Source organism: Pipistrellus kuhlii, unplaced genomic scaffold (assembly GCF_014108245.1).
Source record: "Pipistrellus kuhlii isolate mPipKuh1 unplaced genomic scaffold, mPipKuh1.p scaffold_m20_p_7, whole genome shotgun sequence".
NCBI lineage: Eukaryota > Metazoa > Chordata > Mammalia > Chiroptera > Vespertilionidae > Pipistrellus > Pipistrellus kuhlii.
This window is the reverse complement of record NW_023425573.1, coordinates 22344899-22858652: the sequence shown is the minus strand read 5'-3', so window position 1 is coordinate 22858652 and position 513754 is coordinate 22344899. Positions and strand designations below refer to the sequence as shown.

The 513754-nt window shown below is 40.9% G+C and overlaps 7 protein-coding genes and 1 long non-coding RNA gene across 34 annotated transcripts; 4 read left to right on the top strand and 4 right to left on the bottom strand.

The window, feature by feature from the left end:
* The first annotated feature begins 36566 nt into the window (after positions 1–36566).
* LOC118710005 (cytochrome c oxidase subunit 5A, mitochondrial) lies at positions 36567–37074 on the top strand. Its single transcript, XM_036422474.2, has one exon. It carries the CDS (start codon positions 36597–36599, stop codon positions 37053–37055), a length of 459 nt encoding a protein of 152 aa, XP_036278367.1. The 5' UTR covers positions 36567–36596; the 3' UTR covers positions 37056–37074.
* A 17358-nt stretch (positions 37075–54432) lies between these two features.
* Positions 54433–66434, top strand: TM4SF20 (transmembrane 4 L six family member 20). Of its 2 annotated transcripts, XM_036422473.2 has the most exons (4): positions 54433–54616; positions 60744–60809; positions 64935–65080; positions 65969–66434. In XM_036422473.2, the coding sequence occupies exons 1-4, from the start codon at positions 54434–54436 to the stop codon at positions 66237–66239; spliced, it is 666 nt and encodes a 221-aa protein (XP_036278366.1). In that variant the 5' UTR covers position 54433; the 3' UTR covers positions 66240–66434. The 2 variants fall into 2 exon arrangements, with proteins under 2 accessions (XP_036278366.1, XP_045431319.1); XM_045575363.1 differs by lacking the exon at positions 60744–60809.
* Positions 66435–69664: 3230 nt separating this feature from the next.
* On the bottom strand, positions 69665–98167 carry MFF (mitochondrial fission factor). Of its 21 annotated transcripts, none has more exons than XM_036422447.2 (11): positions 97994–98167; positions 94013–94124; positions 93070–93247; positions 91874–92094; positions 90489–90658; positions 87232–87320; positions 84427–84501; positions 80481–80639; positions 75321–75380; positions 72536–72620; positions 69665–69859 (listed from the first exon to the last, which is right to left on the bottom strand). In XM_036422447.2, exons 3-11 carry the CDS (start codon positions 93105–93107, stop codon positions 69728–69730), a joined length of 1029 nt encoding a protein of 342 aa, XP_036278340.1. In that variant the 5' UTR covers positions 93108–93247; positions 94013–94124; positions 97994–98167; the 3' UTR covers positions 69665–69727. The 21 variants fall into 21 exon arrangements, 20 of the variants coding, with proteins under 20 accessions (XP_036278340.1, XP_036278342.1, XP_045431311.1 ...); XM_036422449.2 differs by lacking the exon at positions 93070–93247 and adding an exon at positions 76922–76954 and having other exon boundaries at positions 97994–98149; XR_006740461.1 differs by lacking the exons at positions 94013–94124; positions 97994–98167 and adding exons at positions 74219–74253; positions 76922–76954 and having other exon boundaries at positions 69787–69859; positions 93070–93226.
* Positions 98168–102208: 4041 nt separating this feature from the next.
* COL4A3 (collagen type IV alpha 3 chain) lies at positions 102209–217341 on the bottom strand. Of its 3 annotated transcripts, none has more exons than XR_006740460.1 (53): positions 216989–217341; positions 163741–163797; positions 161902–161991; positions 158912–158956; positions 158315–158359; positions 157592–157654; positions 156860–156913; positions 156031–156057; positions 154825–154902; positions 154395–154457; positions 154234–154269; positions 153186–153227; positions 152885–152962; positions 151241–151303; positions 150803–150862; positions 149543–149587; positions 149233–149286; positions 148272–148313; positions 145842–145926; positions 144694–144729; positions 142700–142864; positions 140132–140224; positions 139199–139294; positions 138143–138213; positions 136993–137175; positions 136040–136208; positions 135658–135750; positions 134943–135044; positions 133166–133263; positions 132160–132310; positions 131710–131823; positions 131015–131182; positions 129643–129732; positions 129199–129333; positions 127288–127386; positions 126685–126774; positions 126235–126374; positions 124255–124381; positions 123053–123133; positions 122536–122634; positions 122225–122272; positions 119710–119895; positions 119077–119207; positions 116669–116741; positions 114656–114727; positions 114442–114567; positions 113532–113630; positions 110086–110298; positions 108031–108208; positions 107792–107906; positions 106111–106283; positions 105312–105461; positions 102209–103344 (listed from the first exon to the last, which is right to left on the bottom strand). XR_006740460.1 is itself a non-coding variant. In XM_045575354.1 (53 exons), exons 1-52 carry the CDS (start codon positions 217121–217123, stop codon positions 105377–105379), a joined length of 5061 nt encoding a protein of 1686 aa, XP_045431310.1. In that variant the 5' UTR covers positions 217124–217341; the 3' UTR covers positions 102209–103391; positions 105330–105376. The 3 variants fall into 3 exon arrangements, 2 of the variants coding, with proteins under 2 accessions (XP_045431310.1, XP_045431309.1); XM_045575354.1 differs by having other exon boundaries at positions 102209–103391; positions 105330–105461; XM_045575353.1 differs by having other exon boundaries at positions 102210–103344; positions 105330–105461.
* A 356-nt stretch (positions 217342–217697) lies between these two features.
* Positions 217698–324675, top strand: COL4A4 (collagen type IV alpha 4 chain). Of its 3 annotated transcripts, XM_036422016.2 has the most exons (48): positions 217698–217834; positions 233202–233338; positions 236341–236383; positions 240408–240482; positions 256137–256271; positions 257291–257335; positions 257815–257931; positions 259097–259165; positions 261104–261139; positions 262624–262686; positions 263219–263254; positions 263454–263495; positions 264098–264178; positions 264967–265020; positions 265282–265341; positions 266231–266275; positions 266592–266645; positions 267703–267772; positions 268349–268453; positions 270939–271103; positions 273486–273575; positions 274550–274713; positions 276520–276592; positions 277805–277911; positions 279880–280063; positions 281389–281457; positions 283134–283241; positions 283692–283910; positions 286049–286210; positions 287278–287448; positions 288085–288228; positions 291056–291163; positions 291993–292174; positions 292995–293058; positions 295302–295376; positions 299056–299163; positions 299790–299897; positions 305786–305857; positions 306997–307125; positions 307227–307340; positions 308506–308661; positions 309424–309531; positions 310877–310885; positions 313715–313840; positions 318653–318769; positions 320582–320770; positions 322527–322813; positions 323196–324675. In XM_036422016.2, the coding sequence occupies exons 2-48, from the start codon at positions 233277–233279 to the stop codon at positions 323457–323459; spliced, it is 5064 nt and encodes a 1687-aa protein (XP_036277909.1). In that variant the 5' UTR covers positions 217698–217834; positions 233202–233276; the 3' UTR covers positions 323460–324675. The 3 variants fall into 3 exon arrangements, with proteins under 3 accessions (XP_036277909.1, XP_045431307.1, XP_045431308.1); XM_045575351.1 differs by lacking the exon at positions 310877–310885; XM_045575352.1 differs by lacking the exons at positions 217698–217834; positions 233202–233338; positions 236341–236383; ... (5 more) ...; positions 261104–261139; positions 262624–262686 and having other exon boundaries at positions 263219–263292.
* A 10484-nt stretch (positions 324676–335159) lies between these two features.
* Positions 335160–430217, bottom strand: RHBDD1 (rhomboid domain containing 1). 2 transcript variants are annotated; one of them, XM_036421730.2, is made up of 7 exons: positions 430107–430217; positions 406948–407443; positions 405480–405612; positions 378495–378583; positions 376624–376680; positions 369038–369181; positions 335160–336322 (listed from the first exon to the last, which is right to left on the bottom strand). In XM_036421730.2, the coding sequence occupies exons 2-7, from the start codon at positions 407378–407380 to the stop codon at positions 336228–336230; spliced, it is 951 nt and encodes a 316-aa protein (XP_036277623.1). In that variant the 5' UTR covers positions 407381–407443; positions 430107–430217; the 3' UTR covers positions 335160–336227. The 2 variants fall into 2 exon arrangements, with proteins under 2 accessions (XP_036277623.1, XP_045431275.1); XM_045575319.1 differs by lacking the exon at positions 430107–430217 and adding an exon at positions 413036–413210.
* Positions 430218–448597: 18380 nt separating this feature from the next.
* LOC123651621 lies at positions 448598–454081 on the bottom strand. The gene is made up of 3 exons (XR_006740449.1): positions 453989–454081; positions 450311–450402; positions 448598–449354 (listed from the first exon to the last, which is right to left on the bottom strand). It is a non-coding gene; the product is annotated as an uncharacterized LOC123651621 (long non-coding RNA).
* A 396-nt stretch (positions 454082–454477) lies between these two features.
* Positions 454478–512761, top strand: IRS1 (insulin receptor substrate 1). Its single transcript, XM_036421124.2, has 2 exons — positions 454478–459319; positions 508283–512761. The coding sequence occupies exon 1, from the start codon at positions 455534–455536 to the stop codon at positions 459296–459298; it is 3765 nt and encodes a 1254-aa protein (XP_036277017.1). The 5' UTR covers positions 454478–455533; the 3' UTR covers positions 459299–459319; positions 508283–512761.
* The last annotated feature ends 993 nt before the right edge of the window (positions 512762–513754 follow it).

The following is a 513754-nucleotide window of genomic DNA, read 5'->3' as shown; positions in this document are numbered from 1 at the left end:
CTGGGTACACGCTCAGGGCGCCAGTGCTGGGGGGCTGCCGGGCAGTCACCTGGCCGCCTCCTCCCCACAGGAGCGGACAAGTGGAGGCCCTCAAACCTGCCCTCTCCCCCTTCTAGCTGCTGTGTCTGAGACCCTCTCTCCTTCTGCCTGGGTTCATTCCACACCGTCCTTTGGGCACTGTGTCTCACCAGGGCCTTCTGTCTGCTCAGCGGCCAGCCAGGGACTGGTCCTCACCTTCAGTCCGCCAGCCCACAGGCGGGCCCTGCCAGGTGGTTGACTGAGCCAGCCTCCGTGCATTCCAGAAACCCAGGGCAACTGCAATGAGGCTTCAGTTATCCCGTTATCAGAAAGGCCTTTGCTGGATTTTAGAGGGAAATCAGAAGTAGCATTCAGCCTTCATTCATTCATTCACTCTAATATTTATTGAGCATCTACTATCTGCCAGACACTGGGGGTTTGGCAATGAGCAAGCTTGTGTTCACGGGAATGGGGGAACAGACAGTAAACACATTAACATGAGTGGGCATGGTGTTGCCAAGAACTCCAGTGGGAAGTGAAGCAGAGTGAAAAGAGAGGCTGCTCAGGGTGGTCAGGGTGGGCCTGGAGGGCGGTGAAGTCGGGAAAATTCTAAGCCGGCGCGTGTCAGAGATCGCAGGGGGAAAGGCTTGGCGTGGAGCAGCCTCCCTTCTTTAGTTTTACCGGAATCAGGAGTCCTGGCGGCCCTGGTTGCCTGAGAACTCGAAGCATCCTCCTCAGAAGCCAGGGGAGAGAGGAAGTCCCCGCCGCTGCCACAGCAGCGAGAGTCTGGACAAGAAACGCTCCATTCACGTCGTCAATGGGACGTTGTCAATGGGACGTTGTTCTCGCCCCGTCACTGGAGAGAGAGAAAGGCAACCTCCCCTTCCGGTCCAGGGGAAAGAAAGGGATCTCTATGGGGAGAGAATCCTGCTCCAGTTATCAGTGGGGGGGAAAAAATCAACAGAACCTCCGGGCCCTACCGGAAAGGAAATGGACTGTCCCATCCGCCCTGGTTAAGGGGTGGGATGGAGGCACTTCCAAGGTGGGTCTCTGAATTTTGGCGACGCTGTATGAGCAACAGTGGGGACCAGCCTGCTTCCCTTGCCACTCACAGCCGAATGCCCTGCACCCCAAACACGTGGACTGATGGTGCCACGCGTTCCATGCCCAGTTCCCAGCGGCCCTGGCTTTCTCCCTCTTTCGGATGTGATTTTTGTGTCCTGTTTTGCTGTGGTGTTACATTGGTAAATGTGTGTGTAGTTTTAGTGTCACCGATAGCCAGAAAAACATTTTAAATGAAGAGGCATAACCCTTCAAGGGCCAAAATTCTGTATGTTAGGTTGCTCTTACAGGAAAAACCAGCTGCCGCTTTTATGTACACACACAACATACAAGTAGGTAGTAAACTTTAAAACTGAAAAAATAAAGAATTTAAATTAAACAAACAAGTTTTAAAAATGGAAAAACAAATAAACCTAGGCATGTTAAGGTTGCAAAATGCTGTATAAACCTGTTCATTCAGTGCCACTGTGATTGACATAAAGTATTATTAAACTGTCTCTGATTTTCCTCTGGTTTCTTAAAATGCCAACTAGAACGTGTGTGTGTGTGTGTGTGTGTGTGTGTGTGTGACTTCAGATGTTTCTTAACAGTTGTGATGTTACTGTTCCACTTTGTGTTCTTGTTCCAATTTCATTTTTCATGGTTTGGAAGCTATTTTTGTACCAAAAAATGTTCGTGCCATACAGTATCTGTAGCATGCTATGCTGGGTTAATAAAAACAACTTAGTGTACGCAAAAATTTTTTAAACGTGTGGTTCTCTAACAAGTCCTCACCTCCTTCCTTCTCTATTTCTCACCAAGTGCCGGCAGATAGGCACTGGCTCATTACACCACATGGGGTGAACTGAGCACAGAGGAAACCTCTTGAGCCCATGAATGATGTGGCCACGGCACCCAAGCCCCTGAGAGGGAAAGCTATGGCCCAGAATTCCAGGGCTGACAGCCCTGCTTGGATGATGAACATTTCCTGGGATTAAGCATCAAGCGTTGCAAAGCACACCCCATACAGTGACTTCATTAACCCTCACACCAGCCTTTGCAGCAGGTTTTATCGTTATGCCCATTTTCCATTTGAAGAAACTAAGGCTCCCCCGCTGAGGACCTTGGTAAGGTCATACAGCTGGAGCATAATGGGGCTGACACTGCAGGTCAGCAGTGTGACATCAGAATCCACAATTTAATCCCTATGGTCAGCCAAATGCTCTTTGAATCAAACCTGGCCCTCCCTGACGGACAGCAGGGAAAGCCCCGAGAAGTGTAGACTTGCCTAGCATGGAGCTGGCCTCTGGGGGACAAACACAGAGGGACACCGCTGAACTGGTGTAGCCAGAGGTGTCTGCTCTGCCCCCAGAGCTTCAGGCTGTGCACTGGAAGGGACTGTTTTTACTGGGAAGTTATTCAAATGAGGGAATGTACCCGACAAGTTACACATAGCGTGCTCCCACAGTGAAAACATAGTCAAGTATCATGTAGATTATTTTTGACATATAGAACTGTCCTCCCTGAATGTGCATAGAACCATATGGAAAAGTTCACTCCACAGCTGGGACAGCCCTCAGGGAAAGTTTACAAAAAGAAGTCCATAGTCATCTTTACCAAAAGAATGGACCTATTGATCTATTATTAGTCACCTTTCCAGCCCTGAGGCTATTCATGATTCAGAAGGATTAACTGAGAAAATATACTCAACATAGCACCTGGCATACAGGTAAGCACTTCCATCATTCTTAAAATTGCAAATATGCCAGCTGCAATTCCTTTTTCTCCACTCTATGTGTGCTGCTTGTAAGATACCAAGTCAACCACAACTGCAGTTTAGCGGTGGTTTGCTGGAAGCTGCAGGAAGTGAACCTCTCGCGGTATCTATCTGGCTACCCATTGACCAGAGCAATGCTGCTCTCTGATTAGCTGGAATCACTTGTGGTCTGAGTGGTCTGCGTGGTCTGCAAAGCCCTGAGTAAAGCACATGAACAACTATGTTTTGCTCAGTTCATACAAGTTTATATTTGTCCTAAGTAAATACCTGACGATGTGCAGTTCCAAACACATCTAGCCGTAGAAGCTGTATTTTATGTGGAGTGGCTGGGGGAGTCTGTGTGTCTGTGTGTGTTTAGAAAGTGGTGACAAGTTTCTTTAATCAGGCCCGTATCTCCTATACGTACCTGCATGAGGAGAGACAGTACAGCAGGGCAGTTGTGAGCATGGATACTGAGTCAGACTGTTCAGACTACAGTCCTCATCTCCCCTAGGCACTTGAGCAAGTAACTTAACCTTCTGTTTCCTCACCTGTGAAATGGGGATAACAATATCACCAACTTCATCAGTTGCTATAAGGATTAAGTGATTTAATACACAAAAAACACTAAAAACAGTGTTTTAGCCGAAACCTGTTTTGCTCAGTGGATAGAGCGTCCACCTGTAGACTCAAGGGTCCCAGGTTCGATTCTGGTCAAGGGCATGTACATTGGTTGCGACCACATCCCCAGTGATGGTGGTGGGGGGGGGGAGGGTGCAGGAGGCAGCTGATCGGTATTTTTCTCTCATCAATGTTTCTAGTTCTCTATCCCTCTCTTCTTCCTCTCTGTAAAAATATCAATAAAATATATTTTTAAAAAAACAGTGTTTGAGACATAGTAAGTACTCTATGAGTATTGGCTATTATTATTATTATTATTATTATTATTATTATAGTCCCTGCCCTTCCCATCACCCTCCTCCCCTACAATCCAACCCAAGTAAGCAAGTGTGTGTGGGGTGTATTTGCATATGTACTAGTTTCTGGTATAGCATCCTGTTTTTTACTTTCATTTTATTTCTTAATATCTAACATAAAACATGAATACAATCTCATTAAAAAAACACACACAACAGCCAAAACCGGTCTGGCTCAGTGGTAGAGCATCGGTCTGCAGACTGAAAGGTCCCAGGTTCGATTCCATTGGTTGCGGGCACATCCCTGGTAGGGGGTGTGCAAGAGACAGCTGGTCGATGTTTCTCTCTCATCGACGTTTCTAGCTCTCTCTCTCTCTCTCCCTTCCTCTCTGTAAAAAATCAATAAAATATATTTAAACACACACACACACACACAACACACTTCAGACAATATTGGTGTAGGTTGAATACTGTTCCCTCAAATTCCCATTCATCAGGGAACCTCAGGATGTGACCTTCTTTGGAAATAGGGTCTTTGAAGATGTAATTAGCTGGGGAGCTTGAGGTGCAATCTTCCTGATTTAGAGTAGGCCTTAAAGGATCGGTGTCATTTAAGAAGAGAGATGACACCCAGAGACACACCGGGAAGAAGGTCACGTGGCCATGGAGGCAGATGTTGGAGCGGTGCTGCTACAAGCCAAGGGACACCTGGAGCCACCAGAAACTAGAAGAAGCGAGGAAGGATTCTAAAACATTCCGAGGGAGCGTGGCCCTGCTGACCCCTTTCTTTTGGGCTTCTCTTCTCCAGAGCTGTGAGAGAATAAATTCCTGTTGCTGTCAGCCACTCGGTTTGTTCCAGGAATCCTAAGAGCAAGTACAGCCAGTAAAGCTAAGTTCACCCATTTACGTCCCTCTTCCGGTAGGAGAGTCATTTTGTTACCTTTCCAGACTTTCTTCTGTTCTTACATGCATTTCTAACATATTGCGTTCAGTGGACAGTGACCACATGTGGTGAGTGTAGCTAAATTGTTTTCACTCCAGTCACCCGACATGCTGGACCTTGGCAGCAGGTGGCTGTGGCCCACAGCTAGGACAAGGGCAGCAGCTGCTGCTGTCTTTCCCAGGGGACCGACCACAGGGCCCAGAGTTACTGCCTCTGATTTAAAGCCATTGAAAGACAAGGAAGTTGGCCCTGCTGGTGTGGCTCAGTTGGCTGAGCGTCAGCCAGTGCACTGAATGGTTGCTGGTCACACATGTCTAGTTTATGGGCTCAATCCCCAGTTGGGGTGTGAGACATCCAATCCATGTTTCTCTCTCTCTTTTTCTCCCTCTTCCTTCCTCTCCCTCTAAAATTAACTTTAAAAAAATATATATTTAAAATAAATAAATAGATAGATAAATAAATAAATAAATAAATAAATAAATAAATAAATAATAAAATGAAATAAAAGGCAAGGCAATCCTCTAGGACAGGGTCTTCTTTTTCAAAACATCTGGGCTTTCTGAGTAATTTTAACAACCTCACTTCCTCTTTCTGATACAGTTTGAGTTGTACCTTAGTCATCTGCTAAAATATGGTTCCATTAATAGCAATAAGTCCATTCTCTGTAAGAACTGGAAGTTATCATTTGAGAATGCTTTGCCACATCTCCCAGGGGGGAGCATGATTATACCAAAAGGGGTGCTCACATACAAAGCTTCAAATGGAAATAATATTAGAGATCATGTAGGCAGTGATTCTCAGCAGTTTGGGATTTACAGCCCCTTTTGAGAATCTGATAAAAGATGCCACTTACCCCCCCCCCCCTTCCCTCATCTATGCACTAAACACATAGGACCACCATATACTCTCAGGTCATTCCTTGTACCCAGGCTCACTCCCTCTTGTTTGACAGATGAGGGAAATCAGGCTCCAAATAGTAGAGCAAAAAGGATCTCAGGGATCTGGTGGCAGAACCTGGGCAAGAACCCAGATTCTCTACGACCCACCATCTCCCTGAGGCTCACTCTGCCCCAGTTTGCCAGCCCGGCTGACAAAGGTCGGAAAGAGGACATTGAGAAAAGGGAAAGCCCGGATGAATGGAGCCAATATGAGAGCAAGGAGACAGTCAATACCTTAGACACAGGTGGTGGCCAGGACACCACAGTGGGTTCCCAGGACATGGCACTCCTCCATTCCTCCCCAAGGCCAACTCAAAAGAGAAGAACTTGACATGAAAGCCACTGGGTCTTTGATCATGCAAGGAGAATCTATTTTAAATAGCAATCTTTGCATTTCTGAAAGAAGTTTATATGTCTTCTTCGGGCCCCTTAAAAATAGAATAGCATCTCATCTTTCTAAGATGATTTGAATGTAGACAGACACGGAGCCAAGAGGACCAGCTAGCTAGTCAGGAATGTTAAATATGTGGTCTCTGTACACCATTCCTGTTCCCTTGGCTGAAGGTAGAGATATCACTCATCTGCAAGGTCCTATTTCTAAACCAGCACCAGGTGTGGCCTCAGAATTATTCACAACTCGGCACTCCAGAAGTTACTCCCAGTGGGCAATGAGGTCTGCAGCCTATTTGCCATCTTACAGCTAAATGACCTGCCAACATTGTTGGAGTCTCTTGTGATTAGATACTTTCTTGTGGTCTCCTTTAAACATTCTTCTGGCTTTGCTTGGTCAACAGAGGCCTAGAGACCTCATTTCCAGGGCGGCAATCTCTCCTAGGATTTTTTCTAACAGCTGTTCTCCTATATTTTCTGTCATTAAAATAATTGAGAATCCCCAAGTATTCTTGCTCATAACTAACTTATGTTTACATAGACTATGAAGAGAGCTCTTTAGAAGTTTCAAGTTCAATCTTATTATTGCTGATAGTTCTTGTTTGTGTCTTGATTTTTTATATCTTCTTTTATAGTAGGGGTCTCTCTCTCTCTCTCTCTCCCTCCCTCTCTCTCTCTCTCTCCCTCCCTCTCTCTCTCTCTCTCTCTTTCTCTCCCCCCCCCTTTTTTTTCTTTCTCTCCTATCAACTAAATCCCTAAAGTTAGATTTTTGAGAAAGAAAAAAAGTAGACTGACACAAGTCTACATTGCACCATGGAACTTTGAAAATAATGACAGAGTAAGATATGGTGTGGTATTTTATGATACCTCTTGTCATTCTAAATATTAAAGAATAGGAGCTCTATATATCTACTTAATCAAGCAGATAATCGAGGGTAGAGCCCAGTGCTGGCCCCCTTCCTTGACTCTGTTCTTTGTTGGCATATCACCAAGAACTACTTCTGGAATGTTCCAACCTTGTGTTTGCTTTGGTGGCCCTTGATTTGATGATCTGTCTTCCACACTCAGCTCCATTTCTTAGTATTTTAAATATTAAGTCAGGTCATGTCATACGACTACTCAAAATCCCATCATGCCTGCCACCCATTTCTGTCCTCTTCCGCAAGGCTTCCTTTCTCTCTGCTCTAGCCACTCCATCCTAATGCTTGTCATATGGAGAAGACACCAGGCTCCTGCCTGGGGCCTGTACTCCAGCTGTTGCCCCTGCATAATCTAGGTGTTTGGCTAACTCCATCACTTCTATGCATCTCAATAGAGCCTATCCCAATGATCCCTCCTGCCACCCACTGCTACACTCCCAGTTCTTCATCCCCTTTATCTTGCTCTCCTTCCTATTTTTTTCTAGAGCACTTACAAACTTCCTAAGTACTACATCCTTGCTCTGCTGTGTTATGTTTATTGTTTATTATCTACCTATCTCTCACAGGAATGTAATCTCCAGGAGGGCAGGAGTCTTCTGCTTTTTCACTGATGTATTCTAAGTATCTTAATAGTGCTAGGCACTTAATAGATGCTCAGTTAATATTTGATGAAAAAATGGTTGAATGTATAAATCAATGAATAGATAAAGCCTTAGTTCTGGAATGACTATGATTAGTAGCAAAACCACCCCTAAAGCGTTTCTAAAGTAAAGATAAGAGGGGTAAACAACATTTTTTTAACCATTTACAGGCTACCTTTTGCCAGAAGCTAATTATAGCATGTTAGCAGGGCTGAATCATCTGGGAATGGCTAAAGGCATTTTCCCAAACCTGAAAAGAATACATAAGTTGATTGCTTGCTGCCTGACAGCTGAGGACATCTTAATCAACATGTTATTGCCTCCTACTGGCCAAACACCTAAACAGCCTTATGCAAATTTTTCCAATCTGACAATGGACTGTGTATACAAAACCTTACCCTTCTACATATGTATCTACCTCACCTTAGGACAAATTGTATTAATAAAAAACAAGGGGTCCTGAGATGAGGAAAACTTGGTTTTTTGACCAAGCTCCTCTGGCCCCCAAATGCCTTCCAAAATTATATTTTGTCTCTGGATTCTTATTTAATTTATGCACAGCACCTTCTTCAGGTTTCTAAACCCTTCTAGATGCCAGATCAAGACCACTGGCAATAACCTTTATTAATATGACATCATTATCAAGTGCCTTTATGACCGACATTGTTTGATATCTTGGTAGGGCCATTATAAGTTTCTAGGCCTGTGAAGTTGGGCCTGGAAGCCAAGACCTGGTAGCACAAGTCTGCTAAATTCTCTCTCCTGTCTGTAGTAGTCGTGCAATAGTTTCTAACACAAACTTCTCATTTTTTGTTAGTTATATATTACAAAAAAGAGTGCTTTACCCATATTTGGCTTTGGAGAAGAGAAAAACCTTTATTTACAAATATTCTATTCCTTTAAAAATATCCCTTCCACATAAAATAATAAAATATAATAAAAATCCAGGAAACAAAGCCAAGTTCTGGTAAAATCAAGGAGAAATTGATGTCCTTGTGGAAAAGGCTGCGTCAATAATAGCTTTGACTTACAAAACTTCCAGCAGGTAGTTTATACAGTTATATTTTTTTTATTAAAAATATATTTTATTGATTTTTATACAGAGAGAAAGGGAGAGAGATAGAGAGTTAGAAACATCGATGAGAGAGAGTCATCAATCAGCTGCCTCTTGCACACCCCCCACTGGGGATATGCCCGCAACCAAGGTACATGCCCTTGACCGGAATCGAACCCGGGACCCTTCAGTCCCCAAGCAGACGCTCTATCCATTGAGCCAAACCGGTCCCGGCCAGTTATTTTTTTAAAAAACAAAAAAACAAAAACAGTTACAGCAGTTCTTTGGATCTTTCTGGAAAAAAAAAAAAACACTACAAACAAAAAACAGTTGCTTAGATTACTCTAATAGAACACTAGGTTTTCCTCCAATGGGTAAGAGGCAAAAATGCATGTACAAAGAAGTTCAAAGTCATAAATATTTTGCCAAAAAAGAGAGAGACTCTTTTGTGGTAGAAGGCTGGAATAATTTATGCTAACTATCTTGCAGAGGCTCTAATTTTGCAGGCAGAGGTGAGCTCATGTGATCAGGAGCCAAAAAGCCTGAGTGAGATCTGCTCGCTGGACTGGTAGTGAAATGAGAGGCCCGCAGGTAACACTAAGGCAGTGTAATGTGTTCCCACTGACATCCACCCTCCTATCTGATTAGCTGGTGCAGAGGAAGCAACCTTGCATCTGAATGCTCACAGTATTAGGCCGTGTATAGATGTCATGATTCTATGGAAAAGAAAGTCTGACACTTGAGGCGCAATGAATTTGTGACTGTAAACCTCAGCATTTCAGAGTAAATGTGCCCTGAGTCTTTATGCTTCTTAAGGAAAATGAGCATGCTTGTGGTGGTTGGTGTTTGAAGACTGAAGGCGCTTATTGTTTCCTTCCATGCACTTTGCAGAGGTGCTTTTCCCAATCGAGATGCCGGCATGACCGAACACGCACAGGACAACATTTCTGTGCAAGCTTAAACAATTCCAGGTCTAACCTTTCTAAAAAGGACACATAATGGCTAGGCCCTCATGAAGAGTGACACCAAATGAAAGCTCTTCAGAGGAGTCTCTGGTGAAAGTCAAAGGTCAGCAGAATTTTGTGGGCAGAGAAGACGATAACCTTGGGGTCTTAGACTGGACAGCCTTGTAACAAAACCCAGGTCACACATTTAAGTCGGTTGCAAAACCCCGAACCCTCCTGCTTCCTGAGTGCACAGTCAGCAGGCACTAACTGAGCTCAATGGCAGGCCACTCTCTGTGATGTCTCTGTGGCCACTGTGACAATCCTGTCGCTCTTGCCTTTTCATCTCTAAACATTGTCCACCCTCTCCCCATAGCCTCCCTATCCCCACCCCCAATCTATGCCACAGGTATAAGATGCAGCTCAGGAACCCCACTGCTTGTGTGCCTAGTCCCTACTCAGCCCCCAGCTATCTGCAGTTCTTTGGATTAGTCACCTCAACCCTCTGTGCCTCAGTCTTCTCCTTTGCCAAATGGAGATGACAACACTAACCATGTTTGGGTGAGTATTCAGTAAGATAATACATGTACAGTGCTTTGGACCCTGCATGGTAGAAATGAACCATTGCTACCATTACGCTCAAATGCGGAAATCTAGTCAAACTTTAAGCCTCAAATCGTATTTTAATGTTCAACAAAGTCAAGATTTTCCCAACCATATCTAATGGTTCTTGTGTATTAATTTAAACCCTTGTTTTATGAGATTGACACCTTTTCTTGTTTATTGGAAAGGTACCATTTACTGAGCAACTAGATATGTCAGGCCCTGGGCTCAAGACTTCATGTGCATTGTCTTGTTTTTGAAAAGTGAGCGTTTCTACTGCCAGTTTACAGCTGAGGAAGCCAATAGGCATAAGAGAAGCTGCTTTTCCAGATTCACAAAGCGAGCGTGGTTAAACTCATTTGTCTCCTTAGCTTTACTTCTAGATGAAATGCTCTGAGAGGAAGGTCAGCATCTCCCTCCGGCTCAGCTTTCTATCTCCGGTACCTCCACAGAGAAGGTGCTCGTAAACACCATGTGCAGCTGATTTGACTGAATATATGGTTTGGATATCAGAGAGTCTGATGCTATCCGAAGAACTGGTGTTCATAGAGCATTCGACAATCTTCAATGCAGTTTCACATGCATTACCTCACACTCTCACAACATCTCTTGAGGATATGTATTGTTGTATACTCTATTTCTCAAATAGAAGACTGCCAGGCAGAGAGGTTAATTGGGGCCAGGACTCCAAACTAGCTGTCTTCCGTAGGCTGTCCCAGAGTACCATTACCTTGTCCCCAAAACTGTCTGAGACCCAACCAATGGCATGATATCTTGAAGACAAAATAAACTTTATATAAATCTCAAATGTTGCATAAGAGGCCGTGTCCACAAACTAGCAGACAGCATAAGATGGTTTTCCTAGATGTTGGTTTTTCAAAAGAAGGAAGACAAACAGACCCAGGGCCAGGCCACATTACAGAAATCTAACTCTCATTCCTTGGGAGGAAATATTCTGCTCAAGTAGTTCCTTTCATCCCAGCGTGGGCTTACATGAAGTCACAAGCCAACAGATTTTTAGGAACTCCAAATTCCCGCCATCCTCATTGGTGAGAATTCACTTCTGCAACATTCTTTCTTTTCTTTCTGAAAGGTCAGGTGGGGTCACATTTCAACCTCTCTCTGGCCTGGCTTCCCTACAAAAGAGTTCAGCTGGATGATGTAATTGTTCCTATGTTTCTAAATACGAAAGAGCAGGTTGGCGCATTATACAAAAGAGATAGAAAAAGCATTACCGTGTCTTTAGTAACAGGCCCATTTAAAGAAGCAGCCAGCGTTTACGGGGCGGTGTGCTCCCCACAGATATGAAGAAAGAATGGGAGCGAAAACCCTGACACGCGGTTGCAAAGGGAATGATTGCAGCAGCGGTCCGGGGAGTTGCGTGCAAACTGGCCTTTGCCTCTCTTCACCTGCAGGGACGGGAGAGGAGCTGGACCGCGTTATCTTGCCCTCCAGGCGGAATGACTGGGGTAGGACAAATATCAGTCACGGACACGGTATCCGAAGGGTCGTTTAACAAGTTATCTACTGAGCCCAGGGTGCAAAGTCCTAAGCCATGTGGTAAGATAAAGAGCATAAGGAACTCACATGCAGATGCTTCCCTCCAGGGGTTTTCTGTGCAATAGAAAAGGAAACACACATGACACAAAATGAGACAGAGAGTGAAGTGTCACAAGAGCCGTGAGATCCGTGCTGAGGCAGGTCACCGGGAGGCGGGATTTCCTCAGGAGACTTCACGGAGGAGGTGGCAGTTCAGATGGGCAAGATTTGGAGAGCACGTGGCCCTGAGAAGAAACAACCTGGGCTAATAATGCTGGAAGGGGGAAATACAAGAGCTGGACAAAGAACAGAGACTTGAGTTTGTTTATAGTGTAGGGCGCTTGAAGATCAGACTCTATCTCTCTCTCTCTCTCTCTCTCTCTCTCTATATATATATATATATATATATATATATATATATATATATACACACATGTATACACACACACACACACACACACACACACACACATATATATATATATATATATATATATATATATATATTATTGATTTTTTACAGAGAGGAAGGGAGAGAAGCTAGAGAGAAACATCAATGAGAGAGAATTATCGATCAGCTGCCTCCTCCACACCCCCGAACCGGGGATGTGCCCGCAACCAAGATCCATGCCCCTGACCAGACTTGAACCTGGGACCTTTCAGTCTGCAGGCTGACGCTCTATTCACTGAGCCAAACCTGTTTCGGCGAAGATCGGACTTTTAATTACAGTTTTTATTATTGAGGCTTGGGAAGCATTAATAAGGATGCTTTCCAATAAAGTGACATTCTTATCAGTTAACCAGGCACGCATCGGACCCCGTGTTCCCTCCGGCAGCAGCTGCTCTCGGACATATAAAGCTACACGGGCGGTGGAACAGGTGGGCCAGGCTCCCACCAGGAAGCAGCCCATTGAGCAGTTTTACCTTTTACGGCTCAAGACCTGTCCTTGGTTCTGCAAGCTATGGAGAAGCTGGGAAAACCCGGGCTCCCTTCTTCACAGAGCCTGCTAAGGTGGCTGCTTGATTTTAAACTTAGTGCAACTGAGTATTAACAGTGAGCAAGACTTGAACCCACACAACCGCGCCTCGTGCCTGATTTCACAATCCAGATGTGTTGAATCAACTTTTCCTATGTGTGAGAACACGAATGGGGGGAAAAGGAAGGCAGGAGAGAAAAAAAAAAAGAGAAAAAAAGAGGGAGAGAGGGGGGAAATGGCTTTTTTGTTGTTGTTCCCACGTCTCAATTTTTGTGTTTTATAATTCAGCTTCCAGGAAGCATAGTGTGATATTTTTCCCCCAAAATGAAAATTGAGTTTTACTGCCAAACTCAATATATAGATTTGGCTGTGATTTTTAAGCCACCTGTTAACAAATTTTAAGATTTCCCCTTTGATAACTATATTTTAGCTCCATCTATATAACAGGGTGTTCTGGAATACAATAAAAAAGGCTGATCTTTTTAGTTTGCCTTAAATCTCTGCTTTCTACCTTATGAAAAAATCCCCCAGAATGTTGTGATTGGCCCAGGCTACTGAAAAAAATCTTTCTTCAGGAGAATCTGACCCTGTTCCCATTGTTTTCTCAGTGTGATTTCTGCATCAGCACATTGATTATGCTGTCATTAGCCAGAATACTGAGACGGGAGAAAGATCTCTTAGGTCATTCAAGTCCATTCCTGGAGCGAGCCTAAGTCCCCTGGGAGAGACTGTGACCACCTCCTTGGCAAATGACCAAGGAAAATGCCGAGGCATGTAGAAATGTGCCCTGCTTTGATTTTTAATTTTTGAAGGTTTCTGAAATAACTCCCTGAGACTGTTCATAAAACAGTTATGCCACTGAATTTAGGTCATTGGTTCTCAAATGGGGTCAATTTTGTCCCCTCCCCACAACCCCCAAACACCCTCCCTGACTGAGAGGGCTCGCTGGCAATATTTGGAGACATTTTTGTTTCAGCACTTGGTGGAGGGGAGGGTGCCACTGGTATCTATTGCATAGATGCTGCCAAACATTCCACATTGCAGGAGACAGGCCCCCACATCCCCAACAAAGAATTCTCCAGCCCCAAATGTCAATAGTGCTGAGACTGAGAAGCCTGGGTTTTGGGCTTCTCCTAAGATTTTTTTTTTTTCCTGCTTTTTAACTATTTCCCCAACTGCACACAAAGCTAATTCCATGGCTCCGAGGAGCACATGTTACTCTGAAATAAACTATCCAGATAAAATTTCTACTAATTTTGGTTCTTGGTCTGAACATAAGCAAGTATTAATAACACAGAGAAACAAGAGTGCCTTTCCATAAATATTTTAACTAATAACATATTTTAAGAGTTAAACTGTGTTAAATTTCATTAGAGAGATCCAGTAAATTATATTTCAGAGACGAAAGGAGAAAGAACCATTGACTGCTAAAGAAAAACAACATCAAACTTGCCTAAAATCATTAGAGCCCTATTATTAATCAAAAGCTTATATTTTATAAGAATTAATTTTTATAGGGACAGTGGAGTTTTTAAATCAAGACCTTATGTGGAAAACTTAAAATAGCAAGCAAATATCTCAAAAGTATCCAATAGATACCTTATCTTCTCACATCCCCCAACTCCACCATTCATTCATTTTTAGGAACTAAATAAAGAAGAGACTATGAGGTAGAATGGAGAAACAGAATAAGGGCAAGGTAAGGAAATGAAAGGAAAGGACAGAGATAAATCCAAGTTGTGTTTCTGCAGGTTGGAGAGGACCTTGGCTCACTTAAGCTTCCTACTTGGCTGTTCAACCCCAACTTTCTGTGGCATTTAGCCCTGGTGTTGGTCTCATCTGTAAGGTAGATTTCAGTGCTACAGAGGTGTGTGTTGGGACCAGGGGGGTTACAAAGAGGAAAAAAATGATAAGACAATTTATTTATGAACTGTTACTGAATTACTAGCATCAGAAAGGTAAGCAGGCCCTAGACAGTGTGGCCCAATTGGTTGAATATCATCTGTGCACTGAAAGGTCTCCGGTTTGATTCCCAGTCAGGACACATGCCCAGGTTGCCAGTTCCATTGCTGATGAGCATGTGTTCGAGAAGCAATGATCACTGTAACTCACTTTCCCTCTCTCTTCCTCTTTCTCTTAAAAAAAAAAATCAATAAAACGTATTTAAAAAAAAAAAAAAGATAAGCAGCCTTAGCTGGTTTGGCTCAGTCGATAGAGCGTCAGCCTGCGAACTGAAGGGTCCCTGGTTTGATTCAGGTCAAGGATGCATACCTAGGTTGCAGGCTCAATCCCTAGCCCAGGTCAGGGCGGGCATAGGAGACAACCAATTGATGTGTCTCTCTCGCATCGATGTTTCTCTCTCTGTCTCTTCTTCTCCCTTCCACTCTATAAAAGCAATGGAACAATATCCTTGTGTCAGGATTAACAAAACAGTTAAAAAATAATAAAATAAAATTAAGTTAGCAGTATTACAAATACATTCAGGCATCAGGTTAAGTTTATCGCATGTCATAATTTTTTGCTTGTTTAGAGATTCCAGTTTGGGGAACCCAATTTGAGTTAATATTTTCAAAGGCTAAAGAGCTGTTCCATATTCCAGGTTAGCTCAGGCGTTTTGAAAATGTGAGGAGCAAGCCAGAACCACTTCAAGTCTTTGTTAAATACATGTGTGTGTTTTTGATACCAGCAGCAGAACAATAATTCTACATTTGAAACATTAAAGACACTTCCTCTTTAGCCTATTAAGGAGTTATCCCTCCCCTAAAATGGTGCTTTGAGTATGACATACTCCCAGCACCCTCACCCCAAGCAGAATCAAGGTTAGAGTTTCTGCACTACTGCGCTAAGGTGAGTTAAAATCTGTCACTTGTGCTCATTTACCAGTCTGTGTGTGACATTTCCTAATGAACTGTGTCTGATCTTCAGATGTTTCCTGGGGTATTTACAAGAATGGTGCAGCTCAGACTCAGTGGTGGCTTCATGGGGATATTTAGTACGTGAAGCTTTCTGCAAAGCATACAATTTAGAATCTTCGTCCTTTATTGTTATTAAAATCAGTGGCCCCATTCCTCCCCTCTGGGTGAGGCTGCCCAGGATAACTCAAACAGGAATTCATCCCAGCGAAGACAATAGCACTGATCATAACAGATCTGAGAATGGATAAACCAGGCCCTGACTTTCTCTATAAGCCGGGGGTACTAATAAACTCTTTTTTTGTTTGTTTTTATTTTACTTAACTTGCACAAATTACGATAGCCATGTAAGTTTATGCTGAATGAAAAAAAAAAAAATGCCAACGGCACAGGATGGAAGTGAAAATTTCCCTCCCAACCTCCAGTCCCATTGCCCAGAAATAAGCACTATTAATAGTAACTCATGTGTTCTCCTAGAAATTTTCAAAGAGCATAGAAAAAAAAATTATTTTTTTCTGTGCCCCAATTTCTTTCTTTCTATTTTTATTTTCTTTTATTTCCAGAGTTCACAGTACTTTGTCACCACTAAATCTTCGCCAGACCAGTCCCATAAATATTTTAAACTCTCTCAAATAAATTAGGTAATTAGTGAAAATAATCTCTTTAGATTAGGGGCAGACATTAAATAACATTTTTTTTTTTTCCAGCCTTCAGTGCTTCTATGTTTGTCTGCTTTTAATCCAAGCTCCCAAGTTCCTTTTGAATGTTGTAGCTCTTTTTTCTGTAAGTACCAAAGGGGCTTCATTTAGTGAAATCAAGTGGAGCCTTAAACTAACATTGATCTTGCAAATCCTTGGAGACCGTGTGGAAGGAACTGGGATATTCATTAGCTCACACACGGACCTGAGTGTTGGGGTCCACTATCCTTGAATATCTTGCTGCTTCCAAATGCTTTAGCCTCGATATTCCCTTGAAGTCCTAAAACAGGAGTGCATCCCTCTCCTAGGTTATCTTACTGTCTGGCTTCCTGTTCTCCCTGCACCTACCTTTAACCTTTAAACACATACCAGAAACGTGCTAGCAAGGTTCCCTGCCCTTCTCCTTCCTTTGCTCTCTGTGGATTCATCTTGGCTGCCTCCAGTCTACTTTGAGGGAAACTCCCCAACTTCACTCAAGCCATGAAGGGCCTCCCAGGTGACAGACCCCTACCTTCCTTCTACTCTCTGGCTCTCCAGTCACTTGGTATCAGAGCTCCTCCTGAGTCATCTCCACAAGCCCGTGGATCCCTCCCTGTGACTTTGTCAGTAACATGCCCCATCTGGCTTAGCCCGAGGCCTTTAGCATATACTGTATATTATCGTGGACAGAAAACATGTGGGAGAAAGTTTCTCTTTTTTTAGATTCAAGTCAGCTCAGGATTTTAAACCCCTGGTATGACCTCATTAAGAGAGATGAAACAGAGTAACTTGCAGAAAGAGAGAGGCACGAATAAAAGCCACAGCATGAGACAGGGCAGACAGGGAGAGCAAATGAACTTTATTATTAGCCTCCATCGCCCCTCCTGACCCCGTTTTGCTCAGGACAGCTCTCAGGTCCTTAGGAGCAGCCAAACCCCAAGGAGACTTGGTTGGTCTGTCCTGAATCCCATGCCAGCTGCCAGCAGCTGATTCAGGGATGGGTGAGCCAGCCCAGGAGAGAGGAGAGGTTTCCTAGGGCATCTGACGAAGTCTCCTCACAAAACAATGTCTACTCCGCAAACAGTATTTTGTCCTCCGGCAAAGAAACTGCATTGGAAAAAAGCACACTATGCTTTTTCAATGCCCTATCGTTTCTTTGAATTTCTATAATATATTTGTTTTGGCTTGTTTTGTTGTTGTTGTTTTTCTTTATGGAATGAAGACTCAAATTGTGTGGTTTCTGCTTTTCTTTCTTTCAGGTTAGAATTTTAGGACACAGCTAAATGTATACTTATAATAGTATAAAAAAGAATAGCAATTGCATTCAAGGCTCTGGGCTAAATAAGAGGTTATGGTAAGAGGTATAATAAAGATAAATAACATGGTGTTAGACTTATGATGCTCTGATTCTGAATCTATCTCCATAGAATTGTAGAAAAAGAGAAATTAATGTAGTTGTAACTGGCAGTATCCTTGAGTAGAGGTGACATTTGACCTGAATCTTGAAGAATTTATTTTTAAGTAAAGGAACTTCAGACAACAGTACAGAAAAATAGATAATAAGCACTCATATACTCACCAAACTATTCTTATAAATACTAACATGTAGTCATTTTCTCTTTAGATCCAGTATTTAAATTAAACTTTTTCTTTTGAGATAATTGAAGATTCACATGTAGATGTCAGACGTAATACAGAGGGATCTTTAGTTTTCCTCTAATAGTAAATCTTGTAGAAGTATAATACAATATCACAAACAGGATATTGACATCGACTTACATAGAACATTTCTATCACCCCAAGGACTCGTCATGGTGCCCTATTCCCAGCACACTTACACCTTTCCCACCGTAACCCTCTCCTTAACACCTGGAAACCATTGACCTGTTCTTTGTTTCTATACTTTTATCATTTCTTGAAGATCGTGTAAATGTAATCATATAGTAGGCAACCATTGGGATTTGCATACTTTTCTGGAGATTCATCCAATCTGTTGTGTTAAGTATTAGTAGATCATCTTTTTATTACTGAGTAATAGTCATGGTACAGATGCACTTCAGTTTGCTTGGCTTGTCATCCATTGAAGCTCATCTGGATCGTTCCCAGTTTGGGGCTATCATTAATAAACATCATTATTATTTCCAAAGTTATTCACGTATAGGTTTTTGTGAGAACATAAGTTATTATGTCCTTGGAATAAATGTCCAGACTTTGATTACTAGGTGATAGGAATTACATTTTTAATTCTTTAAGAAACTGCCAAACATTTTTCCAGAAACTCTGTACCATATTAGATTTCCACCAGTAGTGGATGAGTGATCAAGTTCCCCTGCATTCCTCACTAGCATCTTGGGTCATCACTATTTTTTAGTTCACTCTGATAGATGATTAATGATATCTTGTTGTGTTTTAATTTGCATTCCACTATGATATTGAACATCTTTTTATTACTTATTTATTTTTTTAAAGATATTTTTTTCCATTGATTTTCAGATAGTGGAAGAGAAAGGGAAAGGCAGAGAGAAACATCAACGTGTGAGAAACACATTGATTGGTTGCCTACTGCATAAGTCCCCAACAGGGCCTGGACTGGGGAGGAGCCTGCAATCGAGGTACATGCCCTTGACCCAAATTGAACCTGGGCCTCTTGGGTCCACTGACCAACGCTCTATCCACTGAGCCACACTGGCTAGGGCGAACATCTTTTTATATGCTTACTTCCCATCCTCTTCTGTGAACTGCCTCTTCATGTCTTTTGCCTATTCTCTAGTTGTTTGTTTTCTTGCTGAGTTTTGCCACCTCTTTATATTTTCTATATACTTGTTCTTTGTCAGATGTCTGGTTTGCAAGTATTTTCTCACATTCTGTAGTTGGTCTTTTCATCCTCTTCACAAGATCTTTTGCAGAGAAATGTTTTTTTAATTTCATGAAATCCACTTTAGCATTTATTCCTTTTAGGGATTGTGCTTCTATTGTCAAATTTAAGAATTCTGTCTAGCCTGAGATCCTGAAGATGTCCTCCTATTTTCTTTTTAAAAGTTTCATAGTTCCATGTTTTACATTATTTCCATGACCTAGCTGGAAATAATTTTTCATAAGGCTTGGGGCTTCGATTGGAGTTCATATTTTTGCCTGTGGGTGATTGTCCCTGTGCTCCAATGCCATTTGTTGGAAGGGGTATATTTCCTCCATTGAATTGCTTTCCACTTTTGTTAAAACATTAGTTGGGCATGTTTGGGGGGGTCTATTTCTGGGTTTTTAAAATTCTGTTCCATGTAACTATGCATGCATCCTCCCACCAATACCACACAGTCTTAATGACGGTAGCTATATAATCAGTCTTAAAATTAGTAGACTGCTTCCTTTTCCTACTTTATTTTTCTTGTTCAAAATTGTTTTAGCTATTTTGGTTCCTTTCACTTTTCATATAAATTTTAGAAGAATCTTGCCTATACATACAAAAAAATCTTGCTGGGCTTTTGATGGGAATTATGTTAAAGATTTATAGAAATTTTGGAAGAATTTACATCAGTATTATGTTTAGTATTTCCAATCCATGCACAACGTATGTTTCTCAACAAAATAGAAATTAGATTTTTTTCTTTAGTCAACATTGTATAGTTTTCTTCATACATGTTCTATACATGTTTTCTTAGATTTACACCTAAGTATTTCATTTTTTCAGCTTTTGTGGATGGTGTTATATTTGTAATCTCAGTGTTCACATGTTCATAGCTAGCATATAGAAATACAATTGATTGTTGTATGTTTATCTTGTATCCTAGGACCTTGCTAAATACACTTATTAATTCTATGAGTGTGTCTTTTTATTCCTCTTGGGATTTCCTATGTAGACAATCATATACTCTTCATTGGGTCAAATTTTGAAATGTTGTATTTCCATTTTGAAAATATTAATGCAATTTTAAATTTCCTTTGAGACTTCCTTTTTTGAATTATCTAATAGTGTGTTGTTTAGTTTCCGAGTGTTTAGGGATTTTCATGTTATTTTTTCATTTTTTTTCCCTAGTTTGATTTCATTGTGGTTGGAACACACATTCTTTATGATTTCGATTCTTTTAAAAATTTTGAGGCTAGTTTTGTGGCCCAGGATATAATCTGCCTTGGTATATGTTCCATTGTTTCTTGGAAAGAATGTGTATTATGATATTTTAGGTAGAGTATTCTTTAAATGTCAATGAAATCCGATTGGTTATTGGTGTTGAGTTCTATATTAGGAAGATCTTCTGTTTAGTTGTTTTATCACTCGTTGAGAGAGGAGTGTTGAAATCTCCAACAATAACTATGGATTTGTCTTTTAATTCTAACACTTTTTGCTTCACATGTTTTGCAGTTTTATTGTTTGGTGTGTGCACATTTGGGATTTCTATGTATTCTTGGTGAATTAGCCTTTTTTTAAAAAATATATTTTATTGATTTTTTTTTTCAGAGAGGAAGGGAGAGAGATAGAGAGCCAGAAACATCAATGAGATAGAATCATTGATCAGTTGCCTCTTGCACACCCCGCACTGGGGATGTGCCCATAACCAAGGTACATGCCCTTGCCTGGAATTGAACCTGGAACCCTTCAGTCCACAGGCCGATGCTCTATCCACTGAACCAAACCAATTTTGGTGGTGAATTGGCCTTTTTAAAATCATTATATAATGCCCTTCTTCTCTAGTGACTTCCTTTGTTCTGAAGTCTAATTAATCTGATACTGCTACAGCCACTCCTGCTTTCCTTTGACTACTGTTTGCATGATGTCTTTTTCCATTCTTTTCCTTCCTTTTTAAAAACTTTTCTTTATTGATTTTTAGAGAGAAAGAGAAAGGGAAGGAGGGAGAGAGGGAAATAAGAAAAAAGGGTAGGACTCTAAGTACTACCTATAGTATTTATTTTCAATGCCTATATCATTGTAAAAGCATATATTTGGGTGATGCTAAGGCCTAAGTCTGGTATTTTGTTGTTTTCTGTCATTTTTGTGTGCTTGCTTCCTTTCCCCCCCTCTGTGGGTTGCCTAAACATTTCTTACAATTACTTAGGACAGCTTCATAGTACTTTCTTATAAAGTTAAAACATGTACTAACCATCCAACCCAGCAATCTGTCTTCTACATTTTTACTTCAGTAAAATGAAAATCTATGTTCACATAAAAACTTGTATGGAAATATTTATAGCAGCATTACTTGCAATGTCAAATGCAAAATAATCTAGATGTCTCTCAATTTGGGATTGGATAAACAAACCAAGGTCTAGCCACAAAATGAAATACGACTAACAATGAAAAAGGAACTACTGATACACACAGTAACTGGAACAGATCCCAAGGGCATTATGTTGTAAGAAAAAAAAAGTCTTGAAAGGTACAGCTTATTTCATTTATATGATATTCTGGAGAAGGCAGCTTACAGATCAGTGGCTGCCAGAGAGTGCAGGGTCTGGGGAGCAGGGTGAGGATTGACTCTCAGGAGATTCCATAAGGGAATTTGCATGTGTGTGTGATAAAACTGTTCTGTACCTTGATTGTGGTGGTAGTAACATCCCTATATGCATTGGTCAAGATTCATAGAACTGTACATCAAAAAAGGGTAAATTTTACTGTTTGTTACTAAAAAGCAGAGAACAAAATTTACACGAATGGTGTTATACTATACACATCCTTCTGCAACTTTATTATTCACTTAAAAAAATTTTATTTCTAGATCTACCCATATCTTGAAAACATTTCAGTAGGTAGAAGAGTTCATTTCAAATGGTTGAACTATTAGGAACATTATGTTGAGTGAAGCCAGTCTTGAAAAGAACAAATATTCAGTATTGATATGACCCTAGAGTCATCTATGCACTTGATTCTAAAATGGAAAACATCACTAAGTGGAGCAGGTTCCAGATGATTTCCCTGGAGAACCCTGCTTTGACATGAAGGTCCGCAGAGGTTATCCATCACAAGGCATTGACTCTGAACTTTCAAAAATCAGTGATGTCAACATTAAGAACATGGGGTAAAGTAGTCTCTACATTTCCTCTAATTTGTTTTTATCCAAACATGTAAGTTATGCCGAAACCGGTTTGGCTCAATGGATAGAGCGTCTGCCTGGGGACTGAAAGGTCCCAGGTTCGATTCCGGTCAAGGGCATGTACCTTGGTTGCGGGCATATCCCCAGTAGGGGGTGTGCAAGAGGCAGCTTATCGAAGACTCTCTCTCATCGATGTTTCTAACTCTGTATCTCTCTCCCTTCCTCTCTGTACAAAATCAATAAAATATATTAAAAAACAAACAAACAAACATGTAAGTTATTTACATAAACTGCATTGGAGAAACAACCAGATAACTTCCAGTCCTGTTCTTTCAACTAAATAGATGGCATTTAACTACTCAGTCATGTTCCTCTTCCATAACAAGTTGCCTTGTGCTACATTATTGAAAGTCCTTTCCACTTATAAAATACTATACTATGTTAATTAAACCTCTGAAGCATTCAATTGTCCATTCAACTGCCTAACATGTCTCAAGAACTTACCTAGGTGCTTTACATACAAATAACAATAAGAGAGAGTCCCCAATTTAGTGGGAACATCAGCACAGCCATAGTCCAATGGATTGGTTGCTCAAGGTCTCATGTGTACTGGGGAGGGACAACAGGAGAGCAGCTCCAGCCAATGTGGGAGTCGGGAAGGACATGAAGGATATGAAGGATGACAATGCCAGACACTCCCACCTTCCAATTCATGGTCGCTTCTCTTTTCTTTACCCCTAATTTTGTTTGAGAAAGAAAGAAGGACATCTTTCTTCTGTCCATGGATGTAAATGAACAGAAAGCTACAGACTCAGTCATACTCAATGCTGTATATCCTCTCAAGTTTCCATTTCTCATTTAAGAAAATGTAAACAAGGCATCTGCAACTAGAGGCCCAGTGTTTCAGTAAATGTGAAGCTGTCAAAGCTTCCCTGGTGGCGAGGAAGCATTTAAAAGCTGGTTGCTTTGTTGTTGTGTGTTTTTTTAAGTGGTAACAGTCTAACTTTGAGAAATGCAAGTAGCACATTTTCCCACACTCTTTCTAAAGAAACAACAAAAGAAGTAAATATTCTAGAAGATGATTTGAGAGAATGAACACAATTCCTGCCTATGTATTACCACATGATTTGATGCTGGGAATGTTTATTTAAAAACAGTCAATCCATAAAGGTTAAATGGCAAGGGGAATTATTATGGTAAAAATCTAAAGATCCAGGAATACAATTTCACATGTATGTGGAAAAACATAAAAATATCAAATATGAAGTAAATATTATATTTGTGTTAAGGATATACTTGTCAAAGGTGAAACAGGGTTTCATATCTGCAACTTACTCTTACATGGACAGCAGAGAATCTTTTTCCTGATGAAAATGTCCCATAGCTTGACTGTGGTGATGGTGGTTACAATGATTACATGAACATGTTTATTTGTCAAAGGACATCAAATTTAAATGTATGAATTTTATTGTTTGGAAGCATACCCAAATAAATAAAGTTGATTTTTTAAAAAAAAGTATTTTGATATTGTTTTGCAAAATAGTTACTCAAATAATAAGTCACATAAAAGAATTTCCTGGTGTTTGTGGGTATGGTTTCATATTGATTGATTGATTGATTGCCTAATCTGATGCATGAAATTCAATAGATTGTCACTGAACTATTATTACAAAATCACTCTCTCCATTATGTCATTTTATCTCACCAAGTTTAAGTAGTTTGCAAAGAGGCATGTAAATTCTTATTCAAATCCTGCTTGCTTTTTAAAGAGCTGCAAACATTTTTTATCTATGCCAATAAAAGATATCTCTGACATAAAAAACAATCCCTATGTTTTATATTACATAAAAATGAAGAAAGGAAAAAGAAGAAAGCATGTTGGCTGCTTCAAAGGAAAGGGAAACTAGGGCTAGGGCCATTTCTGATCACTAAATAATAGGATTGCAGTGGTTCTGTGTCCCAAGGGAGCTTGGCTATTAACTCAATTTAGAAAGGGATTGCAAAATAGAGTGTTTCCTGTGGTGAAGCCATTCTGATGCCTTTACATTGCATTACCAAAGGCTTGAAGGGAGGTGAGCAGCTAGGGTCAGCAAATGCCATGGAAATTGGCTCCCAAACCTTAGAAGTGAAAGACTGTTAGTGTGGATTTGGACCTGACCCACATTAGCAAGGCAGAATGAGACTGTAGGCTGCCTCCAGAGGCCAGGACTTAACAAAGAAATGAGCTGGGAATGTGGCAGCTCTCCTTAGGCTTGGCTCTACCAAATTAACCAGGAGTCCTTGTGCAAGCTCTTGCCCTATGGCTCAGTTTCCTCATCTGCAATATGAATGGTCGCACCAAATGATCCTTAGAACTAACACCCTATAATTCTGAATGTCAAGACCTTTGGTATGGAACTCAGGTCTTCTCTCCCCTAATCCCTGCCATTTCTCTTCTCTTTACTTCCCCAAACTGGCAACATGTCATACGCATTGTCTATAGTGCTACTTTTAATAAAAGGAAATGTTCTCATTGTGGTTTTAGCTTACTGGGAGACAGAAACCTCCCCTCCATCCTCAATAATTCCTGGGAGTATGCACAAAACTCTTAACAGGGTACAGATAGAGTTCTAGATAGAAATACTTTGTTTGCTTAACTTACATTTCTAGGAGTTTCTAAGTAATCAAATATTTTTATCTAGAAGACAGTAATCATATCTGTGTGAATGAGCCTGTAGGTTATCTTTCTCAAATTAACAGATTCTGCATTTAAAAATGAGTTGCTTAACATGGGAACATTCTTTATCGTATATTCAAGAAACTCATAAAAGAACCATCCCACACCATGTATGAGACCAGCTCAAGCTCCAGGTAAGACCTCACACAGCTTTCCCTTATGGTGAAATGGCTGGTCAAAAGCCAGCCCAGGTTGTGAAGATGAGAAGTGCTGATGGGCCCCAGAATCCATCCTCCCCGCAAATCTGCCTCTTTGGCATATGGATTATTTTGAGAAACACCAGACACAGGAAACACTTTAAAAACAGGGCACACATTTTCCCTTCACAAAGGAAATTCTCATTTGTATATTTGTCTCCTTCTCCTGTTCCAGGAAGAAGAGGACTGTTGACAATTTTACCAGTGGAGAAGGCGCCATAAGAGGTGTCACTAAACAACCCTTGTTTATCATACCTTTCCTTGTTGCCTTCTCACAGTCTGTTTTCCTACTCAGAAGCCCAAGACCTCTTTCCCTTTTGGTTTAGCCCACAATGATAGATAAGCCTGAGTTCAAACCACCTCTTTGAGTTACTCATCACTGGTGCTCCCACATCTATGCATGATATACAAGTTAATAAACTTCTATTTGTTTTTTCTTGTTAATCTGTTTTTGGAAGGCTAAGGTATAGGGCCTCACCTGGAGAACCTAAGATGAGTAGAGAAAAAGTCCCCCCCCCCCTCCCTTACAGTGTACAGTATTAGACTAAAATATTAGAATAAACATTTTTTACCTTAAGGAAGAGGTACTGGACACTGTTTGTCAAAGTGTCTTCCTGATGACAACAGTCATAAAAGATAGATGTGCACAAAAAAGAGATTCTAAGATTAAGTTGGTAGAGAAATGCTGTGTGCTCTACTGCCTGTGGGGCAGTCACAGTCCACATGACTCTGAGATGTTCTGCATTCATGAAAATTATTTAACATTATCATTAACTTTATTTAACTTGGAGCATTTCAAACCTCAAAACTTTTTTCCACATAAACTCTTCTTTTCCTGCAGAATACCCTTTGGGAAGCACCATAGCTCATTTTACCGATGAATAGTCCAGAATAGGTATGGGTCCCAGTTGAGCCCATTTTCTGAGCTGCTCACACAACTGCCCCCACTCCCCAAGCTTCCTTGTCAGGGCTGGGATCTACTATAGGACACCAAACACAGGGCAGCTATCTCCCTGGGAGCACCATGCAAGGCTGACAAAAGAATAGGTCTAAACTGTTTAGATTCCTATGAGTAGGAAGTAGCTATGGAGCTGAAATGATTTTTAAAAAGAAAGAATGATCCACTCTTATGACCAGCAACCCTTAGATTGTTAAACCTCAAGTTGAAAGTGAGAGGGATGAAAGTTTTACCACCTCAAAATATACCTTTTGGGATATTGATTTTAGGCAGGTTATTAAGAAACAAAAGACACAGAAAGAACCTTTGGCCAAAACCGGTTTGGCTCAGTGGATAGAGTGTCAGCCTGCGGACTGAAAGGTCCCGGGTTTGATTCCGGTCAAGGGCATGTACCTTGGTTGCGGGCAAATCCCCAGTAGGGGGTGTGCAAGAAGCAGCTGATCGATGATTCTCTTTCATTGATGTTTCTAACTCTATCCCTCTCTCTTCCTCTATGTAAAAAAATCAATAAAATATATTTAAAGAAAGAAAGAAAGAAAGAACCTTTGACCCTCCTCTTTGCCTGCCTAAAGGAATTCAGATAGAAAAACCTGCTTAAAGGAAGAGAATATCACCTTAGCATCATAATATAAACTCAATGTGGCAGACAGGGAGAAATCTAGCAAAGCCTGTGTGTGGACTTCCCTCTGTTTCAGAGTGACCCAGAGGGAATTTATTTATCACGTTTGCTCTTTCACATCTACCTGGGAATTACCTGCTTTCCCTTTGAAATCCCAGAATGCTGGCCCCTTCTCCTTAGTGCAGAACGGCATACAAGCCCTCAACTGCTCAATGTTTGTCTGTTTTTTTGTTATTGTTTGTTTGTTTCTCTGTATTTGTTGTTGTTTTTTAGTATATTTTTATTGGTTTCAGAGAGGAAGGGAGAGGGAGAGAGAGATAGAAACAGCAATGATGAGAGAGAATCTTTGATCGGCTGCTTTCTGCACGCCTCACTCTGGGCTATACTCAATTTTCTTTGCAAAACTGTTCCTTCTGTTTTCCTTCACCCCTACTCACCTAAACCAGAATCTGAGCATTGTTGTGCTGATAAATATGTAACAACCAGCTCTCCATAAACCCAAAATGCTCTGTTTGTGCTCATGCATTTATTAAAGTTTTACTGATGGAAAGAATGTTTACTGATAGAAAGAATGTGTGTCATACAATTTACAAATATTATAAAAGATACAACAATCTTTATTGTAAATTCCATAAAGCCTATTGATCCTAAATAATGTTTTAATTGATTTTTACTGACCTGTTGTAACTGTAAACGTCTTCTGATGCAACTGATGAATGACCATAGCTCCACAAATGTTGGTTAATATTTTCATTTAAAATAGTGAATGTAAGGCAAAGGAAGATGTAAATTGTAACTTCACTCATTTATCAGTGATATGAATGACTTTTTAGCTGAATCAGATAATAGGCTTAAGCATTGGAAGAATATTTCCTGTAGTTCTAATGCTATTCACAATGTACTAATGGCTGTAGACATGAAACCCTCTAAAATTTAACACATTATTAACACTTTCTTAAATCTAGAGCATGAGTTAGCAAACTATAGCTGGTATAAAAAAAAAAGAAAGAAAAAAGAACAAAAAAGTCTACACTGCTGCCTGATTCTATCAATCATTTTTATTTACTGATTTGAAAAAGAGAGAGAGAAATATGGATTTGTTGTTTCATTTATTTTATGCACTCACTAATTGATTCTTGTATGTGCCCTGACTGAAGCTCAAACCCTCAACCTTGGTGTATTGGGATGACTCTCTAACTAAATGAGCTACCTAGCCAGGGCCCTATCAGTACAATTTTATTGTAACACAACGGCACTCCCCATCTCTGCATTGTCTATGACTTCTTCCACTCTACAACGACAGAGTTGAATGGTTGTGACAAGGCCTGTACGGCTAAGAAAGGCTAAACTATTTGCTATCTGGCCCTTTTATGTAAAGGTTTGCTGACCCCTGAGCTTAAAAACCAACATAAAAAGTTAAGCCCCGATTTTAGCTTTGGCCCATTGCCATGGTGTATGTATTCTCACGGTGGCAGATGTCAAGCTACTGTTGTGCCATCACTGCTCATGGAGTTAGGAAGAATGGGCAGACACACATAATTAAGTAGCATTTCCATCAAACAGATGCAGTAGGTGCAAATGCCCTCAAGAGCTTGGGTAACAGTAAAATGTACTGAAATGATTAGGAAGTGATGACTTTTTAGAATTTGTTACCTTGGTTTTTTTAATGTAATTTATTTTATGGTAAATGTATATAATGTGATTTTGAGTGATGGCCATGCAGACGTACCATGGGATCTTCTGCCCAAAGATCACGCATGCTCCCCACCTCCCTCCTGCCAGCCACATCCAGTTAGTTTTCATGTCTTATAATGTCATCCCTTAGATCTTGTAACATCTGTCCTACTTCCTCAGGGTTAGTGCTTTCACCCTGGACATCATCTCTTGCCCAAACTACTTCAATTTATTTATTCCTCTCTTGACTTTGGAATCCATCCCTCCAATCCATCTTCTACAATGCTTCTTCAGCTATGACATGCATTTGAATCACCTGGGATTCTTACTAAAATGCAGATTTTGATTCAGTAGGACTGGAAGGAGCCTGAGATTCTGCATTTCTAACCAGGACAAGTGCTGACGCTGCTGGTCCTCGGACCGCCCTTTAAGTAGCGAGCTTTGGACTCTGCTAAATATCCTTGCACAAATGTGTGTCTGACTGGGTTGCTCCCCTAAATAAAGCTACTTGTGGTTCCCTAAGCTGCCATGCTGTTATACTTAGGAAACGCCTCAGTGCTGGGATAATGTTGCTCCCACTGCCTGAAACCTATCTGTTCCCTTCTGCTGGGAAACGCCTTCTTCTCTCCCAAAGCACAGCTGTGTGGCAGCCTCCTCTATGACTGACAGCCCTCCTGACATTCCCCTCTGGAAAGGATCACCCTCCGCTATTCCCGCCATCCCTGTTGCTCCCTGTCAGCACATCCATCTCAGGACACTGCTGCACTTGTGTGTTTGCATGACGTTCTCCCTCATTAAATTCTGTCAACCAGATTCCTTCAGCCACATTCTGACCTCAGCTCAAATGTCATTTCCTCAGTTCCCTGAGGACCCCAGGCAGCCCTGCCACCTTGTCACTCTCTGTTACCCCTACTGTTTTGTTTTAGGTTTTAGTAGAAGCAGCCTTACTTAATGCAATGGAGATCAGTAGTGGGTAAGTTAATAAAAAATCAGGCACGCCAAAACTGGTTTGGCTCAGTAGATAGAGCGTTGGCCTGCAGACTAAGAGGTCCCAGGTTCAATTCCAGCCAAGGGCATGTACCTTGGTTGTGGGGACATCCCCAGTAGGGGGTGTGTATAAGGCAGCTGATCGATGTTTCTAATTCTCTATCCCTCTCTCTTTCTCTCTGTAAAAAATCAATAAAATATATGAAAAAAAATCAGGCACTAAAATTGGGGAACCATAAAAAGTGATATAAGGGTATGTTAAATATTGTTGTGAAAATACAAATAAGTGCACATGCATTTGCTTTGATTTTAACCTAGAGGTAAGACCATCTCTTTCTGCATATTGGTCTGTTGATTCAGGTTCAGCCATATCTTTCTTGCAGAAACCATCATCTACAATTTCTGGTTTCAGTTCCTTTAACATGAAGCATGAACATAAGGAAACTTGCAAAGCAAGATTAAAAAAATATTTCTTTATCTTTTACAATTAAGTCTTGCCCATGCCTAATTTAACAGCATTGCTTAAAAGCGACCTACCATCATCAAATCTTCTAAAGCATGTAATTTTGTGTGTTTTTTTAAACAAACATTTTATTTTAGAGTAATTTTAGATTTATAGATAAGTTGCAAAGATGGTACAGAAAAGTCCTGAATAACCCTCATCCAGTTCTCCCAGATGTTAATATCCGCATCTGTCAAAACTAACATCAGTACATAATTATTAAGTAAACTCCGGGCTTCATTTGAATGTACTCCTTTTTCTATTGTCTTTCTGCTCGAGGATCCAATCCCTGGTGCCACATTGTATGTCTCCCCAATCTCTTCAGTTCAATGACGATTTCTCATCCTTCCTTCCTTCCTTCCCTTCTCCCTCCCTCCCTTCCTTCCTTCCTTCCTTCCTTCCTTCCTTCCTTCCTTCCTTCCTTCCTCCTTTCTTTTTGTTATGACCTTGACAGTCTTGAGAAGTATTGGCCAGATATTTGTAGAGTGCCTCTAAATAGCTGCTGTTTTTCTCCTGATTTGACTGGAGGTATGGACTTTTGGAAAGAACACAGAGATGAAATGCCCTGTTCAGACACATAATATCTGTTTGCATCACTGTTGATAGTAACCTTCATGTAATGTAGTTTTTATAAAAATAATGCTCATCCTTTCTGCACTTACGCCTTAATGGTTGACATGCTATTTCATTGGATAATGTTATTGGAAATATAAATACAAATAGCAGGCACAAGATTGGGAGTGGACACAGCTGACTCATAAACAGTGTGTGTCTTGGCTGCTGGGATCAGAGCCTTTGGGAGCATGGCCATCAGCCTGACGAGGGCATTGGTTAAGGGGAAGCATTGGCTACTTCATGGTACAAGTCATCAAGAAACTAAATTAACTGTTTGCGTTAGAGAATGAGAGCTTACATCTCTCTTTCCAGTAAATGGGGGTGGGCTAAAAGATTCCAAGTGCTTGTCTGTTTCCCTCTTCCCTAGGAAAGCAAGGAGCTTGTCTGACTTACCCATCATTGCATCCCCAGCACTTAGTGCAGTGGGAACCCATGACAAGCTTGTTGAATGAATACACCAACAGAGCCAACGTTAGGTGCATGCCAGTCAGGAAAAATTTTAACAGAGAGGACTCATGAACTAAATAAAATTTGTTGACTAGGTAACAGAAATGGCAAAGAGAGAGAGAGAGAGAGAGAGAGAGAGAGAGAGAGAGAGAGAGAGAGAGAGAGAGAGACTAAATGACCATGGAAGTATCAATTGTAGGAAGTAGCTATCATCACCCCTAGGGCTTGGGGAACCAAGAGAAAGTTGAAATGATGAAAACTGAGATGCTTGGAGAAAGAGCTTCACAGAGCTGAATGCAACCCTTGAGTAGGGTGTCAGCTGGTTGGTGCTGTTGTCTCTCAGGGTGTGTGAAGGGATCAGCTCCGTAAACATGGAGCTGCTGCTGCCAGGGTGGAGAAGCCTTGCCCGGTGCCACTCCCAGAAACAGGAGGGGTTCAGGGAGGACCAAGTCCTCTCCCTCTCCGCCTTGCAGTCTCAGTCTGGTTTCCTCCAGCAGGCAGGGCCTCACAGGGAGCCAGCTACAAAGCAAATGTGTACTTTGCAGAGCCCCAACCTTACTCAGAATCACAAAGCAGAGTGCCTTAGGGAGGTGGTCGGCAAAGTCATTAGTCAACAGAGCCAAATATCAACAGTACAACCACTGAAATTTCTTTTGAGACCCACATTTTTTAAACTTAAACTTCTTCTAAGCCACTTCTTCAAAATAGACCCGCCCAGGCCGTGGTGTTTTGTGGAAGAGCCACACTCAAGAGGCCAAAGAGCTGCATGTGGCTCGAGAGAAGATAGCTTCAGGAGTCCCTAGGTACAAATTTGGTCATAGTAATTGTTAATTCAGCATTTCAATATCTCAGTTTCCCTTCCCCACCTATACCACTGCAGGGCCTCAGGGGCTATCTCCTGGCTCCTTTTTCCTCTGGTGTCCTGAGGACCATAGATGTGTCTCAGTATGGTCTTTGGTGTGCAGATTCCAGCACTGCCCTGGTGTCCAGGCCAGTGACTGGGGTTGTGATGATCCTGGTCAGTGGTCCCATCTTGTTCCTCTCACAGGGAGCAAGTTCTCCCCTTTGGGCTCTGCTGTGTAAGCCATGCCCAAACCTGGAGATACTTGAACTCAACATGCAACATAGTTAGACTCTTCTTTAATCTTACACAAGGCCCTTTCCTCCCCAGCTCATTGACACATCTCCATTTTTCTGGTTGGGTCAGGTGCTAGAAGACAAGTGAGTCCTGATTCCAGACCTACTTGGTTTCTGAATCATAGTCACCAGTGGAGCAGGCGGAAGACAAACCTTTATCCATCCTAATCCTGAAGCCCACTCAAACAGTGAATTTGTAGACATTTATTTGGCTAACAAAATAAAATACTGGTTGATGCATTTATAAACAATGAAGTTAAATGTGAAACCAAACATTTCATATACTGGTAAAAGCTGTTTTCCAAATGTTGCCGAATGAGGACACTTTTCTTCATTGGGGTGTCCTAAAAATAAATCCAGTAGAGTTTGGATTGAAGATGCCTTCTTTTGCTGGTAATTCTGATTGGCAAATATAGTTATTCTTGAGAGATCAACCAAAGGACTTGTACACATGCATATAAGCCTAACCAATGGACACAGACAACAGGGTGTGAGGGTATGAGTTGGGAGGGGGGGATCGTAGGGGGATAATAGGACAATAAGGACACATATGTAATACCTGAATCAATTAAAAAAATATATATATATACCCTGTTTCCCCAAAAATAAGACAGTGTCTTATATTAAATTTTTCTCCCAAAGTTGCGCTAGGTCTTATTTTCAGGGGATGTCTTATCTTTCCATGTGCTAGGTCTTATTTTCGGAGGATGTCTTATTTTTGGGGAAACACGGGTAGTTGTTTTTCATTGGAAAAAAAAAAAAAGACTTCGAAATTGAATTAAAAACTAGAATAATCTCGCCGAAACTGGTTTGGCTCAATGGATAGAGCGTCGGCCTGCGGACTGAAAGGTCCCGGGTTCGATTCTGATCAAGGGCATGTACCTTGGCTGAGGGCAGATCCCCGGTAGGGAGTGTGCAAGAGGCAGCTGGTTGATGTTTCTTTCTCATCGACGTTGCTAGCTCTCTATCCCTCTTCCTTCCTCTTTGTAAAAAATCAATAAAATATATATATATATTTTAAAAAACTAGAATAATCTCTTGAAAAAAATAATGGTAGTGTCAATATGTTGAATACTAAGGCTTTCATTTGCTTAATAAATGTTCATCAAGGGAATGAATAAATGAGTACATGAGAAAAACAAATGGAGATTTAGGAGTTCTGTAGAGACATTTAGTAGATGAAAGATTTGAAGAAAAAAGAACAGAGAGATGGCAAAGCTTCTAGTATCCTTTGGTTCCTTGGCAACTCCTAAGTGAAGAGGGACAGAGGTGGGAAGCCTCACTCCAAGGTTAGAAAACAATGTCAGAAAAATCTAGTGCCATCCCTCCTGTAGGCCTAACCCAGCCTGACTCCTTCCTTGGGAACATGTGGTTCAGCGGTTGACATTTCCAACAGCCGTGGTTCAGAGAACCCCAAGAATTTCAGTATCCAGAAATAAAAGGAAGGGAGAAATTGAGCATGAGACTGGGTGGGTCAGATATAGCCACAAAAATGCACATGTGCAGACCACACACGTTCCCTCGAGTGTTTGAAACGTGCAATGATGAGCACAAATAAAATCAGACCCGCTTTGACCTTTAACTTGGCAATGTAGTCTGCCCAGGGCAAGGAGTCATACACTGGGAGCCCGTGGCTGCTCCTAGCCCATAGACAAAGAAGAAAGAAAAGCTTGGCATAGGTTTTTAAATTATCATTATTATTCATTGCCAAGAATTAGAAATCAGGAAATTTTAGATCGAATCTGGATTTCCTGCTTCTCATGAAAAAGCAGATCTGGGAACAGCTGGCCTGCTTCCTCATGGCCGCACTGTGCTGGTGGGGAGGGGCAGCTGTCTCCACCTGACCTGCTTCGCTTTTAAGCCACCAGCCTGGGCCTGTGGCACCAGCATTTGCACCCTCAGATTCTCAGGGCGCTGCCCGGAAGAGGGGGTTCACAGCAGTGAAGCTGACAGCGAGGGAGGGCAGGCTTGTGTGACACATTTTTGAAAGGATAACATCACACGAGTGAACCATTCTGTTTGGTGGGAATGGAAGCTCCTTGGAGCCTCTCAATTATGAGCGTGAACAGAGACTGTTGCAGTACTGTAATTAGATCGGGTGATTTAACGATACAGGGGTCATTTTTGGTAAATAGGACCGATTGTTCCTCTCTTTGCTCTGGTCCATTTAGCCCATTCCAAAGGGCGGGAGAATGCCTTCATCTTTACATCATGTGCATATCTGAGCCAAATGTCCACATGAAGATAAGCTTCTCCCCATTTAACATTCCACCGTAACTCGAAGGGAAGATTACTGTAGGAAATAGTCTAAAATTTGGCTGAATTACGAAGTGTGTACTCATTTGAAATACCATTTCCTCCTGACATTTCCCTTCCGGCTGCCTTGGCATTAATGTAAGAATTATTTATGACTCGGCATTTCCCCACGACAGCTGCCCACAGCACAGAGCATGAACTGAGCAAAAGAAAAGAGCCACGCCCACTTCACCCTCTCCGCTGCTGCGCAGGAGGCAGGGCGCGGGCTTCCAGGGGCCAGCGTGGCTTCAAATCCTGGCTCTGGATTCTACCAGCCAGGTGAGCTTGAAACTATTGTCCACAACAGAGGTCTGCAAACATTTTCTGTAAAGGACCAGGTCAATCCTGTACTTGGGGGCTGATGTTCTGGGTGGGAGCGGGTGGGTTGGGGAGGGGGCAGGGGAGGGAAGACAGTAAAGACAAAGCCAGATGAGGGCATTGAGATGGAGAATGAGCCGAAGCCGGTTTGGCTCAGTGGATAGAGCGTCGGCCTGCGGACTGAAGGGTCCCAGGTTCGATTCCGGTCAAGGGAATGTACCTTGGTTGTGGGCACATCCCCAGTGGGGGGTGGGCAGGAGGCAGCTGATCGATGTCTCTCCTCGATGTTTCCAGCTCTCTATTCCTCTCCTTTCTTCTCTGTAAAAAAATCAATAAAATATATTAAAAAAAAAAAAAAAAAAAAGAGAGAGAGAGTGAGAGATGGAGAGTGAAGGGCAGGCATAGGGGTAGGGGTATGTAGGTGCGGGGCTCAGTAAGGTGAATAGGACTGGACACCTGAAGTAAGGATCCACAAGTGTTCTCTCATTCTGTTCCCTTGAAGAGAGAATTCCCTCTCTACCTGGTTACCAGGCAGAATGCCTCACTCACTGCAACTCCTCTGTCTGGGTGGGAATGGTGTTCACAGAAATGAGAGGTGGGATTTGAGGGCTCAGGATGATATGGGCACAGCTCTTTTCACCCAGCTAAGGGTTCCACGTCAGGTCCTGGGCTTGGTTTCCGTATTCCATAATGACTGACATGCAAACTAGATTAGGCACAAAGAAGTGCATCTGCATAAAGGATATTCTGCCAAGAGCACAATAGGCAAAAATAAAGCTCCCGAGAACGCCTGCGCCTCTCTCAGTGGGCTGGCGGTAGGAGTCGGCAGATTTGTTTGCCTTTGCTTGCCTGTGAACGGAAAATCAGATGAGTCAAAAATGCAGTCCGAATGGAACCTCAAGGATTACTCGGGCCCTAGGGGTCTCAGGAGCAGTCTTTCTACCTTGTGTCTCTTCTCCTTCATGAGTGGGATGGCTTAGCTGAGTCACTGCCCTGGAATGTTGGACTTGAATGAAATTTGAAAGACATCTTTGTGTTCAGTAATTTCTCCCCAGTATGCCCAGTACACCTCTTCCTGTGTGGCCAGTGGGGCTGATGAGGAGGAAGGAAACCTGTCTCCCATGAAGAATCCAGACACAATATGTAGCGTTGAATAACCAAAACAAAAGGATCCCCTCCTATCTTCAGAATCCTTCTCCAGCCACACAGCCTGCAGCAAAGAGGAAGTGTATTCCTGTTATATGGGAGATATATTTGGTTGCCCCGAGGGCACCAAGAATTGTCAACCTATAAGTAAAGAATTTCAGCCAGATAAAAGGCTGAACTACAGAGCAGCTGGGAAATTAGTGAGGGGAAGACAGACAGTAAAGCCAGATGAGGAAGCTGAGATTAAGATTTAGGAAGCTGGGATTTTTTTTTTTTTTTTTTAAGAAACATTTGATTGATCACCAACTCACAGTTCTTACAGTTTTGAAGCTTCAACACAACAGCAGACACACACAAACATCACTCCATTCAGTGTGCTGACAAGGGGAATTTGAAAGTTGATATGGATATTCCTGATTATCCCTTAGCAAGGAAATCTATTTCTGATAGTTCCTTACTTAGCACAGGAGTCAGACATCTAAACGATACCAAACAAAAACAAGGTGAAGTGTCCAGGTATCTTTGAGCCTAGATCAAAGTGAAGAATTTTAATTCAGAAGTGAAACTTCAATAAACTATTAGGTCTAGTAATAATTAATGTCGTTTTCTAATACCTTTTTTAAATCGAATTTATTTAAACAATACAACAAAATTTAATCAACAAGAGCTTTGACCTCCGCGCCGCCATCGCCGTTATGCTGGGCACCGCTTTCCGCCGCTGCGCTGTAGCAGCGGCCGCAGCCTCCCGAGCCAGCTCTCGAGGCCTCCTGCACCCCGCACCGGTCCCCGGCCCCGCCGCGGGTATCCAGTCAATTCGCTGCTACTCCCATGGGTCACATGAGACAGATGAGGAATTTGATGCTCGCTGGGTGACATACTTCAACAAGCCAGATATTGATGCCTGGGAATTGCGTAAAGGGATGAACACGCTTGTTGGCTATGATCTGGTTCCAGAACCCAAAATCATTGATGCTGCTTTGCGGGCATGCAGACGGTTAAATGATTTTGCTAGTGCTGTTCGCATCCTAGAGGTTGTTAAGGACAAAGCAGGACCGCATAAGGAAATCTACCCTTATGTCATCCAGGAACTTAGACCAACTTTAAATGAACTGGGAATCTCCACTCCAGAGGAACTGGGCCTTGACAAAGTATAAACCCCATTGAGAGGCTTCATATAGTTGCCGTTGTTTTCTACTACTTGTGCCCAACACTCAGGAAGCATTTTAATCCCTCTGTTGTAAAATTCTTGTGATTTTGATGCAAAAAATTCGGTCAATGCATTTTTGAGGCATTCTTCATTATTAAATTTTTTTCCAAGAAGAAAGTTTTGCAAAGAACGAAACAAATGGTAATCGGAAGGGGCAATATCAGGAGAATATGCAGGTTGAGGGAGAACTTCCCATTCCAACTGGCGCAGTTTTTCAGCAGTGATTCTTGCAGTATGCAGTCGTGCGTTATCGTGGTGAAGAATTACGCCCTTCCGATTAATCAGCACGGGTTCTTTTTCTCTTAAAGCTTGGGCTAACCTTTCCAATTGGGCACTCTACACTGCACTTGTAATGGTTTGGTTAGATGGTAAAAGTTCATAATAAAGAATTCCTTTAAAATTCCACCAAACACACAACATCACTTTTTTCGCATGCAAGTCAGGTTTTGGCGTGGGCTGCGGAGCCTCATTTTTGTTCAACCATTGAGCCGCCTTTTCAAATTAACATACAGCACCCATTTTTCATCTCCGGTAACAATTTCTCTAAAAACGGCAAACGGTTTTGACGAGAGAGGAGCGAACTGCAAATTGTGACTCTTTGATTACGGTTGTTGTCGGTCAACTCATGAGGAACCCATTTTCCAAATTTTTGGACTTTGCCAAGTGCACACAATTGATTGGAAATTGTTTTTTGTGAACAATTTAAAGTTGTCGCAAGCTCTTGTTGGGTAATTTGAGGATTTTGCACCAAAAGAGCTTGAAGAGCTTCTTGATCAAAATTGGACACACAGCCTCGACCACTCTTGTCATCTAACAAAAAATTTCCCTCGCGAAATTTCTCAAACCAACGCTGGCATTTTCTGGCGCTAACTGCATCTTGACCAAGAGCACTACAGATGTTTTTTGCAGCCTCACTTGCTTTTCTTCCTAATTGGAACTCGTAAAGCATGCAGTGCCGAATATGCTCTTCATCCGCCATCTTCTTAGCCCTAGTTTTGGAACAAAAACCAAACTTTTTCAAGCAAAACTTGTTAATTGCACTTCACACGTTCTGTAGATACCACATGTTTGAAGGTTATGTCAATACAAGTCAATGCCAAGCAAGATTTTAAATGAATGTTTAAAAACGACATTAATTATTACTAGACCCGATAAGTGAAGAAATAAGAGAAGAAAATTGGTTTTTCTTGTTTCCTCTTTTCAGTCAATACTTAAGGGGGCCTCCTTTGTACAGGGCACTCTCCTGGAGCATCTAGAAAAGTATCACGATGACTTTGACGAACTCTTGGGCCTGGAGAGCTTTTCCTCAGTGGTGGTATGAGGTGGAGCAGGGCAAAGAGAACAAGAAAAGCTTGTCAGACCCACTGCGCTTGCACTGGCCGGGCTAAGCCTATTCATTTGAGATCTGGCCACTTGACTAGCAGCAGTGGTTCCATTCACCTCTAAGCCTTGGGAGCATAGCAGACCCAGCATTCCCTGGACAGTCCAATGTGTCCCAAAATGACCACGTGTCACCTTTGGGACTGTGGCCGTTTGAATCCCCAGTTAGCTTTCCTCTGACGACGCTTCAATAGCCAAAGGCCTCATGTTAAAAAATCTCTGTTTCCTCATTTTCAAAGTTTATTGCCTTCCTCTCCATTGCAAAGGGAAATGACTAATCACCATAACCAAGAAACGATGAGCTGGATATTAAGGGACAAGCAACATGCTGTATCAGATTCCAGGACACCCAACGTGTTTCCAGACTGATTACAAGCTCAGTCACATTTCTGTCAGAGCCATTTCAGAAAAACCCATCAAGTTATGTTAGTCGACTCTAGGGCAAACCATTTTAGTATATCATGTATATTTAATATATTGCTTTGAAAATTCATCTGAACAACAACAACAAAAAATTCATCTGAACATATATGCATATATGCATGGCCCATGGACACAGACAATAATGTTGTGAAGGCCTGGGGTGGGGCGTGGCCTGGGTGGAGGGGGCAAAGGAGAGGGAAATGAGGGACATCTGTAATACTGTCAACAATAAAAAATAATATTTTTTTGAAAAACAAAATTCATCTGAATTTAGAAATAGAAAAAGATACTCTCAAAGGACATATGGTGTTTACTAGAGGGAGGAGGTGGGGGTGGGGTGGGGAATAAAATGGGACAAATATTTGGTGATGGAAGACGATTTGACCTTGGGTGGTAAAAACAATGCAATACACAGATCATGTATTGTAGAAATGTACACTTGAAACCTCTATGGTCCTATTTGCCAGTATCACCCTAATAAATATAATAAATGAAGAGCTATATTCGCACACAAGAAAGAGCAGATGAAGAATACCCTGCTGATCTATGCAGAGACTGTCTCTCGGAAGATGTGAGACCCTGGCACCTGCGGCTGCCCCTGTTCAGAGGAACCAGGGGCCTGGGAAACAGAGTGTGGGCACCTGGAGGTTTTCCTACTGAACCCACGTTTGAACTTTGGGGATTTTGTACCATGTGTATGTATCACTTACTCTAAAATAAGCAATTTAAATATTATTATTAATAATATAATAAATTATATTATTATTAAAATTACATTATTATTAATTTGTCATAAAGCCACCTCCCCCCCACCCCCTTTTGCTCCTTTTCCTCTAAAGTAAGAATCTCCCTCAAGGCCTGAGGAAAATAATGGATTTAATTTTTCCTGACGGGAAAGACCAAGTCTGAAAAAGTACGCCTGATGGGGAGAATGAAGGATCCTGGCAGGAGACATGGTGCTGGCAGATGGAGACATGCACGCCTGACAGAATATGGACAATTCACCCGAACTGAGACGGAGCAAAGAGCTAAGTGCATTTAGAATGATGATATCTGCCTTCTTTTGTCCACATCTTCAGCTAATCCAAGTCCTTGAGTCCAGTTAACGGAGGAAGTCCCGAACCACGCCCCCCCCCCCCCCCCCCCCCCCCCACCACCACCAATTTCTTCTGAGTTGACTGACAAAACTCAAGAGGCCCACTTTGGTCAGGAACACAGTCCTGTCCGGGCACATTTTTCACTGCACAGTGCTTCCCTGTGCCCCGGTGATGACCTGTGAATGCAACCGAGGCAGAAAATGCGAGATAGAGTGACGTGACAGGAATTGCAGGATGGATTGGCAGCAGAACAGCCTGTCGCAGCACATGGAGGACAGGCCTTTGTCCGTTAGACCTGAGGACAAAGTGCGTGCCTGAGGACAGGTGCGTGCCTGTTGGACCTTTTGACAGAATGTGCTGCTTTATGCACTAGATCACGGTCAAATGCTATATTTGCATTGCGCAGCTGCAGCTCGTCCCGGGCTAACCCCCTGAACCTGGCTTCCCTAGTCGCTGACTTCCCAATGAGCAACAGCAGCCCTGCATAGGCTCTCCTGTTGCTGCTTCCATGCCCTTCCTTGTTTCACTGTCCTCAGTATGTTTGTGCTGCGGCCAATACATTCTTGCTTGCTTTTCTACACTTTGTCTATTGATTGAAATCTTTCCTTCAAGAAGACAAGAACCGAGGTCTCATAGTCTCTCTGGTAACAAGGCCAAAGCAGACCATCTCTGTGGCAAAGACTGAATACTTCCATCAAGTCCTCTCACCTGCCAGAAGGTGGTTGTCATCACCACTCTCCACCAAACAGTCAGGTCAGCTGGAAGCAGATCTCTCTCTGAAATGGGGCCTGGGGCCATGCTTAAGAGTAAGAATAGATAACATAGGTAGTGCTGGCTGGGGTTGGCTCCCAGAGAAAAGAACAGACAGATATATGCCTAAGGCTCTTGATTTGCGTCCTGGTTAACTCATCCTTCCCTCCATTAGACAGTGAACTTCAGGAGCCCTTAGAAATGTGGTCAGCAAACTCATTAATGTCAACAGAGCCACGGTTTGCCAACCACTGCCTTAGATTCATCCCTGGCACATAGGAAGTATTCAGTAAATTTTCCTCTTCTTCTTTTTTTTTTTTTTTTTAAATCCTCACCTGAGAATATTTTTTCCATTGATCTTTAGTGGGAGAGTGGAAGGGAGAAAGGAAGGGGGAGAGAGAGAAACATCGACCAGGAAGGGAATCAAACCTGCGACTCAAGTACAAGCCCTTGACTGGGAATCAAACCTGTGACCCTTTTTGGTCCACAGACCAATGTGTTAACCACTGAGCAAACCAGCCAGGACCAGAATACAGTTTTTTAAGACAGCTTCTGATTCTCTGCAGTCTTGAAGTTTGTCTTTTCTCAGTATTCTAACAGACAAATCAGTTAGTCCAGGTTGCTATGTAGTTTGCTTCACAGTTTTGAATGCCTCCCCCAATCTCCTGCAAACACAAAATTCTCCTGTTCCTAACAGGCTGCCTTTCCACACTGGCATTACATTCGGCCCCAGGTTAGGTTCCAGGGCCAGTCTTGCCCCTTCCAAACATTTTATTAATCCTTTTCAGGGCTAGCAGTTAAGCTAGGAGTTTCTGGAGAAGGTTGAATTCCTTTTCCTGGCCCAGGCTGACGTTTGAGCACACACTGCCCTCTTGTGTCTGCTATCTTCATATTTTTTTTTTTTTTTTCTGTGTTCACACCACACCGAGACACACCTCTCACACACACACATACTCACACATGCAAGCCGTGTTAGGCAATAAACATACCTACTTGTCTTTGTATGTCAAACATACTTGGGTTTGTATTCTCAGTCCCGTGTAAGATTGTTCTTCTTGCTCACACACCTTCTAACGGACATAGAAGGACTCTAGCCAGTCCTCTGCCCTCCATCCCTCTTAAGCTGATGCAAAATGCTCTGAATCGGAAATTCCCATATTCACTGACCCAAGAGTGGCTTCTATTCTGTTGTTTTTTAGATAAAGAAACTGGAATAAAAGACACTTTCACCATCAACATTATAAAAACCATCTAAACATTCAGTTATGTGTTGTCCTGGGTTGCATGTTACAAATAAAGAATGAAAAAGACTCACTTTGTCATGTGGAAACATACGTTTTATGGCTCCACCCTTCACCCAGGCTCACCCCACCTTCAGCAAACTGCCATTAGGGCGGGGAGACACACCGTGGCCTGAAGGTGTGCGGTATGCAATTTGAACACCCTCGCAAAGCAGTTCTGATAGAACAGCTTCTCCACAGGGGAGCCTGAACGCTCAGACTGTGCCTTTAACACCCCGTGTGGCTCACTACTCAGCAAACTCAAGAAGGAAGCCAGGTGCGTGTTTTCCTACCTCCCCTTTGGGGTTCCTGTTTGGTTAGTACTCTGACTTTCTCTGACCTTTATGCCTCCTCCACCCTTTGTCCTTCCAGGTGCACCCAGTTTTTAACCCTTCCCTGACCTGAGGGAAACGAAGCTCCGCTGGCAAACTTAGAGACCCCATTAGTGAGCAGCAGGTGGGGAGATATTTGGGGTAAGCTGGCGTTCCTGATATTCCTTTAAGCACACTTTCTATGTCTGCCTTTGTCACCTGTGTAAACAAGAGGCTTCTTTCTTTCTTTCTTTCTTTCTTTCTTTCTTTCTTTCTTTCTTTCTTTTTTTTTCTTTTCCTTATCCTGATCTCACTGACCAAAGGACACTTGGCTCAGTAGCGGGAATAAGCCTGACCTTTGCCTCCAGGGGCTCAGAAAGGTGGCGGTTACCACTCCGTGTACTGGGCTCCGTGCACATTAGCTCAATGACTCTGCTAATTTTTTTCCCGAGTCCATTGAGGTAAAGGGCAGGGCTCCTGGGTTCATGTGGAAAAGACATTAGATTAGAAACATAACAACTCCGAGGTCTCCTGGCCAGCTCCTAAGCTGGGTAAGTGCATTAGTGTTTCAAAGTAATTCCTGAAGACATTTTCCCTGAGATCTGAGTGGGGTTTTTGTTGGTTGGAGAATTCAAAGGAAATCTAAATATAACAAGTCACCACTCACCTTTCTTTCGCCCACCTCTCCACTGACATGGCTCTTGCCCAAGCTCCATCTTGCAAAGACCAGCACACCAGGTCCAGGCTCCTCGCCCCCAGCTCTTAGCATGCTTTGTCTTCTTAGAGTGGTTTGCTCTCTCCTGAAATGTCCTCTTTCCTTGACACCTTGACACAGCTTTCTGCTTTTCCTCTCCTGTGGCTCCTGTGAGGGCTCCTCCTCTTTGGTCCTTTTCAACTGCCTACTCGACATCTCCATGGAGACTATGCACAGGCATTTCCCATCTTACATGACTGACCCCAAAGTTATAATCTTGCCCTCACCCAGAATAACGTCAGCCACACAGTACTCCTCCCACCCCTGGCCTTCAGAACCTGGAAAAATTCCTGACCACGCCCCTCCATCACCAACCTATAAGTCCCCTTGTGGAAATATGCTCAATCCATTGACTTCATTCTGCCACCATTGCCATGCCTAAGTCTAATCCACCCCACCTATTTGTCTTGTCAGAACAGCATCCTCACTGTCTCTCCATCTCTGTCTTTATCCCTTTCCAATCGGCTGTCACACAACAAGAAATGGAACCCTCACTGCCCTGCTAAGAGCAGACCCACCACTCACAGAAGAAAGTTCAGAATTCCAACAGATCCTATAATGTTGGGCAAGACATGCCACTTTCAACCCTGCAATCTCATTTCCTATCCTTTCCTATCCTTTCGCCAAATACTCTAGCTTTATCTCAATTCTTCTAATTCCAGAACCTTCCTACCTCAGTCTCTACACCTACTCTTGCCTTTGGCTCCTGCGCCCCTATGCTCATGGCCAGTTCCTATTCATACCTCAGCCCTCAGCTCTTTTCTTTCCTGACACACACACCAGGGTAGGATCCCTTTGCTCTAAGTTTCTTCTCCACAGCATCCCAACTTCACCATGGTAACAAAAAATAAACCTTTTGTTTTTTTGTAACCACAATTGCCTTCCAAGGAGGGTGAAACGCATGAGATTGAAGGCTGCTGAGCATCTTAAAGAGTCTGTCTGTGAAAGTTTATGGGAGAACTATTGATAAAATGTTATACCAAATACAGAGGTATGAAGTAACAACACCAAGAAACTGCCCCAGAAACATGAGCAAAGAGGGACAGAGGGGTGGGTGTTGTGGGGCAAAGGGTACAGAGAGGGTCCAGGTGGAGTGACTAGAAAAACCTTTGGAAGAACAGAGTTAACACTTAAAAGAAAACATTACATGTGCCCAGGTCTTTAGAAGCAGGTCCAGCTTTCTATATGAATGATTTCTCCCTGGTTAACTCAACTCCTACTGAACTTGAGTCCACAGAAAATGTTTCTTTCAAGTCACAAAGACACATTTGGCAGAAAGAACGTCTGTAGGAGCTGACAAGACCAAGCCCAGCTCCGGAGTGACGCAGCGAGGCCAGGTCGGAGGGGACAAACAGCTGTCCTATTTCCTGGTCTCCTTTATCAGAAAGAGCTGAACTGGAGCCAGGCAAGGGAAGCTATAAACATCACCTTGGAAATCCCCCACAATCAATTGTTAGCTGATAATCCAGGCCATGTTCCCGGAGAGAAGCCATTAAGGCGCATTTCAGGCTAATCTCTATATTCCCAGACACACCCAAAGGGAATAAACCCTGGGACATGACAGAGATGATTTCAGGGAGGGCCTGCAGCTACCTGGCTGGACTGTGCATCCCGTTGTTATCAGGTGTTTTTTTTTAACTTCTCCCAGAACAATAACAGTAAATATTTTCTTAATTAAGAAAAAAGTTTTGTTCTAATCAATCAAGTAAACCACAAAATAATCTCAAGGAAGTTAAGACTGTAGAGCAGGTCACAAACTTTTCTCATAAAGGCTTAGGCAGCACACTAGTTAGGCTGTGTGGCCACTACCACAAAGGGTCTACTCTGTGAGTACAATGTCTACGCTGTGAGTGCAGGATCTACACTGGGATTTCAGGGTCTACATGTGAGTGCAGGGTCTACACCAAGCATGTCAAACTCAAAAACTAACACAGGCCAAATAAACAAAGCATGAGGCTCACCGGCTGTGAATTTGACATGCTGGGTCTACACTGTGAGTACAGGTCTACACTGTGAGTATAGGTCTACAGTGTGAGTGCAGGGTCTACATGTGAGTTCAGGATCTACACTGGGAGTACAAGTCTTCACTGTGAGTACAGGGTCTACACTATATGTGTAGGGTCTACACTGGCAGTGCAGAGTCCACAGCCATGAGGCAGTTGCTATCACTGCAATTACAGTTTAGTAGCAGAAGATCAAACATAAACAAGTAAACAATATGATCCTTTTTGCTACTAATAAGCCATGAGAGAAGTAGGGTCATGTGAGCAGGAGTATGGGGTGGAGGAGTGGTTAAACTACCTCTAGAAAAAGCTGACCTTGGGAAGAGGTGGGGATGGCAGTAGAAAAATCTGCCCTTCTGGTCAGTTTTCGTGGCTCCCATGCCTCTGGGCTCCCCCAGTACCTGGGCTAGAAGCCTAGGAACTCTATTTCCAGAACCACTCACTGAAGTGTTTTCTGTCCCTGAGAAGTGGTGGTAGGAGAGGAGGTCACCGTTCCTCCTCTCAGGTGCGGGGAAGTGTGGGCTGTAGCAAATGCAGCATTTGGTGTTGCAGGTGCCACAGCTCAGACTCCCCACAGGTCAGCTGCCTGAGCAGCGGTGCCCATCAGCAGCGGTTTCCAGACTCCCTGATTATCTAGTGCTAGACTGTCCCTGCAAAGTTAAGATCAACCACCCTTTCCAAACCCTTCCTTGTTATGCACTGGATTCTCTGAATTAAATCTTTCTCTCCTTTAAAACAACTGTTAGTGTGGTTTCTCTTTTGTCTGATCCAATTCCAACTGGTACACACGGTGAGTGCAAAGTTCTAAGCTAGGAGCACATTTATTGGAGAGAGATAGAGAGAGGCAGCTGTGCTGGAGCGAGGGGAAAATGGTGAGAGAACAGGGAGACGGAAGCCAGAGAGCATCTGTGCCCATCTCAGGGAGGGCCTCCTAAGGCACTCTAATAATTCTGGATTTTATTCTGGAAGCTCTGGTAAGGCATCAGGATGTTTAAGGTGAGAAGGAAGCAAACAAGAAAGGGAAGAAATGCGTAAGAGCAAAGCAAAGAAACAGACAGAACTAATGAAGTATAAATAACAATGAAGTTTAGAATAAACTTGCTCTGGAAAAGAAACAAAATAGCTAATTTGATAACTACTAGTCAATACCCCCAAGGCTCTTTGATTTCTTGTGTTTGCCAAATGTCTTTGTTTTGTTTTGTTTTACCTATATTCTGTGGTCAAAGGAGGATCAAACCAAGCATTCAGGTTCATTACATGGGGTGGAACAAGATCTTTGACCACAGAGAGAGGGTAAGTAACTTCTTGAGAATCTATAATGATAAGATAGACAACTAAGGATATCTGGTGAATGAAACCTAATTGGAAGACAATGTTGAGTGTCCCTAGCAATTGGATCCACACATAATGGAGAATTGGGTCTCATGTGTAGATCTACTCCATGAAAACTTGGCCTTGACTCTAATGCTGTATGGTGATTTCCCTAGGGATGCTCAGGATGTCCAGTCCCTGGAAGGGCACAATATACAATCTTCATGTTAAGGAATCAGAAAGTCTGGAAATAATATACCTCATCATTGTCGTGACTACATTATAAATTACACTAATTATGATAAGAAGTCACTAGTCATCACATACTAAAAAATTATTTCATGACCATGTGATGGGTCTGTGGCAGGCAACAGGTGATAGGCCGCTGGGTAGGCAATGATAAAGGGAACAGGGCAGTCACAGTAGGCACTGATGGCTCGGCTGTCCCACTAATGCAGGCCAGGTCAAGGTTCCAGCTTCAAGTTAGTCACAATGATGTCAACAGTCCCATTAGACTGTTGGTCTCTTCCTTGGCATTGGGTGGTTGGGACCTGATAGGGTTTCTGCTTTGAAGGTGGAAGCCAGGAAAGCAAACCCCAAGCCCCTAGGGCTAAATGCAACAGGAGAACCAGGTACGGGAGAAAGGGCTGAAAACAAAAAAGTGGACCAAGCAAAATGGGATGGGGGCTGGAGCAATGCCAAAGCCATAGACCACGTCTTCTTGCACAAAATGGACAGAGCATGCCACCTACGGTCACTGTGACCTGGCTCAGAATCCCAGCTCTAAGTCCCCTGGGCAAGGTGCTTTACCTAATTGAGTCTCAATATCTTCAGCTTTAAAATGGAGTACTGGAGGTATTCATTATTGAGGGGAAATTGGCACAGGGGAGAGAAACTTGGAAGTGAATCTATTTAAACAGGAACTAAGGTTTCGCAGCAAACGGTTTAGTAACAGTTTGATTATAATTTTATCTTTAAAAATGAAACTAAAAATTATGCCTGCAGATTACTTTGTTTTATAGTAAATGAAGTATAGGTTATAATTGCCCCTATGTGCTAATTTCTAGAGCAACCAATGGCTGCTATTTGATTGCGGGGTTTGGGGCAGATTTTTCTTGAGGATACTCTCCACGCTGGAGGAATCCATCAGCTTTTCTAAGGGACCCTATACTTAGATGGGCAAAAAGTTCCCTTTCCATGATATGGCATTCAGTTGTCAATAGAGTCCTTTCCAGAACAGATAGGGAACAAACAAATATAATTGTTTTTAACTTTAACTTTATCTTTTTTAAAAAATACATCTCATTTTCATTTCAAGCAATACAGAAGACCAGAATACCCAAAAAGCCTTTCCGCTCTACAAAACATTTAGAATTCTGCCCAAGATACCATCAGTTCTCCTAACAAAAACAAACAAACAAAAAAACAAACAATATATATATATATATATATATTTTTGATTTCAGAGAGGAAAGAAGAGGGAGAAAAAGGTAGAAATATTGATGTGAGAGAAACACATTTATTGGTTACCTCCTGCAGGTGCTCTGACTGGGGCCCCGGGCGGGGGAGGAACCTGCAACTAAAGTACATTCCCTTGAGCAGAATTGAACCCAGGAGCCTTCGGTCTACAGGCTGATGCTCTAACCACTGAGCAAAACCAGCTAGGGCTCCTGGAGTTTTCAGTATTGCTCTGCCACAGAGAAGACCCAAGACTCCAAAAGAACCCATGTTAATTCCCGATTCTCGCTTCATCCTAATCCATGTCCTTCCTTCAGATGTCTACTCCTCTTTCCTCTGGGACATGAAGGTGGAGAGAGAAGCTCTTGTCTCCTTTTCTGATTGCTCCAAGTTGAGCTGATGGGCAGCAGAGCTGAGCCCAGGTTTGCATGGTGACTGTGGACTAAACTCAGGATCTCATTAAATTAACAAGGTTCATTTTCAGGGTGTGATGTTTCCAGACAACGAAATGTAAAAGGTGATACAGGATCAGGAAATGGCCACCTAATACATGAAAAAACTATCTGTGAGAAACACACATGAAGCCGGAGGGACCAGCATAAGCTGAAGTCTAAAGGGGGCTACCTCGCACCCCAGTGCATTTCCTAATACATCCTAGTTGTCGCTCCCAGTTTCACATTCAACAACATCCCCCAATAGGTATTCCATCCCTATAGCATCTCATGGATAAAAGGAAGGACCATTTATTCCAGTTTAAAGAACATGCTCATGTTTTTCTTAGTATTATACTTTCCTGCCTCAGGGAATTTGGAGATGAATAATAACCAGCCCCCATTTTCTAAAAGGGGCAACTTCCTATGAAAGCAGGATTTGAAATGGATTTACCCAAACCCTACCTCCCATCCTTGGGCTGAAGGAAAGCAGCATCTTGGGAGGCTGCATCCTAGAAGATGTGGTTTTGAACATCATCACTACCTGCCCTGCAGGAAGGATTCCTCGCCTGTTCCCTGGGCTATGGGGACTTCTTCCCCACCTGGCCCTTCAAGGCAGCCAATCACCATAAGCACAGACATCCAAGAGCAGTCTTCAAGCCTCCTTTGAGGGTGGCCCTTGTCTTCCAGAAGTGACTCATGCCTGCTGGCTCCCCACTGCTCCCTGCACTCAGGTCCTCCATACCCTTGCTGTCCTGAGCATGCCCTGCTCTCAGAGCTGGTGAGCCTCTTTTGTACTCGGCTAAAATACCCTCCACTCTTGTATGCACGCAAGCCCAACCCTAGCATGTGCAGGGCCGAGATTTTTGTACAAATGGAAGCCTGCGAATCGTATGACTCAATAATAAAATGATAATTCAGAATAACAGGTAGTTAAAATGTGCTCTTTCCTCTTGTCAAATATACCTTCATATCAATCAAATGAAAATATGCATAAATGTGTGATTTTTAACAGAATATTAAAGGCTGAACTTAGTAACTGTTGCAGTATGTCTGGGTATTCTGTTGATGGGTCAGGATGATAGGATTAGTAAAATAGAGATGCACATAATCCACAAGTTATTATATATTTATTTAAGACTTTTATCATCATTTCAGCAAATTATTAACTATTTGTAATAATAAATGTTTAAAACATAATTTGCAATCCATTGACAGTAATGATCTACAGAATTAAAAGTGAACTTTATAGTATTCATACTAAAAATTTGCACATATTTTTACCAAAACAACAAAATGTAGAAAGTGTGAAGTAAAAAAAAAAATATTTTTAAAAAATCTTCAAAATTATCTACAAAATTAAGAGATAAAATTTATAATTAATAAATGTCTACATTTCAAATAAAAATTATTTAAGTAAAGCTGAAATATTCATTTACTTTTTAAAGTATTTAATTAAGTTTTAGCAAATATATTATGAAAGTAAAAGTGTTCACCAGCCCAGTGTTTAATGTCCATATCCTGCTAATGTGAAGGATCAATAGCCTATTCCATGCAAGTTATGTCGAGACCCACATGTAAACAGCCTGAGAAGGATATGTTAAATACTATAAACATGGCTCAGCCGCCACATGCACCATTGTGAATTCCACAGGAACATGTGAGCACCTGCAGAACAAGGAACTGGGACGCCAGGAGAAGCAGGAGAATGACGCTGGCCTCTCCTTACTGGAAATGACATTTGGTTACACAAGGATATTGTGTATTCATGCTGAGAGGAAGGATGCGACCAGTCCACTGTCTTTTCTCCTGCCTAAGTATCCCTACCATACAAGGCCACCCCCGCAGGCTCTGAGGCCATCAGCCCACAACCCGCCAGGACAGGGAGAGGGTTCAGCTTCCGTTTCCAGGACACAGACAAATGCTGTGGAGAAGCACTTTCTTGGGGCCTGAGCTGTCACCCCACACAGCGGATGTTTAGGCTCACAGGCTGAGCTCTGGATCCTAAGTGGAAGAGAGGCCCTTGTGTTCTTTTATTTTCAAATATGTTTTTACTGATTCTTAGAGAGAGAGGAAGGGAAAGGAATAGAGAGATAGAAACATCGATGAGAGAGAAACATCATCAATTGGCTGCCTCCTGCATGTACCCTACTGGGGACAGAGCCTGCAACCCAATCATGTGTCCTGATTGAGTTTTGAACCAGTGACCACCTACTTGGTTCATGGGCCGATGCTCAACCACTGAGCAACACCTGCCAGACCCTTTATGTTCTTTAACAAATTTATTTTTGTGTGCTTATGACCTATGGGACCCTAACGTGCATGGATCCTATTGCCCAGATCTAAGAGTGCTTCTTGGGTACGTGAAAAACTCCCATGATTATGGAAGAACTAGAGGCCTAGTGGATGAAATTTGTGCATGGGGGGAGTGGGTGTCCCCTTAGCCTAGCCTGCAGCCTCTCCAATCCGGTACCCCGTGGGGGATGTCTGACCGCCGGTTTAGACCTGACCTCAGGGATTGGGCCTAAACCGGTAGTCGTACATCCCTCTCACAATCCTGGACCACTGGCTCCTAATCACTTACCTGCCTGCCAGCCTGGTCGTCCCTCACTACCACTGCACCCCCATCCCCGCCCTCCCACTGCTAGCCTGGTCATAGGCAGCCATCTTGTGAGGGCATGAGGGTTAATTTGCATATTACCTTTTTATTATATAGGATTATGCCCCCTGGTAAGAAGGGCCTACTTCCCTGGAACATGCCTCTAAAACAGAGCCTAGCATGTGCCATTGAAATGACTAGTTTGTACATGTGCTTCTGTGAAATAGAATCAGGGTCTCAAGGTCTGCAAGGTCAACACTTTTATATATGTTGGCTATAGTGGGAATTAATATATACACAGTATTTATAAAGTATATATATATATATATATATATATATATATATATATATATATAAATATCTCTCAATCCAACTTGATCTATCAATTGTATTGAAATAAGAACAGGCCACAGATTTCTCCTTAGGATATAACAATTCATATTAATGAGCTCAGTGAAATGAAATAATGCTTTTTAATGTATTTAATTCTTTTGAAATATTTACTTTTCTGTTTATAGAACTCTTGCACTTGTATTATTCCTGACCTTGGTTATATACTGTATGCTTCTTACTGTTTTAGTATTCTCTAATACTCCCAAATATCATTTCTGAATAAGACACCAGGTAAAAGAATTTCACTGTCTTTGATTTGTTTTTTATGTCGTTTTGAGGAGGGGTGGGAGTTGCAGACTTTAGGAAGGTTCTAAGGTGAAGAACAAAAGAATGCACTGAATGTATTGAGGCAGTGCTATCTACAACAACAAATTTACACAAAAAATATACAGTGACATAATACAGTAGACATTTATTTCCTGCCGATGTCAATTAGCCTGAGCAGTTCTGGGTGGACAGAAGGGGTGAGCAGTTGGGGAGCTGTGCCCTGCTCACTCATTCAGGGATCTAGGTTGATGCATATTTTCAACATATGACTTTCAAGGTAACTTGGTTGTCTGCAAAATGTAAGTGTAAAAGAAGAAAAAGTACAACATCCATCACTTCTTAACACATTGCCGAAAGATCATGAGAATTCTCGTGTTTCCTGTTCTAAGACTTGTAGCCAATCATAAAATTTCCTTAAAAAAATATTGGCTTATAAGAACATGTAATAAATAACTTCAAAATACAATGGGTATTGAATTTTAAAGTGCGCCTTTAACATTTATGTAAAACAATTTTTGTACCCATTCAATAGAAACTTCTCTGGCCACCGGGGCAAGGCTAGCAATAAGACTACTGGTCCGCAATGTGTTAAGATCCTTAGTGTGAAAGTGACCCATTCTATTTCCCTCACTTCCCATTGGTGAGAAGTAGTCACATGGTCCAATCTAAATGTATGGAGAGCTGGGAAATGTAATTCATGATTGACAGGCATTTTCCAACAATTATCTATATATATATAAAAGCCCAGAAACCATAATGGCAGAATGCCCAGAACAATCAGAACAACCAGAATGACCAGTGGCTATGATGCTCATTGTGGCAGCCAACCAGCTTGATGAGCAGGCCTGGGCCCTGATAGGCCCCCAACACCCCGATCAGGGCTAGGATTGGCCACTAACTGCCTGTGGCCCCTCCCTGCCCTGCTGGCCATGTCCAATGGACCCCCATCAGGGCGGGCCAGCTAGACCTCATTCCTGCATGAATTCATGCACTGGGCCTCTAGTCTACTATGAAAAGTAAAAGCATGAATGTTGATGGATAAGTAGCTGTGTCTGCATATAAAACCATGTCCTAATAAAACCTTTAATGGGAGTATATTTAGGAGAGGATGCCTGACAGAACATGGATGGGCATTTTATATCTATTCATACTACATAAACACAGGGTACTATGATGCATACTTGGTGCATGAATGGAGCTACCTTAGAGTCATGTGAATCTTTCATGAGATGGAGCTTCAGAGATAGGGGTTGAGAGGACTGAGCAGAAAATAGCAGGAGCTACCTTCTTCTATACAGTGTAGTAGAAAATTCCCGGTATTTGGCTATAATCCTCACTACTCCCAGGTCTGTGGTGTGCAGAGAGCTATGCGGGGGAGCGATAGGCTTAGGGAGAGGATAAAACAAGATGTTTTTGCATCACCTCTTGTTTTCACCAATGATACAAATAAGACTTGGCTGGAACTCCATTCTTCCTCAAACTAACTCTCTTCTATCTCTTAAAGAAACAAATCTAATACTCCTGAAGTGTTCTCAATGGAACTAAACAGGTAGTTTCGACTTGTTTTAAAAATATTACATATCATTCTGGACATGCAAGTCTAAATGTTCAGACATTCTAAACATATAAGATATGTAAGAAATACAAACATAATTCAAATTATTTTAAAAGGACCTGTTACATGGTCATAGAAGATAACTTAGAGAAAATTTTTTTTCATACAATTTAAATCACTTTGGTGAACTGTTTTGCTCAATATCCATTTTTATGTCCTTCTACTATGCCTTTCTGTATGGCAGAAGCCAGAATGATGGAAACTACATTTCCTAGAATACTCTACATATAAGCTCTGGATTATGTAACAATTAGATCCACCCTTGAGAAATATGGAAGACAAAAAATGAGGTGGAAGTCCTCTTTCTGCTACTTTTGTCTGTTGCTGTTAAGAAAGACTGAAATATTGAATTTTCTGCACTGCAGCGATGTCCCTGGGTCTAGTTACTAGTTTCACGGAAGTGAAGAAACAGTTGTAGTGACAGCAGACATCACAGCCCGTGCTCCAGAGTTTAGTCAATAGCCTTGAGGATGTGTAGAGGCAGGAGTTGCAACAGAGGCAGTGGCTTCCTGGACTGTAGCTGCAGTGGTGTGTGCTTGAACTCGACCAAGTTCCCTGCCTTTTTGACTACTACAGAGGCAGCAGCAGCCCTGGACCATTCAGCATTCCTGTCCCGTAACTACTTGAACACTTCCAGTCAAGTAGCATTGACCAAATCTCCCACAAGTCTTACGTGGGTTATCACTAAATGAGTTAGTCTGCAAGACTGGAAAAATATGACATGAAGAAATTTAAAATTTGGTATATTCCCTAAAATTTTGACTAATCAAGAACATTTGCAACAGAGGAAATACTTTACCCCCAATCTCCTATTTGTTTTATTGTTAAACAATTTCAAAGTAAAGAACTTCACTACATGGTAATATCAATACAACAGGAAAAATAATTTATGTTAATTGGGTATTCTTGCTTTCACTTCTATAAGGTACACTGGTAAAATACGTTAGAGGAGCATTTCTTAACCTCTTCATCCTTGTTCTTAGTTACCATCTGCCTATTTTCATGCATATATTTACCTAACAAACAGACTCCCCTCCCCCCCTGCCTTCCTTTCCCAACCTCATCATAATATAAGCTTATCCTTACTTCCTGTGCTCATAATAAGGTCTGCCCTCTTGGACTCTAAACCAATTCCAGAAATTAATTTCATAAGTGCTAAACTTTAACTAGGTTAGGAGGCTCAGGATAAAGGCAAGACAGTGCCACACAAACAGCCACTGGAACAGCATTTCTAACTGAGCCAAGGGGTGACCATGACCTGCTGTGAAGGATGTACCTCCTGCAATGGATTCAGCCTGTTGGTTCTCCTTCTGTCAGGAGTAGTTCTCAATGCAATCCCTCTCATTGTCAACAGAGTCGAGGAAGGCAAATTTTTTCAAAACCCCATCTCTTGCTTTGAGTGGTGGTACCCAGGAATCATAGGAGCAGGTCTAATGGTGAGTAACTTTTATTTGACTTGATGTTGAAAAGGGTGCCTTACCAAAATCCATCTTTCAGACGTACAGTGAGCTGAGCTGTGTCTTGACTTAAGATACAATGAGATGTGTTGGTATGGCATTCATTTATATTGATTATCAGTGAGGAATGATAAATTAAATATGTGGTATAGTCTAGGGAGCTTGGGCAAAAAAAAAAAAAAAAAAAAAAAAAAAAAAAAAAAAAAAGGTTAAATTTGATAAAAGCTGGTTGGGCTGCCCTGGCCAGTTTTCTCAGTGGTTAGCGTCTCAGCCCAAGGACTGAAGGAAGGGTCACAGGTTTGATTCTTTGGTTGCAGGTTTGATCCCCAGTCCTGGTTGGGGCTCGTGTGGGAGGCAAACAACCAATGTGTCTCATGTTGATGCTTCTCTCTCTCTGTTTCTCTCCTTTCCACTTTCTAAAAATCAATGGAAAAATATTGAGGATTAAGAAGTTGGTTGGGTTATTACCTAGCACATTTCTTTGCACATGAGGCTGCTCTTCCAAGTTTATAGTTAGTGTTAGGGAAGTTTTGAATGGATTCCCTCAATTTTCCGTGCTTGTTGAATATTAAGTTTGATAATTGTTGATCAGTCTATCTTTTGTTGACATCTGCAGCAAAGCAGTATAATACATTATCCCCCAATGCACCAATCATAAATCACCCGATAGATTTATAGACCTCTTCCTGGGAATTCTGATGCAGTGGCCTGGGTAGGACCCACCTGTGGAGAGGAATAAATACTGTTTGGGGGCCTGGCAGAGAATCTCAGCTCTAGTTCTGTCTCCAATATATTACTGTTTGCAAGTCACTTATCCTATGACTTTGTTTTCATACTCATAAAGTGGGGACGTGGATACTGAAGTTTGGAAATTCAGCATTCAAGAGGCCGCTTTGTTTGTTCTACCACTTGGCTGCTACCTAATGAGTCTGTTTAATGTCAGAAAAATAAGCCTTTGTTTAGATGTGTGTGTAACAGTTCAATTACCTGTATTATCATCCTTAATGATGATCAGTGACTGTTGCTGGTCTTATCCCCAAACTAATGTGAAAACACTCTTGAGTGGTTATACATTAATCTTTAGAGAAATATTTGTTCTTCAGCTCACACACTGGATTTGAGAACACTCTGACCTCAAAAAGCCACTCCAGTAAAGCACCCCCCAAAAGTTGGAGGTTTCTGTACATTTAATATCATGAGCAATGTATTCACCCTGCTTGTTAGAAAGGGGCTCTTACAGGAAAAGCTTTGGGGAAATTGTGGGCTATTTCTTCAAACTGCAATGAACGTTCTCTTTCAGGCTGAGAGAAATGACAGAGCCCAACACAGTGATGAGGCTACAAATCTTGTGTCTGCTTGCCCTTCTAGAGGCTTCTGTCTCGTTGAATAGTGTGAGCTTACTTTGCATAAGGTTAGACAGAAGCCAGGCACAGCTGGCCAAGACTTATCAACAGTGACAATTCCCATGAAGCTCCTATAAGTTCCCATGTTAAAACAACCCATTTGGAATGACTTGTGCAGCTTTAGATACAAATGGACTTTCCCACAAGAAAAACAAATTTCTTGCCAGCATGAAAGGAGCCTGATGAAGAAGGCAGGAAAGCAAGGGACAAAGAAGGAGAAAGACATAGGGAAAGGCACAGAGAGAGACCACTGCTAAATGCTAACTACTGGGTTCATGCTTTACAATGTTATCTCATCTACTCTCTATAACAATCTGGCTGAGCGGTTATTATCAACTGTATTTTAACAGACAAGCAAACAGAAGGTTAGGAGGGTTAACAAGATCACACAGTAGCTGGGAGACCTAGTTCCAGACTTATCTGATCCCCAAGTTCTGTTTTCCACCAGGATTAGTACCATAATCCACCTGTTTCAGGCTAACCAAGGAAGAATGTGCAATTTATAACTTAATCCATAAATTTAGGTCACCAGGAAACTGAAGAACAGAAAGGTTCCATAAACCTGTGAAAGTTTCAGAGAATCTGCACTTCCTTGTTCCGTGATTAAATTTACTTTATTGCCCCCCATAAATATTAATGACGAGTATTACACAAGTCTATCTCTATTACTCAGTGTGGTAAATGCCATCCAAGCATCAAACAACTCTTTGAGAAGTTCAATAGGCACTTTACAGTGAACCTCAAACTCTAGACTAGGTTCACAAGGAAACAGGTGGGTGACATAAGGGCTCAGAACACAGGTGGATTCTCCTGGTCCTCAGCTATCGATACTGTATAAAGTTTTAATGGTCTACAGCTCTTCTGTCCTTCATTATAAAAGACACATATTCATTGATGTACTAGTATAATGTGAAAGAATGCCTTTTCAAAGGGAATTGTGTCCTTTCCAACATCTGTCAAAATAGTGAACTCTCAATATACTCGTAAGTACACAGAAAAGTGAATAAAGAACTGCCTGTGTGATAAACACTTTTGTTGTAGTTTTTGAAATCTTTTCAAAAGTGCTTTAACATTTTAAATTGGTATTGCTTCAAAAACAGATTTTGTGGGAAGAAGAGAACTATGGAATTAATTACTGATTACTTCACAAAGTACATTCACTGTGTTTTTATGACTTACCCAAAACAGGTGAATCTTTTTATCTTTTGAAATCATGACTAAGAGTGTTATGCAATTACCTTCAACTATTTTATGTTAAATGAAAAAAATCAATAAATATCATTTTTCAAAGCACTTAAAAAGAGAGTTAAAATGTTCCTAAGAAAACAGAGGGGTGGGCAAAAGGAGGGTTATAGTTGTAATACAAATAAAGAATACATAATCCTATAAAAGGGTAATACCCAAATTGACTGAACAGTGGAACAACTGGTCGCTATGATGCATACTGACCACCAGGGGGCTGGCACTCAATGCAGGAGCAAAGTTCTAATAAAACTTTATGACAGGGGGAGCACCGCTCAGCCACAAGCTGGGCTGATGGCTGGCGAGTGCAATGGCCCACCTCCATGGCAGCGCTAAGGATGTCCCCCAAGGGCTCCCAGACTGCAAAGGGCACAGGCCAGGCTGAGGGACTTCCCCACCCTCCCATGCCCCCGAGTGCATGAATGTTGTGCACCGGGTCTCTAGTTAATGAATAAAAAAAAAAAAAAAAACAACCCCGTGTTTTGCATACTCAAAAGTACAAACTTGCTTTTCCCATCCATGTATTAAGGCTATTTGATATAAGATTAATTGTAAGCCTGATCTTAATCATGCTTATTCATTGAGTACACTTATTATTCAATGGTAATTCATCAATTATTAAAGTCTTAGAAAAAATGTTGAATGTTAAACAAGTTAGGTGTTTGTGTAACAAGCATTTGCAAAATACAGCTTTTATACTTGTGATGAGCTGTGGCTTTCAGAGTCAGGTTGCTCTCAGAGTCAGGTACTTAGAAGATCCCTAGGGTTTGAATTGTGTTACCAAGTTTCAATGGTCCACAGCTCCTCTGTACTGCATTTGTAAGTTGTACACTCACTTCTAAGACTGCATAGAAGGATGGGTTTCTAGGTGGAAGAATGAACAATACTACTTCTTTATAAAAGCAAATGACTGTTAGGACTATTAGTTTTACAAAAACTCTTATGCATTAAAATGTGCTTAGGAATTTAAAAAAAGAGTATTCTCATAAATACTAATTTTGACAGATTATCTGAAAAATGTATGACTCAGTAATATGTATACCTACACACTTTCTCATATTTTAATATCCATCCCTTAAAGAGCCCTTCAACGTCTAAAGCTCTGAACGGGCAAAGGAATTGAAAAACAGTGAGTTGTGATGTAACAAAGATGTGTTGACATGCCATGAAGTCGACTGGGAGGGGATTCCCATAAGTTATTGTTTCTTTATAAAACCCTTTGCGAGAGAAGACACCATAAAAGTAAATATTCAGCATCTCTGAAATAAAATCTAGAAAGTCAGCAGAGTTTAATTTACATCAATAAGCAAAATGGGATGATTCATCCACCAAAGCTGTAATTTAATGTTGATCTTTCTTCTAACAGATTATTTTCTAAATCAGCGACTGACAATTTTTTTTCTGTACAGCAAATCAGATCATGAATATTTTCGGCTTTAAGAGCCAGACAGTTCCTCTCACAGCTATTCAACTGTACTGTTGGTGTAAGAGCAGTCGTAGACAATGTAAGTGAATGGGTATGGTTGAGTTCTAATAAAACTTTATGACAAAGAAGTGGTGGGCCATAGTCTGCCAGTTCCTGTAAATAATTGTTCCTTAAGCTCAGTAGGCAGTATGGCTTATGTGTATGACCAAAGAGATTCAGCCCATTAACATTGACAACCTATTTGGGGGCTACAATTTTCTCTCTTTTCTTCTGGGCTCTTAGCTCCACCCCAGAATGGCTGGGCTGCCCTACATACATGTGACCTTTGAATGATAAAAGTGTTGGAATTCAAGGTAATATGTAAGCCCAGTGTGATAACATTACAAAGTGTTGTCCACAGGTGCCATGGGGTCAGCACATGGTCAGAGGGGGTGAAGTTTGTTAGGAAAGCTGCTTTGTCAGGCATTAAATGTTAGACTGCTCTGGAAAAGCAAAGGTAGATGTGGTCTTGGGAAAAAGAACTTGGGGAAGGAACAGAGGACAATGAAATGAGCCAGGGCGGGGGGAGTTGGGTATGATGAGAATGAATCAACTCTGTGAAGGAACAGGGGAGAACGATAAGAATTGTTCCGAGTGGATAGCAGTGAAGAGTCTGGGCTTTGGAAATCAAATGCCTCACTTCAAATCCAAACTCTTCCACTTTCTCAGAGAAGTTACTCAAACTTCCTATGCCTCAGTTTTCTCATTGTAAGATGAGGATAAAAAAAGGCCTACCTCATGGGATGGCTGAGGCTGGAATGAACTGAAACACGTACAGCACCTATGACAGTGCTGGCATGTCGTCAGAATTCGATAAAATGTTAGAAAACAAGGGCAGAAGGAAAGAGAACTAACTACTCAAAGGCAGCTGTGCTGAGATGGCAAAAAACAAACCAAAACACACAAACAAAAAAACCCACCTTAGGGCTAAAATTTCTTAAGTGGAAGGGAAGTATTTTACTGCCCACTCTTCAATGATACAAAGCTTCTTCCAGTAAGAATTTCTAGTCATAGCTGCTGACTAGATAGGACTAAAATTTTAAACTAAGTCCTCAGAATGTGAGGTTGTTCCTTACAGCTTTCCTCAGCAGAATATATTTCCCTTGATACAGAATGCAATAGGTACACAGTTGCGGAACATCAACGAAAAGGCATATCATGTGTAAAGGAGTAGAAAGCAGAATGTGGAACCAAAAATATTTCCCAAATCCTAAGCTGGGAACCAGCGAGATGGCAGTGACCCGGCACTGAGAGGAACGTTAGGAAAGAGAAAGGAGTGGTGATGGAATTCTTGGTTCCCAAATGCCAGGCAAACAAAACCAGCAATCTCCTTTCTGGATGCTTGCCAGATGCAGACAGTTTTTGGGAAATTTGACAGTGGCTGCAGATTATAATAACTAAAAGAAAAAAAAGTGAATTTTAGATGACATAACTAATTCTTTCAGAAATACTCCTTCCAAAATAATGACTAAATAACTCACTCAATTTAAAATCCAAGTCTCTCTAATCCAGCTGGTGTGGCTTAGTGGTTGAGCTTCGACCCAGGAACCAGGAGCTCAAGGTTCGATTCCCCGTTAGGAACATGCCAAGGCTGCAGGCTCCATTCCCAGAAAAGGGTGTGCAGGAGGCAGCTAATCAATGATTCTCTCTCAACATCGATGTTTCTATTTCTCCTCTCATTTCCTCTCCCTGAAATCAATCAGAAAACATTAAAAAAAAAAAATAAAAATCCAGGTCTCTCCAAAGATGACCCAGAGTAAAGTGATGTAGAGGGGAGAATTTGAAACTGCTATCCTGAAATCCCACCATCCCTCCCTGCTCTTTAATCTTTAGGGTTGAAATGGGGATCACAAGATCAAGGACGTTGCCACATTTCCTTCTTGTTCTCTTGAGCCTTGATTTCCCACAACTGCTGATAAATAGAAGGCAGAGATAAGTGCTTTCTCATCTGATGAGAAGTATTAAGACTCCTCTTTCCTGTTGATGTAATTTCCAGGCTATTCCAGCAACAACAATGTCTTTGGCAGCAAGGAAAAGAGCCTGCTGCAACAACAGAGGCGGGGTGAGTACCGAGCAGCGATTGTGTGTGTGTGGGGAGGAGGGGGGGGGGAGGAGGGTTGGTGGGGGAGGGTTTGAGGGGCAGAGTGCACCAACAGTATGGACAGCTGAGCAAAGCCACTTGGGGCTTCAGAAGCTACCAAATCTCAGTGTGGTTCCAGTGGCAGAACCACAGTTTTAGGAACGTCCTATTACCGTGTTTTCCTGAAAATAAGACATCCTCCGAAAATAAGACCTACTTACAGGTTTCCTTCTGAATGAAATATAAGGCATCCCCCCGAAAATAAGGCCCCCCCTAGGCTAAACATGAGAGATTTGGCCCACTGATTCTGAAAGAAATGGAGTTACAAGAAATTCACCAGGAAATTCAGGAATTGGATTGTTATGATGATGTTCCAGAAGATGATGACATGATTGTCATCGAATAAATGAGTAAATTCTTGATACTGTAGGATTCACAGTTTGTCTGGTTTGTGTTGACAACTACCGTACTACCGTACCGTATAAAGGTAATAAATTTCCTTTATTTTCATTTAACAATAAATGTGTACTGTTTTCTTCTTCGTGGAAAAATAAGACATCCCTTGAAAATAAGACCTAGTGCATCTTTGGGAGCAAAAATTAATATAAGACACTGTCTTATTTTCGGGGAAACAGGGTAGTATGCTTATATGATGATACAGAAAGTATGAGGGTTTTGTTTTTCCCCCCCTCCTCCATAAAAATATAACTTTGGAGCCAGCCTCACACCTTACCCCAATCTTCAGTTTCACTATCTAAAGGTTTTCAAAGGAAGGTGATTTAGAAATCACACCCAGAGCTGCAACCAATTTTAGACTTATTTTTGTGCTGTGTATAAAATACTTAAGGAAAATGTAACCTCAGTTCTCTCATGCATATACAAGATTGGTTTGCTAGATTCAGAATGCTCATTGCTTGTATGTGATTAAAGAAGACACTAGTTATTTTTTCTAACATTTAGTACAAACCTACTATGAGTAAGATTTTAATTAAAAGGAAAATAATGAATAATTATTACCCTTCTGTCACTATGCTCAGAACAGATTCAAATATGTTATCTTATTTCTTTAAAAAACCCTTTAGTTTTGAAATATGATCCACTTTATTGACCAAGAAACTGGTGCTCAGAGAAAGCAAATAATTTGCCAGTGTAGCACAGCCAGTAAGTGAACTTTTGTCTCAATCCATCAGACTCTCAAAGTCACAATGTCTACACTACGAGGCCATGAACATTGTTAATAACACTGTGTGAGGGCTCATAATTCTCTAAGGAAGGCATAGACGAATAAATGAGCACTCACAGTGAGTTCCTGGCTGAGCTTGAGGTTTGAAAGCGATAGTTCTCAGCCTGATGGGGACGTTAGAATCACCAGGGAGGATCTTAAAAATATCTCTCCCCTTCTCCCACTTCCCCTGAGAGGCAACATCAGTATTTTTAAAAGATACCCTATGTGATTCTAATGTGTTTCCAGGGGCGAGAACCACTGTTTAGAGATTCATATTTAGATTAATATTACACATTTGTATTTTTTAAAATTACCTTTTTCTGTCATTTGATATCTAGGGTTATAACTACTTTGCTAATTATTTATAGTCTCTCTTTGTTCCTGATACATTGCAGGTAGTCAGTCAGTCTTTTTAGTTTCCTTTCTTGCACTTTTCTTTTTAAACTATTATCCCTTGGAGTTTGACGTTGAATTACCTCTACGTTTTATTCCAAAAATTTTTTTAAAAATGTTTTTATTGATTTCAGAGAGGAAAGAAGAGGGAGAGACAAAAACATCAATGATGAGAGAGAATCATTGATTGGTTGCCTCCTGGACATTCCCTCCTCCTCCCCCCCCTCCGCCCTCAGACCTGGGGATTGAGCCCAAAACCCACCATGTGCTTCTAACCGAAATAGAACCCGGGACCCCCCAGTCCGCAAGCTGACACTCCATCCACTGAGCCAAACCAGCCAGAGCCAAACATTCTTGAGAAAGATATACTGAATTATTTCTGAATCCTCAAACTTAAAGATTTCAGAATATTTAGATTTTTCTCTCAGATTGTATTTCCATTAAGAATATCTCCCTGCACCCCCCACTCCCGCCGCACATAACCTTTCATGATAAATTTTTCATATTTTCAATGACCATTTTTCTCTCTCCTTTGCGGACAACAGCGAGTTGAGAATAATCAAACCATCTTTTCACGCAGGTATTGGGCTTGACTTGCTGGCCAAAGGTGGGGGGCATCGTGTAATAATAGTAGTGCTGGTCATTAAATCACCAGTTTATACTGATTAGGTCCAACCAAGTTTTTAGACACTTTTCTCACCAGCCATGTGAGGACTGGTGTTTAAGTCATATATTATATCTTTTTAAAAATATAAATATTTTAATTTTTTATTTTTACAGAGAGGAAAGGAGAGGGATAGTCAGAAACATCGATGAGAGAGAAACATTAATCAGCTGCCTCCTGCACACTCCGCACTGGGGATGTGCCCACAACCAAGGTACATGAACTTGATTGAAATCGAACCTGAACCCTTCAGTCCGCAGGCCGACGCTCTCTCCACTGAGCCAAACCAGTTAGGGCCATATCTTGTATCTTTCAAGTAGAGACCAAAGCATCACAAAAGTGGCAAAGGCTAGATCTTGGGAGGGAGAGAAGAGGTGTTCCCCAAGACCACCTATCTTAACTGTTCCCACTATTTCCCCTACTTGAGCTGTTCTCTGCTCCTTCCCTTTATCCATTTATTGATTTTGCCTCTGAATACTTAGGTTTTCCTGAGTCTTTAAATGAACCCAAGTCTAGGGGAAATACAGAGGTTGGAATCACCTTCTAAAGCCAGGCCTCTCTGCAGTGATGAGAAGTCAGAAATAATAGATGACCAAAATATAAACAGTGACACTTCTTGATCAGCAAATTGAACAGTAGTGTGGGAGAAGCAGGATTTGAATCACACTCCAAACCCATCATTCTGGGCTTTTGGCTGGTTAGTGGTTAGGTCTGAGCACTGACGTTTACCAGCTGTGAGGTCCTGACACCTTGCCAATCTCCCTGAACTGCATTTTCTCATCCTTAAGATGGGAATAATAGCATCCATCTCTTGGGCTTACTGAAAGGATAGCAAAGCCCAAGCTCCCTCTACACATACTATTTACATAGTCACTTACTCTGCCTACCCTTTAAAGGCAGGTCTAACAAATGCAACAGGTGACCCCTCTGGGAGCTGCAGTATTACCCCATCAAAGGAAAAGAAGTCCTTCCCTTCATTTCTGCAGATTTAAACAATCATAATTAACAGGGATTAACACAACACTCCGTGGAAACAACACAGAACTTCTTTTTGGAAACCAACTTCCATTTGGGCCAAAACACTTCCTATCCCCAAATCTCATGCTTGTTTTCCTGTGACTGATTCACAAAATGAAAGATGCTTACAGTCTTTCCCTCTGTCTCAGTGGTGCTGCTGCACCAAAATCAGGTGCATGCACCCTCTGCCCCACACGCCCCTGCTCCCAGGGGGACATTTGCAATGTCTGGCAATATTTCTGGTTGCTACACCTGGGTGAGTGTGTGTTACTGGCACCTGGTGGGCAGAGACAGAAATGCTGCCAGACATTGTATCATGTACAGGAAAGGCCCCCAACAGCAAAATGCCCACAGGCCAGTTGTGCTGAGATCGAGAAGCCCTGTTGTACCTCGATGCAAAATGCTGATCTCAGACCACTTTCAAGATCAGGGCCAAGTCCAGACTAAAGATTTAGAAGTCCAGAGAGTGGACATCCAAGTGTGGGTGCTGCTGTTCTAGCCAAGGTTCTATGAAGTAGGAAGTACACAGAATATGACAGAGGAACCAGACCTCAATGCTCAGTTATAATAAAATGGACAAGGCTCAGAATTTTCATAAAACACGGCAAGACCATCACTCTTTTAGTGAGTCAGTAAAATGGCACTTTGCCCTCTGCCTTCTTCTATAATTCACACCCAATCAAACTGTGATCTTAAGATCTAGGGCTACAAGGTGGCCAGAGAAGGGCAACCCTAGATCTGATGCTGAAACTTGAAACAGACCAGGAACATGTAATAACATGTGCACATGAACCACCTTATTTTTCAGATGTTTCTTTCATCATTTTTTAATGTAATCACAATCATTGGTGCAGTGTACTGCATGCTGGTATCCCTGAGTGCTCTCTTGGAAGGTCCTCTCATCTGTAATTCTCCAAGCAACAGTACCTGCAAATTCTCGTTTGAAAATTTAAGGTGAGTGACCTTTCCATGATTGTCTTACACCGAAGCTACTTAGATTAGAATATTGTGGTGCTCACACAATGCTTTTTTTTTTTTTTTTTTTTTTTTTTTTTTTTTTTATGAAACTACTGGGACAGATTCTTAGGGATTTAGCACATTAATTCCAACTGGCAAAAGCTCATAAAAAAGTGGAGGAATCACCACGTTCAGATGTTTTGGGTATGGCCTTCTTTAAAGGATAACTGACTCAGATGGCTTATCCTTGCCTTAAAAATATATGGCAACACACAGCAGCAGCTTAACTTTCACCTTTGGAGAATGGTGATGAGGAAGCCCTGACTTCCCACAGTTCTGAGCTAATGAAATTTGTAAGCCAGAAGCACAGATTACTTCTATACTTTAAAAAATTGAATAGAAACAAAATAAATAAAATCTAGAGCCTTACTTATAAGCCCTAAAAGAAACCAAGCAGCAGATGGATTATGGGGACACACTAGAAATAGATGTATGGATAGGAATGAATTAAAAGTTTATGTCACATAGCAACAATAATGAAGAATTATAAGTAAATGGTTCCTTTCAGTTTCATAAGATGGTTTTATGTCTGCACCTCAGCACAATGTGAAAAACTAGAACAAAAGAACAATCTAATTCATTACTTCTCTCTATATTAGAGAATAATCAGACATTCACTTACATAAAGTTTCCCCTCCTTTTCCTTTATCTTACTACATTAAAAAAGAAAGACATATGCTCAGAAAGTATGATCTTAGCTATAATTTCAAGGCACATTTCAATAATACTTTGTTTTACCATATTTTCCCTTTCTTGGGTACAATGTTGTATTCTTTTGATGGCCACAGAAATTCTTAAACATCTTATCTTTTATTTTTCTGGAAGGATTGATCCCCAATCCTTGAATCTACAGTGGTTCTCCAATGGATCTTGCGTAGCTCCTAACAGTTTGAATTCTCCCATCAAGAATGACACCATGACCAGTGATTTGCACGTCAGTCCTAAAGAAAAGAGGCACAGGACTATCTTTTTCTCAGCATTTGTAGGCTTACTGCTCGTGGGGTTCCTTGAGCTCCTGTTTGCACTCAGTCAGATTGTCATCGGTTTCCTCGGCTGTCTGTGTGGAGTCTCCAAGCGAAGAAGTCGAATTGTGTAACAAAATACAAATACAAGCAGTTTGAATCACCTGAGAATTACATTTAAGATACCCTTTTAGAAGTTAGAAGTTCAATAACGAAATATTAGCTAGACAGCTGCATTAATCCTCTAGTCCAAAAGATTTTTTTAAAGGTGACTAAAAAAAAAATCAGCCTTTTACATTTAATGTTGTTAAATGCAAACCACTTTCATAGGAAAAATTATCACCAGTAGTGCAGTGAAGAGAATCTTTCAATGTGTTTTGAATCCTTTTGTGCTGTTTGAATTTTTTAATTCTCCATTCTTGTGTGGAGAGGAAGAGAGGGAGGGGAAAAGAGATGAGCGACGGAGGAAGGGAAGATGAGAAGGAACAGAAGTTATTTTGGAAGTCAAAGTAGGGCCTTTCCCCTGTATTTCTTTATACTTTATGAAAAAATAACTAACCTAAATGTAATCAATTTTTTAGACCAAATTCCTCACTTACTAGAAATCCAGGGAAATAGACTCAAATTCTAAAGGAAGGACAGTAAGCAGATAATAGCCTTCTGTTTTCAACAAGAAAATGTACAGGGAAAAAACAAGTGTATTGAGGAAACTATTCTATATTGAGAACAAAGAGATGTTATTCAACTAAATGTATTATGCAGACCTTGTACAGGATTGGTTTGGGTAATATTAAGGACTTATTGTGAATATTTACAACTGACAATGGCTTATGGTAATATAAAAATGTCTTTATTTTTTAGAAATGCATGTTTTTGTGTTTGGGGGGGAAAATGTCATGTTTTAAAAATACATCAACCAAAAAATAAAGCAATAAAAAAATCTTCATTGTCATATATAGGGACAAGACTACAGTGAGTCATTATACTTTATTTTCCTGTTTGCATTTTTCACAATAAAGAACTATAAATACCTAGAAAAAAATTAGTCTTTCAAAAAAAGGTTTCTCTATATTATAATCTTTAAAAGACAACCTAATAAAAGTCTATTTACCATATTAAAATGATATAAAATACTAAAAATCTACAATTTTCTGAATGTAGATCATTCCTGCATTTTCTTCTCATTTACTTATGTTCATTATGCTTCAGGTTGTAGAAATAACTTACAATACTTACATTGTAGCTGCTCCTCAAAATTAGTCACACACAGGCACTTTATTTCTGAATCCATTTGCTGTGTAAAGAACTCCTCATGCTCTTACAAATCCCAATTTATCCTTAAAGTTTAACTTACATTATTTCCTACCTGAGAAAGCTTCCCAGAGTGCACGATTCCAATACATCAAGTTAGCACATACCCAAACTACTACTATCATACCTGTAACAATGTAACATAAATGCTTTTGCTTGTATGTCCATCATAATAAGACAACAGGGACCAACTAATGCTTCTCATCCATTAATTCATCAGCTCCTTCCTGCTTCAGGCCTCTCTCCTATCCAGGCCCCCAAATTCCTCCCTTCCCCCCAAAGTCTAATCTCTGGCTAAGTCCTCTTCATACTTCAGCACAAATATCCCTTTTTCTAAGAAGCCTTCCCTAACTACCTAATGACAAGCAGGTGTCCCTTTACCCTCCCTTAGCCCTCTTTCATTGATAGTACTCACCACAATGGTGATGGCATTTTTATTTGTACTTGCTTCTTAAATTTCACTTTCCCCCGTAAGACTGTAAGCTCCATGGGTACAGGGATATGTTTCTTGTATTCACTCCTGGTATGCTCAGTACCAAATACAGCGTCTGACACAAAGTAAGGCCACTACTAGAAATAATCTGTGGAATCAATGAATGAATTCTATCTTGGCTACTAGGGACATTCCATGGAATGAACTGATGAATTCTATCTTTAGTACTTAGCTTTCAGCAAAGATTCAATACTTATTAAATGAATGCCAAACTGCTATAGCCATAAAATTAAATCACAAGTGACAGGACAGCTCACACTATGTAGTCGAACAACATGAGGGGCAGCGACAGTGCATACAATCTTCACATCACCCTAGATCAGTGGTCGGCACTGTGGCTCGCGAGCCACATGCGGCTCTTTGGCCCCTTGAGTTTTTAGCAAAGGCCAGCTTAGGAGAACCCTAATTAAGTTAATAACAATGTACCCATCTATATAGTTTAAGTTTAAAACTTGACTCTCAAAAGAAATTTCAATCATTGTACTGTTGATATTTGGCTCTGTTGACTAATTAGGTTGCAGACCACTGCCCTAGATGACCCAATTCTCCAGTCATGGAGAGACAGACAAGCCTCCCACAGAAAGGATGGCTTGAAGAAGCACATCAGCTTAAGTAGCTGTTAAGTCATTTACCTGCTATTTCACTAGTAGTTTGCTGACATGAATAAAGTCCCTAAAAGCCTATGGACCATCTGAATTTATGTATATTTTGGGGACATGCCAGCTTTGCCAGTATTTGTACACCCCCCCTTCCCCATGTACTTAGTCATTTACAAACTTTTTTATTTCTCACTTCCACCTCCATATTCAATCTTGTTTTAAAATCTTTACACTTTATTGTATCCACCATGTGAAACACTCTCCCCTCTCCCTACAGCATGTATCTCAAATTGCTTTTCATCAATAAAGTTGTTTTTATCATCCTCTAATTCTTTAATAAACCTATTCCCAGCCTCCTCCATTGATTTGTCAATTCCTTAAGAGCAGTACATAGGGTCTTGCTCCTGCCAAGCCCTTAGCTGCATGACTCACGCCTGAGACAGACTTGGGTTCATATAAGAGCATGTGATAGAGCTCATAGCACAGTATAATGAAACAAAAATCTTCCGATCAACAAATACTGCTTTGGTTGATAGTTTATTAAATACACTGCAATTGTACCTTATTCTGTAGTTTTTTAAATCATTCACACATGAACTTAGTAAAAATGTCCCTTATAGAAAACCACCTGAAAAAAATAAAAGCACACACATTTTACACACATATTGATAAACTGCTGAAAATATTAGGACTTATTTTAATAATAAAGGTGAAACATGAGGTGGCTTGAATTTATTAATTCTAACACCAGACCATGACTTTCAGATGTGTTAATGCTGAATGTGGATGCGAGCATGTCCATTAACAAAACTGTTTAACAATGTTTGGGAAACAGATCAAAGTCAAGGATTTTTCTTTTACAGATACTTTTCTAAATCTATTCTCTATCCTCCCCCATTCAGAGAATTACCTGTGCAAACTGATGTGGCAAAAAAATTAATTCCTTTAAAAAAACAAATCAGAGCCTATTTACACAACATGCAAAGAGAATTTTAGTAGGCATTATTGCAGGACTAGTTACAAGGGAATACAGCTAGGTGACAGAATATATCTTTACCCCTGCAAACATGAGTCTTTCTCCTTCCCTTCTGGAAGAAGTACATTTTCAGGGCATGGACTATAAAATGGCATATTCAATGCAAACACAGAAACAAAGAAGTTTGCAAATTCTTTATATTTCCAGCTGTTGAAACAGTATTTTTTGAGAGCTGAGGTTACTCTAGCGGCGAAACCAGAGCCAGCTATTAAGCAGCCAGAATGCTACCGTAATTGAATACATGACCATTTCTCTTTTAGCCCGTTCTTTGTTCTCCTCTTCTAGAAGTTGTAGACGTCGATTTAATTTGATTATCTAAGTGAAAAACAAAATAGAAGCTTTAATGTAAGGAGTGATCAAATTCTTATAAAGTAGTATAATTTGTCAAAATAATTATTATAAACAAGTTTCATTTGGAGCAATGTAAAAATAAACTATATAGAAAAGTTACCTATTAACAGCTAAGATTCACTTAAATACTCTTCTCCCTTTCCCTTTTCCAAATTTTTGAGTTAGAAAGGGTCTATTTCCACCCCCCCCCCCTTTTTTTTAATCCCCAAGCAAGGATGTTTATTGATTTTAGAGAGAGGAAGAGAGAGAGAGTGAGAATGGGAGAGAGAGAGGGAAGGAGGTGGAGAAAGAAAAACACTGATGGGAAAAATATCAATTGGTTGTCTTCCAAATGTGACCCCGTGGGGATGGAACCTGCAACCCATGTAAGGTGGGCATGGCCATTCCAATAATCTGATTTATCAGTGCTAAGCAACCACTTTTTTGTTAGGGTCAATTCAGTAAACAATAGAAGTATTTAAAAATTACCTTTCCCACTACTCAAAATGAGCAATTTATTTGGTTCCATGGGATTTGGTTCTATGTTCTTACACTACCAATCTTATTTTATTGCCAATAGAAAAGTGGCATTGTGTTGAATCATTAAGATATTTCTATTTGAGCATTTCTGACTAGCTTTAAAACAATTAAAAAAAAATGATTTTAGAGAAGGGAGAGGGAGAGAGATAGAAATATTAATGATGAGAGAGAATCATTGATTGGCTGTCTTCTCATGCCCCCTACTGGGGGATTGAGTCCGCAACCAGGGCAATGTGGTCCTGACCAGAATCAAAACTGGAATCCTTTTGTCTTCAGGTCAACACTCTTAAACCACTGAGCCAAACCGGTTAGGGCTCAAGGCAGATTTTTAATACCCCTCACCCCTAAAGTATCCTGAAGCTAGTGACCCCTGAGCTGCTCATCACTACACTAAATGGGCTCCAGACTGTTGGGTTCCCAAATGAGAAATGGAGCAAAGGGAGCTGTAGAAGTAGCTGCTTCCCTTATTACCAAGTCATAAATACAAATATAAATTCTGTAGAATCTTCTGGTGACTCCATTTATGTTAATTATCTTAGAAACCTAGTTTCCCAACTGGCTTTCTACTCCTTTTAAAGTCTCAAAGCATATGTGCAAATTATTTATCTTATATAAAAGCCTAATATGCAAATTGACAAACGGCAAGCAGGAGGGGGGGCTAGCAAGTGGGCAGCATCAGGCCAACCAAGGCAGGTGCCAGTGGGCAGAGGGAGGGGATTTTGATTGGGGGTGGAAAATGACGGTGGTGGGGCAGAGCCAGGCCTCACTGGCAGGTGTTGTTTCCCTATCAGCCTGCTGGTTGCCTCCTGCAGAGGACAGTTGTACTATCAGCTGGACATTCCCTGAAGGCTCCTGGATTGGGAGAGGGTATAGCCAGGCTGAGGGACCCTCCCCAGTGTATTAATTTTCATGCACTGGGCCTCTAGTCTATACTGAAAGTGTAATATGCTCATTAGAATGGACGTCTTTCTGAACATGAAGCTGGGGCTGAGAGGGAAGCCCAGGTTCCGGGCTCGTGCTGGTGGCCAGAAGGAAGCATGGGTCCTGGGTACCAGAGGGAAGCCAGTGCCAGCAGCCAGGGGAAGCAAGGCCTACTCTTGCACGAATTCGTGCATTGGGCCTCTAGTTTATAATAAAAGGCTAATTGCAAATAGACCAAATGGCAATAAGACTGGTTGGTATGATGTGCACTGACCATCAAGGGGCAGATGTTCAACACAGGAGCTTCCCCCTACTGGTCAGTGGGCTCCCACAGGGGGAACGCTGCTCAGCCACAAGCCGGGTTCACCGCTGGCAAGCGCAGCAGCAGTGGCGGGAGCCTCTCCCGCCTCCATGGCAATGCTAAGGACCCCTCGGGATGGACACCCCACGAGGGGTCCCGGACTGCGAGAGGGCGCAGACTGGGCTGAGGGGCACCTCCCACCCAGTGCACGAGTGTTGTGCACTGGCCTTTAGTTTATAACTACTGCATCTTTGTCTGTCCTATACTCTAAGTTAAGGCTTAAATGAACACTGTGAAAACATACTAAAATTACACTTTCAGAAAACAAGGTTGTTGGTATAATTGTGAAATCAATGATAAAGGTTGAAGAAACCACTTTCAATCACTTTCTTCAATAAGCGAAGTATAAATAAATATATGAAATATGTAAAAACTTATAGCTTCCATTTACATTTCAACAATATGAGACTCAAAATGAAAAAGTATTTGCTTCATGTTAACTTTGTATTATATTAAATCTTTAAAATGATATTCTGATTTATTCTTATGCTAAAATATTTTCCTGATCTTTACTTAGACTGTTCCACATTTCCAAAAGCCAACAAGCCTTTAGGGCTTTCCTGGTTTGCTAAAATGTCAAAATTCTTTGTTATTCATCAGAACTACATCAATCCATTCAGGCAATACTGTTTTATGCTGATCAAAACATGTAAATGATGGTTTAATACATCTTTAATCAAAACGGGACATTCAATTATGGTGTAATAAGTAGTTTGGCTGATAAAATATTTATATTCATTACTTCCACAGGAGAGAAAGTGATGAAATGTTTGGAACTGTTACTTTAAACATTATATGAATATAACTTAGGATTATATCTTATTTGATATATTAAATACCTGTCGTCTTAATGAAACTGCATCTACAACATTCATGTCATCTGCAGTTCCTTCAACTGTTGGATCTATATTTGCAATGCCATACCTAGCAGATAAGAAATAAAAATACAATTAAATATTAGAATAGAATTACGAGTACCTGACAAGTCATGTAATGCAACGTATAGTGTTCAAAGAATTGTTCAAAAGTTTGGAATTACAATATAAATTCCTAAAGTATTTTACAATCTGAGTTGTTACTAATAAAGGAAAGAAAACAACTTAAGATTACAATTACCTTAAATATTGGCAAATGTCTTAAAACTTTGAGAATAAGAAGAATCCTGACTAAAGATACAAAAAAGGAGACACTTTTCGACTCAGAGGGATGGGCATTGTTAAAATAGGACCCGTGGGTGAAAAGACTTGAGGGCTGCCACTCTAGAATATAACAATATACGATACTTAGACAAACTTATGTCCATGTGTGGCTGCAAAGAGCTCCTACTGAGACTCACTGGCAGGGACACTAACTCTAGCTAGCAAAATAAGACTGATCATTTTATTTCTCTTCCTCCTCTCATTTCCTCTTTTCTTGTCATTTCTACTCTTCTTATTTTCCAATTACTCTCTACTGTAAAATCGCCTGAATACATCTTGTCACTACATTGAGATCCAGAACTAGCTGAATAATCAATAATTAAGAGGCTGTGTAGAAAACAATAATACTGGAAAGCCAATTAGACAAACTCCAGAAAAAGCACACAAAAAGTACTTCTTGTTCAAATGCAGTTACTTCTAAAAGGACACTGATTTTTAAATGAATGACAATAAACTTCTGAGAAACAAATACACAAATACTCTTCCTCTTTGCCTGGATTTCCACTTTTTAAATATGTTTTTAATGAACAGTTTTATTGAGATATAATTTACACACCTCACATGTTTATATCCTATTTTAATCCTGTATGGCTATTTCAGTAAAATGGCATATTAATTATTCTGAATGAGAATATAAATAAACTGAATTTAAAAGTTACTCCTATGCAATCTACAAAATTGGCACATAGATATTTTCTAATATACTAAGTAGGTCTCCATTATAAAAAGCACCTTACCACACAAAGAGGTATAAAGAGAAATACCGTTCTATGCAGACATGTTAAAAACAAGTCTATTTAGAAAATTCTTTTGTTTCAAATACAATTTAAAACCACCCAAAAACACCAGACAGGATGCACTTTCAATACCATGGTAGTACTAACTCTAAATAATATAGAACAATCTCTAGATGTGCCTTTGATGACTAAACTAACTTGCTTTTTCATTAATTGCCCCTTTTCTCATGGGGACAGAATGAATGTTCTGGAATACTGAGAGTAACTGCAGCAGTTAGAGAAGTAAGCTGTAAAGCTAGTAGATGCTAAAAACATATGCATTAATTATTCCTTTGAACATTATGACAGAATTAAATGATTAGTAGAAAAAATAAGGGCTGGAGACACCTCTTCTCTACCCTTTATCTAAAAAACAAAACAAACAACAACAACAAAAAAAACCAAATACCACAACTGTCCTATTTCTGTGAGGTCATGCATGAGATGAATATTTGGGGAAAAATTCAAACAATAGAAGCAATTACTTCAAAGGTCAGGGGATCTGAACTGAACACAGAACGAAGTACAACTGAAAAGGATTACTTACAATTAAAATTCTGAATTAACTAAGGGTTTCAATATCTGTAAAAAACACACCTTCATTTGCAAAAAAAATTTAAGGATAGGGAAAAAAAATTATATAATTTAACTTAAAACCAAAAGAAGTGTAAGTCAGATCACTGGTTGAAAATAGAGAGACAAACTTAGGAGTGAATTGGAAAACTTACAACGGATGTGGTTAGTGCTGTCAGAAGAAACAGGTCGGCAGAGTGGGAAGATCCCTAAGGCACTTCCGAATCTTCTAATCTGAACTACCTACAGTGAGAAACTGCCGGTTCCCTCTTCTCTTGCCTAAAAATGAATGTGGCAGTTTCCTTTCATCACAGAAATAATGCTGCCAGTTTTAAGTCTAATGCTACAGATAATGTATTTGTGCTTAAACAAAATAAAGTCTGAAAATAATTACAGTAATGGTATCTGTGAACACTAACCCAAATTCCTCCTTCCCTAGAATGTGGGAATTGGGGATTTTGGCACATAAGAACCTTAAGTATTTATGTGTGCTATTCTATCTGTCTTGTGCTTAACACAAGAAATTGTTACTCATAGTAAGCATGTGTGAAAGGGGCAAAAATAAGAGAAAAGCTGAAATCAACAGATGATAAAAAATTCTTAAATTCCCTTTATGTTTAATTTACTCAAACTGTCAATGCTGATTTTACCCAATTTAAGATGATGCCTTATCGACAGCTTTCTCTATGCATGGAAGATGATATTATAGACAATTAAATAAAAAGAAAACGCTGGACAGAAGCTCGGGCTAACAATGGAAAGGATGCATATAAGACAAGATTCAAGGCGACATTTTCCATTTTAGCATGATCTCCTGTAAGTTAATGAAACTGGATTTAAATTAAAACATGGGGATACACAATACTGTAGTACAATTAAGTGTTTTCCTTACTCTGGTGGCCAAATGTCACGAGTGACTACTCACTGTTCTCAGAGAAAAGCAGGATGCACTCATTCAGAAAACTGCAGAGGCTCAAGCTACAATATAAAGGCATGGCTACTACATGCATTATTGCCTGCAAAATACAAATTCAGCCAGCTATTCACCCTGGTAGTTACAAAGTCTCAAAATTTACCTGACGTTGTCATGATGAGGATTAGAAGTGGCGGCAGCAGACCCACCACGCAACACGGGTCTAAGGCAGTTTTGGAGAAGGCACAAGATAGAATCAGGAAACAGAGAAGTAATAAAATAAAAGCAAAAACAAGACAAATAAATGTCAAATAGGATTATATTGTATGTTTCAATACAATATAATATATTTCAAATACTTTAAACATCTTTGTCTCCCAAGTCCTCCATTTTAAGATTTTCATAAATTTAGTATTTTCAATGGGTTAAAAATTAAGGAAATCTATAGTTAACAAAATAGCACCAACATATAAAATAATTTTGGGTGCTTGTATTTTAATTATGAAATTCAAGACAGAGGACAACTCTGTTTAAAAAGTATAATTGCTCTCTTGAAGTTGGAAAACAGTCACATCAATTTTAGAAGCATGTCAAGAACCGGTTAGAAGCACCTGCATGATCATGGTTGCTCATCGATAGCAACAGCCCATCTCAAAAACTAAAAATTTCACATTACTCACAAATCCCACAACTACTTCCTTCCCGCCTTTTTAATTTTGATTAGTGTCTGATAACTTCACGTAGCTGTGTCTCATTCAAACCCTGAGCTCTCCAGAGCAAAGCTGCAAGCCTCAGTTCTGAAGCTGAGACCATAGCCGTGCTGTGAGGGACATACTACAGCATATTCTAGAAGCCACAATACTGAGTCCGATCTCGAGACAACCAAGAGCGACATACAGGGCTGTTGGAAATGAAAACTAAGGTGCATTGGAAAACTTTGTGGGGACTGTCACTTAGCTCAGTACATACTTGGTTTCCAGAGGACAATTAGTTCCTTACCTAGGTAAGCAGAAACCTTTCCAAGAAATCTTAATTTTTAAAATCAGAAAACAAAAGTTCCACAAGATCACTGGTCAATTCCCCAAAAAGTAATCAGCAATATTTACTAAATACAGAGAGAAGGTTGGGGATAGGATCCATATAAGGATTTTAGGAATCCTTACATTCTGTTTTGAATGTCTCATTCTCTAAGTACTGATCAGGTTTAGCCTGAATTTAAATACCAAGGAAATTCTTAATTATAGTAAACACTTAATAGAAATTGCACTAGTTTTTGTTTGTTTTGGTAAGCTGACATATTTGTAGAATTTTGGCTACAATACAATTATTATTTTGTCAATTCAATATATTAAAGAAAGTTTTAATGGTTAGCTTATATGCTTCCTAAAGGCACTACTGTTGCTTTAATAAATTTCTGGAGCCTAGAGGATAAGGGAGTCAGAGAAGGTCTTCTGGAGAAGACCTGCTAGAATTCTAATTTGTTCACTAAAGAACAGTGAGAAATCACATATGGCTTGAGACAGGTTTTAAACCCATTGAATCCTACTAATATATTTACTCTGTGGCATTAGGAAAATTGTTATCAGTTAACTACAATCTTACATTATGCTAACATGAGAATGTTTAAATAAAGCCAATGCTATGTGCTACCTAAAGTTTTGAAAGAAATTCACGCTAACATATTCGAATGGATCTGTCATATTCAGTATGTTCCACCACAGAGATTTCCCTCTTATAATGCAGAGCCAGAAGATAGCTAGTTACCTTTCACAACGTATTTCATTTTGTCTTCTTACACTGGCAATTGACACATATAAGAGTAAATTAGACAGGCATTTGGCATATTTCCACTTTCTTTCATAAGTATAACTTAATTACATTACAAATCTTTTTTGATAATGTGTTCAACAATATGTTTTGTGATTAATGTGACAAAAGGGAGTGAGACTTAAGGCTCTCCAAGTTCCAGCATTAACTTGGATATTGACCATCTTGAGTAAAAAATAATCTGACTTAACAGAATATGTGTTTCTTGTTTTAAAAAATGAAAACTGCTACAGTAAATAAATAATTTAGTTGGGAGACCAGGAATTATACACATATTTTAAAAAGATAAATGATAAATAACGAACACTATTTCAACTAAATCTTTGCATTCTAGGTTTTCCAACTAATATATTTATATGGACACTTGCAAAAAATATAAAATTATGTACATGGTGGTTTCTTAGATACTCAAAGCTTAGAGAATATGCAAAAGAAAAACTGTATAAAAATAATCAAGCCCCTTCTAAAAATAAAACTTAAACATGCTAAGCATGGCTAACTAATATGTCAGTGTTTAAATATATTTTGCATTGGAGAATGAGATATGGAGCTCTAGCAGATATCAGACGAGTTGAGCATTTCCTAACCAGCCAAGGGCTAAGTCATAATAGCATCTAAAATCCAAAGAACATACCTTGTGCTTGTCTGAGGCGCTTTGATAAATTAACTTTGCTAATGTGAACATTCATTTTACTTTTGTCTTCATGTTGAGCTTTGTTTTAGATCATGTAAGTTCTCATAAGATGAGAAAATGAATATGTAATACATAAATAAACCTTTCAACAGTGTCCCTTTTTATGTTAAGCAACTGTGAATCTGCATTATTTTATGACAGACTATCTTCTTCCTTTTTTCTTTCCTCCTTCTCTCCTCCCTCCCTCCCTTCTGACTGTCAAATAATTCTAGCTTAATTTAACTCTACCTAAAGTGAAAGCATAAGTCCAAAGATAAGATATTACATTAGCGTAACAGCCAAGAGTAGTAAAATAGAAAGGAAAAAATGATGCACAAAGCAAAGAACATAAAAGCACTTGAAACTTCATAAGCAGTATCATTTTAAAACCATGCAAGTAGACAATTATCCAAATTTCACATTCCTAGTGTTTGTATCTGAAAAGTCATATGAGACAGTTCTTATAGTAGAGATAAATACTGATATGGCACTTAACAATTCTGATTAAATCTTGTTCAACATTTAGATCACAAGAGATTGAAATACAATGATAAAAAAAAAAAAAACCACACAAAAACAAAACCCTTTCAATAATGAAAGTATCCAATAGACTAATAAGTCTAATCTGCTAGGCTCCAAGATAACAACAACGGTGTGTGCCCAGGAGCAAAAAATTAATACAACTACTTTACGCATTTAAAAAAAAAAAAATCTCATTTAACTGAATAAAAAAGCATAATTCCTTTCCAGCAAAGAGATTTTAAAGTTATCATTTCATTACAATGAAAAAAATAGATAAAACTTAGGGCTCAAAATAGTTTTTCATAATATAAAAATAAAAAATAAATTTTACATTAAGATTTTGATTTTGTACTTGTGAGCTGGAGTCAAAATGTTTTTCCATTATTAAGGAAAAAAAAAATCCAACTTTTTTACAAGTTCCATATAACTGCATTGAACTGTGTGTAAGCACTGGCGCTTTGTCATCTAGCTATTTTTTAATTTATAAGTATCTTTCTGTGAAGATACATAGGATTATCTTCACATACATCCTATTATACATAGGATTTATAAGTATCTTTCTCATTCATATATTTTCACTGTAATAGCATTTGATATGTTATAATTTGACCTAATAATCTGGTCTCTTCTAAGGACCGACTGTAATTAAAAAGTTAAAAGGATACCAGGTAAAGAATGAATTTATTTTAAGGAGGGTAGAGAAAACAGGCCTTCGGAAATACTATGGTAGTTCTTAAGCTCCAGGTACCTTATATTCAGTCTCTTTTGAAGGATCTCCCACCACACTGAATAATATTGGAAGCCATTATCCCTACTGTGAAATAAAAGTGGTGGTGGTAGGCGAAAGGGGAGAGATTCCTCACAAGAATCCAGAAAACTAAGTTAATATTATTACCCTCCATATTTTCTTAATGTAATAGATGAGAAAAATAAGGACTAGAGAAGATAAACAATTTATTAAAGTTCATCATGAAGCTAGCTACTCAGTGGGATGGATCAAGACGGGATCTGAGTGACTACATATATATATATATATGCTTTTTTTCTTCTTCTTTCTAAACCTTGCTTCTTCTTCCAGGCCTCAAATATTCTAAGTCACATCAAGTTTAAAAGTATGTCAAGAACCAGTTAGAAGTATAACCTTGAAGCTTCAAAGAGCATAAAAGGGTCTTGAAACCCTTGGGGATATATATATATATATATATATATATATATATATATATATATATATATATATATAAATAAAATTTCCCCTCTGCCATGGGCTTTCTCTTTAAGCTCTTTAAGTCACTGGGTCCAAATGTATACTACTAGACCAGCCTGAAAAGGCTCAGAAACTCCTATTGAGCAATATGGACAACTTGCCTATGAAATATGGGAAAAACCCCAGAGGCTTGTGTGAGGATCAAAGTACTCAATAAGAAAGTTTGTCCAGAACAGCCATACACATATCAGTTCCTCGGGTAAGAAGTCAGGTTTATGAAAGAGCCAGAGGATTCTTCAAATTGCAAAAGTCAACACTAACTCTCAGAGTTACTAGATAAAATGTTAGGAGTGAAAACAAAACAGACTATACCTATCCCATACTTTTCCAGAAAGCTTCCTAAGTTTCAACTTAAAAAAAATACTACGTAGTAATGAAGTAAGGACAAAAAAAGTGGCAAAAACTTTATTTGTATGAACAAGTCTAGGTATGCTATTAATGATTTTACTTGATGTTCAAAAATTATTAATACGGAAAAAGATTGGATTTTCAAAAAGACAAACAGTACCTGGGATTTTCAACACAGGCCTAGAAATTCCTATTTAGAGGAATTGGAAGAAAAAAAAAGAAAAAGAAAAAAAAAAAAAGTCCTGGCAGCTACACTGACATCAATGTTTCTAATCTGTTTAATTAATCAACCACATTAGTACCATAAATGATGAAATAAAAAGACTTACTAAAGAAAATTAATACATTCTAGTTCAACATCCTATACTCAATCCAATAGTACTCCTAGCATAGCCAAAATGGACTCGAGTACTTAGAACAAGTCAACAAAACCTTTGGAAAAATCGTTATTCTTCCTGTGTGTAATTATTAAGTAAATACTTTCCTTGACTGAAGAAAAGCTAACAGAATCTTATGAAATGTGAATTTTGGACAATAATTTCAAATTAAAAGAAAGCAAAGCAAACTGTTTAAACCACTGCATCTTAGAAAGAGACAAAGGTGCAAACAAAAAAGAAAGACACCACAATCCACTAGAAGGAGCCAAAAGTATGCAATGAAGCTGGCGAGAGTCTCTGATGGCCAGTCACCTGCGGTTTTCATCCAGCACATCCAAGATCTGCTGGTAAGCCCTACGAGTAGAAGACTGGATAAGCGACAAAATGCCACGAGCAGAGGAAAGATTAGGTCCATCTTCAGGTAACATACGGGGAGGACAGACCCGAACCTGTTGTGGCGATGGTGTCACACTGTTTATATAAGCACAGCAAATGAAGAAAAAAAACAAAAAACACTCAAGTCAGATTTTTATAAAACTTTAGCTGAGTAGTTTCCCCAAACACTTAAATTTTAAAATCATTTTAATTTTCTTGCCCTTTTCTCCCACCCGTCATTTCCCCCTAAGAAAACACAATCAAATAAGTTAATATTTCAAAGTGTCTTAAAAGACCAGCTACAATGCAGCATCTGTAACTGAGCAGCCTTAAACATCAGGTTAAAACACACACAAATTATCAAAGAACTTTGGAGAGGGAAGAGCACTACATCAATGAGTGTGCTCATCTGCTAGCTTTGGAGAAAGAGCGTTCTTTATGGATGCATATTCCATTTCAGTAAACCAAACCGCTAACAAGCAACCTGCAGGAGACTGGGTGATCGGACGATAGAAAATTCTGTTATACCCATGTCAGACGAGTTTAAACACATGAATTGAAAGTGATTCCATGAAAATGCTATTTCAATTATTTCAAAGACAATGAAGCAAACTGAGTTTATGAGTAAATTTAAAGATGAGTTCAAGTTTTTAAAGTTATAATAAAAGTATTTTAATTTTGGGGCTTCTCTTTGCCAGTAATCTTACAGTCTTTTCCACATGAGCTAAGATTCAGTTTCTTTGGCTCCACTGCCAGTGTGTCCCACAAGCTGAACACATATGAATGAAGGAGTTTTACAGCTGTAACCCAAACTCTTAAGATTGCTGTATTTTCAGGGACTTGTTTAAACCTCATCCTGTGATTATGTCCAAAATAAAACAAAATAAAATGGAGCACACAGTGAACAAGTGAAAAGAGAAAATCTTGTATTTTGACTTGTGTAATCTTTTCTAAATTAACATGTATTTATTTGGAAACCACAAAATAAGTGTGGGATAATTTTTGAAAAGATAGCTGTCATCTAATATTATTCTCACAGTCCCAGGAAATTAAAAACAAAATCTCCACAATTTTGTGAATAACTTTGAAAGTCTTAATAATCCAAAATGAGAAGTACAGTAAAAGACTACTTTGAAGAGAAAGATCTAAGCCAAAACTTGACATAGAGAAACTAATGTCAGGGCTGATTCACCATAGGAAGTAGGCCTAATGATATAAAAAGAAATGCAAGTTTTCTGATGTAAACTCATGGACAGTCACCCTAAAAGCCTGTCCAGAGACCACAAATATTCTGGGATATACATAAGCCAATTTAGCAACTGCCCCATTGTACTTGGCAAAACCCATATTCGACATCCCACAAGAGTGAAAAGAGCAGTCTGCCTGGTCTCAAAGTCTAGGCACTCGTCTGTCACTCAGAAACCTCTAGGCAGCCTGGGAACACCTGGAATTCTTGCTCTTTGTGAGAAACCAGACTGAATTCATGTTAGAAAAGTGTCATAAGAGGCAGGAATAAAAAGTGATAGAGCTGCCAACATACCTGGCTAAATTTACCTAAGCAAGTTTTAAAAGGCCAATTAGTACAATATTTATTAAAGTTTTTGTCTTTGCATCTTGGTGCTGAAATTAAATACTTCTGCATATCATTCTATATTAGTAAATAAATTAGTTACACACTATTATATTAAAGTCTATAATAATGAGTATTTAGAATAATCTTATAGCAACAATGTCAATAAACTAAATGCAAATCTGTGAAAAAAGTTTGATAGATTTTTGCCCATTAAAAATTAAAAAGAAACTATTTCCTTTGAGAGAAATCACTTTTGCCAGTTAAAGCAATAGGAAATTAGATGTATTCATAAAGTAGTCAAGCATAAAATATTTTAAAATTAACTGCAAAAAATCTTAAGATAAAATGCACAGAAGGTAGAGTTCTAAAAGTCTGTAGGATCTCTTCCAATTCTACGATTCTATGATCATATGAAATTGTGATCTGGTAATTAAAAACCTTACATGATCCTCAATTGTAACTTATAAAACATGTAGAAAGATAAAATATAAAATTAAGTCTATCATTACTAGTAAAGATATTTCATCAAAGACCACCATAAAAAACCTATTTGGATTTATGATGGTTTATCAAAAGAAATATTTTCAAAAATTAGTAAGAAATATACGTTTTTATTAATTTATATTGCAATCCATCATAAAGAGCAAAAACAGAATAGGAAGTATTTTTTTAACTGATGATCACATTGAACAGTATTTTGTATAGATTAAATGCCCTTGATTGTTAAAATTTATTTTCATCTAAAGATGAACAAAATTAGCCTGATTAGAAGCAATAAATACTGCAGCAATCTTTTTAAAGCTTTAAGCTGTCTTGCAAGTCTTTTTAAAAATAAGCAAATATAAGAACAAAAAGAATTAATCCCCATTTTAACCATCAGTCTGACTCAAGCTGGCATGCCCACCACCACCTAGCATGGACTGGAAAGGGAAACAGTGAGTGCTTTTAGAGTTAGTTCCATCTCAGTCCACTCATCCACCCAACCAAGGAAGTGTGACTTTTTGGTTTTTGGGTGTTTTGTTTTTTTTTGACAAGTGAACTATCGTGAAAAATAAAAAAGTAAACATATTGCAAAGGCACTGAGATTATTTAAGCAAATGTTATAATATTAATAATTTAATAAAAATGCACTTTGAGGATAAATTGATCTTAGTAATGTGATAAAACAGCAAAATCTCACCTTTATCTTTTTCTTTTATGAAAGATTAGACAATTTTTAAGAAAGCACCCATGTTTACCATGCTACTTCATTAGTAATAGCTTTACCTCATGCTTACATAAAATTGTATGACATGAGTGTTAATAAACACTAGCCAATGTCAAAATTCAAATTTAAATGAAAATTTACTTGGCATAGCTATGTCATCATTAAAAGGAAAGTCCAAAGTCAAGTACCTCTTTCCTGATGGGTTTTCATAGTAATAATGTTTCTCAAACTGTGAGGATAATTGCTTTGGGGAGGCTCTAGCCTCTCCCAAAAATGAATAAAGGTGCAATAGGAAAAGGGGGAGAACAATGTTCATTGGAATACGAATCTTGTGTCATTTCTCTTGAAATTTTATATACAGAGAACACTAATTTGTTGCCACTCTTTAAGGCAATTTACTAGCTCCTAAAAGCATAATAAGAGAACCAGAATAAGGGAAAAATTGTTGGTTGCCAGAGTGGCTTTTGTTGCTTAAGGACTATATTAGTTTTTAAATTCTTATAACTAAATGCCAATATTTCCATTCGCTCCATGGGTCTAAATGATTGCAAAATATTTTTCCAAGCAGGATTTTAATCTATGATATATTTTTAAAAAAACCTCAATGATAAACCACACTTACATTCCATTCTCCTGACTCAAAATGAAACAAGATAGTATGCTAAAATAAAAAAATAAAAAATTGGGATCACTAAACTTGGTTAAAATTGAATCAACAGAGACTATTCCAACCAAAGAAAAATAAATAAAGTGAAAAAGGATGCTTGGTCTTTAAGTGTAATTTAAAAAAATATATTGAACTTATTGGGGTGATACTGGTTAATAAAATTATATAGGTTTCAGATGCTTATGTGTAAATTTTTCCATTTCACTTTCACCGGTATGCCCCAAATCACACATAACTTTTTTAGTTGGTTTGTTTTTCTATATAAAGTGTATGATCACAGTTTGAGAAATCCTGTAACAGAGGTACTAAAAAGCCAAACATATTATATGCCAATTAGCATATTATATGCCAATTACCTGGTGAAATATTAGTATGACATAAGCCTGCAAAATAAAATAACTCCTACTGGTGAAAAGCAGAGCAGATAAAATCTTACGTGTATTCCGGTGCAGAAATCGGTGCCTGGAACCTTGAAATTTTATTTCTTGGGGCAGAATCTGATCTGTGCCACCTTAAATAATAATTATGCTTCTTTTACATATTCAGTTTTTATAACACAAAGGAAAAGCTAGATACGATTCTACTGGTCAGAATTCATTTTTATATCTATGGCTGACCACAATCAACCTACTGTCTGTTGAAAGTAATTAAGAGAACAGGGGCCAGTGCTCTTGTTCTTACACCCATATGTACTTCTAATCTTCATGCCAAGGAATAAAAGTAAAGGTAGGCAAAGGTTCATGCACAATGACACATAATTACTCTCATATTACAAAGAAAAGATTAACTTAGGCAAAGACAGCAATAGTTTGATAATTACTTTAGAAGTAAAATGTAACTTTATTAATAGTTTCTTCCTGACCATGTTACCAAGTTAAATAAAGTTCCTAAGGTTAATTAAATGTAGATTCTTACAGATGAATTCAATTTTAAGTTGTAAAAATTAATATGGTAGAAGAAAAGGCAAGGTCATGTTATTAATAAGACGACAGTTAAGTAACTTACTTAAAATGACATGGTAACATATATATAACCACCATAATAAAAAGTATGGGTAAGTAAAGTAAGCATTTCAATATTAAATTTATAATTAAATATTCATGTTGTTTTTACTACCAAAAATTAACACGTGAGGTTTTCAGTTTTATAAAACTGAAAATGCCATTAAGGCAGTTAAAAAAAAGAAATCAAATATTAGTTAAGTCTGTTAATCTTTTCTTTTATGAGGAACTTATGTTATTGGCAACTGCAAAAATATCTTACGATTTAATCATCTACTCTCAATCACAGAGTAGAATGGTTTTTATACATAATACAGCTGTTTCCTTTCTTTTTAACTGAACTCAGATATCAATAATATATATGTTGTGAGGATAAAAACAAAAGTGATGTAAGCATGATGTAAGCATGATGCTTTTATTTCATTAGTGTGAAATTTCAAAATATTAAACACCTAAATAAGCCCTATCTTTATATAGCAGAAAAGTTTATTAAAACCTTTGATGGCTTAAAAAATATTACATATAGAAAATATTAAAGCTCTGAGGTTATGTGGAATCATTCTGAGGGCTCTAAATGAGCCATAAACTATGTAGCTTTTTCACCATTTGTATAATATTCTTTTAAGTATTCTAGAAAAATGATTTCATAGGCTGGTTGATATCACTGCCAACCAGTCACCTTCAAGAAAACATACAGTTAAAAAAAATTTCGCATTAATAGTGGTCGAACATTTCAGATCAATATCCCCTAAAGGAAATATTAATTTGAACTTACTTTCCTCCTATGTAACTTAATTCAGAATAACTCTAACTATTCCAGGGAGAATTTAAAGATTCCCTAAGAGATCAGAGAAGTTACCATTCTGGCACCTAATATAAGAGAGCCCCTATACCAGTGGCCGGCAAACTGTGGCTTGCGAGCCACATGTGGCTCTTTGGCCCCTTGAGTTTTTAGCAAAGGCCAGCTTAGGAGTACCCTAATTAAGTTAATAACAATGTACCTACCTATATAGTTTAAGTTTAAAAATTTGTCTCTCAAAAGACATTTCAATCGTTATACTGTTGATATGTGGCTCTGTTGACTAATGAGCTTGCCGACCACTGCCTTATGCCCATCAAAGACCATCACTCTTTGATAAGGTTCAAACTAGAACTTAGTAATGTTTAATATAATGGTATACTTGTATTGTACTCTAGTTATTTTGCGTAGAAATTTAAATGTTTTGCTTTTACCTAGATTTGCAAGAGAGAAATGTTTCATTTCCTAATTCTTTTGCAGTTCCCAAAGAAACTAACATTATAATGCTTGGCATCAACTTTGGTTCACAATGAATGAGTTCTTAGTAACTGTTACTGAGGAAGACATTAATTTACATTAAATATCTAAATCATCTATTTTAAAAAGCCAAAGTTACCAAAGGCTTTTAGATTTAAAATACTGACTAGCAAATAAAGGGATGTTTAATTTATTAAAAACCCATTAGTTTTGATAAAAACATAAAAGCACTTGCCTGATTTAAAGCATCTTATAGTGAGGGAGCTTTAAGATCAGGGTGTGATAATTTAGCCAAATGAGAAAGAGTTTTAAACAAATAGTCCTTTAAGCAATATACTTGCATTTTTGGAAAATAAAAGGAACCTAATAATTCAATAACTTGGTAGGCAGGAAGATAAAAAAATAATCCTAGAAAAGAAAAAAAAAAATACTCGCCTATGGTACATTATTTAACACAGCTCATTAGAAGCAGAGCTAGAAAGGGTTAATTCACAATCTTATGACAAATTAAGTAATTTGGAAATAAAGATTTTCTTTATATAAAGTGTTTACCTTTTCTTTATTTTTTAACCAACATGCTAGATAAAATGATTTTAAAGGATGCACAGAACTGAGCACTTAACATTTATCAATTTTTCTTAAGTATGCTTTATAGAAGATTCCCCAAATAGGCAATTCATTCTTTGCTAAGACTACTATATACATAAAAGATAATGCTGTTGAAAAATGTTTACAACTAACAAATGGTCAGGTTTTTAAGATTATTACAAGTATTGCAATTATGTAAAAGTAATGCAAATGCAAAACAGATTTTAAATGCTATTAGAAGTAAATTTCTTAGGCATAAAACACATGCTTTTTTTTAAATTTGAGAATTAAAAAATGTAAATTTAGAAAAAGATGAGACAGACAATATCTATAGAGAAAACGTAAAGGAGACACAGTACTTAGTGGTTGTACTCACATGGAATCAGTTCTGACCAGCTGTCCATTTTGGCGAACAGCATTTTCACTCATAGAGCGCTCTCTTTTTAGCCTGCCAACTGCACGGACCTGTTAGGCACAAAGGTAAGGGAATAGGAAATATTCTTAGTAGCATAATAGCTGCTTAGCATCAAAAGAACCTTAATCAAGGCTACTCACAAAATTTACAACAACAACAACAAAAAGTAAGAATTGCTGGTAGGCATGTGTAATATAGATATATTATTTAAGAAAATTCTCAACAGCTTTAAAGGTACATATATTATAGAAAATTTATATTTTTATTATAAATAAATGTTTCTGGCTTCTGGGGTTTAAACAAATTCAGATTTGGTTGAATACCTAAAAAGTAGACTAAAAAACAGTCTTCCTAGCTTAAAGGAAATAACCACAATTTCCCATTCCACAAGCTCTTCTTACAAATGTATCATTGACCTCTTTTCATTAGGAATGGGATCTATGTGTCCACTTCCCTTGAAATTGGAAAGATGGTTGCAATGTGGCTACTGATGCTTGGTCATAAGCCATAGTAAGTTTCTGCCTTTTTTCTCAAGACTGTTCATATTTGCAACAATGAAACCATGATGCCAGGAAGCATAAGAAGTCACATGAAAAGGCCATGTGTAGCCTAGCTGAAATCTGACACCAGCTACTATTAACTGACATGCATAAATCTCAGATTGTAGCCTCAAGCTGCCAAATCATCCCGTCAAGACTTCCCGCCTTAGTTCCACATAGTGTAGAACAGAAACAGGTTTTCCCTATTATGCCTGATGCAAATTCTTTACTCACAGAATCCATGAGCAAAATAAACAGTGCAGCTGCCACTGTTTCCTGGCCCCCTCATAATCATTATCATTAAGCAGTTACTCCAATTTCCCTCTCTCTCCACCCCCTTAAAACCAGTAATCTGCTTTCCATATGTGGGAACTGCCTATTCTGGATATTTCGTGTAAGTGGAATCATTCAACATACGGCCTTTTCTGTCTGGCTTGTCTTAGCGTGTTTTCTATGGTCATCCATGTTGTAGCAGCTGTAAATATTTTATTCCTTAGTATGGCTAAATAATATTCCACTATATGGATATACCACGTTTTGCTTATCTATTGATCAGCTGATGAAGATATGGGTTGTTTCCACCTTTTGGCTATTAGAAACCTTTTTGCTTTTCATGACTTGAAGGACGCTACTGGCAACTAGTAAGTAGAGATCAACAATGCTGTTACAAAAGGACAAAAACCCTCAAAATAGAGAATTATTCAGTCCAAAATGTCAATAGTGCTGAGGTTGAGAAACCGTGGCATATGCTGTAAAATGACTACTACAGAGTAAACTATTCAGGGGTTTCACTTGATATTGAATAGCATCTGAATGAATCATCTATGATATCAGCACATAAGGCCGAACTGCTCTTCTATTTCAATCCATTTTCAAAAAGCTACTAGAACTGGTTCCTTCCTTTTTCCTTTGCTCACTGGTTAATTGTCTATTGAGGGCTGCGTGACTCTTCTATGGAATTGAAGCACAGAGCATCATCATTGCTTTCCTTCAATACTGAAATCAGATACGCCTCTCTTGCATCTCAGGATCTGGCTCCTGTCATAGGATTTTAACTTTCATAACAAGATTTACACACTGTGCTTTTAACATAACAAAACACATTTGCTAGACACATTACATGCACTATTATATTTAATTCCGACAAGAATCTTAGGTACTTGGTGTTATTTCATTTTTATTTCAGAGATGAGCATTGGAATTGTTAAATAACTTGCCCAAAGTCATGTTGTTAAAGAAGGCCTTCAAAATTAGATCTAATTCTCAGCCAAAGTTTTTCACCCCAACAATAATGTACTCTGTGCACTCATCACATTTGACTAGATATCAAAATTACTACAAAAGCAAACCCATATAGACTTAAAATCTAGATCTACTAAGAGCAATTTTTCCTCACTCAGGTGTAAAGTAATTAGTCAGAAGAGTGGGTGGCTTGTTCCAGTCAGTTCTTTATACCAAGTAGGCATGTGTCTAAAATAGTGGAAGAAGGAAGATCAAAAGAAAAACAAAACTAGAAGAATATTAAAGGGAGGGTTTCTCTCCTGGCAGAATCCTTACTCCAAGATAATACTATTCACAGCTGTAATTTCTGGTGGGAACTTTGGGGAGCCAAAAACTGGGCCTCCAACTAGGAGCATGCTGTGGTTATCTTTTGTCTTGTGTAACGATCTTCATAATTTTCATTTTTCCTTGCTATTAAAAAAATCTTTGTGTGTGTATCTTTCCCTCACTCATACCACTATGCAGGAACTATGTCTCACAATCTAGTGTCTTACAATAAAATTCAAAGAAATATTTCTTAAACAAACACAATTCTGCAAATACCTTAGTGCCTTTTCCATCATGTGAACACTCAAATTTAGTGTCTTTCACCAAGCAAATACTTAATGTGAACACTAGCACCTACAAGTATATTTTCTCTCTTACCTCAGCAGAAACTTCCAACTTAAGAAAAGTCCATAACTAGTACTAGGAAATGCCACTTCCCTATGTAATATAGGTCCTTTATCCTCCTTGGAAAGGACTATATGAAAGATGAAAGACAGGTAGTTCCATTATCAAGAAAAAGATGTTTCACATTATCTCATAGTACAATTTTAGAAGCTATAAAGAAAAAGTTGCAACTACAGAAACCATCACAGAAAATAAGTTTTACAAATTGGCCCTGAATCAATGGCAGAGTCAAGATCTGAACATGGCTACTAACACCTTATGAATCCATATTGCCATATTTAGGTCAACATGGCTATTAATGTTATATTAATTAACATAACGGTAATTAACTCAGTAGAAACTTTCAGCAAGCAGGGAGAATAGGTAGTATCAACGTAAAAGGAGCCTTCCTTTGCTCTGTATGCCAGATTGCTTTTGTAACAAAGTGAGTCTATTCCTATGCTCAACTTCCCAACTTTTTCTGTATCATTGAAGGTGTTGTGCCTAGGTTCATGATTTCCCTCAAATCTGCTTTTTCCTGAGACATGATTTAAATTAAAAATAACACACTAGCAGAATATCTTATTTGGGATATCTATAAACCAGAATTTATAGTAATTAATGGTCCATGCAGAAGGCTTTCATTACATGTTGCTAATGATAGGATATATAGCCTCTTAACTCCTCTTTAGCTTTTGCTTTTTCTTCTATTATTTCAAATTCAGTTGATGTTAAAACTCTACTTACTTCTTCATTTTGGGGGGTTGAAGGAGGTCTTTCTAAATCCAGAAAATCTAGTGGTCTTTCACTTAGTGTAAGTACACGAGGTGGTGTTTTTAGTGCCAGAGGTTTTAAAGAAGTTGACTGAATGAGGTCCAGATCTCCTGGCCTTGAAAATGGAATGTCTTCATTGTTTCCTGGGAGTAAAAATATAAAAAGGCAAGAAGGGAGGTTTTAAAAAGCTAGTACTTTTATTAAACTGTATTTGCTACTACATACCCTAGAATGGCCAAAATTAAAGACTGACAATACAATATGCTGATAAGGATATGGAGCAACTGAAACTCTCATACATCACGGATGGGAATATAATAGATCACAACCAATTTAAAAAACAGCTTGACAGCTTTTTATAAAGTTAAACATAACTTATAATATGATCTAGCAATTCCACTCCTACAGATGTAAAACACATGTCCTAACACAGATTTGTATATGAATATTCATAGCAGCTTTATTCCTAATAGCCCCAAGAGCAAAAAAGGAAAAAAAAAACAGGAAAAAACAACAACAAACCCACAAAAAAACAACTCAATGCCCCTCAACAGGTGAATGGATAAACAAATCATGGTATATCTACACAATAGAACTATTACTCAGTAATAAAATGGAATGAACAAGATATAAGCAACATCAGGAAAGAAACTCAAAAACAATAACACACAGCAAAAGAAGCCAAAACCTAGAGGATACAGTGTATAATTCCATTTATATGAAACTCTAGGAAAGACAAATAAATCTACTCTCTGATTATAGATTACGGTTGCCTGAAATTGAAGGATAAAAATTAAATGAGATGGGCCTGTTGGGGTAATGAAAATGTTCTATAACTGGACAGTGTTCTATAACTGGTAGAAGTTACATGGGTGTATACATTTGTTAAAATTCATCAAGCTATGCCCTAGCTCGTTTGGCTCAGTGGATAGAGTGTCAGCCTATGGACTGAAGGGTCCTGGGTTCAATTCTGATCAAGGGCACATGTCCAGGTTGTGGGCTTGAACCCCAGTGGGGTGCATGCAGGAGGAAGCTGATCAATGATTCTCTCATCATTGAGGTTTCTATCTCTCCCTCCCTCCCCTTTTCCCTCTGAAATCAATAAAAATATATTTTAAAAAAAACAACTCAACAAGCTATACACTTAAAAATTATACATATTATATGTATATAATGTATTACACCTCAATAATTAGTTGATTAAAACATTGTTTGAAATTTCACATTGTAATAAATAACATTTTTGAAAAAACTGTAAGTTGCATTTTCTAACCCCAATGTTTTGAAAAACTATAAAGTTTTCCTAAAAATATGTAAAACAAAAATAAGCCAGGCACTAATACCCAAATGTAAAATACCTGCTACGACAATCCTCTCTGGAACTTGCATAATCACACTGGCATTTGGAACTCCTTCTTGGAATTCTTGTTCCAGGTCAGCATTTGGTGGTGCTACCTTTAATTTTTCTGGGACCCTCATTCGCTGACTAATACCTTCGGTGTATTCCATTTCATATTGAATTCGACTAATTTCCGCCATCTCGGCAGGAGTGGGAGAAGGAAATGCTGCCCCACTCACTCTGTGGGCAAAAATAAATAAATAAATAAATAAATAAATAAATAAATAAATAAATAAAGACAGTGTGACTGAGTATGAAAACGTTAGTCTTCTCTGCATTGAAGTTAGATGACAATACCTTACTGAAAGAGCAAAAGAGACTTCTCATTTCTGAGTACTAAATAGATACAAAAGAAAAATAAAAGGTGAAGAAAATGTTTTCTTTAATTTAATGCCTTCTCTCCCTTATCAGTTGAAACTGCATCTTGAAACTACTGTTTGGGAGCAAATTTAAAAAATTATTGTATAACCACAACACAAATTTGTGCGTGTGCACATGTACATGTACATGTACACGTACACACACACACACACACACACACACACACAGTATAGATATGCATGCTACTTGTAGCTCAAAAATGCCTGAAAGAAAACTTAAAATTAAAAATTCATAATCAATTATTAGAAGAATAGCTGCTGAGACTTTACAAAAAGGAAAAATTGAAATTGCTGTCATGCATGGAAAAAAAAAAAGAGACAAAAATCAGATTTATAAGGCAAATGTACTAAAAAGATGCAATCCCTTGAAAAATCACAAAATACAAATTAAAACATCTCTTGCTGAATGTATATCTGATGACTGAGATGCAATGAAATCCAATATAGCATATGCATTAATAAATCCTTAATGTATACATTCATTTTGAGGGATTGAAAGTTTCATATTATTAATTTGTATTTAATATCACATTTACATGTATATTATTTTAAAGCATGACATGCCTTTAAAGGGAAAGATGGTACAGATGCATTGAGTAACCTGAATTAAAGAAGGATCCATGCTGCAGGGAAATGCAGTAGAAAGAAAGTTGCCCCAAAACACAAAATGCTGATAAAAATGTAAAAGAGCATGGTTAGCCCATGGCAATTAGCTTTAAGGCCACTGCTGCTCAAGCCTATTAATACCAGCTCAACTGAATAAAATGTCACTGACCTTCCTATTGGTGGGTCACAGGTTTTTCTTTTACTCATTTTTAATATAGTTAAAACACGTCTATAATAGCTATTAAAATACTGCTACCCTGTAGTTCAGTTTACTTTACACAACAATTCCCCTACAGATCTGAATTTTTTTGGAGGTGTACATAACAACACGGACACTGCTTTTCCAGCTGTAAAAAAGAAAGAATAAAAATCAGTATTTCAATAATTAATTTCTTAAGAAACCTATGAATAAAAGAAATATCTACTTAAAATAATTTTTGGATTTTAAGAGTTTTGGGGCTTGATCTGAGAAACAAATGTTCAAATCCCTCCTAAATAAAGTTATTCTATATGGTATTAAATACAGTTATTTTATGATTTTGCCAACAGCATAAAGAAAAGCTAATCCAATGTATATACAAATGAGAAGTCAGATTAGAAAAACAAAACAAAACACTTTGCTGTACAACTCTAATCATTACATTTTAAGGGAAAAAATCCTCTTCATTTTATTGACTAAAAAAGAAACCACAAAGAGAATGTAAAAGGCAGAAGTAAATGTATTTCAAGAAGCTTTAATATTTGATGTATAAGCTGTGTTTTCTTTAAAAAAAAAAATTAACTTTGAAAATGAAGCCATACTACATTTTCAGCAAAAACATTTTCCCCAAATCAAGGGCAATAAGATATAACTTTTAAGTATAAGTATGGCAGTATAACTTTAAGTCATAGCTGGGATATTTCTTAAGCTCCATGTCAGAGATATAATTACACACTTGAAGCACCACTTCTCTGAGAAGTTTAGGAGAGTTCTTAGAGATTGCTCAACTGGTTAATGAAGACTGTGAACTTGCTTTTTTATTCTTTACTCAAATGTATGAATTTGAAGGATCTGGCATGCAGATGTTTTAAAGGCTAAGAAAAGAGAGCTAAAAGAGAACATCTTTACTCACAAATGTGTACCAACTACAACTTGCTACGTGGCACTATCTGCTTCTGTGCTTCATAGTAAATCCTTTAACTTGCTTCAGAGTGCACGTGCTGGAGACAGAGCCCCTTTTGTCCCTGGGGGAGAAAAACAGGAGCTCAGCGAGAAACTAGGTGATACCACATTAGGAATTCATTTTTGGAAAACCTCCAAATGATAAAAGTCATCAAAGATGCACCACCTTATATTTAAAAAAACCCCATAAAATAAAGAAACACTTAAAAAACTTACAACCAATTTTATAATTTTTTTAAAAAAAGTATTGGTTTTTAGAGAGTTGAAGAGAGGGAGAGAGAGACGAGGAAAAGAAGGGGAGGGAGTTAGATGGAGGTAGGTAGGGAAGGTGGGAAGGAGGGAGACAGACAGACATTGATTCACAGCCTCCTGAACATGCGCTGACCAGGAATGCAATCCGCCTCCTTTTGGTAAACAGGATGATGCTCTGGCCAACTGGGCCATCAGATAGTGTCCTACAACCATTCATTAGTTAAGCAAGATAAAATAATAGACTAGTTATTTCTGATTTGAATTTAGAAAAATGTAGCAGATGAAAAATATATATAAATTTTAAAGAATCTTAATGCTTGTACATATATATACATACACACATATAAGTGTATATATACATACATACACATATATATTAGGAAGTAACAAATGTATTGGCTAAATTTTACTTAGAACTTAATTCCATATATAAAAATTATTCAGTATTTAATTTAAACCAATAATATGTGCATGCAGTACAAAGCATATAAAAACATACAAAGAAAACAAAGTGTCCACAGATCCTGTCCTATCACCACTCAGGTCCCCACAATCTCTATAATCAATTTTTGTGCATCATTCTAGATGAGATACTCATCCTATACTTGTATGAATCAGAAGCATAGTAAATGCTTATATTTAGAAATAACACTAAAAAGATGTGTCTGAAGGATTATAGTCTTGGGACATTAAAAATTGAAGTTTTACAATAATAAACAAAGCTCACAAATTGTAGAACATTATCTCCCAGAAATGTGGCATTCTCTATATGCCATTTACTGAATTTCAGTCTAATTAACTTTCCACTGGGACATTCTATTATATAGCAACAGCTTATCTTAGGAGAATCTTGAGTTGGTCGAGTATTACAGACTTAGATCATAAAGGTGGACATGAAAAAGACAGCTACTGGAAAAAGCCAAATTACTCCTGTAGCCACTCAGAGTTACTTAAATTAAGAGTAAATCCAACTTTTCTACAAAGATTTAATGCCGAACTATCCCAATTACTAGTATTCTGCTTATGTAAAATAAATCAAAATCTATTTTTTTACTTTCCCTTATTAGACTATGACATTTTTGGTAATAGATTTTGACAATAAATAAACTTCTCATTTGGAGTTAAGATATTAATTCCCGAAGTTTTCTCCCTTAGAATCTACTAGGTAACCAGAACTAATACCCTATATCACATGTGTCAAACACAAGGCCCGCGGGCCAAATCCGTCCCGCCAGGCCTTGCAATGTGGCCCGCACCGCGCTGTCATCACTGCACTCTGCTGCGTTTCCATCACAATGACAGTTTATGACTGTTCAGTAAACCATTCGGCCCACGATTTAGGCTGGATTTTAGATTTTGGCCCCTTCTCTGATTGAGTTCGACACCCCTACCCTATATAATAAAACCCTAATATGCAAATTGACCAAACGGAGGAACAGCCGGTTGCTATGATGCACACTGACTACCAGGGGGCAGATGCCCAACACAGGAGCTGCCCCCGATGGTCAGTGCACCAGAGACCAGGCTCACAGCTGGTGAGTGCAGCAGCGGTAGCGGGAGCCTTTCCCACCTCTGAAGGAGCGATAAGGATGTCCCAGAGAGCGGGCCTGGGCCTTCAGTCAGACATCCCCTGAGGACTCCCAGACTGCAAGAGGGCGCAGGCCAGGCTGAGGGACTGCCACCACCCCTCATGAGTGCACAGATTTCATGCACCAGGCCTCTAATTCTGTTATAAAATTAAGGACACAAAATTTCTCTCAAAATCATGGATGATCTTAGATCTCTACTTTCTAAGCCCAGTGGTTCCCAAACATCAATAATTTACCAACTTCATGGTTTTACTCATATTCACACAGCACATTTACGCTGTTACACTAATCTTTACTTTAACCCAACTGTTTAAAAGGAAATTTTACATCATTACCTTAAACCACAGTTTAAATACACATCACAGAAACTATTACGAAAACCCTCAATCATACACCACCTAGAATCAAGTCAGTCACATCCCACTCATGAAAAGTATCCCAATTTTGGCACACAATGGTTCATGCTTTACTTTCTTATTTTCTATGTCGAAACACTGGGACCCAGAGAAAAAGCATAGGGAGTGACAGAAACAAATTGGGTCAAACTGATCATGGTTGCACAAATTTATATAATTGCCTAATTACAAAAAAAAAAAAAAAAGAAAAGAAAAGAAAAGAAAAAAAGGCCAATTCTTGATCACTCATTGTGTGGACCTAGTTCAAGGTTTTAATCTAGGTCACCTGCTTCAGTACTCTTTCCAAGCAACTATCCTTAAAAGAATGTGTTTATTAGAAAGTCAGGGTGTAGCAATCCAAAATTAACTTTAGCTTAATAAAAATCACTGAAAACTTGAAAAATATAAACGATCAAGTTTTAAAATATGCTTTTGAATCCACAGAAAAACAACTTTGAAACCAGAAAGTAGGAGAGTCCAACCAAACTTCGTAATCCTAAAATGAGGCAGCCCTATTGGACAGGAAGGAACAGAACACCACAATTTCCTTTTGGAAAGAATAGCAAAGCCAATTCACAAGCGTTTGAAACAAAAAAGACAGAAGCTCCCCGCCCCCAATCAAAGCGTAACAAGCCCCCCCCCCCCCCCCCCCCCGCCTCCCCCAATGTAATCACAAGGGGAAAAACTGCTAAGTACAACTATGTGGTTCTAATTCTTTCCAAATCCATTTTCCTAAGGGATTTTTCTCTGGGATCTCATTAGTTAAGGACATTGACACAGAAGCCAATGCTTTTCATCTAGGGAGAGAAAACACACAAGTTAAAATTTGCACGGCAGCTAAAATTCCTCCTTGCAAGAGAGGCCTGGAAACAACTGGTTCTATATTTGGGAACAAAGAACAAGGGCCCCAGGCTTTTCTCATCTTCTGCAATTAAGAGACACCTCCACCCCTGAGTGCCTTGCTCCACGGCTGCGGGTCATGACTCGTCCCGCACACCCAGGGCAGGGGCCGGGCTCGGCGGGAAGGGAGCTCAGCTCCCCGCTCCCCGCTCCCGGGAGGAATTCAATCCCGGGGCCGCTCAAGCAGGTGCACCTGCGAACAAGGATGCTCACAGGCAGGGCCCGCCTGGGCCTCTCGCTGCGTCTGACCCGGCTTTCCACAAGGCCTTTCTTTTCCAACACGTACTTTTCACGAAGTCAAAAGAAAAACAAAACAACGGCACAAACTACTTTTCGAGACCGCAGGTGCCTAGCTCAAGGTCACACACTTAAAGATGCAAAGACCTTGACCCGGAGGGAGGGAAGACGACCAAAAAAGCGCCTGGTTCAAGCTCAGGCCCTCTCTAGTTGTTCCCCTCCTCCCCCGAGCTATTTTAGATGGAAAAAACACACACAAAACAATCCAAATGTTTCGACAATGAGGCAGCGACCTAGAGAGGGTGAAGAGGTTGCTCCAAACGTTTGCAGGGCAGTTTCCCCACAGGGCCAGATGGGGAAGCCAGGCCTGAGAAGGCGGAAGGCCTGGGGTGAAGGCGAAAAGCCCCAGGGGTCGGGGGTCGGGGGTCGGGGGTCGGGACTCGGGCCGGGAAGACACCAGGGACGCACCGGGGCTGACGCGGGTCCCTCCGGCGGCCGGAGGATCCCGGCCTCGGCGCCGGGCTGCAGGTCGCGGGTCGGGAAGACGTCAGTACTCACCCCTGGGCCCGCTGGAGAGGCCCCGGCGAGGGCCGTCGCCCGCCGGCTCCTGGCGGCTCAGGTGGGCGCTCTCGGAGGCCGTTGGCCGAGCGCACGGAGGCGCCCGGGCGAAACACCGGCCAGAGCGGCCCGCAGCGGGCCGACAGAGACGCGAGAACGGCCGGGGCTGGCCCTTCCCGGGACCCGTAGCGCAGGCCGCGCCGCGGTCACGTGACGCCACGGCGCCGTGGGCGGGGCCTTGCCTCCGGGATGCTGGCCGTTGGTGCATCTCTGGCCTGGGCCGCGTACCAACCGCAGGGGACGACTCCTCACGGTAGGTGTTTGGTTCGCGTACAGGTAGCGTTCGTGGTCTCTGAGACCCTCATGTCCGCAAGGAAACTTGCGGCAGCCAGTTAAATAGCCATGCTCAGGGCCGCCGCCATCAGGACCTCTGGCGTGAGGTCTGGGACTCTGCCCTTGTCGCTAGCTCTGCAAGTGACTTGTAGTTAAAAATGTAATTTAGTGGGGTGACCTTGGTGAATAACATTTTATAGGTTTTTAAAAATATATATATATATATATTATTCATTTAAAAAATATATTTTATTGATATTTTACAGAGGTGAAGGAAGAGAGATAGAGAGCTAGAAACGTCGATGAGAGAGAAACATCGACCAGCTGCCTCTTGCACACCCCTAGTGGGGATGTGCCCGCAACCAAGGTATAATATATGCCCTTGACCGGAATCGAACCCGGGACCTTTCAGTCCGCAGACCGACGCTCTACCACTGAGCCAAACCGGTTTCGGCTTATTTTTATTTTTTTATTTTATTTTATTATTTATTTATTTATTTTTTTTGCAGAGAGGAAGAGAGAGGGATAGAGAGTTAGAAACATCGGTGAGAGAGGATCATGGGTCAGCTGCCTCTTGCACACACCCCTCTTCACTACCTCCACCCCCTTTCTCCTGTTAGTCACCATCCTGCACGTGATTAATCTTAAACGCTTTAATGCTGGTGGCTGTTTAGGTTCCTTAACTCTCAGGCGCCTCCCTTGACAGTGACCCTGGTTTGACGGGCTCCCCTGATCTTTCTAGAGGAGGATCCCGGAGGACTCGGGTTTCACTGTAGTCAGTCTCGTTTTGTTTTCAAGCTTTCGGAGACCTCTCTCTGGATCTAGCCATCTTTCCTTCCGCGGGAAAAACCAGGTCCGTGTCCACCAACCCTGGAGCGGACTGGCGCCGAATCGCGGAATACTCTGTATGACTGGTCTTGAGCCGAACAATTTCCCTAGAATTAAGATATTCCAGAGATGTTGCCATTGTTCAAGATAATTTGGGAGGCCCTGTGAGAATGGCATTCTTGGGACTCTTCATAGCAATGGCAAGTCATTCCTCCTTAAAAGATTTATTTTAGGACTCATTGGACTTTCCAAACCAACGTTTTTTGGAGGCAGAAAGAGACCGAGGTGGATAAGCTATCTATGACCACAACCTTTAGGAAGGAGGGCCCTCCTGCTTCCACCACTACCCTTTGACCTTTTAATTAATTGCAATTTATCTTTTTTTACTCTTGTCCCCTTCCCCCCAAGAAAAAACGAACTTTTAAGATTGTGTGGCTGAAAACAAAAAAGGGAAGTAACCTCACAGGGTTATCTGATCATAAGTAACTAACTGGGCAGGTCTTGGTGAGTATTGATGTCCCAGGCACATAACTTTTAGTGAGAGGTTTGTCTTTGTCTTAAGCAAGCCCTGTACATGTATTAGATCTAGTAATAATTAATGTCGTTTTCTAATACTTTTTTAAATCGAATTTATTTAAACAATACAACAAAATTTAATCAACAATATAGTTGCCGTTGTTTTCTACTACTTTGCCCAACGCTCAGGAAGCATTTTAATCCCTCTGTTGTAAAATTCTTGTGATTTTGATGCAAAAAATTTGGTCAATGCATTTTTGAGGCATTCTTCATTATTAAATTTTTTTCCAAGAAGAAAGTTTTGCAAAGAACGAAACAAATGGTAATCGGAAGGGGCAATATCAGGAGAATATGCAGGTTGAGGGAGAACTTCCCATTCCAACTGGTGCAGTTTTTCAGCAGTGATTCTTGCAGTATGCAGTCGTGTGTTATCGTGGTGAAGAATTACACCCTTCCGATTAATCAGCGCGGGTTCTTTTTCTCTTAAAGCTTGGGCTAACCTTTCCAATTGGGCACTATACACTGCACTTGTAATGGTTTGGTTAGATGGTAAAAGTTCATAATGAAGAATTCCTTTAAAATTCCACCAAACACACAACATCACTTTTTCGCATGCAAGTCAGGTTTTGGCGTGGGCTGCGGAGCCTCATTTTTGTCCAACCATTGAGGCCGCCTTTTCAAATTAACATACAGCACCCATTTTTCATCTCCGGTAACAATTTGCTCTAAAAACGGCAAACGATTTTGACGAGAGAGGAGCGAACTGCAAATTGTGACGCTTTGATTACGGTTGTTGTCTGTCAACTCATGAGGAACCCATTTTCCAAACTTTTGGACTTTGCCAAGTGCACGCAATTGATTGGAAATTGTTTTTTGTGAACAATTTAAAGTTGTCACAAGCTCTTGTAGGGTAATTTGAGGATTTTGCACCAAAAGAGCTTGAAGAGCTTCTTGATCAAAATTGGACACACGGCCTCGACCACTCTTGTCATCTAATGAAAAATTTCCCTCGCGAAATTTCTCAAACCAACGCTGGCATTTTCTGGCGCTAACTGCATCTTGACCAAGAGCACTACAAATGTTTTTTGCAGCCTCACTTGCTTTTCTTCCTAATTGGAACTCGTAAAGCATGCAGTGCCGAATATGCTCTTCATCCGCCATCTTCTTAGCCCTAGTTTTGCAACAAAAACCAAACCAAACACAAATTTTTTCAAGCAAAACTTGTTAATTGCACTTCACACGTTCTGTAGATACCACGTGTTTGAAGGTTATGTCAATACAAGTCAACGCCAAGCAAGATTTTAAACGAATGTTTAAAAACGACATTAATTATTACTAGACCCGATAGGTTAACACACCTTTGAAATTAGAGTAACCACCTTCAAGAAAGCAGGTGATCTTTTAACTATCCTGTAGTCCAATCCCACATCCATATCATTTTCCTTAGCTCCCTCCTTAATTTCAAATGCATAAAAGAAGCTGCAAACTGTTATTTTCCAGAGCATTTGAGATCTTGCTGCCCCGACATGTTTGGCTCAAATAAACTCAGGACATTTCTTAGGACATTACCAATCCAAAGTCTTCTCCTTTACTCCTGATCACCCTTAATCTTCCTGAATCATTTGATTCTGTTAATGAGACTTGAGAATGATGTGTGAAAGCATCTAACACTGTTGGTAGTATCTCAAAAAACAAAAAAAACACAACACCCGAAAAAAGGCATATTTCTCTCTTTTACCTGGAAATTCTACTGCCTTGTGTCTTGTGACAAGAGTTTCATTCTGGGACTTCATTCATGTGTCTGTCCATTCCTATTTATCATTAACTTTCACCACATTGCCTCAAATCTTTTGTGGGAAAAGGTGGCATAAAAATCTGAATAGGTTACATCCATTTAGTCTCATCTTATTGCATAGTTTTAGCCCAAGTGTCCCGTTGGAGCTTTGGTCCCAAAACTGTTTCAAACTCAAATTTCTTCCTCATCTCAATCCAGATACTTTCTCCTGAATTTCCTTTTTCAGTTAATTTCATTCACCAAGGTTCAAAATTCCAAAGTCGCCTTTCACTGTCTCCCAAGTCCCCCATCTTTACAGTCTCTCACCTCAATGTCAACTGTCCACTTTCCGTGTACTTTCTGTTCCCATTGCTAGACTTCCTGTATATTACCCTTTTAACTGGACTCCCTTTCTTCAATCTTTTTCTTTCTCTAATTTGTCTTAAACCTTGGAACCATAAAGAACCTATTTTTACAAACTGTGATAAGAAATATGCACAACATGTCCATAATAAAGCTAAATGAAGTGTCCATTAATTGGGGATTCATTGACATATAGTAAATCCATGAAAATAATGATTAGTTCTTATTTATGGATATGAGAATGTATCCACAATCTGTTAACTTCTGTATTGTCTATTGTTTTTACAGTGAACATATTTTAAAATTTAAAATTTTTAAAATTTAAAAAAATGTATTTTCACTTGGAAAAAATAAGACCAGATATAATTTTTAAAATTTTATTATTATACAATACAATAAAATTATATTTTCACTATAATTACAGAAATATTAGTACATCACAATATTGTAATATTGTCAAGATATAATATAAAATATTCAATATATTTTAAATATATTTCATTTGGATACAGAGTGAATATTAAATTGTTTTGAAGCAGTAAGTTACATTTGATGCATAGAAAAATCTTTGTAAGTTAAATTAGCAATAAAACTCACATATTGTATTATTGCAATTCTTTTTATAAATAAGTTACTTAATAATATTTATCTTGCAAAACGAGAGATCTCTGAGCAAGCTGTGAAATTCCAAAGGTGAAGCCCCAAATATAAAAGAAACAAGTTATTTTACATTTTATCTGCAAAGTTAAATCTTCATAACTTTATAAACTCACATTATAAAGCTACTACTATAGAAAGTAATGCACTGAGCATTATGTTTTAGAAGTATGTTTGAGCAGCTTAGTATGGCTTCATTGGAATTTAGCATTACTTGTCTTCCTCAGAAGTTAAACACTGATGAGACGGCAAGAAAGATGGAGATTGGGGGATAAGCGGCAGCCAGTTATTTGGCATTAGCACCAATCTAGGGCTTTTTCTTATTAGTAACATTAGATAACCTTAAGTTCATTTGTGAGTTTGAACTTGCAAGAGAGAGACAGGTAGAACACTTGTAGCCAGCTCTACTTGGTAACTGCCTGTACACTTGTTGTTTTTGGGGGTGTTTGCCCAGAGCAGTTTTTTTTTTCAATCTTTAGGGTGCATTGGAAATCACCGGGAGGACTCGTTAAAACAGATTTCTGGGACTTACCCTGAGTTTCTAATTCTGTAGGTCTGAGTTGGCCTAGAATTTGCATTTATGACAAGTTTCCACATGCTTCTGGTCCAGGGACCACACTTCAAGAACTCCTGGTCTGTGGAGGGTTTGTGGAGACCCATTAGCCCTCCATGCCAGGATAGTGCAATTTGGACAGTAAGACATTTTTAGAGGAAAACGTTTTAATATTAGGTGAGTCTAAACAAGTAATCTGAGTATAAAAAGTGCTTCTTCATTTAAACGTAAAAATGGCTTGACAGCAGTCATTTGAGCAGTGGAGGATGCGGACCATGGTCACAGTCTGTGCTGTCTTTTGGGGCCACATCTTCACTTCCAGAGCAACTGAGATTGAAGCAACAAAACCAGAATTTAAATATCAGCACCACCAACTCCACCTAGGTGGGTCAAGAAACATATTTAGAGCTTTTTCTTAGGTTGCCTGACTTCTGAGACTCATCAAATAGTGCTACCATCAAGTATAAATGTTTTTTTATGTTTTGCAGATCATATATATATATATATATATGTATATATATATATATAAAATTTTCTCCTCTCTCTCTCTCTCTCTCTCTCTCTCTCTCTCTCTCTCTATCTATATATATATATATATATATATAAATATAAATATATATAAATATATAAATATATATATATTAACTTTCTCCTCTTAGTGTTTCTATAATTTAGTACAGTGCCTGAATATCGCTTGGCGCTGAATAAAATGCTTGCTAAGTTGAATTAAGTAATTCTGGGAATGCATCAACACACTGAAAAGTAAGTTTTATAACACTGCCAAGCTATACAATTTGTACATTAATATTTTATATAGTGGACTCTCTCAATATAGTTTGAAAGGATATGTAATATAAAAAACATGTTTTTACCAAGGAAGAATTAGAGAAGTAACAAAGGGATATCAAAATATCCAAATTAAATGGAATATTTAGAGCAAAGGAAAAATATTCTGAGCTTGATAATCCTACTAATGCCTTAAGTTCTTTCATGGATTATTGAACTACTCAATTATATGTACTAACATTTATAGCAGCAGGGATAAAGTACATATCTAAGTAGTTTTCTTTTTTTTCTTTTTTTAAAATATATTTTATTTATTTTTCACAGAGAGGAAGGGAGAGGGATAGTTAGAAACATCGATGAGAGAGAATCATCGACCAACTGCCTCCTGCATACCCTCTACTGGGATGTGCCCGCAACTAATGTACATGCCCTTGACCGGAATCGAACCTGGGACCTTTCAGTCCGCAGGCTGACGCTCTATCCACTGAGCCAAACCGGTTTTGGCAGTTTTCTTTTTATTATTTTTGGTTGTGCTGGTAAAAGAAAAGTCAAAATTTAGACACATTTTAGAGTATGTGTATAAAAATATTCTATCAAAATTAAGTTACTAAAGTTAAAAATTGTTCCTACTTGGAACACAAGTAGGCTATATTGCTATAATGAGCAAACAAAATTCAATGGACAAACAAACAGACTTTAAAAATACAAAACAGAGCCATACAGTGTTTCCACAGCTATTGTGATTCCATTCAGGGAACCCCCCCTTTTGGCCTTAGTGTTGGGGATGTTTAAAAGAGCTCTAGGAAGTCTGTGCACCTCAGTAATTCTGGTTCCCTCCAGCCTTAGGCTAATTAACAGATCTGAAAGTCCAGTTCCATCAATGAAGGCTCATAATCCACTCACCCTGTCTCCTCTACTTAGCATCTAAAGCACATGTGTCAAACACAAGGCCCGCGGGCCAAATCCGTCCCGCCAGGCCTTGCAATGTGGCCCGCACCGCGCTGTCATCACTGCACTCCGCTGCGTTTCCATCACAATGACAGTTTATGACTGTTCAGTAAACCACTCGGCCCGCGATTTAGGCTGGATTTTAGATTTTGGCCCCTTCTCTGATTGAGTTCGACACCCCTAATCTAAAGTCTTGGGAAGTAGGTGGGGCAATCTAAAACTGATAGAGCCTCTCTGAGTCTCAAAGACTGGAATAGAAGGGGGCAAATCTTGGGAATTTAGTGGACCAAATAGGTCTTCACTTGTCACATCAAACTTTATACAATCACCATTTCAATAGAGCCTTAGATCCAGATGGAATACAATTTCAGTGATATTTTCTGAAAACTCTGCTGCCTTACCAGAGGGGACTTTGAAACACAGATTTAGAGATCAGGATCACAGAGCTAACTTAAATAAGTGCTTTTTTGTGTGAGGTACATGAATATAAACTTTGTACCAAGCCATCATAGAGCGTGGTTAGAGAAAAAAACTTAAATAAATGCATTTAAATACTTAACCTATAAATGCATCATTACTTGATTACTTAAGATGAAAAATAACAGTTCTATATTCATTTATTTCTTCATTGTCTTCTCTTCATGCACACCCGACAGCGACTTATGATCTTTTCTAACTCCCCAGCTTTCACAGTTGATGGAATAGGTTTTCTGAAAATAAATAAATAAGAAAGAAAAAGACAAATATCATCAATTTGTAGTTAAAAAGGAAATGCTTGTTGGGTTAGAGTTTTCTTAATGCATATTATAGCTCATCTAAACTTTATTATAGAAGGTATATTTCTGAAAAGGTATATATGTAAACATGTTATGATTTTAGTTGTACTCCCGTAGCACAGAGGAAACATACAGATCATCTTTTTGTAATGAAAACTACACCTGCTTTTTAAGGAGCCTGCCTTAAAATTTGTCCAATACAATAAATTAAAATTAGCAGATCATTTAATGGTTTTATTCAGTAATTTATTATCAATCTATATCTAAATATTAACCAATTAATGGCCACACATCCAAAAGAGAAACCATCTCCACATCTTGTTTTTATGCTATAGCTGCTTATGGCGTACAAAGGTTAAATACATCTAGTGATGCCTTTGTTGGTACAGTAGTACAAAACCATGGCTACCTGTTGATTCTTACAAACTAGAAATGCCAAGCTAAACAGGATATTATTGATATGGGAGCTTTTAAAAATATGAGTATGAGTACATCAACAACAGGTAATCAAAATCTAACATAGGCAACCTTTTAATAGTTCTGCAATTAAGTCATTAGATTAGATTTTATTTTGAATAATTACCTGAACATTCTTTTTGGGTTCAGTGAAGCCAACCAGAAACTGTAGGAATTTGAGTAGTAGTTGCATGTCCCTCTTCCGTGACATTCTATGAAGGGGCTGGCTCGGAATTCCTCTAGGCAGGACCCCGGGGATGCCAGTGCTTGCCCAGAGCCCTCAGCACCTGCACTTGTGAACTGTCACAATGGAAGTATCAGAATTAAGAATTCTGTGCATGGTGTTGAAATTTTTAGTACTATATATATAGTAGTAGAAGACAAGGAAAAAAAAACAATATTTTAGCTTCTTACTCTGAAAGAATAAAAATTTTTAAAAGCTGCCTGTTTTATCTCAACTCCCCAAGGTCCCAGTGATGGGAACAAAGCCCTTAAAGCTGTAAAGCTGTCCCAGGAAACAGCCCCGAGCAAGGAGCAAAGGAGCAAACAGTGCTCTGACAGTTAAGAGAAACAGGATATGAGATTACCAGATGGGACTGTTGACTAAGCACAAGCCCTGTCATAAAACATGTTATTAATAAGCCCAGTTCCCCTTAGGAATTCCTTCGTCTCCCCCCCCCCCCCCCCCCCGTGTGTAACCCCTCCCGATGTGTGGTTTTTGCCTATATATACTTGTAAGACTTTCTGCTCGGGGCTCGACTCCTCTGCTCCTGCGTGAGTTATGAGTTGAGCCCCAACGTGCTGGAATAAAGCCTCTTGCTGTTTGCATCAAGTGACGCCTCCTGTGGTTGATTGGGGTCGCCCTCGATCCGTGGGACAGAGTGGGGGTCTCCCTCTGGGGGTCTTTCAACACTTCTTTGCTCAGATTTGCTAGCATTCCATTTACTTGCCAAGTTGAACTATAGTCATCAAAAAGGAAGTAAAAACTTTCTTTTGCCTAGAATTCTCTATTGTCTTATGTCCTTCGTAGACCATTTACTGTCTGTGCTCATTCCTGTTGTTATTGTGTCTTCTTGTTTATTGTCTACCTTCTCCACTAGGATAGAAGCTCCACGAGAGCAGGGACTTTGGTTCATTGCAGGTATCTTTAGGACCTAGACCATTCATGCATATGGTAGGTGTTGATGTTTGAAACAATGGACAATTGTGAATAAAGAAGGAGGACTAACTCTCATAAATGATGCTTTACAGAATATGAATAACCACTAACTACATGGTCAGTTCATAGATTTTTTAATTTAGCACTTATATCAGGCGAATTTTTCTTTAAAAGGTGATTTCTCTCAGTTCCCATCTTCATATGAATGCATAAAGATTTTGGGACAGATTTAGATGCAAATCCTAGTTTTACTACTTATTTATTGTGGGACCTTGGGGAAATTATTCATTTTTTTAATGTAAATCTGTAGATGATACAAACTATCTTGCAGTGTTTTCATAAGGATTATAGAGTATGTATATAAAATATGTACCACATTTTAAAAAATAGACATTTTATTACCAGTACTGTAGTAACTGTTTACCTAAATACCTAATTTAGAATCTGAAATTTCCTGAGATTTTTTTTCAAATGCTCCATTTTTTACCAACCCCTCCTCCCAACTTACTGGTTTTTTTTAAAAGAGAGTATATTTTCAGATTTACAAGCAAATGTTCATGACATATAAGTTGATGACAGTCACATTTTGGGGGCATTTAGTATTTTATAGGCAGTTTTTACTATGAATTTGCTGTCCCTTTTTCCTTACCATGATGAAAGAAAATCCTGTCCAGAGAGAAATCCAGTCATGGGGACATGCGGGAATGTCAGTGGTTTGGCTGTGAATGGCTATGGCAATCGCAGGACCTTCACAGACAGTGCATCTGTAACATGACACAAAGAATGTGGGGGCATCACTTTTTACACTGTGATGTGCTGTTTACAGTGTGATTACAAATTGAGTAATTTGCTTGGTTTCATCACAAAACTAAAGGATTGAATTTTTACCTGCTAATATAAGGCTGCAGGGCCCTGCCAGTAACTGGAGCCATGTCCATTGGCATCGGAGCTGGTGTTGACAGCCAGTATGAATAATCATTTCGAGATGCGAAATTACATACTTCATTGATGTTACAGAATAGGAATGGCATTGTGGTAAATCGCTGTAGGCAGCTTCCAAGAGTTCCTAATAAAACATCAGACTAGGTATCACTTTCAGTAACATTAAAACTATTTTGAATATTGTTACTAGATAGAGACAAATTAAAACATAATCTATGGCAAAAACTGAAAAACAACACTAAAGAGTTATAACTGCTGAGGGATGGGAGCGACTGGGAAGAGGTAAATGGGGGAAAAAGAAGACTTACCAGGTATGTAGTACATTAAACAATAATTTTTTTAAAAAAAATTATAACTTGGAAGAGTTATATGACAAAATATGTTATATAAGTTTAAACAATGATAGAAATTAAAGATTCCTCTTTCTCCTATCCATAATACTTTCATGGCTCTTTCCCGAGGACTGGTAGAGGTTAGTTGGAAAAATATTTTTGCTTCAAAGTATTTCTACTCCATATGAATATAATAGCTAATAGCCAGATAAAGCTTTAGAAAAGATATTGCTTTTAAGATTAAAAAAGTGATTTAAGTGAAAATTGTTTTTGTTGAATAGGACAAGCTATATTGGCATTTAAGAGCAAGGCTCCTGGCTTCGAGGTCAAGATGACGGAGTAGCACTCAGCAGGTGTGGCTCAGTGGTAGAGCGTCAACCTATGAACCAGGAGAAGTCGTGGTTCGATTTCTGGTCAGGGCACATGGCTGGGTTGCAGGCTTGATCCCCATTGTAGGGCATGAAGGAGGCAGCCAATCAATGGTTCGCTCACATCATTGATGTTTCTATCTCTCTCTCCCTCTCCTTTCCTCTCTGAAATCAATAAAAATATATTTTAAAAAAAGATGATGGAAATTCCTGAGTTCACCTCTCATCGACACCAAAATTACAACTACATGTAGAACAGGTATCTCTGAGAACAACCTGAGGACTAGAACAGATTTTCTACAACTACTGATATTTTTTTAAAAGCCACATTGAAATGGCTAAGAGGGGTAGAGACTAAGTCTAATCAGGACCTTCCCTATCTTCCACTCCCCAAGCAGTGACTCACAAGTAAGAGTGATATCATAACCACAGAGATCTTCCCCAAAGAGCTAGGGGTCCATGCCCTAGCCTGGGAGACCTAAATCAGAAAGAGGAGCCCCTATAACATCTGGCTTTGAAAACCAGCAGGGTTTACATCTGAGAGAGCCAAAGGGAAACCCAGGTTGTGCTCTTTCTCAGTCCTAGCACAGAGGCAGCAGAATGAAAAGCACCTAGGTCATGTGTGAAGGTGAACTAGTTTAGGGTGTGTGCTGGAGCAACAGATCTGTTGGAACTTTCTCCTGAGTCAGAGGTGCTGGCAGATGCCATTCCCCTCTCCCCTTCCTTTAACCTGGCTGGTTTGACAGTGGCAGGTGTCATTTCTGACACTCCATTAACCTCGTGAACATTATTCACCCCACTCTGGCGTTTCCCTGAGGACCCACCCAAGTTAGCACCCGTCCAAAGAGGCTCCTGCCCTGCCACACCCTGTGGGTGCTTATCTGAAGAAAATGAAACACTAATTTAAAAGGATATATGTTCCCCCATGTTCACTGCAACATTATTTACAATAGCCAAGATATGGAAGCAACCTAGATGTTCATCAATAGATGAATAAAGAAGAAATACATGTACACACACACACACACACACACCAGAATATTAGCCATTAAAAAGAATGAAATCTTGCCCTTTGTGACAACATGGATAAGTGAAATAAATCAGAAAGACAAGTATTTTATGTGTGGAATATACAAAACTAAACAAATGAACAAAACAAACTCAGAGGTACAAAAATACTAATTGTTGCCTAAGGTTTGTTTGGTGGTGGTATGGACAAAAAGGTGAAGGGGGTGAACAGGTACAAACTTTTATAATCTGTATTTGGAACAGTGAGTGGGAACTTGGAACGGGGACATTACCCAGGTCTTGTCCATAAGCTTGTTCATTTCCTTGTATGAAAAGAAGAGAGAACCCACTATAGAGTGGCTCTGTTCCTTCTGGACAGGAAGGAATTGCTGTGGTCTGACTATGGCGGGTGAAAAGAAAGCCTCTCATCGTTGTCCTGGTTGCAGGTGGTCCGGTGTCACCGGGTATCCCCTTCAAACCTGGCCGTCCATCGAATCCAGGTGGTCCTTGAAGAAACACATGTTGCAACACAAACAACCTCAAACTTGTTCCAAAGTACTAACTTTATATCCGATAAGCCCCAAATATAGAAAAGAGTCACAGAATAGTGGCTTATAAAATGGTCAAACAATATTAAATGTTGAATAATGTCACAAAATGCCTGATATAGATACTGCATAATGCACATACATTGTATATTACAAATACAATGCCTGTGTATATCTTATGAGTGTTCTGAGATCAGGCCTTTGTATTTCCCTGAGGTGCCTAGGGGTGGCCTGCCTCCTGTAGATAGTCTTATGTACATCTTTTATGCATATATCAATGCATACAGTGGGAACAAGAAGTCAAATATCTATGCTTTGAAAATCTATTCAAGAAGATAAAAAATTACATAGGTTTTTCATAAATTCAATAAACAAGGAAAACATTGACAGTTCCTTTCAAAGGTGCAAACTTTAAGAATGTTTTTGATCAATTAGTAAAGCAAGTAAAAACCAGACTTTTTGTTCTGTGATTTAGAGTTTATATGGATTAAAACAAGTACTTTTTTTACTTTGTAAATTTTCTCTGCATTTGAGTAGGCTAGTTAATACACTTTTGTCACTATCCATTTTTCTCATTTCTCCTGTTCTCCTTTTCTTCATCAAATACCCATTATTTATGATTCTGGCAGAGGCTAGCCACCCTCATCTCCCCTGATCCATTTCTTCTGCCACCACCCTGACCCTCCACCCCAACCTGATCTGGGTGATGGTTCTTTAGAATTCTAAGGACATGCAGAGCCAGCAGACACTTGGATTTTTGGCCTAGTGAGTCAAGGGAGGTATTGTTCCCCATAAACAATCAGGCCATGGAGTCAGGCAGTGTCCTAGTTTAGTCCTAATTATAAGTCAATACTTTTCACAAGGATTTGGTAAAGCCCCAATATTATATAAATATATGTATAATTTTCAGTCTCCTCACTCTGTTTGACTCTTAGATCCCTTTCTCATTCTTAGGAGGTCTTTTATAGCATTAGGACCAACTATGTCTAGTACTTCAGTGGTTCCCAACCTTTTTTGGGCCATGCCCCACCTAAGCATCTCTAAAATCTTGAAGCACCCCCCTCCCCGTGACATATAATTCTTATTATTCAAAAAATGAATAATGATTCATGTACAGGAAGCCTAAAAGGCCATCAACTTGGCCTAAACAAGCTTCCAAAGAACATGACATCCATGAAAGATAAAAAAGAAAGAAAGGACAGTTGAAGTACAGAAGAAGAAATCACTAAGAAATTGTTTTTTTAAAAAAAAAGAATAGTAATATGAAGTGATATGAAAAAATAGCAAAGTTTCAGAACATATAGAGAACTGAAATGCATAAGTATGTTACAATATATATTTATATACTGTACAAATAGATAAGGCCCCTAGAACCATAAGAAATGCAAAGACCTCATTGTTAATACCGTAACTTATTCTCAAATTACCTCCCTCAAAAATCAAATTGCCTTCCTTAAAAATAAAATTGCCCTTCTGTGGGGTGTGTGCCCCACATTGGGAACCACCAGTGTTTTTGCTAATCATTCTCAATACAATCTGTACTTAGTATCTTTGGTCCTATTCTGAAAGAATTAACTTGGTCAGTAAACTTTTTTAAATCAATAGAATTATTGGTAAGACTTTTGTTTTATCACTTGAAAAAACACATTTGAAAGAAAGTCAAATAAATAGTGCTCTAATGTACACTCATGACAATACTAAATTATGAGTTATTGTGAAATTGATGTATTTTAATAGTTAACATTAGCACAATTGATGTAGTTAATGTTAGCACAATTGAATTTTTAAATATCTACTCTTTATAGCCTTATTATAATAGATCTGGGCATATAATTGGGAAATCACATTTAGTATTTTTTCTTATTTTAACAAAGTCAGCAATCCTAAGATTTGGACATCTAGGTAGTTTGTAGGAGTTGCTTTTGAAACTTGTAGAAGGTAGATTTTGTCCCAGGAGAACATATAGCTTATGTTCAGACTAAAATATTTTAGAGCCCCCCCTCCCCCGCCCGAGTTATTGGGTTGTAGTCAAGAATGGCATAGTTAACACATGGCTTTCCTAAGTAAGGATACCGAGCTGTTCTATGTGTATCAAGGTAATATTTCTCTACTTGTATAACTCCCCCATAAGTAGCTATTATTAACTAAGTACTCCTATAAAATAAAAACAGCACTGGCCTTTATGAAAATGGAATTAGTGATTCATGAGGACTAAATGTCCTCAAACTAATTTGGTGTCTATTTGTCTAGTTAGGAGGTAGGAAACTTGGTGTATTCCAGTAACTTTTGATTTTTTCTTCCAAACTAGAGGCCCAGTGCATGAAATTTGTGCCCAAGATGTGTGTATATGTGTGTGTGTCCCTCAGCCCAGCCTGCCCCCTCTCCAATCTGGGACATTTCTCTCACAATCCACAACTGCTGGCTCCCAACTGCTCACCTACCTGCCTGCCTGCCTGACTGCCCTTAACTGCTTTTGCCTGCTAGCCTAATCACCCCCTAATCACTCCCCTGCCAGCCTGATTGATGCCTAACTGCTCCCTTGCTGGCCTGATTGCTCCTAACTGTCCTCCCCTGCCAGCCTGATCATCCATAACTGTCCTCCCCTGCCAGTCCAGTCACCTCTAATTGCCCTCCCTTGTCCCTCCCTACTTCCCTCCCCTGTAGGCCTGGTCCCCCCAACTGCCCTCCCCTACAGGCCTGGTTGCTCCCAACTGCCCTCCCCTGCCAGTCTGGTCGCCCCTAACTGCCCTCTCCTACATGCCTGGTTGCCCCCAAGTGCCCTCCCCTGCAGACCTGGTCCCCCCCAACTGCCCTCCCCTGCAGATGTGGTTTCCCTACCAACTGTCCTCCCCTGCAGGCTTGATTACCCCCAACTGCTCTATCTTGCAGTCCTGGTCCCTCCCTAATGCCCTCCCCTGCTGGCCTGATTGCCCACAACTGCCCTCCGCTGCCAGCCATCTTGTGGTGGCCATCTTGTGTCCACATGGGGGCAGCCATCTTGTGTGTTGGAGTGATGGTCAATTTGCTATTACCTCTTTATTATATAGAATGAGTGTTTTGCTGCTGGTTTTTAGTCTAATTTGAAGAGCACACATGGAAAAATCTAGATTATTATTGTAGCACATATTCAAGTAAGACTTCTCTGTCTATTGAAACAGCTCTCCTGTGAAGGAAATACACCAGCCATTTACCTTGCTCTCCTTTACAACCTTTGCTGCCTTTTTCTCCAGGTGGTCCAGGGGTTCCAGGTTTTCCATCCTTGCCTGGTTTACCTCTTGGCCCACAGGGTCCTATACATAAAACAACAACAACAGCAAAGCAAAACAGAAAAACCAACATTGTATTGAATAGTTCATATAGGATAAAAGTTAGGGTGATCCAGTTTACCTGGGACGTCCCCAGTTTCAGCAGTGTAAGTGTTACAAACTGAGCAGAAGCTAAGCCTTGTGTAAATAGAGACAGTTGCTCATCCAATTTGTTACACCTTTGTTCCCAGGAAAAAAGCCCCTTAGAAATGAACTAGGAGTATATGAAGTACAGCATTTTAAAACTGCTGCCATTTTGATTTATGCTATTCCAGAATTCACTTTGCTCTTGTATTGATCAACGTAATATGGCATCTCCCAAATGATTCAAGCAAACTTAGAACATAATTCCATTCAGAAGACTATTACAATACACTGAACCTATATAAAGGGGTTAGTTCAATTTTCATACACTAATACTAGTATTTTGAAAAGCTTTTAGGAGCTGAATCTTACATTTGCATTTACTACTTTTCCAAGTGCTGTAGAAAGTATTAGAAATGTACCAATACATAGAAGTCAGGTTTATTCAGGCCATCAGAAATAGACTTCTAAGACTAACAGTTGTCAGTGAAGATAGAATACTTTTACCTTAATTAAAATACAACAACCCTAAGTGCCCTAGAGTGTACTTACTCAAGTTTATACCATGCACAACAGCTTTCAATAGACTCAAAAGTCTTTGTATTTGCTAGTCAAAACTAAAATGAGCTAAAATTTGTAACATTTCTGTGAAGCACCATTTGCTAGTTCAACTACTTCCTAGTGATCCAAGTCAATGCTTCCCGTCCCACACCTAGGACTCCCGGTGGCCCTGGTGGCCCAGGTTCTCCTTGCATCCCTGGTTCTCCAGCTCGGCCAGGTGGCCCTGGACTTCCTGGAAGGGAGATGATCTTAACTGTGCCAGGTTCTCCACGTACACCTATTGACACGAACATAAGAAGAAGATGGCTTTACTGATGAGCTACTCTTTTCTTCATGGAGAGCAATACTAAGGCAGTCATATTTACCTGGTGGCCCTTTGGGCCCAGTTTTCCCTGGAGGTCCAATTGATCCTGGAAATCCTGGATTACCCTTCTCTCCTTAAAACAAAGGGGGAGGGGAGTCAATGTGATGTCTCTTAGAATAGTGGGTTTCCTAGCTAAATACTGGAAAATGTGACTAGAGGTTATAAACTCTGTGACAGCTATTCACATGGGTTTTGGCATTTCATTTGGACCCAATGTTTAATATCTATTGGAAAGTGTATTCTAGAAGTAAGCATTAAGATCTTGTATTTTAGCATTGAAGGGGGAGAGTTCCTAAGAGCTCACTAAGTTCAGGAAGCAATTCAATGTCATATTTAAGGTAAAATACAAAGTGACATTGAATCCTATTTTAGCACTTCCTGCTAAGTTATATTGGTTATCATAGTTATCTGTTTCTCAGCATAGTACTCTAGCTTCTAACAGCCCAGAGTTAATATCATGTTAGGAACTCTCATGAGTACATAGAGAATATCTGTTTTGATATAAACTATCAAAATAGTACAACTTTTCTCCCAGTGTTTGACAACAACAAAGGTACCAAGAACCATTGATTTGTATAAATACTCTATCATTTTAAAAAAAAATCTCAACCTAATGTAGATATTACATCTGATTACTTAGGAAGATTTTAATACTAAATATGATATTTTTAGAAGAGATATAATAAAACAGTGACCAAAAGTTAACTGGCAATTACACTATAAGTTATCCACTTGATATCAGAATTTGAGGAAGGTGTCAATATTTACTTATATACACCAGAAGAAGCCTCAATATCTTTCCCTTTGGGGATTAATAATTTCTAAATAAAAAAGTGTAAACTCAGTAGTGCCAGATGATAGATGGTCTTATTCTGAAATCTGAGGGGATTAAATGTTTCATGGACCATACACACTTTAACAGCTGATATGAGATGTATTTTAATAAACACTGCCTTCATTGTTCAAAGTGTGTGTATACATTTTTTGGGATACCCTATGTTTAATAACAGAACTGGATTTTATGAAACCTCCTCTAAACATCTCCCCAGAATGTTTCTTCAGTGAAGCCTTTACATAATTTTTCAATCCTTATATATTCCTGTTGTGAGACTGAGGAAGTGACAGGTGGCACACATTTTCCCCAGGCTGCCTGCCAGTAGTCACCCACCCAATGTCTAATGAGACTCACCAGAATTCTTGCTTTGACTTATTCTTAACTAATGGACTCCTTGTGGAGTCGGTGATTGAATGCATGAAAAAGGCTCTCTTTGTGTCTTGGAAAAAGTTAACTCCTTAGTCCTGGAAAAAGTTTTCCTTTGTGAAACTGTGGCTCTATTCACTTTGGCTACACTTATTACTTAGCATCTTAGTCTATAATAGAGTCCCTGCCATACACAAAATAATAACGGGAGTTAGCCATCGAAAACAACAAACCCCATAGTCAAAACCTTATTTAAGGTGATAGCACCCTTATGGAAGATTGGAGAATTTCTAAAACCCGAAGCTTATATTTCTGGGGATGAACATTTTAAACTTAAAAATCCCCAAAGTATAGTGTGTGTTTTTTTTCTCATTAAAAACATAACAGATGTGCTCCATAGAAAAAAATACTGAAATCTACATATTATCCTCCCCCACTAATAAACAGTTTGATGAATTTTTTTAGGTTTTCAGTTTTTAAACTTGTAACACCTGCACAAGGTAAAAGAAATAACCCAAGCAATAAACCAATAATAGCTGTTGCTATTAATGTAGGTCCCCATCCCCTAACCCTCATACATCAGTACACTCAAAGGTAACCACTTTAAACTGTTTCTGCTTAGTTTTCCTACAGTTCCCACCTTTAAGGTATGGTTTTAATTTTTAAGTCCTCTTCTTCACTAACACTAATGTCTTCTTTGTATAATCCTAACTATCTGGGATGACTGTGGGAGTTCAATAAACATGTGGGTGAACTACACTGTGAATCTCAGTCATTGTATTTGCATCCAAAGAGCAGTGCACAAAACAGTACCTTTCATGCCTGGAAATCCTTGGAACCCAGGGTCACCTCTGGGCCCCGGCAGACCTGGAGTACCGGGGGCTCCCTATATTTCAAGTGAAAAAGAGCAGAACCAGACAAATTTAAAAAATCACAACATTCAAAGAAAATGGGATATAAATAGTATATAATCTGATAGATAAGAATGAGCTGAGGTTAAGAGACATCATTTAACTTTGCAATCACTGTTTCACCTCCTATAATTCCTCTGCCACCTACATGTTTCCTTAAGACTATAGTTTTCAATAATAATAACTTAAAAAATAATAACTCATTCTGACTAAGCCAGAAGAGTTATGAATTGGTCAGAGTGGTAGAAACAGTGTCCAGAGATGGGCACATGAAAGGGTGATTAGGGCGGTTCTGACATGCACTTTGGACAAGGACGCAATCATCTGCCCAGGAGGAGATGCTCCCTCCAAATGAGGCTGAGCACGAATAGCTCTTGCAACCAAGAGATGCCCAAGCAAAGACTTAGAAGAGGGAAAGGAGGCGGGGGGGGGGAAGGGGAGGGGGGGGACAAGGCTTCTGAAAAGAGCCATATGTTGGAATGTATGTTAAATCTACTCTACAGAGTCCGTGTGACTTGAGACAGAATGTGTTACTTGAAAACAGCGGACATGAAAAATGCCAAGAACAACAAGACTGCCCTTTGAGCCACCTGTCATTGGAGCAAGAAGATCAAACCAAGAAGCAGTCCTATTGCTTGGATAAGGCAGGGTGAGATTAAAAAAAAGAAGGGAGAGCAAACAGAGCGATCTGATCCAGGACTCCCAGGCTTCTGAGGTCTGGCAGAGATAACCAGGGAGGAGGGCCCGGTGCCAGGCCCAGCCCTTGGCTGGGGAGTGAGCACTTCCATGCAAGGAGAAAACTGGTAAAGGCACCTCGCCAGTTTGGATATCCATCAGGAAGAGTTACGTTTCGAGTGCCAGTGTGGAAGGAAGCCTAGCTGGTGGAACCCCCAGAAGGTTTAAGAGAGATCACATTTCTAAACTGGACTTTCCACATCCCAGTGTCCTGGGGAGAACTTTTGGTGTGGTCACAGGGTCAGTGTTTGCCACTTTCAAATAATCATGAAGAACACGAGAATACTCAGACTGAAGAAGAGCAAATATCTCACTTTTCAAATAAAAAAAAAAAAAAAGGTTTTAAAAGAGTAGCTTTTGGAAACCAAATACCAAGAGATCTTGAGAGAGCAGCACGATTCCTGACCCAGAACATCTGTGACAGAACTCTGATTCCTCATCAGTCTCCAAGAATTTGATGTAAACGGAGGAATCAGAAAGCTAGGAAGAAGGCTGAGGTGTTGAGTGAGAGGCTGAGTCGAGAGATAGTAATAGGCTGGGAGAGGAGTCTAAATGAACAAAGTGACATCTTAGAAAGGTAAATGTGAAAGTCCACATGCAAGTCTCAAGGAAGCACACAGGACAAGAGCCAATGGGGAAAACTTAGTAGCAGTTCACGGGGAAAGGCACATGGGCTTTCACTGACTGTGAGCTCAATGTGCGGCGACAAGATGGGGACGTGGCAGCCAAGCAGCCCGAGTGGATTTTAGGTTGTGTTACAAAGTGGGGATGTCAGGATAGTGAGACTGTTCCCTCCTCTAGGCACCCCATTGACTACCGCATCCTCACTCCTGGATATTCTTTGTCCAGGGCCTGCATTTTTAAGGGGGATGTTGACAAAGTAGGATATATCAATAGAGGCAGGGTTGGTGAAAGGTTAAATTGAATTTGAAAAAGAAAAAAGCCAACACAAACAGGTATTTATTGGGGGAGACAATATAGGGGTAGACAAAAGCAGGTTTACAGTTGTGAGTATGAGAAACAGTTTATTCTTGTATTGCTTATTTATTAATTGTTGTATTTATTATTGTTGTTGTTGTTAACCTACTTTTGCCCACCCTGGTATTTGGAAGGAAATGGCAAGTATTTATAAACACTAGAGTGTATGTCATGGGAAGGAAATATACATTTAGGGGTAGCACACATAACTTCAAAAGCATATTAACTGAGACAAATTATGCTGTCTTCTAGTGTGATCCCAAACCCCTAGGTGTTTTTTTTGTGTGTGTGGTTTTTTTTTTTTTTTTTTTTTTTTTTTTTTTTTTTTTTTTTTTGTGTGTGTGTGTTTTTTGAAGCTTCCAAAACTGGAATTGCTCAGAATTGAAACAAGGAAAGGTCATCAGTGACACAGAAAAGGGCCCACACTTTAGGGGCCTCTCAGAAGCCAAATCTAATGCTTACGACTGGTTCTATGAACCTCTGGACTCTGTCTTCTCAGAAGCATTACAGATGGGGAAATTTTGTTGCCTCTGTGTCTCTGATCCTGGCAACTGGTTTGGGAGAATATAAGAAGTCAAAATGATTTTCCACACTTACGGGAGGACCTGGTGGCCCCGTGTCTCCTGCGGCTCCAGGTGGGCCTCTTGGGCCTGGCTCACCCATAAATCCCTTGTCTCCCTTTATGCCTTTGATGTGACTCCCCGGAGGTCCAGGGGGACCAGGCTCACCTGTATTCAGAAAGAGCCTGTCAGTACTGCATGTTGGGGATCCCGGAAGGTTCTTTGGATGATTCTTTGGAAGAGAGTGCAAACCCCGTTCCTGACCATTACCCTGAACAATCTCCCCATTGAGAGGGTGATGCGATTATGGTCAAGACAGAATGAGATAATGCCAGTGAAGCCCCTGGCACAGGCAAGAATGTTTCCTCCCGGATGCAGGGGTGTGGGAGCAGGATCTTCTCCAGCTCCGTACCTGACTCAGAGCAGGAGCTCACTGGTGGATGGATGCATTTCTGTCTTTTAGGCTAATTTGGCATTTACCAATTTTACAGACCATCTGCATCAACAATACCAACAGCTTTGGGTACTCTGTGTGAAATCCAGTGGGTACGGAAAAATGGAGAAGACCAGAGGGAAAAGAAGCAGTAAGGTCACACGAGGGGGAGTTGAAAGCTTCTGTTGTTAAACATTATTTCCACTCTTTTATCTTCTTTAAAAGTAGATCCTCTACCTGGATTTCCTCTTGGGCCTGGTGGGCCTCGGTCTCCTTTTTGGCCAGGGATGACTGTACCAGGGAAACCTGGTGGCCCTGGGAATCCTGGCACTCCCGGGGGTCCTCGAGGCCCAACATCTCCCACTGCCCCCTTCCTGCCGGGAAGGCCGGGCAAGCCTGGGGCTCCTCTGTCTCCTTTCGCTCCTGCAAAAGGAAAGGCCTTATAAGTTTCCGTAATGCCCCTATACTGGGAGTTAGAGTTTGTGGTTATCTCTAATAATGAGTTAAGATTCACAACACACACACACACACACACACACACACACACACACACACATATAGTTTATAAAAATAAGCTGGTAAAAGAAATGCAGGTCTCGAGTAAGTTCTGCCTTTGATTAGCCATTTGATCTTGGCAAAGTCACTTTGTAATATTCTTATTTTTAAAATGAAGGTAGGATCTGACCTAGCTCAGGTCTTCAAGGACCCAGTGAGGTAATAAATGGAAAAGTGATATGGAAAAGCATGGTGTAAGGTCTAAAGAATTCTGTAAATGTAAGCCATGACTGTTATTATCTGATGAACTTTCATTAAAATAAAATAAAAATTTCATTATTTAATCACTGAAAACTCAGCAGAGCACCCAAAGCTAAAACTTCACGGCAATGATGTGTGCATTGGAGGTGTTGCCCAGCTCAATCCAGGCAAAGGAACGACAAAGCTGTAATCCCATCTCTGTCCTCTGGTTACTCCTCCCCCATATGGCAAACCATATGTGGCAAGAGTTTTGGATTTACCAAAAAGAGCCTCAAAGTCACTACTAAATAATAATATTTCTCAATAACCTTCAAGAACGTGTACCGGTACATTGACATTCACGAATGGAAAATGCTGCGTAAGCCTAAAATAAGCTTCCCCCTCCCTCCCATCTTCGGGTTATTATAGAAACAGCAAGTGGCGTAAAAATAGGAGACAGATATGATGGCAAGAAGACAAAGTGGGGATGAGGCTGCTGGCATAGGAAGGGCTTGGGAAGCTATGATGCGGGGAAGACTTAAAAGTGAGGCTGGAAATAAAATGGATGAATATTGACTATCTAGCCTTTTGTCTGTCACGCTCTTTTTGATAGCTCATAATTTATGCTTTTAAAGTGTCTAGATGATTTCAGCTCACTCTAGGCTGTGAAATACTGTATTTGCCCAACGGTCTGGCAATGGTCTGAAGCACCAAGTTGCTGTCTTGGGTTACATGTTCCAATTCCATTCAAATTCTTCCTTGTTTTATGACATGGTTTCTTTTTAGGAGTTGGGAGAATAAACTAACGAAAAGGATTCAGACCTTCCATGTCTCAATGAACTCTTCTCCATATTTAGTTATCCTGGAGGGATTGAGGTGCATACGTAATCATCTACTTACACAATTAGGCTATTTGTTATTTTTGACGCTTTTTAAAAAGCTTAAGATGTGATCATTTTATATCAAATTGCATTTCCAATTAAATGCTAAAGATTTCTCGTTCCAAATGGTTATATTGGGAACTTAGCCCAGGAAAGGAACAGAAACTCTTCTTTTGGACATAATTTTAAACTCGACGGTGACCTAGACTGGCAAAGCCTTATGCTTCTGGGGGAGGGAGGTGCATGTGAGAAAGCGGGAATATTAAACTTATCCGCAAAGATGGTCACATCATCCAGAAGCAAACAGAAAGGGGCAGCTTTGGTCTATGTTCACAGGTGAGCTGGTAGGTCAGGAGGAAGTTCCTGCCCCTCTGAGTTTCTCAGTAGCATCAGACGACTTCTTGCTGGTTCTTGTGAGTATCAATAACCAGGGTTTAGGCATGTTTGCTAATAAAATACTCAAATCCACAGGACCCATGGCTGAGAAGGGTCAACAAAAAGGTGAAAGCAAGCTAATGTTTCTTCTGGCAGGTTTCTCTACAAAATGGGAAAACTTCAGCTGCTTATTGTATGACACACTGGCATGAGACATTCCGAACTACAGCTGTCCAATGAAAAACTTGTATGTGCTTTGCATGATATGCTCAGTAAATTGCCAGGTCTGAGATGTTAAAGGAATTTGTCAAGAGTAGCACGACCCACAAGCTGGCCGTGGGGGGTGGAATCAGAGCTGTGAAGGTGATAAGGTGGGAAAGGGTTGGCGTTATTCCTGCATCGAAGAAGAGCAGGGAGGGATGCTCACTGAGAAGCCACCGATTTCACCTTCTCCTTTTAGGAAATGCTGCCTTTAAAACATGCTGGCAACAACAAAGCACATAGATAAAAAAAATCTTTTTATTTGTAAAGACTTTCATAGCAGGAAATTCCAAAATTGGATCACAGTTCCTAATTCATTCACTTTGTGGTAATGGTAATAATGAAGCATTTTTACTTGCATATGAAGAATAGAAACATCCTATTTTACCACTGGGATTCCTTTAATCCCGTATGTTTTTATTTTATTGATCAAGCATATTACATTAGACTCTGTCCTTGAACCTGTGAGTCACCAGGGCTGAGAAGGAAGAACTGCTCACCTTGAACACCAGGCTTCCCTTTTGGGCCTGGAAGTGCCCCCAGCAAACCTGAAAGAGGTCATTTTGGCATATTAATAGTTTACATGTGGTTGGCTTCATTATGTAGATATGATTGATACTGCTAGGTCGATTTAACATTGGCAATAAAAGGAAGTCTAAATTATCACATACCCAAAACATGTTAAAGATTGCTCTGTCAGAAAACAATCTCTAGAGCAGTGAAGAATTACTAATTATTAATTAATAATTAGTGTCACTAATAATTTCATGCAAAATAAAATGAGTGGATCCAAGAATACGAGAAGTTGTACCCGTTTCTCCCTTTTCTCCTGCTGGACCAGGAATCCCGTCACCTCCTTGGTCTCCTCTCATACCCATGGGGCCAGGGTCTCCTGGGAATCCTGGAGGGCCTGGGAAAAAAAAAAGTCATTCAAAGAGAGAATTTCCTTCCGATGAATGGCCTAATGTGCCAGGCGTGTGTAACTCTGGTAAAAGTGTTAATTTTGCAGAACTGTAGTTATGTGCAGCTAACTTCACAATGAAAGCTATGAACAGACGAACAGTTATGAGGATTATTTCTTTGGAATGTCTAGGTTGGCAGACCTTTGAATTAGGTATAAATATCGGTATAAATAATATATATATAATATAAATAGGTATAAATAATAGCTAGCCTCACTCTTCTGCATTTCTGTCTGAGGACTGAGTAATTGGTGGCTACCTTCTAAAGAGCAGTCGTGGCTCAAAGCTATGGCTAAGCAGAGAGTTCAAACTCAGGGGGAACATGCTTCCCTTAGGAAAGGGCGATAGACAAAGTAGAGCAGGAACCTGGAGGGCCTTTTGTTCCTGGAAATCCAGGGAAACCTTTCATTCCTCTCGACCCCATGTCACCATCAGGACCCGACTTTCCTGTAAATGGAGAGAGAGGGAAAGGACAAAAGAAATGGTTACATTGGCTGAAATGATTGGTTCTTACAGTCAACCTTGCTCATGCCGGTGTTCAGGTGACTTGTACCCGTCACCTCAGGCTTTTTGTTGGGTGCTACTTCCCTAGAGAAGCACAGCAATGTGTTAAACCGCTTTGAAGAGTGTGCACACAGCAATCAAGTGGGCCACTCGATACCTGACTTATTGCTTTGTGATCCATTGGGAATTAACAGCAAACCCATGGAAACTTTTAGTGTCTGAAAGGATAATTTTTAAAATGGTATCTGTAAGACCGGCAGCTGCAACCCAGTAGCTTAACAGTTGTTTTTAGTAAAGCAAAACAAAAACTGAAACCCGAATTATAAGCAATAAAAAAAATAAAGCCAAAGTTTGACCTTGAAATGTGCCAGAAAAAACAACACCACAACAGGGTGATGAGTTGAACTGTGTTGCTTCCTAATTTGTATGTTGGCGTCCTAACCCTCAATACTTCAGAATGTCACTATATTTGGAGACAGGGTCTTGAAAGAAGCAGTTAAATTAAGATGAGGTCAGTAGGGCAGGCTCTACTCCAACATGACTGGTGTCCTTATAAGGAGCGGCCATTTGGACACAGACCCAGAGGACAGACACGGGGGGAAGGTGGCCCTCCATGAGACAAGGAGAAAGGCTTCAGAAGAAATCAACCCTGCCGATACCTTGATCTCAAACTTCTAGCCTACAGAATTGTGAGAAAGTAAATTTCCATCTGCGTTGTTTGTTATGGGAAACCTGGAAAATGGATACACCATCATAAGACTGGACAATGAACCAACATTTCACGTCTCTGGGCTGAACTCAGAAATTTTTGGGAGCACCTCAGAAGTTTTGTTTATGGGAGCAGTTTTTTAGATCTCAGTCAACCAAACTGGCTCATCAGCAAATAAGGCTTCTCTTGATTCATTTTCTATTCCTTAGTGTCTTAGAATTAGAAGATGAAAGTTGAATAAAAGCAATTATAATACAAAAGCCTAAAAAGCTTTCTGTTTACAGAGACGATTCTAGGCGGCGAGAGACATGCTAAGTGTCATGCCTCCTGCTCGCAGAGTAAAGCCAGTGCTCACCTGGATGGCCGGGACTTCCGGGATGTCCAGGGACTCCATCAGGTCCAGCGGGCCCTGAATGTCCAGGCGGCCCAGGTGGCCCTCTTTCTCCTTTCATTCCCACGACACCTGGCAATCCTGGTTCTCCCTTAAATTCAGTCAAACACCTTTAAAGTTCTCATGGAAGCAGGATATGTGATCAGAATGAAGTATAAACTGTATTTGTTTTGCATTTATTTATTGTTAACACTAGAGGCCCAGTGCATGAAATTCATACACTGGAAGGTCCCCAGTGGCTGCTGGCTGCTGGAGGCTGGGTACTCCCTCCCTTCCCCCAGCTGCCAGTCAGCCCTGCCCCCTGGTCGAACTCCAGGTCAAAGGGACAATTTGCATGCTATGCTTTTATTACATAGGAATATTATTTAGCTGGTCAGTTAGCAATTCATACTGAGTAGCTGCTATGTGCCAGTAATATGACAGGTGCTTGGGAAAAGGGGGGGACTACATGTTTTCTGGGGCCCAGCACAAAATGAATATTCAGCTCCCTTTTACAAAATGATAAAGCAATTCAAAATAGCAACATTAAAGCACTGAACCAAATGTGCCGTCCTTCTTAGCACCCAACCCCTATAACTACATGGGCCACACACCTACAAAACTGGCTCTCACCAGGAATATAATAACCATATTCACATGTGTGATATATATAGAGTCCTTGCTTCGTGGAGACCAGAGGGGAAATAGTAAATAATCACACAAAGGTGTAATTATCACAACTTGTGATAATTAACTCAGGAGTAGGAAAGAAATAGACCAAATGAACATATGTTCTACAGATATTATACATGCCAATAAATGCATGTCAATCATATATAAAAAGAAAGCAAAATCTCCATTACATGTGTACTTCAATCTATATATATATATATATATATATAAAAGCCTGAGTGGCTGGACAACCAGATGACTGGCTGCTAGCTATGACATGCTCTGACCACCAGGGGGCAGATGCTCAATGCAGGAGCTGACCCCTGGTGGTTAGTGCACTTCCACAGCTGGAGGCCCACTCAGCTGTGGCAGCACAAACCTCTCCTGCAGACACTCCCCCTGCAAAGTGGGAGTGGTGCTGAGCCCAGTGGCTCCTCCCTGACCACCTGCTGCTTCGCGCACTACTTAGTGCTGTGCAGGATTCACATGGACAGCGGGCTGGAGCCCAACAAGCTGGTGGGTAAGGCCAGGCGGTGGTGGCACTGAGGTCCACTGATCCCCGCAGGCCAGGTCAAGGGACCCCACTGGTGGATGAATTCGTGCACTGGGCTTCTAGTTTTATAATAAACCAGTATGTATAGATTTAATGGTTACTTATAAAATCTCCATAGTAATTGATTAAAATATACTACTCTGTTACTATGATTTGCCTGTATGATAAAATGAGCCCATTTTTTTTTTTTTTTTGTTCAATGCATGGTTCTGAACATCTTTTCTGTGGTTACCTATGAAAACCCTAAATCTAAGTGAAACTATTAATTAATTGAATGGGAATCAAGTATAAGACAATTCCTCACTGAGAAAATATTTCAGTGGAAATTGAGTCTCCCTGGTTTTCTGAAGATCTAGTCTAAAAATCAAGGGCAAAGGAAATTTATTTGTATAAGTCTGTGTGAGGTGAGTCCATAGCAGAGACTGGCTACTTTGTGTCGCAGAAAACAAACACTGCCCTGGCAGATTGTGTAAGTCCCTGATCACTGCCTCCTTCTTGCAGCACACTTAAATTGCAGGAGCAATGATGAGAAATTCCTTCAGAGTTGAAACTGGCAGGAATACATTAAGAAGTTGACAGCATCCTCAGTTGTGAAGGTAGGATTAAAGAGAACCCAAACACCTACCTGAAAATATAATAACATTTAAAATTTTCTCTACTCACATTGAATCCAATAGATGTTGGTATTTAAAGGGACTCCCCCCATCACCAAAATGTAAGTATTTCACTGGCCGATATACCTTGGGTCCTGGTGGTCCTGGCCTTGTGCCTTCTGAATAACCCGGCTCTCCCTTATCTCCTTGGGGACCATGAACACCTGGGAGGCCTGTTTTTCCAGGGAGACCTGGGAGTCCCAAAGTTCCCCTCTTTCCTTTGGAGCCTAAAATTAGGAAAGAAGTCAGACACAATAGGTAAACACAGGGATTTCGAAGTGTTCTACTTCCAGCCTTTGCACAAAACACCTTTCTTTTAGGAAGTTGACCTTTCGGTATCTCTAATAAACCAGGTAGTCATGATGGATAATTTTTAAACAATGTAAATATTTGTTTTGTTCTCATTAATATTCTAGTAAACCTAATTGTATTACACCAACTTTCTAAGAAATGGGAAATCAAAGAACAAATAACACAATATCGAAAACTGGGATCCATTGTAAGTATGTAGGCTCATAGCAGGATCGTATCCATTACCTGGCACCCCCATGTGCCCCATGCTTCCTGGCACTCCCTGGGGGCCCGGTTCTCCAGGACTCCCATGGCTTCCAGGATCTCCTCTGGGGCCTTGAGAAGAAATAAACAGTCATAAGATCATCCTAGGACCGAAGCAGGAAAGTAATAGATTTCTACACTGAACATTTACTGCCATGTATTATAATATATTTTGATGGAATCACAGAGAACAAGGTGGCTACTTTAATAGTTTAAAAAATTAGTTTGCAAACTCAATAATCTGTTTAAAAAAGGAAGAGGCAAATTTGAAAACCTCTAAGGCATTATCTGATTTTCTTCTATGATATGTAACATTGTGATACATTAAAGTTTGCAATACATATTAGTAGCTTCAAAATAAAAACTTTATTACAAAAATGGAAATTTGTGCATGTTAATATTTTTTAGTTAATACAGGCTGACTATACACACCTTCATTTTGGTTTAATTTAGAAGCAAATTTCTGTTGGAAGACTACTGGAGCAGGATTCACATTCACACCAGAAAGTCTAGAAACACGTTTTTGTTACATTTAGATGAAGGGAAACACAAAGCCTGATACTTCTATTAGCAAGTCCACTATACCTGGTGGTCCTGGTGGTCCAGGTGGCCCTCTGCGTCCTTCTAAACCCGGGAACCCGGGAATGCCTCTGTCTCCTTTCTCACCTGGCTGTCCTGCAAACCCTAGTGTTAAACAATGTATTAAAAATACAGGTTAGAATTTTATCAGAGTAATCCACATCCTGATTAAAATTGATGGGATCTATATAATAAAAGCCTAAACAACCATTACAGTGCAACGACCAGAATGACTGGTTGCTATGATGTGCACTGACCACCAGGGGGCAGATGCTCAATGCAGGAGCTGCCCCCTGGTAGGTCAGTGCGCTACCACAGGGGAACACCACTCCTCCAGAAGCTGGGCTTCCAGCTGGTGAGCACAGCAGCAGTGGGAGGCCCCCCTCCAACTGCCAGAGCACAAATTTTGTGCACTGGGCCTCTAGTATTATTATAACAGAATACAGGATATTTGTTAAGAGAATGGGCCAATGTGGACTTACATTTTTTTAAAAACAGGATTAAATTAATTAATTAATTATTAGCACAGTAGCTGGCACGAGTTAGCTCTCAAACAAAACCAGCAATTAACAAGCTTATAAGAATTAGTGGCCTAAATATAGCTTCTTCTTGCTTTATCTTAGAGATGCCAGAGGACCATGTTTGTGTCTAGACTATCTCATTCTCAGTCCATTTATTATAACTATGGTGTATTAACTAGTTAACATATGACAGACACTATTCTCTTTTATTTATCTTTTTAAATCTGCAGACAATCTAAGTCAATCCTCAAGCCTTTCCAGCTAGAGTGCAGAGATGAGAAAACTGGCCTAAGAAGTCAATGGACTAAGCTAGAGTCACCCTGTCCATCAATAGTAGTGTTAGGACTTGAACCCAGTTCCACAGGCAGAGAACTCATAAACTTCCCACAGCACCATCCTGCTTTTGTAGAACATGGCTTTAATCACACTATTTTCCTGATAAAAAATATTACTCACTGCCTTTTCATACATACACCTACGTATGTAGGCTCCTTTAGGAGAGGACCACAGTTGTGCTTATTGCAACCTCAATACCTCATCCATTTGCAGTGGATGCCTTTGAGTCTTTGAGAAATTAAGATTTTAAAAACTGGTTGTATTTAAATTAGACAGGCCTATAGCACCTTGTGCAGAATTTGTTAAGCAATCTTTACTTCTACTATCCATCCTTCTGTGACAAGCATAAAAACATTTGTTGAATACAATCCCACTTCTCAAAATGTATTACAAATTACTCAACACAATATAATTTGGCAACTGAAAATGTACATTTTTCTTCATTGTTCCCTGCTATGAAAGTTTAATCTGCAAATATTTCATTTTACCCAGCTATTCTCTTTTTTTTTCTTCTAAAATTACTTGGGATTAAAATTGGCCAAGGAGACCATAAGACAGGCTTTCTTAAAATGTATAAAACACTCTTCTCCAAAGGATATTGAGCATGAGAAACAATTTTGCGATGCAAATGAGAAAAATGAATCCTGACAACCGATGGAATATAGTGGAGTTTGAGGTGGAGGTTTCCATTTTAGGCAGGGAAGGTTTTTATGTGGAACTTCCTAAGGGTTTATTTTTCAACTTACTTGGCAAATAGGGGTTCTGAGACTTATGGTTTAAAAGCTGACTAGGGAAAATTAAAAAACAGCTGACCAAAATGAAGAGTTGACTAGAAATACAGAGTTATGCATTAAAGAGGCAACATATTGTGCGAGGCACATGAGACCCGGTTCTATCAATAGTTCAGGCTTGGGCCACCAAGTAGCTTTGGGACTATGGACAGGATACTAAACACTGGCCCTCACTGTCTTCATTTACCAACCAGAAGGGTTTGCCTAGATAACTCTCAGTTTCAGAATCAGCTCTGATGGTCTGCTTCTAAATGTAAGGCAGTCTGTACCTTTGAGGCCTGGCTCTCCTTTGTCCCCCAGTAAGTGAGCTATTTGAGAAGGCCCGGGAGGTCCTTTGGCTCCTTTCTCTCCCTTGGCTCCTGGGGATCCTCGCTCCCCCTTTGCTCCTGGGATTCCAAAGCGACCTGTAAGACAGGAGTAACCACAGCAGTCCCTTAGTTCTTTAAGTAGTGCATAAGGTTGCAAAAGTAAACAGTGCTTACCATAAAACAAAACAAACAAGCCAAAACACTTGACAGTGCTGAGACCTTCATAAATAGTTTCCTAAAACAGCCTGTAGGAAAGAAAATGATCCCGTTCAAATGGGAAAAAAGAAAACAGGGAACAGCAACATCAAATACATTTTTTCAGAACTAGTTTCCCCTCAAAGAATAAAATATAATTATTTTGCTGTTCCCTCCTCCTGATGACTAGAAAGCTCTTCCATCACTTACCCTTCTGTCCTGGGGAGCCTGGGGTCCCAGGAGGCCCCGGAAGGCCAATAGTGCCTGGATATCCCATCATCCCAATGGTTCCTCTTTCACCTGTTGAAACAATTAACACAGAGCCTATTCAGAATGAGAAAAGCAAGTGCTTTTTCCATAAAATAAATTATATTTAGAAGGAGAAAGTGGGAGTTGAAGGAATGGTTTCTGTAAATAAGAAAATAACCATAAATGTCTAGGAGATAGGTCAGGAACCAGTCTCCTCTTACATCGTGTATGTGGAAGTTATTGGTAGCAGATCACGTTTGTGGATAAGAACAGAATATGTTTTATAATTTGGACTATTCCTCCTCTCCGTCCATGACCAATAGCTCATTTTATTTTCTTCATAGCTGTTGTCCAGAGTTGAAATTGTAACTAATGTATTCATTTTTGTCTCACTCACTGTCAGAGGTGGAACTTGTCCACTGATGTGGCCCTAGGGCTTGGAACAGTGCTGGCACGTGATAACAGTTTAATCATAAGAATGAAAGAATAATTTGCAGATTAAGTTGTTATCCTGTGCTATTCTCTAGAGCAGTGTATCCCAAACTTCTCTCATGATGAGAATCACCTGGTGGAGTTGTTAAATACAGATATATGTTCCCAAAAATTCTAGTTTAGCACTTCTTAGTTGTGATTCAGAAATCTGTAGTTTAACAACTCCACCAGGTGATTCTCATCATGAGAGAAGTTTGGGAAACACTGCTCTAGAGGAAAGGTCAGTGAGGTTACATGCCAGGAGAATATCGGTATATTCTTCTGAAACATATTAACTGTCAACACAGCAATGAAATAAAATGAATTATAAGGGAATGCTATAAATGACCATCTGCAAGCAAATTAGATAACCTACAGAAAATGGAAAAACTTATAGAGATGCCCAGGTTACCAAAAACGACTCAAGAGGAAATAGAAAATCTAATTAGGCTTATAACAAATGGACAAATTAAATTAGTAATTTAAAAAATTATCACAAAGAAAAGCCCAGAACTGATAAATTCTACCAAACATTTAAAAAATATCCCTTTTTCACAAACTCTTCTAGAAAATGTAAGAGGAGGGAACACTTCCCATCTTGTTCTGTAAGACCAGCATTACCCTGATACCCAAACTAGGAAGAAACATCACAAGAAAAGAAAAAAGATACACCCATTTCCCTTGTAAATATAGATGCAAAAATTATCAACAAAATACTAGCAAATCTATTTTAGTAGTAACATATTAAAAGGATTACACAGCAAAAATAATCATTTGTTTCAGTGGAATACCTGAAACTAATATGATATTATATGTCAACTGTAATTAAAAAATAAAAATAAATGAAAGCAGAAGAAAATACCTGGTGGCCCTAAAAATCCCGGGTTTCCTGGATATCCTTTCTGACCAGGTGGTCCCATCTCGCCCTGATGACCTGGCATTCCTGGTGGTCCAGGTTCTCCAGGAAGTCCTGATCTATCCAAACCTGGAATCCCTGGGTCTCCTTTTGGTCCTGCTTCACCTTTTCTACCTATATGTGAATGAATGAATGAATGAATGAATGAAATAAAGGAATGAACACACAAGCGCTTTCCCCACTGACTCCAGAAATATCTCATGGCTGTAAATATTTAGCTTTGTGATTTGGAGCTAAATAAAACACATATTCATCAGATGGATGGATGGACTGGTTAGTTAATGTCCCCTCCTATAAAATTTTTAAGATCCCTTTTGGCGTTAGCATTCTCTGTTTCAACGACTCTTGCAGTAATAAAAATGTAGAATTTAGATCTATTTTCTAATTCTGCAGGCACATCCTGGGACTGCACTGTATGACTTTGCCTTAGTCTTGAACTTACAGAACACATTCAGTGCCACTCACCATGCGTGAGTCCTCACTGCAACAAATCCATGACAAGGTTTATATTTCATACCAGTTCCCATGAGCAGTGGTCAGGACTTGCTGCTGGACAGTTCCAGAGTTAAATAGCAAAACAGCTAGCTGGAGTCCCAGGCCACTTGCCCATCTGGTGAGCAGTTCTGAGGCCCTCCTCTTACCTTGTTGCCCTTTCAATCCATTTAAGCCTGGAAGTCCCGGAGGTCCCCTGGGACCCTCTGTGCATCTCCCTGGGAGTCCTTTTTCTCCAGGTGGTCCAGGCTGCCCTGGATCCCCTGCAAAAGAGAGTCCAAGAATATATTCCAGGGCCCAAACCCAAGGTCCTAGTATTGCTATCCCAAACATTCTCCTGCAACTCCCCCTTCCCCCTAAATTGGGCCAATATTTATTATCATTAATATGTCTTATATAGAAAACACTCATTAAGAAGGAAAGAAAGAAGAGAGAAGGGAAGAAGGAACAAAGGTAGAACAACAACAATTAGGCCCTCAGATTCTATTTATTCATCTAGAACTTTGAAAATTCTTCACCCCTAGAGCACCTGCAGATGCAATTTACTGCATTTTAGCAAAGCTCACAGAGAAGAAAAGTAATTGAACTTGCTATTGTACCTCGTGGTCCATCAAGCCCTCCAGTTCCTGGAATTCCAGGGAGACCTGGAAATCCAGGGAGTCCAATTTCTCCATTTTCCCCAGGATTGCCTCTTTCTCCTGGAAAACCTGGTATTCCTGGTTCTCCAGGCATGGCTAGTCCTGGTTCTCCCTATGGCACAGAAATGGTGTTAGTTTTACATATAATGCTTCTAGATACTTATTGACAACTAGTGGCCTGGTGCATGGATTTGTGCACATTGAAAGGAAATTAATTAGAAGAAAGATTCATGCAGTAATTGCATTATAGCAAAAAATTACATGTCAAAATAGTATATATAATATAGTATTATAAAATTAAAACACACCTGCGATTGGAGCCAGCGAGAGCTTTATATGCATTGCGCATGTGCGAGTCAACGTTTATTTTTAAATTGCCAATGTGTGTTATATGTACTGGCCAGTTGGATGTATGTATGGTCAGTCACTTAGCCTTTTATACAGAGAGATTGGCTTGTCTTTAGGGTTATTTACTTGAAGATAACATATTCATCATGGAGTTCCTAAGTACCTTTTTTTCACAGTCGCCACCATTCTATCAACTCTCCTTTTTCAACTCTAGTTGCTGACTTTTCTATAAATGTATGCATAATAATTCTTTAGATCCCCTACTTTTTCATAATACTGTGGGATTCTCTGTAAACAATCTAGATGTCTTTACACTTGAGTTTTTCTCATAGCTATCCATGTTTCTTTCTAGAATTCAACCATTTTAAATATGAATGTTTCTGAAGGTTAAGGGAGAAATAGAAAAGCAAACTTGTCTCCTTAACACTTTCTGTTTTTCTTCCTAAAAGGGAGGAATAGTAAAAAAAAAAAAAACTTTAAAAAATCATCTGCTTTATCATTTACAAGTAAATTGATAATTTCTACACAGAGCATCCTGACTGGCAGGAATATCCTAACTGGCGAACTGTAATTGCTCCTCCTCTTCCCCATTCCAGTCTGAATTTTAATTCTCAAAGACCTTGGCTCCTGGGAGGCCTGGATTTCCAGGTAACCCTGGCTTCCCCATTTCTCCGGGACAACCTGGTGCTCCTTTAGTTCCTGGAAAACCTCGGTCTCCTACAGGGGAAAAAAAAATAAAGGTTGTATAATTAGTCTTATTAAAAGATTTTGGGCAGTATCTCTTTTATTTTACCTTATTTCATGAGGCAAGTAGCTATAAATGTTTTATGGAAGTTTGAGTGATGAAAAAGCCAATGGGTAAATTAGCAATTTTAAAAAACACAATTCCAAAGCAGATTACATTGGTTCCTAATTTTAAAAATTACCTTCTCCATTTTTGTTGTTTAGCACCACTATAATTTTGATTCAGTATTTTTTAAAATCTCTGATCTCGGTTTACCATTGGGCTGACCTTTTCTTTAAAAAGCATATTTTACATTCAGTATATAGCCAGATACATATTTACAGACACACACACACACACACACACACACACACACACACGTATATATTATATAAGCCATATCAAGATATAAAGCATTTCCAGTACCTAGCTATTCTTTCTCACCATGGGTTGCTCAAGACAATCACTTTCTAATGACCTAAAGCAGCCACTTTATGAGTTAACTTGCCTCTTTTGCATTTATGATGAGAGAATTGACAAAGAGGTCACACACATCATTTGTTCTCTTCTGTGGTTCAGAAGAGGAAACCCTGGGTGGAGCAGAGCTGCCTTCAGAGAGTTCCTTTGTGCCCCTAATTTGACCAGTTTTTAATGAACCATTACTTTATGGGCTTCATTAGGTTTAAATGGGAAATTTTGACCCTCCAGTTTCCAGGAGCTCTTAGACTAGTCCTGGTGCCCAGTTTGGAGTCTCCTTTCAGGAAGGTGACTCTGGAGGGGATGCAGCCAGGATGCAATTTTCTTCACACAGGGTCCAAAAAGAATGAGGCAAAAACATGGGCCAGGCTGGGTTGCTTCACTGGCAAGGAATTTCAGTCAAAGACATTCTTGGGACCGCATGAAAAATCTGATTAGGTTTTTCATTTCAAGTGTATACTCATAAATTGAGATCAATATTCCCATGTTTGGGCAGAACTGATGCATGCTAAACACTGTTGATATATTCATTTAAGAGATAAAGCACCAAAAAGGATTATTATTATTTCAAAAACACTTTAAATAATACTGAAACACACATGAAATTATTATAAAATCTGAAATTGTATGCAACAGCCCAGTGACCCAGGTTACTCATATGTCATCCTGGATAAGACTTGTGTGTGTGTGTGTATGTGTGTACATGTACATGTCAGTGGGGGAACATCTGCATTTCTTTGGAGAGTTTTTCCTTTGATGAGAGACAGCATCTTTTTTTCCTAAAGAAAAATAACTTCTGTGTTTATTTTGGACTGAATGGGGAAATCAGCTGTGTGTGATTTAACAGTTCTTTTTTATTATGAAAGAAATGTATAAAGTGAAGAAATGCATAAATGAAAAAGTATAGGCATCTACTCAGAAGTAAAGAAAGAATTCCTCACAACCCCACTATCAAGAAGAATTACTTTGGTGAATTTTTATGCATTTAAAAAATATGATTGGGATGAGACTGCATAAATCAATGTGACCTCTGCTTTTTTACCTCTCGTCATTGGGAAATATTTTCCCCATTTAGGACTGATGAAAGACATCATTTTAAAGGATAGTATGGATATTTCCTATGCTATTCACTATACACATTTATAGTTTCTAAATATCCACAATGAACCTTATGTTTTAAAATTTTTTAACATACCTTTAGGTCCAGGAGGCCCAGGGAGTCCAATTCCTGGCATTCCTGGATCCCCGTCAGGCCCAGGAGTACCTGGCTCACATTTTCCTGGTTCTCCCGGGAAGCCTTAACAACACATATATGTCCACATCAGCAATTTCGTTTATCTTGCCTTGTAACCAAATGTCTAAGTTTCCGTGTCCTCCCAGACATTTTGGAAATTAAAAAAAAGAATTTACCACAACCCCATTCCTATCCAGTGGACTGATCATTAGAAACTGCAAATAATTTTGAAAATATAATTTATTTCCTAAAAGAATTTCTCTAAATATCTTCAATTATACAAGTCTCCCTCCATGCATGCAGAATGAAGTGTTAGATCATATCGGCAAAGAAGTTAAGTTTTCCAATGAAGAAGCTGTGGGAACTATAGTAATCGCGGGCAACCATTCCTTGCTCCTCCACCGAAATCCACGAAGACTGTTCTGCTTGCGAATTCCTCTTAAGATACTATTTCAACTCCCCTTTGGAGTCAGAAGCACCAACGGGAATAATCTGGGTGACTTCAAAGGACAAGAGCAACTCCCCTGCCTGTTGCCTTGTCGTCTGACAAACTGGCCTGTGCTCTCTCTGGGAGCCAATGCATATAATTTTTCCTTAAACCTGGAACAGTGTTTTCCCAGGAAAGTCTGGGTGCTATCTGATGCCAGGCACCAGGCTTGGCAAAGAGGTTACTTACCAGGTGGGCCTCGGGGGCCAGCGTGGCCTGGGGGCCCTGGGGGTCCTGGGAGCCCTGGGACCGGCGTTGAAACACTGAACTCCCCCCTAGGACCTTAAGAAGATTTATGATCATAAAATTAGTGTGCATATTGAAGCTTCTTCTTGGTTCAGAGGAAAACTATATGATGTATCAATATAATAAAGGGTTTAGAGACGTTTTCCAAGGAATATGAAGAATAGTCTCTGCAAAATTGGCTTAACGGTGACTAGCCCATAGGAACTTTTTAATTTCATTGATAAATAAGTTTCTATTCATCCACTGATCTTGAGGGAGCTTCACTAGCCCTAGGGACCATCAACCCACCCACAGGAAAACAGGACTGGAAAGAAAACTAACCAACCGGCGTCTCCAGGTGGTCCAGGGGCTCCGGGAATTCCTTGGGCGCCCTTTGGGCCAGGCTCTCCCTGCGGTCCATAGCCTGGTGGCCCAGCTGGTCCTGCGGGTCCCGGGGACCCAGGGACGCCAGGGTCCCCCGGAGGACCCGGGTCCCCCTTCTCACCACTGAGAGCCTGTGACAGCAGGAATATGTTTGGATAGTGCTTCATTCCAGTATTTCCTTACATAGATGAATATGAATGCTACTTGGGGAGAAAGTATTGAATTAAAGAGAAGTTGGCATTTGAAGGAAATTATCACAACTGTGGTTTCTGTGGTTTTGTGCCCTTTGGAACTCAGTCACATTTCATCAACTGGGAACTCTGAGTCCCACTTGAGATGCCCCACAATGAGGTGTCACCCATGTGAGAATAGCCCCTCAAACCTACCTCACATTGGTCAACAGTTCAAATGTAAATGATACTCATGTTAATGGAACTTTTCTTTCTTTCTTTTTTAAAAAAAATATTTTATTGATTTTTTACGGAGAGGAAGGGAGAGGGATAGAAAGCCAGAAACATTGATGAGAGAAACATCGATCAGCTGCCTCCCGCATACCCCTCATTGGGGATGTGCTTGCAACCAAGGCACATGGCCTTGACCAGAATCAAACCCGGGACCCTTCAGTCCGCAGGCCGATGCTCCATCCACTGAGCCAAACCTGTTTCAGCTAATGGCACTTTTCTAAAATCAAATCAGTGCAGCTTAAAATCTCTATTTGTTTGGTTTCCATTAGGTATTTCCACAAAGGTGATACTCCACCTGTATTAAGTTTTTCTTATAAAATGTCTTTTAAAATATTTTCTAGGTTGTAACATTAAAAATTAAATAAGTTGATACCATAGGTAACACCTTAATCAATAAAGAAATTAAAAATAAATAAACACATTGTCATAAAAAAAAAAAGTTGATACCCACCGGTTCACCTTTAGGTCCCGGTAATCCTTTCATTCCAGGGACTCCAGGAATTCCATCCAAGCCGCCTCTTCCAGGCTGCCCCCTGGGCCCTGGGTCCCCTGGACTACCCACTTCTCCCTCTGGCCCAGCTGCTTCGCCTTTCTCTCCTTTCAGTCCTGGATCACCCTGAGCACCCGGAAATCCCTAGGGTGGGAGAGACATGAGTCTGCATTTCCTTTTGGGTAAAGTTGTTTTTGTGTCAATCTTAATAGAAAATGTCAATTTTAATGAAACATGTATTTTTTAGACACTTCTTTGGCCACAAATATAATTTTAAGCTTTTTTTTTATTGGTAGCTAGACAATACAATTCAATACAATAATATAACTCAACATGATACAATAATCATCACAATTCATTGGTAAATTTTAACATGCATCTCTGAATAATTTAACATATTTATCCACATGTAACTTTCTGATTCATTATTATAATCAAAATTTAAATTTTTAACAACTTGATTGAGGTATCATTTACATATAAAATATATCCTTGGTAAGAACACAATTCAATGATTTTTAAAATAAATGTATATATCTAAACTACAAACACCACAGTCCAATTTCAAAACATTTTTATCACTCCCCCAAATTCCCTTACACCTGTTTGCAATCAATTCCTGTTCCCAACCTCAGTCCTGGTCAACCACGGATCTGCTTTCTGCCTCTGATATAATTTAAAAAAATATATATATATTTTATTGATTTTCTTACAGAGAGGAAGGGAGAGAGATAGAGAGCTAGAAACATCGATGAGAAAAAACATCGACCAGCTGCCCCTTGCACACCCCCTACTGGGGATTTGCCCACAACCAATGTACATGCCCTTGACCGGAATTGAACCTGGGACCTTTCAGTCCGCAGACCGACGCACTACCGCTGAGCCAAACCATTTTCGGCTGCCTCTGATATCATTTTAAATGATTATAAATTCATTATTTCATTCACAGATCGTTCGTTCATTCATTCATTCATTCATTCAACACATAACTGTTAACTGCCTGCCCTTTGCCAGGCACTAAACCAATGGTCTGTGTGGTGCAACCATATTTCCAGCCAGAGTATTGCATTCTCAAAATTGAAATTAAAGCTTAATAACCATGAAATCTTACTGGGTATCCTGGGAGACCCACACTTCCTGGAGACCCTGGGCTTCCTTTAATGCCAGCTGCCCCTCGTCCTCCTGCAAAGCAATGAATTGATAAATATTCATTGAACACCAATTCTAAGGGTAAGTCAGTGTGTGAAAAAAAAATAAGGTGTTGTCCTTTGAGCAAAGAAAGACAATTTCTATTTTAAAAACAGTGCAAGAAAAGAATGGGAGTACATCACTAGGATAACATGAAATGTTAAAAAAAAAAGTGCTAAAAAATTTTAACTTCCTAAGATTTTTGTCTTTTTAATTTTAAAGATACATTTTTATGATGATAAAAATAATACCTGCTCAATGTAAAAAAAAAGAACAGAAGGAATATAATGAAAATCACCCATAAATCTACTATCAGAAGACAGTATTTGCTAAAATTTTCATGTATATTAGTCTAAAATTTTATATCCATTAATACCTACACATTGACATATATATATATATATATATATATATATATATATATATATATATATGTATATAGCTTCACTTTAAATGGGTGCACAATAGCTTATTGTGTGGGTGAACCATAATTTATTCAGCTAAGTGTTGTTTTGAGACATTTAGAATGCTTTTTCAAATTTAGCTATTGTAAACAATGCTCCTATAAATACATTTGGATATTTAATTATCCAAATTTATCCAATTATATTCTTTCCAATAAATTCCTAAAAGTTCAACTGCAGGACCAATGGGTACAAACTTTTCTAAGACTTTGGATATCTATTGTCAAATTGCATTTTGCTGTACAATTTTAACCTCCTCTAGGTATTTAAGCATCTCTGTAAAGATGATTTCTTTAGAAGATCTTCTGAATGAATTTCAGGCCAGTTTATTAACAACTATTTGTTCAGATTTTTTGCAAGTTCTTTGCCATGATATATATTTCTTTACAGTAATCCTAATGGTTTTACTGCTTATATACAGGATATTCTTTGAGCTGTAGGGAAGCCAAGGAAAACATCATCCAGTGAGTTGACCCTTTTACTTGCAAAAACACTTGTCTGCAAATCGTGTGTACCTGGGGTTCCTTTTAAGCCATCAAATCCTGGCAGTCCTGGGAGACCCGGAGGCCCTGGGACACAAGGACAGTCTATGCACACGAGGCCTGGCTCCCCTGCAAAGAGAGGGTGCTCGGTTACTCATACACCCACACAGTGTCCGCAGAGAGGACAGGGAGTTTCCAACTGCACAATTCTTTCTTACTCTGGACATTCTTCCATGTAGTGCAAAGCATGTAGGACATTTCACATATTAATAAAAAACTTTTAATCTATTATATCTGCTTATTTTATGATATATCCTCCCTTCCCCCAGCTGGTGGATGGAGAATGATGTAACCTGGACCTGTGGCCTGGACATTCCTGAGCATCTGACCAGGCACCTTATATGGATTATACATTGAACCACACATTGGCACCTGCCAAATACCCTAAGCCCTTGATTCCTAAGTACCTAAATGCCTAATCATGTACCTTATATGAAACCACCAATCAGCCCTTGACGAGTATCCTAAGCCCCATCCCTTCACATTCCTCCCCTCAAAAGGCATGTTCACTTCTGCACATGTTACTGTTCTCCCCTTTCAAGATAGCCTGGCAGGGTCCTTCTCCTTTAATAAAGCCTGTATTCCTGGTATTTGGCCCTCTGTCTCATTCTTTCACTTTATCCCTCTGAGCACGTAGGTGCTCTTCGACAGAAACTCCCGTTTAGTGTAAAATAGCTATGATGTCCGTTATCTTCCACATTCTAGGAACATCCAATGACTTATTGCGTGGTTTCTAAATAAGTGGCTGCTTTACAGATAAAAGAATACTTTTAGTTAATTCCTTTGGAAAAGATGCCATCTCTGACTGCCTGCTGTTTTGGATCATTGTTGCCTCAGGGAGAAAAAAAACAGTGATAATGATGGTGATGAGAATGGTACTAGAACAACGCCATTGATTGAACCAACCTTTGCGCCCATCGACACCTGGGATTCCTGGAGGCCCCACATGGCCTGGATGTCCACCTTGTCCAGGGGGACCTTTGCGATATACGATGTCACCTACAAAAAGACTCTGATTTTTAAGACAGTTCTTTAAGTGTTCTCTTTTTCAACTAGCGAGCATTTTAGTAATATGTATTATTGTATATGCATTTCCCCATTTGTTTTGGAAGCTGAGTCGTTCTAAGGTTAGCTGCAACTGGAAGGCTGAAGTGTGTTGACCGCCTTTCCTTTCACATCATCTACATGTGATGTTTATATGGTGCTTCTCATTACACAAGCAACCCATTACCTTATTATATACTATTTTCAATCACTCCAAAACTATCCTTTTAACATTTTTAGGCAAAGGGTCAAATCTTATGCTTCTGTGCTTGTTGAATGCATGATATGTATCTCCTTGATATATTGTAGATGCTTAATACATCCCGAGGGGAAAAAATTCTGACTCAGGATGTCGCCTGTTTCCTCCTCACTGCTTGTTCACACCAACTGAGTTTCTCATTCTTAAAGCAGCTCTCCAAGAAAGCTCTTCCCAGTCTTCCTCATATTATCTGCTATTATAGTGTTACCATGAATAGCGTCTTCTCTTAAACTATTGTGTTCTATAACCTAATTTTTGGTCTTGCCATTTCAAATATAGATTGAAGGCAATGCCGATGAAACTAAATCTTTAAAAACAGTACCTAGAGCTGCCCAAAATTTCACTGCAACAAGATAACACTGGAAACACTTCATTTGGGTGGAACTTGGTATGCGTTATAATTAGGTCTGCTTGACTGTGAAAAGGATGCCCTTTTGTGATCCAGTTTTCTGTGTCTTCAAGATGACTGGATAGTTATCTTTAAACAGTAAAATCAGGTGGCAGTGTTATACTTAATGTATACTTATATGTATACTTATACATTTATACATTTATACTTATACATTCTATTTTATGTACTTAACACATGGTCATACTCATTTCATACTTAATTCAACAAGTATTATAGTTGAATGTCTACCATGTTCCATCCCCCTGTAAGCAAATGATGGGGCTTAAAACAGCTGAGAAGACAGTCCTGGACCTCAAGGAGCTTTGATTCTTGTCGAGGAAACTGACTAAGACAGGGCAATGGGAAACATTCTACAACCGGGCTCTAAGCATGAGTGCTTAGGGTGCCGGCTCAATGAAAACTGTCTGCAGGACTTGAACTTGAAGCTGCAACTGGGAGGATAAACAGATGTCACTAAGCAAGAGAAGACAGCAAGCCAGGGCAGTCTCCAACGGGAGAGGGAGTGCTACGGGGGCCAGATACTGACTTTAGCATCCATTGGGTACAAGAACTGTGCACATCAGGCTTGTCATCAATAAAATGAGGACACGGCCCACATCTTGAGAAAGACTCAGAAGACTAGGAATTGTTAAAATCCATAGTAGAGTTTTAGTTTAGTTTTGTTTCCATTTAGGTCTATTTCGTAACTTGACAGATTTATTCTTGGGCATTATATTCTTTATTAATGGGATAATTTCTTAAATTGTCATTGGCCTAAAGAAATGCTTTTATTTATTTATTTTTTTTTAGATATTGCTCATATAACCAGCCTCTTACCTGAACTGCCTTAGTAATGCTAAAAGTCTTCCAGATTATTCTTTTGGATTTTCTACATTTGTAATCATATTGTCTATAAAAAATTGTCTCTTTCCTTTCAAATAGTTCCCGACACAGAAAATTCTTAAGGCTATTACGAGACTTGAGGATAAATCATAAGACCTGCCAGGCACCTGCCAAGAAGGGTATATAAAATAAAAGAGTGACCTATATTTTCGTAGGTTCTATGTACCTATCAGCCAATACAGATGCCGAGTGACTATTTAGAGAGATGGAGAGGAAAGGACACCTGAACCTGAACCTCCAGGGACCACTTCAAATCCTGAGGACCCCAGCTCTGTGGTCTCTGACCCACTCCACCTGGCAGCATCTAGTCTTGAGCCCACACCGCACACCTACAGCCTCTTGCTCTGGGGCTTCCCTGCTGATGCCAAGGCATGGGATGCCCTGAGAGCCAGGCAAACACAGCTTGGAGGTGTCCCTGATGGGCAGGCCGGTGCTGTGGGAGCATGTCTTTGACTGAGGAGAAGTAGAAGCTGGTGGATAAATTCTTGCCTCTTTCTCCCCTGGGACAGGCTATTGTGAGACAAAGTTACACAGCTTCTTGGAAGACAGTCTCCAGGGACTGAACAAGCAGTTGCCCTTGGCCTGGGCCAACTTGATAATCATCATTCTTTCCCTGCCCTGTAACTCGTAACTCGTGTCCCCATCTCTCACTCTGCCACCTGTGGGAACTCCAGGTAAAGCTTTGCTGTTCTTGCAGAGTAGTCATGCCACCATAGTTATTTCCACAGAGAGCTGATAAAAATGAAACCAGTGGAGAGCTAACTGCTAAGATCCACACAGGCTGATGGTCAAGTTCTAAGTGAGGCCCTCTGCCTCTGATTTGCACACACCTGTCACTGGGCAATGCACACAAAACGGACCCATTAGGCATCTTTACCTGGTCGTCCCGGAGGTCCCGGCAGCCCTGGAGGGCCTGGTGAACCAGGACAACCCGAGGCCCCGGGAGACCCCACTGCATTTTTTCCTGGGGGTCCTTGCTCCCCTTTACTTCCTTTCATGCCTGGTGGTCCAGGGGCTCCTCTGAGGCCAGGCTTTGATGACCCTTGGAGGAAAAGAATAATTTTATTACATTTTAATTTTTCCCTGATTAATATGTGATTATTTTCAATTGAAAAATGTGATGTGTTCTGATTTATAACAGTTACACCACTGAAAGGTATATTGAGCATATAAAATTAAGAGTATCTTCTTTTCTTCATGTGACCTTGTTAAATGACTACATTGCTCAAAACTCTTCATGCCCACAAGCTAATTCATGTCGTTTATGACAAGAGACTGGGACAGAGTTTGGGATGCACAGTAGTCCTTTTATTTAAAAATTCTTCAATCTATGCTATTTTGTGGACTTTTAAATTAGAGACTATGAGATGCCTACTTTGTAGTGTCTGAAAGAAGAAAGAAAGTTATAATTGGACTTCATTCCTGCCAATTGTCTTAGATATGGAAGGGTGTGCTGGGGGAGGAGGCACCTCCTGGGAGAGATGCCAGGCCTGGTGGTACAAAATGCATTTCAGCCTTCACCAGTTTGGCTCAGTGGATAGAGCGTCAGCCTGTGGACTCAAGGGTCCCAGGTTCAATTCTGGTCAAGGGCAAGTGCCTTGATCGTGGGCACATAACCAGTAGGGAGTGTGCAGGAGAAAGCTGATCAATGTTTCTCTCTCATTGATGTTTCTAACTCTCTATCCCTCTCCCTTCCTCTCTGTAAAAAAAGAAATAAATAAAATTAATAAAATATATTTAAATAAAATAAAATGTTTAAAAAAAAATGCATTTCATCTGTCTCTCCTAAGAGGATGAGGATGTGAGGAGGCGGGAAGTCTTTAATCTCTAGCTCAAAAACGGTTTAATTGTTAAGCAGAGAGACCTTATCACCAAGGGGCTGAGAAAAATCTGATTATTTCTGATTATTGAGCAGAAGGATCTGGGCATAAAGGTAAATGCCTCTGACTGACACTGTTTTAGAGCTTTATAATTTTCACTCACTGGCTACCTGAAGGAACCTATCTATTCATTACTTAGGGGCGAGGCATGTAGAAAGAAGTCTGCTGTAACCTTGGGCCAGACCTCTGAAATATCCTTTTGTCCCATTGTAACTTCAAGAGACACCCACAGTTTGTAGTTTGATGTGTATGTTTTTATACACATGCAAATACACGTACTATTTATCCATTCACCTATTTTTTCATTGGGATGATAATATATACATACTTCTGCAATCTGCTTAATTACAATTCATTTTCCAAATTAGGAAATAGTTTAAATGTACATGGTATAAAGAAAAATAGAATGGATGGCAGGCTACAAATGTTTGCTATTTTTTCCTTAGTTTCTTTTCCTTTTCAAAATGACACATTACATCATTACAGTTATAATCATGGCCTCTGTGGAACCGTCTTTGATTCTATAATATTTCTCCTTCCTTTCTCAAGAGGCAACCACACTAATGACTGATGGATGTTTCTACACTTTACGGAATTGTTTATGTTTCTATAAACAATAAATTGTAAAATTTAAAATGTCACATAAAAAAGTATAACCTGTGAATTCCTATGCAACTTGAAAACTGATTTTTAACGAAACTAATCCCCATCAAACTAGTTTTTCTCTCTCTGTGCCTTCTCCGAGTTTCAAGGCTTCTTCTCATATTCCCAGCTTGCTGTCTTACACTCAGTTAAAATGCTGAGAAGTGAAAAAGAGCATTTCTACAACATTCTGTGTAATTTTCCACTTCCTTTTCACAAGTAAGAATTTGCAAACACTTATACCAATTAATGAGAGATTTGCCTTCTATAAATAATGCAAAGTTACTAGAGCAGTGCATTTTACTTTTTAATAGCATTTCTGTTGATACCCTGAGGAATATGTACCTACCAGGCCTTCCGGGATCTCCGGGGGGGCCAATGGGACCTATGAATACAGAATAGCAATGAATTGCTTACGAAGAAATAAATACCTTGTCACCCCATTTTTGCAATCTTGGGTTTTAATATAATAATAATTAATAATAAATAATTTCCATATTTTCTCCATTCTCATATAGATAAATATTAGAAAACTTTACTTACTTAGACAAACTGCAGAGAAGAAACCAATCTCAGATATCATTTTCAAATAATTCAGCAGAAACTCACTAAGAGCCTGCTCTGTGTGTACTTTGCTGGGATGGGTCAGAGACAGAAAAGCAAACAGCTGGAATTGTTAAGGATCTGTAGTTTTTGGCTGGTGTCCCACCTCAGACTGCTTCTAGTTCTAACATTGCTTTTAAAAAATCTGTATCTAAATGTATTTGTCCATTTATTTTAATACACTGGGAATTTTTCCTTTAAGCACACATCTCCTTTGAAATCTTATTTAAACCAATAATTTGCCTAGATTAGTATTCTCAGTCCTGCTGCACGTTAGAATATTCTGAGGCGCTTTCACAATCTGCTCATGTCCAGAGCCTTCCTTCTGACAAATCAGAATCACAGGGGGACCCTGATGTGGGCATCAGTGAAGAAGCCCCAGGGGTTCTAAGGCACAGCCAGAGATGAGAGAGCTTGTGGCCGAGACCTTCCCAATCCATCAAGGGGGTAGAAGATAAGTAAGGTGTCTTTAATTCATGGTGCCAGGCGACAGGAAACCAGAGCTTCAGTCACCCCTTGCCATTATTGGTGTGGATTTGCTCAAATTCCAGCCATTCAGGTATCCATTTTTATATCTGTAATCGAGCTGAGATTACAGATTTCTTACGCTCCCTAGTCCTGCCCTCGGACCATCTTAGAGTCTGCCAGCCAGACTTGAACTTCGTGATTTCCCGCATGCAGTTAATTTAATGATTTTTTGGTATTTTCATTCAAAAGTTTCACATAAAATTTTCAAGTTTTGTATGGAAATTAGGAGACACCAAAAAATACCACCATCCATGAAAATGAGACTTCCCTTCTCCACCTGCAAATTCTAGGTCTATAAGCACATGTTGTGTTACCTTGAAAGATGATAACGGTCAGCAAATGCTTCAGGAAGAAATTTATTCTCACCCTGTGGGCCACGAGCTCCTTTGGGGCCCGGAGGGCCTGGAGTTCCCTCATCTCCCTTTACTGTGTATGCATCATAATATTCTGTCTTAAAGGAAAAAGAAATGAAGAAAATGAAAGAATAACTATTTATGGACATTCACCAAATGCAATGACTTCAGTTTCTTCTTTTTAGCTAAAATGATACTTCCCTCATTTTTCTCAATTCATAGGCTTATGTGCTAGCAGAAATAGGGTAGTTATGTATATGGCATGGATAAATCTACACTAATAAAAGAGAAACATGCAAAATGACCGTTACTTTGCTATCCCTGCCAGCCAATCAGGAGTGAGTATGCAAATTATGATGGCAGCTCGGCCCCCCAGCCCCTCCAGGCCTCTGGCAGCATGAATGCAGGCACAGAGTGGCCAGGCAGGATGGGAAGCCTGCTATGAGGGGGAGGTCGGGGGATGGAGGGAGCTACAGGAGCAGAGCTCCACCAAGAATGAAGATTGAAGGCTGCACAGAGCGAAGGCCTTGGTCCCAGGTACTGGAGGAAAACCGGTGCTGGCAGCCAGGGGAAGGAAGGCCTATTGCATGAATCTCTTCATGCAATGGGCCTCTAGTTATTTATTTATTTCTTAAAATGTATTTTTTATTGATTTTTTTACAGAGAAGAAGAGAGAGGATAGAGAGTTAGAAACATCGATGAGGGAAAATCATCAATCAGCTGCCTCTTGCACACCCGCTACTGGGGATGTGCCCACAACCAAGGTACGTGTCCTTGACTGGAATCAAACCCGGGATCCTTCAGTCTGCAGGCTGACTCTCTATCCACTGAGCCAAACCGGTTTTGGCAGGCCTCTAGTTTAAAGATAAAAGTTGATATTTCTGGTATGGCACTATATATTTCATTTATATTTATACATACATCCATACAGGCAGATATATCTATGTATGTGGTATGTGTAACTATGTACACAGATATTAAAGTTTCACAAAATAGTGATTTACCTTATGAATTTGATCAACTTTGATATTTTTATTGTTCTATTTCACTTTTTGAAAATGCTTATCCTAATGCATTGAATGTATTTTTTTCTCAGACCTACACATCAAACAGTACTCTATTGACTGTTTCTTTAAATTTCAGGACACCATTGACCTACAATAAGTACTACTGTTTCTGACATACTCTATGGACCTACTTCTGGTCTCTTTAACCAACTACTTCCTAAGCAGTTTCCTCTGATGGTAGTAGATGCTGCAGTTATATACAGTTGAGCATGAGAAAATACGGACCAAGATAAATTGCTTAGACTTCCTCTAAAGTACAATTGTAAAAGTAGATTTTACTTAGAATTCAGTCCATCTATCTTGAAGAGAAGATGAAAATGTAAAAGGTTTTCAAAACCTCTGTTTTTTTCATATTTTACATGGGGAAATTCTTTATTAACTTGTTTAAAGATGAAGTAACAAGAACTTTGTGGTTAAATAATAACTAGAAAATAACAAAAAGGAATGCATAATAATAGCAATTATAATAATAATAATGTAATAATCTCTTTTGTAAAATCCACAATGACTTCTTTGTGCCTGCTAAGTGTTGGATAAAAGCTTTCACAAAATAGCCCGTTTCATCTTCCCAGCAACACCACAAAAGTGTTTTGGGACTTCTCATGTTTGAATCATTTGCTTGTAGAATAAAGATGCAGGTTTCCAGGACCCTCCTCCAGTTACTGAGTTAAATTACTTGGTCTGAGGGGTCTGAGAACTGCATTTGCAATAGGACAGCTCCTCTCCCCATGACTCTCGTACCACAGACTGTCCTGTCAGTGAAGAAATGGCGGCCCTGCTCAGCATATTGCATGTAAGGACCACCGTTTTTGGAGAAAGGAGAGGAATGAATATCAGGACTCAGAGCCTGGCTCCCTTTTATTCCTTTCCTTAAGCTGCAGGATTACAGAATATAGAATGGGGCCACCTTGCAGCCAGAAGCTGACAGCCATCACATCCATGTCCTCCCTGCAAGAAAGAGGTGGCCTTCTGAGATGGAGCTTGGGCTGGGTGATTGGTGTTTGCTGGCCCTGCATGAAACCTGGCTGAGTTTTTCCTGCAGCCTGAATGTGCACTTGTCATGACTAGCTGGAGTGGGTGGAGCTGGCTCCCTGAACCCTGGGTGGCCAGCTGTCCTCCTACTCTATTCAGGATGCAGGATCCCCCTGGTCCAAATCTGATCCTTCTCCACAGCCCAGGATGGGTACTATTGGTTCATATCAAAGACCAAAGAACCAAGTAGAAGTATTTGTCCATTGTCAAATAATAACAATAGCTATTGTTTTGCCTGGGTTTGATAAAAAAGTAAATACTATGATTCTATCATAACCATTAATGAGAGACCCAGATTCAAAATTTCCTTGATCAAATATGACATTGTCTTTAATGATACTTACTGGGCCACGAAATCCTGGAGGGCCAATGTCCCCTTTCCATCCCTATGTCAAAAAACAATTACAATTATGGGTACATTCAACAAAAGTATTTACACATTTGGTAGATTTAAAAAGCAAAATGCATAGGGAAACAATAAATCAATGCTCAAAGTAATGTTATTTCTATGTAATATACAAACCAAGTTACAGTGAGAGGGACATTGACTTTAGAGTATTTTCCTGGAGGGCTGTAGCTGGGTAAAGAGTTGTATCAGCAAGGTTCTGCAGTGGTGGTTATTCTGGTGGTTCTCCAGATTTCTTTCATGCTACTCCCTTCAAAGGGTGTCCGCATGCATTGTCCACTCCGCAGTTCTCTCCCAGATTAGTGGAACTGGATCACCAGGCTATGGGTTGTATGCAGTTCCCAGAATCCCAATGGTAACCAACCCCCTTTCCTATCTACTGAAGAGGGCATTTCAAATTCTAGGAAGTGGTATTATTAGAGGATAAACGTTGAATTTGCACATATACCTACATATGAAAATTATTTGAATATGTCTGCAACATGTGGTCAGAAAGAAACAATGTGGAATACACTTCACAACTAATTGATGATGACTTTTCAGTGTGTAACGGCCCAGCTTGAGTCTCATGGAGCCGCCTATCCTTATGCTTGACCTCCAATGACCCGAAACGTCCCACAATCCCAGGCCTTTTCCAGGTCCTTCCTTGTGGGGAGCTGAAATCTCACTGGTCCTAAGCTTCTACTACATAGAATAAATTTAATACCTTTTCAACTAGAAAGACCTTCAAGTGTTTAAGTAAAGTTGCTACATTTCTCACTTCTTATTAAGTATACTAAGGTATTTTAAAGAACACTGTTTGCAACTTCTTGTACCTAGTTACAGAGTGAGGGGAAGAAAGTGGGCAAAACCCAACCAATTGAAAAAGGCTGAAGGTAGAACCCGAGGAAGGGGCTTACCTTAATGCCATCTTCGCCCCTTAACCCAGGGAAGCCTCTGCTGCCTTTGGGTCCCTAAAGAACAGAGCGAAGAAAATGGGTCAGAAGGCACATGAATCAATTTCTTCTGTTTGAATTTCTTTTTGGAAAAAGAAAACGTGCTCAGTTGATCTCTCTTTGAAGTGTAAAATTATGATTCTCAAATGCAATTTTTAAAAACTACATGTTTTTTGGTTAATTTGTAACTACTAAGTGACTCTTATGACAAAATCCTTCTGTATCTAAAAGGATTGATATTTTCACTATGTCAGCAGGTAAACCATGCCTGTACCTCAGTGCCAGGGAACCCCGGGGCCCCGTCTTTTCCAGGTTTCCCCTAAAAAAACAAACAAAAACAAAAACATGCAATCTAGTAAGTGTGGATAATATTAATAAACATGGAAAACTTAAATGAGATCATCACCTCCTCTCAACCTTGGGCAAGAAAGCTTGACTGATGCTTCCCTCCCCGTTATAGAAGGACAAATATTAATCACAGAACACGCAAACATTTCCTCTTGCAGGGAAGGCAGAGACCAATGGGAATGAGAAATAAGGAAGAAAGAGAGGAAGTTAAAAGCTAAGCTTAAATTGATACTGTCCATCCAAGTTTGGAAGGAAAATCAAGCAAGCACTGAGCTGAGAGGTAGACAAGAAAACCCTAAAAGTGGAAGGTTTCACAGTCAATTTATTTATTTGAAGTGCTGCCAGTTCCATGAATTCCAGACGTGCCTATGTTTAAATATATGTATAAAAAGTGTGTTGCAATGTCCAAACAGATAGGGCTCTTGGATGAACTATTACGGTATTTACCCTCCATGATAGAATTAAACATTACACTGGGTCAATATTTCTTCTTAGAAAAAAAACCAAAAAACCAAAAAACACTTTCCCCAGTATACACTTTTGAGAGTTTTAAAATAATATGTACATGTATTTAAATCTTTTCAAAATAGAGCTGGGTGAGAGAGGGCCCTGTTGCTCTGTCTTCCCAGTATTTCACTTCCCATCACAGTGTGCCCAGCGGTGTGTGGAGCTGTCCTCTCTCTGTGTGGTTCTGATGGGACTGTCAGCCACAGGAACCCTCTGCCCCACTGGCCTGGCCAATCATAGTATCTTTTATTCCTGAACATGGTCACTTTTCCAGAATTAAACACATGGCCCAAGCTGAGCCAATCAGAGTGATTCTGTGGGATTTTATAAATGGACACACTCTTTCTCCTTGATGCTATTAACCTGTAGTTGTCTGTTGCTACACGTTGCTCATTCTTGTTGCCCCCTCCGTAGAAGATCATGTGGTAAAGAAGAGAATGAGGCAAACACACAGAGAGGAGCAGAAGAGAAATGGAAAGAATCCTGCCCATGTTGTTTCAGTCTCTGGAGTCCTTGAACTTCTCAGATACTTAAACAAGTAAATTTCATTTTCCAAACCTTTAAACATTAAAAAAAAAAATCTAAGCTAGATTGAGTTGGCCATCTTATACTTGCCACCTAAAGAATACTAAATGCTGCCCAATAGAGGTGGCATATGACAATGACTTTTTTAGTTTACCTGTGATCCAGGTTCTCCAGGGGCACCTTTTTCTGATCCATAAGAGTCTCCTGGTGGTCCCTGTATTAATGAGAGTTATGCCAAGTTTTACAAATTGTTGATTTTTTACTCACATTGATTTTTATTCACCTGTTCCCTTCTGATTATTCTGCTACATTTAAAAATGTTGAAAGGATGGGGTCATCTAAGAGGGAAGTCTTATTTATAAGTATTAATTAAAAAACAGATGTTAAAAAAACAGATACTGAAAATAAATTGTAAGATGGGTGAAACAGTGCTAGGATTTCAGCTAGAAGTGGCCATGAAATAATTTCTATGTTCATGAATTCAGTGGTAAAATACTATTGATCTTTAGCTAATCTTAAGATTTGACATCGAAATGTTCACTAAGGTTTTAGTTTGTGTTTCAAAGGAACAACATGACTCTAAATGACCTACTCTGGGTCCAGGAGGTCCGGGTTGGCCAATGGTGCCCTTGTCTCCCTTCTCCCCTTTGAGTTCCTGCCACAAAAACAATTTAAGGTCATTACAAACAGATCAAACAAGATTTTACTGCTTATACTTGGAAAAGTCCTCTATCTGTTCAATACAATGGATTTACAGAATACCTACTTCCTGTTAACACGACACATTATCATTTTTTCACATTTTGAGTTTTATTCCTATGAGCCCACTGAAGTCATATACTATCTTTTAAAAGAAAGTATCTTTTTTTTTAAATTAAACTAATCTGAATTCCTGAATCAGCTTTCTATAAGCACAATCACATCATTTCTAATATGTTTTACCTTCATTTTTAATATATTGAAAGTATTTTTAATTGCGATCAATTATTTTCTGAGTAAATGTTACAATGAGAATTTTATTTATTAATCACATTTGTTTTTGCTTTTATAATGTTTTATTTATTATATTTTTTTCCAATGTGCATCTTTTCTCGAGGGCATCATTTCTTTCAAACTTATTTCCCCACCCTGGGTGATATCTTCTATCATAGATTTAGATTTTTGTCAGGATAAGGTATTTTTTTCCTATCAATTTTCAGCCAATAAAGTTTTTACATTTATTAATTTTATTTTTATTACCTCTGGAAGATTTAGCTTTTTTCCTTTAGGTCAATTCCACCCTTTTCCCCTTAGTCTTTGATGTGAATTTTTTTTTTTTGGTCATATTACATTTTACTATGTTTTGCTTTAACTTTTGTTTTGAAAATTTCTATTATTAATAATTATATTGAAGAGTGATGGCTAAGAGGTTTCTCTTTGGTGTAATGCAAATGTTCTATAATTAAGTGTGATAATAGTTGAAAATTTTATGAATATACTAAAAGCCATTGAATTATACACTAAATATCAATAAGTCATTTTATGGTCTGTGAATTGTATTTAATACAGTTGTTAAAATACATTATTACTAAAATCCATGAATTTAATAAAGAAGATGAATTTTATGGCATGTGAATTATATCTCAATCAAGCTTTTATTAAAACACAATTAATTATAAGTTTATAAGATAAGAGTGTGTTATGTTCATTTCTTAGTTAATACACTAGAAAATTGTTATCTACCTCCTTGCTTCTCTATCCCCCCTTCCCAGACATTCTAGGATCAACCTAGGGTCAGGATTAGTGTATAATATTGTGATGCACTTCTGAGTATTTGATTCAGCTCTGTACTCAGAAACCAAATGTTAATGTCCAAATACAAGACTATAGCATCCTTGGAGAAGAATGGGGCCCAAATTATCCTTGGGATTATGATGGCAGGATAAAAATGTCCCTTATAATTATCAATATCTTTAGGTTTGCCCATCAAGTTGGCTCAGAGCTGCATACCCAATTTGTAATAATTTATTCAAAAATACTCACTAAATACCCACTCTGTGTTAGTGACAATGAGAAAGACTGAGAGTAAAGGTTGAGCCAGATTTCACATTTTCCGGTTCATGAGTATAAAATAGGGAAGGAATAAAACCTTGAGACTCATTAAGGCTGAGAGGATTGGGCTGAGCAGGGATTAGGTGATATATATATATATGAGAAATGGAAAGGCAGAACCCTAATAATAAAAATGAAGAGTTACCGTTCTGTTATCTGGGCCAGTCAGCGTCACAATAACAGTTCCCGGTGGTCCAGGAGGTCCTATTAATCCTTTCACACCCTAAAGATAAATATACTCAAGAATTAAAGACTAAACCACATTATCTTTACTATGTTTGAGAGAGCTACTTTTCCCCATTAGTGCTTGTAGGAAAACAGAAAACAAAAGTTTAAGAGACAACAAATGCATTCATTTCAGTGTGACTTACTGAATAAAATGTATAGTTAATTGTTATGGAACTTCAAATATCTTGCCCACAAATAAACCATAGTATTTAAATTACCCGTTCTCCTTTTTGTCCAATCACATTATCACCCATGTGACCCTGTAAGAAATACAAAACCAAATTATTTTTTTTAAAGGAATATGAATACATTTTCTAAACCCTTTGAAGTTCTAATACTTGTAACTGAACACTTATATTTTAACTTTTCCCTATAGGGTCATAATTGTCATTTTATTTAATCTTGGAATATGTGTTATTTTTAAAATTAAAATATAGTTGATATGTAATATTATATGTTTCAGGTGTACAACATAGTGACTCTACATTTATATACCTTACAAAGTAATCACCACAATAAATCTAGAACCATCTGTCATCATACAAAATTGTTGATTTACTGACTCTGTACACTAGTCCCCATATCTTTATAACAAGAAGTTTGTACCTTATATTCCCCTCTACTGTTTTCACCCTCATCCCACCCCTCTAGCAACGCTTAGTTTGTTCTCTGTATCTGTGAGTCCGTTTTGTTTGTTTGTTCGTTTGTTTTGTTTTTTAGATTCTGCATATAAGTGAAATCATACAGTATTTGTCTTTCTCTGTCTGGCTTACTTCACAAAGCATAAACCCTTCAGGTCCATCCATGTTGTTGCAAATGAAGAGATTTTATTCCTTTTTATTGATGAATAATATTCCATTTATCTGCTCTTCTTTATCCACTTATCTATATATGGACACCTATGTTGCTTCCATATCTTGGCTATTATAAATAATGTTGCAATGGGGTACATATATTTATTTATTTAGTGTCCCCCCACCCCCTTCAGATAAATGCCCAGAACTAGAATTGCTGAATCACATGGGTAGCTCTATTTTTAATTTTTTAGGAACCTCAATTCTATAATACCTACACATACCTGCATTCCTACCAATAGTGCACAAGGGTTTCTATCTGTCCACATCCTCAACAACATTTGTTATTTATTGATTTAAAAAAAAAAATAATACCGGTAGCTGTATTGAGCCATGTGTGGAATCAGACTGGGTTTGCCTTTCTCATTGGGTAGAATGTTATGGCTGATATGACCTATGAACTGTAATTTACCTTAAGTCCTGGAGACCCCATGGTTCCTGGCAAACCCTAAAAAAATCCACAAATTATAATTACAGTGAGAAATGCACCAAGCCAGAAAACTGTTTAAATGTTTTAGCTGTAACTCTTTCATTAGTTTATAGTGTCTATAGCAATGGCGACTTAGTACTCACAAAGAATCCCGGAGGGCCAGGTGGGCCCACAGGTCCAGGAAAACCTGGGAGGCCCGGCAAACCCTTCAAATTAAGAGACAAATAAGAAGAGTAAATGTACTTCTTACCTACAGACAAAGCCCATTAAAGTATTTTAATAAGAGCTGAGGAGCATGACGCCTTGCATTTATGGCTGAGTTTAAGGAAAATTCAGTTATCTACCATCATGCAAATTTTATAATAGAGCTATTACTTAGCATCACTGTTTTAAATTGTGTTCAGTGTGTGATATAAGTCTAGACTTGAGTTTTATCAAAGAGAGAGGGAGAGAGAGAGAGAGTGAGTGAGAGAGAGAGAGAGAGAGAGAGAGAGAGAGAGGAGGACACCCAGACAGGAGAAAATGGAGAGGGGGCACTGAGGGCGGTAGGACTGCTCTCTGAAGTGCTTGTACCTGGACTCCTGGAGCTCCTGGCAGCCCTGGATCCCCTTTTCCATCATATTCTATATCTTCTCCTTCAGCGGGAGCACCCTTGAAAATGAAGTTCATTGAACATAATCAATGTTATATCTTTAAAACCCCTTTGCATGCTCATTCAAGGTCATGCCACTATAAGGATAAAAGTACTTTCCAGTGTGAATGAAAAAGGGGCTACGTAATCAATCTGATAGGCTCAGTGACCAAAAGTAACCACACAGGATGGTCTGTTCACCAATTCTGAACTGGGCAGGTCACCTCCCAGGCCTATAGCCTCCTTAGCAAAGGTCAGTTTTTACCTTAAGTGAACCCTGTCCCTGTTCTTATGCATCTAAGATGATTTAGCTTTGAAATCTCAGTCATTTCCTTTTCTAGACCCCCAAAAGCACAAATTCTGACACTAGAACGTGAGATCATAAGCCCCTCATTGTCATCCTGTTGCCCAATACCATCTCCATGTGCTATAGGTGTTAACTCTCCTGTCCCCATCCATGGGAAAGAAGTTTCTCTATTTCACTTTGTGTCCAATCCTAGAGATTCCCTTGCTTTGCTTTTCCCCACTCTCTTAATGTACCACCAAGGGATTCATGTACCTTTCCTATGTCTCCTCCCTTTATTCTAAATTCATAAAAGAAACTGCAAAACTGTTTCTCTGCAGCATTTTTCTCAATCCTTTGAGAGCTTGCTATGGCATGTCCTCAAAAATTTGGCTCAAACTCTCACAAAACTTGTTTATAGGTTTGGATGTTCTTTCATTGATACTAGGGTATATACTTAGAGATGTGGCTTAGTTGTCTCATTTTGAAGAATTCAAAGCATTTCATAGTTTCTAAAATTAACAATTTACTGTGCAAGGAAGGGAAGAAGACACAATGATGATAAGAGGTTTCCCAAGATACCAGAATTGGTGGCAATTCTGGATGTGGAACGTGGGTCCTAGCCTCGAGGGCAGCTCTTTTCTCCCGGACTCTATTTCCTTAAAGGATGACAAGAAACTTGTATCCTTATGAGGAGAGATAGAAGAAGTTATTCAATAGAAATAAATACCATGTCCCAAGTATTATGGATTCTGTATTAATGATGCAATCTCATTTGTAATTTTTATATCTCACTACTTAATAGAAGTCTCTTTCATATGTACAATTAGAGATGTTCAATAATTACATACCACAAATGTCTTACCTTTTCTCCTTTTAAGCCAATGGCACCCTAGGAAAGAAAGTGGCATATTAACCACTAGACACAAATCAAGTGAACAACATCCCAATTCTCCCTCTATTCTACTTTCTGCCTCCACTGTGTACTCCTTGCTGCCTTTACAACATGCTCAAGTCACTCTCATTTAGACAGAGTCCACCCTAAATCTTCCCCTGCCTCCGCAGTACTGCCCTTCTCTTCATGTCATCTGCACACCTCCTGTTCTGTTCATCTCTGACTCATTCTTCAGTTCCACAGCTATCACCTGCCTCTCTTTCTTGCTAAGTTCTGCCATGACTTTGACATTGCTAAAGTCAATTACAAAATGTCAGTTTCTCTCTTACTGGAATTCTCAGCATTAGGTAGCAGTCTGTCTGTCACTGTCCTCTACTAAAACATGTCTTTCCTGCCCTTCCATCATACATTCCTCCTGGTTTCCTTCTACCACCAGGGTTATGCCTCCTTCACAGGCTTATTCTCCTTGACCTGGAGGTTACGTGTTGGAGCTCTTTAAGTCCTGTGCTAAGCCACCCTCTTACCCCATACTCTCACTCTTTGAGTTACTCTCTCCCAGTCTTTCCTCTACTTACTACTCAGCTCCACTGTATTCCTTTGAAGCATAAAAAAGTCTAACACGTAAACCTGAACTCATAAGTCATTTGTTCATTCATTCCCTAACTATCAGTTTAGTGTTTACTAATACTCTTGGCTGCACCAGACATCCCCATGATGGGTTTCAATACATGGCCATTCTGGACTAAATCACTTACATTTCACTTTATGTTTCTGATGAGAGTTAGAAATGAAAACCTACCGGGAACCCTGGGTAGCCTGGTGTCCCTGGAAATCCTGGGAATCCTTGCTCACCCTGGAAGAAAGACCGTACAAAACTTGTCATCCTTCTTACTTGATCTAAACCAGCCTGTTGAGGTATTTTCCCTGTTTTTCTCTTCCAACTCTGCAATGGTAAAGCTAGACAAAGTCACCGAAGTTCCTTATGGTCTGAAGGTCAGAAAATCATTGTCTTAATTGAAAACAGTATTAAAATCTATTGTTTCTCAAACTGTGCATAAATGGCGAAAGCTTAATTGTGCCAAGAACTTTTGAATTGCTGTTTCCTCAAAACCTCAGTGATTAGTTCTTTCTTGGTCACCACTCTGGGAAGAAGAGCGGGCAGTCAGGAAACGAAGGAGACGAATGAACCTAAAAAAGCTCAGTCCTCCTTCTCCAAAGACATACCTTGCATTCCCAGCTTGAAATCTGATTTATATACACTCACAATCTCAAATGAAAAGGACTCATTATCTTTCTGTGAACAACTAGGAAAGCACTTCTTCCAAAGACAATCAGAAACCAAGGCATAGGAAAAAAGGAAACAGGTAGGTTCCTGGTTCAAACATCACATTTCTGCCCTGAAGACAAGTACCATTGGTTTTGGTTAAAAGAATGTTTCCAGAAAAGTCTAGCCTACCTCATTGCTACTTCATCTTGATTGGCTCATTCAGCAAAACATGGACTGACCAAGTCCTGTGTAAGAAGCACATACCTTAGAACCGTTGCATCCTGGTAAGCCAGCAGGACCGTAAGGTCCGGGATAGCCGGGGCTGCCCTGCAAACAGAGGAAGTTTCAAAAAGAAGCAGCAACCAGGCCCAGGGACCAGGTGGAAAGAGCAAGGAAGTCAATGTGAGGGAAATGAGGAGCTAATTTAGATAGTTGTTTAAATATAAGTGATTATTAAATATTTAAGTAGTAAATGTGGTCATTTTAGAAAATAATTTAAACAGAAATAACAAATAAAATGGGCTAATTAAAACAAAGAATTGTCAAGGGAGGTACAGATATTGAAAATAAAACAAAAGGCCTTTCTATATAACACAAAATCCCCTAACTTGCTATTTTAAGCTGGGGAAAGGAAAGGAAATAGAAGAGGGAAATGTGCACAGAGGTAACTATTTTATAATTATATGTTATTCAACAGTTGTTCTATTCTATTCTTTCTGTTCTATTCTATTTTTCTATTCTAGTCTAATCTTCTGCTTTATTCTTCTATTCTATTATTCTACTCTAGTCTATTCTAGTTTTTCAAGAAATACAATTTGATTTGTATGATCTACCAATCCACACTAATATATTATGCTATTCTATTGTGTCATTTTCATCATGTAGCAAATTTATCAATACCTATTTCCTTGTGCTACTGATTTTACATCTATATTAAAATGAGCTCACTTTTTACTTTTTCAGTTACACATTTCCCCCATTACTTACTGGAAGTCCAGGAGGCCCTGAAAATCCTGGTAATCCAGTTATTCCCTGAAGGCATAGAAAAGGGAAGGGTGGCAAGAAAAACATTTGAAATGTTCAACTTATAAACAGAAAATTATTTACCATTTCAATAGCCCCCTCCTGCAACTATAATTTGGAATGGCTAAAAACTATTTAAAACACAAAAAAAGGTTTGTCAAACTTTTGTAAATCTTATATTTATATCAATTTTAAAAAGAGATGAATACAATTGTTTAAGAGTTTTGGGGGGAGACTTTAAAGGTGTAAATTGATTAGAGTCCAGTGCTCCAATCTTCCATGAACACCAATACATGCATGTATACAGATTGGTGTTATCAATGCCCAGTCCAGACACAAACATCACTTTGGATGGTTCCCTCATGCCTTTTCCATCTGTTAGCACCAACCCCACACAGTCACCACTATCTTGGCTTGTACCATTATAAATTTGCCTGTTCTTGAACTTCATTTATAGAAGTGCACCATAAACAATATACTCCTTCATGACATTTGTATAACTTCTACACTGCAGTGGTTTAAAAAAAATAATTCATTAAGCAATCAGGTTGGACTACTAACCCTTACACCTTTGGGACCAGTGAGTCCTGGAAGTCCTGGAGCGCCCTAGATCCAAGTGGAAAACAAAAGTAAACACCAAGATAATTATTTACCCCTACCTCTCCCCCCCCCCAAAAAAAAACACCCCATAAATGAAAGGTCCCAGTTTTATTGACATACCAAAGAGTTTTGCTCTTGTGATTATTTCATCGTGAACATGGCTCACTTACTTGCTTGTTTCATTGGAGCTAAAATATTTACCAGTAAGGACAGACAGAGAAAGTTTCATTCAAACCCTTGCAACTCAAAGTAAGGATGTAAACATTAGCATCACCTGGGAGCTTGTTAGAAAAGCAGAATCTCAGGGCCCCCCGCCTCCCAGACCTATTGATTGGGATTTTGCCTCTCAACAAGATGCAGTGATGATTCCTGTTCACATCAGTATCTGACAAGTTCTGTGGTGAACCCGCCCTGGAGCTGACAGCTGCTGGGGTCTGATAAGAATGAGCGGTTGCAAAGATGGTTGAGGACAACAGCCAATGTTTCTGTGCATGAGAAATACTTCATTCACAAAATGAACCTGCCATGAGAAGATAGTCAGCCAAGGAAGAACTGCCTGAATCAGAGATAAGCTTGCTTTGGGCACACAATGAGCACAGTTTTGAGGCCCTGTTTCTTAGAGAATAATCACCTTAAGTGGATACTATTTTAACTAGACCACTGGGTGGGAAAGTTCCATTGTCCAAAAGCTGTTTTCATCATTCCTGAGAGTTTCAGTATTTTTTGTTTTGTTTTGTTTTGTTATTTTGTGAAAGGGGTGACAGAGTCTTCTAAGATTGGATGGTCAAGGCAAAAGTCAGCCTTTCCTGGATGAGGTGACATTCCAGGCTATGTGACCATGCCCCCTTTTTGGCAGGATGATATCTTGTGTTTGCAGAAGGCAGAGGATGGACTTGCAAGTTTTATTTCCTCGTTTTAAATATTCTCATGCAACACAATATTTAAAAGTAAGGTAGGAAGTTTATACATTTGAAAAATCTTTTGGTCAGGTTTTGATATCTTTGTTTGCCTTTGATCAAATGATCTTGTGTGCCCACATTTATAAGCTGTGCTTTAAAATATGAACTCCATGTTAACGTGGCACAGGGCCTTCTGAATTAGCTTTACAGAATCCTTGCACATCATTGAACTCTGAGCACCATGTGTTCAGAACCTTCATTTTAATTTATTGGTAGCATCACTAAAGAATGCTGAGAGAAACGAGCAGGGTATAGAGAACAAAATGAAAAAGAATGAGTTAGAATTTAGTTGATCTGATGTACAGGGTTGAAATGGCAAATTCATTCTACCAGCCAAACAGAAGAAAATGTGAAGTCACACCTGAAGGGAGGCCATAGAATGTTTCCAAATTCAGACATAGGATGTCCAGAATCCAATTGACTTTTCCAAAATTAGGATCACAAGAAGGAGAAATGGAGAAACAATGAATACATGAATGGGATAGACAGGAAATGGCAGAATTTCTGGAGAACAAGCCAACTTTGCATTTTTACTTGGGAACTACAGGTGTGGTTTTAGCTTCTTTGGTTAAGGAGTTTGATGCTGGCATTGTATAAAAGCAGCCACCTGTTGGCTGTGTGACCAAGGACAAATTACTTAAGTGCTCTGAGTGTTGGTTTCCTCATCCATAAAATGGAGACAATAATGAGAACTAAGTTATGAGTCTCCATCCTGATTTCTGGAACCACTGAGAGGTATAAATGTGGTGCAGTTAGGAATACACAGTCCAGTGCCTGACACAGAGTAAATTTTCAGTAAATATTGCTTCTGATGACCATGTCAATATCCTAAACAATATTTATGAAATTTAAAAAAAAACTGTGTGGAGATCAATTTTGATTGTCTTTCATAACTTACTGGTTAGTTCATCGTTTGCTGGAGGCCAGCAGTCAGGGTTGTGACTATGGGAGTGTGTGAGAGCCCAGGCTTATGTCTGACTAATGTCCAGGACAGGAAAGAGCCATCAGCATTCTAGTAGTTATGAGTTCTTTAGCAAATCCTCTAGGGCACTGATTTAAACAAAAGCCCTTTGTTTTATCATAGACTTTAGGATAAAAACGTGTGACCAGTGGGAAAGGCAGTAGGCTCTGGTCAGAATGTAGGGCCCCTGATGCTTAAGGAAAGAGTTGAGAAAAAGGAACCCAAGGAAGACAGGAAGAGCGGTCAGCAAGAAGAGAGTCAGAAACAAAAACTGAGTTTCAAGGAGAAGAGAGCAATCCACTCCGTGATCTTTGAGACAAAGCAGAGGGGTTCAGATCAGACAGAGACACAGAAGAATCCATTGGCACTGGTGACTTGGAGTCATGGGTGATTTCTGCAAGAGTGTTGTCAGGAGAGAGGGGGCCGAAGGCAATTATCACTTGCTGAGGAGTGAATGGAGATAAACTATAGCCAGCCTGGTTAGCTATTTTTTTTTTTTTAAAGAAGTTTGACAGAAAGGGAAGACATGGAAAGGATGGCAAGCCTTTGGTCACTGTACTTGTAAGGTCTAGAGGATGTTTATATTAATATGGGGAAATATTGGCATGTTTAAGGACTGAGAGAGAAAGACCGACATCAAAAGGAAAGTTGGAATATCCCAAGACAAAGGAGATATCTCTTGGAATAAGGTTATACTTGTAATCCCAGTGAGCAGGGTACTGTGTGTGTGTGTGTGTGTGTGGTGTGTATGTGTGTGTGGAGGGGGGTGGGGGAAGGGGGAAGGTTGGTCCTGAATGAAAGGTGAAAAGAACTCATCTTTCCATGCAGAAGAGAAGAAAGTAGGATCTGACGCAGATGCAGAAGCTATGTAGATAAGGGAGGAGGAAGTTGAGTAGAGGATTTGAAGATAACGATCATTTGCGATGGTCAGCTAAGATGTGGAATTCTCTCCATGTTTTCAGGAGCCCAGAAAGTAGGCATGAAGAAGGTTGGGTGGGCTGAGTATTCCTCAACCTTTCAGGCTGATGTACCTTGGGTCCCTGTGGTCCAGGTGAGCCTTCAGGACCTGGGAATCCCTTCAGACCAGGAGAACCAGCGGGTCCGGGAAGACCTTTCTCTCCCTATTAAAATCAAAACAAGAGGAGAAACACACAGAACAGAAACTCTTCAATGACATCCATAACCTTAACCATTGCTTTTCCCCATTTATAACTTGATAACGTTTTTTGCATATTCCCCCCCCCCCCCCCTTAGATGTAAACAAAAATCAGCCCTCAGCAGTGAGTGGATCAGTAACTGAAAAGCTGCCGGCTATTAGCATTGTCCATAGGCTTGGCAATGCTGGCCCTTGATCTGTAAGAACATTAGCCCAAATGGCAGAGTTAACTGAGCAGGGAGAGAAAGAAAAATAAAATCCAGAAAGGAGGGGAAACCCAGTTAGAAAGATTGAGGGCAGTAGTGTGTTTGTTGAAAGACAGAGATAGTGAGTACAAGGCGCAGGAATGCTGCTGGGAGTGTGCATAACTGCCCTGTAGCTTGAAAAGAACAACATGCAAGCTGTGCATCTTAGTTCTTTCTTGATTACACAGGAATTCGTAATTCAATATGATATTTGTGCAGGAGAGATGTTAAGGGTGGCATACGTATCAGTGTGAGCTAAATAGTCTTTTTTAGAAAGAGTCAGGTGATATGGAAAAGCTCCTAATAATGAGTGAGGGTAAGTAATTTAGGCCCAATGTGTTACATGGTTCTTTGTCAACAAAGAATCTTCCCATGGAAGTAGATCCTGGAGTTCTCTTCAACAGTAAAAGCCACCAGTTAATCCAGTCAATTTAGTTACATAATTGGCAAATTATATTTTAAAAGAGAAAGAGAGAGAGAGAGAGAGAGAGAGAGAGAGAGAGAGAGAGAGAGAGAGAGGAGAGAGTATACACTCAATAAAATGAGAAATACACTCCTCTCAATACTCAAGTTCCTTCACACATCCTAGATAGCATCTTGAACACAGTAGGGATTCAATACTGCTTCTAGAATGTGAGATTGAATCACAGTTTCCATCATGAATCCGAGTATAATATCGATAGCTTCAGGGGAAAAACCCTAAATCAACTACACATGAATTTTAGAATAATTTAAAATAAATATAATAATAGCTATTATAGTGATCATATAAATTATGATTATTTTGTCTAGAGAGCTTAAAACAATTTTTAAAATACTTTTAAGCAGTTACATTTCAGTATTGTAAGTAAATCATTAGTGTATCTGACGGAAGGGTTTTGTGAACAAAGACACAACTTTAGTTCTGTCTCTGTCTTAATTATCACAGATTGCAAGTTAATGGAGCGAATTAATGAGATTTCACCGCATTCCCTTCCCTACCCCTCGCCCCCCTCCTTGAATTCTGCAATGGAGCCACTTCCCTCTGGTAACATTTGCCTCAAGTAGAATGTTGCTACAGGATCCTTCCACCAGGGGGCGGGCCTGCATCAACGCCACAGGACTTAAAATGGTAGCGTTTCAATGTTTAGTTTATGTCAAAGAGAGTGAATTAAGATATTTCCAGTTCTCTCGTGTTTAGCAAAATTGTAAATAGGGTATACATCAACTCCCCTTTTTGCTAACTTGCCATTTCTCCTTTACAGGCCAAGAGAGTTAAAATAACTGCCTGTATTTACACCAGTTATCTGAAGTTCCTCTCACACCCCTCCCCTTTTTTTTCAGGTTAATTTTTACATACAATTACTTAACATTGGATTTGAGGAATGGAAGAACACACTGCTGATCTTCCTGCCCTTAGTGAAAGAAGAGTGTGAGCTCCAGGATGAGCTCCAAAGAGCAAAGAAGCAGAATTAAGGTTTTATTTTTACCTTCTCCCCTTTGGTACCACTGCAGAAGCACTGGCCTTTGTCCGTGCAGACACAGCCCTAGGAAGAGGGAAAGAGAAAGGGTTCTGGGTAAAAACAGCTTAATAAGTCCCAACTGATTGGGAAAAGCAAACATAGTTTTCTATTCTTAGAGGGTTGAACACTGATTATTAGAAGTGATGAGATGCTGTGGCAATGTATCAATAGAAATAGAGTAGATGTGGGAGAAGCTGTTGCATATGGAAGAACTGTCAGATGAATGAACATCATTCTCATGGTATTTAAGAGTTTTAAGAAATTTATTCATGGAAAAAAGCCAATTGTCTTTTTTTTTTTTTTTTTTTTTAACAATACATAGTTGAACCATATGAAATTGCCATTGTTGTAGGTGGAACGTGGTCCTATGTTGGTAAGTGTCATAAGTTCAGCATAATTAATGTATATGTATGTATTTGAGTACATTAATTGGTAGCATCTTCTGAGGTTGATTCTCAAGTTTTCTTTTCTTGAAATAATTCAAGACGGAGAAAAGATGACTAACACTCATGATGTGTCTTTATAGAGAAAAACAAACTAATTCGCTAATACTAATATCAAAGCATTCTTATTAAAAAACAAAAATTAAACAAATTACTTAATCCTTCCAAGTTATCTCATCTGTAAAAGAAGATGCAGAGCGAGTGCCCTGCACTGAGTAAAATAGTTAATGGAGGCTACCCTTTTCTCTTGTTTTGTTGAAATATCCTGTGCCAAGGGACATACATGCTACTGTGCAACCTTTCCTTCCGACAGGCGGAACTAGCTATTGTCTTCCCAGACATTTCCTCCTGAAGGGGGTTGTCCAGTGCCAGCTAGCTGGTCTTCATTCTAAGACCAAGGGTAAGCAAACTGAGAAGCATTTTGGTGCAACTACAAATGCATTAACTACAAACATTAATAGTACTCTTAGAGTATACTAAATATATTAGTCAATTAAGCAAATATTATGTGTACAGTAAATGAGCACACACACAATTTGTTTGCTTAATATAGTATTGGTTTGAGACTCCAATGGTGCGTGATGCTTATAAATGAAAAGTGCCAATCAAATATATTTTTACAAAGGCAGCAGGCAATTCCAGGAAGGCTGGTCAGCTGTCTCTTGCCCTTTTCTCTTTGTCTCAATTTCTTTTGTGCTCATGAAGGTCCACATATTGCCTGCAGGTCCATATGGCAGAGCGGTTAACAGGAAACTTCCTGGGCCTGAATCCCAGCTCTGCCAAGTCACCTGTTTGACTTTATGTGATCTCTAATGCCTCAGTTTCTGCATCTGAAAATTGGGTCAAATGGGTTAACACTGTTAGAGTACTTAGACAAGTACGTAAGATGTGTCCTGGAACAGACTCATCCCAGAGATGGCACCATAGGGAGCTGCCAATAAACCTTGGTAAATTCACCCTTCTCTTTCTAGTAATGTCTTTACTGTTTTGTCAGTTCTTTACAAATTTATTGTTTCTTTGTCCAAAAGATCTCAAAGTTCCCTGCTCTGGTCGTTTCTTGGTGTCTTCATTCTCCTGTGAAGGCTCCCACACATGTACAAATTTAATAAAATGTGCGTGCTTTTCTCCTGTTAATCTGATTCTGTCGCTTTAATTTTCAGGTCAGCCAGAGATCCTAAGAAGGTCAAGGAAAACTCTTTCCTCCCCCATAGCTGTTTCTGTGGACTACCAATAGTGTGGACTTTTACTAACTTATTAACTTAATATTGCTATTTTTAAATGCTCATGAGTTGAGGTTTATTATGTTTACTAATAGACTGCAGGTAGGAGTTGTGTCTGGCAGGCAGCAAAAATTATCTTTTTATTCCTAAAACTAATAAAGGATCTAAATATGACATACATTTTTTTGTTTGTTTATGATTAGGCCAGGAAATAATTTTTGAATAATTTCAGATATTTTCTCTTTTTACTCTCAGAACAGCCCATGCTGTTTACATGTATTCTGCTGCCCTCTGTCCAATCTCTCCTCCCCCATGCCCAGCCCAGCCCAGCTCAGCCTGGGTTAACATAAGGAGAACTTGGCAACATTCAAAGCTGGTTCACACTTTACTGAGCAGGCCTGTTGATTTTGCAGAATATTTATTGACCCTCTGCTCAGCCAATAGCTAGAGGCAAACGTTTTTGTTTGTGAAAAGCATCAACCATGTGCAGGCAGCTGTGCCAGACAGAGTCCATGGGCTGTTCTTTGCCCTTCCACCCATGTCTGCCTTAAGCAATTGCCCCTGAGCTTTGGCAACATGCCCTCCAGTAAAGAGGGGTGCCATCCGTGTGCTGCTTTTTCAGTGGCTCCTTCTTTCCCATCACAAGCCACTGTCCCCATCCTTGGATATCACAGAAATCTCTCTTCAACTGCCAGTTCCTATCTTTCAACTGCCCTCCAGAGAGACATCCCCAGTCTAGACATCTAACCCAGCCGCCCATTTGTGATTTTCTGGATGACAGCAAGCATACAGATCACTGGCGCTGACTCAGAGGTCCCTGCTACATTTGGGAATGGACAATATGTTGAGGGAGTTTTACACATCTTCCATAATGCAGTGGATGATATTTAGATCTATAATCATAAACGTGGGGTTGTTAGTTGTTTATTTTTTTGCCCTGATCAGTACAAAAATGATAGCGATAGTTAACATTTTTAGAGCACTGACTGAACATCACTCATAAAACAAGATCACCTTTTCAAATGGAAGTCTTCTTTGGATTCCAGAAAAGACTCTGGTGTCACATAATCTGAAAATATGGACACTGCTTGAGTAGCAATATTATCCTGCATGTTTATAAGCAGAAAAAAACAGGCTCACTTATGAATGGAAGAGTTAGGCAGAAAGAGAGTTGATTAAATACCTTTATTTGTGTCCGCTCCTTTTGAAAACCAGAATAAGATGATGGATAAAAAATAAAATAAAGAATAAAGAAAGTATCAACCCAAAGATAATGAAAATAGGTGAGAAGACTAAAACAAATAAAAAGTGTCAATCAATTTTTGGAAGATGGATGGCGAGTAGAAGCTTCGGGTTGAGTGGAACAGGACTTTGTTATTGTTTTGGCACATAGTCTCTGTTTCAATAAGAGGTAAGATATAAAAAGAGAAAATAAAAAATAAGTAAATTAAAAAACAAAATAAATGTTTCTGGGAAGCAAAATGCGATGGCAACAGAGAGCAGTGGGAGGGCTGATGCCTGAGAGGCTGGACTAAGTCTGGCAGCCTACTGTGATATCTGGAGTTTGGCTGTCTCAAGAGCCAAGAAATAGCATTTGACACTACAGTTGACCTTTAATGCAAGTGTTAGGGGCACTGACTCTGTGCAATCAAAAATCTGCATATAACTTTTGACTCCCCCCAAACTTAACTACTGATAACAGCTGTACCACATTCTCTCGAGGACCTTTTGCTACTAGTAAACAGAAGCCTTACTGATAACATAGAAGTCAATTAACACATAGTTTGTACGTTGTATGTATAACATATGGTATTCTCACAATAAATTAAGCTAAAGAAAATGTCATTACGAACATTATAAAGGAGAGAAAATATATTTACAGTATTTATTGAAAAAAATCCACGCATAAATGGACCTGTGCAGTTATACTCATGTTGTTCAAGGGTCAACTGTATTTGGATTGGGGTCATGGAGGATTACCAACTGAGGCAGCTCCAAAAAGGGGGGCACAGGCAGAGGAGGAAGAGAAACAACCCAAGTTGAAATGCAGAGCTGTGGTAGCTAGCCTCTGAGGGGCTCCCCCATAATCCCTCATCCTGGGGTCCATGCCTTTTTATAGTCTCCTCCCAATAGAATAGGGTATTCATGATGCTATGTCACTTCTGGAGTCATAAAAAGACATTGTGATGTCCACTCTGTCTCTTGAATTACTTGTTCTGGGGAAGCTAACTGAATGACAAACCAAGGCCTTATGAAGAGGCTAAGGTCTTGAAGAGTTGAGGTCCCCAATAACAATCCTACAAATGAGCTATCTTGCAAGTTAACCTTCCAACCATATCAAAGCCTTAGATAACTACTGCTCCAACCTTCAGCTTGACTGCAGCCTCTTGAGAGACCTTGAGACAGCACCACCCAGCTAAGATGCTCCCAGATCCCTGAGCCTCAAAAAATGTCTGAGATAATGAATGTTTGCTGCTTTCAACTGCAAAATTTTGGGACAATTTTTAAGGCAATAATAAAGAATACGAGAGTCCACCTAAAATTAAAAAATTGATGAAAATGATGAAAGAGAAATTTAGGAGATTTTTCCAGAAAATAAAACAAAAGAAAAAGAGATAAAGAATCAGGAAAAAAAAAATTAAGAAGGTTTAGGGATCAATCCAGTAGGCCCAGTGTCTGACCAACAGGAGTTTCTGACATACAACAGAAAGAGAAGAAATGATAAAATTATCAAATAAATTATAAATGAAAGAATTTTTGAAAGTAAAAAAGTCAAATGTTCAGAGCCCACTAAATGTCATTCTCTCATAAGTGCAGGCACGTGGGACATGTTATTACAACATTCCAGAACCCTGGAGACAAAGATCCTAGAAGTAAGCAACAAAAGTCACATGTAAAAGTATTGGAATCAACATGGCCTTGGATGTGTCAAGTAATATAATAAATAATAATTACCACAGGGAGATATGGCAGAGGCCTTTAGAATTCTAAGAGAAATGGGTCTTCAACTCAGTCTTTACACACCAACTGATCCAGTGTTTGAGGAAACAGACATTTTCAGATATGTAATGAAACAAAGACATTACCTTACAGGCACCCATTCATAGAAAACTACTGGAGGATACACTCCACCAAAGGGGGAATTAGGCCAAGAAAGGGAAGGACATGGTGTCCAGGAGAGACTCTAACTCAAGAAGTCTGTCTTGGGAGGACCCTGATTGGAGCCATGATGTGGGGGACGCCCCATGACACCAAGAAAGTAAGAAAATAGTCTGATGGGTGTGACAGTAGAAAATTTAAAACTTCAGGGAAAACAAAGGTTTGTCTAGGAAACTCTACCAACATACAAAGCAGTGGCTGAGCTGTGAACAAATTTTCACAAGCATACACTGATCATTTAACAAAAGTTAGGATATGAGCATGTTGGAAAGGTTTGAGAAAAAGGAGGGCAGTGGGTCATGGAAAAGTCCTCACCTATCAAACTGCAAGTCAGTCAATAATACTAAATTGGGAAATAGTTTTATAAGCCTGTTTTGTTTGTTTGTTTGTTTTTCAGAAATATGGAGGTCAATAATGGAAGAAACAGCTACAGGAGTTGAAAGTGGTTGCCTCTGAGGAGAGGAAGTTGGGAGAACTTCCAAAAGAGGAACTTTGTTTTTTTTCTAAGTCTTTCATAGTGCATGTATTTTATTATTACTTTTAGTATTTTATAGTACTTAATTTTGTTGTTTACTATCTATCTACTTCACTAAAAATGAACAATGAAAAATGAAAAAATAAAGTTCATTTAGAACAACAAAAGAGAAAGTTCATCTCAAAAGCAGAAAATTTCCTCTTCTTTTACATTTAAAGTCCTACCATTTATTATTTTCTCAAATTAAGTTCATGTGAAGCGATGCTTTCCTCCAATTTGGAAAACTACCAATTTCGTGTTGACTTCCTGGTAGGAAAAAATACAGTGAGAATAAACATAGGAAATTTTTAAAGAAAAGATTCGGGCAGTGGATGAGAAAAACCTTTCGCTGACAATTCTTTGCAGACCAACAAGGTAAAGCCCAGAGGTTGCCAGACCTCTCACTTGCCATGCACTCTTCCGGTGTCATAACTCAGAGGACATGAAGACTGCAAGATGCCTTAGGGTTCATCTGCCTTGTACTGATTTTGAGGTTGGTCCAGATTTTATGTGGAACCCCAAACTTCTCATTTCCCCTTGGGCAGATGAGCTGCTTGCAGTTGGGTGAGACTGTGCAGATGTAAAAGCAGAGCCATGCTGCGTATTAGCTCTCACTAACACTAAAGTGCAAGTCTTTAGTGTTGTCTCTGAATCCTCAGATTGGAGAACCAGGGCCCAATAAGTCTGGGAGCTTTGTCTCAGGGCAATCACCTTAGAGGAGAATAATATTTATGGCTGAATTGGGCTCTGACACAATTCTTGGCTGGAGTTGGTCACCACTATGAAACTATCTTCTCCCTAGAAGGGGAGGACTGTAGATGCTATCTAATTCATGCTGATTAAGGCTGGACGTAAGTCCGTAAATCACTAATATAACTCTAAAGAATAAGAAGGCAATCTGATTCCCTGAATTAGCTTTTTTCAAATGTATTGAAAATATGATAGAAATGTTTGGGGTGTTTTTGCTGCACTGGTTATGATTAACACACTTCTTTGATGTCCCCAGTTCAAATCTGGTTGTAATTAAGAAAAATCTCCCTCTGGTTCCATGGCGTTCTAATAGAAATAGAGGTTCTCAATGTTTAGTATCCATGAATTAACTGGAGCCCCTAGCGATCTTACATTTTCCAAAAGCCCATACCCAAGGAGTAGGTCTGAAGACCTAGAATATGCATTTGAAAAGGAGGTTAAGAATCTCCTTTAGCCGAAACCGGTTTGGCTCAGTGGATAGAGCATTGGTCTGTGGACTGAAAGGTTCCAGATTCGATTCTGGTCAAGAGCATGTACATTGGTTGCGGGCACATCCCCAGTAGGAGATGTGCAGGAGGCAGCTGGTCGATGTTCCTCCCTCATCGATGTTTCTGACTATCTATCCCTCTCTACTTCTTTCTGTAAAAAATCAATAAAATATTTTTTAAAAAAAGAATCTCCTTTACATATCAAGCATTAATCAGGAACTAAGACTACCCTAGAAAACTTCTGTGGTATTTATGAAATAAGAAAACAATTTACTTTTAAAAACAGAGAATAGCTAAGATTATCAACTGTTAATTACAAAGTCCCCATTATACCTCTTCTCTGATTAAAATCATTTCTTCATTCCCTATGGCCAGCAGTGTCAAATCTAAACTCATCAGTGTGATGTAAGAGGCTTTCTGTATTTTGGTCCCCACTATTGACCTCGCCTCAGAGGCCACTGGTCACCCCAAGCGCTCTTTCACATTCCTGTGCTTTTCCATGCGGCCCTTCTTCGGCCTGAATGCCCACTGCTCATTCTCCTTGCTCAGCTTGGCTAAGTCCTGCCCTTCCTGGAGTGGTTCAAAGGTTACCTCTTTCTGGAAGACCACTTTTCTAATCCTACAAGTAGTTAGTTGCTTTCTCATCTGTTCTGTGCTAAGTGATCTTACAACATATCTAATTGCATTGTAATTATTTGTTGACATGCAATTTTCTCCAATACCAGACAAAGGACAGTTCGTGGAGTAGGGGAGAGGGGAGCAGTTCTCCCAGGTGGAAACTGTTCCCATAGGTGTGTCACATGACTTAATGGGTCTTTGGGGGTGGGGGATCCACATACATGGAAAGGCAGAAAGAGTAATAGAACATATACCCTTTATTTATCATCCAGGATGGGAAAAAGCAGATTACACATACAGTGCGAGTCTTTAGTGTTGTCTCTGAATCTTCAGTTAAATTTGTTCCATAAAACTGCCGTATTCTGACCCAGGCTGATGTAACTCAGTTTGTTGGGAATCATCTGTTCACCAAAAGGTTGCCAGTTAGATGCCTCTTCAGGGCACATGCCCTGGTTGCAGAATTGATCCTTGGTAGGGAGGATGCAGGTGGCAGCCCATTGATGTAATGCTCCCACATGGATGTTTCTCTCTACTTCTCTCTTCCTTTCACTCTAAAAATCAATAAAAATATTGGAGGGGGGTGGGGAGAAACTTGGGGAAACTGAACAAGCTGCATTCTGTCCTGCTCTGGTCCATGCAAGGGAAGAATCCTGTGGAGACTGAAATACAGGCTCCAGGAAATCTGCCTAAATCATCAGCAGAATTTGGATTTCCCATCAATTTGAGACAGCACTCAAAGAATCTCAAGTCATTTTAAACCTCAAAGGACAGGATATTCCCTGATAGGACTGGGACTACAATTATAAAGAGTAGATGCTCGGTAAATGCCAAGCATATGAAAAGATAGATTACATGGTGCTAAATTCATAAAGTTGGTGGTAGGTATAATTTATGCAATGATGTAAGATATATGGTTGTTATAAAAGCAGCAAAAGGTTAACACTGAAACTGGGCAAATGCCAAATACAATGCAATGCTTCATGGCACTGAAAACAGATTACAGAGAGATAAGCATATACATACAATGACAGCTGTCATCAATGGAGACATCATACAAAAATAAATAGGAAAATGAAAGCTATGTCTCTGGAAAAACAAACATTTGGGTACTTTAGACATTTTGATGATTGACTGAATTTTTCTTCTCATGCAGGTGACTAATACCAAGTAAACAAATTTTTAGGAGTAGACAAACGAGAAAGCCACGGGTGAATTCACGAGTCCTTGGGATTAGCAGAGGGAGGAAAACTCCACCGGCGGGCAGAGTAAATTGGTATAAATGGGAATGACACTAAGGTAAGGGCAGATGCATGAGCTGGACAGCACAGTAAGTGTTTTGAAAAGGCAAAGATGAAAGAAATAATGAGTCAGAAGACAGAGGTTTCATCCTATACTATTTCTTAGATCAGAAGAGTCTGCTCAATGGTGATATGTTTTGTGAAATTGCAAAAGGATATGAGAAATGGAATTGTTATTATTTCTGCATTTTAGAATAAAAAATACAAGTAGACAGAAATACCCTAATTTAGAATGCGAAGCAATTGAAATTCAGGTCTAAATTTTAAGCATTTTTGGAGCTCTCTGAGATGGTTATATTTGCACACTGTCCTCATATTTGCTTTGCTTCTCTGTTAATATTGAAAATATATCTTAGTCGTTGCTAAATAGAGTTTGATTGTTCAGCTTGGATCCACGGAGCAGGCATGTAGATAGCCTACTTCAGTTAGTTTAGGAGGGAAGCTACAGAAAGAACAACAAAAGCACATTTAAATTAGTTTCTTAAGACAGAGATGTAATCAGTATCATGTCCTAATCTAAGAAACTTCAGTGTTTTTCATGTCTTCTTTATTTTGGTAATCTTATAGATCTTATTGTATTTTTAACTTATTATTTATTTTATTTTTCCATCACCATTTACCCTCTCTACTCCCTCTTCTACCTCCATCCCTACCCCCCACTATCACCACGCTGTCATGACATCTTTTTAAAATGTGCGATTGCATTTTAGAAACCCTAAAAGGGGGGTTAGCTATTCTGGAAAGTTTGAATTCAACATGATTACATATATATGTAGACCTGTCACAGTCCTTTAATAAGACTGGCGGTCAGGGCTAATGAGAGCAGCAGTGTTGTGGGCTGTGCTACAAGTGATTTGACAATGTTAATATTTCTTCCAGCTCAGGTATTTCAAGACACTAACTCTGGGAGTTCCCTTGTGGAGTTGAATGGTGGATGTGAATATCGCAGCAATGCCCAGAGTGTTCTCAGCCCTCCAGCAAGCATGGTCTTGTTTGCAGAAACATTCTGCAGGGTGGAACCAGCAGAGCCAGTAATGCCCAAAATGATGTTTAACTTTCAGGCAGGCCTCCACATTTTAATATTTTATCTCAAGAATAAAAAATGCATCAGATGGTGCTTAGGAGTCTATGAGCACATTTTTCTTGCACAAATAAGATTTCATAAGGGATTGGTTACATACGTTATGGCATGTCAATACCGTCAGGCGTATTACCTGGAAGAGAAGATATGACTTTAAGTGAAGAAAAAAGGTTTAAATAATGTGGTCATTTTTTAAAAACAAAATATACATGTATATGTGTAGAAATCCTGTAAGTATATACATAGAATGGTTAAAAATGGTTACTTCTGAGAGTGAGAGTATGATGATTTTTACTTTTTACTTTCTTGAATTGTTTAAACTTTTTTGCATGTACATATACACTAATAAAAGAGAAAAATGCAAATTGACCATCCATCCACTATGCCCACCAGCCAATCAGAGTGTGTATGCAAATTAACCAAACAAAGATGGAGGTTAATTTGCACATGCAGGTGCAGAGCGAAGACTGAAGACAGCATAGAAGGAAGCCAAGTGCTCTAAAAGAGAGAAAAGCTGCGGAGAAGGGAGCAAAGCGAGGCAGCAGAGACGGGAGGGAAATGAAGCAGCAGAGATGGGAGGGAAGCGAGGCAGTGGAGAAGGGAGCTTCTCTGCTTTGTTCCTGCTACAGGAAGCCCTATTCTTGCAGGAATCTTCCTGCAATGGGCCTCTAGTTACTTCATAATCAGGAAAAATCAACAGTTTTCGTTGTTTTTTTTGTTTTGTTTTTTTTAAATAAAAGAAAATGGCGATGATCATGAGGGAATGGTAGACTGTTAACCTATTTAAAAAAAAATTCATTGCTGAGAAAAATCTAGGTTTTAGGTTAAGTTTATGTTGGTATTTCATTTCAATTCTACATTCTAAGCCAATTAAATCAACAAAAATTCTAATATAAGCCTTAGACATTCAAGAATGAATCAGTCTGAAAACAAATATTTTCAGGTACACTTTTCATTTTTGTGGAGTAGCCCTCAGGTAAGGATATGATAAGAAAGTTCTTAAAACAGACGGCCAGACTATAAGTCCTATGAGTTATAAGAAGGCTCTTCAGAATATGGGGCACTAAATAAATGAGAAGGAGACTAACAATACCTGTGACCATGTTTCAGGTATTGTTCAAAGGACTTCGCAGTAAGTCTCAAGTTATCCACATACAAATCTTTGAGATGTTTTTTACTTATACAACCAGTGTCTATAATTCACAATGAACAGGTATTTGAAGAATGGAAAGCCAGTTGTACACCCAGAGATAGCATTGGGCCATGAAGTATTTTTATAGGATCTGGTTTAAGAAATACAAAATGAAAAAAGACACAATTCTGGGCGCATTCTATAGTGATCTGGATTCAGAACAAGAAAGAGAGAAATGGTTATGATGCTAAATTGTCAAAAATATGACATTTTCTTTAAAACGTACAAGAAACAAACAACATACGGTATGTCTAAATCAGAGAAGATATGCATGATAAAATCCCATCATAGGAGAATTCCCTAACAGAATATTGGAAATATTAATGGCATGTTTGATATGTTCAGAACTTTAATATACTTGAGTTTAAAGATGCTCTATGAATAACTCAACATACCCTTTAATTTTTAGATGGAGAAAAAGTATTAATTATGTTAAATATATATTAATAACTATGTTCTTTTCCAGTGTGCATATTTAAGGAATTATAAGACACCAACATTGTTTTTTACTGGTACTAGATTATAACAAATTTTCACCTGAATTACTATTCCTAATTTTGTGATTTGGTTCATAAAAGTTCCTAAGTCATATAGATTTTTCTCATTATGTGAGAAATAAAATGAACTAGACTCCACTTTACTTAAGCCTTTTTCAGAATTGATTCTCAAATTCTCTATATGACATGGAGTTAGTTTCTGTCTAGGAATGTCTGTTGTTGCTTCTAAAACGCAATCAGAATCTTTGTGACATTGAGTAGTAACTCTACAGTCATGAGCCTCTTATCACACAAAAGGTAGGAACAAGAATTTACATCTCTTAGGTGTGGTTTAGAGCAGGGATAGAAATATGCCCAGAGGGCAAATCTGGTCCATTGCCTTTTTTATTTGGCTCTTGAGCTAAGAATGGTTTTATGTCTGTCTTTAGATGTAAAGACAGCCAGCTTTTCCAGAAATAAGGTTGTTCAAATTGTTGAAGACATAGCCTCTTGACCCACAAAGTCTAAAGTATTTGCTGTCTGACTCTTCAGAACAAGTTTGCTAACCCTTGGCACAGACAAGAAGACTTGAGTTGTTTTTCAGACTGTGATCTTGGGCTGTTTAAGGACATTCTCAGGGTCTCCATACTCTTACGTCATATAAGATCTCTTTTAGTTTAATTCTAGTTTGTGTTTTTGCTATTTAGGACATCCTTAATAAGCCTGATGTGAACAGCAGGCAGAGACTAGCATTGCAACCTTGACTTTGGAGGAAGACAGCTGGGTCAGGATGAAAGGAAGTAATTATGGTGTTTACAAATTTCTAAATGTCAAAACAAAAAGTCTGACCAAAACAAGTTTGTTTATGAGTGGGCAAGGCTATTCTGAATGAACTGAGAACCCTTTCTAGTGCAAGGGTCTTGAGTTTTCCTTTAAATGAGCTTATATTCTCCAAACAAATAAGGGCAATGTTGTTTTAGATTTTGAAACCTCTCAACTACTTTCACCATGAACCTTCAAATTGTAGATGTTCACCCCACACTACGGCCTGACATCTGAGGCCCCAGAGTGAGAGCTGACAATGTTCTTTTAACAGTAAGACAAGAGCAGCATGTACTGGGGATAACTAAAAGCCACAAAGAGTGAGAAGCATCATTTAAAATATAGATGGAAGTTTAGTTAGGGCCATAATAGTCAAAATAGATCCATATAAAATCACCAGGAAGGGAATGTACCATTCTAGATTTCAAGACTTATGGAGAACTTAGAAATAGACCAGCCATATATGGAAACCTTATATAGGACAGGGTTAGCATTGCACATCCCAGGGGGGTAGGGTGGGGGGAGGGGGTGAAGAGAAGGAGACACTGTTCAGTAAATGGTTCTGGTCTATTGGTCATCCATAGAGGAAACAATGCAAAGCTTCTCTGACTCATACCTTCCAAGGATCAGTACCAAATAGATTAAAGACTCAAATGAAAAAGCCAACATTGTAAAATTTTTAGAAGGAAATTTCAGAGTACATCTTTATAACCTTGGGGTAGGGAAGGATATCTATATATATAAAAGTCTAAGTGACCGAATGAGCGAACAGGCAAATGACTGGTAAACCGGTTGCTATGATGTTCACTGACCACCAGGAGACAGGTGTTCAGTGCAGGAGCTGCCCCCTGGTGTTAAGTGCACTCCCATAATGGGAGTGCCACTCAGCTGACCAACCTGTCCTGGCGGCCCACCAGCCCAGCAGCAGCCACTCGTTCCCTCAGTAGTCCTGCAGGTCCAATCATAGGCACCCACATGAGCCTGACATAGCCGCTGCTCCTGGAAGTTGGCCTCAGGCATCGCTGCTGCTTCCCCTCCCCAGACGCTCCTCAAGTAAGAAATTAAACTAAAACTACTGCCAGCTGGCTTCCGACAACAGGTGCAAACGTCATCAGCTGGATGGATCCAGATCCAGACTGGCAAGGGCGTCCGTCCCACTGCTCACCAGGAGGGCTGATTGGGACCTGGGCCCTACGACATCCTCCTCAGGACAGGTGCCAGATGCAGGGCTCATGGCTGCCGAGTGCCACTGCAGCGGTGCGAGCCTCTCGCAATCAGGACTGACTGGGCATGAGTTCAGGCAGGTGCAGAAAGGCCAGGGCCAGGATGAATGGAAGTGGCAGGCAGGAGTGGCAGATGGTGTTGGACTGCTAGTTTCTGCCCAATCCCCACAGGCCAGGCTAAGGGACCCCACCCATGCACAAATTCATGCACTGGGCCTCTGGTCTTAAATAAGATGTAAAAGCATAGGTCATAAGTGAAAACATTGATAAATTCTACCCTATTAAAATGAAAAAAAATTGTTTTTCTCAAAAGAGACCATAAAGAAATAATGAGGTAAGTCATAAACTGTGATATGATATGTACAACACACACACACACAGCCAACAAAGAATTTCTTTTAGGAATCAAAAGGAAAAAGACACGATGGGCAAGTGATATGACCAGTCATGTTACAGAAGTGGGAACATGAACACATACAAGCCCATTAACATGTCCAAGCATGCTCAACACCATTAGTAATCAGGTATGACTTTCCACACATTTTGGCAAAAATTAAAAATGGGTCTGACAGCACCAAATGTTGGTAAAGATGAGGAGACACTGAAACTCTCATATCCTCTAGGAAGAGGCTGTAAACTTTTTCTACATGGATGCACATTTCTTCATTAAGTGTGGGCACACCCTATTCCACAACAATTCCACACCTAGTATATTCCCTACAGAGACCGTGATATTCACACCAGGACAGGTGTACAAACACGTTCACAACAGTTACGTTTGTAATACTAACAACTGAAAATCCCATATATACTTCAAGGTAGAATAGAAAATAAATTTTGTTACATTCATAAAATGGTATATTATATAGAGGTGAAATGAAGAAACTACAGCTTGATAATTAGCAAGGATTACTTAAAAAAAAACAAAACAAAAAAAACCCAATACAGGTAGAGTGAAAAAAGCAAGTCCCAGCAAATGCATACAGCATGATTCCATTTACATTGAGGTAAAAGATAGTCTCAGATACAACCTAGACCATGCACCCTGAGGAATCTTTCAGGATTATCCTGGGATAACCTTTCAAGTACCCTAGGATGGAACAGGAATTAGTATTGTGCTGGTGACTTACAATGTTGGTGACATATGATCACTTTTACCCTGATTCTGGTTGGGAAAGAAAATAATAAGTGAAGAAAAAAAGAAATACTTGAAAGAGATGCTTATTTTTATGTTATACTAAAATGCATGTCATTTTAGTGTGTGCTTGATTTTTAAGCCTAGGTGACTAGGCATTCCATTTGTATGAGGTGATTATCTTCTTTGATGCTTGTCTAGAACTTTTCATCTAAGGCACCGAGGCATTCTTTTAGTTTAAGAAGCTGGGGTGAAAGGCAAGAGATGACAAGAATGGACAGGTTCAGGTGTACAACTTTGCATCTCGGGGCTCTGGGATGGGTCCTTGCCCTTACGCAGGACCTTAGGCTTCTGCTTGGAAATATTTCAAAGTCTGTCTCTTTCTGTGCTCTGGACCCCCTTCAGATCACAGAAGTGGGGAGTGAATGTGGTACAAAAGCTTTGGAGTTTAGGGTTTTGAGTCCCTGCACCTCTACTCTCTAGCTGAGCAAACTATTAAACCTTCCTGAGCTGTTAGTTTCTTCATTGGGAGAATAGAGTGATGATAAAGAATACTTCCTTAGGGTTGGTATGAGGCTTAGCTGAGATGATAACATAAAACTACATAATGGTGTATAAAGGTCAGTGTTTGTTGTCTGTAATTGCTACTCTGTGATGTTGCCTGAGCTTCTCCAATCTTAATGTGTCTACAAATCACCCTGGGGGTGGGGGGGGGGAAGGCTGACAGTCTGCATTTCTATCAACTTCCAGGTAAAACCCACGAAGCCAGTCCGCAGGTCACACTTTGGGTAGAAGGAACTAGTTAACTGTTTCTACTCTTTCTGTTGTTATCACAACAACCCACTTTTGTTGCTTTCCTGGTTCTTTCCTTCTGCTCTCTCATCTTTTTCTTCCCACGCTCTTTCTAGTCCTTATCCCCATCTATCGAAATCATACTCATCCTTCAGACCCAAATTTTAATTGGACATGAGAATTATCCAGGGGACTCTTAAAACCCTCTGATGTCCTACACTACCCAACAATTGAATTAGGATGCCTGGCGGCTGAACTCAGCCATTGGTATTTTTTAAAGCTGTTCAAATGGTTTCCATGGAGAGCCTTAGTTGAGAACATCTGCCAGAAAGCCTCTGCTGAGCTTCCCTGATCGCCCAGGTAATATGAGTTGCCTCACCCAGGTACTTCTCTTATGACATTTGACATTTTTCTGTTTAACTTAGTTGCGTGGATCATTTCTTAAAAGTGGAGACTGTGACTTAACCAATATTTAAAGCTCATGAAACTCTTATGAGAGCATTTTGGACTTAATAAGATTTCAAAAACTATTTCTTGTATTAAATTGTATACTAGCTAAAACTGGTTTGGCTCAGTGGATAGAGCATCGGCCTGTGGATTAAAAGGTCCCAGGTTCGATTCTGGTCAAGGGCATGTACCTTGGTTGCGGGCACATCCCCAGTAGGGGGTGTGCAAGAGGCAGCTGATGGATGATTCTCTCTCATCAGTGTTTCTAACTCTCTATCCAGTTCTTGACCTCTCTGTAAAAAAATCAGTAAAATATATTTTTAAAAAATGGTATACTAGCATGAGTTTCAATCATTATAAAGCGGTACTATCTTGACAATTTAAAAAAATATATTTTATTTACAGAGAGGAAGGGAGAGTGATAGAGGGTTAGAAACATGGATGAAAGAGAAACATTGATCAGCTGCCTCCTGCACACCCCCCACTGGAGATGTGCCCGAAACCAAGGTACATGCCCTTGACCAGAATCGAACCTGGGACCTTTCAGTCCCAGGCCGACACTATATCCACTGAGCCAAACTGGTTTTGGCTTGATAAATATTTTTGAAGTAATTTACTTGCTTTCATGTAATTTTTAAATTTTAATTAACAATAATTTCAGCTATAAATAATACTCTCAAGAAAATGTACACATCTCTGGAGTTATTTCTGACTATAAAAATAATTTCCAATTTAAAATTTCTATTCTGTAACCATGAGGTATAATAATAATAATAATATTGTATGTCTTGAGGTACTAAAAACAAATTATCTTATGCTAGAAAGGAATATTATAATGTTTGTACTACTGCAAAGTCTGCCAAACTAGAACAGTAGAATTATGTTATTGTGTTTTAGCTTTAATATATAGATAAGACTATTTACAACTGTGACATAAAAGAAAATATATTAAATTTAAAGATAACATGCGGAAATATTATATAATTTTGTTAAGAAACCAAATTTACATTTCTGCCTAAAAAAACTTCTGTTTCTTATCTACCTATCTATATGTCTGTCTGTCTGTCTATCTATCTATCTATCTATCTATCTATCTATCTATAAAAGCCTAAGTGACCATTGCAACTGAACGGATGACCAAACAGGCTGCATGGGGCGACCAGGCCAGCAGGGGGATTAGTGAGGAATGATCAAATGACTGAACAGCAGGCTGTGTGGGGCAACCAGTCCAGCAGGGGGGCAGTTAGGGGTGATCAAGCTGGCAGGCAGGTGAGCGGTTAGGTGCCAGCAGTCCAAGATTGTGAGAGGGATGTCCAACTGCCAGGTATCGGGCATAAAATGGCAGTCGGACATCCTCCAAGGGGTCCTGGATTGGAGAGGGTGCAGGCTGGGCTCCCCCCATGCTAGGGAATTTCCTGCTAGGAAATCTCACAAACATTATTTAATCCACCACAAATGAAGGGGCCCATGCAAATGATGACTCAAAAATATGCATAGCCCATGGACACTGGGAATAGGGTAGTGAAGATCTGGGTGGGTGGATAGAAGCCAAAAGGAAGGAGGGGAAAGAGACCAAATTTCATGCACTAGGCCTCTAGTTTGAAATATAATGGAATGTTTCCATGATTTTTATTACAAATTTTCAAAGGTGAACTAAGAGAATGAATGAGTCCAGTTTTCCATGACAGTATGCCACTCCATGGACCCTGAACATGACCAGTCATTTCCAATGAAAATACTAAAAACTGGCTTGATTTTGTGTTTATGCACAATAAGCTTTTGTTCTGAGGATTCAGACACAGAGTACGGAAACATTTTAAGTTCCTTTATTAAATATTTCCCTAATTAAATAAGAGTGTTACATCTAAATAACTTCAATGAAGTGTGGTTGAAGCAAGTGTGGGGATAAAATTTTTAAAATCCCTGGATTCTTAGTCCTGTGTCCAGTGAGGCAATTGTTGCATAATAGGATTAAGCCAAAAAAGAGGCATTCAGAAGAAAAATACAAAGAAGGAATTCTGTTAGCCTGTCTCTAGAAACTCAAAATTTCTGTTTGTTTTCTTTTTAAGAGTTGCCAGTTTATTTTATGAAGTTGAGTTACTTCATTATTTATGAATGATTTATAAGATTAAAAATTTTGGCAGTTGTGTTTTTTAAAATGTATTTTTTATTGTTGATAGTATTAAAGATATCTCCCATTTCCCCCTTCTTCCCTTCCCTCCTTTTGGCTCCTATCCACCCACCCATATCTTCACTACCCTATTCCCAGTGTCTATGGGCTATGCATATTTTTGAGCCATCATTTGCATGGACCCCTTCACATGTGGTGGATTAAATAATGTTTGTGAGATTCCTTAGCAGGAATATAGTAAAGGAGAAGGGGGGAAGAGTAAAGGGAAAAGAAGGAAAAAGTGAGTTAGAAGTAATGATGGCGAGAGAAAAGAGACAGAAACAAGGGAATAAAAGATTGCTATGAGGGTTGTACCAGGTGGTCCCTAAAATAAGAGCTTAGGAGTCATTCCAAGATGGCTGACAGGTAAACACCTAGCCGCAGCCATACACAACAATTTTAATAAAATGCAACTAAAATATAAAATGGACATTACCCAGAACTACAAGAAAGTCGACTGACTGGAAATTCTACAACGAGAAGCAAGGAGAAAACCAGAAGGAAGCGCGGAGGAGCTGTAAAAGCCTAAGGTATGGAGACACGCGGCGCGCGCAGAGAGGACGGAGCCGGAGAGGAGGGAGGCTGGGTGCCTGGCTGGCGTTCCCTAGTGGGAAGGAGATAAATGCTCCAACTGTGCTGGGCCCTAGTTCTGACTGCTCTGAACCCCAGTTCTAGGCCAGACCCCAGGGTCCCAGGCTCATCCACAGGGAGCTGGGCTGTAAGGCAGAACCCTGGGGGAACAGCAAAAGGAGGTCCCGGAGGCACGCACATTGCACGCAGAGAAAGGATGGTTGGCTGTGCCATGGAATTGCCCTGGCGGGAAGGAGACAAAAGCTCTGGACTGCTCTGAATGCCACCTCCAACTCCACTTCCAACTGAACTGAACCCCAATACCGGGCTCATTGGGGGAGAGTATAGATTGTTTGGCAGCAGGCGAAAATCGAGGGCACCTTTCTCTCAGAGGTGCTGGCAGCGAGTACTGAAGGACCCACATAGTGCGGGGCTGACGGAAGCCAAAGCTGCAGGCTCCACCCTGAAACCCCGCCCCATCCAAGCAGAACACAGAGACTTTTAAGGCTACCAACTCAGGAAAGCTGCGAAAATGCCAAGACGAAATAGATCACAAACGAAAGAAATGGAGGACAAAAAGTGACTGGATATAGAGTTCAAATCTACGCTTATAAGGTTTTTCAAGAATTTCCTAGAAAAGATGGGTAAGACCTATGAGGATATGAAAAGGGATCAACTAGAATTGATAAGGAATCAACAAGAAATGATAAGGGGTCAACAAGAAATAAAGAATACATTGACTGAAATAAAAAATATTATACAGTGTCCTAAAATAATAATAAATATATTATTAAAACAGAATGGAAGATCGCAAGAATCAAGTCAAAGAGTTGGAACATAAAGAGCCAGAAGACACTCCTCCGCAGAAGCTAGAAGGCAAGAGAATCCAGAAAATTGAAGATAATGTAAGAAACCTCCAGGACAACTTCAAGTGAACCAACATCAGAATTATGGGGGTCCCAGAAGATGAGAGAGAGCAAGATATCGAAAACATACTGAAAGAAATAGTGACAGAAAACTTCCCCCACTTGGTGAAAGAATTAGACTTACAACTCCAGGAAGCACACAGAACTCCAAAAAAAAAAAAAAAAAAAAAAAAAAGGAATCCAAAGAGGACCACACCAAGACAAATCATAATTAAAATTCCAAGAGCAAAAGACAAAGAGAGAATATTAAAAGCAGCAAGAGCAAAAAAGGTAGTTACCTATAAAGGAGCACCTATACGATTGTCAGCTGATTTCTCAACAGAAACCATGCAGGCCAGATGGGAATGGCAAGAAATATTCAAGGTGATGAATAGTAAGAACCTACAGCCAAAGATAATCTATCCAGCAAAACTATCACTTAGAATCGAAGGTCAGATAAAGAGCTTCACTTATAAAAAAAAAGCTAAAGGAGTTCATCAACACCAAACCAGAATTATATGAATTGCTGAAGGGGGTTCTTTCAGAAGAGAAAGTAAATAAAGATAAAAATTATGAACAACAAATACGTAACTATCAACAAGTGAATCTAAAAACTAAGGAAATTAAAAAAAAATCTGATGAACAATATTAACTGTTGAATATAATAGAATCAAAGGTATGGAAGGGGAGTGAACTGACGATTCTTGGGGAAAAGGGGAGAGGGGGATGTGGGAAGAGACTGAACATAAACTGTGCACCTATGGATGAGGACAATGGGGAGTGGGGAAAGGGCAGAGGGTGGGGTGGGAACCTGGTGGAGGAGAGCAATGGTTGGGGGGTGGGGAGGAACATTTGTAATAATATGAAAAATAAAAATTTATTAAAAAAAATGAAAAAATAAAATAATAGCTTAGATTTATTGAACATTCACATGGCAGGTATTATTCTAATTATGCTATTTCTTCTATTCATTCATTTAATCCTTATAATATATTACAGGTAACAAAACAAAACTGAGACAGAGAGGGATTATGTTAATTTTGCCAAAGTCCTATATAATAAAAGCATAGCATGCAAATTGTCCCCTCAACTGGGAATTTGTCTGGGAGTTCTGCCAGGGAGCAGTTCCATCTGGGGGAGGGGAGGGAGGCCCCAGCTGTCAGCCAGCAGCTGCTAGGGACCCTATCAGTGCACAAATTTTGTGCATAGGGACTCTAGTAAGTAATAGAACTAGGACTTGAATTCAGGTAGCCTAGCTCTACTATGTGTTATCAAGATGCCACCCAGTGATGACATTCCTGCTATAAATTACTATTCTCATGAGAATGTAGGCTCCATACTGCCAAGGATCTTATTCCACCTCCCCCCCCCACACACACACTTTTTTTTTAACTACTGCATCCCCAGGTTCTATTTAAGATTGAATGTGAGTCAATGAATATTTATTAAGCTTTTTTTATGATGTGCCTGGCTCTGGTCTAGGTTCTGGAGATCTGACAATGAACATCCCACACTCAAAGAGCTTATATTCTAGAGAGATTGCTTGATATGTGGTATTTGTGAAATATTGTTGCTGAAAATAAGATGAACTGGGACATAAAAATGAACTTTGCTCCTGTGGTATATGGCTTTCTTTTTCTTTTCTTTTTTTTAAATACCAGAATTATCAGTCCAATACAGACAGCAAACTTTTTTTTTGTCAAAAAAAGAGCCATAGTCATAGAAGTTAGGGCTTCAAGAAATACCTGCGTAAGAATGGTAACATTTGATAGGAAGGATAATGAAACACAAAAAAAAACATGGAATAACACCAAGGAAAATACATACAAGTATAAACTACATAGCTGTCTGAACAAAGGGGAACAATAGATTGCAGGCAAGCTAGAACTCGGGATGACCTGATGTTGACACCTCACTGTTACAGTGTACTGGACACATCAGGTTCCAACAACCCTTCGTTTAATAGTACAGAGTAATACGACAGTTCTGCAAAGGAATTCTGCACCTGGATTTTCATGCTGCTAACCAACCTTGAAATCAAACTGCTAAATAAAGCTTAATTCACTGGCAAATCTTAAAGTCCTCTCTTTTTTATTTTATTTATTTATTTATTTTTACCAGTGTTCAAGTTAATGGTTAAGGGTTGGTATGTAAAGTGTACTATAGTTTCCTTTCAGTACTTTAGTTAATAATACATCATCCTGTGGTGTCTGAAGAATCTGTCAAAACAAGTAATAGCAAACTAGACTCATGCCTCATTTGAAATCAGGGGCTGCTTGGGACAAAATGACTCTGGTTATCTGTTTCCAAAAGACAGGAGTCATTGATGTTAAGTGAGAAATACCTACAATTGGAATGCTTGAGTCCCATAGATGGTTTTAAATCTCTGGTTCCATTCAGAATCCTTTCTGTTTTACAATTGTTTTTGACTGCTGTCTGTAGCAACATCAGGTATTTCTCAGTTTTTAGAATGAACTATTTGTTCCTTTACACACATGACCCCACACCTTGGATTTCACAGTCTAATTAAATCAAGGTCAATTGGAAACTAATACTCTGGTCTCATTCTTCTTTTTGTGCCTTTAGACTTTAACTAAAACCATTGACTGAGAAGATAACCTCATGTACAATATAAGTCTGGGATGTGACAAATTTGCTTTTCCAACCCTAATATGTTGGGTTTTCTTTCTTTCTCTTTTCTCATTTTGGATTCTGCTTTTTGATCCCAGTTAACTATGTTGCTCCTATTAAACTGCTATTAAAATTTTGCCAACAGGAAAAATTATTTTCCTCTTCAGTGGAAAAGTTTTACATCTTAAAACCACTCATGAACTTGTGAACAGAGGATTTTTTCCCCTCCACAGAAAATATTCCCTTGCTCTTTACACAGATATTGTTCAACTTTTATTTTCTGGGTTTGTTCTTCTTGGAGCTGATTGGCTCTAGACTAATTGGCAGGGGTGAATCAAGGTAACATCTCAATCTAATTAAAATAAATGTGTTTGTTCAAGCAAAACCATTTAAAAAAAACACACACTTAAGACACTTCATGATTTTTAAATTAAAATTAAGCCTTAGCTGGTTTGTCTCAGTGGATGGAGTGTTGCCTGAGGACTGAAGGGTTTTGGGTTGGATTCTAGCCAAGGATACATACCTGGTTTGCAAGCTTGATCCTCGCCCTGGTCAACCAAACATCTCTTTCACATAGATGTTTCTCTCTCTCCCTGTCCCTCTGCCTCCCTTTCACTCTCTTTAAAAATCAATGGGAAAATATCATGGGCTGAGGACTGACAAAAAAAACAAAAAAAACAAAAAAAAAAGAATGTGAAAAAATAAAATTAATAACCTAAACTTTTATTATAAACTTAATAACCCTTGGCCTTCAGATTCAAGGGTCCCAGATTCGATTCCAGTCAAGAGCATGTACCTTGGTTGCAGGCACACACCCAGTGGGGAGTGTGCAGGAGGCAGCTGATCCATGTTTTTCTCTCTCATCGATGTTTCTGACTATCCCTCTATACTCCTCTCTGTAAAAAATCAATAAAATATATTAAAAAAAAGAAAAAAGAAAAAAAATTCTTTCAAGTTTTTTGAATGTTTCAAATGTTTATAATAAAATTTAGGAAAAAAATTCTAACTAAAACAAAAATAAGCACGTATTTGATATGTATCGCTGAACGTTAAGCCATGACCTTATTGTGAATTAACATCATGTAACTGATTACAGAGACAAGTTTACAAGGACAAAGTGCAGAGAACTAGGGTGCCTGCTTCCAGGGAGTGTGCATTGGTTTCTAGAATTTAGAGTCTAGACCCCAAACATTTTAACTCTATTTGTGCTGCTGAAGTGGATTAGAATGTTACCTCAAAATGTGCAACTATGGTATAAGAATTATTTTGAGTCGAGGGCAACTGAGAACAAAAAGATGCAGGAAGCATTCTCAGCTCACCCCACTCCCTTCTGCTAAAAGCAGGGAACTTAGGCCTGGTGAAGGTATTGTCCACTCACCTGCACCAGACAGAGAGCCACCTTATCACCCGAGTCAGAGGCAGCAGCGGCAGAGACAGCACAGAGATGAACCGAGAGGCGTCTCCGTAAACAACCTGCAATAAATAACCCTTATCTACCATCTAGTTTCCCCTATATGTTTACCACTCCTAGAAACCCAAACCCCCTTTTCTCTGTTTAGCCACTTTGCAACAACTTAATGTTCTTTGTTAAAATGGTACATAAGCCCCAAGTCTAACCACTTCTTTCAGTTTTTCACTTTTCTCTGAAACTCCTATGCACGTAAAAATATTAACATCAAATAAAAGCTGTATGCTTTTCTTCTGTTAACATGTCTTCTGTCGGCTTAATTTGCAAGCCTCAGATATAGAGCCTATGAGTGTAGAGGAGGATTTTCCTCTCCTACGCTGCTGAAGTGTCTGCTGTGAATGGTTTTGTGAACCTGAGCAGTTTCAGGTTCTAGCTCCAGCATATACTAGAAACATCCACTATGATCGTTCTTATTTTCTAAAATTGGGCAAGATTAAATCAACCCCACTCCTGAAGTACTATGTGTCATAACTGTATTGAGAACTAAGAAAAAAAAATCCATGTGGCCCAGACTCAAAGGAACCAAGGATATAGAACAGAAGAGAGATGAGAACCAAGAAGAGAACAATTAGGGGTTGAAACCCTATGTGGAACCAGCGCTATTTCAAACAATGTAGAAAAGTAAGGGAGCGAGGGACGGAGGAAAAAAGGAAAGGAGAGAGAGAGAGAGAGAGAGAGAGAGAGAGAGAGAGAGAGAGAGAGAGAGAGAGAGAGAGAGATCCTGTTTAGAAACACACACAGAGAGTGATACAAAATTTGTTTCTGTGCATTCCTTTTCAATGAATCCAGGCCACAAAAAGAAATGTCCTAAGATGGTGGGATGATAGACAGGGCTTAGCGCATAGTCAAACTCTGCCAACATTTAGCTCTGTGCTCCCAGAAAAGGCTTAAATCCTCTGACCCTCAGCTTCCTTACATTGGTCAAGGCCATCTGTACGTTCCTTCTACTTCTAGCTTTCTATGACCAAACCAAACTATGCTTCATGCCTACAGAATGTGGTACCTTCAGGCTGTGAATAAACATGCAATATAATTTATGAATTCGAATACAAAGTATAAAGATAAGCACTTGCTGCAATCTTCCTGTTCTCTTCAAAATCATCCTTCACACTAGTTTTCTAACTTTTATTACACAAGACTTAAGTAGGGAGCGTGGTCAAAGCACAAGCCCTTCTGAACTTCTGTTCCAGGTAAGCAGTCCTCACTGTGACTCAGAAAGTCTGGGCTGGGCTCGGGAATTTGCATGTTTAAAAAGTTGCCCCAGGTGACTGTGATGCCAAGGGTCCTGGTGGGTTGGGGTTGTGGGCAATAATTCAAGAGCATTGAAGCAGGGGATTAAGCTTGATCCTTAGTCATTTCTCTGACTGAGCACTTCAAGGACCTTAAGTTTTAAATCAATCTCTTTGGAATGCTTCAGATTAGAGATAAATCCCTTAGATTCATTTGGATCCAGCCACAGTTGTAGGCTGAGCCAAAATGAACTACAACAGGGCATTGATTACATGGTTATTGTTCAATCCCTAAAACACTTCTTTGGTAGAATGATGGTGCCAGGGACAAGAATTTCCAGAGGCAAACATTTACAAGTGGTATCAGCAACTGAAACAACTCAATTAGGGGAGGAAGGTGGGGGTAAGACAAGGAAATTGGTACCTAACTGTTGAAATTACCCAGGCAGACCCTTCAGAGGAATGTGGGATTTTTCTCATGTTTATTTTGAGATGCCCCATTGGCATGCTTACCAGTTTTCATTTACTTAAGGTGCTTCTTGGAGTCTAACCTGAATTTTTCATACCTTAATTCATTTTAGTCTATTCTATCCTTAACTAAGAGGAAAAACAACTGGTACTGGCCACTGCAAAGAAAACAACGAACAAAACTTTTTATATACATGGGAAATATTTAAATGGTCCTTCAGTTTAGTCTTCCTCTCTTCAAGTGTGAACACTATTTTGGATCTTCTGTGAACATTCCTCAGTTTTTAGAGGGGGAAGTCCCTTGTCCAAAGTCATACCCCACTAAGGGCCAGACTGCAGTGATGGGATGATAGGATGGGTGTGGGGGTAGGAAGTAAAAAGTAGGAGCCAAGATGGCCCCTTGATTCAGTGGGGCCATCCTGGTTCCTACTATTTCTAGACATTCAATTCCCTTTCACCTAGCCTTCACATTGATTTCATAATACCTCTAAAATGTAAATCTATGTTGATTCCCTGCTAAAACCTCATATTGCCTTTAATATAAAATTGAAATGCTTTTAAACTGAAAAAAAAAAAAAGAGCAAGGGGTTTATATAAATATGGACTATTTCTCTTCCTTCCTCCTCTTCCCTGTAAGAATCCTGACCTCCATTCAGGATGCTAGAGGCTCTTCTCTCTCATCTTTTAGTACTTACCTCACGATAGGAATTTTACAAGAAGTTTGGAAACTTTTCTATCTACTATGATGGAAATTCCTTGAGGTAAGGAATTTTTCTTCTCATTCATCTTCATGTCCCCAGCACTAACATTGTCCTAAAGTGTTTGTTATATGAATAATCAAAAAAAGATTGAATAAATTATTTGATTATTTCAAAAATATCTATATCTCATGTGCTGCATTTGAAGTAATAAAATAAATATTTGTAACAACATCTTTGATTTTACTTGGTTCACTTGAAAAAGTTTAGGATTATTAACAATTGTTTATGTTCTTAATAAATAATATATTACATTTGAGTTTTTAAATGAGCATTGTAATAATTAAAAAAATCGGTATTTGAGGTCAATAACCTACTTCAAATCAAGCTAGGATGCCCATTCACAAATCCAAGTTTGCTCAATTAAAGGTTGATACAGGAAACACACATCTTGGCTACAAGCTTTGGTTTCAGTGGTATGAATGGTTATCAAATGGAGATAGCAGCCCTCACTATCACTTACAGCAGATGACCCACATAGATAGCAAAGAACCATATTAAATCTATTCTAACCAAGAGGAAAATGCAACAGTCTTTGGAACAACAAGCCAACAAGCTGGGTCTCACTGACACTCAAAACAGGTGCGAGTCAAACAGGGGCTATTTCCATGAGACTTGGCATTTTGATTGTTTTTCACCTGGGCATAAATATGATTTCCACAGGTCATGGAGGACATGGGAAAGGCAATATATTGGAATGGTCACACCTAGAATCCCAGAGCCAGACTGCTGGGCTAACATCCCAGTTACACCACTCGCCCAACCTCATGACCCTTGCTCAGAACTTCTCCTCTTGCCATTCCCTCATTAGTAAAATGGAATAATAATACTAAGCTCTCATGGGAGTATCGGTGCATTCCAATGAACACATGTGAAGTGTTTACCACCATGTAGGCACATAGTAGGTGGGCTCAGTATTAGCTATCATAATTACTTATCTATTTCTACTTTTCCAAGGGGTGTGTGTGTGTGTGTGTGTGTGTGTGTGTGTGTGTATTGTGAGAAATGACTGGAAGTTTTTCATATGCTTTCTAGTATCTTTAGGAATAAGGTTAGTTTTTCTCTTTTGAACTACAAACATAGTCAATTTATAAAGAAAAGTATTAAACACTTTGCATTTCTGAAATGATACTACTTGGTATTAGTGTTTTATTCTTTAAAATATACTGTTTTTTATTTTATTCTGTCAACATTTTATTCAGACTTCATCAGGACACTTACATGCTCAGGTTTGGAATTGATTCATAATAATTTGTAAAATAACAAAAAAGGAAACAAAATATAGGACAGTTGTTCATTTTCTCTATGCATAGGAACTGTTTAACAGCCTGAAGATAAACTATTCCTGAAATGGGGAAAAATTCACTTGTGACAACTTTGGGGTAAGAGTTTCCTGATAGGTAATTATTAAAGCACTTTCTTTTTTCTTCCAAGATTATTGGCTTTTGTAACTTTTAATTTTGATAATCTTATCTAATAAAGAGAGACTATGCTAATTGACCCTCATGCAGTTGCAAAAGATGGCAGCTCCTACAGCCAATAAAGAGGGAATATGCTAATTCACTGCCCTGTCCTCAAAGATGATGGCGCTCACATCTACAAGATGGCGGTATCCAGTCCCCTCAGCCCTGCTAAGGCACCTGCCTCTGGAGTCCCCCAGTCTCCTCAGCCTAAGGTGATGCATCTTCCGGCATTTTAAAAAAGTCCCAATTTTTTAAAACGCCACGGGATGCAGGACAAATTGTTAATAATCAGGACTATCCTGCCAAAAGCAGGACGTCTGGTCACTTTACACTCAGCCCCCTAGCCATCCAGCATAATTGGGGGCAGACTCCCTACCTGCTGGGTTGCCTTGAATCTCTGGATCTTCCTGCCTATGGTACCTGCACCCTTCCAGAGGGCAGCAACTTAGTACCACTGTATTCTGAGTACCAGGAAAAGAGGGAGAGGTGGAACCAGTTGGCTGCTGTACTGTCTCTGTTGGTTTCCCTAAGTGTCTCCATAAATAAGCTCTGCTAAAATTACCTGGTTTTGAATGTTTCTATTTGGGACATGGCTGACACAGCAGCTATGCATTTTCCTCAGAGGATACTTTTGAACGCATCCCATATGATTTTATTCTTTTCTTCTCATTACCAATATTTATTTAGATATTTTGCCATTATGATCCTGATGTTTTTAAGCACAGACTTATTTTGAAGGAAGGTTTAAAATGGATAGGTTGCCGAAACTCGTTTGGCTCAATGGATAGAGCGTCGATCTGCTGACTGAAAGGTCCCAGGTTCGATTCCAGTCAAGGGCATGTACACTGGTTGTGGGCACATCCCCGGTAGGTGTGTGTAGGAAGCAACTGGTTGATGTTTTTCTCTCTCATCTATGTTTCTAGCTCTCTATCTCTCTCCCTTCCTCTCTGTGGAAAATCAATAAAATATATTAGAAAAAATTAAAAAATAAATAAAATGGATAGGTTAAGATCTTTGTTTCTAATATTATTTGCTTGAAATTTAGTTGCATTGTAAAGAGACATTGATTCTTACTTTATTTGTGGGATTCCTTCAACTACTCTTTGTGGTCAAATTATTAAAATTAGTTTTATGAATATTTGGTGAACACTAGGGAAAAATATGTTTGTATGCAGAAAATAGAGTTGGACATATCAGGATAATTGTCAACTGTATTATTCAGATCTTTTATTTATTTATTTTTAATATATATATATATATATATATTTTTTTTTTAAATAAATATTTTATTGATTTTTTACAGAGAGGAAGAGAGAGGGACAGAGAGTCAGAAACATCGATGAGAGAGAGTCATCGATCAGCTGCTTCTTGCAAACCCCCTACTAGGGATGTGGCCGCAACCAAGGTACATGCCCTTGACCGGAATCGAACCTGGGACCTTTCAGTCCGCAGGCCGACGTTCTAGGCACTGAGCCAAACTGGTTTCGGCTATTCAGATCTTTTAAAGCAGTGCATGCAAAGCTTGGGTCTTTCTTACCTGTCTAGGACATGAGAGTAAGCATTTAGAAATTTTATAATCATTTGACAGAGCAAACAAAGCTGATTGAATCTAAAATAAAATATTCAGGTTTATATTATATGTCTCTTTTATTCTAGTTTCTTATAATTCACTTTTATGGTATTTTTACAATGGTAGTGGTCCATGATTGAGTGGAAAGTCAAAAACAAAACAAAACTGGTCCTTTACCACAGAAAGTTTGAAAAACATGGCTCTAAACTCCTATTACTTACTTTGGTCAATTTGATTTATCAAGGATCTTTTATTCACTCTTTACTTACCACCCAGAGGACACATTGAGCCTCTCTCCCTGTTTCTAAGCCATTTTTTACCTATGTACCTTCCTCCCTACGCGCACACACACACACACACACACACACACACACACACACACGAGAGAGAGAGAGAGAGAGAGAGAGAGAGAGAGAGAGAGAGAGAGAGAGAGCGAGCGCACAAAGTCCCAGGAAAAGAAACACTTGGAGAGATTGAGGATTTGGGGCAAAGAGGGTTATCAGGCAGTCTCTCTCTAAGAACAGCTACTGTTACTTTCGAAGACTTTCACAGTCCTGTACCAACCTTATTACAAGAAGGTCATAGTTATATCTACTGAGTCATTTGATCCCCACAAAAAGCTGAAACATAACAAGAGTAAGTGAGAAAATTAGAGCCTGGGGTGAGTATTTATCTTGCCCTTCTGGGAAAAGTGAATGAGCAAGTCATATGTGACTTACCAAATTGCATTTAGCTGAAAGTAACAAATGAACAAACAAGAAAAACAAGCAAAAACTCACAGGCACAGACAACAGTATGATGTTTATGAGAGGGAAGTGGGGTGGGGTTTAGTAAAGGATAAAAGAGGCCAAATACACTGAGTGGCCAGATTATTATGATTTCTGAATGCATAATAATCTGGTCATTCAGTGTGTGTGTGTGTGTGTGTGTGTGTGTGTGTGTGTGTGTGTGTATTAGAGGCCCGGTGCATGAATTTGTGCATGGGTGGGATCTGGCTAGCCTGGCCCAGGGAAGGGAACATGGATGTTGGACGGCCTGCCTGCTGGTCAAACTCCAGGTCGAGGGGACAATTTTCATATTAGTCTTTTATTATATAGGATATACACTGAGTTCCCAGATCATAATAATCTGACCACTCAGTGTATATGGTGATGGAAGATTTGACTTTGGGTTGTGGGCACAGAATGCAATATGTATCATAGAACTGTTGAAACTTATATAATCTTATTAACCAATGTCACCCTGATAAATTTAAATAAAATAAATTAATGAATAAATACATTTATGGAATCAGAAAAAATTAACATTTCAAAACATTATGCACACATAAAGAAATTCAATAAAAGGATAGGTGGAACAATAAAAACCAGACACTTGGCCTTCTTCACAACCCTATAATTAAGTTAGGATAAGCTGTTCAAGATGAAACAGGTGGTCAGCACCTGTGGTAATACTGGTTTAGGATTAATTAACCATCTTATTTCCAAATACATTTTTCATCTGAATAGTATAATATAATGTGATTTATAAGCTCTGTGCTAAAAGCGTGTCTTGCTTTCTATTCTATAACCTGAGAAAGAAAAATAAATACTTGAATTTAAAGCAGACTAATTCTTTTAAATGTTGTGCTTTAAAGAATGGAGAAATTAACTGTTACACATTCACCAATAAACTTAAACAAATATAAATATTTTTCCTTCCTTCAGTGTTTTTTTTTCCTCTCTAAACTCTCTATGACACTCATTAGCCTGTTTTGACAGTGTCCTTATCAAATATATTTTCAAGTTTATTTTACAGTCCCTGCACACTTTAAAAAAAGATATGTATTATTATTATTATTATTATTTTTTTTTACAGAGAGGAAAGGAGAAGGATAGAGAGCTAGAAACATTGATGAGAGAGAAACATCAATTTAGCTGCCTCCTGCACACCCCCTAGTGGGGATGTGCCCTCAACCAAGGCATGTGCCCTTGACCGGAATTGAACCCGGGACCCTTCAGTCCGCAGGTTCTATCCACTGAGCCAAACCGATTAGGGTAGTCCCTGCACTTTTTAAAAACATTTGTGATATTCTAAATTCTTACCACTGTGTTTCATAAATGAATTATAAAAAGTCTTTACTTTTAGCCTTTGCAATGACTAAAATAAGCGATTTCCATTAAAAGCTATGTTTTACAGTTTTTAATGTAAAACTGTAAAATTTTCACAGTTTTTATTAGGATGACATTGAAATTTATTTAAGTTGAAGGCAATAGTGTAACATTTCAGGCACATCTGTCTCCAAGATGAGTTACGGGCTGACTTTGAAATCTGATAACTGTTCTGCTGAGTCACTGCAGTCCACTGCAGCCTTTGGCACATACGTTTTGCTTTCAGTCCTTGATATGGGCCACCCGGGATGCTCCATCAATGCTTCTTGGATGGAGCCATTCAACTTTTTTTACTGCTGATGCTGAGTGACTCTATAGACTGCTTTCAAAACACTTTTCTAAAGCTGATTGCATTTCCTGCTTTCTCACTTTTTAAATTTTTGTGCATAAAGTCTGAATTTTAAAAATCAGTCTTTTGTACATATCAAGCATCTTAAATGTTCACATCTTCTGACACGGGAATTTCATTTCTGGGAATTTATACAGAGAATATAAACCTAAATCTGAAGCAGAGTATCATATAAAAATATGATTATAGTGCATTATTTATATTTGAAATAATGTAAACATCATTACATTATTTACACTTGAAATACAATAATATAAACACTAAAACATTTGAAATGTCTTAAATGTCCATTAAGAGAGAAGTAGTTGAGAAAGCTTGGCTATTAAAAAATGTTTACAAGACCATATAAATATTATTTCTGGAGCTTATTACTTATATGAGAAAAAAATCCATAGAATTGAATACACAATGTATATTTTAAAATATCATATACATAATGAAAATGCTAGAGGAAAATAAAAAAAAACACACCAATGATACTGTCTGTAAGTAGTGAAACGGTGATTTGTTTTTTTGTTTGTTTTTTTACCTCTGCGTTAAAGGGTAGGACTTCACACTTTTCCTGAGGATTCCAGGGAAATTGATAACTGGCAAAAATCTTTTCATGGCAAACATAATACATGAAAGTATATTGTTGAGACCATGATGGGAAACAACCTCAGGATCAAGCAGACATAAAATAAAGAGCAGCAGCTAAAGAAACCAGGTCTTGGTCACATCACTGAAACACTAGATCCAGCCTCACCTGAGACCCTGTTGACTACTGGATTTTTAAATCATGGGAACAAGTAAATTCCTTTTATTATTTATGCCATTTTGAATAGAGTTTTAGGCTACTTACTATGACAAGGGTGCCAATTAAAACTCTGAGTTATTTAATTCTTACTTGATAAAAGGAGTGTATATTATTATAGTAAAACTAGCAAACTCTTCACTGACACTAGTTTGTAAAACAAATGCAGCACAAGTCCTTCGTGGAGTGCAATGCTTTGATGCTGACTTTGGGTGGAAGCAGAGTCATCCATCTATTATATTATCATCAAGTTATACCAGTTAGACCTAAAGAACTCAAATCTGCTTGCTTCTCTTCATCCTCTTGACCCTTATTTTCCTTCAGGCTACCTCCATCTCTCACCTGGACCACTATCATGTCTCTAATCTATTCCCCACACCACTGCCAGAGTACTTTTCTTTAAAAAAAATATTTTTATTGATTTCAGAGAGGAAGAGGGAGAGAGAGATAGAAACATCAACGATGAGAGAGAGTCATTGATTAGGTACTTCCTGCATGCTCCCTATTGGGGATGAAGCCTTATCAGGGCATGTACCCTTGACGAGAATTGAACCCTGTACCCGCCTGTCCACAAGCTAACAGTATCCACTGAGACAAATTGGCTAGAGCTAGGATAATTTTTTCAAAGCATAAATTGAATCCTATCTCTGTCCTGCTCAAGACCTTTCTGTGCTCCCCATTATTCTTAGGACCAAGTTCAAATTCCTTAACATGACCCTGTTTGATGGAGCCCACACATCCTGTTCCTCGCCCTGCCTCTCTACTTTCAGCCACTCTGGCCCTCAAACAGGAAGTCCCAGCCCAGGATGGACTGGAAGATTCTTCTCTCCCATCCTTCCTGGCTGGCTTTTCCTCACCTTTCAGATCTCAGCATCCATTTCACTTTCCCTGGGGAGCCTTTTCTGACACCACTCCTTGGCAGACATTCTCTCCCACCGCGTTGGAATCCTATCGTATGACAGGACTAACTCTTACTTGACGGGAAGCCCAGTGAAGGCAAGTCCAACCCTCTCACTCTCATGGCCCATCTAAAAGACAGTACACAATTACTGTTCTATAAGCACTTGTTGAATGAGTTAATTAATTAGAAAATTATTCATATGGTAAACCCAATGCGTAATGTCACATATATATAAATGTAAAAAATTATATATATATGTGGTGTGTGTGTGTGTGTGTGTGTGTGTGTGTGTGTCTAATCCAGAAAGTTATATTTTGCTATTATAGCACATTTAAGTGAAAATGGTTCCAGTTTAAGCAAGTTAAAAACAATTCATTTGTGTTTTCATTTCATGAATCACAGAAACTGTGCCAATTTTCTAATCAAACTGCTGTAACTCTGTTACGTGAGATGGTGTGGGGGAGAAGGCTTTAAAAATAGCTGACCGGATATCCCTCTCGGTGGCTTGGGTTATGTAAAAGTATTTTGTGTTAAGCCAATGTCTCACAATGGATCGCTGAGCTTTGAAAAGGCTATTTGGGATCCGTTTTTCAGTGTTGAATATCTGCTTATAAACAGAATCACACACACACACACACAAAAAAAAATCTCCTAGAGAAAAGGGGACAATGTCCAAATAGTTATCACTTTCTAACTTCAGGAACCTCAAAAAAAAAAAAACACCCAAAACCCCAATGTTAATACTGAAATTTATTTTTTAAAGTCCTTTAGTAACTTAGAAAGAGGCCAAGATTTCTATAAAGAAAGGTTGTTAGCTTTGGGCCTAAAATACTTTCTTATTGGAGACAAATAAGATAATATCTGGTATTACTAACATTTACTTTAATTTTTTGAAAATAAATAATTTGGGGACATTTTCACAATACGACTCCATAAAGGCAAAATAATAGGGACTGTTGTTTGAGTTTATGAGGGACCACAGTGAGTCCATTGACCTGTGGAATAATCAGATTCTCTCTGGAGTTGAAACTTAAATGCCTGACGGTGATAGTGGAAGCCCAGACCAATAGAGAGATGCAGAAGAGACATGTTCTGGCAGGAGAAGATGTCAATGAGCAGAAACCATGAGGATGTAGAAGCTGAGCAAGCAGAAACCATGAGACATAGCACACACAGGGCAGAGGGTGAGGTGGTTGGTTGGCTGGGGCAGAAATAAAAGCAGCAGATACTTCTATGGAATTTCTATAATTCCTGCAGTTGAAGGGACAATGATTACCTTGGTCACTGAAACCATATATTCCTAAAACAACTTCCATTATCCATGACACCTGAATCAAGATTTAGATTCCTATTTCTCTTATTGTTAAATGTGTATATTTATGGAAAACTTGATTTCTTGAGATCCTGGGAGAATCTCTGTTCCCCATAAAAAAAAAAAAAAAAAAAAAGGCTCATCCAGATATATATTCGATATGTCCAAACCAGCATGCATACTCATTTAGGTAGTCCACAGTTCTTCCCTGCTGCCATTCTTTGCCCTTGTCATGGCCAAACCATTCAAAGCCCATATTTGCAAAAACGTTGTCAGATTTTTCAGCTTCATCCCTGGTAAATCTGATTTAGTGCAGAGTGAACACCATCATTCTCTCATCCTCACGTTCATCCTCCTCCCAATTTTCTCAATTTGCAGAAGAATCCATTCAACAAATCAGTCCATATTTGAAAGTCCCCTGATTCAGGAAGATGGACAATTTGCCTTACATTCAAGAGCAAGAAAAAATGTAAAATTATTCTTTTCTTAAGACAGCTAAAAGCTAATCAGTTCTTATGGAGATTTTTTCCTGATCTTTCTGTAGCTACCAGTAGGACTACAAACTAACTTACCTGGGGTGATTGCCGAGAGCCCTGTGGCAGATCACCTGAAGCCATCCATTCTTCATTTAATCAGTAATAAACTAAACCTTATACTTGGCCAGAAACTTTTAATTTTTTTTTTTTATACAACTTGGTTGACTGAATTCACTCCTTTAAAGAAAAAGAATTCAACCTAATGTCAAAAGTCCAATGAGGCAGCTATGCAAAGTGAGGGTCAAGAATGTGTACACAGTTTTAGAGAGAATTTTTCCAAAATGTGCATAATGGGGGGGGGGGGAAGATTAGACTTTTTGTATACTTAAGATGCTCTATTTGGTTAGGTTGATTCTGGGTTTGAACTTTAAACATGCTCCAATTAAATTACTTAGAGTAGTTAAAAAATTATTTTTGGTGGAGAAGAAAGGACAGACCTTAAAAAGTGAAAGGGCATATTTAATGAAAACAGACTTGGAAATGAATACCAAAATATACGAGTACAGCAAAACATTTAAGTCCTTCTTGGTAAACAAGTGTAAAGACCATAACTTCTCAAGGGGCATGGATGAGCAAGGCAGAGAGCTGAAACTAAGCTGGCAAGCCAGGATACCTCAATGAATGTCTAAATCAAGTAGCAATTCCATCTTTTGAGTAGGGATAATATTCAATATTTATCATGTATTTTATAAGATTGATTTAGTTAATCTTGAATTTTCCTGGGCTGGAGCTCATTCTAGATTATATAAAGCATAAAATGCCTCATAATTTTATGATAAGCAATGATGAATCAGTAATTCAGTCTTCACATGCCCCAGTCCATCTCGGGTAAGTGCCAGGTCAGTTTCCTAGCAAAAGCGCACTCATGCACATAGGTTGGTGCAAATTGTTGCTCCTGAAGGTAACTCTCTCCTCACATGTTAATATCAGAGACTCCTTGGCTGGGGGAGAAGGCTGCTGACCCACCAGTTCTGCTGGCCAGACTGTTGTCTGGATTCTTGAATCCTTGCCAGGGTTCTTTGGTGGCAAGCAACAGAAATTACTTATGCTAACTGAATGATAAAAGAGGAATTTGTTGGAATGGGGTAGCACACAGAAGTTGAAGAAAAGTTAAATAAACAGGCCTCAGAAGAGTTCAGCCTCAGGGCTCTTGTGAGGATCAAGGTACAAAAACTAACGGAGAATGTTTCAGGCATGCTGTCAGGATGGATAAGATCCTTGCCCTTTTAGTTGTAGATTCAAATTCCCGGAGAGGGCACTTGAATGGTTCGGTGTAGGCTATGTGCCCAACCCTTGACACTGTGAGGGGAAGAAAGTTTTCTCAGGTACAATCAGCATGGTAACACCAGAGGAGAGAAGGAGAGTGGTCAGGCAAAAAGAGCAGGCATCCACTGCCCTGCTTTCTGGTATCACCTGCTTTCTATATCTGCCTGTCTGTTGACCTTGTCTTTTCTTACTTCGAGTCCTTCTGGCCAAGTTTGATAACCACTAAGTTTGAGTCAGTTCTCTGTTTGATTTGACCTAAAGTCTGAAGTCAAATACATTTCCAATGAGCCCTCTGATTTGTGTTCCCCTTATTGTCAATCTACTACTTGGCTCTGGTCTCTGGTTGGAACATTCAGATGCTCCTGGGCCACCAGTTTCTCAGAAATTCTCCATATTCATCCTGTCCTTACGCTGGTTACTGTTATCCTAGGCTCTTTTGCCCAAAATGCTTAATTTTACCAGAACAATTCAAGATCTTTATCTATATACAATACTTTCAAAAGTTTGCAAAATGGCACAGCAAACAAGCAAACAGATCCACTCTACTTCATTTGAGACTGCATAACCTTTAGAAATCTATTTACTTAGAAATTACTTTCCATATGCCCCAAAGTCAAATCTTAAAAAAAAAAAAAAATCCAATGTTAGTGATGTTAGTGAATGCAGTATCATTAGGAACAATTCTAATTGAGTTCATGTGTATTCCTGTTGATAAATTGAAATTAAAAAATAAAACATATACTTTGTGAGATAATTAGAAACTATTCTTTTTAGAAATGTGTAGCTGAATTGCTCTCTCAGTATGCAACAAAAGATTGTAAAGTAAACTGAAAGACGTCTGACCACTAGACCTCTGGCCTAGTAGGTAAAATCTGAATGATGATTTGGTCAAGTACTGCCGAATATCACTGCTCACCACTGTGAACACTTAGTGAGTTACTAATGCACCAGGCAAAAATTTAAGCATTTATAGACATTACCATATTTAATCATCATCATCTATATAAACCTATAGATTCCTACTATAGCCCCCATTTTACAGAGAAGGAAAACAAAGCTCAACCACTTAGCTAGGGCCATATAGCTAGTTCTCGGTGGAGTGAGTTATATAATGGTTGGCTTTCTAGCATCTCAAACAAGTTTGGGCTTGTTAAATTTTTTACTTGAGTAAAAAGAGTCCTCAGATTAAAACAGATGAGAAATGATGGATTCAGAGTTCAGGAAGGTATTTTGATTTGAATCAGCAGTCCCTTAACTGTATTTGAATGCATAGCTATCACATTTTATACTTCCCCAGATGGTCCCAGAGATAGTCTGATGGTGATCACCTTTTGGGGGTCTTGGTTAACTACAGTGGTTCTGATGAACATGATCATCTTCAATTTGCTTATAGAGTTAGAAACTACCACTCCAATTTTAGAAACAAAAAAGCACTGCTCTTCTTCATAGTGAATAAACAGATAAATTCTAGGCCAATAAAAGCTTAGAATAACAACAACAAAGAACCAACTGTATTTAGACCAATTCAGTGATTTATCCAAATGACAAAGCATAGCAGTTTCACATGTAACAACAAGTCTGGCTTCAGTGAGGTTTTTCTGACTGCTCCTTTCTGAAGGTGAACTTTATTAAAATAGATTGCCAGGTAAATCATTTACAGTATGTTAGTGGGTGGATGTTCAGTGTAATTGACATTAGTCTTCTGTTTTGACTTTAGAAACTGTTAAACACATTGCATTCATGTTAACTTGCTTAAGTGAAAAGTATTTGAATCTTATATGTGATGGTTCAAGAGGGGTCTGATTTATATTTTGTTTCAATAGGTGAAGAATATTTTCCTCTTTTACAAAATTGTGGGCCTAAAAGTTTTTTCTTTATTTCAATTCTTGATTTGTTTTTTCTGAACTTCATTTGCTTCCAAGATCATAAAGCAGCCATTATGTAATCTACCAAGATTATAATAGATTACAGAGTTTATCAAATTACTGCTTGACTTGATATTAAATTAATTCGATTTTAATTTAGATGCATGGTTTAAGCCAGATCAGCCTTCAAGAAACCTGGAAAAAGGCTAAGAGATCCTAGGCCCAAATGTCACCTGTCGGGAGGACATAAAATGGAGGACATAAGTGAAATAAGCCAGTAAATGAAAGAAAAATACCACATGATCTCACTCATTTATGGATAACAAAGATCATTATAAACTGTTGAACAAAAAGATAGATACAAAGACAGTAAAGCATCAAACAGAATGGCAAATTACAGCGGGAAGGTTAGGGAGAAGTGGGGGAGATAAGAAATCAACCAAAGGACTTGTGTGCATGCATATAAGCATAAACAATGGACACAAAACTCGGGGGGGGGGGGAAGACATGTATGGGAGTGGGGTGGGGAAGGGCAATGGTAAGATATGTACACATATAATACCGTAATAAAAAAATCAGAAAAAATAGGTTAAATACAGAAAAAAAAAAAAAAAAAAGGAAGAGAGAAGCATGAGGAGATAAGGTAGATGGAGAGGTGCTGGGAGAGAAAAAAGTTGCTCCTTGGCACATTGATTGGAAATGGTCATTCTCTCCAAATGCTGGGAATGATCTAAAACCACTGAGATGCCTTATGGTGATGGCTGAAGGGGTCTTTGGACATACCTGATTCCTGACTTACAGCTGAGGGTGAGGGCTCAAGCGGCACTGAGAAATGGTGGACTGATTTTGGTGAGAGTCTATAATTGTCTAGTGCTAGGCTGACTCCAGGTCTCTAACAATAAAATAACTGCTAAGTCTCTTGTAGATAAAATTTATACTGGTTTATCTAATTAATAAGACTCCTACTACTATAGGAGTCTTACAAAAAGATACGTGGGCAAAAATTCATCATAGTTTTGTTTATAATATCAAAAATTTAGGTGAAATAAACCTAAACATGGCATATCAACATGATGAAATAGGATACATTTGATTCTAAAAGGTATTTGATTATGTGATAAAATAATAATCATATAATGTCAAAAAATGAAGATACAAAATTCTACATGATCTCACTTTATACAAACATAACAAAATATTAACAATGTCTATTCTAGGTTTTTATATTAGTAGTACTATTTTCATCCTTATCTATAGATCTCGAATGTTCACAAATGGACATATATCACTGTTATTGTTAGAAAAAAAAAGATCAACACAGAAAAAATATCTTTGCTCTATCTGATAACTGGTTCTAGAGACTTCATCTTGAAACTTTCCAAGGAGCAAGCCTTTGTTTAAAGGATATTCCAAGGGTTTCCTTAGCCTCATTGCATTGCACTTAAGGAGCTCAGTGAATGGGTATCAAGTGAATTTACACTTTCTACCCTATTTCTGCTGATTACATATTAATGGAATTTGAGGGAGGCTATATGCCAAAGCTGGTTACATGGCTTCTCTTTTAAATACATGCCAGAGAGTCTATATTTTAAAGATAAAAAAGAAATGATTTATTATCATTAAATGTTACCCAGGATTACCTCCATAATTAACAGGTATTTTTATTGAGGTGTTTGGAAAGTAACCATAAAAATGATAAAATCATTGGGTGAGTTGTAGCATCATTACTCATAGGGGATGGTGCAAAGTAAATAAGACCTTTCATTTTTTTTAATGGGGACAGTGCTGAGGGAGGATGACATTTCTGCTGATGTTTCTAAATAATGTTATTAGAAAATACCAGCAGCAAAGAATGCACTGAATAATATTTTTGAAAATAAAAAAAACCTCCTTAATACATTCCAGGAAGTTATACTAGGTCACAAAAATAATAGGAGAATTAAATGCGTATGAAAAACATATTTGGACTATTGCTTTTCTGACATTGAAACTCATTCCTGTCTCAATACAACTTGGCATTGGTAGAACACTTTCCTGTGTGCAAAATGTGTTTAAGGGCATTATTTCTGGAGATAGGAGGGGTAGGTTTTACCAACCACATCTTATGATAGAGGAAGTGGAGAGTCTTGGCATTCAAGTGACTTGCCCCAAACTATCACACAGTGTCTTTTTCCCAGCACAGGATGAGGGGTCTTACTGCCACCATGTGCTGCTTCTCTTGAATGGCAGGGTTTCTCAGATGCCCTTGCCTGCATAAATGCTCTCCTGGGGTGTGGTGATACTGCTTGTTCAGGTCTTCTGAGGTCTGAAAGCTCCGTCTATGAAAGGTCTGAGAAGGTCACAGTGAGTACAAAACTCTGGCCAGTTTCATGGGCACAGCCCCAGGCACATGCAGTGTTTGATTGATCAATTCTTGGTCCTCCACTCCAACTGCATCGATAGCCATTAGCACTGGTATCTATACAGGCATATAGTCTGGCTTCCAATTGGCAGGGATCTTATCTTATGAGATTTCAGATACAGCACTGTTCTTATTTTTATCACTTTTTGGAAGGGCTTGTGGAATCTGCAAAATAAGGAGAATCCAGTCGTGTTATTAAAAGCTGACCTGGGCTCCAGATGGGGCAGAGGCTGGAAGAAGGTAAAAGTACCGTCAGCAACTCTACATGCTGCTTTCTGCTCATTCCAACACATTTAAGTACTTTAAAGATAAACTATGTTTTAAAGTCACTGGAATCTTACTACACTCTGACTCCATTACGCTTACACATTTGTTTCATCTAAACCCTGCATGTTTATTGTTTTTACTGATCTTTGTTCTTCCTTCTCAACTCCACTTAAGTTTTGCTTTCCCTCACTTGCCTGGTCCCAGCATGTGTAATTTCACTGTTATTGTCTGTGACTTATCTAAACCTCTCACTTGGTGGCATTCTCTGTGACAGCAGGAAGGAACATTGGTTTAATCTACCTTTGTCCCAGCATCTAGCTGAATGAATAAATAAAGCCTTCAATATTTCATCTGGAAAATAGAGTTTTCTTTTTAGGCTTATGCCAAAAGTTTTAAGAATCTATTAATTCTTTATTGAATGTTAATTTTGGTATTTAATAAAATGTTGGCCCCATTCCATGAACATTCATTGAGGACCAGTAGTACCAGTGTGTTTGCCAAGAGCTGGACCCAGAAGGATGGGTAAGGCATGACACCCTTCTTCAAGGAGATCAGTAGGAAAAACCACTGGAAATAGGTTAAACTCTTTCTAGATTGCAGAAAGAAATAATAGTTCAGTAAATAAAGGTGTGCGTGTTTTTTTTTTAAATTTACTATAGTATTATTACTTTAAATAAAAAAGTTTTTTTTTTATTTAATGAAGTTTTAATTTAAAAATTTCTTTGATGCTTTGGTTATAAAAGAATAATAGTGTCAAGAATCATTCTTTTGCTCTAACCAGCTTGGCTCAGTGGATAGAGTGTCGATCTTCAGACTAAAAGGTGGCAGGTTCAATTTCAGTCAAGGGCATATGCCAGGGTTGCAGGCTCAATCCACAGGAGGGGGCATGCAGGAGGCAGCCGGTCAATGATTCTCTCTCATCATTGATGTTTCTCTTTCCTTCTCTCTTCCTCTCTGATATCAATAAAAATATATTTTAAAAGAATCATTTTTTTCTCGATAACCAAAGCATTTTAAAAATCAATCTTGTCTCAAATATTGCTAAGTTAGTTTAATGATGAATAAAGTGGCATCTGACACTCCCTTTAGATTATCTGGGAAGTTTTTGGTAGGAAAGAACCCTACCAAAGAGCCCTAATAACCAGAATTCCCAATTCTAAACCCACTTCCTGTGCTAACTTGATAAATGCCCTTGGGTCAGATGCTTATCTATAAATCAGGAATGCTATTACCTTGACATTGTACTCAGGAATGCATAAAATCAGACAGTTGACAAATCATCTACATATAAAATTATTTAAAATATGATTTTGTAAATGTTTATCTTCAAGGCACTCCATTGTAGCATTATTTCTTAATAATTACAAATAACCAAAATATTCAATAGAAGGGCATTAATAAGTTATGGTACCAACCTACAATGAAATATACTCTGCAGACATTTAGAAATGATATCTGAAATAGTTAATGACTACAAAAATTTACCAATTATTATATTTTTTAAAAAAGTAGAATTAAAAAGAAAAAGGCTAGTCTGGCTAGTTTGGTTCTGTGGTTGAGAATGAATCCATGAATCAGTAAATCACAGTTCCATTTCTGGTCAAAGGCACATGCCCAGGTTGCAGGCACAATCTCCAGTGGGGGGCAGGCAGGAGGCAGCTGACAGATGATTCTCTCTCATAATTGATGTTTCTATCTTTCTCTCTCCTTTCCTCTCTATGAAATCAATAAAAATATATAAAACTATTTTTTAGAAGTCTAGAAGGGGATACACCACATACCTCTCAACAAGGTGGGAATAGAAGAATCATACCTCAACATAACAAAAGCTATATATAATAAACCCACAGCCAACATCATACTCAATGGGCAAAAACTAAAACCATTTCCCCTAAGAACAGGAACAAGACAGGGATGTCCACTCTCACCACTCCTGTTCAACATAGAACTGGAAGGATTAGCCATTGCAATTAGACAAGAAGAAGAAATAAAAGGCATCCAAATTGGAAAAGACAAAGTAAAGATATCCTTATTTGCAGATGACATGATATTATACATAAAAACCCCCAAAAGATTCCATAAAAAAACTGATAGACTTAATAAATGAATTTGGCAGTGTAGCAGGAAACAAAATTAATGTCAATAAATCTATGGCATTTCTATACACCAATAATGAACTTACAGAGAGACTAAAAAAGCAATCCCATTTACCATCGCACCAAAAAAATTAAGACACCTAGGAATACACTTAATTAAAGAGGTAAAAGACCTATACACAGAAAACTACAGGACACTGAAAAAAGAGATAGAGGAAGATGTAAACAAATGGAAGAACATACCATGTTCATGGATTGGTAGAATCAATATCATTAAAATGTCCATACTACCCAAAGCAATCTATAGATTCAATGCACTCCCCATTAAAATACCAATGGCATATTTCACAGACCTGAACAAACTCTCCAAAAATTCATCTGCAATAAAAAAGATCCTGAATAGCCACAGCAATCGTGAGAAAGAAGAACAAAGAAGGTGGGATCTCAATACCAGATTTCAAGCTGTACTACAAAGCTACTGTTCTCAAAACAGCCTGGTACTGGCACAAGAACAGACATATAGACCAATGTAATAGAATAGAGAATCCAGCTATTGACCCAAACCACTATGCTCAATTAATATTTGACAAAGGAGGCATGAACATATAATGGAGTCAAGATAGTCTCTTCAATAAATGGTATTGGGGAATTTGGAGATACATGTAAAAAAATGAAACTAGACCATCAACTTACACCATACACAAAAATTAACTCAGAATGGATTCAGGATTTAAACATAAGATGGGAAACCACAAAAATACTAGAGGAATACACAGGCAAGAGAAATCTCAGACATATGCCAAAGCAATTTCTTCACCAATACCACTTCTAGGGCAATGGAAGCTAAAGAGAAAACAAACAAATGGGACTTCATCAAAATAAAAAGCTTTTTTACAGCAAAAGAAACCATCAACAAAACAACAAGAAAGCCCATTGTATGGGAGAACATATTTGCAAATGTTATCACTGATAAAGATTTAATTTCCAACATCTACAGGGAACTTATACAACTTAATAAAAGGAAGTTAAATGATCGAATAAAACAATGGGCAATGGACCTAAATAGGATCTTTTCAAAAGAAGACAGAAAGGCCAAGAGACATATAAAAACATGCTCAAAGTCACTAGTTATTCGAGAGATGCAAATCAAAACAATAATGCAGTACCATCTCACACCTGTCAGAATGTCAACCATCAACAAATCAACAAACGACAAGTGCTGGCGAGGATGCAGAGAAAAGAAACCCTTGTGCACTACTGGTGGGAATGCAAACTGGTGCAGCCACTATGAAGAACAGCATGGAGTTTCCTAAAAAAACTAAAAATGGAGTTCCCATTTGACCCAGTAATCCCACTTCTAGCATTATATCCCAAGAAACAAAAAACACCAATAAGAAAGGAGATATGCACCCTTAGGTTTATAGTAGCACAATTCACCATAGCTAAGATCTGGAAACAGCCTAAATGCCCATCAACAGATGAGTGGATTAGAAACTATTGTATATCTACACAATGGAACACTACACTGCTATAAAAAAGAAGGAATTCTTACCATTTGCAGCAGCATGCGTGGACCTGGAGAGCATTATGTTAAATGAAATAAGCCAGGCAATGAAGGAAAAATACTACATGATCTCACTCATTTATGGAAAATAAAGAACATTATAACCTGATAAATAAAAAGATAGATACAGAGACAGTAAAGCACCGAACAGACTGTCGAATTATAGCAGGAAGGCTGGGGAGTGTTGGGGAAGGAGGGAAATAGATCAACCAAAGGACTTGTATGCATGCATATAAGCACACCAATGGACACAAGACACTGGGGAGAGGGAGTGGGATGAGGGCATGCGACAGGGAGGAGAGGAGGCTGGGAGAAGGTAAATGGGGGAGGGGAGGAAGGAGATATATGTACTATTGAATAATATATGTAATATTTTAAACAACAACAACAAAAGTCTAGAGGGGGATATACTGAAATGTTACCAGTAAACTTCTACAAGTATCATGATTACAGACAGTTTTTATTTCTATATTTCTTTTTGTACTTTTAAACATTTTCTAAACTTTGTACAGCACATAAAACTTGTTTAAAAGCCAGCATGTGAATGCTTCAGCTTTCCCAATATCACATATAAATAAACAACGTAAAACTATCCTGTCATGTGGTGAAACTAAAAAATGAAAATTAGCCTCATTGTCTTGGGTCTTTCCAGACATACTTTGTCCTTTGATTCTCAGGGAAAACACTGAAGCTTTCTCAACTTTTCATTTGCAGAACTTTTTCCTTGAGAAGTTCATGTAACAACAAAATATCCTGGTGGGGGAAAAAACCAGTGACCTGACTGTTTTGTCTACATAATGATAAATCTCCCACGGTTTCTAAATACACTTGAACTCATTTTTAAACAGTGGAATCACTGTTCCAAGACCAATTTAGAGAGACAATCTAATGAACAAACATTGATCTTAAAGTTTAAAGATGGAAAATTCCTAACTTATCCCAAGCTACTGTCAGAAAAGTAGAAGATTTTATATGGTTATGCTTTTTGGTTTTGGTCTTGTTTTTTAAACTTCACCTAAGGATCTTTTCCCATTGATTTTTAGAGAGAGTGTAAGAGAGAGGGCAAGACAGAGAGAAACACATTGATTGGTTGCTTCCTGCATGATCTCTGACCAGGACCCAGCTGGAGTGGAGCCTGCAATCCAGGTATGAGTCCTTGACTGAAATCGTCCCGAAGACCTTTCGGTCTGCAGGCCGATGCTCTATCCACTGAGCCAACCCGGCTAGGGCATATGGCTATGTTTTAAATAGTTCCAAGGATTCCAGTTTTTAAAATCCATTAATTCATTGCAATAATTAATACTAAAATGCTGAGAATATCAAATACTCTTTAAATGTATGTGTGTGCATTTATAGGACACATAGCTTAGGCAAGTACATATAAAATGGACCATGAACTGGATTTTTTCCTTCCTTTGTGTGTACATGAATGATTATCAAATTAGAAGCACTGAATCAATGAACAGGGACAGACTGAGCAACTGCTAGTTGATCTAGACTGGTTTCCCTTCTTTCCTCTCTTTCTGACTTGCAAGACGTAGCCAAAGAGAAACCAACGTGACTTGTCTCCTGTTTTGACACTTGTCCTTTACATAAGTTGGATTCCCAAAGAGAGAACAAATCTTTAAAAGTGGAGTCATGTCACAGTCCTGAGTGCCATCCCATTGAAGGACCCTCCAGACTGCTTATGGAAGCTGGCACTGTTCTCAGACAACAGTGTGCTCACAAACGCCTGTGGAGCTGGTTAAAATGCAGACCCACTGGGGAGGTTTGAGGTTTGCCCACCATTCTGCCTTCCTAACCAGCATGGGGTTCAGAGGGGGTGGGGTAGGGCTGGTAGTACTGGTTCTTTGAGTGCAGAGTTCTTCACCTCCTTCCAGGAGGTCCTTAACTGGTTTCACCCATCCCTGGCTTAGAGCCCCCTCAGGCCCTGACCTACATTGGCTGCAACAAGAGCTCTCCAGGTGTAGCATCAGCTTCCTGCCCTGGGCCTCACCCCCACATTCAGCAAATTCAGACCCTTCTAACCTAAATGCTGTTGAGGCGACAATGACAGAGACACATCAACAGGAATGAAAGAATGTTTTCACCACACCACTTGAGAAGTGGGCCCATTACCAAGCCACAGTGTGAATTCATTACTCATCCAGTACTAATGTCCTGTGAATAGCTCTTTATGTTACAATATTAATTTGTTCAGTGCAAACATTAAGATTAGACAATGATCAACCACATGCACTCTTGTGGACTGATATCACCTTACACAGTGAGCAATTTTCCATCCTCCGTGAGCACAACCACCCAGACCCTACTCTTTCAGGGTACCCTGGTTCCCTGCTTCCCTTTCCTCACTCCACCTCTAGCAAAATACTCAGCATATGCATTCCCCTTATGGTGTGTAATTTAACGCAACTTTTTCTCTTTCTTTTTACAAAAAAACTTCTGTTAGTCTAGTTTTATTCTTTGACAACCCAGAAGCCATAAAATTGGAAGTGCCTCGCCTCTCTCTGCCATGGAGAGACCATGGCCTGGCTACATTCTTCAATGTTTCCCAAGGCTGTCTCCATGTAAGGGCTTAGCCTGTGAGCCGGTTCCTTAGAGAGGTGGTCCCAATCACCCCTAGCTATGGTAAAATCTCTCTTCTGTCACCACATCTCATTCTAGTTACACACTTGTTTGATGGGCTGTTGTCTCCCTGCCCTATTCTGTTAGACTCCTAACCATGGCCAGGGATGCAAACTGTCTAGTTTTTCAGTGAATCCCCAACACTTGGCTACATGTCTAAGACTCTGTCCCATTCTCTCCTTCCTGTTTTTCATAGTAATAATCAAATAATTATAGCTAGAATATAAGAACTGGCTACTTACTTTGTAGTAGGCATTGTATTGAATACTTTATCTATAATACATAAAGTACCACCAATTTCAGATAACAAAAAAATGGCTCTTTCAGGAGATAATCGGTTCAAGGTAACACTGAACCTGCTAGCTTGCTGAACTCTAGCGATATCTAGTTTATAGTTGAAGAAAGGTGAGATGTGCCATATTGGTTTTTAATATATCTCTTCTTATCCCCATTTATTTCTCCAAGTGTTTGCTGTTTTGGTAATTATTCTTTAATTCTTTATGTACATAACTTCCTCATATTTTGATAATGGGACAATATAATTGAAATACATACAAATGCGAATGTATATAGCTTTAAGCATTTGTAGCCAGGGCCAACCACTTTAACTTTTTGGAGGAAAAGTTGTACAGATATTTAGGCACAACCCATATAGAATGGTTCTAAAGTTTTCTTTTATTATTGAAAATTAAAGTAGATTTACAAAATCTAAAAATTACAAACAACAGAAGAGAGAATTTAAAATTGAAATATGGGTATGAATATGTTTCATAGAACGCAGTCTGGAGGGAAGCAGCACCAGAACAAAAGCTCAAAATGCTACAACTTGGTCTCAAGCACAACTGGTAATTGGTCTCATAGGGAGTCTGTGTAACCCTCATACTTCATGACAGTTGTTCTGTGGAGAGGAGAATTTTATCCAATGGCTCCTGTCTCCCACTGGTCAAAGATTTGCCCCATAGATTTAATTCCCTGCATTTCTAAAGAAGCCAAGAGATAGAATCTACAGGAGCAATCAGACTGTGCCTGTGTCAAGTCTGTGGCCAAGGTGACAGCTCGGAAGTCCTCACAGCTCAGGAGCAAAGTGAGGCCAAGAGAAGATGAGCAGCATCTGAAAGGGTTCTGATATAAGAAGTTAGGAGAACTAGAGGAAAAGGTGAGAAGGTCCAGCATGCATCCTAACAAGTAGAGTGGGAAAGGAGAAATATAAAGAAGAAATGTCTGACAATTTTCAAGATTTGATGAAAAGTATAGAATCTCAGATTAAATATCCACTGAGGATATATTAAGAAACAGATGTGCACATTCATTATAATTTTAATAGCATAATCAAAAATTTTTATCAAAAATTGACTTACATAGAAATCTTTGAAGTCAGGATATTACCACAATTATATAAAAAAGATAACTAGAAAATCCCCATCTTTTTGGTTATTAAAAATAAATAAACATCTAAATAACACATAGGGCAAAGAAATCAATTAGAAAATATTTTAAAATTTAATGATATTAAAATAGTGCTTATTAAAATGTGTGTGGTGCAGCTAAAGCAGTATTTTAGAGGAAATTTTTTAGTCTTAAATGCATTTCAGCTATTCAAAGTTGCTTTATTAAAGTCAAAATACAAAATTCAACTGTGTTTTGCTTTATCTTTAATAGTTAAGACTATTAAGTTTTGCAAAATTTGCCATTTACAGTAGTGATAAGATATTAAATACTTTGAAATTAAAGAAATAGAAAACCCTAAACCATTGTGAGAAAGTAAAGTCCTAAATGAACTTACCCATTTATGAAAACAGATGCAAATATGAATGAGTGCTTACTACACACATTCGCAGATGTAATACTACAAAACAGCGAGGAAAAGAATGGACTGTTCAATAAGTAGTGTTGGAACAATTTGCTACCTCTATGGAAGAAGATGAAATTATGTTCTATAAGTAGAAAAACATTGCAGGATTAAAAGTTCTAAATGTAAAAGAGTTAAACTGTAAACCTATTTTTTTTTAAAGAACATTTTTATAATCCCAGGGAAGGAAAGGATTTCTTCAAAAAATGCAAACCACAAAATACTAAAGAAAAAAATAGTTAAGTTTGAAATTATAGTAGACAAAAATGTTATACATTAAGGTAACAATAGTTAAATGAGAAGATAAATCAAAGACTGGAATAAAATATTTTCTGCACATTTAAATGGCAAAATTATATATATATATATATATATATATATATATATATATATATATATATATATATATATATATACACACACACACACATATATACATACTCTAAAGTGGGCCCTGTGCATTGGTGGATTCAACCAACCTTGCTGGAAAATAGTATTTTCAATGTGCAGTTGGGAATGAGGAAATACATATATACTGGATTTCATATATAAATTAACATATATCCTAATTAATTAGCAACAAAAAGGACAAAAGTCATGATAGATAAATAAGCAAAGAGCTCTCCATGCAATTCACTCTGAGGGAAATATAAACTGCCAATTAAAATATGAAGATTCAGAAACACCAATCAGAAAGGAAATATGCACCCCTAAGTTCATAGCACAATTTACAATAGCTAGGATTTGGAAACAGCCTAGATGCCCATCAGCAGATGATTGGATCAAAAAACTATGGTACATCTACACAATGGAATACTATGCTGCCATAAAAAAGAGGGAATTCCCATCATTTGCAGCAACCTGGATGGAATTGGAGAACATTATGCTGACTGAAATAAGCCAGTAAATGGAAGAAAAACACAACATGATCTCACTCATTTATGGATAATAAAGAACATTATAAACTGATGAACAAAAAGATAGATACAGAGACAGTAAAGCAACAAACAGACTGTCAAATTACAGCAGGGAGATTAGGGAGACATGGGGTAGATAAGAGATCAACCGAAGGACTTGTATGCATGCATATAAGCAAAACCAATGGACGAAAAACACTGGGGAAGGAGAGCATGTATGGGAGTTGGGGGGAGGACAATGGTAAGATATGTACACATATAATACCTTAATAAAAAAATGGAAAAAAATAAAATACAGGGGAAAAAATAAAATATGAAGATTCACAAACTCACTAGTCCTATTTCACAACCCATAAACATATAAGCATTCCAAGTTTTGCTAAGTATATGGGGAGATAGGTATTTAGGCTCACGTTGGTACAACTCTTTTGGAGCTCGATTTGACAATTTCTAATAAAATTTAAAATATGCTTTCTTTATTAACTCTTTCTGAATCCCATCTAGGAATGAAAAGTTGGGTTGTTACCATGGCACACACACAAAGATGTACATTTCAACTTTGTAGAATAAAAACATGGAAACAAGTTTACTGAGTTAAGGGGGATGAAAAAATGAACTGTGCTTTATTTATATAATTAGGTACTATTCAATTCTATGTGTATCAACATGAATAAAAGGGACTCTCCAAAAAACATAATACTGGATTTTCTGAAAGCCCCAGTAAGTATGTGTAATGTGAAACTTATCTTTTAAAATTGAAAAGACCACAAAAAATACATACATGATAGATGGATAGATATATGGAAACTAACACACACACATAGAATATAAATACAAAACCATGCACTGGGAATGATACACAATTGCCCTTTTAAGACCCCCTCTCCCTCCCCCAGCACAATAAAGTATCTTGATCTCTTGGTGTAACTTCTGACTCTACAGTTGGCCCTGTGCATTGGTGGATTCAACTGACCTCTGAAAACAGTATTTTCCATGTGCGGTTGGGAATGAGGAAATACTGTTGTTTTTTGATCTACGGTTGGTTGAATCTGCTGATAGGGAATCTGAGGATGTGAAACCCTGGAATAGGAAGGGCTGTTGCATTTATTTAAGAAAAAGATTAGTGGACTCACAGTTCAAACCCTTGGTCAGCTGTGTGCACACCTTAGAGGGGTGGGAGATGGAGTAAAAACTGTGTGTGTGACCTTCTCTATTAATACATTGATTTTCCTAAGAAAAACAGGTGAGAGCAAACAGGTTAAAGCTTATTCATGCCTGCTTACTCTTGAGGACAGATCCAATGGTGTCTGTCACATCACTTCTTGTTAGTTTGACATATTTCCTAACTCAACTTATGTTTTTAAATTTAAAAATGAATTCTGTTGAGAGAGTATTCTCCCTAAATCCAGCTATTATTCAGCTCCTGGTATTTGCTTGCCATGTTTCTGCCCAGTCTGGAATTTTAGGGCCAAAAGAGGAAAGATAAACTGTTATCTCACATTTGACATGTAAAAAATAATATGGGCTCAATGGTTGAGCATTGACCCAGGAACCAAGAGGTCTCTGTTTTGATTCCTGGTCAGGACACATGCTTGGATTGCTGGCTCAATTCCCACAGGCAGCCAATTGATGACCTCTCTCACCGATGTTTCTATCTCTCTACCCTTTTCCCTTCCTCTCTTTCTAAAGAAATATCAATAAAAAATAATAATCTGGGAATGTGACAATATAATTGAAAATTAGTCTAATTCGAGGTTGTATAATCACAGAGCACACTTTTTTTTTTAGCAGATCCTTATACACATGTAATTCTCCCTCTTTTTTCCACCGTTGTCTAATATTATCCCCCCCCCTTTTTTTTTTTGAGTTTAGAAGGATGTGCAAACACTGCTCTGGACCTTTTCCCCAAGCCTTCCCATAGCATACATCTCCTCCAGGTATTTTGCTTGTGGATTTCTTTATTCCTAGATTAAAGCTGGTAGACAATCTTCACTGACTTGGATGAGTTTCATCCTTTATCCCCAGAAATACTGAGCTACCTGGGTTGCACATTCCTAGTCTATGCAAAGTGCATTGGTTAGAATCAGCTACATGAAGAGATTACATGGATTACAAAACTTATAAAATGTAAAACACTAAATAGCCTAAGTTTTGTAAATCAGTAGGAGAAAGACCCAATAGTTTTGGCATATTCATATTGTAGAAAACTATGCAAGGGGGCAAAAAAGGAAAAAAGAGATAGATCTTTCTTAAATATTGACATGGACAGGTTTACAGGTTACAAAAGGATGTTAACATATAACATATAACAAACATATAACATATATAATATATATAAAATCAATCACATCATTTATGTTAAAAACAAACACACATTGTGGGTCCACATATGTACATGTATAATAAATGCATAGGAAATGCTGCAAAAGAACCATGAAGTGGTGAGTGGATACCTTGTCTAGACAGAGGAAGGGGAGATGTTTGGAGGTTATCAAGGGCATGTTAGCTTCATCTGTAATTTCTTAATTTACATTTTAACTTGCATGGAAAGTACTTGGATTACATGTGGCCAACGGTTCCAAAAATCTTTCTATGGAACAGAAATGCATGCGACTATTAATTTCCAATTATAAACTTGTCATTAAATTTGTAAAACATCTGCTCATGCTAGGAAATGAAACAACTGCATTATTACCCCAAATTATTTTTCCAAAGTATTGATAAAATATGTAATGTAAAAAATCACAGAAAGAACCTGCAAAGTTAAATTTCATTTTCACAACTTAAAAATCAAGTAACTCAACTCTAGGAGTCCTAACAGACACCCAACTTATCTTTAATTGCCGCCAAGACTAAGAAATATGGGTTGGCTTTTAATGAATGGGGGAATCTTTCCAATTCCTACTAGAAATGAAAGTGACAGATTGCTTCATTTATACTAAGAGGAGTGCTGTCTCTAAGGTGCTGTTCACTCTTCAGTGATGGCATCGGCTTTTCCTGACGATGCGGATTGAACCCTGGAGCACAAGCTTTGACAAGGAGGAAACCGAGACCTGGAGAGGTCAGAGTTCAGCGTGAAGTGACATCCAAGGAGCCGCAGGGCCAGGACTCCTGCTGGGGTTCCCACTGCCAGCCCTGTGCGCTCTCTGCCAGGACATGCTGCCTGCTCTGATTCACCAACCTGTGAGGCATCACCCTGCGTCTCCGTGTCCGGCCTTCTCACGCATTCATCCCTGGCGATCATCTACCCACCCACCTCCTTCCCCACCTGCTCCCTGGGCATCCCCGCTGGCTCACGCCCCCACGATGCCTGCCAGGGCCCTTTATGGGCCCCGCACCCATCAGGAAGGGTCTCCTGGCCGGCGCGCCCCCCGGGCCGAGGGGGGGGGGGAGTTGCAGCGCGCGGGATGGGGGTGTCGCCGCCCGGCACTCACCTTGCCCGCTGCAGGCGCGGCCGCCAGCAGCACCACCAGCAACACCAGCACCTGCACCTGCACCTGCACCAGCACCAGCACCGGCACCTGCGGCCGCAGGAGGGCGGGCGGCCCCCAGGCCGTCCAGGGGCCCATGGTGGGCACCCGCTCCGAGTCCCCGCGTGTCCGGCTCCGGCGGGCGATGCGGCCGCCGCGTCCCGTGCGTGGCTCTCGGGCGGGGAGTCCGGCCGCAAAGCTGGCCTCGCCTGCCAGCCGGCCCGGGGCGTGTTCTGTAGAGCCCGGCAGCGCCGTCCGTCCCTCCCCACCCAGGCTTTTGACGGCAGCTCCCAGGGAGGGAAGCAATGGCTCCGGTCCCGCCCTCGCCCTCCCCACCCCCTTCCACCCCTGCAACTCACCGGGCTGTGTCCCTCCGACCTGGGCGTCGTGCCCGGGAGGCGAGGAAGGGCAGGTGGGCGAGGGTCCAGGGTGAGGGGGCGAAGGGAGGGATGTTCCCCGGGTCTCGGAGGGAGCCGAGGCGGCGCGGGCGGGGTGCGGGGCGGAGGTGGGGGTTTTTGGGGGGTGCGATGGGGAGGCGGCTGAGCGGGGGCGAAGGGAGTGGCCAGCGGCCGTGCCCAGATTTAGTGGGAGGCGCGCGGGGTGAGGGCGCTGGAGAGGGCCTGCCGGCGCTGGAGAGGGCCAGCCGGCTCCGGCTCCCGACGGTGCCGTCTCACTGCTCGCTCCGCTCCGCTCCAGCCGCCGCACCCGGAGAGGCTGCTGGGTGGAGATCGGGGCGCGGCAGAGCCTGGGGGTGCGCGCCTAGCGGGCTGGAGATGGGGCGGCTCCCCGCGCTGGGGGCGGCCCCCTGAGGTAAGGCGCCGGGACCCAGTTTGGACAGTCACTGCCCAGGGCATGGGACACCTGCCGGTGGGGGCAGTGGAGGAAATCTGGCATCTCTGGTGGGGCGTGCGGGGTGCGGGGTGCGGGGTGCGGGGTGCGGGGTGGGAGGTGGGGGGCACCAGGAGCCTGGGGGTTACCAGAGTTGAACGTGTCTGGCTCCCTGGCTTGTCTGCCTGGGTTTGAACCGGGCGCTGTGTGTTTTGATTAATTTGGAGGCTCAAGTTACCACCAGCCTGGCAGTCTGGGCACTCCGAAATGCCAAGAGCAAAAGGCAGCTGAGGCGAAAGAGAATGCCCATCCTATTCTCCGCTGTGTTGAACTGGCTTTTCAGGCTAAATCTTATCTGCTGCGGAAGTGCAGGGGAAACCTAGAGCCATCTCTGTCCCCGGTGGTGTGTCTCCCTCCTGCAGTGCCCTGGGTGAGGTGGCCTGGGACGCAAACAGTGCAGTTATCTGGCTGGTCAGGGCACACTCTGCAAAGCCGGGCCGGTGCCCTTTCTTGTGCCACTGACCACATTGACTCTGGGGATTCTTTCAGACCCTTCTCAGAATAATGCTTTTAAATACAGGAAACGCAGTTAAATCAGAATCAGTTCTACTGGAATGCAAGGATCAGACTATTAAAGTCATGATATAACAACAGACGAATATCATTAGCATTGCATTAAATACCTAGACCTGATAATAGATTTATTAAAATAACTTTAATCTTAAAGTAGTCCAACTGCAAAACTGAAATGTGACATGAAAACATCAGCGGCTGCGAACTCCCAGGAGCTGTCAGTACTATTGCAGTTCGTTGCCCATATTCATCGCCTAAGGAAATGCTGAGCTTCCAGGAAAGCCAGTGAAGCTGGAGGTGTCACTTTTACTTCCATCCAAGTTCACAGACCACCTGAATTCTTCCCCAGGTTTGGCACCCCTGGGTGGGAGCAGTGCCGCTGACATCTGCAGCAGCTGGTCCTCAGACACCATCTGTGAAATAGATGGTTTGGTCCCTGAGAACCACTCGCTTCAATTAGAATTGGGTCTGATAGTGTGCAGACCCATGGAGGTGAACAAAACCCTGGCAGTAGATGAATGCAGACACACCCCTTTTCCTTTTGGCTGTAGAGTGACTATGTAGTCTTCCCTCTGTTTTTTATTTATTTATTATTGTTATTATTTTTTTTATGCCTGCAATTGTCAAATGTGGTTGTGCATTAGAATCTCCTAAGGAGTCTCTAAGACCCCTGATACCTCGTTCATCCCAGACCAATTACACCAGACTTTCCAGTGGTAGGACTCCCATATCAGTTTGTTTTGAAGCTTCCAGGAAATTCTTACCTACAACCAAGTTTGAGAGCCACTGCTTTACTTGCATGTTTCAGTGAAGTTAGCTGCCTGGAATCAGGGTTTCTTCTTAGGAAAATAATAAATGGACTTTTATTATTACATCTTCATTAAGATTTATTGCATTATTAAAAATATAAGTAAAATCAAATATTTGTTATATTTATTAAGATTATATATTTATGAAATATATATTAAACTCTTTATTAAGAATTACATGTGCCCAGGCCATATATATTGCAGTGTGGTATGTAGTAGCATCTTCCTATTGACAGGGAGGTTCTTATGGAAACTTCTCCTGCCATCCTGGGTAGACAGAACATTAGAGGCTCTGTTGAAATAACAGTGTCCAAGAATTCCAAGTGGCATATGATAATCTTGCATGGACTAACACTACTCTTAGAGGGGGGGGGTAGGGGGAGAAAGCAGGAAATAATCTCAAAGTTAGTGTTAAATGCTCCTCCTTTTTGCTGAATTCCAGAAGATTTCTCAATTTGGACCTTAATTTCTTTTCCCTGAAGCCAAGTCATTTTGATGAAAGACCAGACTTAGTTTTATCACCTTTGGAGTGGGTGGAGCAGTCAACTGCACCTCACTTCTGATGCCACAACAAAGCAGGAGAGAAACTTGTGATGTAAATATGAAGGGGGGGAGGGGGAGACCAAATAGGTTTACACTTGTTCATTTGAAAAATAATACAATAACAATATTACAAAATAAACTCTCTGGTTTATGTACTCACAACTGTAAACCTACTTTCCCTCCACCCTGTACAGTAAGGAAGAAGCATGGTTAAGAGCTTGGTATCGACAGTAGACTCTGAATTTTGAATCATTTCCATACTTAATAGTGTGACCTAACCTCTCTGGGCTAGGTCTTCTCCTCTGTACGCTGGGCATAATCATGGCACCCACCTCAAGGAGTTATAGAAATCCAATGCAGGGTCTTCGCAAAACAATCCATAGTAAAATTTGATCCTCCAGTTGCACAAAGGAAGATAAGGTGGATGAGAAATGGTGGCACAAGATAGAGATGTTCTCATCTCAGTAGAAATGGGTGAAGCACAACCCACTTGCTCCCTTGTGATCAATAAACTATCCTTATTATATACAAAAGACACAGAAATCTCTACCTTTGACTTTGGTGCCACTTTTTGTTCAAGAAGTGTTTTGAACAAAGTGAAGTGGTCATTGTCTTTGATAAGCCCAATATAATTATTTTTGCCTCCTTGTCATAATCACAGCATCATGTCTATTCTCTGCAAAATACTGAAATATGTAGTGTTGGCTTCCCTATGCTTGAATGTAAGCCCCATTAGGGGAGGAACTTTAGGGTGTTCAATTGCTGAATGAATGACTGAAGTTGGTTACTAGTACTGTTTGCTGAATGAATGACATTGGATGACTTGACAAATTCACTGAGGATTCACACCCAGGTCTGTTTTCTTCCAAAGTTCATGATCTTTCTTTGGATAGGGATGTGCTTCTGCCTTTGACGAGTTGCACTTTGCCAGACTGCTTGTAGCTCCTTGTTTAACCTTTTCGAAAGGTTAAATTTAATCTTAATTAATTTTAAAATTAATCTTGTTTTACTTAACCCTCCCCACTTAGTCATTCCTCTTCTTGTAAGAACTTTCTCTTTTCAACACCTCTAGAATAGTTGACCCCTAGGTTCTTTTGGAATCTCAGTCATTATCAACACATGTCAGTTCTTGCTATTACATCTCCAGATTCTTTTCTGAGCTCATGGCCCTGCCTTAGTGCCTGCACGTATCAACTGTGGATTGCAGTATCCTCCCCTGTAAGTTCTCTTGTGTGAAATCCATCATCTATGTAATAGTCAGAGTTCCACTAAACCTGCACATCGTCTCAGGAAGGTTAGATTACTTTGGGGGCAATTACGAACAATCACTAAGCATCAGTCTTATAGAAACAAGACTTTTTTTTTCTCCATTTATGTGACATGCTCATCACAGGATGTAGCAAGATGGGAAAGGTGAGGAGCTCTGTTTATTATGGCCTCTCAGGAACTTCCTGGAATGTCTCACTCAACTGCTCTTCTCTGATCACTCAGAAGGGGAAGAGAATGTGCCAAATCAAAAACTGCTCTAAAAGTTTTCATGTGGATGTGACACATACTACTTCACATTTCATTGGCCAAAGTGGTTATGTGACCATGCTTCATTTTGCAAGTGGCAGGGAAATGAAATCTACTACATTCCTGGAAAGAGCTGGAAATATTTGGTGATAGTTAGTAATGCCCATCACTTTCATCATGTCACTTGCTTATTTTAAAGCTTTCAGAACTCTTCTTTGCCTTTACAGCTATTTTTTACACTTTCTAGAATAGAATGGCCCAAAATCAATTTCTAAAAGCTTTCCTGTTTCGCCTCAAACTTCTTAGGTTCACTCTATACACTTTCTTACTTCAGGCCTTTGTACTTGCTGTTCCTTCCACTTCAAGGAACTCCTCTGTAGTCTGTATGATGTAATTAACCTGTGTTTTGAGATCTAAGTCAAAGATCAAAGGTCATGGTCTCTGAGAAGACCTTTGTTCAAACCTTTATTATATAGCACAGAAACTGTCACTTATTCTACTTTTCTGGGTTACAAGTCCTTTGAGGGAAGAAACAGATTACTTTTAACATAACTGAGACATTTAAAATATAAATTTATTGAGTTGTAATTTATGTGCAGAAACCAGCACCCATTTTTAAGTACCTAAATCAAGGAGCTTTGTAGGATGCATTGACTCTGTGAAGCCAATACCATAATCATGATGCAGATCTTCTTATCACTCCCCAAAGTTGCTTCCTGCCCCTTTGTAGTCATCCCTCTGCCCATCCCATTCCCAGGCAATCACTGATTTGTTTTTGTCTCTGTGGAGTAGTAGGAATTTTCTAGGATTTTATGTAAATGGAATCACATAGTATGTTCTCTTTTGTGTCTAGCTTCTCTGACTCAGCAGAACAATATTTGTTCCTTTCTATGGCTAAGTAGTATTCCATTGTATGGATATCACTTTACAAAAATATCCATTTACCTATTGTTGCACATTTGAATTGTTTCCAGTTTGGGGCTACTGCAAATCAAGCTGCTATGAATATTTTTGTTCAAGGCTTTGTGAGGACATGTGTTTTTATTTCTCTTGAATAAATACTTAGGAGTAAAATGGCTGATTATATGTGAGATGTATGTTTCATTATAAAAGAGACAGTTTTTCTAAGCAGTTGTATCATTTACATTCTCACTAGCAATGTATGAGAGTTCCAGTTGCTCCATATATTTGTGGTGTGTTCTTTTGGTATTGTCAGTTTTTTTAATTTTAGCTATTCTAGTACTGTACTTATACAGTGCTATGCCAATGTGCTCTTCACTTCCCTGATAACTAATGATGTTGAGAATCTTTTCACAAAATTATTAACCATTTATACTTTTTTGAGGTGAATATTCAAATAAAAATGGTTGTTTCTATCCTACTGTTGAGTTATAGTTACTATGTATTCTGGATACAAGACCCATGCCAGATTTATTTATTTATTATTATTTTCTCCCATTCTGTGGTTTGTCATTTCCTTATTGGTGTCTTTTGAAAAGCAAATGTGTTTATTGTGATGAAATCCACCTAATTTATAAACTTTTTATTTTATAAGGTTTGTGCTTATCTTGTTTTCTGAGAAAATGACATCTAAGCTAACGCGGCAAATATTGCTCCTATTTTCTTCTTTTATTATATTTTTACATTCAAGTCAGTGATCCATTTTGAGTTAATTTGGAGTTGACGACAGGTTCCTTTTCTATATGGATATATAGTTGCTTGTGCATCATTTGTTGAAAAGATTTTCTGTCTCTGTTCCATTTCTTTGGCACTTTCATGCAAAATCACAAGTTTGGCTTTTTTTGTTCTATTCATTCACACATTTCTCTTCTTTCATCAGTACCATTGTCTTGTGGGAAATGGTGCCTTTAAGATATCCAGCTGTCCTAGAGGAGTTTCTAGGTATCAAACATATAGAACTTCACATGAGAACTCAAATTTTCTGAGATTCACAGGAAACAGAACAATGATACACTTTGGATCATAGTGTATCATTGCATTTATAATGGACTAGGTGCCCGATGCACAAAATTTATGCAAGGCTGTCTCAGCCTCTCGCTGCAGCTGTAGCTTTGTCTGGAAGGACATCCTGAAGGTCGTCTGGCCTAATTAGCATAGTATGCTTTTATTATTATAGATTCTTAATGCTATTATTATATTGAAGGCTAACTCTATGCTTCCAGACATTATATCCTTGGAACTCACTCATGAGTTTCCATGAATTATGTGTAGTGTAGTGGTTAAGAAAGAAACTTCAGAGATTAAATCCTGGAAATTTCACTTACTGACTATGTAACTTATTTGCAGGGGTCAAAAAGTAATTATATCACTCACCTCAAGGTTATTTGCAAGATTACACATCTGGGTTAAGCCCTTAGCACAATGTTTAGCACATAGGTAGTCCTCTGAAAATGCTGCTCATCATCATTTCTTATGGTAGAATGATGATGATGATGATGATAATGATGATGACTAGGTTGATGGTGGGGAAGAAGAGGAGAGGGAAAGAAGCATCAGCAATAACAATGGCAATAGCAGAAAGAGTCAGCTTCTGATTCATTAAATCAAATACAAACCTTTTCCTAGTGTCCTCTCAGAAGGCTTAGGTTAATTCTGATTCTCATTAGAATTGTTCTTCACATATCTTCTTCTGAAATAACTGATGATTCATACCTCTCACTAATTTCTCTCTCTTGTTGTTTAAAACTGTTATAGTTTAGTCTTCCTTTTTATTTCTCTTTCTTCTTTCCATACCAAGTCTTGTCTCTTCCTGAGCTCTGCCTAAGGATTGCCCCAATTCCCAACTTTTTATTCCTTCAAAAATTTATTAGGAGGTCTTTTTAACTTTACAATAATTTAGGAAGGAGGAAATAAACATTTATTGATCTGCCCCCACAGAGCAAGCACTATGCTAGGCAGTAGAATTAGACTCATGCAATTCTCTCAGGTACTGGTTTTATATCCTGGGAACTCAAGAGCCCAGAGGGGTTACGAATTTGCTCAAGGTTGCATTGCTAATTGATCAAGATCTTAAGATAATATTTTTAACTATAGAGCTCTGCTTTCATCCATAACCACGAGGGCACAAGGCACCAGGAGGGGAAGGCAGCCAGTCTCTCAGGAAGAGGAAATAAGTCATCTAAGGCAAACAAACGCTAACATCACATTGGGGTTGTGGGATGGAGAATGGGATCTCAGGATATTACTGCCTGAGCTCAACCCAAAGGCAGTTCCTGGAGGTCTGAAAGTGACTTCAGATAGAGTCACTTTAGCCCTGCCCAGGAAAATCACAGGCCAAGAGAAACCTGAGGATTAGTGTTTTTGGCAAGAGACCTGTAGCATTCTGAGTTTGTCATTCTTGAGTTGGAATAGAAGGGCCCATCCGGTTTTGAAAATTAGTTGTATGTTTTTAGAGCATGTATCATTTCCATGTCTTTTCCATGTGGTAACATTATTATGATGTCAAATTTTCTGTTGATATTGGGAGGAGACAGCAAAGGACTATATGATAAGAAAAGCCAATATTGGGAGAGTGATGGATTAGTTAAGATATGGTCCAGTTGGCCCTACACTAGCAAACTCAACTCCAAGGTCAACTGAGAACTTTGCAGCACTCTTAAACAATTCAACTGAACCAAGGGAGTAAGAGAGGTAGGGGTGGGTTTGGCCACAATCCAGCAACATTCTAATCAAGTTGAAACTCAGAGTCATTCTCAAGAATTTACTTGAGTAGTTTTCAAGTTTATCCCTGTTGCTTCTTAGGGAATATGAGGCTCTAGTCACATTCCAGTGGTTCATGGACCACACAGATTCATGACCCACTTTAAAAACCTTGTGGTGTTTGGTGAGATTGACTGTTTTTACTAAAAAGCTCAAACTAACCTGAAGTCTCTGCAATACTGCAAATAGAGTCAACCAGAAGATATGGGATTTTAGAAAGAGCAAAACCAAGCAACCAGCTTGTATGTTGGAAAAAGGTTAGTTGATCTCTCTCTCTCTTTTTAAAATTTTCACCTACAATATGTTTTTATTTGATTGTTAGAAAGTGAAAGAGAGGGGAAGAGAGAGAGAGAGAGAGAGAGAGAGAGAGAGAGAGAGAGAGAGAGAGAGAGACAGACATTGATCAGTTGCCTCCCATACATGCCCTGTCCAGGGATTGAACCCACCCCCGATGTATTATACATGCCCTGACTAGGAATTGAACCCACAACTGTTTTGGTGTATCGGACCACACTTTAAACCCAGCCAGGGCCAGATGATTTCTTAACAAGGAATGTGTAAACCTTGAAAAATGTCGGCCTCTAAGGTAGATAGGACATGCCATTCTTTATCTGGGAGCATTTTTTCTAGCCTTTGAGGCCCTTTGCTTGCTTATTTATTTATTTATTTATTTATTTATTTATTTCCAAAATCTTAGCCTTTAGGAATTCTATTTTGGAAAGAAAAAGGTATATACAAGTAGGTGCTCAAACCATTAAAAAAACACTTGGCCTTAGAAGAGAGTTTTCAAATAGTTCAGTGTCAGAAGGTTAAAAGAAAAGAACATGTAGTCACTGAGTTAAGAGGAAGTTATTTTTCTGAAAGAACAAAAACATTATTATTAAAAAGAATGTAGACTAAAATGTTACTTGGGAAAAGAGAAGACATACTTCTGCTACCTTTTTAGCAGAAGATTCTGCTGCTCAGTCTCCAGTTTATCTGGTCCTCCAATCTTGGCCATTGCCCACCCCAACTCCCCAGTCAATGAGAACCCCATTAAAGTGTACTTTTTTCAAGATTGTGTTGCAGAAAAAACACATTCCCCATGGTAGAGATTGTGATTTGGAATATCTCAGATCTTGTTTCCAGACTTAGCATTTGGAAGATATTCTCAGTGGAGTTGGAATCCAAAATTTTCATAAAAAAAGAAATGACCTGCTCTAGCAAATTTAGCTCAGTGGATAGAGTGTCACCTTGTAGACTGAAGGATCCCAAGTTCAATTCAGGTCAAGAGCACATGCCCTGGTTGGGGGCTCAATCCCCAGTGGGGTTGGGGTGGGGTTGGGCAGGAGGCAGCTGATCAGTGATTCTCTCTTATAATTGATGTTTCTATAATATCTCGCTCTCCCTCTCCCTTCCTCTCTGAAATCAATATATAGGAAATATATATATATATATATTAAAGAAAAGAAATGGCCTCAAGGATCTGGAAGAAGAGAACAGTACTATTTACTGAATATACATGCTGGAAACCATATGTATACATACTGCGAAAGTGCCTATGGACCTCACTTGGGCACCTAAATTCACTTTCCCTCTGTTGGGGGTTTCCAGATGAGCTCCCGGTTGTGTCACTGCCCTTGAACTAGTTGCCCAGGTCAGTTTGCTCAAGTAATAGACAGTGACTCTAAGACTGCACCAGGAATAGCTCTTGGGAATGAGCTAATCTTCAGTCCTCTCATGAAACACTCTATCTTTTTGCATTTTCTTCTCTTGAAAAGTGCTGTTTATGATTACTCTTCATATCTGTTTTTTTGTTTTTTGCTTTTCTTTCTAAATTAAGGTTTGTACTTTGCCTTGACCTGCCCCCATTTTCTAATGTCCTACTCAGCTTCAGGGCATTTCTGGATACATCCGTCCTCTCTCAACCTCATTTCTACTCTCAGTTTCCTAATTACAGCTTTCCAAGAGAACTGATCCAGATTATCTTTCAGCACCATCCTCCGGCTCAGAGTCAGAGAGTTCAGTGTCACTAAGCCAAGCCTTAGGCTGGTCAGGTGGTTATCCCCAACATGTCAATTAGGAAAACAGCATCAGGTGATGGAAACTTGGTCACTCCCAAGCTAGCTGGGCTGACAGGGCTAGGATCAGTCAATGGAGAACACCCCTGCCTTGGGAATAAAAATGGGCAAAAGAAATCATGTTCTTTGAAAGGCACACAACTTTTGCAGAAGTTTTCTAGATAGGCAGTCTTCCAAAGCTATTGTTTGCATACATGTTCATGGCAGTTCATGGCATAGCATTTTGGATTGTTTAGAGATTTTGGTGTGTTTTTTTGTTTGTTTGTTTGTTTGTTTGTTTGTTATGGTTTTTTTTTTTGGTAGTATTTATAGACTCCACTGGAAACACAGTGTCAAGCGATGACAGCCATTTATTTGTGAGATGATAGGTTAGAGGGATGCTGTTCTGAGTGATGGGTGTTTTTTTGTTTGATGGAATTGTTAACATAAAACCATTCAAACCTGTAAAGAATTTTTGTGAGTTTATTTGAGCCAAATTGTTGATAATTGCTGAGAAGCAGAATCTCAACTTATTGGGATAATGCTCCAGAGAATGGTGGTTTTTCATCTTGTTCTATACATTTCAATCAAAGGAGGAGATGTAAATGGGTTACATGAAATCCGTTGGTATTAGATTACAGAGGCAGGAGGAAACCTCTGGGATTGGACAAAAAGTAAAATGATAGACAAATATTCTTTTTACTTAGGTGGGTACAGGATAGTTAATCAACAATTAACATGATATTAGGAACAATGTAGGAATTTATGGTCTCAGGCTTGGTGCAGAGGTTGTGCCCTGATGGGTCTGGAAAAAAGGGAGGTTGTTTACTGATAGGCTTGTTATAGTAGATGCAAAAAAACAATAGGCTCAGTTAAGGTAAAGATTGACCTTTGTCTGGGAAGACACTGGCCTAGGGACATGACTATTTCCTATAAACTGCTTTTAGTTCAAGTTTTCATTTCAGACCATCCTTTGTAGGTACTTTAGGTCTTTGAGTTTGCAAAACTGTCATGCAGCCTTCCCCCTTTTTCATCCTCAGAATAAAAAAAGCTTGGTTGAGACAAAAGTGTTTTTGCTCTTCACACAGGCAGTTGCAACAAATAAAATTCTCATAGATTGTTGTGGATTAAGTGTGGCAGCCTTTTGTGAACTGTAGAGTGTAGTGCACAATGCTGTTCATAGTATTTATCCAGCTGAGAGAGGATGGGGCTGTGCTTAGCTATTGCTGCAGCTTAGAACAGTCCTAAAGTCTGGCTTGATTTAGGCTAGACAGGCTGTGGGATAGTTATTTGAGGCACACTCAAGGACTAGGTGAACTAGTGAACAAGGGAATTTGGCAGCTCATTCAGGGCAGAGATCTTCAAACTGAGCTACATGGACTTTGGGGGGACAAAAAGACTTATGATTCACGCAGGCAACTTGGAAAATTAAATATAGGAATTAATTTCTAGATTCTCAATTGCTATATATATTCTTTCTTAGAATTGTTCTATCTGGCCCTAACTGGTTTGGCTCAGTGGATGGAGTGTCAGCCTGTAGACTGAAGGGTCCCAGGTTCGATTCCAGTCAAGGGCATGTACCTTGGTTGCGGGCACATCCCCAGTAGGCAGTGTGCGGAATGCAGCTGACCAATGTTTCTCTCTCATTGATGTTTCTAACTCTCTATCCCTCTCTCTTCCTCTCTGTAAAAATAAAATAAATAAAATATGTATTTTTAAAAAAGAATTGTTCTATCTGAAAGTGGTCCAGGTTCTAAGCTCCCCTTTCACACCGGTCCTTCCTCTACTTTTTAAAAGAAAGACATATTCTTACCCCATTCTCCTGTGCCCATCCACCCCAGAGTATAAGGACTGTTTATGGGGCCAAGTGATGTGCGGTGTAAATGCTAGTGTTGAGAATGGAAAGCGTTCTGCCTCCTGGGCTCCACGACCTCCGGACAAGGTGGGTCCCAACTTTTGCAGTCATCACAATGGAAGTAAGACTGAAACATCACTCAAAATAATTCTGGATGATAAAGTCTATATTGCTTTTGGTATACAATTTAATGACATTTATGTAACAAATGCTTTTTATTCACAACTTTCTATTTTTGTAAGAATATGTTTTATTAGAATTTAGAGCTTTAAAAATTGAAACAGAAGTAAGATTGTTGTTGAACCTGTCTTATTCCAGTAAGAAGTATTATTAATTTAGAGCTAAATGGAGATACAAAAAAGCCCCATTAATTCACCACCAACTACAATTCCAATAAAATTTAACTTTTAATGTTTAGTAATTATATATCAAAATTTAAATTTATTTGATGAATGGCATACTATTAATCATCATAATGATGAGCCAATCTAGAAAACAATACATTTTTAAGACAGAAATTTGCAATTCATAGGATATCAAAATATTTCATTTATTTAATTTTTTGTTGCAGAGAAGTATGATAGGGTGATCAATATGATTTTCAAGTATAGAATTATATTTCACTAGCATGTATGTGGAGAAAGAATATAAATATGAATTCAAGAAGAAAATTAATATAAAATTCTGTTGTTAAAGAACTTGTACACATATATTTTAAACTGAAAGGACATTGATAATAACAATTAATTGGTGGTAAAAATTAATTTCCATGGCCTTATGATTTCTAGGCCACACCTGAAATAGTTTTATTTTATAGGTCATCATTTACAGTGTTCCAAATTATACTCTTTGGAACTATTTAAAAGAAGATGAAAATTTTAGATATGAACTTGAAAAAAAAAGAAAGAAGGAGTGTGCATAGGTTTTTCAAAATTCTTATGGGAGTATGAGAACAGAAAAGTCTGAAGGCTGCCATGCCTGTGGTCAGGTGGGAGAAGGGATATGTATTACAGTCAGTTCTGCTAGTTATTAGCTCTGTTACTTTGTACAGATTACTTGCGTTTATCCAGTTTGTTTTTTCTATACAATAGAAATAATACTTTGGCCGAAACCATTTTGGCTCAGTGGTAGAGTGTTGGTCTGCGGACTGAAAGGTACCAGGTTCAATTCCGGTCAAGGGCATGTACATTGGTTGCAGGCACATCCCCAGTAGGGGGTGTGCAAGAGGCAGCTGGTCGATGTTTCGCTCTCATCGACATTTCTAGCTCTCTATCCCTCTCTCCTCCTCTCTGTAAAAAGTCAATAAAATATATATTAAAAAAAAGAAATAATACTTTTCTTACTAAACCCGATGAAAAGGAAGTGACTTGATGTGAACAACACTTAGCAAAGAATCCTACATATGGTCAGTAAGTGCTTGTTTCTCTTCACTCCCCCCAAAGCTGTTATGGTTTCTCTCCATCTTCCTCACTCTCCCTTCCTCCACTTCCTCACCTGTATTCAGAGTTAGCCTCATCTTACATTTCCTATTTACAATAATATATTGGTTTCACATTCCAAAGTGTCTTCCCCAAGTTTATACATCCAACAAATGCATCCTGGAGCACTTACTGTGTTCCAGACATTATTGTGGCACTGGGGATAAATCCGGAATAAAAACAGATGAAATCCCTTTACCACACTGTTGAGAGTATTCATGGGGTATGCATGTATGCACATAATTTCTTTGGTCAATCTCCTCCCATCCACCCTACTCCTCTCACCTCTGAGATCTGTCAGTCTGTTCCATGCATCCAAGCCTCTGAACCTACCATGTTTTCCCGAAAATAAGACATCCTCCAAAAATAAGACCTAGTGCATGGAAAGACATCCCCTGAAAATAAGACCTAGGGCAACTTTGGGAGAAAAAATTAATATAAGACACTGTCTTATTTTGGGGGAAACAGAGTATTAGTGTGGTGAAGGCCTGGGATGGGGTGGGGCCTAGGTGGAGGCAGGAGAGGGAAAAAATAGGGGACATCTGTAATAATGTCAACAATAAAAAATAAACTTAAAAACAAAGATGAAATCCATGTGGTCATAAACCATATACGATAAATAAGTGCATGGTGGTGAGAATGCATCAGATACTCCCCATGTAATTGTGTCTGTTATTATCAGTATCTTTCACATTGGGCAGTCCCACTAATGGGGAGACCAGTTAAGTTTTCTGCAGATTGTTCCATCTGTCCATCCATCTGTCCAGCCATCCAGCAATTCTATTAAAATGTACAAAGAGCCGGGACTGGTTTGGCTCAGTGGATAGAGCGTTGGCCTGTGGACTGAAAGGTCCCGGGTTCGATTCCGGGCAAGGGCATGTACCTTGGTTGTGGGCACATCCCCGGTGGAGGGTGTGCAAGAGGCAGCTAATCGATGATTCTCTCTCATCGATGTTTCTAACTCTCTATCCCTCTCTCTTCCTCTCTGTGAAAAATCAATAAAATATATTTTTAAAAAAATGTACAAAGAAACTCCTAGGTTTCAAGACCGTGATCCGTGATAAGGCATTCTTACTCTGAAAGGTGATTACAGCAATACTCTATTTTAATAAAATCCCCTTTTGTACCCCCTTTATCACAATTATGCATAGAGAATAATTGCATCATGTATCTCTTTTTGGGTAAAAGTGCAAATATCTCTGATCTTCATTGATTTCTGCCTGTGCTTTCTATTTTTTTAAAGCTAGAGGCCCAATGCACAAAATTTGTGCAAGGGGCTCAGTCCTCATAGCCCCAGTTTCATCTGGAAGATCATCTAGAAGGACATCCAGTCTAATTAGAATATTATGCTTTTATTATTACAGATATCAAGTACATTTAAAATGATTCAAACCAATTCATGCATTCCTTCAAAAACAATAATTTGTTTTCTTGAGACTGGCTTCTAGAATGAAACTAAAAAAGCCTTTATTTAAAAGGATGGATTTAGGGATGGGAAAAGATCTGGGCACTCAAAGAGATTCTGTTTCTATTGATTGTGAAACTGTATCATGGAATGTTGTTCTACCACTTAGAAAACTTACTTAGAAAACTAGCCTCTCATAAATACAGCATTGAGTTAGGTTATCCAGATTTTACCCAGAAATTTAAAAATAGCTTGTAATATTCAATACTCCTAATTTTCTTCTCTCTGCCCATTTCTGGTGTTCAGATAAGCCAGTTTTTAAGATGAGACATTTCAATTCTTTGAGCCAAAATTATCTTTTATTAAAGTCTTAAGTTCTTATTTTATTGAGATAAATTTCACAAAATAAAATTCATCTTTTTTACTCCTTTAGAATTTATAATTCAGTGTTTTTTAGTATAGTCAGAATGTTGTGTAACCATCACCACTATCTAATTACAGAACATGTCCATCACCCCAAAAGAAACTCCGTACCTCCCAATTCTCCTCTTTGGCAACCTCTCATAATCACTAATTGATTTTCTGTCTCTATGGATTTGCCTGTTTTGGATATTTCATCTATAGGAAATCATAAAGTATGTGACTCCTTTCACTTAGCATAGTGTTTAAGATTCATCCATGTTGTAGCATGTATCAGTCTTCCATTTTATTTTATGGCCAAAGGGAATGTATGGATATAGCACATTTTGCTTATCCAGTCATCAGTTGATGGACATTTGGCTTGTTTCTGCTTTTGGGCTATTATGAATAATTCTACTATGAATATTCATGTGCGAGTTTTTGTGTAAACATATATTGCCAATTCTCTTGGTTATATAACTAGAAATGGAATAGCTGGTTCAGATGGTAACTCTTATGTTTAACTTTTTGAGGCACTATCAAAATGTTTCCACATTAGTTGTATCATTTTACATAAAATTATATTACATATATTTGTTCTATATATACAAAATATGTATTTCTACACTAGAAGGTTCCTTTCCTACTTTCAAGCACTTGAGTGAATTTAAATTGGATTTTCAAGGAAAACAATTAAATAAAAGAAAATTCCACTTAGAGAAATGAAGCAATACTTTCTATGCAAGCATTTTATGCATATATATGTATATAGATACACTTTTTACTTCTCAAAAACATATTTGACATATAAGGAATTTGAGAATATTTTTATTTTTAAGAATAAAAATTGATATTTATTCCATTTAATCACCACTAAGGAAAGATTATATAATTTTTTGAAGATTTGTTTCAAAAAATATTTTTATCACTAACTATGGACAAGGAAAGTAATTATTTGAATTTTATAATCCAAACTGTGTTTTAAAGGCTATGTTTATATTTACCATGTACAGACTTTAAACCTCACTTATGAATGAGAATCATCCAGAAGAGAAGACTAAGGACTCAGACTGGCTGTGCAGTAAGCCATGCACATGGAGGTAGCAAGGTGCTCTTTCTGGTGGTTCAAGCTCTTAGCCACAAAGCCCTGGTAAGTATCCTCAGTGCTTCTATTCAATAATAATGCTTACTCAATCTTGTTTTTTATATTTTCATTTATTTCAGAGAGGAAGGGAGAGGGAGAGAGAGATAGAAACATCAATGACGAGAGAGAATCATTGATCTGCTACCTCCTGCACATCATCTACTGGGGATCGAGCCTGCAATCTGGGCATGTGCCCTGGACCAGAACTGAACCTGGTCCCTTCAGTCCACAGGCCAATACTCTATCCACTGAGCCAAACTGGCTAGAGCTCAATGTTGATTTTATAGGTATGAATTATATGAATGCTTCATGTGTCAAAAAGCCAGTCATTCCAGAAATCTTTGGGTTATGCCTGCCATTTTGCACCTAATTTTTATTATTAAACACAAATCCTTTCTCTTTTCCCTGAATTGTACCCACATACTCTTATTGAATGGGAAGGAGGTCATTTAAAAGCTGCAGGATCTGGCTCTTACACACTGGGTTTGAAGAGCAAAAAGTTTCCTGTATGTCCAGAGCAGCAGAGTCCCTATAATTAGCAGAATTAGTTCAACACATTTCACGAATGTAGTAAGCAGGATACATACCCACAAAGAAGTGTACATCCTAATCCCATGACTATGTTTTGTTTTGTCGTGAGGGAGACTTACAGTTGCACATGGAATTAAGATTGCTAATCAGCTAACCTTTCCAGGGGGAGATTATCTTGGATTATCAGAGGGGCTCCAGTATAATCAGAAGGGCCCTTCGAAGTAGAAGGACGCAGGAGAGTGAGAGTCCAGGAAGGGATGTGGTAGAAGGAGGGGAGGTCAGAGGGATACAGCAAGAGAGAGATTGGACCCACCCCTGCTGGTGTTGAAGATGGAAGTGAGCATGAGCCAAGGGATGTGGGCAGCCTCTAGAATCCAGACAAGGCAGGGAACAGGGTCTCCCCTGGTACCTCCAGAAGGAACACAGCCCTGCCAATGCCTTGATTTTTGCCAGTGAGACCCATTTGGGACTTCTGATCCCCAGACCATAAGATAATGAATGTGTGTTATGTGTTAAGCCTCTGAGTTTGGGTAATGTGTTACAGCAGCAGTAGGAAGCTAAGATGACATTGTTACAAGTGACTAAAAGAGACATTGGGAGTTAAGGCAGAGGAACATTAAATAATGAAAATATGAAAAGTTTTCAAGCTTATAAACACACATTATGGGCAATGAAGGAGGAGAGGGTGGTGGAAAGGAGCATGTACTTATCAGAAGTACTGTCAAGTCTTACTTGTGTGGAGAGCATGTGGAGGAAACTGAAAAGTAATCTTAATTTTAAACGGTTCTTTAAAGAACTCATTATTTTTAAACATATACTGCAGGAGGAGGAGGAAGGAGAGACTCAGACCTGACCTGACCACCCCCACCCCAACTTGGTACCATTCGGCCTGTGACTTTTGAGCACATCATTCAACATGTCTGAGTCCCTTTGCATCGAGTAAAATGTGGAAAAACATATCCTGGCTACAGTTTTAAGGATATATATATAGAACCTTCCTTATTTACATATGTCCAACGTGGTACAGAGCCACTTAACAAACAATGATTGTAAATACTTTAACTTGATTGAAAACAGTTTATTACTGAGTCTAATACCTCTTTCACTTTTTTATTCTCTTAATTCACTTAGTCGCTTCACTGAAATGCCCACCTCACCTTTTGGGGGATTTTCATGAATTCAAATAGATGGGTCGGGAGAAGGGGGACTTCAGTGTGGAAATCAGTAAGTGTGGCTAGACCCGCCCCTGTTTCCTGTGTTCCAGCCAGGGCCTCCTCCAGGGGCATGGCTCTGTGGGTGGCTGTGGTGTTTATCAGCATCTCAGCACAGGACGAAAGAGTAGAGGGTGGAGAATGAAGGCTCACTCAGGACGGGAGGGTTCAGTGAGGAGATGAATACACAGAACAAAGGACAGGCTGGCAGAGAAGTCATGGCCCAGGCTGGGGCCCTTCTCTCAGCCTTGAGGATGATGTGATTGGAAGCCCCAACTCCATCATAGCTGTTTTAAGGGTAATTACAGAAGCTCTTGGACAAATATAAGACCAAAGCCGATGATTGTGAATGTTTAGTGGTCACCTTGGTCAGTCCCAGCTGCTCTGACAAACACCATAGACTGCATGGCAACAGGAATTTATTTTTCATGGGTCTGTAGATTGGAAGTCCAAGATCAGGGTGTCAGCAAGGTGGATTCTGGGGAGGGCTCTCTTCCATGTTGTGTACTGTTGCCTTGAGGGTGGGAGAGCTCTCTGGGACCCTTTTATTAGGACACTAATCCCATTCATGAGGATTCCACCCTTTTGACCGAATTCCATTCCAAAGGCCATATCTCATAATACTATCTGGATTAGGATTTCAACATATGTATTTGAATGACACAAATATTCAGACTTTACAGTGGTCCCTTTTGGTTCATTTCCCCTCTGTTAAAATTTGTTTATAATAATGAAGTTACTCCAGTTAGATTTCTGCCTCAATAATAAGAACCCGAACTACCTAACCCTTCCCTAACTAGCCATATTATTTCCACTACCTTTCAAACTAGTTCCCTATCCAGCTAGGTTCCCTTCCCTCCTACCTCCTTCTACAATAGTTGGCTTTTCTTAATATCATTCAGCATACACTGCCTTTGCACCGTTCCTGAGCAAAGCCTCTCCTCTCTAGTTTTCATTTTGAGAGTTATTTTCCTTCACTCATCTATCCATCCAAGCCTCACCTTCAGTGTGTCCAGGACACCCAGCACAATGAGGACCTCACTAAGGGCTGTGAGTACTTCTGGACTGATTATAAGGGAAAAGTTAGTGAAGACCACTAGAGAGAGGATAATGTTTATCTTGTCACTGATGACAATCAGCTGGTGCCAACAGCTTATTAAATATAAGGAGTTTTCTAGAATTAATTCCTCTATTTATTTACTTATTTATTATGGCTTGCATGAAAAGGGACAGTTTAAATTCATCTACATTTTTGCTTTTTTGTAGGTCACTTATGCTTATTATCTTTTCTATGCAACTTGTATATGGGGTAAGTACATTAATTAGCTCCAATGGCATGCTGAAAATTCACTTTATTGAATGCATTATTTTTGTTATATTTTTAATCAAGTAGCTCCCTGGGGTTCAGTTTTCTCATCTGTAAAATAAAGTGTTGGACTAGATGAACTCTAAGGTTTCTTTTATCTTTTACAGTCAAGATTGCTTAGCAAACTGCCTCCAAATGATATTGGAGATGTTTTTATTTTATAATATAATCCTTAAAAACATTTTTGGAGAGGGCCAGAAAGCAGCTGGGCCACTTCACAATTAAATTAAGAAGTATAAGATTAAATTTGAAATTTTAACTTCGGAGTAAGATAAGCCTAGAACATTCTGTAATAATATCTAACAATCTCAGTTATTAAAAACCAACTTCAGATGTTTCTGGGAAATTCAATGGGCTGACTGTAACTCAGGTCGATCTTAAAAGACAACTGCGCTGGATTAAATCACTCTAGTGAACACATTTCTATTTGTCCATCTCTCCAGCTTGGATCCACCCAATCCAATTTCTGTGATTATCAAAGCAAATCAAATAGAAAACTTCTTTCTGTTCTCTTCTTATCAGTCAAGAGTAGAAGGCATTTGTGTTCAGAAATGAGAAGTCTTGGTTCTTGGCTGTGACAATGACTGATCTCTTAACCTATCCAAGACTCAGTTTATCCTAATAGAAGTAAAGATAAGATTTTTCCAACTTAGTTCACATGCACCTGAGAGCATCACCTGAAATAATAAATGAAAACACACTGAAATATGTGTGTGGATTTTTTCTATTTATTCTACTTGACATTCCTAACTTTATTTTTGTATTATATTATTTTTATTATGATGATGATGATGGTTTACAGAATCCTAAATTTTACTTCCTTTGTTCCTTATGTTCCATGTGAGTGAATTTGGTTCCTAAACTAAAGATGGTCCTGCCCTGAATTCTCCCACCAGCCTGTGTAGGCAGAGATTCTAGAGTTCACATGGGGAGTGGCTATGCCATAGTTGGGTTGTAAAGGTGGAGATATAAATTGCTACAGTATCAATGGGAGGATTTTAAGTGCACTAGCTGTTGACACTGGAATTTATCTTTTTGGAAATTATCATATATACTTATATTGGCTTGTGAATAAAGATAAATGCACAACAATACTAGTTGCAGGATATTGTTCAGTAGCAAAAGAAGGGAGATAGTTACATTTCCATAGGTAAAGACTGATTACACAAGTTAGAATACTTTGTCTGGAGCCAAATGTATTATTTTGGTATGATTTTGAAAACATCTGATTAAGTGAAAACAGCAAGGCCCAAGAAAATATACTACACCAAAAAGTTGTGTGTGTATGCACATGATAATCACATGAATATGCTTATAAATACCCAGACACCAATTTGAGGAGATCAATTACCTGCAGGCGAGAGAATGGGAGGCCACAATGGAAGAGAAAATGTCTTTTCCCACTATACTCTTTTGCACTATTTGTGTGTGTGTGTTTTTTTTTTTAAATCATGTGCATATGTTATTTATTTTTCAAATAAGAAAATAGTGGTAAGGTAAAAAAAAGAAAATTAAATTAATAAATGCCCAGGGCCAGGTCAGGACAGGATGAAAGCATTAAAACAACTAGTCTGAACACTTAGGTTCATTTGAGGTTGGTTCATTACTATGTGTTCAGTGAAATATCAAAACAACCAGGGAAAAAGGAGGGGCAGATGACTAATCTATAAATTAATAACATTAACTTCTTAAACTTTCTATGCAATAAATATTTATTTAAAAATATCTGTCATAAAACAGATCCTCACTTTTCCTTTTCTTCTCTTTGAAGAAGTTACATTGTTTTTAGAGAATGTCAGTATATTGCCAGTGAGTCAGTATATATTTTGAATGTTGACTTGTCTAAGCTAGAGTCTTTATCTTCTTTTAATGGGTTCCTACAATCTGTTTTTTATTTTATTTATTTATTTATTTATTTATTTATTTATTTATTTAAGATTTGTCCTCTACAAATGCCTCCTCCTTTTCAAATGCTGTTTATTAGGCTGTGTCGAACGTAGAACTTTGTAGAGACTAAAATTACCTCTTGCTTTTTTCTTTTATTGATCCAAGTCAAAGCTTTACATACAACTATTTCTGTTTATTAGAATCTGCTGAACTATTTTAAACTGATTCTTCTCTGAATGTAATTGTGCTCCAACATCTCAGTGATGCTTGGCCCAATGAAGTTAAAAAACAAACAAAACACAAACAAACAACACACACAAACACACACACACACACACACACACAACAATAAAACAACAAACTTGCTTTTATTATCAAGCCATCGAATCAACTGCCCCTCCTTTTTCCCTGGTTGTTTTGCTATTTCACTGAACACATAGTAATGAACCCAACCTCAAATGAACCTAAGTGTTCAGACTAGTTATTCCAATGCTTTCATGCTATCCTGACTTGGCCCTGGGCATTTATTAATTTAATTAATTAATTTATTTATTTTGCCTTACCAGCATTTTAAACTCTATGTTTCTAATCATAAATAACAATGTTACTCAAAACTCAAGAGGCATCTATTTCTAAAACTTCAAATACATTTTTTAAACTTTAATTATCTAATTGCTTAGCTCTTGTCAAGGTTTAAATTCTTATATACTTTCAATGACCCATTAAGAGTTCTGTTTATAAGGATATCTTTTCATTAATGCTTAATGTAAAAATATTTTCTTTTGAATTGTTTCTGAGCATCATTTTTCTGAAAAAAAGAAAAAAGAAAAAAAAGAAGTCTAAATTAAGTGATTGAAAAAGAAAAAAAATGCTATGTAGACTCCTTTCTCTCCTATATACATATATTTATATATGTGCATATTCGTATACAAATATATATATTCACATACATATCTATGTACTTACATCAGTACATCAGAACTATAAATATTGGTTTAATTGTTTCCCATTATACATTAATCTAAGACTTAAGTTTACAGCCTTGAGTTTGAAACAATCTACCGGTTACAGAAATGTGTGGTTAATACATGCATGCTGCAGTGAACTGTGGCTGGATCATGCCTTTCTGACATTTGTATTAATGCCCTCAGCTCCTGGCCCTGGAGCTGCTTTAGGCACCACTCTCCCAATCACAGCTCAAGCCAGTGACAAAGCCCAGAGCTCATCTCAACTGCACCATCATTGAAGAATCTACCTATGGAAACAGCTCCTCTGGAAATACACTTTTTTTTTGTATTGAAGTGATGGATGACTCTAGATGCAGATAATGAGGATTTGTGAGAGCAGGGGACTAATTTCCCCAAAATTAGAGCATGTGTGTGTTTGAGGGGAGCATTAAAGTTGAGAAAATACATGAGTCTTTAAAGAGAGTGTTGAAGAAAAATCAGATAAAGTGGGGGAAGGCCCCAAATTATTTAAGTTCAGGAGCTTTCTGGTTGAGAGACATCTTGGAGGAACCGTCTTGAAGCATCAGCAAATTGTAGGAAGAACCATTTGTTACCAGTGTTGACATCAGAGGGGCTCCATGAAGGAGACACGCCCTAACTGATCTTGGAGGTAAAACAAGAGGGTCCTGAAAAAGAAAAGCAGTCAAACTTATACTCTGAATTAGACACCATTGTGCACTTACATTTTTCCTAACTATACACTTTACACTCTAAGATCATTCACAACTTAATAAATGAATCTTAAACTGGAGACAGAAATGCCAAAGGTTCTGGTGAAAGCCAATTAGCTTCAAAAGAGCCTTTTGGAAGTCCTCGCTGACATAAAGTATCCTGGCCCACATAGATTTTTACTCTTCTCACAAAGTCATCGATCCTCTTTCTTATCAAGCCACAAGGTAAAATCTCTACCTTTTTATCTAACACTCTTAGTCTCTTATTTTCAAGACTCAAAGCTAAAGGTATACTCTGGTCTCCTCATGAGTTAGGCAAATCAAGCGTGCTTGTAATGTGTGTATCACGTACATGGCTAAGGGATGTGTTGCATGTACTGAATCAGATGTTTCACCTTCCAGAGCGGAAAGAAGTTCACTCCTTGTGGAGGGAGAAATTGCTCTGTCTGCCAGTGCTTTCCTGAAAAGGGGTCGCGGGTAAGTGATGTAAACCCCACATGGACACGGGGAGGGGAAATAGCAGGTACTAATTAAAGGGCATAGAGTTTCAGTTAAGCAAGTTGAGTAAGCTCTAGAGATCTGCTGTATAGCATTCTGGCTATGGTCCACAGTAATGAATTGCTTCCTTAAACACTTGTTGAGAGGGTTAACCTAGTGGTAAGTGTTCTTACCACAATAAATGTTCTTAAAAAATCAACATGGACAGCATTCTGAATTTTGATCCATTCGTGATATTTAACATTAAGTAGTCCTGGATTCTTAGCACATTCTGGTGGTCGACAATGTTTGCATCTTTTATAACCAAAGTTCTGTACATTCTGAGAAGCAATCTCAATTACATTAGACCATGCATCAGGCTTAGCAGACAGTCTGGACAGCAGTGTTTCACCCAGTGATTTGCCAACTGCAGAAAGGGTCCCATTGTTAAAGGAGACATCCTGGGTGGCTATCTTGATATTCATGTTGCATATCAGCATTTTAAAGGCTGCAGTTAGTTTTTTTGTTTTTTTTTTTAAAGCTTGCTTAACTTTGTTTAAACTAGTGTTTCCAGACATATGTTTATAAGACTCTTATTTGGATAACACCTGTTGAAATACTGTGGTCTAGTGATCTATAATAAAAGGAATAGTCTCATTTCTCACGTATTTCTCCTGTGCCAAGCGCTGACTTCTCACAACAACTTTCTTATAGCCTTGTACTGACCTTTCGGTGCAGAAGACAGAGGCACAAAGCCCTGCGTGTCTTGCTCAAATCCACCCAGAGTGTTGATTTTGACTACACAAGACTCTCTGGTCTTGAAATGCCCAAGAACCCTTTTGGGTATAGTGGATCTACTGGATATTTATAAGACTCTCCCTTATATAGTTGCTGAAGCAGCTGGCAGCCCACTAACTCATTTGTGCTAGAGAATTAAATAAAAAATTCTTTTGATTAAAAATACTTCCACAATCTTACAGGGAAAGAGTGTGTTTCAGAAGCTTTGGACAGTGTTTGAGGCAGAGCAATGATTCTGTTGAAACATGTCTGAGTCGATCCTATGGGGCTGTGCATGAAGCTCTGAAAGCACGATTCGGTAAAGATCAGTCGATAGGGACTGAAATATTACTGTCTTGAGAGAAGGGGCTGTATGTTCCTCCAACAGCATCTGTTTATCTGCACACATGGTAGGTGTGCAATGTGTATGGGGTTCCTTTGTCCATCAGCTGCCTTACTGAGCTTGGGGAAAATCTTTTTTTAAGCTATTTAGTTTCTTCTTCAGTACTTCAAAGATTTCAGTGATTGGGATTTATCATGAGCGTTTTCAAGCCACTTTATGATACAATTTTTAATTTTTCATTACAACTGACATATAACATATCAGTTACAGGTTTACAGCATAACAGTTAGACATTTATGAAGTGATCTCCTCAATAAGTCTAGAATGCACCTGGCACCATACATAGTTTTTACAATATTATTGGCTATATTCCCTATGCTGTACCTTACATCTGCCTCATTATTTTTATAACTAGAGGCCCGGTACATGAAATTATTGCACGGGTGTGTATGTGTGTCCCTTAACCCAGCCTCCACCCTCTCCAAACTGGGACATCCCTCTCACAATCCAGGACTGCTGGCTCCCAACTGCTTGCATGCCAGTCTGCCTGATTGCCCCTAAATGCTTCTGCCTGCCAGCCTGATCAATGCCTAACTGCTCCCCTGCTGGCGTGGTCCCCCAACTGTCCTCCCCTGCAGGCCGGAGTTTTCTGCAACTGTCCTCCCCTGCTGGTCCACTCACCCTTAACTGCCCTCCTCTGAAGCCTGATCACCCCCATCCTCCCTCTCTTGCAGGCATGGTCCCTTTCATCTGCTCTTCTCTGCTGGTCTGGTTCCCCCCAACTGCTCTCCTCTGTCAGCCTGGTCACCCCTAACTGCCTTCCCCTGCTGGCCTGATTGCCCCTGTAATGTGCAATGTAGTGACTGTAGTTATTAACACTGTTCTCGGCATTTGAAAGTTTCTAAGGAAGTAGATCTTAAAGATTGTCATCACAAGAAAAAAAATTGGTAGCTATGTGTGGTGATGGCTATTAACTAGACTTATTGTGATGATCGCAAATATCAAATCATTATGCTATATACCTGAAACCAATATTATATTAGATGTCAATTATTTCTCAATTTTTTAACCTATTAACCGGGGAGTTCCCTTTTTAAACCTGTTAACTGAGCGGGACCTATAAATATGTCAAACATAAACAATATCGAGAAAGGGTAGGACATATGAATACGTCTTGGAAATATATGTTGTGCCCTGAGAGGGACGGTATATATTTTTTGTAATCTTTTTTTAAAATATATTTTATTGATTTTTCACAGAGAGGAAGAGAGAGGGATAGAGAATTAGAAACATCTATGAGAAAGAATCATCGATCAGCTGCCTCTTGCATACCCCCTACTGGGGATGTGCCCGCAACCAAGGTACATGCCCTTGACCGGAATCATACCTGGGACCTTTCAGTCTGTAGGCTGACACTCTATCCACTGAGCCAAACCAGTTTTGGCTATTTTTTGTAATCTTTATAATTGTTTATAAAATTTATAATTTTTTAATTTGATGTTTCCATTTTTTTGTTGGTATTCTTTTCTATTTTTTTATAATTTTGTATTTTCCTTGGTGCTTTATATATAAATAAATTAAAAATATATATATATATCATTTATTTTAATTAAGTATAAATAAAAAAATAATAATAATATGAAATTACATCCTCTGGGCGTGACGTACTGACACGTCCTAGTGAAAGAGTACGCGCCCATTACAGGTTGCGTAATTAAAAGTAGGGACACTAAAAACTAGCAATCTAAGAAATGCTTTAGCCTTTTTCATGTAAACATGCACATTATTTAGGATAAAAAGCCTGGCTTTTGTGAGGTTATTATAAATAATAAACATATTAAGAATGTATAAATGAAAAAGAAAATAAATCAGTGCATCAAATTTGAAGATTTTTTGAGCTTTAGACCCGCCTAGAAATATGGATTGATCAGCTCTGTCGCAGGAAGAGGATGGGGTACCACTCAACAGAGAAGACCAGTTGCTTGGATAAAGACAGCTTGGTGTGGTCCTCCGATTTAATGAGGCTGAGAGTTGTTTTATCAGAGACTTTGGCAACATTTAGAGACATTTTAAAAAATATATATTTTATTGAGTTTTTACAGAGAGAGGGATAGAAAGCTAGAAACATCGATGAGAGAGAAACATCGATCAGCTGCCTCTTGCACACCCCCTACTGGGGATGTGCCCACAACCAAGGTGCATGCCCTTGACCAGTATCAAACCTGGGACCTTTCAGTCCGCAAGCTGATGCTCTATCCACTGAGCAAATCGGCTAGAAACATTTTTTGGTTGACACAACTGGGGGGAAGAGGGGCTACTGGTTCTAGTGGGTGGAAGCCAGGTGTTCTGCTCAGTATTCTACCACACACCAAGGACTTTCTGTCCCCAAATGCCAATAGTGCTAAGGTTGAGGGACCTGCCCCGATCCTGCAACAGCTTGTAAGGCCACTGCAATAATATTTCTATTTGTCAATACAAGGAACAGAGTTTCTAAGAGTTTTAAATACTTACGTGTATGGGGAAGAAGCAGGATACACACCTGGTGTCTGGTTCCACCCTAGCATTTGCCCCAGGATCAAGGAGAAGATGATTACACAATGGTTCAAACATCAGTTCTAGTCATAACTTTGTGAGCTCAGATGGACACTTCAAGCTGCCCAAGCCTTAGTTTTTTTCATATTTACACCGTGGCTCCCTTTTTCTCAGTTTTCTCGGGCTCTTCAATAGTCACAAGTAATTGCACATGTTGAGGGTCTACTGTGTGTCTTATAACACAATCATCAGCCCATGGTTAGGAGGGCTCCCAGCGCAGGCTGCTGTCGGAGTCCCTGGTTCTGGGTGGTCAGGGATTACTGTGTGCGGAACACTGGCCAATCTCTGGCCTTCCTGAGACAGATGGTCCCATGAGGAGGCTGCAAGTTGCTGGGGAGTCTACCAGCTGGGAATCTGGGAGCGTGACTAGTGCGCAACTGGAGGTGGTTTGGGAGACGGACTTCCCAAGTCCTCAGCAGCCAACCAACTAGCATACCATCTCTTGTGCCACATTTATAGCTGAAGGTGAGCTATAAAAATAGAAATACACCGAATTCTGGAGGTGTGAGCCTCGGTTCGAGGCAACCATTAGTAGCTTAGCCAGGCATTCCTAAGAAAGACTATGTACTCTTTTGGCTTACTGCCTGAAAGAGGAGTTTGTTCAAGCCCCAGATCAAAACTGCTGTCTCTGTCTAAAGCCATTGTGGGAAGCCAGGTTGCCCTGCTCTGCAATGACTGAGGTTAGGGTTTTAGCTGGGCACTGAAGCTTGAGTTTGACCTGGAGCTGGGACATGTCCAAAGGCAGCTCCCCAATCCCACCAGAATGAAGTTCAGTGTCACCAATGTATGGCTGGAGGCCGAGTCTGGCCTCAGTAAGTGTTTCATCAGTAATCATTACTGCTTCCCCCTGATCTTCTCTAGTGTGTCAGTCAGGCCCCTTACCCTCCCTTGAACATTACCAGAACATTCCTATTTGTCTGCCCTTTCCATGTCCAGTCTGAATCTATCTTTCCTGCCCTACCCAAAGGAACTCAGTGGAGATGCCATCCCCACAAGCCTCCTGCCTGGTCCAGCCAGTGTGGATGCTCCTTGGGAGGTTGGGGCACATGCTTTCCTTCACTTCTCATACCTGAATGTGGCTCTGTTTGAGTTTACGTGTGGATGTATCTGACCCTCTTGATTAGCTTGCAACGCGTGATCATACTTCACAAAGGTGATCATGTGGACACATTACATGCTTATGCTGCCTCCTGGCCATAGTTGCCTACTTTTGTTTTTCCCCTTTGATAACAGGGTGGGGGAGGTAATTTTTTGGTACTTCTTTGAGATGATCATATTAGGTGGCACCTAGAAGGTAGTTAATATATATAAGTCAGTAAATTAAAATTCAGACTCTAGCTTGGATAGAGTTCAAGGTCCCAAGCTGGTGGCTGGGCTGCAGTGTGGATGTGTGGACACCTGCCATATCCAAGGGAAGGGGAATGGAATTAGCGGGGAATCTCTCCCCCGGTCTTCCTCGCCCCACAGCACCTACATCTGTTATTAAGTGAGTCATCACACATATTTCAAATTCCCTTGTGAATTTCAGGTAGGGCCAGTAATAAGCACTTGGTGCAGCAGCAACAAATATGACCACAAACATGCTGCACTCGGACCTTCTAAGGGTTCAGTAGCATGCCAGGAAGAACTAGAGTCTGAGGTCGTCTCTTTCAGGCTTGGGCTCTTACCTGGAAAATAAGGGTTTGAATCACAGGGCTGGTCCTGTTTCTCGCAGCTCTAGCAGCCGATGGTGCTACGATAGGGCCATGGCTTCTCATATATAACAGCTGCTTAATTAGCTTCCCCAAATATTTTGTGACAGTCATAGCATCTCTCCAAACTCCGAGGTAATCCCTCTTGAAGGATGTGATGAGGTGGTGTTGGGCAGATTTTTAAATTATTCATGATCAGTTTCAAGGGAGAAAATGTTCATGTGTTTGGATGGTTATCTCCTTGCAGGGAAAAAAATCACATGTTTTTATAGGCTAGGATGCAACCTTTTAGAAGTTCTGCTTTATGGCTAGCATGATAATAAAGACACCGTCTGCAGTTTTTTCCTAAAATAAAATATATCCACATTGTTTTCTACTCAAAAAGTACAGCAACAATACAACTTTATAATTTAGTGGCTTTACGTATAAGAAGGTCAAATGGCTTAAAAGTCAAGACCTGTCTTAGTTATTTTTGGTATGAAAATAAAAATCACATATTAATAATTCAGGCTTTCCTTGGGGGATTTCATATCACTGAAAAATATCCAAGTATTTTTCTCTGAATCCCACTCACTTATTCCTCACACTTCTAAGAGCCTGCATTTCATGATAAAAATTGGAACATTTTAATAATTTTTAACTTTTAAAAATTACCTTATTTGCACACAAAGTTCTAGAACTGAGTATCACCCACACAGCTGGACTCCAGTTCAGCCTGATAAATGGTTCAGAGCATTTTTTTTAATGTCCTAAAGCTCATGTAGTCAATGATGTAAGCAAGTTCCAGTTACAACTGAGAAGTTGGCAGATTTGGTTTGCCACTTGGATATGAGAAAAATATATTTCTCCTCTCAAATACAGACTTGGTCTGTGACAGACCCAATGCCATTGGGGCACAGCAAGTGGGTGGGGACCATGAGGAGTTGGACATACATTTGTCATATAAAGGCATCAGAATTCAAAACAAAACAAAACAAAACAAAACAAATAGTGCTTGCCCAACTAGAGTGGTTCAGTGGTTGAACATCGGTCCATGAACCAAGAGGTCACCACCAGTTTGATTCCTGGTCAGGGCACATGCCTGGGCTGTGGGCTCAATCTCCAGTAAAGAGCATGCAGGAGGCAGCCAATCAATGTTTCTCTCTCATTGATGTTTCTCTTTCTCTATCCTCACTTTCCCTCTTTAAAAGGAATAAAAACATATTTTTAAAAGAACAGTGCCTAACAATTAACAAGTGTCCCAGTAGAACTCAGCCTGTCAGCTGCCAGTTTATAACTTTGACTTAGGAGTTGTTTACATTGATTTTTGGAGAATGAAAAACTGAAAAGAATATATATATATATATATATATATATATATATATATATATATATTTTATAGAATAAATCTTTAGTTGTGGGATTTTCTATTTATTTATTTATTTATTTATTTATTTTGCAGGTGCCTGAGTAAGTATTTTTGAACTGGGCTTGAGAATCCGGGAGGCAGAGGGAGGAGACATACCTATCATTTTATGCTACTTGGTTTCCTAATCACAGTGGTGCAGGAGCAGTAGTTGCTGGTATCTACCTGGAAGAATAACTGCAACTAACATGGCTCTCGGGGCACTGACGAATCCCTCTCTTTAACTCCAACATTTGTGGTAGAGAAGCAGCTTGTATTTGCCGTCCGTGATGTGGAATGCATCATTTTCCAAACAGGCCAAGTGTGCAGGACCTCCCTCCAGAATCCTAGCTGCAGTTTGGGTCTGAAGGTCGGTTTCGGACTGTCTGCCCCGTCGGTCACCTCATTAAGTGTGCTTTGCAGCGAGCCTTTGGTCTCCTCACGTGGGGTTCAACTCCATAGCAACGACTGCGGAGCTCTATGACCCAGCGTGAACCCGGGCCGGGCCAGCGCAGAGCTCAGCAAATGTGGGACTCTGCTGAACTCGAGAGGATCAAGGTCATTACCAGAGCGGAGGAGGCCTTGCTGGTCAGAAATAGGGGCTACATACAGGTGTCTCCCAAAGCAGGGCGTGTCCCATGTTGCAAAATGGGAAGCAGTGTCTGCGACTCTAAGAACACTCTCTAGCTAGCGCAAGGGAAAATCCTGTGTAAATGGGTTAAAAAGCTGAATTCCAAAGTTTGTAGGAAAGAAGAATGTATTTCTCCTTTCAAATACTATTTTCAGTAAATTGGGACGAGATCCACAGGGAAAACAGCTATGTCTCCAAGGTGCTAATATTTTCACTCCTCTGTCCTACAGTCTTATTAGTAATTCATTCAGCAAACAGTCCCTGAGCCTTCTACATGCACCAGGCATCTGTGTGCTGGGAGGCCTTGATGGTCAAGAAGAAAGTGCCTGTGGCCTGGAGCTTGGAGCCGACCGGGAATAACCCCTCACCTGTTATTTCTGGTGCCTGCTGAGGGCCAGCACCATTCTAGGCAGACAAAGATCCTTGCTCTTTCCCTGGATGCACAGTTTGGTGCCCTAACTTGGTCATGCTAGGAGCATGTGTGGGGTGGGATGGGGCAAGGGAACTATGGGTTAACACCTCTGCTTGGGCTGGGTGGAATCAGACGTCACTTAGCAACAGCCTAGAAGAAGCATGTCCTGTTAGTTCTTGTTGTTCTTAACAAATTGCCACATGTTTGATGACTTAAAACAATAGAAATGCATTTATTCACAAGATGTAGAGGGCAGAAGTCCAAAAGCAAGATCACTGCCATACACACTCCACAGGCCATAGAGGAGAATCATTTCCAAGCCTTTTCTCATTTCTGTTGGCCGCCAGCATTCCTTAGCTTGTGGCTGCGTCACTCCAGTCTCTGCCTTCATCTTTCCACCACCTTCTCCTCTGTGTGTCTGTATCAAAACCCATCTGTAACCCTCTTATCAGGATTCATATGCTGGCACTTCGGGCCCACCTGGCTAATCTGAGGGAAATTCTTTATCTCAAGATCCTTAACTTTATCACCTCTTTTGCATCTAAGGTAATAGTCACAGGTTCTGAGGATCAACGTGAGCACTTATCTTTTTTGTGGCCACCATTTAACCCACTGCCAACTATGTGAGCAGAGAGAATAGTCTCTATTCGGGTCCAGGCCTGGCAAAAAGACAGGCTGGCACGTTTGAGGGACCCAAGGTGGCCACCAAGGTTTGATCAGAGTAGGTGAGGTAGCAAGTGGCATGAGATGCAGATGGAAAAGTGGATCTAGATTATCCTGGATGATGAGGGAGGCTGTGGAAGATTTTAGAAAGAGCAGAGGCAGGTTGAATTTATGTGGTAAGAAGGTCATTCTGGCTGCTGTTTGAAGAGTAAGTGGGTGCAGGGGCAGCCGTGTTAGGAAGAACTTGTTAGGAGTCTGCTACAGGTGGGAGGTAATGGGGACTTTAGGAGTGAGCACGGAGGTGGGGGGAAGTGGGTGGGCATTGGGAATATTTGGAAGGCAGAATTGATGGGAAGGAGTAAGTGACTCCATGTGGGACAGTTAGGTGGGTGGCAGAGGCTCCTGGGAGGACTCTGATGAGGTGTGAGCAGCTGTGGGCACAGTCGTGTATGGCTGACTTGCACACTTCAGGGGATGTCATGAATCCTCAAGTCTAGATTTGGATTTATGAAGCTGGAGGTCAGTTGGGTAAGTGACCAGGCCGCATAGAGAGGGTTTAAGTAAAGAGAGGGTTTAAGCAATGTTATAGTGTCACCTAGTGGCTTACTGGTTGAATTAACCATCAAGCCTGAAAAAAGCAGGAGAGGTGTTGCTGAATGCTTTTTTGTTAATTTTAATTATAAAAGTCTGAATTGATTCAGCATTCCATGAGTGTATGTGTAGAATTTCTACTGTGCAAGGCAGTGGCCAAGGCTCAGGCAATAACATACATGGGTCCCAGGCCTCAAGAAGCTTGCTATAAGACATTGATGAGTACTGAGTGTTTATTGTTTCAGGGTGGATAGGAGAGTTCATAGGAGAGGAGGTTATAATAACTGGAATAAAAAGGGAAGCAGGACTTTTAAAGTTGGAGAAAATGGTTTTGAATCTCTGCTTCCAAGAGTGATGGCCAAGTGGCCTCAAGTCACTTGATTCATCTCTCTGGGCCTCCGCTTCCTCCTTTGAGAACAGCATTTGATTTCTAGGGATGAGCATATCAGTGGCAGCCCAAATGACTAATTGAAGATTTTGGTTTTTAAAAATGTACGTATTCTCTTATTGGTTGGTCTCTTGTACCAAGCTGTGAAATAAAAAACATTTGATCATAGCCCTGCTTGAGAGAAGCACCTGACATAGCCCATTCTTATGGGCCAGAATCCTAAAGGAATGCTCTGGACAAAGGGATGGCCTTTGTCTGTTATTTGTACAGCTGGCCCCGGGCCTGAAGCTGCTGCAGCCACAGCGGGGAGGCGGGGATCTGGTCTGAGACTGGGTGCCAGCCGGCCTTTGAGTAGAGAGAAGGTGGCCTGGTGGCTTCACCTGGCATGCCCGTTTCCTCAGCTGTCAGCCAATTGTTGTTTCTGGAGGCAGTGAATCTGCTCTCTGACTTCGCTGTCTCTCACTGAAAGTAGTAAACCACAGAGGCCATTCCAGGTCCACAGTAGCACCAATAAATAAATAAATATAAAAAATAAAAAGTCAGGGCATCATGTGTGAGAGTCAGTCATTCCACTGGGCATGCTTTTTTTTGGTGTTGGATTGAATTCTGTGTAGCAATTCATTGTAGATCCCATTATGGTTCATGGATAGAGGATGCATGTTAGTGAAACATCCATCTTGTATGAAAACTGCTGATTGAAATTTTAACCCTGCTATTTGGCTTCTGGAAATTTAACCTTCCCGAGTCAAGGTTATCAGTGCTGGCACCAGGCCAGGCCTCTGGTTGAGGCCTCAAGGCCCCAGTACATACGGGCTCTTTAAGAACTTGCAAAAGGGGGCCGGAAACATTCTATATTTGGGAGACAAATAAGGTAAAAATCAAACAAATAGGGAGAATTCCTGCATGTTAGGGCCCAGAATTTGAGATACATTTTCCTGTGGGCCTGCACGTAATAAATGTAACTCCATTTCTCTAAGTATTACAATACTTTGTTGTTCTTCAGTTTTCTAAAACATTAAGAGCAGAATATTTATTTAAAATCTTTTTTTACAAAGATAAAAAATTTCTGTGTTTTTTTTTTAATGATTCTTTTGTTGTGGAAATGCCTGTTCTGGGTCTGCTACCTATGCCTGTTTATCTTGAAATTAATCCTATTATCTATAATAATAAAAGCATAATATGCTAATTAGACAGGACAGCTGAACTACCTTCCAGACGACCTTCTGGATGGAGCCGGGGCTGTGAGGGCTGAGCTTCTAGCACAAATTTCGTGCATTGGGCCTCTAGTAGTTCAATAAATAAGTAAACTCAAGTAACTACTCATAGCCATTGTTGTTTTTTAGTGTTTGCTACTTCACTTTTAATCTTTAGTGTTTGAGAAAGTATTATATACTTCCCCCTTTTTCCCCATTGACTCCTAGTAGCCCATCTGCAATCCCCCGCCCCAGGCCTTCACCACCCTATTGTCCATGGGATTTGCATATATGCATACAAGTTCTTTGGTTGATCTCTTCCAACCCACCCACCCTTCCCTGCCTTTTATTTATTTATTTATTTATTTATTTATTTATTTATTAAGATATATTTTATTGATTTTCCACAGAGAGGAAGGGAGAGGGATAAAGAGCTAGAAACATTGATGAGAGAGAAACATTGACCAGCTGCCTCCTGCACACCTCCCACTGGGGATGTGCCCGCAACCAATGTACATGCCCTTGACCAGAATCCAACCTGGGACCTTTCAGTCCCCAGGCCGATGCTCTATCCACTGAGCCAAACCAGTTTCGGCTGCCTTTTATATGACTGAATGACATGGGATTATTCTCTCCACTGTGGGGATAAATTACTTACACAACTTGGGTGAATGAGCAGTGAGTATTTCGAAGATTGGTAGTGGGGAAATTTTCATGAGCAGGTTTCTGACAGTTTCCTGCTGTTGTAGAAGATTTAATGTATTTCTTTACATTTTTATCCTATAGAAAAATGCCTGTTAATATGAAAACACAGTATTAAATATAAAACAATGAAGTCTTCCAAAGTCCGTTGAAATGTAGGCATGTAGTGTTTTACAGTAGTAATAATTAATGTCGTTTTTAAACATTCGTTTAAAATCTTGCTTGGCGTTGACTTGTATTGACATAACCTTCAAACACGTGTAGTGCAATTAACAAGTTTTGCTTGAAAAAGTTTGTGTTTGGCTTGGTTTTTGTTGCAAAACTAGGGCTAAGAAGATGGCGGATGAAGAGCATATTCGGCACTGCATGCTTTACGAGTCCCAATTAGGAAGAAAAGCAAGTGAGGATGCAAAAAACATCTGTAGTGCTCTTGGTCAAGATGCAGTTAGCGCCAGAAAATGCCAGCGTTGGTGTGAGAAATTTCGCGAGGGAAATTTTTCGTTAGATGACAAGAGTGGTCGAGGCCGTGTGTCCAATTTTGATCAAGAAGCTCTTCAAGCTCTTTTGGTGCAAAATCCTCAAATTACCCAACAAGAGCTTGCGACAACTTTAAATTGTTCACAAAAAACAATTTCCAATCAATTGCGTGCACTTGTCCAAAAGTTTGGAAAATGGGTTCCTCATGAGTTGACCGACAACAACCGTAATCAAAGAGTCACAATTTGCAGTTCGCTCCTCTCTCGTCAAAACTGTATGCCGTTTTTAGAGCAAATTGTTACCGGAGATGAAAAATGGGTGCTGTATGTTAATTTGAAAAGGCTGCTTCAATGGTTGGACAAAAATGAGGCTCCGCAGCCCACGCCAAAACCTGACTTGCATGCGAAAAAAGTGATGTTGTGTGTTTGGTGGAATTTTAAAGGAATTCTTCATTATGAACTTTTACCATCTAACCCACATGTGTCAAACACAAGGCCCTCGGGCCAAATCCATCCCGACAGGCCTTGCAATGTGGCCCGCACCGCGCTGTCATCACTGCACTCTCCTGCGTTTCCATCACAATGACAGTTTATGACTATTCAGTAAACCATTCAGCCCGCGATTTAGGCTGGATTTTAGATTTTGGCCCCTTCTCTGATTGAGTTCGACACCCCTAATCTAACCAAACCATTACAAGTGCAGTGTATAGTGCCCAATTGGAAAGGTTAGCCCAAGCTTTAAGAGAAAAAGAACCCGCGCTGATTAATCGGAAGGGCGCAATTCTTCACCACGATAACGCACGACCGCATACTGCAAGAATCACTGCTGAAAAACTGCGCCAGTTGGAATGGGAAGTTCTCCCTCAACCTGCATATTCTCCTGATATTGCCCCTTCCGATTACCATTTGTTTCGTTCTTTGCAAAACTTTCTTCTTGGAAAAAAAGTTAATAATGAAGAATGCCTCAAAAATGCATTGACCGAATTTTTTGCATCAAAATCACAAGAATTTTACAACAGAGGGATTAAAATGCTTCCTGAGCGTTGGGCACAGGTAGTAGAAAACAACGGCAACTATATTGTTGATTAAATTTTGTTGTATTGTTTAAATAAATTCGATTTAAAAAAGTATTAGAAAACGACATTAATTCTTACTAGACCTAATATTTACAATTGCAAAGTAGGGGTTGTATTTGCTATTTAATACGAGTTTAATATGGTTGACACTAAGGCACAGGAAGGCCCCTGTCCTATTCAACAACGAAGGACATCAGCTTCACTGCATTCAGGGTCCTTTGCTCAGGTGGGCGGTGCTCTGCTCCTGGGGGCGGAGCCATCCTCACAGGTTCTCAGAGCGGCTCTCAGCCAAGCCCTGGGGATGGCATTTCAGCAAGAGGAGGAAGCTGCTCCTTCCCAGTTACTGGGACTTCCCTTGGGGTGGGGGGTGGGCTCGAATTATTTTATTTTTTAAATTTGTCTTTATTGTTGAAAGTATTACGGATGTCTGTTGTTTTTCCCCCCATTGACCCTTCCCACCCCGCACCCACCTCTTTCAGGCCTTCACCACACTATTGTCTGTGTCTGTATTATTTTATTAAGCATTAAGTAGCACCAAAAAGAAAAAAAATAATTAAACATAAAAAATTTTAAAAAATAAAATAAAATAAGTCAGGGCACCATGTGTGAGAGCCAGTCATTCGACTGGGCATATTGCTCTCTACCTTTCTTACCATCATGAGGATACAGAGATGATCACAGGAACAGGTGAGAAGTGTTATTAGAGAGGCATCTTGGACAGGCATCCGATTCTGAAGGGATTCTGAAGGGTGTGGGGGTGAGGACAGGAGATGGCGAGTTTTTCCCTGGGGCATTCCCTGAGATAACTTGGGGGTAGGGATGAGAAGGAACACTTCTGGACAGGATACCACAGACCATGAAGCAACAGCTTGTTCAGAAATGCAAGGAAGTTGATGTAGCAAGCCAGGGGCAGGGAGAAGGAGCAGGTAGGGAGAAAGAACTTAACGCAGGCGGCTGGTTTATTTCTCTTTCTCAGGTCAGGTCTCTTTGCTGTACTGAATGGAGGGCCATTATTCTTACCCTGCGTTCAACATTCTTCTCCTTTATTTTCTTTCCCCTCTGAAGTTCTGGTAGCTCACTGGATTTGGCCTTGCATGTCTAAAATGAAACACACTGGAGAGATTTATAGCCAGTTAATTGGCTGTCTCTTCATCAGTTACCCTTGTCTGTTCAAATGAGCATTTTGTTGTTCCTAAATAATACAGCATTCACAAAAGATAATGTAGGCATTTTTGTATAAATTCCATGGAAGACAAAAAGATAATTTCTAAACTTAATAAAAAAGCAGGTTTTTTTTGTTTTGTTTTTTCTTTTCTGAGCCTTACATTTAGGAAAAACAGGAACTTTTAACTTATGTTAATTAAGTAACCAAGTAAGATTAATGAACACCGGCAGGATAAGGCCAGCTGAAGTCATTGTTTATTCTTACTTTCAGGCTGTAGCTTAGAAGTTTTGCACTATCTAAAGTAAAATGATTTGCCCTCAAAATGCCCCTGAATGATTTATGGCCATTTTATACTTTATTGTTATTTTTTTAGCAGATAATTATACATTTAAACTTCCTTGAGAATTCTAAGCTTTTAGTAGTTTTGTGGATAGCTCAGTACATAGCAGCTATTATATAATGATGAAGGGAGCCTGGGACAGGACAGGGGGCAGGTCCCCGGGCAGGGGAGGGTGCTCCTGAGAGGCCGGCTTGCTTCCTCCAGGACAGAGAGCAGTGTCTGTAGGGGGCAGTAACGGAGCATTCATCCGGTGGATCTGTCCACCCCACAGTGCCGAGGGCAGCAGGGAGCAGGAGCGGCTCACCTCTGTGCCAGCAGTGTTCCCGCTGTGGGTTCCCGGGAGAACTGAGCTCAGGAAACTTCTTCCCCTGGACTAAGAGATGACCTCTTGGATCATGGAAAGTCAGATTGGGGAAATACAACCTCACACGGACAGCCTACTTCACCCTTACAAAAAATTAAGTGAAAGCAGCTACAAATAAATGTTTCCCCATCATAGGGCAGGTGGATCATTAGCCATTTGACATAAGGAACAGACCTGGCAGTTTTCTCCCTGCTCCTAACTTTTACCACTAACTTAACAGTGATAAGACTTTTATTATTTTTAAGTTCCTGGCTTCACCAAATAGCTCAAGACTTATAAATGCCATCCACAAAATGAAAGTAATAAAAGAACTATTATCAATTTACAGATAAGTGTATGTATCTAAGGCAATTCAGATTTATTGTAGTGCTTAAATCCAGATTGAAAGAGACAGTGTTATTGTTTCTTATTTTTGTGACGAGTTAATCATTTGTGTTTCTATATCAGAGTTTGCTCAACCTCTAATTCTCTAATTCTTCAATCTTCTGTAAGCCCCAGTGGTCATATATTTGTATTAGAAGACACTACGTAAGAATAAACCCACCTCCTTTTTGTTTTGTTTTGTTTTGTTTTGTTTTGTTATATAAGAATCTCCTTTCTTCCAATAGGAAACTCTTTTTTTTTTTTTAATATTTTGTTGATATTTTACAGAGAGGAAGGGAGAAGGAAAGAGAGCTAGAAACATCGATGTGAGAGAAACATCGATCAGCTGCCTCTTGCACACCCTCTACTGGGGATGTGCCCACAACCAAGGCACATGCCCTTGACCGGAATCGAACCTGGGACCTTTCAGTCCGCAGGCCGACACTCTAACCACTGAGCCAAACCGATTTCGGCCCACCTCCCTTTTTAATCTTCCTTCTTAGGGTCACCCGGGACCACCAGGGCCACAGGGGCCTATTGGACCGCTGGGACCGCCAGGACCCGCTGGGATTCCAGGAGAGAAAGGGATGAGAGGGGTCGGCGGCCCTCCCGGAGCAGCAGGGGATAAAGGAGATAAGGTAAGCCTCTTCCTGAGGGAAAGCTGCCCTTAGCCACCCGCCAGCACTGCTGTGCCAGACTTGTTATAATCACAAGTAGGACCTACTTGTGCCTTATAATAAATTAAGTCTAGCAGCCGCCCTTCCCCAACCCCTCCAGAGAAGCTTGTTTATCTGGATCTTTTCTCTGCAATTAAATGCACGACAGCACCCAGCGGGGAGTAGTACCGGTTCATGGCTTTAAAAAAAACACACCTAAATGATATTATGTGTACCATGCTGGTCTTTTTTTTTTTTTTTTTTTTTTTTTTTTTTTAACTCAACCACTTAACCATGTGACTTAAAAGATCATTGCATATCAATTTATGTCGATTGAACTTATTCCTTTAAAAATACTGTTTAATATGCAGTAGAATGGATAAAGAAAACAATAGTTTCTTCCTTGTTGAGAATTTGAGATCGTGTAGAGCAGGTGTGTAGAGCAGGTGTGAGAAAGCGATCCTGTGAATTACCTGCGCTCACATTTAAAAGTATGCTTCTCCAGGGTTGGGAGATTCTGAGACGTTGAATTCTCAGCTTTAGGGCACTCAATGTTTTATTTCAATCAATGCTGCAAAGTTGGCTTCCTTAGAATAAAAAATATGACCTGGCTGGTTTGGCTCAGTGGATAGAGTGTTGGCGTGTGGGCTGAGCAGTCCTGAATTCGATTCTGGTTGAGGGCCCATGTCTGGGTTGCTGGGGCGGTCCCCAGTGGTGGATGTGCAGGAGGCAGCCAACCAATGATTCTCTTTCATCATTGATGTTTCTATCTCTCTTTCCCTCTTCTTTCCTCTCTGAAATAAATAAAAAATATATTTTAAAAAATTTATGAAAGGTTAATTCTTAAAAATTGGCATTTAAGTGTGTGTGAAAATATGTAACCATGACTGCTAAGTGTTAAAAATAATGAGCATTATTTATTTAGGTTTTTGAGGAAATTAACTTGTTAGTTTAATCACTTAGTAACTTTTGTAACTTTGTTTTATCTTCTGGAATTTTAGGGTCCCACTGGCGTTCCTGGATTTCCAGGTTTGGATGGCATACCTGTAAGTATCCCTACATTTTCTCCACTTTTTCCAAACACTCCTCAAAACCCTTAAAATCATATGTTCAAAAAACATATATGCACATGCCTACTCATAATGACAGTTTTTATTTACTGACAAGTCTTAACTTTTGGAAGTGTGTTTAAGACTCTCATTTCTAATATGAAAGCCACATGAAAGAAAGAAGAGGTATTTTGAGGAGCTTTACTAGTCATTAAAGTCTTTCTAAAATTTAAAGGAAGGTTTCCTCCCAAATCTCCAGAATACTCCAAACTGAATGAATTTATATTGAGGACATATTACAATTTACTTATTGATTTTTACTATGCTACATAGCACTATGGATGGGGACGAAAGTTTCACAAAATTAAGTGGTATGTGAGACATCATTGCCATAATTTGGGTACCCATGCTGCATAAACCTTGTCTTATAGTATTCTTGCAAAACAGTGCTTCATTTATCATTTTGTTTCCTGTAGGGGCACCCAGGGCCTCCTGGATTCAGAGGCAAACCTGGCATGAATGGCTACAATGGCTCAAGAGGTGATCCAGGGTTTCCAGGAGAAAGAGGAGCTCCTGGCCCAGAAGGACCCCCAGTAAGACACCCACAGCTCATCCTAACTGGAATCTTAAGTGAAAGGCCCCACAGTAGGAACAGGCGTGGTGTGCTCAAGAAACAGTTAATACAAGTGTGGGGGAGCATGGTGAACAGGTGGGGCGGCTGGAGGATGAGGATAGAGGTGGGAAGGACCTAGGACAGGCTGTGTTTTCTTTTCCAGGCCATAAGAAAGCTCTGGGCAGTTTTAAGGGAGGAAGCGATATGACCTGATGGATGTGCCATTGAGATGCTCCCGGCTGCTGTCATAGGACCAAAGCTTATGTTTTTTATCATTCAGGGTTCACTGCAGACCTGTGTGTGTGAACTAGCAGATGTGCAGGAACCCGTGACATCAGACTTTGAATGGAGTGATGTGATCAGTCAGTGGTCATGATTCCCATGTCACTTAGGGGTGATCTGCCGACCCATGAGCTAGCAGTGAAGTTTGTGCTCCATGCAGTTTTACTCAGTTAACACAATGGCAACTGGATTTTGAACCATTTATGATAGTTGGAGGACTGGTGCTCTTTTACTCAAAAGGGCGACTGAAATCTCTGCCTATTGGAACTATTGGGGAAAAGGGCTGCAATCTGATTGCTCAAAGGAACTGGTGCCATTAAACCAGGAGTCTCTCCCATTGGAAGCAAAGCCAGGCACTCTTCCAAGAGGGGTCAACTTTGACTTTGCATGTCTTTTGTGGGAGTTTGATATATGAAAATGGTTAACATTTTTATATAGTAACCCAGTTGAGGTATATCAATATATGGGATATTAAGATACCTAATGTGGAAACTTTGGGGGGAAAAAGAATACACTGAGGAATTTTATTCACTTTTTAAAAATACCCTAAATAAACATGCAGCTACATACAAAATACTTACAAAAGGAATATGCTGATTTTTAAAAGTTAATCTTATATAGGGTGCATAGGCTCTATTTTAAGTACAAATAGATTTTGTTCTTAATAGATTTTAACTGAATATTGAATGACTATATATGAGAACCTTAAGGTAATAATGACAATGAAGAGAATAAAGAAATCTTCACTAGTGAAATATAACTATAATGGTAATTTTATTGGTGAGTAATATTTCACATGGGAAATAAAATGCTAAAATACTAATGTGCTTTTCTCCACTGTTAAGTGAATGTTTTATTTTCAGGGCTTTCCTGGGGAAAAAGGAGAAAAAGGAAATTCAGTGTTCATTTCAGGTAGCATTAAAGGTAGTCAGGTAAGCATTCTGATCATGGTGGCTTTAAAATATTTTTTCCCCCAAATAGGTAAACCCATACAGGAAACACACGAATTGAGATTCCCTTTGAAATGTTCCTGAGCATGCTAGGTTTCTAAAAAACATATTGATTTTTAGAGAGAGAGGAAGGGAAAGGGATAGAGAGATAGAAATACTGATCAGAGAGAAATGTCATCAATCAGCTGCCTCCTGCATGCCCCCTACTGGGGATTGAGCCCTCAACTTGAGCATGTGCCCTGACCAGGAATTAAACCAGTGACCTTTTGGTTCATGGGCTGATGCTCAACAACTGAGCCACATTGGCCAGGTGGCACGCTGGTTTTTATCCGCACCCTGGCCCTCTGGATGGCACCATTCTTCTTGTGTGAAGCACTTGGCTTTAGCTACTCTGGCTGTAACATTCTAACACATACCTCTCCACTATTTTTTGCAGAGTGGCAATGGAGACACCATTTCAGGGTTTCTCAACCTTGGCACTATTACATTTGAGGCCAGATAGTCACTTGTGTGAGGCCTATGGACTATAGACTATGAAACAGTATCTCTGGCCTCTACCTGTTAGATGCCAGTAGCAACCTCCACCCATACAATATCTCCAGACATTACCAAGTGTCCCATTGGGAAGAAAAATTACTCCCAGTTGGGAAGCACTATTTTATTTGTAGTTAAAATGCGATATGAATACTTGCATCCCAATGTACTAGAAGTCATCACTTTGATTGAACTGAAAAATTATGGAAACCTTATAGTACTCTCCTTATAGTACTCTCAGTAAACCCACTGAGGATTAAATGGATAAACAGAAAGTGGTATATACATACAATGGAATATTGCTCAGTCTTTAAAGAGAAGAGTATCCTGACTCATGGTACAACATAGATGATCCCTGAGGTCTTTATGCTGAGTGAAATGAGCGGGTCACAGAAGGACAAATAATGTGTGATTCCATTTATATGAGGTTCCTAGAGTACTCGGATTCATGGAGACAGGGCATGGAAAGGTTTCTGCCAGAAGCTGGGGGAGAGGAAGGGGGAGTTAGTATTTATTGTGAACTGGGAAGAGTTTACCTTGGGGAAGATGGAGAAGCTCTGGGGATGGATGGTTATGATGGTTGCACAACATTGTGAATGTACTTAATGTCACAGGACTGTCCACGTAAAAATAGCTAAAATGTAAACTTTCATCTAGCATTTATTTTACAATATGTTCTATTTGACATTTGAAAAAGACCCTGCAGTCCCTTTGATTCTTTAGAGTAAGAGGAGTCTCAGGGCAGAGCCACCAAGAGGCAGATTAGCACACCATTCCCTTTACCTTTTATTCTAGGACAGTGGTCAGCAAACCATGGCTCTTGAGCCACATGCGCGGCTCTTTGGCCCCTTGAGTGTGGCTCTTCCACAAAATACCACGTACGGGCGTGCACATTCAGTGCGATTGAAACTTTGTGGCCCCTGAGCAGAAGTTGGTTTTCGGCTCTCAAGAGAAATCTCAATCGTTGTCCTGTTGATATTTGGCTCTGTTGACTAATGAGTTTGCCGAACACCGCTCTAGGATGACCAACAGAGCAGGGTGTCTATAAAGGGAGGCAGGGTCTGGCACGTGGACTAGAGACAGACTGTGATAAAAGGGGACCATTGGGTTTAGAACATTTTAAATCGAAAGTTGAAACCTCATCTTGACTCCACGTGCTCAGGACCGCAGCACCTGCCTCTAGTTTCAGCTGAGTCGAAGCAGAATTTGGGCCTAAGATTGGAGGCCCATGATCCTCTCTCCACAGAGCCTTCCACAGTTCTCTTCTCAACTGGGAAAAATTGAACAGACTGTACGTTAGGCCAAACCGTGGGTGTGTGTCTACTTTTACATCACGTGTTTTAGGAAATGGTGTTGCTTTTTTAAAGCAATGTGTCATTATTGCAGGGTGACCCAGGGAACCCAGGACCTCCCGGCTTACCAGTAAGTCTGAGCGGGCATGTGCTTTTGTGTGATCCAGGTAGCCTCCTGTCCCCACAGTTTGTATGTATCACAGCAGGACCAGCTGAAAAACGTGTGAGACACCGCCCTTTCCTTCCCTCCCCCCTCGCCCAGTGCAAAATGAACATGTAGGGCCCCGTGTTCAAAAAGCATGAAGAATGTCAGGGTGGTGAGAGCAGAGCATAAAGTCAAGCACGAAACCCCATCTGACTGCACAGGTCACACCCGAGGCCGTCCTGGAACCTTGGCAAGCTTCCAATTCCTCCTCTTCTATATTTCAATAATCATTTGCTGATGTACATATGGTCATTGATATTTAGAAGAGAAGTCTGCCCAGACACTAATATATGCCAGGCAGAAAGACTGCTGAATCAGTCATTGCGTGTCATATTTAAAATTTAGGACCATTTTCATCTCCCTGAAATTTGTAACTCAATGATTATATTAGTCTTTCCATTTTACCAATGTTTACAAGATTACAACTTAAATCAGTTTCCACTTCCCAGTTGTTAACCCATAATTTTGCTTGGTGACTTCTGGCTGTAGACAAGAGTACTTACCCAGGTTGATTTCCTTCCTACCTCCAAAAGCTTGGCTCTATGCCAGTGTTTCCCAAACTTTTGACCTATGTGTACCCCTTCTATAATTTTCGTAATGCTGAGTACCCCTCATACTCAAGAGAACATAGAATTAGGCACAGCTAAGCACGGTGCAGTGCATATCCCCACCAAACTCCGGTGCAACGCGTACCCCCACCAAACTCTTCCTGTACCCCTGGGGGTACGAATACCACACTTTGGGAAACACTGCTATGCCATTAATGAGATACCTTGATGTTGCTGTTCAAATAAAAACAATTGCATTCTCCTGAAGAGAACACTTTCACTGCACACTTGCAAATCATTTGGCAGGGTCAGTGGGAGAGCAGAGAGCCTTTCTCCACAGCTGTCCTTGTGGATCTCTGTAATCATGCCACAATTTACAGGTTACAGAAAGTTGACTGGTGGGTTAAACATCGTGATCACAAACTTGGGACAGCATTTCTATTCACACTGATCTGAAAAGGCACGCTTAAAAATATATCAAAGAATATAAATACATTCATATTTTCATATATTAATGCTAATTAATGTTAAAAACTAAAAAGCATCCTGCTGTATATCAGAGTTATATATAGAATTTAGGAGTAGCCAGTAACAAGCTTCTTTGTTCTCTAGCAATGCTATTACAACATTTATCTGTAAATAAGTAGATTGATTTCTTTTGTTGAATTTGATCCTGACATAGGAATTTGTCACACTACATCCGAGGCAGAGCTGCTGGGAAGACAGCTGCTCCAGCAGAGGATGTGCTGGGACTGTGATTCCTTTGGAAGTTTATATCCACTTGGGATTACATGCAGCAATTGCTGTGAATGATGATTATGGATTTGGGTAAAAAATGCACTTGATTTTTCTCATGTTTAGGGATTAAGGGGTGCTACAGGACCAGCAGGCCCAATGGGAGTCGCAGGAGAGCCGGGGTTACCGGTAAGTACAGCCCCACTCATGCTGCTTCTCTAAAAACCAAGTTCCGCCAAAACTGGTTTGGCTCAGTGCATAGAGCGTCAACCTGCGGACTGAAAGGTCCCAGGTTCGATTCCGGTCAACGGCATGTACCTTGGTTGCAGGCACATCACCAGTGGGGGGTATGCAGGAGGCAGCTGATCGATGTTTCTCTCTCATCGATGTTTCTAACTCCCTATCCCTCTCTCTTCCTCCCTGTCAAAAATCAATAAAATATATTTAAAAACAAAACAAAAAACAAGTTCCCATCGTGGGCTCTTTGAGAGGACATCACCTGATAAGAAAGTGCACGCCCACTCCCTACCTGTGTGAGTTCATCGAGAAGAATCTCCCCCCCCCCCCCCCGGGGTATAACAAGCAGCCTCCCCCATGGGTGAAGCTTATGAGTGTTTTTAAGTAAATTAGAGGTTTCCTAAAGAGGAATTGGGACAACCAACAAAGACACATTCTGATCTGCAATTGACCTGTGATTTGTATGTTTTTGACATTGATTTAGGGACCTCGAGGACATCCTGGGAGTCCGGGTGTGAAGGTAGGCAGCCATGAGGAAAATATACAAAGAGGATTCAGGTACAGTGAGACTAAACAACCACTGATGTCTTTCCTCTCACTAGACTTCCCAGTGTATTTAATAAGTGAACTTCAAAAAATTTATTGGCCAGAAGTCTTGCTTGTAATTATTCCTGTAATATTCAAAAGCAATTCAATTAATTTGTTTTTTTCTTTCTCAGGGCAATCCTGGCATGGGAGTCAAGGGGCAGATGGGAGACCCGGTAAGAACCCCTTTAGCCTGGAGAGCAGATGTTGACATGTATGTGCTGCCCGAGTTGTGGAGGCTGTTCTGGTGATCACGTAACTGCGTTCATTGTCTTATCGCTGCCCAATGCAATGGCTGCGAACTTTTCTTTGCCGAATTATTATGGTACCATTACCCTTGACTATAAAACGACATTTCTGACAAAATTAAACTCTAAACCAGAGTCCATTTATATGATACACTTCACCCCAGCAGGAAGAGAGTGAACATTTTTTTTATTCTATATTATATTTGGAGTAGCAATTTTGTTTAGTTACTGATTTGCTTGCCTTAACTTTATAATTTTATCAAAATTCCAAGTTTTACACATAAACAAAAACATAAATAACCAGAACCAGAGCACTTAGCATTTATGTTTAACAAGTGTGTATTAGTTATGAAAAACAATAAATGTTTCAAATGACATCATTTATATGTCATGGTTTTAGTTTTAAATCCATGACATACGGATTTTAGCATTGCATCACAATCCATGGGTGAAAGCCTTCCTTGTACTAAATTTTACTTCAAAATAAAGTTTATATGAAATTCCTATTATCTTGATTTTTTTCCCCCAAGGGTGAGGTTGGCCAGCAAGGTTTTCCTGGACCAACCCTACTGGTACAGCCACCTGATTCTTGTCTCTATAAAGGAGAAAAGGTAATTCCCAGTCCCTGTGTTACTTTGGTAAAGTGGTGCTAGCCACCACTGCCTGGACATGTACTTGAGCCAGCCAAGTCCTGAGCACCTACACCTATCACTGCATTAATCCCAACCCCACCTTAACAGGTTTGCACAATTAGCCCCCTGTACAGAGTTGAAAAATGAGGCTTGAAAAGATTTCCAGTGTTTTTCAAGTTTACCCAGACCTAGCTTGGGCTGCTCATCTGTAACATGTCCTTCATCACATATGCCCTATTAATATTGTCTTTGGTATGTGGGCTGACAAAAACACTGTAAGTCCAGTTGTCTTTAGATGTTACATCTGGGCTTGATGTTTTGATGATAGAAAAGGAAACTGACACCTAGAACTGGGCACATAATACACTCTTGGTAAGGATCAATTCCTCTGTTAGCCTCCAGTGCTGATGTTATGGATGTCACCTGCAGGCTCTGTTGATGATGTTCAGTTACTGGATTAAATTTTACTAATTGGCTCAAAATGAGGCATTCCTCTCAGTGGCTGCATTCTCAACATGCATCTGTTGCCGTGGCTCTGTGGTCATTCCTCACCTGTGCCCCAGAAATCACACCTCTCATATAGAACTGGCCCCAACAGTGTCCGGCTCATAGGTGCTCCCGGACCTTAGTTACTAATTAACGACAGTTGAAGAGTAATTTCTTATTTAAAAAATTAATACAACGGATGTTTAAAGGCAATTTCTGAGATGGAATTCAATGGGTTAAATAATAACAATAAGCCGGATTACATTCATTATGACTTTTAGGGTGTAAAAGGAATACCTGGGATGATTGGACCTCCAGGACCTCCAGGACCCAAGGTAACTTATTGAAGTCACTTTTCAATAAATCTGTATGATGTGCTTTCTTAATTTTTTTAATTGTATTCTTTATCATTGCTTTAAATGTCAATATATGTTACTAGAATTTGTCACTATTTTATCATAATCCTGTAGGGTTTCTATTATAAAGCGTTGATTTCTTTAACTTGCTGGCAACAGTTTTTATTTCTCATTTTGTGTTTGCATTCTCTATTGCTGAGATATTGTTGTTTGAACGCTTGTAAATGCCATCTTTCTAAGGGAGAACCTGGTTTGGGGGAAAAAGGAGAAAAGGGCATCCCTGGCTTCCCAGGCCCTCGGGTAAGGACCGTTCATGCCACCCTTAACTTCAGTGAGTATGGAGGCATTTCTTTCTTACATTTTTATAAACCTAGATCACTGCTTCTGAGAGCTCAAGAGTGGGATTATTTCAAATATCAACAATAGATTTTTGGCAACAAGAATTATGTAATAGCTCAAAGTCCCAGAACACCCCTTCTATTGACATCATTTAGATAAAAGTGGCAAGCAGGAGATAGAAGAATTGGAGGGAAGTACCAGGATTGTGGCATTTCCTGTCTGGCTCAGTGTCAGTGTGATAGTAGCTTGGAATTGTTCATTTAATCTTATTTGATAAAAGGAAGTACTGATGTAGGGGCAGGAGCCAAAAAAGAAGCACAGGATCAGGCCTCAAACATCACCACACATGTCACTAATGTGGTCCCCATTCCTACAGTGACTATCGAGGCCAGACCCTGTGGGCATGGGTATTGGGTTTATTTGGCTCTAGATTTAGTGCTGAGTGGGACAAAATTGGATTCCATGGTAATTTCTATCACTGATAATGCTTAGAGCAACTATTAATCTGAAGGCAAATTATATTGCAATGATTTCAAAGATTTTTAGACCAATGCAAGCATTAAGTTAAATAAACTAAAATGGAACAGTAACAACAACAAAATGTGTTTTTTTTATTTAAAGCACTGGTGAGGACATACATTTTTTAAAATAAGACTAAAGACCAATTAAAATAGTAAATGTGGTAAAGAAATGAAATCTACTTTATATTTATTTTCTTTTATTCAAGAACCTTAGTGGATAAGATGAACTATGCCTGGTGCAATCCCATCATGAGAAACAGGATTCCTTGAGCTGGTGGATGAATTTTAATTTAATTCACTTTGTGTCATTTTTTGTGTGAATTTATTAGGGTGTCCCTGGCTCCCATGGATCTCCAGGCTTTCCAGGATTAAAGGTAAGTGCACAGCATGGATATGATAAATACACTTTCATTAGTAAATGCAATTGAGTGTCATTCAAAAGTTGGACCAGTGCATGCAAACACACATGCAGAATTAGAAAGGGAGACACATTCACTTTATGAAATTACATGTTTTAGCTGTGGGTGCAAAGACTAAAGCACAAAACTGTTGCAATCCCAAAGTAGTGTTTAGATATTAAGATTTTGCACTGAATCTCTGTGAGTGTGCGTCACTCAAATGAAATGACAATGAGATAATTTGTCACCTAATTACATGTTTTATAAAAGGCATGTTTCTGGTTATTTATAGGGCAAACAAGGACTGTTTGGAACACCTGGGTCATTTGGATTTCCTGGTCCAAAGGTAAAAACAGTGAACCTGTTAGAGTATCTCCCTAACAAAATTCCACATCCCTTATGTTGTACAATATAGGTTTTTAAAAATATTTCAAAGAATGATTCAAAAATGTAACTTTTGAAAGAGACAGAGTTAATTTTGTATGCATTATTTTATTGCATGTTGTAATGATTACATTTTATATTTGAGCAATGATCCTTTTGAAAGTTTAAAAAATTCAAAGGGGATCATATAGCATCTCGATTAAAACCAGAGGGAGCTGTGGAGAGCTCTTTGCTTTTACCACCACTGAATTGTTTCTTTGCAACCTCTGTGACCTTACATTCAGCTCTAGCCCAGGACAAGCCATGTTAGCACTTAGAGTCCACAATGAAGGGGATCATATTTTGCTGTTAAAATAACATGTGGATTCAGCTCTTGTAGGTGAATAATTTGAATTGGTCTTGAATTTGTCCTAGAGTGTCAAATCAGACATTAATGCTCATGATATATTTAAGAAACTTTATGACTTCAGAGGTATCTAATTTATGAGAATGGAATAACTTTATTGGAGATAAAAACATTTTCTTTTTTTTTTGTTAATCCTCACCCGAGGATATTTTTTCCCATTGATTTTTAGAGAGAGTGGAAAGGAGGGGCAGAGACAGAAAGAAACATTGATGTGAGAAACATCGATTTGTTGCCTCCCATATGTGGAACCTAAATACATGCTCTTGACTGGATTCTAACACAAGACCCTTTAGTCCATTGGCCGATGTTCAACTAGTGAGCAAAATTGGTGAGGGCCATTTTATTTTCTCTTGAGATAACTTTTCTAGTTGGTTGGTTATTTCTGTTTAGGGAAGAGGCTGAATGCCTGATTTTCCTAGAGGTCCATGAACTATCTGTTTCTCTAGTCTGCATATAGTCTTTATTTCTTACATGAATGGACTCTTGGTCCTTACAATATTTATTTAGTGCTAAATACACTGGCTCATGGTAATATTTGATGAAGAGCCTGGGAAATAATCCTACAAGAAAATATCCCAATGTCTAAGAAAAGTCAATGAATTAATGATTCTAGGGGGATCCCGGAGACCGCGGGTACCCAGGACCGCCAGGGGTATTGACGACTCCACCTCTTCCACTCAAAGGTTTGTGTTTCATTTAGGTCCTCCATTAATAATGTGGAAATGGGATTTGAGTATCCCTAACAGAGGAATATGGCCCAGTATTGCCATAGTTTGCAGGCTAAATAAGTGAACTTCAGCGTGAATCTATAATTATTCAAGTGCAGGTAGAGATGTGCATCTTGGTTAATCTCTAATAGCAGATGACATCAAATTTTATTTTAGTATGTACACTGTATGCTGGTTTTTTTTTTTGTTTTTTGTTTTGTTTTGTTTTTTTTTTTTACTATGTCACCTTTCAGAGTGTAGGGATTTTTAGCTATTAAAATATATGTAAAACCATTTGACTTAGACCTACCGAGATGGCACCTGCCAGACCAGAGCGGCCTAAAACAATGACAGACAGCACCACTCCAAGGTCATACATCTGCAGACCAGATGAAAGGCTCATATCTAAGACATAACATTTAAAATGTGGAGGGAAACTGTAAAGCAGTCTCCTAGTTGTATTTCAGCAAGCGTCACAGAAAGTACTTGTGTGTGGATTTTAAAATTTAGGTATATGTTTATTATAGTCACAAGTGTCATTCTTTTTGGCAGGTCCTCCTGGGGACCCAGGACTCCCTGGCCGCTATGGAGAAAAGGGGGCTGTTGGGTTCCCCGGTCTCCCCGGCCCCTCGGGTCGACCAGGGGAAACCTGTCCAGGTATGAATCCACTGGCTGTAAACCAGGTCTGCTACATCCTCCTCTGCACTGGAGGTTTTCAACTCTAGCTGACACTGAATCACCTTAAGAGTGTTTCAAAACACCGAGGGCTGTCTCTATCCCAGACCAAGAATGTTGGACTCCCAGGAGCAGGGACCCAGGCATCTGCTGTTATTAAAGTGCCTCCTATTTTTAACGGACAGCCAGGGTTCAGAACCACACACTCCATCCAGTTAATCACTTGCTTGGAAGAAACCCAGGTTCCTGGGCTGCACTTCAGAAATATGCAGTCAAGGTCTCAGGGGTTTGGTGAGGAATGTGTCTGCATAACAGGCTTCCCAGGACAGCATCACTTGCAGACGAGATCTGGGAACCACGATAGGCTTCCCTTGTTTATTTGGGTCTTCTCCACGCTCTTGGAGGGCTCTCCTTTTGATACCTAATTGTCAAAATTGACTTCGTCCATCTGTTTCCAACTTAAATTTCCCACGTGAAATGTGGAAATACAAATCTCAAAAAGTAATTTTGATTCAGTTTAAGTTAAACACACACACACACACACACACACACACACACACACACACAGCAAAACAACAATCTTCCTCTTTCCCTCCTCAAAAAAAAAAAAAAATCCATATATATGCTTTTCTCTTTTCTCTCTTTCCACCAAGGGGAAACTAGATTCATGAAAAATTAAATAAGAAGGCTGGAACTAGCAGTTGAATATTTCAGGAAACTTCTTAATCCTCCTGGAAAATATAAGAAGAAGCATAGACTACATGGAATTACATTTATTCAAGACTGTTCCTCTCACATGTTTAATCAGTTCTCCTGTGCTGTCAGAATGCAAATATCCTCTACATTTCTGTCCCTAATCTTACTAGGAATAGTAACCAGCACAACACTTGAAGGAGTTCCAAGTCCTTAGGTCAATAGAATTATTTCCCAGGCTCTTCATCAAATATTACCATGAGCCAAGCGCCTCCCTCCTTTCTCTCCTATAGCCTCAGGCCTCCTTGTGGGTTTATACTTCACTTAGGCTGGCTTCCTTACAACGTGGTGGCATTGGCACAGTGGGCTTGCTTCTATGATGGTCAGGACTTCTGGCCCAAGTGTTTCAGCTCGCATGGCATAAACGGAATCACATTTAATAATGCAGCCTTGGAAACCATTGTGCCACTCCCACTGTGCTCCATGAGCCTCAGCAATCACAAACGCCTGCCACATGCAAAGGGAGGTGCGGGGGCCTGATGGCGGGGATCTCCCTTTTCCATATCCCGCAGGGAGAGATGAAGGAACCAGTTCTAAGTGGAGGTGGCCAGGGATTGAGAAATAATAGAAATAAAGAGAGAAGACACAGAGATAGATTTTAAGCTGAGAGCTGGGAGGGTCACCGACCTTCTCTGCTGGAGAGGCAGATGACGATCTCCTGAGCCACACAGCACATCTATTTATTCTCCAATCCAACAAGGGGTTTCACAGGAAAACAAGGAGCCTGGGAGAGCCCAGGTCCCACCCACTCCTTTCTCCTGGACAAACACAAGCCAGGAACTAAGAACATCTCCATACAACCAGGATGGGAGTGCAACTGACACGACTCTGCCAATATCCCGGGCCCAGTCAGCAACAATCTAAAGAATATCCAAGTGTCTTCCCAAAGTCAAAGTTCCCCAATAACATGAGGAACAGAGCACCACATGGCCATCTTTGAAAACTGCTGTCTTCCACAAAAAGATTCTAGAGCCAGGGTTGCTTAGGAAGACACGGCTAGGACAAGTGGTCACCGTCACACAAAGGCTTCCAGCAAAGCCTCCAGAGAGGGAGTAGAATGTCAAGGGAAAGCAGGCTTTAGCTTCTGCTGCATTACTCACTTTGACCTCCTCTGAGCACACTGAAAACTAAGCGTTCGATGAGCACGTGCTTTTGCCAGATATTGCACTAAGCTTCGCAGGTGGATTTTTTAAAATTTAATCCTCAGAACAGGCCTCTGAGACAGGATTAAAGATGTTAAGTACCTGTGGCCAGAGAGGGAGAGAGGAGGGTTCAAATTCAGCACTTCTATGTTTCCCACCAACCTAGATTGCCATGGTGCTTCATGTCCTATGTAGGTGGTTTTTTGAGTCCATAAAAGTATGGACTCTAAATGTGCTAATATGCTTATTGATATTATTTTTACCAAGTTATCAAGGTGGAAAGGTTGAAATAAATAGCTTTAATAAGATCATATATATTTCTTTCCCAATAATCCTAAAGAATGGGAAAAGGAAAGAAAATCTGATTCCCCAAATCTGTTTGTTTCTACTTAACATGCTTGTTTCATAGGGGGTGAGGCATTTTGATGACGAGGATATTCAGTTATTTTTTAATTACATTTTTTCCTTTTTAAAGACTCCCTCAGTCCAAGGCAGAATGTACTGCTTTGATTTCTAACAGACACCTTTAATCTGAGAGTCTGTGTGGTTTTCATTCTTGGTTTCTCTTGGAGGCATGATGGGACTCCCTGGGCCACCAGGCTTACCTGGGCATCCGGGAGTTCCAGGGGCAGCTGGCCCTCCTGCGAGACCTGATTCCGCCCCAGGAAAACCAGGGGACCCGGGACCCCCCGGGCTGCCGGGAGCACCAGGACGTCAGGGACCTCCGGGATCGGATGGTAAAGTGCTCCTCCCTCACAGCCATTAGCATTGATGTTGAACGTGATATCTGTAGTGTCATTCAGAAAATGTGACTTTCTAAATATTTTTAAAATGTCTTCATATTTCTCGAGCCAAGTTTTGTGGTATTAATACCACAAAAAATAAACTGATCTTATAGTTTCAATGAAAGCATATGAAACTATTTGGTGGAGAATTTAAGTGTAATGATAGAATTTTGTAAGTTAATACAATTTGTGTGTGTGTGTGTGTTACTGTAGTTTGAATTTTTATCAGAACTATGATGGACCTGGCTTAGGATTCAAACAGTTCTATAATGCCAGTATGGTGAACTGCCATCCTACACAACCCCTTCTCCTGTTTCTTCTTGGATCTTTGGTTGTCTCTATGTCGCCATTCAATACTTGTATTGTTATTTCTTAATTTTTTGGTTTGAGCATTATCTTTTGCATTCCCTTTATACAAGATACATTTAGTTCTCTTTCCCTCCTTCCCAATCACACATGTGCACACTGGAAAATATTGTTAGTATCCTAATTTCAGTTAAATAAATAAATACTCAGTGTTTACAATGAATAGTTATAAAATGCCATTGACCAATTCTGCCATAATACTATCTGTCATTACTTTTCTAGCATGACATTTTGCTAACAATTGTCTTGTTTTCTTTGTGTGTTTGCTAATTCAACCTGAACCCACTTTGAATTGTAGAAATATCCCACTAGTACATTATAACTAATTAAATATTCTATCAGTGTTACCTCTTGAAATAAATCTCTCCTGGAGTTTTTGAGCTGTTCAAATTAGGTCAGGTTTCATTTTTAATCAACTGCTGAGATACTGTCTTGAGATATACCTTCACCATTATTCTGGGCACTCTCTCTTTCTCTGTCTCTGTTTCCTATCACATATATTTCTTTCACTCATTTACTCTCTCATTATACTTCTTGAGAAAAAGCATGAATTTGGGGATCTTACATGTCTGAAAATAGCATTAATCTACTGTAAAATTTGATCAATTTTATACTAGTTTGGCTGAGTATAAAATTCTAGGTTGGAAATATTTTCCCTCAAGTTTTTAAAAGCATTCTTCATTGTCTTCTAGCTTGCGGTGTTGTTGTTTTTTTTTAAACATTCAGTAACATTTAGATACTTGACATTTGTTTGAAATCTGTTTTCTGTAAAAACTTATGAGTTTTCATGTCCTTAAATTTCACAGTGATTTACCTTTTTGTGTGTGTGCATTTGCATGTATTTGCTTGCATGTAGTGGGTACTTTCAATCCAACACAAATCTTCATTTTAAAAATTTATTAAACTACTTATTTGAAGCTATTCTATCCTCTTCCCACTCTCTGTTTTCTCTTTCTGGACTCTATAGATTTGTCAATAAAATCTTTGATCTATTATTTTTTACTTTTTATTTTTCTGTATCACTTTCTAGGAGATTTTTCTCATCTCTGTCTTTCAACTTTGCTCCTGCATTTTTAAATTTCTGCTGCCATATATTTTTTTCCAATTTTCAAGGATTTGTTGTTGCTTGTGTTCCCTTCTAATGGTTCCTTCTGCAGCAGCCAGTTTATGTTTCAGGGATAAAATGTCTTCTTTCGCCTGCTTTTATAATTACATGGTTTCTTTTAAAGTTTTCTTCCCATTGCACTGTTTTCTGAAGCTTTGCAGGGTTGTTGTTTTATCATGCTGCAATTTTTGAGAAAGAGATCTTGTTTGAGGCCTCATTGTCTACTTCAGAGGTTGCAATTCCTAAATTTTGGGAGGGATTTCTGATATAAATTGTGTTCTTTCTTCACTTTCCTTACTGCCTGCTTAGAATTCAGCTTTTTTAAGGGTCTGCTAAGTCTTTTTATGTTTTTGCCATTGTTTCCTTTTCCTTAGTGAAGGTTTATGCCTTTTTATAATATTCTTTTACTGTATGCTATTTTATTGGAGTTTGGAGAGAACAAGGAACTTACAGTTTGCATTCTGCATGTCATCCTTAATCAGGTATCTCCTAAGTTTTCTTTTCACAAGGTCTGATTCATGCTTTCTTCATTAGGTAATTATTGATTACCTAATGAAGGGAAATAGATCCTTGTGATACACTTACTTTAGTGTTTTGTTTGTTTTGTTGTTGTCCATTGCCTTGCTCTGCAATCCACTAATTAGTGCTGAGATTAGTGTGACTTTACCAAAGGTTATGGTGGCAGAACATACTGTGACAATTATATGTCTATTCTTATATCAAAGAGAAAGAATCAAAAGAAATGAAAGAAAGAATGTGCTGAGGGGAAGATGTGAGTGCAAGAGACACTCCTAACTTGGCCTGTAGGAGACATTCATAAAACTGTGTGATTCTCTCTGCCCATCCCCTTTCGCACTGTAAAGTTATATATTGTAGTGTTGGACACCCTGGACCACAAGGACCAAAAGGCAAAATGGGTCCTCCAGGAAGAAGAGGCTCAAAAGGAGAAAAAGGCAAGTATGCTGCAAAGGTAGCATTCCCAGAAGCAACAGCAAGTGCAGGATTGCGAGGCACTTACCACGCATACAATGTGGCATTTCAGTTAGATTTGTTACTGCCCTTAGTTATCCCTGGTAAATAGTCCACGTCATTATATGCTCATCCTGTGATTAGAGCTTTCCGAAAAGTCAGCCCCTAATATCTTAGAGAATAAAGGAGAGACTTACCAGGAAATTTTCCTCAAAGTAATAGTTTTTCCATGAAATCCTCTTGATTCCTTTAAAGAAGCAGAGAAAGAACAGTATTGATCTTTAGTTTCCCTCTGTGGGACCCCTATTCCCCAGACACATCAAGTGCATATGGCTCTGTTTCTCTGCCCTGAGTTGTTTGGTGCCTTTTTGCCCACCTGAGTCAGGTGGGTATGAGAGCTGAGGAGTTTGACTATTATAAAGACACTTATTTTGAGATTAGAAGTCCTAATAATTACATTGTAGTGAGTTATCAATTGTAATGTTCAGTGCAGTCAATGTAATCCCTCTTCACATTTTCTTTTGCTTCTTTAAATGTTCAGGGTTTATGCTGTAACTGAATTTCTGTTGTTGATTCTTTAACAGGAATCAACCAAAAGACCTTTCCCCCCATAGGAACCAAATAAGAGACAAACTTTTTTTTAAAAAAAGAAGCTTTCTTATTATTAAAGTTTTGTAATTAGAATTGGACATCAGCTTTTACCCTAGAATTCATCAGGGTGACTTTATTAAGATTCAAAATACCCCATTTGTATAGAAGTGATATATCCACCCCATTTAGCCCATACCTAGGTACACTCCCCTCCCATGCCCATGCCCCATAGCACACCTTATCAGTTCTGCTAAAAGAATTATGCACATTAGACTCTTTTTATCTTCACGATTTGTTTTGTATTTTAAAGCCTTTATTGGGATTTTATTCAGGAATATGACAAAGCTGCCTTTTATCCTTTGTCTAGGAAATGAAGGGCTCTGCGCCTGCAAGCCTGGTCCCATAGGCTCGCCAGGCCCTCCAGGACTTCCTGGGAGGCAGGGGAGTAAGGGAGACCTGGGGCTCCCTGGGTGGCCTGGAGGAAGAGGTCACCCAGGCCTCCCTGGTGCTGAAGGATCTCCAGGGCCACCAGTGAGTAATTCTTACCAGTAACAATCTTTCTAGTTAAAAGGGTCATATAGAATTCAGCAGGACCTGATTCTATTATATTTTGTTTTGAACCTTTAAATATATCAATCCCCCCAAATCATCTGTATTCATTCATTCATTCATTCATTCATTCATCTATCCATCCACCCATCCATCCATTTAATTCATATTTATTGAGCACCTACTATGTTCTAGATATTATTGTAGGTGCTGGGGATGCAGAGGGGCCTCTACTCTGTTGGAAGGACATACACTATATACTAGTAACATACTGATGCATAAATATACAGTATGGCAGGTGGCGATAAAGGGCAACACCATCTGGTGTGGCTTGAGTGGAGAGAATGAAAGGAAGAGCAGAAGGAGAGGAAGTCAAAGAAGTGGCTGGAGGATAGGAGGGTTGCTGAGCATGGGCTTTGTGAGTGGGTTGGATTTGAGTATTTACTCTGGATAACACAGAACAGCCAGTGTTAAATTTTAAGAAAAGAAAGACATAATGTGACATTGATTTCCAATGGATCATCCTTGTGGCTCTGTTAAAAACAGACTGCAGGGGACAAGGGAAGAAGTAGGTGGATTGTGGCAACCATCCTGGTGCAGTATGATAGAACAGAGATTAACATGATAGTACATACAGCACACGGGCGGGGGAAAGTGGTCAGATTCTGGATATATTTTGAAGGTAGAGCTAACAGGTTGGCTGTTAGACTGGACATGGTACATGAGAAAAAGAGACATAAAGGATGAAGCTAAGATGTCGAAGACAATGTGAGGAGCAGGCGTGGCTTCGTGAAAGGAAACAGTATCAATGGAGACATTTTACATTTGAGATGCTTAGTGGGCAACCAAGTGGAGATGCTGAGTAGGCAAGGGGTTTGATAATCAAGTTGAGGATTCAGATCAGAGGTAGAAGCTGGAGATATAATCTTGGCATTGTCAGAGTTTATGTGATATTTAGTGCCAGAGAGTGGATGAGGTGTATCTCAAAATGGCTCTCATTTGCTGACCATTGCAATGACTCAGATGGAGGCATAGCCTTTCAGCTGTCCCTCAGAATAAAATCACTGCCCCTGGGACTCTCCCCTGGAGGCTGGAGACAGCCCTCCTTCCCCTCCTTGCAGAGAAGACATTTTTGTTGCTGCTGGGATTTTGTTGTGTTAACACATGCGTTTAGTGATCTCAGGTCTTAGAATTGTAAAGAGCAGCTCTTGATCCCAAAGTGGCTGGGAACCCCTCTGCCCCAGGTATTTTTTAGATTCAACATTTGTTTCCCTAGAGTCTCAGGGCCATGAAGGCAGGGCAGTCTTTAATTGCTGTGTCCTTGAGTGTGGCTCTTCCACAAAATACCATGTGTGGGCACGCATGTGCAGAGCGATTGAAACTTCGTGGTCCATACGCAGAAGTCGGTTTTCAGCCTGGGCGAGTCTATTTTGAAGAAGTGGCATTAGAACACTCAAGGGGCCAAAGAGCTGCATGTGGCTTGCGCACAGCGGTTTGCCAGCCAATGCCCTAGTGCATTGTCAAGACCAGGAAACAAACAAATTTCTATCAACTCAGGTATAGACCTTATTCAGATCTACTAGCTTTTACATGAAATTTGAGAACCTTAATTTTGTAAGGTAGGACCCACCTCATAAGTCAAGGAAGAGGATGTGATCAAATGTGCCAAACTAGAATCCAGAATAGGTGATTCGAAGGAAAGAAGAGAGAGATTAGAGACACACAAATGTGCGTAATCTTTGACCCCTCACAATTAAACTGACCCGTTGCTATGATTTTTTTACCAAGGGAAAACCTGGTGCCCCAGGACCACCTGGCAACAAAGGAGAAAAGGGAGACATGGCTGTATCAAGAGTTAAAGGTGAGCCTCGTTGATCACTTAACTGCCATCTTATGAATTAAATATGAACCACCCTCCTGCAATAATTTCCCCTGTGACCACAGATAGATTCTTTAACCAAATTTAGGATTATTGAGATTTCTTAAAAAATACTCTCTGTCCTTCACAAAGTCATGTGAATGTTGAACTTCAAATCCTCTGTCTCTTATCTGAAAACATAAGTGCTCCTTTAGTCATATTTTCAACTCTTTATTGTTGTGTACTTGGGTTTGAAACAGCCCTCCTTTAATGTGCCCAGTGTTTAGTCACTGCATTGTATTATCCTCTAATAATCAAGAGTATTTTGGCTGTGACAGAAATCCAGCTAGAAGTATTTTAAGAAGAAAAAGTAATTTATTGTTATCCTACCTGGTTTGGCTCAGTGAATAATAGAGTGTTGGCCTGTGAACTGAAGAGTTCTGGGTTTGATTCTGGTCAAGGGCATATGCCCAGGTTGTGGGCTCAACTCCCAGTAGGGGGTGTGCAGGAGGCAGCTGATCAATAATTCACTCACATTCTCTCTTCCCTGTCCCTTCCTCTCTGAAATCAATAAAAATATATATTTTAAAAAGTAATTTATTGGCTAATTAAACAAAATTTGAAGGTTAGATGTGGGGTTTGCATAAGAAAACTGCATAGGAGACCCTTCTTCCTGCACCTTGCATATTTAATGAAATACGCCATTTACACCCTCCCCAAGATTAGCTTTCTCTAGGCTAAGGGTAAAGTCCCAGGCAGCTCCAAATTCTTAACAACCAGATACGAAAGAGAGATCTACCTTCTCTACTCTAGTTAGAAGAAAAAAAAAAAATTCAGGAAGGATTGGACTAGCCTGGAGCAAGTGTCCATGGATCATCTCTCCGTTCCTGATGGCCAGGAGATAGAGGACCATGTTTGACATCACACAAGCAGGGGAAGGTGCTGTTGTGATTGGCATCTTCATACAGTACCTCCTTCTCTAAATGGGAAGAGGGACGTTTCCCAAATAGAAGATTCAATAGTTTGGCAATTGTCATTCTCCCCTCTGAAGTTTGCACAGTTGATTTTGTGTGACTTAGTCAACTGGGACACTCAGGGGAATCTCTACCAGCTCACACAGAGCCAAGGTCAAGCTTTTATCTTTAGTCCCAAGTCTTCTTCTACTTCACCCACTTCTGATAAAGGCTTGAATATCTTTGTGGCTTTTGTTCCCAGGGCGCAAAGGAGAAAGAGGTCCCGATGGGCCCCCAGGATTTCCCGGGCAGCAGGGACAAGATGGTTGGGATGGACATGATGGAGCAAAAGGGGATCCAGGACCTCCAGTATGTATAATTATTCTGCTATCGATTTTCATTTTCTTACATGGGCACGATAAATCTGTTTTCCTCTTCTCAATTTAAAAAGCTATACCTCAGTAAAATGTTAATATGCTGGAAATCAGAGACGCCTTTGATTCATTTCCACAAAAAGATGATTGTTCCAAAAGGTATGGCATCATGGCAAATGGTCTAGAATCTTGTGTAACATTTCAGTCATAACAAGACTTTTTGTCTCTAGTCTTTGTGTCATTATTATGGTAGTTTTCCCCCTTGTATCTTCAAAGCCCCTACTGATTTGAGACTTGTTCAGCTGTCTTTATCAGGTGAAGGATAAAGCACAGGTCTTGAAAATTATCTTGAGTTCTGTCCCCTGGTGAAGTAGCAAGCATAAAAGGATAAACTAGTGCAAATCTACTGACTAGTTTATTGGCTGATGGAAAATCCATCGATAAATGATATTTCTGCATTTTCCAGTCATGTTTTAGGTGGAAGCCATGTATAGGTAATGAAGTTCATAAGAAAAGGCTGTAAGATATTTTTCAATGCTTTGGAATTTAAAATATCTTGGGCATATGAGGTATTTTTAATGCTTACAGTGTCACAGAAAGTGTGCTAGATTTTTACTCATCACAGTAGTCTTCTGAAGAGCAATTATCTCTCTAGTTTTAAATATGTAAGTTTTTCTTACAGTTTTACAGTAAGGAAATGGAGGTTTAGAGTATGTTACTAAGGACATCTATCTATCAAGTAGGCTAAATAAGAATGAAAAGTCTAGTTGCTTTATTCTAAAACATGTGATACTCCCACCAGTCTGTGTTGTAATAGAGAAAATCCATGTTCTGATTTTATAGGAGCTCATTCAGAGAGACCAGACTATTTGAAAGGATTGAAGACAGGACCATCAACTTGCCAGTAGGACAGGGTCAGGCATTTCTTGTGAGTGAGAATCCTTGCAGCCGGGCATTCTGTTGGGTTGAAGGAGATGAGAGCCACATGTGGCATATGTATGAGCAGCCCTGACTTGAAGGCTTTGTTCTCCATGAGGGCTGTTATCTCCACAGCACAGCTTGCAGGGACCCCCACAAGGAACTTGGCAGTTACAGGAGCCACCACTCAGGATCTTTCCAATTCTTCCAGACCAGATGCAAATGTTGCAATCTGAGTTTGATTTTACCATAATTAAGGTTGCCTAGTAATGTAGCTGACATGCAATTTTTATGTAGTTTCCAGAGAAACAGAACTAGACAGTTAACCGAAGGTCAAATTCTTTTTTTTTTTTTTTTAATATATTTTATTGATTTTTTACAGAGAGGAAGGGAGAGAGATAAAGAGCTAGAAACGTCGATGAGAGAGAAACATCGACCAGCTGCCTCCTGCACACTTCCCACCGGGGATGTGCCCGCAACCAACGTACATGCCCTTGACCGGAATCGAACCCGGGACCTTTCAGTCCGCAGACCGACGCTCTACCACTGAGCCAAACCGGTTTCGGCCGAAGGTCAAATTCTTATGCAGGAGGGGAAAGGATTTGTCAGCCTTTTATCCACAGACCTGGAGGGTGATGGAAACTATCACTAAACTGTCTTCTCATAAGAGTGCAGGAGAACTATTTCAAATATATAAGAACTTATACAATTCCCAAGCCTACTACTTCCATTAATTTACTTATTTCTATATTTCATTATACTTAAAATAAAGAGAGGTTCTATATAAAATTTCTTATTCTGATTTCAAGATGTCACAACCACATAACTCTTCGTGTTTGAGGCATAAGACACCCCCCCACCCCAATCACGTGTATATGTATATAAACTATTAAGAAGAATCTAAGTTGATCAATTTAAATTCCATTTGCTGTTGAGTCCCTTTCTCCTGGAATTGTGAGCTTCCTGCGTATGTTTCATCAGCCTATGACAATGACTACTCTGAGTTCTTGGCTTGGTAACTGATTTGTGATGCGAACATTCCCAGGGGGATCATGAAGACGCAGGCCGAGGTGATGAAGGAGCTCCTGGACTGCCAGGCCCCCCTGGCAGAGAAGGACCTAGGGGGCCTCCAGGACTGGGATTTCCTGGTCCACCGGGACAAAGGGGGCAACCAGGAGACCCAGGCTGCCCAGGCGAGAGGGGCCCTGATGGTGTGAAGGGTCCGAAAGGTAATTTTGAACACTTTGTGTGACAGTGTCAAGTGAAATCCCAGGAGCGAAAGTGGGCCTCTCTTCCAGGCAAAGTTATTATAGCTATGGCAGAACTGCTGAGTAAAATGCCATCAAGCTACTGTTCAGATCTTGAATAGTGTCAAGCAAATAAAAGCATTACAGCACAATCAGTACTTAAATCCTTAAAATGCTAAGATGTCTTTGTTCTTTTGTTTGGCATATGAAAGTTGCCTTTCATTTCTCAGTCTGACCATATTCAAAATATCTATTTTTATAATATTTTGAGATAAGGCAGAGTTTCATTAAAAACAAAACAAAACACACACACACACACACACACACACACACACACACATTGTCCCTGAAAACCCATTTGTAAGCATTCCAGGAAGAAAAAAGAAAGGATTTTAAATATATCTGACTGTTTTGTAAATTCCAAACAATAAAATGATCTGCAGTATTATAGCTGGAAACTTTTTAAAAGGTTGGAAAATATTTAAGATTTTTTTCTTTGTAATATGTACATATACATTGGGCTACATTGTTAAATGGGAATTTCAGAAGAAACTGATATCTTTGGTCCTTGATTTGACAACATAGAAAGGCAAATACCTTGGAATTCAATAAGATTTAAAATCATGGTCTGGGGCTCATCAAAATAGAACATTATCTTTATTCATCTCATATGTTTTTGAGTTGAGAGCATGTGAAATAACATATTATGAGATATTGTTTCTATGATAAAAGAGCAGCATCCCAATTTAAAAAAGGGATGTCACAGATGCTCAAGCTTGGAGTCTTATCTTCCTCACTGATTAAAATGGGGGATGACAATAACCACATTGCAAGGCCATTAGAAAAACAAGAGACTGCCTATTTGAAGCACCTGACCCACAGCAGCCCTCATGACATGATAGCTGTTATTAATATCCTGCCCAGTCGCTTTATTTGCACAATCCCCGCCACACTCAAACTAGGAGCCAAGTCTTCTGAACTTAGCATGGGTGGTGCTGGTTGTGATTTCATGATTCACAAAGCTTCTGATTTCATGGTATTCGACATCAATGGACCTATAAATCCAATATTTATTCTATGTTATTAAAACGGGTCCTTCTTGGAATCAATATTTTCTTAGTTCCCCTATTTTTATTAACTGTTCAGATTTGAAGGCAGGTTTGCTAGAAATTTGAAATAACTATGATCTTTTTGTGGCTTTTCCTTTGAATTCTACATACACTCTATGAGAAATATATTGACCAAACTCATTGAGATTTACCATGTCTTGAACTACCAATGATGTGAATACTACCGTTTTTCCCCAGGTGATACAATTGCTTGTAACGTCAGCTACCCTGGGAGACCAGGCCCTCCGGGTTTTGATGGACCTCCAGGTATGATCAATGAGATGTTATTATTTTACACCTTCTCCAGAATAAAGTCCTGGCAAGGTAGACAAACCAAAAGAAAATCCAAAGGCAAATTTCTAAAATTATTGCAAGGATTTGAGGGTCTATGGGAAAACAGCATTTATAGTCATTCACATTGGGTCTCTATTCTGCTGGTTTGGGCAGATGGCAGGTGCGTATTCATATCTGAGCAACAAAATTTACCTTGATTCAATCACACACCAATTACTAGTAAAATGCTTGCCCTTTGAGAGAATTAAAACGTTGTCTTCTTCCTTATCCCATGTCCCAAGAGTCAAAAATGATCATTCACTTACTGATTACAAGTGTTATTCTATTCTGCTTTATAAGAAACCCCAATTTGACCAGAAGCAGCATGAATAATGCACATACCTACATCCGTGATTGCACTTTTATGAAATCCTTCATTTGAATCAATCACTGCTTTATAGCTAAATTAGACCCCAAGTCTATATAAATGTATAATTCTCTTATATTTACTCAGAATTCACTTAAATTGATTCATTGAGCATTAGCACAGCTACTTGTCCTACATAACAAAAGATATTTAAAGGTGAAATGATGAATGACTCTTTATTGCTCTCTATAGCCAATAGCTTTTGTCAGAATAGTGTTTTATAACAACTTCAAAATCTAGTGGGCTACAACAACAGATATTTATTTTCTCTGTTATGAGTGTGCAGGTGGATGGGGCCCAGCTGATCTGTGATTGTGTCTATTGGCTTGGTCCCTGGCTCTAGTCCAGGTTCAGGTCTGTGACATCAGGTCACTGTGGGGCCAGCATGTGCTCGTCTCTGTGGTTGCAGAAATGCAAGAGGGCAGCCCAGCTTTATAGGCAGAATTCACTCCTCTCATTGCTTCATGGTTGTTAATATCCTATTGGCCAAAGCCAAGTCATAGGACCAAGGCACAGATCAAAGAGGGTAAATGACACTCCACCCAGCACAAGTCAAGGGCCAGGGTGGGGAAGAATAACTCTGCATCAGTGGAGAGAAGCATTGCTGGTTGACTGATTGAGCATTCATTTTCACATTTACTGATGCCTTGTCATAGATGGATTAAAAAAAAGTTAATGATTACTTTCAGCAGCTTTCATCTCAAGGGAAGTGAACACAAACTTGTTCATGGTTTGTAAGTTATTTTAGCTGAGATATCTCCTAGTAGGAAATCACAAGAGGTTAAAAAAACACACACACAAAAAAAACCCTCAGTTCCTTTTGCAGGTGCTTTTGGATTATACTTCACTCAAGGGCAAAAGCAGTAAGATGCAGGGAATAGATTTGGCCTTTACTCTGGGGTCTTCTTATCAGGACACACGGGCCATTGCCTGTCCCCCCACAAGGACAGATGTGCGTGCATATTTGTACTTGAGACCCAGCAGGGGAAGGTACCAAAAGGTTCATCTGAAGGGTGGTGCTTGCCCCAAAGGCTTTCAGAAGAATCCTCCACGGTTCGGCCTCTGAGAACGTATCTTAGCACAATCACTGCCTACAAAATACTTGTTCAGAGCAGGTGATTTGTAAAATAGTTCTGTCACCCAGGCTAGTCCACATCTCCACTGCCATCAAGTAGAAATCACCTTATTTGGTTCTCACTTGATGTGTGTCTTATGGAGTCCATGTTTCTTTGTTATCATTTAGGTCCAAAAGGATTTCCAGGTCCTCGGGGTGCTCCTGGGCCTAGGTGTTTTGTTGGGCAAAAAGGTCGGCCTGGCAGACCCGGAATATCGAAAATACCTGGTCCACCTGGTAAGGGAAGTGCTTTTCCTTAGAAATGTCATATACTTCTAAAACTGGACGATCTTAGTAAGGAAATGGCCCCGAGATCCCTGGAGGAGGGGGGAATGGTTTTTGTTGATACACTGAGCCCTTAGCTGTGTTTCATGATACTTTTGTGGGTTCTCAGGGCTTCTTTCACTTGAAGCAGGAGTGATAGGCCATTACTGGTCTATGACAGTGTGAAAACTGCTCAGTCCAGAAAGACAATTTGCTAGAGACTGCAAGCAATTGGGGAGACATCATTGACTTTTAGGAATTACAAAATTACAATAAATGTCCCTGGAAAAGATTGTAAAAACAATATCTATTAAATAAGTACCTTTGTATGTTTTAGAAATATGTTTTCATCAAAGCAGTAGATGATACAGCATAGGTTCTACGTTTTTGCATTTAACAGTTGAAACCATTTTTGTTCCATAGGTCTCCGTGGTGACCCAGGTGATCCAGGTATTGAGGGTGAGAGGGGTGTCTCTCCCGTCGGGCCCCCAGGCTCTCCTGGTCCACCTGGAGCAAGTGGTCAGAAAGGAGTCCCCGGAGACCCTGCGTATGGCCCCCCAGGGCCCCCAGGAAAGAGGGGGCTCACGGGAATGCCAGGGTTAAAAGGCCTCCGGGGCGACCCAGGACATCCGGGGCCTGCAGGTATGAGGCTGCTTCGTCCCTGTGTCTACACCTCCAGCTCAGCTCTGGAACCAATCACGGAAAAGCAGTTAGATGATCTTGCCTTAGAAATCGGGAATATGAAAATGTCACCCAAGCATCTTCCCTCCTATTGGGAGATGGTTACATTTCATTTGTTGCCTTTACATTATCAGGGTTTTTTTTGTGTTTTTTTTTTTTAATTGATTTTTTACAGAGAGGAAGAGAGAGGGATAGAGAGCTAGAAACATCGATGAGAGAGAATCATCGATCAGCTGCCTCTTGCACACCCCTACTGGGGATGTGCCCGCAACCAAGGTTCATGCCCTTGACTGGAATGGAACCTGGGACCTTTCAGTCCACAGGCCGACACTTTATCCAACGAGTCAAACCCGTTTCAGCTATCAGTTGTTTTTAAGTCCAGCGAAGCTCACTGTGGCTCAGTCAACCTAGTTAGATTTAGCAGCTACTGGACTCTCTGTCTGCTCTGGGCTCTGGACAGTGCCAAGGAATAGGGGCTGTGTGGTCTGCCTGCTGCCAGTGCCCGGTTGAAAGAGAGCAGGACAAACTGGATGAGGGAAGAGGGAGAGCAGCTTAGGGGAGGAGCAGTGTGGGCAGGAGTCTGGGAAGGCTCCTGGGAGAGCGGTGGCCCAGTGGGGCCCTGGCAGACCAAACTAACAAACATTGCTCTGGTCGAGCTAGCATTTGTTAGGTACCCAAGATAGGGCATGTGGGAAGACAGGGGAGTAAGCTACATTCTGTGTTATTAGGGAGCTCACTACTTGGTAGTTTGTAAGGCAAAATACTCATATACAAAAATCCGATCAATTGAAAAGTAACAACACATTATGTGAGTCAATGAAAATAATTTTACCCTGATAATCCCACTATCTCACTTTCGAAAATGTATCTCAGACAGTGTTCAACAGAATATGAAGGTTAATATAAAAATATTCTTGTATGGTTGATCCTTGAACAATGCTGGAGTTAGGGATACTGCCTCCCACGACACACACACACACACATATACACATATTTGTACAGTAAAAAATCAATACATAACCTTTGACTCTCCCAAACTTCACACACACACACACACACACACACACACACACATATTTGTACAGTAAAAAATCAATACATAACCTTTGACTCTCCCAAACTTCACTACTAATAACCTACTCTTGACTGGAAGCCTTATTGATAACATAAAGAATCAATTAACACAGATTTTATATCTTATATATATTTATGCATTATATACTATATTCATACAATAAAGTAAACTGGAGAAAAGAAAATGCTACTATAAAAATCATAAGAAAGAGAAAATACACTTATAGTACTTATTGAGATAAAATATGTTTGTAAACTGACCTTATAATTCAAATCTGAGTTGTTCAAGGGTCATCTGTAGTAGTATTCACAAGAGAGTTAAGTAGCATAGACACACACACACACACACTCAAAAAAAGAAATATTATTACCTATTAGCATTAATAATTAAAATTATATTTGTAAAGATTACAACAAAATGGAAAACATTTGCAGATTGATATGCAATGTAAAATAATCTAACAATTGATTGTGCATTGTGACTACTACTTTAAAAATGTAAACATCTGAACAAAATGTAAAGAAAACATGGAAAAATAAATTAAGTTTTTTTGGTTGGGCTGTGGAATTATAGGGGGTTTGTTTTTCTCTCTGAAGATTATGGCACTGCCTTTTCAATAAATTGAAATTTGAGAGCTCAAGTGATGAAATATATTACGAAATGCAAATTGTTACAGTGCAAATTGGGTTTGTAAGCATTGTGGAGTTTTGGTGTGAAGCCTGCTGCAATGTTAGAGGTTAATTAAAATCAGGAAGAATCCTGTGGTTTTTCAATTTGCATAAACAACTTCTTTGCCATCCATATAACCTTATCAAGTAACTCTTTTAGCCATGCACAGTTTTCCATTTCTTTGGAGCTCATGTTCTATGAAAAGAAAATTTATTCAGAGATTTAACTCATTTGAGCACAGAGCCAGGATCAAAATGCTGGCTTCTGGTACTGATGGGTACAGATGAACTCTGCTAGGCCATCTATGTCATTTTATGCCATGAGTGTCACAGATGGATTGTACCATTCATTGCAGGGTCAGCTGGCATGCCCGGATTCCCGGGTCTCAAAGGCCCAAAAGGCAGAGAGGGAAGTCCTGGGTTTCCAGGTGTCCCTGGTCCACCTGGCCATTCCTGTGAAAGAGGCGCCCCCGGATCACCAGGGCAACCAGGACTCCCCGGGGCTCCTGGCAGTCCAGGTAAGTGTCAGCAAGTGTCAAGGACTGTGAAAGGCCTGGGCCTTTAGCTGGCTTGCTGTTGCTCTTTCACAGAAGCTGGAAGAAGCAAGCCCTCTGGGTAAGAGAGAAAGAGCTTCATTATTCACAGCATAGAACGTAGCATGAGCTTCCTGTTGGCTTGTGTCATTTCCCACCTCACCCAAGTCTCTCGGCAGCGACATAAGAGGCGCTAGATAGATGCCACGCACAGAGCTGATTGCAGTACCTGAGAGAAGCTCTGAGCCTGGGGAACCACTGCTTTACATGCCTGAGCAACCCGTTTTCTGCACTGGGAGAGGTGCTATCTTGTGCATCAGGGTTGTTCACTGCAAACATAACCTCGAGAAGTAGCCCAGGTCAAGAGCAGTCAGGTCCTTGTGTCCTTGGCATACCCACCCAACAAGACCTGTAGGAACTGGAAGAGACTGGAGAAAGAGTGTCTCTCAACAAGGTTCTAGGGGCTATCTCCAATATGATCTTCATTTCATGATTCAGACTGCCACCTGTTATGTAAATCCTATTGCGTTTACCCGAATGCAGGAAGGTGCCCTCTCTTAGGATCCACAGGAGACTGAGGCACAACCTGCCGCCTTAGCTTTATTTCTAGCACCAGTAATATCAGGTAATGTTGCTCTGATTTCTACAATTCTCAGTTAACATCCTGATCAAAACTTGTTGGGTCATAGCTTCTGGAAGGACCTGGCAAGTTATCTACCCCCAAGACTACATACAGATTACATTTTGGTTTTCAACCCCTATCCATTTCCCATACAAAACTTTTTATAATATTCACTCATGCTCCTTATTGGGAACTATTTCTTTAATAAATATTTGAAATATTCCTGTCCTTCCTTTTAGAACAGCCAGATAAAAAAAAACCATAATTGTAGAATGATGGAGAGTTGCTAGTTTTATTTTAGCTGATAAAAACGGTTTCACTTTCGTTTCCTTGGCCATAGATATGCAATTTAAGCTACCATGACTGCCCTGCCTATGTGTGAAGCCACTTTACAGTTGTCCTACATTGTGGTTTCTGTGCTTTGTCTCAGGTGCCCCAGGTTGGAAAGGACAGCGAGGAGATATGGGACCTCCTGGACCAGCTGGGATGAAGGGCCTCCCAGGAGACCCCGGAAGGCCAGGGAAAGATGGACCGCTAGGACCGCCAGGAATTCCAGGCCCCTTTGGGGATGATGGGCTACCTGGTCTTCCAGGCCCCAAGGGTGGGTAGCACTTTTTAATTATTTCCTCATTTTATAAACCTGAAACCCACTGCCAAGTGAAGCCTGTTAGGTGTGACCACGCTATAGAATGTTCTGTTAAATGAGCCCCACTTTGCCCTGCCCTTGGGGATATCTCCCTTCTTCTTATCCTCTGTATTGATATTTCCAGTAGTAGGATGTTTGGATAGATAGGGGTCACAGAACCCATTAACCCTTCTGCCCAATGAACTGGGTAGAACCAGTAAATTGTAGGGTCAAGGCTTATATGCTTCTATGTTGGATGGATCCCCCCCTCTCTCCAGCCCCATCCCTCACACAGTTCTCTGAACCTATTCTGGGATCATACATCAAGGTTGTTCACTGCAAACATCACCTTGAGAAGTAGCCCAGGTAAAGAGCAGTCAGGACCTTGTGGCATACCCACCCAGCAGACCTGTAGGAAGGCCTAGACTTGAGATCTGTGGTGTGGGAGAGTCCAGTTATTACACAGAGTGAGGCTAATCATGGCTGCTCACCTTCAATGCAAACTCAGAGTCAGGTGGGAGTGTGCATCGGGTGGACATTGGGAATGCAGATCTAGGAACCACACTAGCCTTTGAAACGTTTTCTTAAACATTCATGCTTTTATTTCATCAGGACCTCAGGGGCTGCCTGGCAAGCCTGGTTTTCCAGGAGAGAGAGGGAAGCCTGGCCCCAAGGGACACCCTGGCAGAAAGGGAGAAGTCGGAGAGAAGGGCTGGCCTGGCGCCCTGGGAGACCAGGGAGCGAGTGGTGCCAAAGGTAAAGGCAGTGAACAGCACGGGCAGGCAGCACAGGTTTGCTTCTGATGTCTGATCACCGTCCATGAATATAACCTCTGAAAACCAAAATGTGACTCTCCTGCAGTGGATTCCCCCTCTTCCTCTTGATTCTGTGGTGCTGGTTTTAAAATTTCAAACAAAATTCATTTTCCTTCCCTCTCAATCTTATTACATTAAACTCGGCAAATTAATTGCTTTACTAATAGAAGAAAAATGAACAAGTGCTTTGAATTATAGCTATTGTTTTTCAAAGAACTGTCTCATGTTTTTAATTTTTTTTTATTGTTTAAAGTGTTACATAATCTCCTCCCCCACCTCCCCAATTGACCTCTCCCCAGCAACCTCCCCCCACCCCGGATATGCCCTCACAGCCCCCCACCCCCAGTCTGTTTCCTTTGGTTATATTTATATGCACGTATACAAATCCTTTGGTTGATATCTTACCCCTTAACCCCCCACCTTCCCTCATAGCTCGGACAGTCTGTTCGATGCTTCTATGACTGGTTCTATTTTTGATAATCAGTTTACGTTGTTCATTATATTCCTCAAATGAGTGAGATCATGTGATATTTATCTCTGACTGGCTTATTTTGCTTAGCATAATACTCTCCAGTTCCATCCATGCTGTCACAAATGGTAAGAATTCCTTCTTTTTTACAGCAGCATAGTATTCATTGTGTAGACAGATGAACCAGTTTTCTAATCCACTCATCTGTTGATGGGCATTTAGGCTGTTTCCAAATCTTAGCTATGGTGAATTGTGCTGCTATGAACATAGGGGTGCATATATCCTTTCTGATTGGTATTTCTGTTTTCTTGGGATATATTCCTAGAAGTGGGATTACTGGGTCTAATGGAAGTTCCATTGTTAATTTTTTGAGGAAACTCCATACTATTCTCCACAGTGGCTGCATCCCCACCAGCAGTTCCTTTTTCTCCGCATCCTCTCCAGCACTTGTTGTTTGTTGATTTGTTGATGATAGCCATTCTGACAGGTGTGAGATGGTACCGCATTGTCATTTTGATTTGCATCTCTCAGATGATTAGTGACTTTGAGCATGTTTTCATATGTCTCTTGGCCTTCTGTCTGTCCTCTTTCAAAAAGTGTCTATTTAGGTCCTTTACCCATTTTTTTTTTATTGGATTGTTTATCTTCCTTTTGTTTAGTTTTCTGAGTTCCCTAAAAATTCTGAAGATTAAACCTTATTGGAGCCTTCTCACCTTGGCAGGCTCTTGGCGCCCAGATTCTGTTTCAATTCTTTCACAAATAAAATAACCTTTTTTTGTAAAGAAGCAGATATAAATATTTTAGGTTTTATAGGTAGTATGTTCTCTGTTGTAACTCTTCAACTGAACTTTGGAGACATGAAAAAGTCAGAGACAACATCTAAAAAAAATCAACAATCTGTGTTCTAATAAAACTTTATTTATAGAAACAGAAAGTTGAACTTCACTTAATTTTCACATGGCAGAAACTGTTATTCTTGTTTTGGAGTTTTTCTTCCAATTATTTAAAAGTGTAAACACTGATCATAGCTCATGAATTGTATAAAAACTGGCAGCAGGCAGGATCTGGCCCTGGGGCTGGAGTTTGCAGCCTTGAAATGGAAGTTCACTTTTGTCCAGTTCTGAGTTAGTCTTCCCTGGGTTTCATTTAAAGTAAGAGTTTTCAATACAAAAATATTGAATGTCAACTGTAATTGAAAAATAAAAAAGTTTTTATTGGTATAAAAATAAAAAACTTTGAGATCACTGGTTTAAATGCTTCCTTCCATGTTGAATATTTACTTTCATCTCTAGCCTTGACTCTGCAATGAGGGAAGGTACCATTTCATTCCCAGTGTTGAGAATGAATACTTGTCAATTTTCAGCAATGAGGTAAACATCTTAAAGCCTCATAGTGCATTCAAAACTTATTTTTATTTCTCAGTTGATTGAATCTGCTATTATTTTTGTTTTATTAGCCTATAAATTATTTATGCAGAATCAGGGAATCAGAATCAGTCTTTGCTAGCTGAGATTGAGTGGTGTTTGCTATGCTGTCATGCTACACAATTATCCCACTAAAAAAGTGAACAATTATGTGAATGCTAGTGATGTGCTGATAAACTGGCTCTCCAGACTAAAATTGAAAACAAATGCCATGACTTGCAGTGATTGCTGATCTCATGGCATAAGTACTCCCGCTGTGGCATAAATAGTCCCAGCATGGCTGATTTAAAGCTTCCAAAATTCTTGAATTGTTAATAATTGGTCCTCACCAAGCTGGTAGGAGCCCACTCTGATGCACTTTACAATGGACAGTGTTTATTAACATCAGGCAGATCTATCATTTGCCTTTCTTACTTTTTGGAATTCTCTATGTGGAGAACCACATTAAGGTAAGAGTCTGTTCTCTTAATGTGAAGAAAATAATAGAGGGTGGCTAGGAAGGGGAAGATAGGGAACTGGAAAATATGAGATGGGCAATTCACATTTTACAGGATAAAGAGCCATATTTTAGACCTGGAATTTTGCAAGCCTGTCTTTTTTCACCGAAAACAGACCAGCCTGGTTGAATTCGGCAAACCCTCACTGAGCACTCATTGCCCACCAGACCCTGGTACTGGACCAGTTGGGAGACAAATGTAAAAGGCATGGCCAGTCCTTCAGGAAATCAACCAGTAGCGGTGCTCCTGTGCAGTCTGTAAACATGAATGCAGTTTAGTAGATTAAGTGGGGATTTGCAAACGGGATGTGAAGTGACAAAGGAGGTCTCACACGTGTGGTGCTTGTTTGTTTTGCTTTTGCATAATGAATATCCAAAGGAGAGAGAGGACCCCCAGGAGATGAAGGAGAAATGGCTATAATTACCAAGAAAGGGAAACCCGGGGATCCTGGACCTCCTGGAGATGATGGAGCCCCAGGAGAAGAAGGTAAACATTCATTTTTTTGAACCCTATCAAATAAGTTAACTTCACAGATTGTTCAAGCAAGCATATCTATTAGGCAACTTTCCCAGTAACACTGAGACTAGGAAAGGTTGTTTTGTAGACATTCATGTGCACTAGTGAATTTAATGCTAGAACTTAGCTGAAGTTCATATGTATTTATAGATTTGGATATTCCAAAGTAGTATCAATCCTGAGATACATATAACATATTGTTCCAGGGTTAGAGTACCACTGTTTTTGGTATTAAAATGAAGAGCACAGAGATTGTCCCAGTCATTTTTATCAGCGCTTCTTATATTTTAATGTTCATATGAATCATCTGGGATGCTTTTGTAAAAGGCACATTTTGAATCAGCAAGGCTGGGCCAAATCCACCTTTCTAACCAGCACTGCCTGCCCCGTGCTGCTGGCCTCAGAACCAGCACGCAGCAAGGACTTTGACCTCCATATTTGGGTTCTCTTTCCTAAATTCAGATTTAATATGCATGCGACCCGCGTTCTTGCCTTGGCTCTCACCTTACCTAGTTGTTAGGGACAAATGCTTTAACTTCTCAGAGTAAATTCTTCGTTTGTAAAATGAGTTTATTGGCGCAAATGATCGTGCGTGCTGGTACCTGGGACATCGTGGGGCTGTTCCTGGGCAGCTTTTTTCACAGGCAGGTTGCTGAAACCAGAAGCCATCACGCTGTGATTTAGGGCAGGAATTGGGATTCTCAAACCCTTTGGCTTCATCTCCTAAAAGTAGGACCAAGACCCCCATCCTAGTCCAAGAATTCCTCTGAATTGGGCCTAACACTTCTAACTCCACCAGGTGATCAAGGCCATCCTGGGATGCCGGGGAGAAGAGGGGAGCCAGGAAGACCCGGGCCACCGGGGCTTCACAGAGGAGAGCCTGGTAGAGATGGGCAGCCAGGGCCTCCTGGAGCCCCAGGCCCTCCGGGCTCCCCTGGGCTCAGAGGGATCATTGGTTTTCCGGGATTTCCAGGTGATCAGGTAAGCGGCTGCTGTTTTGGGAGGAAAGCAATAATAAAACCTTCTACTCTCAGGATGCCGATGAGTCACAATTTGCTAGTGGACAAAATAGCCCTTTCACTGGTTTTCACAATTAATGGTTTGGTCAAGGGAAGAATGGAGACTTCCTGAAGGCCACGATGTAACTATGGTTTCTGACCAATGCCTGGTTCCCACGACATAGGTGACCAAGTCACTTACCCCACCTACTAACGCTGGCATAGTTATAACAGGCCATAGAGAGTCACCTCATGACTACTTGTGTACTAAAGAGTCATCTGAGAAATTATTTCATATACAATTGCAGATATTAGAGATTTTGCTGTGGCTTGGCCCTTATAATTATGAATAAAATACCCCCTGAGAAACCAGGAGGTACAATACGTATAATAGCCTACATCACAACTCTAAAATGTATAATTTGTTACCCATCTCTGGGAATAAATTAGGCTTTAAAGTTTTGGGTATGAGATGATTTCTAATTATATTTTATTTAGTGTCAACTTGTTCATTTAAAACTTAAAACTCAAGTTATGTGAGTCAGTTACTGTTTTGCAATCAAGTATAGAGAATTACTACTACCTGTTGGTACTGATACCTCCAATTCTGGATGAGTTTTATCAACTTTTGAAAACTAGATATATGTAGTAGTATGCCTATAATGCATTTCCAAATTTCTTTGCCACTGCAAATTATAAGCACCAAATCGGTTATGGATAATTATAGCTGGATCATATCATGCCTGCATCATTTGTGTGTGAAGCCAAATTAAGGTTTTAGTTCTGTTTCATTAATTTATCAGGGTGATCCGGGTTATCCAGGGACCCCTGGACTTCCAGGAATTGATGGAACGAGAGGACCTAAAGGTATGGTTTGGAAATACAGCATCTAGCCATTAATCTCATAGTCCATAGTAACATTGGGAGCCATCACCTTTTGCATAAAAGCAACACATAGTCAAACAAACTGCAATACTCAGGGGTTCTTTTCAAACTCTTCTTATAATAGTAGTCAAACACTCAAACCCAAGCTGTCCACAGTTGTTATCCAGATCTGAGAGTATCAGATAGAAAGCAAGCCTGCAGGGCACACCAGGCTTTCCCCTCAGGGGAGTCCTTGCAGCTGTCCTTGCGAAAACTGCAGTTCTATGAGTGACAGCTCAAGTTCAAGGAGACTGAATCCACATGGGTGCACACTGTACCCTTGGCTGCGAAGCCCAGGACCCCTCGAAGGCCTCCACAGGTATAGCTTTTAGAGTCTCATTACAAGAGCCACAGCACACAAAGGCCAAAGCCATGACTTCCCACCAGGTGTTAATAGTTCACTTAAGAATTTCTGAGCCACAGGTAATGTACAACTGGGTGATGTTCTACCATAAGTCAAGGGTCAGCAAATACATATTTTTCAAAGGGCCAGATAATACCTATTTTCAGTTTGTGGTCTCTGTCACACTGCTTGACTGTGAATAAAAGCAGCCAAAGACAATACACAGTGTCATGGCTAAATGCCAATAAAACTTTACTTACAATACAGGCTAAAGGCCTTAGTTCACCGTGTGCCTTGTAACCCAATATACATTCTACTTTTGTCATGTTTCCAGGAAACAGAAATAGAAAGTTGACCCAATCTCAAAAATGTCTTTAGAGAGAGAGTTAATTAACCCTTTCTCCATAGAAACAAGCAAATAAACAGAAATCAGGCTATCTTACATCGCAATCCTATATAATAAAGAGCTAATTCGCTAATTAGACCGAACAGCAAAACAACCATCCCGATGACCTTCTGGAAGAAGCCAGGGCTGTGAGTTCCGGCCAAGGCTACATCGGGCTGCGAAGGCCAAGCCCCTTGTATGAATTTCATGCATCGGGCCTCTAGTGTTTGTATAAAACCTTTAATATTTCTTACTGTTTTTCTACACTTAGTATTTTTTCTAAACCATTGGATTAATGTATTTTAAAATCTACTTTAAAATGATTCACTTTTTACACCCTACTCTCTATGAATTCAGAGGTTTTATATGCAGTTAGATTTTATTTTAATACAGTTAAAAACACACCTTTAAAATGTAAAATACTAATTATTAAACCACCTAAAATATTTTCCTTTATTCCAATGATACATGCTTTACCCTTTGACAGACACTACATAAAGAATGTGATCATAGTTGTGAAAACAGGCCGCGCACACATTTATTCAGAAAGAATAATATAGCTCTCTTCTTTGGAAATTGTTACGAAAAGGGAAATTTTCATATTTAACTTTTGACATTTTATAGCTTCAGGATTCAGAGCTCACTCCTCTTCTATTTCCCTGTCAATTTATTATATTATAGTCCCTTTATGTCTCTCAAAGTACAAGCCTGCTTCTTATTTCCTTCATGCTTGTATTATGTTATGAAATGCGCTCAGGTACCAGGAGCGAAAGGTGTCTCATGGAGCCCAGAGAGGAAACCAGAAGCTAACAGACCCGGGGCCTTAGCAAGTCATGGTTCTCTCTTGATACTTTCCTGTCATTCTTCATAGTCAGTTTTTCACTTACCTGCCTACCATCTGATTTTCATCACTCTCTATTTGGTATCTTTTCCGGAAATGTCTGATTGCCTTCCAACATGCTCTATCGATACATCAGGGTATTATGATAATCTACATTATGAACATCTTTTTGCTTTCTTCCTCAATAGTAACTACTTCAAATCCTCACTTTTTAATACAACTTCTCAAGGAAAGATTGGCAGACCAAGGAAGGGCCAGATACCTACTGTTCAAGTAATTAGCCACCATTATGAGTAGTGTCAGCTGGGAGAGCGCCTTTCTTAAATAGATGCCTACATTTGAAACTATCTTAGGGAATTTAAAAATTTAAACTTATTAAGATTTATAGTTTCCCATGATTGTTATCAATTATAAAATTGTGTGTGTATGTTTAAATACATCTTTCATCTATGTTTCCATTTATTCTTATGTAGAAAAAGAAATAACTTTTTTTCAAAAATCCTTCCATGCAACATTTGAAGATACACTATAAAGACAAATGTCATAGAAGTTATTAAGTTACTTGTATGAGACAAAATTAAATTCTCTCAAATAATGTTATGTGCGTTTGATTATAGGAAACAAAGGGGATCCTGCAAATCAGTTTGGCCCACCCGGTCCAAAGGGTGAGCCAGGCAGCCCTGGATGTCCAGGTATAGCTACATATTTTTCTTATTAAACCAGAAAGAATATATTTGGTTTGAAAGCTAGAATGATTACTTTATCCTCTGACTCAGCGATGATTATGTTAGTATTTTCTTCCTCCTTTGCCACTAAGACACATGTCAGAAGGATTATGTACAAACACAGCATCGTATCCCTGGCTGAGAAGGACATTAGGATTATACCCCAGGGACTCACAATCTTTTTTAACCGTGGTTCCCAGGACCAATGATATTGACATGACAATACAATCAGGCATGCCCAGATTTTGACAATGATTATTGAAAGCAATGAAAACTTGGACCAGTTTGCAGTTTCTCTAATTAAAATGATACATCAGCAATAACCACTCACACTGAGTACAGCTGCAGGTTCTCATTCAGCCCTTTCTTTCCTACTTAGAAAAGTGTATGTGAATGCCAGTGAGACCTGCCATTGCTAATATATCACCAAAATCACTTATTTAGGAAATACCTAATTTACTAAAAAACAAACCCAAAAAATCTAAAACCTCATCACCAGTGACAAATCTAAGTTCTTCAAAATAGTACCTGCTTTGTCAGTAACAACTGATGTACAATGCCTCTGAACTGACAGACTAGTGAGTTCTTGCCCTCCAGTCCAGGAGGCTGTGGTTGACTATAATACAATCGATGACCTGCAGCTGACAGAAGATGCATGCTCTTCGACTTAGTCATTCTTCCATAGGCATTTATCTTAAGTCATCCATCTGACAAGTGTACAAAGATGCACCCACAAGGATATCCATTGCATGGAAAGAACAAGGTCCATCATAGATGATTGATTACATAACCTGTCCACTGTCAGCATAATGACAGTGGACAGGTTGGAAGCCAGATTTGTATGTACATGGGTACCTTGTAAATAAAAGTATTTAATTTTAATTCTTCTATGCACTAGCTTGAAATTCTCTCTGGCAATAGCCATGCTTATTCCATAGAACATGGAATAGAAAGAACATCTGAACAGAAGTTTATGGGAAATTTTATTTCTTGGTTGTTATGTGCATGATTGCTCAAATGGAAGTCTAACAGAAAAACTAACAATTGCAATGGTTGCATCTCCCACTCTCTTTCATGTGGGTCTTTCACCTCTGACATGGTCAAATACATATTTTAACGGAAAGGTATAGCCTAAGGGTACATTTGGAGAAGAAAATAGTTTCAAGGTTGGCGCTATGAGGGTTCTTAACAAGTGCCAGAGTGAGAGGTCTCAGGAAGGAAAATTAGTGGTTCAAAGTCACCCTTATTATTACTGTGCATGGGGGTCTTGGCAAATTGCTTATCATCTCTGAGCTCAGTGTCCTCACCTGTAAATTGGCCCAATACTCAACTGTAGGATCACTCAGAGGATCAAATGAGATTTTTGGAGAACAATTTGTAAACTGAAAATTGCTACACAAATGTAAAATGTCATTGTCACTATCATCACCAGTCAGCAAAGCATTAAGAGATTTTTCTACACTTATTGGCATCTTTTTTTAATATATTTTATTGAATTTTTTTTTTTATAGAGAGGAAAGGAGAGGGATAGAGAGCTAGAAACATTGATGAGAGAGAAACATCGATCAAATGCCTCCTGCACACCTCCCACTGGGGATGTATCCGCAACCAATGTACGTGCCCTTGACCGGAATCGAACCAGTCTGCAGGCTGACATCTATCCACTGAGCCAAACAGGTTTTGGCATTTACTTGTACCTTTATGTGAACCCTGAAGATAGTAAAATTTTATAAACTGAAAGTAATAAAATTCAGAGCTCTTTTATATTACCTAATATTTTAATTTTAAAATCATAAACCTGAGTTCTTTTATACTTAGGCCTTTTCAACAAAATTTGCCTTGGCACAATGTCCCTGGTCTCCTGTGGTTAGCACCATTTAAATTGTTCCTTATCCTGTATACCATAGCTTTAGGTTAAACATTTTTAAATGACATCTTATGTTATTTACCAGCTCAGAGTTTGAAGTTCTCTTATGTTATTTATCACCTACATATGTGATTTCCATTGACTGGAAAGACTTGCATTGAATTTGAATGAGCCTAGCAAGATGCTATTGAGCTTCTGCTGTCTCAGGGATTATGTAGGATTGTACTCGGTCCAATTCCACCGCCCCTTCAATTCAGAGAGAAAACACAGTAGCAATAAACTCAAAAGTTTTGTTCATACTTCAGCTGTGATGGGGAGGCAAGCCTTTCACTACAGTTTTCTCATGTGGAGATGAGAATACTGCTGCCTTATCTTCACTCCAGGAATGTTTTCAGGGTAAATAAAACAGCAGAGAGAGGCTCAATGTCTTAAATTGGTCTGGGAACAGGTATCAACTAAGATAGTCTTGTTTCGTGTGAGTTATAACAAATAATGGCTATGCCCTTACCATGGGTTTGTCAGTACAGAGCCCTATATTTTATTTGTGGATACAACCAGTTATTGTTTTAGCACACACTGTTAGTTTATCCTATGAATATGGGTTGTATTAAAATCACACATTGGAAATAAACATACAGGGAAATGGTCATCTTCTCTAGTAATTGAAGAAGTGTAACTTAATGTAAGTCTGGAGTATTATTTCTTCCTTACTAAACTAACAAGAAAATAAACCAACAGCCTACAAAGGCCTTGGTGAGTGCCTGCCCAGCTCTTGGACATGCAAGGACGAGTGTGGGTGGGTCTGCAGGGTGAAGTGGGTTGGTGCAGCACTTGTCCAAACCATTTGGCAACTTCTATCAAGAACCAAATGCTGAATGGTCTGTGCTAGAAGCCTAGAGAACAACTGAACTGTTCTTTTCAAGTCACTGTCCTGAGAAAGGGACTGTAGTAGATTTTTTTTTTTAAATGTAAGAGATATATCCACCAGATGCCATGTGTGCTTCTGGAATGGAACCGGGTATGGACAAACCAGCTGTGAAGACATTAAGGGGACAGTTGGGGGAATTCAAGTATGGAATGAGTATTACATTATATTAAGGACTGCTATTAATTTCCTTGGCTGTGACAATGTTATTTTGCCCATGTAAGAAAATGTTATTTTTCAGACATACCTCCTGAAATATTTAGGGATGGAATTCCATGATGTCTGTGATTTACTTTAAAAGATCTCAGCATTTTAAAATGAGTAAAAAGACCCAAAATGTTATGTTACCTAGAAATTCTACTCCTAGGAACTTTTCTAAGGAAATAATGTAATAGTAGAAAAATGTATTAAAGATGTATAAAAATCATTATGCATGATAGCAAGGAGAAAAAACTTCAGTGGCCAAAAGTAGGAAACATTTGCATCAATTAATTAAATTTAGGTGAACTCAGTAAGCTATGAGCCAGTCACTTGAAAACAATAATTAGGAAAATGATGACAAACTTGGAAAATTGCTTAAGATTCAATGCCAATTAAAAAAAAAATCAGAATATAAAATTGTGGGTATTATTTGCACTTCGTATACATATAAAAATTGTTGAAGGTGGTGGGATTATAGTTGTTTTGTTTTAATTTTCTTTAATGTTACCTTCTCAGTAGAAAAACTGTTAATATAAAAGAAAGTAAGACTAGAAAAGAATAACAAAGGCTGAGTTGGAGGTTTTATAGATTCACCGTCTTGAAGAGCATCTACAACCTCTCAGGTTTTTTTTTTTTAATCTTTCTTTGTTTAGGGCCTTCGGGAGCTCCCGGAGAGAAAGGCTTGACTGGTGTTCAAGGGCCCAGAGGACCACCAGGAAGACCAGGACCGCCCGGCCTCCCCGGACCATCAGGGTGTCCAGGTACCTTGGGAAGAAGCCTGGAACCTTCCCAGACACGTTTCTATCTCGTGTTGCATCAGAAAGGACGAGCCTTCACTCAGACCTGGGTTGAGCTCTGGTTCTGCCACCTCCCAGACCTGTAACTTTGAACTAGTCACTCAAACTTTCCCATTCCTCCCTTCCTTCTCAGTTGGAGCTAGTCCTCACTCCCTGGGTGGTCTAGGAGTAAAATTAGTCAACACCTATAAAGGGCCTAACAGGGCGCCAGGCACAAAGGGATGACGCTCCTTTCTGCCCTTCCTAATTTACCTGCCATTGAAAATGCTGGCTTTTTTTTTTCCCTCCTTAAGACTTAAGGTAAATATCACACATACAGGACAGCATTGTAATGGCTCCTCTTCCTGACGATTCAGAATAAAGTGAGAGTAGAAATCATAATTGGCAACTTTAATTGCTCAAAATGGTATTTTTCCCCTTCTGAGCTTAAGTGTATTTTTTTCCCTAGCGTCAGGAGACCTAGGAAGAAAAAGTAATAAAACAGTGTTCCTGGTTCAAGTATCTCACATAATACGAACATAGATGACCTTCCCAGTGAATGTAACACATGTGCCATCTGGGTGTCTGCAAAACCTCCCTGTATTCCTCAGGTGATAAAGGGATGCCTGGGCCAGTGGGACATCCAGGAGAAACAGGGGATCCGGGACCAAGAGGCCTCATGGGGTATCCAGGGATACCAGGTCTTCCAGGAATAAAAGGTAAGTCAGAGAGGAATCCTGGCCTATCAGAAAAATCCAGGCCCATGAAGGCAAATGCACAGTGCCTTTCCAGCACTGAGTGACATTGCTCCTGGTCATAGCCCTTCCCCACCAATGTCATCAGCCCCTCCCTGTTCTTTCTCACTTGGCTCCAGGCAGTGCCCATCTAGCCTCCGGACCTGCCTCCTATCAACATGATGGTGATACCATCTAATTTTTCAAATTTCTCCCAATGTTTTCCATAATGTTCTGCCCCATTCATTTATTCTCTCCCCAGATAGTTAAGCTCATACTATGTCCTGGATTCCAGATACTCAGTACAGAGTTTTGAAGAAAATAGACATGAAGCTTCCTTTATGAAGCTCACAGTTTAGGAAGAGAGACACATATTAACTACGTATGTGTAAATAAATACGTATTTACCAGTTGTGATAAGTGAAAGGGAGAGGGAAAAAATAAGATGCTATGGTGGAACTAGAATTCATTACCTTTGTTGATGAAGAAACATTTGTTCCTGGTTGAATTTTTTGGTCTTTAAAGAGGGGTTATAATATAGGCCTGGCTAATATAAAATAATGTCATAGAATTATACAATTTATTTTTTAAAATATGTATTTTATTGATTTTTTTTATAGATAGGAAGAGAGAGAGTTAGAAACATTGATGAAAGAGAAACATCGATTAGCTGCCTCCTGCTCACCCCCCACTGGAGATGTGCCCGAAACCAAGGTACATGCCCTTGACCGGAATTGAACCTGGGACCCTTGAGTCTGCAGGCCGACGCTCTATCCACTGAGCCAAACCGGTTAGGGCTATACAATTGATTTTTAACAAATCTCCATGCCTTTTCCCATTCATATGTGGTACTTACTCCTCTTTAGTTCATTGCTTTCATTTTAGATAAAATATTTTTCTTGGTACTTTGTGTGTACCACTAGCCTAATAATACTTATATTGTATAACATTTCTTTAGAAGTTTTTCTCACCAAGTGATTTTTTAAAAAGCAAGGACTATTTTTATATGCTTGGCACTCAGTAGATACCCAATAAGCCTGTTGGTTGGTTAGTGTATTTTTAAATTTATGAATAAATTAATAAGTGAAGGAATGGATAATAGAAGAAGGAACATCTGAGCTAGTAGCTATGAAGATGAGGGTTTTCACCTTAATCAACAGATGTTCAAGCCTTACTTGATAGATTTCTATAACCCATCTTTCTCTGCCTCCTTCTTTTCCCTCCCACTTTTTCCATGATTAACCATTTGTACTGTATCTCCACTTCTTTCTATCCTCCCAGTTCAGTAAAATAGTAAGGATTTTCAAGTGTCTTGGTGCCATAACAATATCCACCCAGTCTGATTAAAATGACAAGGCTCAATCTACTATTATTGATTCTTCCTTCTCTTGAATTAGTTTACATTTATTACATAAGTTCAGTATATGTTATTTTAAAACCTAATAGCTAATGAATTTGATAGAATAAAAATTATTTGAAGGTAATTTCTAATCATGTCATAATTCTGTGCTTTGAAAAATGAGTTTGTTAAGAAGAGAAAGTGAGGAAATAAATATATCCACCCAAGTATTCAGTGTGCAAAAGGATACTGCAGTGTGCCTCCCGACCACGTGGTGGCACTGTTTCACTGTGAACTGCCCATTGCACAGCCAGTCTTTAAAAGAAACAAAACAGTGGAACAGATTCCTAAAAATTAGAAAAACGACCATCTAAATCCATTGTTGCTTTTTATCATGCTGGTATAAAAATGAACCACACTCCAGCAGAAACACTTTGAACTGAGAAACTAAATATTTGAAGTGTGCGGTAGATAAGTCAAGGGGCCCGATTTTCTTGTTTGAATAAACCAGCTGCTGAACTCGAAGTTGTTTGCTCTGCTAGAATGGGCCATATGGATTCTGAGTCCTGCTTGTGTTCAGTCAGATTTAAACTTTAACTTAAACATATGCTGAAAATGGCTTGGTTCCTAGACTTAAATTTCCAAGTGCACACATCCTCTACAAGGAAGACACTCTGTTTCCAGTTGGGCGTTGAAAGAGGATTGGCATAATGGGGACCGAAAGACAACTTCATTGCATGACAACGACTAATTTGGTTGGTGGCAAGTAAAATATTTCATAACAAATAAAATACCTTGGAGTGTCTTTTATCAGCCAAGTAACATTCTCTCTCCTTTTTTTTTTTTTTTTTTTTTTTTTTTTTTACAACTACAGTATTCTCCTCCTGCCCACCCCCTCCCTTCTCTCCCCCCAACACACACACACACACACACACACACACACACACACACACACACAGCACTTACAGTTCTAGGGGTGGATGCCTGTTCTGTCAAGTTAGGGATGTTTCTCTCTGACTCCTCATTGTCCCATCCAGCACTTGCCACTAAGCACATTTGGGGACTGATGCTCCATGGGTTAAGAGACCATGTCTTATGCCCTGTGCATTCCTTTAGTAGGAACTAATCTATTTTCTGAATTTTGGAAAAAAATGAAATCGTATTTCAGAATCTGTTTTGATAAGTTTTCAACTCTGCTCAACTGTTATTTATAGCTATGAAGGTCTCTTTTTCCCAACAGCTTTAACATTAGGGTGACCAGCTGCCCTTTTTTGCCTGGGATCAAGGTGGGGAGGGGCGGATGCGGGATGTCAGGCTATGGAACTTCCTGTGTTAGAACTAGGAAAGTCCCCAACAAATAGGTTCCCTATTAAAAGTATAAACCCGTGTAAAGGTTCTTGGAGATAGGATAGTGTTTTTGCCTCTAGGACAGAAGAAAGCCTAAGAGAGGAAATTCAGTGACAACGCTGGTTGACTTGGAGGCTGGGATGACGATTATGGTGGAGACTGGAGTCAAGGTTAGAGCCTTGGACTGGAGGGAGAGCCCAACCTGCAAGTGCAGGGAGATGCAGCCTTAAGTGATGGTGGTTAGCAAGACGCTGTCCACAGAGGTGAATAAAAGTCCTCATTACGCCGAAATCGGTTTGGCTCAGTGGATAGAGCGTCGGCCTGCGGACTGAAAGGTCCCGGGTTCGATTCCGGTCAAGGGCATGTACCTTGGTTGCGAGCATGTTTCTAACTCTCTATCCCTCTCTCTTCCTCTCTGTAAAATGCCAATAAAAATATATTTTAAAAAAAGTCCTCATTACCAAGGAAAGTGCTTTGTTAGCCTAATTGACTCTCATCTGTACTGTATATATCTTATGCATGAACAACTTTCTGATTTAGAGATGAGATTGATATAAAGCTTTTAATAAAAAGGAAAAATTGCCCTTAAAACCCTATCCACATGTAGCTGCATTCAATTTAGAAAGATAACATTGGGTCAGACAAGGGTCGGACAGTTCACCAATGGCAAGGGCCTGGTATTGTGACAGGCCAGGATCTGGATGTGTTGATGTGACAATGGAGAGTTGGCAGAAGCTGGGCATTCCACCCGCAGCCAGCTCTCCCCACCCATCAATCTTGGTGGCTTAATTGGGAGATCAAAACACATGGAAATAGCAAAGTAAATTTAAAATTTATTATCATTTCAGACAGATTGCAATAAATATCTAGATTTGGCAGATGAGGAAGGTCTGTGTGTTCTTTTGGTACAAACTTGGAACATTGGCTCATTAATAGGAAAGATGATTGGAAAATAAACTAAACCAGAACTGTTAAAAGTATAAGGAAATAAGATCTTTAAGGAAAGCAAGGGTGTATTCCCAAATTTTTTTTGGAGGGTGCAAGAGATTATAGCTTATTTGTACCAATCTAAAATTTATTTTATTATATTTATTGGGATAACATTGGTTAATAAAACTTATATAGGTTTCATGCATACAATTCTACAATACATCATCTGTATATTGTATTGTGTTTACCACCCCAAGTCAAGTCTCCTTTCTTCACCATTTATCTTTCCTTTACCTTCCCCCATCCTAAAGTTTAAACTTAAAAATAGAATAACTGTCTGTTTTAAGTGCTGACAATAAATAAAGTAACTTCTACCTTTTAATAACTCCACAGAGGACTTGCTTTTATGAATAGATAATAGTTAGCATTTGAATTATTTATATACAAATGGATACCTCTAACTTCCCCAAATCTTACTACAGATCTATCACAGAAAGATGAGACATGCAATAGAAATGGTAGTCCTTTTCTTTTTAAAGCTTTTTTTCCCACCTGTTCAATCCTTCCCCCTCCACATTCCACATTGTCTCATTCATTCATTGGCTTACTCACTCATTCAATGAACATTCATTGAACATTTACTGTGTGTCAGGAGATATGCCAAGTATGTACATAGAAAGATCAATAAGGTCTGCTCTTACGTTCAGTTAATTTACACCAAATAAACCAGTTATCCAGACCTGATTGTTGTACAGCGTGAGCCTGCCATAGGTCATCGAGAGGTTCTCTGTGGGTGTCCTGGTGTAGGGACGAGCACTTTCCGTGTGTCAGTCCTGTAGGCTGAGGCTGTTATTATCACAAATCCAAGGGATATGACCATAAGCTGAGTGAATGGCTGGCTGTGCACTAAGGGGCTTACCGCCTTGGATAAGAATGGGCAGCTACTGATTGGAAGAACCATTAATGAAGGAGGAAGGTTACCAGGCATGGCCAGGGGTTGAGGAGAAGATTCTTTCCCAAATTAAACATCAGAGCAAGATGTGTGTGAAGCACATGGCAGAGGGCTCAGTACCTGGAATGTTCTGTACATATTGGCTACTTTCTTTCCTTCTTCTCTTCCTTCTTTCATTTCCTCTATCGCCTTCCTATAAATCTATATATTTGCATACTGTAATATACTATACTACATAATATAAACATATTTTAAATACGTAGTTTATATACCTATATATTGATAAATACATAGTGACAACTTAAGTAAAGCCAGGTCAGCAGATGTCTCCATAGAGAACTACACTGATGTCCGATAGAAGATTCTGAAAGAAAATGAAGGTGTCAAGGAGATCCCATCTACTAGTAAATGTAGAGCATGAAGTTTCAGTGGTCATCTTGAAATGCATTTTGTTTCCAAAAAGATGCGTCAGAATGATTCTCTTTGAAACAAGTGGTTGCAAAGAAAAAGCTGCAGCCAAACTTGACTTTCAGGCCTGATCTTTCTGAGCAGCACAGTTATTTAAAAAAATTAGAGAGGACATATATTCCCCAGTATGCCACAGGCCCCACCTGTCCTTACTGTCTTAAAACATCTATCTAACCAGATCCTGCAGAAATTAGAATTTAAAGACCCTGGCTGACTGAGCCAGTTTGACTCAGTGGATAGAGCATTGGCCTGCGGACTGAAGGATCCCAAGTTCCATTCTTGTCAAGGACATATGCCTGGGTTTCAGGGCTCAGTTCTCAGTGGGAGGTGTGCAGAAGGCAGCCAACCAATGATTTTTATCATTGATGTTTCATATATATATATATGAGACTCTGGTGAGGTGGAAAGATCCTGAACCTTAGAGGAGGAGGCCTGGGTTTACTCCCACCCAATCTCTTTCCTCATCTAAGATGATTTTATTGTCATGAAATTGAAAGTCACTGACTACACCACGATCTATTGTAGTAACTGTAGACTGTATTTGGTCAGACAGAAAGATGATGGTCATCAACTCACAGTAGTACTTTAAAACCAAAGAAATTGGTGTGTTAAGCAGTCTTGGCAGAAAATGTTCATCAAATGAATGTTAAAGAATAACTACTGGCATGGATACAGCCCTGATAATGGCATGTAGACTGTGAGATCTCATGGTTCCCACCTCGAGAATCTGTCCATCTTCATCAGCAGGCCCCCCTCTGAACGGTGCCTGGAAACCATGGCAGTGAAGTTCAAGGGCTGGTCTCTTCCCGAGGGTCATAGGCCTGTGATGTGTTGCAGGTCCCTCCGGGTTACCTGGCCTGAACGGCTTGCATGGTTTAAAGGGTCAGAAAGGAACCAAAGGAGCTTCAGGTAAGAGGAAACCCTCCGTGAGAGACTTACCTGCAATCAGTGGACCTCTGGTAGGTATTTCCTCACTTCTCACAATGTGGGCTGTGAAACAGGAAACTGGCTGAGCACAGAGACACAATGATGGGACTCGTTTTAGTGCTGAAGATAACTTATATAAAAAGGACCCTTGAGAAAACCCAAAGTAAGAAGGGATGGTTGGTAACAGTGCCTTTTGTTGATGTTGCTTGGGATGATCTCTACTAAAATACACTGGGTAATTGCTTAGGTGGGGCAAGATTTCACAATGTTATGAAGAACAAATAAATACCCCGGATTTCTTTTTGTCTTGTTTTTGTTTTAGGTGTAGTATTGCCAAGTACAACCATGTGGGTCTAATTAGCACTTTTAGCATCTCTCACACAGCCTGCGGCTAAAACAAATTACCTGAACAAATTACTGTTACTTTGGACATAACAAATAGATAATTATCGACAACTGCATTTTAGTTTGTTCCGGTATTTTGATATAATGCATATTTGTTGCATGACTTTCTCAGAAAAATAGCTCACCATCAAACAAGGTGGCTTGAGTCAGACACACAGATGTGAGGGAAAAGAGTTGAATTGCTGTGCTGCTAGATTTAAGTCTGTTGAATCTTCATACAGTTCAGAAGGCCACAAAGTAAAATTTGGGCCACGTAGGATTCATTTGGTAGCCGTTCTAAATAGTCTGATAAAATGTGTGTTCCCTCCAAACAACCAATGATGCTCTGTCTTTTCAATGTGAAAGTTTACAATAATTCTATATATTAATACATGTCAGTTTCCACCTTCAATTTCAAACCAGTTTATTCATAATTGCTCATTGTTGGATCTCATTTGTTTTTACTCTTTCCATTGTAGAGCTTTGACAGATGGTATTGTCACTGGGTTGTTTTTTTTTTAAATATGGAAAATAATTACAAAGTAGATCAAGCCTATGGTTGACCAGTGTGATGGGTTTTAAGAGAGTAAGTGGTCACCTGGGAAACGTATGCAGCCATTTGGGTCACCATTGAAGCTGAGGTTGGTCTTAGCAGAACCAGCTGCTTCCGGGTCACACACTTACCACTGGGACAAACAGGGAGGAGATACAGTGCTAAAATTGTCTTCTACATTAAGGTTTGAATGAAATGGGCCCACCTGGCCCGATGGGAATGCCTGGGCTAAAAGGAGAGAGAGGTGACCCCGGGAACCCAGGAACTTCTCCTCCAGGCCTTTGTGGAGAAAAAGGTCCCCCAGGCCCTCCAGGTAAGAAGCAGAATGCTTGTCCCCCCTCCACCCAACTCTCCATACTGAAATCAAAATCTCCAAATGTAATGAGGTTCACATCTGGTCATGTCCATCCTCAGGGAGACCTGGACCACCTGGTCCTGCAGGTGCCACAGGAGGACCTCCTAAGGGTTATTTGCCTGACCCTGGTCAGCCTGGAGATCAAGGACCTCCTGGCCCCAATGGCCCAAGAGGTATGGGAAAATCCTGGCCAAGGTTGGTGATGCCCCTTTCCTGAGATGCTGCCAGTTCTGTAGGGAGGGAGGACCAGAGAATGGCAGAGGAGAAGCCCCTCAGCAGCCCCATTATTTGGGCAGATGGAAAGGTGGGGTTGTGGGCAGTGATGGGCTGGCAGGCCCAGGCCCAGGAGAGCCCAGGCCCCTCACTCTTCTATGTCACCCTATCAGACCACCTCTCTGTGAGTACAAAAATCTGAGTCAGAGCAAGCCTTTCCCATCACCAGCCGATGTTGTGTGTGAGTCTGTAGCGGGGCAGGGATCTCATCCTGCCTGTGGGTGTCTGCACCTGCCCCCTAACCCTCTGCCACTGGCCCAGAGTGACAGGACCCAGGCCTGGTGTACACACAGAGACAGAGCTCTCCCTATGCTGCCAAAAGTCCATTTTGCTTCTCCCTTCACTTCCCAGGGACAAACCAGCAAGGCAATATTTAAGGGTTGGACCAGAGCTGGGTAGGGAATGGGGGAAGAGTGTGGCTCAATGCAGTGTTTTGCTAAATTCAGATTATCACATTTCTCCCTATCAAAGAGAGACACAAACCATCTTTAAGTGCTAAACATTTTAGTAAAGGTGGGATTACAGTATTATATAATTCTACTTTACTGCAAAAATAAAGCTGCTTAAAACAGCATAGTTTTAGTAGAATAAAATTTGGGCTCAATTCCTATGTGTACATATTTTTTTTCAAATGTGATTATAACTGAGTGAACATTTCTTTCACATCAACCAAATTTTTTCATAAGTGTATCATTTATTCATCTATGAATCTATCTATCTATCTATCTATCTATCTATCTATCTATCCATCCATCCACCTATCCTCTACCTTATTAAAACAATGGGATAGTAATGCAAACAAAAGGAATGGCTCTGAAGAAAAGGAAGGCTTTGCTTGGGTTCATTTTGTCCAACGGCCACTGACAAACCACTTACACCATTTCTCAAGCTCCACGAGACCTACTCTCTGTTTCACTTCTGACACTATTGATTTTCTCGTTTTTCTAATTCCCTCCATCCCTTGCTTGCAAACCATTAAATTACTCCCCTGAGGAAGCTCCCAGGCAGCTGGCACACAGGTTTGTCTTTGACTGAAAGAACCTTTTGCCTCCTCCCTGTGGCCAGGACCCCCCGGGCCTCCAGGGCCCCCTGGGAGCATTGACCTTCTGCACGGGGATCCAGGAGACTGTGGTCTGCCAGGCCCTCCTGGTCCCTGCGGCCCGCCCGGCCCTCCAGGACCCAAAGGCCTCCCAGGATGTGATGGGAATGATGGCCAGAAAGGTATGAACGCAAGTTGTTCCTTAAGTAGAGGTGAAGGCTTCTGCTCTCTTGTCCTGAGGGTTTGGAGTGCTGGACCACCATGACCTAATTCTTATTTTCTGTTGAGTCAGTGGCTGTATTGCCCAAATGTCCTGCCTTTCCAAAGAGTCCTCAAGTTCTGGTAACTATCAGACAAGTAAGATGAAAAATGCAAGTTCATCATAAAAGCATACTTGGTAACCTCTTAGACCAGAACCGAACAACAGAAATATAACGCTGTGTAATTAAATGACGTAGGCGGAGGTGACCTTGATTTGCACCATGCAGGACCAGCAGGACTTCGTGGGCGGGAGGAGGAGTGGAGACAGCTCATGCCAGGCACCGAACGGCTGGCCGGGGGGGGAAACGGAGAGTGAGACGGAGAGTGGTGGGGACTTAGATCTGGAGTTGGTTCTCCAGGTAGCGCAGCATCTTCCCTAATTTTCCTTCACTGCAGTTCTTTGACTGTCTCCAGAGGAAGTTCAGGATCGCAGGGCTTCTTGCTCTCATTTAGTTTTGTCTTGGTCATGGGACCATTTTCCTGAGCCCCTTTGATGGATTCTGGGATTTCCTTCCCACATAGGCAGTTCTCAGCTTCACAGAAGAAAGTGAGAGACTGCTCTCGACCCGGAGCCAACTTTACCTAGCATTTTGTTGGTGTGAACTTCTGAATCCTGTCCATCAAACTGTCACCAACTGGTATTGATCTGTTCCACTGCCCTTGTTTTTATATGTTCCTTTTAGGACCAATGGGGTTCCCGGGGCCACAGGGGCCACATGGACTGCCAGGGTCACCTGGAGAGAAGGGTGTACCTGGCCCTCCGGGTAGACAAGGGCCCCCTGGGCCTGCAGGTGAGCTCCTGATGCCTCCTCCTCTCCACCCAGCAGCCCGCACAGGGCGCTTCGCAGGAACACTTCCTCTCACAGTCCTCTTTCAGAAGCAAGTCTTCTGAAGGCAGCACGTTCTTCTGAGTTCTGTCCTTTTGAAATAAAGGTTGCATTTACTTCAGGCTGCACTGCAAAGTCTCCTGTTTGGTGAACTAATATGTACTATTAAAATGGGAAAGTTTGAACACTAGAGGTGGATTTTACACCTACTATCTCGACGATGAATCAATCTGTGTTGTCTCACCCAGGAGTCAAAGACTGAGTTGATTATTGTTCTGTGAGGATGGCATAATCAGTTCCTATCTCTGACTTCCCATTGGTTTTGCTAGATGCTTTATTTAATGTTTTCTGTAAAGTGCATTAATGCCTATGAAGTTGAAAGGCTATTTAATTTAAATCCCATAGACCACATGTTTTCATCCGAGTGTCAAAATAAACTAACGGATTGTTGAAAGGGCAAACAGATGTGAGTATTTGAGATGGGCAGAAGTAATATCTCTCAAGATCTTACATCAATATTATGGTAATGTGGCATCAGTTCAGAATATCTGGCTATCTCCTAAATTAGCACCCTAGTCCAAAGAATAAATAAACTGCACTGCTCCATAGTGGATCATAGTTGAGCATGACAGAGAGCTAATACTCTGATTCATCTCATACTTCCTTTGTTTACACAAAGTATAAAACTTGGCAAATTAATATGGAATTTTTTAGAAGCCTTCAAATAGGCAGAATTTTTATTTACATTAAATTGGGGCATATTTAAAAAAAAAACAACTCAAATTTTATGTGGTGCAGAAGAGCTTCATTTCAGATTTTTCTAGATATGAAAGCTCCATTACTAAGTCATAGCTGTTCTTGTCAGTAACACTCTGGGATATATATATATATTCTGATTTATATAATATATAAATATATATATATATAAATATATATATAAATAATATATATATATTCTGATTTTAGAAAGAGAAAAAAGGAGAGGGAGAGAGGGAAACATCGATTGGTTGCTTCCCATACATGCCCTAACCAGAGGTCGAACCCACAACCTAGGTATGTGCCCTGACTGGGAATCCAGCCTGCAACCTTTTGGTGTATGGGACCGATGCTCCAACCAACTGAGCCACTCGACCAGGACACACTATGTGGACTTTTTAATGTCATGCTGCTTGCTTTCGATGCTGTCTTCAATTTAATATTTATGTTCTCAACAATCTATTTCATGATTGTCCTAATTCATGATTTAAAATCTCTTTCTACCACATGAAAATCATTGTGCGGCCTCGTTTTTGCCTTTGGATCTCTCCAGGTGACAGAGGTAAGCGTTGCTATAAAATGAATAATTTCCTCTAACTCTTATTTTCAGCTACCTCTCTACTTCCATTTTTCACTGCATTTGGGAGTACAACTTGTTACATTTATATATGTGGGGTCCTGTAATTATATTGGTTGTAATGCCTTTGCTTGCTCGTTACAGATATAGTAACCCCGTATTAGACTGTCCTATGCTGAGCCTCATTGCAGGTTGTCAGGGACTGTGCAAACTCAGCTTCCATAGTTTCAAATCAGGCCCAGAATATATGACTTTCTCTGTCAGATGCCAAGGTACCCACCAACAGAAACTTCTTTTATAAACCCACAGTGTAAATGCCTGGAACACCCCTAAAATAAGTGGTATCAGAGGCATGAAAAGATGGGTCCTTAACACCCAGTAAGCGGCTTCAACAAGCCTTTCCTGGGGCACCGGAAGCCCATTTCAAGGAGCAAATTTCTTTGTGTGTTCAAGTGAAAAATGCTATTATTCATGTAAACTGAGTGTTCATTTTAACCCCCCACAATGCAAAAGCAACGTATAATTTTATGCTTGGCATTTTCAAAGAGAATGGAGTTTCTCAAAAGAAGGAAAGCAAAGCTGTGAACGCTTGCATTTCTTCCTTCCTGGCACCTGGTATTAACCCCTTGAAAGTTGCCCTGGATACAGATGCCCTATATCATCACCAGGGTGCTTAAAAGAGATGTCTTGGCCTCTTTCTTTCAGCTTATGGTATATTAAAAAAAGAAGAAAAAAAGAAAAGCAAAATCATAATTTTAAAAAAATCCTGCTCTTATAAATGTCTATATTTTATTTAATTTATTTTTTTAATTTATAAATGTCTATATTTAAAAATGACAGTTGTATATTTACTGAGTTTTCACTTCAACCCTTTTACTGTATCTCTGTGACCGTATGTATCAGCTCATTTGAAGAAACATCAAAATCCTAAATCTGAAGGTCCAGCCAAATGCATCCCCACACTCACTTCCCTTCCCTGCTGCCTCCACTCCTTCACTGCTGGTGAGCGACAGGATGACTCAGGGAACTCAGGACATAGTCACTGGCATTTGTCTCAAGTAGCTCCCAATGCAAGAGACAAGTTTTACATCAAGCTTTCCGTACAGTAAAAATGCACCCAGCTCATCGTTGCTGTGGTTTCATACAGTATTCAAAAGAAGCTAAATTCCAATGTCCTTATAGGGTTCAAATTCGATATGCACAGGCACAGTCACCATGGTGTAGACTCAAACAATGTGATTGTGGCATGTTCTTGGTTTTTCTTGCTGCTTTATCATTGCTGTTCTTAAAACTATTTTGCCCATTTGTATAAATTTTAAGACAACCTGTAAACAGGTGTTAAAATATGCTGCATTTCTTGGCATTTACCATACAGATGTTAAAAGCTCCGAAGGCACTATGGTGTGGCCGGGAAGAACACAGGTTTGGAGTCAGAACATATTGGATTCTAATCTAGACCCTGCCACGTGCTATCTCAGACCGGTCCACCATTTAGCTGAGCCTGAGCTTTCTTCCAGTGACCCCCTAGTAACAGCAGCACATACACACGGGCTGGGAGCAAGCAATTGTGAAGCACTGGGCACAGGGCCTTCAGTACATGTTAGCTATTACTATTATTGCTTAGGGTTATTATTTCTTCTTCTTTGTGGACTGTTTGCAGAGGGACTGAATGAAACTTTAGGGAAAAAATTCCTTAAAGATGTGAATGTAACCAAGAAGAGAGACATTTCAAACCTCTAGAGCAGTGGTTCTCAAAATGAGAGCCCAGGTGGGCACCATTGGCCTCATGGGAACACGTTAGACATGCAGAGGTTGGGCATGCCCAGTCCTGCTGGCTCAATATTCTGAACTCTTAACAGTCTTGCCAGATGATCCAAATGTGCTAAACTCAGAACTGCAGCTTTGCACTGGTGCTTCTCAGTCCTGGCCCACACTGGAATCATCTGGAGAAAAATTGGTGCCTGGGCCCGAGCCACCCCCCCCCCCCCCCCCCCCCCGAAATTCTTGTTTAATAATTCTAGGTGGAAATGACTTATGTGCACACATATGAGCCTAACCAGTGGTCAAGGACAATAGGGGTGGGGTGGGGACATAAGTGGAGGTGGGAGTGGAGGGTTCTAATGGGGGGTTGAGGGCAAATATGTGATACCTTAATTAATAATAAAATTAATTAAAAAAATAATTCTAGGTGGGTCCCAGCACCTAGAATTTTTAAAAACTCCCCAGCAGGGTTTATCAGACAACCAAGCTTGTGGGCACTGCCCAGGCCACATCCTGTACCAATTCAACCAGAATTTCTGTGGCAGGATACAGGCATCAGTATTTTATAACTGCCCTAGGTAATTACAGTGTGAACTCAAAGTTAAAAATCATGCTTTGGTACCTATATTAATCCCAAAGTTTTCTCTCTCTGAGTAGCAGATACTATGGAACCACACCTGGCTGCAATGTAGAGTGATGAAGACAGATGTTAAGCTGAGCATTAGGAATACACCAATACCTCTCCCAACACCACCTGTGGCTGGGTCCCCAGTAAAAAGTGGCCCAAACATTGGAAATCCTGTGAAGTGCACCAAATTATTGCTGATTCAACCAACCTTCATTATTTCATACTTTTTTTTTTTTTTTTTTGCTTCCTAAAGGAGATCCCATTCACTTAATTATTCAGTCAGTCAGTAATTTGACAAAATGCTTTCTGAAGGTTACAAGGGCTATCAAACAGTTTCAACAAGGTGCAGGGTCAGAAGCCCTTCTAACTTGAGATGGCAGAAGGGGCTTGTTCATAACTATTATTATTGGCAATTCCAATTTCAGGCGAACCGGGGCCACCTGCAGATTTGGATGCCTGCCCCCGAATCCCGGGGCTTCCTGGGGTACCAGGCCCAAGAGGACCAGAAGGAGCCATGGGGCCCCCCGGAAAGAGAGGCCCTCCGGGAGCAGGTAGGAGCCTGACACTGATGGTTCATTATTGGTATATACATACTGCTGACGTGGAAACTCAGTGTTTTTGTTTGTTTGTTTTTTGAGCCTAAACAACTAGTGCAGATGCAGTAATTAAAATGTTCTTCCCTTGTATATATATATTTTTTCTACATTTATCCAAAGGTTTAATTATATACTAATTGGGTCATCTTGGTCCTTCCATTTTTATGTTGAAATTTTACTTAAGTCTTCTATATTTGAGCAGCTTGTGGACATGAGGTTTTGAAACTTCTTAGTACAACAGAGTAGATGCTCTGTGCAATGTCATTAATAGCTGTTGACTTGATTTTTTCAATGAAGAACAACTTAATTTGGGTCCCCTAGAGCAGAAACAGCATACAAGCAGGGAGAAGGAGGTGTATCCTTGGAGGAGCAAGAGGGAGAGATGAGGGAGGTTCACTCTAATTACGGCAATGACTGCATTGTTTATTTAATCTGAGCATTGCTCAGTCCTTGTCAGGTAGCGGATCCTTATTTAAGGATTTAAACTAAACCATCCCTTTGAAAAGTGTGCTCCAAATAATTTATCTTCTCTTCTCATATCTCCACCTACTTGGGTAACCTACAAAGCGATTAGGAAGTCGGGGCTGGTCTTCCGGTTTCAGACCAATTAACAGTGCCCCTTGGTTCTAGAAACCTGTGTGCAAATGGTCCTAAGAGACACAAGGCCATTACAATCTCATCTTCCCAGCCACCCTGCTATTGTTTTAGTTCTTTTTTGTTTTAGGACCGAAGGAATTGGGAGTAGGAATTTTACACCACCTGCTTTTCTCCCAGGTGGTGGAGGACCCTGAGATGCCCCTCCACTGAAGTCTGAATAGTTCTTGGGTGATGTCTACTTTAGAGCCTTCCTAAAAGTTGGGGGGTTGGGGCAAAGGGGCTGTTGTTTGTACTTGCTGCTCTGTATCTGCTTTTGTGCACTAAGTTAACTGCTGTTCACTGGAGCCACTTTCTCTGAAAGCCCACAAGCCCTGGGAATTGGCAATCACTTCTCCTCTTAGTTTTGACCCTCAGCGCATGGACAAAGCTCTTAGTCAGGCGGGGTAACTCGCCTCTCAAACTGCTTTTAAAACTAAGCTGCCTTGTTGTATATATATTTGCAGAAATGAGAGCTGCCCCCAAACTTTACAAAATAGCTTCCAAGCAGAAGCTATAGCCTATAATGGGGCTCTGCAAATTCAGTTCACAAAATGCTTCCAGACTCTTTCTCTTCAGAAAGTAGTAGCAGTACAGATGTGGGTAAGATGTTCTTTCCTGCCCCTGCCCTGGGGTCTCACAGCCTCATGGCAGACATGGCCAGAAGAGCATAAGTCATGCTCAATAAGGAGAGATAATAATTTGCATTTTAAAGGAGTTTCAAGGAAAAGCATTTATGAGAATGAGACCAGGAGTGGTGAATCCTGTGTGGAGATTGTATTATAGGACTGCTAAGATCCCAGCAAGGGGTAGCATTGGAGCGGAGCCTTGGAGGAAAGATTGAGCTTAGAAGAACCAGAATTGTCCAACAGGGAGACACAGGAGCACAAATGGGGGCAGGTCGGCCTAATAACCTGGTAACAAAGAGCCAGCCCCATCCTTCCCACCCAAAGTACAGTCACACCCCAGACCTACTGAATTAGAATCTGCAATTTAACAAGATCTCCAAAATATTGCAAGTTTGTTCAAGTTTGAGAAACCCTAACTATATTATATGAATGCTGCCCTTAAAGTTCAGTTAAGAGTGACACCTTCCCTGTGCCTCAGTCCTAGCTGTAGGTTAAAGTCACCTACAGGGCTTGCGAAAGGCTGATGTCTGGGCCTCATCCCAGAGCAATAAAATGCAGAGGAAAGCAGAGCCCCAGTGTCAGGGTTTTAAGAAAGCTCCTCAGATGGCTGGGGCAGGCAGCCAAGGTTGAGACCCATTGCTTCCTGGTGGCTTTGGAAAATAACCAAGGAAAGCAACCGAGAAGAAAAAAGTCATCTGGGCAAAGTCTGTACACTTTTAACATAGTAGCGATCTTGGGCACATGTGAGTTTCTCGTTTCATAGTGCGCTCCTGACAGAGCCCGACAGCCTCTGGGCCCAGGTGTGCCCACCTGTCATCTCCAATTCCCCCCGACGTGGGGTCAGATGGGCTTATCCGGCCGCAGGTGACCACGGAGGTCCTTCTCTGGCTTCCTGTGCCCTCCCCTTATTGATGCCACCGACCCTGCCTGCTGGCCATGGGAATACCCTCAGCCACAGCTGTGCCACAGAATGTGATTATGTTAAGTCAGGGCTGCCCCACTCCATAGCTCAGCTTCCTCCTGTGTACCCTCTTTCAAACCATGCTTTCTTCTGGGCTCCCCTTCTTTGATGGGTGCTCCTGGCCCCTATTATAAAGGACCCCTCTTTTCCTTGGTCCCCTCTTCTTCTTCCTGCTGACCACCCTGGATCCGTTGGCCACACTGTCCAGTTGCTAAAAAGTGAGGAGTCTATTCTGAGGGTCTGAAATGGCTCAGCACTGACTGACCTGGGTTATCTGCAAGTGGGAGGGGCAGCAAACACTGCTCCCCCCACCCCCCAAGGTTGGCTGTGAAGGATCAGCTGCCACTAGGAAGTCCCACCTCAGCTGCTACTAGGAAGTCCCACCTCTGCTTAAAATGACATTGTTATTTTCTCCTGTTTCCCTTAAAATGTTTCTCATTGCTGAGCCGATGAAACCAGGCACATAACCAGGCGTTGCAGCTGAGATCTACATAGAAAAAAACCCACCTGCTCTTTCTCACCCTGGTGAGCGTGGGTCACAGCCACACCAAGTATCACTCGGTGTGTTAAGGGGCCTCCACCACGGAAAGTCTAGTACTTTTCTTTTCACACGTCTCTGATGCTTCAAAGGCTGAGGCTCCCGGTGACAAATACAAGGCGGTTTCCATTGTGGTCCGAACTGTTACTGCCTAATGGACGTGCCCACATCCTGTTGAGGTGTGTTTCTCTTCAAGTCACATGTGACCCTCTCAGCGGAGGTAATCATCGAACACTGGAGGGCTCTTAGATGTCATTTTATTTTTTAAAGCAAGTTCCAGGTAGAGAGTAAGTCCAGGTAGTAGAAAGCTCTGGGCACACAACTCGAGCTAGCAAAAGTCTTCCTTCCTGTCTTCGGAAATGTCACCCACCTGACTAGTACTCTGTCTTCCCTAATGGGAGCAAAGCTACATGATAACATCTGGTGAGAGAACTCTTCTCCCAGATCCACAGAGATCTCATTCACTCGACACCTCAGGGGAGACACCCTTGATCTCTTCCATGAGCAGCCTGGTCGCTGGCTTGTCTTATCAGCATGTGGGCAGCCCCTTCCAGAGAGCACAGTGGTCACTTGTTGGAATCATCTCGTTGAGTGGAGAGAGAAAGGATGTTCTGAGTTCAATAGGGTTAAGGTTAGTGTTAGGATTAGGGCCCTGTGTTCCCCTTCCTCCCCCCCCACCCCCTGATAATAGATATGTTCTTTGAAGATAGCTGATTTGTGGCAGAGAGAGAGGACAGAGAAGGAGAGAGGGAGGGATAAGAAAAAAGAGGGAGGGAGAGGTTCAGAGGAAATGAGAGGGAGAGTAAAAGAGGGAGAATAATAACTAGAGACTGGAAGCCTTGAGAGGGCTAGTAAATTGGGGAACTAGGGCTATTGGCAATACACTGCTTCACAGCAAGGACCATGTCTGCTACTCCGAGCAAAGGACATTGTGGCAAAGAATTGATGTCTTGGCCCAAAGTAAGCAAGCAAACACTTAAAGAACCCTTCGAATACCAATGTGACTGTGCCAAGTCCCTCATCATACGTCCACCAAGGAGCACACCTGAGCTCTGCGCCTTGTCCTGAAGCAGGTGGCTGATGGTACAGCCTCTGGACTCAGCCAACCTGGGCCCCTTTTCCCATTCACATGTGACTGGCTCTGCAGCAGGTCTGAGCCTCAGTCTCCCCACTGGTAGCCTGGCACATATGAGGACCTGAGCACATGGCTGCTGTCAAGGCTGAATTAGATCATCCACCCAACAGGATTGTTGTGGTACTTAGCACTTTATAAATACTAAAAAAAAAACAACCAAACAAAAATAACTATGCAAAAAAATTGCTCTTCTTATCTGGCTCCAAATTTAACTTGACCTCTAACTGAATCTTATTAAATTTCATTCATTCATTCATCCAGGCTTTTAAAAAAAATCAGTATTAAGATAATATATTTTTAATTTGGTGCTTTTTATTTTAATTTTTTAAAATACATTTTATTGTTTTTTTCAGAGAGGATAGAGAGTTAGAAACATCAATGAGAGAGAATCATCGATCAGCTGCCTCTTGTACACCCCCTACTGGGGATGTGCCCACAACCAAGGTACATGCTCTTGACCGGAATCGAACCCGGGACCTTTCAGTCGGCAGGCCGATGCTCTATCCACTGAGACAAACCGGTTTCAGCAGTATTAAGATAATATTTAATGGTGAAACCCATACAGGTTTAATGTAAAAAAATAAAATAAGTAAAAGGTCAGATATATAAGAATGTGAAGAACATGTGAAAATTCTCAACACCGCCCTGTTCTGGCCGCAGATCCTGCCTCTGCCCGTTATTGGCTCTTGGGCCTTGATTAGCAAGTTGATTGGCCTTTCAGAGCCTCAGTCACCCCAGTGCCAAGTGGAGACAGTATTCACTGGCAGGTGAAATGCGCTGGGCAGTTCAGGTGGAAGCTGTGTATGCACAGTGAGGCTGCAGCCAGCAGGTGTCACATGGTTCTCACACTGCCATTGTGGACTTTGTGCAGGGTGCAAAGGAGAGCCTGGGCTGGATGGCAGGAGGGGCGAGGATGGCATCCCAGGGCCACCTGGGCCTCCGGGACACAGAGGGGACCCGGGAGAAGCCGGCTGCCCTGGAGCACCAGGTAAAGAGTTTCAGTTTCTCATCTTCCTTCTGACAAGCAGATCTGAGAACTGGGCCCGAGATCCCCAGCTCTTGGGCAGCTGTTCAAGCTGATCTGTGAAAAGCATTGGCCTAAGATGCCAACTCACCAGGTGCCAGGGAGATGAAAACAGCAAGAACAAACTCGGAGGTACCCCCACATTCTGACTCTCACCCACCCTCCAGAGGAGTCAAGGCCCTGTCTCCAGTCCAGTCTTTTCCCAAAGCATTGGTCCTTATCACAAAGGGCTCAGCCATCTCAGAGGCCCCATGTGCCAAGGTAAGCCTGGCACCTGCCATGTGACCACCTTTGAGAGGCTGTGCTGAGAATCCTGGGATGATGGATGGTTCTCACCCTCGATTTACCTGGCCTCTGGTTTTCTGAGTTCACTTCATCTGACTGTACAGCCCTCGATAAATGTATGTAGCATGCCCAGCTCCTTCCTAAGGAAAATGTTTGGGAGTGGGCATTGTGTGAGGGGAGGGAGAAGACGCCTCAGGACAGAAATGTGAAATACAATGTGCCTGGATAAATGCTAGGCTCCAGGGACCTAGAGACCAGAGGGGTGAGGAGGGCGGGGCAGGCTCTGCCACCAGAAGGAGCCCCGCCTGAAGCCGCAGCGCAGCCTGGGCCTGTGGTTGCCACGTGGACATGCAGCCCCCTGCCCCCTACACACTGCTTTTCAAGCCCAAGACCTCATCTTAGAAACCCTGGTTGGCCAAACAACACCCGGGAGCAGGCCTGATCCAGTCCATAGCTACGACTTTGCAAACTTGCGTGTGCAGTGCAAATGGTTCAGAGAGACAGAGGGTCTTCCAAAAGCAAGTTAAAAAAGACAACCATTTGGTTGTAATGTCAAGCTTCACCTTTTGCTCTTGGCAATTAGAAATTGCCATAGGCCTCTTCGGTCGGTCAGTCCCTGAGGTGTGCCAGAGGGGACAGGCCCTGCTCACGTGCTGCAGGCCTCATTATTTCCCACCTGCCACTGAGAATTTTGGAACTAGGCCTTCCCCCCACATCTCCCTTTATAAAAAGATCAAAAGTCCAACTTACGGCTCCTTCTTAGAATGAGACTGATAATATGCCAGAACCATGAGACGGGTTCTGGAAGTTGGGAAAGACCTAACCCCCCTCCCGGCCACCACCATACAAGCAAAAGTATATTTAGAAAGTCACAGAATGTGAGCAGTGGAGAAAGTGAGCCAGCTGGGCTGCTTGGGCATAGGAAACAAGTTAAAGAGGCAAAAGAAGGCCCTAGGGGCTTAGGAGAAAGCAAAGAGGCACACATGCCTAAAGGGAGAAGGTGCAGGCCCCTCTAGAGAGAGACTGCAAGAGCAAGCCAGGGAGACCAACTTTGAGAACCACCTTTTTGGCCCGGCAAGTGCCCAGTCCAGGCTGGAACGACTGGAAGATCACATGTAGGTGTGCCATCATCCTGTTCTAGTTCTTTCTCTCAGTGCCCATCACTTTTTAACGTATTTCACACTTTACCTCGTTATTGTGAGTATTGTTTGTCATGTCTCCAGGAAGAGTGTAAGCACAGGGGGTTCTGTCTGTTTTGTTTTTATGCTAACACAGCCCAATGCTTGTAGGTTGTTTGGAAAACACACACACTTGCAGAGTGAGCGGTGTGTACCGATCGCAGGGGTGTGAGGGAGCAGTGGGCCCTGCCATGTTCCTCTCGGGTCCGAGTGCTTATTGAAGCGCTGGACAAAGGTGCTCAGAAATGTTTGTGAAACTGAACCCCCTAAATGACTTTCCTTTTTTTTTTTTTTTTTTCCTTTATTCCTCCAGGCCCTCCTGGGCCCATTGGGGATCCTGGGCCCAAAGGGGTCGGCCCTGGATACCTCAGTGGCTTCCTCCTGGTCCTCCATAGTCAGACGGATGGAGAGCCTACCTGCCCCAAGGGCATGCCCAGGCTCTGGACAGGCTACAGTCTGCTCTACGTGGAAGGACAGGAGAGAGCACACAATCAGGACCTCGGTACGTACAGAGCGCTGGCCGCCCATGTGCATTGCCTAAGAGTAAACCTGCTGGGTTAATTTTATAAGCTCAAGAATATCAAGTGATTACTCATCTTCTTTGGGATTCCCCCCCCTCTATTTATACTACCATGCTGATTCTCAGGGAAGTTAAATCTGTGATCCTGTGACGTGCCAAAGGGATCATTCTGGCTACCGTTATTATTTCTGGCTGGTTATTATTGATAGTTTTTCAAAACTTATGGTTAATAAATGAGATGTAACTCTGGTGTAAAATGGGATTTTTCACTTCCCCATGTGAATTATCTGAATGTAAAGTGTGTATAGGCAGCATCCTGATGCTTTCATGGTGTGGCGGTTACCAGCACCAACTCCTGCCCTGCTCCAACTGAGGTGTTTTTTATTAATTTTTAATTTTTATTTATTTTTATATATTTTTAAATTTTATTAATTATGGTATCACATTATTGTCCTCATCCCCTCATTTCCATCCCAAACTCCTCCTCACTATGCCCGCACCCCCTTGTTGTCCATGGCCACTGTCTAGGCCCATTTGCATGCACACAAGTCCTCTGGTTGATCTCTCTCCCTTACCCCCACCCTCCCCGACTTTCCCTCTGAGGTTTGAGAATTTGATCACTGCTTCTCCTTTGAATGTCCAACTGAGTTTGAGAGTCATCCTTGGCACTGCTTGTCCGTTTTCAATAGCAGATTTGTGAGACTGACTTCAAGCCAAGAGTTTAGGCACTGGGGTGCTGGCAAATGCTACCATTCCCAGATAATGAAAGTTGGGGTGGGAGCACAGGAGGGAGATGCCTGCAGAGACGGTTGATGATGGGGTGAGTTTTGTCACTGCTCTCACTGGGCCTGACCCCTCACTGGGCTGTCATGGTCAAAGGGTGCAGGCCTGGAGGTGGCAGCTACTGACATGTCCCTCTCCATGTCTCTCTGGGGCTCAGCCATGGCCTCTCCCATCGGAGGGGTTAGGGGAGAGGAAGTACGTACGTCCATATCTGACGGTTTGCGTCTCTTCTCTCCTTCCTGCCTCCGGTCTCTTTCTTGCTTGGCCTCGCCAGCAGTCTCACTTCTCTGTCCCGGTCCAGCCAGGGCACACATCCCAAAGCTCTGCAGAGCTATTGCGAGAAAACCCAAGCCCCTTAACCAGACAGACACAGCCTGCATGCTGTCCGGTTGACCTCTGGTTGAGAGAGAGACACACAGACCTCCTCTCCCTCCTCTCTGCCCTGAACTGAACATCTGAGATCCCCGAGCTTCATGCTATCTCCGCGTCTTGACCCTCTTTCCTCTGGATCTTCTTTGAATAGTCTTCACCTTCTCCAAACCTTTGTCATTCAGGTTCTAGCTTCAGTCTGGTTAGCCGTCCCGTAAGTCCTGGCCCACAGTTCTCATCCATAGGGCTTGTCACTCTCTGTTTTCACTGCCTGTGTATTCCTCCAGCCTCCCACCGGGTCAGGCCCGGAGCCTGAGGAAGAGAGGAGTGCCTGTGACTCTGCTTCCCGCCCCTGGCTGAGTGCTCGGCTCAAGAGTGATGCATGGCTGTGGGAATGAGGGCTGGTCCCCCGGGGACCAGGGAGGTGGCAGAAATGGTCAGGCACATACCTACTTTCGCCAGCACAGAAGTAGACTTTGTCCGGGGCCTCCATGTGCCCAGACCACATGTCTATACACGGCACACGCAGGAGGGTCACGGGGCACGCTGTGGCTCAGAAGCCAAGCTGTCTCTTCTCTTTTCCGAGGTCTGGCGGGGTCTTGCCTCCCGGTGTTTAGCACACTGCCCTTCGCCTACTGCAACATCCACCAAGTGTGCCACTACGGCCGGAGGAACGACAAGTCCTACTGGCTGGCCAGCGCCGCGCCCCTGCCCATGATGCCACTGTCGGAGGAGGACATCCGCCCCTACATCAGCCGCTGTGCTGTGTGCGAGGCCCCGGCGCAGGCGGTGGCGCTGCACAGCCAGGACCAGTCCGTGCCCCCGTGCCCGCGGGCCTGGCGGAGCCTCTGGATCGGGTACTCCTTCCTCATGGTGAGTCCCCGCACCCCACGGTCTTGTCACAGCCTCTGCTGTCCCCTGTGCACAGTAGTTCTGTGAACTCCGGGCATATGGGCAGCAACAGGACATGTGGTCATTTTTCCTCACTGTCAGTTAGGGTTTTTTATTTTTTATTTTTTATTCTACTCGGTAGCGTTTAGAAGCTGGAGATGATTCAGGCATCGGTGAGAATGATTGAATTTTGTGGGCACCCAACTCGTCTCCACTGCCCTTCCCCTCAGCAGATCTAGTCTGGTCTTCTTGGAATCATTTCAGGCAAAAATGAGAAAGTCAGGCCCAGATCTCGGCTTGTCCCCGACTGGGTCTGGGGTTGTCTGCGTGTGTCTGAGCCCTAATTCTCTTGTTGTCCTGGCAGCACACAGGTGCTGGGGACCAAGGAGGAGGGCAGGCCCTCATGTCACCCGGCAGCTGCCTGGAAGATTTCCGAGCAGCTCCCTTCCTCGAATGCCAAGGCCGGCAGGGGACTTGCCACTTCTTTGCAAATGAGTACAGCTTCTGGCTGACGGCGGTCAAGCCCCACTTGCAGTTTTCCACGGCACCATCGCCGGAAACCTTAAAGGAGAGCCAGGCCCAGCGCCAGAGAATCAGCAGGTGTCAGGTCTGCATGAAGGTCAGCTAGAGAAGCCAGGACTCCCCCACGTGCCACCGAGAGACACTCCCCAGGGGCTCGGTGGTCCCGGGCCGTGCTGAGATTTAACGGTGCTCATTTCCGACTCCCGTGATAGCAGTTCATCCTGTTTGATTGCGTTTATTCCCACAGTACTGTACTTCTCTGTTCTGGACAGGTTAAGCAAATGCTACGTGTATGGACAAGGTTGGACCCACCAATCTAGATGAAATCCAGATCTCCTTATTTTATTGGGGAGGATAGAAGAGCTGGCTTTATAATAATAATAAAAAATGCACAGGAAGGCAAATAGATGATAAAGGGCAGATTACAAGCTACATTACTGAAAACTCCATTCATTGCTCAACAGCACATCAGACAATTAAAGTCAGTTACTCTGGAATATGGGGCGGCTCCTGGGTGGATTTCACAGGAAAAAAATAAATAGGCCAACAGATGAAACTGGAAAGGAGAGATTTCCAACGTTTCAAAATGATTTCCTCCGTAGTCTATTTTTTCCCATGTACTTTAAATAATGGCAAAACCATGACCCGACGAGATTTAAAAACAAAAATCCACACAGCCAGAATGAACAGCTCATTTCAAAGCAGGCTGAGGAGCTGTGCCAGAAAGGACCACGCGGCCGTATTCCGGAGATGTGGCATTAGCATAAACACATTGCAGATGAACGTAAAACATTATGCTCTCCGCTGCATCTGTCAGAGGATGGCGGTGCCTACTCTGGCAATCCGTTTGAAAAGCAGCAATTATGGAAAAAATATATTCAATGAGGGATTAAGAGCCTAAAAGCTGTTAATGAATATTAAGACAGTGATTCACAAAAATTGACTTCCCATGGCAGCGAACTTCCAAACAGGCAGCCTTTCCCCAGTCGGGGTCCAGCTTGTCTTCAGTGCGTGCGTACTAATGGGACGGAGGCCACCTGGGACTTCCCCAGGCAGCTTGCGGCTCATACAAAGCATCCCGCTCAGGCCCCCAGCGGCCCCTGCAGAGCTGGCTCGTAGCCCACAGTGGACACTCTGCTTCCTACACATAATAGCATCTCACACCGGGGAGTGAAAGAGCTATCATTACGCCCTTCCAAGAAAATGAAGGGCCGACTTCATTAAACTTAGGTAAGAAGATTCCTTTAAGTCACAATCACCCCACCAGGAAGAAGAAAGAACAGCGTTATCTTTCGGTGCAACAAAGACAATTTACAATGTGAGTTCTATGTTCCTATTATTCATTTTCATAGGAGCATCCTGTTTTCCCAATTTAAAGAACATTCTTATATGTTCTATCGGTATTACTCCAAGGCAGCAGTTTGATATGTGGTGTTAACATTCTCTACAAACGTTTAGGAGTTACGTCCATTTATAAGGAGTAGTTTTCTGAGTAGCAAAGGCTATGTTTCCTGTTTTGGCAGGATTTCAGTAGTCTAATCACAAATATCAAAAGGCTCGTTGAAAAATATTTTTAGGAAACTTGCCTTTCTCAATTAAAAAAAAGTCACTTTAGAGAAAATGAAAGACATTTCTCATGAGAGAGTGACACTCATTTTGGTGCTGTTTCAATGCACTTAAAAATAATTGAGAGAAGGAAAACTCAATTAAAAGTTTGTTTATAAGAAATGGTTTCCTGGCCAAACGTCCATTAGGAATGTGCCCTTATACGCAGAAAACATTTCAAATGAGTCTTGTTATGAGGTGTCTCTGGATGATAATTTACTTTAAGAATACTTTCTGGTAAAAAAAGAAAATATGTACATTTTAAGATGGAATGCTTTCTTGAGTCCATTTGACCCATTCATTGATGTTCTTAAACTATGCTATGGCATATTACATAGTTTTAAGCACCTGAAATTTAAGCCAATTTCAACCTTATTTATACTTACAATTTTCTGTCTCCTAAAGCTTTATCCTATGTTACCAAAATATTTGAGATTGTTCAAAATACTGGTTTCATACATAGGAGCCCTTTCTAAATGTAACAAATATAACAAAATGCTGCCTTCTGATTTTTAAAAAACATATATTTATTGACTTCAGAGAGGAAGGGATGAGAGATAGATAGATAGAAACATCAGTGATGAGAGAGAATCATTGAACAGCTGCCTCCTGCATGCCCCCAACCCGGGATCGAGCTCATAACCCAGGCATGTACCCTTGACTGGAATCAAACCTGGGATCCTTCAGTCTGCAGGCCGATGCTCTATCCACTGAGCCAAACTGACTAAGGCTGCCTTCTGATTTTTAAGAAAAAAAGAAAAAGAAAGAAAAGCATTTTAAATTATCTAGATGGAAAAATTACTTATTGGAAGAGAAGACCACTTTGTTTTAAGCCATTATTTTCTCCCCCCGGTCATATATCAATGTACTCTGAAATGTCCTTTGTCTGTGAAGGATGGACAAAGCTTTCAGGCTGTTCTAATCCATCACAGGTGGTTGTGGGTACCAAAACCTCCTTCCCGAGAACCCCTCTCCCGCTTTGCTGGTTGAACCGAGTCTAGGTTGCCTAGTGAGAATTGCTCCGAGTCATGAGCTGGGGGCCGCAGGTTTCCTTTGGGGTTCATGTTCTCAGTGAGTGGAGCCCCATACATCAAGGGACCCAGGTGTCCAGACTGCGAGTGGTGGCCCATTCCTGCTCCTCTCATATTCCAAAGGCCAGAGCTTCGTCACTACCCAGCCTCCCTTCCTCTCCAGCCTCACTGTACCTGCCTAACAGCCTTGTTTTCCACCTACACTCTTGTGGTAGACACCCCCAACTCATGCCTCTGCGTGCCAATCCCAGTTGTTATCTATCTATGATGCAAATTTGATTGTTATTCTTTGGCTTAAAATTCCTTCCAAGACTCTCCTGCCTCTGGAGTGCAGTGACCTCCCACGAGGTGAAGGGGCCTGCAGGGCTGTCTGAGCTGCCTCTGTGCTCACCAGAGAGGTGGGCTCAGATTGCTGTGACTTTGCTCCGGCTCTTTCTGCCAGCCCCCAGAAGTGGACCTGCCAGACAATTCCTGACTGTAAAGATGGGAAGAGTTGAGGGGAAGGAGAGTATGTGAACTTCTCCCGAGAGACTAGGACCTGTCCACTCTCCCCTGTTCCCCATGGCTCCTGTATATGGTCTCATCACATTTCCTGCCTTCTCTTGCTAACATGGAGGGCAGGACCAGGCTCCACTCGTCTTTGCACCCCAATGCCTCCATAGAGCTGAGCGCATTATTGACACAATTATTTTTTCAATGTCAACTCAACAAGCATCATCAGGCATTGGATGTTTTGCTCTTCATATGGGGTTTCTTTTTTGCTTAATGGGCAATGAAATCTATTTTCAAACGTTTTTTAGTTGAATTCATTGGGGGTGACATTGATTAATAAAATTTTATAGGTTTCAGATGTACAAGTCTATCAATGGGCTTCCAGTGAATAATTGTAGGAAGAGATTGTGGGTGTGCACGTATATTGTCACATTTAAATATTTGGAAGTAATTTTAACCATCACTCCCTCCTGAAGAATAGCTGCTTTCCCCAAAATTGAAATTTCAGATGTGAGATTTGAGAGATTTGGCTGAGAGAAGACTCTTCATTGGAATGTTACGTGACTTACTTGGGCTGAAATCTCTTTTCCCTGGTGACGTGAGATCTTGGAACAAGGTGGCCTCTAACAAACTTACACGTGTTCTCGGTGCTTAGGAAAATAGTCAATGGAATGGTGCATAAAAACTGGATTTTTACCAAAGATTTTATTTTGAGCCTCTCAAAGATTATAATAAAGCAAATCATTCTATATGTTCCAGGAAAGTACATTATATTGAATATTTGTGTTTTTATTAGCTCAGCAGAGTAATTTGATAATTGTTACTTTTATGTGGTATGGCTGCAAGAATAGTGGGAAAATGCAGACTTTAGAGTTGGTCGAACCCAGGTTTGAATCTGGTTGGGTCACTTTTTGCTATTATCTTGGGTGAGTTACACCAATCTCCTGAGCCCAAATTTTCTCATTTATAACATGAGATCTAACATATACTCTGGCATTGGAAATTAAGTTTGGTTAGATACCTAATACATAGCAGCCATGGTGCACTGATTATGGTCACACATTCTATTTAAAACAAACCATTTAATATGAAAAATATATTTTTATATAGAATTATATTATGATTCTCACAGGCATATAAATTACTAATTAGAATTATTTAAACCTGGCCAATTGTTAATGTCTGGGAATGCTATTTCATTTCAATTCTCAAAGCTGCTCTACCACAGCAAAAAAGTCACGGTTTCCTACAGGGAGATTATCAGGAAGTTCTGCAGGGAACAAAACAATTGACATTAAAAATCAGTACTCTGCAATTGTCGCTGTTATTATCTGCCAGAGACTCTGCATAATGCATTTTAAACCACCGAGGCTGGCTGCCACATCCATATGAGATGCTTGAATTTTATGGTGCTTAAATATTTAATGATTCATAGGAAAAATGTGAAACGGGTCCAATAAATTGCATCCCTTTCTCTAACCTGTGGTTGTAAAGTTAAAGACTTTGAAAACGTACCATTTGCAAGATGCCTGGTCTGCTACTGACAATTCAGTCTTCGTTGTACAACAGTTTATAATTTCATTTATTATGTATAAAATTCTGGGATGACATCTCAAAACAACTGTGATGTATCTGGTGTATTTATTTCCTTTCAAGCCAACGTGAGTTCACTTTCTTACCTACCTCGGAATGCCACATCCCTGCAGCTGGCTCGGGGGTCAAACAGGAAAGGACACAAGGCAGAAGTGGGAGCAGCCAATGGGAAGAGCATGGGCACCCTAAAATGTGACCCCCTTCCCCCAGGAAAGGATGGGATTCCTGGGCTCTGGGAAGCGCTGTCTTGTGCAGGGTGCTAGGCTGGGGGATGGATGGGAAACCAGGCCTCAGGGCCAGGGGTCTACATCAACCTGCTGAGTTGCTTGGGCAGGGGCTTGGGTGCAGACCCTGTGGGTTGAAGTTGCCCCGTTAATTGAAGGAGAAGGAGAACACTCGCTTCACAGGGTGGTTCTGAAAATTGAAAGTGAGAGCTACAACTACAAAGAGATTAAGTGGAAGTGAGGTATGGTTACTGATAACCATGGTAACCGGAAGGTAGGGGTCAGGCAGGGATGATGGTCTCCTGCAGCAAAGCGCAGGGCAGGCGAGGTGCAGGCAATCAGTGACTGACTCAGGAGCCACTCTGGTTAATTAGAGCGGTCCTCGGTCCCCCCTCTCACCTGGTGGAGATGTGAGGATGTTTAACCTTTCTTGATCTGTGTGTTAGCAGGGACTAGGTGACAGGAGCTGTATTAACCCTGCTGCTTGTGCTCCCTCTCAACCTCTCCAGTGTCCTATGTTGTGGGTAAGGAGACTGAGATTTAGACAGAGTAAGCGGCTTGATCGAGGTGACACAATCAGGACCCATAGAATCTGAACCCTGGTCTGTCACTGAAGATTGCACCTTCACCTACACCAGTGGTCGGCAAACTCATTAGTCCACAGAGCCAAATATCAACAGTACAACAATTGAAATTTCTTTTGAGAGCCAAATTTTTAAAACTTAAACTTATTCTAATGCCACTTCTTCAAAATAGACTCGCCCAGGCCGTGGTATTTTGTGGAAGAGCCTCACTCAAGGGGCCAAAGAGCTGCATGTGGCTCTCGAGCCACAGTTTGCCGACTATGGACCTACACTATCACCTCCCAAGGGCTTCACCATGTGTGGGTGGCTTAGAGGGCCCCACGGGGCTGTCACTCTGGGGCCTGAATGGATGCTGTCCCTGTAAGGCCCATTATGAGTCCTCAGACCCCCACCCAGCTTGGCTCGGAGACAGTCTGAAGGTGTGCTTGGAGGGAAGGGAACAGGGTACCCTGAGGTCAGAGCCACTTGGGGAGCCCGGAAGGCCTGTATTGCAGGGTCCAGTGCAAACCAGCCAGGCCTCTGGAGCCGCCTGATATCCAAGGTCAGCAACTCAGAACTACCCTGAGCTGGAGGAAGAAGTAAGTGGAGGCCCTTACCGGGAGGCCCAGCCGCTGCAGTGCCCGCTAACCTAGACATTTTCGTTGTCCCACTTGCCAGCAGGCACTTCCTGTCCAAGGGGGTGGCTTGCATCCTTAATGATTATATACTTCGGGCATAATTTTATCTGCCTAACATGAAATTCTCAACCAGTTATCAACTGGGACCTATGTGTCTGGAAAACTAGGGAAAGCTTTAAAATCAAGAGTAAAACGTTCCTCTGGTCGCAAAGCACCTGTCTGCTCTACAACACACAGTGAAAGGTGGGTCCAACCTGTGACACTGTATGTGGGTTGGATCCCCCATTTACTCTGCTCCAGCGATGCAGGAGGAGTAACTATGGCAACCCCCACATCTGGTCCTTGGGGCCAGCTCAGTTCTGCCGTGCACAGCTGCTGGTCATAGCCGGGGATTGGAATCTTCTTTGTGGGAGCAACGTGTGCAGCCCCAGGTAAGCTGTTCTTTACACATATTCTTTCTTCTGAGATCAGGTGCTCCTCTCTGCTCAGCACAACAGAAACAGGAGGCGCTGCCCTACTGTGTGCTGGTGGTCTTGGAGCCCTGAGTTCCCCTCCCTGAGCCTCTGTGACTATATTGAATCATTGCTGTGTCTTTTTTTTTTTTAATTTATCTTTATTGTTGAAAGTATTACGTGTCCACATTTCCCCCCACATTGACCCTCTCCACATATACTTCCCCCCCTTCGCCGCACTATTATCCGTGCCCATGGGATATGGATATATGTATATAAGTTCTTTGGTTAATCTCTTCCTGCTTCTCCTCCCCCCTTCCCTCTGTGATTCATCTCAATTGGAATACTATGCAGCTGCAAAAAAAGAAGGATCTCATACCCTTTGAGACAGCCTGGAGGGACCTAAAGAGTATGATGCCAAATGACACAAGCCCGTCAGAGAAAGGCAAGTATCACGTGAAACAGGCTATTTTTGATAGGACGGTTATTACAACCCTAGCAGATAAGTGGTGTGATCATCTTAAAATGCACTTATGCACCTGAAATGTGAGCAGGATTCTGGTGACTATAAACCACCTCAGACTAAGTTTTCTTTGATTTTTCTTCTACATTCACATTCTTCTTTCTTCTTCTCCCTGTGGTGAGAACACTTGAGGTTTACTCTTTTAGCAAATTTCAGTCAACAATACAGGATTAACTAGAGTCTCTGTGTTGTACACTGAATGCCCAGATTTCATTTACCTTCTCACTGGGAGTTTGTTCCCTTTGACCAGCATCTCCCTATTTCCCCCACACCCTGGCCACCACTACCATTCTACTGCTGCTACCAGTTCGACTTTTTTTTAGATTCCATACACCTGGAAGATCATCGGGACTTGTCTATCTGATGAATCTCACTCAGCATAAGGTCCTCTGCTTCCACCCATGTTGCTGCAGAGCGCCAGATTTCCTCTGCTTCATGGATCTCTTCGTAGATTCCACGGTATAGCTACAGCCTATCTTCTCCATCCACTCGTGCACACGTGGGGCCTTAGAAAACGGGCCTGGGGCAGGAGTCTGAATTCCCAGCCACTCCTGGGTGCAGCTGGCTGCTGCCCGAGCTCACACTCAGAGCTGCAGGAAGTTTGGCCTTGGAGCTGTTCTTGACTAGAGATTCGGAGGCCTTACTCTGAGCAAAAACTGTTTTACTAATGATCTGCTGCTAAGGCTTTGTGCGCTCATTTTAATTGTTGGTGGGAGAGAATCTTATTAAGAGGTAGCTTCTTGAGATTAAAGTTAGGCAAAAACTTTAAAGGACCTCAAGTAAATTCCAAGAATCTATGTCTTCACATACTATTTGGTTGTTTGATTATTTTTAGCTCTTCCCTCCAGGCACCACACCAGGTTTTTAGGGGGAAATAGAGTGAGAGACAGAGAGAACTTCACAGCTTCTGGGCAGAAACCGTGGCCCACGGGCAAGCAGCTCTGTCAGTACTTAGAGGAGGGACCTAGGCCAGTCCCGCACAGGGCGTGTGTGAGGCAGGGGTGTTTTCAGGTCTTGCTCGTATGTGCCCTGATACAGAGGTTAAGGCACCATTCTCTTCCTAAGAAGCAATCCATACTACCAGCAAATTTAAAGATTTCTATGGGCAATGTTCCAGTTTTCCTTCATAAGGTGTAGATTGTATTTTCAAATCTGCCAGCTCATTCCTGCCATCTGAACGCAATGTCAAGATCACTCTCTCCCTGCCCTTAAATTCCAAAGAAGAAGGAAAAATGTGAGCACAGACACATCAAATGCATACCTGCAGGGGTGCAGCGGCCAGCTGGGCGGCATTCACAGCGCTCCTGGGGCCCGGACGTGCTGGACCCGCGGCTGTGCTCTGGGTCCCGGCATCCAGTGAGGTGGGCGTGTCTTAGTGACACATGGCGGTGACATCTCCCCACCGTCTCATCAGGGGGCCTGTGGTCCTATGCAGACTTGGGAAGGGCCCTAGATTCTATTTCTATGGGCAAATGTTTGCTTTCCAGTTACCCTTCCCTTGATGTAATCCAAGGAGGTTCAGGGGGAGTACAACAAGATGTATAAGCAACAGGCACATCTTTTCACACCTTCCTGTGGTGACGGCATAAATGAGCTGCTCTCTGTTTCAGTCCACATACATTTGTTGTTTGTGGTGGTCCAAAGCATTGTTCAGAGTATAAAGAGATGCACAGAAATAGTCATGATGCCTGCTCTCCCGAGGCTTACAATCTAGAGCACATGTGTCAAACACAAGGCCCACGGGCCAAATCCGTCCCGCCAGGTCTTGCAATGTGGCCCGCACCGCGCTGTCATCACTGCACTCCACTGCGTTTCCATCACAATGACAGTTTATGACTGTTCAGTAAACCATTCGGCCCGCGATTTAGGCTGGATTTTAGATTTTGGCCCCTTCTCTGATTGAATTCGACACCCCTGAGAGAGACAGCTTCTCTTTGTGGATAACCAGCAATCCTAGTAGGCTGTGGACACTGTGAGGACAGCCCAGTGAGCGCAGTGGATCTGACGGGGGTGAGGTCAGGCAGGGCTGAGGTGTCTGGGGCAGGTCAGGGAGACTCTGATGAGCAGAGGGAGAGGGAAAGGCTGCTCCACGTGAGAGCGCATCACAGATTGAGACACAGGTTAGGCGGCGAGCCCGTCAGCACAGACTCACGGATAAATGGGGATGAGGCCCAGAGGCTGGGTGGCACCTGCATGGTCAAGGCTAATGAGTATGACCTTTATCCTTTGGCAACAGAGACAATGAGAGGTAGGAGATAATGAGTGCTATTACAAGAGTCGATTTTGGAAGATTACTGGGTAGGGCTACGTAGAACTGAATGCAGGGGTATTATAATTATTAAGCAGAGCAAGGGATTGAGAGATTTTAAGGTCCTTGTACGCAGAGTCTGAGATCCTAAAATGAAAGGAGGGGCAAAAATTATAAGAAATTATTGCAATAATCCATGGGAAGGGGAAGGAAGAGGTGACAGGTTTTTAAAAATGACTCACTGGATACAATTCTCCACTGAATTCTGAATCTGTTGAGAGAAACTAAAACTGGGAACAAGAAGGCCTGGTCGGATACACCCTCTGTCCCCCAGTTTGGTTTGCAGCAGATCTCACCCCTTTAGCTAACTCACTCCCCAGGCAGCAAAACAGATGCCAAATATGTAGCCTGGCCCTGGTCCTGTGAAACTCAGACACTGATGGCTCAGTCTGCGCCTCAGCAGCAGACGAAGCGATGGAGGAGGCTTGAACAGCCATGTACAACTTTCTGATCAAAGCCATTCAGAGGAATGACCACTCTTTCGCCTTGAGAACCAAGATTCTGAATTAAGAGGTTTCATAAGTCGACTGACCACAACCAAACTGGGAAATGGATGTTGAACAGACAATCAGGAAATGGCTCTCAAGCAAAGACAGAGAATTTAAAAACCAGCTCTATGTGCTTATTCACTATTAGAGATAATTTGTCCAATACACTTATTTTTGTTGGCATAATTTTGGGGATTCCTTATTGTAGGGAACAAATGAAAACAGATGGACATGGGAAATAATAAGCCCCGGTTACAGGCAAACATATTAACTGAATGAAGTAAGTATAATAATTTCCAGAACATCTTTACTGTGGTGATAAGATATCTGGTTTATATTTATAACTAAAATGACCATGCCTCTTCTCTAAAGCTTAGTGATGTTCCGATCCATAAATAAAAAAGGTGTGCATTATTATAGTTCCAGCATCCCAAATCCAACTCCAGTGTCTTTGTATCTGACCAAATACAGCCAGGAGCTACTATTCTTGGATTCAACAGCAATACACCTGCCCCCCAAAAAACAAACAAACAAGCAAACAAAAAAACCCCACTTACATAGATATAAAGTTATTAGACTTCATGCATTGAAAGAAAACCCAACAATTTGCTGAGAAGCTAACATTTCATGAGTCCCCACCAGGAGCCGGGCCAGTCTTGGGCCTGGTCGCAGAGCTGTTCACAGTCCAGGCTCCGGTGCAGAAAGCATGTCTTGGTGTAGTTGTGCACAAGTAACAGTGGGGACAGAAGTAAGTTCTAGCAGATTACTTGTTCAATGTGCTATCAGAAGATGATGTACAACAATGAGGTTACTCCTAACGAGGAAAACAGGAGTCCAATTTGTAGTTTGGGGGAGAGAGGAATGGCATTTAACTTGAACATTTTAATTTAAATACGTTTAAAGTTACCAGACTCACAGGTACAACTCATATTATAAACAAGCTATCGCTTTACTTCAATGATGAATTAACCCAAAGAGCCCAGGCATCTGTGCTAGACGAAGGGGGCCAGTGCTCCCAGGTCCAAAGTGGTTTCCTTAGGGCATTTCTATGTGAGTGTCAAAGCCTCTCCAAGGTCAATTCAGATTAGGAACTGGACACAAAACTGCACAGTTGGTATGCTCCAAGTTGCCAAATATATACAAAGAAAAGCTGAGAAAACAATACCCCCAAAGTATTAACTCTGGGCACTTCTGAGTGGTGAGAATCCAGGTGATTTTAAAATTATACACGTATATATTTGTAACTGTTTATAGCGTGAATTTTCTCAATAGACTACTTATTTTCTTGATTATAGTCCATTTTCTTGATTATAGTAGGTCCTTGGGTTATGTTGAAGATCTGTTCCTATGGCGTGAGGTAACTCGATTTTCACTGAAAGTCTAAACCTACCTCCACAAGCATCTACGTCACTCACATGGAGCGCACACACAGCAGTAATGAAGTAAAACAGTAAAAAACAATTTAAAAGAAAGATAACAATTCCTGACCTTTACTTGTGGTAAATAAAAACATAAATCACATATGTACGTTGAAATGACGTAACTTTTTTGTTTTTAATAAATGGGAGATGGCGACATAACCACAAAATGACTTACATCGAGTCCGACATAATCCAAGGACTGTCTGTATATATTTTTGATTTATTATTATGATATAAATCAGTTTTCTTATTGAAAAAGTGATCACATACACACATACATATATATATTAAAAGAGCGATATAAAATTATAAAAACAGAAAGCAAAAACCTTTTTGCTCCACTCCCCAAAATAACCTCTTATTTTCTTCCATAATATGCTTGCTTTATGCATATACGAGGGACATGTATATTATTTTCATAATCAGAAAACTCTTTATAAATCCTAGGTAAATTGAAATAGATATTAGCTGCTTCCAACTCTTTAAAAAATAAATATCTCAGTGACTAAGACGTCAGTGATATCAACTGTCCTTTTCATAAAACAGAAGCACCAGGAAGCACTTAAATGATTGGCCAGACAACAGGACATGTCTTAGATACTTGAGGAGATGAGTGGCTATTACAGAGGCCAGTGAAAAGGCACTTTGATGAGAAAAGGCTTCCTCAAGCGCAATTTCTCAGTGAACATACCACCAACACTTTGGCCTATTCTGCATGCTGGTGGCACCTGATGTCCAGTTGTTCAAAGTGCTATCAGAAGAGATGCCACGGAGTGGACAGTGAGGGAATGGAGTGTGGGAACTGGTCCCCACATGTAGACACTGACCTAGTTTGTGAGAGAAAGCAGGGCCAGGGGAAGGCTGCTCGCAGGCGGCTGTCCAGCAAGCGCTTTCCCCACCTGCTCTCACTAAAGCTCTTGCGGTCAGACGCTCTGTAAGGCCAGCAATACAAGACCAAACCACGTGCACTGCCAGCACCACCCAGATGCAGGGGCCAAGGAGCTGGGGTTCCTGCACAAGGAGATGGGAACAGTGCGGTGGGAGCCACATCCCGGTCCTGGGAGGTCACCATGGCAACATGCCAGGAGGACCAGGCACTGCTCCTCACTTCCTGCAAAGTCGTACACGGAGCAGGCCAGGCAGAACAAAACCCCGTCTTAGGAGCTGGAGCTGGTGGAGACAAACCTCCCGGTGAAGGTCAGAGTCCTCAAAAACAAAACAAGGCAGAGGCGCCGCGGAGTGGGCAGTGAGGGAACAGAGGGTGGAAACCAGTCCCTACGTGGAGGCACTGGCCTTGTGTGTGAGAGAAAGCAGGGCCAGGGGAAGGCCACTGGCAGGAGGCTGTCCAGCAAGGCTGGCTTCAGGGCTACCAGCCTGCTTGGGACTCTAGGCTCCTGGGGCCACGGGAGCCACACGGGCAAGGCAGATCTGAGCGCTCTGGATGATAGCCGCTCTCTGCTTCTGTTTAGTCATCAGGTTTGGGGGGAACCACACGGGCAGCAATGACACCACTGCTGTCTGCGGGATGCGGCGTCCTCACTGGCGATCGAATCGGTGAAGCCGCATTCTCCTCATTTCTTCCTCTGGTGTTAGCTGGAACCCATAGGACGGGGGCGTGCTCCTGCCGTTTCCTGCCAGGAGAAAGCACAGAGAAGGTCACACACAGCCCGTCCACGGCTTGTCCATATGCAGGGCGCTGCACCCTGGGACTCCGAGGGGGGAAAGGGTGTGGCATCATCTTCACTGTAGCACGAAACAGAACCAGAACCACGCATTTCAATGTGAGCTGTGAATGCTATGTTTCAACATCCAGCAAATATCTTTAGTGTGGTCCAGCCTATGAGCCTAATTTGACTCATTCTGAAGCTCCCTAACAGTCTTCTGATTTTAATTATTCCTTCCACCATGCTCCATCATTTACATCATGTAATGTCCCTAATGTCTCAAGGGCTTCGTTTATTTGTTTTTAATGCACAGAAATAACTTGTCACTGTCTATGTCTCAAGGGCTTGATTTATTTGTTTTTAATGCACAGAAATAACTCTTGTCACCGTCTATGTCTTCCCGCCAGGTGTGCTGGTTGGTTTCTCTGGATCAGCCCCGGGGTCCTCTCTTTTCCTCCTGCTAACCTGCGCCTTCTGCCTCGCCCAGCCTGACATGCACAAGCTCCCCGGGGCATCATGGGCTATGGCGCAGGGACTGCATTACCATAATGACCAACATCTGGGCAGGCAGACAAATGTGCAGGCATAATGTGTGAAGGTCATATGAAGGATAATGGAGATCATTACTGCAAAGGGTTTCTTGGGGCTTCAAACATACCCAAAAATATAGCTTCTGATACTATAAGCATTTCAATCACCACACACACACACACACACACACACACACACACACACAAACACATTTTCAGGCATTGTGGGAGGAATGAAGGAATAAAAATAGGCAGTCTTTGACCCCAGGGCACCAGCAGCCTAAATCTACTGAAAGAGACTCAAGTCTCCAGGAGGTAGCCATGCAGGGCTCTGCCCATAGATATGGGGAAGCAGCAGGTCTGCTTTTAAGCAGGTGGACCTGAAAGGTTGTACCTTCCACTACTGGGACCACACTAACCCTGTTAGCTCGCTCTGAAAGGCTCACTTCCATTGTCTGTATCGACTAGGTGTCTCATTCACTTTCCCCGCCCCATCTGAGTCCACTGCCTCCTGGCCCTCCTGATGGGAGAGAACTCTCCCAACTCTTCAGCTCCCAGCACCTTCCTCCTGGCGGTCCTCGTGCAACCTGCCAGCGAGGGCAGCCACTGTTCATGCCTGTTCTCTCTCCTGCTAGGACCATAAGCTTTAAATGGCAGGTGACACCTCTGACAGTTCTCTCTGCTCCCCAGTGCCCGGCACAGTCCTGGACACACACAGAAGCTGCTCAATAAACATATGGGCTTGACTCAGCGGCATCTGCCTGGGTATATGTTGGGGTATATGTTACAGCCAGACAAAATGACATTCAACATTGCCCACTGGGGTTCAGACAGGACTGACTCAGGCGGCCTGAATGGGGTAAATACTCCGCAAGTATTGGCTCAGTGGGAAGGGTGTGTGGGCAGGGGTTCCCACCAGGAGGGAAAACAGGGGAACAGTATCCCTCCTGCTTACTCTGCAAGTGTGGCACCTTGTCAAAGATGCTTGCAGGTAACATGTGGGCATGCAAAGATGGTCAGACAAGGAGAAGCTTCCAGAAGATGGTCAAAAGTAACCTCCTTCCTATTTCTCCTTCCCCATATTTCTGGATCTCCCTTCCTTCTGAGACCACCGGGGAATCCCCCTGCTGACCCCGGGAGCCCTTCCTGGCTGGCACACCAGAGTGAACAGGGCAGGCCTGGGCCCATCATTCCTGCGGGCGAGATGCCACCTTGGGTTTTTCCACTCCCATGAATGAGAGGGAGAGGCAAAAGTAGGTTTACATCTGTGACTATGCCAAACACAGAGTTTATTCTTGTATTATTATTTATTCATTATTGTGTTATTTTCCATTCTAACACCTGTAAACCTACTTTTGCCCCACCCTATATCTGTCAAATCAGCTTTCATTAAAGATGATATCCAAACATATAGGCTTAAGACTTTCACCGTAAAGATTTTATGACCGCTGTAAGGTTCAATGTTTTACTGGATATGGCTTTTGCCAACCATATCTGTAAAGGATTTTCTCTTCGTTCAAAGTGGTAAATGCTTTGAAATTACATTGAATCTCAATTACCACTAGTTTACTGCTTAGATGTTATAAAACCCAGGTCCTGCTTTGCCTTTCACAGTTGTGTTTAACTATTCTTCATTGAACTCAGGAGGGCGGGCCAGGATGTGACACCCCGTCCCAGGTGGGCAGGAAACACGAGACCCCGCTGTGGGCAGAGCTGGATGCGAGCGCAGCTTGGCATGTTGACTCTGGGCCTCCGGGCACACACACCCACAGGGACTCCCAGCGTCCAAAGGAAAGAGCCTGGCAGTTAGTGTCTTCATGATCAGAAAGGCCGGGAGGAGGCAGAGAGGCTGGCGGTGGAGGTTCCTGGGCTCCAGCACTCGCTGGACCCCTTCGCAGGGCATTTGAGGAGAAACAGGCTGAGCCGAGAGCCACACATCAAATTAGGGAACTCACGCCACGAGAGGAACAGCAATCACTTCTGCTCACAGAGCTCTGTGATGGTCCCTATTTCAGTAGAAACAATCCAGACAGGCCTCAGCTGGGTGGATGGAGGAGAGGAGGTCCCTGGGTGCCCTGAGTGCCCTAGAGAAGTGCTGAGAGAGCACTGGGGGAGGCACCCTGAGGCCTTCACCTGGGTGGGCGGCACCGGGTTACTGTGAGGAGATGCTGCCGAAGGGGTCACTATCAGGAACTGTGCTGGGACCCTGGAGTTTGACGACCTGGATGAAATCACAACTTCTCTCCTTTTTTAGCTACACATCCATGAGCGAGCAGGTTCCCTGACCCTGGCCTCAGCTTCCTTACCTACGAAATGGGAACAGTGAGAGCAGACACTTGGCTGCGCTGCTGGGAGGGTCAGAAGAATTGATGCCCATCAAAAGCTGGGTGCTGGGCGTGCAGAAACGCCTGCCAAGCGCTGGATGCTCCGCTGTTAACCTCTAACATCAACCAAGACTTGTGTGTGAAATGTCTGCTTGTCAGAGAGAAACAATGTAAAGTGCATAAGACAACGGCGAAGTAAATTGACGAAAACAGTGACTTTAAAAGACAGATCCCAGTTCGATTTGCAGACCGTTCGGCCGGGTTTTGTGAAGCTGTTAGTTACTAAACATCTGCCTTTGAAGAAACAGGGACCAAGAGGTAACTGGCACCCTCCCGTCGGTGGCTCAGTTCTGTGACGTGGGGGAGCCACGGGGAGATGGAGGCCCGGCGCGACCTCGCCCGGCTGCGGAGGGCAGGCACGGAGCAGCCATGGTCTGGGAGGAACGGCCTGTGATGACGTTGGTGCAGAATGTTAGTACCGGTGAGCTGGCCTCTGCGTTCTTGTAAATGCAGGTCAGCCCTCCATTTTACTCAAAGAAACAGTGAGCATGCCTCCAGGAACCTGGGGCCCACCGCCCAGTTTGAGATGATTTGGCTCAATTACAGCCCCAGTAGTGAGATCATAGGATTTATTGATCCGTGGTTCAGTCCTCTACCCTGATGTATAATGCAGAAACCTCTGCCTTTTACATCTAAGGGAGGGGAAGCGATCTCATCCCGGTAGGAATTGCCAAAACGAACACTATGCGTTGATGGCTGTCTGCCCCGCTGTCCGCCACCCCTGTACATAGAGACGTAGAGACAGTTAATGTGCTGCTCATGGTCTGATAAGCCCGTACCGTCATTACACTCAAGTCAAGTTGCAGGATGGCACACTTTTCCCTTACGTTAGGGAGCTAAAGAGGCAATCGCTTTTTTCATACGTATGTTTTAAAAACCAGGAACCCTCAAAAGTAAATCAGTGGTCTCTGAGACTTCACTTATCCGATGAGGGTTGCAGCCTGGGACCTACATTCTTTCAAAATGTTACTTGATTAGAATTTCATAAATTACAAAGCTTCCAAAATTCCTTCTAAAAAAGATGGTTGTTAAGTCATTACTGATGAGGATGGAGGAAACCTGCGAGGAAGCCCAAGTCCAGCATGCTCCTTGCAAAGGAGAGGTGTGTCAGGACAGCAAGACCACCGACTCTTTGAGTCACTAAGTATCGTCGTCTATCTACCCATCTCTATCCATCTATCTCTTTAAAAATAGTTTGGCATTCACCTCGAACTTCCTAACGTTCATACAAATGGAAGTTGATTATGGTTTACAAGAAAGGTCACATCTAGATGTGACTTGAGAGAGAAAAATTCACATCTCCACTCCTCCACTATCAAGCCAGCAACAGTGGGGATTTCTTAGTTATAAAGCAGTGACTGGAGTCTTAAAAGGAGGAGCTCTGAAACAGAGTTCACATTAGTTGCTACTTTACCTGTTGTACTTTTCTTCCTCCTGGGCTGGTTAATTTGGGGGACCTTTCAGGGCCACAACTGACTTAAAATCTGACCTGCACTTAAAAATCCACCAGGACCTTGGACAAGTCCCTCTCCTCCCTGGGCCCCAGGCTCCTCTCCTCTGAGCTCAGGGGGCTGGACTAGACACTTTATAACTCTGCACAGAGGGGCAAGGTTCCCGACTCTTTTCCCGGGGAGATGTCAGGGTCTGCTCACTGGTGATGGGAAAGTGCCAACGGCACACAGCAACCTACCTCCCCTCCACCCCTTGGCTGGGTGGCTGCTCTGGGGGCCCTGCTGCTGGGTCTCCCAGTCTGGCTGTGAGTCCTGGTGGCTGGGCAGGGAACCGTGGCTCCCTGGCAATGCTCTCAAACTCATTTGGTCAAATTCAGTGCCCCTCCTCCCGACATTTTAACTTTTAATGAACTTTTAAGTTTGGGATAAGTTGAGGTTTGTAGAAAAGTTACAAAGATAACACAGACAATTCAATTTCCCCGATATTAACTTCTTGCATTCTCATGAGTAAATGTCAACCAAGAAACCACCGACAGATGGGTACGTTGCTAGTAACTACGTTCCAGACTTGATTGGGATTTTGCCAGTTTTCCACCAATTCCCCTTCTCTGTCTCAGGATCCAACAGCAGTTAGCTGCCATGCCTCCTTCATCTCTTCGGGCTGTGGCCGTTTCCCGTGGCCCTGACATCTTGGAGGGCCAGCCTGGCAGTCTGGAGGATGTCCCTGGATTTGGTTGGCCTGTTGTCTTTCTCAGGATGAGTATGGGGTTGTGCATTTGGGGAAGATCACAGGATGAGGTGCCCTTCCCTCCCCATCACCCCAGGGTCACGCTATCAGCAGGCCTCCTCACCGGCACTGCCACCGGGAGCACTGGCTTACAGAGAGATTACCAGGTTCTCCCATCTTAAACAGTTTTGATGAGTTCTGAGGGGATAAAGCTTTGACCGGCACCACCAGCGGTTGCAGGATAAACTGGAAGAAGAAGGAGTATGTACCTCTGGCGGACTTTGTCACTCCCCTGTTTGGGGGTGAGTAGGACATGGTGGGGCCATCCTTGACCTCCAGGTGCTGGGTTCGTAATTCTCTAACGCTGCTGTGAGTGCATGACTTGTTTGAGAGGGTTTCTCACTCAGCGGGCTGTGTTTATAATGCGCTCCTGGGTGATTCTGACCTGCGGCAGCTCTTGGAAACCACTGAGTTTACATAGAGCTCAGATTTTTCTTTCAACTGGGTTTCATTGCAGTACCTATATTTGCCAGCAGGTGGAACCAGAGGCCCAGGACGCTGAATCTGTGGGAGAAAATGAGGACAAATTCCAGCCAACAAAGCATTCCACCTCCCAAGCACAATTAGGGTTGTTTTGAAACAGATGGGCTCCACAGAAGCTGCCGCAGCCAATGTTACGGAGCTGTTTATTGTCTGGTGGTCTGAAACCTGGGCAGTATTTGCCAGCGTCTAGCAGCTCCTACGTCACACAGGATTTCTACCAGCACAGAGACGACCGGCAGGCAGTGGGAGAGGGAGACAGGCCGGGCATGGCTGTGGATGCAGATATTTTAACCAGTTCTAGGCCCAGGATTCACTCATGCGAAGGCGAACACGGCCCTGCCCAGTGGAGGATTCAGCTGGAATGACCTGTGTCGCTCTTACTCCACCTTAGAAGAGGCACACAGATACAATCTGTGGTAATAAGATGACAAACCCTGGATGCAGTAATGCTAAAACTGATTCCTTTTGAACCTAAGCAAAGTGGCTGTTTACCGGTTCACATTCTCACCCACTGCCTCCATTCTCTTCCCCTACTGCCCCTTCCTGAGCCAGCACAGCGGAAGGCAGGAGGAGGAAGTGAGGCAGAGAAGTGTTTGCAGGGATGTGCCTGGTGCCTAGGATCGCAACCCCCCTGCTCAGACAGGGATGTAGAGGAACACAGCTGATGACATTTATACCCTTTTTGTTTTTGTTTTCTCACTCCCTTCAATTGAGTTTCAAATCAGAGACAGCCCAACTTCCAGCTCTCTAAGCGAAGGCCCAAGATAATGTTTTCACTACTTTTGAAACCATGGGCCATTTGAAATTGGCCCATCTTTCTCTCAGGAATCTCAATCTTCTGAAAACACCCTTTAACAATTGGGCATGAAAAAAACAAAAGTAAACACCATCCCAAGAAATCAAGGAATAAGGAAAAAAAGACAGAGAGTCCATAGGAGACTTTGGGAAAAGGACAAAGAAAACTTAGGTAGGAAACGGCTGATGGAAGGGACCACTCAGGGGACAATTCCAGGTCCCACTGGATGCAGGTAACCGCACGTCAGGGGAATCGAAGGCCTTGGGGCAGGAAGGGACAGCTGACCCTTAGGCTTGGTGATGGAGTGACTAGCAGCAAATCCGGTGAGCCAGGTAACAGGTCCCACCCCTACCCAATGCGTCCATGTCTCAATCCTGCACAAACACAGCAAGCGAGGCTCTGAACACTCACACTGGTCCAGAGCAGCCAAGCCAGACTCTCAGGAGGGGATGGGGAGAGGCAGGTTCTAGGATCTAACGTGGGAGTGTCCAGATCAACATCTGGTGAAGCCCAGGAATTTGCCTTTTCTTTTCTTTTTCTTTTCTTTTTTAAAAGATTTTTATTGATTTCAAAGAGAAAGGGAGGGGAAGAGAGTTATAGAAACACTGATGATGAGAATCATTGATCAGCTGCCTCCTGCAAGCCCCTTTCTGGGGATCGAGCCCACCATCTGGGCCTGTGCCCTTAATTGGAATCAAACCCAGGACCCTTCAGTCCGCAGGCCGACTCTCTATCCACTGAGCCAAACTGGCTAGGGCAGGAACCTGCCTTTTCCACAGGTACCTCAATGAGTCTGGCACTACCGGCTCGCCTTAGGGGCAGTGGGACTGAGTGAATGCAGTCATGTGCTCTGGGGTTTTGTGCGGCTTTGACCATTATTGGCACCAGCCTGCCATCTGGTTCTGTCCGAGTCCCTGGTGGTTTCCCAGGCCTTGCCGGGATGTCCCACTGCAGACACCACGATTTTAAAGGTTAGATAGCAAAGCAGCCCCCTCTTCTGGAGAACAGAGTTACGGTGCCCTGGAGATGCTGGCCACAAAGCTAGAAGCGCTCGATCCTGGGAACCAAGAGATTCGTTTCTGAATCTGGTGCCAGGCACGTGGTGGACGCCTCATACATGTGTGATGGATAAACAAGGAACCGACTAACATGCATCAGGGCTGGGCAGAGGTTTCTGGCCATGGCCACTAACCAGTTACTATGTCCTGGGAAATAAATGCTGAGAGGAGGCTGCCTTGTCTGTTTTCTCTACGAAATGCAGGAAGTTTGCCTAGGCTCAGGGGTTCCAGGCACTTAAGAGAACTTCCAATCGCTAGAAACAGGTCAATTTATGAGATGTATTCTGTACCTCTAAGCTGAACGCTACCTTATCAACTTAAAAAAATTCAAATTAATTTTACTTTTCAAATGCACAAGCCTGATTAGTACAGAGCTACACAGCCAGGAATGCTGATATTGGCGTATAATTACCAAAACAACCCGATGACCCAGGAAACCGTCCCTGAGACTGTCAGTGTTTCAAAGCTCTTTCACAGGTGCTGAGAGCCGCTGGGCATCCTTCTCTGCAGGTGGAATGAAAGGAAGACAACTGTCCTGAGTGACACCTGCCGTGAGGGGGCATCTCGGCCAGTCTCAAAGGTGCCCAGACTGGTGGGAACAGGCTGGGGGCATCCCCCCCAACGCCACTCAAGAAAAGAGAGCCAATGGAGGCCTGCAGCCAGCTGTGCACGTGGGGCTAAACACAAAGGCGGGAGAGGAAGGGGGTGAAAATAAGTCAGGGAGAAGGACAGCCTTGTCAAAAGCACAGAGCAGTGTTCTCAGAATCGGGGTGGGCTCCTCCACCGCCTCGATAACTAGGAAGGTGAGGACAACCCGACCTTTTATCCTCCCTGAGGGGATAAGCTCTGCGAGATAAGTGGCAGTGAGAGGCCATTTGGGGAAAAACAAGCAAGCAAGACCTTGCTCTTTGCACCTAAGAACTGAGAGGTTCTGTATGTGGGTCAGTGTGAGCGTGGGGAGAATTCTGACATGTGAGACACCTCCTGAAGCCTGATGGTCAGTTTAAAAACATGCTGTTTCTAGCCGAAACCAATTTGGCTCAGTAGATAGAGCGTCGACCTGCAGACCGGGTTCGATTCCGGTCAAGGGCATGTACCTTGGTTGCAGGCACATTCCCAGTAGGGGGTGTGCAAGAGGCAGCTGATCGATGATTCTCTCTCATTGATGTTTCTACCTCTCTATCCCTCTCTCTTCCTCTCTATAAAAAATCAATAAAATATATTTTTAAAAAACCAAAAAAAAACAAAAACACACCATGCTGTTTCTGTAGTTCTTGGTGTTCAGCCCAACCCTGAGCCTAATTACCTCTCACTGCGTGTTCTTTCAGGTCTGATTAACTCACTCTCATCCATACCACTTCTGACCAAGTGCCCCATGAGGGGATGGGGGCATACTCTCCCAGCCTCAGGCACACCGGGGAGCCTGCTCCAGACTGTTCATCCCCTCCAGACAGCCTGCCTCGAACTGGCTCAAGCTGACCTAGAATTGCTCAGAAATGATTCTAAAATGGTCATATAGCTGTCCGTTTACTATGGATAGATATTCAAAACAACAGAACTGACTGACTCTTACACGTCTGTTAATCATTTCTAGTAAAATAAAACTTACTTTATGACCAGAAAGGGAGACCTCATAACTTACTATGGACTTTAAATTCCACATCAGGAATCTGGAATTCAGATAACCGAGGGTTTAGATCAGGGGGAGGTACAGGCTGCCTCTGAGCCTCTGGGAATATCTGACTGCGTGTGCGGCCATGAAAGCTGGCACTGAGGGCCCAGCTATAGTTTTAAGAAAGAAGCTTCAAAGATTCGATGAAGCCTGGAATGATTCTGTGTGAGGTGCATCGATCCATCATAAAAATCATGGATATTTCGAGCTCCGAAAGGGGCTCCCAGGATGGTGATATCCAATCCACATCAGAGACGGGGAAATGAACACCCAGGGGGAGAGGCTTTCCCGCTGTGCACAGCCCAGGGGGCAGGACCAGCCCCGAAGTCTCTCCATGGTCTGTTCCCATTGCCTGGCTTCCTGTTCTGTCAGCCACTGCATCCCACATCACCCAACCCTCCTGTGTCAGGTTTGGAGTGGGCAAGACTGCTTTATGAGCGTGCCCGTCTGCTCCCTGGCTCTGGCTCAGTGTGGATACCGGCTCTGCCCCTTTTTCTTGCCCTTGCACAGGTTGGCACTTGATTCACTGGCCCTCAATTTTCTTATCTGCGTGGTGCGGAAACCTACGTCATAGATGGGCTCTGAAATAAATGAATGAAAGGATGTCAGCACCTGGCTCACAGTGAAAAGCCATTAAGGGTCAGAAGTCTCTGTTATTCTAATAATCCCTCTCCAGGCTGTCCCTTCCTGCGGCCGTCCCCACCGTACATCCAGTTAGTCACCATGCCCAGACCCGAGACTCATCCTCACCTGCCTCTGTTCAACCCGATCACCAGCTCCTGCCTTTCTAACCTGAACACTCCCTAAACTCATCCATTCCTCTCCACCGCCTCCCTCCACTGCTCCTGTTCCTGCCTGGGGAGCCAGGACTGGTGGCAGAGCCCCCAAACGACCCCCCATTCTCGCTGGTCCTCCTACCAGCCCTTCTTCACACGGTAGTGACAGCTCTTCAAAGGCACACATCTCCTGATCAACTGGATCTTCTGCCCAAACCATCCAAGGTTTCCTTTCCTTTAAGAATAAAGACCAACATAAAAGTAAGCCTGTCCTCCCTCAACTCCAACTCCCCAGCTGTTCCTCCTCCTCTCCCCCCTCCTCCTGCAGGGCTCAGCTCAAACACTGAATCCTCAGGTGGGACTGTATCCCCCTTTGCCCTAAGCCCTCACAAGATTACATCCTACCAAAGCCCATGACACCGCAGATAGGGACGATGCATGACTCCAATTATCTCAGTAACGTACGGGGGCCGGAGCAGGGAGGGTCTGTGTTCACATTCTGTCCTCAGGGATAAATGAATGGGAGGGAGGGGAGGACGGAGGGAGGTGTGTCCTCATTTCACAGATGGCCAAACTGAGGCTCCGGGAAAGCATGCGATTTCCTGAGGTCTCCCAGCCAGCAAATCACATGCCTGGACGCCCAGGGGCTGGGTCAAAGCCCCGTGTTCTTCCTGCCACTCTGGAAGCCAGCACCCACAGCTATCCCCGGACCATCCAACCTTTCTTCGCTGTAACCAGACTCAGGAAAAAGAAAAAAAAGAAAAAAAGAAAAAAGAAAAAAAAAGTACTGTTTTTGCTTTGTTTTAAATGGAGGATAAGAGGTGATGGAAGGGGTTACCAGTATAACTGGTTCATAAAGCAAAATACATAAGTAAATAAATAAATGAAGACCCAAATTGATACAGTGGATATTTTGAGTTAAAAAACAAAAAGAGGACCATGAAAAAGCACAACATTTGTTGCTGTTTAGACGCAGTCTAACAGCATTTCCAGAAATGTTTCTATGGATCTGAAGATAGTAGATTAAGGGCGAACTGACTTGGCAAAAGGCCTAGACTATTTTCAGACAATTCTTTTAGGGCAGAAAAAAATAAGGGAAGCAAAAGCCCCAGCGAGGACACTCCCCGGACAGGACGGATCTAAATGGAACACATTTCTATGAGTCATTTGTTAGCTTGAAATACTATAGAAAAAAAAGAATTTATAAAACATGCCCAAACAGTCTCTCTTTGATGTGGAAAACTCTTTCAAACCACATTGTTCGAATTTAAGTTGAAACGCAAACCCTTCGTGTTTACAATGGTTCTCTCGGAGGAATGCAATATAAAAGTACAACTGTTACATTTCAAAGACAAGGCTTGTAACCTCAGAACAATAGGGCATTCCCAGTGCGAATTTATGAGCTGTTAAACCTCAAAAGGTTTCTTTAATTAGCAATGAAGCCTCTTGACGCACTCCAGCCTGAGGTAGGGGCTGCTCTGGTTGTAATTTGGGGTGCGCTGCTTTTACCGGAGCCTTTCCTTACTTTCACTGACCTCGGACGACGACTATTGTATCTCTCTCTGCACAGCGTTTGATCCCACTAATTAGGCCGAGGGGCCGCTGGCATTCCAGGGTCCCCCCCGCGCCCCCCCCCCCCTCACTCCTGGGGCGCGCTACAAATGACACATAATGCATCGCATTGTAATGGCTGCGCCGTGAACTTGGCTCTTCTTTCCAACAGAAAACACCGGCATCCAAGTCGTTTCATATTTTAAAAAAACAAAACAAAACAAAAAAAACCATAAGGGATCCTTTTGGATTATAAACATCTGAAGACATAACATTCTCATGAATTCCAGCTGGCTATTTTGGACACACGGCGGGGGAAGGCAAGGCTGAGGAGCAGAGCAAATATATTTCATGTTAATGTTTGCAGAGGAAAAGGGGAGGGAGGCAGTCGTGAAGGCAAGACCACGCTGAAGGCACCCCCAGACGCAGTGGGGCCGGCGGGAGTGCAGACAGAGGTCCAGACTGCGGCCCTCGGAGCAGAGGCCCCTGTCCTCGCTGGGCCCCAGGCTCCTCGTTTATTAGACAAAGCGCATGTGGACCATGCAGGCCCCCTCCCATGCAGGCGGGAGCCACGGAAGGGCAGTGGCTGGTTTTCCACCGGATCAGCCCAGCTGTTTGTCACAGGGTTAGTAACCTGTGTCTTGTACCAAACAGGAGGCTGCTCCCCTCGCCCTGCTGGTTTGAAGCCTCTTAGAAAAAGATGACGCTGCTTTAAGGACAGGGGCGGGATGAATCGAGCCCACGTTTCACAGAAGCAGCCCCTCCACGTGCGTGGAAAACACGTCACGGGAAAGTAGTGTCAAGGTGGCTGACCGGCACAGTCCTCTGCACCTGCAGGGGTTAGGAGGGGCACCCTGCCTGTAGCGTGTGGACCGGGGGTTAGAGCGGGGCCTGTGCACCAAAGGGTGACGGGTTCTATCCCTGATCAAGAGCACATGTCTGGGTTGAAGATTTGCCCCTAACCCTGGTCGGGGAGCATGTGGAAGGCAACCAGTCAATGTGCCTCTCTCACATCTCACATGGATGTTTCTCTCTCCCTTTCACTCTCTAAAAATCAATGGGGAGGGAGGGGGGAGATATCCTTGGGTGAGGATTAACCAAAAAAATAATAAAAGATAGAAGTAGTGTCCTTCTCCCCTATCCTCATGACACAGAACCTGATAGATGAGTTCACACTGGGCTCTTTCCACTGCCTCTCAGGGAAACGAATGTTCTAGAGGAGCTAAGGATGGGAGCAGCACCGAGCCTAAAGGGAGGAGGGGCCTGGGGGCTGCGAGAAGAGGTGAAGGCATTGAGAAGCACAGATTGGTAGTTACACAACAGTCACGGGGATGTGAATTACACCAGAGGGAATATAGTCAATAATACTGCAGTATGTCCTAGCCGGTTTGGTTCAGTGGATAGAGCATCGGCCTGTGGACTGAAAGGTCCTGGGTTCAATTCCGGTCAAGGGCACATGCCCGTATTTCAGGCTCGATCCCCAGTGCAGGAGGCAGCCAATCAATGATACTCTCTCATCATTGGTGTTTCTATCTTTCCCTCCCCCTCCTTACCTCTCTGAAATCAATAAAAATATATTAAAAATAAAACTACAATAACTATGTATGGTGCCAGGCGGGTACTTGAATTATGGGGGAATCACTTTGTAACATGTATGGTTGCTGTACACCTGAAACCAATACAAAATAGCATTGAAAGTAGGCTGTGATGGGGGCGGGGGGAGGAAGAGGCAGAAGGAGAAGGGAAGGCCGAGGCTGGGTGTGGTGTGGGTGGGTAAGGCTCACACGTCTTGTAATTTACAACAGATCCTTGCTGTCCTGACACTGCTCCCTGGATGCTGCTACGTGTCAACTTGGCTGAAGCGAAAGTCGTGCTTTGGACTTGGGAAGCCACTGACCAGGCCTCCTCCCTCTGGCTCTGTCTTCTGGTGGTTCAGGTTGTGGGCGGGGGTGGGGCATGATATCTCCAAGATCCAGGAGGAGCAGATGGTGCAGACTGAGGACCAGGTTAGGAGGCACAGGAGGCCTGAACTGCCCCTTCCTGCCCCTCCAAACTCCCACGGCCTCCGGGCCCTGCCTGGAAGCGCTGTGTGGGCTCCTCCCGAGGAAAGAGCAGCCTGTGCTGTCACACCTTCTTGCCTTCACAGCATCCCAGGGGCCCCAGACATGGGGCTGCATGCCTGCTCCAATCCACACTGCACCGAGTCTCCAAACAACAACACAGGGACTGTGACCAGACAGGTACTGCCATGCCAGTGGGAACAGGAGTACAGACTATTTTAAACTGGGACACCTGGCATTTTCTCTGTGGCTCAGACTAGATTCATAATACAAGACCCAGGCAGTTTCAACAAGCATCACCGTAACTGCCTGTGCAGTTCACCGGGCAGTGCTGAGGGAGGGGCGGGATGAGTGTGGACATGCTCAGCTAATGGCTTCTCCAGGTTTCTTCTTTGCGTAGCAGTGGCTGCATTCCATGCCCTCTGCCCAAGAGTGACAAGGTCTCTGTCCCAAGCAGTCCTCCCTGCTCCACACCAGACCGCCCTCTCGTTAGGGGGCTGCACTGTGGTTTCTGAGATGTAGGTAGAACAGCCTGACTTCCAGCAGCCGAGGGGGAGTGAGAAGAAGGGTCAGGAGCACCGGGAAGTGGCCTCACCGCCCTGGGAGGCCAGCAAGGTGTTCTGGAGCGAGGGCCTCACAGAGGCGGCTCCAGGGGCTGCACCATGGTCCTGCAAGAAGGGCTTCTCTTTCTTCTCTGTGCTCATCCTGGCACCACACTCACCTTTGGGAGACGCCATAGAAGTTCAGATCTGAACATTATATGTTAGAAACGGAGCTGCTGACTAGCTCATGGCCACCACCAAGAGATCCGATCCTCCCAGGCCCTCAGCGTGGTCCCTGCGTGAGTCAGAGCAGCTGGTGCCCATGTGGCCCTCTGAGCAGAGTCTGGGCCTCCCCAGCGCCACAGAGCACAGCCTGGAAGAGACGCCGGCCTGTGAACAGGGCGGCAGCAGCAGGACACCCAGGATGGGCCGGGCACCTTACAGGCGAGACCTCCAGTTCTCCCATCAGGCCCTCAGCTCCAGATGGGTCATCACCTCTCGGCTGCAGGCGGGCCTCCACCCGCCCCCAGGATGGGCACCAGACACCGGGGAGTATCCTGGTGCCTGAAGAGCATTCGGCAAATCACCGCCAGGTGAAAACTCCCGCCTGTCTTTCAGCCAACCGGAAAAAGAGAATAGCCTTCTTTTGTGCATCTTCGTTTAATGAACAAGAGACCCAACAGAAGTCCCCACCTGGACACTCAGGACTCAGGAAAGCAACGCACACACCGCTGTGGGGCCAAGCCCCCGCTCTGTGCCACAGCCCTGTGCCGAGCACGGTGCCCCCAGGGCAGGGTGCCCCAGGCCAAGGTGAGGTCCAGGAAAATTCAGTGGAGTGTCCGTATGTTCTCAAACTTTAGTGACGATGCGGCGAGTCTGACAGTCTGTGGTTAACTGGGAGACTCATCTTCTCCGTCCTGCTAATGACAGCTGGCATCTCGGTGCGTGCTTCCTGCGTGCCGGGTGCGAGGTCAGGCGCTCGCTGGGCGCTGTTTGACGCACTTCCCGAGCAATCAGGGACCGGGGCCAGTCCGCCTTACCAGGAACAGCCCCAGGGAGAGCACGGCTCATGTTCCCGCTGTCATCTCTCCAGCCTCTTCTTTGTGTTGGTTTACAACTTGTAATTCCTCATTCCGCTGAGTTTTCTGAGGCTGTTTTTAATTTTTAGCAACTTGCCACCTCTCCCCTCTTTCCTTAATTAAACAACCAGTATTAATTGAAAACATTTATTGTGTGTCAGGCCAGATGGAGGGGATATAAGGACGGGGAAGGCACAGTTTCTCCTTTTGAAAAGCTTACCGAAGCCTAAGATGAATATAAATCTATGGTTTAAGTGAGTGCATATATTCACACCCACGAGACTGGGGCAATGAGACTAGTAGTAAGTGTCTGCAGGATTTCTAAAGTGAGCTAGGCCTTGGAGGTGATAGATAGCCCTTGTCTTTCAGAGGCTGAGACAGATTCAGGAAAGTTAAGGAATTTACCCGGTCCCTCGGCAGCTGTGTTCACTTTGGAAGTGGATTCTCTCTCTCACCCCCTGACCATGGTGACGAGCCTGAGATTTGAAACGTGGGACAAGGTCTCAAGCAAAAGGGGTCCCTGCCATGGCCCAGCGGCCTCAGGCATCGTCAGCCTGGCGTGCAGGTACCCGTGAGGACCGTGGCTCTACTCTGAAGCCAGGACACACTCACTCAAATGTGCACCGGTGCTCCCGATGGACAGACACGCATCAACCAGGAGGCCTCATGTACAGAGAAAACGTGGTCCATATCATGATATTCCAGAGAGGCAGAAGTTTAAAATAAAAGCTATTTTAGAAAAAATAAAACCATTTTTCAATTAGCATCAGTCCTGAGCAGATAACATCTATTTGCCCTAATTATGAGAAGCTGTAGACTGCTCCTAAATTAAATTTTTTAAATATATTTTTTTGATTTTTTTTTTTACAGAGAAGAAGAGAGAGGGGTAGAGAGTTAGAAATATCGATGAGAGAGAATCATCGATCAACTGCCTCTTGAATACCCCCTCCTGGGGATATGCCCACTACCAATATACATGCCCTTGACCGGAATCGAACCTGGGACCTTTCACTCTGCAGGCTGACGCTCTATCCACTGAGCCAAACTGGTTTTGGCCCTAAATTAAATTTTACTTCTCTCTTTTGTGGGCATTTTACGAAACACCTTAATTCTCCCAGCAGGCAATGCTCATAGGTAATAGGGAAAACTGAACTTAGTTTGAAAGAGGGGATCACGTGGCATCGCACAGAATTATGTCCTAGGAGGCGATTTGGTCCTACTTTTCTCCTTTATCTCTTTTCTCTATTCCTCTTCACAGGCACCCTCTTGGGCTCAGGATGCAGCATGAAAAGTGGAAGAGGGACAAAGTATAAACTCCTGCAAATAGAAACTGGCTGCTTCAAAAGGGTTAGACCACCCCCTCCTTCTGGCTTCAAGATTTCCTTCATGTCTCACCGCAGGGTGTATGCTAAGATGATATACAGGGTGTCTAAGTAAAACAAGACAACACACCAGGAATAACTGGGCAGTGTGAAGAACGAAAGTCTCCTAAAATACTTCCCCGTGACTTCAAAATGCAGTCACATTTACAGAACAACGGTCTAGTGACTTGGGCATAACTGACTCGGGAACATACGGATTAAATTTCCTTCAAAAGGCACGTGGCTTTAGAGCAGAGGCAACACTTGCTTGGCAACATGAGCTTGGTTAGCAGAGCTCAGCTCAAAAACGGAAAAAGAAAAGAAGTTTGTCAACTGCACTGAGGCAGGCATCCCTTTTCTGGCGCCTCCTTCGGTGACCGAGTCAACCGGCCACAGTGGCCCTTATCTAAGAAACTCGGGACAGTTTTCTTGGAAATGGCTTAACTCTCCTTTCCTATTTAGGCAACGTATTCAATCAGCATCTGATAAATGACTCTTCCCTCACCCCCAGCACCCCGAGCGTCAAACACAGAAGACTGCTTCTGTAAGAATCGTGGAGCGCCGAGGCCCTTGGCCTCCGCACTCTGTGACAGCTGAGGACAGCTGCACGTGCAGGGACGTTTTCATTTCCTTTTCATCCATTTGGAACTGACTTTACAAGAATACTACCATTTTTCCCAATCAAAGATGCAAATGTTGGACAAAGCCCACAACCATCAGACTGTTTTACACACCCGGCCTTCCTTGTGTGTGTGTGTTTTGTTTTTTTTTCATCACACAAAATGCACCCACAGACACCACCACCACCAACTGCCATTGCTATAAAACACCTGAGCATTTATCGTGTTTACTGCTTCCCAGATGCACCCTCAAACAGCAACTCATTTCATGAGTCTGGGTTTCCACAGGCCCTGCAGGTGATCCCGTGCACACGGAGGAGAATGTTTCCGTGCGTTGAGAACGGGGCCCGACCCCAGAGTTCCTGATTTAGTGAGTCTGTGATGGGGTCTGAGACTCTGCTTTTCTAACAAGTTCCCAGATGATGCTCTGAGGCTGGTCTGGAATCACTTTGAGAATCTGATGTAGAAGGTGGACCACCTTTTTGCGAGGTGCCTCCAAATCCCTGACAGTGAGTTCCATGAAAGAAATTATTGTAAGTACTTTCTAAGGATATCCCAAAGGGACCCCAAGCACACAAAAACCTGTCTAGCTGTTCTCTCATGATCCGGTAGCAAAAAGCGCCTGGATCATAGAAGGGCTCCTCAAGGGTTTGTTGAATAAATAAAATTTCTATCCATTAGCCCTGATAAAATATCCAAAGTTAAAAACTCTTATCCCACCTCCAACTTTCTGCTGCTGATGGCTTCTTGGCTTTCAAGATAACCTATTAGATTTCCATTTTCCTGACCCATAATTCTGTAACTTGTTTTAGGAGAAGTCATTAATGAAATAAATTTTTAGTTTGTGTCTTGATAATTTTTAATTCTTGATCAGAGATGGGTACAGCAGGCCTCCCAGGGGGCACTGGGAAATATCTACAGGAGAGCTTTAGGATGTCACAATGACAGGTGCCCTACGTGTTCCAGCTCTCGCACCTCTCCATCGTCATCGCCTGCACCCAGTCATGGATGGCCGTGATTCAGATTACTGGGCATGGAGAGAAGTGGAAGGGTTCGAGACATTTTTTTTGAGTTAGCATCCAGAGGACCTGGTGATTGACAACATCCAGGAGGTAACACTTGCTGAGGAACAAGTTGGGGGTGGGGTGGAAAGGTATTACAAATTCAATTTTGTGTACGCTGCATTGAGATGCCTTTGAGTAAGTTTAAGTATAATTTCAGAAGCTCAAAAAGAGATCTGGGATGAGGAGATAAATTTGGAAGGTGCTGGGATATAAATAGTAACTAAAGCCTCGGGTGAAGAAGAAAGGACCTAGAGTGAAGTCATCAGGAAAGTGGAGGACAGGTGAGGCGTTGATGTGCATTTAAAACGGCCTCAGTCTGTTCTGCTGGCCCAGGTTCTCTAATCAAGGTCGGCTATCAGATGCAGGATCTGAGAATCCTGGTGGCTGGGTTCACCCCAATCAGGTTTCTCCAGGTGGGTGGAAGGGCTGGGCAGCAAGGACGTGGGAAGTATTTGTAAGACAGTGACTGAAGTAGAAGACAAGAGCTCTAAGCAGGGTAGGGAGGAAAGACAAGAAGGGAAGGAATTAATTAACTCAAAAAAAGGGGCAAAGAATATCTGCAGCTGAATACTCAAAGCTTAAAGGTCACTTAAAAGTGGTCAAAACCTTAAATATTAAATCCATAAATGCAAGAGCCCATGCATCTAACATGAGAAGCAAAGGGGTTTCAGATACAGCTACTCTCCAGTTAATTAATTCCTTCCCTCTACTCTACTTTTCATCAACAAGGACCCGTGGGGCACTGAAAGGGCAGAGGGAGGTATAGGCATACCTTGCTTTACTGTGCTTCACTTTATTGTGCCTCAGAGTTTACAAAATGCAGGTGAGACCCACCAAGCAAAAGGATCAGAACTTGCTTTACTGCAATAGTCTGGAACGAAACCTGCAATATCTCCAAGGTCTGCCTGTACTGTGATTCAAGAAATATCATTACAAATCTGGATTTTATACCGCTAAATTACTTCCTACTGATGTGCTTTATTGATTTGGCTACAGCTGAATTAATGTAAGTGTCTATATATGTTTTACCTGATTCTTTTCTTATCTAAAGTTACTCTCTAGCGTAGTGGTTCTCAACCAGGGGTGGTTTTGTCCTTCAGGAGATGACTGGCAATGTCTGGAGATATCTGGCTGTCACTCCTCAGGGAAGGGTACTAGTGGCTAGTGGGTGGAGGCCAGATGCTACTCAACACCCAACAATGCACAGCGCAGCCCCACCCACCTCACCAAGGCATTACCCAGCACAACATGTCAATAATGCTAAGATTGAAAGACTCGGCTACAGAACCAAGGCCCCTGAAAAAGTGGGCTATTTATATCAGAGAGAAGAGGGTCAAATTGGGATTAAAGTAACAAACAAGCTTCACATTTTCTTCCCTCCCTCCCTCCCTCCCTCCCTCAGCTGAGGATATTTTTCATTGTTTTTTAGGGAGAGTGGCAGAGAGAGGGAAAGACAGAGAGAAACATTGATGTGAGAGAAACACATCGACTGGTTGCCTCCTGCACGAGCCCCGACCAGGACCGGGGCCGGGGAGGAGCCTCAAACAATGTACATGCTCTTGACCAGAATATTATAGAACTTGGAATCCTTTAGTCCGCAGGCTGACACTCGATCCACTGAGCCAAACTGGCGAGGGCCAAGCTTCACATTTTCTATGCCATGCACAGACCAATAGCCTAAATGAAACTACCTTAGCTTTCAAAAAGGGGTAAAAAATAAATGCACAAAAAGGTATCAGGTTTAGATATGTAAGAAAGCATATGGACTCCCCCTCCCTCCCCCTCCTTCCTCCCCTGGCTTTCTCGTTCTTTTATTTCTCTCCAGAAAGCTGTTTGTTCTTCACCAGTTCCTGCACTCTGGAAAATTAAGTTCCAATGAGAAATTAATTTTGACAAAGTTGCCTTACCAGCAGTAAATGTGAAGGCCTGAAGAATTCAGGAAGATGGCCTTTTGCTCACATACAGACAAGATGAAAGACTAGATTGCGATTAACTTCTAAGCAGAGTAACATAATTAGCGGATTTATGAATGGGTCTCCCTTCCACAGTTCCACTGTCAGGATTAATTACTTCTATTAATTAGAACTGTCAACACATGAATATGCTTGTTGAAGCTGCTTTCTAACGGTAAAACATGAGACTTGTAAATAGCAAGATGCTTGAAAAGAGGCAAAGACTTCCATTTGTTGGAACTTTGAGTGATGGAGAAGCACTGGCTGCACAGTGAGCCTCGGGCTGACTGTGAATAGATTCCTGGTTAATGAATCTGCTATCTGTTCTTCCTTGCTTAGGCATTCGTCTTGGGTTAGCCTTGGGAAGAAATACCCAGGACATCAGTACTTCGGAAGGACTGGAGAAAGGATAAGAAAAAAATCTGGCAAGTTACTGGAAAACTGGAAAGAGTAGGCAGATGGTTGGGGTGAGCAGGAACGAGTTTCTGTCTCTCTTTTGGTTATGCTGAGCTCTACCACAAAGTAAGTTTTAAGAACAGCTTAAGTGACGGGGGAAAGACTGCTGGGGGATTAAGAAGCAGAGTGGGAATGTCAGTTTTAACTCCGTGTGACCCTGGGTAAGTGCACAAGTCCTTCAGCCAGTCTGTGCCTGGTTTGCACATCTGAAAAAGGGATACCAAAAATGGGATAGCAATAGAATTTGTAAAGGGTGTGGTGAGCCTTAAATACAAGTACTTATGAGAACCTAATGAAAAAAAAAATGCATGCAATGTACTTGCCATGCCTGGTACATAAAAAGGGATTGCTAAATGTTGGTGATTAAGTATTTATTTATACTATTATTCTTTTTTTTTTTGAGAAATCTCTGAAATTGATTAAAATGGATGTAAAAAGGAAAATTTTAATCAGTGACCTAGGTATGTGGAGATAGAAAACATGGGAGAGAAAGGGGAAATGAAGAGGCGAGAAGAGGAACTGATTCTCGTGCCTTCTCTGTGCCAGGTGTCTTTCGGCTCCTGCCTCAGGTGGCCATCACTGCAGCCACAAAGTCCCCACCACCCCTAGTTGCCTTGTCCTCTGGTGAAGGAGACCCAGCATGGACACCAACTGGGCTCTGCCGTGGTGAGGTGTGAAAGCAAGGCTACGAAGTCTTCATCCACACTGACGGCACAGGGTCTAAGCCCTTCTACCTGATTTCCCACCCCTGTTTACACATATTTAAAAACACAGTAACCAAACTCTTGCTAGGCAGCCGCTGTTCTGGCTGGCTAGCTCAACTTCTTCTGATAACTACCATACAATGACTACCATAAAACAATTTTTAAATCAAGGTCATTTAATCAAGCCATTTCAATCTTAATCCCCTGAAGTATGAACTTGGCAACAGTCCACAGAAGACAGAATTACTCTCGTTCTATGTTTCAGTTGACAAGGTCCTTCCGGACTCATATTTCTGAAGCGTGGAGATGGCCCGTCTCTGCAGGGAACAGAGGCCAGGAGCGAAGAGCATCTGCTAAGGTCCCTCCCAATGTGAAGACCGTACATTCCTGAACACAGCAAGAGATCAATAGCAGAACTGATTTCAACTGAAAATCCATTTCTGCATTAAATTATAAAACTGAATAAAATAATAAAATAAATATGAGAAGTCGATGACCTCAATTTTGTCTTGGAAATCAAGCAACACTTACAGATTCATCTGGTCAAAATTCCTTACAAATGCATCTGGTCAAAAGTTTACACCATCAAAACAATCAATCCATAAAAAAGAAAATCTAGCTGGAGGATGTTCTGGATCCTTTCCCAAGCAAGCTCAGTTAAAAATACAAGGTCACACAAAATCTACTGGAGTTCATAAAGACACACTAGAAAGAAAGCCAGCTCAAGTTGATCGCTGGAACCCATGAAAATCTGTTAACATGTATCTTCTCGACTCGACTCTAGTTGCCACCGCATACAGCCATATCTAGTTTTATTGCACTTTGCTTTGTTGAGCTCACAGGTGTTCTGCTTTTTACAAAGGGCAGGGAAGGCCCTTGCCAGCTAAAAGTTACCACTAGCTTTGTTGCGATACTTCTCTGATGTATGCCTGTAGTTCTCAAAGCGAAAGTAGGTACTAAAGGATCCTGTTGACCACTCTCTAAGGTAGTGTGGAATCTTCAGCAGTAGTCAATATAGGCATTATCTCTCTTTGAAAAACTGAGTGGGGTGTTTTTTTTTTGATTGCGTATTTTGCATGAAGATGAATTGGGGTGATATGGTAGAAGTAGCTCTAAATGGGAGTGTAATGATGCAGATTCTAGGACAAGCTCAGGGATGAGATTTCACACTCCCTGTACCTACTCAGGGCCTTGGAAACTCTCCATTATTAAGTCTGCAGGAGAAATTCCCACAGGAAGCGTAAAGGTGACCGGAAAGACATCAATAACCTCTATTTAAATAACTCAACTTTAAATTTCTTTATGACTATCTTACAGAAAGCTAATTCACAAAAATTTCTAATTTCATTTTAATAGGCATGACTATGAATGTAAAAAAGTTTACTGTAAGTAAATTACTAAAATAATTTACAATAGAACACTAAAATAGTATTATTAACTATATATTAATTAAACAATGATGATGATGATGACCCTACCAACACAATAGAAAAGGCCAAATAATGGAATGGTTAATCAAAACCATAGACTCTGGAACCCAGACCACTCCCATCTCAGCTCTATCACTTACTGGCCATGGGACCTCAGTTAGCAGCCCTGTGGTCTAGCATCCTCTCTTCTGAAATGGATGAATAGTACAACTCACCCCAATGGTTGTTGTCAGAGGATGTGAACACATATGCACATACGCACTCATGTACACACATGCATAAGCATATAGAGGTCAGTTACAACAGAGCCTGGTGTGCTGACTCAAACGTTCTCTCTCCCCCTGCAACACACCCTCACCCAGAGCAGAGAGATTTTAAAATCCACATCTGATCTTCTTGCCCCTTCTTAAAATTCTCAAAGCTTCCACTGTCCCTAGGGTCAAGTAAAGAGCCTTCAGACACAGCATACTGGGTCTTTCACAACTTGATTCCCAGCTATCTTGCCATTCAGACCCTCACACTGAAAGACGTATTGCAGACACAGTGAATTTAATGCCTCCAGTAGCCATCCCCTAATCCTGGGGCCTTGATCCATTTTCCATGCTCACCTCACCCCTCGGTTCACACTCTTCACTAGTTTCTCATCACAACCAGGGGAAAGCCAAAACTCTTAAATGGGTCAGGGCCTGAAACCCACTAACTCAAATTTAGGATCAGTTCCCACATTGCGGGAACTGAGATACTATACATTCATGCATAGGGGAAAGAGTGCTCATAGCCTAAACATTTTGTCCACCAGTGTTTAAGACAATTAAGGCCATAGCAGATGTCCTGACGTCATGGCAGTCACCGGGGAAAATCCGTGTTTAGAGCGAATGGCCCCCTTTTTTGTACACCTCTCTCTTCTGTTTGCTGTAGGAGCAATTTTAATTTATTTTCATGTCAAACAATTGCTTGTCTATTCATGTAACTGTAGAGAGCAGAGAAAGACCCACTTTTCAGAAAACACAGGCCCGGGTATTTTTAAGGACAGTGCTCATTTGATCTCATTATTCTGCCGGTTAATTGACAGGAAAGAGCGTCCTAATTGCTCATTAACTCTGAAGACGTCCCTGGCCTGGTGTCAAGGTCTGGGCTGTCTCGCTGCTGCTGCTGCTCGAGGGGGACAAAGCACGAGGCCCACATAGCAGAAAGACGGTACATATTTCGATTTGGGGTTCAAACTACCCCATTCACAGTACCGTAGAGTTTGGTGGTGACTTATTTTCTCCTTGGGCTAATAAGATGAGCCACACTGCTGATTAAACATTTTGGGGGGCTGCCGGGTTTTTCAGCCACTGCTTATGGAAGTCATTCTTGGCTAGACTGCAACCTGCCAGAAAGGCAACTGATTTTAAAAGCTGGTCGAGAAAGGCATTCTGTGGTGCCACCTAGCCCTGAGCCTACAGGACTGTGATGAGCGAAAGTATAACAATCAAGCCATCGTCACAGGCCCCGTGCAACGACCGGCCGGCCCCTTCCTCACAGCACACAACGAACCCCAGCATCCCACCAACTGGCTCTGCCCATGGACCAGGGGGCCCTGTCTACAGGGATCTGTGATGGATAACACACTGACCTGCTAAGAGTTAGCAAATCATTAGGGCCACCCAGGGGTAGGAAATGTTACCATAAGCTGACAAGTGCCATAGTGTTAAACTTAAGTTCAGAATGGGCCTCGCTGGACCTGCACGTGTCCCACCCAAAAGCACCCTCTGCCCAGCGGTAAAGTACTCGGGGTTTAAAATCTGTCCTTGTCACAGCTCAGTGTGCCAAAAGGGGGCTCTGCTCACTCCCGGGGCGCCGCTTACTTCAAGTGATAATGCAGACAGCAGGTGTTCTCTACATACCACTTTGACAAGACACTCATTAAACACGGAGCTCCCTTAATGCCGATGGGCGTGCTACTTTTTATTTCAGCATCACTCCATCAAAAGCAAACTGTTTCCTTTCAGTCTCACTGAGCTGAAAATAAAGAACTGGGCTTTGGGTTGTTTTTGGTTGGTTTGTACAGCATCCTGAACGCAACAATTCAAGAATCATCCCATCCTGTTTTCTTTCTTTCTTTTTTTTTTTTTTATTAATATATTTTATTGATTTTGTACAGAGAAGAAGGGAGAGAGATAGAGAGTTAGAAACATCGATGAGAGAGAGTCATCGATCAGCTGCCTCTTGCACACCCCCTACTGGGGATATGCCCGCAACCAAGGTACATGCCCTTGACCGGAATTGAACCCGGGACCTTTCAGTCCCCAAGCCGACGCTCTATCCATTGAGCCAAAGCGGTCTCGGCTCATCCTGTTTTCTAATAACACATCTGTATTTTGCAACACAGAAATGCTCCTCCACAGAAAGCGTGCCAGACACCTCCTTTCTGTGGGTCCCAGGCCTCCGAGTTCCAACCACCACACACCACCTTTCATAGAGATAACAGGGGACAGATCTGAAAGGACTGTACTGGATAAACCGCCCAGAGCTTGCAATCCTGTGCACGGTAAGCTAAATAGAGCTGCCTGGTGCCATGGTTCCTAAGTGGCATGCTAAAGCAGCCTCAGGCCAGGACGGGATCATGTGTTCCGAAACCCTAAAGAAGTTTTCACAGTGGCCACGGAGAGCTGGCCCCTCACGACAGGAGCAGTCGGCCTTCTTGCCTGAAATGTGGGGGTCACTTTAGCCTGGAGATAAGAAGGGAATGAAGGGGATAAGCACAAGGAAAAGGGGAGATGGACTCTGGAGAGGGGCTAGTTCAGACACTCAGCTCGGTTCACCATTCTGATCATCCATACGCAGCCTGCAGAGGCTGGAGGTGGATACACTGAGGTACAGCTTTCATTGCATTCCTCCACTGATGCCTTAAATGGGACGGGATTGTGACTCAGGGAAGATCATGGCTAATATTGAATACTAGAGGCCCAGCACACAATTAAATTGTGTGTAGGGTCCCTTAGGCCTAGCCTGCCATCAGGGCCATTATCACCACCCACAACACCTCGCACGCTCCGCGGATGCTGCCGTCGCCCCTTGACACTCCTGGGATGCTGCCAGGACCCCACAATGCTCCCCTGATGCCTGGGGAGGGCTGAGAGGTGCTACATGCACCTCCTGTAACCGGACCTTTGGTCGTTATGGCTTTATGGCTACTGGCCTTTCACAATATATATGCTTAGCAATGCAAGGCTTATTTTAATATATATTTTTTTATTTATATTTATCTATGTGATTTTGCAGAAATCTTAGAAAACAGAGTAAAGCCAAGACAAGAAAATAAAAGTCACAGTAACCTTGTTCCTAGGAAATAAAGATTATTGGCATTGTTAAATATTATCCCAACATTTTTATAGAACATTATTGGTTCAAAAAAAATAAATGAGCATGTGCATAGGAATACTGCTGCAGCCTGCCTCTCATCTGGCACACTCTGAACTCGCCTCTCTTTTTAAAGGCTGAGTATTATTCTATGTCATGATTTATTTAACCCGTCTCCTATCACAGCATGCTGAGGCCATTTCCAATTTTCCCAAAGGATGTGCTTACAATATAATTTTAATCGGCTTAATGTGTATACTAGTCTCACTAACTGCCCAATTCTGGTCCTTTGTTACAACAGAACTGGCTTTACACAACACAGACGTGACACAGGAAGATCTCTGGCCCCTGACTAAGACTCAGAAAGATAAATAGATACATATTATGCATGACTCCTGCATCTGGCTCTCTGTAATGAAGTACAACAGAATTAGAAATAGCTTTGAATCCTTGGAGGACTGCCATGTGATGAAACTAGACCACTCTGAAAGCTACTGTGGTTCTATAATAAATGGAAACCAACATATGACTCTTGATTTTTCTCACCAGCAACACAACACAACGAAATGGATAAGACAATGTGTGCAAGTCTGGATGAGACTGCTTGAAGTGGCAGAGAAGACAACAGTGAGAAGTCTCACGTGAGCAATTCCCACTGGCAGGTGGCTGGAGCCATGGCTCATAACTCCACGGAGTCATGTGTAATAACTCAGCGGAAAAGTCTGATGTCTTAAGGCACACTTACTGTGGGCAAATGTATTCTGATTTTTGTTATGAGTCATTTATTTTCTAAAACTATTGAAGAATAATTGAGTCTTATTTAAATTAACAATGCAAATACCCGTAATTGAAATGTGTCCATAGTAAAGCAATATTTTAGAACTCATATGCTAAAACTTTTGGTAGAAATAAGAAACAGCCCAGTAGGTTACTTAGGATTGTCCGCAGTAAACATTTTTTGGGGGGGAGGGTCTACCCTATGAGGTATCTGCAATTTCCCTGTACAAACTATTTTTAATTCCTGACAGAAATTTTTACTTAAAAAAAAAAAAGGAATTTAGCCAGTCCTATATCCTAGAGAAGACAACAGTGAGGAAAATGCCACTGCTAATACATAGTCTTTCACATTTAGCTGAGACTTATTGTTGCTCCTCCTACCTGAATGTCAGCTACCCAAATTCAGAAAATGCCAGGAAAATAGGCAAGTATGGCCTTCTTTTCCGGTGTTTATCACGTAAGGCTGAGGAACCTTTATTCTGCCAAGGGCCATTTGGATATTTATAACATCATTCTCAGGCCATATAAAATTACCAACTTAAAAATTAGCCTGCTATATTTGGCCAAACATTTAATTAACTCACCCCTAATGCCTTGGCAGGGCCAGACCAAGTGATTTCTCAGGCCTGATATGGACCAAGGGCCAGATGTTCCCCACCCCTGGCTTAGAACACGACCCTGGGCAAGTCACTTAATGTCTCTATACCTCTGTTTCACAATGTGAAATTATAACAATAATCACAAATGCTTATTCTGCAGGATTCTGTGTGGGTATGTGAGCTTCCCTACTACAGTAACCAACAGGAAAGAGGCACTTTATGCTCAATGAGCTAGAAAACATTCCTCCAAAACATTCACAGTGGTTTTTTTTCTTCTTTTTTTCTTTTTTTTTTTCTGTGCCTGTATTACAGGTTGCTGCAAGGGTGCACCTCAAATGTTATGTGATTCTTCTCTGGGTGGTGGGATTATGAATTGTTTTTTGTCTTCTTTTTGTTGATGGACACTTTCCATGGTAACTATAGATTTTTTTTAAGGGATTCAGAACAGGCCTCCCCAATAATTATTACCAAAAATAACATTTTATGTTACATCTATAGGGAAGGACAAACTTCTACCTAATTACTGAGCATTTGCTCTTCTTATCGTCCTGCTATGACCTTCCTCCCTCTGAAGCCCAGGCGCCTTCCCTCATCTTGGCTCAGGTTGTCACACATACTTCATTTCCCTTTCTGTCTCTGCGCCTCTCGTGCATGTATGTGGGTGTCCGACTCTCGTATATACATGGAGTTCTCATACAAACGTATGTAATTAAATTTCTTTCTTTTTGTTTGTTTGCTTTTGTTAATCTGTCTCATTTTGATTTAATTATTAGACCAGCCAGATGGCCTAGAACCATCACTCCCCCATTACTTTTATAACCAAAACAACAAATGCTACCCAAATCTAAAAGACCATAATAAATGAGCTCCAGCACCTATCCTTAGTCTCTGGCCCTCAGCCTAGTACACCTCAGAACATCAACAATTCAGACAGGACTTCCAGAAAAAGAGTTGAGAGCTGTCCATTCCCATGGCAAGACAAAAGCAGAACCACACAGCAATCACAGCACACACCTGGCAGGTGTTAACACACGCACAGCGCCCTCTCTCACAAGGCTGAAGCTCAGGGGCCCTCCTTTCCTCTGTGGGCCTCACCATGAACGATTAAAAGAACATGGACATAATTTATTCCATTTTCTCGAAAGTTCCTACACAATAATAAAGGAACAGGACAAACGCTGCTTTTAGATACCTTGGTGCAGCTTCAGTAAAAAGAAAATGTGCAACTGAGTGGAAACAAATTCTGTCTTTTTGACTTAAAATGTATCTCAGTTGTTCCCATGCACATGCTACCTATAAACAAGATTCAAAGGCATCGTCAAATGATCCGGTAATAACAGAAGAACTAGATATTAATTTGAAACCTAAATACTTTTTTCCGGTTTGGCTTCCTGGTCATTTTGTATCTCAGGACTGTGACACAAGGCTGCAGCCAGTTCCAGTCTGCTGCTGCCGAGGCCCCCACATGGCTCACCGGTGTCCCCAACTGCACAGTGTGGGGAGGGGATGACAACTGCCTGATCCACACTGACAACCGAGTGCAACGGGGCCATTTGCCTTTCAGAAGAGTCTAGGATTAGGAGCAGTTACTCCACGTGTTAGCAAGCAGTTCCAGCTGTAACCAGCACACATGTGCAGGGCTGGCAGACAGAAGCTGAAAAGGACACAGCTTTGTACCCAGCCACCAGCTGAACTTGGTAGCAGGCTATTAAAAAAAAAACACACACAAAAAAAAGCACAAATTATACATGGAAGGATGGAGTGAGGGGTGGGGGGCAGTAAATGCAATGAGCTAACGTTCCTAGCTGGCATCTGCCTTTTGACTCAATGAAAGAGCTGGCCCTTTCCCAAAACTGTTCTATTATTGTGGTATCAGCTGCCTCTTGGACTTGTTTATAAAAGCTGAAACTGCTAACAAAACGAGGCAAGATTTCACTGAGAGTAGTAATGTGCGAGCTCCTTGAAATAATAGGGGTTTTGCTATTTCTTCTACAGAGGCCATCTTGGTACTATTAGTCCCAGCATGAGCCCCAAAATGTGTATGGTCAGATACTGTTAAGAAATATGACAACAGCCAAGCCTAAGGTTAAAAAGGTACTGCCTTGATTCTTTAACTTACTCTTCTAATATATTTAACTGAAGATCAGTTTGAACCTAATTGGTTCTGGATGTTTCTTGCTAAAATGGCATTCTACAAAATGAATTCTGTTAGTTGGCCCTTTCAAATCTCAGTGTGGTTGGTTGACTACTACACTAACTTCTTATTGTAAAAACTGGGAATCAAAGACAAAAAATTAAGCATTTACCCAGCCTTTTTAAAGTGGACTATAGATTCTACCTACATCCTGGGGGAAAGATCTTTATTTTTTAAAAAGCAAATCAAAACCCTAGTAAATAAAAGTACTAGGAATGAGAGATTCCAGACACGGTGAAAAATAAGGGCTGCTCCCAGCTTCCACTGGGGATGGAGAAAGCTGAGAAAGCATCACTCCCATCCTCATAATAAACATAAAGGCTGGACATTCTGGAAATAACTAACTTTTTCTGAACCCAGCAGAGAGCTGAGACATAGGGCACCCAACTGAACGGAAGTCTAAAATGGTAGAGGGGCTCTTGCTCACCTAGAAGACACTGCTGGCACCAACAAGATGTTAGCCAAAACTGTTAGCAAATAGCTCAAGTGTGAGCTAGCAAGAAAACAGAATCTATTCATAGATTACAAAACACAGAATATATTGGGGGCTGCAATATAAAGGAATTCACACCCACTTTCAGCTCTTCTCAGGACCTCACAGGGTCCTCACCTAAGATATGGGTAAGAGTCTAGAGGAACTCTTCCTGGGGAGAGAAATCAGCCACTACAGGGAAGGTTTATATCCAGGGCAGCCTAGATCCTTCTCCAGGCCTCCCTATGGCACAGAATCCTTAAAGGACTGGAGAAAGGCTAAACAAAACAAAACACATTCTCTACCGCGAAGAAGGGACAGGAACACTGAGAAGGCTACACCTCCAAACCAGAAACAGTTATGCCTCAGACTAAGAGTTAATGTTGAATCACTGTGTTCTTCTACTGGAAACTAATATAATATTGTTTGCCAACTATGATTCAATGTTTTTAAGCAAGGCTTATTCTATATAGAAAGAAAACATAAATATTGGATGTGGTGGGGAATGAAAACATACCCCTACTTGCCTCCCACTACCAGACTAAAAAGTAGGGTGGACCCCTGGGCGACAACAAGAATGGACAGAGAAGCTGGCCAAGTTCCGGTGCGAAGTAAAGGCATGGAATTGAAATGCAGGTAGATGCTCAGGTAACTCGGCCCCCACCCAAAAACAAGGTCACACAAGAGGAACCCTTGGTGCACTGAGGGTACCCTGAGCAACAATATATGTTCAGTATCACTCCAGGGAATTCTGTGTAAGTAAAAAATACAGCATTCAGCAGAACAAGTAGACAGGCAATCAGTAGGATACAGAAGACCTGAGCAATGCCATCGGCTCAGTTAATTTTATGATCACTTGTAGAACAGTCGCCCAGCTAGAGCAGAACACAGGTTCTGTTCAGGTGCCTACAGCATTGCCATCAGGAGGGACCATAAAACATCCCAACCAGGTGATATTCCTCCTGGGGTACAAACCCGCTTCAACTCTGAAAATCAAAATAATTGAGTATGTCAAAAGACCAAAGAAGAAAAAGTATATGATCATTTCAAAAATATAGAACTTTTCTTACAAGCACTATTTATAATGTATCATAGTTCTCTGTCCACAAATAAAGAGATTCTTAAGTATACATTTAAGAATAAATACAAAGGACAACATGTTCAAAATTCAGTGGTGTGAAAATATGATTTCATTAGAAAATATGATTACAATATTATTACAATATAATATTGAATGAAAAAAAAGTAAGGTATAAAATAGTTTGTACTATATGGTCAGAATTTTATAAAATATACTCAAACCAAATATTTTTTCCACAGAGAAAAGGACTAAAATATAATACAGGTCTTTCAAAAATGTCTCCTTGATGTCTCATTCTTAAGACAATCACAAAGCGTTTTAAGAAAAAGAAAGTTGAAATTAATATAGTAAACAATTTGTAACACGTTGCTGTCACCAATTACTATATAATGTACTTCAAGAAGTCTCTTTCAACCAGTTTCTTTGGAATAGATGCCTATACTCCTAAAATCATCTACTGAAAATAAAGTTCTGTGGTCAAACATGTTGTGGAAGCATTACTTATAAAATTGGCATCTTGATTACAGAGCTAATTTGGATCGTCTGTATACGAGTGTTAATCAGGATCTTCAAGGAGGTATAGTTTGCAGAGTTTCCCAAATTCATGTGAGTGTAGAACTTGTGGAGGGAGGAGCAAGAGAGAGAATAAGGCAAAGAGAGAGGAGAAAGTTGTTTTGGCTGACCTGTGAAAGCAGATTACCAATATCATATTATTTTGCTTCTAAATACTTCAATGTGTTCCTCCCAGGAATAAAGGGCGTTCTGCTACTTAACCACAATATCACTGTCACATCAAAGAAAGCTAGATTATTTCCCGAATAGTATCTAATATCTAGTCCAAATACAAAAGTCCCCAGTTTTCTTTAAAAAATGTCTTTTATAGCCAGTTTTTCAAGGTTCTCATGTTACATTTGATTACTTCCTTTTAATAGAAAACCACATCCTGCTCTTTTCATGACATTTTCCCCCAGGAGACTAGCCTCATTGAATTGTAGAAATCTCACGTTCTGCCTGGTTATTTCTCAATGGCATTATTCAGCTTGTTCTGCTAGTCCCTGCATTTCCTATGTAGCGACACTCACATTTGATGACTTAATTAGGGTCAGTGTAAACATTTTTAGCAATAGGTGGTGCTGCATTGCTCATCCTGCATCATATAAAGAGACACACGATGTCAGGTCATCCCACCGGTTTTTTACAATTTCTTGACTTTAATGTCACAGCGCTGAGTGCAGCAGGCCTATAAAAAGACCCACTACAACAACACATACATAGTCTGGCACCTCAGGAGCCTAGGTTGCTTGGAATACGGCATCACACCCCATTCTCTGTAATCACAACATGCACACATTTTTCCATCTACATATCCTTTTCACAAACTATTTAAAGTTTCCTTTGTTAGGCCATCTCCCCAGGTGAGGTATGATTTAAAGGAAGTGAAGAGTACAAGATCCCTACCTCGGTCCCAGAGGCTGTCTCTCAGTGCTCTCTCCAGCTGTTCCTCCTCACTCAGTCCTCCTGTGTAGGCATCATAGTTCCTGGATGCGTCTTCCTGGTAACGTGGCCTGGCATATGGGTAATAATCCTGAGATCCAGAGTAGCCTACAGGCACAATGAAAAAGTTATAGAACACTGTCTTGGAGTGTTTTTTCAAATGTCCTATTTTGTAAGCAGAGACATTAAAACAATTCATGTCATTATTCTGAGTATAATAATAATCCTCAAAATAAGAGAAGATGACAACTGGAGAATTCCTCCATGAGGGTGGGCAACAATTGTCTTGTCACTGTAGTATCCATAAAGCTCAACATGGGGCTAGACATGAGCAAGTCCTAGTGTGTTGAAGAGGAACAAGGTATTAATTTAGAAGGCAGTCAGTGGTACTGGAGAGGGGACCCAAATGGGCTAATGACATATAAACTAAATATCTCGGTTTAGAGCTATTTAATACTTGGTGAATTTTCAGTGAGGTCCTGATTGGAGTCAAGGGAATGATTAAAATGATAGTTGATAAAGCCTTACTGTCCAGTGGTCCCATGTAATGAGTGACAAATCAAAAGTTAATACACATACTACAGGTTTCTGTGTTGTAATACATATGTTGAAATATATAAGCCAATGTGTGATTAGAATTTTATATCAGAGATCATAGTTTGTATTAACAGTACTTTTAAGAAATCAGTTACTAGATAAAATGAGAGAAAAGACAAATGTTAATTACAGAGCAAAGTTCACTTCTGCAAGGAATTCCCATCACTCTTTTAAAGTCAGTTTGAGTTTACTCTTTATATCTTCTTTAATCTCCCACTTTTATGGAATTTGCTTGGAAGAGATTTTTTTTCCCCTATAGCAAATTACCTGTCTAATTCTGGTGTAGTGAGAGATAAGTAATAGTCCTTTTAATATATTTCCTCCTTTTATACTCTTTGAAGACAATGTTTCAAATGTTTAATTTGTATGCTTTTTGTTGTTGATGAAAATTCCTACCCATTACTGTGAATCTTGTGTCATATATCTCCTTATCAACCAACACTACTTGTCTGGGTTTAAGCTTCTTATTTTTTAAAAAATATATATATTTTATTGATTTTTTTTTTTTTACGGAAAAGAAGAAAGAGGGATAGAGAATTAGAAACATCGATAAGAGAGAAACATCGATGAGCTACCTCCTGCACATCTCCTACTGTGTGCCTGCAACCAAGGTACATGCCCTTGACTGGAATTGAACCTGGGACCTTTCAGTCCGAAGGCCAGTGCTCTAGCCAATTAGCCAAACTGGTTAGGGCTAGGTTTAAGCTTCTTATTGCTTTAATAAGACAATGGGGGGGCAGGGGGGGGGGAAGGAGGGGAAGGAGAACTCACAATCAAGCCAAAAAGAGGAACATTGTAGGGTAGATTCTAGTCATATTCAGAATTTTTAATAATTGGTCCTGAAACTATTTTAAAATTTACGTTTTGTTTTGGTTATGAACAAAAGGCTTTTCTAACATATAAGATGGGGGAGGGGGCGCAGATTAGCTATTTCCCATAAGAATTTTTAGGCACTCTAAAAGTCTTTACTTTCATATAAACACTGAAATGACAATAAAACACACTAATCTAGTTTCAGCTGACATTCTAATGTAATTATATATATTATAAAAATATTTGTCATATAAAGTATTTATATCTATTGTTTATGTGCAACAGCAGCTTTATTGAGATATGACATCTTATACAATTCATCATTTAAAGTATATAAATCAGTGGCCTTCATCACCATAATCAATTTTAGAACATTTTTATCACCCCCCAAAAGATATCACCCCCTTTAGATACCACCTCCTCCAGGCCTCCCAGCCCTAAGTAACCACTAATATACTTTCTGTTTCTATATGTGTGCCTATTTATTTCACTTAGCATATTGTTTTCAAGGTTCACTCATGTTGTAGCATAAATTAGTACTTTATTCATTTTCATGGCCCAGTGATATTCCATTGTATGAATATACATTAAGTTCATTCATTCATCAGCTGGTAAAGATTTGGGTTATTTCTACTTTTTAACTATTGTGAGTAATGCTGCTATAAACACTTGTGTACAAGTTATTGTGTGGACACACGTTTTCACTTCTCTTGGTTACAAACCTAGAAGTGAAATTATTGGGTCACACAGCAGTTCTGTTTAACCACTCAAAACTCACGAAATGTTTTCCAAAGTGGTTGCACCATTTTACATTCACACAGAAATGTAGATGGATTCAGAATTCTCCCCATCCTTGTCAACACATGTTATAATTTGTCTTTTTAATTATGGCCATCCTAGTGGGTATTAAATGGTTTTTATATTAATGATGTGGAACATCTTTGCCTGTGCTTATTGATCATTTGTGCATCTTCTTTAGAGAAATGTCCATCCAGAACCTTTGTCTACTTTTACTGATTACTTGGTAATACAGTACATTACTGAAAGTCCTTGAAAGCACAAAAATGAATGACTTAAATAAAAATTAAACAAAATAGCTCAGGACTTTGGGAAGGAGCTAATTCTGACAAGCCTTGCTAATTTCCGCCAATAACCCAACTTCTACATTCTCTCACACGTTTCTCATGTAAAAATATAAACATTGTAATATCTAAAACAGAAGGATATAAGTAAATTTCCAAAATCCTCACAATGGCTTAGGGCTGAAGTGGGATTTGGACACATTTTTAAATATGGATGCCCTTCCTCATTGGTCTCTACTCAATAGAGCTATTAAAAACATTCAGCTCCCACTGCTATGGGAAACACCCATCAGTGATTTTCATATCCTGAGAGGAAGGAGTGTGGCACAGCTACAAATCTTGCTTTTATACTTCACACACACACACAACTTCACATAAGGACAAAGGTCAAAACACAAATAATATATCCACTTCACAAAGAACAAAAGAGGGGCATTCTAAAACATACTAGAATATTTATGGATAAGTCACTGAATAGCATGGGATACTTCAGCAATCCCGAATAAGAGACTGTCCAATTCCTCAAGAGTGCCAATTATTTTAATGCAACAAAAATGCATGTTGGGCACTTTCCCGTATGGCTTATTACCACTTTCAAACCCCTGTGGAAAGTCATTCTGTTACAGAAAGTCTAAGCAGCATTTCTATCTATTTATCTTTGAACACGTTCAGCTAATTCAAAATCCAAATTAACTCAAAAGCACGATTATTCAACCTATCAGATACCAGAAATACCACACATATCTATAGAGTTTTAATTTCCAGGCAAGTTTCATATAATTTGAGGCAACATTTTTCAAGTTGTTTCCTTAAAAAAAAACAAAAACCCACACACCAGCCTTAATGAAATAAAGCCTACAACTCTAAACATCTGAATATTATAAAATCTAATTTGGTACTACTCAGACAAAACATGGGGAGAAGGAAAGAGAAAGTTTTAGTGCCTCAAGTCAAAAAGATTTGTGTGGTTAAAGGTTCTATATCATCAGTCATAAATCATCAACAAGAACAAAAATCTCATCCATGTCCATTATAATGAGAACAGGTCTCCTAGGACCATAAATTTTCTACAGCTGTTCCGCTGGCCCAATCAGACATTTTTAAGTCTTCATAATAAACATGGCTGGAAAAACCTAACAATCAAACACTTACGATGAATAAGTTTAAATTATATCCTGCGATGAATACTAGTTTAATATTCCTTTGTAGCTACAGACTTTGGCTCTGCAGGAAAAGAAATTCTGGTTATCGTTATTTCATTAACTACTCCTCCATCTGTTCCTTATACACATACCAGAACTTCTGGCAAAAGAGATCAAGAAACACCACCAAGATTAAAAAAATTGGTAGCAGCTTTTTAAACATTCATGAGGTTCTTTGACCTGCAAAGACTTTTGCAGCTAAGGAGAGCCATAGTTAGAATAAATCATTACTTATAGGAGATACATATGCTCTCTTAAAAGTTCCCTCGATGACCATTAGCCCAGCCACCTGGCCTTAGGGAGCTTTGCCTTTGAAGAAACCCAACCCTTAAAGGAAGAAGTACAAATATGGCAATCACAGCGGTAAGAAGAACAGTAAAGGGGGCTTTTTGTTTTTGCCTTTAATTCCCTAGTCTGTGTGTCTGCTGTACTTACGCCTCTTCCATATGTAGCAAGAAATAAGGAAGCCCACCCCACCTCCCTGTAAATAAGTGCAATAAAAAGGGGAGGAAAAGACAATAAGGAGGACTGCTCTGTTTTGTAAGATTAAATCAGCAGAATGCCAGGGGCTAGGAATCAGTAGCCGACATTTTCAGTCCTGGTTCTATCACTAACAACCTGTTTGACTTCAGCCCAATTACTTAACATTTACAAGCCATCACACAAGGTCAGGACTAAGTAATCTAAGCTAGTTTAAGCCATGTCTGTGTAAAGATATGTTCTTATTCTTTTTGTCCAGAGGAACATTCCTGTTTCTTTGGGGAATTTAAAAAAAATGAACCAAGAGAGAAGCCCTCTTTCCTCTAGCAACATCAAGGTGGTAGTGGCCATGTGGCCTGTCCAAGGGAGGGAATAGTCACTGGGAAGAGAGAAACCACCATGGGAGGTACAACCAAAGTGGTCTTCCTGTCCAACCCAGTTCTTCTTAGTCATATAAGTCAACTAAACCCTACTGTACTTAACTCGGTGCAGACTGTTCTCCACAGCCAACTACCACAGGACCCAATGCTCTTCCAAATGGCTCTACAGTTGACCCTTGAACAATGTTCAGGTTAGGGACACTGACTGCCCCCTCCCCCACTGTATTAAAAAATATGCATATGACCTTTGACTCCCCCAAAATATAACTACTAATAGCCTTCTACTGACCAGAAGCTTCCGTTAACATAAAAAGTTAATTAACACACATTTTGGGTGTTATATGTGTTATATACTGTATTTTTACAATAAACTAAGTTAGAGAGAAGAAAAAATTAACAAAGAGAAAATACATTTATAGTACTGTTTATTAAAAAATCCACATATAAATGGACTTACGCAGTTCATACCTATGCTAGTCAAAAGCCAACTGTATCTAGTAACTGTGTCGATCACTAATCATTACGCTTCCTCAGTCTTCAGGTGGGTCCACAGACAGTGGCAGGTGAGCTGACACTGCCCAGCAACTGTCCCTCTCCGGCATGGAAGCCCCGTTGCTAGGATGTTAACTGTACACATCACTAGCCCGGGATTGGCGCGGCAGCAGTCTCCACCTCTGTGCTCCCCACACCTAGGTAACCCCCCATCTGGTAAGCCTATGCTTTTCCATACTGATCCCCTTAGAGTCATCTAGAAAGCTTTTTAAAAAAGAGTCCAAGTCCCTGTCTCCACCCCTATTCAGACTTAGCTGGTGTGGGTGAATTCGAGGCATGGATATGTTGTACCAGCTCCTCAGCTGATTCGTACAGACAGCCGGGACTGATACTCATAATCCCAGTCTTTAGAACTACATCAAAAACATAGCTTGAATGTAATTCCAATAGAACCACTCTTCTGATTGAATCCTTCAGTGGCATCCCAGCACGTTCTGGATAATTCCAAACAGGTCTTTTCATAAAGGCCTGGAGCCCTTCTGCCATGGCTTTCCTTAACTTCTCCTCATTGATGGAGACGCAGCCTTCCTCCGGGTAACCTCCAGGAACTCAAATCCCTGCTTCCCCCCAGGGCCGAGCACTCAATACACTAGGTTCCAGGTGCTGGATGGGCTTCTCCAGCCACGGGGGAGGAACAGGGCTGCACTAGCTCAAGTCCATGCTCAAGTAGGAGACTGGGGAAGATACACAAAACAAATGTTTCCAGGCTGCACACAGGCAGCACAAGATTTTGAACCTTTAGAGAAAGGAAGTAAAGGAAATGGGCCTGAGGCACTGTCCAGACAGCAGTAACAGGGATGGGGAACACAAGCAGCCACAGCAGGCCCTTGTATTGCGTAGGAATTTACAGGACCACATTATAGCCAAGGAGAAAACTGTATGTCAGAGAAACATCTAGAAATACGCATGGAGCCCCCCTGAGACTTGCTGACTATTATGCCACGTGTGCACAGGTGAACTTTCACCAGACCATTCAGGAGAGATCCCAGAACAGACACCTCAATAGTAGTGCAGAAATAGCCCTAAAAATTTACTTTAGATCCACCTTAAATAATTTTAAAACAAGCCCCAGAAGGAACAAACTAGTCATCACAGAACTTAACGGGATGCCAGACAAAGTCCTTCTTCTTAGAAGAAGGTAAACTCCAGCGCTCAGCATCACACCATATGGAATGTGTAGCTTCCAATCACATCTTATTAGATATGCAAAAACTGTGACCCACATCCGGGAGAAAAATCAACCTAATAAAACAGATATAAAATATCCTATACAGAGAGGACATAATTAGCAATCAGGGATTTCGAAGACAGTTACTGCATCTATGCTCATGACTGAAAGAAAAACAGGAATATCATGCGGAGAGAATGGGAGGCTATGAGCCAGGGGTCCAAAAGCCACAATGTGTGGTTCCCTATCAACCCCCTGACCACTTTTGTAAATAGGATATTACTGGGACACGGCTACAGCATTTGTTTTATTAATTATCTACGGCTGCTACAGGAGCAAGCTGACTAATTGTGACAGTGACCATATGGCCAATAGGGCCGTTAGAACCCAAGACATTAGCTACCTGGCCCTTCACACAGAAGACTGCAGGCCCTAGAGCACAGGTGTCAAACACAAGGCCCTCGGGCCAAATCCGTCCCGCCAGGCCTTGCAATGTGGCCCGCACCGCGCTGTCATCACTGCACTCCGCTGCGTTTCCATCACAATGACAGTTTATGACTGTTCAGTAAACCATTCGGCCCGCGATTTAGGCTGGATTTTAGATTTTGGCCCCTTCTCTGATTGAGTTCGACACCCCTACCCCAGAGTTAAGCTATAATAGTTTCCAATGGGCACGATTACAAGACACCCAGTGCTTCTGTGGCCTCTGGCTTCTTTAAGACCTGCTGCCGCTACTGGTCCAGGATATTACCAAGAGGCCTCCCCAGACTGGCCCGTCAGGGCCTTAGCCTAAAGCAGGTCACATGCTTTAACCAGAAGTCCTTTTTACCTATTTACACAGACAGAGAAAAGTCCCATGGTATTACTATCAGAGGAATGTCTATCTTAGGATAAGCATGATTCTTCCTGAATATGCAGTGTGGGTGGATTAGTGAGAATTGTGAAACTAACTTCTCATACTTAGCAAGCGGTATGTTCTCTTATTCTGAGAATAAAGAGTAGCAGTGTAGAAATAGCCCTGGTCTAGTATGAATCTTATCATGTCTGAGAAATATCATATTAATTGTTCAATATTTTCATGTCATTATCTCCTTTCCTGGTCTTCCTTACCAACTGACACAGGCTACCCCTCAATCAAGCTTTCAGGCATGTTAGAGGCACAATTACATAACATGTGAACTCCACAACAGCATAAACTAGCATTGCCTTAAAGTGTCTCCACAGTGGCGAACACTATAATTTTTAAATTATGAATTAAATAAAATAAAGTGCTTACCTGAATTATTAAAGTAGTATTGCTGTCCTGTGTAGCCATTATTGGAGGAAAAAATGCCTAAATATAAAGAAAACGGACATTTTAATAGTAGCCATAAGGCTTTTTTTTTTTGAGGTATAACTAACAAATGAAAAATTGTATATATTTAAGTTGTGCAATGTGATCTTTAAAGCTGTACACGTGATGACTTAATATACATATAGATTATGAAATGACTGCCACAATTAATAAAACAATCACCTCCCAGTTACCATATTCTGTGTTTGTGTGATAATTCTTAAGGTTTACTCTCTCAGTAAATGTCAAGTATGTAACACAGTATTAACTATAATCACCATGCTGTACATTAGATCCTCAGAGCACACCCATCGTATAGCTGGAAGCTATACCCTTTGACCAATATCTCCCTGCTTCCCCCAGTCTCTGGCTACCACTGTTCTACTCTCTGGTTTAGATTCCATATACAAGTGAGATAATACAATATTTGTCTTTCTCTTTCTGGCTTAATTCACTTGGTGTAAAGACATCACCTTCCTCTATTTTGTTGCAAATAGCAGGATTTCCTTCTTGGATGCTTGTATAATATTTCACTGTGTAGAGATGTATCCTTGTGATGTAAAGTTGTATCATTGTGTGTATATATATCATACATATGTGAGATATCTATGTCTCTATCTACCTATTATAATTGCGGGAAAAATCATCTTTACATACAAAATACTTGCCTACATTTTGTAATGTGTGCAAAAAGCATTACTAACCACTGAATCTTCAGACACACACAGAAAAAATGAAACAAAACAAACTCCTGAGAATAATTTTTTTTTCTTTTATCTGTATTGACAGTATTTGGGCAATAAAGCTCATTACTAGTTTTCCATTATTAAGTTGCATCAAAAAATATAATAAAAGTGGACTTTAATGAAGCTCCCACTGCCTCCTCCAAGCACATCACTGGAAACACAGTCATGAACAAATGTAGAAAAATGCTTAGATGCATCTGCTTAGCTGCAACACAGCCTGTAAAAATCATCCAGAAGCGAACACGGCCTGCTAATAGAGGCAACAGTGCGAGGCCCAGAAAGCTCTCTGATGCCATGAATATTATATGGTTCTCAAGAACACCAGCCATCGCCACAAACTGTGAAAACAAATTATTTGTGGTTCAAGAAAAGGTAAAATAGTCTCCGAAGATTTCCCATGAATAAAAGATGAAATACTGGAACTCATAAGGCCTTTAAAAAAAGTGTTTGCAAAATAGCGTCCTTAAAAGCCATAACCAATATAGATTTTAAATTGAGGCCTAAAAGAATTCATATATTTCTAAATAAAATAAAGTCTTTTCATTGAGCATCAATTTGAAGGAAACAAAAAGAAAAAAGAAATTGTTAAAGCAGGAGCCACGCTGTAAGCAATAGCAGTCCTGGTTTGGCCGCGCGTGAATATGTCTCTCCCGCCAGGACCTAGTGGTCACTCTGAATTCTTTGCACTTCAGTACAGATTCTTCTTTGTCAAGTTTTTGCCTTGCACATGCGTGAAGTCATGGAATATTGTAGAAGAATGCATTACTTTAAACCTACATTCGTTCTCTGCATTTTCAAGAAAACCATGGTTTTCCGTGAGTAGCATTAGTGTTGAGGGTGTACATAGAAACCACTCTCTGTGCATAGGAAAGCCTCGGGTTTAGAATGAGAGTTTGCAGCCTCTCTGGAGTGATGTGAGGAGCTGTATCAGCTCCTATGCTTCTTGTTGTAAGAAGAGACTATTGGGAATTCCTAAGCAGACCCACGGGGTAACTTGGGGTTGCTTCCATCCCTAGTAAGATGAAGATGACCTTCCAGTGGGCCATGCGAAGAAGTTTTGTTCTGTACCTGCACATGTTTCCATGATTTTCTTCAGAGGCCCGTGAGTGTACATGAGTCCAACGAGGATCCCGGCCAGATGCCCGGCGAAGGAGGTCCTAGGGGAGAAGGAGACCCTCTGTGAGTGTGCGCTCTGCCCCTGATTACAGGCAGCCCGCCTTCCCGCTAGTCCGGAGCGTGTCAATTAGTCTCAGTTCCACACCATGTCTTTTATGCTGAGCAGCACGGCACTCAGTCCAAAGAACATTTCCTACCTTAAGAGGGGGAGAAGGGCATGAATAACAACCACCACATGTTTAAAATTCAATCTCCCTCCCTGACCAGGAGAAGTGGGCTGGCTCCTTCAGGGCAGTGGAAGCGTTTTGTCAAGGCAACCCATTAGATTTCTTCCAGTTTTTCTCTGCGGCTCTTATCACAAAATGTAAATGACAAATTTTCTCTGAATTAACTCTTGGATCATGCAGCCATGGTGAGGGCGGTATCTACCTGTGTTCGCAGAGCGCTGCGTTTTTATACATCACTGACCAGTGAAGCCAAGAGCAAGAGACACTTGATGGATGAGATGGAGTTGTCCACACGCCCACCCCAAAGTCACCTCCCTCTAATGTCGTCTTCTTATGTCACTCAGCGAAAAGACACATGAGTGCAAACTTTAAACTCGAAAGATGAGTTAGTGCATTAAATTGGCTCAGCTCTTCTTAGGATAGCATCTAACACTGACAATCTCATATACATATGAAGTCAGGGCAAGCCCCAGCTAAGTATGTGTGAACAAACAGAAGAACAAATGAAAGAGAACTGGCCAGCAGGTCTCCTTGCCTCCAGCTCTTGCTCATACCACATCCTACAAACACTGCCATCAGTGGCCCTTCTGAAACGGAGGGCAAGTCATGTCCATGCCTCTTGAAACTCAGACTTCTCTGCAACTTTCAATCACAGCCCTCCGAAACTTGGCCTTGTCCATCCTATCCCTTTCCTCCACCTTCACTGTCTGCTAAATCCATCCCTCTAGCCACACCTAGACCCTCCAAGCACTGACCAGGGACTACAAGGCTAAGCCAAACAGCACCCCTGCCATAAACCAGGCCCCAGATGGAGAATGGTTCTTTCCTCCACCGCCTTCCTTTCTATAGAACAGATCCAGCCTTCAGGGGAGCAAACAGGTTTACATGTTTTCCTGTCTGTCTCTCTCTCCCATAAATGCCGAGGACAGTCTTATTCATCTGTATGCTAAACTAAATGGTAAGAGAAACCCAACAACCAAAAAAGGTCAAGTAGGTGAATGCACTTCCCTGGCTTGGGGAAAAGGCCCCTCACTCCCAGAAGAGGGGCACCTAAGGGTTATCAAGGAGCCAATGTAAGCTCCGGGAGCACCGTGATTTCTGTGATTTTCACATACCTATCACACACACACCTAGGACAGTGCTTGGCACAGGACAGCATTCTAGTACGTGTTGAATGAATGGCGTGAGTTTCCCAAGATGACTAACCAGCAGGCAAGTTAAAAACACCAGATCTGCAACTTAGAAGGCTCGTTGAGCCATAGCAGTGACAAGGCTGAGGTTCACACACAAGACCTATCGATAGAATCAAAACCATACACCATCTACCACAGCAGAACTGACAGAGGAAAGGAGTCCTGGGGTACAGCCAAGGCAGCAACAAGTACTTTCCATTGTCTCAGGGCTAGTAGAATCCCAGAGAGAAGAACAGGCAGAGAAAAGAGGAAAGGAAGCCTTCTGTAGACAGGATGGCACAGGCCAATTCAAACACACCATTGCCCAATTCCTGCATATGCCACACACACCGAAAGCTATGAGCACACATGCACGTGCACACACACACACACACGTGTACACAAACTACACACACAAGCATTCCTTCAGGAGAGCTATTATTTTCATCAAATATATTTCATCAAATATACCTCCTAGGATGTGTAACCTGATAATAAAAATATGAGATCAGACACTTGGTTTCCCATTTCCAGAGAAGAATAGCATGAACTATGCTTCTGTTTAGCTTTTCCAAAAAACAAAACAAAATAGAGCTTATTTTATTCTACTTTTAGGCTAAATCATACATTCCAACTAGTTCTAAGAATGGCAAAGAAACTGGTAGTTTGAGGGATACAAGAAAAAATAAAAGGCTATAATCAATTTGAAAAGAATAAAAGAACATCGATATTTTTTAAACTTTCTAAACCAATCTCTATGGTGAATCATATAGTTCTAAAAATAACATAGAAGAAAATTTCATTTTAAAACCCCAACCTATCAAACAATCAATCTTGAATTTCATTTACAATTTAGAATATGATACAGTTCAATGAATTTTTTCATCTCTCTACAAGGGTTTGAAAAAGTTTTAGCTGTAATCTAATTGTCCTACTGTAATTGCAAATAACTAGGAAAAGGAGGCTGACAGGCCAGATACCATATTGCATTATCCTACAATATTCATCATTTGTCACAAAAGTCCCTTCTCAAAACTCTAGTTGTCTGTATTTCATGCTGTTACTATTGTAATTAGCTTGTTAATAATTAAAAAAAAAAAAAAAAAGCAAAAGGGAGGCCAGACATTATAAGCATGGCCATCTGGGCAGCTTCACAGGAAGCTGCAACTTTGCCCAGATCCACTTCCTGAAGATCTCTGGGGGAAGGGGACCAACAACAGGAAGATGGATGTATGCAAGGTAAAGTCAGGTGACATAGGGAAGGTGCCTGTCAATCTAACCTGGAAACAAAGATCATTGGCTGAGGGGTGGAGTCAATGCAAATTTATGAAATTTGGGAATATATAATCCACAGACAAAGGAATTCTCTCTCTTTTTTATTCCTCTTACTTTTCTCCTGCTTCCATGCACTCGCCTGTGTTTCCTCCATAGCCATGTGGCTCTAGAAGTCACATGACCCATGACCCATACAATGAGCTATCGCTGGGAACACAAACTAAGCTAGCCTGATATAGGACTGGACTGTACAACACAGAAGGAAACTAGGCATTGGCTTTAATCCTGGCTCTGCTGAAGACAAAGCTGGACTTCTCCCATGGAGGGACAGAGGAAGAAGAGACCTTGGAAACTCGGGGGTTTACTTCCATGCAAATAAAAGCCACTCATTCTCCCTGTGAGTCTCAGAAAATTCATTTTCTTGTGACATTGCAAGAAGCTCACTTCCACTGGCAACACATGGGGACGTGGAAAGCTCCCAACTGATAACATTTTCAGTTCTATAAAGGTATTCTTTTTAAAAAATAAAATAAAAGTAGGAAGAGGATATGACCTTATTCAATCAAAACTGAGTATCTATCTATCTAAAAGCCTAAGTGACCATTGCAACCGAACGGACGACTGAACAGGCTGTGTGGAGCGACCTGGCCATCAGGGAGGTTAGTGAGGGGCGACCAAACGATGGAGGAGCAGGCTGCATGAGGAGACCAGGCTGGCAGGGGGGTTAGTGAGGGGCGACCAAACAACTGAACAGCAGGCTATGTGGGGCAACCAGGCTGACAGCGGCGGGGGGGACAGTTGGGGACAATCAGGCTAGCAGGCAGAGACAGTTAGGGGTGACCAGGCAGGCTTGGGATGGGGGGGGCAGTAGGGGCGATCAGGCAGGCAGGCAGGTAAGTGGTTAGGAGCCAGCAGTCCACGATTGTGAAAGGGATGTCTGACTGCCGGTTTAGGTCCGATCCCCGGGATGGGCCTAAATCTGCATTCGGACATCCCCCAAGGGATCCTGGATTGGACAGGGTGCAGGCTGGGCTGAGGAGACCCTTCCTGAGAGGATCTTTCCCCCCGCCCCGTGCACAAATTTCATGCACGGGGCCTTTAGTATTTTGATTTTAAACATAAAAAGGGGAAGATTCCACCAATAAAAAAAGGAAGCATATGCTAATTTTAAGAGGTATATTAACTTTCTCCATGCCACTGGTAACCATTTGACAAAGGAGCTCCCTTTGCCCTCTACGAGCCACCTTTTACCTTTATCCTGGGAGAGGAAATGGACCTGCAGAGAGAAGATGGAAATGGAGTCAGGGACTGTCTTCTCCAGCAGCGCTGGGAGCGGGCACTTCATCCTTGCCGCTAGGGGTGCTGTAGAGGTCCAAGGAGGCTCTGGGGAAGGAGACACCTGCGTTCTCTAATCAGTGGCTGGGATCTACCTTCAAATGTAACAGCTTTACCAGTAGAAACAGATTGTGTTGTGATGATCATAAGTATGCATGCAAAACAGACATTTTGATGTTTGATATGTCTGAGGAACCCTGTGTGTTCACAGCAGCTTTCTTCAAGATGTGGGCTCAACCCTGTCCTGGGTTCTGCCTACTGGGTGACACCTCAAGGGACAGGCAGGGAAAACCCTGCTGTTAGAAACAGCTTCCTCTAGACCTTACTAGGTCTTGGGCCAAGACTGAAGATTTGGTTACATCCTGCTACCCTCTATCCTAAGCCAGAGTAATTCCTCAGGGACAGTACCACCATATTCAACTTTATATTCGTGACCACACCTGACGCAGTCAACAGCCTGACACTAACACTCAATAAATAATTACTGAACAGGTGGAGGAATGGAATTAAAAGTACACACAGAAGGCACATATCTAACATACATTACAAATTGCTACAAAATCCCAAGTTGCACATGGTCTCTATAGTTGTATTAGTATCAAATTACACTGGGAGAGGTAATAATTGAATTAATCCCATCCTCTTAAACAATGCTTGACACAAAACATGTGCTCAACAAAACAATAGCACCAAAACCTATATTATACCCTAAAACTGGTCACTTAGAAGAGCTTTATTTCTTCTGATAGCTCAATAGTAACTCCCTCTAGAAAATCATAACAGCTATAATAAAATACTGACCGTGATGGTGAGATACAAGTGTAAGGGCCAGATACATCCCCACTTTGTATAGCCACACAGGTTGTGCACTGCACAGACAAACCACAATGAGAAAAAAAACGTAATTTATCCAGGGCCTCAATAGTTCCACCAATATTGGACATATCCATTATTCAAATTTAGGTCATTAAATCTCAACTTTGGAGTGGCTATTAATGTAATTTCATATATTAGGGGGCAATACCTTAATCCAGTAGTTCTTTTTTTAATTAATCCTCACCCAAGAAGATTTTTCTCATTGATTTTTAGAGAGAGTGCAAGGGGGAGGGGGGGGGGGGGGGGGAAAATGAGAAAGAAAAACATCAATGTGAAAGAGACACATCAATCGGTTGCCTCCTGCACGCATGGCCCTGGGCTGGAAATTGAACCCAGACCCATTGGTCTGTGGAATGACTCTCTAAACACTGGCAAAACTGGCCAGGACAACCCAGTAGTTCTTAAGCTTATTCAGGTTCTAAGCCCCTTTAAATGTCCGATGAAAGCTATGAATCCTGTCTGCAGAAAAACTTCCCAGATGCAAAATAATTTTAAGAAGTTCACAGATGGCTTGAATTCCATCCATGGACCTCTGGTTAAATACCCTGAAGTGAAAATAATCATTGCAGACAGAAGAATTTCACATTAAGCACCAAGTCTAAGTAGTTGTATACTCAATTGGAAAAACATTCCATGTGTACTCAAATCCGGACACAGAGGCAGCCATTTATTTAGATTACTTAAGTTTATTAACATGTCCAGTTTCTTTGTTGTGCCATTGCTCTGGAATGGTGAAACCTACTTCTGAGTTCACTTTCCTTTTTGCTAGAATCCCATTTTCAATTAAAGACCGAGGATGGAAAACTCCTGCTCTTTATATGTCCAAAAAGGTTTTTATTTCTGTTTCCTATTTTGATAATAAGTACAGGCTCTACTGGTGCTGCTGAGAAATGCCAACCAGTCTTTATTCTGTAGGCAATCTGTCTTTTCTCTCAGCTTTTAAAATGCCCTCTTTATTTTGGATATACTGTTATTATACCACAATCATTCCAGTTGTTGGTTCATTTCATTTCTCCTCCTTGACATTTGCTGCGTTTTTTCTATCGGAGGTCTCATGTCCTCCTACAATTCTGAAAAACTGTGAAAAGCCATTATTTGTGCCTTTCTAGCTATGCAGCAGCCACACACTTTCTGACACAGAGAGGGGTTCACTGTGTATTTATGGGGGGAAAAACAAAACAAAAAGAAAAAATGTAAAGTTAAAATCAAATCGATGTTGCTATTCACTACTTCTAAGGGACAGTGATGTGAAAAGGTAATTTGGGAACAAAACTAAGATTAAGATATGTCGATTATATCTCAAAGCTGGGGGGGGGGGGAAGATAGTGTGGGTTTCAGTTATGCAAATTATATGCAGATATTAACACTAACACACAGTGTTCTTTCCTATTATGCCAGCATAAAGTGATCCTCACTCCTCTGAGGCAATTTGTAAGGCTGAGCTAAGTGATTATGCAAAATGTTCCCATGCTACTGTTAAAGGATCAAAAGCTAAAGCTATGACTGAAAGCTGTGACAGGCTATAAAGGTCCTCCTCTGTTAAATGGCAAATTCTTTCCACAGTTGAAAAGGCTGCCCTCTCAGGCATAGCTCAGGAAGCAGAAAATGTATTACCCTAAGACATAATCTCCCAGTGTGTGCCGAATGACCTCATTAAGGATACAACTTGATGGAGACACATTGTTGGACAAGGGAAGAGAACAGGTGAGGTAAGAAGCAGTCAGCTAGAGGTGGCCTATTGTATTGTACATTTCACCATTTCCTCCTGTAAAAGCAGTCACTACCAGCGTGGGGCTGAGCTGATCAGGAGTCCTGGGTCTTGGATGTTACAGCAACAAGAGGTGTTGAGAACTTTTCAGGTCATTGAACATTAATGCCACTGGGAAAGATCTCAATAGGATTGCTTCTTCCCTAGCTATACTGCTCTTAAACTGTTTTCTACCCTTGATGCTTTCTTCAACAACCATGGTAGCACGTATCTTTGGCAAAGGCAATTTGGAAGAGACTTGGTCTATATGTCCTTTCTCTTTACCAATATTTTATTTGCCCAAAGGTAGCTAGCTACATTGGCAATGCAACTTCTACTATCCATGTTTATTTATTGAAAATGGCACCAAACCCAGGCATAGGGCTGGGATCAGACCACTGACATTTATTAAGTCCCAGACAAACACAATCTAGACAAAAACAAGGATACTGCAAAGGTAGAAGAAGCCCCTTTACAAAAGAACTTCCTAGATCAAAGGTGATGCCTCAATTCCTTGACTCTCAATTCCATGCAGTCCAAGTGAAGACTGATGGCAGTTTGGAAGACGGTGGTGACAGTAGAGGTGCAGAGAAGTGGCTTGGTGTCTATTGTGTTGGCAGAGATAAAAGGACTTGCTGATGGATTTATTGTCGGGGAGGGGAAGGAAGAAACAGGCTTCTAACTTGTGCATTGGGAAGGATGATGGAACCACGTACTTGGGTGGGAAAAGAATTCAAGAGCTCAGTTTTGGTATATTCACTTTGAGATGCCTGCAACACAACTAGAGTTATCTGATAGAGTATTCAGTAGGTAGCTGGATACCAACTTGGAAACTCAAGAGGAAGAATGGTTCAAAATATGCCTCCCATATTTCATTTGACTCATAGAATATTTGTATACCATTTAACTAAAAATGGTCTGTCTACCTACAATGTAAAACACATTATACACACTCACACACACAAGAGATTTAAAAGAAATACATAAACACAGTAACTGATAATATTGGGTGGGAGGAACATCCCCCTTCTATTTTTCAAACTTCTTGTAATAGTGTTCAAGGAATTTCATTATTATTACTTTTTCTATCAGAACAGCAACTGCATAGGCTCTCATGTAAAGAATAGACTGCCTGACCAATGCGGTGGAGAAATCCAAGTACTTCTGTTGTTGGTGGGAAAATTGTTCAGAACACCCTCCCCCATGTGGCAGGCGCACGTGTTTTTAAATACCACTCAGATGAAAATCGCAATCACTAGTTCTGTGGTATTTACAAGTTCCTTTAGAATCTGTTGTTATTCAAATCTCCTTTCAAAGCAAGATGAAAGGTTGTGCCAAATTAAATGAAAGCACAGGTAAGTGAATGGTACACAAATGAACAAGAATCTCCCCACACGTATGCTTAATGGGGGCACAGATGTTAAAGACTCGGCACAACACCGTGGTGAGGCCTGTGTTCTTTTCCTCATCAGACACTTCACATAACTACACACATCCCGGAGTTCCCTTTCCCATGCCTTCCATGTTCTCTACTGGATAAATTCCACTTGCCATGACTCTCACCTGCTCTGCACCACCCGGCACCCATCCTAGCCCTCAGGACCATCTAGGAAAGTGGATGTGAGCACAAGTGCTGGACTTAGACAGCCCAGGACTGAATTCTGGGTCGGGCCTTCGGAATCAATGTGAGCTTCACCAGCTCTCAGCACTTCCAACGCCTTAGCCAGGCTTCTTCCTGTCTTGGTCAACCTTGCCCTGCTCCAGCCTGTTGCCAACACCGGGACAAACAAGCCTGTGCTCTAACCAGCAAGCCTGATATCAATCCATATGCCTCTGGGTAGCTAGCCAGTATTTCCAGAATAAAATACAAGCGACGTTTGTTATACCCAGCATGCCCCTCTGCCTGCCTCTATAGGCTTCTCTCTATTGTCAGCCCCCAGCGCTATGCCACCCCAAGTTTGAGCCATCCACAAAAGCCATGCTCCCACCCTTCATGACTTTGTATGCACCAAGCCCTCTGCCCTCCACATCACCCACTAAGCCCTAGACACACAGTCGTCCTGATCGCCCTGGGCCTTCCCTGCGGACGGGCAGGGCTGCTCCTTGTCTCGTGTGGTATCTTCTGTGTTCCTCTCACATTCGGCTCCATCCCCATCTGCTGGTTTGTCTGCCATCACCCCGCTGCTTAATCTAGTGGCCTCAACCCTATCATCCCAAGGCCTCCTTTAACCCAAATATCTTGTTATGCTTTATCTTCTTGAAATGCAATAAATAACACACCTACACACATGCTTTTCAAAACACATATGCATCCACATGTACAATCTCAGCTCAACAATAAGAGAAAATATTGCAGGAGTAACAGAAGAAAGTACTGTGAATTATAAATGCTCAGGCACAGCACCAGCACAAGGCTGTGACGTGGCCCTCCGCCTGCTGCTATGTATGTAATCTGCATGAAGGCGAGAATAACAAATGCAGGTGGACAGAAGTGGGCTTTGCGTGACTCAAACACCATCTGCAGGGCTCCATCGGCAACATGATTTTCTGAAAGGGTAGGTAACTTTTGACTCCAAGTAAAGCCAAAATTCTCCCTTAAGTTGAATTTACAAATCAATTTACAATTTTCCTGGAAAAGTCACTGTAAATTAAATCCATGCCCAAAACAGAAAATCTTTGTGTGTATAGGAAAAACACAACTAGGTTTTAGGCTCAGATAGTCATAAACAGCACTTTTGCCTACATAAATGTTTTTTTTAACAGACTGGGCGGGAGCGGGGGGTGCAGGACCATTCTTGGTATAGGGACTGTCTTGCACACTGTAGGACAGCTGGCACCTCTGTCCCCTGCTCACCAAATGCCAGTAGCACCTGCCCCGACCCCACCCCCACTTTCATTATAACTAAAAACAACTCTGCAGTTTTCCAAAATCCTTCTGGGGACCAAGCCACCTATCCCAGTGGAGAAACCACAGCAAACACTTACTACTAAATGTTTGTTGAATTGATGACCTTTAATCATTAGGCCTCAAGAATATTTCTTTTAAAAGTACTTCTCATGTGACTACACTATGCACAAATTCCAAAAATTCCAAATAAGTCTACAACATCTTGAACTAATATGCAAGAAAACTTCCCACCACAACTGAGATGCACATGGGGGGTTGGAATATTTGAAAGAAGCCGTGATCACTTCCACATTGCACTGTGGTAGAATAAATGCAACTTGGCACGTGAAGAATGCTCCGCCATCTGCTATTACTATAGACAAAAATATTTCTGGATACCACATGAATGACTATTTGCATATCACCTCCAAAAAGCAAATGTAAAGTGAAAGAGAAGTTGGATTGTTTATAGCCTGTTTTTAACAAGTGTCGGTGCTATGAAGCAAATAGATGTTCCTATGCTTAGCCTTTGAAGAAATTTACAGAAGCAATGTCAGACCTGAAAATCCCAGGATAACTGGGCTCTCTGAGGTTGCAGGCACTTAAGACTGGCTTAGGTGACCTCGATGAATGGGAACTCATTATAAGGATACACGAGGAAGAAAGGACAGCAGGGAACAGTCTCAACTGTGAACTATGCAACCGAATTCTAAACATGCCCTGTACCCACAATAACATGAATGAACAGGCTGCCCTTTGCCAGACTGAAGTCTTGACCAACTGGTTCTCCACGCTGGCTGTGATTAGAATCTTGAAAAGAAGTTTTTAAAATTACAGTTCCTTGGACTCTACTCCCAGAAATTGGTCTGGGATGAGACAGACTCTCGCACTGTTTTATTTGGTTGGTTATTTTTCTGTTTGTTTTATTGTTTTTAATTCCCCAATAGATTTTAATGCATTGATTGATCTTAAGCCAATGTTCAAATCTAATGGTGAGATTTCAGCTGTCACAGTAGGCCAATAAGAAAAAACATTTTTGAGTGTAGGCAACACTCTTCACCCTACAAATTACCCAACAGAAGGGACATCTGTTTCCCTTCTTGGTAAATTGGTCTTAATATATTCTACTGTAATGCTGCAAGAGAGTAAGTTTAGCTTTGAAAACTCATGCAAGGAAACACATGAACTTACTTCAAAAGATTTACAAGTTCTTTGGACCTATAAAAACCTGATACTTCAGCTAGTGTGTCTCATATCCAAGAAAGTCACATACACATAGCCGAAGATGAGAATAGTAAAGAGTTAAGGTAATCCCTGAATCCCCAGATCCAACACAAAGACTGGGAAACAAATCTGGATCATAAAATTAGCCTGTAGTTTCAGAAAAATTAAATTCTACTTGTGGTTAAATCTGGTCCGAATCAAACTTCTGACTATGAATGCCCCACCTATGGTCTGACTCAGGCCTGGGCCTGCACTGACATCACTCGCTGCTTCTGCAGTGGCTTTGTCCATATGCCTGGAAGGCACAGTTCATGTTAAACAAGGGTGCAGAATCACCAGCTACACAGTTCGGAAAACTGCCCAATAGAGCAGAATCTGTTCATGCAATGCAACCTGCTAGGCTGAACATCTGTGAACAAAAGTAACCCTACCGATGCCATGAGACCCATATGGACTCATTTCAGCACTGTCACCTTCAAAGAAACACAGTCCCACCTCCAATGGAGGTGCAATGGCAGCTGGGGCGCAGGCACAGGACCTGCACTTGGCCAATGGGATACACCGTGTATTTAATCTTTAGAATCTAGTGATGAGAGCCCTAAGGGACAGTGGTAACAAATGTCCATCAGCTCTCACAGGTTTTCCAGCCCAGTCTACTTCAGTATTCTCAACAATTTTTTAAATAAATCTTAATTGTTCAGATTATTACTGTTGTTCCTCTTTTCGCCCCCCACCATAGCTCCCCTCCCCCCGGTTTCTACCCCACCCCATGCTCTTACCCCCCCCCCCCATCCCCTCACACACACTGTCCTCAACCATGGTGTAAGATTTTTGTCCTTTCTTTTCCCTAATGCCCCACACTCCCTTCTTCCCCACCCCCAAGCAATTTTTAAAGCAACCTGATACCCTTTCAGTAAGTCCTTTTGTGTTTAAGCTTGCCAAAGTTCATTTACTATTTCAACCAAGAATCCCAACTGATAGGGTACAGATACATTAAAAGGATGCTAAAGAAATAACTCCATTTTCTCTAGAATTGCTCTCCTTGGGATGATGCAAGATAGGAGATGCTGGTCCACCATGTGTAAAGAACGTTCCTGAGAATGAAGCTGCAGTGGACAGATTATAAGATGGGCCCTGATTACCCCTGATCCCCAGTATTCACACTCTTCCTAATCCTTTCTCCCTGAGCATGGGCAGACCCTGTGATTTGCTTCTAACCACTAAAATATAGCATGCCACTTTTACATTATGTTTCATAAAGCTATAATTTCTACCTTGCTAGTGAACTCTTCCTCACTGGCTCTGATGAAGGAAGCTGCTATACTGTGAGCTGCTATATGGAGAGATTCAAGAGACCTGAGAGCTGACAGCAAAGCTCTCAGTCTAATAACCCACCAAGACCTGAGTTCTTTCAAAACCACAGAAGCTTGGCAGCATGTCCTTCCCCAGGCAAGCTTTCTGATGAAACCTCAGTACCACCTAACATTTTTGTTGTAGTCTTTGTTGAGAAAGCCTGATGACCGAGACTCAGGTCAACTGTGCCCAAACCTCCTGATCCGCAAATATCATGAGATCATTAGTGTGCATAATTTTAAGATGTGACATTTGATATAATTTGTTACATAGCAATAGATGATTAATATGAAGTCAACACAGGGGGAAAGAAAAAACAACAGAGCCAGGATATAGACACAGAATCTTGATGACATTGCTTGCGTCTCTGAATCCTACATGATAGGTCTTTGAAATCCTGAAATGCACCACTGTAAATTTTAATGATATAAGCTAATAGAGATCGTTTTATTTGGTTAAATGGGTTTAAATGGGGTTTCTTTCCATTGTAAACAAAGAATCCTGACTCAGATGTCTAAAGATGACAGAGGCATATGGAATTAACAGATCTCTAAATCTCAAAGAGAATTCTGTTGTGCACTATTTCAGCTCCAGGTGGGATGGGGAACTTGAAGGTTCAAATGTTACCACATTGAAGAAATATCAACCCAGGTGTTCAGAACGTTGAGTTAATTGCCAAGACCTATACCCATGTAGTAGATACAGCTCTATTCCTCATGTGTGGGAGACAATAAAAATATTGTTCCATATAATGCCTGATACAGATAGTAAACAAAATGTGAGTAGAAATCCAGGTATCTTAGATTTTAAAACTGAGAAATATTATTTTTAAGTATTCATTTACTTTCTCTATAAAAGAGATTTTTAAATCCATAAATACTTTATTCAATAAATTGTCAGCAAATACTTCCAAAGAGATGGTTCTGAAGGACTTCGACATGCTCACTGGCTTGAGCTTTATCAACCATTCTCCTTGTACTCACAGAAGATAACTCAGGGGTACTAAAATGGTGGTATCTCTTCCAATAAGCCCATCACTGATTTCTGGACTTTCCTTGTGTTATCTTTTCAATCTTCCCAACAAGCCCATGAAATAGCTACTATAATTGGCCCCTTTTAACAGATAAGAAACTGAGGCTTAGAGAAAGAAGGAAAAGCAAGGGCCAGGCTTATGAAATGGAAATCTAAGAGAACGTGGGAGTGACATCATCCTTAGTACTCCCTCATTGATGGATACACCGCCCTGCCTTCGCTCAGCATCTGTACAACAGGGAAAGTAGAATTAGGATGAATAATCCGCAAATGAGGAATATGAGAACAAGATTCCAAAAGTGACTAGAAGCAATATAATTGCTCATATGACACAGTCTAACAACACAATAGAGCATGTTTGGACCTCAAATGAAATAATCTACTTTGATTTCTAATTTGTATTCCTCAACAAATTTTTTTCAAAAAAAACCAATATGTGCCTTCTTCAAATCTACTAAAAGATTTGTTTCACTACATGATTTTAATCTCCTTTACTGTTTTCTAAGATTTCTAGCTGCTCTTGCCTCATTCAATCCTCATTTTACTATAGAGTCTTAGGTAAACCTTAAGAAAAGTCAATTGAAACTAAAATGCAAAAGTCTACGAAATCCAGATCAAAAAGGGACCTGAAGTCATCATTAAAAATGAAGACCTCTGAGGAAGAACTTGGAGAATAAGGAACGCACATGGAATACCTCTCTCATTAGCTCGGCAGGCCACCACCCTGGTGGGCAACACCAGATCTGCTGAGTCTCCTCAGAGGGAATATGCAGAATGGGTCAGCTGTACAGTATTTGCAATGCCATTACAAACAATGTGTGTACAGTGCATAATCAGCACACTCAGCCCACTGATAGCATTCACATTCAGTGTATGCAGGGGGACACCAGCGGGGAATTTATGAATTTTAAATGAGCTTTTACCATTTCTTAAGTAAAATATTTAAATTGAGTGCTGCAATGCAAAAAAGCTTTCAAGATAATGTGCCAAAACAGGTGTTTTCACCTTCCCTGTGTCTGTCTAACTATAATCCTCCAATTACTGTGGCAGTGACTTCAGTCATTTCCCAAACCCTGCAAACACACTATAAGTTTTCTGCCATGAAAGCTACTTAATGCCTAACTCTGGGAGTCTCAGATTAGAGATTTGATAAATGTACAACATGACTAATACCACTATTACTAGTGTAAGACACTGACTGAGGAAAACAAAAACCAGTAATAGTCATAAAGATAATGATGGCGATGAAGAAAATTTTTTTCTACCTTCATAAAAACCACCACTCTTTGTTGGCAGGAGGAAGAACTATATACAGTGCTAAGCATTCCACTTAGCCTTGGCACATAAACATGTTTTACTCTGTCACTCCTGAAGAAAAGAAACCGGGGATAAGATCAGGAGAAAAATGAGAGTTGCAAGAAATGAGTTCTGAAGGACTTTGACATGCTCACTGGCTTGAGCTTTATCATCCATCCTTCTTCTTGTGCTCACAGAGGATAACTCAGGGGTACTAAAATGGTGGTACCAGATGAGAAATATGGCCAAGACTCATAATAATCTATGAATTAGAGTCTTGTATTAGGATGGAAACTCTTAATATTCCACAGTGCTGCTCACCAACTCACTATGAGCTGGATGGACAAGCTCTGAGGCCTCGAACACTCATTGGAAGTGAACTATCTCCCATGCCCACCCTGTTCTCACTTCTCATTCAGCTGCACGTGGGAGGGGAAAAAAGGGAAAAAGGCTGCCAGGAGTCAGCCATCAAGTTAGATAAACCAGTCAGGGCTTGATACCAGAAACCAATTTCACCATAAGTGCACGTGGAGCATCTATGTTGAAATGACTTTAAGGCAATTCTCTAATGGGAAAATGCAAAAAGAAAACATTAGTAACAGGGAATTTCATCACCACTACACTGGTTATTAGTAAAAAGATGGATCGGAACAGTGTTCATTTTTAATTCATAGACTCGACTTGTATATTCAGTACAAAAGAGCATAGCAGGTTTATAAAGTCACTTTTCTGCTGCCTGCTTAGTACTGAATTATTTAAAACTCATTTTAAAACACACACACACACCTGACAGCTTTTAAAATACTGTTTGACAACAGCATTTTCAACATCTATAAAAATATGTGCTAGAAAGGCAGACTCTGAATGCACTGTCTTTCATTAGCAAGCCCGCGAATATTTTTACCCACTGGTGCCTCACACGTCACAGGATCACTCGCGAGGAATAGGAAGTGTGACCCTTTGTTCAGAGTTAAGAGAACTTGGAATATATCATCCAGTGGATTCATTCCATGCTCAAAGTACAGTTAACCGGTTCATCAAAAATCTGCACAATGCCAGTTACACTGATGTTACTCCTCAAAAGTTACAGGGTCATAAGTCTTTCACAAACTGATACTATAATAATGTTCAGGTAAGAACTGAGTGAATGCTGCACACCTGAAAATAATACAAAATAATATTGAATGTAAAAAAAACAAAAACAAAAAAAAAACAAACACACACAAAAAAACCCCAAAACCTGAGAGATAAACTCTACAACTTCTGATACAATAGTGATGCAGCAGTTGGAATATATCAGAGAAACACAAAATACTTTTTTAAAAAATACATATTGTTTGGATCACAAAATTCCCATGTTTTTTTAAAAAAAAATTTTTGGTTTTAATAAATTAATTCAAGTTTTAATAGACACACACACAGACACACACACACACACACACACACACACACACACTTACACTCACAAATGGTTCTCTCTTAAAACAGAAAAAGATACCGCCTCAAAATATTTCTAGAAGTTGATGTAGGTTGCTATATTTCTATGTTTACATCTTCTTTTGTTAATATCTAGTGTTTCAAGTTTCCCTTCTAATAATCACAATTCAATTTACATTAGGCTTTCTACTTTATTTGCCTTTACAAAGATATGGATTTTCAACAATCAATTCTATCATTTTTTTTCAAACGTATTAAATTTTGTTTTTATCAGTATTAATTCCATTTCTTCTAATCTGTTGTTACTTCTCTAGCCTCTTAAGTTGAGGGCTTAAACTATTTCATTTTAAACTTTCTTGCTATATTATAAAAAGCATTTAAAAGTTTGCCATAGCCCAGGGGTTAGATATGGCGTGTTCTTACCGTTCATTTTATTTTATTTTTATTTATTTATTTGCTGCAAAAAGCTTTATTGTTTCATTTGGTCCAATGGCGTCCTGCGTTTTGCCCCATTCATCCTGGGGAGGCTTCAGCACATCCTGGAAGAGAATATGGCCACTGTGCTGGTTTGGCAACTTTAAAGAGATGCTGAGTGCCTCCTTGCTTCTCCACCAACTCCAGGAAGAAGGGGCCCACACCCTCGAAAGCCACACCATCATGGTGGAAACAGAAGCCCAGAGAAAGGGAGGTGTGGGAGGCCAGCAGAGGCAGGTTGGCCAGGCTGTTGACTGCCATCTCCCCTTCGGGGGAATAATTCTGATGAACTTGGGAGCTCATAGGTGTTCAGCAAGAGACAGATCCAGGACCACCGAGGGCACTGCCATTTTTATGTATTTTATATATTTCTTCCCAATTCAATAATTGAAAATTTTCTCTCACACATTCTTAGACATTTTATAGAGATTATATTTATGTCTCCTAAACATAAACTATTAAAAATTTGTTTTGGAGTATAGTGAGGTGAGGCTCTATCTTTACTTTCTTCCAAATGATTAGGATATTCAAATACCATTTAATTAAATAACCCTATATTCCCTATTGATTTTTCTTATTATCTTTATTATGTTAGTGACTGATTTGTTTATTATTATGTTTGTGATCTATTTTATCTTTGAAAATGTAGGGGAAAAAAGTGTTCTAGAGTCAAAGAACGAGGATAATACAAATAGTAGGAGAGACATATATTGCTAGAAGTAAAAATTGTTATTTATTTGACCTGTGTGTTATAAATGACTACAAAATTAAAATGCTCTTCTCTTGAATCCAGAGGGGAACAATGTCCACTTAAAGGGAGATAAATTAGCATCAAATTATTTCATGTCTTCTGTACGCTAATGAGAAGCCAACTTTAAATGGAAGAAGTGTTAGGCAGTCTACAGCCTGTTCTCAGCTGGTTATCACAGAATAATTGATATACTAATGATTTCAATTCATAGCACAGACTGTCTGCATTTTGCATAATTTGAACCAAATCTGAATGTAAATGGAAAACAGTCCTCTTGCCTATTTAACTCTCCTGACTTTTAACTAAAAGTCACTTAATTCTGCAGAAGAGGAAGGGGGAAATTAGCAAATATAAAGAACTTTCTATTTAAAAGATTCCTCCTTAGACTGAAATGGGAAGGATTAAGTAAATGCATCTGAAATCTCCAGAGATGTGATTTATCATCTTATTAGTTGAGAGTGAATATTTAATTGTATAACATTTATCTCCAATAGTGTCTCCTTGAAAAAAAAAATCCAAATAGGCCAAAGTGCATATTCCAAATACTCCAAAGGGAAATAAATGTGCTTCACAGGGTTCATTATTTTTTAATGAAACAATATTAGTAGGAGAAAAATCAAGTCAAAATAATTGCTCCATTTGGTAATTAACTTTTGAGATTAAAAATATCCTTTTTCTGTAAAACACATTACACAGCTCTTCAATTTAATAAGATGCACTTACTGACATCACCTTTTAAACCAGAAAAAAATAATTTTTTTCAAATTAAAAAAAATAGTATCTTTTAAAAATAACCTTCAGTCATCCTTACCTGGGACATCCAATATAGTAAACCCAAATCTTGTACCTATCACCAGCTCACCAGAATTGATCATTAACAAGCCTAGTTAGTTAAGCACAGATTAGGTAGGTGTTACCATCCACACACCGGCAATTACATCACAGCATGATGGCCAATTAGTTTCAACCTGGGTAGTGAACCTTATTCCTGACAACTCTGTGTTCAACTGAAAAACAGATGCTTCTTTATTTCCTCCCACTGCTCTTCTCTGTTATTCCACACCAGCCAATTGGGCAAAACAGGCCCTAAAGAAGGTCTGACTGATTTAAAGACAGCAGGGGTCCTCCATGCTGATGCGTGCTGGTTGTGATGGAAATTTCTCATATCTACCTCTGAGTATGACACACACATCGCAAAGTGGAACCACAGCAGGACTGTCCAATTACAGAAAACAACATGTGTTCAGACACCTAAATTAGCACTTGCTTAGAAACCATGTGAGGTGGCTAATTGAACACTGCTTCTGAATCACATGGGGGCAAATGAGAGGAAGTTAACTCTCATTCACAGACATTCAAAATGATATTTTGTATGAATAATAAAACCAACTGTCACAAGGAAGAGGAGCTGCACTGAACTGTGTCCCTATCCAAATTCCTATGTTGGAGCCCTAATTTCCAAGTGATTGTAGTTGGAGGTGGGGCCTTTGGGAGATAATTAGGGTTAGATGAGGCCATGAGGGTAGAGCCCTGCTGATGGCATTGGCGCCCTCATAAAGACACACCAGAGAGCACAATCGGTCTCCTCTCATGCTTTCACTCCCTGCTGCATGAGGACACAATGAGAACTCTACAAACCAGGAAGAGAGTCCTCACCGAAAACTGACCAGGCTGTCACCTTGAACTTGGACTTGTAGCCTCTAGAACTGGGAGAAAATAAACTTCTGTTATTTAAGCCACACAGTTTATGGTATTTTTGTAAGGACAGCCCAAGCTAAGGCAGGAGTCTAAAGAGATATGAAGAATAAATGTTATGTGTCATACAGGATGAGATCCTGGGACAGAAACAGTAGGGAAATTTGAATAGTGTAGTTAATAGTAATGTGTCAATATTGGCATGTTAATTATAACAAATGTATCATACAGATGTTAAGATAATAATTAGGTGAGACTGGGTGCAGGTTATGGGAGTTTTCTGTATATTGCCCCAACTTTTCTGCAAATCTAAAATCACTCTAAAAAAATAAAATTTATTAAAATACATATATAAAAAAAACCTATGTCTTCATTTTCCCTCCACACGACACATCTTTCTCTATTTGCAGTGTAAAAGACTTTGTTCTTAGCTATAGTTGAGAATAAATCATAATCTATGAACAACAGCAAAGAAAATCCTCATAAGCATTGTCTTAGCTATTATTTATAGGATCTGAAATTGTACTACCCTATTTCCCCGAAAATAAGACAGTGTCTTATATTAATTTTTTCTCCCAAAGTTGCGCTAGGTCTTATTTTTCAGGGGATGTCTTATCTTTCCATGCGCTAGGTCTTATTTTCGGAGGATGTCTTATTTTCGAGGAAACATGGTATGTACCTAAGGTCTCTTAGTTTATATAATATAATAAGAAGAACCTCTTGAAATTTAATATAAATCATCATTAACACTAAACAATTATAGCTTCTTGAAAATACACAGAGAACACAAACAGACAAACCATATACAGGGAAAAACAACTTACATAAAAAAGTTATCCCATTTCACTAATAAAAGAATTGTAAATAACAGCAATAAAATAATCCTGTTACATATAAAATTTCTTAAAACATCAGAAATATTCAGAATGGCCAGAAAGTGAAGAAGTGGACACTTTCATATGCTGTTAACAGTGTAAATTAAGAGCCATGAAAATAGTGCAAACCCTTAACCTCTGATTCCATGTCTGAGAATCTACTCCAAGGACATATTCAGGCCTAGGAACCAAGATAATGCTCTAACAGACATCCTCACTTGTAGGTTGAATGATTTGGTAGTAAAATTAATGAAAGAGATAATAAACTAAAGGAAGCACAACAGGCACCATTATGCAGCCATTAAAACTGAAGCTTTTGCAGAACTGTGCTTATAACAAGTTAAATGAAAGTATAGAAGATATAACTGTGCATGAAAGGTGTGTGATAGCAGAATTCTAATAGTAATTTTCTCTGGGTAGGAGATGATGGAAAATTTGTTTTCTTCATCATATATTTATACACTTTCAACTCTTCTATAATGGATATATTGTTCTTTCAATCAGGAGCAGAGAAATTATGTTACACATTCATTTAGCTACTACTTTCTTTTCAGTTTAATTATTTATGTAGTTTAACCATTTTCTTAAAAATTTTGTTATACTAAAAATCCCCCATAAGAAAATATCTGAAGAAAAATCTGTTTTGAGATAAAGTTGTCTTTTCTGTTCTCCGTGCACCTCCTATTCACCTCAAAGTTCTTCCTAAAACCATCAAGGATGATCACTTTGTCCAGATGTCCAAGTCAAGGCTGAGTCCTCTAGACCTCTTTTCACAGGTTTGGACTCCAGAGCCAAAAAGATGACTTACACACCTCCTTTCCCTCAGAGTTCCAATTCTAGTGGGAGGGAAAAGCTCCCCGCCTCAAAATTTCTCATTCTCATCTCATAGAATCAAACTCCAGGGCATCATAGTTTCGGTTAAGTACTGCTCTCACCTTAAATCCTGTTCAACTGTAAGCCCTCCTGGGAAGCAGACAAATTAAGTAACTTTTTTTATAAGACACACAACTTTCCTTTATGGGAGCCTGCAAAGACAGGAGGGAATAAATGTACAAACAGACATCTGAGAAATGTTGTAAAGAAATTCCCCCTGCTTCACAAAATCTGCTCAGGACAGTCTTGGAATGTTTCAAACTGAACTCTTTAACAGGCTCCAAAAACATGTTTCCATTAAACAAAACAGAGGGTACCAATTATATTATATATATATATTGTACATATGAAAAATGCAACAGTCCCAGTACATACAAAGAAAACATATAAATGCATACACACACATTCATACACATACATATATGCACACCAAATAACTTGGTGATATCATATTATACTTACTAAAAAAGTTTGTGTGTGTATGTTTTTGTTCATTTGTTTGTTTGTTTTAGAGAAAGAGAGAAACATTGATGGGAGAGTGAAACATCAATCAGTTGCCTTCTAGATGCCCCTACTGGGAACAGAACCCACAACCCCAGGCATGTGCTCTGACCAAGAATTGAACCCGTGACCTCTCAGTGCATGGGATGATGCCCAACCACACCAGCCAGGGCAATTCAACTTTGATGGTATGGTAGGCTGAATATGACCCGCTGCCAAAAATAAGAAAGATATCCATGTCCTTATATCTGGAACTGATGAATGGTACCTTATATGGCAAGGATTCTCTGAGTATAGTTAAGAATCTTGAGTTGGGTAGTTATGCTGGACTACCAGGGTGAGTCCTAAATGCAATAACAAATGTCTTTATAACAGGCAGAGGAAGATTTGACAGAGATTGGAGAGAGGAGAGCAATGTGACCTTGGAGGCTGAATGGCCTTCTCTTCTACCATTCCTGTTTCATACCACCACAGACCTGCTCTGGACCATGTAAAACAAACTCCAGCATTGGTACCAGTTCCTATTCACACAGTTCTCTCGGTTTTCAAATTTGAGAAAACCTCCACTCTTCATCCCTCCTTTTGCCCACAGTCTACAGGCCTCTTCAGTTTCATGTCCTTCCCTTCCCCATGGTCATCACCGGGACAGTCATCTCAAACAGCAGCCACAACTAGAATTGGCCAAGAAGCTCATGAAGCATCAGGCTTCTCCCTTGCCAGGGACCCTTCACAGCTGTGGGAGGGGAGCAAACAACATGTTCACAGGGTCACATTTTTTATAAAATTTGTGAAAGTGAGGTATCTTAACCACAATCAGCTAAAACTGCTATCTCTTTCCACTCCAACTTCCTCTCTATCACACTTCCCCCCAGGTCAGGTGGCCCTGGGGTGGCCACAGATGTGTTTTGGATTCAACTAGAGGGAAGCCAAATTGAAGACACATAAAGCTCAAGTTCAGTGGGGCTTACTTATGTGGTTCACAGTCATCTCCTTGCAAGGTTAGGTCACTGTTAGTCACTGCTGAATAGAAACAGCTTCCAGAAATAATCTTAATACCTTCTGTGCATCCTAGGCTACAATTTTAATGGCGGCACAGCAGTAGAAATCCATCGCTCTCTCGGGTGACCAGCCATCATGCTAAAGTCAGAACCCACAGTCTGGAAAATTCTTCCAATCACCAAGCAGGCAAAACTGTAAATGGAGGATTCAGTTCCCATTACTACATAGTTCCAACAGAAATTCAGCAGAAGTTCTCTGTTGGGGATAATGCAGTGCATGGAATTCTAAATGCACCATCACCTTTCATTTTTTTTTTTTTTGAGAATCACAGAAAATAAACTTTATTAGAATCCCTGTGTTTGTACTATAAAACAAAAATAATTTTAAATTATATCAAAAGTTGTAATAAATTCTTGGATATCGATAACCCAGTTAATGAAGAGTGAATCATAAGAATATTAATATTAATATTTCTTGTTGACACAGCACAAAGCATTGATGTCCATGAAAAAAACATAAATCTCGAACCATACCAATAAAGATCATTGACAAGCCTGGCTGATGTTGCTCAATGGTTAGCACTGACCCATGACCCAGGAGTCATGGTTCAATTCCTGGTAAGGGCACAACCCTGGTTTATGGACTCGATCCTCAGTAGGAGGCAGCCAATCAATGGTTCTCTCTCATCATTAATGTTTCTATCTCTTCCTATCTCTGAAATCAATAAAAAACAAAAACATATTAAAAAAAATAGCAGATGACATTCAAATCAATTCAAAGAACACTCAAGAAACTTGAAAAGAAAGCTGAACAAGAAAACTTGAAAAGTCCTGAGATTTTACAGCTTATATGTAAAAATATCTTGATAGAAGTTTCCCCAAATCTGTCAAGAATTCTAAAAATTTAGATGAGTTAAGAAAACTTTTCTAAATTCTCAATAATAATAAAAACTGACTCTGATGCTCCATACTACTCCCTCTACAGAAACACTATTACCAAATTAATATCATATGATGAAGAGATCACAGTATGCAAGCAAAACCTGTGGGAGTTAACCTAAGATTACTTTTATGGTTTCTGTAATGTTTATAGTATTTGTCAGCTCTTAAAAATTTGTCAATTGTGGTGCTTGCTTTTCTTAACATTTTTACTTTTTTTGTTTCTAATTTTGTAGTTCCTTCTTAAGGAGGACCCATAAAATTGAATAAGCTTCAAGCCTGTAAAACTAAGATCTGCCTTTAACAGAACACTCACCTTCCTCAATTCTTTGCCTTTGGCTATGAACTTCCAAGCCCAGATTAACCTCATATAGTAAAGGTAGAAGGAATGATAGAATCAGGGAGTCATCCTTCAGGATTCACCATGAAATAACCAATTCAGACAAGGGCCATGATCGATATTCCCAAACGTTAAGGAGGAGGGTGACTGACTACAATCCCCTAGCATGGTCACCAAGTGGCTGTCTTACTCTGGATAACCTTCATGGCTCTGAGCTTCAGTTTTCAGACAGGACAACCTTAAACTCGTAGGGAAACTGCAGAGGTTCATAATTTGGGCTAGTATTGGGGGCTAGAAAGTAACATGTGGCATCAGATCCCCCTTCTTTCCATCAACAGAAGGTGACTGGGGATATAGGTGAGCAGGGGCACAGCCACACCTGGGAGGAGGCAGCACGCACACTGCCCTCCTGTGCCACTCATGAGCAGAGGCACTACGTCAGACACATTCCCCTTCTAGGGTCCCAGGACAAGCAGGGGAATGAAAAGACCATGTGAGGCAGTGCAATATCTGAAACAAAGCACACACAAGTACGGTGAAAAGCAAAAGCACTCCCAAAGGACTGAGTGCGGGTACTTCAACATGCTGGTCAAGTCCACACCCCTCACAATGCCTAATGGCTGGCTGTTTGGAGAGGCTTCCCGCCATAAAACTAGGGGACATTACTAATTCTATGGCTTTCATAAAATTCAGAGGTCTACCAAATGTTTGCTTGGCAGATTGTTTTTTTTCCCTCCCCAAGGGCAGTTCATTAAGTCCAACAATAAAGCAGGCTTTGTCCTGAAGATTTACAGTGTTTTCCCAATGAAAATTATAATTGACAACCACCAGGAGAAGAATAATGCAGAGCAAAGAGCTCTGGTTTCTCCCACTTTTCCAAGATCCATCTCAAAGAAGCACTTGCTTCTCAGGTTTCCTGGACCAGTGTTTAGCTCAGTCTTTATTTGGGATGTATGCATAAGTAGATGTGCTATCAGAAGTTTATCATTCAAAGTAGTCAAATCTTAAAAACCAAAAGATTTATTCTTTCAAACCTTAAAGATAAGAAATCTCATTTAATTTCCAGGTTCCTCCACCCAGAATAGGCATATTATATAAAAATACAACTATGCCTTGTCCACGTAAGAAAGGGACACTAAAAAAATAAAAATAAAATGCGTGGTGAGAGTCTTCAGAAATAGCTGAATGAGCATATTAAAGGCACTGCTATTCAAAGGGTTCATTATAGAATAAAAGTTCCAGCACCACTGGGAGTGATTTTCATATGAACGTTGGGTGTTGCTGTCACAGACAAGTCTCTGGACTACACAGAGAAGCAAATCACATCAAGCGAGTAAGGGAGCTGTGAGTGACAAGGTGGAGAGAGGGTTGTTCAGATAAGGGGCAGACATTACAGGACCCATTTTTTCAAAGAAAATTTTGAAGATTTTGTAAGGCTTTCTTCCAGGAACTGTCACAAAATAACAATACAGTTGCAAATGAGTGGTGCTCAGTGGCCACGCACTGCCTTTTTACAGGCCAGCTGGCTAGCATGGAAATTAGTATTAAAGAAGGACTCAGGGCTACTGGGCTCACATACATCCCAAGGAGAATATTCTCAAATGAAGGAGGACACTCCATATAGGCATACAAACAAAAAGCAAATGAAAAACAACTCTGCTCTCTGAAAGGAACAGCAGAGAGAAAAAAAATCCTCCTTACTTCTTTCTGAAGCTTCCTAAATATGCCCATTCTCCAAACAGTGCCCAGGTTCCCAGAGTAAAAGTCAACAAACCAACCATGGGTTTCCAGCTGCATTACCAGATGAAGAGAAATGAAACTGGTGGAAGAAGTGGAAAAATAGGACAATTCACCGCGCCCCCCCCCCCTTTTTTTTGTCTACACAGAAAGCAGCGAAAGGGACTCAAGTGGAAAAGCCCAGTACCCCAGGCAGAAGCAGGGGACCAGCAGTCAGGAGGCCTGGATCCTAACTAGTCCTGGAGTCTACCAAGAATCCTTTGATGGGTCCCTTAACTTCCTGAATGTCCTTGTCCTTATCAGTAAAGCATTCAGAGACTTGAGTGGTTCTCAAACTGTGTTCCTTAGAACCCTGGGGTTCTCTGGAGGTGCTTTTGAGGCAGCCACAGTGACACAGGGGTAAGGCAAAAAGGAATGGACTCTCTTGCTTCCTCTCAACCCCAAAGAGTGAAAAGTTGATCCATTTTATATGTCAAGTTTGTGAGTAAAGACTTCTGTTTAAAGAGTATCAAGGTAAGAAACATTTAAACTTGGGGTGATTTTTTTTTTGTGAGTTTGAGCCAAACAGTGGACAATTATCAGAAACAAAATCTCAAGGGACTGAGATAATGCTCCTGAAAATGGCAGTTTTGCATCTTATTTTATATAATACAATTTAAAAAGAAGATACAAATGGTTATAAGAAATCCATTGGTGATAGATTAGGGAGGTGGGAGAAAGCAATACAGGGAAACATCTGTTTTTGGATGAAAAGTAAAATGACAGAAACATACACCTTTTACATAGGTGGTTATGGGGATCCTAAATAGTCAACAATTAACGTGATAACAGTGACAATGAGAGGATTTAATGTCTTCACTCTGGTGCACTGGTTGTGCCCTGAGAGGTCTGGAGAAAGAGGAGTTACCCTAACATTGTGAAGAAATATTATGGTAGATGCAAAAGACAATAGACAGAAGAAAAAAAAAAAAGACAATAGAAAGGTTGGTTAAGGTACTTAACTTTTGTCAGGGAAGATTCTAGCCTAGGACATGAGTGCCTGCTATAAACTGCTTCTAGTTAAAAAGTTTAAATTTCAGAGCATCCTTTGTGGTTACTATAAGTCTCTGAGTTTGCAAGGTTGCCATGCAGGCCTTCTCTGAGCTGGTTAGCATGTAGCTGCTTTTGGTCCACAAGAGTTTATTACCTAGACAATTTACAACTAAAATGGTATAAAAGCATTGAACCAACATATCTTATTGTTGTTTTTCAATCTTATATTGCAATAGTTATGTGGTTTCTATGTGCCTCTTTGGATTTCTGTTGTTAGAGTTACTGGATTGAAAGACTGGTTAATGTCAACCCTCAAATCTGTATATAAGGTTCAATTATCTATTTATGTATAAGAGGCTAATATGCAGTGTCCCCTCAGGAGTTTGACCATAAGATCGGAAGTTCAACCATGAGACCAGAAGTTGGATCATTCACTATGACATGCACTGACCACAAGTGGGTAGCACGAAATGAAGGAAGACCCCAGTGGGCAGCCGACAGCAGGCAGCTAGGGAAAGAAGGCCCCAGCCGGCAGCCAGAAGGAAGGCCCCAGCTGGCAGTTGGAAGGCCTCAATTGGCCCTGCTTGCCAGCCAGGCCTATGGACCCTATCCATGCAGGAATTTTGTGCACCAGGCCTCTAGCTCCTACATAAAAGGTGAGGAAATCAAAACTCAGATAATTCCAAGTATACCAAAATCACATAGCTCAGTATTCAAACTTAGGAATGCTTGATACTGATTCAATTCTTATAGTTACAGAATAAACTTCACTGAGCAATTAGTTACCTTATTATTCTAATTCCTTTCCCATGGAACATGAGGTTCTTCATTTGTATTTTCTAGGAGTAAATAAATACTTACCCTGGAGAGATTAAGTGAATAGCCACAAGTTCTGCCCAACAAGCAAATTTGTTGGGTACAGGAAAGCCCAAAACGGTGACAAAGCCTCCAGGGCAATAATGGTTGTTAAGAACTTTCAAAGCAAACAAAACTCCTAAAAGAGAAGAAAGAGCATACAAATATGAGCAATCCAAATGCAGAGATGATCAGCATTTACAAAGAAAACTAGCTGAAAGTGAAAATGGTTATTCCACTACATCAACTTTTTGCTTTGAAACATACTTCAACTCCTTACAAATCAACCCAGTGCTCAGTAGAAAGACAGTGTACAAAGTAATAATTCTTGTGATGTTTCTTAACACAGAAGTTAATACTGACTTTTCTGTATGCTACTAAATACATAACACATAAAATGAAGATAAAACACTAGCAATGGCACTAAATGCCACTGAAATGTACACTTCAAAATCATTAATTTTATGCCATGTGAATTTTAACTCAATAGGAAAAAGTATGTTAAGTCACAAATATTTTTCTAATCTCAATGGAAAGAGGTTGAAGGAAGGACATATTTTCTTTCTTCTCCCACAATTAGATGCAAGAGGGTGCATCTTGGAGGGAGGGGGAGCAACAGCAGGGGAAATACAGGGAAGGGTTAATTTCCTTCTGTTTCAGGATCATTTCCTTCCTTCCCTTCACTTTCTCATTTTTAGAACACCTAATTTACGCCCTGATGGCAATTTCAGTCCTATGACATATATATAAAAACAAAAAACAGTAAAGGTTAAAGGGAGAGGAAATGCAACACATGGATAAAGCCATGCAGCATGAGTTCAAACCTCAGCTTCCTAGCTACTAGGTGTGTAACCTCAAGCAAGTTTCTTTACTTCTCTGAGTCTTAGCTTCCCCATCTATGAAACCAAGACAATGCCAGCTCCCTATGAACCTGTTATACGAATATTAAATAGTGAGTTATATTTAATATTGTATTAAATATATGTTAATATATTTGTTAACATTAACATATATTAATATATGTTAATATTAACATATAGTAGCATGGCATGCTCACCATGTTAATACCTAAAACACAGTGAGCATGCCATGGTAAGCATGATGCATTTATTTTAATGAAGTTATTAAGAGGCATACTCATCTTTTTACAGAACTCCCCATCACAAATACACCTGTGGGTCTCTCCCTGGTCCCACCATCATGGAGCTAGTGCAGATTTCCAGTACTGTGTCTCCTACAAAACTGCCTTTGCACACACTGTAGTCCAAACTGTCCACGAGTAAATGATGCAGAGCCAAACCTATGTCCCTCCTGTGGTCCAATCAGCCCCCTCTCCAAAGTGCACCCTCTGGCGGCCCTTACTCACTCAAAATTTGATTCCTTCATCACCTATGGCCCCATGCTTCATAAAAGACAGCAGCCCACCTCCCTTACTGCCTCTATGCATGCTCCCCTAGAAACTTATCAGCCTTACCTGAGAAACCTACAGCACAACTCCTTTTGAAGCTGGGCTCACCCATACACTCTGCAAGAGCAAATTCCAAGAAGAGGTACACCACGCCAGTGAGTAGGGAGAACGTGGTGATAACATAGGCAAACCATCGGCTTCCTAGTCTTCTTTCCAGATGTATTCCTTTCCATAGCATGGACACCATATTGAAATACAGGTGCCAGTCATCCGCGTGGTGAAAGGGGGAGAGCAGCAAGCGCTGCCAGTCTTTCTCTAGGTAACACTTCTCCACGCTGAGGCAGGAGCTATACAGTGGCTTCAGAGGACTCAGGAAGAACCAGATGTTGACAGCCAAAGTAGCCAGAGTGACAGGTGGAATATTATTGATGCCGACATGAAAGATTTGAGAAAGGAGCAGCATAAGCCCAGCATTCAGTCCTCTTGGTCTCCGCTGCATGGTTAGATGCCAACTCAGTGAGAGGAATATGTAGGATTCAGGGAGGTGTACAGGCAGCTGAACCTGTAACAAAAAATAAAATGCACATGAACATCCATCAATGAAGAATAAATGCAATACATACTACTCACTTAAAGATGAGCTTCCATTGCGTCCCACATCTCTCATCTACCAATAGCATTCATTTCAGTGTCTTCTAGAGTAACATCTAGACATTGGATGATGTCCTTCCTACATATCACATTTTAAAATAGAGACTTTTATCCCAAATCCCAATGGGATAAAAGTATACCAGTTAATAGGTGGGTATGCTTTCTCTGATAAATATGCTGTGAAAATATGACTTCGCTTCCTTTTGAGCAAACTTGTAACCTAGTTAAAAAAGAACCTACAAAGATAGTACATAAATATTTAATAATGATTTCTACTCACAATGCTGATAAGGATTCTTCACCCCCTTCACGTTCTCAAAGAAATATTCAATTTTGATATTTTACATAGAGTCTGCTCCAACGTGTTTAAATATCCACAAGCCAGTTTTAAAATTCCTGGAATACTTTATTTTCACAGAAACTTCAGCTTTTAATCGTTACCTATTAGGAGCTAAATCCTGGTTTGCAACACTGTTTGTTTTTAAGGAGCTCACAATTCTACTAAGAAGTGAGTGAATTGACAAGTGCCACACAATGTTCTAAACACAGTGACAGAGAGAACTGAGGCACATGCTTCAGCCCAAGGCAGTGATGCGCCTCTGGTCTCAAGTGTGGGCAGGAATTAGTGACACAGAGGAGTGCCAGGGTCCAGCAGTCTGCTTCTGCACTGAGATCCTGGCTGACCTTGTGACTGGCTTCAGCTGACAGGATGCAAAGGAACTGAGGCCTCAAGATGATCTGCAGGCTTCTGCTCTCTCTTGAAATCCTCCCACACACGTGGACAAGTCCAAGATGGCCAGCCACCCTGGTGGCCACAGCCACCAACCAGCTAATGCCCAGAAGCAAGGCTGTCTAGGTGACTAGCAGCTTCCCACAAAATGGGTGAGTTCAGCTGAGCCCAGACTAACGTGCTGACCCATAGAACGGTGAGCCACATAAACAATATACTTTACTTCACGGAGTTTTGGAGTGATTAGTTAACACAGCAATTACTGACCTAGACGGAATACAATTGTTTTGGTGAAGGACTGACTTATGCTCATGGGAAGAAGCTTGGGAAGAAAGAGTCACAGACTAATGATGCAAGAGGTAAACAAACAAACACCAAGTCCTTAAAGGGAAGAGCCTTGTTCGTTATGACATTTATGTCATCAATAAATGCAGATATGGGTCAGTAGGCAGATTAGGAGACAGGACTCTGAAAAAGTGCTCAATGGAGGGAAGGGGGGTCTGTTATCCCTGTGGAGCCTTCTTGGCTTCCACCCAAATAGGAAAGGCACTCTGATGCACTAAAGACTCATTCAGAGGGCATGTTGGAACATACACAGGCTTTGGAGCAAAAAAGGGCAGGATTCTCCTATGTACTAATCCTGTGACCTAGGGCAAAGAACTTAACCCTCTCAACTTCCATTTCTTCACTTTCAGTTAGGAATAACACCTCTTTCCCAGAATGACTGTAACATGTCTGGAGCAAAGTAGGTGCTGAATAAATGGTAGCTACTTTTTCATATGAAAGGATAACCTCGCTTAGGTGAAAAATCCTTTGCAAATGGAAGCATCCTGATAGGGCTCAAATGTATTGTACTCCCCATCTTGTCAACATCACCCTCAAAAGAAATGCCCAAGAAAAAAACTATGTGCCTATGTGTGTGCATATCCTCATTATTAGCACAACCCAAGTTTCTTTATTGCATGGGCTTCTTATTACCGATTTGTAGCACTCTCATGAACTATTGAATTTAATAAAATTTCAACTGAAAAGCTCCCAAATAATTTTGGAGAAATGATCTCTATTTTTCACATTGGCCTTCAGGATGATTTTCTTCTTCAACTACTGTGACTTTCTCACAATTCTCCCAAATGATTACCTGTCATCCGAGCAATGAAAAAACACGGCCTTGATCATCAAGTAACAAACAAACCCTTCAGAATCAGTACAAGCAGTGTACTATGGAGGCCAGGCCGTGAACAGCAGAAAATAAAAACTAATTATGTCTTTGCTTAAGAGAAAGTTCTCCTTGATTGGAATTGTTAGTGATGAAAAGTATGAAGAAAAGGATAAAATGTTTCCATTACATTCATTCGCTTTACTTCTGCCCAAAACTAAAGGTCCCTTTCTGTCCGCCTCCCCCCTCACCTCTCAGCTCTACTGCTGAAGGCTCCTGCTTCCCAGGACACTGTGCTTTCCCCACCTTCACCCTCCTCTGATTTCACTTCCCGCCTATCCTTACTCTTTTCACACACTCATGAAATTCCACTCTCATGGTTTCTATCATTCTTTCCATTAGAATGATTCCCACATTTATATTTTTTCAGCCTTGATTTCTCAGTAGGTTCCAAGGACATAATCTTATAGGAAGTATATAGTCTGCCTGATCTTCGGTTTCTGGAAACTAAACTGACCCTCTTCACACAGAATGACTACTCAGCATTCCTTCCATCACTCATTTATTTAATAAATATCGGGTGCTGAATGCATGCCAGTCACTAGAGGCTCAGCAAAGAACAAAACACAACCTTAGCCCCTAAATGGCCCATCTCTACTTGAAGGAAACAAAAATTCTGGCTGTAGAAAATCAGAAGATGAATAAAATAATGTGGTTCATATTCGCAATAAATATGTACGTACTACAAAGGCAGATATAACCCCAGTCAATGTGAGAAGGGGACAATATGTTGGACCCCGCTTTCATAGAGGCCACTAGAGTATCAGTGTAGGTAGAACCTAATTCTGAGTTTTAGGTAGTAAAGATTAATTGGCACCATTTCATACCAGCTCTCTTAGTAGGTTATTAAGTCAGCCACCCAATGTGAAGGATACAGCTGGTGACAAGGTAACAGAAAACCCAACTGGTGCAGACCAAATCTTTAACTTGACCTTGTGGGCTAGGAACACCAAAGACAAAGACAACAGATTAAAGTAAGCGAGTGTTGACAATTAAGTGAATATTGCTTTGTCTCCCCCCCCCCCCAACCCCCATCAAATAAACAGAGATTTTACAGTGCTGAGTTATAAGAGAAACCACAGAGGCATGCTCGGTTATAGCAATTTATCTATGAGCTGGAAACTGGTATAATTGTGTTCAGTTTGGGAAGAGATTTTTTTATTCTAATTTGTATCCAGACCATAAACTAGTCACTGCATCTCAAGGAAAAAAGCAGGCTAGTCTCTGTATATCCCACCTCAGAAACACCCCCCCCCCCCCAAACACTAAACATGCCCAAAACAACAGGAAGTCATCCCTTCCAAGTCTGTCCTTCCATCCTGCTCACCATCTCAGGTCATGGAACCCCCAGGCAACCAGTCCAAGACAGTGATGTAGAAAACACCCTTTATACACATCCTTGGCCCTCATCACCTCACTATCTCAAACACCCATCCATATAAGGCTCATTTAATTCTTCTGGTTTGTTACCTATCTAGGCGCTTCTAACTCGAGGGTCACTACTGTAGTCTAAGCCTGCATTATAACCAATTCCCTAGCAGGATTCCTTGCTTCTCCTTTTATACCTACCAACCATAACCATATTCTACTGCTGCTCAGAGAAATATGCACAAAACTAGAGTTGGATTCCCCTGCAGTAAGCCTTCAGTATTATATTACAGTTGGAATGAAGACCAAACTCTTCACCATAACTAAACACTTGTGCTTACTAGTGCCCTGCCCACTTCTCTGGTCTCATCTCACACTGGTCTCTGCCTCCATCACCATGCTCCAGACACATGCGGGCTCCCATACCAGGAGCTCCAGGATTACAGCATAAATAGCCAAGGGCAGAACTGTCTTATCCATTTGGATGACTGCTGAATACCCACAGCCTAGCCCAGTGACTGGCATAAAGTCAGTGCTTAGTAAGTATTTGACCAATGACTCAAGATTAGTATTTTTTTATTACATCTTCATTATATAATAAGTGAACTGAAAAGTTCTGAATACCTATGAGATGTTTACCTCTAAGATTTTTTCCTGCAATTGTAGCAACCTTCCCCAGAACATTATACATATTGTTCCACTTACCATTTTTAGTTCCAGAACAGTGTTTACAATATTTATCTCAATGTTACAGAAATTAACCTCTGATCCATTTAAAATGTATTAATAGGCTATTTTGTTAGTACTAGTTGATTTTTAAAAATGGCATTTTAATTATGTAGTAAAACACACCAAAGTTGTGACAGATAGAAAATGAAAGGCTTCTTGAAATATTGATAGGAAAATTATCCATATTTACTTTTAATGAGAAATTAAAAATTTAACAGGTATGTAATAAGAAAAACTAAATGACTGGAACAAACAAAAGAAACTGAATTCATAACTTGGGAAACCAGTGTGTCTCAAGGGGGAGAGAAAGGAGTTCTATAAAAAAAAAAGAAAGAAACTAATTGTGGTGATTTTCAACTCTACTTACAAAGTGGGACATATTTCATCATTATCATTTAATAGGGAGGTATATATCTCAACTTTCAGATTAAATGTTTAAGAACAATTTAGAGCATTAACTTGCAAGAATATATAACCATTATAAATTATATATCCAATTTGGCATCAGATAGTAACCAAATTAGTTTCACAAGAAAGAAAGAAATGATAGTCTTAATGGAAATAATAAAATGCTATTCTGAAAGCCTTCCATATCACTAGAAGTGCAAAAACTCTGACAGTTATTCACTGATTTTTTTTTAAATTATGTGTTTTTCTTTAAGACTCTAGAAAAGGCCAATCACTACATATGTGAAATTGATTGATTTCTATTGCCATTACTACTATTTTCATGCAGGTGGTAAATTGCAGTTAATAATAGTTCCATATATTTTAAATCTACAATATTACCTAAAAAGTCATAGGGGACAGAGTAGGTTTGTTCAACTCATTTGGCCTGGTTCAATTCAAAGTATTTATTAAAGGCCTACTATCTCTCAGGCTCTGTACTTTGCTAATGCCTGGATTTCTAGATGCTTACGCTTTCTTTTAAAAAAAATTGAGATATGTAAATCACATACTATGGAATTAAATCATACTACAATTCAGTATTTTTCGATATATTCAAAAGTTTGTAAAACTAACACCATATCTATTCCAGACCATTCTCATTACCCCCAAATGAAACCCTGTTCCCATTAGCAGTGTCTCCCCACTCTCCCCTCTACCCCAGTTCCTGGCAATCGCTAATCTATTTTCTGTCTCTATGAATTTGCCTATTCTAAACATTTCATATAAACTGAATCATACAACATGTGGTCTTTTGTGTCTGGCTGCTTTCATTTGGCATGTTTTCAATGTTTATCTGTGTTGTATCATGTATTAATAATATAATAGTTCCTTTTTATGACAGAAGGACATTTCATTATAGAGAGATACAACACTGACTTGTCCATACATCAGATAATGGACATCTGGGTTGTTTCCACTTTTCAGCTATAGTGAATAGTGCTGTTATGAGCATTCATAAACAGTTTTTTACAGAACCATAGATTCTATTTTCAGTTCTCTTGGGCACATATCTAGAAGTAGAATTGCTGGATTATATGTTAACTCTGCTTAACTTTTTGCGGAACTGCCCAACTGTTTTCCAAATTTCTGCACTCTTTTACATTTCCTCCACAGTGTCAGAGGTCTCATCTTCAACAATACTTGTCTTTATCCAGTTTTTAATCATAGTCATCCTAGTGGGTGTGAAGCGGCATTGATTTACATTTCCATAATGACTACTGATAAGAAAATGCTAAATTTTTCATTGATTAAAACATAATATACACACACGTGCTCACAGATACACAGAACCATACAGACAAGCTCTCTTTCTCATTCTCTATCTTGAGCTCTCTCTCTCTGTCTCTCCTTCTGAAACAGTTTAACAAGCTCCGGTCAAAAGTATGCTTCAGAAAGAAAAATGAAACTACAAAGAGATTGTTCAGGTTCAACTGCAAGGATGTCAGCACTCCCCTCCCCTGTGATGTGCTGTGTTGAATGGGAATGTAGTTCAATAGCAGGGGCAGGGTTAGACCAACACACTCAACTATAGATACTGTAAAATCGCTTTTGAAAGAAACAGAAGGCTAGTGTGCTTATTGCTTCAAACAAAGCAAATATGCTATGGAAATAGAAGATTCTTTATGTTAAACATAAAAACTCCCTCTGCTTTTTAAATTACAAGAGTTGGACAACAAATTAGTACATCATAAATACATGAACTTGATCAAACTATACACACTAGATGCTTTTTACTCTCTCATTCTGTTTCAAGACAGCCTACCCTTTCTAGGAATGAACTGGACTGACCACTTTTTCTCCTGTAACTCTCTCAGGAGTCTTATCATTCATGGCTTTCAAATCCTAACGTACATAACAAATGATTTTCTCAGCTTGTTATTATAAGACCAATAAATGAGAACTTTTTAGTACAGCACAATAATAAAATTCTCTGTTTTCCCAATAAAACTTCTAAGCATAATTTTTTCTCCTACTTAGTATAAATTTTTTCCAACTTAGCATAATTTTTTCCCTAAAAGGCATTAGCTTCCTTAGGCCCCAAGAGAACCTAACCATAAAATGCAGATTTTCAAGATAGTTTTTGAAAATAAGAAAATTGTATAGTATAATATGTATTTGCATTTAATGAACAAGAAGTTATTAATGAAGACTTCAAAGTAATTTGTTTCTACTTTTCAAATATATGAATGTATTTCAAAAAGCTTACAGCTTATGTGCAATACATAATTGTACAGAGTTGTATGTATAACATGTAAATTATAATTTTAAAACTTAATATTCAAATATTAAATGCAACATCTTCACATCAGTACACTGTGTTCAATTTACCACAACACATCAGCTACCTAAGTTGATTGGTCAATGGGGATCCTGCGGGTGCAGGGAGGAATCTCCATCCCAGGACCATAAGAGGCCCTGTGCTCATGGAAGACAATCAAATGAATGAAATCCGACTTCATGAATAAAAAATGAAAACTGGAATCCAATTATATGAAGAAGGTAATGGAAATCTAGTCTTTATGAATATTGTGCCACTCTCAGTAATTACATTCCAGCATGTATTCACAGAACTATCTACAACTGGGACTCTGTTCCAAGAGAAATTGAGAATTGAGAGCATTTTCCTCTTTTGAGGGTTGCTGAGACCCACATTTATACAGTAGTTCTCCACACTCATACACTTCATCGTTATAACTACATGATAAATTGTCTAATTTGGCTCCACATAACCATTAACTATCTCCCTAATGCCAACTGGCTAAATACTTCTAATTTTAAATTACCAGACTTAGAGTTCTTAAGATATAAGACTTTCTTTCTCTCCCTCCCTCCCTTATATAACATCTCCCCAAATGAAAACAAATAAAACAGTTTCCTTACCTTAGTGGAATTACCTTTAAAATAGCCTGCCTTAAATATAAATACCATCCATGTGGAAGGCAGAATACCTGACCTCTGGTGAGTTTGAATTTAAGCCACTAAAATAACAGAAGTAAAAGAATGTTCCAGGCAAGTAAGCAATCACTACTAAGGGCATATGTTATGTGGTGACAAACGTTACCAAAGACCATGCCCTATCACCTGACAGTCTTCCCTCAGTCCACTTGATACAATACCTCACTCCATTTGATTTAAATCCAATCTCATCATGTTATCCCCTGCCCCAATCTATCATGCTTTTGCACCTATAACAGCTTTCTGTACTTTGTCATGAGATTGAATAGTGATATGGTTAATAGAATGAACCCTGGAGCCAAGTGGCCTGAGTTTGATTCCCGGCTCAATTGCTTGGATAAAACCTTGGGCAAGTTCTCAATCAATTTATGCCTAAGTGTCCTCATTTATAAAACAGATGCTAAATAATAATCAACCTGCTTTACGGAGTTGATGAGTTAGCATATGTAAAACATAATAAGCACTATAAAGTTAAATGATAAAGATGTTAAATCTTAATCATCTGATCAACTTCAAGCCTTTCATCCCAGGATCCAATGTCTTATAATATTTATATACCTTCCCAATAAATAACATATATGTGAAATTATTGATAGTTTACAAAGGAGTTATGTGTCATTTGTTTCATTTAGTTCTCACAATCATGTGAAGAAAATATTAGTTCCATGTTATCTACTAGCTGTCTACACAGCACTTGTCAAGAAAATCATCCCCTGCCCTGCTATCTCTCCTGAAGGATGATGCTCTATAGAGTTGCCCATGTGAGAAGCAGCTCAATGGAGTTTCTGCCCTGAAGACTTTCCAGGGATTCAAATGTCAGCACTCAGCTTTCTCTGTCCAAGGTGCTTAATTAAATGGGGCTATCTCCTCAGACTGGCAGCCACATGGGGTACTCTTACCACCAGAGGTCACCAAAGTGAACTTCACACACATCCCTACCTTATATTGTAAGTCTGGCCATTCCAAACATAACTGCCCCATTTGGTGGAAATCCTTTCTACAGTTTTGGTGTGGGATCGTGAAAGAAAGACCAAAATTGCATGTTTCTTGTATATATCATTACTAAGGCAAAACTAAAATGGTAGCTGTGAAAAGATAAATTTAAATTAAATACAGCAAAGTGGTTTCAAATGATACAATCACTTATACTAAGCCATAGAAATACCTTCCCAAGGCAATAAATGGAATCACCGAAAGAAATGATCAAGTCAGGCCTTGGTAATCAGCTCTATCCCAGAGTCTAACATTATCCAGGGAGTGATAAGATAGATCGACTGCTCCTGGAAAATGCTAGATCAATTTCACCAAGAGGGATTGTGGCGCAGTACAGAGTACACAAGGATAAACAGAAGACTTCAGCTTCTACCTGGCCCTGCCACCAACAAGGGAGTAGAAATGTGTGAGAACTAAAAGATAAAACAAGCAAACAAAAAAGCCATCAACACTATCAGCACCAAGACCAAGCTTTGCTACTACACTGAGGACTGACTGCTGAGGGTAAGAAATCCTACGGAATAAGTTGGACTCTCAGGTAAACGCAGAGGACTCAGGAAAGGAATGGCAGATTTAGGAAATGCTCTGAACTAGTGTCGACAACAACTGGCTGTGTGTGCCAGCTTAATGCAGGTTAACAGACAGAGCAAAGGAAATGAAGATCCGCAATTAATTCATCCCAAGAGACTGGAGTTTTGCTAAAGTGAAAGGAAAAGAAGAGGCTGTGGTAGCGGTGAGAGTTTGCGAGGGACTCCTGGCAATTTGAAAACTTTAGGTAAAAAACACAAAAAGCCGAAACCAGTTTGGCTCAGTGAATAGAGTGTTGGCCTGTGGACTGAAAGGTCTCAGGTTCGATTCCGGTCAAGGGCATGTACCTTGGTTGCAGGCACATCCCCAGTGGGGGGTGTGCAAGAGGCAGCTGATCTATGATTCTCTCTCATTGATGTTTCTAGCTCTCTCTCGCTCTCTCTTACTCTCTGTAATATGATGAGACAACAAAGTAACATAGTGACCATCTATTGGGCCAGGCAGAGTTTTTAGGCTCAGAGGGGGAAAAAGACAAAGTGCACCTAACTGCTGCTATTTGTTGTGGTTTTTAAAAAATACATATTTTTATTGATTTCAGAGAGGAAGGGAAAGGGAGAGGGAAAGAGAAACATCAATGATGAGAGAGAGCCATTGATCAGCTGCCTCCTGCTCGCCCCCTTCTGGGGATGGAGCCCACAACCCAGCCAGCACATGCCCTTACTGAGAATCGAACCTGGGACCCTTCAGGCCACAGGCTGATGCTCTATTCACTGAACCAAAACCAGTTAGGGCAACTGCTGCTGTTTTAAAGGAGTTCAGGAGTTGCTTTGATATTCCCTGCACATCATCGGAGAAGCAGCCATGCTAACACACACCCTCCCTTAAGAATGACAAAGAGTGTAGATTCGGAGACAGAACTACCCGAGCTTATTTTCTAAGTCACTAGAAAAGTTTGATAGAAGATTCCACATTTAGCAGGAGCCCTTTCGTGCACACACATACTTTTATTCACTTACTGCGGCCCATTTGCTGCATAGCTTTCAAGCACCCTGCCTGGGATCAGGCACAGGCCTCTTATGTCACCTCACCTTGGATTTCCGGGGGATAAGAACCCCAGGAGAGGGGACCCTATAAAGGTCCCCTCCCCTGTGGACTCTGCCTAGAATCACGCACATCCACATGAGAGACCAGGATGACGGCACCTTAGAAAGGTGGGCAGGCCTCGCTCCTCGCCGCACTTCCCTAACTTTGGGGGAAATATTGAAGTGCAAAAGACCAAAGTAGGCAGACACACAATTCCATACCCCCAACGCAAGCAGCTGCTTTAAAAACAAACACCTTTTGTAATCGCAGGATAGGAGACATCGCTAAAAGGCCCCTTGAAGCCCCAGTAATTAAATTTAAAACACTGAGCACTTAACCTTATTTTCTATTACTATCCTATGCCTAGTTTCCCAATCAGATCGCGTTTCCCTGAGTCTTTGCTCAGTGCTAAGTGGTGGCAGACAGCGGGTCTATTTATGAGCTGTGTGACTTATCTTAGGCAAATTCACCAAGCCATGCCTGTTTCCCCATCTTCAAATGGGTTAGTATGAGGATTCAATTAGCACCCTCCTGATGAATGTAGCTACTTGTTATTATTATACATCACTGTTATAGGTTAGGCTTCTCCCGGAAGCAGACTCTGAGACAAAGGTCTCTGTGCAAGTAATTTATTTGGAAGGTGACAAATACCTTGATTGGGTCATGGAGAAGCAAGATAAGGAAGACAAGGAGCCAAAAATTTATGCATTGTTAAGCCAGCCATCACTATGAGTACTAGCGCATAATCCCACCAGGAACCCTGGGAACTAGTAGAGTTATGCCTCAGTGTTATCCCCAAGACTAGCGGTCTGTCTTAACTCCCGTCCCTTGTGGCTTGCCATAGCAGGCAAAACGGGTGTCAGGGGCCAAAGAAAGCGCTCAGGCAAAGAACTCGCAGCACTGCCAGCACCACTCCCTGACTGGGCTCCGTCACTTCTGCTGCAGTACTTAAAACAAGCAAGTTTGTCAACTGTAATTAGTATACAGTCTCAGGGAACAATCTGAGCGTAATTTTGCATTTGATTATATTTCATTAGCAAGAAGTACCAGGTGGATGCAGAAAAGTATACCCAGCTGAAGCAAGCTTCATGGAAACCCACAAAATGTACACATTTGCACACCTCAAACCAGCTACCTCAAGTTTACAGAGTGTATTGTGAATTACACCCATCAATGTCTGCCATCCAATTTCAGATAACCCTCCTTCCTCCACTGACAATAACTCACAAATTGCAACCACTTCCACAGCAAAATTTAGGACTTTTTGAAGGGAGAGAACCATATTTATGGTAGCACTTATATATTTTTGTTTATATAAAGTGTAAAATTGTGCTATTGTTTTATTAGGTTCCTATCTCTCTCTCTCTCTCTCTCTCTCTCTCTCTCTCTCTCTCTCTCTCTCTCTCTCTTTAGAGAGAGAGAAATTGGAGAGGAACTAGGAATGGGAGGGAGGGAGAGAGAAAGAGAGAGAGAAGAGAGAGAGGTGAGAGAAAGAGAGAGAGAGAGAGAGGTGAGAGACATATTGATTGGTTGCCAGGGGATCGAGCCTGCAAGGGAGGTATGTGCCCTGACAGGGCGGGACCTGTTGGTCCACAGGCCGATGCTCTAACCACTGAGTCAAACCAGCTAGGGCCTATCTCTTCTTTTCAATGTACACTGACAAAGCTGGTTTTGGGGTGTTTCGCTCCTAGTACTATGTGCCCCATAAGCTCTGTGGTTTTTCTGCCTGATTGTGCTCGGAATGGTGAGTTTAGGAATGTGCATGTCATATTCTAGCAGAGCTGACTCTCACCCTAGGAGAAAGTGTGCAGGAGAGGGGACCACCTACTACCCAGGAACCACTGCTGTTCTATCCCACTCCCCGCCATGTTTACCACCACCATCCCATTCTTCAACCAAATCCACTACAGTTAGAGGCTCTCATCACTCCAATACTGAAAATACTACATGCTCTGAACTTTCTCCGACAAATTAGAATAGGAGGGGACAAATTCTCTCAACTTATCAAATATGCCCCTATTGTTAACGCCTTCTCTACCAAAAGTTGTTTTGCCATCCTTCACATGGAACTTAACAACAAGATTCATTTAATTCAGGGCATTTGTTTATTTGACTACACATCCTAAATATGCCGGGTTTCCCATCTGATTGCAATTACTCAATGACACAGACATCTGTGTTTGGCCCTATGCTTTTACGAAGAGAATTCAGCGTAATATTCTGTTTGAGTATACCAATTTCCTCAAAGCAGCACAGAGTTAAAATAAGAACCCAAAATCAGATGCTCCGACCACACATGCAGCACAGTGAACACGCTGCATTTACATGCATTGTGCATGTTTCGCCTCTAGACAGCACACAAGGTCAAACCCCTAGCTGTCAGTTACAATAAGCTCCCAAACTTCTGGTCAATTACCTGGCTAATAATAAAAGACAAGGCTATGACATCATTACAGTTCTAATTAATTTACACAGGTCAGCTTCCTGTTAATCAGATACATCCTTAAAAGCATTTAATTATTGTTCACCTAGAAAGCGACACCCAGTTCTCTGAAATGAAAAAAAGCAACCTTGCTGGATCCAGCATGAAAGGCTGCCAGGCTGCCAGGAGGCACACAGGACAACAGGCTTCACAGAGCACATCCTGCACTGTAGGAGGGGCTGCCATTGTCACAGCAAACGGGAGCACAAGGGGACGGCAATGCGACACATCAGAAGAATTTCCGAACACAAAGAAGTTGTCAGGCCACTGGGGTAAACAGACAGGCTCTGGGAAAAGCCAGGTCCCGGTGTTTTTTGTCAAGATGATGCACAGGGCTGACAATAGTATCGTATGCAGAGTATAGGACAGTGTTTGAGGGCGTGGTCTTTTGGGAAAATCTCTACGATACACCAGTGATGTGACCTTAGGAAAGTCATTTAACTGCCATTTCCCACCTGTGAAAGGAAACAATGCAGGCATATTTGGTTTGGTGAGCATTAAATGAGATTATATTGAGATTATTTATAAACTTAGAAGTGACAGTGATTTTAACCCATATAAACAAATAAATTAAGAGAACATAAAACATTTTAAATAGCTTTATAGTATTTTTATAACTTAATAACCAATTAGCATTTTCTGTGTTTTCTATGATTTGACTTTAAATATATATATATATATTGTATATATATATATATATATATATATATATATATATATAGTATATATATATATATATGTTTTTATTTATTTCAGAGGAGGAAGGGAGAGGGAGAGATAGAAAAGCCTACACATTCCCTACCAGGAATTCAGCCAGTAACCCAGGCATGTGCCTTGACTGAGAATGGAATCATGACCTCCTGGTTCATAGGTCAACACACTGGCCAGGCCCACTTTCTGTTTTTAATCTTCACTGGATGATATATTTTTATTGATTTTTAGAGCGAGCAGAAGGGAGAGGAGAGAGAAAGAAAAAGAGAGACATTGATTGACCCCCTCATGTCTCCAACCGGGGATCAAACCCCCAACCTAGGTATGTACTCTGACCTAGAATTGAACCTGCAACCTTTTGATTTAGAGCACATGTGTCAAACACAAGGCCCGCGGGCCAAATCCGTCCCGCCAGGCCTTGCAATGTGGCCCGCACCGCGCTGTCATCACTGCACTCCGCTGCGTTTCCATCACAATGACAGTTTATGACTGTTCAGTAAACCATTCGGCCCGCGATTTAGGCTGGATTTTAGATTTTGGCCCCTTCTCTGATTGAGTTCGACACCCCTAATTTAGAGAATGCTGCTCCAACCAACTCAGCCCCCTGGCCAGGGCTAGGATCCCACATCTTTTAACCGCTTCATGCTATTCAATTACACACACATTATTTTAAACAATATGACGGGTGTTTGAAAGATACATGAAAGTAGAAGTGATTCTCTAATTACAATACATTTTATAATAAAATGTCAAACCTCACTTTCTGTCAAAATTATCTTTAAATCATCACTACATTTGAAAATTTAATGACCCTCCATTTCAGGATTTAAAAAAAAAAAATCTCAAAATGTCAAATGGCCAAATTTTTATTTTTCCCTCCTTTTTAAAATGTTACTGTCTTAACAAAAATGATTAGATTATCTTTATATATAAAAAATGAAACTACTGGATTTTGTACATAGTCCTGACTTTTGCTCCACAGCAAGGTGAATTAGTGCCAACTCCAATTTTGATCCATCACCACGTATGATTTCCAATATCAATCATAAGCCAGTTCCTCCTCTCACAGACTACAAGCTTTAGTGTAATGAGGGCTCATTAAAGTTCTTCAACTGACAGCCCATCAGACATAGGGCCTAAGCCAGCAGACACTGGGAGCAACAATGCCAGCATCCCATCTCTCCCTTCAAGAGATTTAAGTAATTCCATTCTCCTAGGTGCTCCACGCCAGATTTCTTTGTCTACCTAAAATCAATGAAAAAGTGATAGCCGCCACACCCTTTAATGTGTGTAAGGATTGTTAGTGAATTATTTATGTAACCAAAATCTGCACAATGTAAGAAGTCAAGACTTCAGAGATGTTTCTTCTCCCAGAAAGCTCACAGGACGTCCACTAATTACTAGGTGGTAGGGACAGTGTGGGGATTTTGCCTGCCCAGCATCAATACCTCATTCTTTCAGTAATAGGAATCTACCTCAGACCTCCGCTAGATGTGATCGTGAGGACCAGCAATCAAGAAGGCCAGTGCCCAGAATTGGAATAATAACTCTCTCCCTGGAATCTAAAACTTATCTGTAGAGACACTAATACCAACGACTCCTGGAGTTGACACTCAGAGCATTAACTTAAAAAATTTTCCAGCCCTAGCTGGTCTGGCTCAGTGGATAGAGCATCGGCCTGCAGACCTGAAGGGTCCTAGGTTCCATTACCGACAAGGGTACATGCCTAGATTGAGGCTCCATTCCCAGTAGGGAGTGTGCAGAGGGGAGCAGATCAATGATTCTCTCTCATCATTGATGTTTCTATCTCTCTCACCTTCTCCCTTCCTCTCTGAAATCAATAAAAAAATATTTTTAAAAAAGAATTTTCCAATCTACTAGGTCTATGCAAACCTTGAGACCCCACCAAGCTTCTGTCCATAGCCTGGTGGTTTGGATTTTCTGTCAGTTCTCTGAGCTTACCCATACACTTCCAATCTCTTGGTCTTGAGTTAGCTGGATGAACTAGTTTAACTTTGTTTTTGTTTTTTGCTGTCAAAGAACCCTACCCAGAATAGTAAGGCCAAGGACTGACAAGCAAATCCTAGTTTACTTCAAGCATTACCAGCTCTCATTTTCTATTGAGCACTATATCCTAGCCCCTAGAAGAATCAAAACATGGAGAATATAAAAGCAGTATCTCAAAGGTCTGCTCCAGGCAAGCCCTAAGAGACGAGGGCACAGTGCAAGCATGTGAGTGTGAGAGTAACTTCTGCATAGTAAGACAAAGGCCTCTCAAAGTCATATAGTTAGTGCAAACACTGGGACACTGGATGAAGAATATCATTTCAAAAGGAAAAACTTTTGATCTAAAGGTTTATGTTTTTAAAGAAACTTCTAATTATTAAAGTGATTTTCTAAACATCACACTCCCTGACTTTACTCACAACTGCAAATCGCTGGTATTTGTAACATACACTGAGTGGCCAGATTATTATGATCTCTGAACACATAATAATCTGGCCATTCAGTGTGTGTGTGTGTGTGTGTGTGTGTGTGTGTGTGTGTGTGTATAATAGAGGCTGGTGCATGAATTCATGCATGGATGGGATCTAGCCAGCCTGGTCAACAGGAGGGGACATGGCGGTTGGCTGGCCTACCTGCTGGTTGAGCTCCTGGTTGAGGGGGAAATTTGCATATTAGCCTTTTATTCTATAGGATATACATTGAGTGGCCAGATTATTATGCATTCAGAGATCAAAATAATCTGGCCATTCAGTGTAAAAACTGTATCAAAATTTCTTTCAGTGTTTCCCAAGAGACTTTCCTCAAGGAGAAAAAAATCCAAAATTAGTAGTAGCTGTCAACTCTCTCTTTCCCTCTCTCTCTCTTCTTATATATGTATATAGAATTAATGTAAATGTAACATATAATATATATTATACATATACATATATAATATATATATTATATATATAATATATATATTTCACTCATAACTCTCCTGATATTGACATTTTGAATTAAAAATGCAAAAGCAGGTTAACACCATGGAGAAACAGCTGTTATTCTTATGACAACACTCTTGGAGCATGAAGCCAGATTCATGCTTACTGGTACGTGACCTCGGGCAAATCATATAATCAATCCTGCTGAGCTTCTTTATCCAGAGATGAGAAAAATTTCCCTTGCTTCCTGGAGTCATTGTGAAGACTAGATGAAACAGCCTATTGTGAGAAAGCAAGCAGCACACCCCAAAGTTTATTCTCCATTCTCCCTTCCTCTCCATAAAGTAATGAGACTTTTCAACCCATGGAACTAAGCTTTATTGTTTTATAACTATTATGTGCATATAACGATGTCCAAGAAAGTAGATGGTAACTAACACCTACATGGAAACCTGAATGCATGCGTGGTTAGTTGGCTATCATCCAGATACCAAAGGGCTCTTGCACACTAACTATTGCTTTCCAGAAATTCGATACATTTGCTTTTCTGAATACAGCCAAAATTATCCACAGGCTTTGAAATGATCCATCAGGATGCTGCACAGAGCAGCTGGTTGACTGAAAGTGATGCCCCTCCCCCACACTCCAGCTGTCACCAGGAAACCCTCCTCAATGTTTTAAAAAAGACAAGGCAATATTACTTCCCCTATTAATAACAATCTGATTCTTAGCATTCATTTGAAATTATTTTTCTTATGAAAGCTCACTATTAACTAAAAATTAACTCTAAGAAAAATCCTTTATCATATAAATGCAAAGCAGCTTCTTCCATACAACAAAAAACCCCAGGGGCAGTAAACACAAGTAATGTATTTCTATGGACTCCTTGTTTCTTTTTCCTTGAGTCATTTGTAATGCTAAACAACAGTTAAATATTAAATAGCTCTAACAGTGATACAGCTGCCATACTTGTGGGATTAAAAAAAAAACACACAACTTAGATGATTTCTCAAAAAATGTACATAGACACATATTTTTGTAAAATATGTGTCAGACTAAAGGTTGGATTTTGTTTTAAATAATCACTCCTCTGCATGAGAAGCTACCGTATACTACCTGTTTAACACTGTTGAAAACCTTAGGCACTGTTTTCAGAACAGGTCTGTGATTCTCACCCACAAGAATTCTTACTGTCACAACTTTCTTTTTTTTTTTTTTTTAATATATTTTATTGATTTTTTACAGAGAGGAAGGGAGAGAGATAGAGAGCAAGAAACGTCGATGAGAGAGAAACATCGACCAGCTGCCTCTTGCACACCCCCCACTGGGGATGCGCCCGCAACCAACGTACATGTCCTTGACCGGAATCGAACCTGGGACCTTTCAGTCCGCAGGCCGACGCTCTACCGCTGAGCCAAACCGGTTTTGGCCCTGCCACAACTTTCTTAGGTATAGCTCATCTCCTGAAGATTCCTATCCCTCAGACAAAGAGTTTCAGACCCGTGAACTGGACTCCTAGGTCCCAGGGACATGCCCTGTGCCCTTCATTAAAGCTCTTAGTTCCTGAGCGCTACAAGTGAGATTCTGCTAAACAGGCTTCCCTGCTTTTAAAAATATCTGAGGCCCACTGCTTGGATGACAACAACTGCAGCCTAAAAGTAAATCATTTAAAAGCATCATTTATCTTTTTTAAAAAATGTTTACATACACATGCACATATCTAACTTTACATAGAATGTATAGATTTACCCCATCCCCATATTACATGTAATTATGACCTGGTATGATTCCTTTCAAGTATTTTCCATGCTCATATATTCATATATAACATAGATATACTAGAGGCCTTGTGCACAAAATTCATGCCTGGGGGAAGCTGGTCCCTCAGCCCCGCCAGTGCCCTCTCACAGTCTGGGAGCCCTCAGGGGATATCCAACTGACGGCTTAGGGCCACTCCCCAGGGGGAATGGATAACTGGCAGTCAGACAGCCTTAGCACTGCCACAGAGGTGGGAGGCGCTCGTGCTACGGCTTCTGGCTGAGCAGCACTCCTGCTGTGGGAGCAAACTGACTACCAGGGGGCAGCTCCTGTGTTAAGCAGTTTTGAGCCAAAACCGGCTCTCCAACATCCCCTGAGGGATCCTGGATTGTGAGAGGGCTTAAGCCAGGCTGAGGGACCCCACTGGTGCACAGTTGAGGCCAGGGAGGGATGCGGGAGGTTAGCCAGCCAGAGAGGGACTGTGAGAGGGCTGATAGGAGCATCTGCCCCTGGTGGTCAGTGCATGTCATAGCGACTGGTCGACCAGTCAACTGTCTGCCCCTTGGTGGTCAGTGCACATCATAGAAAGTGTTGAGCAGCCTTAGTATATCATTAACAGACTACGTTTTGATTGGTTGACCAGACGACCAGACACTTAGCATATTAGGCTTTTATTATATAGGACTAGAGACCTGGTGCATGGGGAGGGGGGGGGGGTGTCCCTCAGCCTAGCCTGTACCCTCTTTAATCTGGGACCCCTCAAGGTAATCGGACATCCCTCTCAAAATCCAGGACTGCTCGCTCCCAAATGCTCACTTGCCTGCCTTCCTGATTGCTCCTGCTTCTGCCTGCCAACCTGATCACCCCCTAATCACTCACATGCCAGCCTGATTGATGTCTAACTGCTCCCCTGCCAGCCTGTTTGCCCTCAACTTTCCTCCTCTGCTGGCCTGGTCACCCGCAACTGCCCTCCTTTGCAGGCCTGGTCCCTCCCAACTGCCCTCCCCTGCTGGCCATCTTCTGTCCACATGAGGGCAGCTATCTTGATCTTGTATGTTGGAGTGATGGTCAATCTGCATATTACTCTTTCATTGGATAAGATAGAGGCCTGGTGCATGGGTGGGGGCCAGCTGGTTTGCCCTGAAGGGTGTCCCAGATCAGGGTGAGGGTTCCCTGATATCTGGAATTTATTAACCTTCTACAATTGAAACTTTGTAGCCTAGAGCGGAGCCAAGCCTTCTGCTTGCTCCCTGGCTGCTGCCATTTCTGTTTGGATTTGTTTACCTTCTATAATTGAAACTTTGTAGCCTTGAGTGGAGGCTTAGGCCAGCTAGGCTAGGCCGGAAAGCTTGGCTTCTTCCATTGCCTGGGAAATCCAAGCCTCCCTCCTGCTCTCTGTGGCCACAGCCATCTTGGTTGGGGTTAATTTAGATACTTGCTCTGATTGGTCAATTTGCATATTACTCTTTTATTAGATAAGATTATATAGGATATATGTATGTATATATATATATATATATATATACACACACATATAAACTTTTATCACTTTAAAAAAAATGGAACAAAAATGTTCACTTTGCTATCTACCGTTAAGCATTCATATTAAAAAAAAAAACAGTATCAGAGCTAATTGTATATTCTTATACTTTGGTGTATATTTTTAGTGAGGTCTCATCTCCTCTAACATAGTGCCCCCTTCTATAACTGATTGCCCCTATTAAATAATTGAAGAAATTTAAATATTAATCACCCCTGACCTTCAGCTTCCAATAAGCACCCCAAAAAGTCTATGGAAGTTGCTCTGGATGGTGATAAAACTATAATGTTTTTTGTGTTTGTTTGTTTTTTTACCATGTTTAGAGTTTTAACTTTCTCCAAGTGTTTGCTTTCTTTGGGTTAGTATAATGTGAAAGGTTTGACTTTTCACTTTGATTATTTAAAAAGAAAAGCAGTGCAGTTAGTTAATAAAACAACCTCATTCATAAGAGGAAATGAATGAGATAAAGTTAGGTTTGAGGTGGTAACTACCTTTTTCTACTATCTACCATGCTGTAGTGATTGAGCTTCTATACCTAACACCTGGTGGACAGGTTTTGCACTTCATTTCATTTTATCCAATGTCCTGACACAATCACACGCCATGATAGGAGAGGAAATTAAGGTTGGGAGGATGTTAACTTGTCTAATGGGTATAATCAGTATGGAGCAGAGGCAGGGTTCAAAGCAGGGTCTTCCAGACCCCAAACCCCTGCTATAGAGCTGCCTTTCTGAAACAGAGGACAAGAAAAATGCGGGGGCCTTTGAAAACTGAATGCTTCATAATGCTTCAAAATTATTTGTAGCAGCTGATATCTGACATGACTCGTTTATCTGAAAACTCCCTCACCCACCATATCCAGGAGTCATAGCAAGGTCCTGGGAGCAGTGTGCTCTAATTCGGCCTTTGGTTAGGCCACAGGGTGGCACTGACCCTTCCCAACACTGGGATGAGTCTAGGCTTTAAGGCACCCGCTTCAAGTCCCGAATAATTCTCTTTCTCCCCCAAAAGTGGCCCCCTGGAAAAGGCAGGGGAAAGCTGCAAAGTGAATAACACTGCAACTGATGATCTCAAAAACCAAAGGTGGCTGGCACTCTGAACTTAGCTCTTCTGATGCTCCCGGAAAACAGGCATGGAGAACGGGTGGAGGAGGCCTTCCCTGCTATCTGAGCCGTACAGTCAGACACGTGGGAAAGGAAGATAAGGATGGAAACATCTGCAGCCTTGTCTTATGCTTGCAAGTCACTGCTCACTCCTCAGCCATAAGGCTAATCTCTGGTCAGTTATCCATTCTACCTTCTTTAGCAAATTCTGGGTCAGAAAGTGTAATTCAGCTGGAGACCAGGAGACCAAAATTTTTTAAAGTACTTTTTAACAGTAACTAATATGATTCTTTTAAAAATATATATATTTTATTGATTTTTTAAAGAGATGAAGGGATAGGGATAGAGAGTTAGGAACACTGATGAGAGAGAAATATCAATCAGCTGCCTCCTGCACATCACCTACTGGAGATGTGCCCACATCAAAGGTACATGCCCTTGACCGGAATCGAACCTGGGACCTACCTTTCAGTCCACAGGCCGACCTCTATTCACTGAGCCAAACCAGTTAGGGCTTAATGTGATTCTTAAAAATTATCCAGCCACTATAGCACTGGTATGAGATAGTACATACTACTATAACTTTTAACTGACTATCCTGCCTCCAATAAACAACCTTGATTCTGCAGAATATAACTGGGAAGCCAGAAACAAATAAAATGCCATCTAAGCAGTAATCACAATATCCGTGCACAACAAGCCATATCTAACCCAATGAAGAACCTTCCACCAGTCGACATACGAATTTTAGAGTCATAATGGTTAAGTAACATCTCATCTTGGTGCGTTTCCTATGTATGCTGGTGTTAAACACGTTTCCTGTACTTTCACATTGAATACTTACAAGCCCTACGAAATAACCTTTCAGTAATCTCTCCAAGATCCGACACCCAGGAAAGGCCCCACATGGATCCCTTCCATTCTGTCAAATTCCATGGTGACTCCCAATGGCTGTTCTTTATCAATATGACAGGAATTCCCAAACTTTAGCACCCAGGTGCACCCGGATCAACCGGAAGGCTTGTTAAAATAGCTATCTGATTCTGTTAAGTCCCCCAAATTTACAATTCCAACAAGTTCCAGACTGATGCTGATACTAGTAGTCCAGGGACAATTGAGGAAACCAATGCTGTGCTGTTCTTAAGACTGCCTCTTCCCAAGCCTTGCCCAGCAGCACATTAAATCTTTAAAGTCTACTTACTAGAAACAGCAAAATGTGACACATACATTTGAGACAGTAAACAGACTTTTAAGAAGACATTCTAGGGGGAGTTGGGGGGGGGAGGGGGGAATAGAAGAGGAAAGTCCAGCTGTCACTGCGTGTACTGCAAAGGGACCTACACATGTGCAGATGGCTCAATCGTGACTAAGCGATGATTCCTCTCGGAAAGGGATGCTGATCCGATTTTGGAGAGGCTCTGGAGGTCTGGGCGGAAAGGGGTTAAAAGGGATGGGGGGATTTCCTATACCCTGTGAAGGGAAACACCACTCCTCGGGTTAGGGGGTTGGGGTGTGCTTGCACACCGCTAGTTCCCAGAACAGAAAGTTACTGTTCCCAGTGCACCTGAAAGTGAAAGCTGCTATTGCTGACGCAACGTCGCCGTAAGCTCCGGCTTTCGGAGACAGCCCTCTAAGACTCCAGGGGAGCTGCCCCCATCCAGGGGAGAGCCCGGCAGGTCACTCCCTGGGGTCGGCCTCAGGCGCGGCGGAGAGCACCCCGGCAGGGTCGCTCTAGAGAACGCCCTCCGCGATCTCCCATCTCCAGGGCGCCCAGGTGCCTAAGCTGCCCAGGCTACGCCTCCAACCCGCACCCGCACCCGCCCGTGTCCGCATCCCCCTCCCCTGCCACATCCCCTCCGGTGCCTCGGGCCCCACGGGGGGGACGCCCACAGTCGCCCCGCAACCCCCGTCCCGCCGCCGGCGCCGGGGCCCGGAGAAAAGTCTAAAAAAGCCGCGCAGAACCGGCGCCGCGAACCGGACCAAACAGACGCGGAAACTCACGTTCTCTACGGCCCGCCGGCGTCCTCACGTCTTCGCGCGCGCACGTGCGTCATCACGCACGGGGCGGTGTCGACCGACGCTCCTCTTCCCTGCGGCCAGGCTGCTGCGCAGCAGAGAGGGGGCGGCCCGGGTTGGGGAGGGAGGGCCGGGAAGCGGGCCGGCCGGCCCACGCGTGGCTGCAGTGACAGTCGGTGGCTCCGAGGGCACAGCGTGGACTCATCCTGCAAATGCGAGTGAAAAGGGGATGATCATTGTCTCCCCTGCCCCAAACTGCCGTCCTCTGCCGTGCATGCCTAGAGCAAAAGCAAACTAGCGACCTGGACCTGCATTGGAGGGACCAGACATGGAGACATGCAGCCAGAGGGCCACGGGGATGGGGGCTGGGGGTGGAGGTGGGGGCTGCGAAACCGTCCTTGCAGCGCCCAGCCCCGCTGCAAGCTCCCCACCAGCTGCTGCGAGGAGTCAGCTGCTGCTGCTGAAGTGGATGGTGTGAAAGAGAAACTTACACCGTCATGAGCTGTCAGACAGCCTGAGAGCTGCCAATCTCAGGGAGGGACCCACGGTTACCAAGGACGCCCCCCAAACAAGGCCATGGCTGTACTTTTTACTCCCCAAAGCGTGGGTCTGCGACTGCACTTCTTAGTCTGTTTGTCCATGTGAGGGCCTTAGGTGTTAAGTATTGCAGTGAATGTATTTGATGCAATCAAGTGGCTTGCTAGAGACAAGCACCCGGCGGGATATTTGTTTTTCTCAGTTTGGCTTATTTCACTTAGCATAATATTTTCCAGGTTTATCCTTGTTGTCCCAAAGGGTAAGAGAGCCCTCTTTTTTATTACAGCCGCATAGTATTCCATAGTGTAAATGTTCCACAGCATTTTTTATCCATTTATCTACTGATGGGCACTTGGGCTATTTCCAAATCTTAGATATTGTAAGTAACTCTGCTGTGAACATAGGGTCCATATATTCATTCTGATTGGTGTCTTGGAGTTTTTAGGATATATTCCCTGAAGTGGAATCACTGGGTCAAATGGAAGTTTGTTCTTAATATATCAAATATAGAGGTGATTTTAAGGGAGCTAAAAATCAAGAAGCTCAATACAGTAATCTCATAAAAATGTTATTATATAAGGATTAAGAACATACTTAGACAATTATATTTAATTTCAAATATTATCAGAGAAAAAAATCTTAGACATTTGAGAGAACAGAAAAAGTCTACCTGATACTGAACTCAGGTCTGGCTGCTCACTGCTTTGAAAGCCAATACTTGAGAGACAGTATTTTAACAAAATTTAACAAACATTTATGGTAAAAACTCAAAAAAGTAGGATTATAAGGAAACTTCCTTACCCTAATAAAAGGCATCTATGAAAAACCTACAGCTAACACTAAAAAACGTTCCCTGGCCAGTGTGGGTCAGTGGTTGAGCATCAACCAAGGAACCAGGAGTTCACATTTGGATTCCCAGGGCTGCAGCCTCGTTCCCCAGTGGGGAGCATGCAGGAGGCAGCCAATCAAAGATTCTCATCAATGATGTTTCTATCTCCCTCTCCCTTTCTCTCTGAAATCAAAAAATATATATTTAAAAATTTTTTACTGGAAGTTTTAGCCTGTACAGTAGAGGAAACAAACAAAAACAACTTAAAAACATGTTGAATAAGAAAAAGTAAAATTGCCTTTATTCACAGGTTACATGATCCTGTAGGTAAAAATCTTAAAAGAAATCACCATATAAATAAACACTACTAGAATTAATAAATGCGTGTAGCACAGTCCCACCCAGGATACAAGATTAAGATTTTTTAAAAGTTATTTCTATAAACTACATGTAAAAAGTCCAAAAATAGCACCACAAAGACTAAAGTACTTTGGAATAATTGTAATAATAATTAAAAAAAAAAAAGTACAATTCTTGTTCACTGCTAACTACTTAAAATGGCTGAGAGAAGTTGATATTCCATGTTCCTAGACTGGAAGGCTCAGTTTGGCAGTTATTATATTGATCCGTGGATTCAACACAATCTCAAAATCTTAGCAGACTTTTTAAATAGAAATTGATAAGCTGCTCTTTATAATAAGGAGGGGAAGATCGAGAGAAACATGGACGTGAGAGAGACACATCAATTGGCTGCCTCCCACAGGTGCCTGACTGGGGCCAGGGAAAGAACCTGCAACCCAGGAATAGAACCTGAGATCTTTCTGTGTGCAGGCTAATACTCCAACCACTGAGCACACTGGCCAGGATATGATCTTGTCTTTGAATCATGCGCTTTAGAACTCAGATGGTTTTTCATTGGTTGATATGAAGATTGTAGAATTAAGAATCTACACTGATTGTACTACCAATGAGAAAAGTCCTGAAAGTAATAAGGTATTACTAAAACTACAGGTAGGAGCAATGCACTTGCAGTAGACTTGTGATGCATGGTTAATTATCCTGACATTATGGTCATTATTCTAATTGCATATCAGATGTCACTAATCAACTCGCAATCTAACGGAGAAGAGAGGAGCTGTTATAACTCTGAAATAATTTGTGTTCCTCTGCAGGATCTTAATGCTTACAAACTCCTACCCTTAGATCACTGGTAGGCAAACTCATTAGTCAACAGTTTGCCGACCACTGCCTCTAGACCATCCACTCCCTGATTTCCAGGCATATCACCAACAATTCATTTTATTTCTTATATAGGGCATTAATCATTCTCTCCTCATGCATTTTCTACCCTCCACACAAAGAAGATGAGTAATCTAGAATGTCCTTCTCCTTGCCCCAGTATCACAAGAGAACAGGAATAAAACATGGGATCCTATCAGTCAAAGGCTTTCTCTTGGGACTTGGACTCTAGGAGGATCTGGAGATGGTTGGAGGCCACAGTCTCAGTACCAGAAATGATTGCTTCGGTGGGAATGCGGGAGGCTGAGTACCCCCCAAAGCACCTAGGGAAGGGAAGGGTGTTGGCTTGATTACTTCAGGATACCCTGACTTTGAATATAACCCTTGGCCCCCTACTCCTGCTAATGCCTGAAGATACAAATTTCTTACAACTGAATATTATTTTAGTAAATTTAAAAAATTATTTTCTCTAGCATCCTATAAGATCTATTACCACCACTATGGTCTCTACCTGTTAAAGTTAATGCATTTAGTCCTCTTATGAAAGTGCCAGGCACATAATAAATACTCAGTACCTGGTAACTGTTTTGATAGCTACTGTAGCTGCCATTTGTTAAATGTCTTTGATAAGCCAGGCACTTCACCTCCATTTTATAAATGAGGAAACCGAGGGTCAGGGAGTCCAAGTAATTTGCCAAAGCTCACAAAGCTAGTAGGCAGAAGGATTGATGGTTCAGACTTCCTAATATATTATTTCTACCTCTGAATATTAAATGTCTAGTTCTGTGTGTCACTGGATGCATCACAGTCCATATAAAAGGTAATTTTTTATTCATGTCCATGTTTCATCAAGTTTTCATTGTTTTATCTAAATCACAAAAAAACGAAATGATAACCATTCACTATCTGTTTCAGAATTATTTTTGAATGGCCATATTTCAATTTTCTACATTTTTCTATTTTAGGAAGTATTTTTTTCTACTGAGTGTTTTAAATATGTCTTCCTTATTCTTGTTCTAGCTCATTATGATTATTATCTAAAAAATAAACTGGTTTTACAGATGTCCCATTGTTTCCAATTTTTCAGGATAATAGTAGGAATATAGTTTGAAAGTTCCTATTTCTTTCAAATAATAAATCCTAAATAAGCTGTTTATTTTCATAATCATTTTAACAGCATTTTTCCTTCACGTTTGCAAATGCCATTCTGTTTCTTTAACCAACAAAAATTCTGATGCCTCCATGACTACAATGAATAATTTTACTCCAGCTGCCAAATCTCATTTTCTGCATGCCACGTGAGGCCTCATAGGAGCCTTCCTAACCACCACAGCTCCTCAAACCTGGCACAATGTGTTTGTGCTTTATGAAAAACTAATTTAGATGATGAATTTTTAGAAAGGAAGAACTTTGGATGTTCTTGGTAGGGGAAAAAAGTTCCAAAAGGAACTTACTTCAAAATAGGGGAGATAAGGCTGTGAGGACACAGCGCAGATGACAGGCATTTTGGCTACTTTTCCTGTCAGCTTCTAGGGGATTTTAGGACCTCCTGTGGGCATATAAAAACACATACACTTGGCAGTATCTCCACCATTGCTTGCTATTGCTTAAAAGCCCTTCAAAAAGACTTTGCCACCGAAACCGGTTTGGCTCAGTAGATAGAGCGTCGGTCTGGGGACCAAAGGGTCCCGGGTTCGATTCCGGTTCAAGGGCATGTGCATTGGTTGCGGGCACATCCCCAGTGGGGGTGTGTGCAGGAGACAGCTGGTTAATGTTTCTCTCTCATTGATGTTTCTGGCTTTCTATCCCTTTCCCTTCCTCTCCGTAAAAAAAAAAAAAAAAAAAAAAAAAAAATATATATATATATATATATATATATATATATATATATATATATATATATATATATTTTTTTTTTTTTTAAGGACCTTGCCATCTGCAATTAGACATAGCATATTTAAAATGTAGGGCTGTTGAGGGAACACTTAGGAGAGAACAAATTTCACTTAAAGGTCATGGGTTAATCTGTCTACCAGCAAGTGACAATTCTGGGTAGTGATTAGAGGAAACTGGAGGCAGAGGTATCTTGTGTGGAGGAAATGTAGACAGTTGAAATTTTTGCAAAGCTCTATCCAATCCCATATAATAAAGACAGTTGAAATTTTTGCAAAGCTCTATCCAATCCCATATAATAAAAACATAGTATGCAAATTGTCTCCTCAACCTGGAGTTCATCCGGGAGTACGACCAGGGAGTGGAGCTGGTGGAGGGAAAAAAGGGAGGCCCCAGCCCGCAGCTGGCAGCCTCTAGGGACCCTACTAGTGCACAAATTTCATGCATTGGGCCTTTAGTTTATAATAATAATGGAAGGAAAAATAGAAGCCACAGGGTGGTGCAAGGGGTGGGGAGAATTTTGATATCACTTAAAATTACAGAGAGTGCCACTGCACAAAATTTAGATTTTTCTTCTTCTGTTGTAATTTAACACACTTGACTTCTAACTGAAGTGAAAATTTATTTTTATAGCTTATTGTTTATCTTAGGTTATGAGGATGCCAGTCTTTAAGTGAATGTCAGATCATGTTGCCAATTTAAAAAAAAAAAAAACTATGTGCAAGTAATTTCAGGCTTTATAGAAAAATTACAAAAATAGTCCATAGAATTCCTATATATTCATAAAATGTTCTAAGTGTTAACATGTGTTTCTCCTAGTATTTTTATTCCCCCCCCCCCAACTCTTCTCTCATTATATGTACACACAGTTTTTTTTCTGAGTCATTTTTTATAGCCAAGATTGCAGCCAAGATACTCCTTTTCTTCCATATTCATTTTCTTTAAACACACACACACACACACACACACACACGCACCCCCCACCCCAGGATTAATTTGGTTTCTTTTTAAGAAAAATGTTATTAATATTAAGTTTCCAGGGTAAATCTAGTACACTATTCTATCCATTGTAACAGTCAAGTGCCATGGGCTCAGTTATAAGGAAATGTTGACAGCTATTCTATTCTAGACCACACATCCAAATATGAAGTAGAGCTTTTAAACAATAAAATTTGTATTCCAACAAAGTTAAATTCATTTGACTAAGTAATAACCCAGAACATTAATTGATTTAATGAATATAACATAAGCCATAAAGGAACAAGATATCAAGGATGGGGTGTGGGACATGGTAATGATTCTAATAGGTCATGGTAGATATTGTTGCTTAGACCTTTAAAGCTATTAAACATAGGTTTTTATTTTTTTACTTATAATCAAGAAAGCATAGAAAATTGAAAAGGGTACAGAATATGATTTTTGGTTCTGCCACTAGCTACTTTTTGGCCATTCAAACCCTCGGAAGCTTGATTTTCTCAACTGTAAGATGAAGGACTTGCAAAAATTATTTCTAAAGTCTCCTTCAACTCAAGTATTTTAATATTCTAAAACCTAGAAAAAATAAATAGTATGTTAAAAAAAAAAGAAGAAAGTAAGATATTGAAATGTGACTAGAAGGAAGAGTTGCAGAACCAAAGAGAAATCTTGATAAAGAATCACCATAATCATAAGAACAAAATGTTTTTAAGTAACTAAACAAAGTCAACAATCAAGGAACCAATTCAAGCAAAGAATAAGTTGATTATTCTAAATTTAATAAGAAAAATATAAAAACATTATTTAGTGCCTCAAAAAAAACCCCAGAAAACATTATTAATGACTATTGCATTTATAAGTAGCTTGAAATCAGACAAATCAAGCTTCAGTTCTAGCTCTAGCCGAGGGAGTTTGTGATCTCACCAGCCATTTAAATGGGGCAATAATTCTTCATCTGTGACTTCTTTTTAAAAAATATATGTGTGTTTTTTAATTGCTTTTAGAGTAAGAGGGAAAAAGAGAGATAGACATATATATGAGAAACATCAAATGGATACTTCCTACATGCCCTCAATGAGGGATGGAACCCTGCAACCTGGACATGTGTGCCCTGACAGAAATCAAACTGGTGACCTCTTGGTACATAGGGTGACGCTCAATCCACTGAGCCACACTGGCCCGGCCATCTGTAACTTCTTGTCAATCTTGGTTGAAATAAGGCATTAAAATGTATATCTTAGCCACTAGTCCATAGTAAAGGCTAAAAAAAAAAGTTAATTGTAATACCAAACTCTCCATCATTCATATTCAATTTTTTGCTTTGGGGAGGAAAAGCAAGAGTATGAGAGCAAAGAAAAAAGAGGATGGGATACCAGATGCCTAGAGGAAGAGCAGGAAAGATCAGACTGATGCTGGTGTGCTGTGTGCCCACCTTGAATTGCCCCATTTCATTAACATTGTTCTTTGGAACACCAGCTAACATTCTGGAAACTCCTTTCTTGATGTGCTAATAGCTTTTGTGATCTTTAGAAGTAAAAGGTAATTTTTAAAATAAATATTTACTTTTCTGTGGACTTCCTTAGAGTTTGCACCTGAGTATTATAAGATTCAGCAAGAGTCTTAGGAGTGATGACTAGCTTTTAGCTTACTAGTAAACAATGATGTGTCATAGATACTATAATATATTCATTGCCTTATATTTTGTTGGATGGATAAAGTTTCTTAAAATAAAATTGAAACAAGGGTGCAAGCTTATGTTTTTAGGGAGTTTTTCTTAGGTCCTATGAAATCAATATATAAAAAAAAAAGAATCACTCTCACTGGTTAAAATAAAGGCCATTAATTTATTGAATCTCTGCCATGTACTTAAGCCATCAAACTAAATTTACTCTCTGAATGAGTCTATGAAGTAGGGTTGTTATCTTACTTACAGATAAAGAGCTCAGAAACTAAGTCATACAGACAAATCACCCGAATTCATCCACATATCTTTAGCTGTCCAGGCCAAAAAAAAAAAAAAAAAAAATACTTGAATTGTTGAATTGCAGGAGAAAAATAATACTATAACATGTAGTTTTCAAAATTAAACCTCCACTTAATATTTTATTAACAGATTTTTACCTTGAATTTTCTTGAGACTTGTTTTTAGGACACATGATCGGGGGAATAAAAATCAAAGGGAAAGGCTTATCTTTCCGGTGCCAGGTTATGTTTAGTTTTGGGAAAGGAAAACCTGTTGTTCAATTTTCAAACTCCTGCTAAGAAAAAATATGAGATATTTTAACTACTTTTTTTTTTAATGAAATATAGGACATGTTGCCCACTGAATATTCTCAGGCTGTTAAATCTGATTGGCTTGACATGAGTTTTTTAGAGTGGTTTTAAAATTATTATTTAATTTATTTTTTTGGTAAAATACTGTAACCAACTGTGTTTTCTGAAAGACAGCAGTCTCTATAAGCAGTATATTTCTTTTGCTGTACAAAGTACTCTCAAAATAAAATATGCACATCCATTCAACATGGCAAATTGTGTAGCCTCTTAGAAAGACTTGAGCTAGATTGGACCTCCTTTTGATTAATGGGCATTCTTTAAATGAATTAGCCCCGATTCTGCTCAGGAGCATAGTCTGGGCATCCCAGGGGAATGCAGTAGAACTGGTCTGAATGTGGAATATCTGTCTTCATCATCAAATGCTGTTCAAAAGCAATTGGTTTTGAAGTACCCTTAAGACAGGGTCACAAACTCCAGTGCCTGGAGGAGCTAGGCAGGCGATACAAATGAGTCGAGTGGGCTGGGTGGAAGGAAGCATCTGAAACACTAGGTGACAAATGGCACCAGGCATTGCCGTGGTGTCAGGGAGATGACTTGGAGTCGTAGGATTACCACAGAGTGACCACTGAGAGGGGCAGCTATCTTTCCATTTTGGCTAATGGAGTCCAAGTGGGAATCGGGCCCCATGCTCTGATTTTTAAAAGAGAAATTAGAATTTTAATTTTTGATGCATCATCTAATGTTTAATGTTGACAATTTAACATACTATTTGGGTAAATTTGAAAAACCACCTTTGGCCAGCAGGACACAAGTTTGCAACTTCTGGTTTAATGAAATAAGACAAATATTAATAGAAATAATACTTGGAAAATTATTTCATAGTTTGGAAATCTTATACTTCTATATTAGCCTATATATAACATTAAAAATGCATTTACTGCTGCAGTCTTTTCACAGCAAGAGTTCAGGAATCTGGAGACATAAATGAAGAGATGAGACAAGGAATATAAATTTGGAAGGCATGGAGGGAAGCCAGGCAAAGGCCTTACCCTCTAGTGAAGAGAGCTCTCCAAATCTCTGTACTCATGTCTTTTTTTTTTTTTTAATATATTTTATTGATTTTTCACAGAGAGGAGGAGAGAGGGATAGAGAGTTAGAAACATCAATGAGAGAGAATCATCGATCAGCTGCCTTCTGCACACCCCCCCCCCCCCCCACTGGGGATGTGCCCGCAACCAAGTACATGCCCTTGACCGGAATCGAACCTGGGACCCTTCAGTCCACAGGCCGACGCTCTATCCACTGAGCCAAACCCGTTTCAGCTGTACTCATGTTTTTTTATATACACATTTTTCCCTTTAGCAAAGCAGACACACATAATAAAGGTAAGGTTTGATACATAGTAAAGGGTTATCAGGTTAGGGCAGTGTTTTTCAACCTTTTTTGGGCAAAGGCACACTTGTTTCATGAAAAAAATCACGAGGCACACCACCATTAGAAAATGTTAAAAAATTTAACTCTGTGCCTATATTGACTATATATAAAGTAATTCTCTTGAATAGGAATCAAATAAACACAAAGAAAGTATTTTATAATTACTTTATTATGAAATATTAAGTAAACAAAATAGTGAAAAATTATAAAATTCTTGTCTTGTCTGCACCTACGGCACACCAGGCAACATCGCGGAACAGCGGTTGAAAAATGCTGGGTTAGGGGAATTGCCTACAGCTGTTCGGCCAGCAGCAGGGAATAATATGCAGATTTTTAACCCTGCTGAAAATGTCCATCAGCTTTCTGATATGGACTTTTCCCGTTTATTATGACCTGCTGGTCTTAGCTTCCAGCAATTTACATTATACTTTACAGAAACAAACAGGAAAGTCCTGGCCAGGTGGCTCAGTTAGTTGGATCAGTCCTGGCCAGGTGGCTCAGTCACCTTGTATACCAAGCATGTCCAACTCAAAGGCTAATACGGGTCAAATAAACAAGGTTTAAGTTTATGTGGGCTGCAAAGAAACAAGCTTCAATTTTCATAGAGACATAGGTTTATTTGATACAGACATGATGAATACAAAGGGCTAAAGAAAATGAGTAATCATCAACATAAAATAATATAATATTTTAATAAAAATTAATATATATTTTTCTTGAATATTAACTTACCAGACACTGAATAACTGCAAAAATTAATAAACATCTTGCAAATAAACCTATTTTATTATTCAAAAGTGAAATATTTCCTTTTGTGCACAACCAAACAAGTCAGTCCAAGACTAATGACAATTAGCTGCTAAAATATTCACTGCTAGTATTAGTGGAGAGAGATTGTGCGCTTGCGCCTAAGGCACGTAAGGGAAATGAATGCAACATGATTAAAGTAATCAGTCATTAGCAAACATTGTAGTTCGTTAATAATAATTATGTATAACAGGATATTGTAAAAATTAAGTTACAAAATGTTTATTAAAACATTTCTTATATACTGTTATATTGACTGGGCCACAAAAATATTCATTGTGGGCCACGAGTTTGACATGCTTGCTGTACATCAAAAGGTTGCAGGTTCAATTCTTAGTCAGGGCACATACGTAGGTTACAGGTTTGATCCCTGGTTGGATCAGGAGGCAACAAATCAATGTTTCTCTTTCACATCAATGTTTCTTTCTCTCCCCCTCCCTTCTTTCCTCTCTAAAATCAATAAAAACATACCTTCAAGTGAGGATTAAAAACAAAACAAAACAGGATAGATCTAAAAATCTACCTGAAATCATAAGTATGTTTATCAATATGTGAACTGCACACCACCTATTTCAGAATTAACTAAAGAGCTTATTTAAAATTCACATGTTGGATTTGCCTGGGTTAAGTCTAGGAGTCTGTCTTTGTACAAGCACCCCAGTCCTCAGATGTTTCTAATATAGCCATTAATGGGTCCTCCCTTTGAGGAAAGGCAATGTGGTCATTTCACAGCCAGACGTAGCCTTTGTATCTTACCTGCTCTCGCAGGCAGAGACAGGTCCAATTTAAAGTGGGCTTAATTTTTCATTCCTTGAATCCATGTTTGGTTGGGCAACCCAGAACACATCTGTGCTTTTGGGTTATTCAGTTCTGTGGTTGCAGGTTGATGCTTCATTATGATAAATATCTACCTCATTAGTTTGCAGTTTATGGTTGCTCAGTATACATTCTCATTTAGCTAATGTCTTAGTGGGTTATTTCCTCTTGACTCCCTACTGAGTATCAGTGTAATGTACCTGATCGGTGCCCAGTAAGTAATTTTTGATTGACTATTTTAATGCATTAATTAGGAAATCATCAACTAGGCCTACCAGATTGTCTGTGACTGAACTGAACAGTCATTTACCTTAACCCACTAGGCATCTTAGCCAATAACTTGACAAATATTTAGCTCTCCGAAAATTATTTGATGACATTCGACCAAGTGATCCCTTCCCCAGATAATTAATATAACTTCTGACCTTGCCTGCTCTTAAATTCAGGAAGTAAACATATTGTCAGGAGTATATAACTCATTATGCACTCTTACACAGAATAAAAATAGGATCATGAGAGTGATATAGTCACAGCATTTAGACACTGGAAACATTAGCTGTAGAAAATGCTGAGAGACTGACATGTTCAATGAACTACACATTTTAGTCCATCTAGGGAAAACTACAATTGAAATGTAAATTATTATTTTGCACTCGTGAAAAATGAGTCCAAATGCAAGTTGTCTTTTAAAAACATTGAGATCAAGAAAAGGCATTAGACCTGTGTTTTCTAGCTGGTGTTCATACCCTGCAAACAACAGAATCTTAAATATGAGGCACAATTTAAGAGATTATTCATTCCGTAGCATAGGCTATAACTAGGCTGTTTCTTAAACTATTCCAAGCATTGCTAGACAAAAGAATGTATGACCTCGGAGGTAACCTTCTCCACAAGATAAACTGGTAATTTCTAGCACAGCATGTCTTTTTTTTTTTTTTTTTTTTTTTTAAATAATTTTCATGCTACTTCAGTTAATGCAACCAGACTTGCAGTCCAGAATATTCAAATATGCTATTGGGTGTGGGGGCACAATGATGGGTCTTAAATTCACCCCCACAGAAGTGAAGTAACATTAAATTTGTCACTGCCTCGTCTAAGTCAGCAAGATGGCACTGTGTAATACCTTTAGAAATACTAAGTCAAGAAGTCCACGGGGACGAAGGTGAAAAGAAGGTCAGCTACTGACATGAAATCAGGCTCCACATGTGATGATCCTTTGTCAGAGGCTTTGTAGCCTGCAAGTCAGCACAAAGTTATTGAATCCACCTCCTAGCTGAAGCCAGACACTTTGACAGTCAGCCCCACCTGCACACTAATAGGTGACCCATCAGCTTCACCTCCCTAACTAGAGACACAGAGCAGATCTTTTTATAAAAAAACCTTAAAGCTCGAAATGGCCTCTCTTATGTGCTACTCTCTTCACCACAAAGTGTTGATCTGTCTTGTAATGTCTGAAGTATCCATGAATATTTATAAATTAGAGAGAAAAAATTAACCTTTGGTAGCCAGAGTACTGAAACTTTACTTGGAAGAACATCGGAAAACTCAGTCTACCATTTCGAGAAATTGGAATAAAAAAAAACCCTTCAGTTTTTCTGGAAACAAACAGTGACAACTCTTCAAATAACCCTTTTCCTCAATATAACATTTAGTCTAAATAATAGCTTAAAATAGAATGAATGAAGTGAAGCAGAAATTGGAACTTCTAACTTTTCCTTTGCCTGTATGTAGGTAGAATTCATGGTACTAGAGTCAATCAACCTTGATTTGCTTCAATTAACATAACATAACATAAACATTTCCAAAAGACTTCTATGTTGCCTAGAGAAATTAAGATGTGAAATATTTAGTGCATTTTTAAAGCTTAGATGAAATGTATAGTAACTGTAATATCTAACACACTGGTCCTTATTTTAGAAAAGAGAATCCCCAAACTAGATAAGAAGTGGGATTCCAAAAGGCAGAATCTAGAAAACTGTTCATGATGAAATATTATGTTAGAAGTTAGAAAGATAACTTCAACCGCGCTCATTGAGGAAATTAACCTGTCACATAATTACTGATGGGAAATTATATAATACAATGAAAGCCTTCAGTTACCAAAAATTAGAATTTATGAATGAGAAATATGGGGGAAAATTCAATAGGTTAGGTTTGGGCAAAGAAAGGGAAAAATTCATGTCCGTTAAACCTAAAAAGTGGTCAGATGCATGATCTTTGAATGAATGATGTTGGGAGGTACATCCCCCTCAGGCCCCATGCAGTCTCTGAAAGTTCTTGCTGAGCAGCCATCTTGAAGGCCGATCCATCTCCTGACACTGAGCAATTTCTGTTGCTAGTCATGGAAGCAACCCAGTAGATCAAGGTACCCACAGTGTAACTGTCAGCAACTGCCTACTCCCCAGGGGACATTAGGGATGGAGGGTGGCTTGTTTGCTTCTTACTGCAATTTTTGCTCCTTGTTGGGCCATGGCTCTGGGATCCTCCCATTCTTTGGGCAGCATCCATCTCAGCCACCGCATCACCCTATGGACAAGAGATAGGGAACTAGTACCAACATGCTGACTTCTGGCGGCTGCTTTTTCTGTGAGTTATAATAAAGCCTTTCATCTCTGAAAAAGAAGAGTGATCAGATGTCCCTCCAATCTCCCTACCCTCAGGATTGAAATGTCAGCATCTTTGACTGCTGCCTGAATGACTGTCCCAAACATCCCATCTGTTTCCAAAGCCCACCTTCTTCACCTCTGAAGTTTTCTGCACCTTCATTCCACCAGCACAAACCTAACCCTGAGCCTCATCATCTCACTTAATCTATCGAAACAGACTCTTAACTAGCCTAGCCCTGCCCTGGGTTTCCATTTTATTCTATTTCCTGCATCTGCTCATGTTACTTCTCCTGTTTATCATACCAAGTGCTCTTCATTATTAATGCAGTAAGTCTGAGCTCTTTGCTCTGCATTCAAAGTCATCTATGTGGGCCTCAAAGTTATGATATAATAATGTTCAATTCTATAATTGAGTACTGAGTGCCTGCTATGCAACAAGTATATGGTACTAGATCTTCTGAATGATTCTCAAATAAAGAGGACACTCTTCGCTGGTTTGGCTCAGTGGATAGGGCGGACTGAAAGGTCCCGGGTTCGATTCTGGTCAAGGGCATATACATTGGTTGAGGGCACATCCCTGGTGTGGGGTGTGCAGGAGGCAGCTGGTCGATGATTCTCATTGATGTTTCTAGTTCTCTATCCCTCTCCCTTCCTCTCTGTAAAAAATTAATAGAATATATTTAAAAAAAGAGGACACTCTTCTCAAAGAGTTTGTAGTTGCCACTTCTTATAATATCTATTATGATGGTTTCCAGGTACTGAATGCTTCAGACAGGACACATGTTCCCTCTGCTCTAGTCCACATGGAACGCCTACTTTTCTTCATGACTTCCCCACCATCATTCATATAGTCCCAGGCCTGGAATGGTTTCTTCTTCTTTTTTTAATTGATTTCAGAGAGGAAGGGAGAAGGAGAGAAAGATAGAAATATTAATGATGAGAGAGATTAATTGACCTGCTGCCTCCTGCATGCTTCCTACTGAAAATCAAGCCCACGACCTAGGCAAGTGCCCTAGCTGGGAATCAAACTGTGAACTCCTGGTTTGTGGGTCAGCACTCAACCACTGAGCCACGCTGGCCAGACTGGAATGGTTTCTTTAATCACCTTTCTTTAACACATATTTATTGCTAATCTCAAAGCAGGAGTCAACGTCACACAAATTCTCATCTTTCTGAGAACAAATGTAAAATGCATCTGGTCATATAAAGAGAATAAAGTAGGTTAAGAATCAAACTGACAAAGTCTTACCCCTTCTTGACTGATGAAATTTCTGTGCTCCTCACCACTGTATGAGCTGTGCTGGAGGCTAAGTACAGTAGTTAGCATAATAAATTCAAAAAGTTGTTGGAAGGCTGATGGACATCTTCAGCAGGGCTAAAGATCTGCAAATTATTCCCTACTGCCAAATAGCTGAGGGCAAATCCCCTAACCTGGTAATCCTTTATTGTTTACCAAACCTTACCTTTGATATGTATACCTGCTTTGCTAAAGAGTAAAATGTGTGAATAAAAAGCTGAGTGGGTCCAAAGATTCAGAGAGCCACTCCACTAGAGAGCTGGTTTCCATCTGGCTCCCCCAAAATGCCTTCCAAATTAATATTTCTTGCCTAGTATATTCATTTGTGTCACAATCCCTTCTCCAGATTTCTGAACCCTTGCTGGGAAAAGACTGTGGCAGGACTGTATGGTAGAACCCATTCTACAGTGAGGTGGGGGAGATAAGGAGTGAAGGGACTAATCCCATTCAAAACACATGATTGAGAACAGCAATCATGATGATGGCTAATATTTATTAAGTATTCAAAATATAAGCAGTAGCCATTTAAAACCTTACACTGATAAATTGAGATTCTATTATTCCCATGATATTGATACTTGAGACATAAAGGAGGTTAAGTTGTCAACATTTGCAATGATGATATATGGCAGATCCAAATGAACCAAGGCAGTTCAGTTTGAAGGCCTAAACCAATCACCATTCCCTGATTTAACCCACAGGATGGCAAGGTGCTCTTCAAAGATGGAATCAATGAGTGATGGTTAGATGTCCAACAGATTTCCACGTTAATTACCTCCCCTGCTGCCAATCTCCTCTCCTATAAATCCATCCTCCAAAAATACAGGAGTGATTTATTCAACATGAAAGTCCAACTTTGCCATTATTCTGACTAAACAATTCAATGGCTCCCATTACTGGAACGAGAAACCATTGTTATATATTGCTTTGCAATGAAATTTATGAGGTGGTGTGTCAGTTTAAGAAATCTTCTACACCACATCTAAACACCCGGTATAGAAGAAAAAGTTTATTTTGTGAGTTGTTGTATTAGCCATTCTGAAGGGAATCCTTATTGGATGTCAGTGAAAGACTGTTGCATGAATATTTAGTTTTTCTGCCCAGAAATCTGCTTTTGGGAAGGTATTACAACAAAGTCAGGGAAGCTCAGGGTGGGCAAAGGGGAGAATGGTTAAACACAAGGGCTCTGGAGCCAGAGTTTGCAGGACTGAGTTTGCACTTGAGGTTGCCTTGCCTACAGCAACCTCAAGTGCAATTGGAGGAAAACATCTTCCTCATGGGATTTCTGTGAGGATTGAAAGAGGTAACATTAAAGAACTTAAAATAATGTCTACATAGAAATTTCAAATAAAGTAATAATATTTATATATCATTAAAGTTTTCATTCTTCTATACTTTAGTTAATTTATAGTTTACATAGTAATATGTGAATGTAGTTTTCAAAAACAAGAACTATAAGAGAGTATGGGAAAAAGAAAAGGTGACCCTCTCCAGAGAAAGTATTGCTAAGATTTCTCATTTGCTCTTCTAGAATTTTTCTATGCATATAAAAATATACATGAGCTTTTATTTAAAATAAAAAAATAAAAGATAGCATTTATGGTAGTTTTTCACCTTGCCTTTTTTTCCTGTGAAGATTGTTCCGTAGATTTACTGAGTTGCTTTCAATGGCTTTGCAGTATGTCAACATGTAAATGTGGTAAACTTATTTAACACCTTCTCTATTGATGGACATGTATGTCATTTTTCCATCATTCTCTGTGACAAAATTCATTTCCATGAATATGCTTGTATGATTATTTCTATAGAATCCATTTCCAGAAGTGGAATTGCTAGGTAAACTGTATGTGCATTTGAAAGTTTTATAGCTCTTGTTCAACTGCCTTCTGAAGAGGCTGAATTTATATCTCTACTCAGTTGTAGTATAGAGAAATTATTTAAATATATTTCTATAAGCCACTCAATTTTCTTAGGCCAGTTTTCTCTCTGTCCCAGAAAACCTCAAGCTATGTTCCTGCCTCCTTGCCTGTAATCTTGTTTTGTTCTGAGCCTGGAATTCCCCCCCCCCTTTTTTTTCCATTTGTCTATCTCCAGGGGTGGGGAGTCTTTTTTCTGGCAAGGGCCATTTGGATATTTATAGCATCATTCACGGGCCATATAAAATTATCAACTTAAAAATTAGCCTGATAGATTTGGCCAAACATTTAATTAACTCACCTCTAATGCCTTTGCAGGGGCAGACCAAATGGTTTCTCAGACCTCATATGGCCCTGATTCTAAGCCCTACCCATCTGCATTAGTAGAACACACTCAGTTGCAAATAAAACTCTAATGATGCTGAAACCAGTTTGGCTCAGTGGTAAAGCGTCGGTCTGCAGACTGAAAGGTCCCAGGTTCGATTCCGGTCAAAGGCATATACATTGGTTACCGGCACATCCCCGGTAGGGGGTGTGCAAGAGGCAGCTGGTCTATGTTTCTCTCTCATCCACATTTCTAGCTCTCTCTCTCTCTCTCTTCCTCTCTGTAAAAAATCAATAAAATATGTTGTTGTTGTTGTTGTTTTAAATAAAAATGAAACTAGCTGAAGAAAAGTTAAATGGGGAATTGAGGATAGTTATTGAAAGAATTCTAGGTAATCATAAAATTGAAAGATGAGCTACAGATTCCACGGCAGTTCTAAGGACCTAAGACTGGAATCCATACATATTCCTTCCAATTCCCTATTTCCAACTCTTCATATTTCTATATGACCTAATTCTCTTATGTAGTAGATTGATAGGTCCCAAAGATGTAAAAAATGTGAAAGTTTAGCCCTAACTGGTTTGGCTTAGTGGATAGAGCATCGACCTGCGAACTCAAGGGTCCCAGGTTTAATTCAGGTCAAGACAATATTCCTTGGTTTCAGGCACATACCCAGAAGGAAGTGTGCAGGACGCAGCTGATCAATGTTTCTCTCTCTTCAATGTTTCTAACTCTCTATTCCTTTCCCTTCCTCTCTGTAAAAAAATAAAAATAAAAATCAATAAAATATACTTTTTTAAATGTGAAAGTTTACATAAAAGATATCAGATTATAAACATGAAAATTCATGTTTTACCTTGGCAACTTCTGGCTATCCTTACGTTTGTTGTCCTCTCATGAGTCATTACATGGAATTCAATGAAGATCAGAAAGCACTGGCTGAATGTCCAAAAAAATAAATCCTCCCAAATATCAGGGAGTCAAAATTCCACTGTAATTCTTTATAATTTTACTAGAGGCCCCATGCATGAAAATCGTGCACGGGGGTGGTGGTGGTGGCGTCCCTTAGCCCAACCTGCACCCTCTCCAATCTGGGATCCCTGGAGGGATGTCCAACTGCCCATTTAGGCCTGATCCCAGAAGGATGTCCCAGTCGGACCTCCCTCTCACAATCCAGGACTGCTGGCTCCCAACTGCTTGCCTGCCTGCCTTCCTGATTGTCCCTAACCGCTTCTGCCTGCCAGCCCAATCACCCCCTAACCACTCCCCTGCCAGCCTAATTGTCCCTAACTGCCCTCACTTGCAAGCCCAGGTCCACTTCTACAACTGCCCTTCCCTGCAGACCCAGTCATCCCCAACTTCCCTCCTGTGCCGGCCTGGTCACTCCTAACTGTCCTCCCCTGTAGGTTTGATTGCCCCCAACTGTCCTTTCTTGCAGGCCTGGTCTCTCCCAACTGTCCTCCCCTGCTGGTCTGATTGCTCACAACTTCCCTCCCCTACTGGCCTGATCTCTCTCAACTGCCCTTTAAATGAAAATTGTCCAGCAACAAATTCAGGGCCATCTCTTCCCTGCCTCCCTGAGGAGAATGCTTTGGAAGTGCCCCTTCCTCACGCTCTCCGTGGTCCTGAACCACCCTCTAGAGCTGTCTTGTAGTGGCAGAGAAAATGTGATGGGGTGGGAGGGAGAGGATTAGGGAAGCTGTTCTGGGAACAAAGAAAAGGTTTTATTCCTAATCCTTTAATTTTAAATACTCGGTTACCAACAACAACAATAAAAACACAATCAACCTTGGCCAACAGAGAGAGCAAGCAATTTTGTGGGAGATAAATGTCCCTGTGCACAACACCTGGGGAAGTGGGCAGGTCACCACTGGGCAGAGACAGAATGGGTCAACTGCCATTTTCAATTGACATGCAACAAATTGTACGTGGATTTTATTTATTTAAACTTACATCAATGATGGAATAATTTCAAAACTAAAACAATAATAAAATCTCACAGTTCACAGAGTTGTGCTTAAGTATATTTTGTAATTCTAGAAATATCTCAAGAGTTATGGTTTTTACTCTTTAGCAAATTTTATGTCCACTAACTATGTTGCCATTTTTATTTTACATAATTATGCTGTTGGGTGTTGATTTATTTTACATAAAATTTTATTAATTTTAGCTTAAAACTAAGTGCTAGTGTGAATATTTTCCCTTTGAATGCACTAAGCTACTTTCCATTCACAAATGTTTAGGAAAAAAACAACTCTTCACACTTGTCAGAAGAGATTTGATGCCTGTGATTAAAAATAGAGAAGCCCCAATGCAAGAATGCCTCAGTTGAGTAGAGCTTTTATTGCTGTTCTTCTCATTGTATGTATATATATGACAATAAAGTTTACAGACCCTACTTGTGTTTCACAGCACCATATTACTCTGCCTTTGAACTAATCCTGTCATTGAGAGCTGTGATACTGAGTGTGGTCCCCACCCCTATACAGCAGATTCAGCATCACCTGACATGTGTTAAAAATGCAGATCCTCAGCCTGCCCTAGATCTTGGGAATCAGAACCTGAATCTCAACAAGATCCTCAGATCTAAGAAGCATCGATTGAGCAGATTCTTAAGCCAAATGTAATTTTCTAGCTCACTTTTAATTTCATTATTTCACATTTTTATAATTTTTAAAATATTTTATTGATTTTTTACAGAGAGGAAGAGAGAGGGATAGAGAGTTAGAAGCATTGATGAGAGAGAATCATCGATCAGCCGCCTCCTGCACACCCCCCATCGGGAATGTGCCCACAACCAAGGTACATGCCTCTGACAGGAATCGAACCCAGGACCTTTCAGTCTGCAGGCCGACGCTCAATCCACTGAGCCAAACCAGTTTCGGCAACTATTATTTCACATTTTTAAACCAAAAGCAAGAACAATTTAATTATAAGAGGAAACAAGGTTATCAAAGGGAAAGGCATCTTTGGGCTCTCGAATTGTACTGTCTATGATCAATGACTTTAAATAAGAAGGCAGTTGATTGTTTTGGGATCTCATTTGCATTGTGCCTACTTTTTTTCATCAAAGAGATCACAGCACTCTGTATTAATTGGTCTTATATCTTCTCTGAAAGCTTCCTGTCGGCAGGGCCATGTCTTAGATATCTAAATCCTCAGTGCCTAACCTAATGCCTAACACAGGAAGGTGCTCAAAACATTGGAATGGCAACACATAAACAAATAACCAATCACTTACCTGGCTTACATCCACCCTTCAAGTTCAAGTTTACAACTCCTCTCCTTCATAAAGATTTCTTCAGTTATTTCATCCACCATACTCTCCACCTGCTGTAAATACCATTTATTTGAGATTTAACACTTAACACACACACACACACACACACACACACACACACACACGATTTTAGTTATCAATTATCTTTATTTTGTATCTCTCTTATTACCCCATCCAGGCTGTATAAAATTTAACACCTTGCAGAGTAGGCATTCAAATATTTGTTATGCTTGAACTATCCTATCTAAAAAAGAGGAAATATGCTAATTGACTGCCTTACCCTCAAAGATGGCAGTACCCACAGCCACAAGATTGTAGCACCCAGTCCCCTCAGCCCTGCTAGGATGGCAGGCCCAGCAGGTCTGGCCACTTCTCCAGAGTCCCCCAGTCCCCTCAGCCACCTAGCCAACCAGGGCTGGCCCAGGGCACAGGCAAGCCTTGTTTGGCAGTGGCCCAGCCACCCAGGGCTGCCTGAGGCTCAGGTAACCAGGGCTGGCTGAGGTTTGCGCTGCCAGCAGAGGCAGCAGCAGAGGTGTGATGGGGGTGTTGCCTTCCCCTGATCACCGGGTCACTTCCCGCCCATGAGGATTCCCAGGTTGTGAGAGCGCAGGCCGGGCTGAGCAACCCCCGCTCCAGTGTATAAATTTTCATGTACCGAGCCTCTAGTCTTAAAATAAAAATAGACATTAACATGGGAAAATCTACAATCTTTGATTTTTCATCAAGCATAATTCTGAATTGCCAAAATTAATTCCAGAGATGACAATATTTAAACAGCTCCTCCAGCTGTGACCTATTTATCTTAATAAAGCATCTGTTTTGATACATTAAATACTTTTTAATTTTTAAATGGTTGGTTACATCCTTAGCCAACTCAATTCTTATTTCTGTTAGGACAATAGTTTATGCTTTTCTATCTTGACCGTATGTAAAATGGTTAATTTATAAAAGTTTATAATTAGAGATCATTTTAAAGATATATGTAATAATTTGTAAAGTCTGCATGATGTCCCTGATAGCACCACACAGATCAATATTTCCATTTTAATGCTAATTGTAGAGATATTGCTCAGTAGTGCACCTATGGCATTGAAGGTTTTAACGCCTGCAATCATAACTGCATTTGTGAATATCAAAATAGCTACTCCAGGGTACGTACACCTTAGTGTATTACACAAATGATCTCTAAGTGTCCGATAGATGGCAGCATTGAGCAAGAGATTTGGTTCTAGTTGGCGTTTTGGTTTCTGTGAATTTTCAGTTAGGAGTAAATTTTTCAAATAGTGTGTATCACCACAGTATACCACAAGACTAATTTAGTGTAAGGTGACAAGATGATAGTTGTACTTGCTTAAGTTACTTCACTTAGATTCCACAAAAACATCTCTTTCTATTCTGTATATACTAGTAAAAGGCACCAATGTGCACTTCCAGAACTATCACAACCCATTAATAATAATTTAAAAAAATGTAGAGAACAAATGGATCTACTATCGTATAATTATAATAAATATTAACCACCTTTAACATTGATAGTAAAACATCAGCAACTATGAAGAAATGGCAATACCTAGCATCCGATGATCAGTGATTATCTTCCACATGAAACCCATTGGTCTGACCAGAATTTGTTATAGCAATCTGGCTTATTTAATGATATCTAGCCAATATGTTAGCCACTGACATTAAATTTTTAAAGCAGAAACCCTTTCCCACTGAGACATTTTAAAAAAGCTTTTATAGTAATTTTTCTTATATGATCAAAATCCTAACCTTTCTGTGAAGGTTATTGTAGAATATTTGAAAATTCAATTGATCTTCCTGCCCTCTCCTTTTAGGAAAAAGTTCAATATTTTGTTTTCCATAGAGATGTGTTCTTTTTATTTAGTTTTTTTTTGGGGGGGGGGGGAGGGGGAGTGTCATTTGAAAAGTAAAAGTCTTGGGATTTTGATCGTATTCCTATAATATATGAAATAACCCCCACTCCGAGCTAAATGTCAGAACTAAAAAGCCCTTTGGCCTTAGCTTACATTGTTACTGGTAAACAACCCTTTATCTGTTTTCTTGCCAAGGGTGAAACCCCACACTGCTACACTTCACTACTAACTCCACGCTTCCCTGCTTAACCCACCCCTCCCCTGCTCCGCATAAAGCAAGCTATACCCCCAGAATCTCGGTCACTGTTATTGCCGCCTATCGCCAGCTCCAGATGCGTGTGTGCTATTTATAGCTTTGCCGTAGTGGGCACGTGTGCCCGCATTGCCAGGCTGCCAGGAGGAAAGAGGGCGGGCTTTCAATGCAACAGTGTGTACACAAATTACAGCTTAACCAGGTTTACTGGAGGATGCATGATGGCCGGGAACAAAAAGGTGAAAGGAGAACTGAGAAGCTCCCGGGCTTCGGTTGGGGAGTGCCCCCTTTGCAGATGCCCAGTCCCCGCAATTCACGTATCACACGCTGCTGCTGAATGGCGCTTAGCGTTCTTGTTAATTTTCTTCCCCCCTTCGCAACCTACCTTGGCCCCCCTACCATCCCACCCCACCTCCCCTCCTGTCAGGCAGAGCTTGAAAGACAGGGAGCCCCACCAATCAGCAGGCTTCTCCGGGAGACTCCCCCCGCCCTCACCCCGCCTGAAGGCCCAGCGCCTCGCCTGCTGCGTCTCCCCGCCAGCTTCCCGCAGCGCCTGGGAGCTGGCAGCAGACCGGGGCTCCCGCGCAAACAGGAGACGGGAACCCCGAACCGACCAGGAATGGGGGTGCAAACATAAGACAGCGTTAAGCCGAATGGCAAACGTCGTTTTCGTAGGGTCTTCGGTGCCAGCGGGGCAAGTAGGGGACCACACTGCCCGTGTATAGGTCAGCTTAAAAAATAAACAGAAACTTCGGGGAGCATTTGCTTGTTGGTGCCTGATCCCACAAGGTCAACTGAGAGTCTCTCCAAGCAGACCCAGGCTGCCGACCTGTTCTCGCGAGGTACCCCCATGTTCCTGCCCAGTCGAGCTGGCACCATCCTTGTTTTCTCCCCGTTATCCTTGTGGTCAAGGGTAAAGATTGTATGGGGGCAGCTCCATCGGTGTGTGACACAAACACGTCAGCCAATGTTTACGCAGGAGGCCTTAGGAATCCTCTGTAGGTCCCTAAAATATATATATTTTAAATCGCAAATAAATTTCGGAATATGATAGAGGACATCTCATTTTCTCTCCCCTTGCCTTCACCTCTACACGTGAATCCCCGCCCCTCGCTAGGATCGGGGAAGAGGAGAAGCCGTGATGTTTAAATGTTCCTCCTAACTCAGCAGCAGCTCATCTCACTGCGACGGGCATGGGGTGCTCCCCAGGAATTCCCTCTCCCCGTTTTTGTTTTTGTTTTTTTTTGTTTGTTTGTTTGTTTTGTTTTTTGGTTTTTTTTGAGTGACCAGAAGGCCTCCATCTCTGTCTGCCCTTGGGCGTCCCTCTGCTCCTTCCAGATTCCTCCCTGCAGCAAAGGCGGTGATTGCGAGGAGCAGGCTGGCCCACAAGTTCCTTAGGAAATCGTATAAAAACCCACATCTCAGCCACGGCCTGTCACCCCGAAACTGAAAAGCAGCTTTCCCTTTCCCTTGAGAAGAAAGCCGACCTCCCGAGGGGTTCATTTTTACCTGTTGGGCAAGACGCAGCCCCGCTCCGGCGCCCCCTCCTCCTCCGGCGGCCCTCCCACTCCGGGCTCTCTGGCTGCAGTGCACCCTGCCGCCCCCCCCCCCCCCTCCAGCTCCCCCCTCACTCCCGCTCTTCCCGAACTCCCCCCACCCCGCCGTTCTCCCAGACTCCCTTCTGCTTTGGGGTGACCACCCCAACGCCCCCGCCCGCGCCCGCGGCGGGGATTCCTGGGGCCGGGGGCGCCCTGGGTGGCGCGGGGAGGGCGGTGCGCCCGGGCCGCGGCCGCCAGGGGCGCTGGCTGAGCGCGGAGGGAGGCCCGGGGCGGGCGCCGCTGCGGCACCGCCGGGGGAGCGGGGGGCGGAGCGGGGCGGCGCGGGGCGGGCTCGGCCGGGAATGTAGAGACCCAGGCGGCAGCCTCCCGGCGGCGGCGGCGGCGGCGGCGGCGGCCGGGCTGCGGGGCGCAGAGGCTCCGTCACGTGTTCCTCTCCTGCGAGGGAGACGGCGGCGCGGTCGGAGGGGGCCGGCGCGCGGAGCCAGACGCCGCCGCCGCTTGTTTTGGTTGGGGCTCTCGGCAACTCTCCGAGGAGGAGGAGGAGGAGGAGGAGGGAGGAAGGAGGAGGGGAGAAGTAACTGCAGAGGCAGCGCCTCCCGGGAAGAGGCGTCTTCCCGGACTTCTTCCCAAACCTACTCCCTCGCCTCCCGCCCTCGGCCCCCTCCTCGCCTTCCCCTGCCGCCCGGAGGAGCCAGGGGCAGGGATGTGCCTGTCCCTCCGGCGCGTCCCCAGCTCCCCCGGTTGCCTAGGTGCGTTTCGCGTGGAAAAGCCACTTTCTCCGCCCGCCGAGATGGGCCCGAGCGGGGGCTGCAGAGGACGCGTCTGCGGGCGGCGGCGGCGGCCGCAGCAGCAGCAGCAGCAGCAGCCGCAGCGCCGCGGTCTCCGCGATTGAGCTGGTATTTGGGCGGCTGGTGGCGGCGGGGACTGTTGGGGGGTGAGAGGAGGCGGAGGAGGAGGAGGGAGAACCCCGTGCAACGTTGAGACTTGGCAGCTCGCCTCCCCCTGCCCAAGGATATTTAATTTGCCTCGGGAATCGCCTCTCGCAGAGGGGACCTCGGGAGGGAAGGCGCGCGCGCGCCCGGAGGGGCCACCCGGCGACCCCCGGCCTCTGTCGCCTGCCCGCTCGGGACTCCGGCTCGGGCGGCGAGGAGAGATGCATCCACACTCCTTCCCGGAGACTCGGCTCTGGGAGGATCCGGGCTGCACCCCCGCCGGACGCACTGCCTCTCCCCCGGGTGTTTGCATGAAACGCCCGTGAACTCTGGTCGGGGCTCATCTCCTCGTCCTCGCAGCCGCAGCGCCCTGCTTGGGCTGCTCCTTCCCCGGCGCGGGGTGGGGGGGAGGAGGGCGGCGTGGATTTGGGAGTCGGGGTTTTTGGCCGCCTCCAGCCCTGTTTGCATGCGCGGGGCCTCGGCGAGGAGCCTCCGCCCCCCACCGGGTGGATTTTCGGCGCCTCCCTCCGCTCGGCGGAGGCGGAGGTGGCGGCGGCGGCAGCATGGCGAGCCCCGCGGACGCCGAGGGCTTCTCGGACGTGCGCAAGGTGGGCTACCTGCGCAAACCCAAGAGCATGCACAAGCGCTTCTTCGTGCTGCGGGCGGCCAGCGAGGCGGGGGGCCCGGCGCGCCTGGAGTACTACGAGAACGAGAAGAAGTGGCGGCACAAGTCGAGCGCCCCCAAACGCTCGATCCCCCTCGAGAGCTGCTTCAACATCAACAAGCGGGCCGACTCCAAGAACAAGCACCTGGTGGCCCTCTACACCCGGGACGAGCACTTCGCGATCGCGGCGGACAGCGAGGCCGAGCAGGACAGCTGGTACCAGGCCCTCCTGCAGCTGCATAACCGCGCCAAGAGTCACCACGACGGGGCCGCGGCCCCCGGGACCGGGACGGGGGGCGGCGGCGGCGGCGGCGGCGGCGGGGGCAGCTGCAGCGGCAGCTCCGGCCTGGGCGAGGCCGGGGAGGACCTGAGCTTCTTCGGCGACTGCAACCCCGGGCCCGCCTTCAAAGAGGTCTGGCAGGTGGTCTTGAAACCCAAGGGCCTGGGCCAGACAAAGAACCTGATCGGCATCTACCGCCTCTGCCTGACCAGCAAGACCATCAGCTTCGTGAAGCTGAACACGGAGGCGGCCGCCGTGGTGCTGCAGCTGATGAACATCCGGCGCTGCGGGCACTCGGAGAACTTCTTCTTCATCGAGGTGGGCCGCTCCGCCGTCACCGGGCCCGGGGAGTTCTGGATGCAGGTGGACGACTCAGTGGTGGCCCAGAGCATGCACGAGACCATCCTGGAGGCCATGCGGGCCATGAGCGACGAGTTCCGGCCTCGCAGCAAGAGCCAGTCCTCCTCCAACTGCTCCAACCCCATCAGCGTGCCCCTGCGCAGGCACCACCTCAACAACCCGCCGCCCAGCCAGGTGGGGCTGACCCGCCGCTCCCGCACCGAGAGCATCACGGCCACCTCGCCCGCCAGCCTGGTGGGCGGCAAGCAGGGCTCCTTCCGCGTCCGCGCCTCCAGCGACGGCGAAGGCACGATGTCCCGCCCGGCCTCGGTGGACGGCAGCCCCGTGAGCCCCAGCACCAACAGGACGCACGCCCACCGCCATCGGGGGGGCTGCTCGCGGCTGCACCCCCCGCTCAACCACAGCCGGTCCATCCCCATGCCTTCCTCCCGCTGCTCGCCCTCGGCCACCAGCCCCGTCAGCCTGTCCTCGAGCAGCACCAGCGGGCACGGCTCCACCTCGGACTGCCTTTTCCCGCGGAGATCCAGCGCTTCCGTGTCCGGCTCCCCGAGCGACGGCGGCTTCATCTCCTCCGACGAGTACGGCTCCAGCCCCTGCGATTTCCGGAGCTCCTTCCGCAGTGTCACCCCGGATTCCCTGGGCCACACCCCGCCGGCCCGCGGGGAGGAGGAGCTGAGCAACTATATCTGCATGGGAGGCAAGGGGGCCGCCTCCACGCTCGCCGCCCCCAATGGCCACTACATCTTGCCTTCTCGGGGTGGCAATGGCCACCGCTACCTCCCGGCCGCTGGCGCTGGCGTGGGCACCACGAACTCGGCCCAGGCTGGGGAGGACGCGGCCGGTGCTGCTGCCGAGCTGGACAATCGGTTTCGCAAGCGGACTCACTCCGCTGGCACATCCCCCACCATCTCCCACCAGAAGACCCCGTCGCAGTCCTCCGTGGCTTCCATTGAGGAGTATACAGAGATGATGCCCGCCTGCCCACCAGGAGGGGGCAGTGGAGGCCGGCCGCCCAGCCACCGGCACTCCGCCTTCCTGCCCACCCAGTCCTACCCGGAGGAGGGTCTGGACATGCTCCCCCTGGAGCGCCGCGGAGGGGGCCAAGGCCGCCCCGACACCTCCAGCCTCCACACGGATGATGGCTACATGCCCATGACCCCAGGGGTGGCCCCGGTGCCAGGCAGCCGGAAAGGCAGCGGGGACTACATGCCGATGAGCCCCAAGAGTGTGTCTTCCCCGCAGCAGATCATCAACCCCCTCAGACGCCATCCCCAGAGGGTGGACCCCAATGGCTACATGATGATGTCCCCAAGTGGCAGCTCCTCCCCGGACACTGCGGGTGGGCCCAGCAGCAGCAGCAGCAACAGTGCCGCCCCTCCTCGGAGTAGCTATGGGAAGCCCTGGACAAATGGGGTTGGGGGCCACCCCTCCCACCCGCTGCCACCCTCCAAACTACCCCCGGAGAGCAGCGGTGGGAAGCTCTTGCCTGGTACAGGCGACTACATGAACATGTCACCGGTGGGGGACTCCAGCACCAGCAGCCCCTCCGACTGCTACTGCGGCCCCGAGGACCCCCAGAACAAGCCGGTGCTCTCCTACTACTCATTGCCAAGGTCCTTCAAGCACACCCAGCGCCCGGGGGACCCGGAGGAGGCCGCCCGGCACCAGCACCTGCGCCTTTCCTCCAGCTCTGGCCGCCTTCTCTATGCTGCAGCCGCCGAAGATTCCTCTCCCTCCACCAGCAACGACAGCCTGGGTGGGGGATACTCCGGGGGGAAGCCCGAGCCCAGCCTCCCGCCTCAACTCCACCATCAGGTCCTGCAGACCCATCTGCCTCGAAAGGTGGACTCGGCTGCGCAGACCAACAGCCGCCTGGCTCGGCCCACGAGGCTTTCCCTGGGGGACCCCAAGGCCAGCACCTTACCTCGGGCTCGAGAGCAGCAGCAGCCCGCGGCCCTCCTGCTCCCTCCGGAGCCCAAGAGCCCGGGGGAATATGTGAATATAGAGTTTGGGAGTGATCAGCCTGGCTACTTATCCGGTCCCGTGGCATCCCACAGCTCACCTTCCGTCAGGTGTCCGTCCCAGCTGCAGCCAGCTCCCAGGGAGGAAGGGGCTGGCACCGAAGAGTACATGAACATGGACCTAGGGCCTGGCCGGAGGGCGCCCCCCTGGCAGGAGAGCCCTGCGGTCCAGCCGAGCAGAGTGGGCCCTGCACCTCCAGGGACCGCCAGCGCATGCAGGCCTACCCGGGCAGTGCCTAGCACTCGGGGTGACTACATGACCATGCAGGTGGGTTGTCCCCATCCGAGCTATGTGGACACCTCTCCAGTCGCCCCTGTCAGCTATGCTGATATCCGGACAGGCGTTGTGGAGGAGGGGAGCCTTCCCGGGGCTGCAGCGGCTGCTCCCTCCTCTTCCTCGACAGCCTCTGCTTCCCCCACTGCGCCTCAAGGAGCAGGGGAGCTGGTGGCCCCGCAGGGGTCCGGGGGCACGAGTGCCTTCACCCGGGTGAACCTCAGTCCCAGTGGCAACCAGAGTGCCAAAGTGATCCGCGCAGACCCGCAAGGGTGCCGGAGGCGGCATAGCTCCGAGACCTTCTCCATGCCTAGCGCCCCCCGGGCCGGCAACACGGTGCCCTCAGCGGGGGCTGCAGTAGGGGGCAGCAGTGGCGGCGGCAGCAGCAGCATTGAGGATGTGAAACGTCACAGCTCTGCTTCCTTTGAGAACGTGTGGCTGAGGCCTGGGGAGCTCGGGGGAGCACCCAAAGAGCAGGCTCCAGTGCGAGGGGCTGCAGGCGGTTTGGAGAATGGTCTGAACTATATAGACCTGGATTTGGTCAAGGACTTCAAACAGCGCCCCCAGGAGCACCGCCCTCAGGGGCAGCGTCCCCAGCCCCCAACCCGTCATCATCATCATCATCATCCTCCAGGTAGCAGTGAGAGCAGCTCCTCCAGCCGCTCCAGGGAGGATGTAAGCGCCTATGCCAGCATCAGTTTCCAGAAGCAGCCAGAGGACCTCCAGTAGCTCAACTGAACATCACAGCAGGTGCGTTTCGTGGTGACAAAGTCGGAAGACAAGTTCACTTGAACCTGGTGCTTGAATTCCGTTTCTCTCTGCTTCTGCCCCTTCCCTCTCTTTCCTGTTTCTTCCTTAAGGAGTTGCATTCAAGAGGTGGGTGGGAGAGGTTAGGGCACTTAAAATGCTCACCCCACGGTGACACCTGGCTGATAGTCTAGTCAGTCATATTAACCTGTAGGAGGGCTGTTTTTACTGGAGGCTCCGGACTGTAGTATTTCCAAAACATATGTTCTTTCATGCCAGTTCTGAGGTTTGTGAAGTTCATGTGTAAGAACTTTTTATCTCTTTATAGAAGTTTACTTTTGACTGTATGTTTAAGTCACTTCCTGGAAGGGACAGTTCTTCTACAAAAATATTTGTTCGAACAGGGCTCAGCCTTCATTTGAAATCATTTCTCAGAGCTCTGAGTTTGATCTTGATAAGTTGCTCTGTATACTTTAGTTCTGTGATTACACAATACCAAGGTAACAAAAATAGCAGTAGGAAACATCAGCTTTTATTCACGCCCTCCTAAAATGATTCAGGAGAGAGCGATTGGTTAAGCTTACATATTTAGAAAGAAATAACCTCTCTACCTGTGACCCTTTAGAAAGTAATGATGGGTGATGCTTTCTTTTGGTTCCTGAACCAGGATTTATGAAACATTCACATAGAGACCCACCACCTCACAGGCATGGCTGCTTTTGTATAGGGCATGCAGGGAAGTCTGCATACGTCTGGGACCCGTTATTAGTTAAGAGTTACGGTAATTCAACCCAGTGTGTCTGCCTCACAGTTGTTTGTTCTTGCGAAGGCTTGCACAGAGACATCACACAGATCATGTGGGGGCTCCTGTGCATTGTCTGTAAAATTACTTAACATTTTTATGTTGAAAGAAGGAGTACCAAGTCAAGGAAATGGAGGGGTTTATCCCGTACTCTTCATGTTTAGGCTATTTGTTGTTTGTCTTTTAAGTTCCAGAGTAGATAACCTCATGAAATGTTGAAAGGTGGCTTCAGGTCTTCTGTGGGCAGAGCTGTATTGAAAATGGAAAGCATTTGTAATAGGAAATTAGTTTGCCCTCCCTTCTGTTGAGCCTGTTTTCTGGTGGTCATCGTTGTGGGAAGAAGAGAAGAGTATAGTTCGCAAATAATGTGGTGAGTTGGCAAATGCAGAAGTTTCCAGCATTTGGAAGCACTTTATTCGGCCAAATAGTTTATCTTGTGACCGTCTTCTTACATATGCCTCACAGAATGAGCTTTCCGAAGCCTTAATCTTAATATGTATCCATTCGTAAGAAGTTAATTTGTGCATTGGGTTCCTAGTGATAGGTATTTGTGTATGTGGTCACAGCTCCTTGGTTCTAACAGTTTCCAATATTTGAGCTCTACCATTTCCGTGATGTAAAACAAGGTGTAAGTATACAAACAAGTTAAGATTTTTTGGTGATAAAGATATATTGCAAAAAGCCGCTGTTTGACCAATATTCAGTATTTCTTTTCATGATTCACTAGAAGAGACTTAATTTTGTTTATCAATATGAGCAATAAAAATCTTTGAAAATGTTTTGGGGAATGTGAATCCTGCTAACACTTTAATCATTTGTAGTGCAAAGTCTTTCATTTGTAAAGTAATGACCATCTGAAGGAAAAATTCCTAGCAGAACTTAAATTTTTGTTATAAAGGAGATGAAAGAAGAGGCTAAGAAACAAGTTTTCCTCGCCTATTTTCTTAATTTGAACAGTCTTCTTTTTATAGAGTAGAATAAATAATATTTGCTCTGAAGGAAATTTATGATCAAATTGAGTTTTCATTTTTAAAAAGGGCTTAAAATCCTCCATTATGTGGAAGATACATCAAAAACCAACCAAGCAAAACAAAAATAACCTTCTATTCTTAGTTTTCTTAGGAAAAATATAACATTCTGAAATAATCATAGAATCATTTCCCTAATAATCTTGGAATAGCAGTAGGCCATGCTTTAACAGCACCGTGCCAGACAACTCTACAATGTTTATTTGTAAGATGTAAATGGAGAGAGATGAGAGGTGTGTGTGTGTGTGTGTGTGTGTGAGTACCAAATGCTACTTGGCACATGCACACCCTGAATTGTGCTTGCTTGCCTTTGCCCGTTGACCTTAAAGATGTGATTTGATAGTCATTTATATACTGAAACAAAAGGAAATCAAACCTGCCCTTGGCAAACAACTTTTCCTAGAAATACGTTACCTTGTGAAAACATGGTCTTTCTAACTTCCTGAGCAATTGCCATCTTTGCCTCTCTTTCCCATTTCTCAGGTAAAACCTGGAACATGAAAGGGAACCAGGTGCTATGGGAGTGTGCTCATGCCTCCCAAGGCCTCATCTTAAACGTCTCCGCTTGTCTAATGTGTTTTGCTGTCTATGAACAGAACATTTGTGAGGCTTTTAGCTCAGGTACCCTTTGCTTCACCTCCTGTGCCGCCAGCCATCTTTTCTGTTTCTTCTTTTGGTAGGCCTGTGTGTCTTTCAAACTTGGTTCTGACCTGATAGATCGTTTTCCAGTATCCCCCCCTCCCCATCCCCATTCCCTTTGTTTCCCACCTATGTTCCTGGCATCGCCCCACCTCCACCCCCCTATTTTCCCCTCCATTCTAGAATTCCGCAGTATTTGTGGCCTCCTCTCTGCAGAGAGTAAGCCGAGAGCCCAAGGAGGGCAAAAAAGGACGCAGCAGCCCAGCTGCCTTTAACCCGCGTTTACCCCAAATTCTCCTTTTCGTTTTGAAACTGCAGCTGGGTAGACGGGAGCAGGCTTTGGCAAGGACACTGACCCAAGCCATCTTTTTAGGTTCCTCCTCCTCCTCCTCCTCCTCCTTCTTTTTTTTTGGGGGGGGTCAGGGATTCTGTCTACCCATCTCCCGCCTCCCATTTCCCCTCGCTGTGTGGCCTTTTTGTCTGGCTCAAACCCTGTAGGCTCTGGCACTTTCCTCTTTCCAGGGTCACCTCCTCTTCCTGCATTCCTCCCTATTTATTTGGCACTTGGCTCTCTCCCCGGCCCCCCCCTCTCCTTAGCCCCCTTTTGCCCAGACTTGAGGATTCGGCCTCAGCCGCCCTCTGAAGTCTGCCATCCCGCCCAGCCTCGGTGGCCCGAGGGCACCGCGGTGGCCTGGGCCCTTCCGCTGCCCCCGTGGTGGGCGAGCCCTTGCCCTTGAGGCCTTGCGGAGCACAGACTGCCTCTGAGGGGGCGGGGCAGGCGGGAGCTGATTGGTCTCCCGCCAGAGCCAATCAGCGGGGGGATCAGCCCGGCTGTGCGGGTGGGAGGCGGGGCCAGGGATGGCAGGGGTCCCACAGTGACCGAGCGCCTGGGGTCCGGGCGGCCTTTCCCCACCCCTCTCCTCCCACCCCTCTCCTCCCACTTTCTCCTCCCACCCCTCTCCTCCCACCCCTTCCCTCCAGCGCGGGCAGCACTGAGCCAAACCCGCGCCCCTTCCTCCTCCTCCCAGAGGATGCGCGCACTCAGACTGGAATCCTAAGAATGAGAAAGTCCAAGCGGCCCACTTGACCGAGACGCACACTTCCTCTCGTTTTTTAATTGAGAAAAATCCAGGCCCTGACCATGTGACGTGCCCCATTTTGTTTCCCTCCTCTGGCTACTACGGTTTACTAAGACACCGCCGTGTTCCTTCATCTTCCTGTCTTAAAATCCGGGAGCTGGAGGCAGCTGCAGCACGTGGTGGTGGTGCTCAGGACTCTCACATTTTCCTCCCTAACCGATGGGAGGGAGGAGAAAAAAGGACTGAGAAGGGTTAGGGACCATGGGGGAGGGGGAAATAATTTGTCTTGAAATTGTATTAGGGTCAACACTATATTGAGTGCCCATAGTTTGCCAAGCATGGACAAAAGCTGAGCTCACAGTGAAATGGAAACCTCTGATAGGAGCTTGCAAATCTTGAGCATTTAGAGATTCGTTGTAAGGGCTCAGATCGGGTTCCTTTCTGAGGTGGAAGGAAATACTGCTTAAGCTCTCAAAAACAGATTTTACTTTTGACCACTGACCTCCCCTGTGCAAGCTCCTCCGGGCAGCCTGGGCGACCTGATGTTTGAAACCTGCTAGATTTGTGTCGTGTTCCCTCAAATAATCAAAAGTATGTAAGATGTGTTACTAGATGGGTCAGAAACTTTGTTGACACGTGTCCTTCCTAAAATAAAGAAGAAAAATGAGAAATACTGTGGAAGTATTTTTTTTTTTCCTCCCCCTCACCCCAGGCTCTCAAATATGCATTTCTTACCAGCCAGAGTCCCTGAGTCATAACCAAAGGCCACAGTTTTCCTTAGGTGCTGATAAGAACATCCCCAGTGAACTTGTAAGAAAGAAGGACTGCCCTGGTGTAAGTGCCATGCCCTGATACTGCTTCTGAGCTGTGGAAAAGAGTTTCTCTGTTGTTCCAGAAAACTCTGAACATCTAACAATCTTCTTAATTTCTGCCATTGTTTAGGTGGCTTTATAATAAAAAAAAGAAAGAAATCCATAAAAATTTCCAGATATCATTTATCTGATTGCCCCCCCCCCCCCCCGCACCGCAATAAAGACTGTCTCTAGTATTGCCATACATATAGTAAGAGAATTGGAATTCACAAGTGCATTCCCCTCCCCCCTTTTTTTCCTTCTCATTTTTGGTTTAATCAAGATTCCTGGAAATGGCTTTATGCTATCTTGACTGATGCAATGGAAAAAGCAGCTCCTTGGAGCCAGAGACCTTGCCTTGTAACAAACAGCCAGTGCCCTTCACTGGCTGAGTGACCTTGGACAAGTCACTTAAGTTCTCTGGACCTATTTCCTCATGGGTAACTTGAGAATTTTGTTCTAAATTATTCTAACCTCCTTTGCAGCTCTAAACATAGGCCTGTTTTGTAGAAAATGACTGATAGCATTTAATGGGTCAGTTGAAATGAGGATTCTTTTTGAGGAAGCTGCTGATGGGGTCACAATGAAGTGCATTAGAGTATTCTGTGTTGTACTGTCCCGCAGACACTCTTTATGGTTTGATTAAGGACTGATTTTAACCCTTCTTCTTTGGATTAGGGGGCATATGCAGGTTTTAGCACACTTTAAGACAGAACCCCCTGACTGAACCGGACTAAAATTTTGGAACTTAATCTAGATTGGATGAGGCTCCTCCTTCCCTCCCTTATAAACTGGAATGTGTGAGGGAATTCAACTCACCTGCTGGTCCTGCATTCTGAGGTCAGCTATTGGAAGCATCCCTCCCCAACCCACAGGTCAAGCTTCAACCAATCCATTTCTATGACATTATTCTGCTTGTTCTGTGGGAAATCACTTTTCCCACTGGTGGCCTGTTTATGGATAATGTCTCTCATTTGTACCAGCAGAATCCTACAAGGAGGTGTCCACTTGAGTGAATGGGAAAGAAATCTGAGAGGTCAATTGGGAACTATCGGAAATCTTCCATAATTTTTTGTTTAGTTTTCACCTTCTCTGTTAGATGTGTGAAATAGCTCAACATTTTTCTTGCCGGCAAAATGATTGTCATCCAGCTTTTTTGTGTTTTGGGTTTTCGATTAGTTGAGCTACACACGGCTTTGCTGACCCAGTGTTATCGTGGCTGTTGAGGTGCCATGTATTCACAAGTTCCTAGCCTTTGGGCATCTCCGTGTGGATTTCATAAATCATTGGAATAGTCGGTTGACTCTTTAATTCAGAGCTTCATTGACTTATCTTTTCCTCCTGCTATAATCAGATATATGTCTTAGCTGTATATAGGATATAAATGGTTCTTTTTATTGGGTGGGTTGGTAATTTAGGATAAGGGAACATTTCACAATGTGAAGGTTTTGTTTTTGTTTTAAAGGAAGCCATTTCCTCAATTATTTCCTCATGTTGCAGAGTTACTAGAAATTGTATTCAAGGAAAAGAGCTTCTTGTGAATTCAGTTTGAAGTCAGTTTCACACTAAATAGTCCGTAACTTTGTTTTATTAATTCATTTTGTGTTTACTGGATACTCTCTCTGCCGCATTTATTATTGTGTAATTAATTTATTTCATTACCTTATGAGTCCATAACTATGTGGCAAACTTTATACTCTCTTTTTAAAATGTTATTGCAAAATATTCAGAAGTTGTAATCACACTGAAAGTTAAATGAACAGAATTATATTTTAATATTAGTATGGCATAATAGCGTACAAATTTCATACTCATTTCAAACTAATATGAAAAAATAGTTACAAAAAGTTACTGTAAAGCTTCCTAAAATATCATCAATTTACTTGTAATCTTGTCTTACATTATGGAAACGAATCTCTCCCTTTCTTAATTCACATTAAAAGGGGGCACATGGATTAGATAAATGAAATGTACTGTCATCAAAAGGCAAAGGAAAATTTTCCATTTTAATGATGTCTTACTGCAGGCTCTGCTGTCATCTGTTCAGATACATTTGATTGGGTAGTTATTTGTGCTTCTTCAGTGAGTCAGTGATCTTTGGACAACAGAGCTTTTAAAAATAATGTGTTTGTGTTGCAAAGGTTGCTTTTCTTTTTCAACTCCCTTTCTGCATTTTCATGAATGAGGGCTGCGGAATTGGATGTGTGGGTCAGACTGTAACTACAATCATCTCTGTCTTCAAGAGGAGAAGAGATTGTGTGGCTTTAGTGCTCTCCTTGAATGTTTTATTATCAAGCTGAGCTGAGTGCCTTGTTTTTTCCTTTTGTCATTCCATGTTCACTTTCCTCACTCTGTGTCACACTTCACCATCCCATCTCCCTCTGACCTCGCCCAGCTAGAGCCACACTCATACTCGGGAGCAATAATTGGTTGGTCTGAAGAAGATACCAGAGAAACCCCTTGTAGTAAAGGAAAAAGACTGATAAACTTTCCCCTTTTTTTTCTGTTGACCAAAATATACTTTGATGTGAGTTTTCTGATCCTCCTTGACACATTTAGGTCATGCTGCTGAACAGTATCACTTAATCTTGAGAAGTTGATAGTTCTATTTGTTGCAATGATCAAGGAGGCATTCTTTTATTTATTTATTTATTTATTTATTTATTTGTCTTCAAATATAAATTTTTTTGGGTGGCAAACAAACTATAATTTGTAAAGAAAGTCATGATTCTTTTAAGAAGGTTATGAGTTAAGTGAGCCAGGCAAAATTGTAAAACTGTATAAAAACATAACAGTTAATGGAAAGTGAAATATTCAGTAATTACTATGTCTTCAACCATGACTCACTTGATATTCTTTAATGATCACTTCCCTGTTCATTTAAAATTTATCTGAAGGGCTCTATGGGATATGATAAGTAATCACACTTACCCTTGAATGTCATGGATTGTGGGAATAATGAAGGGAGTTTGAGCAGGTTTAGAAGCCACCCACCTCCCAACTCCAACATAGATGACCTGACCTTGACCACTAAACCACTGTTTCTCACTGGTCCCCTCACCCCCCCTCCCCCTTTCCTCAATAAACACCATGGAGCACCTGTCGTGTTCCAAATGGTACATATTTTGTAGAAAGAGGATGGGGGATAGATATTTGGAGAAAAAATATGGGAGTGAGGGAGGTTCATCCAAAAGATTACCAAATTTCTTATGACACAACTTATCAGGATTCAGATAAATCAAGATTCAGAGCATGCAATTTATGGAAGTCAGCATGTTTCATGCTCTAACAGGGCAAAAGGACCTCTCCACCAAAGCATCATCCTAACCATGCTGCTTGCCTCGCAGTGACAGAAGTGCACTTCCACAGTGTATAAGTCAGTTGAGACTCATGGGGGAGGGTAGTCCATTTTCAGATATTCAGCTTGTAAACACGCTATTGGCAAGAAGCTAGAAAAAGATATCTTTTGGATCTGTTGTCCAAGGGAAGCAGCCAGGAGAGGAGCCCAGGTGTTAGAGGAGCGGAGTTCAGTGAGTGCTTGTTAGGGGATGGTCGGGGTTAGGAAACATGGAGAGAGGAGGCCTGCAACAGAAAGTGTCAAGTCTTTTCTTTTGGTCTTAGAAGCTCCATTCTACAAGGATTCCCCCACCCCTTGGTGGGTGGCTTTTATTTTAGTGGTGAAAGGCTCTAACCCTCCGACCTCTGGTTCCTGAGCTTGCTTCTGGCTGGAAGTCCAAGCTTCTTTGAGAATTTGTCATTGCTCTCTCTTAAGTGTGCACGCACACTCTCTTTCTCTCTGTTTTGATGATGCGAGTGAGTCATGTTTGTTTTGAAGTTTGTAGTAGTTCCATCTAGAAAAATAAAAAGCATTTTGTTAAGAGTGCCACGCTTTGTGATAGCTTGCTGGGCCAAGCATGCTCATTTTTTCCCTTACATTTTTCTCGTGCAGGCAATAGATGCACATGCTGTACATTTCAAGTAATTAAAAACATTCTTTACATGTAGAGAGTGAAAACGATGGCTTCCTCCCACTGTTGCCCAGCTTCTCTTCTCACAGGCCACCCTCAACGCTGGTTTGTTTGTTGTTGTTTTGTTTATCTTTCCAGAGGTGAACTGCCTGCAAAATTTGAAGTTTAGTAATAAAAAGTTGATTTAAATGCTCTTTGCTCAAAGTCCTGTTTCTGTACTAAATGAACATAGCATACGGTATACCTCTTACAACAGACTTGCTGCTTTTTCTATGAAAGGGAAGAAAAGTATTTTGACTTGCCATGCCTCTTTGGAGTTTTGTGTTTGTACAAACTGATTTTTCCCCCTGTCCACTTCCATGGTAGTACTCAGGCTCATCTTAAACACCCCCCACCTTCCTCACTTAATGAATAACTAGTTCTTAACATATATAGTATAGTAGGATTAAATATAAAGGTTAAGGATCCTTTTAAAGACTTTCTGAACACCAAGTTCTCATGGTTTTGAGAATTCAAAAGAATTAATGCTTTTTATTGGAGTGGTCTTTCACCATTTTCATTGGCAACCGATCAATGTTTCTCTCTCTCTCTCTCTCTCTCTCTCTCTCTCTCTCTCTCTCTCTCTCTCTCTCTCTCTCCCTTTCTCCCTCCTTCCCTGATGAGACAAGCAGAACTGCCCTACTGAACTCACTGAATCCAGTTCCAATCCCCAATCCCCAGAATGGTGAAATATTATGTTAAAATAATTACATAGAGTAATAAAATACATTCCTTTACTCTAGTAATTTTCTCTTTTTTTCTTCAAAGTTATTAATACTTTGGAGAAGATGAATGGAATATAGAGAACCTGTGACATCTCCTAAGGAAGATATATGTATTACTGAGATCATTTCTCCTTTGAACCAAAGAGAAACTCTCTAATGTTTTTAAAAAAACATTACAACTGATGCCCTGATATTCTTTTTTTTTTAAATATATATTTTATTGATTTTTCACAGAGAGAGGAAGAGAGAGGGATAGAGAGTTAGAAACATCGATGAGAGAGAAACATCGATCAGCTGCTCCTTGAACATACTCCCCTCTCCCCTCCCCCGAACTGGGGACGTACCCACAACCAAGGTACATGCCCTTGACTGGAATCGAACCTGGGACCCTTCAGTCCGCAGACCGACACTCTATCCACTGAACCAAACCAGTTTCGGCAACGCCCTGATATTCTTGCTAATTGTGGTCCAGGTAAAGTCTGAAGAGAATGGGATTAGTTCTTGTTACAAAACAGAATATGATATTCAAGAATATGATAACAGATAACATTTAAATCAGGATGATCAGCATTTTATCTCTTTTGCTGACTTATCCATAAGAATATGCTGAAAGCAAAAATAATAATTTTCTTCCAGATCATCTAGAGTAAGGAGGAATGAAATTCACTAACCTGAATGGACTTTTTAAAAACCTGTTAAAAAGTTTAGTCTATGAAGCTATGTAGTTTCTTAGGTGTATGCATTGTATAGCTTTGAAGGGTAACACACCATCCCAAAACTGATTGCCTTAAAACATCAATCATTTGCTAAATCACCATTCTGGGGATTGGCGATTGGAACTGGGTTCTGTGGGTTCAGTGGGGCAGTTCTGCTTGTCTCATCGAGGAGGGAGGGAGGGAGGGAGGGAGGGAGGGAGGGAGAGAGAGAGAGAGAGAGAGAGAGAGAGAGAGAGAGAGAGAGAGAGAGAGAGAGAGAGAAACATTGATTGGTTGCCATCCATACCACCCTGACCTAGAATCAAACCTGCAACCTTTTGGTGCATGGGCCAATGCTCCAACCAACTCAACCACATTGGTCAGAGCCTTTTAATACATCTTTCATTTAGTTCATACTGAGAGCCAGGCACTAGAGACTAGAAAAGACATGTTCCTGGCTTTGTGGTGATTATAGGAGGCAAAGAATAAGGAATTGAAACAAAAGATTGTATTACTGTAAAATGTGGTCTATTGAAGGACAGTGTATTAAGAAACAATAATGAGGGACCATTTAAAATGTGGGGCAGCTAAAACGATTTAAGAAAATATCATTTAGGTTTACGAAGGTGGAACAAATATTTTTATGTCACATGTTCCTTGGACCAGGTGCAGATTCAGGCCTTGGGATGGCATATTTTCTATGAGTTTTTTTTTTTTTTTTTTTTTTTTTTTACTAGAGAAAGCTTTTTATTTGATGAGTGAGGGCTGGAAGCTCACCTCTAGGAAAAATGTAAACATTGATACTGAGGCTTCTGGTACCCATGGATGAAGTGCCATAGTTGGTTGGCAACACTACTTATGCTGTTTGTCCTGCACTAGAGGATTACACCCTCCAACATCCTCAGGTGATGCCCTTAGGCTTAGAGACCAGCATGTACTGAAGGGAACCCAGAGCCAGAGGACATTAGGCATCTATATATATTATTGATTTCAGAGAGGAAGGAAGAGCAAGATAAAAATATCCATGATGAAAGAGATTCATGGGCTGGCTGCCTGCTGCCAGTCCCCCACGGGATCGAGCCCACAAGCCTGGCACGTGCCCTTGACCGGAATTGAACCTGGAACCTTTCAGTTCATAGGCCGACGCTCCATCCACGGAGCCAAACCAGCCAGAGTGACATTAGGCATCTTGTACTCTCCTGTTCTGCCCCATAACCAAGACTGCCCCTTTCCCAGGTTCATGAGCTGAGAACTCTCTCAGAGTTCCTGGGTGAGGTGGGAGCACTGGCCAGAAATGGAGTCACAGACTTTCCGGTGGTTTGAAAGAAGTTTTCCCACAGGAGCACAAATCCTTGGTGACGCAGAGTTGTTAATGATGGGGAAACAAATGTGAACGTTTGTACAGATGCATCCCAGACAAAGGCAAGGCCATACTCTTGTTAACTCCTTGCCTCAGATCTCCTGCCTGGCAGAGTTGACAGTTTTCTTTTACCAGAATCTTGAATGCCTTAAATGTTCCTGAGGTTACCGGGCAGAACCACATGGGCACAGGATAAAATACGTCGTGGTAGGGGCAGGGGAGGGAGACCCCTCACATCTTTTGAAGGGTTGGTTGAGTGTGTATTTTTATCCTGATCTTGACAATTTCCCCCCAACTCCTCCCTCACTCTCCCTCTCTGCCCTCCCTTCCCAATTCCAGTGTACACTTTGAACCACAGCGAAACAATAACTTCCTTTCAAAAGCTGATCCATTCCCTCTGGTTAGATTAAGGGATATAAATATTACATTTGTTTAAAGAAAGGGTAATGACTTAATTTCTGAAAATATTTTACTTCCACTAGTTAGTTATCCTGGAAGTTATTGAGATTACAATGAAAACTTCCTCTTTTGCCTAACTTGACCACTCTGGTGTGTGTGTGTGTGTGTGTTGTGTGTGTTGTGTATGTGTGTGTGTGTGTGTTGTGTGTGTGTGTGTGTGTGTGTGTGTGTGTGTTTGGAGGAGGTGGGACAACAGAGGGTTAGGGGGTGGAAACTACAGTCCAGTAAAAAGGGTTATATTCCTAACACTGGGTCTTTAAAAATATTTTTGCAGCCTGAGCTGTTTGTCCCTCACAAGCCTCTACAAGGGACAACCTTCAGAAAGTGTGCAGGCTTATTGTTTCTCAGGTCTTTGAACTGGGTGAGGAATGTGGCTCAATAGGGAAAAATGAATGGCTGGTGCTTTTAGCCTCCAGCCTGAAACTTGCTGGAGGAATGTTATTGTGTCTTCAAAGCCTGTATCCCACTAGGCTGTGTTTGATGGGCTCTTGAAAAGCGCCTTCACATTATCAAGTACACAACAAAAACCCATGCCACCCAATTCGATCTAATTCACTGGCTACTTTTACACAGATTTTTAAATTAATGCCCCTTCTCTAAGAAGAGAGTCCCCATGCCCCCCCATTCCCTCCCACCCCAACTGAGATGATTTATTGTTTCCCCCTGCATGGGAAACTCCAAGCTTTTGGGGAGTTGGGCAGGGTGTTGGGGATTATATTTTTAAAAACAGTGGCAGGAACTATTGAGGAAGGTAGATAGAGTTGTTAACTCTGAAGAGCTCAGAATGGATTTCCACTATACGTTAGTAACATTGCATTTGCAGTGCAAAATCAATACTTTTAAATGCTCAGAGGAAATAGAAGTAGGTGGTTTATTGGGTACAGTGTACCTAGCACCCTGCCCCTCTTTTTTCAGAGTTTACCCCTTCCTGAGAGATGATGGAGACCCCTGCTCTTGTCCCAGTTCCTGGTTTCATGGCACTCCTCCTCCTAAAGCAAGTGCCAAGTTTATTAATAGTTCTTGTTTATCAATAGTTCAGGAGAAAGTTGTTGAATCAGGGGAGAGAATGGCTTTAGAAATACCCCAAACAAAAGTAATGCTATGGAGATATATATATATATACATATATATATATATATATATATATATATATATACATATATATATATATATATACATATATATATATATACATACATACCTCAAGCCATTTTATTTGCCAAATATTTAAAAAAAAATCAAATTCAAACGTAACAATGTATTTAAAAATAACCAACCAAAATGACAGAAGTCCTTGATATGAGTGGCTAGGAAAACTTAGGTAAAATTAATTACAATTGCAACATCCCTATTTCTGAAATCCTTGGATGCTTCCTCTGTTCCCCAAACTGTTCTTTTAAAGATTGACAGAAACTTTGCTTTGTTGTGACAAGATTTATTTCTCTGCTCTCAACAGTAGTTCATCAACTTTCATTCTACTAATAAAGTTCTTCTGATGTTAATTGCAGCTTACTGATCTAGGTCATAGCATAGCATTTTTACTGAGGTTTAAAATATCAAAAGCAATGAGAAAATTATTTGAAAAACAATTATTATATTACAGTTACCTCTATTTTTAAAAGGAGGTCAGTTATTAAGTATGTGATTCATAGAGTCCCCTTCTAATTTGTCCCTATGCTCTTTCCCTTTCTTCATCTTGGGTTTATTGTTGCTAATTAATCCCTCTGTTAAAATAGCGGTAAGGTCTGAGAAGGGGAATGAAATTTAAACAAGTCCATTTTGCTGGCATGGCACTTGTTAGCTACTCTGCTAAAAAGGTACCTTAGCTGGAAAATTGAACCTAATTACCAAGATATGAGACTTTTCCCCCCTTTATTTTGTTACCACTATTAGATTGAGGCTGGGCTAGTTTGATGACCATCATAATAGAACTAGAGGCCCATTGTACTAATTCATGCATGGGTGGGGTCCAGCTGGCCCGCCTCGACTGACAGGGGCTGATTGGGCTGGGCCATCTGGGGGAAGGGACTGAGGGTGGTTGGCCAGCCAGCCCGCCCGCTGGTTGAACTCCTGATCAAGGGGACAATTTGCATATTAGCTTTTTATTATATAGGATGTGTATTCTAGTTTGTCAGCTACTATAGCAATCCTTTATAAACATTGCTTGAGATTTCAAGTATTAAGCTAAAATGAAGGATTCAAGCAATTTTATTGTACATAGAGCAAAACATGTGTCATACTTCAATATAAAACACTGCAGCTCCTCAAGATCTGTACTATAAATGTATTCTATTTTATTGTAAATAGAACTTCAATTTTCTTGGCCCTGCATAGTCATTTGGTATTCATGTTACTTTCTAAACTTTGACCATTTATGCTGCTTTCCAACAGGTATGGGTCTGGTATTGAGCAAGGAGGCTGTTTCTCTCTCTGCCACTGTGGTTGACTAGGCTCAGATGCGTAGTGCAATGAGCTTGGCATTTGGTAGACACTATTTGTTGTAGATACTGAGTGAATGGATGTGAGACCATATGTTTGTAAACCACAGTATGGGAAATATGCCAGTGTCTCCTATATCTGTAGACCAGAATCATACTCTATTCAGAAGGACAGAGTCTTTCTTTCTTTCTTCTTCTTTCTTTCTTTCTTTCTTTCTTTCTTTCTTTCTTTCTTTCTTTCTTTTTTCTTTTTTCTTTTTTCTTTTTTCTTTTTTCTTTTTTTAAAAACATGTCAAAATAGGCATTGTGCTTATTTATTTATTATTTTTTAATATACATTTCTTAATTGATTTCAGAAAAGAAGAGAAACATCATTGATGAGAGAGAATCACCATTTGGCTGCCTCCTGCATGCCCCCTACTGGGGGGGGAGTGGATCCCGCAACCTAGGCATGTGCCCTTGGCTGGAATCGAACCTGGGAACCTTTAGTTCCCAGGCCAACGCTCTATCCACTGAGCAGAACCGGCTAGGGCAGGACAGAGTTTGTTTTTTTTTCAACTCCATTACCACTGTCTGGCACTTGTCTTAAAGTTTTCTATCCATTCCACAATTAAGCTGTAGTAATTACTGAATCTGGACATTTGAAGAAATCATAACTGTTTGTGAAGATAGCAGCGGAGAATTGTTGAAGAATCAAATGTTTGTAGGCCAGACAGGAGAGAATGCTCTGGTTAATTTAATGCAACAAGGAATTAATGAGTTTCTACGTTTTCCCATGTCCTTGAGTTACAACTGTAGAGAAAATAGATACATATTCACGCCCTCACAGAGCTTTTTCCTTGAGGACAAGTTGAGTGAGTCAGTTTCCCCCAGGGGGACAGATGAGACCCCCTAAGAGAAGTAACTGGACTTCTGGCCCTTTTTATGGACGTGAGGGGTTGACAACGTTGATTTGTACATGGGGTTTCACTAAAAACTCATGATGTCCTTTTGTCTGGATGTACGTATATGGCTGACACTCCTTGTGATGTCTGAGGTTACCCTGTGACTCACAAATGAAGCAAAGTCAGATTTTTCTGATGTGGTAGGGCAGGATATTCAGAGGAGAAAGTAAGAAAGTAAGGGTTGAAGTTGATGTGCGTCTGCTTGGGAGAGATTGTCTTACACAAAAGGCAAGCTCTGGCACAGGCGACAACTAGGGAAAGGGTGTGAGAAGTGTGTGACATCTCCGGGAGCCCTGGGGAAAGACTTGGGCTGGCCAGTGTGGCCACCAATGTGTATTGGGCTGCGTGCATGTGCTGGTGTCACGAACCATAGCTTGTGTTGTTGTAATGTTGGCTGCTAGTACTTTTCACTGGGGATTCAGAGTTTCCTTTTTAAGACTATTATGCAAAACTGATAATGCATGTATATATTAACCCTTCTTTTCTGAAATTCTGTTGGAAAAACATTTAACATGTTTGCTTTTCTCTACATTTATTCTTTGTGTAAAATGTTTGGAAGGAAAAGACCAATATCTTGAAACTCTTTATTTAAAAAGCTGCTATTGTGATATTATTATGTATTTTACAAGTAAGGATCTTCAGGCATATTCCTGTTAGATCCATGCATCACAGGAGGAAATCCTACAGTTTTGAGGTAACCTTTTTGCATGGTGAACAGCTTTTGTGGTGAGGCACATTTTCTTCATTCTGAATTTGGCAGTGGTGACAAGGTATGGCCCCTGTCTTTTTTTTTCTTTTCCTTTTTTTTTTAATTGAGGGCATAAATTTCATTTTTATCAGAAGATTTAAGTTTATATAATACAAAAATCTACAGTAGGGCTCAGTAAGATTCTAAAAGCACATTAAAAATAACACACAATGAATGTACTTAAGTGTGCAGAAGATAAAACAAAAAATCCTAACAACCTTGGTACTGTACCTAATTAGTTTGCTAAAGAGGGAATAAAACTGGAAATGAATTTAAACAGAAAGTCTTAGAAGAAAATAGCCATAAACATAAAGTGCTTCATAAGTGATTAGACAATGCTAATTAAACTGAATATGACTTTCTGGGTTTCTAATACAATATATATTCATTTGCTGAAATTTAATTATAGAGTCAATTTCCTCTGAAAGAAATTTTGCATCATCCAACTTTTTAATAAAAAAAACAGTAATTCATCAAATACAATTTACAGTTTGGAGGTCTTTAAAGAGGCCAGAGGATTTAAAGGTGTGTATTTGAAAACCATTTAGAGAGCAGAGCACATCAATCTATATATATAAAAGCCCAGCAACCATTATGGCTGAACCACCGGAATGACCAGAATGACTGGTCGCTATGATGCACACTAACCACCAGGGGGAAGACGCCCCTGGTGGCCAGTGTGCTCCCACAGCAGGAGTGCTGCTCAGCCAGAAGCTGGGCTCATGACTGGTGAGTGCAGCAGTGCTGGGAGGAGCCTCTCCTGCCTCCACAGCAGCACTAAGGATCTGCGAGCCAAGTGGTAAGGAGAGAGCAGGCAGGTGGTAAGGTGTGAGCAAGTGAGTGGTAAAGTGGGAGCAGGTGGGCAGTTAGGAGTGAGGGGTCCTGGATTGTGAGAGGGCTTAGCTGGCTGAGGGACCCTTATGCCCCTTGTGCACCAATTTTATGCATCGAGCCTCTAGTATTTAAATAATTACCTAAATCTGTTTTATCACTCATTTTTAATCCAGTAGCTTCTTTAAAAAAGTGTTTCCTTACTTTCTGACTGCAGATGCCATAGGATCATCTTGTTTAATTCCTGCCCCTGTCCTAGAATCACTGGTCCTTCAAGGAGCCCTGGTCCCTTTCATTGGAAAATCATATTACAATCCCCAGAATATTGGCACTGGAAGAGTTTGTTGTACTGGGGTGTCATTTTCTTTTATGCCTTCTTGACTTTCAGAGCAAGCATGTGTTTATACTAATCCATATATATAAACATTTTTAAATTTTTTAAATTTTTATTGATTATGGTCTCACATAATTGTCCTTATTCCCCCATTCCCATCCCAAACCCCTACCTAGATATGTCTCCTCCCCCAACCCCCGTTGTCCATGGCCACTGGCTAGGCCCATATGTATGCACACAAGTCCTTTGGTTGATCTTTTCCCCTTACCCCCATCCACCCTTACTTTCCCTCTGAGGTTTGAGAGTCTGATCTCTGGGTCTGTTTTTGTTGTTCATTATTTCCTCTAGATGTGTGAGATCATGTGATCCAAGAAATACCCTTGTAAGAACCTAAACTGCAACAAGCCATAATGGTTATACTGAGAGGCAAATGAATCAGTCTGTAGTGAGTTCCTTTCTGGGCAAACAGTTCTTTTGCGCCCCAATTTTAATGCCAGATAGTTCCAAACCAGAGATGGGTGGACCTGCATTACCACCATTTGTCCATATATATAAACATTTTGATAAATATTTCTATATGTAGCTGTTTGTATACCAAGCTAAGCATGAGTTCATACGGATGTCTCTTAGTACCGTAATACTAATCAATTTCCGTATGGATCATGGTAGCCTCCTCCCCTGCTTATCTGTCACCTCTCACTCCAGCAGTGAGAAACCTTGCTGTCACTATCCTTCATCCATCTACTTGTTCCGTTCCACTACGCAGATGCAGTGTCAGAATCATTAATTCATGCTGCTATAGGAAACAACTTTATGTACAGTTTTAGTTTTGTTTTGTTTTTGTCTTTAGTCTTAAAGACTCACTCACTTCATTTCCAAAGTTTTTCAGGTCATTTCCCCACCCCCTGCAATGAGATTTTTGTGTGCATTATAATACATTTAGATTCTTTTAGATTCTTCTGCCACATTCTGAATTCACATGGGTTAACTGATCTCTTAAGTAATTTTTTAAAATTTGCTTACATTAAGCTTTACTCTTGATGCTATGAAGTTCCATGGGTCTTAATAAATGCTTCATATTTTGTATTTATTAATACAGTGTCATGCAGAATAGTTTCACTGCCCTAAAAATCCCCTGTTCAACCATCTTCTTCCTCTCCCCAATTTCTGGCAACCACTCAATCTGTTAATCTTGGTAGTTTTGCCTCTTCCAGAATGTCATATAATTAGAATCGTATAATATGTACAGTTATCTGATTGGCTTCTTTTACTTAGCAGATAAACTTAATATTCATCCATGTCTTTTTTTGTGGCTTAGTATTTCACTTCTCTTTATTACTGAATAATATTCCCTTGTATTCATATACCACCATTTGGATATCCAGCCCATGGACCTTTTATGAGATATTTCCCCATGTGTCTTTGAAGACCTTTCTGAAGTCAGCTCTCAGTTTTCCCATTATATTAACCATTTTCACATTTTACTCATCATTCTGATTTCTCAAACCTGCAATCAATTTTTTGGTTCTTTCCAAAACCTATAAAGAATTTCACATCGTTTTCCTGCCCAGAATTGGCCAACATTCTATAGTGGAAAGTTTCGGACCCATCCAGGGTGCAGTTGGAGATTTGCTTCCTGATTCTCCATGTTCTCCCCAATATAATCTGGTTTGTGTCTGTGTTTATTTGTTCAATGACAGCAGGATTTTATAGATTTTTGTACCACCTTGGAGCCACTGTGATCATCAGAGCCTTCTTAAACTCTCTTTCTTGAAGGACCTAGCTATTTGGATTTTTGAACAGTTATTTGAAACCTTTTACTGGTAGTCTTAAAAAAATAATAATACTTTATAGGCTCTATCCAAGTAGCTCAGTTGATTAGAGTATTCTGCCAATACATCAAGCTTTCGGGTTTGATCCCCGGTTGAGGCAAGTACAAGAATCAACCAACGAATGCATAAATAAGTGGAACAAATTGATGTTTTTTTTGTTTTGTTTTTTCCTTCTCTTCCTTCCTCTTTCTCTCTCAAATTAATTTAAAAAACTAAAACAAGTACTTTATAATTTGAACATAGTATAGGTGTTTATAAAAACCTTCATTTTTACCCCCTTACATAATTGGTTCCCAGGTCTCAGGAAATCAAGTTAATAAAGTTAATTTGAAGTTGGTCGTTATCAGTTCTTGGTGTCCAGTGGGAACCTGGAACTGGCCACATACTTCCGCCTGGTCTGGGCATGAAATAGTTCCCACAAGGCAGCCACTAGGCCCATCCCAGTCTGGATTCATAGTTTGGGGACAAGCTTTCCTTGCTGGACTGCAAGGGGCTTGTTCCAGGCCTTATAAAGAGACCACCCCGTGGTGGGTGAATGGGAGCTAATCACCCGTGTGTGAAGAAATTCAGCTACTTAGCAACTGGCTAAAAGGGGCTTGAAGATCATATTTATGCCTTCTCTCAATACTCAGCCAATTTGTTTTGAGTATTTACTACAGACAGAGTGGAATCACCCTAAGGCTATTCTTCTGGGTTGGCTGCCATTGGCCATGGTAAAACCTCTTATCCCCGCAGGTGCTGTGGGGCAGGTAATCAGAACAGGGGACCACAAAGGCACAGATGCTTGGTTCAAATGCCAGGACACAAAAGAAAAATAATAAAATATCAGGTCGTTTATGCTCTGTAGTCCCACTTCACATCCTCTCCACCCCCCTTAAAAACACAGGCATTGATTTGATATTCTCTCTCTCTCTCTCTCTCTCTCTCTCTCTCTCTCTCTCTCTCTCTCTCTCTTTCTCTCTCTGAAATTGTCTCAGCTTGTTGTGTAATTCTGGCAATAACATTCCTGACATACTAGATCATAAAGATTAGAGCTAGGCGTCTTTTATACTTCTCTCCCTGTGTTTTCTCCATATATTTAACCTTGGGTTACATGTGTAATTTTTCAAACACATTCCCTTATAATCAGTTTTGTTGTCTGTACTTGTTGACAATGAAAGCCTGTGGAAGAGCTGTTTAAAATATAAGGCCCAGGGGTTTCTTTAAACACACTCTTTTCACCAAAATGAATCTCTGAATAAAAGTTGTTTTTCTTTTTTCTTTTATATCAATATATTTTTATTGATTTTGGAGAGAGGAAGGAAGAGGGAGAGAGAAACATGAATAATAAGAATCATTGATTGGCTGCCTCCTGCACACCCCCTAGGGGGTATTCAGCCTGTAACCCTGGGGCATGTGCCCTGACCGGGAATCGAACTGTGTGACCTTTGGGTTCATAGGTTGACACTCAACTACAAGCCACACCGGCTGGGCAAAGGTTGTTTTTAAAACAGTTTAAAAAGTAATTGACCAGAAGGAAATTTCCTGTTCTCTTGTGAATCATATATTAAAAATAGAAATATATATTTGGTAATGGCTTTTGTTTCCAGATTCTCAGATATATACAAATTGAGTTCCTCGGTCATGGACTAGAGACATTCACAGTATCCTCTATAGAATACTGAAGTTGTTTAATTCTGCACATTTCAGATTATCACCTAAGTCTAGAAGGAATGGGTATATGACTGGACTGTATTTGCATTTAGAGTGTTAGCAACCCTCCAGAGTACATATGCTGGGCTATTTATGAAACAACTTCAGCTGACAGCTGAAGATCAGAAGATTCTATTTTGGGAAGTGTCCTAAATGTGAGGTTCTGTGGTTTAAAAAAAATTTAGAGTCCTACAGATAAGAATACTTAAAACAGGAAGCAGTGGTAATTTATTGCTTCCTGTAGAAGTATTCTTATCAGTATGATAAGCTTTAGGTTTTAGTTCTGCTTTCCTGCTCTGCTTTTCTTTTTTTTTTCTTTTTTTTTCTTTTTTGTACTCAGCTTCTGTAAGAGGATTAAAAATTATATATATATATATATATATATATATATATATATATATATGAAAAAAAGAGAATTTGCTAACATCACTTTTTTCTGTCTTGATAAGATTCTCATTTCCTACAACTCCAATGATATTTGCTCAACTAGGAGAAAAACTGTGCAACTGTTCACTCATTCCATTGGTATATCTATTGTGTGTGTGTATATACAGAATTGATTCTATATGTATTGTAATTCAAGGCTAGGTTGACTACTATACGTGAAGGGTCAAATGATAAAATAGAACCAGCATGGACAGAGAAGAACTGAATTTTATTCCTGATTTTGCCACTTCCTAGAATCCATCATTCTTCAAGCTAATTTTCTGGTCCATTAAATCAGAGGTAGTGCTATTTACCCAATGGGCTCCTATAGTGCTTTTCTGAGGATCAAGGGAAAGAATAGATAGAAGTGCAGTTGTCAAATATGCACTTCTAAGGTTTGTCATGGATTAAGCTCTACCACCCCTTTTGTCCTTAGAACACAAGGGGCTTTTGGTTTATGTCCCTTCCTTATTAAAAATAGTTTCAAAACCCAGTCAGCTTTCTAGATTTCTTGGCTGGAAGAGTGTTTCATGGTTGAATACTTGAAAAGATGCCTCAACATTGATCCTGTAGCTCAGATATTTGTTTTATGAAGTATGAGTGTTGTACGGTTAAATTCTAGGAAACTTGGTTGTATTTATTAGCTTGGCAGAGAACAAACAAAGTTCTACATGTGGCCTAAATTATTTATAAGCTATAAGTATAAATAAGGATTAAAGACTGAAATGTATTTATTAAATTTTAAAAGGCAATATATGCATGCATTTTGTAATTCCTATGGATTTAATTACATACTAAATGTGGAAAGTAAAAGTATTACTGGATAGCAATGAATGTTTTCTTCAACCAAACCCTTGTTGATACATATCTCTGCTCTTGAGTGTCAGCACTCTTTGCCAGAGGAGTCTGATGTTACGTGCTGAGCTAGGCAGAAGGGATGATCAGCTTGAAGACATGGGTAAAGGAAAAACAACAGCCTGGCTCTGAATTAGTACGGGAACAAGACCAACTCTTTTAGGCTGATAATAGGACCTAGTTGATGCAATTTATTTGTCCCAAAGAAAGGAAGCTCTGGAGAGAGAGAACTAGCTAACTCTTTTCTTGACTTTTCTCACTTGGCTATTCTAGAAAGACTTTGGTAGTGTTGGCGGTGTTGTGATTTTAAAGGCTACCATGTTTTTATGGGGAACAGTGGGTTAGATGTGAGCTCATTTTTGGCCCTGACTTGTCTTTGTCAAGATCACAGATTTGTGGGATGGATAATGACTATAAGGTACATGAGGTGGTAGAGGAGTTTACAGCTGGGTCCTTGTGCTTGAGTGCATGGTATTAGTCAGCTATCCAGAACAATAACTTCAGTGGTTCACTAGACTCATTTATGTCCCCAAATAATTTCAGAGCATTTGGCTCCATCAATCAAGGACAAAGAAAACAGAAAATGAGAAGAACAAAGAGATAGGTTAAAGGAGGGGTTAAATTCATATGGCAGTTTTATAGATAGCCATTGATCATAGCTAGTGATTTGTAGTTACCTAGGGGTCAGGAGTTAGAATTTCAGTTACTACTTGCTATTTTGTTTTCCATGTAGAGTAGATTATGGAAATTGTTATGAGTCCCTTGAATTTATTGAGAAAATATTAGGGCTGAAAGTGTCCTTAAAGGCGATAAAGCTTAAAATGTTCATTCTATAGATTAAACTCAGGCCCAAAGACTTGTCACACAAGGTAATAGAGCTATCTCATGGTAAAGTCAGCAACCCCCTTCTCATGTATTATCTTCATGATGCTGTCCCCCTATGCTATACTACATAAAGATGTACATGTGTATAGGGCTTTGTTTGTTTTATATAATATATATTATAGGTTAAATGTTACATATTCACATATGTACAGTGTTACAGATTTAATTGTTCTTTTATTGAATCCTCAGATGTTTATAATTGGGAAATAAGGCAATTTTTGCAAGCATAGAATTTATATTCTAGTAGGAAAAACAGACAATGAGCATAAAAACATATTTCGGAGAGTGGTAAGTACTCTTAAGAAACATAACTAATATAGAGGAGTTTATGGCATAATACATGATCATAAACTTATCAAAAAATCTAAGAGGACAACTCTCAAATTTAGTTTTAACTTAATATTTATGAAGTTTTTTTTTTTTAAATTCTATTGGGCAAGAAACATTCTGATTTTCAAAGATATGTTTGGGGAAAAATTGTTATTAATAAAAATAATTAAAGGATTTAAATGATAGCTTGTTATGAAGTTTCATTTTTATATTGATTATTAGCCCTACTTGAAAATCATATGTGACCAATGGTAATGAACTGTCTGTATCTATGACTCAGGGAACCCTAACCATAGAGTTTAAAAAATGTATTTATGACCACTTGAACTTTATTAGTGCTTTAAAACAAAAACAAAAACAAAAAACACCTCCTATTTCCTTTCTGGGAAAGGAGTGGATTTCCCAGCATCAGCAGTGCTCATCAAATAGAACAGTGCAACTGTGATGCTGTATTTTATATTACTCGAAAAGCCACACTTTATTAATAGTAAGACCATCAGTGGATACTATGTCTTAACTAAGATAAACCTATGCTTGTTATCAATGAATGGACCAAGTTCATTCAGAGAATTTGAACTCCAGCCCATAGATGTATGGCTTATTTTCATACGTACCTGTTTTCCCAGAATCATAGATACAAAGTTTTGGGGAAATAATGACCAGAGGAGTGCTCTTTCATTACTTCTCTTGTTCTCACTAAGATGATGGCTTTGTTAAACTATAGTTTACTCTTGACAATGTGGGGGTTTCGAGGTCCAATCCTCATGCAATCCAAAATCCATGTATATCTTTTGACTCTCCAAAAATGTAACTACTAATAGCCTATTGCTGACTAAACCACTTACTGATAACATAGTTGGTAACAAATATTTTGTATGTTATATGTAGTATATACTGTATTCTTACAATATAGTAAGTGAGAGAAAAGAAAACATTATTCAGAAAATTTTAACGAAGAGAAAATATATTTACAGTATTTATTTATTTATTTATTTTTAAATACATTTTTATTGATTTTTGTACAGAGAGGAAGGGAGAGAGAGAGTTAGAAACATCGATGAGAGAGAGTCATCGATCAGCTGCCTCTTGCACACCCCCTACTGGGGATATGCCCGCAACCAAGGTACATGCCCTTGACTGGAATCGAACCCAGGACCTTTCAGTCCCCAAGCCAATGCTCTATCCATTGAGCCAAACCGGTTTCGGCTACAGTATTTATTTTTTAACCCACATATAAAAGGCTCCATGCAGTTCAAACCCATATTGTTCTAGGGCCAATGGTGCTTTGATGTTATAATGATGGGCTGATAAGTTGCTGCCTTTATAATGGAAGGGAAGTCTCTGGACTCCTCTGAAACTCTTTAGAAGCCTAAAATGACAGGTCATGCATGTCTAGGTCTTCCATCCGTGGACTGGTTGGCTAGAAGGACAGGCCCAGAAATGCCTCTCTGGTTCTTTGTAAGAAATACCTAATCTGGTTTCTTTAAAGCCAGATAACAATTATGCCATAAAGAATAGAAAAAGGGCACACAGCTGGAATGGCTTGGTTGGTTGAGCATCATCCTGTGCATTGCAGGTTCAATTCCCAGTCAGGACACATACCTGCATTTTGGGTTTAATCCTCATTTGGGACACACACGGATGGAATGCAACCGATTGATGTTCCTCTCTCACAGGAACTTGTCTCCCCCTTCTTCTTGTCTCTAAGCAGGTCATTGGGTGAGAATTAAAAAAAAAAAAAAAAAAGGAAGGAAAGAAAGAAAGAAAGAAAAGAATAGAATGGCAAAGGCCTTTCCCTCTGGGTAGGATCCTTGATTTAAGCCTCCAACAAGCATTCTAGCTATAAATAATTTAATCCAGGTTTTATACATCTTGATTTGGTCAATTTTGTTTTGGAATCCATGTCACCTGACATGACCGGTTCTCACATTGGCCCTATTAGTCCTTGAACTTATTTCAGCACTCTTTTCATCTTAAGTGGTTTTTTTTTTTTTTTTTAGGTTATGAGATCCAAATTTAGACTTGCTGATAACACTTGGCTGCTAGTTGACTGGCACGAGGTGGAAGTCTGTATGTTTTAGGAAGTACAGTATTAGGTCATTTTAATCCTTTAATCTTCCTGTATGCTAGATACTGGTCTGCTATAACACCTACTGGTACCTTTCAGATGATTGTTTTCTGTGACTTTTAAAAGCAATAATGGAACATATGGCACCAATCAAGTGTAGAGTGTGTTAGCTTTGACTTTTATTGCTTTTTAAAAAACTGATCTTACCTACTTCCTGGAAAATGTTGGCGAGTTTACTTTTAGTGATGTTTTGGATATGCCATTTGCTTTTAGGTGTTAATTCTGTGATCATTCTTGTTTTGAGCTGCTCTGGACAGCTGGCTCTAGTGGTTTCAAGGGGACATGCTAGTGGGTTGATGAAAACAGATAGGTAGGTGGCGGAGAAGATGGTGTTCAGAGAGTGATCTTCATTATCTGAGTTCCTGCAATTATAAGGTTTTAGTAGGGAAGTAGAAGTTACAAAAATATTCACAAATGAATTAACCACTTCTATGCTCCCTCCAAGCTATTATCTCTTTATACCAGGGACTGCTCCTCCATCAGTTTTATTCAACAATGAAAATGAACATATTGCAAAAGATGCAGGATTTTATGAAATTAGCGAAAGTGATGTGGAGGAACTACTGAGGTTCACAAGGAGTCAATGGCAAGGAAGGATCTGGCAAGATTAGATAAAGCAACTGTTGAAGAAACCAAATATTACAACTCCTTTAGTACTTCTCGAGTCCACAATAAAAACACCTGATTTAGAGAGGTCCTCGGGGCAATTGATGAAGCCTTGAGGTATTTCTATCAAAGTGATCCTTTTAATGATGGTTTTGTGGAAACCAAACAGAAGTCAGAAATGAAACATGAAGAAAAAGTATCCCCCTCCCATACCCCCCCAAAAGAATCGAACACAGTTTGTGTCAATCTAACACTTGGCCAGTAGAAACAACTAAGACATATTTGGTTAAACATAATGTAAAATGGCTTTTCCCCATATATTTTCATTTCAACCTTTCCAATATTTTTATTTTCCAATATGAAATTCCATTTAAACTGTTGTTTGCTATAAAAATTGGACCTCTGCTGTAATTGGATTTTACTTTCTGAAGTGTTCTTCTGGTTTCAGTTATGTTCAGCCCGTATAGATGTCTTGCAGGTTGTAGTAAAACCAGTTAGGCAGCTGGTTGGTTTCTGATATGCTTACATGTAGATGAGCATTGAAATCTTGACAACTGCAACAAAGCAGATGAATGACAGTATCAGTCGTGCACAGAGATGGTACTGAGATCAACACCACCATGATCTGCTTTTACTCTGTCTTCCTAGGATTCATAACTACAGCCTCTTTTAGTCTCTCTTTTTCCTGGTCTTCGTGTACTTTCCATAGCAATTTTAAATCCACATTTAAAAATCTGATTCTTTGTCACATTCCTTTGGTGATCCTTTGTTATGCCAAAGGCACTCTTTTATTAGTGCAGTAAAAGGAAAAGCAAAATATTATTTAGAAAATCTGGTGTGGGGAGGAATCATAAAATTTATTTTCAGATGGAATAGACATGGTATTGGATTATGTGCTGTTAAAGGTTACCCATTTTTCTTCGTTTGGCATGAAGTGCAGAGCTATATATAGGGATTTTTACTTTATTAGTATTTGGAGTTCATTTACTGTAAACCATTGATACAAATGAAGTTATTAAGTGATTGGCCCAGAGATTATTATATTCAGTAGGCCATTGTAATACCCTGAGATTCATTGTTGGTATTGACAGTGAAGAAAAGGGTAGCTTTAGCATTGCTAAAGAGAAATTTGATTCAAAAGTCAAAATTTTTGTGAATGGAGGATTTATGTAGGGTGTTTTTTTTAATGGCATTTGAAGTTTATTTGGAACTGTTGTGAGGAGAATAATAAATAATTCCCAATGTAATAAAGCTTATATAGTAGAAACCAAGAGAGAAAGGCCACAAAAATGTTGGTATGTTGGCCATTGCAAATCACATGCACTATAATTTAATATTTTGGATTGCTGGTGCTAGAGAAGGAGAAAATACTATCTGCTGCTGTTTTGTGTTTGGAAAGCAGATGGCATCTTTTTAAAAATACCCTTGAAATTTTAGCTTTCTGGGTTGCTTATTTCATTCTCATGTTGGTATTCAGGGGGGGTAACCACTGGGATCTGAGATGTGGCATCCATGGCACTTTTTGTGGATTTTGTTTGTAATATTTTTGTCATAAATGTAGACAGTAGTCTTCCCAGAGAGCCTTAATACAGGATGCTCCGAATCTTGCATAATTTCAGGGCTGAAGAAACCACAACATGGTATAAAAAGAAAAACCCCAAAAATGTAGTAGTTTGAATAAAAAGGAACCCAAAATAGGATGGTAGGGAAATGTTTAGGGAATGGTAAGTTAAAACTAATGAGATCCTCCAGTATAAGGCTGTCAGCAATGCATTCTCTCCAGTTTTTCTGTTCCTTATACTCGTGATCTTTCCTCTTGACTTTGAAGGTAACATTGAGAAGATTTTTTTTCTCCCCTCTTATGTTTTCATTCAGAAAGTTACTGTATATCTATAATAATAAAAGCATAATGTGCAAATCGATCAAAGGGCCGAACAACAGAACAGCCATCGGAACGACCACACTATGCCACTTGGCAACAGTTGTTACCCATGACCATGCTTATGACTTTGTCATGATCTCCAAATTACATTCTCGAAGCAGTCATTCACGTTTCAAGATTCACAATCTGTGACTTAATTAGGCCAGACCACTCTTCCTTGGGCGGATTCCTTAGATTTGGAGCATTTCAGGTTTTTTGAAGTACCTATAAAATCCTAGGTCTGTTCAAATCTTAGAACCTGTATTATTTATAATCTAGAATTCTTGTTGGGAAGAGGAAAGCTCTTTGAAACTTCAGCTAGCCTTTATTCAGTATGAGGCTTGATAAAAAGCAAAACTTTGTCACTGTGAATGACAGTTGACCAGTGTGGAAAAGGTGGCTGGGAAGAATTACACAGGAAGGTACCAGGGATAAAATGGATGTTTCCCCAGCATTTTTCTGAGGTACAGGTCTTGGTAACTGATTCAGAATAATTTAGCCAAACCCATAACCATGGGATTATGTTCACACAGACAATGGTGTAAGTAGCGCCCCCTGTGGTTGTCCTGTCAAACCTCGCTTACAACAAAAGCCAAATTTAATAACACAACACATTCCAGAGTAATTATATGTTGTTGCTGTTGTAAATTATCTAGGGAGTTGGATTTTATTGCTCGGCTTTGCTCGTTAAAACCAATAGTTCAGAATTGGAATTGTCTCTCTTTTCGCATTCCTGCCCACAGAGAGTTAGGGGGTGTAGCTCAATATAGAACCCAGCTTGATGTCTAAGTTTAGCTTCACATCGTGAGCCAGCAGTGAAACCCAGAAGTATTGGTTTTCATGGCAGCAGCGTGGAAAACCTCAGCAATCCCTGAGTCTGCGGAAACGCACATGGGCGAGCCTGCTGTTCGGAGCAGAGTTGCGGGGTTAGGTTTCGCAATGCTCCTTTCACAAGATTGGCTTCAGCATTACGCACATTTGCTTCCAAGGCTTCCAGTGACGGTAAAAGACAGCACCTTGGACTTCAGACAGCTTTGATGGCAGGTTTTCAAGCTTTGTTCTTGCGATATCTTTTCAACGAGGAATTGTTTGATATCTGATAATAGTACAGAATTCAATTTTAAAAAAAGCACACCCCTCATGTCCTGGCTAGCTTCCTATAAAAAGTGCAAAGAAGAGGGTGTTGGAGGGATTAACCGGTTAGCCATGTGTGTATACACACACATAAGTGGGTTCCTTTAGACGTGCTTGGATCCCCAGCAGCTGTGTACTTGTTCATCTTCCACAGGGGATGAGGGCTTTCCTCTGACGTGGAGACATTCCAGATGGATAAGAGTGTAAATGCCAGGTCGCATTTGTAGGGGCTTACTAATGGAGCTGCAGCAGATTAAGATGGGGGGGGGGGGGTAGAGTGCAGCAGCATATATAGTGTGTCCCCCAAAAATGTATACACACTTTAACAGCTGATAGCTTAATTTTGAAAATGAAATGTATTTTAATAACCACTGCCCTTAGAAATATTCAAAATGTGTGTATACATTTTGGGGGGCTATCTTATATTTGTTAGTGTGGCCTGGACATCAGTAGAGGTGCCATTCATGAGCTCCTCTATTGACATATTTTATTAAACTAATTGGGTATTTTTACCTCTTTCAAGGAAGTAGAAAGGGCATTCTTAATGGCTCCTTCTGTTGAAATAGTATTTCAGGCAAAATTTTAGTAAAGCCACTTATTGGATCTTGGTTTTTTAAATTAATTTTTAACCTTGCTTTAGGGCAAACAATGCCAAAAACAAAACAAAACCCAAATTTAATTTATGCACATAAAAAAAAACAACTTTTGTTTGGAGGGTGGGATTATTCTATATGTGACCTTTCTCACCTAAGCCGGTGCACATGTTTTAACAGAGTTCTAGACAAAGTATTTTGTTTGACAAACGATTGGACTTTTATGACTTTGTTATTCATGACCCTGGTGCAATAGTTTGTGTTTTATTGTAACTTTTGATTCTGTTGCATTTTCTTTAGTGTAAAGAAAAAGCCATGTTTGAAATTATTTCCAAAAAGTCATTTTTATTTGTCTTTATATGAATTTTGGAAACAGAAAAAGGTTTCTAAGTTGTTTTACATTCAGTTTTTACATACACTTGAAAATACACTGAGTGGCCAGATTATTATGATCTCTGAATGCATAATAATCTGGCCACTCAGTGTATATCCTATATAATAAAAGGCTAATATGCAAATTGTCCCCTTGACCAGGAGTTCGACCAGCAGGCAGGCCAGCCAACCACTCATGTTCCTCCTCCCCCCTGGCCAGGCTGGCCGGACCCCACCCATGCATGAATTCATGCACTGGGCCTCATACACACACACACACACACACACACACACACACACACACTGAGTGGCCAGATGGTCAGATTATTATGCGTTCAGAAATCATAATAATTTGGCCACTCAGTGTATATATTTGGTTTGGTCCTAACAGCTCTTCTCTGCTCATATGATCTTCATTCAGCCTCTGTGAAGGAACACATTTCACTGCATGTCAACATTTAACTGTGTTACAGAAAGTGCTGCACACTTCTGGAAGGTGACTTGCTTCGGCTGCTGTTCGGTGGGTAATGGTCCAGGACATGTGCTAGCTGCCATGCTTTGCTGGCCGTGTCAAACCTTTGTAACTTCAGACTCAAGAACCCGGTACTTACTTGCCCCTTTATTAAATGCAGGTACTGTGTGTAGAAGTCCATTGGCTCCAAACCTGCATAAAAGTGTTGTTTTTTTTTTTCTGGACAAAATGTCTTGCTTTGTAGAAAGGACTTTTTCATTTACCAACATGGCATTATAAAAATACAGAGCCTCTATCTCACATTTATAAACAGGCACTTGGATTTGGCTTTCAAAACCACGTGGATGCCTAATGACTATTACTTGGTAGTTGTGACTTTTATTTGTGCTTTGAGCCTTGCGTAATGTTCTTTCTCCTCCTGAATCAGGCAGATTTGGATAGTAGGGTTTATTTTTTTTTTTTTATTATCCCCCATTGGGCCTCTATGAGTCATATTCTGGGCATGAACAGAAGTAAACGTATAATGGCACAGGCTCTCTTCGTCCACAGTAACTGGATAAAATAATTTGTAACGTACAGTGAACATTTTTGCTAAAAGAATTTGCAAAATTGCCTGCAAAAACAGTCCCTGGCCCTGGCTGGTATGGTTGGAGCATTGACTTACGCCCCAAAAGGTTGTGGGTTTGATTCTCAGTTGGGACACATGGGGGTGGCAACTGACCTATGTGTCTCTCTCTCTTTCTCCCTTTCCCTTCCTGTCTCTCTAAAATAAATAAAAGATAAAAATCCCCGTATTTATCTATAGAGCCTCAAAAATTCTAGTTCCTTGCATATTATAGAAATATTAGGTCGGATTGGCTAATTGTGAGGTTGTTAACCATTTGCATCTGATAATTTAACTTCATCTCTTCCCTGATTTATTTTTGCACCCTATAAAAATTATGCTTTTTATGTCTTATTAGAGGCCCAGTGCATGAATTTATGCATGGGAGGGATCCCTCAGGGGGGCCTGTGGGGATCAGGCCGAAACCTACAGTCCAGTGCCACCTGCTGCCCCTGCTCATCCCAGCCCCACTACACCTGCCGTGGGCTTGCACTGCCACAGCTGTGCTGTGCCCTGCATCTGGCACCCATCCTAGGGGGGGTGAGGAGGCATGGGATATGATCAGCCTTGAGGAGGGACACCTTACTGGCCAGGGATCTGGATCCATCCTGCTGATATTTGTGCCAGTTGTCAGGAATCACCTGGCAGCCGCTTTTATATTATTTCTTCCTTGTGGAGAGTCTAGGGAGAAGTGGCTTGGGTGCCCAAGACCGACTTCCAGGAGGCCGTGGCTCTCTCGGGATTATGCCAGGGGCACCATTCCATCGGTGCCCTGCCCATTCTTCAGAGATTAGACCTGCAGGACTACTGAGGGAGTGAGTGGCTGCCCCTGGGCTGGTGGGCTGCCCTGATGGGTCAGTCAGCTGAGCAGTGCTCCCCCTGTGGGAGTGCACTGACCACTAGGGGGTAGCTTTTGCCTTAAGCGTCTGCCCCCTGGTCGTCAGTGTACATCATAGTGACTGGTCATTCGGTCTCTTAGACTTTTATATATATAGATTTCTGTATTTCTGCCGCTATATGATTTATATGCATGAAGATACTGTAGAAAATTTTTGGAAAACAAGAAAAGAATCAAAGTAATAGTCTGATTGGTTATTTCCATATCACATTAAATTATTTCTATATTTCTATATTACATCAAAGTTTAAGCACATTATGATGTTAGGAAGTGGAGATTCATGCTCTTGTGGTCAGTTTGTTATTGAATTAATGTTTTATGTTTGAGGGCAACAATAGAAATAAATGGTTGTTGAGTTGAGACCACCCAGTTTTCTAAGCCTGCATATCAATGACGATGCTGACAAGTATTTATGGGTGGTTCTAATTGATAGAAGGTACTCAGGGCAAGGAAAAGGAAGGGAGGGGGAACGATGGGGGTGAAGGGACAGAGTGCCCCACCCCCAGGAATTGCATCCAGTGTCATTCAGGCCTGGAGCCACCCAAGTTCACCTTGAAAAGCTTTGGACTATGTTGATTTATTAAAACCAGTTGCATCCTGAATCTTACAACAGGGAAGGTATAGTCAAACTGCATAGCATGTTGAAGGTTAGGTATATATTTTAGAGTTTTCTGAAGACTGAGATGAACAGAATCAGAGTTCTCCATGTGAGCCACTCAGATCGTTTTGCAGCCAACTAGAACAGTGCACAGAACTCAGCTCTGTTTATATGTACGCTGTAGAATATCTTAAAGCTAACGTCATTGTTTTTGCCTCTTCAGAGCACAGTCTGTTTTGATCTACAGAGGGAGTATTTTTAAAAAGTGGATGTTTAAGAATGTAAACAATCGGGAAGGGAGAGGCAGCTGCATATTATTGGCTTTTAATCTTCTCTTCTCTCCTGACTTCTAATGGACAAGGACTTCTCCCCACCTATTATAGTGCGTGGCTCAGGACTCCGAAAGGGGGCTTCTTATTTTGGCTTTCTAAATTAAGGGCAGAAGGGAAAGTAAAAATATCCTGGAGCGTACCAGATCTTACCCTGGTCCTGGAGGGAAAGGGTTTCTGCTTTATGGGGCCAATAAATGTCAGGCCTCCCGCTTTACCTTTTGGCTCTGTGTGTGTTTGTTTGTCAGAATCTATTAGTCACACCCAGTTGCCTGCATCTACTACTGTCTAGACTCTTTAAGAAATGACAGATTTCACATTTCGTGTTTTTGCAGGAGGGCACACAATAAGGGATGAAAAGGGGCTTTTACGATGACAATCTCTTTCGCAGGCTGTTTCCAGAAGGGAGGGCATTTCTGATAGCCAGGTGCCTACTCTGTGAAATGTTGCTTTAGCTGAGTTAGTTTAGATTTATCAGGATGGCATTTCACTGTGTAATTTCTCATTACCCTTCGTAAACACGAAGCTTACCCCCTGCTTCCTTTTATAAAAAGAACTTTGTATATGCCAGTGGGCTCTATTTAGATGAGAGGTTTGACAACACTTCCACCCCTGCTTTTTATAGCATTGTCTATACATTGTGGTCATTGTGGTCAAGAGCATGGGTTTTGAATCCCATTTGCCATATTTACTAGCTTTGAGATCCTTAGGAATTTACTCATCCTTTCTGAACCTGGATGTCCTGGTCTTTAAAACAGGAATACTAATAAAAAATCTCAGGATGATTGTGAGGATTAAATGAAATAATGCACATTAAAACCCATAAGCAGAACCTGACAAGTAACAACTGTTGGCTTTGTTACTGATGGAGACTCTAAAATAGGGGTGTCAAACTCAATCAGAGAAGGGGCCAAAATCTAAAATCCAGCCTAAATCGCGGGCCGAATGGTTTACTGAACAGTCATAAACTGTCATTGTGATGGAAACGCAGCGGAGTGCAGTGATGACAGTGCGGTGTGGGCCACATTGCAAGGCCTGGCGGGACGGATTTGGCCCGCGGGCCTTGTGTTTGACACATGTGCTCTAAAATATATATATATATATATATATATATATATATATATATATATATATATGGAGAGAGAGAGAGAGAGAGAGAGAGAGAGAGAGAGAGAGATTGGCATCAGGAGTGGAGGACACAAATATTATTTGAAAATAGTTAAAAACAATATTAAAATGGCTTTATTTTGTTAGTCATGCTATTTAACTTGTAGCATTAAAAATTAGATTGAGTTTTCTTTTTATATTTATCAAAGGAGGAGATAACACTTTCAAAGGTTAGCATATGTCCTCTACTTCACTCACTGCCCAGTGTGAGAAAAACTTCACAAAAACTTAAAAGCCCATTTTCTCTTTGGTTGAAATTACCCTTCATCAAACCGTATGGGCCTTAGAATATGTGCATAAATACATACAATTTTCATATGGACACTTTTTGAGACAGTATAAACAGTTTTTTATTGAGTGCCAATTATGTCTAAAACATTATGATAAACTGAGTTGAAAGTTAGAAATAAGAAACCTCAAGAACAATTGGGTAAGGATGATCATCAAATGAAAATTTATTCAATCTCAGGAAATTAAATTTCCTGGCATAGAGTATGGCATGATTCTCTAATGCCTTGTTATAATTTTACCTTTCAGTAAATGAAGTTTAAAAATTCAGATGACAGAAGTTTAGGGTGCTTTATAATTGCTAAGAATGATCCATTTTAAATAATAGGATTAACTATTAAAATGAGAAGTTCAAAGCAAAATAGGAAGCACGGTCATACCCAGATATAAAATAGTTGTGACTCGGACAGAATTCCATGCGATGGGTGTCATTTTGGGGTTTTTATGGCACCCTTTTTGGGGTGCTCCTTTCTGCAGACACATCAGTAGTATTGCAAAGCGCAGAGAGCATTAATGTCAAACGCCTTCCTTCCCCTTTCAGCTCCTCTTTTTGCCTGTCTCCTCCCATTATGGTTTCTGGGGGCTCCTTGCTACCAATTACAGTGAATTAACTGTTCTATAAATGTTTAATGATGGGAGCCTGTGCCTTGAGTTTTACAATCACTATCTCATTTAATCTTCACGCCAACCAAATGAGGTGGGCACTTTTAGCACCATTTTACAAGGAAACTGCAGTTCAGTGCCAGCAAGTGGCGCTGGGGGGGCAAGGGTCTTCCCACTGTCTGGTAGCGCATGGATCCCACAGTGAGTGTCTGGCAGGTGATTTCCAGTCCTGCTGCATCCCATCCCATAGCCCTTGGTGAAATGTGTTCTCACTCTGTCCCAACTGCTTAGGAAATCAACTCATGTGAATTGTGTGTGAATTGCACTGCACAGGGGTTTGGGAATTGGCTCTTGGGGAATATCTCTGGCCACCTCATCATTTTCCTATCATTTTCTAAAATTATTAGCAGGGTATGCTTGCCTTGCCTGGGCTTCTCTTCCAGACAAGTAATGCTGCAGCTCCTGGTCAGAGCATAGGGTCAGGCCTGCTAGTGAATGAACTTGCCATCAAATAGTAAGGCCTGTGCACTGCTGTACCACTTCATTGATGGAGAAAGTGGAGTCTGCTATTTTTTCCCCCAATAAATACTGTCAATGTATTTTCTCTTCCTTATAATTTTTTAAAATAATATTTTCTTTTCTCTAGCTTACTTTATTGTAATAATACAGTATAATTCACTTAATATACAAAATATGTGTTAATCAATTGTTTATGTTATTGGTATGGCTTCAAGTCAACAATAGGCTACTAATAGTTAACTTTTTGGTCAGTCAAAAGTAGTACATGGACTGTTGACTGCATGGGGTTGGGGCCCCTAACTCCCGGCTTGTTGAAGGGTCAACTATAAATTATGTATACTCCTTATTTACAATAAATTTGTAGTCAGCAGAAACTTTTGGGAGTTTTTTGTTTTGCTCTTTGTTTACCCCATCACCTGTATAGAGGCCCCCATTTTGTGGTTGAATGAGTTGGCTGCCAGAACCTTTGCATCTATACTGACTATCACCCTGTTTTTCTTTTATTAGGATCATTTTACTTTTCTAAATAGTTGGGACCATTAAGATTTTAAAGACTCATGGTTAGAAAGACAATTACTCTGGAGTGAGATGATCGCCTGGTCTCACCTCAGTGCTACTACTAACTAGTTTCATGAGCTTAGAATGATGATTCTAACCCTAAATGATAACCAGATGATCAAGCAAGTTCTAATACCAGGCCTGGTACTGCTTTGATTGTTCTGTTCATAGTAATCCATGAACTCTTTCTATGGTAACTTGATTGTGTAGTGGAGGTCACTTATAGAAATAGGAATCGAGCATCTACAACAGAAATTGGAATAATTATCATCCAGATGAATATTTTGGTTAGCCATTGTACCATCCTCCTTACCACTTTCATAGACTCGCAGGTGGAAAAACACACTATGTTGAATTTTAGTTAAGTTCTCTTTTCATTTCTTGGGTCTCTCCCTGGAAGAAATGCCAGTACACCACTAAATGGCCAGTGGCAGGGACAAAGGCCACCATGGTGAAGGGTCTCTGCTTATTTACTTAGAAGTCAAAGGGTTCTCAAGTCACCTTCCTATTGACTTACTCTGGGTCTGCATTAGATAGGAAATGGGCAAGAATCTGGTTTCTTTCAATCCTCAGATCTCTGTTTGAAAGACTCTGGGAATGCTTTGTTTCTACTGAAGTCCTCTAGAGAGGATCCCAGAAGAAATGATGTGGGACAACTCAGTGGCTATGTGTATTGGCCCCATTGGGCACTGCGAATGGTTTGGGAGTGAGGAGGAATCTGAGAGTTGGGGACAGGAAGACAGAGGAGCATCTCAGAAGAACTAAGGTTTGACGTGAACATTCTTGTAGTCACGCTGTGCCTTATGCTGTTATGGCAGGAAAGAGTGGAGAAACCAAATGAACAGGTAGGCAGGCCGTTGCCCATTAGTGACATGGATTTACGGGAAAAATCTAAGGCACTTTTTATTTTAGTATAATTAAACAAAGTTCATCATAGGGCTGCTGATTAAGTGTTAATTATAGCCTGTCGCTGTTAGATAGTAATGGTGAAATTGTGTGGTTGGATTTTATTTTGAAGGCATTTTGTCAGCATCTCAGGCTATGGTGTAGAATGAATAGAACCTATTGTTTTCTTTGTGTAGTTTAGGGCCACAACAGCTTCCGTAGCTATATTTAAGGAGGTTCTGTTCTTATTGCCATTACATTATGATTCAATATGAAAATTTTGTTTTTAAACACCTGGAAATCAACGTATTTTTTCTGTTCAATGCCTGATTTTTACAATTTAGAACACCGTGTCCTCTCATTGTTGATGGTATATGAACCTTTCCTCCTACTCTGCTATTTTTCCTCAAGTTTAAGTTTAGGGAGGACAGACCGTAAAGTGTCTTTCTGAGAAGGCATCTTATATTTAGAAACAGCAACTGGAATTTCTGTCTTAGTTTCTGTTTTGTTTGTTTGTTTTGGTAATAAATTGGGTATTTATTTCATAGAGTAAAAACAAAACAAAAAAAAAACACCTCTAAGAAACAGTATTCTGATTTACGAGTAACCACCTAGAGAGCAAAGTTAGTGCATTAATAGTTAAAGTTTGACTAATTCTGGAACAGAAGAGAACTGTTTCTTGATTTTTTTAAAATTTACTTTCACTCCTAGGTATTTGAGGGCATGATTAAGAGTCACTAGTAACATAAGTAAAGTGTCTCTTGTTCATAGTGTCCTTCTTTCACTGAGTTTAAGGATCTTAAATACTAGATATTTTCTCCGTTTTATTGAATTATGTAGGCAAATGAGGTCAAATGACTTGTCCAAGACCACATGGAAACTACTGGCTACATTGGGTGAAGATACCAACCTGGGAGCAATTAAATGCATTCTCCACGGGGTTGTCTTTTTTTTCGTGGTCCGAAAAGGGGCAGCCGTCCATGCTCCTCTTCCTCAGACAAGTGCCTGATAGTCTCCATTTTCTAGTCATTGCTTTTCCATGGCATCCAGAAGGTTCCTGTTTTCCTTTGCAGGGATGACATATGAAAACATGGGACTTGTTCACCACATTGACTGGATACTGCAGAGGGAAGGGCTATGAGCGTGAAGAGGTGCCCAGTAGTACTCTGAACCCATAGGTGACAGTCAGAAATCAAGGACAACCTCAGAACAGGAATGTCTCTCCCCTCACTCCTCCCTTGGACTGGTGTGGACCCCAGAAACTGGACAAGTGTGTTTGGTGGGTTCAGTGGACAAGTATGTTTAGTGGCTTCTTCTTTTTATGCAGCTGAAGGCATGGGTTCCCAACCTCAGCACCATGGACACTTTCGGCCAGATAATTCTCTGTTACAGGTGGCCTTCTGTGCATTGTGGGATGCAGTGATATACTTGGTCTCTACCCACTGGGTGCCAGTCACATCTCTCCCACCTCACTGCAACCCCAGTTGTGACAACCAAAAGTGTTTCCAGGCATTGCCTTGAGGGGAGACATTATTGTTACCCCTGCAAATTGAGAACTGCTGCTCTAGAGATTTAGTGAAATGAGTGGAGGCGGATAAGCACTGATCAGCTGAGGTCCAGGTGGCTCCTGCCTGGCGCTCCAATGGACCTGAGGGTCACCTTCACAGATCCCGTTTCTCTCCCTGGGGACCGTGATGCCCTCAGGATCACTAATAAATACCCCTAGTAAGGATCCCCGGTTAAGAGTTGTCACCACCTCTAGATTAAGAATTTAACACAATTGTCCTCAGGATGTTTCTAGGGAAGCCAGGCAACCAGCTCAGCACCCGACTACACGGTGTGTTTTAATTCAGCATGCTTAATCCAGTTAGTTAGGGAACTTTCCAGAAAATGCCACTCTTCAAATTAAAAAGAAAAGGTCTGAGATGTTAGATAATGGAGAAGAGAGAGCAGAACAAGAGTAAAAGTGAAAATGAGGCTTGAACCAGCTGGTGTGACTCAGTGGTTGAGGGTCGACCCACGCAATAAGAGGTCACCCGGTTCCATTCCTGGTCAGGGCACATGCCGGTATTGCGGGCAGGACCCCCCCCAGTAAGGGCCATACAGGAGGCAGCCAATCGATGTTTCTCCCTCATCAATGTTTCTATCTCCCTCTCCCTTCCTCTCTAAAATCAATAAAAATGTATTTTAAACAGAAATAAAGAAAGTGAGACTTGAGAGATGAAAGCAAGAGACCAGGAGCTTTGGGGTCAGCAGGTGAAAGGTCAAGCCCTTTTGTCCACTAGAAGAATTTTGACTCTTGAGACAATAAAGAAGTGTTCGCAGTTGGTTAGAAATCTACCCCATTGTCTGTTTCAAAGACCTTAGAAATGCATGCAGTGTATACATTGTCTATTATTTCAGATTATCTTTGCGATCCCCCCCTCCCCCCCATCCAGCTGCCAACCATTAGACGTGTGCATCTGGCAGCAATTTCAGTATTTCGTCAAGTTACTTAGGCGGTATTGACTGGCTATGTCACACTCCTGTTCAGTTTCTTCAGATGAGAGATTGGGAAAAGAATTCGGAAACAAAAGCCACCCAGTTCCTCCCCCAACAATTAGAAACATGCTTTAGAGCTTGGAAATGGTGCCCAAGAATCTCACTGAACTTCCCTTTAAGCCTAGTCATGAGAATTCTTTGTCAATTATTTCATGTAGCATCATAAGTCTTTCGTTAGCTACTTAGAAAGGGTGTGTGGGGAGGGGGTGTTTCAGGCTTCTAATTTCTTCTGGGAAAGCAATTGAAACGGCCTTTCCACGGTGCCTCTGTGGATAGCATGCATTTAAGACCTCACAAAGATATGCTCATGCTGTCTATCCAAATAGTCAATTCGTGCTGGTTTCTTTGTAGTTAGGTAAATCTTTTTCTGAAATTGTATCACACAATTATATATTGAGCTTTGTTACCACCACTTTTTCTTTTTGTTCTGGCATTTTCTCCATACCTACCTTCTCTGAAATAACTTTGTCTCTCTTCTCAAGTCACAGTCTCATCTTGACTTCAGCTTCAGTCCTTTGCTGTCATCTGGTCTGTGGCTTTCTTCTTGCTTGCTGGTTCTACCAGGGCATTATTGGCTGGCATATATTCAGGTATCCAGAGAAGATAGGAGATCTAAGGATTTCTCCTTAAAAAAAAAAAGTAGTTTTATTGATTTCAGAGAGGAAAAGAGAGGGAGAGAGGGATAGAAACATTAATGAAGAGAGAGAATCATTGATCAGCTGCCTCCAGCAAACCCCCACTGGGGGGTTGAGCCCACCCTGGGCAGGTGCCCTGATTGTGAATCGAACTATGACCTCCTGGTTCATAAGTCGACGCTCAACTACTGAGACACACTGTCTGGGCAGGATTTCTCCTTAATAAGTGTAGTTATAATAAGAGTTGATGTTCGAGGACTTGTTATTTATCAAGCGCAATGACAAGAACTTTTCATGTGTTATCTCATTCCACCTCAGTGACAACCCCATGAAATGGGTACTTTTACCCCCACATAACAGCTGAAAACATTGAAGTTTAGTAGGGTTAGTCACTTGCCTAAAATGATAAGGAACAAAACAGCGAGAGGAGAGATCATCTAATGATCCTCATCTCGTTTTAAATTTTTCACTTGAAAATAAGTTTTGAGTCAAAATTGATCAGTCTTTCTAAAGCATAACAACTGCGAAATAGCTCCATCTTCATTCTCAAAATAACATGTTTTGGATTGTTTTCTAAATTGCATTTTAGAAATCAAAATTGCATACAGGTTGCTCACATATCACTTGGGTAGTGGCAACTCAAGGGAAGCACACATTTATTGCATTACTTTATTGCAAGCAACATTATAGCTTGTCTTTAATGTAACCCAGTTAAATAGAGGTCGAACCTGTAATATAGGATGGCTGGTACAGTTTTCCATCCTCTTTAACATTGACTTTTGTTTAAAATTGCTCTCATAGCCCAGAAATCTTTTATGACCTGCATTTCTTTAACAAGAATTCTTAAGGTAAAACGAATGAGACCTTGTGGGTTGAATACATTTGAAACATACTACGCTATATTTATATATTTGTGAGAGGTTTCAGTTGGTTTCAAAGAGTGTTCTTTCATTATTTAGACAATGTACAAATAAAAGAAAGAACAGCTTGCTTAACTCAAAGACTCCTGGATTAAATTCTTCCCAACATTTTCCTCTTGGTATCTCAAAGCAAGAAGAGACATAGGCTAAAACCTTTTTGTTTGTGATTTATGATAATGGTTTCCAGGAGAAGTTAATTAGGTGCGTGCAGTAGGGAACGTCTTCTACTGAGCTTGAACTTCCCAGGAACAGTTGGGAATGGTTCTGTCCTCTGTTAAGCCGGTTTAATGACCAAAAAAAAACCTACAGCAAGGCAAGCAGGGCCACACAGCTGAGGTACCTCGTGATTCCTTGTAAAGATGCTTGTTCAGTTCAGTACATTTTTCTTGCATTACCAAATTCTTCCATAAAGTCAACCACAGCCCGTATTATCTGTGACTCCAGCTAAAACTTGTGGTGAGTAGGAAATAGATTAAACATAGGTTTTCCCTTTTCCCCAGCTGCCAAAAGTGATGTCAGTGGTGTTAACGATCCTTACCTCAGCCTGCTACAGACCCACGGCCTCTGTGCAAATGCTGTTCTCTCCTCTAGTTCCCGTGCCATCACTGAAAAGTTGTTGATAGTTGATAAGAAACAATTGGAGAGCAAGACCATTACTCAAATGTAAAGTCAGGCACTTGCTTTCTTAAAGCAATTTGTGATAGGACTCCAGGGAGTGGGGCAAAGAATGCAAAACCTATTTAGTGTTTCACAGAAAAAGTAAAGGCAGTGGTAGCAGATCTGCTGGGTTACCTTTTGCCTAATTGCAGAATCGGTGTTGCAAACACTTTTTACCATCTCGACATCCCATTGTAAACTAAACTGTGATCTGAATTTCAATCCACTGGTTTGTATCCAAGTCAGACTGATAAAAACCTGTATCCTGTATTGCTGAACATTACAATAAAAAAAAAAAAACACAGATGTGAAATGACAATATAAACCTTCAGAAATGGAATGTGATTCCTCTGAGGGAGAATGACACAGACACAGCTCCAGTGAAAGCAGAAGAAACACTGACTTTTATGACTTTCTTACTCAGGTAGGGAAGATCATATCTTATTACCTTCGTGTCTTTGAGTAACAGGTTTATTAGCGTTGAGCTCTGTGAAAATTAAAGCTTCCTGTCCCACAGCGTGTGTAGTCTGACTTGAAGGGTGGAGAGATTGTTTTTCTGAGTTCCTTTACCTTGACCATTGTGTACATGGGGACATATGATCATTTAAAAAATATATATTTTATTGATTTTTTTACAGAGAGGAAGGGAGAGGGATAGAGAGTTAGAAACATTGAAGAGAAACATCAATCAGATGCCTCCTGCACGCCCCCTACTGGGGATGTGCCCACAACCAAGGTACGTGCCCTTGATGAGAATCAAACCTGGGACCCTTCAGTCCGCAGACGGAAGCTCTATCCACTGAGCCAAACCGGCTAGGGCCTTATGATCATTTTGATAGAAGAGAGATTTGAGCCGTTTTGATTTACTTCTGGAGGGGCTGTTATGGTGTTGAACCCTATCTGCTTTATCTTTAAATTATCTTCTGCTTGATCAACATGTTCTTCTTAATAAAAAGAATGGGAAACAACTAACGTGAATATTCTTTGGCTTAAAAGATTCTGGATGTTTGTTCAGGTTTCCTTAATCTATCATTGACAGAATACATTTAGTTGTTGAGAACCATATGTTGTTGTTGGTGTTGTAATCTGCCTTCTCCATAAGCCCCTAACCCTCTTGAAATGTTTCCAGACCCCCCTCCTCCCTTCTTGGTTGCTGAGGAAGGAGTAACACACATGCTGACAGAAGTCACCCCAGTGGACCACAGCGGGAGCCCACAGGTTTGGTGTTGATGGTCTCTCTTCGGTCACTCCCTCTTTTTTTTCCTTTTCATAATACGTGTGCCTTTCTTCACTGGTGGTCTCCTGAAGTCACCAGCCCTGCCAGAAGGTCTTTCTGTGGGACAAAGGGGTAACTGGAGCGAGATGGCCTCTCACATGTTGGCAGCTCTGTCTGAATTTTCTTCCTTGGCAACCCTGCGCGCTGGAGGGGCCCGCCAGCAACCTTGTTATTTCCACCATTCCTCTCCCATGTGACTCGCACCAGGCAAAAGTGCTATTTAAGCAGCTCTGTTGGCTTGGCTGGTCTGTTAGCCTTTGCCATTTACAACCATGAAACCAAGTCTTTCCAGCTCAGTTCTGGCCTGTTTTTTTTTTTTGTTTTTTTTTTTTTTTTTTTTTTTTTTTAATGTTGGTTTCCTTTCGTTAGCTAAAATGGCTTTCTCCTTTCAACAGAAGTAGCAAACATGTTGGTCTTACCTCTAACTTTAAGTCTTTAGTTCAATTATATATATATATAAATTTTCAGTGGTTATGGTCTTAAGGCTTTAAATCAGCATTCTTTCGAAAAAGAAAACAATGCTTTTTCAAGTCTGAGGTCTGTCCTTTCCCAAAGTCTCAGCTTCTCACACCTCCCAGCTGTCCTTGTGAAAAGCAGAGATTCTCCCCTTATCCCAAACTTGAAGCTCTTCTTTCCCTTCACCTTGGTTGATGTCCACAGCTAGCGGAGTTGTGCTGATAATGCCGCTTTCTCCCTAGTGCTATCATCCAAACCACCTGGTGCTACCCAAGCTCTAAGCCAGGAATTCCTTTAGTGAGGGGTTTCACAATCCATCAGATGGATCAGAGGTCTGGATTGTCCCCCTGAGATTGCAAGGTTGTGAATGTTAAAATGAGGAACACCTATGCACCCCCAGAATCATACATATGTAATAAGAAAAACAAACCTACTGGGCCCATTGGCCAGATTTCAGGTATGCTTAAAAAACAGAGTACTTTTGCAGTGTTTAATAAGGTGTTTTATTAATATGTAAGCATTCCAAATGACTTGATCAGCTCTAAACGAGTCGTACCATGAATTAATTGCATCAGCATCAGTGAGGCAGCTGGAGAAATGAATTGTGGTCATGGTCGCAGTTTGCAGTTGATTATAATTGTGTAAAATCAGAAATAAGCAGACCTGGGAAGATAAGTTATAGAGAGATGTCCCAAGTGCCATGCTCAGCACCCTGCAAAGGACAAAGTGACCCATGGACATCTGCTCTCATTTCTTTCCACTCTTCCCTCCCTCCCCACCTCCTGGTTCTTGCAAATATGAGGCCTGTGCCATTCCCCTAAGGACTTAGGCTCTTGGAAACTAAAGCCAGGAAGACAGAGGCGATTTCTACTGTCAATCTGCCATACTTCTGCCCCTGCAGAAAGGATTGAGAGTATAAGAAAGGGATAGAATACCTAGAGATGTAAAAAGTTGGTTAGCATTCCATAGATTTTCTCATCACAGAATTTTTTTTTTAAGAATGGGAAAGATCTAAACATGATCAAAATATTATTTTCCTACCCTATTTAAACATTTATTATTAGACTATCACTTATACTCAAGAATTTTTCTGTATTATACTCAAGAATTTTTTTTAAGTCACAGCTGTTTATATTAAGAGAAAGAGAAATATGCTGTTTTAACATGTTTCTTTAAGAGGAGGAATTTATTTATACGAATTTTTCTAGTTGAATCAAACAATATAATATTTCAAAGAATGATCTCCTTTGAAGAAAAGTCATTACTGTAGTCATCTTTTTTTCAAACATTGTTGGATGAGGAAGAGTTACTTTCTGACTAACTTTGACAGTTGCCAAGCAGCTTATAATATTTTACTCCAATTTTCTTAGTAAAAGTAGAATCTGTTAGTTATGCTCTAACCAGGTATTTGTAACTTTGTTACACTTGACTCAGCAAATTGGCAGGAGGTTTCAACACATTTAAATACAAGATAAAAGCTTTTAATCAATGACTTTGACTAAAAATACATTGATGAAAGAGGACTGATCACTTCATTGTACTTATAGGCATAACCTTGGGCTGCTTTCAGCTGCTTTCACAGTGAAGACTCATGGGTAGGCTAACAGTGTGAAAGGCAGCTGTAGCTTTGTTTGTTTTTCAGCTGTAGTAGGCATGGTTGAAGTGGGTCCCATCCAGAATATGTAAATTCCTACCGGATGCACTAATGCAATAAGCCATAGGTCTCAAGTAGCATTGCTCAAGTGTTGACTTACCAGTATTTGATCATGCTTCAGAAATTACATTTTTCATTACTGGCAATAGGACTGGGTGGGTTTTATCTTACAAGAAGACACACGGAAGGGTACAGTCGATGCTGGCGTGGTTGTCAGAATGTAATTTCCAGCCACTAAATCTCATGACAGGTGCTTCATATTTCTGGGCTCCCGAGTTATTCCCCAATGATGTAACTAGAGAGAATGTATCATAGTAGCATTACCATTTGCTATTTGCACAGCTCTTCTGCAAGGAAACATTTTGCTTTTTAATGTCCAGTTTATGAGTGTCACAAATGAGTTTTTGGATTTGTAAAACATCGTAGTGATGTTTGCCTTATGTGGTTGGTATGAATCAGTTGGGGTTTTACATATAAAGTGAATTAAATATACATACACCAATATTTTGCTTTTTAGTGCATATCACCATCCTTATCATTGCATTTGCATTTGTCACACAACAGATGTTTGTTGAATTAAATGACTGCAGGAGGCTAGTATGGGTATTGTGTGTGTGTGTGTGTGTGTGTGTGTTTTAAAAAACAAATTCCTAAATTACAAAAATGCATGATATACATGTTTGCCTCTGTTCAAGTGACTTCCTTTATTCAAGCTCAGCCCTTTTTGAATTACATGTGTGTAAAGTCAAGGATATCGGCAGCTGAATTTAAGTCCATGAAGCATATGCTATGGTCTTCCTGTAATGTTATGAGAGTTCCTTTCCAACAAAACTATCAGGGCAATTGTGAACAGCTCTGTTTTGGGAACTTCAATTTTGGAGTCCTTTGGCTTTAGATAATACCTCTCTGGGAACCATTACCCAGCTTAATCAGCCCCTTTATTCACCATATTTGGCTCTCAAAGCTTTTTGGCTGTCTCCAAAGATCAAATAGACCTTTGAAGGACAAGACTGGCTGCTATAGAGACCATTCAAAAGAATATACCCACGGCTGAGAAGGCAGTCTCAGAAAAAGAAATGGGAACTTGAGAAGGCATTCCAAAAATGCCCCGAACAATGGCTGCTTGATTGAAATAAGTATTACCCCAAGGTGGCTGCAGTGAAAGACAGTTCCCACTGAGGGATGCTTGTTAAAAATCCATGTCATTACTCTGTAGCTAAACTTTATGTATATTTACACACACACACACACACACACACACACACACACACATACACACACACTTGTACGAAGATAAACAGATGTGAACTTCAGACGTTCCCTTAAAAATGTCTCCCGATCTCTATGGCCTGTTTATAGCCCTCCATTTCCATTCCCATTCCCATTCCCATTCCCATTCCCATTCCCATTCCCATTCCCATTCCCTCCTAGTCAGGATTACCTGTCAGGTGCTTTCACTTTTATCATATATACACTCCTGAGTTGATGGCACCGGTAGGTACCATTAGTGACTGAGACATGTGTTGATCAGAATTCATGATAAAGGGATTTGAAAACAGTATGCTAGACTTTGGAGGGAAGGTAGATAGTGGAATTAATATATTCTTTTATTTCCTGCTCTTTGAATAGACATGTTGGTGGGAAATTGCAGGAATGGTTTCAGAGTGCCCCAAAGCAGCAGATTCCCATCGCTGGTGACAGTATAGATTTTTCATTTCTCATCAGGCTCCCAGTCTCCTCCTTTCTGCATCCTTGAAGATCTGGCCTGTGTAATGACAAGACAGGTCCTTTACTTGTCCTTCATTTCACATGCAGCAGTGTGTTGGTCTCAGCCCTTTAGTAAAGGGTGGCATTCCTACCTCATGTTCAGCCCAGCACTGTGAAACTGTGTTTGTTAAGCTGTACCTAGATACTCTGGTAGGAACATTCTGATAGACCACAGTATAAATTCAGGAGAAACTTGAAACTAAGAGATCTGTAGACCATTCTCTGGGGGCTGTGAGAGGATGGGTTAGCCTTTCACTTGTAGAAACTATGCAAAGTCAATCCTGCTTCTCTGGCAATTATGGGATACCCTGGAGTGCCTTTTTGTTATGTGTTGTCTGCTTGTCAACAATAGGCTATTTACCTATTTAGGGGTAGAGCTAATATTTTAAAATAAACAGAAATCTCATAAAACTGAGGTCTCATTTGGTAAATTTCAACCTACCTGAGCCACTATGTAAATAGTGAATGCTGACTGATCTCAGCCATACCCTCCTTCAAGAGGAAAGAGAAAAGCAAAACAGCTATATTGCTCAACATTTTTAATTGTGTGAGTTTCAGAAGCCATCACTGTCCTTGCAGCTGACATTGGTGATCTCCACTGCACTTTGATCATAACACAGTATATCCTTGTTATCCCCTATACTTAGATAAAAGTGTCTTGACCTGCCATTCAAGGCTCTTCCCCATCTATCCCAATCTCTATTTGTAGACTTAACTCCTTCTACCCTTTTTCAGATGCCTCGTGCGTCAACAGTCCATGATTGAGCCTTCTTTCATTATGTGCTTTCAATGGAGTGTGCTTTGTCCCTATCATTCATTCAGCTCATATTTAGTGAGTACCTGCTATGTGTCAGCCCTTTTGCTGAGCTCTGGAGATGCAACTGGAAGCAACATAAACACAATCCCTGTGTCCACATCCCCAAGCTGTTTTGTCTTCCAAACCAAACCAAACCAAGTGTATCAGTGAGGTACTTCCCTTCTATTCCTAGCTAAAATAGCCTTTCCCTCCTCCGTGCACCTAGAGCTTTCTTCCTGTGCATCTACCCATCTACCGTGGAATTCATCCCTTTCTACTCTGCATTCTATCTCTTTGTGAATGGAGCTTCCTTTCTAGACATTCTAGAAAGGAGGGCCTGTGGCACAATTCAGCTTTGTATTCTCCATAGTATTTAGTGCAACAAGTTTTTATTAATTAACTGCTCTATTCAGGACATTCTATAAATGTTGATATTTATAGAGAACTTTAGAATACAAGAAAAATATGTATGCCAGAAAGTCTCTCTAGTGTTGATACTTGAGAACCTAAGAAGCTTTTATGAGGTTGAAATGGTGAATCCACTCATTGGAGGGGATGGATTAACGACCCTTGAGGTCTGCCTTCTTGAATCGTATAAAAGAAATGTGGTTCTACCAGAATAATTTATTCTATTCGACCTAAATCAGAATCTTTTTTTTTTAAATTTTATTTAATGATTAACTTGGTCTGTTTTGCTTGGGTTTCCTTTTGTGCCTAAAATGCTCATGTCGAACAACAGCAAGTTAAAACCCGACTTCAGGTTTTGTAATGGTAAGCCTTGTGACTTCAAATTCTAAAATTTGCAGATGGCTTTTAACGAAAAGAAGATTCAGCACAGCTCCTCTGTTACCTGCTTGGCCTATTTTGTTGTAGTTTTCCACAATAACTGTAATGTACATTTTTGTTTTGATCGGAAGAACATCAAAGCGCTGTGTATTTTTGTGTTGCTAAGCCTCTGAAACCTCCAAATCACATTGATTTGTTTGCTGACTTAATATTGACCACTTTGGGTTTGTGATTGCTTTGGACTCTTGCATTTTGAGAGAAAAAAAAGAAGTTAAATACAGATTGTTGATTTTATTTAAGCACACAGTACTGTTTGTGCCTGTGACTTCAGTTCATCTGATATGATAGGCCTTCTTTTTTAAAAGCCAAAACCCTAACAATTTCAGGGTTTCCTATGACAATCCTAAAAGATCAGATGAGCTAACTCCTTAACATGTACTGCAAAGGATGAGAGTGGGACCCTGCAGGCCTGACACATCACCGATGGGTGGTGGGGCAGTGGAGCAGGTGGTTTTTTAAGCTTTGCTTGGTAGGGAGTAGAAAGAACCTGATCTCCAGGGTATGATGAGAAAAGAGAAATGATTTGACCTTATTTGTATTCCCAGGTTTCTCCCAATAAGTCATCCCAGATTTATCCAAACCATCCCGGAGCTGAGTGTTCGGCCAAGGTGAGCGGAGCCAGTAGCGTGGTCTCCTGGAAAGAGCTCTGGGCCTTGGAAATAGGAACCCAAGTTCTAGGGTTGATTGTGACTGACTTTGCCTCTCTATCCAGGTTGACGTACTCTCTAGTAGTAAGTGATGTCCAGGTGCCCAGGTGATGAATTCTTTCCTTTTCCTTTTCAGAATGAAGACCTAAATGACCTCAGCAAATCCTCCTCTAACTCATGGGTACCCAGACTCGAACTATTTCACAATTCACAACCAGGACCTCACATCTTCCTCCTCTGTAGATGGTACGATGCATCCATTTCCGTTTGTTTACTTTACAAATCCTCAGGAGTCCGTTGACTGAACTGCACGTTCTTTATTGTGCCAAGCAAAAAAAAAAAGCACTGTGACACCAGGACAATGAGTCTGCATAAATTTCATCTTCAACCTTAAGGACTTAGCTGACCACATGAGCTGCTGTGCCCCACACCATGCTGCGAGAGAATGGGTTTCCTCTCATCGCCATCTACACGATACATTTCATCTGCTGCTGAAACTGTGCGACAGAGCATCGTTGTAAATTATTTCACACAAAACAGTTCGCGTTGGGTGGAGAGAGTGTTAAATATTTAACATAGGTTTTGATTTATATGTGTAATTTTTTTAATTAAAATGAAACTTTTCTTACAGCGCACATTTTTTTTTTTTTTTTTTTAGATGTGGAACTGAGGTATGCAATGTTCTGTTGTAAAGAGTGGAGCAAATGCTTAAAACAAGGCTAACAAGCGTAGACTAGGGTACGGCCCTTGTTTTAAGATTGTAACTCAGAAAAATAATATAAGAATCATAGTGCCATAGGTGGTTCTCAATTGTATAGTTATATTTGCTGATACTATCTCTTGTATTATAGCCCTGGTGTTGAGCTGAGATCCTTACAAGAATCGATCTTAATTTTGTATTTTTCCTGTAAAGCAATAGGCCATGTTAATTGAGCTGAAGAAAGGTATATAGTCTACTGGGTATTTTCGAGTGTCAGCTTAACATTGGCAATTGAATGGAAGCCGAAAGATAAGAAAAGGAAATCAAAGTCTTCCATTGTACATACTGTACAGAGAAGGAGACATGGGCAATCCCTTCAAATCAAAAGCTCTCTTTGGAATGAACAATGTGGGTGTTTGTAAATTCTGGAAATTTCTGTCTATTCATAATAAACTAGAGATTGTTGATCTTTTCTTCTCCCCTCCCCCCACTTCTGTAAGCTTCCTGCTACATTGCACCATTTTCTTTTGTACACACATCAGGATGTTTCATTTCTTACACTGTCTCAAGAAAGATACTAAGACAAGTGAGCTTGTCTTTAATTTCTAATCAGAAATTAAAATTCCAGAAACTGGTTTTTTTTAATTTTTTTTTTTTTGTATTGACCAGAGCTACGTGCCACTTTCTTTAACAGCTTATCTCATGCTTTCTGAGAACTTCCAGTGTTTCTTGATTTAACTGAATGTAATTTGGCCCATTTGCCCTTGTGGGTACTAGACTATTAGTGGTTAGTTAATAAAACCCAGTGTACAGAGAGCCCACTAAAGCTTAATGACCAGCTATTGAAATATCTTGCCAGCAGTGAAAATGTTAATTTTTTTCTTCTTTGGCAAGTACTCATATCTTGGAATTTTTCCTTTGGAAATAGAAAATGGCAATGAACAGACTTAAAAGATATTGCCTACAGAGTTTTTAACCTTTTTACCAGGAAACTTCCTATAAATTAAGTAAGTAATGCCAATATCAGGTTCCCTCGGAGTCTGTGTAAACTCTGTATCAGAAATTCCCAGCCCTATTGTTGACGTAGCAACGTTTTATTTTTTGTAGAACTGCTCAGTGGGCAGGGTTGGGCTAAAGGAAAGAGCCAGGGTTGGGGGTGCTCTCCTCAAAAGGGAGGGGAGATACATGAAACCCCTTACACTGCTGAGGCCTGTGTTACTGTTAATTCAACTGGATGGCCTGTACCTCACAGACTGTTGTACAATGTTCATTGTTGCAGATTCTAATCATTTGCATGCTCATCAATTTCTAAGATAAATAGGTCTGTAGTCATATGAATCCATTGTTTTCAAGGAACTTGCTAAATTACATCATTTCCTATTAGGAGAAACACTACCAATTATAAAAATCTGATAAGAACTTTCTTTTACTCTTTTATGAAAAACACTTTGTTGGTCAAACTAACTTTCATTTTTCAAGTATTCTGACTTATACTCTTGCTAGTGTAGGAGACAGTAGGCTATCCTGCTCTTCCCAAACAGAAATCAATGAACAAAGTCAGCCCCTATCATTTTCCTGTCAAGCTGGTTATTATTTCTCAAGGAACCTAAATGTTGATTGTTTCCGAGATACCTCTGCATGTGGCATTATCAACCAATTCTGGGTGAAAGTAGGAATGAACAGACTGGAAAACCCCATCTCGTGGTGTCTAGTTCTCTGATGTTTTGTTCAGTTAAATGGCATAAGGGTAGACATTCTTATCTAAGCTGCTTCTAGTGGTCCCTAAGCTGGGTTTGAAAGTGCTATCAAATTTCACCGATTTGAAACTGGAAGTTGCTGGTATTTGAAGGGGGGTGGGGGGGAAGGTTGATCTTGAGCAGCTGCTGAATCCGTGTGTTCAGTTCCTGTTGGGGAGACTTGGCTTTTATCCATTTCAAAGTATTTGTAGGCCAGCTAAAAGCTCACATTAATAGGGAATCAGGTGGACTCTGTTTATAAGTTACTGGCTTTTTCTTCATGAGACCACTTTCATAGTATTCTTTTTTAGAGACTTAGGAAGAGTTTTAACATTTTTCCTTTGTGGAGAGAACAAATATATTTCATGACTTCGATGATAGCTTTGTTCTGGGCAAAAAAGAAAAAAAGAAAAAAAAAGTTCTAGAACCAGCTAGAAGTGAAGAGAATCCATTAATGATCAACTGCCTGAGTCAATACTGTTCTGATGTTACATTGGTGGCTATTTCTTGCTCACTTTCAAAGGTCAGGGACTCTCTAGACTAATCTAGGTTGACTGCAAATGTTCATTTACTAAAAATCATCTAGCCAGAGGTGGAGTAAAAATCATCTAGCCAGAGGTAGAGATTTCTAACTTTTCCTTCCCTGACTATTGTTTCCTAGCTAGTTATCTTTTCAATGTGAGACAGAGTGTTAAGAAACAACTGTACTACACTGTAAGAAACAGGGTTGTGCAATCCTGTGAAGCTCTGTTGTGTTCCTGAATGCAATGTGCCATGTCGTTGAAAATTTTAGCTTTATTTACTAGAAGAGGTTGAAGATGGGGGAGGGAAGCTCATTGTCCACAGACACAAAAGAGCCATGAGAAATGGGATGACTGTGAAGTGCTCCAAGTGCTTTGGCAGAGCTCTGTGGGTCAGTCCATCACATGAGGAGGTGTTGAAGCCCCAGACACTGTGGGAATTAAGACCTTGATTGGGGAGAGACGGAACCCTTTGGAAGGCATGTGAAGGAGGATGGATGGAAGCCAAATATGAAATCGCTTCTTTGCAATGACTTGACAGGGGAGTTGAGTGTTCCTAGGACACGGTGAATGTTGGTTGGCGGTGATGCTGCATTCATATAGGCTGCTGAGAAACCCAGAGAGGAAAAAGCATGAGCTGCTAGGGACAGAAGAAATGTGACATTGCCAATACTAAGAAAAGACCTCTAGTCTGTGACCTTTGCTATGGAGAGCATAAACAATCTTCTTGTAGTTAGTAAAACATCAATGGTTGAATGCTGGTGCCTGTGGTCATTTCCAAAGCCAAGACAGAGAAAACCTTGGAGGTCCTTCCATAGCTCCGTAATCCATCCCCTAAGTGTAGACAGAGAAAATATGCAACATGTGGCATGTTGAGGTATCCCTCCCTTCTTGTAACCAGAACATCACGTAAGTGCTGGGAGGAAGTAGAAGGATATTGAAGATGTTTCACCCTAATCTTAAGGAATTTCAGTAATAAGGAGCTTATTATCAGCTTATAAGATTAGAAACTGTATGACTTAGCTGGGGAGTTGTCCTCCTTTCCTGGTTTGTTCCAAGAGATCTGGTGTTTTAGACTTTTGCCATTCACCCTGCATTTCAGTTTCTCTCTTTGCTTAAGTGATTAATTTCCCCAATGTTAACCCAATATACCACCTGATAGGTCAAATACAGTGAACAGGAAAACTTGCCTGTATTTGTATAGACATTTTTAGTCTTTCGTTGTTTTAGAACTTTTCTACTGGATTAAGAATATAGTTCCTGGGACAATTTTTCTTGCAAAGCTCTTTCCTTACACTTCTTGGCTACAGGGTGGGCCAAATTAAATACATATATATTTTTTTTATTTCATGTATGTGCAGTTTGGTTTATCATCTGAAGATGGTGGTGCTGCTCATGGTGCTACTTCATCTGTGTATAAAAGGACCAAGCATGGTCTGTATTGCTACCAAAACATTTATTGTATATATGTGTATAACATGCATTATGTATATATGTAATGGGTACCAGGCCAGGTATATATTTTTATTTAGAAGTGTTTTACTTTTCCAAGTTTTCTTTAGAGTGTTATGCTTATTTTCAGTTTCCCCCCCTGATTCTGTCTGGTACTTAGAATTGTAGTGTCTTCATCGTTAATTAAAGAAAACTGTCTAAATGAATTTGCAGATGTGAATGCTAGTGATCCTTAATGTCTTTGATTATGGAACATAAAACAGAAACTGCCAATTACATTTTGCTGGGGTGTTTGAGTCAGGGCAGTGTACACTGTTAACATACTTTAATAAATGATTTTGAAACAGATAGGTTGCCTTCACCCTATCCCTCTTCAGTTGGCTTTCAATGAGTGGCCAACAGTATCAAGAAAACGACCCCTGAAAATATGTGAAGCTACTTGTGTTGCTGGTGGTGCAATGGGAAGAGGGAGGGGGAGGAAAGATATGTTCTATTGAGAGGCACTTGAAGGGCCTTGTTGACCTCCAATGTGCAGAAATCCCCAAGAATTGATCAAACACAGATGGTTACTGAGGGGACTTGGGTGGGCGGGGCCTACCTTGCTGACCCTCTCCCAGGTCCCCAGTGCTGCTCATCCATGTCATTTGATGGCACTGAGTAGTAAGGCAGGGAAACAGCATTGCTCAGCCCTGGCTATATGTCTGCATCGCCTGGATCACTTTAAAGAATGTAGTGGCCAGGCGACTGCAGAGATGCTGATTTACTTTGGGGTGGGGCCTGGTCATCCATCATTGTTGCTGCCCTTGGTGCCTCTAGAAGATTACAGTACAAGCTCGGGGCCAAGAACCACTGCTAGGAAACATTGCCCTGTCTGATTACTAGAGCCACTTATTAGAAATGCTGGTTCCCTGCCCTAGCCAGTTTGGCTCAGTGGATAGAGCGTCAGCCTGCGTACTGAAGAGTCCTAGGTTCGATTCTGGCCAAGGGCACATGCCTGGGTTGTGGGCTTGATCCCCAGTAGGAGGTATACAGGAGGCAGCCAATCAGTGATTCTCTTTCATCATTGATGTTTGTCTCTATCCCTCTCACTTCCTCTCTAAAATCAATAAAAATATATTAAAAAAAAAAGAAAAGAAAAGAAAGAAATGCTGGTTCCCAGAGCTGTCTGAGGAGGGGTGTTTCTACAGCTGACTCATAGT

Excerpts from the sequence above, each read along its gene's own strand:
- LOC118710005 (XM_036422474.2), top strand. The coding sequence starts at position 36,597 with ATGCTGGGCACCGCTTTCCGCCGCTGCGCTGTAGCAGCGGCCGCAGCC.
- TM4SF20 (XM_036422473.2), top strand. The coding sequence starts at position 54,434 with ATGACCTGCTGTGAAGGATGTACCTCCTGCAATGGATTCAGCCTGTTG. Across the intron at positions 54,617-60,743 it reads TCATAGGAGCAGGTCTAATG|GCTATTCCAGCAACAACAAT; the intron begins GTGAGTAACTTT and ends TGTAATTTCCAG. Across the intron at positions 60,810-64,934 it reads GCTGCAACAACAGAGGCGGG|ATGTTTCTTTCATCATTTTT; the intron begins GTGAGTACCGAG and ends CTTATTTTTCAG.
- MFF (XM_045575355.1), bottom strand. The coding sequence starts at position 93,107 with ATGAGTAAAAGAAAAACCTGTGACCCACCAATAGGAAG. Across the intron at positions 92,095-93,069 it reads TGTGACCCACCAATAGGAAG|AGTGAGTGGGGCAGCATTTC; the intron begins GTCAGTGACATT and ends TTTTGCCCACAG. Across the intron at positions 76,955-80,480 it reads GTGCTGGATGAAAACCGCAG|TGTAAGAAGACAAAATGAAA; the intron begins GTGACTGGCCAT and ends GTCAATTGCCAG.
- COL4A3 (XM_045575354.1), bottom strand. The coding sequence starts at position 217,123 with ATGGGCCCCTGGACGGCCTGGGGGCCGCCCGCCCTCCTGCGGCCGCAG. Across the intron at positions 131,183-131,709 it reads TGGATTGAAAGGGCAACAAG|GTAGAAAAGGTGAAGCAGGA; the intron begins GTAAGAGGAGGG and ends ATTCACATATAG. Across the intron at positions 127,387-129,198 it reads AGGAGAGCCAGGCCTCAAAG|GGTTTGCAGGACAGCCAGGT; the intron begins GTACAGACTGCC and ends GTTTAACACTAG.
- COL4A4 (XM_036422016.2), top strand. The coding sequence starts at position 233,277 with ATGCACATGGAGGTAGCAAGGTGCTCTTTCTGGTGGTTCAAGCTCTTA. Across the intron at positions 268,454-270,938 it reads ACCAGGGGAAACCTGTCCAG|GCATGATGGGACTCCCTGGG; the intron begins GTATGAATCCAC and ends TTTCTCTTGGAG. Across the intron at positions 274,714-276,519 it reads AAGGATCTCCAGGGCCACCA|GGAAAACCTGGTGCCCCAGG; the intron begins GTGAGTAATTCT and ends TTTTTTACCAAG.
- RHBDD1 (XM_036421730.2), bottom strand. The coding sequence starts at position 407,380 with ATGCAGCGGAGACCAAGAGGACTGAATGCTGGGCTTATGCTGCTCCTT. Across the intron at positions 405,613-406,947 it reads TTGTGCTGTAGGTTTCTCAG|GAGTTTTGTTTGCTTTGAAA; the intron begins GTAAGGCTGATA and ends CTTCTCTTTTAG. Across the intron at positions 336,323-369,037 it reads AGACAGCCTCTGGGACCGAG|GAAACGGCAGGAGCACGCCC; the intron begins GTAGGGATCTTG and ends TTCTCCTGGCAG.
- IRS1 (XM_036421124.2), top strand. The coding sequence starts at position 455,534 with ATGGCGAGCCCCGCGGACGCCGAGGGCTTCTCGGACGTGCGCAAGGTG.